The following is a 576,716-nucleotide window of genomic DNA, read 5'->3' as shown; positions in this document are numbered from 1 at the left end:
GTGGTTTTGATCTAATTAACTGAATTCATCTTTACAGCTCCTCTATGATTACCTGTACTTTAGGGAAAATTTGAGGCAAAATTCAAGACTCAAGGAGAAGGCAAGAGATTTGAATGCAACTTTCATTAACTCTTTAAGGACAGCAGGTGGGAGGAAGGAAGAGGGAACTGACATTTGTTGAAATGTACTCTGTTCATTCATTCATTCTTTCATTTAGTATTTACTGAACACCTACTATGTTCTAGGCATCGTTCTAGGTGCCAGGGACAGAGCAGAGAGCCGAGACATATATTAATCAATGGTGTGAGAAGCAGAACAGAACGATGCTCTGATTCAGAGCATGAACTCTGGAGCCAGACTGTGCTCACTCCCCAACCCTGGTTGTGTGACCTTGGGCAAGTACTTCACCTCCCCCGTGCCTCAGTTGCATCATCTGTAACACAGGAGATAATAAAAATACCTGGATCACAGCTGATTAAATTAAGCAAGTTCATGTTCAATGTATTTAAATGGTATCAGTCTGGTTGAGCCTGCTTGGTAAGTGATGTGAGAGAACACGTGTCCTAAAGGCGGAATGTAGGAAAATCCAAGAGTGGAAGGGGGGCCGGCCTCGTCTCCTTAGGTGCTGTGTTCAGAGCTTTGCTCAGCTCATCTGCATCTCCACACAGTCTCAAGAGGTCAGCTATCCTTCCTCTTTTTCACAAACTAGGAAACTGAGAGCCAGGGCTGGGAAGCTGTTTGCCACTGAGCACACAGCATGAGTGAGATCTGTGTGGCAGAGGGAGGAATCCAGCCTGGGTACGTTTGATTCCGCAGTCTCACTTCCCCAGGCTGTACTTCACTGTGGGGCTGAGAGGTAGAAAGTTGTTTTACCCCTAAATACAGAATACCCTGCCCCTTCCCTCCACCTAAGTGGCATCAGGGACCAGGGTCTCTAGGAAGAGCACATGGATAATTAGTCCAGCGCCCCCTTTGTACTACATCACAACAATGGCCACAACGTGTTCTCCTGAACTTCTCTGGCAGAGCTGGGGGGAGCTCAGTCCCTCCCCAGGTACCTCGGTCACAGACCTGGTTTGCCTGAGATGCCTGTTGTACAAGTTAATAAATTCTCTCTCATGCTCCTTTTTTAAGCAGTTAGACTTCTTGTACGTTCTAAAATGGTGTATTCTCACGCAGCTCACATGTACCCTTTCCCCGCGCGTCATTTGAAAGAGCTACCAAACCTTCTTGGGTTTAGGTGAAAAAAAGCTCATTTTCTTTCCCCCAGCAATTTTTAGAAGGGTTCTGAGGGTGGTGACACCATCTTTTTTTTTTTAAACATCTTTATTGGAGTATAATTGCTTTACAATAGTGTGTTTGTTTCTGCTTTATAACAAAGTGAATCAGTTATACATATACATATGTTCCCATATCTCTTCCCTCTTGCATCTCCCTCCCTCCCACCCTCCCTATCCCACCCCTCTAGGTGGTCACAAAGCACCGAGCTGATCTCCCTGTGCTATGCGACTGCTTCCCACTAGCTATCTATTTTACATTTGATAGTGTATATATGTCCATGACACTCTCTCACCCTGTCACATCTCACCCCTCCCCCTCCCCATATCCTCAAGTCCATTCTCTAGTAGGTCTGTGTCTTTATTCCCGTCTTGCCACTAGGTTCTTCATGACCTTTTTTTTTTTTTTTCCTTAGATTCCATATATATGTGTTAGCATACGGTATTTGTTTTTCTCTTTCTGACTTACTTCACTCTGTATGACAGACTCTAACTCCATCCACCTCATTACAAATACCTCCATTTCATTTCTTTTTATGGCTGAGTAATATTCCATTGTATATATGTGCCACATCTTCTTTATCCATTCATCCGATGATGGACACTTAGGTTGCTTCCATGTCCTGGCTATTGTAAATAGAGCTGCAATGAACATTTTGGTACATGACTCTTTTTGAATTATGGTTTTCTCAGGGTATATGCCCAGTAGTGGGATTGCTGGGTCATATGGTAGTTCTATTTTTAGTTTTTTAAGGAACCTCCATACTGTTCTCCATAGTGGCTGTATCGATTTACATTCCCACCAACAGTGCAAGAGTGTTCCCTTTTCTCCACACCCTCTCCAGCATTTATTGTTTCTAGATTTTTTGAGGATGGCCATTCTGACCGGTGTGAGATGATACCTCATTGTAGTTTTGATTTGCATTTCTCTAATGATTAATGATGTTGAGCATTCTTTCATGTGTCTGTTGGCCATCTGTATATCTTCTTTGGAGAAATGTCTATTTAGGTCTTCTGCCCATTTTTGGATTGGGTTGTTTGTTTTTTTGTTATTGAGCTGCATGAGCTGCTTATAAATCTTGGAGATTAATCCTTTGTCAGTTGCTTCATTTGCAAATATTTTCTGCCATTCTGAGGGTTGTCTTTTGGTCTTATTTATGGTTTCCTTTGCTGTGCAAAAGCTTTTAAGTTTCATTAGGTCCCATTTGTTTATTTGTGTTCTTATTTCCATTTCTCTAGGGGCTGGGTCAAAAAGGATCTTGCTGTGATTTATGTCATAGAGTGTTCTGCCTATGTTTTCCTCTAAGAGTTTGATAGTGTCTGGCCTTCCATTTAGGTCTTTAATCCATTTTGAGTTTATTTTTGTGTATGGTGTCAGGGAGTGTTCTAATTTCATACTTTTACATGTACCTGTCCAATTTTCCCAGCACCACTTATTGAAGAGGCTGTCTTTTCTCCACTGTATATGCTTGCCTCCTTTATCGAAGATAAGGTGACCATATGTGCGTGGGTTTATCTCTGGGCTTTCTATCCTGTTCCATTGATCTATATTTCTGTTTTTGCGCCAGTACCAAACTGTCTTGATTACTGTAGCTTTGTAATATAGTCTGAAATCAGGGAGCCTGATTCCTCCAGCTCCATTTTTCGTTCTCAAGATTGCTTTGGCTATTCAGGGTCTTTTGGGTGACACCATCTTTATTCACCATAAAAAAGGCCTCTATTTGGGTGACAGGACTAATGTTTTCTAAGCCCAGATTAGGCTCTAGGGTTGATGACACAAGTTTTGTACAGGTAGAATATTCTACAGATAATAATAACGAACTTGTATTAAGTGCTTATTATGACCAAGTGTTATGCTAACACCGTGTACAGATTGTTTGCTCATTAAATCCTCACAACACCCTATGAGACTTTTATTAGCCTGTTCAGTAGATGTGGAAACCGAGGCTCAGAGAACTCAGTCACTTGTCTGGTAACATGTAATAAATGGAGGAGTCACTTTCTGAACGCATGTCACCTGACCCCACTTTCTTAACCACAGATCACAGCCTCCCTGGTTCATGAAAGTTCTAATGATGTCATATAAAATACCGTGTATACTTGAAATTATACTCGAAATTATTACATGGCTGCAAGGCTAACAGTTAGTCTCCATGCCAAGTGGCATTCTTGGAATACAATAAGTACTCAGTAACACTGAATGAATGAATGAGTGAATGAATGAATGAATGAGTGAATGAATGAATGAATGACTTCACGTGTAGGATTGGTACAGTCTCCACATGGCCTTTTACACATGCTTTAACAAAATCCATTTTCCTTCATTGACTTTTTTTTTAATATAAATTTATTTATTTATTTAGGCTGCGTTGGCTCTTCGTTGCTGCACGCGGGCTTTCTCTAGTTGTGGCGAGCGGGGGCTACTCTGCGTTGCGGCGTGCGGGCTTCTCATTGCAGTGGCTCCTCTTGTTGCAGAGCACGGGCTCTAGGTGCGCGGGCTTCAGTAGTTGTGGCACGCGGGCTCAGTAGTCGTGGCTCGCAGGCTCAGTAGTTGTGGCTCACGGGCTTAGTTGCTCCGCGGCATGTGGGATCTTCCTGGACCAGGGCTCGAACCCGTGTCCCCTGCATTAACAGGCAGATTCTTAACCACTGTGCCACCACGGAAGTCCCTCCTTCATTGACTTTCAAAGTTAGTATTGAATACTAAAAGTCTCATTTCTTGGAAATGGATTTTGGAAGCATCCTGGTAACAGTAACCTTGGCTTTGGGGAATTGAAAGCAATTTTTGGACCCCAGAAACTTGCAGTCTCTCCTTCCCTGCCCAGGGTGGCTTAACCTTGGTAATTCTCAGCTCTTCTTTTAGGTCAACCCTGGGGTATTAAGAAAACAGACTTGAAAGCTTCACTGTCAAAGAGATTTTATGAATGTATTATGCATAGGATGCTTGAAGGAACCAATGAGCTGTGGATCATTTGCATGCTCATGTAGCCCATTTATTTATTCATCACTCTAGCTGTGGAATGAAATGAAGGGGATGGCGTTAATTTTGCTAGAAGCAACTGGAGAGTACCTGCCACTTCGTGCTCCAGACTAATGTGTCTCTAGGAGCTGGTGATTCAGAGGTGGGAGGTCTGGGGGAAGGTGCAGCTGGAATTTGGAAGTATCTCTCATAGTTAGCAATGTCCCCAGGTATCGCATCATGGAGCCATGATAAAGTCAAGGGCACGAGCTCTTTAATGGCTGTATTCATAAGTTATCAATCCCATTTAAAGTGTTTGTTTGACGAACTTATGGTTACCCGGGTCCGGGGGGAAGGGTTGGGGGGAGAGATAGTTAGGGAGTTTGGGACTGACAGGCACACACTGCTATATTTAAAATGGATAACCAACAAGGACCTACTGTATAGCACAGGGAACTCTGCTCAAAATTATGTAACAACCTAAATGGGAAAAGAATTTGAAAAAGAATAGATACATGTATATGTATAACTGAATCACTTTGCTGTACACCTGAAACTAACACAGCATTGTTAATCAACTATACTCCACTATAAAATAAAAAGTTAAAAAAAAGAGTTTGTTTGAAATAGTTGTACTGTGAGCTAAAGAAGTCCCCCAAAGCAGGTTTCCAGAAGCAGGAGGGACACAGTGTTTTGAAGTTAGGGGTCTTAAAGTCCCAGCTCCACTACTTCTTAGTTGTACAAACTCCTTGTCGGTGAGGAGGTCAGTCTGTGTGGAATCTTGGTGAGGCAAGGTGGTTTAATAAAAATAATTAGCTTTTTAAAGAATTGATCAAACTGGAGTTCAAATCCTACTTCCACCACTTACCAGCTGTGTGTCCTTAGGCCAGCCTCTTGACCTTCACAGCCTCAGTTTCCTCATCTGTAAAACAGCAATGAGCATATTTAACCATTCAGGATTGTTTGAGGACTAACACAATAATGGGTGTAAATTTTCTGTCATGGACATGATTATCAATGTCAAGTGTCATTCTTTTCTATGTTCCTCCTATATGCTCCCAATACATAAGGATAAGCCCTATTTTTAGCTAATACTAATTGTATATCAGAAATCTGATGCTTGAAGTTAATGGAAAATCCAACTCAAGTTGCCTTGAACAGCAAAAGGCAACTTACTGACTGGGGTAAATGAACATCCCAAAGGAAGATCTGGCTTCAGACAGGATTCGATGCATCTTACACAGATATTTTTTATCTCTCTTCTCCAAATTTCTCTTTTCTGCTTCAGTATAAGAATGACTCCCCTTATGATGCAAAATGGCTGCTAGGAGCTTGCAGAAGCCCTATTCTTCCTCCTGCAAGGCAGCAGGAACCAAGTATGACTTTCCCCAGAGCCATCTCAGATAGAGGAGAAATATTGTTTTCTCTTCTAACAAATAGATCTCTTATCTCATTGGCTCAAAGTGTATCAGATACACTGAACCAATCAGAGTGGCTTCCTGGAGAGTGTGGACTGTTTTAAGCCAATCAGAGCACATCCCTGGAGGTGAGGGTGGGGCTGTCTGTGTAAGAAGGGGGTGATACCCAGCTAAAAACTGCAGTTTTATTACCAAGAGGAAAGGGGAGTGGATGTGATTTGCTTTTTTTACTTTTTACTGTCCTTCAGAATAGAATAAGAGAGTCCCCCTAGAAACCTCTAAATTGTGGTCTTATGCCATTTTAGAGGACTTCATGGGATGCTAGATTTTAATAGGATGTTATTTTTAACCTTTCACAGTCCTGACCCATATATTTTGTGTCACAAAGACACAGGGACCATCATCTGGGTTGGACTCGAAGGTCTCTGGACCGTCCCAGCTGGAAGATTTCACACAGCCCCTGTAATAGTGGAAAATGTGCTCTGTTGTAAGGTAGTTAATTGGTACTAACCGAAGCCCAGTACAACAATTTGGTGGTGGTTCAGAGGAGAATGATGCTTAAGGCTTATCCATGATCCCACAAGAGTTTTGCTTTATAATTCAGTTGCACAATTTAGTTTTTTGGAAATAGTGACTCTGATACTCCAAAATCACTATGCCAGCTCACAAGGCAGGAAATGTTCAAATAAAAGCCCCTGTTCTGGTCTGCGAGAGTTTCAATCTAATCTTTCCTATCTGCTAGGGCAGTGGTATTTTAGACCTGGTGGGCACCAAGACTGCAAGTCATATGGCACAAGATGGAATCCCTGCTCCACATTTTGCTAGCTGGACCTCTGTCTTCTCACCTGTAAAATGGAGATGTTTGTGGTGTCTACTGCAAAGAGTTGTGGTGAAACTTAATAAAGTAAAGCACAATGCCTGGCACAGTGAGTGCTTAATAGCAGTTGCTATTATTGGAAGTAGTAATAGAAACCCATAGAGGGATAACAGTAACCTCAGTCAGTTATAATATATGCATTTTGTGCTTCACTTTCCCCACCTATAGAATGGGGGTATTGATACCTTATAGGGTTGTTGGGAAGATAAGTGAATTCAAGTACATCATTCAGTGCCTTGGACACAGTAGGTGTTCAGGAAGGATGTAGCCCAGTGGTTCTCAACCAGGGATGATTTTGTCCCACTAGGGGCCAGTCGGTAATGCCTGGAGGCATGTTTGGTTGTCACAGCTGATAATGGGGAGCTCCTGGAACCCAGTGTGTAGAGGCCAGGGATGCAGCTAAACATCCCACAATGCACAGGGCAGACTCCCCACAGCAAAAATTATCTGGCTCAAAATATCAATAGTGGAAGGGGTTCAGAAACTGCTATAGTCAGAAGCCTGAACGAGGTCATCTTTTGTTCCTTTGTGGCTTTTGTGGCTTCCCTTGGAAAGTTGTTCCCATGGGACAGAGGCCAACTTTCAGAAAAGAGCCAGATTGGCCTCGTGAAGTGGGTTTTGGTTATGCTCCTTTAAAAAGTCTGTTTAAAAATAAAGCTTTTTTATTTAAAAAAAAAAAAAACAAACCCTCGTTGTTGTAAAACACCCCATGCTCAACCACCTCCTGTGTCTTTCTTTCCAAATCCAACCTGGGTTCAAGAGCAGCCCCATCAGTTGTGATCTTGAGCAAGTTATTACCTCTCTTAGCCTCACTTTACTCAACTGCAAAATGGCAATAATAATGCACTGGCCCCTTAGGGTTGTTGCAGGGATTCCATGAGTTAAGGTAGCAGAAGCACTTAGCACAAAGTCAGGCACCATGTGAATATGTGAGATCGCTCTCAGGGTCTTGGCGGTTGTTAACTCTTACATGGCATCATGACATCTGCCTTTCCCACCTTTTGTTGAAGCCTAAACATAAAAAGAGAACAGAGATGTGAAATCATTTCCCCCCCCCCCCAAAGTTAAAAGGAGTCATAAACATAAGGCGGTTGTTAATATCAATTTGCAGGATGATGAGGACTGTCCTGGGAGACTCCCTCTGGTGAGGATTTCATGAATTTCAAGAGCAGAGATCTGACTCCCTGCAGAGCCTAACCTCCTCATCCTCCGCATCCTGGCGGAGATGAATACCAGACCGCTGGTTCCCTAGGAGTCTGCATCTTATTTTCTGACTGCTTCCCTTATTTCTCTCCAATTGATTTTCCATTTCATAGCAGGGGGAAAAAACACAAAGCAGAAGCAAAAAATGCATCCTCAATCCTTTACCAATTGTATTTCTTTTGACCTGATCATTTAGGAAAACAGGATGAAGCCCCCAAGTGTGTGTGTGTGTGTGGAGTGTGTGCATGTGTGTGCACACAGCAGTTGTGTGTCTGCATGCTAGGGTCGGGGAAGTGATCACATGCGTGTCATTTGCGTGCTTCTAAGTACTTGTGTACATGAGTGCATGCCTGTGCGTGCACCCACAGTTGCATATGTATCAGCATGTGTGGCTTGTGTGCCTATGTCATTATATTTGTATGTGAGAATCTCAGAATTCATATCTAAGGCTGTACGTGTCCCTGCATGTTTGTGCTGTGTGTGCACGTGTGAGCGTGTGAGTTTTCTATTGCAAACACTCATCAGTTTTGTGTTTGTGAGTACATAAGTAGATGGATGTGTTTGCTTATGTGACTATTATTATGTGTGTCGGGTGCATGCGAATATTCCTACATGTAGGGACACAAGCAGGTGAATATTTGTGCACACACTGGAGGCTGTGAATATAAGTCTATGTTTGTGCTTGTGTGTATTTTAGTCAATATTATCAGCGACTGTGCATCTGATACGTTGGTGTGTGTTTGCAGGTGTGTGTATATGTGTGTGTGTGCGTGTGAAAGAGAGGAAGAGGAGCAAAGGTCTTCAGTGGATTTTTATCTTTGTGTCCATCACTACTTGGACCAAATATCCTCCCCACTTAGTCATCTCAGGCAAGAAACAGCAACAGCGACCATGTAAACGCAGGGGAAAAAGTGATTAGTCAATTAGTTCGTTCTTCCCCTTTCACAGTGATGACTTACAGATATTTTTTAAAATGAGAGTGTATTAAAATGTAGGGAGGAAGCTATTTTTAAAAGCTTCATTGTGTATCTGATATTCCCAGAAAGGCCTGGAGTCAGAAGGGCCAGACCCTCATCCAGGAATCTTGCTTCGTTTACGTTCTGACGAGTTGCACATCTGAGAGAACGTGATGGAAACCACCGGCTTAGCTGTGTGTTTGCTGATCCATGTTTAAGAGTTGCCATTTCGACGGTTTTGAAAATGATGAGGGGGATATTTTGCTGGTGCTGAAAGGCGAAGCCAGTGGATTTTAGCTCTACGGTCTCAGAAAGTTCAAATTCTATGTAGGTTTTAGCTGGCAAGGCACTTACACATTACCTAGTTTAGCTTTTTTGTTGCAGGGATGAGGAAACTGAGAGTTTGTCTCTAGGGGATGGAGAGACAGCAGTGAACAAGATAAGTTGGGTCTCTGTGGAGATTAAAACCTAGTGAGGGAAAGGAGGACACCCCAGCCTGCTCACTCAGCTTCAGACTTGTTGCTTTCTTTCTGTTCCTCTCTAAGCTTGTCCCTTCCCCAGGGCCTTTGCACTTGCTGTTCCCTTTTTTTAGAATGTTCTAGACTTCACATGGTTCACTCCTTCTTGTCATTCAGCTCTCAGCTCCATGTATTCTGTCCAAAATACTCCCCAACCAGTGCTGCCTTCATAGCCCTTCTCACTAAATAAAATGATTCCGTGTGTGTGTGTCAATGTGATTATTTTTTGTTTCCCCCAACTAGAATGTGAGGTCTAAAATGACCAGAATCATTTCTGACTTATCCACTGGCCTATACCAATTGCCTTGCATGTAGTAGACACTCCATAAGTGTTTGCTGAATGAGTAAATGGTTTAAGTAAAGGAATAAATGTAGAATTTCCCAAGTCATAAGTATTATGAAGAAAATAAAACAGTGTGCTGGTCTGTCAGCGGCATTTGAGGTAAGAGCCCTGTGATGAAGAGTCAGGCCTGTGACGAGAGAAAGGAAGGACATTGGCCTGGGGTGGGAAGGAGCTCTGTGGAGGCCTGGGTGTCTGTGGCAGAGCAGGAAGGCTGGAAGTTGCAGGGGTGAGCCAGAGACAAGAGTCAGGTGATGTCAGGCAGGGACCAGCAAACTCTTCCAGGAAAGGGCCACATGGCAAATAGTTCAGGGTTTGCAGACTATATGGTTTCTGTTGTAATTGCTCAATTCTGCCATTTACAGAAAGATCAGCCATAAACGATACAAAAATGAATGGGTTGTGTTCCCCAAAAAACTGTCTTGACAAAAACAAATGTTAGGCTGGCTTTGTTTGACCCAAAGACCCCAGTTTGCAGACCTCTGATGTTGGGCACCGTAGGCTGTGGGAAAGCATTTGTGTTTCATTCTCAAAGCATCAGGAAATCTTATGATTAGTGTCTTTGAAAACCATCATTCTAAGGAGAAAAGAACGGATGGAGCAGGAAGAAGCACAAGCACACTTCATCTCGGTTTGGACTCAGAGGCAGTGGAAAGACTGCCTGAGATCAAATATCTGCTTTGCCAGCTAGGAGCTGTGTGATCTTTGGTGAGTTACTTGCCCTCTCTGAGAGTTTCCTCACCTGTACAATAGGGATGTTATCTATCTTGTAGGTGCTTGGTGATGATTAAATGGCAGGATGGTTGTGAAAGTTCATCCCTTGTTCCTGTGCAATCACCTCATGTAAGAGTTTCCCAGGGCTGCTATCACAAGTTACCACAAACTTCATAGATTAAAACAACAGAATCTGTTCTCTTGTGGTTCTGGAAGCCCAAAGTCTGAAATCAAAATGTTGGCAAGACGATATTCCCTCTGAAGTCTCTAGAGGTGAATCCTTCCTTTACTCTTCCAGCTTCTGGTGGCCCCAGGCATTCCTTGGTCTGTGGATGCATCATTCCAACCTCTGCCTCTGACTTCATATGACTTTCCTCACTGTGTTCTCTGAGTCCTTTTTTTATCTCTTACAGGGACACTCGTATTTAGAGTTGACTCCAATCCAGTATGATCTCATCCCAGTCCTTACCTTAATTACATTTGCAAAGACTCTATTTCCAAGTAAAGCCCTATTCTGAAGTTCCAAGTGGACATGAATTTGGTGGGGGGACATTATTCAATCCACTGTTCCCCATAACCTGAAAATTCTACATTTCACGTTGGATGCTTTCTTGTCCTTCATTCTGTGAGTCCACCATCTTTTCTGAGTGACTCGCTCACCAATATGAGTTCCCAAGAATCATCCTCACTCTCTTGACCAGTTCCCCCTTCCAATCAATGGTAGTTGAATTAGGTGGTGGTTCAGTTCTTAACAACCTTGTGAAGGAGATGCTGTTTGTTCCTGAAGACCCAAACTGGAAACTACCCAAATGTCCATCAACAGAGAATGCATAAACAAACTGTGACACGTCCGTACAATGGAATACTCGTCAGCAATAAAAGGAGCAAACAATTATTATCTGCAACAACATAGATGAATCTCAAAAGCATTATGCTGACAGAAAGAAGACAGACACAAAAGAGGACATAGTGTATGATTTCATTCACATGAAAATTTAGATAAAGCAAAGCTAAACTATAGTGACAGAAAACAAAAAGTGACTGCTTCTGGGGTTGGGTGGGAGAGGTATTGACTTGAAAGAGTTGTGAAGGAAACTTCTGGGGTGATGGATATATTCTATAGGTTGAATATAATGATGGCGACTCTGATGTATGTATCCAAACTCATCAAACTTAATTTAAATGATTGCATATTACTGCCTATAAGTTACAACTTCAATAAAGTTGATTAAAAATAACTTTAAAAAGAGTGAAGGCAATCCCACTCCTGGACATATAGCTGGAGAAAACCATAATTAAAAAAGATACATGTGCCCCAGGGACTTCCCTGGTGGTGCAGTGATTAAGAGTCCACCTGCCATTGCAGGGGACATGGGTTCGATCCCTGGTCCAGGAAGATCCCACATGCCATGGAGCAACTAAGCCCGTGCCCCACAACTACTGAGCATGAGCCCTAGAGCCCATGAGCCACAACTACTGAAGCACATGCGCCCTAGAGCCCATGCTCTGCAACAAGAGAAGCCACCGCAATAAGAAGCCCACATACCTCAAAGAAGACCCAACGCAGCCAAAAAAAAAAAAAAGTTACATGATACATGTACCCCAATGTTAACTGCAGAACTATTTACAATAGCCAGGACATGGAAGCAACCTAAATGTCCATCAACAGAGGAATGGATAAAGAAGATGTGGTACATATATACAATGGAATATTACTCAGCCATAAAAAAGAATGAAATAATGCCATTTGCAGCGACATGGATGGACCTGAAGATTGTCATACTGAGTGAAGTAAGTCAAACAGAGAAAGACAAATATCATATGATATTGCTTATATGTGGAATCTAAAAAATACTGGTACAAATGATTTATAAAACAAAAATAGAGTCACAGATGTAGAAAACAAACTTGTAGGTACCAAGGGGGAAAGGGTGGAAGGAGGGATAAATTGGGAGATTGGGATTGACATATACATACTACTATATATAAAATAGATAAGTAATAAGAACCTACTGTATAGCACAGGGAGCTCTACTCAATACTCTGTAATGACCTATATGGGAAAAGAATCTAAAAAAGAGTGAATGTATGTATATGTATAACTGATTTACTTTGCTGTACAGCAGAAACTAACACAACATTGTAAATCAGCTCTACTCCAAGGAAAATTAATTTAAAAAATAAAAAGAGTGAAGGAACAATGAGGGGACGTTGAGTGTCTTCTATAAGGGATTTAACGTGTGTGTATACATGTATGTTTGTATAGAAATGGGCATTGAATTGAGGAAAGGACGTAAGCATTGGGCTGAAAGTTAGACTAAAAACTCTTAAAGATCCATCCAGCTCTCATAATATATGACACTCCAACATCAACAGGATATGTTGGTTGCTGGGTATTATCCTCCATGGGTCATCTCTCTTGACCCCCGAGATAATGTCAAAGACCCTCAGAGAGCATTAGAACTCACATTCAGAGCAGGCTCCTTGAGTGATCAACTTCCAACTGTCAAAGTTCTGGCTTGCAGTTAACTCATTGAAGCCATTTTCTTCCTCAATATGAATCAACAGCCTTTTCTTATCATCCCTGTACACATTTTACATCCAAAGGCATTTTTTTAATCCAAAAAAGATTGTGTTATTAAAGTTTTGTGTGAAGCTGTGATTGCCATCCTTGGAACTGAAGATGCAATCAGGGGACAGAATTGATGCCTTATAATTCAATGAATGGATTGCTTCTGTGGTAATTTCTTCAGTAATTACTTGTGTAAACTGTGTGTTTCTGTAATTGAAACTCTACAGTGTGGGGTAATTTATCAAAATCTATAATTTATTATAGCTTTTCCATTTTATCTCTTGGTTTCTCTACTTGTCCTCATTAGAATGTTGTCCCCTCACCACCACTTCAGTCCATCATAACCGTTTAGATGAGAAGGCAAAAACATACATTGCATTTTGGGAAAAACGTTCTGACGGACTTAGATGGAAGTTTAAAATCCATTTTCTAAGGGACACAATTGTTATTGTCGTTTGCAATATGTATTTTCTGACAGATTCCAAGATGTGATTTATGAAATGGTTTTGAAGAGATTGTCTACTTCAAGAGTCTAGATAATAACACAGTTTTTCTCTTATGGTCACCAAGTATTCTGAGTGTGTCTCACGTTTGTTCACAAAAGCCCGGAGAGGGAGGCAGGGACTGATATGTGGGTTTTGCTAGCAGAGGACATTGAATCACAGAGCCTTCTGAGAGAAAAGCTGTGTCTCCTGACCTGAGGAATTGCAATGTGGCGATGGGAGGGAGCAGCTGTTAGAATCCCTTTCCAAGCCCATGCTAAAGCCACGCTAGCAAATGCCCAGGAGCTGTCCATGGTGCTGATCTGTGTTTCCTCTCCAGTAGATATCAAGCAAAGTAGTGTGTGCTGCTGGAAGGACCCTAAAGTGAAAGACAATTGAGAGAAACTTCCATAATCTAACATATGTTTACAGCAAACTTTAGTTGTTTCAACACCAGAATGAAGCACAGGAAAGAAGAAAAGTAGTAGAAAACAACATTTGCTCTCCCACCACCAAAGTCTACTGTTAGTATTTTGACATGGTTTCTTCCAGTATTTTTTTCTCTGCATAGTTTCTGTGTTACTTGATATTGTTTCACATTGCATATGTAATTTCTCCATGGCATTCAAAATAATAAAAATATAGTTTTAAACCTTTCTTCAGGATTTTTGAGTTATAGTTTTCACATGGTAAAGTTCACCCATTTTAGTGAATAGGTCTCTGAATTTTGACACACGTGTACCACCACCATAATCAACATAGAACAGCCCCACTGTCACCAAAAATTTCCTCATAAACCTTTTAAGACATGCTTTCTCCCCACTCCTAGGCCCTGGTAACCACTGATCTCTTTTTCTGTCCTTAGACAAATATTATTTTGATAACTCATAATACTACAATAAGTAGGTATACTATATTTTCTTAATTTTGTCTCTGTAAAATATTTAGTTTATTCTATTTTTTTCCTATCATAAATAATACTGCAATGAACATTTTTGTGCATAGAGCTTTTCCAGAATCTTAAGTAATTACCTTATTATGGAATTCCGGGAATGAGATTGATGCATGAGAGATTAGGAAAATTTTGAAGCTTGACTCTAGAACCAGACATCAAATTAACACTCTTGATATGAAAATCTGGAGGAATTATTTATAAAAACTTCATAGGAACGTCCCTGGTGGCGCAGTGGTTAAGAATCTGCCTGCTGATGCAGGGGACATGGGTTCGAGCCCTGTTCCAGGAAGATCCCACATGCCACGGAGGAACTAAGTCCGTGTGCCACAGCTACTGAGCCTGTGTGCCACAACTACTGAAGCCCGCACGCCTAGAGCCCGTGCTCTGCAACAAGAGAAGCCACTGCAATAAGGAGCCCATGCACCGCAAGGAAGAGCAGCGCTCCTCGCCACAACTAGAGAAAGCCCGCACGCAGCAACAAAGACCCAACGCAGCCAAAAATTAATTAATTAATTAATTAAAAACAAAACAAAATAAAACTTCATAGTACAAGGGAGAGAATTTGGAATGTGCAGTAGGACAATACTAGTGTTAGAAACCAGCATTTCCAATCATGCCACAATTCAACTTAGTCTTCAACAACTTCTCAGACATGTTTAAACATCCTAGCTTGACATTCAAAGTTTTTTATCATCTGCCCTATGTCTATTTTGCCTCACCCCCCCACCTCCATCGTGATCTATATGTACAGATCTATGGTACAGTAGACTCTATATGCACCTCTACTTGTGCTTCTAAGTGTGCCACCTTCTCTTATAGTTCCTGTCTTTGGACATATTTGTCCCCTTTCTGAAAAAACCTCCTTCCGCCTCCACTGTCCCCTTCTTTTCCAGCTTTCTTAACCATCCCTTAGTGCTAGGCACCTTTGCTTTGTGCTCCCACAGTCCGTTCTGCTTATCTCTGTGTTAGGACTCATTCATTTATACCCTCAACAGTTATATATTGAGAGTCTAAAATATGCAGGGCACAGAGGACATGGTAGTGAATGAGAGAGACAAAATCCCTGTCAAATGGAAAATGACATTCTTACAGCAGAGGAGATGATACTGGAGCAGAGACCTGAGTGATGAAAAGAAAGAGCCATAGGAATAGATGGGTGGAAAGTGCTTTAGGCAGATGGCAAAACAAGTGCAAAGACCCTGAAAAGTGAAATGCTTGGCTTATTTGAGGAACAGTAAAAAGGCTGTATGACTGGAGTTTGGTGAGTAAGAAAAATAGTTGCAGGAAATAAAGTTAGAGAGGAAAGTAGGTCCTGATCATTTAAGGCCTTGTAGGTCATGACACAGTGTGGCTTTTATTGCAAAATATGATTGAATAATTAGAGTTTTTAATTAGGAGAGTGACAAGATATGATTTGTGTTTAAGAACATCATTCTGACTTCTGGGTGAAGAAGAGGGAAAATAATAGAAGAAAGACCACCACGTAGGAGACCATGGCAGTCACGTGGGTATGAAACAATGATGACTTAGGCCAGCAGTCAGCAAACTTTTTCTGTAATGGGCCAATTGTAAAAATTTTAGATTTTGTGGACCAAATGGTTTCTGTAACAACCACTCAGTTCTGCCATTGTAGCATGAAAGCAGCCACAGACAATATACAAATGAATGAAGTGGCTGCTCTCCAATAAAATGTTATTTACAAAAGCAGATGATGGGTTGGATTTGGCCCAAGGGCTTTTTGAGCTCTGTCTTATACTAAGAGTTATGATGAAGGTAGTGATGAATGATTAGATTAAACATACATTTTTGGATATAGAGTAGGTTTTCTCTGAGAAGTCAAAAGTTCTGTTTTGACCTAAGGTATTGAAGATGCTCATTCAATGTCTACATGAAGGTTTTGAATCAGCAGTTGGAGGGTTGAGTGAAGAGTAGAGTACTGTGGAAAGATTGGCTAGCAATATTAATTCTGGGATTATCAACATGCAGGTGCTAAATAAGAAAGGATGTAGCCATCTAGGGAACGAGTTTAGATAGCGAAGAGCAGAGGAGAGGAGAGGGGAGGCGAGGAAAGATGAGGCCTAAGTATTGAGCCTTGGATCATTTCAGCATTGAGAAGGTGGTGTATGAGGACGATCCAGAAAAAGAGACTGAATGAAGAGGAGCTTCCAGTGAAGAAGAGGATGGTATCCCCAAATTCAAGTGCAGACAGTGTTTTTTTTTAAATTGAAGTATAGTTGATTTATAATGTTATATTAGTTTCAGGTGTACAACACTGATTTGATATTTTTATAGATTATACTCCATTTGAAGTTATTATAAAATATTGGTTATATTGCCTGTGCCGTGCATTTAAATCCTTGTATCTTATTTATTTTATTCCTCGTAGTTTATATCTCTTCATCCCCTTCCCCTGTCTCGCCCCTCCCGGCAACTCTTGTCCCACTGGTAACCACTAGTTTGTTCTCTGTATCTGTTTCTGTTTTGTTATATTCATTCATTTGTTTTATATTTTTAAGAAGAAAGAGTGCCAGATGTATCAAAGATTGCTGAGAATTCTTGTAAAAAGAGCGCTGAGGGTTGACTATTTTGGCAACATAGAGGTTATTGGCATAAGTGAAATGGTGTAAATAAGACTCATATGGATACAGTCAGAATAAGGCTGGAATGTGGGGTAGTCTGCAGTAAGTTGAAAAGAAAAATGGGATGCTGGATGGAAGGAAATGTAGTATCAAGGGAAGTGTTCTTTAAAAAATGAGAGTTGCCATAGCTTGTCTGTGTGCTTATGGGAATGATCCACAAAAAGGGGAGAACTGATTCAGGAGAAAGAAGAGACAATTGAAGCAGTAAAGCCTTTGAAGAGGAAAGAGTCACAGGGGAGGGGTTGACAATCCATCCAGCACAACAGGGAAGTCAGAATCAGTCTGTACAGACGCTTGTAAATTTGGTGGTGGTGGTGGGATGATGAAGGAATCCTTTTGAATGCTTCTTGTTTTGAGTGAAATAAGAAAAATGTCATCAGTTTTCCAAGGATAGGAGAAGAGGCATTGGAGGTTGGGGAAGAAGACTTTAAATAGTCATCCTGGAAAAACAGACAGGGAAACTTTCCAGGGAGACACCGTAAGATTTTCTTGTAGGGCTATGGTCATAAGGGGAAAGTGAGGTCAGTCAGCTGGGTGTTTTTCTCCAACCATGTTGAGCTGTTGGGCTGCAGGCACAGAAGCGGTGAAGCACTGGGTTTAACCTGGGCTTGACTTGGATGGGGAAACAAAACAGAGTGAAGGGGAAGTAAAAGAGTTAATGCTTTCCCCAAGTGATATGGGTTAGTGTTTGACCATGAGCGTAAACTGTATGAAGAAAAAAGTAAGAGTGGACAAGAGATGATCATTAGTGAGGTGGTGATTGGGGACCATGGGTTAGAGACCTTAATGGTGGAGAAGAGTAATTGGATTAGAGAGTGCTGCAAGGTATGAGGTGGAAAGATAAGAGGGTGGAATACTGAAGTTTGAGGTCTTAGACCTGGTGCTGCCAAAGTCCTAGGGTGTAATCATGCAAATGTGTGGCTGAGATGAGACAAAAGAACATATTTGCAGAGGTAGGGTGGTCAAGGACCCGAGAAGCTGGGTCCTTGGATGGATAATTGGGTAATTCACGTGGATATTGGAGCCACAAGGAAGGATGACAGGAATAATGGTGGACAGGAAGACAGTGGTCCAGGTGCTAGAATCTTCCGTGAATGAGAGTGTGTGGCTGTGAAGTCGGCCCAAGACTGTGAAAAGAAGGGGCTGTGGATGGTGAAGGCTTGGTGTGAACTTCAAATGAGCTGAAATTTTGGAAGCAAGAAGGAAAAGAAATGGCTGGGAAGCAGCCATGTTGAAGTAAGAAGGATGCTTTCCTACCTTTTCGCACGTAGGAAAAAAATTATTGCTCTCAAGGGATAGTCATGACTTGGTTAGCATCTCTATATAGGCATACCTCATTTTCTTGTGCTTCACTTTATTGCGCTTCACAGATATTGTGCGTTTTACAAATAAGTAGAACGGAAACAGAATCACAGGTAAAAAGAACAAACTAGTGGGAAGAGGGGTGGGGGGGGCAAGACAGGAATAGGGGATTAAGAGGTACAAACTGCTATGTATAAAATAAACAAGATACAGGAGATATTGTACTGCATAGGGAATATAGCCAATATTTTATAACAGCTTTAAATGCAATATAATCTATAAAATATTGAATCACTGTGTTGTACACCTGAAACTAATATAATATTGTAAGTCAGCTGTACCAAGTAAGTCTATCAGTGCCATTTTTCCAACAGCATTTGCCCACTTTGTGTTTCTGTGTCACATTTTGGTAATTCTTTCAATATTTCAAACTTTTTCATTATTATATTCATTACGGCGATCTGTGGTCGGTGATCTTTGATATTCTACTATGATTCACTGAAGGTTCAAGATGATTGTTGGTGTTTTTTAGCAATAATGTATTTTTAAATTAAGGTATGTACACTGTTTTTTAAAGACATAACGTATTGCACACTTTATTAATAGACTACAGCACAATGTAAACATAACTTTTATATGCACTAGGAAACCAAATAATTTGCGTGACTCACTTTATTGCCATATTCCCTTTATTGTGGTGGCCTGGAACAAAACCCACAATATCTCTGAGCCATGCCTGTATATATAGTATTACTCCTTTGCCCAGGCAAGAAAACTGAGGCTCAGCAAGATTAGGGAACCTGCCCAAGGTCACAGGGCAGCTGAGGTTCAAGCCCATGTCTTCCTGATTCTGGAACCTGTGTTCTGGTTTGGTATGATTCACAAATCTGAACCCCATGCTATAATCAGTTCTGCCATGCGTGAGCTCTTCTGCCCTGACCCTGTAGCTTCCTCCTTCAAAGGTCTTCCCCTGAGGTTATTCAGAAGGTTACTGGCGTTTGTAGCCTTGTCTGGGGCTGGCCTTGGCCGAGAATCCTTGGATATTGTTCTCAGAGTTAATGACCCATACAGGGAATTCACCCTTGACTTCTCCTCCCTCCCAGATTCTATTCCGAGCAGGGACAAGTTGGTACTAGACAGCTGGTTTTCATTCTCTTGATGTTGACAGGGAGATAATGAGTCAGATAGGCCTTGGTTATGAAATGAAGTCCTGGGAGGAAATTATCATCAGACTTCTTAGTGAGGAGAGCAGAGAAAGGGATTTAAATGAAAGTGGTAACTGATGGCTTGGTTGGCATTCAGACCGTCTCCTTAAGTCTTTTTTCCTCTTCATGTCATCATTAAATGAAACAGAGCAGGCAACTGGCAAATGGGAGAAAGGCAGGCAAATACTCTGATGCCGTGAGAGCTGATCTTTAATAGCTCCCATTTAGGCTTTGAGCCCCACAATGAATGGGAAGCATTCTACCTAGTCCCCCAGCAATCCCATAAGGTGGACAACCCTCCTCTGCCCCTTTAACAAGTAGGCAGTGGAGTCACATTGTTAATCTTACTTGAGGCCACACATAAATCCCTGCCTCCCAAATCAGTCCCCTTTCCACTTCAAGGTGGTCCCTCCCAATGGACCCTATTCATCGGCCTTGACTTTGCTCAGAAGCTGGAAGGAAGAAGGGAGGCCAAATCAGGAGATCGAATCAGATTTCCTTGTGGTCTTCCTTTCCTCTGTATCATAAATTCTAGTGCTTGGCTGCCTGGGTATTAAATATTGCCTATATCACCTACCAGCTGTGTGACCTTAGGGAAATTACTTAATCTCTCTGAACCTCATTTTCTCCGTCTGTAAAACTCTTGTAATTATGCCTCTCTCTCATAGGGTTGTTGTGCAGGTTAAATAATTTAAGTATGTTAAACACTTAAAATGGTGCCTGGCACATAAGCAGTGTTTGCTGTTATTTTTATAGTTGCCGCTGTTGTTTTTATTATTGTCAGCTAGTAATAGTGATAATGATTATGATGACATCAATGATAAGAGCTAACTGTTTGTTGTGCCTCTACTGGGGTGCCAGAGTTGACTGTGACTAGTGATTTGCATGTGGTATCTCAGTGAGCACTCATCAGTCAGGATACTTTCGGATGCAAGTAACAGAAATTGTACATCCAGCTGGTTTCAATGATAAGTCACTTATTACTGCCTGTAAACAGGAAACTCAGAGGTAAGACAGGTTTCAAAGTAGGCTGATTTGGAGGATCAACAGAGATGCACGGATCCAGGCTCTTTTTACCCTTCTCTGTTTTCCTCAGTGTTAGTTTCACCCATAGGCTTGTCTCAAGATGGTTAAAGAAGCTCCAGGCATCACCTCTGGACCAGACAACATCTAGAAATGAAAGAGACTTGGAAAGACGGAACTTTTCTGAAAAGTCCCCAGTAATCTCCTGCTCTTGTCTCATTACCAGAACTGTGTCATATGCTTATTCCAAATCAATTGAGAGAATATTTCCTCCAGACCAATGAGGTCGCCCTGGGAGCTGAGGGTGAGATCAGCCTTCCAGAAGTATATGGACACCTGGAAAAATCATGGTACCTGAAAAAAAAATCATACTCCTTTAGGAGGAAAAGGAAATAGATCTGGGTGGTCAAAATCAGGGTTCACTGTAGGTAGGTGTTGTTATTCCTTTTTTTTAAAAATTAATTAATTTATTTTTGGCTGCATTGGGTCTTCGTTGCTGTGCGTGGTCTTTCTCTAGTTGCGGCGAGCGGGGGCTACTCTTTGTTGCCGTGCGTGGGCTTCTCATTGTGGTGGCTTCTCTTGCTGTGGAGCACGGGATCTAGGTGCACAGGCTTCAGCAGTTGTGGCATGTGGGCTCAGTAGTTGTGGCTCGCAGGCTCTAGAGCACAGGCTCTAGAGTGCAGGCTCAGTAGTTGTGGTGCACAGGCTTAGTTGCTCCGCGGCATGTGGGATCTTCCTGGACCAGAGCTCAAACCCATGTCCCCTGCATTGGCAGGCGGATTCTTAACCACTGCACCACCAGGGAAGCCCTGTTATTCCTTTTTAATAGAGAAGGAAACTGAGGCTCTGAAAGGTTTAGTAATTTTACATGGTCATCAGTTTAAAAGTGGAACTCAAACCCAACTGTGTCTGATCCTAAAATTCATGTTCTTTAGGGCCACATTAAAGCTTTATGGGGTTTGCTATGTTCACAACAGCACTATTTACACTAGCCAAGACATGGAAGCAACCCAAATGTCCATCAACAGATGAATGGATAAAGAAGATGTGGTACATATATACAATGGAATATTACTCAGCCATAAAAAATGGGATAATGCCATTTGCAGCAACATGGATGGACCTAGAGATTATCATACTAAGCGAAGTAAGTCAGACAGAGAAAGACAAATACCATATGATATCATTTATATGTGGAATCTACAATACAAGTCGCCATATCTGTGAAACAAAAACAGACTCACAGATATAGAGAACAGACTTGTGGTTGCCATGGGGGAGAGGGGAGAGGGGAGGGAAGGAATGGGAATGGAATGGAATTAGCAGAGGCAAACTATTATATATAGGATGGATAAACAGCAAGGTCATACTGTATAGGACAGGGAACTATATTCAATATTCTGTGACAAACCATCACGGAAAAGAACATGAAAAAGAATGTATATTTTATACATATTTTATATATATATATATATATATATATATATATATATATATTTATATATATATTATTTATATACACACACACACACACACACATACATACTGAGTCACTTTGCTGTACAGAAGAAATTAACACAACATTTTAAATCAACTATACTTCAATGCAATTTTTTAAAAACTTTATGGGCTTTGGAGATGTGACAATTTTTATTGATTGAGCACATACCATGTGCTGGACACTGTGGAGACATTATACAAGAATCTTATTTAATTCCTTTAATCAACCCAATAAATTAGGCATTTTAGTTCCATTTAATGGGATGAGGATGGTAAACTGAGGTTAAAACAGGGTATGTGGCTTGTTGCAGGCTATAGATCTAAGCCAAAAAATCAAAATTTGAACCCAGGTCTCTCTGGCTCAAAAGCCTAAACTTTTTCTATGACCCCAAAATAATCAAATGTCATTCTCATATTCCTGTATTATTTGGGATTCGTATGGGAAAAAGTCAAGCTTTTAATGAGGATCCTGACGACTTTCAATTCAAAGACCCAGTTTTTTTTTCCTAATTTTTATTTTAGAATAAGACTTCAAAGCACATATAGCCGTGAACTTTTTCTCGTTTTTTGCACTCCAACTTCTGTGACCTCCTCTTTCCACCTGCTTTCACTGAGAACTTTTAGGATAAAACATCGTAACTGGCTGCTCTGATGCCCTCTGGGCTGCATGGGATCAGGAGTGTGGAAACAGCTTCCTTGGGTTCCATGCTGGCTTACCTCCTCTTCTCCCTCAGCCAGGAGCAAGGGGAGAGCGAAGGGCACTATGATTCCATGAAACCCAGGTCATGCTCATGTCTCAGCAGTTTCTCCCCTTTGTTCCCTAAAATCCCTTCTAGTTCTAAGACAGGGAAAGGAATTCTGGTTAGTTGAGGCCCCAGCAAAGTACAAGGCAGTATACTACTATTTAATTTTCACAACATCCACGTCAAACATTGGTATCCTGTATGAGGGTGAAGAAACTGTGGTTCACAGAGGTAAAATAACCACCCAAGGTATCACAGCTGGTGAGTGAGGGTTTGGAGCTGAGCTGTGTCTGACTCCAGAGCTTCGATTTTTTCTGTTGTGTTTCCCAGGTTGTAAATTCCTATAGGGAATCTGCCCAAGTCTTATACTTCCTTGCACCCCTCCTCTGTATCTTAGGCATAGTCATATTAATTTATTTTGCTTGCAACTAACAGAAACCTACTCAGATTAGCTTAAACAAATAGAGGGATTTATTATAAGAATACTGGTACCTCACAGAGCCCAAAAGCAGGTCTGAGTCCCAGGAGCAAATGGAAATAATCAAGGCCTTGAATGCTATATAGACTTTCCCTCCATTATGTGAGCTTCTGCGTGTTTGCTTCATTTTTGTTCACTTACACTACCTTCCTTTACTTCCCACAAATTAAAAAAAAAAAAAAGACTGCAGGCACCTCTAGTTTACATGTGACTAGATTATTCATGCAGAAGACCTTTGTTTTTCCATTTTTTTTCCTATTTCTCAACCCATTTCAATCTCCTCCACATTCTGTGTTCTCAGGGAAGGGATTAATTGGCCTGGCTAAGGCTTGTATCCAACACTAGCCCAATCATCTGTGTCTAAAGGCTGGGAGTAACGTTGGGCCAAACTGGCAGCTTCCCTTGGAACTTCGTGGATGGAGGGAACAGGAGGTGGTTTCAGAAAAACGTAAGGGGGCGATCCCAGAAGTTGTGGTTTTATTAGATAGACAATCTGATAGGTATCCTTTATAATAAATATTGCAACTGTACTACCTCATTAAGACAATCCAGTGATTTATGTATAAAGCATGTAGAACAGTGTCAGTTGATATAAATGCTCAATAATGCAGAAAGTTTTTTTGTTTGTTTTTAAAAATATATATATATTCTTTTTCAGATTCTTTTCCTTTATACGTTATTACAAGATATTGAATATAGTTCCTTGTGCTTGACAGTAGGTCCTTGTTTATTTATTTTATATATAGTAGTGCGTATGTGTTAATCCCAAATTCCTAATTTACCCCTCCTCCCTTTCCCCTTTGGTAACCATAAGTTGTTTTCTATGTCTGTGAGTCTGTTTCTGTTTTGTAAATAACTTCATTTGCGTCATATTTTTTAGATTCCACATATAAGTGATATCATAAGATATTTGTCTTTCTCTGTCTGGCTTACTTCACCTAGTATGATAATCTCTAGGTCCATCCCTGTTGCTGCAAATGGCATTATTTCATTCTTTTTTATGGCTGAGTAGTATTCCACTGTATATATATACCACATCTTCTTTATCCATTCATCTGTCAGTAGACACTTGGGTTGCTTCCATGTCTTGGCTATTGGGAATAGTGCTGCTATGAACACTGGGGGTACATGTATCTTTTCAAATTAGAGTTTTCATCTTTTCCAGATATATGTCCAGGAGTGGGCTTGCTGCATCATATGGTAGTTCTATTTTTAGTTTTTTAAGGAACCTCCATACTGTTCTCCATAGTAGCTGCACCAAAAGTGCAGAAGGTTTTTATTCCCTCCTTTGAGTCTTGAGGTGGAAAACAGAATAAATTGCCATTTGGAGAGGAGAAAACATCAGTGCATAAGCTCAAGGGGACATGGCTAAAAGGCCATGGCATTCTTCTTAGAATCAAAATTGGTGCATGCTTATCTCTAAGGCAGAAGTCCTTTGGTTACAGGTAGACTCAAAATGTGTAAAGATTTTTTTTTTCTCCTTCACTTAAAACCATGCTCTTGACCATAGATGTACATATGGATTTTTAAAACACACGTGTTTAAAAAATTCTGATGCTGAGTCCCACCTCCAGGGATTCTGATTCAAATGGTCTGGGGCGGGGCACATACATTAATTTTCCGAAGAGCTTCTGAGGTGAGTCTAATACACACAGAAGGGAGAGCTACTGGTTTATAGCGAGAAGCAATTACCTGATGACCTGAGCCTATTCCAAGAAGATGTTAAAACCAAAAGCGACATGATCACAGGCAGGCAAGGAAGGTGTCTTTTGCTCCAGGCAGACATGGGCCAAGCTCTGAAGTGATGTCCTCTCCAGGAGGTGCTGTGCTGAAGCCATTGATGGGTCTCTTCTGGAGTGAGACCTGTTTTTGGTAATCACAAGAGAAATACTGAAGCTCAGGTGGATCTTGCTAGTGTCAAGTTCATTCCTACTGGCTCCAGTTTGCTCTGCCCTTTTAGTTCATCATCTCCGATTTGAAATGGCATTAGGGCATATTAGAAAGAGACTGAAGGGGATGGGAGAACAGGTTCAAGTGGCCTTCCCTGATATACAGCCAAATTTTAAGAGCAGAAGGAGAATGTACACTAGCTGCATTAGCTCACATCAGGGAAGGGCTCCTGGTCTCAACCTTTGCTCCCTTTCCAGACAGTTACAACAACTGCCCTGCCTAGACAAAATTGATAATAGCACCTTGAATCTGACAATACTTGCAACCTATAAAGCTCCCTCACAAATACCTTACTCTTCCCCAAAGTGTGATAACACGAACCATAGGAGGTGTAAAAGATGATTTTAAGTGGTACACAGAGATTTTTAATAGTTATCTTAAAGCCTATTTGGGAAAACATAATTATCAAGGGAAAACTGATTTCACAGATATTATTTCTTATGATAAAGTAGATGATTAAGGTTTTTTTCCTTCCCCTTTTAGTGAGTTCATTTAAAGAGAAGTGTTCATTTCAGGTTGTGGTAGATATGGTAAGACATTGTGATGTATTTTGAGATGATCAAAGTTTGGGGTACACTGGGTTATTTCATTGTCACCAGTAATCCAGAGTAAGTTGGTTGTCACTGTTTTTGGCTTTATTTTTATGGATTAGGAAATTGGGGCTTTGAGAGTTTAAATAACTCATCCAGGTTTTTTTTAATGCTCTCAAATTCATGTCTTCTGAATCTAATTCCAGGCTTCTTTCCATGACCTTGCTCTTCTACTGAGAGTTAATGTCTAAGCCAAAACCTTTGTTGTTCTAGCAGGTGAGGAAGGTCTTCGCAGAGCCATCCACACTCAGGATTAATGACACACATGGCTCTGGACACATAATGGAACGGACCAATTCAGTGGTTCTCTAAGGGTGGTTTCTGGGCCAACAGCAGAAGCATCTACCTGGAATTTGTGCAAATTCTTAGACCCACTTGAAGACTGTTGGGTCAGAAGCTCTGAGGATGGGGCCCAGAAATCTCTGTTTTATCAAACCCATAGGGTGATTCTGAGGCACACTAAAGTTTAGGAACTATCCTGTGGTTCTCAACTGGGGGTAATTTTATCCCCGTAGGAGATATTTAGCCATATCTGGAGACATTTTTGGGCATCCCACCTGGGGCAGAGGGTGCTGCAGACATCTGGTGAGTAGAGGCCTGGGATGCTGCTAAACATCCTATACAGGACAGCCTCCGACAGCAAAGATTTTTCCATCCTAAGATGTCAACAGTGCTGAGGCTGAGAAAGCCTGCGCCAGACCGATTGACCTTGGCTTGATGAGCATGGTGGTTAGTCCAATGGTGTATACTTAAGAGACCAAAAGTCATCTAAAAATTGCAGGTTACTTTGGCCTCTGGTTGACTGAGTAGCATGATTTCCATTTGCCAATGCTTACAGATTAATGGCCAGTGGGCAAGGAAATCCTCCAAGCTGCCCATAGTCATATTCATGATATCTGAAATGGATATCAAGTTGTGGTCAGAGTTGGTGGTGGAATCTAGTCCAAGAGATCAGGGCAGCCCAAGGAAAATGCATGGGGCTTGTGTCTGGTGAACCCTACCTGGCCTTCCCAGCACCTAGCACTTCAAACCGTCCCCTGGATGCTAAGATTCCACACCCTCCAAAAAAAGAATGCATATCCAGTTCCCTGATCATGAGGCAGTATATCATAAAAGTCAACAGCACTTTTTGGAGAATCAAATTATTTGGAATCACATCCCTGCTTTACTATTTCTTGGCTGTGTGACTTTGGAAAATTCATCACTTTTCTGAGCCTCGGTTTCCCCATCTGTAAAATAAGGGTGATAATAATTGTAGTACTGATGAGGACCATAGGGCACAATGCATGTAAAACTCTTAGAACAATTCCAGACCCATAGAAAATGCTTGCCACATGCTAAGTATAATCATTATTAATTCTTTGTATTGTCTGTTTAGGTCTTGCATCTTTAAAATGGCAAGTCTGTCCCCTTTGTGCTCAATAGAACGCCCGATGCCCACATGCTAGCGTTCATTCCCAGTCTCCTCGCCCTACCTCATATCTGAGAGCGTATCCTCTTTGTCTAGAACCAAGCTTTTCTCTCTCTACTTCATCTGGCAAAGTTGTCCATCAGAAATAAAAGAGAGTTAGATTTTATGATATGCCAGGTGACGAATTGCATCATATGCCTCCAGCTTCTTGGACTCTACATTGGTCCTTGAAGGTTGGTGTGATTTTTTACAATGGGGATGGGACAGATGTCTGTCACTACACTAGCTGCTCTCAGTTTCCAAGGATGCATTTTGAATGATGGGTTATCAGCATCACGCGAGGGATGACTTCGCCCCACGTGGGCAGGCTCTCACTGAAGCTTTCATAAGGTCAGCCTTGCCCGGGTTAATACGGCTTTCAAAATAATAAAGGGGAAGAATCAAAATCTGTCTGCTTTCATTAAGTCTAACCCTGGCCTGCCTATTAGAATATGTGTAACTCAGCACCATGTAGAAGGATGGCTGGCCTCCAGGTTAAGCTAGGTACAAAGGAGAGGAATGGGGCTCCTCATTTATGGTCCAGGAAGCAAATGGGGTCAACATCATTAATATCAGAGCATCCCCCAATTGTCTTCAGATGATCAAACCACTGAGGGAAGGGCCAGTGAGGGAAGCTCGGAACATGTCATTACGACGAGAACTGTTCAAGCTTCTTTTCCTTCTATGTAACCTCAGAAATATGTGGCTCCCAGCTCACACCATCGTCTACCTAGTGCAAAAGCCTCTTTCTGTCTTTGCATCTGAGCCCCACAATGGGAACTCTCCTCCAAGTCGAAACAGAAAAAAATGGGAAAATCTTGCACAGATGGCTGTGCAGCCCTCTTGATAATATTGCCCTCATCTTATATGGAATTATTGGAAAGCAGTTTGAACAGGCTTTGGATTCCAAGGCTGCGGGAGGAGAGAAGTCGGCAGATTCAAACATTGTGGGTGCTTCTGTCAGATTTGTTGTTGTTATTCCAGAGTTCTGTTTCTGGGCCACAGGGTAGGTGTGGGCTTCATGCAAAAATGATGAAGTCAACAGCCAGTCTCCCTCCTTCAGAGCGAGTTATTTCTTGAGTGTTTTTTTCTGAGCCTCCCTAGGAGGAGAGCACTGATAGATGGAGACTTCTATCTCAAAGGTTTGTTTAGTTTTTCAGGGAGGAGTGATATTTTGGTGACTCATCTTAACAACAGTTGTAGGGGAAAATCTGCTAAAGGTTAAGAGCATTAAACATAAGGAACATGAAACAGTTAAATGACAGCGTATAGTATACCAAGCCCTGTCCTGGGTACAAGGACAACGGCTCTCAACCTTGACTGTGCATTAGAGTTCCCCTTGGCACTCAAAAACAATTTAATAAAAAGAAATACAATCTAATGCCAAACCCCAGACTAATTAAACCGGAACCTCTGGGGATTCTCCCAGGCATCTGCATTTTTCAAAGCTCCTCAGGTGATTTCAATGTGAAATCAGGGCGGAGCATCCCTCACTAAATTGACAGAGCTGAATAGACATAATTTGCTCCCTTGAGAAAGTAAGCAATCATGTAAAGAAATACATGTGATATAAGACATTATATGGCACTCATGGTAATGCACACAAGGGATCGTGTTTGGGGAGAATAGACTAATTTTCCTTGGGAGGATCAGGGGATACTTCATGGGAGAGACGATGTCAGAATAATTTTGAAGATGACAAAGGAAGCAGGGAAGAAGATTGGAGGGGGGAAGGGAGCTCACATGCTGTGCATGCAGGTAGAGAAAAGTTAAGAAGATGCTGGAGATTTCCGACCCATAACATAACTATCAGATATGGAACAATTTGTGCAGAGTGCCCTCAACACCCAACCCAGAAGCTGCTCCTGACTGCTGAGAAATCAGTGGCTGGGAAAGTTCCCCTTTCTCTCCAGTGGAACCTGTAGTGTGAGAGCCGAGAGCTGGAAGGCAGTGCTCGTGCAGAGATATCCTTCCACAGACTAAGGGGTGACAGGGAGGACATTGAATGACAGCCAACTTTTTGTGCTGTTAATTTTTTAAAGCAGTTTTTAGCATTTAATGAAATTCATATGGCTTCAAGCCACCAGGATATCAGACCCCTCTTCCTGCCCTTAATCTTCTCCCTGGCTCTTCTGCTGAAGAATTTGACCTTCATGATGACAGGCAGCTTTAGGAGCTTCTCTTCTCCAGAACATTTTAGTAGCATGCTCGTATCACATCCGTGATGGGGGTGTCTCCAGTCTTGGTTTTGGTAGCATTTACCCATGTCTGCTCACTGACCAAGGTCCATAATTTAGTGAGGTTGACAGTGGGGCAGAAGTTCTGGTTCCTCTTTAAGTGGTTATGCCTCATACGAACCTTGTCAAAGTAACCTAGGTAGTGTTTGCCTAAGTTGATCGTGTGGTGATGCCTGCCCCTAGCATGACCCCCGCTTCCCCAGTGCTTCTGGTTCTTGCTGATGTGGCCATTGCCATGGCTCCCGTGGTCCTGAATGTTATGGTTCTTCCTTAGTTTGGATGGTAGGTCAGTGACCCAGACAAATGAGATGTTAATATTTTTGAAGTTGCAACATTTTCATGAGTGGATGCTGTAGCTAATAGAAACAAAAACTGTGGTTACAGAGATAAAATTTATGAAGTCTTGGTACTTGGTGCAAATTTTGAAGACGTGGTATGAATTTCGGCAGTGACATTCACGTTTGGAAATACTTCTTGAGGTCAACACCAATCAAGCCACATACCCATTGCCAGCTGAGTTGTGACCAGGCTTATCCATCATGTGATGTCTTGTCAATTACCACAGCTAATTGTGTCATTGCCCCTAACAATGCTACAACTAAAGCTACAACCACAACAATTTAAAAAACATTTTGAGGGCTTACTATGCCCTTAATGTGTTAACTATTTTAAGAAATCTTTGATTATGTTTTGCCACCTGTACTCCATTTATTTCATTCTTTTCTTTTTTTTTTTTAATCAGTCATCAATTTTATACACATCACTGTATACATGTCAATCCCAATTGCCCAATTCAGCACACCACCATCCCCACCCCACCGCAGTTTTCCCCCCTTGGTGTCCATACATTTGTTCTCTACCATTTATTTTATTCTTAATATTCATCAAATGTTTTACTTGCATATCTGTTTACTCATAACAAGGGTAATATTTTGAAAAATTTAAGGAGATACTTTTCTCCTTTTTGTGGTAAATCATGTTCTTCCAATACAGTTTTAACTTTTTAAATTTATTTAAGTATATTTGATTTACAATGTTGTGGTAATTTCTGCTCTACAGCAAAGTGATTCAGTTCTACATGTATATATATATACATTCTTTTTCTTTTTCTTTTCCTTTATGGTTTATCACAGGATGTTGAATATAATTTCCTGTGCTATACAGTAGGATCTTGTCGTTTATCCATTCTATATGTAATAGTTTGCAACTGCTAATTTCAAACCCCCAATCCTTCCCTCCCCCATATCCCCTCCCCCTTGGCAATCACAAGTCTGTTCTCTATGTCTGTGAGTCGGTTTCCTTCCAACACAGCTTTAGAATAAGAAGGAAGAAAGATGCCACCTCGGGGAAGAGAAGAGTGCAGAATAGGGAACATCGTTGTGAAAGATGAAGAAGTAGCTGAAGGCCCATTCCTGCTGCTTCAGATGGCGTGGGAAGAAACAAGTTAGCAGCTCAGTGAAGCAGGTGGTGAAATACATGTATCTTTATCAACCTCATTGGGCTGCAGTACAGGCAGGGGAAACCAGCTAGATAGATTGAGGGGGAGATGAAAGCAGAAGAGGATTTTTTTCTTTTTCTGCTTCCTATTTGGGATCTGAGAGGAGAAAGATTTATAAGGTGTCCCCCATGTTAACATGGGGTAGCTACTTCAGAGCCAACTCAGATGCATGCTGTAGTTAGGGGAAGAGTTAGCCTGAGACAGCATCTTAAGCCTCCCTTGGCTCCTGTGGGGACTGGAAAAAGCCAGAATTGTTTCTGAATTACTGAAGGACCCGGATGTTAGCTGAGAATGACTAGAAAGCTTGCCTTAGGGGTTGCTGCTCCAGAAGCAAAGTGATTTATGGTAGGATGCTGCAGGGTGGGCCACCTGGCCTGGGGAATGAAAGGGAGTGGTCGACCACACAGGGATGTGCAGAAGCAGGGAGAGACCCGTCACAGGCCCTGACTGGGTTGGGAGAGCAGAGATCTTAAGTTTACCTATCATGGGCTTCCACGTGGTCCACTGCCAAGCAGGGTACCCAGAAACTGGACAGCAAAGGACAACACCATGGAGACCAGAGGAGCCTGGGTTCAGTGGATGGGCCTGGGTGGGTGGATATGAGGCCCCTTCCATCCCTGACACCACAGTGCCTTGTTCTCCTGCCTCCTGATCCCCATCCAGGGCTCAATGGAGAATAAGTGTAAGGAGGAGGGAAGGAAATTGGAAACACTGGGGAGAACCTAACTTACCTTAAGAGATTGTTTGAAGTATTGCATCGGACTGTGTTAACTTGATTAAACTAACTTCAGGTTTTCCCCACGACCACTAGAGGTAAGAATTTGTGAGGATTATCAGGTTAATTCAGGAAATATAAATGGTGCATTTTCTTTGAAATCTGAGTATGATGTACAAATTTGTGATCCAACTATCCTAGTTTCCAGGACTGCCGCAACAAATCACCACCAACTGGGTGGCTTGAAATAACAGAAATATATACTCTCATAGTTCAGGAGGCAAGAAATCTGAAATCAAGGTCTCAGCAGTGTTGGTTCCTCTTGGAGCCTCTGAAGGAGCTTCTTGTGGTTGCCGACAGTCCTGTGTATTTCTTGGCATGTAGACTCATCACCAGAACTCTGTCTCTGTCTTCACATGGCTTTTCCTCTGTGTGTCTCTGTGTCTCTTCTTTTCTTACTAAAGATACCAGTTATTGGATTTAGGACCCACCCTAGTCCAGTATGACCTCATCTTAACTAATTACATTTGCAAAGACTCTCTTTCCAAACATTCTGAGGTTCTGGGTGGGTGTGAATACTTGGGGACACCATTCAACCCAGTACACCAACAACACTTATTTACTTCTCCCCCACTACCCTGTAAGCTCTAGGAGGGCAGTGACCAGACCAGTTTTATGGATCATATTGGCACCTCACACAGAGTGTGTTCCCATCATGTTTTTATGGATTAAATGAAAGAATGGATGCACTCCATCAGTTATGATGTTTTCTCCTTTCCTCTAATCCTTCCACCCATCCCAGTGGCACATCTTTAGTCCATCTGGGGTCAGACTAGTCTTCTGTTCCCATTACCCAGGACCTCCATCCCCACCTTTTTCTAGCCCTTGCAGGAGGTTTCTCCAACAATATGGCTTTGATCTATGAGCAAGTCCCCAAAACTTGTTTCCCTCGGCTTTTAAGTAGAGGGTGATTCCTGAATCTTATTCTTTCTGCCTCTTCTGGCATTTGTTGAGCAAGAGAGGTGTCCTGCCTCTGTGCAAATACAGAAGATATTTATTTCTCGCCTTGCAAATCTGGGAGAGGCCAAAGCCCTGTCTGCCCCGTCCACCCCTCCTGACGCTCCATTAGCTCTGCTGTTTATCTGAGTTGAGGATTAGCCTGGGCGAGACACCTCCTCTGCAGGAGGGAAGGTCCCATGCAGAATTTTGGAAGGCTTTTGATCAGCCTGCCATGTAATTAGGAGATAAAATAGGCAACTGATGAAAAATGGAAAAAATGTGGGTTGTTCAGGCAATTACAGGCATTGTGCCTCATCTATGGTCAAACAGTTATTACTTCTATGGCTTATTTAGCTGTATGCTTGCAACAAAAGAGATTACCTGGGCAGGCTTGGTCAAATATTTAGGACCTGTAGACTAAATTCAGTGTAATGACCAGGTGACAAAACTGCTCTCAAAGCCTTGGGAAGCTGCATTTTCCCTGTTACAATTGCATTCCAAACCGAGATCTAAGTATGGTCAAAATCGAATCCCTCTCCCATCCTCCACTCTGCCAGCCTACTCTAATGCATCTCTCTGTAAAATTCTCTTACCTTTGCTTACCGGCAATGAAACAGGAGGTTCAAACCCAGGCCGTGGAGTCAGACGGACCCAACTCTACTCTTAGTTGTGTTTTTAACTAGTGTTCTCAGCCCTGGTTGCGTGTTAGAATTACCTGGGGAGCTTAAAAATCCTGATACACAAGCCCCACCCTACGCCAATGAAATCACAATCTTTGGGGGTGGGACCCAGGCATCAATATTTCTTAAAACTCCCCAGGCAATGACAATGCGCATTTACATTTCAGAACCAGGGACCTCAGACAAATCATTTGTCTTTCTAAGTCTCAGTTTGCTCTTCTGTAAATAGAGGTAACATATTCTCATAGAGTTTTTTCGAGGATTAAATGACAGTGTGTGAAACATGCTTAGTACAGTGCCTGGCACTAAATAACCTCTCAATACATGATAGCTATTTTTATCATGTTTAGTCTTGTATTTTTCTCAAATGGTTTCTTATGTCTTATTTCCAAAATAAGATGGGAAGTTCTTCTCTAGAGACTATTACATTTTGTTTTTAATTAACTAATTAACAAGTATGTATTATGGTACATCTCTGTATTGAGTACTGTAGGGAAGAGGATTTAAAAATAGTAAAGACAAGGCTTCTTATCTCCAAGAGCTCAACATGTAATGGAGAAAGGTGACGTCATGTACCTGGCTCTAATTCAAAGTACACTCCATGATAAGCATGTTAATATAAGCACCCAGGATGTGCAGTGGAAGAGAGTGTAGTTTATTCTGGTTGGGGTACTTGGAAGACTCCTTAGAGAAAGTAGAGCCTGAACTAACTGGGCTTTGTAGAATGAGTAAGTCTGAAATGGACATCTCAGTGCTGGGCAAAGAGCCTGCATAGAGAATAGCTTTTACAAAGACAAAAAGGATGAAGAACATTGAATTTTCTCCCAGAAATACAAGTGGTTCATGTCTCAAGAGTGCAGTTGGGAAGGAAACACAATGGTAGAAAAGAACATAAAGGTAGGTAGAGGCAATTGATGGAGGGCTTGGAAATCCAAGGGAAAGAGTTTGGACTTTTTTGTCTGTTTTAATAGTTGGGAGCACAGGTTGTTGTTATGACCTTCTTGCTAGTTGGGGTTGAGTTGTAAAAATAAAGAACAGTCCCATTTGTTGCATCACATGAGGCCCAATCACATCAGGCCCATCAGCATCAAGCCTGGTACAAAAGAGTATACATTTCCCAAAATGTGTGTAGGACAGACACTGGTCAAAATGGGGTCCATTGCCCAGCAACATCAGCATCACCTGGGGGCTTGTTAGAAGAACACAATCTTGGATCCTATCCCAGACCTGTTAAGGCTAAATCTGAATTTTAACAAGATCCCCAGTGATTGATGTGCACATTAACATTTGGGAAGCATTGGACTAGCCTCTTCTCTTTGCAACGTCTTTCCCAATCTCCATCCAGTTGAACAGTTCTCTCATCACCATAACAACTTGTATCCCATAATAGTCAATAAGGATGTTAGCAGAAAGGAGCAAGTTGGCAAATATAACCTTTACCCCCAATTTAGAAATGTTTTGTTTCTAGGAGTTTCTTGTAGTAATACCAATTTCTTCTTTTGGGTACTCCTCGCATTTTAACATACAATATTTACTTATTAATGCCGGAAAAGTCACCAGTAGATGTGGGTATTCTTGCCACCAGTGATCCCATTCAGATGCACACATGCATTTACCAAAGTCTAGCAAAAATACTAAGGGTACATAAATCTTAAGAATTGTGTCCTCTGATTGCCTGATATCTTGATTGCCAACAGAGAGTATTTAAGTTATTCTCTATTACTAAGAGTTGCATAAATAAGTTTCCTGGGGTAAAATTACTATGGGAAATATCATATATTTTCTTTCCTCTCTTTGATATTTATAACGTATGCTAACATATTTAAGATTCTACAGTATCCTGTACGAAATGTCTGCTTAATTTACTGTTCCCTCTATGTTTCACCACAGAACACACTTAATGAATGCATTAATCTCGCATAGAGCACAGTTAGAGAAATTCTGCTCTAAGAAAGAAAGGGATGAACAATGTCAGGAGGCATAAAATTAACCATTAGAAATGCACTATTCACAGAGAAAAAAGGTGGAGAGGAAACTGTGCAAAGATAAACTTGAAATCCATTGGCCTCAGACTTCTGTCCTGTAAAAAGGTACTCAGTTAGTCCAGATCAATTCTAATGGACTGAATACTGTTTTAAGCCTCTCCATATTTCAGAATACATTCTCAGTAAATGGAAAAAATATTAGCCAATTTCACAGTTAAAACCATATAAAACTTCTGGGAAGGGGCAAGGGCTTTGGTAGCAGACATATCTGTGACCCTGGGTGAGTTCTTCACTTGTATGAGTCTTAGTTTTCTCATCTCTAAAATAGGGACACTCATTTCCACATAACAGATCTTTGTATTATTATATTTGCTTTAAACAGTCAATTTAGTCTTAAATAAATTTAAAATATAAGAAAAAATCATACAGGTACTCATGTAGTTACCATTTCTATTTCTCTTCATTTTTTCATGTAGCTCCAGATTTCCATCTGGAATCATTTTTCTTCTGCCTGAAGGAATTCATTTAACGTTTCTTCTAGTGCCAATTTGCCACTACTGAATTATTTAGATTTTGTATGTCTGAGAAATTCTTTATTTTGCCTTCATTTTTGAAAGATATTCTCATCGGGTATAGAATCCTAGGTTGACAGCTTTTTTCCCAGTACTTTAAAGATATTGCTGCACTGTTGTCTTGCTTGCATTGTTGCTAATGAGAAGGTTACTATCATTCACATCTTTGTTCCTGTGTACGTAATGTGTCTTATTTCTCTAGCTACTTTTATGATTTTTCTCTTTATCACTGGTTTTATGCAATTAGATTATGATGTGTCTTGGTGCCATTTTCTTCATGTTTCTTGTGATTAGATTTGTTGAGCTTCTTAGCTCACTGGGTTTATAGTTTTCCTTTTATTTATAAAATTTTGGTAATTATTTCTTCAAGTATATTTTTCTGTTCCCCACTCTTTGGGGTCTCTAACTACACATATATTAGGCCAGTGGAAGTTGATTATAGCTCACTGATGCTTTGTTTATTTTTTTTAATTTTTTTAAACTTTTTTTTATTTTGGTTTTTGTTTTAATTTTACTTATTTATTTATTTATTTATTTATTTATTTATTTAGGTTGCGTTCGGTCTTCATTGTTGCACACAGCTTTCTCTAGTTGCAGTGAGCGGGGGCTACTCTTCATTGCGGTGCATGGGCTTTTCATTGCGGTGGCTTCTTTTGTTGCAGGGCATGGGCTCTAGGTACACAGGCTTCAGTAGTTGTGGCATGGGGGCTCAGTAGTTGTGGCTCGCGGGCTCTAGAGCGCAGGCTCAGTAGTTCTGGCGCGCGGGCTTAGTTGCTCCGCAGCATGTGGGATCTTCCCAGACCAGGGCTTGAACCCATGTCCCCTTCATTGGCAGGCAGATTCTTAACAACTGCACCACCAGGGAAGTCCTGATGCTCTGTTTTATTTTATTTTTTTGCTTGTCACTTTGGAAGATTTCTATTGCTCTGTCTTCAAATTCACAGATCTTCTTTTGCAATGTCTAATTTTCTGTTGATCTCCTCCAGTGTAATTTTCATCTCTGGAAGTTTAATTTAGGTCTTTTATGTGTCTTCCATGTCTTTACTTAAGGTGCTCAATTTTTCTTCTCCATTCTTGAACATATGGGATACAGTTATAAGAACTGTTTTAATACCCTTGTCTAATTGATTCTATCATATATGTCATATCTGGGTATGTTTTGATTATTTTTTTATTCTACTAGTTGTGGATCATATTTTCCAGCATCCTTGAGTGCCTGGTAATTTTTTTTTAGGTACTAGACATTGTGATTTTAGCTTGCTGGGTGTTAGATAATTTTGTATTTCCATAAATATTCTTGAGCTTTGTCCTGGGATGCAGTTAAATTACTTTGGAACATTTTGATCCTTTTGAGGCTTGCCTTTCAGCTTTCTTAGGGGAGACCAGAGCAGCCTTTAGTCTATGGCTAATTTTGCCCCACTACCAAGGCAATATCTTTCTGAGTACTTTACCCAGTACCCTGTAAAAACTGAGTTTTTCCACTTTGGTTGGCAGAAATAGGAACTTACCCTGGCTTTTTGTGAGCTCTGGGGATTATTCCTTCTGCTGCTTTCAGGTGATTCTTTCCCTAGACTTTGGTAGTTTTCTCACCTAATGTGCTGACCAGTAGTGAGCCTAGGACTTGAGAGAGATCTTCAGACCTCTCTCTCTCTTTCTCTCCCCTCCCCATCTCCACTCCCTCCACTACTCTTCTCTATGAACTCCCTAATCACTTTGGTCTCTGTGAATTTCCATCTCCTTCTCAGCTCAGAGACATCACTGGACTTTGCCCGAGTTTCCCCTCCTTACACTGTGGCCTGAAAATTCTCTCCAGTAGTAAGTTTGGACAATCTGTGGGACTTATATGATTTGGTTCCTTTATTTCAGGGATCACTGCATTGCACTGCCTGATGTCCAGTATCTGAAAACGGATGTTTGATTTATTGCACCCAGTTTTTTAGGTCCAGTATCTGAAAACAGATGTTTGATTTATTGCACCCAGTTTTTTAGGTGTTTTAAGTAGGAAGATAAATCTGTTCCCTGTCACTTCACCTTGCTTGCAAGCCAAAGATTCTATATATGAAAAATTCTGAATGCAGGCAGACAATAGATAAATAATATCCATTTACTTCTCATTATAATTTGTGATGGTAAACTGAGGTTTCTTTCATTTATTCTAGACATTTCTGCTTCTTTGTTCAAAATAATGTTTTGACTATCACAACTTTGTGTGAATTCCACATGTTAGCAATAGGGTCTCATATCAGTGGCTAATTTCCCCAGAAGATTTACAGCAAACTACAAGGGTCAGATTTCAGCTAATAAATGACTTGTTATTTTGCTACTACTACAATTTGGGCTATCATTAATTGATTTATTAGTAGTTAGTCTCAATTTATGAACATTAGCCAAAGTTTTGTCTTTAGCCGAGACATGTTACTGATGTAGTTATGTACCCCCAAAAGGAACCATGTGCTAAATTTTGCAGGTATCCATGCCTGGTGAAAATCTAATTGACCTATGCAGGCAGAGACAAATGTCACCTAGTGGCTGCTTCACAAATTGCAGGCATAGATCTAATGTGTATTAATGGGACCTACTACAATACCTAGTTCCCAGGCTAAAGTACTTAAATGACAAGGGTCCTTGACTGCAGAGATGGTAACCACTACACTATTGTTTTATTACAAAACCTCAACTGAGAATCTGCATTTTGTCAACAGTCAATCTATACAGAGTAACTATAGGGTCATTTATCATTGTTGTTTCTTTGGGCTGAAATGATAAAATGAAAAAATAATGACTACTATTTGATAAACAAATATTATATTCAAGTCATCATTTCTAGGCCTCAAAACAACCATGCAAAAAAAGCAGAAGTGAGAAAACTTCACTGTTCTGAATACAATGTTCCTGTCACACTGTGCTTGTCTGCTTGTCATGAACTGGTAAGAAAGTCTATTTAGTACTTACAATTTTGTTTGACTAATAAGATTATGGGAATGAATGAATTATTACCACACCAGTACAGTTTGTCAACATGATATAGTAAAATGGTTATGGTCTTTGGAATCAGACAGATATGGATTCAAATCTCAGCTCACTAATTAGTTTTGTGATCCTGGGAAATTTATGTAACTTATATGAATGAGTCTCAGATTCTTTACTATTAGTAAAGTAAATAATTAGTAAATAATAACAAGATTCAGCATGATCTGAGCGCTTAGTATGTGCCAGCCATCACAGTAAGGTGAAGTCAGGATGATTATTATCCTCATTTTACAGGCGAGGAAAATGAAGCTTAGAGAGGTCACTTGCCCTAAATCACATGGATAATAAATGAAGAGCTAGGATTTGAACCCTGACTCACAACAGTATGATGCAAAAATAAGGCAAAACAACACCTATGTTAAAAAGTCATTGGTGAGGATTAAATGTCATGACATGTGTTCCTAAAACATGGTGATTCTTCAATAAGTGGTACTTTCCTTTTCTTCACTGTAATTTCTTAAACAAGGATTCCATAGGGGAAGATCTAATAATTTTAAAAAGGAGTTCTTGGGGGTGAGAATACTTGAGATCAATGGGCAAATTCAAATGCAGACAATGAAGGAAACTCTTAGGATATCTTAGGAATAATATTAATTTACTTTATGTGGGCCCCATGCCTGAGGATGTGCTCAGATCATGTTCACAGCAGTAAATGAGGCAGGCACAACCTTCATCATTTCTATCGAGGCTTGTGAAGGTTACGTCTACTTTATTCAAGTTCATCCAGTAAGGACTGGGGAACAGAGGCAGTCTGAGTCCAGACAGTCCAAATCCAGAGTTCCAGTTCTAACCACTAAACCATACTGCCTCTTCATAGCTCTTACACGTTGCTTTCAACCAGCGTTTTTGCGTTTCTGATTGGTACCAGCTATGGGCTTGCGCCAGGATCATCACAATCATCCAAGAAGATTCTATCCCACTCATGGATTCAACATCCCATTTAAAGTTAACATGGCAAGTTCAAAACAGGCTATGCAAATATTTCTACTTCACTTTCCATTGTGTAATTACCCTCTTGCCACGGCCTGATTTCAAATTCCCGTTCATGAAAGCCAATTTGGAGCCAAGCAGGGTTGAATGCACGAAATCCTGGAAATCATACGAGAAATCCCTTTTCCTCCCAGGTTTACTGCAATTAAATCCTTGATAATGAATTGCTCATCAGTTCTGCCGGCATTGGAAGTGATTGCCTCTGCAGGTAGCAATCATTTTGTGCAATTGCCACAATTATCAGTCCCCTTCAGGATGATTGGGATTTAGCAATAGGGACCAGAAGAGTGGAAGATTATTCAAGATAGGGACTAATATTAGAAACTTGCCAATGAGAAATGATGTCTTTCCACTGATGAAGGTCTCTTAGAAAGTGAGCAGTGGTTAGAAAACGATCAGCATTTCTGAGGCTCTACCCTTACAGACTTGAATGCACTGTATACACCCAGAAGACTCGATAATTTTAAAGATCTATCATAGATTTTATCTTTCCTCTTCACAACTCCCACCAATTATTATGCTGATGCATATTCATTTCTGACATAAGTGTTAAATTCTAGGTAATTTTTAATGCTGGTGATGGTATTGGGAGTCTACACCGCCGCCCCCCCCCCGCCACTGGAAAAAATAATTTGACAGCATACATGAAAAGCCTTAAAATGTTTATACTCTTTGTCCTTGTCATACCTTTTCTGGAAGTCTATCCTAAGAAAAGCAGAGAGGTAGGAAAAGATTGAAACACTCAGTGTTATTTCTAATAGAAAAATATTAGAAAACACTTCAATGCTCAATAACAGAATAGTTAAGTAAATTATAGTTCATTAAGTGATGGGGTATTATGCAGCCATTAAAAGTCATGTTTTTGAAGAGTGGTTAATGACACATGGAAAATATTCATTATAGAATGTCAAGTGGAAAAAAAATAAACACAATCAAGGTTAAATAACAGTAGGTGTAATGTAATTTATTAAGCATCCATTATATAACCCTGAAGGGTAGGTGTTTTTATCCCCATATAACAGGAAAGGAAACAAAGGTTCAGAGAGGTTAGGGGAAAGAGAGAGAGAGAGAGATTGGAAAAATGAGACATGAAAAGATACAAAATTTATTGCTGGCTACCCTGGAGGGATGGGAACAAAAAACAATTGTTTTTTCAATATGCATGGTGGTAATTTCCACTGTAAGCATGAATTATATTTGCAATCAGAAAATAATAAATATCATTAAAATATTCTGGGCACCTAAGAAACAACTTTGGAAAAGAACTTTTTCTTGGAGCAGGCTAAATGAAGCAGGAAGCGAACTTGAGTTCTAGCCTTCAGACACTCAGACTTGACCACAGTCTTGCTCTCTCCTCTGGCCCCTGGTTTGGGGTCATTCAGACACAGGAATTGGCCCAGCCTGGTACAGGGCTAGCGGTCTCCCTACAGCTGATCCTCTCATTATGTATGAGTCTCTGTCCCAGAAGGAAATATCTGGTAAACTCACCCACACTCTGGTGTTTGGCACTAAGAGTGCTGTTTCTCAAAACACCTGGTTCTGGTCCTGGAACCCCTGACCTAGGAACCACCTGGGCTACTTATTGAAAACAGATTCCTGGGTCTCTTAGACTTCCTGAATCAGGATGAGGCTGGGGTTTCTGCATCTGCAACAAGAGCTCCGGGTGATTCTAATGTGCACTATTGTTAGAGAGCCATTGCCCCAGAGGAACCTACTGCTAACAGGAAGGGAATACAGAGGGAAATGAACCCAGTGAGAGCTTCTACAGGGAAGATATCTGGGGGCAGAAAATCCCTTTAATGTCTATTCAGCAACTTCCTACTAGGATTCTGGCTCTGTTCCTTCCCACGTGGGTGACCTTGACCTTGGGAAAGTTACTTCTCCTCTCTGAGAGCCTCATCATTTTCATCTGTGAAATGGAAATGATGTGTGGATGATAGTGATGATGATGATGATGGTGGTGGTGATGGAGATGAGGAAGATGATGATGTTGATGATGGTGATGATGAAGATGATGATGTTGATGATGGTGATGATGAAGATGATGGTGGTGGTGATGGAGCTGATGAAGATGATGATGGTGATGATGAAGATGATGTTGATGATGATGATGATGGTGGTGGTGGTGGTGATGGAGATGATGAAGATGATGATGTTGATGATGGTGATGATGAAGATGATGATGTTGATGATGGTGATGATGAAGATGATGATGTTGATGATGGTGATGATGATGATAGTGGTGGTGGTGGTGATGATGACGATGGTGATGATGATGACTGGGCCCACGTTCTAGAACAGCAGCCAGAGTAATCCTTGCCTGAAAAGTAAGTGTGGAATACATTCCTCAAGCCAGATCTTTAAAATGGCCTACAAGGTCCTATCTGATCCACTGTCTACCCCCATAACCTCTCTGATCCTACTGTATTCTCTGTTTCTGTTTAATCAAGCCTACCATTGTAAGGCTCTCCCATTTGCTAACCAGAGTGGCCATCCACATGTCTAATTCCGTGGAGTCTTTTGCTCAAAGATACCTTTTCTATGAGGCCATCCTATTTAAAATTTCAATCCATTCCTCCTCACAACACTCCCAACCTCCCCTCACTTTCTTTCCTTTTTGTTTTGCACTGCACTTGTCACCTTAGAACACGCTGTATAATTGGTTTTTCCTATTATTGTTTTTTCACACCCTCTCCCCACCACATATCTGTTGAAATGTAAACCACCCCAAAACCAGGGATCTTTGTCTTTTTATCGTTGTTAATTGATGTCCCCAAGCACCTTGAACAGTGCCTGGAAGATAGAAGGTGCTCAGTAGATAGTTGTTGAGTGAATGCATGGGTGAATGAATGAATGAATAAAAAAATAACTTGATGAATCTCCATTCTCTTCTTTACCAGGGCGATTGATACTTACCTAAAGCAGAATGGCTTTAATGTTCTAGTATTTGCTCATTTGCCACTTGTTTTATCTGAGTTTTAGCTAAGTCTTTGGAAGTCCCTGCCAATCTACCATATCTTTCTTGCCAAAGCTTTTTGTCTCTGAGAGGGACCTAGATCTATGTACAGATAACTTGGACTGTTCAGCATTTGATGAGTGGGCAACGGTCTGGAGAGCTATTTGCCTTGGGCATCATTTTTAAAAAGTCTCTGAAAAAAGTATGTTAAATGCCTCCCTGCCACAGACATGGGGACAAAACTTTCTGCAACAGACACAGATCCATACCATAGTGTTTCTGGTGGAACTAGACTATGGTGGAACACCATAGATTAGATTGCACTATTACATTAATAATGCACTATTACATTAATAGACAAGATTGTACTATTACATTAATCTCACCAGAAGAGCCTTTTGACATGAATCTAGTAGAATTTCCCAGATTACTAAGACCAGTTCTGACTCTCTGCCTTCTCTGAGTTCCTCTCGAGACCCGCAGAAAACAGGACTACTGGCTCAGAAATCAAAATGTGTTTAGTGGAGAGATACTGCAGATTGTAAAACACACCACATTTGACTGATGGGTATTATTATTATTATTATTGTCATTGTTAGTATTTATTTGCCCTCTGCCATATACAAGGAAGACTTAATAACCATTCCTGCTTCCCTGATCTTAAAAGCCTTCATGGATAAAGAAGATGTGGCACATATATACAATGGAATATTACTCAGCCATAAAAAGAAATGAAATTGAGTTATTTGTAGTGAGGTGGATGGACCTAGAGTCTGTCACACAGAGTGAAGTAAGTCAGAAAGAGAAAAGCAAATACCATATGCTAACACATATATATGAAATCTAAAATTTAAAAAAAAAGTGGTTCTGAAGAACCTAATGGCAGGACAGGAATAAAGACGCAGACATAGAGAATGGACTTGAGGATACGGGGAGGGGGAAGGGTAAGCTGGGAAGAAGTGAGAGAGTGTCATGGACATATATACACTACCAAATGTAAAGTAGATAGCTAGTGGGAAGCAGCTGCATAGCACAGGGAGATCAGCTCGGTGCTTTGTGATCACCTAGAGGGGTGGGATAGGGAGGGTGGGAGGGAGGGAAACGCAAGGGGGTGGAGATACGGGGATGTATGTATATATGTATACATATAGCTGATTCACTTTGTTATAAAGCAGAAACTAACACACCATTGTAAAGCAATTATACCCCAATAAAGATGTTTTAAAAAAGCCTTCACATTTGCCCCAAATTGGCCTGAGTGATATAATTAGCCCAGAATAGCCACTCATTGTTATCCTGATAAAAGCAAGTTTTCTCCAGGTCAGCTTGCTTTCTCTATTACCCTGGGCCTCCACAGAGGGGATCAATAAGGATATATAAAGCACCCAGAAGGGCACCCTTCTGGGGAGAGGGGACCAAGGGACAGAACCAAAAAGAGCTTCTCAGGGCTGCTTGGACTTCCTTAGGCCAGGCCCCTGGACTTTAATGATTGTTTTTGTCATTCTGCACAGCAAGATGCAATTTATCCTTCCTGGGATTTCAGAACAGGATGTTCTCTTATGCTTGGGTCTATTTTGCATAATCGCACTGGAGTTCTTTAGCCATCACTTGCAGTGGCACAAACCAGAAAGCAGAAAGAGAAAAAAATGGGCAACTCGTGGAACCTTCAAACCCCACCCAGCAGCCTTTGTATAATTCCTAGCACATGGAGCACAAATGAATAAGAAGCCTGGGGAAGCCTGCTTATCTAAACTGACAGGATGGTGGGAGAGTCATGAGATAGGTCTCAGTTCAGGAAGACCTTAATTCTAATCTGGATTCTGCTACTTTCCATCAACATGAGCTCAGATAATTTATTGAGACTTTCTGTGACTCAGTTTCTTCATCTGTAAGATGGGAACAATAAAATCTCTTGTAGAGGGACTTCCCTGGTGGTCCAGTGGGTGAGACTCCATGCTCCTAATGCAGGGGGCCCGGGGTTTGATCCCTGGTCTGGAAACTGGATCCCACATGCCGCAGCTGAGAGTTTGCATGCCACAAGTAAGAGTCCGCATGCTGCAACTAAAGATCCCTCATGCCGCAACGAAGACCTGGCACAGCCTAAATAAAATACATTAAAAAAAATCTCTTGTAGAGTTGTGAGAACCAGAGGAAATGACTTAAAGATCTTGGCACATAGTAGGTACAGAATACATCATTATTATGTGAAGAAATGTCCCCAAGGGCTGGTGGTCCATATGTTGTAAACAGTGGGTTTCATCATTCCACAACTAAAGTTCCTCTATTTCTCAGTCCTTTTGTATTACCGGTTATTTTTCCCCCTCAGGCAAAGATCTCCGGTGATGGCATTGATTTCCATAATCTTGTCACCTTAACTACTGCTGTCACTATAGGTATTGAAGTTAATTTTGATTTCTTTTTGTTTCTGCTTAGCGCTTCAGAATGTGACTAATGGAATTATTTACGGGTTTAGCTTAGAGCAGTGTTCCTGGCAGCTTGAAGAGCAAACCTGAGCTTTCTGTGTGGGGCCGCTTTCTGCCCAGGGACTGCGAGGGTGTTGGAAGACTCAGGCATTTCAGACAAATGGCACATAAATGGTGTGTGCTTTCTGATTGTAAGTTCCCTTTAAAAAAAAAAAATCATTTATTTATTTATTTAAGGTGCGCCAGGTCTTAGTTGCGGCATGCAGGATCTTTAGTTGCAGCATGTGGACTCAGTTGCAGCATGTGGACTCTTAGTTGTGGCATGCATACGGGATCTAGTTCCCCAACCAGGAATCTAACCCCTGCATTGGGAGTAGATTCTTACCCACTGGACCACCAGGGAAGTCCCATCAGTTCCCTTTTGTACACCCCAATGAAACCTTATGTGTTGGTCTTATCCACAATTTGGGTACTGTAAGGAAGGAAAGAAAAGAAAGTTTATTGAGTGCCTAGGCATTATATTGCTTTATATGAACTTTGTGACTCGTCATAAAAACTCCAGGAGCAAAATCTAAAATATGACACAAACGAACTTATTTACGAAATGGAAACAGACTCACAGACATAGAAAACAAACTTATGGGTTGCCAAAGGGGAAAAGGGTGGGGGAGGGATAAACTAGGAGTTTGGGATTAGCAGGTACAAACTACTATATATAAAATATATAAACAACGAAGTCCTACTGTATAGCACAGGGAACTATATTAAATATCCTTTAATAAACTGTAATGGAAAAGAATCTGAAAAAGAATATATATATAACTGAATCACTTTGCTGTACACCAGAAACTAGCACAACGTTGTAAGTCAACTATACTTCAATTAAAAAATAAACTCCAGGAGCAAGGGGTGGGTGCCTATGTCACTTATGCTAGACCCTTCAAATGCTTTCTCCCTGGAATCGAGTCTTGAGTGAAACAGTAGATTCACCACAATTGATCCTGTTGCAGCTTCCAGAGGAGACCAGTCTAGCTTTCTAAAGATTCTTGGAGTTGTCCCACTCAAGCTTTTTAAGCTTCTTGGTGATTCTTGGAGCCACCCTGCATTCCTGCATTTTCCCAGTAAGCTCCCTTTCTCCCTTCCTTGGTTTGTTAGAGTCAGTTTCTGTGATCTAGGACCAAAGAACCCTAACTCCTCCTATGCACTTTACAATTTTGGGGATACCAGTGGTGATATAACCTACCTCTCTCTCTCTCTCTCTCCCCCTCTCCCATTGCTGAGCCTGGAATACCGTGCCCTCCTAGCCCATCTACTGCTTCTTCATCCTTCAAGACCCAGAACAAATGTTTCCTTCTGTGAATATCCCAGAGAGATTGATGCTGTTTCCTTCGTTTCCCCTGCAGTGTGCATGCCTCCAGTGTAGTGTCTGTTATATCACGCTGCTATTTTTGTTTGCATGTCTGCCTTTCTGTCATGGAGCATTCCTTTGGGGTGAGAATCAAACTTCTGAAGGCTACACGCATGACACTGAGCACAGCGGCACACACAGGGTCCCTGCTCAGCCATCGTTCCTGGCATGTGTCAGTGGATGGATGGATGCGCTGACCCCACACAGGGACAGAAGGTCTGAGTTGTCATATGTCCTGACTGAGAGCAATTGCACTGAATTGTCTCAGAATGAACTTTTGTGGGTTTGTACTCATATGTTCAAAGTGCCCTGGGCCAAAATCAAAGAGTTTATTCCTCCTGATGCGCAGAGGACAAATAGTGCAAAGTCACTCTGACCTCTAAGGTTCTGCTTTCTTCAAAAATAACATGGATTTTTTTCCTGATTATAAAAGCAGTACAAACATAGTGTAGAGAATTTATATAATACCAGAAAGACAGAAAGGAGAAAAAAAGAATCCCCATAGCCCCAGCACCCAAAGATAAATGCTGGCATTTTAAAGTACTTTCTTCTGGTCTTTTTTAACCCCAGATATTACAATTTGTAGATGTATTTAGTTATGTACTATTTTTATGTGCTTTCTCCCATTTTATCTTAGATACCCATTTTCTTTTATGTACCACTTTTATTTACCACTTTTATTTTTTTATTTTATTTTGTATTGAAGTAGAGTTGATTTACAATGTTGTGTTAGTTTCAGGTACAGAGCAAAGTGATTCAGATATATATATATATATGTATATATATATATATTCTTTTTCAAATTCTTTTCCTTTATATGTTATTATAAAATATTTAGTATAGTTCCCTGTGCTATACAGTAGGTCCTTGTTGGTTATCTATTCTACATATAGTAGTGTGTATATGTTAATTCCAAACTCCTAAGTTATCCCTCCCCATTTCCCTTTTGGAAACCATAAGTTTGTTTTATGTGTCTACAGGTCTATTTCTGTTCTGTATACAAGTTCATTTGAATCTTTTTTTTTTTTTTAGATTCCACATATAAGCGATATCATATGATGTTTGTGTTTGTATGGCTTACTTCACTTAGTATGATAATCTCTAGGTCTATCCATGTTGCTGCAAATGGTATTATTTCATTCTTTTTTATGGCTGAGTAATATTTCATCGTGTATATAGTATGTACCACTTTTAGAGTCTGTATGATATTCCATCCGATAGAGAAACTAACATTGAGTTCATTAATCCCCTCACTTGCTTTATCTATGTTGTCCTGTTTTGGGTGTGTGGTTGTAAATAACAGTTGGGGTTTGGGAGGGGGGTTAATAAACAGTACCCTCTTGTCCCCACCCACCCTCGGAGCAGGTTGAAGGTTAGACACACACAAGTTAGGACACGTAGGGATCAAACTGTCAACTTAGTTACTGATTGGTTACTAATTTGGAGGAAGTGGAGCAACAAAGAACTCCCTGATACCACACCCCAGAATATTTTTTCCAGCTTTGTTGAGATACAATTGACCTATGACATCATGTATGTTTAAGATGTACAAGTGATGGTTTGATCCATGTATATATTGAGAGCTGGTTCCCACAATAATGTTAGTTAACACCACCATCACCTCACACACTTCCAGTTATTTTTGTGTGTATGGTGAGAACTTTTAAGACCTACCCTCTTAGCAGCTTTCAGGTGTCAAATACAGTATAGTTAACTGCAGTCACCATGCTGTACATGAGATTCCCAGCACTGATTCATCTCATAACTGGAAGTCTGGACCCTTTGACTGACACCTTCCCATTTCCCCGCCCCCCAGCCTCTGGCAACCACCAATCTGTTGTCTGTTTCTATGAGGTTTTTTTTTTTTCTTTTAATGTTTCGCATGTGAGTCCATACAATATTTGTCTTCCTTTGTCTGACTATTTCACTTAGCATAATGCCCGCAAGTTTCATTCATGTTGTCACAAATGGCAAGATTTCCTTCATTTCTATGGCTGAATTTTATATATATATATATATATATATATATATATGAGAGAGAGCAGAAGACACCTTCCTGTGTAGAGAGGCAGATTCCACCTGAAGGGAGAGGGGTAGAGAAGGCAGGACCACGCAGACCCAGTATCTTCTCCCAAATTCACCAACTAGATAGGTCTCTCCCCTGTCTCCTGGGTGAACAAGAAGTAATAGTCTAGTGGATATTTTCCATCTGACTGACTGTGTTGGATATTCTGGAGCACAAGTCTGAGTTTTTTCTTAAGGAAGATTTCTAGAAGAGTTACTGGGAGATTGAATATTTTTAAGACTTTTGAAACAGATTTCCAACTTGTTTACTGCAAAGTTTGTTACAATTTACCTTACCACCAACAGTGTATACAGCTGACCATGTCACTGAACCTACATCAGCACTGAGCCGTGTCCCTTTAAAGCTTTTCTTCTCTTTATTTGATAGGGGGAAAAAAAGCAGCTTATTTTTTCATTTGTGTTTATCTGCATGGTAAGAAAACTGATCATTTTTTTCAGTTTGTCAGTTGGTCATTTTGAGCTTTTGCTCTAAATAATCCTTTCATGCCCTTTGGCCATTTTTCCATTGAATTTTAATTTCTAAATGGAGTTACATACTAATATAACACATTTATCTGGCATTTTAAAAAATTTGTTGTTTTACTTTTATTTTGTTTATAGTTTAAATAAATTATGTATTGCTGAATTTGTTAAGTGTTTGCTTTGTGTTTCTTCCGTTGCTTACAAATTCTTCGTTTTTTTTTGAATTTTTGCATTTTATTTTATTTATTTTTTTATACAGCAGGTTCTTTTTAGTTATCCATTTTATACATATTAGTGTATATATGTCAATCCCAATCTCCCAGTTCATCCCACCAACCCCCTGCCACTTTCCCCCCTTGGTGTCCGTACGTTTGTTCTCTACATCTGTGTCTCTATTTCTGCCCTGCAAACCAGTTCATCTGTACCATTTTTCTAGGTTCCACATATATGCGTTAATAGACGATATTTGTTTTTCTCTTTCTGATTTACTTCACTCTGTATTACAGTCTCTAGATCCATCCACGTCTCTACAAATGACCCAATTTTGTTCCTTTTTATGGCTGAGTAATATTCCATTGTATATATGTACCACATCTTCTTTATCCATTCATCTGTTGATGGGTATTTAGGTTGCTTCCATGACCTGGCTATTGTAAATAGTGCTGCAATGAACATTGGGGTGCATGTGTCTTTTTGAATTATGGTTTTCTCAGGGTATATGCCCAGGAGTGGGATTGCTGGGTCATATGGTAGTTCTATTTTTAGTTTTTTAAGGAACCTCCATACTGTTCTCCATAGTGGCTGTAACAATTTACATGCCCACCAACAGTACAAGAGGGTTCCCTTTTCTCCACACCCTCTCCAGCATTTGTTGTTTGTAGATTTTCTGATGATGCCTGTTCTAACTGGTGTGAGGTGATACCTCATTGTCGTTTTGATTTGCATTGAACAGCTTTTCAGGTGCTTCTTGGCTATCTGTATATCTTCTTTGGAGAAATGTCTATTTAGGTCTTCTGCCCATTTTTGGATTGGGTTTTTTTTTTTTAATATTGAGCTGCATGAGCTGTTTATATATTTTGGAGATTAATCTTTTGACAGTTGATTCATTTGCAAATATTGTCTCCCATTCTGTGGGTTGTCTTTTATTTTTTTTAATTTTTTTATTTTTTTAATCATCTTTATTGGAGTATAATTGCTTTACAATGGTATGTTAGTTTCTGCTTTATAACAAAGTGAATCAGTTATACATATACATATATTCCCATATCTCTTCCCTCTTGCATCTCCCTCCCTCCCACCCTCCCTATCCCACCCCTCTAGGTGGTCACAAAGCACCGAGCTGATCTCCCTGTGCTATGCGGCTGCTTCCCATTAGCTATCTATTTTACATTTGGTAGTGTATATATGTCCATGCCACTCTCTCTGAGGGTTGTCTTTTAGTCTTGTTTGTAGTTTCCTTTGCTTTGCAAAAGCTTTTAAGTTTCATTAGGTCCCATTTGTTTATTTTTGTTTTTATTTCCATTACTCTGGGAAGTGGATCAAAAAAGATCTTGCTGTGATTTATGTCAAAGAGTGTTCTTCCTATGTTTTCCTCTAAGAGTTTTATAGTGTCCGGTCTTACATTTAGGTCTCTAATCCATTTTGAGTTTATTTTTGTGTATGGTGTTAGGGAGTGTTCTAATTTCATTGTTTTACATGTAGCTGTCCAGTTTTCCCAGCACCACTTACTGAAGAGGCTGTCTTTTCTCCATTGTATATCCTTGCCTCCTTGTCATAGATTAGTTGACCATAGGTGCGTGGCTTTATCTCTGGGCTTTCTATCCTGTTCCATTGATCTGTATTTCTGTTTTTGTGCCAGTACCATATTGTCTTGATTACTGTAGCTTTGTAGTATAGTCTGAAGTTCAGGAGCCTGATTCCTCCAGCTCCGTTTTTTTCCCTCAATACTGCTTTGGCTATTCGGGGTCTTTTCTGTTTCCATACAAATTTTAAGATTTTTTGTTCTAGTTCTGTAAAAAATGCCATTCGTAATTTGATAGAGATTGCGTTGAATCTGTGGATTGCTTTGGGTAGTATAGTCATTTTCACAATGTTGATTGTTCCAATCCAAGAACATGGTATATCTCTCCATCTGTTGGTATCATCTTTAATTTCTTTCATCAGTGTCTTATAGTTTTCTGCATACAGGCCTTTTGTCTCCCTACGTAGGTTTATTCCTAGGTATTTTATTCTTTTTGTTGCAATGGTAAATGGGAGTGTTTCCTTAATTTCTCTTTCAGATTTTTCATCATTAGTGTATAAGAATGCAAGAGATTTCTGTGCATTAATTTTGTGTCCTGCAACTTTACCAAATTCATTGATTAGCTCTAGTAGTTTTCTGGTGGCATCTTTAGGATTCTCTATGTATAGTATCATGTCATATGCAAACAGTGACAGTTTACTTCTTCTTTTCCAATTTGTATTCCTTTTATTTCTTTTTCTTCTCTGATTGCCGTGGCTAGGAGTTCCAAAACTGTGTTGAATAGTAGTGGCGAGAGTGGACATCCTTGTCTTGTTCCTGGTCTTAGAGGAAATGCTTTCAGTTTTTCACCATTGAGAATGATGTTGGCTGTGGGTTTGTCATATATGGCCTTTATTATGTTGAGGTAGGTTCCCTCTATGCCCACTTTCTGGAGAGTTTTTATCATAAATGGGTGTTGAATTTTGTCAAAAGCTTTTTCTGCATCTATTGAGATGATCATATGGTTTTTCTTCTTCAACTTGCTAATATGGTGTATCACATTGATTGATTTGCGTATATTGAAGAATCCTTGCATCCCTGGGATAAATCCCACTTGATCATGGTATATGATCCTTTTAATGTGTTGTTGGATTCTGTTTGCTAGTATTTTGTTGAGGATATTTGCATCTATATTCATCAGTGATATTGCTCTGTAATTTTCTTTATTTGTAGTATCTTTGTCTGGTTTTGGTATCAGGGTCTCATAGAATGAGTTTGGGAGTGTTCCTTCCTCTGCTATATTTTGGAAGAGTTTGAGAAGGATGGGTGTTAGCTCTTCTCTAAATGTTTGTTAGAATTCACCTGTGAAGCCATCTGGTCCTGGACTTTTGTCTGTTGGAAGATTTTTAATCACAGTTTCAATTTCATTACTTGTGATTGGTCTGTTCATATTTTCTGTTTCTTCCTGGTTCAGTCTTGGAAGGTTATACCTTTCTAAGAATTTGTCCATTTCTTCCAGGTTGTCCATGTTATTGGCATAAAGTTGCTTGTAGTAGTCTCTTAGGATGCTTTGTATTTCTGCAGTGTCTGTTGTAACTTCTCCTTTTTCATTTCTAATTTTATTGATTTGAGACCTCTCTCTCTTTTTCTTGATGAGTCTGGCTAATGGTTTATCAATTTTGTTTGTCTTGTCAAAGAACCAGCTTTTAGTTTTATTGATCTTTGCTATTGTTTTGTTTGTTTCTATTTCATTTATTTCTGCTCTGATCTTTATGATTTCTTTCCTTCTACCAACTTTGGGTTTTGTTTGTTCTTCTTTCTCTAGTCCCTTTAGCTGTAAGATTAGATGATTTATTTGAAATTTTTCTTGTTTCTTGAGGTAGGCTTTTATTGCTATAAACTTCCCTCTTAGAAATGCTTTTGCTGCATCCCATAGGTTTTGGATCGTTGTGTTTTCGTTGTAATTTGTCTCTAGGTATTTTTTGATTCCCTCTTTGATTTCTTCAGTGATCTCTTGGTTATTTAGTAACATATTGTTTAGCCTCCATGTGTTTGTGTTTTTTACGTTTTTTTCCCTGTAACTGATTACTAATCTCATAGCATTGTGGTCAGAAAAGATGCTTGATATGGTTTCAATTTTCTTAAATTTACTGAGGCTTGATTTGTGATCCAAGATGTGATCTATCCTGGAGAATGTTCCGTGTGCACTTGAGAAGAAAATGTAATCTGCTGTTTTTGGATGGAATGTCCTATAAATATCAATTAAATCTATCTGGTCTATTGTATCATTTAAAGTTGTGTTTCCTTATTAATTTTCTGTTTGGATGATCTGTCCGTTGGTGTAAGTGAGGTGTTAAAGTCCCCCACTATTATTGTGTTACTGTCGATTTCCTCTTTTATAGCTGTTAGCAGTTGCCTTATGTATTGAGGTGCTCCTATGTTGGGTGCATATATATTTATAATTGTTATATCTTCTTCTTGGATTGATCCCTTGATCATTATGTAGTGTCCTTCCTTGTCTCTTGTAGCATTCTTTATTTTAAAGTCTATTTTATCTGATATGAGTATTGCTACTCCAGCTTTCTTTTGATTTCCATTTGCATGGAATATCTTTTTCCATCCCCTCACTTTCAGTCTGTATGTGTCCCTGGGTCTGAAGTGGGTCTCCTGTAGACAGCATATATATGGGTCTTGTTTTTGTATCCATTCAGCAAGCCTGTGTCTTTTGGTTAGAGCATGTAATCCATTCACGTTTAAGGTGATTATCGATATGTATGTTCCTATTACCATTTTCTTAATTGTTTTGGGTTTGTTTTTGTAGGTCCTTTTCTTCTCTTGTGTTTCCCACTTAGAGAAGTTCCTTTAGCATTTGTTATAGAGCTGGTTTGGTGGTGCTGAATTCTCTTAGCTTTTGCTTGTCTGTAAAGCTTTTGATTTCTCTGTCGAATCTGAATGAGATCCTTGCCGGGTAGAGTAATCTTGGTTGTAGGTTCTTCCCTTTCATCACTTTAAATATATCATGCCACTCCCTTCTGGCTTGTAGAGTTTCTGCTGAGAAATCAGCTGTAAACCTTATGGGAGTTCCCTTGTATGTTATTTGTCATTTTTCCCTTGTTGCTTTCAGTAATTTTTCTTTGTCTTTAATTTTTGTCAGTTTGATTACTATGTGTCTTGGTGTGTTTCTCCTTGGGTTTATCCTGCCTTGGACTCTCTGTGCTTCCTGGACTTGGGTGGCTATTTCCTTTCCCATGTTAGGGAAGTTTTCGACTATTATCTCTTCAAATATTTTCTCTGGTCCTTTCTCTCTCTCTTCTGGGACCCCTATAATGCAAATGTTGTTGAGTTTAATTGTCCCAGAGGTCTCTTAGGCTGTCTTCATTTCTTTTCATTCTTATTTCTTTATTCTGTTCCATGGCTGTGAATTCCACCATTCTGTCTTCCAGGTCACTTATCCATTCTTCTGTCTCAGTTATTCTGCTATTGATTCCTTCTAGTGTATTTTTCATTTCAGTTATTGTATTGTTCATCTCTGTTTGTTCTTTAATTCTTCTATGTGTTTGTTCTTTAATTCTTCTAGGTGTTTGTTAAACATTTCCTGCATCTTCTCAATCTTTGCTTCCATTTTTTTCCCAAGGTCCTGGATCATCTTCACTGTCATCATTCTGAATTCTTTTTCTGAAAGGTTGCCTCTCTCCACTTCATTTAGTTGTTTTTCTGGGGTTTTATCTTGTTCCTTCGTCTGGTACATAGCCCTCTGCCTTTTCATCTTGTCTGTCTTTCTGTGAATGTGGTTTTTGTTCCACAGGCTGCAGGATTGTAGTTCTTCTTGCTTCTGCTGTCTGCCCTCTGGTGGATGGGGCTATCTAAGAGGTTTGTTCCACAAATTCTTCCTTTTGAGATACAAAATTACTATTTGTCTACACATTTAAATGATTTTATTCATATATTTATTCACCTAACATTTTATTCTGGTTAGAGTTTATTTTTATGTCTGTTGTCAGGCCAAGTTTTCTTTTCTTCCATAACAAATAGGTAATTCATTGTCCTAGAACCATTTAGCTTTTATTGCTATTTTATGTAGTATCTTACTAGAGATTTAATATCTGCAAGACAAGAGGCTAGATATTTTACACCTGTCATATTCCCCCAAATCTCTTGGTCAGTCTCACCTCATATTTTCAAATGAGCCTTAGAATAATTTTATTATGTTCTAAAACAATCCCTTTTAGAATTCTGATTTGCACTGAATTAAATGCATTAATTAATTTTAGAAGAAGTGATATTTTGCTAATACTAAGTTTTCCTATTCAGGAAAAATGGAGTATTGAGCTCTTCAAATCTTTATGTATATCCCCCAGCCAAGATTGCTTTTTTTTTAACCTTCTGTGGATATTTCTTCTGCTCAAGTAAAAAGCTATGAAGTTCCTTGTTTTAATGTCAGTGATATAACACTTTGCAATATAAAATACAATTTACAGAAATATCTATCAAGTAAACGTAAAGAAACACAACTTGATTTTTACATTGGTGATACTTAAATAAGCAAAATTTCTTTTACATGTCAAAAAACCATCACATCACATCAGATGTTTTGTGTGTGTGTGTGTGTGTGTGTGTGTGTGTGTTTTATGCCCATGAGTTCTAGGTGTTTTTGTTTTATTTTGTGACTATTGCTACTGTAAATCAACTGTTTTATATTTTCTAATTCCTTTATTTCAAACATATAGGAAAAATGTAGATATATTAATTTTGCAACTCATCACCTTCAAAACATTCTTATTATTTCCATTTTTCCAGTTCATATTTTTCTCAGTAGGCAATCATATCTTATGGAAGGAGTAGTGAATTTCCCTACTCCTTTATTTCTCATGACCTGTTGGATAGATTAGAATATCCAGCACATTAATAAATAATAGTGGGCTTCCTTGTCTTATTGTTAATGTTAATGGAATTATCTCCTTATATGCTGTTAACCATTGACTTAAGACAATTAAAAAATTGTGTTGAGGTACTTTCATTTTATTCTAGTTGCACTAAGCTTTTGTTAGTAATGCAGTGAGTGTCAGCTTTCGCAAATGCCTCTTGTTCCTTGGTTAGGATGATTTTATCATTGCTTCAGGAGATTTGGTGGCAATTCTTGGGTCATAGTCTTTCCTCCTCAAATCTTGATGCTATGGAAGAAAAGTTTAAGACCAGTTTCATGTTTTCATCTTCCTAGGTGGACCATTTTTTAAGTTATTTGTTTTGTTTACTGCCTGGCTGCATGTAGGATTTTAAAAATTTCTCCTTGAAATTCTAAAACTTTATCAGGTTGAGCCTAGATGGTGCCATTCAATGTATCTGTTAGAATTACAAATTCAGGTCATCCATAAATCTGGAAGATGTTTTGCTATTTTATCTCTCTTATTATTGCTTTTGTTTTATTTTTTATGATTGCTTTTTTACAAACATCAGTGGTATGCTGAATCTCCATGTTTGGTCCTATGATCTGATATATCTCTTCCCATTTCATATCTTTATTCTTTTATACTGCATTCTGGACGAGGTTTGTTTGTGCTACACATGTCAGTGGTTAGTTTCTATAGTATTCTGCACTGCTTTCAATGTATGATTTAATTTCACTGCTACATTTTGTATTTCTTGCAATGTTTCTATATCTTATCAGGATATTTTCTTCTCTGCTCTTCTTTCTCCCAATTCCCTTTAATAACACTATCATATGTAGCTTACCTTGAATATTATTCATTGATCAAATATTTTATTTCAATCACTAAACTTTGAATTAATAAGTTCTTTTCAGAATCTGAAAGTAACATATATTTATGGCAAAAAGTTTAAGAAATACAGAAAAGTGTATAGAAGAATATAAAATGACCATTATCCCATTACCAGAAACAAAACATCACTGCCAATATAATGGAGGATTTTCTTTTAGTCAAAGCTTGTATTTCCTTAGTTTATATTTTTTTCTTACCTTTTATTCTGAAATAATTATAGACCCACAGGAAGTTGCAAAAATAGCACACAGAGTCCCATGAACCCTCCACTCTGCTTCCCCCAGTGGTGCCATCTCATAGAACTTTAGCGTCATATCAAACCAGGAAGCTGACATTGGTAAAACACTGTTTTCTAGACACAGATTTTACGAAGTTTTCACTATTTTTTGCATGCATTTGTTTGCATGTGTATGTGCATACTTCTACGTGATTTTATCCCGTGGAGAGATTTATGGAGCCACTACTACGATCAAAATACAGAACTGTTCCATCACTACAAAGGAGCTCCCTCCTACAACCTCCTTCTATTCACACCTCCATCCTTGTACCTTGGCAACCACTAAGCTGTTTCCGTCTCTATAGTTTTGTCATTTCAAAAATGTTATATAAATGGAATCATGCAGTATACAACCTTTTGGGATTGACTTATTTTACAATGCAGAATGCCCTTGAGATGTATCCAGGATGTTGTATGTACCAATGCATGGGTGGACCAGAGTTTATATAAACATTCACCCACTGAAGTACATTTGAGTTGCTTCCAGGTTTTTTTTTTCTATTATGAATAAAGCTGCAATGAACATTCAGGCACATTCTTTGGCATTCATTGTTTTAAAGTTCCACTTTTAAAATATAACATTCTATTGTAAGCATTTCTCCATATCATTAGTCTTTGAAGACATGGTTTTTAATGGTTGCATAATATTCTACCATATGGCTGTACCTCCATTTATTTAACTATTTTCCTATAAGTTCATGTTTCCTTGAATTTTATCGAGAGCTTACCAGATGCTCTTTAAAATTTTCTTCTTTTTCCCAGTAAGTCTTTTTAAAATGTGTGCACTTTCTGTGCATTTTGAGTGCAGTGTCCCATGGTTTTTATGACAGGAAGTTGTTTCATAGGTCCCAGGTTGTTGGGTTTTTTAAATTCTTCTTCCATACTTTTTTTTTTTTGGCTGCACCATGTGGCATATGGGATCGTAACTCCCCAACCAGGGATCGAACCTGTGCCCCCTGCAGTGGAACTGAGCAGTCTTAACCACTGGACCACCAGGGATTCCCTAAATTCTTCTTTCATCTTCTCAAAAATGAAGAGAAGCTTGGTATTTGCTGATAGGCTGGGTGGATTTTCCTCTGTCTCCCTAATTGTCCACCTGGGTGCAGTTAGACCTACCTCCTTCAGACCTATTGAAGGATGGCTGATTAATGTACCTTGCTGCCAGCCATATTTCTGAACCTTGTGACTACATACTGAGTGTGGGCGGAAGAGAGATATTTGCTCCACTGATGCTGCAGTGGGAATTTGTTCATGGATTATTTAACAGGGTGTGTGGTCCTTCCCTTGTCTGGAGCAGCTTAGAGCACACCGTCCCTACGGCTCCCTATCTCTCCCTGACTCCTCCCACTTTGGTTGTCGCATCTTGCAGCCCAGGTGACAATAAGCAACCACTGTTCCCTCTTTCTCTTTGCATCCTTCACCATGTCACAATTCCAGCTATCTCGGTCTCCAAGTGACTATAATAAGAAAGACACAGTATTGGAGGGATGGGGATCAACACAGGAATCGTGACCTCATCAGAATGTGTCTCCTGCATAGCAGAATCCCATGTGTCTCAGACACCAGGGGTCAGGGAAAATCTATTACCTTTTCCCTTCCTGATCTTGCTTTTCTGTGTCAGGTGGCCAAGAGTGAATTCTTCATGGAAATTTCTGCTGGAGTCTGGCTAGTGCTATTGCAACCCTGCATCTTGATGTGGTTTGAAATTATTTTAACAGAAAAGGGGTGCTGTGAAAATCAGGGGCCTCTAGATTTCCACCCTCATTACCCAGAAGTCTGTAATAGCTTTGTGATCTAAGAGAATGGAGTTGGGGGCAGGGTCTTATTCTCCTCCAAATGGTGATGACTGTCAGTTCTGAAACACTTCATTGTTTAAAAAGCACTTTATATGCATTATCTCAGCTCATTCATCTAGCTTCCAAGCACCTGTTATATGCCAAGCATTGGGGACACCAAGTGAATGACACATCTTTTTTTTCCTTTTTGCTTAAAATCCTTCAATGGTGTCACATAACACTTAGAATAAAATTTCGATTCCATACCATCGCTACAGGAGCTGGCCCTTTCTGTCCCTCCAACCTTATCTGCTCTCTCTCTATCCATTTTCCATTCCTCTCGAGCCACAGAGGCCTCTGGCTGTTTCTCAGTTGTGCTCCTTCCCACCCGCAAAATCTGTTATTTCTTTTGCCTGAAATTCTCTTTCTTTATTAACTTGCTGCTTCTTGTCATTTAAATCTCAGTTTAAATGTCACCTCCTAGAGAGGTCAAAACATTCTGCTTCAAATGATCAGATATTGGAAACAAAAGCATTCTGCCACAACCAAATCATTGCTTGTGTTATCTGCAGTCAATCAACTAATTGATCAATAATTAGCAAGTGTCCTGTGTATAGAGTGGGGGAGAGTTTAACTTGGCCCCTGACTTTTTGGAGTCTACATTTTTGGGGGATCTGACAGTCTTCAAACAGACTAGACCTTGGCAGAGGATGGGCAGGAGAGGGGAGATGAGATGATGTCAGCCTAAGAAGAAAGCTGGAATGCTCTAAAACCCCCTGCCAGGAACCCTCATTTTTTTCTCCCCTTTGATTTCTAATCTGCTCATTTATGAGCTCAGATTCTGAAGGGAAAAGGATTAATTTTCAAAGTGACCCAAAAGCTCTCCAAGACCACCATTAACCTTACCTGTTTAGGAACCTGACCCACTTCTCCGCTCCAGTTCCAGGTGTGATTCACCCTATTTGAGTGAGGACACAGAGGCCGAGTGCACTGGCCATGGTGTTTGCCCACAGAATGTTCCCATGGAAGCTCTGTTTGACTTTTGCTTTTCCCCTCCTTGGGAAGAAATTGACTAGGACTCGTTGTCATGGTGACGCAGGATGCTGAGAACCTCCCTCTGAGAGAACATTTTCTTTGTTCTTCTTTCTTAGGGAGGAGAGGTGAGATGGGTGGGGCCGAGAGCGGAGTCTGGAATCTGAAACAGGCAAATACCTCAATTTCAGAGGCCACTAGCTTTGGTTTACAATCCCAATCCTGTCACGAATGAGCTATTTGATCCCAGCAGGTGGCTTAACCCTTGGTAGCCTCAATTTCCACATCAGAAAATCGGGGGTAATAAAAAGCTTTGTTTTAGGAGGTTTCTGAAAAATAAATGAAGTTATTCCTTTACGTGCTTAGGTTAGTACCTGACACATAGCAAGGCAATTATTACTTTCACAAATAGTACAGTTGCAGTGTTTGCAATGATTACTTTTATGACTACCATCATCATCACTGCCATCATCATCATCATCTCCATCTTCAGCATCCTCACCAATAGATTCCCAGTAGTCTCTTTGTAGAGGAGAGAGCCATGGCAGAGAAAAAGGAGACCCAAGTTCAATTTCCGACTCCACCATTTATGAGCAAGTCAATTAATGTAACTGACTTATAAAATGGAGATGATAAAATCTACCTTTTCAGGGTTATTTTAAAGATTCAGTGAACTTAGTGAAGTGAAAATATCCAGCACATAATAAGTGCTTAACACATGTTAGTTGAACCTGCATTTGAATAAAGCTCTTGCAGCAAAATAGCCTTTGGTTTTAGGATGTCTTTCTTTCACTGATAAAACTTGAAAGAAGCTTAATAATTAAAGAAAAACTAGGGACTTTCCTGGTGGTCCAGTGGTTAAGACTCCGTGCTTCCACTGCAGGGGGTGTGGGTACAATCCCTGGTCTGGGAACTAAGATCCCACATGCCGCATAGTGCGGCCAAAAAAAACCCCAAAACCGAAAACAAACAACCCCCCCAACATTCCCCTCCCCCAGTTAGTGAAAAACAGAGATATCTCGCAACCTGTTTGAAATAACAGTTAACCCTGTGTTAAATTCTCTGACAACCTGATGTTATCATCACCACGAAATGGTGTTGAGCAGTCAATTGGCTGATTAACAGACATCTGTTGAGCACCTTCTGTGTGTTCAGTGTTGTTCCTGGTGCTCTACAGAAGGAAAGAAGACACAGAAGGCCCCAAAGAGCTTGAGTAGGTCAATACATAAATTGCACCAGAAAGATAATTGAGCAAGGAATTAGAGACCCTGTAGTTCCCAGATCAAAGGCTCAGACTCAGTTTACCCCAAGGACCTTCAGGTTCTGGCCTCTATATGTCTTCCTATAGCCTTATTTCCTACCATTCTTCACAAACACTCAAAGCCCCAGTTAGTATGATTGTGTAATGCTCTTTCATGCCCCAGTAACTTTGCGTCTGCTATGGCTTCTGCCTAGGGCACTCTGTCGAAAACTTTTTAAGCCACTTCATCTTTGCAAACTCAGTGAAGCCCAACATCCCCCAAGGGTGCCCTCTTTGACTTACCATCTTGTGTGTCTACTATATTTCTATCTATTTTCTGTTCCGTTGAGCCATATGAAATTACCATTTTGTACATTAAAAGTGGTTGAATATTGTCGATTTCATTTGGTTAGAACAAACCCCCTAGTATCCTACGTATGACTCTGTGCACTACTTCCAACCCTTCCCCTACCGCTTATCTGCACCGTGACCTTGGGAAAGTTACTTAACTGCTCTGTGCCTCAGTTTCCCCATTTGTAAAGTGGAAATAATATAACCTGTCTCATAATATTCATGGGGAGGTTAACTATATATAAAATTTAACAGAATCCCAGGCATATAATTAATGGTAAGTAACGATAAGTGTTAACTTATAATCGCTGATGTATTTTACTGGACTCCTCTTTTACACTGTAAGCTCATTGAGGGCATGTACTGAATATTATTTGACCTTATTTTCCTATTGCCAAGAAAAGCAACAATGATAAGTGACTAATAGATGTTTACTGAATAAATAAAGACCTAGGTATGAGTTCCAGCTCAGACATAAAACAGCTGTGTGATCTTGGGCAAACCACTCGGCCTCTCTGAACCTATTTTTTTTAATCTGTAAAATGAGAATAATCATTTTAAAATGGCTTTTCTATCTCCTAACATTTCTGTAGCTAATGAACGGCATTCATTAATTCTGCAAATATTTGTATCGCCTGTTATATACATGCCTGGGAGTATGCATACTGCCAGATATTTTGGAGGTGAAGATGCCTTGTCATCTGTAAAACTCTAATCATATGTAAGGGGTTACATAGAGAAAGAATCATTGGGCATTGGGCATGAGAAAAAAAGATGTCTTAATATGAAAGCTTCCCAGATGATGTAGAGAAAAATGAAGCATTTATACTGATTCTGAGCCCTGAGGTCTAACAGTAGGTCAATAACAGTCCATAATTATATTTTTAAAAATTGTCCTCAGATACATAGTCCACACTCTTTGACATAAAATTAGAAATAATTCCTTCTTCTACACTTTGAGGAAGTTGAATATCCTTAGGCTGTGTATATTTAATGCAGAGGGAAGAAGGGTAGGATGATAAAGCCATGAGGGGCCTTAGATGGGAAGGGAGGGAGAGTTGGTTTAGGGGTCAAGTTCACTGGCTAACAAGCTTCCCTGGTGGCCCATCATCTTTCTAAAACATCAGAGGGAATGATTGGAATTGACACTATGGTTTGTTACTTGGATGTCAGTGAAGTTCAAGTCCTGGCCTTGTTAGAAGGTCCCTTTGGCCTCACTGAGCTTGACCATTTGCTTTAAAGGGGATTCCCCAGCCCAATTCCAGACTACCCCTACCATCCTACACTCCCAAGAATATCTCCATTGTCCCAACCCTAATTGTCCCAGCCCAAATGCATATACAAGCAATGGGGAAGGAGGTAGGAGTCATTCATTCAGAAAAGGGACCAGGAAGTTGGGCAAGCAACCCTTCAGCTTGGTGCAGAACCAAGAAGCAAACAACCTCAAGAGAAAGGGGGTGTGGAGAGAATTATTGTGAGTCCCCACTGAGTGCCTACTCTGTGCACAGCACTGGAGTAGATGATTTCCACGCATCCTGCTAAAAAATATGATTGCTCCAGAAAAACATTCCTCTCATTTATAAATGGCAAAGTCAGATAAATAAATGGGCAAAGTCAGAGCAGAAATGATGTGGAGTAAACATGAGTTGGCACTAAGTCTAAAATTCTTTCAAAATAAAAATTAAAAAAAAACAGACCAAGTTGATAGATGTTAATCTGTTACCTGAGTGTTGACTCTTGGTTGCAAGTGATAGAAATCCAATGATACTCAGAAAAGTGGAATATTGGGGTGACCCATGGAAGCCAGGAGAACAATGTGACTGGGCCTCAGGTCTAATGGGAACCAAGGACTTGGATACTCCCAAGATAATCTCTTCTCTCAATCCACCTCCTCTCTGAGTGGTTATTCCATTTTCTTGCTTTCTCCCAGACTGGCTTTCTCCAATTCTGATCGACAGTTCTCAAGCTTTACATCTTTACAGTCCTGAAGATAGATAGAGTTTCATTCCCAGTTCCAGATCCCCAATTCTCAGTGAAGGAATCTGATTTTATTAGATGCCCATCCATGGACCATCTGGAATCAACTCTGCCCAGGTGTGGGATAACACTTTTCTAACAAGGCAGCTTCTAGAATAACCCTCTGGATTGAGTGGAGAGGGGAGACCAAGGATGTCTGGGCAGATACTCAGCATGGGGGTGAAGAAGATATAATGGTGTAAGGAAAAGGGCTTAAATGTTGTTCCTGCAGCATAGAAATACCTGCCATTCAGGAGCTTACTATACAACCAAAGAGGTAATATTTACCAGTTAACAGTTGCCAGTGTCTGAGGCCTGGCTGTAGGTGCGCTAAGCACTCGGACTTGGCTGTGGGCTGGAACAGTGTGAGAGGGAGAAGAAGGGGGATCAGCAGTTACGCACGTGTTATCCATGCCTTGTCCTGGTGCTTTGGGTACATCCCTCTCATTCAGCTCTTACCCCCATCTTGTTGGCATGGAAACCGAGACTCCGGGAGGTGAGATGATTTCCTCAAAGTCACAATTGTAACGAGCGGTAAAAACAAATTCTAAAAGCCGTGCAATTTCCAAAACCTTTTTATCACTCTGAAATCAAGCTCACCTGGGACCGTTTTTCTCTCTTCCCTGGTATCTTTTCAAACTTAGATTTCTAAGTTCGAACTTTAAAGAAGAAATTTAAGCAGCAAATATCTGGTTTCCTTCCGATTTCTGTAAAGCCTTTGGTTCCACTTTTGGCCTCAGGGAGCTGCTTGCCAACATCTCTGAATCAGTTGAACCATCCCTTTAAAAAACGAAAAAGTGCAACCAACCCAGCCCCAAATGATTCATGGTACACAACAGACATATTTATAGGCTATGTGCAGGGATGAAATCCACTCAAGGCTCTCTTGTTCACACCCCCATGCATCTGCACGCCTGCAGCAGGCACTTGGAAAAACCAAAGACCCTGCCACTTATTCACCCACACGCGTCTGCGATGGGGTTTGAACTCTCCATGAACCACCACCAAGTCGCAGAGCCAAACTCTAAGTGCCCATCTGTGGAAGTGGAGTTCCGAAACGAGAATTCTGCTCTTGGTTCCTGTGAAATGTTCTTCTAGACGGTTTTTCTATGAGTTCCGTCTCTCTTCCCTTGGAGTTTGGGGGGTATTGGCATTAGGGTTGGACTGATCTAGGCTTGAGAATCTGCTCCTACTGACTCTGACCTTGGATGTATTCTTAATCCTCTTGAGATTTAATGTCCCCTCTTTAAAAAGGAGCTATTCGGTGCTTTGTGACCACCTAGAGGGGTGGGATAGGGAGGATGGGAGGGAGACGCAAGAGGGAGGAGATATGGGGATATATGTATAGCTGATTCACTTTGTTATAAAGCAGAAACTAACACACCATTATAAAGCAATTATACTCCAATAAATACGTTTTTTAAAAAGGAGCTATTAATCACTATGGGACTGCAGTTGTAAGCAAAGTGTGAGACAGGATTTTAGGAAACCCACAAGGCATAGAGGATACCCCCTGGGTAGTAATAGAAGGCAGCTGATACCACCCCAAAGCCTGAAAGGGTAAGAGGAGGAAGTGGTTACTGGAACCCAGAGCAGGCAGCCGTATGGAAAGGGCTACAAGGCAGGAACTGTAGTCTACAGCAGGGTGATGCAACCAGCCCATCCATGGTGACCTGGAAGGGAGGGAGCCAGAGGACTAAATACCTTGACCATATTCTGCTCCTTCCCTGTGACATCTGCTGGTCCCTCCCTTTGGTTGAATCCATCTAGCATCTGGAGGAATGGAGGACCCATGTGGTCTATACAGGTTAGCGTCCCAGCACTCAGAGCAGGATGGAGAGGGGTGGAGGTTGAACCTGGCGGGCCCATGGAAGACATCCAACTCAAGTACCAAACAGAGGGAGAGATGCACGTAGAGTGCTTCATCACAGTGCTTGGCATGGGATCTGTGTTTAATAAATAGTGGACCTGATTACTTAATCAAAGTGTATAGAATTAGAGCTCTACCATTTGGGGATTCTATTCTACTTCAATTTTGACTTTCAAGTTTATAGAAAAATTAGGGGAAAATAGTTCCCATTCTCCATGTTATTTGCTTTGCAGATTTGCAGATCCTCTTCATCCCAGCAATGACCTCTGGTACTTTCTGCATTTCTTCTTAGGGAAGGAATTCATGCATTCATGGATTACTCAACAATGATTGACTTAGCACCTTCTGTGTGGCAGGCACAGTACAGGGCACTGAGCCTACAGTGATGGACACATACCTGGTCTCCATGTTTGCAGGCTGGTGGAGGGCAGGGACACATAAGCTACCGGTTATGAATCAGCATGTGAGATGTGAGATGGGGAAGGGCAGGCAGGTGTGGTGGAAGCATGAAGGAGGCACCTCCACAGCCCGTTTGGGGCTCCAGCCTGTTGCTGGTACTGCTAAACCTTTGAAAATGAACACCTGAGGATTAGCAAAGAGGAGAAACTCTTCACAGAGGGGGATGTCTTTAAATGCAAAGGTTTGAGGATTTGCAAAAGTCTTCGCCAGCCCTAACTTTGGTGTCTTTCCAACTCTTTGGTGTCTTTCCAACTTTGTGGTGTGGTGTGTGTTTAAATGAATAAGCATAGGGTCTTTTTTAATTGCTTATAGAAAAAAGACTCTTGTTTATGTGCTGAGCACATTCTTTTCCAACTAATTAGCTTGACAAAGCTGAACAAAGAGTCGTTTCTGACCCTCCCTAGGCAACTAAACGTAAGTGTTCTCTACTGTCTACAACCCTTCCACCGCCTTCTGGGTTGCTGCTGCCAGTGAGGGGTGTGCAAGGGATGCCCACACATAGAGCTCCCTTTCTAGCAAAGGGATCACAGTGACATCAGGAGCTCTGGTTGCGATGACTGCCTTCCTCCATTCTCAGCCTATTATCTCTGTATCTCTGCCTGTCTACAACAGAAAACAGCTGCAATGAGAGTCTGACTTGGTTTGCCCCAGAAGATGCCCAGCATATTGTAGGAGAAAGAGCATAGCCCCCAAAATGGCAAGACCCTAGAATGCCCCCTCCCCTGTCATCTGGGAGCAGCAGAGGATAAATGGAAGTGGCCAATTGTCCTGGAAATAGATGCGCAGACATCCCCAAGGTTCTGAGTGATTCACGTGGTCCAGAGAGAGCAGGGGGATGCTGACAGGGTGGGGAGTGCCTTGGGCATCTCCCTGCTTCCCATGCCCTGAAAAAGAGCAACCAAATGTTTCCCATGCTCAATAGAGGCTGAGAGTGACTGAAGCGTGGAGTGGCCACGGCTTTGACCAGAAACGATGGAGCAATTCTCAAGGGGTGCTAACAGAATGATAGAAAAATAGGACACTTCCTCCTTTAGCATCATGTCACTCTGGAAGCCCCAGAATTAACGCACAGCATGTTGAGAAAGGAGAAGAGAGGAACCCTGAATGGTCCAAGATTTAGTTTTCTCTGCTTGGTGGAATTGAGACTCAAAACTAAAATTCAGATGTATTATAAAAAAAGAAAGTTTCCTATCTTGCCACTGTCCCCCCTCCGCCACACACACACCAAGCAAAGCACAGGTCCAGGTGTCAGAATCTCTGGGCATTGGGCTCTGGTGCTAACTGCCTGCTAATAGCTATGAAAACCCATTTTGCAGATGAGGAAACTGAGGGACAGAAAGGTTAAGTAACATGTGGCTGGTAACTGACTGAGGCAGGATGCTAATTCATGTCAGTCTGCCCCTAAACCATCGTGTTTAATGTCACGACTCTGTCCTCTGAGAAGATTATATTTGCATTCGTGAAATGAAAGGTTCTAGGTGACATGATGCAGGCAATTGCCAGTTACCCAGTGGGATATGGATCATTATTAGCAAGTGTTTCATTGGCATCTCCTAGAGTCAGTTCATTGGCTTTTACAAGAGAACACTTGCAGCAACAATTCTGAGACCCTTCTGTCAGCCCCAGCAAAACCAAGGGGACATGTGATTAGGTGAATAATGGCCCCGAAAGTTGTCCAAGTCCTAATGCCCAGAACTTGAGAATGTGTTACCTTATGTGGCCAAAGGTACTTTACAGATGTGATTCAATTAAGGATCTTGAGATGGGAAGATTTATCCCAGATTATCCAAATAGGTCCAGTATAATCACAAGAGTCCTTTAACGAGGGAGGAAGGAGGATCAGAATCCAAGTCCGAGGAGATGTGACGAAGGAAACAGTAGGAGTGATGCAGGGACACAAGCCAGGGAATTTGAGCAGCTGCTAGATGCTAGAAAAAGCAAGGAACTGAATTCCTCCAGAAGGAGGCCCTGCCAACACCTTGATTTTAGCCCAGTGAAACTAATTTAATACTTCTAAACCTCCAGAACTGTAAAATAACAAATTTGTGTTGTTTTAAGCCACTTAGTTTATGGTAATTTGTCATAGCAGCAATAAGAAACTAATTCAGGGCATTACCTATGGAAACATTAGATGCCCCGATGGTCATCGCAATCACCTCAGCAGCTGGTTAAAAGCATATCCCCACTACTCTATATAAAATAGATAACTAATAAGGACCTACTGTATGGCACAGGGAACTCTTCTCAATACTCTCCAATGACCTATATGGGAACAGAATCCTAGAAAGAGTGGATATATTTATATGTATAACTGATACACTTTGCTGTACAGCAGAAACTAATGCAACATTGTAAATTAACTATACTCCAATAAAAAGTTTTTAAAAAGCATATCCCCAAGCATCACCCCAGACATTTTTAACACCCTCCCCACCCCAGATCCCCAGGTGGTCTGATTCAGGGAGATCGAAAAATAATCAAGTAAGGAAACAGAGACTAAGAGGACCTAGAAGGTTGTTTTTCAGAAAATGGGTGATGATTTTTGTAATATGTTTGGCAGAATCACTAAGCTCTAAGTAAGTTATTCATAAAATCCTAGATGTTGAAAATGGAATGGACCTTGGAAGGATGATCTAGGTCAATGCCTACATTTTTCAGACCTAAGAATGGATGCAACAGGAGGGCCAGGATTTCTGGAGAGTCAACTATGGAGTCTGGGTCTGGATCAGAATTCAGTGCAGCAGGATAATTCCATTAGACCAAAGCAAGAGGGAAACATGTGTTCTTTCTAGGGTGTCATCTTTTGTTTTGGGAAAACAATATCGATTTGAAAGTGTGTTTTTTCTTAGGGTCTACAGACAGCTCAAACCAAATTTTTTTAAAAAACCAGTTTTCATGCTCATATGCAATTTTATGGATTACATATTTACATATTATAGTTTCCTTCTATCTTTCTATTCCCTATCTATCTATCTATCTATCATCTCTCTCTCTCCCTGGATTTTAAAAAAGTTTTCTGTTGGAATTTTATGAATCTTTATAGGTCATCTTGGGTTGCTAGTGAAATAAGAAGAATGATGTATTTTTTTAAATTATCTGAGCAGTTTCTCCAAAAAAAAATGGAGATAAACGACATTAAAATAAACTGTGAACATAAAATAATGGTAGGGAGTTTTCCCTGAATTGCTCTGCCATAGGATCAGGAGCAGACAAAATTCTCATTCAAGTTACAGCTCAAACCCTGGTAGACCAGAACCCTAAAATTGGGGCACTGTTCTTAGAGAGTCCTGCAGGAGTTTATATTTCTGTGTCTGCATTCGAGTATGCATGTATGTGGACATGTGTGTGTTGTACATGTGTGCTTGTGTGTGTGTGTGTGTCTTGGCAAGCTTAAAAGGTAATAAGAGATTATCATACTAAGTGAAGTAAGTTGGACAGAGAAAGACAAATATCATATGATATTGCTTATATGTGGAATCTAAAAAAGTGATTAGAACTTATTCTAATGAGAACAAATGAACTTATTTTCAAAACAGAAATAGACTCACAGACATAGAAAGCAAACTTATGGTTACCAAAGGGGAAAGAGGGGGTCAGGGATAAATTAGGAGTTTGGGATTAACATATACACACTACTATATATAAAGTAGATAACCAACAAGGACCTACAGTTCCCTATAGCACAGGGAACCATTCAATATCTTGGAATAACCTGTAATGGAAAAGAATCTGAAAAAGAATATATATATGTATAACTGAATCAATTTGCTGTACAGCTGAAACTTACAAAACCTTGTAAATCAACTGTGCTTCAATAATAATTAAAAAAAGAAAAGATGATGAGAGCGTTCAGGAGAAGAATTAAATATATTTGTCCCTACAAGGTAAAAACTTTCAAGGTTCTGACCCAGGAGAGTCCCCTAAACATTACTCTCTAACTCCATGAAGAAGCCCCAAAACTCTCAACATTGTGAGGTGAACTTTGGTGATAGCTCCTGGAATGGAAATACAAGGAACAGGAGAATGTCCCTAAGTGACTCAGGATCCCTTTTAAGTGTTTAAAAAAATATACACACAGTAGATTCTGTCAAGATCCTGACATGTTCCCCCTGGCAGTCTCCCTTTTTAGTTAAAGAAATGCCCAGATGAAAGAGAGACAGAAAGAATTCCAGATGAAAACATGGAGATGTCCCCCAAACAAAAGGGGATCCATGATCAGAATACAGCTGGTCCCCAGAAAATAAGAAGGGGAGAAAACCGACAAAGTCTAGTCTTTTATATGCAGATGCCAGTTTGTGTTGGGAAGTCTTTCCTCCCTTTTTTGTTTTTTTTTTGGTTTTTTTGAAGAAGGAAAGGAGGAAGGGAGAAAGAGGGGGAGGAAGAAGTGTGGGGAAAAGGCTTTGTAATGAATTCACGTGGGGACAGGCTGGCACCCCTTTCTCCAAGCTCATCTCTCCCCAGCCTCTCTTTTGCTTTATGGTCTGAGCACATCATAGCCCCCTGAACTTTTGTGTTATTTCAGACCTCTATGATTTTACTTGGACTGCCTTAGAATTCTTTTTCTCTCCTTTTTGTATGGCAAAATCCTTCTCCTCCATCAGGCCCTCTAAGAGAGCCTTTCTAATTACTTTTTCCCAGTCTATGAAAGGTGCCCTCCCCTGTGATACAATGGGGTCCCGTGCTAATCTCTACCATGACACTAATTATACTGGATTAGAATAATCACTTCTGATCCTGTTTTCCAATTAGACTGGGGACTCCTTGAGGACAGAAAGATCTCTTACTCATTTTTGATTCTCTAGTGACCAGCCCAGTGCCTGACACAGAGTGGGAATTCAGTAAGTATTTGTGGATACTCCTGAGATAATCACTAGTGGAGCATGTGAGGAAAAAGAGTGAAAGAAAAAATCCTGCTAGTGGCTGAGAGACACAAACCCAAGCAAAGAACGAGGTGGGGGTGGGATAAGTAGGATGGCAGGAAGGGTTTATACAGTCCAGATGCCTGGATTTCCCCCCTCAAACCTTGGAAAACTTAATCAACATGACATGAGATATAACATGAGCTTTGGGTCATAAAGACTGAGTTTGAATTTCAGATTCTTCTAAGCACGTTAATAATGAGGTAAAATATTCTCTGTGCATATGGGTATGTGTGTGTAATTATTTATATGCTCTTTTCTCCTCTACAACTGTGAATTCCATGAGGGACCATGACTGTCTTGACATATTTCTGCTGTACCTCACACATATTTGTTGAATAAATAAATAAAGACATTACAAATAAATGTCATGGGCTAGCTGTGTGACCTTTGACAAGTTACATAATCTCTCATATGTAATCTCTCTATAGATAGATCGATAGCATATAGTTTGACAGATAGATAGTAGATAGATAGAGATAGATAGACAGATAGATATCCTCATGTATAAAATGGGGGTGACAGTTTCTTAGCCAAAATCCTAAGAGCAATTCCTGATTCTCCTCTCATAGCCAACTCATGAGTAAGCTCTGAAAACTCTACCCCAAAAACATATTCCAATTTCATCTCTACCCCTCCATCTTGACTATCACCCTATCCAAACTGACAACTGCAAAGCTTCCTAATTCATTGCCTACTTCCATTCTAGCCTCTCATAATCTAGTCACTCAAGAGCAGCCAGATTGATTTTGTAAAATACAAATCAAATCACAGCACTACCTTGCTTAAAATCCTCCGATGATCTACCATTGCGCTTGGAATGGCATAAACACTCTTGACCTCGGTTTACTAAATTCTTCATGACTGTCATGTCCTGTCTCTTCTTACTCTCCACTCTTCAGCCACACTGGCTTTTTTTTTTCTATTCTTTGAATCCACCATGCTTGTTCTCAACTGGAGACCTTTGTACTAGCTGTAATCTGTGCCTGGAAATGGACAGATTTTCACATAGTTGTCTCACTCTTGTCATTCAGATTTCACCTTCAACGGCACCTCAGAGATTCCTTCCACGATGACCTGATCTAAAGTAACACATGTTCTATATTTATCCTGTGTTTTAATGATCTTCAGAGATCTCCTCAGTGTCTTGTATTTTTATTTATTTATTCGATATTGTCTGTCTCCCTTACCAGAATGTAACTCCATGGATGGAAAGTACCTTGTATAATTCATGGCAATGTCTAGAATAGTACTAATAATTCAGAAGTATTTATTAAATAAATATATAAATCCCTACATCTTAGTGTAGTTTTGAAGGTTAAATGAGATAATTTATGTAAAGCATTTAGCCCAGTATTTGACACATAAATAGCATGCAGTAAATGTAGTTATTCTAATCATTTATTACCTCTCTTTAAACAAAAAATTCCCACTTCTAAGTTTCCATTTCCACATCAATTCTGTCCAGTCCATTGGGAATTGGGGTGGGGGAGGTCCTTCAAGCAGAATTGACTTGTTTCTCTTTACTATGTTTGGGTAGTTGTACAGACCAGAACAGCTACCGATGGAGGAAAGGAACAGAGGGGTATAAATCAAGATTATGCTTGGCCACAAGTAACAAAAAATAATAAAAACACTGATTTAAGCAGATAAGGGGTTTTTTCCCCTCACATAGTAATATCTGAAGAGAGTTCTTGAATATTTGGCTGAATACTGATGAACACAAGTGTGTGAGGAAACTACCTGATGTGAGGGAAAGAACCACCCAATAAGATTAGAGGAAGCCGTGCTTCGTGCTCACACAGGGTTGGGAATAGTGCCTCTTCTACCAGCCAAAGTAGAAAACCTATGAGGCACTGGGATGGGGACACAGAAGGATCTTGTCTCATAATGGGGAATAATTAGCCTAAGACTGAGCACTTCGCTGGTCCTGCCTAACAATTATTAAAAGCAAGACCTGAAAGAGTGAAACTTTTCCAAGGAATTTAACTGTGTCCCATCACGAAGCTCAAGAATATTTATAAGAACACAAAGATATTCAGCACACAACAAGGCATAATTCACAATGTCTGGCATCCAATCAAAAATTAACAGGTGGGAAAATACAACCCATAATAAGAATAATTAATTAATCAAAACTGACCAAGAACTGACACAGATATTAGAATTAGCATACAAGGACATTAAATAGTTATAATTCCAAATATTCAAAATTTAAGTAGATATAAGGAAGATTAAAAAAAAACCTCATATTGACATTGTTGAGATGAAAACTACAATCTGTGAGATTAAAGATACTAGATGGGATTAACAGGAGATTAGATGCAGCCAAAGAAAATAATAGTGGACTTGAAGACATAGCAATAGAAACTATCCAAAGTTAAATAAAGAGAGAAAAGATAATTTTTAAATATTAACAGAGCATGAGGTGTCAGATAGATTCAAACAGTCAAATACATGTGTAATTGGATTCCCCAAAGGAGGGGAGCAGAAAAATACTTGAGTAGGGGTTACAGAGCCAAGATTTCAGAGCTAGTTTAAATAGGAAAATATAGGGAAAGCAAATTGGAATAAGCAAGAATAGGATACATTGATTCAATCATTTACATCTATAGGCCAGCAAGTGCATGTTTTATAGGTCAGTGACCCCTTTCAAAGAGTCAAGAGCAGGGCATAGAAGCACAGCACTCAGATCCCTTTCACTTTTCAGGAAGAGTTTGATCCATATCTGCTCCCTTCAAATTGAACACCTGCTTCCTGAGCATCTCGTTCTGCAGAAATAGGACATTTCCATGCAGTGCTTAGGCCACTCCCCTGATCCTTTCTTTACTCACCTTTATGATGTTTCTCTGCTAGTAACACTAAAAAGCACAGACAACAGTTCAGTCTCTTTATCCCCTTCTTCTTTTTTTTTCTTGTTTTTTGATTTTTGCTATAACACCAGCTGGCCTATATCAGATATCTTGTGTAAGGAATAATCTAGAAATTACAGTGACCTCTTGCTTCTCTGTGGCTGTATTTTCTAAGGCTGTGGCATTATTCAGGGTAGGCTAGGTTTTGCTGTGATAAAAATGAAGTCCTAAATTCCATGGATTGATATATAAAAGCTGATTTATTGTTCACTCAAAATCCACTGCAGGTGAATCAACTCAGTCCCTTCCAAGGTCAATCAGGGATCCAGAATGCTTCCTTTCTGTGGCCATCTCACTAGGTGCATTCAGAGTTGCCAGTGCAGGGAAAGAGAAAGACGGAGAGTTGGACAGAAACTGCTGCTACCTCAGCTTGGAAGTGACATGCACTGCTCTTAGTCTACGGACCAGGGTCAGTCACTGCAAGGGGGCTGGAGAACCAGATGTAGATGAGCATTGATCATTTCAAATAGAGCAGTGTTTCCTAAATTATATACATAGAATACAAGTGTGTTGGATATTAATAACCTAAAATTCTGAAATTTTTAATATTAGATGGTATAACAAGTGCTTGTGATGACCAAGCCACACACCTTTAGCCCCCTTGATTTCAGCACTGCTGTGGTGGACAGTTCCACGACCCATTGTCAGTGTCCCATATTAAGAACCATGGAGTCTCTCCATTCTGCTTTTTCCAAAGCTGGAAAAGGATTATCAACTGATCAACTCAAAAGTACAGGAAGGTTAAAGTCCTTTAGGGTAACTCCCAAACAATGAGGGATATGAATCTGTGAATAAATGTCTAAGCTTTCCTATCCTCTGGCAGGACAATTCTGTGATGCATTCTCTGTGAATATTTAGGGGGTTCCTCAGCAAGACTATATCCCAACTGTCTATAGCTGTAGTGAGTTTATTATTACGCTCTTGATTGGCTTTCTTTCCTACACTGCCTCAGTTTTCCAATCCCTTCACTTCTGTTTTCTGAAATCTCCTCTCAATAAATTAACTGTACTCAAGTCTTTATCTTAGGGTCATCTTTGGGGGAAAAACAAAATGAAAATATAAGGTAAAATAAATTTAGAAAATACTGAGTTAACTGTAGTTAAACATGTTTTCGTTTATAGAAGTTCTAGAGCTTTAATATGCTATTGTTCATTCTGACTCTTCATGAGGGAAATATAGAAATTCGAGCTTCCCAAACTTGGATTGTAAGGTTTTATCCCCAAAGCAACTTGGAGAATTAGCACTCCATGAAACACATGTTAGGGATGCTCGATCTAAAGTTTTTACAGCTTTTCTTATTTTTGAATAAAGAAAAATATTAAAAATTTAAAGGGTATAGAAGAGTAGAGAGAGGAAGAAAAGGGATTTTAAAATGTATCAAAATATGAGTACCTCATTTCTACCACCAGCAAGAACAAACATGACTACCATACTGGTACCTAGCCCCAAGAGGAAGTCCAGTGGCAGGTCCCAAGGGTGGGCATTAAGTAGCCAGATATTCTTTGGAAAACTTCCTACAACTTCCATTGGAGAATGGAACCATGTGTTCTTTAGTGGAAAAGAGCAAACTCTTCCTCTCCACTGCCCCCCCACTTTAATTACTGTGCAGGATGGTGAAATTAAACCCAGCAGGTAGGCAGCTCCAACACAGATTTCTGGAGCTATCTCATGCTCTGGTTAATTGTGTCAGTGTGGAGGCTGATTAGCATAATTAATCTTACCTATGATTACCTGAGGAGGAGGAAGTTCCGAATGCACGGGTGGGATCTGGTGACTGAGTGGCTGTGCCTATCCCCAAGGGACAAAGAAGCATGGGCTGGAGAAGGTTTGAGGATCAGAGCCAGAGCCATTTGGGTGAACATGGCACAGGGTTTCATGGGATACGGGAAAAGAGGAGAGGAGAGGCGGTTTGTACAGGTCAAGGCCCATGGACTGGGTTGTGCCCACCTGTCTTTATATAGTTGCAGAATTCCAGGTCTCTTTTCTCTGTCAAAAGCTCCCTGAGGACAAGGTCTTTGTCTTCTACATTTTCTAGAGTTCTTTCATCACTTGGTACAGGGATGGGCCTCCTATTAGCTTTGGGTAGAGTAAGATAATTGGAATAATATGGGGAAAACAAAAGAACAGATGGAATTAGGGGAAGAAATGAAAGAACTGTATTAGAAAAGATAGAGGAAGATAGGTGGTTAGGTAGATGGATAAGTAAGTAGATGGAAAGATAGACCCTTGTGTAGCACTGACCACGTGCCAGGCTCTGTGCAATAAAGCAGCTCCCAAACTGCTCTCTATAGAGCATCTTGTTTAATCATCACAGCAGCCCACTACACACTGGTTCTCAACTTAAAGGTTTATAAGATTCACCAATAATGCTTGTTAAAATGCATATTAATGAGTTACACCTAAAGAGATTTTAGTTCTATAATCTTCAAATAGGATCTAGGAACCTGCATCATTTAGTGGTCCGGGTGGTTCCCATGTGGTTGGGCTGAGGACCTCACTTGAGAAATGCTCTTTACTGAATGAATAAATGAATGAATGAATGTGTCCTTCGAGGCAATTATTCTAGTAATCATTTTAGAAAGGTAGAGATGGAGGAGCAGAGCAAGTGAGTAGCTTGTTAAAGCTCCCACAGATAGTAATTGAGGGTATATATATCTCGTATTTGCCCTCCCTACTGAAGGAGACATTTAGCAAAGATTATGAAAGAGATCCTTGGTTGTCTTCAGCCCATTTCCTTAAAGCAGCAAAAGAGGCAGAAGCTCAAGGAAGGATGTATCCAATCTGAATAATTTCTTCCTTCATTCTTTCAACCAATATCTTAAGCACATACTCTGTGCCAGATATTGAGATTGTAATAAAGAACAAAAAGACATGATGCCAGCCTTTTTTGGAGTTTACGGTCTAAATAGGTATAAATGAGAATAATCTCATAAATACTACCTTATAAATTGCTCCAAATTTTTTTTTTTTTTTTACAAACACAGTGTTTATGGTGTTAAGAGAAGATTTAACAGCGGCCCTGACCTGACCTTGAGGGTCAGGGAAGGACTTCTATTTGAGTTGGTGTCTTAAGTATGAGTTAACCAAATGAACAGGGTAGGAAGAAGAAAAACATGTGCAAAACTCTGGGGGTTCCAGGCAGCAGAGGGCTTGAAAGATAGAGAGGATGTGAATTAGGCTGAATCCTTAGAGCTGCACTTCTTGGGAAGCAAAGTATGGTCTGGGCAGTTGGATAAGATGCATCTTCAGCTAAGAAGGATGGAGCCTCAATCGTTGGTTTGCGAATGGGGAAAAGCAAAAGTTTCTGAAGGCAGTTTTATATGTTGGAGAAATTAAATCAGAAGGAGAATCTGGGTGGTCAGAAGCTAGTCTGGAACACAAGGAGGGTCTAGAAGAAGAGGTACTGGAATAAGTTTGGGAACAAAGTGAGGGCACTGGAGACCTGCTTTATTTGATGCCACCTGCAAAATCCAGGAGCCCAGTGGGATTAAGCAAACCTTTGAAAAGGCACATGATAAAGGAGGGAGGAAAGACAAATTCCCGCCAGTCCCGTTGTCCATTATAATGAAAGCATCTGCTTTTCTCCTGCACCCCAGAGCCTGAAGGCCATATTAGCTAGTTAGTATAGGAATACTGAGCGTGTGTGTCAGGCAGTATGCTAGGTACTGGTTATACGGCAGTGAACAGAACTACTAGCTCAGTTCCCACCTTCCTGACGTTTACAGAGAAATGGAAGAGACCCTCATTAAGTCCATAACTACAATTCTGATCAGTGTGATGAATAATTAATACAAGAAAATTTCATCGGGAACCTCACCTAGTCTGAGAAGTCAGTGCTTGCGGTGGAGAGGGGTGCTTTGAGGACATGACATTTAAACTGAGACCTAAAGAACAAGGTTAGATGGGCAAAAAAGTGGCTGATGGGGTGGGGATTGCATAGACGCATAAACCCTGTGATGGTAGGTACTGCAAAGAGTCCAAGCGACAGAGGGTGTGTGTGGCCGCAGAGAAGAAGTTCATTGAAAGAATAAACCAAAAAGTTTGTGAAGGCTTAGACCACGTGGGGGCTTGCAGTCCAGTGAGTGACTTTCTTCTAAGAGAAATGGGTGAATATTGAGAGATTTACCCCCAGAGAATGGCAAGAGCTGGTGCATTTTCATTCTCTAGGGTGCTACATCTCAGCAGAGCATAGGACAGGAATTCTTATTCCCACCAGGCTCTGTGCCACCACTCAAGGGAATGGAAAGTATCCAACAGTGATAGGAAGGAAGAAAGTGCAGAGGTGACCTGGCTCTGAGCAAAGCCATGTCCCCCTTCCTAACCTCATCTCCTCCTCTAGCCACTAACAGTTTGGGCTCAGCACTCAGTAAGTATTCACTGAATCATTGGAGATAAATATACTTGCATTCCAGCCATGAGCTTTCACTACAGCAGAGCTAATTATTTCCCCCTTTTAAAAGGCCTCTTGAAATACAAGACATCATTTAAAAATGAGATCTTGCTGTAGATTGATATGTTCCAATATGAGATGAGAAAGGGAATAAAATCACATCCATTTAAAATCTGACAGAGGAACAGGAGAATAAAACCCTCTCAGTCTAATGGCAGGACTGAGCTGGATTTTGTTGTGATTTTTAGTTGCCATTAAGTTTCTCAGCTCTTCCGAAGGGAGATAAAACACCCTCAAGAATAGCTATGTGTTGAACTGGTGAATTTCAGAAGGGTTCACACATGCAATGTGTGTTGCAAGTCTTTCCTGCCTGACTTGTTTCCACTTTTCAGTTGAGGGATCTTTCTAGTGGAGACAAATGAACCCGGTGTTAGATGAATAGAGAAGAAAGCAAGAAACATGGCTGGTGGCCCAAGATTCCACGTGGGAGAGGAAGAAGGGGGTCAGTGACCAAACCCAACATCTGACTGTCCCCTTGGCTCCATCCCTGCAGGGCGCCCACTGGAAAATATCAGTAGAGAACCATTCTCTGAATAAGAGCGTGGTAAAATTTCTCAGTAAGGAATCCGATTATAAATCACTTGGGCTTTTCAGGTCATGCGGTCTCTGTTACTACTAGTCAGCTCCATGGTTGTAGCAGGAAAGCAGCTGTAGATACTATGTATGTGAATGGGTATGTCTGTGTTTCAAGACAACTACTTCTGAAAAGAGGCAGTGAGCCGCATTTGACCCATGGGCTGCAGTCTGCTGACTCCTACTTCTAAATCATCTCGGTGGCTTCTTTTTTCCAAAGAGGCAAAGAGCAAAGAGAAAGGGCTGTGGAGTCCGGATGTAGGCTTGAAATTGACTCTGCCTTTACAGGCTCCTGACCTTGAGATAAATGACTCTCCGTTTCTGAGGCTCTGTGGTGGACATTTGTTGTATTTGCTGCCTAGCAGCCTCTACTCCTCGAGATAACAAGAAAACAGGTTTTGTGGGGTTTTTATTTTGGTGGGGGGATGTCTTACCTCCTCACCACCCTCAACCCAGATGGTTCTTGTGAAGAGGACTGCGTTCCTGGATCCAGAGATGAATCATGTGACCTGGGCCACACCAATCAGTCTGCACTGTCCTCCTGGCTTCAGCGATTGGTTCAAGATAAACACGTGACAAAGTCAAGCCAATCAGAGTCAAGGGGACCTATTCTAAGACCTATGCTTGAGTTTGGAGGGAAACACGCTGAAATGATCAAGCCTCAATAACATGGGAGCAGCTACTTGGGATCTGCAAATAAAGCCAATGTATAGGACCACAGAGCCAATAGCGAGACAGACTGAGTCCTGATGTCACCATTTGAGTCCTGGCTCCAAATGGACTCGAAACCAAATTTTTCAGTTTCAAGAGATAATAAATTAATTTCTTTTGTTTAAGCTAGTTTGAATTGGATTTTTAGTCACTTAGGTCCAAAGATATCCTAATCCATAATATCCTAATCTACCTCAATTTCCTCATCTGTAAAATGGGAAGAATGATGCCTACATGATACAGTGTGTTCTGATAAGGAACTACATGAGAAACTGTACATTCTCTTTGATAAAAGGTTATGTTTTAGAATGGGGCCTCCATAATCCTTTATAACAAAATCTTTGATTAACCTAGATCCCTAAATATCAATGTTAGAAGGAGACTATTTGAGCATTTGTGAAAGCCTTTATCTAGATGTAGAACTTAATGAATTTCTCGGGTTCTTATTTTTCTCAACTGTAAAATGGGGATGAGAATAGAACCCATCTCAGGAATTTTATGAGGACTAAAGGATATTATACACATGAATCTCTGAGCAGAGTACCCTGTATATAGTAGGCATTTAATCTTAGCAACCACTATTATTTTATTATTCTTTGCTGTGAAAATTGTCCAGTTTCTCTACTCAGGGGAAATGGATCAGTGATTTGGGGAATAAAGGAGGCAATTTCAGTGTTAGCCAAAACAAATATAAATAAAGTCCCAAGGAGGCTTTAGCTTGAGACCAGAAAGTCTGGTTCAGACTTCAGCTACAAAGTTGAACTATATATAGCCAAAACACTGGCGCACTTAGGCCAAGATGGAGAGACCAGAGTGAGGGAAATACAACCTGCCTTGGTTTTGTGGGGTTGTGAATTTTGAACTAATCTTGGGTGAGGCTTAGCAGTCATCCATGAGAAAGCTGTAATGAGTTGAACAATGAATGCAGTAATGATGAAATTGACCAAGTGCAATTCTAAAACTTTGGAGTTCTCTCATAGATCAGGAAGGCTTTGGTAACATCTCCCAGCAAATGGGGTGATTATTATTTACAGCTACCCTTTATTGAACCCTCACTAAGTGCCAGGCAGTACATTCAGCTGGAAAGCTTCCTCTATGCCTCGCAATTACTCTATAAAGGAAGGAGTAGAGTTAGTAGAATTATGCCCATTTTAAAGATGAAGTAACTGAGGCATGAAAAGTTTAAGTGATGAAACTGCTACATAATTCTCACAACACACAAGTAGTGGGGTAAGGAGAAAGGAGTGTGTACTTTGAGCCTGGGAGAGCCTGGACCTTTCTATTAATCAGCATTCCTTTAGGGCATAAAGTAACCAGGAAAATAAAAGGAAAAAAGAACAACCCTGTCAACCAACTAGTGAAGCAATTAGATGAAAGTCAATTTTAACAGGTTTCTGCAATTCCAGTGACCCAAAGGCAAGGATTCAGAGGCCTCTGCCACTTAGCAATTTTGTAGACTTGTGGCCTAAAGGGAAAGGATGTGACACAGGAATCAATTCTTTGCCAGCTGATTAGTAGCTGGCTATTTCCCAAGCAGCCGATAGACCTGTCCCAGCCAGAACCCTGAAGATGCTGCAGACGGTAACCAGTTAAATACAGAATTTATTAAGGGAGCTCTTTCTTTTCGGAAACAGAGCCTCCGGCCCTACACAGATACATAATTTGCGAAGGATGTTTTTTCTACTTCTCGACCTTGGCTACCCAAAGCACCAAGCCAAGAACAGCATCTTTGTTAACACCACTGACATTGGATTCCCTCATTTCTGCAACTGGAGAAGGCAATGAAGCTCAAGGGCACTTCTTCAGCGAGTAGGTCAAGCCCTCCAGCCAGAACAGGCCCAGGAATCTTCCTAGACTCTTCTCTCTGTTCCATGACCTTTAGCAGTCTGTCTCCAAGTACTGATGGCTCTACTTCTGTGTTCCCTGCCCTGCCCACCCGGTCCTCTCCCTCCCCTTGCCCACAGTGTTAGTTCCCATCCACGACTTCCTAGAACTACTGCAACAGCTTCTTAACTGGTCACCCAACCTCATGCTTATTCTTCCCAATCTATCCTTTACATGAAATCCACAGTGAACTTTCTACACTGCAGGTTTGATTGTGCCATCACCCTGTTTGGATGGTCCCACCACAATAGGATAAAACTAAGCTCACAGCATGAGATGATAGCCTCTAAAATTTAGCCCCATCTCTCACTCCCACTTCCTCCAGTTCCCCATCATGTTGAATGATATTCAGTTCCCCAAACTTTACTTTTATAGATGCTATTTCTTCTGTCTGAATTACCTTTTCCATCCTTCCTCATGTTTCATTGGATTAAACAAGTGGTTTAATTTTATTCACTTTTTAAAGACTGAAATTAGGGGTTAAAATTCCCCTGAATTGAGTCAGGCACTTGTCTCTCTGCATTTCTGTGGCCTCCTTTCTTTCCTCTTATGGTGGCTTAGAGCTACGTTCACAAATTCTTTGACACGCCTTTTTTCAAAATGTGGAGCCTAATTCCCTACCCCTTGAATGCAGACCAAATTTGGTGACCTGCTTCCAACAAATACCATGCAGCAGAACTGATGGAGTATGACTTATGAGGCTAGATAATGAACGACATTGCTGCCCCCCTCCCCCTTGCTCCTTCTTGGACCACCCACTCTGGAGGAGGCCAGCTGCCATCTTGTGAGGACACTCAAGCAGCCTGGGAAGAGTAATCGAGGACTCCAGTCAGCAACAGCAAGATGCAAGTGTGCCATCTTAGAAATGGATATTCCAGTGCTAGTCAAGCTTTCGGACAATTGCAGCCTCAACCAATATCTTGACTACACCCTCATCAGAGACCCTGAGCTAAGCCACCCTGAATCTCTGGCTCACAGAAATTGTAAGCATCATACTTCGTAGTTTTAAGTCACTAAACTTTGGGGTCATTCATCAGGCCTCAGCAGATAACTAATACACCTCTGGAGCCCAACTGTCTGGGTTCAATCAGATCTGTGACTTTCAGCTAGTTACTTCATTTCTGTGTGCCTCAGTTTCCTCAACTGTTAAAGAGGGAAATAATAGTAATTATTTCCTGGGGTTATTATGAGGATTAAGTGAGATAATGCATGTAAACTGCTTAGCTTAGTTCCATGCATTAAGTGCTTTGTAAACACTTACAATAATGATAGACCATCACACTATTGTAACTGTGGTTGAACTGTCTCTTCCAGTGGCCTGTGGGCTTAATGAGGGCAAGTCTAAATCCCATTCTTTTTTGTCACCTTCTACCTCACCCAAGCCTGGTACACTGTACCCACTTACTACATGAAGGGCAATAACTGAATGCATGTCTTTCAAATTTCTTCTGGAATCAGGAACTTGTACAGCACTGCTGCTAAGAATCTGGAATCTAGATTCAGACCTGGGTTCCAGTCAGGGCTATACTTATAGGGTTACCACTTATAGCTGTGTGATCTTAGGTAAAGTATTCAGCTTTGCTAAGGTTCTTGCTGCTCATCTGGAAAATAAGGATTAAATTAACCTTCATCTCAGCATTTTTTCTGGTTATCAACTGCTGCATGACAAACTGCTAATACAGAGGTGTGTTTTTCAGGGTTCTCCACAGAAACAGAACCAATAGTATATATACACATATATATATATATATATATATATATATATACATATATATATATATATGTATATATGTGTATATACATGATATATGTAGAGAGAGAGAGAGATTATGAAGAATTGGCTCATGCAATTACAGAAGCTGAGAAGTCCTACAATCTATTGTCTGCACGATGGAGCCCCAGGAAAGCCAGTGTTGTAATTCAGTCTGAGTTCGTAGGCCTGAGAACCAGAAACACCAAGGTCCAAGGGCAAGAGAAAATGGATGTCCCAGCTTAAGCAGAAAGAACAAATTCACCTTTTCTCTACCTTTTCGTTCTATTTGGGCCCTCAGTGAATTGGATGATACCCATTTTCATTGGTGAGAGCAATCATCTTTGTTCAGTATGCCAATTCAATGTTAATCTTTTCCAGAAACACAGACATGCCCAGACATAATGTTTTACCAGCTATCCGGAAATTCCTTAGCCCAGTCAAGTTGACACATAAAATTAACCAATCACAGGAGGCTTAAAACAAAAACACATTTTGCTTGTGCATCTGTGATCAGGGCAGAGCTCAGTAGGGAAGTCTCTTCGTCACTCCACTTGGCATCAGTGGTGGCTACTCTCCCCGGGAGCCGAGAATCTGCTTCCAAGATGGGTCACCTCATGGTTTCCAAGTCAGTGCTGACTGCTGGCTGGGAGTTCAGCTGAGAAGGAGGCATCTTCATGTGTCCTGGGTTTCTTCACAGCATGATGGCTGGCTTCAAGAGTGACTCTCTCAATAGAGAGAGCCAGGCAGAGCTGTATCTCCCATTGTGCAGCCTTAGAGGTCACATAGCATTACATGCACCAGCCTCTATTATTCTAGATGGTCACAAAAACCACCCAGGTGCAACATGAGGGGAAATAGACTTCATTTCTTTTTTTCTTTTCTTTTTTCTTTACGTGCGTGCTTCCTTTTTCCTTAATGTTTCAATCATGCTTTCGAACAGGGGGCACATGCAAATAACGTTTTGTTTTGTTTTGTTTTTAAAAATTAATTTAATTAATTTATGGCTGTGTTGGGTCTTCGTTTCTGTGCGAGGGCTTTCTCTAGTTGTGGCGAGCGGGGGCCACTCTTCATCGCGGTGCGCGGGCCTCTCACTGTCGCGGCCTCTCTAGTTGCGGAGCACAAGCTCCAGACGCGCAGGCTCAGTAATTGTGGCTCACGGGCCCAGTTGCTCCGCGGCATGTGGGATCTTCCCAGACCAGGGCTCGAACCCGTGTCCCCTGCATTGGCAGGCAGATTCTCAACCACTACGCCACCAGGGAAGCCCTAGACTTCATTTCTTAATAGGGGTGACAAGGTTCTGTAGTACATGTGGAACAGGAAAATCCATTCTACCATGACTTTATCGTGATAATTAAATAAGACAAAAAATAAAAAGTACTTAGCTTGGTATCTGGCATAGAGTATGTATTTTATCAATATTTGTTAGATGAATGATAAATGATAAATTTACCAACTGTGTGACATTGGGGAACTCACATAACTTTTAAACTTGAGTTTTCTCATCCGTACTGTGGGACTAGTATGATAGAACTCGGGGGCTTGTTGTGAAGTTCACAACACACTGTAAGCAATGAAAAAATTCCAAGTCTTTGTATTATTATTATTGTTATTATTGTGACCCTAGAGATACCATTCCTCTCCTTGAGGCACTCATAGAGCTGACTCATTTTGAGGTTGTTTATGTGTATTATGTTTATGTACCAATAGACTCCATCTCCAAGAGGACTGGGACCATCTCTCTCCTTTGGCATCTTCTATGAATCCAGTGTTGCTAATCTAAGTATGCAGTGGACACTCAATTACTGCCCACTGACTATGCAAATGTGTATTTTAGGGATCATATTAATAAATGTATGAAGCTTGATAGTGACTATAAGAATATCTAAGGATTTATGCAAACTTTTTTCTTTCTCTGTACCCATTATTTTAAGGTAGAGTAGCTTCTAATGGCCAGATATCAGCACAATGCCTTTATTTTGCCCCTTTGTTCCTAAGTTAATTATGTTAGAACATCTTCATTAAGGTCTCCAGACATGATACGTGGGGTCAATAACAGCCTAATATTAACAAATGCCAGGCTGGAAAAGCTGAAGAGGAACGCACATTCCACTCTCCTCTGAAATGTAAACTTTTTCATCTGTTGAACTCCAGTGATTTCAAATGTTGATGTATCATCTGGGGCACCAAATAATCCGGTTATGGCTTATTTGGAAAAACAAAGGAGATAAGGCCCCCTGAAAAAAATAGAATAAAATAACAATAAGCTAGAATATCTCCAGGCAAAGGTGAAGGTTATACACTAATTTATCTTGTTTCTCTAGATAATGCTCCCCTTATATCCTACTCTCCTTGTCATCTGTGTGATGACATGGGAGAAGGGGAGTGGAATTGATGGAGGGAGATAAAGGTTTGCTTTATAAAATCTGTAAGATCATTTCTCCCCGAGGCAAGCTGAGACCAGGACTGTGCTTGACTCATAAGGTGTGGGCACATGCTAAGATCTAAGATCCTTCCAGTCAAAGAGTCTCCATCATTTTTATGATATCACATGATCCCCAAAGAGCCACAGTTGGTGGAAGGAGAAGATGAACCATAATAAAGTAAGTATCCACATGAGGTTATTCTTATTATTCCCTGTGTTTCCTTCAGATTCCCCTGGTTCAATGGGTTGACTGGTAGAATGAGTACATCAAAGTTGGAACACATCTGTATTATCCATCACTGTATCTCCAGTCCCTAGCACAGTGTACAAAATACAGGATGTGCTCAGTATAGGTTAGCTCATCCATGCATTGAACAAATATTGCAAATATTTATTGAGCGTCTAGTGACATGCCAGACATTGTCCTTGACATAAATGAAGGAAAGAAGGAAGGAAGAAAAGTGACATGTGTGGAATTCTCCCTAAGATCTTGCCTAGAGAGGCCCTAGTCATATTTCTTATTTCTTATATGAAACCATTACTTCATTCAATTTTCTTTCTGTTTCTCAGGTAGATTACCTGGACCTTCAGTTCCTGTTTGGGGACTGTCTTAAGCATAAAGGGTGGTAATAGGAAATTTGGGCGACTGTGTTTATTGGTGGCTGAGTAGTCAATACAAAGAAACTTGTTCAAGAGGATTTACTATCATAGATGGCAAAATGGTTCTGGGTCAAATAAAAAGAACAAGGGTGAACAAAAGGGAGGTGGAATGATGAAAGGCCATACAGAGCTCGTACTTGTATAGAGAACCAGCCAAAGGGAGGCATTCAGAACTTAGGCTGTGAACTGTTAAGTAAGTGCAGGATCTTTCTTTTTATGTGGTGACATGGGGCAGGCACGTGGCTATGAGAGTTAAACAACTATATAGTAGAGGGAACAAAATCCACCCAAAGACACCCTCACTTCTGACACCAATTGTAGGTTCATAGGGTCCCCAAAACCACTTTTAGTTTTTTGGTAGTTAGCTGGAAGGATTCACGGAACTCACAGAAAGCACTTATGCTCAGTTACAATTTATTGCCAGGAAAGGATACAGATTAAAATCAGTCAAGGGAGGAAGCTCATGGGCAGAGTCCAGGAGAGGTTTCCAATTTTGAGTTTCAATCATTCTTTCTCAATGGAGTTATGTATGGATAGTGTGACTTTCTCAGCATCAATGGGTGACCATATGCACAGAGTATTGCCAGCCAGGTAAACTCACCTGAGATTCTAGGGTTTTTATCTAGGGGCTTGATCATATACTGCTTGTGCAGCAGCCCATCTGGTGTTAGAACTGATAACGCTTGGCTAACCATTTGTCTTAAGCTCCTTCATAGGTAGAACTGATACTGTATGACCAAAAGCCTGCCTTATAAACCACATTGTTAGACTGTCTGGTGGCCAAGGCCCCAGGCAAACAAGGACACTCCTATCAGGTATGACATTCCAAGGGTCAAGGGATTTCATCCCAGTAGCCAAAAGCAAAGGTCAGATCTCTGTTTGGGTAAGATTAATTCTTCACTGCACAGTGCCCTAAAGAGGAAATGCAGATGGCCAACAGGCACCTGAAAAGATGCTCAGCATCGCTGATCATCAGAGAAATGCAAATCAAACCACAGTGAGGTATCACCTCACACCTGTCAGAATGGCCATCATCAAAAAGAACACAAAAAACAAATGTTGGTGAGGACGTGGAGAAAACGGAACCCTCGTTCACTGATGACGGGAACGTACATTTGTGCAGCCACTGTGGAAAACAGTATGGAGGTTTCTCAAAAAACTAAAAATAAAAACCATATGACCCAGCATTTCCACTCCAATGGAAAAAAACCCAAAAACACTAATTGGAAAAGCTACATGTACCCCAATGTTCATAGCAGTGTTATTTACAGTTGCCAAGATATGGAAGCAACCTAAGTATCCCTCAACAGATGAATGGCTAAGGAAGATGTGGCATATATACATATGCATATATATATATATGATGGAATACTATTCAGCCATTAAAAAGAATGAAAATTTGCCATTTGTAGCAACTTGGATGGGCTTGGAGGGTATTATGCTAAGCGAAGTAAGTCAGGCAGAGAAAGACAAATACTGTATGATATCACTTATATGTGGAATCTAAAAGAACAACAAACTAGTGAATATAACAGAAAAGAAGCAGACTCACAAACATAGAGAACAAATTAGCTGTTACTAGTGGGGAGAGGGAAGCGGGGAGGGGCAATATAGGGGTAGGGGAGTAAGAGGTACAAACTATCATGTATAAAATAAGCTACAAAGATATATTGCACAACATGAGGAATATAGCCAATATTTTATAATAACTATAAATAGAGAATAACCTTTAAAAATTATGAATCACTATATTGTACACCTGTAACTTATATAATATTGTAGATCAACTATACTTCAATCCCAAAAAAGAATAGACATTGATATCCCAGAAATGCCCCAGTGAATCATTCATTTATTCATTCCTCTGTGCAAATAATGTGCTTGGCACTGTAGGGGAAACAGTGGTTTAGAAGATATGATTCTGGAGCTGACTCAGATGTGAGCAATAATTGGAGACATAGAGCAGGTGGAGGATGGAAAAGTGATCTAGCTAGCTAGAGGGGTTAGCACTGGAGACGAAAACAGGAAAGTTCAAGTGCACAGTCTAAGGGGGCATGGGACTCCCAGGTCTTACTCTAGAAGAGTGCGAATGAGAAGGTCCACCCATGTGGCCAGTGCATGGTGATAAGTCATTCAGATTCATGGAAAACAGACAAACAGGAGTCACCAGCCCGATCTTTACCCCATTTTATTTTCTTTCTAGAACTTACTATGTCTGACATTATCTGGTTTTCTTATTCCTTTCTTTAGTGTTTATCTCTCCCAGTAGGATAAGGGAAGATGCTTGCCTTTCTCACCAATCTATTTCCAGGTCCCAGAAGAGTGCCTAGCACAAGGTAGACACTCATTATTCATTCGTTAAATGAATTTTATTCCAAGCCCATGCCATAGGAAGGATCTCTGAACTTTCTACCTACAGGGCTTAGATTTCTCCAGCTAAAACCAAAGAGAAACTCACAGCCACCAACAGTGTCTAGCTCTAAGTCAACTCATGTTCATTTTTTTCCAGCAGGATAGAGATGCATTGTATCAGGGGGAACAGGAGGCTGTGGTTCATTTGTCCATTTAGATCCACTTAAAAGCTGAGGGGTAATTGCAGATGCAAAACTGCTGCCTTTAACTGTAAAAACTCCACACTGAGTTAATAAAGAATCGGGCACTTAGCTTTATGTTTTCGCATCTTAACACATGAAGGCATTTTTCAAAGGGTTGAATGAACATAATTATCAGTTTCCACATGTATATTACTATTCAGCTAGGATAGGGCAAAGACTTCCTAATCACAGGCTGTTTAGGAATGGCAATGAGCACTGCTACTCACTGCTCTCATCCACCAGGTGCAAGTTTGTGTCACTTTCTTTTGACTCCATTTTATCCATTTCCACATAAATCTCCGGTGAATGCAAAACACTGAAGCTGCTCTTGAATTCAATCCAATGGGGGACAAGATGGACTTTGACGTCACTTTCTGTAGAGGAAATTAGAGATACATCCTGATTGGGGGAGTATTCTGTAGAGGAAATTAGAGATACATCCTGATTGGGGGAGTATATATATTGGCAGGGAATAACGTGGGGGCAATGCAGAGGTGGACTCCTCATATTTACTGGCAGATAAGAAATTCAGACAAAGACGGGGCAGAGGATGATGCAAAATATTCAATAAAAAGGGAATCTTTTGTTTTGGAGAAGGAACGTGTACTAAATTATGTATACAAAATGAATTTGGATAAATGGTTTATAAAGGTATAATTATGTGGTTATATGCATTTGGAGATATTCTGGTGTAGAAATTGAATGGACTAAAATAGTAGAGTTAGAATACAAATTGGGCAGTCAGTTAAAAAAGAGGTGGTTGGTTATGTTTCTGTGATAGTAAGGTGAGCCAGGAACATAGCTGAAATTCAACCAAGTAGAGGGAAGTGTCCTAATAAGGGTGAAAAAAATAGGCAAAATTCCAAATTGCCTGGCTCTGAGATCCCCTTCCCTCAGGCTAATGCTTTTGTAATGAAGAGAGCCATGTGCCTGGAAGTATAGAGTAACCAGGGGCAGACCAACGTGGGTCTAATACAGATGGCCAACAGGCACATGAAAAGATGCTCAACATCACTATTAGAGAAATGCAAATCAAAACGACAGTGAGGTACCACCTCACACCAGTCGGAATGGCCATCATTAAAAAATCTACAAATAACAAATGCTGGAGAGGGTGTGGAGAAAAAGGAACTCTCCTACACTGTTGGTGGGAATGTAAATTGATACAGCCACTATGGGAAGCAGTATGGAGGTTCCTTAAAAAACTAAAAATAGAGTTGCCATATGATCCTGCACACCCACTCCTGGGCATTATCCGGACAAAACTGTAATTCATAAAGATACAGGCACCCCTATGTTCATAGCAGCACTGTTTACAATAGCCAAGACATGGAAACGGCCTAAATGTCCATGGACAGATGACTGGATAAAGAGGATGTGGTACATGTATACAATGGAATATTACTCAGCCATAAAAAAAGAATGAAATAATCCCATTTGCAGCAACATGGATGGACCTAGAGATTATCATACTAAGTGAAGTAAGTCAGAAACAGAAAGACAAATACCATGTGATATCATTTATATGTGGAATCCAAAATACAACACAAATGAACTTATTTACAAAACAGAAACAGACTCACAGACATAGAGAACAGACTTGTGGTTGCCAAGGGGCAGGGGGGAGGGAAGGACTGGGAGTATGGGATTAGCAGACGCAAACTATTATATGTAGAATGGATAAACAGCAAGGTTCTGCTGTATAGCACAGGGAACTATATTCAATATCCTGTGATAAGCCATAATGGAAAAGAGTATGAAAAAGAATGTATATAGATATGTATAACTGAATCACTTTGCTGTACAGCAGAAATTAACACAACGTTGTAAATCAACTATGATTCAATAAAATAAGATTTTTTTTAAAAAAAACCATAAGTCTAGCAGCTCCAATTTGGAAGAAGGTCCAAAGTGTGGTATAGAAGAAGCAATAGTCCTTCCTTCTGATCATCCCTAGTGATCCACATCCAAGGGCTAATGCTACATCATGGGCTACAAGGCACAATGTGGCTTCTTTCCTCAAGACTATGCATACACAGGCATCAGAGCAAGTCTGCCTGGATTTGAATCCTAATTCCATCCCTTACTACCTATGTGACTTTGGGTAAATCTAACTCTTTTCTTCCTCATCTGTAAAACAAGGATGACAGTCCACATCTAGAATTATTGTGAGAGTTAAATGAGTTTTTTCAATGCTTGGCATGTAGTGATCAATCATCAAATATTTTCTATGATGATATTTAATACTTTAGAGGATGCATGAGTGTGAGTCTGGGTGGAAAGTAGAATGGTGTCAGTGAAGGCAAAATCCCTTCCTAAAGTGCCTCTCATACTCTGCCAGCCTCTCCTAGTCCTTTTTCCTTCTGCCTGAATCTCTCCCCTCCATTCTCTCCTTAGTGGTTTAATTGACAGAGTTTCTCTTATAGGGAAAGAGGGTGTACAATGGTTCTGGAAACTTCAACTTTTTACAACTGTGCATGGTTGGTCAAATGTGTCCTATAGGGGGAGCCATTCCCTTTCCCTCTGTGCTTCTTACAACCAGTCCGTAGAAGACAAAGTTCTGTCCTCTCAAAAGGATCAAGTGATATGGTCGCCATCTCATTACCTCTCACTAATACTCCTTGAAGGGGAGAGAGTTCTTTATTTGACTTATGAGATGAGGGGATTATAACATAAATTGGATCAGCCTTCTCTGTTGGAAAGAATTAATATGCTAACCGCAGTGGACCCCACTTTTTCTCACCTCTTTTCTCTTGATGAGAGTGAGGGAAGCTATGGTTTTTCACACAGCTGGACAATGGTCAACCAGACCTAAATCTTCACCTTTGTGGGCCCTTCTATTATTTAGCAATTGGCATAAAACACAGTACCTCAAAATGTAGTGGCTTAAAACAACCATTTATTATTGTTTACAAGCCTGTGGGCAATCTGGGTAGTTTTGCCAGTTTGGGAAGGGGGGGATCTTTCATGCATCTTCAGGCAGCTGGAGGGTTGGCCAGGAGCTGGCTGGTCTAGGATGGCCTTGCTCTGCTCCATGTGTCTCTCATTCTCCAACAGGCTAGCCGGGGCTTGTTCTTGCGACGGTGGTAGGAATCTGAGAGTAACTAAACCTAGTTGTATACGAGGTCAAGAAGAGACCCACACATGCTTTCAAGCCTCTGATTGCATGAACTTTGCTATAATCTTATCTTTCAAAACAAGTCACACATCTGAGCCAGGGAACTACAGAATGACAGGCAAAGGGTGTGGATACAGGCAGGTCATTTACTGGGGCCATCATTGAAATCCATCTATCCCAGTCCCAAAGTCTGCTATACAGGGGTTTGGGTGTACACAGGTTGCAAGGGTGAGAAAAAATAGTCTTACCTGGGGAGGCTAGGACAGCTTTGTGGTGGAGGAGATTCCTGAGCCAAGCTTTTTTTTAAATGGGACTACAAAAATGAATCTGATAATTTATTGAAATGTTTCAAGCTTTTTTATCATGCATAGGCTTTCTTCTTGCCCAATAAAATCAGAAATTATTCTATGAATACATATATTAATCTTGGATCAATTAAAAATGTCTACTATGCATTTCTTTTTTTTTTTTTAATTTTTATTGAAGCATGTATTCTACAAGAAAGCTCAGAGGCCTGATACAGCATGGTGCTTTGGAGAAACTGGCAGTAGCCAACAGACTAAGTAAAAGATGCATAGTGAACGCTGGGGTTGAAAGGTAGAGCTAAAGAGCTTAGGGTTTTTATTGTACCAGAATACACCAGAAACCACTGAAGGTCTTTATATTGTTGAATGATGTGATCTGCCTTCCTTTGGAAAGATAACCTTGTCCCTGGGGTTAGGAAGAGGAAGAAGAGCTTTACACCCGCCTGATCTGTAAGTCAAGAGACTTTTGTTGTCAAATAATGCTCCTTTCTCCACCCAACCTGCTTTGTTTAGCCCTTTTGTTCCTCTCAGGAACATAGCTAAGTGCTTCTACTTCACAAACCTGAAAGCCAGCTCTTTTTAATAACATACCGGATTCTGGACACACACACACACACACACACACACACACACACACACACACACACACACACACAAAAGAACACCAGAAATAACGGCTGGGATAAGAAGTAAAGCCCCAGTTTGAGGCTCTTTCTTGTCTTCTCCTCCTGAAGTATCTGTAATTAGACTGGGGAGAAATGCTTTCATTTCATGCTATTTCAAGTAAGATCATTAGCAGGATTCGGCCAGATCTTTATTATTTCTGTGCATGCTACCTCTATAAAGTTGAGAGCAACAATGGGGCTCTACTTATCTTCAGAAAACCAGCCCATTCTTTTGATGAAGGAAAAATGGCCCCAGCGCCAGGTTGCCATAGACACTGGAGAAGGCTGTCGCGGAGCTGCAGTGTACCTGTTTCCTGGTGACAAGCAGAATTAGAGGTATTGGGGAATCAAAGGGAAAACTAGCCTGATGAAACAAAGGGTCCCTTCAGCTTCTGCTGACATACTTCTTCACAGAAGCAACCTCCTCCAGCCCCTTCTCCTTCTCCCCTCCTCCCTGAAGCCAGGTGAATGAATTTGGATCCCAAGGATGGAGACGGTGACCTCCAGGTTTAGGTCAAATTCAAAGACCTTCCTTAAACCACATCAGGGGCCTCCCATGGTTCCAAACTTCTTGACGTGCCTACAAGCCCTGAAAGGTCTGTCACCTGCCAGCGTCTCCACTTTCCTCAGTCACTGTGCTACTGCCATACCATCCTCCTTTGGGTTCATAAATATGCAACACGTTTTCGCACCTAGGAGACCTTCATCCCTGGTGTGTCCCCCCTTCCTAAATTCTCTCACTCTTGCCCCTTGTGTGGCTGGCTCTCTTGTTGTCCAGGCCTCATTTGAAGGTTGCTTTCCCCGGAGACCCTGTCTGACCATGATTATATCTACAAGAGCTCCTCCACCCCAGTTATTCTCCATCACATCATCTTGGTTCTTGCCTGGTAATTTTCACCATCTATAATTATCTTTTATTTACTGTTTGCTTATTTATGGCTGGTCTCCCCCACTAGGGTGCAAGCTGTGTAAAGGCAGGTGCCTCATAGATGTCTCTGTTCATTTTTACTTGGTTTCCTCCCACAACTGATGCTGAGGCAAGGATTGAAGTGCAAATGGTTTATTTGGGAGGTGAAGGGAGTGCAGTCAGGGGAGGGGAGTGAGACAAGGAAAAGAAGACAGCCAATAAAGGTCCATGATAACAAGGTACAATTCTGTGTGGCTTATACACATCAGAAGTTTATTTCTCACAGTTTTGAACAGTTTTGGAGGCTGGAAGTCTGCGATCAGGATGCCAGCAGGGTCAGGTTCAGGTGCAGGTTGCAGATGGCCAACTTCTCCTTGTGTCCTTTCATGGTGGAAGGGGAAGGGAGCTCTCTGGGGTCTCTTGTATAAGGGCACTCATCCCATTCATAAAGGCCCCACCGTCACTTCCCAAAGTCCCCAAACACCATCACATTGGATATTAAGTTTTAACATATGAGTTTAGGGGGACAAAAACATTCAGTTTATAGTTGGTGTGTTATCAAGTGAGTTACCATTGGGGCAACTGGAGTATGATACCCCTTGGGACTCTAGGAGCCAGTGTAGACACAGATTCAGAGTTGTCCCACCTGAGGAGTGAGTGATAGGGCTGGGGTAGTTATACATTAGCTCCCATCAGTCATTGAAGGCTGTTCCCAGGGAGAGGGAAGTCTCCAGCTCTGTCATCCTGCCAGGTCCATTGGCAGAGCAGGCTCTAGTGGCCAGAGGAAATCTTCAAGTAAAGACTTGTGGATGCCAGCACTGAGAGTTGGGTTGTGTGTACTATACTGATAAGGCCTAAGAGGAAATGGAGGGGATCCTGATAGCATATGTTACAGTGCTTCACAGACATTTGTTGACTGAATGCATGAATGAATGAATTCTTTGCCTTTTGCTGCAGCTAATATCTGACCCTCAAGAAATGTTCAACAACTAGCACACATTAAAGAAGAAAAAGCACAGATGTTCAACTCAGGCAGAGCTGGGTTCAGATCCAGCTGGGTGACCTTAAACAAATTACATGGCCTCTCTGAGTCTCAGTTTCCCCACCTGTAAAATGGAGAATAATAACTCCCACCTTGGGGGATTATTTTAAAATGATTAGAGATAGTGCAAACCAAGTTCATAATTGCATCTGGCACACAGTAGGTGACCAATAAATCTCATCTCTCTTTGCCATGAAAGAGCAGCAAGTTCTACATGGCAGTGTGTGGTTAAGGGCTAAATTGTACAACAAAAATTAGACCCACGAAAGCTGGAGTGGTCCTGAATAGCTTCTAGAGGGGTAGATATGTTTTGAAGAATGTGTAGAGTTAGGGTGGATCTGGGCGAGATTCGAGACTAAGAATAATAATCACTTCTACTTATCAAAGGCTCACCACGTCTTAGACCCTGTGGGAAGCACTTTGTATATGTATTTCCTAATCTGCACAATATTACCCTATGAGGTAGGTATTACTATCCCCACTGCCCTCAACCCTGAAGATGAAAAAACTAAAGGATAAGTTACTTACCTGAGGCCACTCAGCAAGTAAGTAGAGGAGTATAGACTCGAAGTAAGAATTGTCTTGGAGAGCTTTGTAGGGAAGAGATAATGTAGTTCTTCCCAGAAGGTACCTACAACATAAAGGTGGGGGCAGGACATGTGGGTGGGAGCAACTCAGCAGGAGTGATGGGAGCCACATGGAAATGAGGGCTGGCCAAAAATATCATGGGATTATGTGAGGGCTACACATAATTAAAGGGATGCAAGGGTCAGATGCAGTGTTTTTAAATTGAGGTGAAAGTTACATACAACAAGTACACACATATTGATGGTACAACCCAACGAATTTGTTCCTCTGTATACATTCATATAAGCACCAGCCAGATCAAGATGTAGAATGTTTCCATCACTCTAGAAAGTTCCCTCATGTCCCCTTTCAATCAATAGCTCCCTCCTCACCACCCCAGGGACTCACTCTTCCGCCTTTTATCCCCAAAGATCCAGTTTTTAAAGTAACATCTTTTTAATGCATAAAAGAAATACATGCTTATAGAAAATTCACACAATGACAAAAAGATTGAAAGGAATAAGTGAAATCACCCATCATCCTATAGCTCAGAAGTAACCACCTTGAACATTTTGGTTTATTCCTTGCTGTCTTTACATTTTTAAAATTTTAACTTGGAACCATACTATATATTCAATTTTATATTCTGTTTTTTAAATTAATCATTAGGACAGAAGCATCTTCCCAGGTGAATTACAAATTCTTTGTAAACTTCATTTTACATGACTTCAAATATTCCATTGAGGAATTCAGCTAAAAGTGCTTACCAATTCTACATATTGGCTGTTTGAGTTTGTTTCCAATGTTTCATAGTAATGAACACTTTTTTCCATAAACTTGTCTGGATTTCAGACTGTTTGATTAGAATGGGAGTGGAAGTACTGATTAAAATAATACTTTTTTTTGCAGGGGGGTGGGTGCGGGGGGCGGTGCACTGCACGGCTTGTGGGATCTGAGTTATCCAACCAGGGTTCAAACCCAGACCCTTGGCAGTGAAAGTGTGGAGTCCTAACCGCTGGACCCAGGGAACTCCCCAAAATATTTCGTATTCTTCAAACCCTTGATACATATGAGTCAACCAGCTTTCCAGAACAGACCTACTTACATTCCTATCATCCGGGTCCACAAAGAGTGCCACTGAAGCTCAGGCTCATCAGCCTTAAGCACCATGGTGTTTTTGTTAAACTTGAAGGGCTGTCTGGGAAAGCTCAGAAAAGCTCTCCTACCAAAAGCTCCAGTAGGTGTCCACACTGAAGAATGGATGCTGGTTTATTTTTCCTCTCCTATTCTTTAATGCTGAGACATTCTCAATAGGCAACCTCGTAAATGACTCTGGCTCAACATCTGGAGCCATCAAGGACTCATGAGTAGGGAAGACAGGCAAGGGACATTTGTGGGCTGCCTTGGAGCAGGGTCACAGATGGCCTCTGTTATGTAACCTCTTTCTGAAGAGTATATTCTGCCCACCTCTCATTTCATCACGGGCGTGAAGGAAGACGTTGACAGACCCAGCCTGTGACTTGGGCAGCTTCAAAGGGAGCCTTTGTGAGGATAGGAGCCACGTGAGAGCTGATAATTACAGTGGAGCGTGCAGCCGAGAGGCATAATGATCAGGGCGTACCTAACATTTAGGTCAGACTCCATAAATGGCCTTTGACGGCTGTTTAAAATTACCCTCCCATCTCCAGGAAATCTGGCCTTTTGCACTGGAATCAAAGGCCCAAGTATATGTGCAAATCTCTCAATAGGACACTTCCAAACGTGCTTCCAGGAAAACCACTCCAAAGAAAATTCTCCACCGTGGACAGGAAAACTCCCTTCTCACAGACTTTCAAAAAGCCCCAAAGAGTAAGTGCAATGATGGCTGTGTCTGGGAGCCAGAGGCTCCTGTGAACAGGTGGTCTCCTTCCAAACCCACCTTGGAAGTACTGCTTCCTCGTCTAAGGTTGGATAACCTTGAGCCTGTGCTTATGAACATGACTGCCTTCTCCAGGTTCTTCTCTCTGTGACTTTGGCTAACACAATGGCCACTATCACTCAATTACTTTCCTACCTCTATTCTCAAGTCCATCATGCATTATAGTGAGGGGCACATGATGATTTTTGTTGTGAATGTGTGTGTGTGTGTGTGTGTGTGTGTGTGTGTGCATTTTCTAGGATCCATTATTAGGTGCTGTCATGTTCATCCATAACAGTAGTTACGAGATTTCTGTGACAATTATTTACTACCTGGGGAAAAAAGAAAAAAGGAAAGTTGTGTGTGTGTAAACAGTGTGCAGCTGGTGAATTTATAGTCTCTGAAACCCCCGAACCCTGACATCCTTGGTTCCTTTGTGTTTATTCTGTGATTTGCAGTTTATAATGCACGGCCACCCACTCCCCCCACAAAATGAGTCCAGTTTCCATGCAGCTTAGACTGCAACTTAAAAGACAAATGCCCGGATGCTGGACACTCCAGGTAGCCTGGATTTACCCACAAGTGCAGCATCTGTAGTGGGGTTGGCAGGTGCCCTTTCTTCCCCCACCTGCTCCTTGTTGCTGGCGGAGCTGCCCTGTATTGCAGCCGTGTCATGAGGCCCGGGGCTGCGCAACAAAGGACCAGCCCTTCCGTACACCCCTGTCGTTCCTCCCAGAGTCCCTGCCGCCTCCTCAGGACGCTGTGAACGTGTAGGATGCAAGTCCCCGATACATTTGGAACGCAAACCACCACTTCTAACATTAGGAACACTCACTCCTGTTGCCCCTGCAGCTTCTGATTCAATGAACTCAAAACACCCCTCCGCCATCTCCCCAATTCACATACTCTCTTAATGGATTTTGAGGAATAAAAATCGGAAAGGGATATGAGGATGTCTTCAGCCTTGACCAAATACACTCAAGACAAAGGTACACAAGTGCCAGGCTTTCTTATTCTCTTCCTCCTCCTTCTTTTTTTTTTTTTTTTCATGGTCAATGCAATATTTATTATACCCAAGCAATGATAAACAGTGAAAGGAGAAACAGCTAACACTGCTTTCTCTACTCTACCCAGGACCAGACGCCAACACCATTATAAGCTCCTCCTGACAGCTCCCTCCCTCCATATTGTCCAGGCTCTTCTGTCTCTGTGGAATTCTCTTGTTTAATTAGCCATGTCCTAAATGTAAGGCCAGACACTATAAAACTCTTAGAGGAAAACATAGGCAGAGCACTCTATGACATAAATCACAGCAAGATCCTTTTTGACCCACCTCCTACAGAAATGGAAATAAAAACAAAAATAAACAAATGGGACCTAATGAAACTTAAAAGCTTTTGCACAGCAAAGGAAAACATAAACAAGACGAAAAGACAACCCTCAGAATGGGAGAAAATATTTGCTAACAAAGCAACTGACAAAGGATTAATCTCCAAATTTTACAAGCAGCTCATGCAGCTCAATATCAAAAAAACAAACAACCCAATCCAAAAATGGGCGGAAGACCTAAATAGACATCTCGCCAAAGAAGATACACAGGTTGCCAACAGACACGTGAAAGGATGCTCAACATCACTAATCATTAGAGAAATGCAAATCAAAACTACAATGAGGTATCATCTCACATCAGTCAGAATGGCCACCATCAAAAAATCTACAAACAATATATGCTGGAGAGGGTGTAGAGAAAAGGGAACCCTCTTGCACTGTTGGTGGGAATGTAAATTGATACAGCCACTATGGAGGTTCCTTAAAAAACTAAAAATAGAACTACCATATGACCCAGCAATCCCACTACTGGGCATATACTCTGAGAAAACCATAATTCAAAAAGAGTCATGTACCAAAATGTTCCTTGCAGCTCTATTTACAGTACCCAGGACATGGAAGCAACCTAAGTGTCCATCGACAGATAAATGGGTAAAGAAGATGTGGCACATATATACAATGGAATATTACTCAGCCATAAAAAGAAACGAAATTGAGTTATTTGTAGTGAGGTGGATGGGCCTAGAGTCTGTCATACGGAGTGAAGTAAGTCAGAAAGAGAAAAACAAATACCGTATGCTAACACATATATATATGGAATCTAAAAAAAAAAAAAATTGCTTCTGAAGAACCTAAGGGCAGGACAGGAATAAAGATGCAGATGTAGAGAATGGACTTGAGGACACGGGGAGGGGGAAGGGTAAGCTGGGACGAAATGAGAGAGTGGCATGGACATATATACACTACCAAATGTAAAATAGATAGCTAATGGGAAGCAGCCACATAGCACAGGGAGATCAGCTCGGTGCTTTGTGACCACCTAGAGGGGTGGGATAGGGAGGGTGGGAGGGAGACGCAAGAGGGAGGAGATATGGGGATATATGTATATCTATAGCTGATTCACTTTGTTATAAAGCAGAAACTAACACACCATTGTAAAGCAACTATACTCCAATAAAGATGTTAAAACAAAAAATTAGCCATGTCTTTTCCCCCAGTTTTATTAAGAAATAATTGACATACATCACTGTGTAAGTTCAAGGTATAGCTCATGATGGTTTGATTTACGTAGATTGTGATCACCACGATAGGTTCAGCTAACGTCTGTCTTCTCATATAGATACAATAATAAGAAAGTAAAAAGAAAAAAAAATTTTCTTGCAGTGAGAACTCCTAGGGTTTACTCTGTCTCAACAACTTATATGTCACACAGCAGTGTTAACTGTAGTCACCGGGCTGTACATTACATCCGTAGTACTTCCTTATCTTATAACTGGAAGTTTGTACCTTTTGTTTTTTTTGTTTCAGATTCCACATGTAAGTGAGATCATACAGTATTGGTCTTTTTCTGTCTGACTTATTTCACTTAGTATAATGCCTTCAAGTTCCATCTCTGTTGTTGCAAATTGGAGGATTTCCTCATTTTTTAGGGCTGAATACTATTCCACTGTATACATATACCACAACTTCTTTATCCATTCATCTGTCAATGGACATTTAGGTTGCTTCCATGTCTTGGTAACTGTACATAAATCCTGCTGTGAACATGGGGGTGCAGATATCTTTTTGAGTTAGTGTTTTCATTTCCTTTGGATACATTCCCAGAAGTGAAATTGCTGGATTATATGGTTGTTTTATTTTTAATTATTTGAGGAGCCCCCATAACATTTTCCATAGTGGCTGTGCCAATTTACAGTCCCACCAACAGTGCATGAGGGTTCCCTTTTCTCCACATTCATGCCAGCATTTATCACTTGTCTTTTCGATGATGGCTATTCTTTCAGACAGAAGGTAATATTTCATTGTGGTTTTATTTGCCTCACTGAACTCCTAACACCAAATTAGATATTTGGTTTTTATAGGTTATGAGTGACTTGCAGGCAAAGACCAATTTGGTTCCCTTACGTTTGCCTTCCTAGGGTTTAACTCAGTGTCAAGCACATAGTAGGCACTCAGCAAATGTTTTTAATATATGAATAAACCTGCCCTCTAGTTTATATAAATGATAATAATACTTACAATGAGTACTTGCTATGTGCTAGACAACATTCTAAGTGTCTCTTTTGCACACACTAAACCCTTACTGGTCCAGGAGATAATATTATTATCCTTCATTTTACAGATGAGGAAATGGAGGCCCAGAGAGTTTCAGCAACTTGCCCAAAGTCACACCTTTTCTGGTAGGTGGTGGAGTCAGGATTTGAATCCAAGTCACCCAACTTCAAGCAGAATACGTAAGTTTAGCCTACGATTATTTTTTTTTATTATTTTTATTTTTATTTATTTATGGCTGTGTTGGGTCTTCGTTTCTGTGCGAGGGCTTTCTCCAGTTGTGGCAAGCCGGAGCCACTCTTCATCGCGGTGCGCGGGCCTCTCACTATCGCGGCCTCTCTTGTTGTGGAGCACAGGCTCCAGATGCGCAGGCTCAGTAATTGTGGCTCACAGGACCTCTGCTCCGCGGCATGTGGGATCTTCCCAGACCAGGGCTCGAACCCGTGTCCCCTGCATTGGCAGGCAGATTCTCAACCACTGCGCCACCAGGGAAACCCTTAGCCTACCATTATTTTATATTATCCCCTGAATGATAATGAAGACGGAAGGGTTCAATCATAGGAAAAGAGTAGTGAATAAAATGATTTCAGATTGACGTAAGAATACACTTCCTTTCCACCATCACTAATACTTATGCCAGTATATGTTCATTCATTTGTTCCTTCCTTTGCTCCTTCTACAAATATTTACTGACTGACCACCATGTTCTAGGAACTGTTCCATGGATTGGCTTTCAGTAATGAACAGAAAAGGACATCGGTCTTTATCTCCACAGAGCTTAGAATCTAAATTCATTTCAAGTTATCTCTCTTTCAACAAACATCTCCCGAGAACCTCCTTTGTGCCAAGATCATGCTAGATTCTAGAGATACAAAAAGGAATCCGGGAGAGTCCAAGCTCCTTTAAGAATTCATAATTGGTAGGGGAGACAGACACAATAGCAATAATTAAGATGGAAAGAAAGACAAATAAAAAAATGATATAACCTTCCTGAAAGCAATTTTTGAAAGTGAAAATAGATAGATAGATAGACAAATAAATAAATAGATAGATAGAGGTGAAAAAGAACAGAAATTTGTGTGAGGGGTATGAATCCAGCTCTAGGACTCTATGGAAGGCTTCCTGCAGAGGATATGGCTGTCCCTGAATCTTGAGGCATCTCCAGATGTCAACCAGGTGAAGAAAGTTGGGACAGCTCCAGCAAAAGCATAGAGATAAAGAAATACTCCTCTGTGTGTCTACCTATAAGCATTTTGGTGTTTCTAGAGAAAGTGAGAAGCAAGGACAGGATATAAAGTTGGAGAACATAGGAACATGGGCCATAGGACATGCTGGAGAAATAAAGAAAATGTTTTCATAAGACCTATGAGAACTTCCATTTCCTACATCATATTGGACAGAAATAAAAAGGAAACAAACTGGTCTTCACGGAGCAGAGAGGAGGTGATCTTCCTTCTAAGATGAGTTGTATAAAAGTTAGATCTTGGGAGACAGCTATGATATGAATGATTATTGCTTCTCCAGGCCAAGAAATACTTCAGATAAGTAACTGGACTTCCACGCTGGACTCCTACTTTGTATGAGAAGGAAACTGCCCTTAAACAAGATTGATGTTCAGATTATTCCATAAGCGACAGAAAATAATGATGTCAAGGGGGGAGAAACATGAATAAAGACAGGTCTGAGAAGAAGAATAAAGGGGCATTAGTGGGTGGTTTATGATGCATGGCATTTTGTTAATGTTAAACTTTCCCAGGTGTGTCATATAAGTCACAGAACAAGGCAATGGGTGGAAGTTTTATTTTCTTGTGTGAACAATGAGTGCCTGAGAACTAAATAAAAATAAAGGGGCTTGGGAACATGGGGAACTGATTACCAGGGCATAAAATTGATCATAAGAACTATATCCCACCATGTACCAACAAAACAACCAACGCCATTTACGTTTGTTTGCTACTTTAAAGATTATCAGGTGCTTTCACAATGCATTATTCGTCTGATTTTATCTCAGCCCTGGGAAGTAGAAATGATAACATCCCCATTTTATAGATAACGGAGAATGAGACACATGAGTCTTGCTCAAGATCTTTCAGCCAGCAAGGAGCCAGACTGGAATTCAAACTCAGGTGCACTGACTCTAAAATGAATTCACTTTGTCTGTGTGACACCTCCACCAAAAGCCCCGTCCTAGCAAACATTTTCTTTTTTTTTTTTGAATTGGGGTATAGTTGCTTTACGATGTTATGTTAATTTCTGCTGTACATAAAAGTGAATCAGCTATATGTATACATCTATCCCCTTCCTCTTGGACCTCCCTCCCACCTCTACCCCCCGTTAGTGAGAATTCCTCCATTCCCCTTGTCTCAAAGTCACATTTGACAATCAGCCTTGATAAAAACCTCTTCAACAGAGATGAAGTACATATATTTGGAGTAGTTGGAATCCCAGTAACTATGTTTTCTACTTTTCTCCAGTGAACTTCCTTCAAAGAAATGGCTTGTTGTCTCAAAAGAAAAGAAATGTGGTCAAAAGTCCTCTTATGGGCAGGCTAATACTGTTTTCTTCAGTTATAACTCTGGAGAAGCAAGGCAGCCTCTCAAAACCGGAGGAGAGTTGGGTAAATTCAGTCACCCAGCCTAGTCTTATTTTATTTGCAGAGTGTGTTGTTTTGAGCCATTTTTTTCTTTCATTTTAACCTTTTATTTTGAAATCATTATAGATTCACTGGAAGTTGCAAAAACGGTACAGAGTCCCGTGTACCCTTCCCCCAGCTTTCCCCAGTGGTAAACATCTAACAAATCTATAGTATAATATCACTGCAGAGCATTTACAATTTTTTTTCTGAATTAGTTACCAAAACTAAAACAAAACAAACAAGCAAATATTGGCAACAAAACTAGGAGATCTAACATAAAAGTTAGAGTTCTGGTCTTTCTTGGCAACTTGGAAGATCTGGCAATGTGGTCCTGCGTGGGCACTATAGGTGGGTAGCAATGGCTGCCCCTTGCCCACAGGCAAGCACCCTCCAGGTCTGTGAGGCTTCCTTCACTTGTGTTACCTGCCTGGCCTCTGAAGGCAGCTGAGTTTTAACTGCATTCTTCAGAAAGGGGAGTTATTTTTATTATTATTAAGTTATAATTAACATACAATACTGTATTAGTTTCAGTGATATGATTTTTTATACATTATGAAATAATCACTACATTAAGTCATGTTACCATCTGTCACCATACAAAGTTGTTACAATATTATTGACTATATTCCCTACTGTTCAAAATAGCCAAGACATGGAAGCAACGTAAGTGTCCATCAACAGACAAATGGGTAAAGCAGATGTGAGATACATATGTATACACGCATACACAATGGAATATTACTCAGCCAAAAAAAGAAAGAAGTCTTGCCATTTGCAACAGCATAGATGGACCTTGACAGTATTATGCTAAGTGAAATAAGAGAAAGACAAATACCGTAGGATTTCACTTCTATGTAGAATATAAAAAACAAAACAAATGAACAAACAAAACAGAAGGGGAAGTTCTGAATGATCTCTGTGTACCTTTCTAGCACCTCCCTTAAGGCATTGGCTTCAGACCCACACATAAGAGCTCCAGGTCAGAACACCTCTGAAACCAGGGTTCTTAAACTGGGGTCCACAGATCCCTACTGTTGGGATTTGGTTATTCAAGGAACCTCTGGAAAGTGTGGGACATTTTTGTGTCTTATGATCCTAGAAGGTTTAATTAAGCATTTCCAGTTTATAAAGATACATTATTGTCATCTACATTTCCTGCTCTGTGACTCAGCTCACAGCTCCCCTAGAGACAGAAATGGAGCCTCAAGCACACCTCACATATATGTGTCTTCAGCTGCTTTTATCTTTCCTTGGGTCACTGTGAAAGAAAATTTACCCCTTCTCTGCCATCTACCGTTCCTCTCCACTCCCTTCCCAGCCCCCATCACTTTATCTAATTATTGCTGTTGTGAGTTGGCTTAATCCCAGGCCTTAGAACATGCCCATATCCCTTCTTTAAACAAAACATATGCAGGTTTTAGGCTAATGGAAAAGACATTTGGAAATGAAATTTGAAGCAGAAAAAAGGAGACTGTTAACAGAATAACTAGGAGACACGCTAAGAGATAGCCAGTGTTGACATTTCCAAATCTGGATGTCTTGTATTTACTCTGTTTTAAAGCCAGACAATGGCAAAGTCCTCCTTTCTTTTTCTCCTCCATTTAAGGGACTTTATCCCTGGTTCCCAAAACAGCAGGGAACTGGACAGATGATTGAATTCAATGACTGACAACTCTCCCCTAAAGCCAAAGAGAGGAGGAGAAGATCACTGCTGGGGAAAGCGAAGGCATTAAAGGGATAGGGTGCCATGAATTAGGAATGGGAAGTAGAGGAGATATAAAGGGGAGAAGTTTCCTTTTAAGGAAAGGAAGCCCCAAGTATCTGAAATGAACCCACACATACACACACTCACTATTAAAAAGCCATCTGCAAATCCGTAGATTCTATGGGGGCATTTGAGAGCATAATATTAAGACTGAGAATGTACCAGGTCTCTCCTCCTCCAGCAAGTGTAGAAAGACCATGACCCTCCCAGAGCACACATCCTCCTCCTTTGTGCCTAAGTTTTAACTCAGCCCCATAATAGCATTTCATCTAATCATAGCCCCAGCTGCCCAAGCTGGTAAATCGTTGAGATCACTGCCGCTCTAATGGAAAGTTTGGAAGGTCAAAAGAAGCAGAGTTGGCTCCCAGCTGGGCTTTTGAGAGCTGACCTTTTATTTCCTCCGTGGCTCTTTCGGCAGAAGCAGTTTCCCAAGAAGGTCTCCATAATTGGGTTTATTAACACAATGGCAGCAGCAAAGACGCTTATAGAAGATGGAGACTCAGACTCAAATTCAAGGAATTAAAAATTTGAGAGCTCAAGGGGCCACCAAAAGCCGTTTGCTCCAGTCTCTTGCCTTCAGTTTCAACCATTCTTTTATTAAGATGTAACAAGTCCTCCCCCTTGGCCCCCATATTCCAGGTGCGTCACACCTGAAAGATAGGCTCTCCTAGATAGGCAGTTCTAGAATCTCTTCAGGTAACCTTTTAAGTGTACTTTAGCAAATAAAAATGTCCCAAGGGACTTCCCTGGCAATGCAGTGGTTAGGGCCCCATGCTACCACTGCAGGGGGCACGGGTTTGATCACTGGTTGGGGAACTAAGATCCCACATGCCCCCAGTGCGGCCACAAAAAAAAAATGTCCCAAGCACTGTGCCTACATATCCCTGGCTTTCTTTTTTTTTTTTTTTTAAACTGGGTTTAGGTTCTTTTTTTTTTTTTAGAAATTCACGTTCTTTTATTTATTTATTTATGACTGTGTTGAGTCTTCGTTTCTGTGCGAGGGCTTTCTCTAGTTGCGGCAAGTGGGGACCACTCTTCATCGCGGTGCGCGGGCCTCTCACCATCGCGGCCTCTCGTTGCGGAGCACAGGCTCCAGACGCGTAGGCTCAGTAATTGTGGCTCACGGGCTCAGTTGCTCCGTGGCATGTGGGATCTTCCCAGACCAGGGCTCGAACCCGTGTTCCCTGCATTGGCAGGCAGATTCTCAACCACTGCGCCACCAGGGAAGCCCCCTGGCTTTCTTTTTAAGTCAGCTTCTTGAGTTTTCTCATTAGCGGAGATGGAAGCGATCACCTCGTTTTGCAAAGGGATGAAGACAATAATTAAGTTGCTGTGTCATCTTTTCCTTTCTGGGCAAACTAATCTCAATTATTTTTAACCTTTTCACATGGGCCCTTTTTTCTGACCTTCTAATGAATTTTCACTGCTTACCTCTGGATCTTCTCTAGAGATTACATATTCTTCACAGTTTGCCAAAGCTTTTCCATAGTAGTAATGAAATGATTACTATTTTCTCCCTTGTTGTAATAGCAGACTCCCGTTTTTGAGAAATATCTAAGAACAATTAAATGCCTGATTTTCAGCTACGTTTCTGCAATGACATTCCTACCAAATACGTCAGCTACGCTCTTTTTTTTTTTAGCTAAGTGTTTTACCTACAAAAAAATGATTATTGAAGATATTTTCAATTAGTTACTGAGGCCCTACTGGGTATGTAAGAGTGTGCTACGTACTATAACAGGTAGAAAATAGGTAGATATTGTTTGGACCTTGTAATATAAGTACCGCAATGATGAGCACGGGGAACAGATGTGCCTTTTATTACCCAACACATATGTGCCCAACACATACTTAATCTCTAATGCTCCTAGAATCCCTGTGAAATGGATGCTGTCATTGCTACTTTCCAGATGAGCAAACTAAGGTTCAGAGAATTTAAATGGCTCGCACAAGTTCTCATAGTTAATTAAGTGGTAGAAAAGTGCTATAAACCCAGACTTGTCTTGCCCTAAAACCAATCAGTGGAATTTTCAGGGCTTGGTGGTTTTTGCTATATTCATATTCATGACCTTGGAGCTCTTCCCTTACAAGTCAGGCATCACCTTGAAAATACAAAGCTGATATTAGTAACTGTTACATATGATAAATGTTATCTCCAGGAAGCCAAGGGGGAGTTTACAGGACAGAGGATTAAAACCCATCAAGATCTTCCCAGTGGAGTCAGATGGTCCTGTTCTTTGTGGTTCCAGAGGCAGTACAGAATGGAGAACAAATGCATGGTCCCTGGGACCACGCTGGTTTCATCCCAGCTTCTCCACTTAATGGCTGTGAGGCCTTGGGAAAAAATTCTTCCCCTCTCTCTGCTTCCATTTTCTCATCTGTACAATCAAAATATTGGTAGCATTGACCTCATTGTGCTGTTGGGTATATTCATGTGTTTAAAGTGCATAGAATTGAGCCTGAAATAGATGAAGTGCTGAGTAATTAATGACCATCACTATCCTAGAAATCTCTTCTCCCCAGGGTGTAGCAGCTTTTAATGTCCATCTTTTCTGGAGTCATACTGCCTTTATGGTAACCATGGCAAACATCCCCTCTAGATGTTTCCATGACATTTTTTTTTCCTTAAGCAAAAACTTGAAAATCTCTTTTGAAAACCAAAACTATCTAATTCTTCCAGGCCAAAAGGAATTTAAATTTCCATCAGAGCTGTAAAATGCTTTAAGCAAGGATATGGGGGATTAGACAGGATGTCCTAAAGCAATTAGCTGCTCAAATGGCTGAGACAAAAATCAAATCTATCTGAAATACAAGGTCATTATGTTTTAAGATAACTGTGGAAACTTCAGCAGGGATAGAAAATGGAAAGAATTCTAAAGTGTCCTTGCCTACCTGAATAGTTTATTCCTTTCTGTTTTCTTAAACATAAAATTTATATTGAAGTATAACATATTTATGGACAAGGATACAAATCTTAAATGAACTTTTACAAAGTGAGCACACACAAGTGTAACTGGCATTCAGATCAGGGGACAGAACATTGCCAGAACCTTTCCCACCTTATTTCACTACTTTTAATTCATACACACAGCCCTACTGAGGAATGACAATATTCAAACGTTTAAAAACAAACCATTTTGCTTAAACTATCAGAAGCTATGGGATGAACTAATTTTTTTCTCAGATTTTGGCCAAGGTTGAGTCCAACAGAAATAATTTTTTAAAAGGTCTGGATAGTTTGTATATTAGCTGCTCGTTGAAAACTACCTTTTCCCAGTTATATGCAAATGAACATAAAATTGTTTTTAAAAAAACTCCCATTAGAATACACGTCATTCTTCACCAAGCTGGGCTCAATCATGTAGTTTACTGCCCTTTCACGAGACATAGTTTACCATCATTTGCCCAGTGTTTTGTTATTTAACGGTTGTGTGTGTTTATTTTCTCTTTTCAACCACATTTCAGATTCCTGTAGGGGGAGTTCGCGCTGAACTTTTTTGAAGTCTTTACACTTCTGAGCATTCATGACATAGAGTTATGAAGAACGCTTCAAAGAATGGGTGTATCTATCCTCTCTGGCAATACGTATTGTTAAAGTAATAGGAGTTTTACTACACAAAACAAAAACAAAACCTTGGTAAATTCTTGAAAGCTGCTGTTTTCATTAATTAGCATAACGGATCAAGTAAACAGGGAAGAAATTATGTTTGAAAAAGAACAGATTACCTACAGGGCTGAAATCTTGTCATACAATACACTTGCAGTGTTAGTGTATTTTTCATCTTAAAGAGGGATTATTAATTAAGCCTAAAGGCCTTCTCTGTTCACGGTAGATTCTGAAAAGTACCAATCTCTTTCCAATCAAAGGAGAATCCAACTACTTTGTAATAGGAAGAGTGGCTAATAGGCTATTGAATGTTACTGAGTTACCTAGCTAAAGTTCTGCTAAAAACCTGGAACACCAATCCCCATTAATTAATTAATTAATTAATTAATTAATTCTTCTTTCCAACAAGAATCATTGAGTAGCTGCTGTGTACCAGGTCTAGCTTGTGTAACACAGAAATGTCACCAAGCTAAAAAAATCCGGCAATAAATGATCTAGAACCAAAGCACACATAGTCTGTCTATCCTGAGGATGTGAGGTTAGGTCAGGTGGGCAAATCCTCCAAGCTGTGCTCATATGTTACCTCTCCCATGAATCCCCCTGCATTCCCAAAGTCTTTTTCAATACCTCCCTTTCCACTTACTTCCTTTTGTGTTATATTATTGTTACCTTGGATGCAGTGAAGCACGGTGGTCAGAATATGAATTTGAGAGTCAGATTGCGATTTGCATCTTAGCTTTAACCTTTACTTGCTCTGTGTCCTCGAGCACAGGAATTAACTCCTCTGGACCTCAGTTTCTTCACCTGTTAAATAGGGATAATAAAAAGTTGCCACCAGGTATCATATCTGTAACATGTCTCATGCACTTAGAGATGATAGTAATCATAACTAACATGCAGAGCACTAACTGAATTTTTCTGAGTACTTTAGGCATATTAACTCATTTAATTCTCACAATAACCGCATGGAGTAGGCACTTTAGCTATTTCAGATGATAAACTGAGACGCAGAGAGGTTAAGGAGCTCTCGCAGTGTGACACAGTGAGTTAAGTGGTGGATCGGAGTTTTGAATTGAGGTGTATTGCCTCTAGTATTCATGATTTTATCACTCTGCTCTGCTGACTTTTCTAGAAGAACATGGTAGGCATTAATAAGTGGTAGCTATTATTATCCTTATAATAAACACAATTTTAATCACCTTTTCCCACCACTATGTTAATAACATCTTGAAATAAAAACCATGTCATACTCATTCATCTGTCTTCCTACTTTCATGCTCTGCACGTAGTAGGTCCACAATATTTCTTGGTCGAGTTGAAATGCCTTTCTTAAAAAAGAAACAGAGCAAAAGAAGACAAACAAATAAAAATCTAAGGGATATACTACGTTAAATTATAATTCTATCAATGTTTTGGATCAATGTTTTTTCCATGACCCTAGAGACTAGTGCAAAAATGCACATTTTTTTAACATTTTTGAATGTCACCCTCCATTTCAATCATTTCACAGCTCATCAGCTTCCAGTTTTTTTCTTCCTCTCTCAATCCCTCACAGTAAGCCACTCTTAGAAAATAATTCTCACCTTCCAGTCCAGATTTGCAGCTTCTATTTTTTTTGCAGCCTTGCAAATAGTCACCTGCCCCCTGGCCCAAGGGAACAGCATCTATGCTAAGAGGTTTAAAGAGAATACAGGTGTCCTACATATTCTGAACTTGGAAGTACAGAAAAGAGAAATGAGGGTGGGTTGACAAGCTTTTTCAATTGGTTGTACAGTTTTTCATCTTTCAGAGACTGTGGGAAAGACATTTGTAACATGAGACTTTACAAGCCTGGGTACAACCTAAAGACAAGTTATTTTAATTTTGTTATTGAAACAAAATTTCAATATTTTGAAATTTTGAATTGAGTACGTATTTCCTTACAAGTCTGAATACCTCAACAGGTATTTGACAATGAAATCACTATTGGAACACATGAAGCTGAGTCGGTCCAAAACCTGTTGTTTAAGTCAACTGACTCTGAGATTGACCAATCAGTGGGAAAAATCATGCCTACCACAAAATGCACCATTGGGCATGGAGTTAGAAAACAAAATAAACAGCAACAATAAAACTGAACCAAATATATTTTTTGTTTGTTTGTTTATCCTTTCTTGCTTTGAGCTGTTGTTTTGTTGCTGGATATTCAGCCTGATAAGAAAGACATTGGCAAAATTTGGCAAAAGTTGGATATTAGAAAATATAACCAAGAAGTCATTACATATTTGAGTTGGGTGGAAATTTACAGGCAATAAATGTAAACCTCCTCCCCTGAATCAGAAATCTCTTCTGGCCATCCAATTCTTTTTCCCCTTGACATCTTCTGAGTATCTGCTCAGTTCCAGGCATTATGATGGGCAATATGTCCAAAGAGGTGAAAAAATGTGTTCTTGTCCCGAAGAAATTCACCACGTAGATTCGGAAAGAGGCAGGATAACAGGTAATGACTGTAAAATCTGGGGAGGCCACGTTCAGGACACTGAATTCAGGCTGGACCATGAAGGTGACCGCAGGCTTTCTCAGGTAGGGACAACTGAGATGGGTCTTGATGGTTGTGTAGGAGTTTTCCCTTATCCAGTGGAAGAGGTTTCCCAAACAGCCTCTTCTCAAGCATTTCTCATGAGGAGAGCCTCCCTCCTTCTCTAGTAGTTAGCCATGTGGGTACAGTTTTTAGAAAATTTCTTGAACCTAAATACATCTTCCTGTAACACATCTCATCTCTCGTTCGGTCTTTTGTGAAAACTGTTTTCTTTTTACAGGAGGGTCCCATCAGACTCTTGAAGACAGCCCTTATGCCCCCTGTAACTCCCTCTTACCAAAATAAACATCTCATAATCACTCCTCATATAACTTAATATCAAGTTCCTTCATCTTTCTGATTGCCCTTTGCTAATGGAAATGAAATTAAATATTTACTGAGTCCTTCTCAGGGCCTGTACTAAACACTTCTTGTTTATTATCTCCACCCTCACAACACATCCTTTTACCCCATTTATAAATGAGAAACTGAAGACTTAGAAAAGTAACCTGCCCAAAGTAACCCACCAGAACCCTAGCTTTCAGCAATTGATAATAGCGCCTCCTACATTCCCACTGGTTTCACTAAAATGATGGGACAACGGCTTGAGATACCGTTTTCTCCCTTTTAGCTGAGGAAAAGCATTATATCCAAGAAGTAGGATGCACTGGAACCAATTAGGAAAATGAAGTGAAACCCCTGTCTATAATTGTACTTGGCTTGGCACTCCATGTTCTGAGTGGGAAGGACATGTTTTTGTTAGAAGCAATGTGGTGTCACTGTCACAAGTACATGAACTCCTCTAAATTGTGAAAGATAAGTCAGAAGTGGTATTTGTGCCTGATAAATACAGCGCATCATATGCCAAATCTCCCACCACACCCATACATCCGAGACTCTGAAACCGTGGGATCCTGCAAGACCCATACCTACATCCCTGTCCTCCTACCTTTTTGTGTTTTTATATATTTCTTCACCTTCTGCCCTTCATTCTAGAAAATCAAAATGACCTTTTATATATTTTATGAGAAATCATACCATGGGCGATTTCTGCCCGAGGGGACATTTGGCAATGTCTAGAGACTTCCTGGTTGTCACAACTGAGGGTATGGGTTGGCAGTGGATGCTACTGGCATCTAGTGAGTGGAGCGATGCTGTTAAACATCCTACAGTGCACAGGACAGCCCTGGACAGCAGAGGATAATCCAGCCTCCAATGTCAGTCACGTGGAGGCTGAGAAACCCTAATTCACTCATTTGTCTCTCATTCTTCATTTCCTCTTCCTCTTCCCTCTACTTCCCTTTTTCCCTTTTCCCATTTTATTTTTTTCTTTCCCACTCTTTTTCTCCCTTTTTCCTCTAATCCTCTCATCTGTTCAACTTCCTTCCCCTGTTGATGACAGATAAAGTAAAACTCTGCTTTTGCTCACTGAACAAAGTTTGCATCTAAAAACCCAAATGGTAACGGTTACCAGAGGCAAACAACATGGTGGCATTAGGGCGCCAGGACTTGTTAAAGTGGGTGCCCTATAAACGCTTCTTCCTCTAACCTTCAGGCCTGCTGGAGTTTGCAAACCATATGATTACCAAAAGGCAGCACTAATCTTGTACCTTGGCAGATTAAGAATCCAGTTACCTGGAAAGCTTCAACTCAACGTTTCCCACTTCCAAGTGTTATTTCCTGTACTGGTCAGGCACCTTAAAGGATCATCATTATTAAGGACTGTATTTATCTGCTAGGGCTGCCATAACAAAGTACCACAAACTGGGCGGCTTACACGGCAGAAATTTATTTTCTCCCCGTTCTAGATGCTGGAAGTCTGAGATCAAAGTGTCTGCGGGGTTATTTCTTTTGAGACCTCTCTCCTTCACTTATAGATGGCTGTCTTCTCCCAGTATCCTCACATCATCTTTCTTCTGTGCTTTTCTCCTCTTCTTTCTTTAATTTCTTATTTTTTTCCAGCTTTATGGAGATATATTTGACAAATAAAAATTGTATGTATTTAAGGCATACAATGTGATGTTTTGATACATGTGTATGTTGTGAAATGATTACCATAGTCAAGCCAATTAACATATCCATCACCTCCTCTTTTAAGGACGCCAGTCATTGGATTAGGGCCCACCCTAATGACCTCATTTAACCTTCATTATCCCTTTAAAGGCCCTATCCAAATATAGTTGCTTTCTGAGATACTGGGCTTAAACATATGAATTTGTGGGGGCAGGAGAGGTGGTAGATAATTCAGTCCCAAACAAGATCATTGCAACTCATGTTTACCCCTTGGTAAATTGCAAATTATATGTTAATATCTTCTTCATCTGCAAACTATCTTAATTCATAAATAATAAAAACACACTCAATTAGTCACCAAGTCAATTATAACTCCCAAAACTCCAAAATACCTTTGAAATGCGTCGCATCATAGGTTATGTTGTGTCCCCCCCACCCAAAAAAATTCATATGTTGAAGTCCTAACCTCAGTACTTCAGGATGTGACCTTATTTGGAAATAGGCAGTTCGCAGATGTAATTAGTTAAGATAAAGTGATACAGGAGTAGGGTGGGCCCCAATTATGACTGGTGTCCTTAGAAAAAGGTGAAATTTGGTCACAGAGACAGACACGAACACAGGGAAACAGCATATGAAGATGAAAGGACAGATTTGGATGTTGCAGCAAAAGCCAAGAAATGCCAAAGACTACCAGCAAACCACCAAGAGCTAGGAGAGAGGCATAGAACAGATTCTCCCTCATCGCCCTTGGAAAGGACTCATTCCTGACCCCTTGGTCTCGAACTTCTAGCCTGCAGAACTCTAACACAATACATTTCTGTTGTTTATGCAACCCAGTTTTTTGTACTGTGTTGCAGCAGTCCTAGCAAACTAATACAGGTCCCCTCCTCTACATGCCCTGTAAAAAATTAATAAACAGAAACCTCAATTAAGTAGAGTTGGGAGACCAGAAGGGGGCGGTCTCACACTCTGCCATGATAGCACAGCCCATCAGGAAGAAGAAAGACTCTTCTTCTTTCCTGATGAGGACTTAGCCAATGAAAAGCCACAGACTCTTTTTTTTACTACAGCCCTCCCAACTTCCTGTTCCCCTCTTATAAAAGCATTTTCCTTCCCAGCCGTGTAGGGATTTGCACATGACTCGCCATGGTTGCAGACCCAGAATTGCAATTCTCTTCTGATTCCCGAATAAACCCATCTTTGCTGAAGAAATATCAGCAGTCTATTTGTTTCAGGTCAACAGTCCATAACCCATAACTAGCTGAAATTGAGGTCTTCATCCTTTCTCACCTAGTCTATCTCACTCAGCTTTAGGTACTGTTTCCACCCCAACACTAACACTCTCTCCTTCCATTCATTCTCCACCCACCTGCCTGGTGACCTTTTCACAATTCAAGTGTCACCTTGTACAGAATCCTCGCCATTATCCTCAGGACATGTGCCAAGATTATCAGCTCAACATACAGGAACAAAGCCCTCCATTAATAAAATTACTTCTCTTCCTGGAGCATTACCTATCCAATTTTTAGATCTCATAAGCTTCTTTTTAGGGATCAGAATTCACTTGGGTGTGAAATGGAAAGGAGGACCCACTCTCAGGAAAGTGACTTACCTTCGGGAAGCTATCACTAGAACGGGATATAACTATCTTTAGGATTGGAGATCACCAGGTCTCCCAAGCAGACATCTCTCTCAACTCAGAGTGTGTGTATTTTGAGATAAGACACTCCTAATTGTTTTGAGCTCTTGGTCAGTGTACTTGACATTCCATCCTTTGTCATCTCCTTGGTGGTACATCCAGGAGGATCCCCACTGACGGAATCCAGCCAAGGGCATAGCTCAGTAATAAAAGTGTTCTATGACTGCATTTCTCTCTCTTTTCCCCCCTTGCTGGTGATTCTAAGCATGAATAATTGGCTTTATTATGCTAGGTTAGGAGGATGCTCTTCCACAGAATATTACCCACAGCAAATAAAAACAGTTCCATATGGCAGCCCCATTCACTGCAAGACTAGTTAAACCTTGACCACACAATTTATGCTAGCATTTCATCTCTCTTGTTGCCTTGGCTGTTTGCCAGCATGTGGTATTCTGTGTCCTCAGTGAAAAATTCAACCCAGATAATTCATTGCAGGGTTCTCTTTATCCCTAGATTTCTAGCAGTTCTTTCTGTTTTGTCCTCAGGGCAGACTCTAAACCTCAAATACACTCCTTCTCCTGGAAATCATTCAATGTCCAATAAATATTTATTAAACACCTACAATGTGATGTGCCAAACACTCTATAAAACTCCAGAAATGCTATACTTCTGTAAAAGAGGAGGCTTTGGGTTTATAACTTCAATGTTTTTTTCTAGTTGTGAGTATGAGTTGTTCTAGAATAATATCCTGTTCCTGTATCCTTACAGCTAGAAGAAAACCTATAGTCTGTCACCAGTCTGCCTTTTACCTCATCTCCTAGTGCCTCTCTATTTGTCTCCTCTCAAGTTTCCCCCTACACACTCTGTCCACACAACATTAAATATCCTCACTTATCCTGTGCTTTCCCATATCTATGCATTTACTTCCCTCTACCCTGTACCTGGAATGCTACTTTCCATCTTTTAAGATTCAACTCAAGCCACATCTCATCTACAAGGCTTTGTCTATTCTTTTTTTTTTTTTTTTAATAAATTTATTTACTTATTTTTGGCTGCGCTGGGTCTTTGTTGCTGCGTGGGCTTTCTCTAGTTGCGGCGAGCGGGGGCTACTCTTCCTTGCAGTGCGCGGGCTCCTCATTGCGGTGGCTTCTCTTTGTTGCGGAGCTTGGGCTCTAGGCACGCGAGCTTCAGTAGCTGTGGCTCGCGGGCTCTAGAGTGCAGGCTCAGTAGTTGTGGCGCATGGGCTTAGTTGCTCCGCGGCATGTGGGATCTTCCTGGACCAGGGCTCGAACCTGTGTCCCCTGCATTAGCAGGCGGATTCTTAACCACTGCGCCACCAGGGAAGTCCTGTCTCTCTTTTTTAGTTCTTCTACCTCCCAATTAGAATAATTCATCCCTTACAATTCTTTTGAGTTTGATTTTTTATTTAAACAGCGATTGTCTCAATCTGTTTTGTATGACAGTAATCTGTTTACAATTCTTTTTTTTTAATTGAACTGTAGTTGACGTACAATATATAAATTACAAATGTACTTTATAGTGATTTCACAAGTTTAAAGGTTATGCTCCATTTATAGTTATTATAAAATATTGGCTATATTCCCCATGTTGTACAATATATCCTTTTAGCTTGTTTTATACATAATAGTTTGTACCTCTTAGTCCCCTACCCCTATATTGCCCCTCCCCCTTTTCCTCTCCCTACTGGTAACCACTAGTTTGTTCTCTATATCTGTGAGTCTGCTTCTTTTCTGTTACATTTCTTTATCAGAGAGGGAAGAGTGACTTTATCTAGCTATATAACCCTGGATAGGCTCCTTAGCTTCTCTTTCCTCCTTTGTAAAAGGAAAGATAATAATAGCACTCGCCTTAGAGCAAATAATTCATTTCTTTCCCTTTGTCGTGTGGCTCTGGCTGATAAGTTTGTACCAAAGGGACATGTGACGTTTCTAGGTTTGAGCATTGAATTGGCAAAGTGAGATGCTCCAGAACTCTCTTTCCCTCTGCAAGGCTAACCAGCGATGTTCCAGAGTGCCTGCTCTGCTACCTGATCTTAGAGTAGCAGTTCTCCAGCTGACTGTTATAGATGTACAGCAGGAGTAAGAAATAAACCTCTTTTTATAGCCTCTGAGATTTGGGGGTTGCCTGTTACTGCAGCATAGCCTAGACTATCCTGATTGATGCAGAGGGTAATTAAGAGAATTAAATACGATAACGTAAGGAGAATGCTTGGTGAAACTTGGCAGACAGGAAGTGCTCAATCATTGTGAACATTGTCCATAAAGCACACAGTGAAGTAGAGATGATGTCAATTCTAAATGACCTATGCACAGCCATCCCCTTTCAGTGTTACATTTTGATGTGTTCTGAAAGATCCCACAAGTAAAGGAGCTTTATTAAGTTAGCTCTGTGGCACTTGCTTCCTCCTAATATATTGTTCTGTCTGAAATTAAGCCCTTCAGCCTGACTTAAACTAACAGAGCATCAACAGAAGTACTTTATTAAGTGGGCTTGATCTTAAGAGAATGTCAAGAATCTCTGTGGTGCCCTGTATAAGAGAGGCTGTTTCCTTCTATCACCTTGGGGGTAGAGGGGCTGTACACAGATAATCTGTCCCCAGGGACTCAGTCTCCTAGAAGCAGGGGCTCCTTGATGTAGTGGCTACGGGAAATGGTTTTAGAGTCAGAGAGACCTTTGTTCAAAATTGACCCTACCACTTTCTGGCTCTGTGAACCTAGGGGAACTGATTAACCTCTTGACACTACAGTTTCCCTTGAATAAAATGGAAAGAGCAATAGTGCATATCTCATAGAATTGTTGTGAGAATTAAATGAAGTAACACATATAAAACACTTGGCAAAGTGACTGGTGTGGAGTAAGCTCCCAATAAATGGTAGCTATTATTATTACATCAAGTTGCAGCTCAAACTATGTTTTCTGCCAAATACTCTACAGAACCCAATGAACTGCAAAGTTCCAATTATTACAAGAAGGAAAAAGAAAGAAAGAAAACAGGGGCCTTTGATGTTGGTGTCAGAAAGGGTGGATAAGTCTTCTGTTGTCTGCTTCCCACCCATTAGCTTTCCCTTACAGAGTGGCTGTAGGGAGGGAAGCACAGGTAACTTGACCTTGAACCGTTCCTGGGAACTCCATCTATATCTATAGGATCAGCAAAACAACAGTAATTTCTAGTTTCCTGGTCTTTGGGTTGCTTAAGAATTCTTCTCTGGTAGGAAACAGATGAGAAAATAAACAACAACAATGAGTCTCAAATTGGTTTTTCCAAGATATGTTAACCCAGAATGGAAATCAGGACGACGGAAAGCTAAAAATGTTTTTCATATTAATGTAAATGAATGGTTCTCTTTGAAAGGAGAGTTTCTATGGATGTTATGAAGTTTTACTTTCCTCTGGTGGCCTGGGACAGGAGTTTCCTTCACCCTCGAGGGATAAAGAAGAGACCCGTCATATCTTGGTCAATGGATTTCCTGTAGTTACACAGAATGGGGGTGTATGGTAGGCATGATTCTAAGATGGCCCCAAGATTCCTGCCTCCCCCATACGTGCTTTATATGATCCTCTCCCCTTGAGAGTGGGTGAGAGCAGTGAATATGACTGGATACAACTCCCTTGATTACGTTACTAATCATTTGACTTCAAGTTTATAAAAAGGGAGACCATCTGGGTGGGCCTGACTTAATCAGATGAATCCTGAAAAAAGACAGGGCTCTTCCTGTAGAGAGAGTCAAATCATGAGAAGGACTCAAAGTGCCCTTGCTGGCTTAAAGATGGGGAATGTGAAAGGAAAATCAAAATGGAGTCGGTATTGCTAATGGACCTCGCTAAAGTGGAGCCAGGAGGCCATCGAGGAAGTGTGACTTATGCACGTCTCAGTCCAGGTGGAATCTGACCTTTTGACCACTTACTGTCTCAACGCAGGCATCCAGAGCCTCTGCACAATGTTCCAGAAACTCAAGATACTTATTGGGCCCTTACCCTAAATAACTTGTGACCACCTATCCCTTAAGGACAAATATTTCCTTTCTTGCATTGGAATCAATCATAATTCTTGCCAGACAACTTTAACAACCTTGTGGCTTTTGCCTTTATAAGCCCTTGACTCTTCCTCTTCCTGGAACACTCTTTCAGTTCTACCCTAATCTGTGTCTCCTGAATTGCAATTCCTGAGACCCCAAATAAAGCTCTTTGTTCTTTGCAGAACAGTCTCTATACTGATTCTTGTTTAACAGGAGACAGACGTGGGGAGGGATGCAGGCAGCCTCTTGGAGCTGAGAGCAGTCCTTGGTTGAAAGGCAACAAGGAAGCAGTGGCCTCAGCCCTACAGTTGCAAAGACCTGAATTCAGCCAACAACCTGAATGACCTCGGAAGTGACTTCATTCCCAGAGCCTCCAAAACGGCACATGGCCCAGAGAACACCTTGATTTCAGCCTCATAAGACCCTGAGCAGGGTTCTCAGCCATCGTGCCTGGTCTTTGTTATCAGCTCCTAAATTTGCAGTAATTTGTTATGCAGAACCAACACAGGGGAAGTGAGTTATTTTCTTTGTATATTAAATGAAAGACTGGTCCCAGAAAGCCAAAGAACTTAGGGATGATTCGGGTAAATGATGACTCTCACTTGGAGATACTGAAAACAGGGCCGGAGGATATAAAACAAAATTTAACTGTGAGTATCTTTAAGGGATGAGGTAGATTACAGGTGCTATTTCTTCTTTTTTGCTTTTCTCTTCCTTAGAGCATGTCTCACTTTTACAATAAGACAAAAATAAAGGAAACGATTTCCAGGGAAACACAAGGCAGATGTCAGATGGCCAGAGACTGCAAAATGAGTAGACAGTCCTTTCTGCCCTGCCTGGCAGCTCAAAGCCTCGCCTCCTTTCAGGCAAACATTTGGATACCTGACCCCTATGAGGTCATGAATGCCCAGAGCAAGCCCTTTGCATCACTGACTAATACAACTTGGAGGTGATCAAGCCTATCCCTCTCTCCTTGTAGGTAAGGGAACTGATTCTCAAAGAGACCAACTTATCCAAAGCCACGCAACTGATTAGTGGTAGAATTGGGATAGGAATCCAAGCTCTCTCCCTTCCCACCCTGCCCTCTTTCCTCTTCACTCCAAAGTTGCCATGGGAACATTCCATTTTAGAGCTGGAAGGAATCTTCACTCTCATCTGGAGTAGGATCCTCATTAGGGAAACAAGGAAATAGAGACGCAGAATTGATGAAATGTTCTCACTAAGATCACTCACCAGAGAGTTGGAAACAACAGGGTTAGAATTCTGATTTCACTATTTTCCCAGGTTTTCTATCAACCATTTTGAATGTAGTTCTCTCCAGTCTATTTGAAGGTTGATGGCATTGAGAAACTTTTTTTTTTTTTTTTTAACCTGATGCTTGTGGCAGAGAAAGAAACATATTTGCCACTTGCTTTCTGCTTTAGCCTGAGAGCAGAGTTACACCCCAAACACATTCAGCATCTCCTTGCACCTCTGCGCTGGCTCTAGAGGAACCTTTGCAGAACGCATCTGAGTGTGACACCAAGGGCCGCGTTTTACTAGGGGGTGGGTCTGCGTCCTTGGAGTGCTCTCTCCTGTGGCCCTCCTTTTTCTGTGGCCACAGAGGGAAGGGACACTGGCAGCTCCAGCTCAGCTGGCCCTGCAAACTCAGTCCTACATGAGAGGACATAGGGAGTGAAAAGCCCCACGTAGGGTTTAGGGTTTGGCCTAGGCATTCCCTGTGCTTGTCACCAGGCATTTAGCTTTTCCTCTGCATCTTGCTTCTCAGACCTTTCTTTCAGTGTTGTTACCGAACCAAACTTGAGTCCATTCACCCACATGCAGTAGAGCCAATCTACTGACATTGGGTCGTGGTGAAGGAAAGTGCAGCATTTACTGCAGCGGTCAAGGAATGGGTCCAGGCAGCTAGTGCTCGAAAAAACCAAACTCCCTGATGTGTTTCAGCAAAGTATTTTTAAAGGCCAAGTGAGGGGTGGGAGCGTCACAGGTTATGTGATCAGCTTGTGCACAGTTCTCTGATGGGGAGCTAACAGGGCGGTGTCACAGGTGTTAACCTGATCAACCCTCAGGCTCCAGTAGGTCTGGGGGCTACATGCTCACGGTCATCAAGTAGTTGATTTTATCCATTTGGTGGGGGGTTTAGCCTCTGTAAACAACTCAGGAAATGTGCATCAGATACTATTATCTGGGTACTTCAGAGAAGAGCTACAGCAGAGGATATGGGGAAGGCGTCTGTCCCGGGAAGACCCCATAGGGTCCTGCTCAGTTATCGTGTTACTGGAAAGGATTTGCTCCAACGTGGGATTTATTTATGCAGATACACCCAAGGCATCCAATGAAGTGGGAAATGTGGCTGACAAGAGGTTTCATGAGATTTCAGGCAAGAATTGTACAAGGTAGAATGGCCTGAAAGAAAGGGAAGAAAACAAGTATTTGCTGATACTCCCTGCACGTCATGTATTGTGCTAGGTCCTTTAACATACAACAAAATTATATAAATTAAAATTTACTGAGTGTTTTCTGAGTTCCACTGAATGAATTTAATTAGAGCCCAAGGATGATATATGGGAATTACATGGAATACAGAAAGTGCCTGTTGTCGGTAATGACAGGGATTAGAAATGGCATTGCCTCCAGGAGATCCTAATGCAGTGGACCCTCTCTTACCTGGCACGGGCAAGGGATGGAGAGTTCCAGCCAACTGCATATTCTTGTTGAAGGAAAAGGCTCACTTCCAAGTGCTCTCTAGGTTTGCATTCATTGGTGCCAGTTTAATCAGTGTTGAAAACATGTGGAAATCGACTCTCTCCTTGCCTGGTGTGTGGGAAGAGCAGTTGGATCACTGCTTTCCCCTGAAGCAAATTTGAGCTGATTGGCTTGGAGTAGCCATAGTACCATCTTCTCATGAGTGGAGGCATGTCTGGGTGAGAGGATTTCACGGTGTTTGTCATTTGCAGAATCTCAGTTGTTTCCAAACAAGGCTGATTATAATACACCCTGAGGCTGGAGAGGCTATGAGTTCATGCTGGGGGGGGGTGGTCAGGGACACATCACCACCTGTGTATGTTTTGGGGTGATTCCAATTTCTCAACACCTCCAATTCCATCTTTCCCCCTTTCCTCCCTCCCTCTCTCTGTTGCAGCCAGTCTGAACTTTTATTAGCTTCTCTAATGAAACACACTCTCACCTCGATGTGTTTGAAACAGCTGTTTCTTCTAGATGGAACGCTTCTACTCTCCTTAACATCCCTCCTTCCACAAACCATCTGTGCTAAGAACGAGATTCTTCCAGTCTCAGACTAAATGTCACTCCCTCAGGGAAGTCATTTCTGGCTCCTCCATCCCCTAAGATTAGGTTAGATCCTATTACATCTTTTCTCCCCACCTCCAGGCATCTCTCCTAGATTGGAAGCTCTTGGAGGGGAGGGTCACATCCACCTTTTCAGCTTTTTATCCCCCTTGACCAGCAAGGTACTAAGTACAGAACCTAGAGTAAATATCTGCTGAGTAAACAACTTTTTCTCTTCTTTTTTTATTTTTTTAAATTTTTATTGAAATATTTACAACGTTGTGTTAAGTTTCAGGTGTACAACCAAGTGAGTCAGTTATATATATATATTCTTTTTTAGATTCTCTTCCATGATAGGTTATTACAAGATATTGAGTATAGTTCCCTGTGCTATACAGTAGGACCTTGTTAGTTACCTATTTTATGTATGGTAGTGCGTAGTTTTAATCCCAAACTTCTAATTTATCTCTCCCCCACCTTTCCCCTTTGGTAACCATAAATTTGTTTTCTATGTCTGTGAGTCTGTTTCTGTTTTGTAACTAAGTTCATTTGTATCACTTTTTTAGATTCCACATATAAGCAATATCATATGATATTTGTCTTTGTCTGGGTTACTTCACTTAGTATGATAACCTCTAGATCCATCCATGTTGTCTGGAAATGGCATTATTTCATTCTTTTTAATGGCTGAGTAATATTCCATTGTACATATATATATACCACATCGTCTTTACCCATTCATCATGTCTTGGCTATTGTAAATAGAGCTGCTATGAACATAGGGGTGCATGTATATATCTTTCGAATTATAGTTTTGTCTGGATTTATGCCCAGGAGTGGGGTCACTGGATCATATGGTAGCTCTATTTTTAGTTTTTTTGTTTTTTTTTTTAATTTATTTATTTTATTTATGGCTGTGTTGGGTCTTTGTTTCTGTGCGAGGGCTTTCTCTAGTTGTGGCAAGCGGGGGCCACTCTTCATCGCGGTGCGCGGGCCTCTCACTACCGCGGGCTCTCTTGTTGCGGAGCACAGGCTCCAGACGCGCAGGCTCAGTAATTGTGGCTCACGGGCCCAGTTGCTCCGCGGCATGTGGGATCTTCCCAGACCAGGGCTCGAACCCGTGTCTCCTGCATTGGCAGGCAGATTCTCAACCACTGCACCACCAGGGAAGCTCTATTTTTAGTTTTTTAAGGAACCTCCATACTGTTCTCCATAGCTTTCATATCGCATTCTTATCAACAATGGTAAGCTTAGGGTAGGTCTCAGTGAATAGTCACAAGATGAAATAGACTGTCTAGAGCAGGGTTTATCGAGTTCTGGCTCATGTGCCAACTTCAGCCTGCCACTTGGATTTATTGAAACTGGTTTCATTGGTTTTACTGAAACACAGTCACGTCCATCTGGTTATGGATCATCTATAGTTGATCGTGTGTCACAACAGCAAAGCTGAGTAAGTGCAATAAAGACTGCACAGCCCACAAAGCCAAAAATATTTACTATCTGGCCAACTCCTGGTCTGGATTCTTTCCTTTCAAGTCCAAGAAGAGATATAAGTAAATAACCACTTTGAAATACCTCCTCTCCTTTTGATTTTTCAGTCTCCTCTTATAACCACATTGAGTCTTCCCATTAATCTTTAAACCCCAGAGTTCCATGCATTATACACTAAAAATGTCTAAGGTTTAAAATTTTTTAATGTTTAGGAGAAAATAATAGATAATAAATAATTGTGTCTTGGGCCAAAAGTAATTGAAAACCATTTCTAGTTTTAAAATTTTTTCCATTCTCTGCTTCTTCTCTGCCTAATTAAATCTTACCAACATCCAGAGCACAGATCAAATTTCCCTCTTTCATGAGGTCCTGCTCTTCCTTCTCTGAGGTTATTCCTGTAAAACGTAATGGCTGAGCCATTTCTTTGGGGCTCCCTGGTGACAGCTCTTACATTGTCTTATGCCATTATTTAATGTATATTAATTTTATTTTCCCAATTAGATGCTAAACCCCTGAGGGTGAGGTCATTAAGTACAAAGCTTGAACTAAAAATGTTATCAAGTTTAATTCGCATCTTCACAATCCAGTTTGTGCAAATGGGCTTATATAAGATTGAATATCCACATTTCACTGGTTTTGCTTCAACTACTCACAAAGAACCAGCAAGTCTCTGTGGAGTGTCCCTAGTTTACGTCTGGGAATTCCCAAGTGTTGTCTCATTTGTGCTCATTAACCAGGCTGTTAACTTGGCCACTGTGTGATATGCAAAATGTTCTTTCTCTCCTGCTCTGCCCTTGGCTGTTTATTCTGCCCCTTGGGTGGACTAATGTTATCTCAGTGTGACCATGCCTAGCGTACAGTCCCCTGTGTTCCCAAGGCTAGACTATGACTTGCAGGGCTTAAGATGCTCAAGCCATATTGTACGGCTATGAAGTCACGCAGAAGGCGAATAGAATCACCCCACACATGTGCTGCTTTGCCCTCTGGGCCATGGAGCATCTCTGCTTGATCCCACATCATTAGAGCTCCTGAAGCTTCTGCTCTCCCTATGGACCCAGGCACTAGTCTCTGGGTCTGGTTGGAGGATCCAAACAGACTCTTTGTTATACACTTTATAGCCTCTGCGATAATGAATCTCTGAAGATGTCCCATCCCCAAGAACCCCACTTTCTGGTATCTATGCCCTTAAGTTGTCTCATCCCACAGTGAAACTGGGCTAGCCCTGTGTAACTCATAGAACGGACCAGAAGTGATTCTGTGTGACTTCCAAAGCTGGGTTCTAAGAGGCTTTGCAGTGCCCATCTTGGTCTCTTTGGACACTTGCTCTGGGGGAAGTCAGCTATCATGTAACTACTAGGTTGAGTGTCCTGAGACCATCATACTGTAAGGAAGCCCCAACCTGGTCATGTGGAGAAAAAGCGGTGCTGGTCCACCCCCAAATGTTTTGGCCATCTCAGCCCAGACACCAGGCATGGGAGTGAATTAGTCATCTTGGACATTCTAGTTTCAGCAGACGCCACATGGGAAAGAATTGCCCCCACGTGGCCCGAGATACACATCCCAGTTGAGCCATTCCAGGTATCTCCAGCCATTCAAATTATATCAGCCATTGTGGAACGTGGACAGGCCTGGAAGGACAAACCAAATTCCTGACCCACAGAATCATGAGCGTATTTAAATAGTCATTCTTCTACGCCACTAAGCTTGGGGCTGTTTTAGTATGCAGCGATATAACTGGAACACCTATTTCTACTTCTTTCTTGAAATTTCATGCTAATAAACACGTGTAGGTCAACCACTCTAACAGCAAATCAGACATGCCTAGACAAGCCATATTCTCAGAGATGAATATAACCGAATTTCAGGGGAGGGACTCCCCTCTAAAACATGTCAGGTATCTGTTGGATGGATGAAGGAGGAAAGGAAGAAAAAAAGGATTCAAAGAAGGAAGGGAGGGAGGAAGAAAATAAGAGGTTCATGGTTTCAGCAAGAAAGATACAGGATGGGGCTTTTGTAGGGTATCATTTGTCATAAACCATTCAAAGTGATTTTCAAAGTTCTACCAGCTTCACCACACCAATGCTTCAGGCATCCTCTGCTTGACTCCAGTGTTAGGTAGATAAGTCATAATGACCATGTCGATAGGGCAACCTTACCCACTTTCCTTGCTCTGCTCATTGGAGTTCATCTGCCCATTGTCGCCACTCAGGGAAGCTGTGACGGGCTATTTCAAGAGCAGGGGTGGCCACAGATCTTCCTACCGCCCATGCACAGGTTGTCTTTGTAGGTGGTACCCACACAGACAGAAGCCTCTGATGGTGTTATCTGTACAATGTGTGTGATGCCCACAGCTGTGCCATCCAGTCAAGCTGCTTCTGGTTTAGGAACGAGGAACGCAGTGGTGGTTAGCAGGTCAAAAGGGACCAGCAGCGTAGACTTGTAGAAAGAAGCTAAGACACCATACAGGAACCCAGTCGCTAATGAGAGAGAATGTGGATTAACTGAACAAGTAGCTATACGCCCAGGCTTGCTGCTGCTTCTACTTCCTGGTTCCAATCCAGTTCTTAGGAGTAACTCCCTGGTCCTTTCGTGGGCAGTGAGTCTCGGATTTTCTTTTTTTCCAACTTAAAAATCTTCCAAATAACACAAGGGACAAGAAGAGAAAGTTGGCTTCCATTTTCACTTTATAAGTGCCTCCATCTTTGAATTCCCCCAAGTGACAAAACATATCATACAACATGAAACGTATACCATTCTCTCCTTCGGGTGCCAACCATCCTTCAGCACATCGTCACGAATCCTGCACTGGTGTTAACAGTCCTCTAACATCCTGAAGATGACTGCATCCATCCACGTCTTCTGCAGTTGCTCCGGAGTGATAGAAGCAGTGATTTATTCAAAAAGAACCTTCGACAGGAAGAAAGTTATAGCCCTCGTGGTTTTCTCTGTGGCTGCCCTAAATCTTTGATAAACAGGCTTTCTCCATCTCAGTTAATTGGATTTTGATTTCAACATTTTCTTTTCTTCCAGGGGTAACTTAAGGGAATTTATCCCAATTTCTTAGGTTTCTGAGTGGTTTTCACAGGAATTAACGTGTGAATCAAAGTGCCCCTGGGTGACCCAGACTCCCAGAGGCTATGGCACATGATGGTTAAGATGTGGACCCTGGAGGTGGGCTGCTTTGGTTTGAATATCTGCTCTACTGCTTACTGCTGTATGGTCTAGGGTAAGGTTCTTAGCTTTTGAGTCTTGTTTTACTTTCTAAGAATGGAGTAACAATTTATTCACTTTGTGATGTCGAAAGAATTAAATAAGCGAATACATAAAAATTCAAGACTCTAAGTAGGCCTATGACAAAGTGTCAGCTACTATTCTTATTATTTATAAATATTTCCGATAGCGACCATGTAGCTTGCTTCTTAACTGTGTGAATTTGCTTTTTTTTGTTGTTTTTTACCTTTTGAGATTTTATTCATGTATAATATACATACAAAAGGGTGCCAAGGTCATAAGGGTACAGCTCAATGAATTTTCACAAACTGATCACTGTCATGTAAGCAGCCCCAGATCAGGAAACAGAGAACATCACTAAGACCCAAGAAGCAAGCACCCCTCCTCACGTCTCCTTCTACTCACTACTTCCTGAGGAGAACTGCTATTCTGACTTCTAACGCCATAGATTAGTTTTGCCTGTTTTTGAATTTTAGATAAGTATGATCTTCAAGTATGTACTCTTTTGGGTCTGGCTTATTTTGCTCAATATTATATTTGTGTGATTCACTCATGTTGCATGTATAATACTATATATATATATATATATATATATATATACACACATACACATATATATACTATAATACTATATATATATATATATATATATATATATATATATATATATATATATATATATAAAATATCCCGCCATGTGAATATGCTAAGGTTTATTTATCTGTTCTACTGCTGATGGGAATTTGTGTAGCTTCCAGTCTGGGGATGTTATGAATAGCATTACAAACATTCTTGAACATTTCTTTGGGCGGACATATGCACACATTACTGTTGTCAGTGGAATGAGTGGTCATGGAGAATGGATCAATGTGGTTTTAATAGACATTGCTAAACAATTTTTCAAAGCCACTGTGCCGCTTTACACTCCCACCCCTTGTATGTGAGAGCTCCTGGTTGTCCTCATCCCTGCCACTAGTATTTTCTGTCTTTCGCGTTTTAGCCATTTTGCTAGGTGTGTTGGTTTTGCTTTTGAAAATCAGTTTGGCAGAGAACGATGAAAAGAACACTAGAGTCAAAAAAAAATTTTTTTTTATTTGAGCCTCTAACTCTAATTTACCAAATCCACTTCCCAGATGTGTGACATGGTGAGTCATTTTACTTCTCTGAGCTTATTTCCTTGTGTTTAAAATGAGGCTAATAATGTCCCCAGGGAATTCAAAGCCCTTGTTTCAAGGAATGCTATGTGGGCATTTGTGAACACCTACTCCATCCTGTTTTCAAGTCCATTTTCTCTCTGGATGCTAGAACTTACTCATCTGCTGGGGCTGTACACCAACAACAAATTGTAATCATTAGGTCAAGGTAGTAATTTCCGTGGTTGGAAAGTCAGGGCTTCATGGGTCATGCTGCTCTCTCAACAGGACTTTTGAATACAAGATTACAACACAGAGAGGTGGTGGAGGATTTGTTTTCCTCCTATTTACTAAATTAAGAAGTGAAAACAGAACCTGGTGATAGTTTAAAACTGTACACATATTTTAGGACACCTAACTCTATCTCATTTGTTGGCCAAGGGGGATATCTCAGCCATAAGAAAGCAAAATTTAACTCATGGGGGGAAAGCCACAAAAAAGACTTACCAAGATGATCCTTAAATGGTGGGACTCAGAGAGAACAGATTAATCTGGTCACAGAAGTCCCCTAATGGCTCTGCAGTTGCCTTCACTTCTAGTTGTTGCTACTTTTGCAGGATGGCTTCAGACAATGTGATAAGATGACTGAGGTTCAGTTTAGGGACATTTTGCCTCCTCTTCTCCTTAATATCCCATTAAGAATATACTCATAGATACCTAGAGTATCAACTAGCTGACTCAGACATCTGGTAGACCAGTTTGTCCCCACACGTATACTTGTAGACTCCCCAAAGTCTACAAGTTTTATTAGAGTTTGATATCAGCAACGCACATTTAACTAGAATCTCAGCATCAAAGATTCTTCCATTCACTCTTTAAGGCAAGGGTCTTTCATATTTTCGAGAGAGAAGTTCCTTGTCTTTAGAGCTATAAAGAGCCTCAGAAACAGTTCCATTTGCTTCTGTTACAAATGATAAAATTGATGACAAGAAGGGATAAATGACTTACACGAGGTTAAATTTAGGGACAGGCTGTGTTTGTCCAAATTTCCTGATTTTTGAGCATGGGATTTTCTTCAAATTCCACAAGGAAATTTGGAGGTGGGCGTGCAACCAAGGATAAAGACCTTAATTGTGATTGCATGGGGGTCTCTTTCTGCTGAAAAATATTACAAACTTCTCATCCTTCAGAATCAGATTAAATGTCTTCTTTTGAAAACTTCCCTGAGCTTTCACTTGATCCAGATGAAATTAATCCCTCCTTTTTCTGTGTGCCTGGGGGAATTTTGCATATTTCTCTACTATACCATTTCATTCATTCATTCATTCATTATTTATTTATTCATGTGCATATGTATGACTGCATTCCCCAAGCATATCACATTTTATTAGAGTTTGATATCTAATTGTCCCTCATCTTCTTGAATCTGAGAACAGCCTGAAGTCAGGGACCACAAGAGGTTCATCTTTGCATCTTGCATAATGGCTATCACAGTGAGAGAAATACAAAGAGAGACAGACAGAGACAAAGAGAGAGACACAGAGGGAGAGAAAGAGAAGGGAGGAAGGAGAAAGAGAATGTAGGGTAGGGGAAGGAAGAAAAAGAAAAGAGAGGAGAGAATTTAGGAGATGTTATGGACATCTGCTGATATTTGCCTACTGAGCGTCCGTATTCCCTCTTCCATCTTTAGCATCAATATTTTCATCTGGGAGACCAGCCCTCTCTACTCTCACCCAGCCCATGGATCTCATGTGGGGCTGACCTCATAGTCCCCCACTCCAGGGATGAGCACACAAGGCAGGCTGTCCAATCAGCATGTTCCATTCTTTGACCATAATCATGGGCATGTGTGACCAAGTCAGACTTGTGTAACTCAATTCTGGGAATTTTATGAGAACTACAAAAGAGAAACTCTCTTTCCACGGGTTTCAAGGGAGTGAGTCTGGGGTGCCAGCAGCAATTTTGTCACCATGAGGGGAAGTATCTGCCAGTGAACAAAACTTATTCAGATAGAAGCACAGATGAAACTGTGATTTGAGACCCTGTATCCAGCTGTGCCTGAAGCTGGATTATTTATGAATCTAGTCATGTGAGCCAATGTAGTTCCTTTTTCCTGCTGAAACCAGTTTGAGTTATGTTTCTTTCATCTGTAATCAACAGAGCTCCAATTAATACAAGAGTTATAGGAGAAAAAAGAAAGAAAAAAGAAGAGGAGAGGCTTTGGGTACCTTTGAGTTCTACTGATAGGTCGTCTCCACTGATTGAGTATTCATAGTCTAACACATCAACAGAGCTTGTGAATGGACTTTCTTGTTAGGTGGGAGGGAAAGGCCATGCCAGGACAGACCCATGGTGGAGGTGTGTTTGGAGAATGGCCTCCTTCTCAGTCTTCTGAAATTTATTCTACCTACCTCTCCACTTAGGAATGGCACAACCATGGTCACATCTCTCCCTTTCTTATATACAGCAAGTCTAACCATAAAATGATGGTCTGACCTATATTTTCAAAGCCCGTTCTATCTCTGACACCCCAGGTGCCTCAACTGGTTCTCCTGAAGCTCCAACCCAGTTTTATCCCCAAAGGTCTCTCGGAATCCCATGATAGGGCATCTTGGGTGAATCACCATCTCAGTTTTCCCAGGACTGAGTGGGGGATCATGGAACACAGGACTTTTAGTTCTGAAACGCAGAATATCCCAGGAAATTGGGACAAGTTTGTCTCCCCAGACTGATATCTTCCGCTTAGCTGCTGCAGCCCAAGGGTAAGGCTTCCTCTGACAGATCAGACATTAAAGAGCCTAAAATGACTGTGACCTGTCTCCAAGCATTTCAGAACTTTGCAACAGTCAGTGCCTTGTAAAAAAAATTGTTTAATTTTTAAGGCTCAAAATGATAAAAGTCAAACATGTTATTCATAGAAAAGTAGATAGAAATAATAGGTAGGTAGGTAGGTAGGTAGATAGATAGATAGATAGATAGATGATAGATAGATAGATAGATAGATAGAGGGTGTGCCCTTATTCCCCTTACCTTGCCTTCATCCATCTTGCTGCTTGGAATTCAGATTGCTGTCAAGCCATCTTTGCTGATGCAAATGAGAACAGCCTAGGGATAGCAGAGCAACAAGGAAGGAGGATCCTGGATCCCAGAATGACCTCCTGGAGCAGAGAGGCTAGCCTGGACTGCTTGCCTTGGATCTCATCTTCTTTATATTTAAGTTATTACAATTTGGGGCTATTGATACACCCAGGTGAACTAACTAATTCATGCACATTATCTCATCTGACCATCGCTAGAGCTGTTTCTGAAGAGAAGTTAAGGACTCTGCCCTTGACCGCATACCTGGTTAGTGGCTGAGCTTCCAGCGGAGGCTAGTCCTGACTCACATACACTTTGGGCTCCTAATCACCATGCTTTACTGCCATTGCCACTTTTCCTTTTATGCAGTGCCTTCTAGTTTTCAAAGTGTTCCATGATTATTATTAATTAAGGAGGCAGGGATTATTATTGTCCTTATTAGCCAGATCACTTAGGTAATTTGACTAAGATCATCCAGTGAATTAGAGATGCATCTAGGATAAAAGTTCCAGTCTTTGAAACTTCGGAACTTTGCCTTTTTCACTTGACTCCACCAATCAGGCTCTCTTGGAAGGACCAGACTCCACCAGCCTCTCCTAATATTTTTTTAAATACTTCAAGCAATTCATTCAGTTTTTAAATTCAAGAATACTAATAACAGCTATTTTCTTTGAATTAAGGTGTATTTGACAGAAAAAAATTCGCTTGTTAGTCAAACATAAATGAAATTATGGTCAATTTCAGTCTCCCCTCCCACAGGTAGCAGTATCTTTTTCACTAGCTTTATTCATAATTTTTTATCAGTGAAAGGGAGTTTACTTTAAACACCCTCTCTTTGAGCAAACAAATGTTCTAATTCATCCACAACCTGTCAGGCTTTGTTTATTGAGATTTAACAACGGTACCTAATTCTTATCATCAATTTAGCATCCTTGAAACAGTCAGCTTAGCTCCCCAGTGCTAAAGTTTCCGACACTCTATTTTTCTTGCATCTTTTCTAAACTGTAGGTTCTAATTCTGTGTTCCAGTTAATTAGCGCTGTCTGTAATTTTAGACAACCCATATCTGTTAAGGCACCCAAAATTCCATCTTTGTTTCCAAAGGTGGCTGTTTGTTGTGCCAGAAGGTACTTAGCTGCTGAAATAAATAGATGACGTATCACTTATAAAAAGTGCTGTTGCCTCATTGGGCAGATGTCTCTTGGTGATGGTGACTAAATATAGCATGCCGATTTTAGGGCAAAGATGTAATTTTAAAAAGTAATCATAAAACTATTGATTGAAAAGACGTCACTTTGATTTCCTGTTCACTGTGATTATAGAGACCTTCACCCTTACCAGGCTTAGAAATTTTTAACCCTTGAAAACTAAAGCCCTATCAGAAACAAATTTCATATTGGAAAACTAAAAGTGTATCTACCCAGAGGTGTGGGTCAAAGACTTGTTTCCGTCCTTTGATTCCAGCAATGAAAACACATTCAGGAGGGAAAAAAGGAGGTACTGTGGGAGGTACCATCTTAAATAATACTAATACTACTAAAATATAATAGTTCCTACCATATTTCAAACTTCATTATGTGCCAGACATTGTAATAAGCACCTTATTTATGTTATGGGTTCATTCAATTCTCACAGCATGACTGTAATAAGAGGAAGATGTATTTCACGTGAAGCAAACAAAGCTTACATTTTACGGCCCCCTCACTTGCATGGGTCCTTTCTAAGGCCCTAGCAATGTGTTTCCATCATCACATGTTGTTTTGAAATTTTGCAAAAGTAAAATGTTTGAACAGCAATGGTTTAAGCCTGGGAATTCTTTCTCCTGGGGGTCCTTTTTTGTTACACATCCCCTCATGTTGGTTAGTGCTAGAGAGGCTGAGAACATCTGGGGATTTGGGATTGAGCTGCAGTGATACATCAGGATGGGGTTTAGTGGGATACTTTTATGTGGTTCTCATTCATTTCCATGAATTGTTAAGTGACTCTAAGCTACCCGTGAATGACTTATCCCTATGGCTTCCAGGAATACTCCTGCCACACTGTGCTGACTCATCTAGTATTTTGATCCAAAACAGCAGGGCCAGAGGTGGTATTGCAATGGGGACAGAAGAAATGCAGGTAACAGAGGAGAAATTAAGTTTGAAGTATATGGAGTCAGAAGCTAGTCTATGGGAAATTCTTCTAAAGCATACAACTCATATATGAAACAAACTCATTAGAGCTTTTCCCAAACTTAGTGATAATCCTAAAAATTTACATGTCATTACTAATAATGAGTTGTGGAACTGAAAGTAAATTTTCTAAACCATCAAGAGCCGTATTAACTTTTCATCAACCATGCTAGAAAAAAAGTTAGAATTATTTATTTTCTCTATAGAAAGTATTTTTATCAAATTATTGTCATATGAAGACAGAGTATGCAGCCTGAACATGTAGGATAAAAATATTACAGAGGTGTTCGCTTCGGCAGCACATATACTAAAATTGGAAGGATACAGAGAGGATTAGCATGGCCGCTGCGCAAGGATGACACGCAAATTCGTGACGCATTCCATATTTTTTAGTGGGAAGCAGCCGCATAGCACAGGGAGATCAGCTCGGTGCTTTGTGACCACCTAGAGGGGTGGGATCGGAAGGGTGGGAGGGAGACGCAAGAGGGAGGAGATATGGGGATATGTGTATGTGTATAGCTGATTCACTTTGTTATAAAGCAGAAACTAACACCATTGTGAAGCAATCATACTCCAATAAAGATGTTAAAAAAAAAATTAGGTCCTGAAAGGCAGTTCGAATTTATTTCTAGCTTATTTCTGGTCACATACCAAGGATGTGAGAGAATGGACATAGGACAGGTAAGTTTTGAAAGGGGAATCAAGAAATCCCCATGCAGCACTATGGATCAGTCTGTATTAGTCTGCCTGGACTGATATAACAAAAAAATCATGGCTTAAACAACAGAAATTTATTTACTCAGAGTTCTGGAAACTGGCAAGTCCAAAACCAAGGTACTGGCCAATTCAGTTTCTGTTGAGGGCTCTCTTGCTGAATTGCAGTTGGCAGTCTTCTTGCTGTGTCCTCACCTGGTGGGGAGGGAGATCTCTAGTGTCTCTTCATCTTCTTATAAGGGCACCAGCTCTATCGGATTAAGACCCCACCCCTATGACCTCATTTAACCTTTATCACCTCCTCACAGGCCTTATCTCCAAATACAGTCACATTGGGGCTGAGGGCCTCAACATATAAATTTACTCTGACAACTTAGAGCAGTGTTCCCCAAAGTGTGGTCAACTGTCTAGGTCTGGGCCTGGAAGTATGCATTTTAGTGACGTGAATGTAGGCTTGCATTGGAGAATCATCAGTTTACCTGTTAAGGGAGGTTGGTTAAATCTGTGTGGTTCACCAGCACTTTCTTCATTTGGTTCTCAAATACAAAGAGTTTCTTTCTTCCACGGGGTTGAAAGAAATCAATGTCAAGAAGAGAGGGCCCCCTTGCTGCTCTGGACAGTGGACATCCAGTGCCTTCTAGGCTGTGTCCTTCAACAGCTGGCCATTTGGGGTCATGTGATCTGCATGAAATGGAAACAGGCAAGCTGATGTGTTTAGACATGGAGTGAGGATGGTTGGGATGAATTTTTCACTTGTCATCTGATCGAGTCAGCATTGTGGGGACCCTAGCAGCAACTGTCTCCCTTATTGGAGATGATGCCATTGGGAAGGCAAGGAGGGCTGTGGCTGAAGCCCTCCTGCTAGACTCAGTGGGTGGTGTCTGAATGTGCCCTCTGCCCCACGATCACACTCGGTCTTTCTAAAAAGAAAAAATAGTTATTTTATGTTATGACGATTTGCCCTGTCACAAATCCAGAAATAGCGAAATTAAAATGACCAAATCAATAAATAGTATTTAGTAAGAGTTTATTGTGCATACAAGAACAGTTCGTGAATTGGGGGGGGGAGCTTTCAAATTTAAAATGGATATGAAGCTCAGGGGCATGACATTACAGGATGGCTTATAAAGTGAAAACAAGGACGTTGTTTAACCTTTACAGTGATTGGTTATTACAGTGGGGGTTTCCAGATGGCAGGGAATTGGTTAAAAGTGATTATCTTATTCCCTCACCATAGGAAAGATGTGGTTTAAGGGTATAAACTTGCAGCTAGTAGATAAATAAGTTCTGGAGATCTAATGCACAGCATAGTGATTACAGATAATGATATTATAAGATAGACATCAAAATGGCTAAGAAACTAGAACTTAATTATTCCCACCACAAAAAAGAAATGATAATAATATGATGTGATAGAGGTGTTGGCTAAATCTACAATGACAATCATACTATTGTGATATATAAATGCATCAAATTAACATGTCATAGACCTTAAACTTATACAATGTTATATGTCAAATATATTTCAATAAAGAAAGAAATTTAATAGACTCACAGACATAGAAAACACACTTACGGTTACCAAAGGGGAAAGGCAAGGGGAAAGATAAATTAGGAATTTGGGATTAACAGATACACACTACCATATATAAAATAAACAACAAGGATCTGTTGTATAGCACAGGGAACTATATCCAATATCTTATAGGTAATAACCTATAATGGAAAAGAATCTGAAAAACAATATATATATATACACATACACACATACATACATATACATATATATATATATATATATTTACAACGGAATCACTTTGCTGTACTCCTGAAACTAACACATTGTAAATCAACTATACTTCAATTTTTTAAAGTGAATTAAAAACAAGAAATTTTAAAACGCAATTATCTTGTACAAATTTTAGGAAGATGACCTAAGTTTCTTTTGATTATCAGAGGCATTTACAAGATACAATCTAAGTTAAGTTTCACTTCTGTTCATGAAATAAGATAGATTCAGTTTGGCTTAAATGATTTTTGTCTGTTTAGGGAATTTTCAAGTCTGGTCTCCATTTTGTGTTGAACAGCCCCAAAAGGAAACAAGCCTTTGGTTTCCTCCAGAAGCAAACCCAGGATCAGGAATTTGAGTGTAAAGAGTTTACCTGGGAGGTAGTTGCTGGACATACCAGGTTGGGGAAGGAGAGCAGAGGGGAATGAGATGGGGAAGAGAAGAAAGCAAGTTACTAATGTGGGTAGCTGTGCCTTTGTTCTCTGAGGAACTCTGGGAGCCCATATAAATAAGCACCCCAGAAAGATTCTACCAGAGGAACAAGGGAGATGGGGCATTTATTTCCCAGTTTCCTGTCCATCATTGGTTGCAGATTGATCTAGGGGGCATTTACTTTCCAGCATTTCTGGCCTGCCTCTCATGAGAACAAGTCTTGCTCTCATGGGCTGAAAAAGTAGCAAGTATTCATAGCTGGGCATGTAGAGGTGAGTTCTGACACCTCTGCATGCCCAAAATTTACTCAATGAATGTCATTACTTGTAAAACAACAGATTTTCAAAATACATTCAAGAAAAAGATTTAAGTTCACGTTTTCACCTGTGGAAAAGAGGAACTGTGCTTACCTATAAGGCTCTGTCTGAATTTCTAAAAAAATGCCACAGACAGAAAGGAGTTTCCCTTAGAACTTGTGCCCCTCCCGACCCTTCCCATATTGGAAAATGCCTAACAATTAATTGTTGCAAAAACAACCCCTGTTACTGTCAATAACTTTGGGCAGGTTACTGACAGTGTCTGCTACACTTCGAAGTGTTGGCAAAATGACTGCCCCTGCTTTACAGGTGTGAAAATGATAACGTGGGTTGAGCATGTCCTGGGCCCACTGCAAATACCCTCTATGTCGTCACTACTCCAGGTGTGGTCCAGGGACCAGCAGAGTCCGCATCCCCTGGAGGCTTCCCAGAAATGCAGACGCTCAGGGCCCGCCCACACCTGCCGAGTCAGAGCCTGAATTTTAACCAGATTCCCAGGCCTTTCAGACGTACACAGGCACCCTCCTCATTTCTATGCTGGAAAACCATGGCCACACCTAGCTGGACTGTCAGGCAGCACTGAAGAATTGGGGAGCGCCAAGGGAAGGCCAGAAAGCCACATTCCTGGAAGGGACCAGAGGCAACAGAGCCAGGAGTGATGTAGCAACTTGACCAGGATGTTAGAGATGAGAACGTAAGTGGGCTGGTCCTGGAGCACATGTGAAGCATGGCTGGGGCCTCACAGAAATAACTAAGGGAGATCTCTGGGGAGGGGAAGGGCATGTAGTTCTTTGCTGGGAACAAAGGGCCATTGCAGTTTAAGTGTTTATGCTAATTTGGCTCCATTTGTGGTCAAGCCAGGTGAAACCTGGGTCATTTCGGTTATATCTGTGCATGTTTCTGTGCTAGATTGTGAGCACCTAGAAGGAAGGAGCTGGGTCTTGTATGACTTTAATCTCAGTATCTGGTGCACAAAATTGGTGCTTAAATGATACTTGCTGAATGTCCCGGTGAACTCCATTCATTAATTTATTCATTCATTCATTGATTTAGCAAATAATTAGCAGATATAATATTGTCTAGGCACTGTGTTAGAGCTGAGTTAACACTGGTGAATAAACCACATTGTTAGGTGCCCTTGAGAAGCCTATAGTCTAGTGAGGGATGGACAAGCACATAATATTGATATGTAATTGGAAATTATGAAACTTGCTGTCTATGCTACATAATGATAGGGATAAATGAGGAGGGAGGATGCAGGATGCCCTCAGACAGGGTACCAGGAAAACCCCCTTTGAGGATTGATGTTTTGTTTTTGTTTTTTAATTTATTTATTATTATTATTATTATTTTTAAATTTACTTATTTATTTATTTTTTATTTTTGGCTGTGCTGGGTCTTCATTTCTGTGCAAGGACTTTCTCTAGTTGCGGCAAGCGGGGGCCACTCTTCATTGCGGTGCGCGGGCCTCTCACCATCGCGGCCTCTCTTGTTGCAGAGCAACAAGACGCACAGGCTCAGCAGTTGTGGCTCACGGGCCTAGTCGCTCTGCGGCATGTGGGACCCTCCCAGACCAGGGCTCGAACCCGTGTCCCCCGCACCAGCAGGCAGACTCCCAACCACTGCGCCACCAGGGAAGCCCCCAAGGATTGATGTTTAAGTCAAGAACTGAAGAATGAGAAGGCTCGAGCCATGGTAAGGTGGAAGAGCCTTCTAAGCAGCCATCACAGCACGTGCAAAGGCCCTGAGGCAAGGATCAATGGAATGGGGTTTCCCTGGTGGTGCAGTAGTTAAGAATCTGCCTGCCAATGCAGGGGACACAGGTTCGAGCCCTGGTCCGGGAAGATCCCACATGCTGCGGAACAACTAAGCCCGTGCGCCACAACTACTGAGTCTGCGCTCTAGGGCCCGCGAGCCACAACTACTGAAGCCTGTGCACCTAGAGCCCGTGCTTTGCAACAAGAGAAGCCACCGCAGTGAGAGGCCCACGCACTGCAACGAAGAGTATCCCCCGCTTGCTGCAAATAGAGAAAGCCTGCATGCAGCAATGAAGACCCAATGCAGCCAAAAACAATAAATACAATAAAATAAATATATTTTTTAAAAAGAATTCGATTAAAAACATTTTTTAAAAAGGAATCAATGGAGTGGTACATGCTTTATAAAAAATAGAACCCATACCCTATATTGCTGCTTGCTGAATAGCCACCCTGTTTAGGCAACGGAAACCCTGAAAGAAGAGTCAAGTCAAGTCTGTCTGAGACAAACCAGGTTCTGCTGTGAGCCATTGGGGTTGATTTGGTTTGTGCTCCTAATAAAAGGAGAGTCATCCATTTGGAAAATCCAGGCACCGCAGAGTTTGAGTTTCTATGAGGTGTTAGCATCTCAGGGCTCAACATAAAATCCTATGTTATAAAGGCTTCTACTTTGTTACACTTTCCCCCGCTCTTGATCATGGAAGAGAAAGTATGAGTCATGCGATTTAGGATGTGTCAGGGTAACATTTCAGGGCCATGTTCCAAATAGAAAGGAATATTTTTTTCTGAATATAATGAAAAAGTTCTAGCTCTGCTGTTACTATTTATGTGACCCTGAACCTGTTACCTCAACTTCCCACACCTGGTTTCTTCCTCTCTAAAACAGTCTTCCTGAGGCCCATGGTGTTTATGAGAACGGGTCCAGTTTCGTGCAGTAAGTAAGCATTTCTGAGCACCTAACAGTAACTCATTTGACAAATGTGTTGATTCCTTCTCTGTATGTTCTAAGCACTGTGTCAAGCTCCAGAGATTGAACAATAGAGCAAAACAGAAACATCCCAACTTCTAAGAGTTCATGGTCTCCCAGGAAAGACAGGCTTAAAGTGTAGCAGATGTGAATTTAAAACCAAAAGGTGAGTATTATATATAAAATAGATAAACAACAAGGATTTACTGTATAGCACAAGAAACTGTATTCAGTATCTTGTAATAATCTATAATGGAAAATCTGAAAAAAGAATACATATATCACTTTGCTGTATACCTGAAACTAACACAATATTGCAAATCAACTCTACTTGAGTAAAAAAAAAAAAAAAGTAAACTATAAAAAAGAAAAGTGAGGGTGCAAGAAATAGCAAAGATACTTACCTCTGTAAATCAAGTGACGTCTCAAGTCCCAGTCGTGTCTGGTTGGCAAGTAATTCAGTCTCGGGCATTACTAGAGCTCCGTCTCTTAACGTGGCACTTGACAGAGGACCTTGGTTTCATCCTGGGAGACTCTTAGCGGGAAACTTAGCTATGCCTGGCCCAGACCCCTGAGCCCTAGAAATGGTGAGATAATAAATGTGTGTTGTTTTAAGCCCCTAGATTTGTGGTAGTTTTGCAGGCGTAGAACATGAATACAGAGGTGTCTCCACCCTTCCCTTGGCCCCCCCCGGGTTTCTGTGAGTGCCCTAGTGGGAAAGCCTTCAGGTTCCTGCTGTGGTTTCCACGGCACCTAAGAAACAGGCATTCTTGCTGACCGGGAGCCTAGATGCTGGGGTCCAGCCCCTCTTTGGTGCACCAGACCTCCAAGTCCTTGTGCCGAACATCTGTCCCCACCATCCATCCTCGCTCTGGGGGAATCTCTTGTCTCACAGCTAGACCCCAAAGCTACGCTCCTCTCTCACCATTTCCCTGCTGGGATGATGCCAGGATGGCTTAGGGTCTCATAAGATACAGAGAAAAAACAGATTCTCATTTTGCTTTAAAATGATGTGGAAGAAAGTGTCCTATAGACTCCTTGGGATTAGTGTTGGGGGGTGGGGGGAGGGAGTATGGAAAGCAAAGCATGGCTATTTCTCCTTTGTTCCCACCCTTGTACAGCAGTGACAATGAAACACTAATGTCTTAATACATTTTCCTACCAAACTAGTGATGACAGTATACTGTTTCAAGTGCTGTAATAGGAGAAGCACACAGTGCAAGAGGAGCACATAACAGGGGCCACTGGCATTTCCTACTGAGCCTTAAGGAACATTATTGGGCTGCACCCAGCAGGCTGCAAGCCCTGTACTTGCCCAGATTCAGGACTGAAGAAAGAGCTCAGAGTCAGTGACAGAGAGATCAATGGTTTAACCGATGGGGGGATCTTACATGTCTGAAGCAAGGTCCTGAAGTGACACCCCACTGTGTACGGCAGACGGTGGGCAGGACATGGCGGGAGGTTACCAGATATAGGGGAAGTTGATGTCAGGCTGGCTCATCCTTTACCAGGGAAACTGGCAGAGGGGCACGCCCCTCTCCACCACTTTGATAAGCTATCATGGTGGAAATGTTCTGACCTAAAGATCAGAACAGTCACTAGCTGGGGTGGGGGTAAGTATGTAGGGAGGTCAGTCATGTGAGTAGGGCGTAGGTGAAGCAGACGCTGGTTGAACAGGGGATGTACAGAGAGCAAGAGAACAGTCATCTTAGGTGGCCTGATCATACAAAGATTTACTGGTGGAAGTGGAATTTAGACTGAGAGCCAAAGGATGAGAAAGAGTTAACCAGGTGAAAGAGTAGTGGGGTAGGGGTGGGGAGGTGGAAGGAAAGAATGTGTTATTGACTCAAAGCCAAGCAAGACATGGCACATTTAAAGAATGAAAGAACAGAGCATGTAACAGAGAGAAGGGGATGGGGCTGGGGGAATAAGTCTGGATAAATAAGGAGGGGGGAAAAGCCATGCAAACCCATTATTTATGTATCAGTCAGCTTTTGCTGTCATAATTCTGCATAACAGAAACCTCCCAAACTCACTGGGCTATAAAAACAAGCATTTCGGTTTTGCTTTTGGGTCTCTGGAGAGGTAGTGGCATTTCTGGGTTTGACTAGAATCAGCTGGTTTGAATCTAGGCTGGGCATTGGGTTGACGCCACCTGTTTCCTCATTCTCTTTGGACCAATGACTACATGAGGCATGTTTTTCTCATGGCAGATGGCAGATATGCAACAAGGCGAGAGGAAACATGTAATGTTTCTTAGGGTCTTAGCTGGGAACTGGCACAATGGCAGTTCCATTCAAGTTCCATTGGTCAAGGCAGGTCACCTGGCCAGTCCAAAATCAATGGGACAGGGAAGGTGGCGGGGGGTTCCCTTTGCCCACAGAGGGACAGATGCAATGCAGAGGCCCATGGTAAAGGGCAGTGTTGTTTAATTTCTAACTCAGGGAGGGAAGAAAGAAGTGGGAACAATAGCCCAACTTGTCATCCTAGGGGTAATAGAAACCCATGCCAGAGTTTCAAGGAGAGCTGTGAATAAAATGATCAGATGAGCAAAACATTATGCTAATATGAACAGCCACCATTTCAAGGGTCGTGAGCAGTACAGCACTCCCTCTGTGATTCTTGGTCCCACTCAGTCACCTGAATCCCGAAGCTGGCCTGCCTGTTCCCAGAGAGTCACACAGTCTTTCATAAACTGTTGCCCCTTTCTTCAGCTGTGGTCCTTAATAGGACTAACAATAAACAAGAGAGTCCTATTGGAATACTCAATGTGAATGTCCAACACCGTCCCCTTCTGCCATCCCCTCCTGCCCCAAATCCCTGCAAATGACCAAAACAATATTACTAAAAGGGAACCTTCATAACATCATTGGAAAACAGAAAGAGAGGGACATTACTGGACCAGAAACAATGAGAAATCCCTATGAAGAAGTAGATAGGATCTGATCGAAGGAAGGAAAATTAGTGGGAGGCTTGGGAACAGGACTGGCTACAGAATTTGCAGGGCCCAGTGCAAAGTGAAAATGCTGGGCCCGGGAAAATGATTCAGAATTTCAAGATGGCGACACCAGAGAATTAAAACACGCCCGGAGGCCTTCTAAGTGCACAGCCCATCAAGAAGAAGAAAGATTCCTTTCTCTTTCCTGGCAAGGACTCAGCCAATGAAAAGCCATGGACACTGCACAGGTCACATGCCTATGAAGTCGGACTGCTGGGGGCAGTGGATACCATGAGCACGAGGGGGTTGGGAGCAACAATTATGGGGATTGGTTTGGAATCAGGGTTAGAACGAGGGCAGTTGATTAGTTTAGGGCCTGTCCTCTCCCAGGCCTGAAACCCTCCACTTGTTCCCATCAATGGGCAGAATTGGTTCTTCCAGGCTGGGGTGCTGTCTTCATTGGCCAGGACTGCTGTGACAATGAACCACAAACTGGGTAGCTTAGACAACAGAAATGTATTGTCTCCCAGCTCTGGAAGCCAGAAGTCAGAAATCATGGTGTCAGCAGGGTTGGTTCCTTCTGAAGGCTGTGAGGGAAGCCTGTCGCATGCCTCTTCTCTAGCTTCTAGAGGTTTGGTGGCAATCTTTGGTGTTCCTTGGCTTGTGTAGGTGCATCACTCCAATCTCTGCTTTCAGCTTCATGTGATGTACTGCCCGTGTGCATGCCTCTGTGTCCAAATTTCCACTTTTTGTAACACACCACTCACACTGGATTAGGGAACCGTCCTACTCCAGTATGACCTTATCTTAACTAATTATATCTGCAACGACCCTATTTCTAAATAAGGTCATATTCTACTCAATATTTTGTAATACCTATAAAAGAACCTGAAAGAGAATATATATTCTTCGCTGTACACATGAAACTAACACAACGCTGTAAATCAACTATACTTCAATTAAAAAAAAAAGGGCACCTTCTAAAGCACTGGGGGTTAGGAATCCAACATATGAATTTGACCAGGGACACAATTCAGCCCATAACAGGTAAATAATGAGTGCTTGAGCCACAGGGGCAGGGTCATGCCCTGGTACAGACTCCTGCACTCCTAGGAGACTAAGAGGCAGGAAAACCACAACACTACACACCTCACCTGGCTGCACGATGCTCCTCTCCCCCACAATCACAGGCAGCAGATGGCCGTGAACAGACAGCAGCAAACAAGGGCCATCAAACACTGGGGGCAAAACAAATGTCAGGGAATAGGATAGTTGCTCATAAAGAATATCATTTGATTAAACCGCATCACCTATCCAAAACAGATGGACTTTTCATAATCTCCTGACAGTCCTGAAATGTTACCTTAATTACCCAACAGGTGCAGTCATCTCTTATGCTACCTTACCTGCTGCAGTCAGGTTACAGAGTTTGAAAACGTTATGACTTGGCTTTTTGGGTTATCGAAGATCAGAGGTTGTCAACTTTGGCTACACACTAGAGTCACCTGGGGGCTTTGAAAATACTGATGCCTGGGTCCCACGATTTAACCGGTCTGGGGGTACAACCTGGGCACTGAGATTTTTTTCTTTTGAAAGCTCTCAGGTGATTACATTGCGCAGGGAAGGTTGAGAACCACTGGTTTGGAACTCTCCCAGAACCCAGCCATCTCATTAAATGTAATGATGCATATTGATTGCAGATGGCACGGCGTGGGTTTGTTGGGGGTTGTTTTTTGTTTGTTGCTTCCAAATGCAATGCATCAGTATCTCTATTCTTTAACTCTGCAATGCCATGTGCTCTATTTTCTTTTCTTCAGCCTAACTTCTTTCAGTTGCTAAGAAGCCAAATCTTTGCTATATGGAGTTAGACTTTTGCTTACAAAAGTGGCACCTCAGCTGGAAAGTGAGGCTGCGGCAGTACAGTGAATTGCACTAAAATGAAATTGAACAGATGATAGGTTTGCATTTAGTGCAATGTATGATAAGGAGCAATAATATGGGCCATAGCGTCTTTTCTTCCAAGGATGCAGGTTGGTCTCGCTTACTCTATTTAGCAGAAAACATTGGTCTATGGCCTCAGTGAATCTCCCTCCCTCTCCCTCTCATATTCTCTTCCTTTTACTCTCTCTCTCTCTCTCTCACTAACTCTCTCTCCATTCTCTCTTTTATTCTCATCCTCTTTCTCCTCTCTTATGTTCCTTTCCATGTTTTCTCTCTCTTCCCCTTTCTCTCCTCAAAATTCTTGCTTTCACAGATTTCACAGGTTAGGGTAGAGGAAGTGCAGATTCAGTAGCCAAAATGCTATGAGAATCATGGCATTCTCTGTGCAAACCCTGCAATCTTCTGGGACATCTCCTATTGCTTCTTGTAAAAGACGTGAGGAGAAACTGCACAGCCAAGAGAACTAAGCTAGGTCTCTAGCTTCTGTTTCCCCCAACCCATGAAGTCTTTCTCTCCCAAAGTCTTCTCTCTCCAATCTGCTATGTCACCATGTTTGCTGGTCCCAGAAACTACCTGGGGAAGTTGGCTATACAAATGTGGGAAATAATAATAATGATTGACTATAACATGCTTATTACATGCCGGGTACCCTTCTAAGCATGTTTGACAGATAAGGAGACAGATGCCCAGAGACAGGAGGTGATTTCAAGACCAGGTTGTCTGCTCCAGGGCCCTTATATTACGAGGATTTCAGAAGGAGGCAGTGGGAGAGGAAGAAAGATCACAGACAGAGAAGGACAGAAAGAAAGAAAAAAGCAGAAAGACAAAAGACAGAGAGACACAGAGGAATGAAGAGAGACAGCCAAGATGCAAAGAAGCAGAGACAGAATGGGACCATAAAAACCACAACAATAACAACCACAGAGCCGAGAGAGAGACCGGTTTCATATTGGCTCTAAGTTGGGTAAAACAACTCCATGTCTGGAGCCAATTTAGCTGAGAGACTCCAACTGTATGAAGTGTAAGTTTGGTTCAGGTATGGTTTGAAGAAAATTCTGATGCCATGGTTCACTGGTTTTAGAAAATGCATGTTTGTTTCTGGCTCACCTGTATCTTTTGAAAAGGGAGAGAAAAAATCCCCTTTAGTTCTAGGTTCAGTCCAGAAAAAAACAAAAAGTAAAACAGAGTATTTAAGTTCTGTTTAATTCAGCCTTTAGGAAACCAAGGCAAAACATTCTGATTTTTTTTAAAGTCTCATCATTTGCATTTTCCAGTTGAGGTCTTCAAAGACCTGGTTAAATCAAGTGCCTAACCCAGTATAGTCCTTAGAAGTTAAGTGGGGATAACAACAAGGCAGGGTGGAGCTGTATTTCCTGGATTTGAACTTCCAAGAGCACCCATCCTAGGGAAGTGGGTCAGCCCTTTGGAGGTGGATGGAACTCATCAGCGATTATAGTTGGTGGAGATACTGCATTGCAATTTTCAGGCCAATCCCATCATCCCCACCTAATCAATTTTCTTTATTTTCTGAATGTGGTGGGTGTGATCTCGGAGAGGGAGCAGTAAGCGGTGGCACGAAGTGAGATCTTAGTTGCCTGCCCAGGAATTGAACCTGCGTAGCCTGGATGAAAACCAGGAATCCTAGCCACCAGGCCAGGAAGGGCTAGAGGCTAGAAGCTATTCTTCCCTGGCTCTTGCCCCCAGTGAAAAATGCAATTCTCACGGAGGCAAAAACTGTAAAAACAGGTACAAAGTTTATTGTTAGAGACACAGCACAACAACAAGTGGGAGAGCACACAGAGAAACTGTTTAGTTAAGATAGAAGCAAGGCAGAGATGCACACCCAGTGAGAAAGGGTGTGGGCCTCCTCCCTAATGAGGGAGAGTGCAGTAAAGAGGGGGTTAATTCATTTATATTGGGCAGTTCTTCCAGGTCTTTGTTTACCTTTGGCCAATTATCTGGTTTCTTTTTCCACACCTGACCTGCCCTAGGACCTTCCCCAACATGCATGTGCAACTTTTTTCCAAGATGGATTCCAGGCCAGAGGCCTATGGGGCGGCCTTAGCATCACATATTATGGGGTGGTGCCCCCTCCTTTTTGACCCCCAAGGAGCCTTGCTACACATGTGCAATGTCTCCCCTGCCCCAAGGATGGGAAATGTATGACCTCTTGATCCTTTACTCAAACAGGGTTTTGTCCCTCTCTGTTCCTGCCATGACTGTTATCTTAGGGCATCCTCAAGAGACAAAGCCTGGCTATTTACCCTGTTTCTGTGGTTACTTACATCTCGGAGGGCAAACAGGAGGCTGATGGTAAATGCCTAACCTGGAGCCCATCTATTTCCTGTCTCAGGAAATGCAAACAGGAGGCAAGTTGTATATGTCTGGCCTGAAGCCCATCTTTTTCTCACCCCAAGAAATTTAAACAGGAGGCCAGTTGTAAATGCCTAGTCTGGAGCCCATCTATTTCCTGCCTCAGGTGTTAGGATGCTAGAGACCTCAGACTTGTCTTTTATGGTACTTTGGTGGAACTCTAGATCATTGGGAGGAGTCTTGGGATGCTGTCATCTGCTCATTCCGTGCTGTGGTCATTCAACTGTAAGATGGAGACCTAATTTAATTCAATAAAAGGTATATGTTCTTCAGTAGGTGAATGGATAAGTGAACTGTGGTACAGCCAGGCAATGGAATATTATTCAGTGTTTTAAAAAAATGAGCTATCAAGCCATGAAAAGACATGAAGGAAACTTAAATGCATATGACTAAGTGAAAGAAGCCAATCTGAAAAGCCTACAATACTATATGACATTCTTTAAATTTTGATGTGAACCTAAAACTGCTTTAAAAAAATAAAATCTATTAAATTTTTAAAAGGTCTATGTATCAAAGACTTGATAATCTCATTTCTCAGGATGCTGTTAGACACGGAAATTCCCTTTCCTCCTCATCTTTTCCACCTCTTGTGGTATTGGGTCCTATTTTTTATTCATATGAGGTTTCACTTCAATATAAATTCATCCATGATAAAACACCTACTATGTGCAAGTTTCTCTAATTTACAAAGGAGACTTTAGTCTCAGAAAGGCTATCAGTATTTCTGAAGGACAAAGAATTAGCACATGATAGAGCCAGGATTTTCAAACACCGGATTTTCCAAATTCTGAGCTCTCCCACTGCCTCTCCATCCTGAAAGTCTACTAGAGGTTTGGCAATCATTCCCATGCAGGTTTCTGTAGGTTCCTATTTAACTCCGGGATTGAAAATTCCTCAGTCTCCTGTTCCATATTGCAATTAACAAAGACTATCCCAGAACTGGTAAGTGGGAGCCACCAGGACAGGAATTGCTTCCCCGGGCATAGAGCTCCCCAGGGTAGAATGGGTTGCCTCAGGCAGCATTGACCGCCCCCTCACCACAGATATTCAAGCATACAGCAGAAAGACCAAGGATCCTTAAACTGGGATTCACACACGGGGCATCTAAAATTGTCAGATTTTGAGTGTAGAGATATGTATACCTTTCTTCTTGGAGGAGATTTTCACCAGGTTTTTAAAATTTAGTTGTTTTTTTTTTTTAATTTTTTAAAATTTTATTTATTTATTTATTTATGGCTGTGTTGGGTCTTCGTTTCTGTGCGAGGGCTTTCTCTAGTTGCAGCAAGTGGGGGCCACTCTTCAACACGGTGCGCGGGCCTCTCACTGTCGCGGCCTCTCTTGTTGCGGAGCACAGGCTCCAGACGCGCAGGCTCAGCAATTGTGGCTCATGGGCCTAGTTGCTCTGCGGCATGTGGGATCCTCCCAGACCAGGGCTCGAACCCGTGTCCCCTGCATTGGCAGGCAGATTCTCAACCACTGCGCCACCAGGGAAGCCCCTCAAAATTTAGTTTTTGACCCAGTTGTTGACAACTGTTGAGACCAAAGGTGGAGGAGAGGGTGGAATGAAGTTATATCCCAAACTTGACCATCTAAGAGTCTCCTCCTGAGTCATTTTCATGAGTGAATATGGGTCCTCAAGGATAATACCAATCCAGGCATCAGCTGAAAAGTTTGGGTCTCCTCCTCTACTCCATAATAGAACTCGGGGCTTTCCTAGGGTCAGGGTGAACATGAACTGTAAATATGCATAAGGGATCTTATTAAGGTGATGGAAATGTTCTAAATGTGTATGTGTGTATTCGTTTCTACTAAAAAAAAACTATATTAAAAAGCACTAAAAACTAATGTGTAGACACAGAGGACAGACTTGTGGTTGCCAAGGGGGAGGGAGGGTCAGGGGAAGGATGGATTGGGAGTTTGGGGTTAGCAGATGCAAACTATTATATATAGAATGGATAAACAACAGGGTCCTATTGTATAGCACAGGGAACTATATTCAATATCCCATGATAAAACATAATGGAAAAGAATATTTAAAAAGTATGTATATGTATAACTGAATCACTTTGCTGTACAGCAGAAATTAACACACTGTAAATCAACTATACTTCAAAACAACAACAATAAAAAAATAATGTGTATTAGTTTCCTAGAGCTTTTGTAACAAAGTACCACAAAGTGGGTGGTTTAAAACAACAGAAAGTCATACTAAACTAATTATACCTATAACAATCCTATCTTCAAATAAGGTCACATTTTGAGGTACTGGGGTCAGGACTTCAGCATATCTTGTTTGGTGGACACAATTCAATACACAACAAAGTGAATAACAGTGCTGCTTGCAAATGTGTGTACATTTACAACGATAGATACATTTTATAATATGTAAGTTATACCTTGTAAAAAAATGAACAGAAACCTCAATTAAACAGAGTTGGGAGACCAGAAGGGGGAGCTCTCACGCCTCGTGATGATAGCACAGCCCATTGGGAAGAAGACTTCTCTTCTTTCCTGGAGAGGACTCAGCCAATGAAAAGCCACAGACTCTTAGTTTACTATTAACAGCTGCCCCCCCACCCCCCACAACTTCCTTTCCCTCTCTCCTCCTCTTGTCATTTGGGGACTTGCAGTGACTCACCATGGTTGCAGACCCTGAATTACAATTCTCTGCTGATCCCGAATAAACCCATCTTTCATGCAGAAATATCAGCAGTCTATTTGTTTCAGGTTAACATTTTCAATCAAGTAATTTTTAAAGAGTGGCAAGGAGATTTTTCAAACCATTGCTGGGATCCTGAAGTTTATGTAGACAGCACTGAATCTTAACACATCATCTGAAAGTTTCAAAGCCATATTTAGTGAACCAGCTATTCCATTTCTCATGTATAGTTCAGAGACATCCTCACGTGAGTTTAGCTGGCACAAAATTAGGAACAATCTAAATCTCCATCAGTAGGTAAATGGTAAATAAATTTAGGTATAGCCAACCATGAAATACTATGCAACAATTACAAAGAATGAGATAATTTGATATTAGTGACATGGAAAGAAATCTGAGATATATTGTCATGGCCAGAAAAAAAAAAAAAAAAGAAGTAAATAATTGACACAGAGAGCATGATACCATTTATATAAAACACAAAAATCAACATCAAAGAAAATTATGCTTCATGTTTTCTGAGGATACATGCATATTAAAATTAATATTGAGCATTTACTAGACGCCAGGCACTGTTCTAACAGACTGACACATATTAACTTCTCAGAACAATTTAACTACTATTATTGTAGCCCATTTAATGAAGAAGAGGTTAAGACACAAAGAGGTTAAGTTACTTCTCCAAAGCTATTGAGTGGTGGAATTGGAATTTGAATCCAGGCTTGTCTGAATTCACAGGGCTCTTTCTGCTTCTGTTTTATGTATTCTAGAAGAATATACATAAAAGTAATTAATGGTCACCTCCAGGAGTGAAGTAGAGGGGAATCCATGACTCCAGTCAGTAGTCAATGGGATTTTAATTTTTTTACAGTTGTAGGAAATAATATAGAGAGATCTGTGTATCACTTACTGTTTCCCTTAATGATAATATCTTGCAAAACTGTAGTAAAATATCACAATCAGGATATTGATGTTGGTATAATCCATTGAGCTTGTTCATATTTACCTATTTTTACTCATCTGTGTGTGAGTATTTGGCTCTATGCACTTTTAAGACTATTTTTTTGTGCAATCTTAGGTTCACAGCAAAATTGAGAGAAAGGTGCAGATTTTCCCATATTGCCTCTGCCCCCACACATGCACAGCCTCCCCCATTATCAGCTTCCTCCACCAGATGGTTCATTTGTTACAACTGATGAATCTATGTCGACACATTTTTATCACCCAAGGTCCATAGTTTACATTCGGGTTCATCTTGGTGTTGTACATTCTATGGGTTTGGACAAATGTGTAATGACTCATGTCCACTATTTGAGTATCATACAAAGTATTTTCACTTTCCTAAAAATTCTATGCTCTGCATATTAATCGCCCCTGTCCCCACCATATATACCTGGTATTGCCTTTTGCAGAATTCCATATAATAGTTTTATTCTAGTAGTTTTAGTTTCAGATATATTGTTTAAATCTTTAATCTATTTTGAGTTGATTTTTACGGATGGTCTGAGATAAGGGTCCAATTTCATTCTTCTGCATGTGGATATCAAGTTTTCCCAACACCATTTATTGAAGAAACTATACTTTCCCCATTGTGTGTTCTTGGAAACTTTGTCAAAGATCAATTGACTGTAAATGTGTGGATTATTTCTGGGCTCTATATTCTGTTTCATTGGTCTATGTGTCTGTTTTTAAGCCAGTACCATATCATTTTGATTACTATAGCTTTGTTGTACATTTTGAAATAATGTCATGTGATGCCTCAGCTTTGTTCTTCTTTCTCAAGATTGCTTTGGATATTCAGCGTCTTAGGTGGTTCCGTACAAATTTTAGAATCGTTTTTAATATCTGTGGAAAATGCCATTGGAAATTTGAAAATATTTGCATTGAAACTATAGATTTGGTGGGGGGATAGCATGGACATTTAAAAATATTTTTCCAATCTACAAACATGGGATATCTTTCCCTTTATTTATGTCTTCCTCAGTTTCTGTCATCAATGTTTTATGTTTTCCAGTATCAGGTCTTTCACCTCCTTGGTTAAATGTATTCCAGTTCTTTTTGATGCCATTGTAAATGGGATTATTTTCTTAATTTCTTTTTCATATAGTTTACTGTTAGCATATAGAAATATAACTGATTTTCTGTATGTTGAATTTGTATCCTGAAAATTTACTGAATTCTTTTATTAGTTCTAACAGGTTTTTTGGTGGCACCTTTAGGATTTTCTATATATAAAATCATGTCATCTGCAGAGGATTTCACTTCTTCCTTTCCTACTTGGGTGCCATTTATTTCTTTCTCTTGCCTAATTACTCTGGCTAGGACTTCCAATACTATGTTAAATAAAAGTGTTAAGAGTGGTTTCTTTGCCCTGTTTCTGATCTTAGAGGAAAAGGCTTCAGTTTTCGCCATTAAAGTATGATGTTAGCTGTGGGCCTGTCATACACGGCCTTTATTATGTTGACGTACATTCCTTCTATACCTAATCTGTTGAGATTTTTTTATCATTAGCAGATGTTGAATTTTGTCAAATACTTGTTCAGCTTCTATTGAGACAATCATATGATTTTTATCCTTCATTCTGTCAATGTAGTGTATCACATTCATTGATTTGCATATGTTGAACCATTCTTACATCCTGGGGATAAATACCGCTTGATTGTAGTGTATGATCCTTTTAATGTGCTGTTGAATTTTGTTTGCTAGTATTTTGTTGAGGATTTTTGAATCTATATTTATCAGGGATATTGGCCTGTAATTTTCTTTTCTTGTAGATCTTTACCTAGCTTCGATATCAGGGTACTGTTAGCCTCATAAAGTGAGTTTAGGAGCATTCCCTTCTTCAAGTTTTTGTAAGAGTTTGAGAAGGATTGACATTGATTATTCTTTAAATGTTTGGTAGAATCTACACTTGAAGCCATCTGGTCCTGGGCTTTTCTTTGTTGGCAGGTTTTTGATTACTGATTTAATTTCCTTATCAGTAATTGATCTGTTCAGGTTCCCTATTTCTTCATAATTAAGTCTTTGTAGTTTGCATATTTCTAGGAATGTATCATTTTGTATAGGTTGTCCAATTTGTTGGTGTGTAATTGTTCACAGTAGTCTCTTATGATCCTTTGTATTTCTATGGTATCAGTTGTAATATATCCTCTTTCATTTTTAATTTTATTTATTTAAGTCTTCTTTCTTTTGTCTTAGTCTTGCAAAAGGTTTGTCAATTTTGTTTATCTTTACAAAAACTCAGCTCAGTATCATTGATCTTTTCTATTGTTTTCCTAGTTTCTATTTCATTTATTTCTGCTCTGATATCTACAATTTTCTTCTTTATGCTTATGTTACCTAATTTATTCTTTTTTCTACTTCTTTGTGGTATAAAGTTAGGATGTTTATTTGAGATCTTTCTTTATTCTTAATGTTATAAATTTCTTGCTATAAATTTCCCTCTTAGAACTATTTTGGCTGTCTCCCATAAGTTTCGGTATTTGTGTTTCCTTTTTCACTTTTCTCAAGATCTTTTAAAAATTTCCTTTTGATTTTTTATTTGACCCACTGATTTTTCAGGAGTGTGCTGTTTAATCCCACATATTTGTGAATTTTCCAGTTTTCCTCCTGTTATTGATTTCTAGTAAGAAACTGTTGTCATTGGAAAATATAATTGGCAAGATTTCAATCTTCTTAAATTTGCTAAGACTAATTTTGTGACCTAACATATGAACTATCTTAGAGAATGTTCCATGTGCACTTGAGAAGAACATGTGTTCTGCTGCTGTTGGATGGAATGTTATGTGTATTTCTGTTGGTTTTGTTTACTCTAACGTAAAATTCAAGTCCAATTTTTTTTTTATTGATTATCTGTCTCAATGATCTATCCATTGTTGAAAGTGGAGTATTGAAATCCACTATTATTGCATTGCTATTACTACCTTCAGAAATTTGCTTAATGTATCTAGTATTTGCTTAATATATTTAGATGTTCTGATGTTGGGTGCATATATATTGATAATTGTTATATCCTCTTGATGAATTATCCCTCTATCATTATATAATGACCTTCTTTGTCTCTTGTGACAGTTTTTGACAATGTCTATTTTGTCTGATAGAAGTATGGCTGCCCCTGTACTCTTTTGGTTACCACTTGCATGGAATATATTTTCTCTGTCCCTTAATTTTCAGCTTATATGTGTCCTTAACTCTAAAGTGAGTGCCTTTTACACAAGACATAACTGGGTCTTGTTTTTTTATCCATTGAGCCACTTTATGTCTTTTTATTGGAATATTTAATCCATTTACATTTAAAGCAATTATTGATAGATAAGGACTTACTATTTTCATCTTGTTTATTATCTTCTGATTGTTTTGTAGTTCATTTCCTAAACCTTCCAATAAAATCATATCTCAAATATAATTAAACATTCAATATTTACAATATAACTATGTGTTCATGGATAGGTCATGGCCTAGTTAGTACATGTAAGTTTACTGCTGAGTCAAGCAGTATACATTGATTATCTTTTCTCAGTTATGTAACTTTATATTTTCCTGGAGTTGATAATTGCCTCAATTTTTCATTTGCTTAGTTTTCTATTTCACACTCTCCACAGAACTCTAAAAATCCTTTTAACACTATTTTTTTCACAGTCAAATGAAACAGTTATGCTATTGGTTCCACTGTTTTCCTGGAGATGCTCTATTCATATCTTTCAAGTTCCTCTGTTTTCCTGCTCTAATCTGTTTTAGTTGCTCTCTGGGCCTACTTCCCACTGTCATCTAGAGAATTCCTTTCAAAACCATTCTTAAAATTACCTTTGCTTCTGTTTTCTGCTGGTTCCTTCCTTAGGAATCTTGTTTTTCTGTCTTTTGGGTTACTTCTTTTTGGAGAACACATTGTCCAAGAGCTTTCTGAGAACTTATAAATGTGAAGGAAAAAAGCTCTCCCTTGACCTCTAGCTTGAATGCTATAGAATTTTTATCTGGAAATCATTATTAGTCAGAATATTTAAATCATTGCTCTATTGTTGCCTAATTTCCAATGTCATTGCTAAATAAACTAATACCATACTGATTTCCAATTATTTCTTTTTCTTCTCTTTTGAAGCATTTTAATTTTTTTCTCTATTCACCTTGTTTTACAACTTAATGATGCTATATCTTAGTTTGTTTACTTATTATTATTACTTTTTATTCTGGTCACTGTGTTAGAAAGAGAGTGTTTTTCAAACCTGGAAATTTTTCTTGTATTTTTTCTTTGATAATTTTCCTTCCAATGTAATTCCTGTTCTATTTTTTGAAAACTCTTTTTAGTGAAATATTGAACCTCTTGGATTGAAGCTCAAATTAAAAATATGTATGTATGTGTCTGTTTGTCTTTATCTTTTGGTCCTACTTCCTCTTGATTTTTCTTCCAACTCTTATGCTTATTTTGTTCTTTAAAAAATTGGTTATGATCTTTTAATTTAAAAGATCTCTTCCATACAATCTGATAGTTTATTTATGGCATCCTGCTTCATGGATGTTTCATGAATTATAATATAAAGTAGAATTAGCTATAATGATAGCTAATATTAATTGAGCCAGGGAGTATTTTAGGAACTTTATGAAATTAGCTCCTTTAATCCCCAGAGCCATGGATTGAGGTAAGGGAGTGGTTCTCCAAAACAAAAGAAAGGAATTGATAATAGAAGAAAGGGAAATGAATGTGGAATGCCAAAAATGACAGATAACCATGAAAGAATGATTCAAAGTATTATATGCCTGCCAGGACCCAGGCACTATTGTAGGCACAGGGGCTGGGAACATGGAGAGGGGAATAAGGCACCATCCCTGCTATGTTCACATCCTTTAATGTAGTTGAAAGCTAATGGCATTTGCCACTTGTCAGCCCCTGATGAATTCCTCCCCCAGTGCCTTGAAGCAGCAAGAAGCTCTGCAGGAAAGGCAGCCTAGAGCAGGAGGGAAGGGAGGGGACCTAGGAGTTGCTCCTTCTTTGTGAAAAACTCTGATGGGAAAATTGTCAGCTGTACTCCCACTCTTTCTGAAAGTCAGTATGATGCTGCATCCATCTTAATCACCATCAGAGAGAGCAGGCATTTTAATAAGCAGCATTATTCATGAAAACTTTTTCTCCTTTCCCACTTCCTTCCAAAATAAGATAGACGTGAACTTCAAATGAACTCCTCATTTGTCTCCTTCTTCTTGCCTCTTCTTTATATTCAAACCCACTACCTTCCCCCCATGGCCCCCATCCTCTGGACATCTTCTGGGGAATAGATGAGGAGTAGCTGCCCACCGTGGGGGAGGAAGAGTGTGGCTGGAGGTATCTGGGTCCCTAGAGGGTAGGGATTATTGGACCTTTCACTACAAATTGAGAGACAAAAGAGATGGGATCCTTGCTGTAGTGGAACTTAGAAATCATTCACTCAACCAATTGCTTATTTAACAAGTATTAATTGGTCACTTAATGTGTATTTCACTGAGAATACAGTGAATCAGACATGATTTCTATCCCCAGAGAAACTATCAGTCCATTCAACAAATATTTTTGAGCTGCAGGACAGATTCCAGACAAGATCATTAGAAGGCATATGGTCCCTGTAATTCATTGCATTATAGGGACAGTTATTGATCACCTATATGTTTTAGGTATTGTACTAGACCCTGAGCTTATTGAGACGTAGAGCCTTTGTTCTACTCAGGGTCTAGAAGAGAAGAAAGTTAGTAAAAGAAAGGAAAAGAAAAGAAAACTATAAAACACATTATCTACTATGGGAAATGACACGGATAACAGCTCACAACTTCTCCCCTCTCGTGACTTCTCCATATGGTTCAGAGGCACTAACCCCACTCTGTGCTCACAGATGGGCACCATGAACAAGGGCTGACCAAGTAGAGCATTGCATCTTCCTGGACATAGTGATTGTTTCAGAGATGGGAGCAGGACTCAGAGAGGATTAATTATACAACAGTTTATGGGGACTTCGCTGGGACAATTTGGTAGTTGGCACTGTGTTTATACTAAGTTTTCCCAGTGTGTACAGTTATCTTGCTACCACATGTAGAGAGCCTGCCTGAGAATAAAACCAATGCCGAGCAAAATAGAGCAATGAGATGGAAAGAGACCAAGCCCTTTTGACATAGAGTGCCTGGAACCAGTCATACCTGAAGTAGCCGTGTAAGAATAATCCCTAAACTGTTCCAGTACAGGCAGACCTCGTTTTATTGTGCTTCACTTTATTGTGCTTTGTAGATACTGTGTTTTTTACAAATTGAAGATTTATGCAAACCCTACATGGAGCAAGTCTACCGACATCATTTTTCTGACGGCATTTGTTCATTTTGTGTTTCTGTGTCACATTTTGGTAATTCTCACAATATTTCTAAAATTTTCATTATTATTTTATTTGTTATCATGATGTGTTATCAGTGATCTTAGATGTTACTATTTTGACCCACTGAAGGCTCAGATAATAGCATTTTTTTTTAGCAATACAGTATTTTCAAATTAAGGTATATACGTTGTCTTTTTAGACATAATGCTATTGCATATGTAATAGACTATGGTATAGTGTAAACAAAACTTTTATGTGCACTTGGAAACCAAAAAATTTGTGTGACTCACTTTATTTTGATATTTGCTTTACTGTAGTGGTCTAGAACTGAGCCCACAGTATCTCCAAGGGATGCCTGGACGTGGATCATTAAATCTCCTTTTTGACCTAAACCAGTTTGAGTTCTGTCCCTAAGTAATATAGGATGAGACATATTTCCAACCCTTCAGCCTTTGTAGAATCAAAGAGGGCCATGTGTCAGGTGCCTCCAATTTCTGTGATGGGAATTTTTTTTAATATAGAAAAAAATGAGAAAAATGAGGTCCAGAGAAGCTAATTAATTTTCCTAAGGTCACAAGACATCCTTGTGGCAGAGTTGAGATTTGGATGTACGTTAGTCTGATTCCAAACAAAAAGCTCTTAATTATCATGATGGGGGCCCCGTGTAACTTGCATTCAGAAAAGGTACTCTTAACTGGCAGTCACCAGAGTTTTATGTAGAAATTGTGCATGTGTGTGTGTATTATTTAATAATCACAAAATTTCTATGAACTGGATACTTTTTTCTTTTTTTTTTCTTTTTGGCTGTGTTGGGTCTTCGTTTCTGTGCGAGGGCTTTCTCCAGTTACGGTGAGCGGGGGCCACTCTTCATCGTGGTGCGCGGGCCTCTCACTGTCGCGGCCTCTCCCGTTGCGGAGCACAGGCTCCAAACGCGCAGGCTCAGTAGTTGTGACTCAAGGGCCTAGTTGCTCCGCGGCATGTGGGATCTTCCCAGACCAGGGCTCGAACCCATGTCCCCTGCATTGGCAGGCAGATTCTCAACCACTAAGCCACCAGGGAAGCCCTGAACTGTATACTTTTTTGCTTACTTTACAAATGAGGAAACTGAGGCTCAGAGAGTTAACTTGGGCAAGAACACATGCCATTAAGAGGCAAATCTTGGATTAAAACCTAAATCGTTCTAGTTCCAAAGGTCCATTCATGCTCTTTCCAGAAAATCATTTTCCCAGACTTATCCAGCAGTGGCTACAGGGGCTCTGTTTGTATCTCCGAGAACGCGTTCAGCCTGGTGCACAGTGGCGGCCCATCTTGCTGCTGTTCCATAACCCTTCACCCTGAGCACATTCCAAACCGCAAGGGAAAAAAAGGTACCAAGCTCTTTGGGTCAAAATGGCATTTTAAAAAATGCTCTTTCTACCTCTACCTTCGACAGTCATGGAGATATCATTGTGTAGTTTACTTTCAATCTGAGTTTTTAAATAGCACATATGTTAAAACTCAAACAATACAAAAGTATTTACAATGAAACCTGGGTCTCTCTCCCACCTACCATCCTAGCCCCAGCTGTACAGAGGCAGCCAGTGATTCATATGGTTATTCTAAACATGATCTGTGCACACACAGACACCCACAGCTCTTAACTTCCATGCATCTAGAGCCGTGGTTCCTAACCAGGGATGCTTTCGCAGCCCTCTCCCCAGGGGCCATCTGGCCATGTCTGGAGACATATTTTATCGTCATGGCTTGAGAGTGGTAGGGATTGCCGCTGGCATCTGCTTGGTAGATGCTGCAAAACATCCTACAATGCACAGCAAAGCCCCCACTTCAAAGACTTATCTGATCCAAGTCGTCAGTAGTGCTGAAGTTGAAGATCCCTCATTTAAAAGAACCATCTTCTAACTTGCTTTTAACACTTAGCAAGATGTGTTGACTCTCTTTCCATACCAGCGTACACTGATATTTTTCAGTGCTTTAAACAGCCTCATGGTATTCTATTTTATAGATAGGCCTTAATTCATTTAATTAGTCTGCTATTGATAAACATTTAGGTTTTTTACAGTATAAGGCAGGTACAGTACAATACCATGCAGCAAGGGGAAAGCTGGTCTAAACATGTCTTTGCACACCAATTCATGTATCTGTAAAATATATTCACAGAGGGTCAATCACTGAGCCAAAGGGAAAGCATTTTTTTCTTTGCTTTGGCAGGTATTTCCAAACTGCTCTTCAAAGAAGCTGCACTGGACAACACACCCACATCAAATGAATGAGAATGCCTATTTCCTCACACTCACTGGGTTTCACCATTTTTTTTTTTTTTAACAGAATCCTGACTTTTTTTTTTTTTTTTAAAGAAATTCACGTTCTTTTATTTATTTATTTATGACTGTGTTAAGTCTTCGTTTCTGTGCGAGGGCTTTCTCTAGTTGCGGCAAGTGGGGACCACTCTTCATTGCGGTGCGCGGGCCTCTCACCATCGCGGCCTCTCTTGTTGCGGAGCACAGGCTCCAGACGCGCAGGCTCAGTAATTGTGGCTCACGGGCCCAGTTGCTCCGCGGCATGTGGGATCTTCCCAGACCAGGGCTCGAACCCGTGTCCCCTGCATTGGCAGGCAGATTCTCAACCACTGCGCCACCAGGGAAGCCCCACCAAACATTTTAACTTTTGTCAATTTGATAGATAAATAACTGGATCTCACTGCTATTCAAAATAGCGTTTCATTACTTACGAGCATGATTGAACATCTTGGATGTATCTAAATTCTGAAGTTCCTAGAAATGGTCTCTTGTTGCTACAGGACCAGGAAATGTGCCCTTTCAGAAGGAGATTTTACTTTAACACCTCTTTGCCCTGCTCCTAGAGCCTGACTGATTCTCTGGCAGAGGCCTCAGAAAGTGTGAAGATGATGTCAACACACTCATGACTCCATGCTTCTCAGAAGCCTGCATAATTAGAACCAGACGGGAAATCCCAAGTCACTGCCTAATGTATCTGAGGCCATTCCAGTCCTTATCTTTATGACCAGAGGTGTTTGTTTTTTTTCTAGAGATTCCAAGAGAGATTAAAGTTGCAGAAAATCAGGAGCAGGACTGTGCCTGTGAATAAGCAGATTAATTCATTTAGGCTGATTAAAAACTAAATTTCTGTTTCCCAGAGTAGAGCTGAGAGAACATTTCTTATTCTGTAAATGATGAAATCTTTATATCAAGAAGGCAGATATCCAGGGCTTCCCTGGTGGCGCAGTGGTTGAGAGTCTGCCTGCCAATGCAGGGGACACGGGTTCGAGCCCTGGTCTGGGAATATCCCACATGCCGTGGAGCAACTAGGCCTGTGAGCCACAACTACTGAGCCTGCGCGTCTGGAGCCTGTGCTCCGCAACAGGAGAGGCCACGATAGTGAGAGGCCCGCGCACCGCGATGAAGAGTGGCCTCCACTTGCCGCAATTAGAGAAGGCCCTCACACAGAAACGAAGACCCAACACAGCCATAAGTAAATTAATTAATTAATTAATTAATTTTTAAGAAAGAGGCAGATATCCAAAGGGAAAATAAAACAGAAGAAACTTAAATGCCACCTCCATCCTTTCAGGAGGCAGCAGAGAGGGAAGGGTTATAGCATCTCACCACCCAGCGAGGGCACAACGCTCACCAGTGATGGAGAACAGGGTGAGCCCCCATGAGCCGGATTGTGCCTTGAATGGTTAAGGAATAAAGAGCTCTTCTACCAGTATGGATGGCGATAGCCATGAGCAGCATATATGTACTACTGCTCAGGCTGCCCAGGGACAGAAAGCTATGGGCTGACCTTTTTATGGGGCAATCTGAGTATTGAAAGCAAGCAGGTACTCAGGAAATATGCTGCCTGGAGGCTGGTAATCCATCAATTTTTTTTTGTATTGTGTTGCCAAATAGCAGTCATTCATTTATATTTCAAACATCACATTTATTCTTAATTGTAATGCCTTATAAACTTGCAGGGAGGAGAGGGCAAAGAGAATGGTCCCAATATACCCTTCTGTTATGACTAGACCCCATATTAGTACGCCATCAGTCTGTCTGAAATATTGCCTGTGGTATTTAATATAACTGCTCAGAATATTCCCTGCCCCTCCCTAAGAGAGGAATATACATTTTTTCCCACTGATATCAGGCTTGGCCATATGACTTCTTTTGGCAAATGGAGTGTGAACCAAAGTGACATGAGCCAATCTTGAGCAGAGTCATCGTGCAGTAAGTAGTCCACTCCTCTTTTTTATCTGCAGCACTAGCAGCAATGTCCCAGATAGACTTCTTCTGTCAGCCTACATACTTGTGTTGGTTGCTGTAACTTTTGAAATCAGGAAATGTGAGTCCTTCAAATTTGCTCTTTTTCAAGATTGTTTCGGCTATTTAGGGTCCCTTGCATTTCTATACGACTTTTAGGATCAGCTTGTCAACTGCTGCAAAAATGGGAGAAGAATTTTAATAGGCATTGTGTTGAATTTGTAAATAGATCAATTTGGCGAATGTTGCCATCCTAACAATCTGAAGTCTTCTGATCCATGAATACATTCTATCTTTCCATTTTTTTAGGTCTTCTTTAGTTGTCTGCAAGGATGTTTCACAGTTTTTACTTCTTTCACAGTCTTTACTTCTTTTACTTCTTATACTTATACTTCTTTTATTAAATTTCCTGAGTATTTTATTATTTTTAATGCTACTGTTAGTGGAATTGTTTTCTTTGTTTCCTTTTTGGATTGTTCATTGCTGGCGTATAAAAATACAAGTGATTTTTGCATATTGATATGGTATCCTGTATCTTGCTGAAATAATTTGTTCGCTTTAGCAGTCTTTATTCCTTTGGATATTCTGTATACAAGATTTTGTCATCTGCAAAAAGATGCCAAGATGCAAGTTTTACTTCTTTCTTTCCAATATGAATGCCTTTATTTATTTTTCTTGTCTAATTGCCCTAGTTAGAAACTCTAGTACAATTAATAAAAGTGGCAAAATTGGATATCCTTGTCCTGTTCCTGATCTTAAGGGGAAAACTTTCATTCCTTCACCATTAAGTATGATGTTAGCTATGAATTTTTCATAGATGTACTTTATCAAGTTGAGGAAGTTCCTTTCTAGTCCTAGTTTATTGAGTATTTTTATCAGGAAAGAGGATTAGATTTTCTCAAATGCCTTTTCTGCATTTATTAAAATTATCATGTAGTTTTGTCTTTAATTCTATTAGTGTGACATATTACATTGATTGATTTTTTTTATAAATTCAACCAACATTATATTCCTGGAATAAATCCCACTCGGTTGTGGTGTGTAATTTTTTAAATATTTTACTGGATATATTTTTTACATTGTGTTGAAGATTTTTGTGACTATATATACAAAGTATATTGGCTTATAGTTTTCTTGTGATGCCTTTGTCTGGTTTCAGTATCAGAGTAAAATTAGCTAATAAAATGAGTTGGAAAGTATTTCCTCCTTTCCTATTTTTAAGAAGATTTTTTGAAAGATTGTTGTTATATCTTCTTTAAACATTTGGTAGAATTTGCCAGTGAAGCCATCTGGGTCTGGAATTTGTTTTGTGTACGTTTTTTTCTTCACTTGATATTCAGATCTTTTTGAGTCAGTGTTGGTAATCTTTGTTTTTCTAAGAACTTGTCCATTTCATCTAGATTTTCTATTTGTTGGCATACAGTTGTTCATAATATTCTCTTATAGTTCTTTTTATTTCTATCAGATTGGTAGTCATGACCCTATTTTCATTCTCGATTTTACTAATTTGAGTCTTTTCTCTTTTTTCCTTCATCTGTCTAGATGAAGGTTTGTTTTTTGTTTATATTTTCCAAGAACCAAAATTTGATTTTATTAATAATTTTCTCTATTATTTTTCTTTTCTCTACCATTAATTTCTCTCTAATCTTTATTATTGCCTTCCACCTAGTTGCTTTGGGTTTAGTTTGCTCTTCCTTTTCTAGTTTGTTAATGTAGAAGGCTAAGTTATTAACCTGAGATCTTTCTGATTCTCTCACCATGTGTTGTTTTCGCCGTTGCTTCTGCTGTTTGTTTAGTGACTTTCCTGTACTAATTATTTAAAATTTGGGACTTCCCTGGTGGTCCAGTGGCTAAGATTCCACACTCCCGATGCAGGGGGCCCAGGTTCGATCCCTGGTCAGGGAACTAGATCCCGCATCCTGCAACTAAGAGTTTGAATGCCACAACTAAGACCCGACGCAGCCAAATAAATAGATAAATACAAATAAAAATAAATTAAATTTGTATTCCTTGTTATGTGTGGGCATTGAAGTTTCTGTTTGCTTAGCTTAATGGTCAGTTAATAATTGGACAGAAATTTCCTTAAATTCTTGGAACAAGTCACCCAGCCTTTGCCCAGGGTCTCTGTATGTAGGGGCACCACTTCAATGCTCTGGAAGGCAGTTTACAACTCTTCCTCAGCCTTCACCTCCTGCTTGTGCAAAGCCTCAAGGTCAGCAGTGAGAACTTAGGGCCCTCTCAGTTCTTTCCTGAGCATGTGCAGCCTTGTGGATGTGTGTACTCTTCTAGATTCTCAGGAACATGTCAGAAATTTTCAAAACCCTCAATGGACATCTCACTTTTCACCTTTTCCTTTTAAGTTTTTTGGTCAGCTTTTTGTTTGCTCAGATGTTTACTGCTGCCTCAGGCAGCTGCTATGTTAAACAATTGCCACTGATTGGTTTTGACAAATGTCTAAAGGGAAAAGGACCTTCACAAAGAGTAGGCTCTGAGTCAGGTCAGGTAAATACAAGCCTTGTTAGTGGGTGTTTCCAGGCAACTGTCAGACAGGTCAATAATGATAATTATCTGAGAATAGTGCTTCTGGAGAGCTCCAAACTTGTTCTTTCCCTTCAATGGCCACTAGGCTGCTGGTTTTCACTGTGGTTGCAGGCTTTTGGTTTTCAGGGCTATCATGGAGCTGAGGAGAGGGGTTTGAATGGATCAAGTTAAAATGCCACAAAGCTCTCTGTTCTTATTGATATTTATCTGTTTTCCTTGATTAAATGTTTTTTAGATTGTTGCAAGCCTTTGGTTAATCTCCAGAGTTCTGAAAAAGTTAGTTTTTAACAATTTTTACTAGTGTTGCTTATATGGAAGTACAGATTTTTTAGAGTTCGTTACAATGCCATTCCCACTGACATTCCTCTGAAGGATGTTAAATCTGAGTCTAAATACTTTACCTTTATAATCATTACAAAAATGTCTCTCTCATTAAAGTTCCACAAGGGCAGTAATTCAGTTTTTCTTGTTGACCATCATATTCCTCCATGTAGTACAACACAATGTAGCAAGCACTCACTACATATTTGATGAGTCAAGGAATGAATGAATGAGTGAATGAATGAATGTTCTCCATAGCCAACAAAGAGTTAAATACAATGAAAATTTAAAACTAATAAATTATCTATTTGCATTCCCACCAAGAGTGAACTAGCAATTCCACTCCTGGGTATATACACAAAGAAAATGAAAACACTAATTTGAAAAGATACATACACCCCAGTGTTCATGTGAGCATTATTTACAATTGCCAAGACATGGAAGCAACCTAAGTGTCCATCAGTAGATGAATGGATAAGGAAGATGTGGTACATATATACGATGGAATATTACTCAGCCATAAAAAAGAAGAAAAATTTTCCATTTGCAACAACATGGATGGAACTGGAAGGTATTATGCTAAGTGAAGTAAGTCAGACAGAGGTAGACAAATACTGTATGTTTTCCCTTACATGTGGAATAAAAAAAATAAAACAAACAAATATGATAAAACAGAAACAGACTCACAGATATAGAAAGCAAACTAGTGGTTATGAGAAATGGAATACTGCCTGCTATATCAGTAAACAAAGGATGTCACAGTCATCAGCAATTGTAGCCACCCTCAACGGTGAGCTGGTGAGCCCTGAGGGACATCAGGAAGGAAAGAATACCTGCCATCTAGCAGCCGTCAGACTGCAGCAGCTCCCCACGATGAGCCCTGAGGAAACTCAGGATATGAAAACACAGGATACTGGCCCCAGATAGCTGAGATGCATATCAAAGGAATAATTCCAGTGAGCCCGGATCCTTGCATCTTCCCATACATAGAAAAGCACTAGACTCCTTAACTTGAGATTTCTAGTTTTCTTTAATTAACAGTAATCTTTTGTTCCTACTACCTGCCCTTTGTTGCAAAACTACTATATATCCTAGCCACCCACCCCCCAACCTCCTTGGAGCAGTTTTCTCAGGGTTACTTGAGATGCTGCCTCCCAGGCTTGAAGTCCTAAAAATTTCCATCGAATAGAACATAACTCTCAGCTTTTAGCTTGTGCATTTTTTAGTTGACAGATACCAGAGGGGAGAGGGTGGAAGGAGGGGCAAAATAGGGGTAGGGGAGTAAGAGGTACAAACTACTATGAATAAAATAAATAAGCTACAAGGATGTAATGTATAGCACAGGGAATAGAGCCAATATTTTACAATAACTTCAAATGGAGTATAATCTATAAAAATATTGAATCACTATGTTGTACACCTAAAACTAATATAACATTGTAAATCAACTCTACTTCAATTTTTTAAAATAAAACAATAAATAGATAACTAAATAAATAAAAGTAAAAAATAATCAATTATCTTACTCAGATTAGGTTGACTGTACTTCATGATTCTCAACCCTGGCTGCACATTAGAATCACCTGGGAAGGGGAATTTCCTGGTGGTCCAGTGGTTAGGACTCGGCACTTTCACTGCCAAGAGGGCCCGGATTCAATCCATGGTCAGGGAACTAAGATCCCATAAGCCACAGGGCACGACCAAAAAAAAAAAGAAGAAAAAGATTTACCTGGGGAGGTTGTAACTCACTGGGTGAGGGGTAGAGCCCACTGAGTGATTCCACGGTGGGAGCCAAGGTTGAGAATCACTGCTTCCAGCTCTAACTTGATTCGATGGTATAGTTTGTAGGGTCTCAAATTTCAGATTCATCGGCCTCAACTGGAGAGCTTGCTTTAAAAAATCCAGATTCAAAGAATCCACCCCAAGCACCCCTTGTTTCAGAATCTGTGGAGGTGAGGAGAGTCATCTGGACTTTAGCAAATCCCCCATTGCCCAACCGAGTTGAGAACTAGTGATCTGGCTTTATCCTTTCACTGTACACAGGAGGAAGCAGCGGCCCAAAGACTGCCAAAGCCGCCCAGTGACTTTTCCAAGTTTGTCTTTCTCAGGTGTTAGTTCCTCTCACCAGACATGGTGCTTAACCATTGTAGACAGAATAAATGTTTGCTGACTGAATCATTGTTGAATGGTTTTCACGTTATTAATTAAGAGAGGCAGTGTATTGTTGTGGTTAAATGAACAGGCTCTGAAGCTAGACTTCCTTGGTTCAAATCCCGACTCTGCTACATACTAGCTTTGTCACTTTTGGTGAGTTAACCTAACACTCTGCCCCTGTTTTCTCAACTGTATCATGGGAATTATAATAGAACCTCCCTGGTAGGGTTGTAAAGAATAAATGGGGTTAATTCATTTAGTGAGTTGACAGAATCATCAAAGAAAAATACAGGAACTTATACTAAAGAAGCAGTCACTGTTTATCTGAAATCCAAGTTTAACTGGATTTCTTGTGTTTTTATTCACTAAATCTGGCAACTATGTCACTTAGAGTACCCAGCAAGTGCTAATAAATGTTTTCTATTATTATTATTTTATTTCTATTATTGAGCCCACTCTATTCCAAGCCGTTTCCTCGGAGTAAAGAGCCCTTCAGAAACTTATTAATTTGGCTTCCGATAATGTTAATGCATAACCATTCAAACAGAGGGTAGATTGGAGCTTTTCATACTAAGTAAACACTCCCTCAAAAATAAAATAAATTCATGCTAAAAATAAGATCATAGTGGGAACACTTAAAATAGTTAACTGCACAAGATGTCATGAGCCTTCAGATGTATGAGAAGCTCTCATTTCCATACAATTAGGATAATTATAAATGATTTTGTGCTTGAAAGAAGGTCCACTCAAAAACACCTTCTCAAGCCACTTCAGGTTAACAGTATCGCCTCTGGACAATAAACCCTTATTAAAAGAATTTCCTTTCATTTTATTTTCAAGATGGTGTCAGAAAATCAGTATTTGAATTCTGGATGTACTACTAATTCATTGTGTGTCTTTGGGTCAAGGTATTTTTGTGTTTCAGGACCTCTGTTTCTTCATTTTGAAAATGGAGACATTATATCATATAGTCTCAGAGATTCCTTTAAGAGCCATTGACTCTACTCTCCCATTTCCCACTGAGGTCTATGTCTGAGCAGAAAAAGCAACCAGCAGGGCAGGCAAAGCAATGTGTATTTGCAAATACAAGTTACATTGGTCGTTACCAGCCCAGGAGTAGTAAAGACAGACAGAACCCGTGGTTATGGAGCCCCGGAGCACACATTATATAGCCCAAGGTTCTCAGCCTAGGCTGCACACTGAAATAAGCTGAGGAACTTTAAATTAAATGCCCACGTCAGGTCTCCACGCCCAGAGATGCTGATCCAATTGGTCTGGAGAGGAGGCAGGCACGCTTAAGCTGCCCAGGTATCGCTGATATGGAGCCGGGGCTGACTGGCTTCACTGGCCCCTATGAGCCCAGTTTTTATACTTCTCTCGTATCCCTCTCAAATTCACCCCAAATCCTCCAAGATGGGGCTCACAGCTGATCACAGGTCACATTGCTCCAGATAACTTGATTTTCATTTGCACATGGCTCTGCTCATTATGATGCAATTAGCATGAGGAGAAAAGCTCCATGCAGGATCGACCCGGAAGTGGCAGCAGCACAACTTAGTCTCGGCTGCACCCTCTGCTTCTCTTGTCTAAACGCCCTGTTCATCTCATTTCAGCTCATCTCACTCTTGGGGTCCCCAGAAAGTAGTCTAGTGTAGCCTCCCCCTACTGTGGCTTATAAATCTCACTGTGCAGGATACAGTCTCCTCAACCCACCAGTTTAGCACATTTCTTTTCCTTGATGACTATGAACTATTCTGAACATACGGAAGAGGATAGATTCATTTAATAAGCTAGCAAGCAGCCACTCCCATCTCCCAGAGTGAACCAATGTTCATGCTTTGTTCAGACTTCCTTTGTGGTCTTTTCTAATCCTGTGCCCTTAATTTTCTCCCAGGTGTTACCATCACTCTCAAATTAGTGAGCACCCCTCTTATTCTTGATGCCTTTTCTATGTGCAAATGTTAATAAACAACATAGGATATTGTTTTGTATGTTTTTAAAACTATACATGAGTGGAATCACACTGAATACATTATTCTGCAGCTTACTTTTTTTCATGTGGCATTTTGTTTGAGATTTATCTAAATTCAGTTTATTCATTTTAACAGCTCTGTAATGTTCCATTATGTAAATATCTAACACTTTATTCATTCTAGTGCATTTTCTTTCTACCAACATAACATTTAGAATCTTTCTGAACACACATATTCACACATAAGCAATCTTACTAGCTAAAGAGTCTCTTCTCTACCAGGAAAAATGTTGGATTATACAGCCAAATGTATGCATATTCATTTCTACGTTATGCACTTAGCCCACTGTCAATCATATGTTAAATATCCATAAAGCTTAATTTCCCTCTTAATTTTAACTAAAAAAAACTTTATTAGAAGTTCTAATATTTTCTTCCCATATCCCAATGGGACTTTTTGCACGCATCTTGCTTTGGAGGCAGGCCATTGCTCTCACAAATGCATTTTTATAACTTAACTGAATGTTTTTCTATCCTCTAAGATAACAGAATTCACTTTTGATCAGTACAGCCCACCATTTTCCCACCAGCTGCATATGTCTTTTAAAAGGGGGTGGGGAGAGGGATAAATTAGGACTTTGGGATTAAAATATACACACTACTGTATATAAAATAGATAACCAACAAGTACCTACTGTATAGCACAGTGAACTATACTCAATGTCTTGTAATAACTTATAATGGAAGAGAATGTGAAAAAGAATATATATATATAAACATATATATATATGTATAACTGAATCACTTTACTGTATACCTGAAACTAACACAACATTGTAAATTAACTATATTTCAACAAAATTTTTTTTTTTAAAACAACAGCTCCTGTTTATTTTTTTTATTTTTTTAATTTATTTATTTATTTTATTTATGGCTGTGTTGGGTCTTCATTTCTGTGCGAGGGTTTTCTCTAGTTGCGGCGAGTGGGGGCCACTCTTCATCGCGGTGCGCGGGCCTCTCACTATCGCGGCCTCTCTTGTCGCGGAGCACAGGCTCCAGACGCGCAGGCTCAGCAATTGTGGCTCACGGGCCCAGTTGCTCCGCGGCATGTGGGATCTTCCCAGACTAGGGCTCGAACCCGTGTCCCCTGCATTGGCAGGCAGATTCTCAACCACTGCGCCATCAGGGAAGCCCAACAAAATTTTTTTTAAAAAGTCTTCTCTCGGTATTAAAACAAGCCCACACTGCATTATACACATTCTCTCTCCTTGTCTATACTGTCTCTCCCTCTCCCATCCACCTTTAAAACCTTCAAGTCCAAACAGGTTCTGAGCTCCCAGTGGTCTTTGTCCTGATAGTTTATAAAGTCATGTTCCTTCCAATTAGCATGTCTCTGTATATAGAGTTGATACTGATTTAGTGTGAGTTTGGTCTGTTGCAACTCCTTGGATAGCAATTACAAGAAAGAGCCTACGTATGCTACCAAAATTCCTTGAAGTTCCCCTCTTCCCACCTCACTGTGTCAGAAACCACCTCTGGCTCCCCTGGGGCTAGAAAAGTGGTTGCAAAATCATCCTCATGATTACACCTACTAGTGCCCACTGCTCAGATGTGGCTGATTAGAAATGCCTTTGAAGTTGATTTCAGCCCAGTTTTAAGGACTTGTTGATTAACTTGGTTGATTAATCACTTGAAGCACAGTAGGGAATTGCCAGTCTGTGGGTGTTTTGGAGAAGGTTTTTCTGAATTATAGATGATTACAGCCATTGACAATATGGATTTGAATTGTAACTAGGAGGCTAATGGCCTGGAAGACTGTGGGATTCCCGGGGATAAGTAAGGGCTCGTTAGCAGATCTGTGTTCTCGGCCCAGATTTTAGATTTTAGGGAAGGAGACCAAGAGCAGCTCAGTTGTGTGTGTGTGTGCGTGTGTGTGCGCGCACGTATGTGTGTCTGTCTGTCTGTATGTCTCTGTATGCGCCACCTATTTTGGGAGGGATCTGCGTTTTCTCAGCCCGTTCTGCTAGATGTTCATCTCGTTTTAGGACTGGGGACAGCATTTCCGTTCCAAACAATGCAAAATTCTATAGAAGATGAATCAAGAGACTGAAGGTTCAATTCTTGGTTTCGCACTCAAGAATGATGCACATTTGAGCATGTGGCTTGACTTCTCTGCATCTTGGCCTCCTGTTTCTGAAAAATGGGGACAATGATAATATTTTCCTCTTACTGCTGTGAGGATTAAGTAGGAGAATGTCTGTAAAGTGCCTGGCACAGCATAAGAGCTTAATAGATGGTACCCATGGGTGACATCTTCCCTTCTTCTGTTTTATGTATCCAGTTTGCCTGCATTCAGATCCCAGCATGACTGGGTACCACAGAGTAAACTCTACATGGTGCCTGGCACTCAATAAGCACTCCACACGCGGTAGTTGCAAAAAGTTTGATCTCTGAATGGTTGTTGGTGCTTATTGTTGGACATTTATTTAGAAGTTCACCCTGGTAGTTCGTTTAATTTTTTGAGTTTAAACTTTGTTGATTGGAACTCCTTGTTGTACTGGTTTGACAGATGATTTTTGAGGTTATTAAGACCTTTGAGAGAGGAGAGAATTGTTGACACACATTAACTCAGATTTTTACAACCTAGATCCTTGATACTCATAGTATAGTCTGGGGACCAGCAGTACCACCATCTCCTGGGAGCTTGTTAATGCAGAATCTCAGTGCCCCCAGATCTACTGGATCAGAATCTGTATTTTAACAAGATCCTCAGGTGATTTGTATGCACAATAAAGTTTGAAATGTCTTTACCTAAATATTTATACTACATGTGAAAACACACTTCCACTCTCCATAGATAGATGTAGCCTCTATTTGCACAGGCTGACTCTGGCTAATGAGAGCACTATAGGAAAGTGAGTGGACAAGACTCAATGTTACAGTAAAGCACTACCTTTTGAGTTATTGGCAAGATCTTTTCAAATAACATGAGCCAAGTAAACAAGATACTGGCTATTTTGTCACTAGGTGAACGGATGGCGGTTGTGTATACATATTTTTCACATGGCCCTTGAATGATCCATATTTTTCTGGACCCACCGTGAGACAAAATTACCTATATTACACCATGTGATGATCACACCAAAGTAGGGGCTCTATGCATTTCAATTCAAGGCAGTCTAGAAGACTTCAGTGGAGCTTTAATTTTCTGTGAGATAAAACTTTCCTTGGGGGAAATTTCTTGAGTTATGGAGTCATTCTACTGTTGTCCTCAATTTTTTCAAAGGTTCAGATCCATGGAGTCCCACAGAGAGATACAAACCTGGAGTCATTCCTGACTCATCACCATCATCACCACCATCATCATCCTTTTTTTGCAACATAATTATGAAGTCCCAAGGTCCTTGTATATTATCATCCACTCTGCCCTCTTCATTGTTCCATACCCCAAATAGCTCATTTCCTCATTCTAACTGCCCACATGAGGATTGAACTCTTAACCCTGACATTGTCAGCAGTGTGCTTAAATGAGCATGATGCTCCGACCAAAGAAATTAACCAGATACATAAGCTTTTATTATAACTGTCACTTGCATTATTCAAAAAGTGATTAACGTCCATGGAAGGAACCCACTCAGAGAGGGCAATTCTTTAGACATCGGGAATCAAGTCTCTTTCAGAGATTGATCAGAGAATAAATGCAATATGAAACAGTCTTTCAGGAGCCCCTTATCATTAAATTGTCTATTTAATAAAAATATTCCCTGGTGTTCATTATAATTGGGTATTGTCTGTTTAATATTGTCTATATGGTATATTGTCTGTTGAATAAAAATACTGAATGGTGTAAATTATATTTGGGTGAAAAGAATCACCTTGCATATTCATTGAAAGACATAAACCACTCAAATTCTGCAAGTTGAGTGAATGCTGAATGGGGAAATATCTCTCGTTGCTTGTTCTAAATGTTTCTCTTTATTTTCTCAAGGTGTCTCTTGTCTTTGTGTGATTCAATGTCTTTGGCAAAGAGACAATTGCTTTTCCCTGTTCCTTGGAGCATGTGAACACCAGAGACTAGCCTTATTCCTCCCTCCCTAGATTCTGGTCTGTTTCATATTTTTATTAAGGACGTAGCGGACACAGGTCTTTCTGAGGAAGTCCAAGCTAGTTCTAAAAGGCAGAGTAAATCTGTCAGCGTGGTGCTAAGCCCCTGGGGCAGTAAAGATAAGGGACCCATCTAAAGGTGTTAGAGGTTCTCCAACTGGGCAGATCATTAAAGATATGTGTGTTTTTGTTTCATTTTGATTTTTATTATAGGTTTTTAGCACCACATCTTAGATCAGGGGTCTTCACACTTGAGCATGCATCAGAAATCACATGGAACGTTTGTTAAAATACAGAGTGTTGGGCCCCACCCCCTGAGTGTCTGATCCAAAAGGTAAGAGGCGGGGAGCAGGGGAGGGGGGCTGGGAAAGTGCGTTTCCAACAAGTTCCCTGGAGATGCTGACATGGCTGCTCTGCCCTAGAAGTCCTGCGTCAGAATATTCTGACTTGACAATGCACGTGTCTATCACACATGCTATGGAACAGTACGCCTCAAAGTTTAAGACCATCAGTGCAATGCATGCTTATCCTGAAGCCAGCACTGTGCTAGATTCAGCATAGAGGCTGCAGGAATGGCTGGGCCCTGCTGGCCTCTGGATCTTTATCCTGTATTATCCCCCAGCCCTGTTTTATGTCCCAACAGTCCTCCAAATTCAAAGGTGTTCAGTACCTTCACATCTTTGCACATGCTTTTTTGTCTGTTCACAATACTCTTCCCCACTTCTCTGTTTCATCCTTCAAAGCTCAGTTCAGATGCCATATTCCTCAGTACCACCCTCCCGTAAGGAGACTTAGCTCTTCTTCAAGGAAAATCTTTCCCTCAAGGAAATTACAATCTGGAGGGAGAGTCAGGAAATGAAAAATTCCAAATTGTGAAACTGCCTCTGTATTTTGCTTTACACATATTTCAATGTTGGGCTTATTATTCAACATTGAAATAGTTGTTTTCTGTGGCTGTTTCTCCCCTTAGACTGTGGCCTCTTGGAGAGCCAAATCCACATCTTTTCATCTCTCTGTACTTAGTTAATACAGAGAGTTGGTCACATGGTTGAGTATTTTCTAAATGTTTTCTTAGCTCAACACAACACAGCTCTTCTTCCCAAAGGGATAACAATCTTATACTAACACTAGTGCAGCAGATGTGGAAACCTTAATTATATTATTAGTTGGCCTCAGAATTCTTTTTATATGTGCTTAACTGTTTTGGTTCAGAAAAATCCCTAGAGAAGCCGCTTGAAGCTTGAATAAAAGCTTGGAGTGCCTGGACTTTGGTGGGGAAAAATCACGGCGATGAAAGAAAAGGCTACGTGGCTCTGTGTGAGAAGATGAAAGGAAGATGGCATTGCTCCTGGGGTGGGGAAAGAAGGAATATAGAAGAAACGGAAATGGAATAGGGAAAGTGATGAGTGCAAGAGATTGAGAAAGAGAGCCACCTGTCGCCAGTGAGATGGGCTGAGGCTAAGGCACAAGATGGGATGAAGCAGCCGATGAAAATTCTCTAGTTCCAGGGTGACCAAAGCATTTCGGTAACAGCTGAAGCTTTTTATATTACTTTGATTGGGAAACTCTTCTATGTGTGCCCTGGGCACCCCGTAATTTTCAGTAAAATCCACCAACTCACAAATGCCTTCTACAAGTGCTTTTTGTTAATATTTGCTTTTGGCAAATAAATGAAGAGTCTGAGTTTTGTGTCTGGGTCAGCACACTGAGGACTGGAGCCAGGATTCCTGGGACAACGGCAAGATTATCTGGGAGATGAAGTGATTCAGGTGACTTAGAACGCCAGTCAAGAAATACTCACTGAGCATGACTGGGTGCTGGTCTTCCTTATAGAACTGGGGACACTGCAGTGGACAAAGTGGGAAAGTCCTTGATCCCACGGAGTTTACATGCTTGTGGAAGAGACATTTAATATAACCAGGGTGCTGAGTGCTAAGCAGGAAAATTAAATGGGGCAAGATGATGGTGTCATGATGGTACAGAGTGACTGGGGAACGCCTCTTTGAGGAGGAGATGATTGACTAGAGACCTGAATGAAATAAGAGCCATAGGCTATCTGGGGTAAGAGACCTCTGGGCAGAGGGAACAAGGGAACAAGTGAACAAGTCCTGAGATGGAGAATGATTGGTCCCATTGAGAACAGCAAGGATGCCAGAACATCTGGAGCAGAGTGAGTGCAGGGAGGAAAAGAGAGGAGGTTGGCCAGACAGCAGGGAGAAGATCACTCGGGATGTCGAAAGGCAAGGAATCTGGATTTTACCCTGAGTGGAGTGGGGTGTGGGAAGGGAAACCATTGAAGGGTTTAGAGCAGAGAAGTGACATGATCTGATTTGAGTTTTAAAGGCTTTGTCTGGCTGCTGTGTGGAGAATATAAGTGGCAAGAGTGGGAAGAAGGAGGCCAAATGACCTTACAAATTAAAGGAAACCTTGAGGAAGGCTTTGAACTTCCCCTGGCCAGGGAATTGAGGTTTATATCCATCTCTTGTAGATTGCATGTACTTGGGAAACCCTCTTAACATCTGGATTTAGTGCTACTGCTACTTCTACTATTATTTACTATTACTACAGTTACTAATAGTAAGTAATACTTACTAATAAATAGTAAATAATAATTACTAATAAATACTAATAGTAGTAATATTACTACTACTACTGTTACTACTATTATTGCTGCTGCTTAGTACTTTATTATTAAGAAAATATTTATTATTACTATGCTGCTTTATTACTACAGAGTAATAAACATTATGTGGCAGAAGCATCGAAGAGTGATTTGCATGTAAAAATGATCTCATTCAGTTCTCCCAAAAAACCTATGGGATAGGAGCTATTTTTTTTTTTTTAAAACATCTTTATTGAAGTATAATTGCTTCACAATGGTGTGTTAGTTTCTGCTTTATAACAAAGTGAATCAGCTACAGATATACACACGTTCCCATATCTCCTCCCTCCCGCATCTCCCTCCCTCCCACCCTCCCCATCCCACCCCCCCAGGTGGTCACAAAGCACCGTGCTGATCTCCCTGTGCTATGCGGCTGCTTCCCACTAGCTATCTATTTTACATTTGGTAGTGTATATATGTCCATGACACTCTCTCATCCTGTCACATCTCACCCCTCCCCTTCCCCATATACTCAAGTCCATTCTTTAGTAGGTCTGTGTCTTTATTCCCATCTTGCCACTAGGTTCTTCATGACCTTTTTTTTTTTTTTTCCTTAGATTCCATATATATGTGTTAGCATACTGTATTTGTTTTTCTCTTTCTGACTTACTTCACTCTGTATGACAGACTCTAACTCCATCCACCTCATTACAAATACCTCCATTTCATTTCTTTTTATGGCTGAGTAATATTCCATTGTATATATGTGCCACATCTTCTTTATCCATTCATCCGATGATGGACACTTAGGTTGCTTCCATGTCCTGGCTATTGTAAATAGAGCTGCAATGAACATTTTGGTACATGACTCTTTTTGAATTATGGTTTTCTCAGGGTATATGCCCAGTAGTGGGATTGCTGGGTCATATGGTAGTTCTATTTTTAGTTTTTTAAGGAACCTCCATACTGTTCTCCATAGTGGCTGTATCAATTTACATTCCCACCAACAGTGCAAGAGTGTTCCCTTTTCTCCACACCCTCTCCAGCATTTATTGTTTGTAGATTTTTTGATGATGGCCATTCTGACCGGTGTGAGATGATACCTCATTGTAGTTTTGATTTGCATTTCTCTAATGATTAATGATGTTGAGCATTCTTTCATGTGTCTGTTGGCCATCTGTATATCTTCTTTGGAGAAATGTCTATTTAGGTCTTCTGCCCATTTTTGGATTGGGTTGTTTGTTTTTTTGTTATTGAGCTGCATGAGCTGCTTGTAAATCTTGGAGATTAATCCTTTGTCAGTTGCTTCATTTGCAAATATTTTCTCCCATTCTGAGGGTTGTCTTTTTGTCTTGTTTATGGTTTCCTTTGCTGTGCAAAAGCTTTTAAGTTTCATTAGGTCCCATTTGTTTATTTGTGTTCTTATTTCCATTTCTCTAGGGGCTGGGTCAAAAAGGATCTTGCTGTGATTTATGTCATAAGAGTGTTCTGCCTATGTTTTCCTCTAAGAGTTTGATAGTGTCTGGCCTTACACTTAGGTCTTTAATCCATTTGGAGTTTATTTTTGTGCATGGTGTCAGGGAGTGTTCTAATTTCATACTTTTACATGTACCTGTCCAATTTTCCCAGCACCACTTATTGAAGAGGCTGTCTTTTCTCCACTGTATATGCTTGCCTCCTTTATCAAAGATACAGTGACCATAGGAGCTATTTTTAATTCATATTGTACAGATGAGAAGACTAATGCTGGGACATGTTCAGTCACATAGTGGAGCTTGACCTTAGGCCTTTCTGACTCCAAAGACTGAAATTCTTTGCCTCTCTTCAGCAATGAGAAACAACAATGAACATTTCACCGTTAATGTAAACAGTACTTATAGAGGGATTAGTTGGTTAAATAAAGGCCCATTCACTCCATAGATCATTTATTCCACGGATCATACAAATGAAACAGAGGAGGCATCAGCTTGGGTGGAAGCGGAAGGGAAGAAGCCCTATGAGAAGGAGAGGATGGAGATGGTGGAGCGGGGTGGTAGGGGCGTGATGCTCAGCAGATGTACAGGTGGGAAAGTAGATGGTTAAGATCATGAACTCTGCAGTTAGGAACTGGATTAACATTCTGGGCCCCACTCACTCACTCAAACAACCTTGGGCAAGTTCCTGAACCTCTCTGTGCCTCAACTTCGTCATCGGTAAATGGGGAAGAAATAGTACCATCCCTATAGGGATGTCAATGAAATAAAGCATGTAAAGCTCATAAGATGCTCAGCATATAACAGATACTCAAAAAAAGGTTAGCCATTATTAATTGAGAGAGAAGTGGACAAAACCGAGAAACATTTAGCATTTGGTGATTGATTCAAGGATGAGAAGAGGATACCCCCCCACCCCCAAGTTTCCTGCGTTAAGCCGCTGAGGGCATCGTGGTGCTATTAATTGAAATACATGGCCCTGGTAGAGAATCAGGCTTTGTCAAGACAACATATCTTGTAGTCCTAGTTCCCTAAGAATGAAAGAACGAGAAAGACAGGCAAAGAGATATAGAAGAAAAGAAGATGGTGGATTTTCTCAATCTTTAAGGGAGAAATTGAATCATCTATGAGGAGTGTGGGAAATGAAGGATGAAACGGGAGTGTTAGAAAAGAGGAAGAATGTGTAACATAGCTGTGGCGTTCGTTTGAATCTCCCCAAACAGAACCTGAGACAAGGACTTGGGTGCAGGTAGTGTATTGGAGAGGTTATCTGTAAAAGTAGGGATAGGGAGAAGGGCAAGTGAGATGAGAAAGGACAGAAAGCTGATAAGGGGTCTTTATTGAGCTGATGATCGCTGTGGGCAGCCAGAGAGCTTCCTGCTGGAGACCCTCGGAGAAGCTGTGTAGGAAACACCTCAGAAGGCCCCCTCTGATGGCCGGGAGTTCGGGGCATTTACCCCCTGACTCCCATCTCCCATTGGCTGAGGGTCGCCATGCTGCTGTTAACTCCCCTGCGTTTCTGTGTGCGGTCTGAGTGAGCTGCCACCATTTTGAAAACAGCCCTGATACAGTAAAGCTGGGAGACAGCGTGGGGACTTGAAGCTGGACCCTGGCAGTGACCAAATCAGAGATGGGATGAGGGAACGTGACATGGGCACCAACAGCATCTACCAAGTGGTAAATTGGGGTTTAAACCATATCAGATGGAATCCAAAACTCACACACTTGTCTCACCACCACGCTGCCAGCCTTCAGCAAAGAATTCTATTAAATTGAAAATGGCAACAGCATTAATGGGCCAATTCTTCCCAGGACTAATTCTTGGAATTTTTGCTGACTTACTGTTTTCCAGACCAGGACCTAAAAATACCCATTTCTTGAGAGACCAGACACACACCAGAGACTCTAAAGAGGAAAATGAGAGCCACAGCAAATCCAAAATTGGAAATTCTTCTCCAGTTCAAGTCCAAGGGATGGGAATTGCATTCCTCAGCCCAATCAAGACATTCTTTACCTCCAAGAATATGTAGCTATTAAAGTTCTAGGCTTTTGGCCTCGGAGGAGGAATTCCAAAAATTTCACCTGCAATCTGCTTAGCTCAGCACTGTGCCCAGTGAACTGAGGAATTTTTCTGTTTTCCTCATTCTGACAGATCCTTTCAACACTGTTTAGTCCTAAAAAAAACCTTGTCTCCTAGGCCTACCAACCATATCATGTTCATCTTCTCTAACCTTGGGACATTCCACCGGATGATTGAAGCATTTAGAACTGTGCTGAGGGCCTTCTCTGGTGGTGCAGTGGTTAAGAATCCGCCTGCCAATGCAGGGGACACGGGTTCGAGCCCTGGTCCAGGAAGATCCCGCATGCCGCAGAGTAACTAAGCCTGGGCGCCACAACTACTGAGCCCGTGCACCTAGACCCATGCTCCACAACAAGAGAAGCCACTGCCATGAGAAGCCCAGGCACTGCAAAGAAGAGTAGCCACCGCTCGCTGCAACTAGAGAAAGCCCGCCTGCAGCAACGAAGACCCAACGCAGCCAAAAATAAATAAATTAAATAAATTAATTCTGTAAAAAATTGGGCTGAATTTGTGAGTCATGAAAATGGGATACAATTTTCATAGGATCTTCGTGTCCTTCAGGATGGAAAGGAAAGGAAAGGAGAGAAGGGGGGAGAGAGAAATTTATTGAGAATTTACTAATACCATATACATCCTCATAGATTATTTCATCTAATTCCCACAAGTTGGTAACAGATTCAAGAAAATTAGAGTGACTTTTTAAGGTTCAAAAACTCATGCTTAGGACTTCCCTGGTGGTGCAGTGGTTAAGAATCCGCCTGCCAATGCAGGGGACATGGGTACGAGCCCTGGTCCGGGAAGATCCCACATGCTGTGGAGCAATTAAGCCTGTGCACCACAACTACTGAGCCTGCGCTGTAGAGCCCACGAGCCACAACTACTGAGCCCACGTGCCACAACTACTGAAGCCTGTGTGCCTAGAGCCCATGCTCCGCAACAAGAGAAGCCACTGCAATAAGAAGTCTGTGCACCGCAACGAAGAGTAGCCCCTGCTCACTGCAACTAGAGAAAGCCCGTGTGCAGCAACGAAGACCCAATGCAGCCAAAAATAAAATTAAATTAATTAATTAATTAATTAATTAATTAATTAAAAAAAAAACGCTTATGCTCAAAGCCAAGATTTCAACTCAGGTGGCTGACTTTAAACTCAGATGGCAAATATAGCACCTCATGCTGTGACTTCCTCTCCTGTCTCTGGGTAGACATCACTAGTCAATCAGGCCTTTCAAAATCCTTCTCACCTCAGTGTCCCAAATAGTCACTACCAACTGAGTAAGAGCCAATTGATACCCTTCTCACTGTTAACCTAAAACAATAAAACAGCTAGTTATTTTACCAGCAACACGGGTTTATTTAGGAACAGCAGAGAACTGCAATTCAGGAAATGCAACAATAGGGAACCATATGCCAGGCTAGTAAGACAAAAGAGAGGAAACCTTTTTATGGAGGAGAAGGGGAAGGTGGGAGGAGCTGATAGTAACAAAAGTCCATTGAAGAAACTGGGAGTTTGAAGTATAGTGGCTTTTCATTGGCTGAGTATGACAGTCTCTCATTGGCTAAGCTGTTACTAGGTCAGGAGAAAAAACATTTTTTTTCTTCTCTGGCCTGTGGCAGTAAAGTAGTGTCACTTCCTGCCAAAGATGCAAAGTAGTCTCTTCCTGTTAGGACCTGTATTGACGGCTCGCACGTGTTAGAGAGCGCCCCCTTCTGGCCTCCAGACTCCTGACATTTTAGTGATGTTTCCCCGTTATTAATTTTCACATCACTTACCAAAGATTTGCTGTAGCAGGAATATTCTCCTTACTCAAGGGAGGCCATGCCCATCACAGAGGCATGCCATTACTGTCCAGACCAATCTGACAGGTCATCTCAAGACAATACAGATTCCCACCAGGATCACCCTTTTATAGTAACAGAGAGTTCTGGCATACAACACTCCTCCCATCCCCCAACAGCAACCACTGGATAACATATTAATGCATTTATTTTCAGTCTATTCTCACTGCAGAAATTTTGCTGTGGACTTGAACTTAATTGTGATCACACCGCAGCTGCACTTCAAATCCTGCCTTTTTCATGTATCGTCATAACAAAAGCATTAAACAAACTCTCCTATCATAATACTCTCCATTTGTTCATTTTTATTTCTTCCCCAGATATAGGAAAGCAAAGAAATCAGACCAGGCACTCCCTTCTCCCTCTCTTCTGCACCCTGCGGGTAGAAGGCTTTTTAACATGGGACCTAAGAAGCGGGCATCACTACTCAGCTTGGGCAGGGCAGAGGCTTTGTGCGGTGAGGTGGGGTGTTTGTGTTAGAACTGGAGAAGTTTTCCTTCAGCCATCACTTCCCTGCTCCATGACCACGATTGATATTCATCTCTCCAGCCCCCTTTGATGTCAGCAAAACCATTTTATTTGGGCAGGGGCCAGAAGGACCATTGCTGATTCCCCACCTGTTGTCATTTTCGCCCCTTCTTCCAGCACAGAATTTAGAAAACCTCTTCAGAGGGAGGCAGTGTGTTTGCTATGGTACCGCAGTTCCCCATGTTTGATCTTATCCTTCTTGCCTGGAGCTTGTATTTCAGACTAGAGTAAATTATTTACCAGTGCCAGCAACCAAGTCTTGTGTTATTCAAAATATAAACCTGAAATATCGGAGCAATCATACCTCGCCAGCTGACACTATTTATGCTTTGCAGATATAGAGACAGATCAAAGGATGAATCATAATTATCCCAACACATCAATTTTTCCAAGTGAAAGAGGGGGAGATGCAGTCTCCTCTGGTGACCATGAACTTCAGGAAATAAACATTGATTTGGGCAAGTGTTCCCTCCCCAGACCCATGCCAGCCTGGAAAGAGGAGAGTGGGTGTGTGCGGGCGATCAGGACCCGGGGCTGACTCTAAAACTGTTCTGGCTTCCTTCCTTTGCTCTCTCAACCTTCTTTGCACATCAAGAGTCCTTGGTTGGTACTTCTGCTCATCTCAGTGTGTTTTCTGTCTTCTCTTCTCTGCCAGCCATCAGTCTATGAGCTCCTGAAAGGGCAGGAAACCAAGTTATACAGAAAAGTGTGTTTATATGGTAGCAGCTGTCATTTGCTTTCCATGGTAGCTTTAATGCTGTCTGGCTAGAAGCTTTTTTTGTCCACCTGCTGGGTAGCCTCCTTTGGGATAGAGAAAAATAAGCAGCAGGCAGTGTGGTTAAGTAGCTAAGAGACAGGGCTTCAGAGTGCCATAGATCTGGCTTTGAGTCCTGGCTCTGCTGCTTTTTTGCTGTGTGACATTGAGAAAGTTACTTAATCTCTCTGATTCCCAATGTCCTGATCAGTATAATGGGGGTTGTTAGGAAAATTGATTGAGACAATTCATATAAAAGAATTGACTCCTGTCAGGAATTTAGCATAGTGCCTGCATATCAGGGCTTAATAAATGATAGTGATTTTTACTGTTGGGAAGACCTGCAAGCCTTTCACGGATGCATGAAGTACTGTTGATAGAAGATACGAGGACATCACATTCTCTGGAATAGCTGGGTTCTGTGTGAGATTAAGTCTTGCTTACTCTGACTTTGCCAAAGCTTCTTTTGGAGAATAAAGAAGGATTCTGTGTAATAAGGAGCAACATCTTAAAACCAGCCACTTGGGGCTTCCCTGGTGGCGCAGTGGTTGAGAATCTGCCTGCCAATGCAGGGGACACGGGTTTGAGCCCTGGTCTGGGAAGATCCCACATGCCGCGGAGCAACTGGGCCCGTGAGCCACAACTACTGAGCCTGCGCGTCTGGAGCCTGTGCTCCCAACAAGAGAGGCCGCGGTAGTGAGAGGCCCGCGCACCACGATGAAGAGTGGCCCCCGCTCGCCACAACTAGAGAAAGCCCTCGCACAGAAACGAAGACCCAACACAGCCAAAAATTTTAAAAATAAATAAATAAATAAATATGAAGTACTGTGTATCTGTTCATCGAGCTCCTAATTTATAAAACAAACAAGCAAACAAAAAAAAAAACAGCCCCTCAATGAGCCATTCAGAGTTAATACTCCAGTGCTTGCACTTTTCCCTCATAGCCTCTCTCTCTTCGCAAAAAGGAGCTTAGGTGAGTGTCCGAATGACTTGTGCCTCTGGGCCCCGAAAGCACATCCGGAGAGGATCCACTTCTATAAATGCATCTCTGCCTTTTGGATGCAAAGACACAGACCTGAAGCTCCCAAGGATGGCTCTCAGCCCACCAAGCCCTGAGGCTTGTTCCGGGCTCCTCTCAGTGGACAGAACATGTACATTTATCAGTTTCTGAGCCTTTCAGAAAGCTCTAGTGAAAATAATGGATGTCCTAACTTCTGTACCTCTGAGGAGTCAGGTCTGTCTTTATAAGTAACCTAGTCCCTCCCTTTCAGACCAGATAAAGACCAGACTCCTTAAACTGCTTACCTAAACAAAGTAACCATCCTTACCTGAGGTTTATTACCACGTGTTCAAGATTTTAAGACGCCCTATTTGTAAGACACCGTCACTGATTTAATAGCACCTTTCTGGAAGAAAAACACAAAAATAAATGTTCACATCAATTGTCAGTTGTAACATGCTTTCAGAAATGTTAAAATGTAGAAAGATGTACTACTTGGAATAAAAATAAAATCTCGTCCCATTAACTAAAGGGCACTTGTTGCAACAGAAATGCTACAACTGTCAATGGATTAGAAAGCAAACAGGGTTCCCAGGCCCCCAGCTCTTTTTCTATCTCTACTCTATGATCCTCAGGAACTTTGTACTTGGCCTCCAGAGAGCTGGTACTAAACCAGTGAAGTCACATACACATCTATAGTATATGTCCCCTGTGACTCCAACCTCTCTACTTATTTAGGCAAATTTTATATTTTCTGCAGAAAATCAGACTGCCACTATAAGAGGTCCCTTCCCCTTTAACTCACCATGTATTCATGTTGTGGGTAATAAAGAAACACTGAATGTCGGACAACAGGAAAGTCTAAATTGATGGTTGCTTTGCAAACCTCATTGGCAACTTGCGGGTAGGAAGGAGGAAGACAAAGGGGGTTAATATTTACTATAATAGGATTTTCCTCTTTATTTTTAGCAATTGATGCTTATTTTCCTATTAGACTTTCTCCATCTAGAGACACCCAGCAATATTTTGTGGAACGTGCTTTAAATTCTCTACTTAACTAGTTGTCCAGAGCATGGGGTGCGGGAGCTGGTGACTTAATACTTTAGTTCCAGTAATGACTAGCATTTTATTTTATGGTACAAGACAGAAAAGGAGAAAATGGGAAGGTGTAAATGTCTTAAGAAAGCAAAAGTATGTAAGATCTAGATCACATGTTGAGGGATTGACTTTGGAAGGGAAAAATGAGATCAGCAGAACTATTGGAGGTTTGGAGATTTTGGTGCAAGATTAGGGAACTCTCATCTGAAGTTTTCTAGTTTCTCAATTAACTATGAGGTAAGGTCATCGGGCGAGAGGAGGATGGGTTAATGACCGTAACAATCATAACAACAACAATAATAATATTAACAATAGGCAACATTCATTGAGTGCTTCCCAGGTGCCAGGTAATATTTTAATCATTTTGTATATATTAACTCAATCTTCACAACAACCTTATGCACTTGGATTGGATCCTGGAGAGCAGGAAAGTAAGCTCAGTAAAAATAAAGAATATATATTAAAAAAGAATATATATATATGTATAACCGAATTACTTTGCTGTACAGCAGAAATTAACACAACATTGTAAATCAACTACACTTCAGTTAAAAAAAAAACTTAAAGGGAAAAAAAAAGAAATACATTATAGGATGTAAAACCAGTATCCTGGTCTTATTTTCTCCCTATTGCTTTTAATCACTCAGGGGGAGCAACAGAGAAGCATCTAGGGTTGGGTTTTGCCAGGTAAATACGGTGGAGAGAGAAAAGGAGTCAAGGATGCCTGAGTAAGTGGGCATTTGGGAGCAGGTAATTGCAAGTGACGGGCCATGAAATCAGAATAAGAATGTGTGAAAAGAAGAGGGGCTAAGAAATGTGGAGAACAGGGTGTCAATGGCTTAGGGTCTTAGGGGAGTTGAAGAATAATTGTATGAGAGTTTGTTGCCTTCAAGCTGGAAGAAGAGAGTTTGCAGTCACAAAGGAGGATGGCATTTGTGATGTCTGTAAATGGGGCAGTGTTTGGTGATCATGAGTTCTAAGGCGTGACCCGGAGGTGGCAGCTGAGGTATAAAGGAGGTGAAATAATAGGCATGATCAGATTTATGTTCGGAAAGATGAACATTTTGGAAGGGGCAAGGCTGGAAGCAAGGGGACAATTGGAAAACATCCTGGAGAGAGATCGCAACAGCTTGGCTAGGATGGTGACAGTAAGGGTGCAGGTGAGGAAGCAGGTGGATTGGGGAGATATTTAGCAGGTGGAATGATGAATGGTTTGACTGAGCAGGAGCTTAGGGAAAGGGAAGAAGCAGAGTGATGCCCAGATGCTAAGCCAAGGTTTAGACAACTGGGTGAATGTTGGCCAGGTTCAATCTCACACACACACACACATACACACACACACACACACACACACACACACACACACACACACGACTGGGAAAGAGAGAAACAATGAATCCAGAGTAGACATGAAGAGTTGGAGATACCTAAAGATAAACTAAGATGTTTCTGTTACATAAAGACAGGATCCTTACATGCTGCTTTCAATGTTTCATCTCCTGGAAGGAGAGTTTGGCATTTGACTAGGTTATTAGTTAACTCAAATAACGTCTGTGGTGGGAAAGAGTGTTGCAAATGGAGAAGTAAATACAGAAGTTAGGGAAGGCATTTTAAGGACTGAAGGTAAGACCCCACCAGCCATAGACATAACTGAAGTGGTGCTCCCTGGTTAGGCTGGGTCTCCTGCTGAGCCAGAGTACAAATATTGGATTGGCCAAAAAGTTCATTCAGCCAAAAAACGAACGAAATTTTTGGCCAGCCCAATAGCAGCAGATGATGATGACTGTGGTCATCAGTGTTGCCTGTGCTGTGTATCCTCCTTTTTTTAATCAATTTTTTTTTACTGAAGTATGTAGTTGATTTACAATGTTGTGTTCATTTCTGCTGTATAGCAAAGTGATTCAGTTATTCGTGTATATATATATATATATATACACATTCTTTTTTTATATATTCTTTTCCATTATGGTTTATCATAGGATATTGAATATAGTTCTCTGCTCTATACAGTAGGACCTTGTTGTTTATCCGTTCCATATATAAAAGCCTACATCTGCTAACCCCAACCTTCCTGCTCCATCCCTCCCCCTGGGTATCCTCCTTTTGAATCATCCTGGAAGAAAACTCTTGGGATTTTCTCAATCTCCATCTCCTTACAGCAGCATAAATGGTCTCATTGGGTTGCAGATAAAAGAACCCCACTCACAAGAGATTAAACAATACATAGAAATTCAATAGAAGGATGGTGAGGGCCTTTCATTAAATCTAAAAAAACAAGAAGAAAAGCAGGCTTCAAGGAGAATGGGGGTGAGTATCAGAGCAAGTCTCAAATCTCAGCAGCTGTGGTATGTAGACTTTCACACTGTAGCTCTACCCATCCCTGGTACATATTCATTGGTTCAGCAAGTATTTATTGAACATCTATTATGGACAAGGCACTGTGCCAGGTCCTGGGGATACAAAAGTGAACAAAACTAAAGATGACTTCACCCTGATGGAGGCTGGAGTCTGCTGGGAGATACTATCATTAATCAAATAATCATGCATACACGTGTATAATCACAACCCTGGCTAGTGTTAGGATGGAAAGGCACGCACGGCAATGAAAGCTCACAGGACACAAGTTTGACACAGGGAGGTGAGAGAAGATTTCCTTGGGAAAGTAACCACCGAAATGATACAGGAAAGATGAGGAAGAGAGTAGAAGGACTGGTGTTCCAGGCAGAGGAACAGCATCTGTGAAGGCCTTTAGCAAGACGGTGCATGGTGAGCCCAAGGGCCAGTGAAAGCCAGTGTGGCTGCAGCACTAACAAGAAAGGTGAGATGCTGTGAGATGAGGCCTGAAGGTCCACGGTGTTTAAGGCCAGACTAAACAAGTCCTTGTTCCAAGAGCAATAGGGAGCCACAAATGTGTTTGAAGCAGGAGGAAGGTGACTGATTTTCAGAAAGATCACTCTAGCTGAATTGTGGTGTTGGGTTTGGAGGAACTCAGCTTCCAATTCCAAGCTCCTCAGAGAGTGAATCTGATTGGATCAGGGGTCCAACTCCAGTCCAATCATATAACAGGAGGTGGGGTCACATGGCAAGAACCTGGCTGCTGAGGACCCACCTTGAGGGAAGTTTTCAGAAAAGATGTACTGAACAGAATCCCCCAAATAACTATGACATCTATTCACATGGCACCATCACTTTCCATGACATGAAAACCCCAAGACTACCACTGTCCCCTAAACGTTCCCAGCATCCTTCTGGGGACGCAACTTCTGGGGAGTGAAGAGGGCAAGGAGGTTGGGGAAAGACACTTGGCCAATCCATTTGTGGGTCTGTAGGCAGATGGCTGAACCACACTTTCTTCCTCCTCTGTGAAATGAGAGATCCTCACAATAGCCACTATGTCCTAAGGTGGTACACCATGATCTCATTTTAATGTCATTGTAACCCCAAGGGCTAGAAATTATAATCTCAGTCTTATAAAAGTAAAAATGAAAGTTGAGCATGTTTTAAACCAGGAATAGCTTCAAAATCTATATACTGTTCATCATTTTTCTCCCCAGATCTCATAACCCTCTACATCAAATGAGTAATTATCATTATTATTCTTTACAAAAATAATAGCAGTATTCAAATGATAATATAATTACTATGGATGGCTTAGATGTATAGTACATCCTGTTACAGGCATGGTTCTAAACACTTCCTTGTTTAGAAGGACTATTCATTTGGTGCTTCCCTGGTGCTCCAGCGGTTAAGACTCCACGCTCCCAGTGCAGGGGGCCCGGTTGCGATCCCTGGTCAGGTAACTAGATCCCATGTGCCGCAACTAAGAGCCCGCATGCCACAACTAAGACCCAGCGCAGCCAAATAAATAAATAAAAATATTTTTAAAAAAAGAATGACTATTCATTTAACTCTCATAACAATCTATGAGGTAAAATAGTATTATCATCTTCACTTTACAGATAAGTAACTGAAACACTGAGAAATTAAGTAATTTGTGCAGGTTACATAAATAGTAGAACCATGGGGGGTGGGGGAGGGATGGACTGGGAGTTTGGGGTTAGCAGATGTGAAATATTACATATAAAATGGATAAAAAACAAGATACTGAACTATATTCAGTATCCTGGGATAAACCATAATGGAAAAGAATATGAAAAAAGAATGTATATATGTGTATAACTGAATCACTTTGCTGTACAGCAGAAATTAACATAACACTGTAAATCAACTATATTTCAGTTTTTAAAAACTGAGCAAATTAAAACAAAAAAAATTTTTTTACTTCAATTCTGTCTTTCTATGACCACTAGGAGATTTAGTGTTTAAAATGTGCAAACAGAGATATATAAAAAATAAATAAATGGTAGAGCCATAACTTGAACCCCAGCAGGTTGGTCTCAGAGTCCAGGTGGTTTTATATCATTCTGTTCTGCTCTTATTCATTCTCTCTCTAAGCTCTCTCTCTCACCACACACACACCAAAAGGGGAAAAAACAACTAGGACTATTATTATCCATGAATTATTATCTGAATACTTTTTAAAAAGGAGGCACAAGGGAATATATACTTTGTGCAACCACTGTGTGATGTCCTTATGCTATTATTATTGTCTCCGTTTTACTGATAAGGAAACTGAGGCTCAAAGAGATGAATTCCTTATTTGAGATAACACAAATTGTAGCTGAAAGAATTAGGATTCAAATCCAGGTCTATTTTACCCCAAAGTACTATTGATATGAGAACATAAAAATAATTTTCCCATCATTCTCTCTCCAATGGTTCCATCAAAGCCCTTCTTGAATGAACTTTGGGACCCTTGTGAGAAAATAAAGCAAAAGACCAAGGTAATAAAAAGTGCCTATTAGCCATTAAATTATGCCAGTTCCCACACCATGACTCCCATACATCCATACGAAGATGTGTCTGCATTTTCAAAAAAAAGTCACAACACTGGATTGATCTGCAGTATTTTCTGCTTCAGGTATAATTTCTGACATGGAAATGAGTTATTTAGATGGTTAGTAGCTGACAGTCCCCATAAATTGCAAGAGGAGGTTCAGCAGGGTAACAGCTGACACTGTTTTGCTCTCTGCCATGCTGCATCTGTCTGTCTGTCTCTCTCTGGTTACAATCTCTCCTTGCAATTCCATGTACCAGTGGTGATGAATTCTACATGTGCTTTCTGAAGTTTGATGAAAGTTCTCTCACCTATTAAATTGCCAGCTTCCCAAATCTAACATAAATCGAATACAAATACACTTAGGAAAATATTATACCATTTGTTCTTCTATTATTGTGTCTTTTGCTTTATTGTATTATGTATTCAAAGTGCTAGGAGCTTCTGCTTACTATATTTTCACCAGGGGATTACAAACCAGTTGAATGAGTCTGCAACATGGCTTGGAGATGTTAAAAATCCAGAAAACACAGGCTCAATCATTCCACTCCATCACGCAGGAGAAAGCTAGTCAACTGCCTTGGAAGTAACAAGCAGAAAAAGATAGGACTGCAGGAGAGGATTCAAACTTCCAAATAAAACTCCTAAGGCAGAGAAAGCTGGGGCCACTTGCCAAGCCTTCACTGGTTTACTATTGGCTCTGAGTGAAGAAATAAACTTTTTTTTTTAAACATCTTTACTGGAGTATAATTGCTTTACAATAGTGTGTTAGTTTCTGCTTTATAACAAAGTGAATCAGCTATACATATACATATATCCCTATATCTCCTCCCTCTTGTGTCTCCCTCCCACCTTCCCTATCCCACCCCTCTAGGTGGTCACGAAGCAAGCTGATCTCCCTGTGCTATGCAGCTGCTTCCCACTAGCTATCTATTTTACATTTGGTAGTGTATATATGTCCATGCCACTCTCTCACTTCATCCCAGCTTACCCTTCCCCCTCCCCATGTCCTCAAGTCCATTCTCTACGTCTGCATCTTTATTCCTGTCCTGCCCCTAGGTTCTTCAGAACAATTATTTTTCTTTTAGATTCCATATATATGTGTTAGCATACGGTATTTGTTTTTCTCTTTCTGACTTACTTCACTCTGTATGACAGACTCTAGGTCCATCCACCTCACTACAAATAACTCAATTTCGTTTCCTTTTATGACTGAGTAATATTCCATTGTATATATGTGGCACATCTTCTTTATCCATTCATCTGTCGATGGACACTTAGGTTGCTTCCAAGTCCTGGCTGTTGTAAATAGAACTGCAATGAACATTGTGGTACATGACTCTTTGAATTATGGTTTTTGCAGGGTATATGCCCAATAGTGGGATTGCTGGGTCGTATGGTAGTTCTATTTTTAGTTTTTTAGGGAACCTCCATAATGTTCTCCATAGTGGCTGTATCAATTTACATTCCCACCAACAGTGCAAGAGGGTTTCCTTTTTTCCATACCCTCTCCAGCATTTATTGTTCATAGATTTTTTGATGATGGCCATTCTGAATGGTGTGAGGTGATACCTCATTGTAGTTTTGATTTGCATTTCTCTAATGATTAGTGATTTTGAGCATCCTTTCATGTGTTTGTTAGCAACCTGTATATCTTCTTGGGAGAAATGTCTATTTAGGTCTTTTGCCCATTTTTAGATTGGGTTGTTTGGTTTTTTGATATTGAGCTGCATGAGCTGCTTGTATATTTTGGATGTTAATCCTTTGTCAGTTGCTTCATCTGTAAATATTTTCTCCCATTCTGAGGGTTGTCTTTTCATCTTGTTTATGGTTTCCTTTGCTGTGCAAAAGCTTTTAAGGTTCATTAGGTCCCATTTGTTTATTTTTGTTTTAATTTCCACTTCTCTAGGAGGTGGATCAAAAAGGATCTTGCTGTGATTTATGTCATAGAATGTTCTGCCTATGTTTTCCTCTAAGAGTTTGATAGTGTCTGGCCTTACATTTAGGTCTTTAATCCATTTTGAGTTTATTTTTGTGTATGGTGTTAAGGAGTGTTTTAATTTCATTCTTTTACATGTAGCTGTCCAGTTTTCACAGCACCACTTATTGAAGAGGCTGTCTCTTCTGTATTGTGTATTCTTGCCTCCTTTATCAAAGATAAGGTGACCATATGTGCGTGGGTTTATCTCTGGGCTTTCTATCCTGTTCCATTTATCTATATTTCTGTTTTTGTGCCAGTACCACACTGTCTTGATTACTGTAGGTTTGTAGTATAGTCTGAAGTCAGGGAGCCTGATTCCTCCAGCTCCATTTTCTTTCTTAAGATTGCTTTGGCTATTCAGGGCTTTTGTGTTGCCATACAAATTGTGAAATTTTTTGCTCTAGTTCTGTGAAAAATGCCATTGGTAGTTTGATAGGGATTGCATTGAATCTGTAGATTGCTTTGGGTAGTATAGTCATTTTCACAATGTTAATTCTTCCAATCCAATAACATGGTATACCTCTCCATCTGTTTGTATCATCTTTAATATCTTTCATCCATGTCTTATAGTTTTCTGCATACAGGTCTTTTGTCTCCCTAGGTAGTTTTTTCCTAGGTATTTTATTCTTTTTGTTACAATGGTAAATGGGAGTGTTTCCTTAATTTCCCTTTCAGGTTTTTATAGGAATGCAAGAGATTTCTGAGCATTAATTTTGTATCCTGCTACTTTACCAAACTCATTGATTAGCTCTAGTAGTTTTCTGGTAGCATCTTTAGGATTCTCTATGTATAGTATCATGTCATCTGCAAACAGTGACAGTTTTACTTCTTCTGTTCTGATTTGGATTCCTTTTATTTCTTTTTCTTCTCTGATTGCTGTAGCTAAAACTTCCAAAACTATGCTGAATAATAGTGGTGAGAGTGGGCAACCTTGTCTTGTTCCTGATCTTAGTGAAAATGATTTCACTTTTTCACCACTGAGAATGATGCTAGCTGTGGGTTTGTCATATATGGCCTTTATTATGTTGAGGTAAGTTCCCTCTATGCCTGCTTTCTGGAGTGTTTTTATCATAAATGGGTGTTGAATTTTGTCGAAAGTTTTTCTGCATCTATTGAGATGATCGTATGGTTTTTATCCTTCAGTTTGTTAATATGGTGTATCACATTGATTGTTTTGCGTATACTGAAGAATCCTTGCGTTCCTGGGATAAACCCCACTTGATCATGGTGTATGATCCCTTTAATGTGCTGTTGGATTCTGTTTGCTAGTATTTTGTTGAGGATTTTTGCATCTATGTTAATCAGTGAAATTGGCCTGTAGTTTTCTTTCTTTGTGACATCTTTGTCTGGTTTTGGTATCAGGGTGATGGTGGCCTCGTAGAATGAGTTGGGGAGTGTTCCTCCCTCTGCTATATTTTGGAAGAGTTTGAGAAGGATAGGTGTTAGCTCTTCTCTAAATGTTTGATAGAATTCACCTGTGAAGCCATATGATCCTGGACTTTTGTTTGTTGGAAGATTTTTAATCACAGTTTCAATTTCAGCACTTGTGATTGGTCTGTTTATATTTTCTATTTCTTCTTGGTTCAGTCTTGGAAGGCTGTGCTTTTCTAAGAATTTGTCCATTTCTTCCGGGTTGTCCATTTTACTGGCATATAGTTCCTTGTAGTAATCTCTCATGATCCTTTGTATTTCTTCAGTGTCAGTTTTTATGTCTCCTTTTTCATTTCTAATTCTGTTGATTTGAGTCTTTTCCCTTTTTTTCTTGATGAGTCTCGCTAATGGTTTATCAATTTTGTTTATCTTCTCAAAGAACCAGCTTTTAGTTTTATTGATCTTTGCTATTGTGTCCTTCATTTCCTTTTCATTTATTTCTGATCTGATTTTTATGATTTCTTTCCTTCTGCTAAATTTGGGGGTTTCTTGTTCTTCTTTCTCTAATTGCTTTAGGTGTAAGGTTAGGTTGTTTATTTGAGATTTTTCTTGTTTCTTGAGGTAGGATTGTATTGCTATAAACTTCCCTCCTAGAACTGCTTTTGCTGCATCCCATAGGTTTTGGGTCGTTGTGCTTTCATTATCATTTGTTTCTAGGTATTTTTTGATTTCCTCTTTGATTTCTACATTGATCTCTTGGTTATTCAGTAGCGTATTGTTTAGCTTCCATGTGTTTGTATTTTTTACAGTTTTTTTCCTGTAATTGATATCTTGTCTCATAGCGTTGTGGTCGGAAAAGATACTTGATATGATTTCAATTTTCTTAAATGTACCAAGGCTTGATTTGTGACCCAAGATATGATCTATCCTGGAGAATGTTCCATGAGCACTTGAGAAGAAAGTGTATTCTGTTGTTGTTGGATGGAATGTCCTATAAATATCAATTAAGTCCATCTTGTTTAATGTGTCATTTAAAGCTTGTTTCCTTATTTATTTTCATTTTGGATGATCTGTCCATTGGTGAAAGTGGGGTGTTAAAGTCCCCTACTATGATTGTGTTACTGTTGATTTCCCCTTTAATGGCTGTTAGCCTTTGCTTTATGTATTGAGGTGCTCCTATGTTGGGTGCATAAATATTTACAATTGTTATGTCTTCTTCCTGGATTGATCCCTTGATCATTATGTAGTGTCCTTCTTTTTCTCTTGTAATAGTCTTTATTTTAAAGTCTATTTTGTCTGATATGAGAATTGCTACTCCAGCTTTCTGTTGATTTCCATTTGCATGGACTATCTTTTTCCACCCCCTCACTTTCAGTCTGTATGTGCCCCTAGGTCTGAAGTGGGTCTCTTGTAGACAGCATATATACGAGTCTTGTTTTTGTATCCATTCAGCCAGTCTGTGTCTTTTGGTTGGAGCATTTAATCCATTTACATTTAAGGTAGTTAGCGATATGTATGTTCCTATTACCATTTTCTTAATTGTTTTTTGTTTGTTATTGTAGGTCTTGCTCCTCTCTGTATTTCCTGCCTAGAGAAGTTCCTTCAGCATTTGTTGTAAAGCTGGTTTGGTGGTGCTGAATTCTCTTAGCTTTTGTTTGTTTGTAAAGGTTTTACTTTCTCCATCAAATCTGAATGAGATCCTTGCTGGGTAAAGTAATCTTGGTTTTAGGTTTTTCCCTTTCATCACTTTAAATATGTCCTACCATTCCCTTCTGGCTTGCAGAGTTCCTGCTGAAAGATCAGCTGTTAACCTTATGGGGATTCCCTTTTATGTTATTTGTTGCTTTTCCCTTGCTGCTTTTAATATTTTTTCTTTGTATTTAATTTTTGATAGTTTTGGTAATATATGTCTTGGCATGTTTCTCCTTAGATTTATCCTGTATGGGACTCTGCACTTCCTGGACTTGATTGACTATTTCCTTTCCCATATTAGGGAAGTTTTCAACTATAGTGTCTTCAAACATTTTCTCAGTCTCCTTTTTTTTCTCTCCTCTTCTTCTGGGACCCCTATAATGCTAATTTGGTGCGTTTAATGTTGTCCCAGAGGTCTCTGAGACTGTCGTCAATTCTTTTCCTTCTTTTTTCTTTATTCTGATCTGCGGTAGTTATTTCCACTATTTTATCTTCCAGGTCACTTATCCATTCTTCTGCCTCAGTTATTCTGCTATTGATTCCTTCTAGAGAATTTTTAATTTCATTTATTGTGTTGTTCATCATTGTTTCTTTGCTCTTTAGTTCTTCTAGGTCCTTTAATGTTAAACGTTTCTTGTATTTTCTCCATTCTATTTCCAAGATTTTGGATCATCTTTACTATCATTACTCTGAATTCTTTTTCAGGCAGACTGCCTATTTCCTCTTCATTTGTTTGGTCTGGTGGGTTTTTACCTTGCTCCTTCATCTGCTGCATATTTCTCTGTCTTCTCATTTTGCTTAACTTACTGTGTTTGGGGTCTCCTTTTCGTAGTTCCTGTTGTTTTTGTTGTATGCCCCCAGTGGGTAAGGTTGTTTCAGTGGGTTGTGCAGGCTTCCTGGTGGAGGGGACTGGTGCCTGTGTTCTGGCCGATGAGGCTGGATCTTGTCTTTCCGGTGGGCAGGAACATGTCTGGTGGTGTGTTTTGGGGTGTCTGTGAACCTATTATGATTTTAGGCAGCGTCTCTGCTAATGGGTGGGGTTGTGTTCCTGTCTTCTAGTTTTTTGGCATAGGGTGTCCAGCACTGTAGCTTGCTGGTCGTTGAGTGGAGCTGGGTCTTAGCATTGAGATGGAGATCTCTGGGAGAGCTTTCACCATTTTATATTACATGGGGCTTGGAGGTCTCTGGTGGAGCAATGTCTTGAACTAGCCTCTCCCACCTCAGAGGCTCAGGCCTGACACGTGGCTGGAGCACCAAGACCCTGTCAGCCACATGTCTCCGAAGAAAAGGGAGAAAAAGAAAGAGAGAGGGAGAGAGAGGGAGAGAGAGAGAGAGAGAGAAAGAAAGAAAGAGAAAGACAGAAAGAAAGAAAGAAAGAAAGAAGGAAGGGAGGAAAGAAAGAAAGAAAGAAAAATTAAAGTTATTAAAATAAAAAATTTAAAAATATTATTAAAAATAAAAAATAAATAAGTAATAAAAAGAAAGAAAGAAGAGAGCAACCAAATCGAAAAACAAATCCACCAATGATAACAGGCACTAAAATCTATACAAAAAAAAAAAGGACAGAGCCCTAGGTCAAATGGTAAAACAAAGCTATACAAAGTCATACAAAGAAACATACATATACACACTCAGAAAAAGAGAAAAAGGAAATAATATATATATGTGTATATATATATATATATATATATATATATATATATATATATAGGAAGAGAGCAACCAAATCAATAAACAAATCTACCAATGATAATAAGCTCTAAATACTAAACTAAGATAAATATAAAACCAGAAACAAATTAGATGCAGAAAGTGAACCCCAAGTCTACTGTTGCTCCCAAAGTCCACTGCCTCAATTTGGGGATGATTTGTTGTCTATTCAGGTATTCCACAGATGCAGCGTACATCAAGTTGATTGTGGAGATTTAATCCACTTCTCCTGAGGCTGCTGCGAGAGATTTCCCTTTCTCTTCTTTGTTCGCACAGCTCCTGGGGTTCAGCTTTGGTTTTGGCCCCACCTCTGCCTGTAGGTTGCCTGAGGGCGTCTGTTCTTCCCTCAGACACGACAGGGTTAAAGTAGCAGCTGATTAGGGTGTCCTGGCTCACTCAGGCCTGGGGGAGGAAGGAATGCGGGGTGAGCCTGCGGGGCAGAGGCCGGCATGACATTGCAACAGCCTGAGGCACACCGTGTGTTCTCCAGGGGAAGTTGTCCCTGGATCACGGGACCCTGGCAGTGGCGGGCTGCACAGGCTCCCGGGAGGGGAGGTGTGGATAGTGACCTGTGCTCGCACACAGGCTTTTTGGTGGCGGCAGCAGCAGCCTTAGCGTCCCATGCCCGTCTCTGGGGTCCATGCTGATAGCCGCGGCTCACGCCCATCTCTGGAGCTCGTTTAGGCAGCGCTCTGAATCCCCTCTCCTCGCGCACCCCAAAACAATGGTCTCTGGCCTCTTCGGCAGCTCGACTTTTTCCCGGACTCCCTTCCTGCTAGCTGTGGTGCACTAGCCCCCTTCAGGCTGTGTTCACGCCGCCAACCCCAGTCCTCTCCCTGCGATCCGACCGAAGCCCGAGCCTCAGCTCCCATCCCCTGCCCACCCCGGCGGGTGAGCAGACAAGCCTCTCGGGCTGGTCAGTGCTGGTCAGCACCGGTCCTCTGTGCAGGAATCTCTCCGCTTTGCCCTCCGCACCCCTGTGGCTGCGCTCTCCTCCATCGCTCCGAAGCTTCCCCCCTCCGCCACCCGCAGTCTCCGCCTGCGAAGGGGCCTCCTAGTGTGTGGAAACCTTTCCTCCTTCACAGCTCCCTCCGAGAGGTGCAGGTCCCATCCCTATTCTTTTGTCTCTGTTTTTCCTTTTTTCTTTTGCCCTACCCAGGTACATGGGGAGTTTCTTGACTTGGGAAGTCTGAGGTCTTCTGCCAGCGTTCAGTAGGTGTTCTGTAGGAGTTGTTCCACATGTAGATGTATTTTTGATGTATTTGTGGGGAGGAAGGTGATCTCCATGTCTTACTCCTCCACCATCTTGAAGTTCCCCCTCAAGAAATAAACTTTTAAGGAAAGCATCCTAGGTTCTTCACGATGAAGCTCCTTTCTATCTGTGCAGCTTGCTCTGGCTCCAATACACTTTCTTTTCCAGCCATTTCAAACTACAGCAGGTCCTTGACATGTCATATTGAACAATCCTGTTATCAACTATTTATGCATGATTCTGAAGTCTTTGTAAGGATTAGAATTTTTTTTTTTTTTTTTTAGTTGCAAGTAAACCATAACTCAGACTGATTTAAGTAAAAAGAAGAAATTGTTAGGCTATGCAATTGGAAATTCAGGGATGTCAGAAACTTCAGGTGTGGCTGATTCCAGGGGTTCAAATGACATCACCAGGACTCAGCTTCTCACCAGCTCTTAGCCCCACTCTCCTTATCTAAAATGTTTATGTCATTTTTGATAAGCTGTCTCCCTAAGTCAACAAGATAGCCCCTGAGAGTACTTGGTTTACATCCTGTCCCTTCAGCTAAGCCAGAACAAAGACTATGCCTATTTTTTTTCAGTACTAGTAGAATAGCTTCAAGTATTTGCTAAAAATTTGAGTCAAGAAAAAAAATCAGAATATTGCATATAAATACCCTAGTTGAGAGTATCTCTAGAAAATTCAGATGATCTGGCACTATTGGGCCTTGGTTGGCAAATGGTAACTATAGGCTTCCTCCTTAGAAGTGCTCCCTTGAAACAGGGCACATACTCTTCAGTTTATTACCATCCCTCCTACACCCTACTCTCTACCAAACTCTAGAGTCAGGTATCAGTTGTAGGTTATCACCATACATGCATTGTTGTTTTTGTTTTAGAAGAAAAGTATTTCTTTGTGGCCACATCTTTAAGAAAAGTGGGTAAATTAATGAACACTGAGAGACCCTTGTGAGTTTTCTTATACCTGTTCCACTTTAGTTACATAGATTGCCTACCTGACTTTGGAGGGCATGGAAGTTTGAGCCTCCATGGGAAAGTAGTCCTACTTTGATGGTGGAATGAGGGGGGAGAGTAGCCAGTGTCCAGGGGTGGACAGAGTGGCATAGACAGAATGAAGACACTGATGAAAATTCATCCACCATTTGAGTATTTCACCTCTTTCTCACCCCAAACTGAATCCCCCGCCCAACATTTGGTCCACAGCTAAATTGATGGCTCTTGGTGATGGTCTAATGGCACGTATGTAGGAAATGCATTTCTCATCTTCCAAGTTGGTCATCCTCTTGGGATGGAGAGAAAGCAATCACCAACTATTTTAAGAAAGCAATACTGTAGGTTGCTACATGCTTTCACCAAGGGAGTTTCCTTTCTGGGATCAGAATGATTCACTGGGTGGTTTTGTCTGGGACCAGACAAAAAAAAAAAAATTTTTTTTCAACATCTTTTGTATGAATCCATGTCCCGGTATAACTAAATGAAGACTCAGGTTCATAATAGGAACCTCAAAATGTGCATTTATTAAGTTATTGATTATTTACTTGATTCATGATCCAGGATCTTGATTGGCTCTTTATTTGGCATAGAGGTCACTGTGGTTAACCCCTTTTTAAAATAAGGAAGGACCAGTATTATTCCTCCACATCTGTGTTGGAGAAAGTTGATTCCGGAAAGATTGGATGGCATGTCTGAATGTGCCTGGGTGAGTCTGAGCAGAGTAACCACACAGCCTTTCCACTAGACTCTTGGTAAAAGGGTTCTGATCTTGATCTGACGAGGCTCCACATTGGAACCCCTCCCTTCAGTGTTTAACTATAATTAGCGAGAACCATCCATATGGCGACTCTTCTCAGTCCAGATGGGTGGTTGTCAGGCGGCACATGATCTTTGCTTCACTTTGAAGGAGACATGAGTAATCCTGGGGATATTAATCCAACAAGGGCTATATTTATCTCCATTTCTTTGGTTGATAACACATCTCTATTTCTTCTCTAGGCATCTGAGGGGGTGGGACAGAGGGCACAAGCACCAGAGCTGAGAGCCAGCGTCCAAGGGTGGACAGAGTGATACAGACAGAAGGAAACAGGATGCCTCCACTCTGTGGTTCCTGCTTGATTCCAGAGCCGCATCCTCAAATGGCCTCAGCCACTCTTGAGGGCACAGAGCATCAGAACCTTGTGGGATGTCAGAGCCTCAGAGTTTGTCCAGGAAGTTTGACAAAGGAGGAGACTGGGGCTCACAGACGGTGTGTGGCTGATACAAAGCAAGTTAAGGATGGGGCTGGTGTAACAGTCACATGACATTTTTCTGGTTTCATGTGGGGGTGACAACTCATTTTGCATCTGTTGAGGCAAAGCATGAAAAATTATATGGTTGCCGTATTTTAAGAGACTACAGTCACCTTTAAAAGGAGGCAGAGGGGGTAGACATTTTCAGCCTATATATGGTGTAAATGGAACCAGAAAAGCTATCAGGATTCAAGGTAGTTCCACAAGCAACCTATACCATCCACCTCTCTTTCTCCCTAATGATGGCTCTGCATCTCATCTCTCAACTCCATTTCCTTCTCCTTCCCACCTAACTGGTCCTCTTCACATTTTATGGTCCACATTCCCAAGGAAGCCAGTCTGATTGGCTCTGCTGATAGCCATCAACTCCATTGGCCATTCTCCTGTGCCTCAGGTGACCTCATAGGTCATTGGTCAGCCAATGGACAAGCTACAGACCCCAGATTCAATCAGAAGTGCCCCATGGAGACAGCAGTCTAGCTGAGTAGGGACTGGGGGCGGGGTGCATTTTAGCTAGAAGAGGGTGTTGGGCAGGGTGAACTTTGGGTTGTAAAAGGGTCCTTCTTAGGATTTTGTTAACATATTTATTAATAACATTCTTTATTAAAATCATAACATGCTTTTATTGAACTCTTCCTGGCACCAGCTAAGTGCTTCATGTTTATTTCCTTAATCTTCACACAATCCTATGGGGTACATATATTCCCATTTTACAGATAAGGAAATGGGGGTCCAGAGATTCCATAATTTGCTTAAGGTAACTCTAATGTAGCTTTTAAAATGCTGTCTTGACCCAGTTTGGAGGCCCTGGCTAGAGGCTAGTCAGTTCTCCTTGAGCAGACAAGTTCACACCCCAAGCACCTCTGCAATGGGCTTACACTCCAGACAGATTTGTCCACCCCAAGGACCCCAGGCCAGGTAACCTGGGACAGAGACTATGCCCCAGAGTCCACTGAAATTATTCAAATGAGCCAATCCTACACCCGCTTGCCCTGCCTCTCCCTTTCCTTCCCAGAGAAACCACAATAAAGGTGCCTGCCCACAGTCCCTCCCTCCCTCCCTCCGCCTCATAATGGACCAGGTGCCTCCCCTAGTGGCCCTGCATGGCACGCTGTTTCTCCCCAGGGAGCTGTGAGTGTAACAAACCACAAAACTCTTCCCCGTTTCTCTCTCTCGATCTGCATTTGGACACACCATACCTCACCCAAGGTAATACGGATAAAAAGTGACATAGCTAGGAAGAGGTGAAGCCAGGGTCCAGACCCAGGCATCAGGAGCCACACACATGATTGTGTTGTCCTGTCTCTCATTTACTGCCAAGTACACCCTCCAGGGATGGGGTACCACCATCTTGTTACTCTGTATTGACTCTGACCTTGGCATAGACAGAGTTGCTATAAACAGATTCAGTCCCTCCTTTCAAGAGTTGTTTTGGTATCTTTTACCTCCATTTCTAGTCTGGGTATCTATTAGCTCCTACCTTGAATGTCCTTGTTATCAAGTAAAAATGTCAGCCAACATGACAAAATTTATGGAATCTTTCTTATTTCTTATAGCTGTTATTGCTGCTATTATTTTACATTTTATTAGTATCTTATTATTTTGCATTTTCTTATAGTTGTTATTATTTTGCATTTTATTAGTAGTCTGAAAAGGCTTCAAGATCTAAAAGTATGAACTTCAGCTGTAATATAAAAGAAAAAGGAAAAGACTCAAAATGCAGGTAGCACGCATCTGTGACTTTGGGTAAGTTACTTTATCTTTCTGAATCTCTGTGTCTTCATCTGTAAAATGAGAACAATACTTCCTACCTTATAGAGTTATTGTGAAGGATGAATGAGAAAATGCCCATGGAAGTGCCTAGGAGAGTCTCTGGCACCTAAGTACTAGCTCAGCAAGTATTTATATCCTGGCTTGAATAATTCCTTGGGCATCACCAGTGTGCCATCATCTATGTGGACCTCCAACAGTCATGCATCATTCTCCTTCTTTGTCCTGAAGTCTTTGCTGTGAGTTCTTTCTTTCTCTAGGATATCTGAATTAATTATCCCTGGGTCTGATTCATTACCTGCTTACATACCCTACCATTTCTGACCTCAAATAACCTTCACACCCAAAGCCCTACATTTCCTCCCCACTATGGCCATCACATTTTGTGGATGGATGACTTGCCTCCTCTTTGCCCCACCAAAGAGACATAAATCAGTTAGGGTCTTCTCTTTTTTCCTGAGCTAGAGACAGCAAATATCTTTCCAACTGAAGGCTGACAATGATGGTGTGAGAGTGGCTGAGTTCTTAAGATTCTATGTCCATGAACAAATTCAGTGGGAAGGAGTTCCATGATCGATTAGCAATGTCTGCCTGGGCACAGAGTGGAGAGTGGCAACCCATATTCCATCTGTACTCTGTGCTTATTACACTGATTTGCTCCTAGAATTGTTGCCACATCATGCTATTGGTCAGGATGCTGGTGACATCACGGACAAGCACTAAATGCACAAGCCTCCACTGCCACTTGACAAATCACCTAAACGCTTTCACTCCTGGTTTATTGGAAAGTCCATCTTCATATGCAAAAATGCACATTGTGTGATTCACTCATTATTGCATAAGAAAAACAGACCCACTGAACCATCCTTCCTGGATAGTTGAAAGAATTAGGCCAGTAGGTTCTCTCTCCATCTTTTTCAAATGTCTTTAATGAGGCACGCAATTAGGAAAGAAAACTCTGGGGAAACAAGGTGTGACTGTTTCATTCTTTAGGACACAAAAGCAATTGCATTATTAATAACTACTCTTTAATAAGAGTACTATCTAGCTAGCACTGTGATCGAAACGATGCTTATGGCTTCTCATTCAACATTATAATAATGCTGTGATGTCAATACTATTAGTATTTTCATTTTTCAGGTGAGGAACTTGTCCACATTCACACTGCAGTTGAGCAGTAAAGCTGGATTTTACCCTGCATGCTGCCTGTAAATCTGAGTTCTTCCCAAAATATCTTGTTTCTGAGCAAGGGTCTGGAAGACCTTATCTACAGGCCAGCCTCCTGACCTAAATATGCCCTCTCCTCATTTGCTGTTTAATTTGCATTTGAGATAGAGACTTTGTGTGTGTGTGTGTGTGTGTGTGTGTGTGTGTGTGTGTGTTTCTGTACCCAGCTTGGTTTTCTGCAGTAGATTAGATTTAGAAGATTTGGGCTGAAAAGGCCAGCCTGTGAAGCATGCATCAGCTGGGTCATAGAACAGAGGCCAGCACAGAATTCTGAACTGGGCCTCACCCCTAAGCCAGAAAAGTCTAGATGAGCCCGTCTTCAACTCCTGGTGTGTTTGTTTCCTAGGGCTGCCATAACAAAGTAGCACGAATTAGGTGACTTAAAACATCAGACTTCATTATCTCACAGTTCTAGAGGCCGGAAGTCCAAAATCAAGGTGTGGGCAGAAACATGCTCTCTCTGAAAACACTAGGGAGGAAACTGTTCCAGGCCTCTCTCCTAGCTTCTGGCAGCCTCAGGTGTCCCTTCACTTATAGATGCATCACTCCTGTCACGTGGCCATCTTCACCCTCTTCACATCATCTTCCTTCTGTGTGTGTCTGTTTCTGTGTCTGAATTTCCCCTTTTTACAAGAACACTAGTCGTAATTCATATTGGATTAGGGCCCCCCTTAACGACCTCATTTTACCTTGATTACCTCTGTAAAGACCCTACCTCCAAATAAGGTCACATTCTGAAGTACTGGGAGTTAGGACTTCAATGTATATTTGCGGGGAGGGAATAAATGTGACCTATTCTCTGTATGGGAATCAGAATTCAGGAATTAGCTTTGCACATGGAAAGAATCAAAAGATAAGAGTAAGGAAGCAGGAAAAGTTATTAGAACCAAAGGTGGGATTCACATACCCTCTTAGAATACTTAGGTCCATAGCACATAAAACTGGAGTAGAATATCCAACTCTAGGAGGAATGGGCAGGTAATATTTGCTGAGTACCTACTATGTGCCAGGCTCCCTGTTAAGCACTTTACAATCAGTACCCTATTTAGCTCAATGAGTAACAGGCAAACAAATATTCCTATCAGTTCATTGGTCCTTCAAAACAAACCCAGGAGGTAGGGAGTCCTATTGTCTCCATTTTACAGAAGAGAAACATGAAGCTCATAGAAGGGAGGATGCCTAAGCCAGCAGGATTAGATCTCCAAGTCAGGAGCAGTGAGCTGCTTCTCCCCATCACCATCGGTCATGTGTGTCCATGAGGATTGGTCATGACCAACACCAGCTCAGACTTCAGGCAACTGGGCCAATGACCGCCAAGAGGCAGAGTCTTCCCCTTAGGGGTGGTGAAAACATGAAAAACCCAAGAAAGAGGAAACCAATCACAGAGTTCATTGACTAGTGACAACTGTCTATCCCCAATGAGGAGAGAAAAGGGATTGGATTTCTCTTCTTGATGCTCAACTTTGACATTAAACTTTGAAACTTTGCCTGAAAGTCCAAAGATCACCAAACCTTGGTTTCCTCATCTGAAAACTGGGGACATGAACTTGGCTGGGGAAATCAAATGGATTAAGATGAGTGTAAAAACAGGAAAACATGATGAAAAGGTTGATCTTTTTAGTCTCCATAGTTGTAGTTAGAGCAGAGAAAGTTTGGAGATAGATAAGATGACCTTTTCTGAGAGATGAGGCCTTTGATATCCTTTGTAATACGGTTATGGAGTTTCAACAAAGAAGCGGAAATTAGAAATTATGTCAGCAGGCAGGGGCACTGGAGAACTCCTCCACCCCCACATATTTTTGCTACTGAAGACTGGATGGTTACCTTAAGGCAAGGTAGTTTATGTACCAGATATTTACATAGTGATTTTCCTTCTGTTCCTAACTGCTTTAGGACAACCTTGCTGATCTCTCTCATCCTTCTCTCCCAAACATTTTAGTGGGTAAATGGAAACATGGGTTATTATCTCTCCACATTACACAACTTGTCCCTTCAAATGCAGGATGTGGCTCTTGGCTCCAGAAAGTCTGAGATTGTTGGAAGATGTCCAGAAGCTCCACTGACCCTGGATGCCATGAAATATACATGACACCAAAATAGGCAGACTTGAAAACCTCCCTCCCTCCTGCGTGTCAGGAGGGCAATGTTTGTGATCTACATGCATCTCGGTCAAGTGGATGTCTGGGGATGAGCTTGAGAGTTCTTAATAATTCCATCAGGGCGATAACATTTCACACGTTATCCAAACAGCTTCCTCCTTTCCAGATTACCTGGAGAACAAAGTGAACCTTTGATTGCAGCTGGAAGGGCTCCAGAACAAAAGTAGTCCTGCCTGCCTCTGACTGTGGCTTTATTTCCCTTCCCTTGAAAGAGAGAAGACGGGCTGTTTGGTGTTGGGATGGATGTTCCAATCACACGTGCACACTGATGACCCCCAGTCTGCAAGGTCCAAGAGCTGGACTGGAGAACATCATTCCCTTTCTCCTTTCTGCAGTGAAGGGTAGCTCTTCCAGGCCTCTGACTTCTGAAAACAGACACTTTAAAAGACAAACACAGACTTTGAAAGAGGAGTCAGTTTGGAGACAGCAGAGAGCAACAACTCCCAAGGCAGATCGGCACATGTCAGGCATCCCTGGGAGTTGATGGCAGCCCAAACACCAGGCCAGTCAGCACCTCTGTCCCCGGAGTGGATGGGAGAGGCCTGAGTAACGTCAGGACAGAACGCATGAATCCTCAAAAACAAATGCCCAGTTACTTTATTGTGTCTCTAACGATCCTCCCACATGGATCTGAGCGTCCCCCTGGAGTCATAGCCTTGATGGATTGTTTTCATTCCCCGGTTCCTCTTCCTCCTCTGTAGGGAAACTCCACGTTAGCTCCTCCAGGGCCTCTGAGGACATAAGAGGTCTCATCTGAGCAGTACAGCTTCTTCACTTCTCTGGTGGAGGAGTCTTTGTCCTTGCTTAGGGGAAGGATGTCCTTTTTAATCAAATTTGAAGCTTCTTTAGGAACACAAGTGGATCTGTGATGGAGGATGGGGACTCACCTGGCCAATTAGGGCAGTTGGGTCATTCCCTGGTTGTTATCTCCCTCATTGCCAGTGTTTCCTTGGCCCACTGCTCTCTCATCTGCCCTTTCAATATTTCTCCAGCAAAAAATGGAGATTATTCAGCCATCATGTTTACAGTAAGTCACCCACTCCTTCATGGGCATGGGAAGGATACTTCAGGACTTCCAAAAGCTTAAGGCATACGATGACTAACTTATCCTAGCCAGTCTGGTTCTTTCCTGGTTCTAACAATAAAGTCCCACATCTTGGAACCTTTCTCAGGTCCAGGCTAACTGAGATAGTTGGTCACTCTAGAGATGCATCCCTGCCCCTTCCAAAAGGCCTGTCTTCTCCATGTAACTACAGACGATCTCTAATTTTTTTTTCTGATGTCACCTCTTTGCTTAAGATCTACCTGCAGTCATTTTCTCTAGACTCCAGACCCCTTATTTGTTTTTTTCTAAATACCACTACCTAATTTCTACCCCAGCCAGGTTAGCAAGAAGGACAACTGGCCCAAGATCATGGGGAGCATTTTCTGAAGGATGTTAGGAAATGGAGACAGAACATGAAGCCAATCTAATGCACACCAAGAACTGTACCAGCTACTTAATGCATATCATGTTATCATTGCAATGCAGGGTAAGTAGTAGTATTGCTTCCATTTTCCAGATACAAAAATAAAGATTAGGAAGATTAAATGACTCGTTGGAAGTCACAATGCAAACATATAGTGGAGCTGGAATTAGAGTCCAGGTCTGCTCTGGAGAACAGACAAGGTCATCCTGGAAGGGAAGCTTGAAGATTACAGTTATAGAAGTTCCCCAAATTTTGAAGCCAGGGAGAAAAAATCCACTGCGATGGAGGAGAGCAGATGAAGCAGAAATGTGGGAAAACTGAAATATATGCATTTCTCCTTTTTTTTAAATTTTAACACTCTTTATGGAACTTAAGTCATTTTGTAAGCTTTGAAACATAAAAATGTATTATGTATAATGTGCTTTGCTCATAAAATTATCATGTTTGGTGTATTTAAAGACGTGAGAACATAGGAAGAAGGAGAAGAGTTTGGGGGAAATAGCTTTTCTCCTTTTTTTGAAAGAAGTTAAAAGGTTTTGAAGGGGGGAAAAAAAAGGTTAAATAAATTTTTCTATTTTTTCACCAGATGTTCATGATTCTATTTGCAGCCATTAACTTTTTCCTTTTTCTGTTCACTTTCAGGAACCCTCAAACTGACCCTCTGTGGTTCCCACATCTACCCAGGGGCCAATGCTCAGCATCACTCCCCTACCCCCTCTGCCTCCCCTCCTTCCCTCTAGTTGTGGGGCACTTCACAACTCTAGCACCCTCGATTTTTCCTGGCCCTTTCTCAAGTCCCAACCCTTCATCCGGCTTCCTACTCAGTAGCTTAGCTCTTACTTGGCTCTGCCTCTTCATAATCAACTATTCCTTATGAGTAGTTAGTGTCTGTGCTAGTTCATGGTGCCTACTAGTCATCTCACTGAGATGATTTATGGTCTCTGGGATTGGCTGGGTACTAGGTTAAGAGGACTGCTTCTTTAAGACTTTTAGAGGATGCGAGGCCAAGGAGTTTCCCTTTGCCACACCTGTACATCTGGGGGACACAGTGTTACACTAGCGTTCCTGGTCTGATGAGTGGAGTACGGGCTTGAATGTCACTCCCAGTTTACCTCTTGGCCAAGTGCCCATCCCTGCTGGTCCCAGATCAAGCCAAGGTTTTCAAAACAATTTTGCTAAAGACTGGAAATAACCTAAAAGCCTACAACAAGATTGCTTAAATTATAATGTATCCATAAAATGGGATACTATGCAGCTATTAAAATATCAAGACAGAGTTATGTCTACCAAATACGGTACTATCTTTAAGGAAATTTAACCAAGAAAGGTAAAATACAAAATAATGTAGAAATATGCCCTATTTGCATAAGGAAGAGTAGAAATGGAATGATAGGTGCATATTTGCTTGTATGCCCACAAGATATCTTTACAATCTTTATAATACCCAAGAAACTATGACCTAGGGAATGAAAGATAAAGAGCAGGAGAGACTATTTTGACTAGATATTCTTTTATACTTTTTTTTTTAAAGGATTGCTACTTTTAAATTTTTTAAAATTAATTTTTGGCTGTGTTGGGTCTTCGTTGCTGCGCATGGGCTTTCTCTATTTGCAGCGAGCAGGGGCTACTCTTTGTTGTGGTGCACAGGCTTTTCATTGTGGTGGCTTCTCGTTGCAGAGCACGGGCTCTAGGCATGTGGGCTTCAGTAGTTGTGGCACATGGGCTCAGTAGTTGTGGCTTGCAGGTTCTAGAGCTCAGGCTCAGTAGTTGTGGCGCATGGGATTAGTTGCTCCACGGCATATGGGATCTTCCCGGACCAGGGCTCAAACCCATATCCTCTGAATTGGCAGGCAAATTCTTAACCACTGCGCCACCAGGGAAGTCCCATATAGTACTTACTTTCTATTATTTGCATGTATTGCCTTTTGATAGTTGGCTAACCAGATAGATAGCTAGGTAAAGAAATAGATAAATGAAAATTTAAAGGTAGTTTGACACATTGTATGCATTGAATAAGTATGCTGTAAATTAATTAAATGAAAACAATTGCTGATTGATCAAGTCACCACTGCATAAGGGATACCATGCATGTAGTCCAGTGAATCTGAAAATTTTGTTCGTCTCTGAGGAAGGAAGGTAAATGAACTTGCCTCTAGATGGTTCCTCAGCCATTTAGTTATTTCTACAACAAACATTAACTGGGAACTCACTCATATGTTCCAGCACTGAGATGGACCCTTGGGCTGCAGAGGTGAATAAGACACAGCTGATCTGTCTGGATCTCATAGTGAACAGGAGAGGCAAACACCTCAATAAATTACTAGCACAATGCAATAAAAGCTCAACCCAAAGATACTGGGGGATAATCCACTAGTGGGATTATTGGAGGTTTGGAGAAGATACTGAATATTTCAGAGATTAAAAGACCGTTTGGAATCTTGTAGTTCAATCCCTTGTTGAAAAAGTTGAGGAAATAGACATGACCAAGGTCACCCAAGGACAAAGCAGCAGAAACTGGGTGTATGGGCCAAATATAAATGTTCAATTCTGCTGCGTAACAAATATCCCCACTATCTCAACGTCATACAATAATAAGCAGATACGTAGCTCAAATTCTGTGGGTTGGCTGGGGGTGGCCCAAGGGTTAGCTGGGGTAGCTTTGTTCTGCTCCATGTGCCTTTCATCTGGTGGGCTATCCCAGGCATGTTCTCCTGTCATGGCAGAGAAGCAAGAAAGCAAAGGGAAGCATGCAAGGCCTCAGAAGGTGTAGCCTCAGAATTGGCACAATGTCAATTCTGCCTCATTCTCTTGGCTAAAGAAAGTCACTTGGCTGTACCTGAATTAGAAGAGTGGGAAATGATTTTCCACTCTGTTAGTGGAAGAAAATAAAAGTCATAAGGCAAAAGGCATGGCTAGAGAGAGGAGTGAAGAATTAAAGTCAACAATACAATCTACCACATGAATTTTAACTCATACCTTTTGGTCCTAAGCCCAGTGCAGTAGGCTACCTCTTAGAAAAAAAAAAAAAAGTTGCTAATGTGGGGAAGTCCTATAGATCATGCACTTGTAATCATACTGGTATTGTTAAGGAGGAAAACAGATGCTTACTAGCAAGCTGGCATCTGGGAGCTGATCTTTTCTTCTCTTTCAAAGCTATTGCAACCTGTCCAAGATTTTGCAGAAGTGTGCAGGGGCTAGAGGGGTGGTGGTAAGGGGCACCTGCTCCAGCCCAGTTTGAAATGGAGAGTAGGGGGAAGGGGACAAAAGTGTACTTAGGGGGACAGGAAAGACAGTACTTTCCTCTTTGCAGAACTGTCAAAAGCAGAATCTTTTCAGTTATTTGTTCAGATAATATATGAACATGATGTTGTTATGAAAATGATAAGTCATTTTTAGATGAGACAAGTGTCAAAGTACAGTCTTGGGGCCCAAAGAAATGCAGGATCTAGTGCCTTTTTATGAGCAGGTTGATCTGTCAACCAGAAGGCTCAGGCTCCACCCCAGCAGGCTCCACCCCCAGGTTCCCTTCCTCCCTGGTTAGGACTTGGCTGTACCTCTAATGGGGTGGGCAAGGAGAAGGGCTAGTAGAGCTCTGGCTTGTTGTATTAGGAAGAGTAACCTGGAGCATTACTTTCACAAAGTGATAACTCCTGGTGTTTCCTGGAGGCAAGACTTCTAAAAATTGGTAAACACTATGGCAAGAACTGAAATAACTGTTATCACACTGTTTAACACCTAAATTGTATATTTTGTTGCTGGGGAAGAAGCAAATTTGGCTGGTGGGTGTTGAGGGAGTTGTTTTCAGGATAATCAGGTTGCAAAGACATTCTATGATGATTCACTGAGTTACTGATAATAAGGCACAGAGACAAGAGAGACAAAAATAATAATAGCTACCATATAGGGAACATCTATTATGTGCTGGGTATTGCTGCCAGATCATTTTTCTCACTACCCCAATACAGTAGGGACAGGCACAAGACCTAATAACCAATCATATTCTTTCCTGGGATTCTGACTCTTAAGTGAAATGATGCAAGGACCATGGAAACCACTGAGGTTTGTTTATTCCAATGTTGGCACCTGGGCGAGACCACCATGATGGTTAATTTTATGTGTCAACTTAATTGGACCACCAGGTGGCCTGAGTAAAGTACTTTGCTCCCCACAATGTGGTGGGCCTCAGTCAATCTGCTGGAGGTCTGAATAGAAAAAATGGTGGAGTAAGGGAAAATTTGCTCTCTTCCTGTTTTCAGGCTGGGACATTGGTCTTCTGCGTTGGACTGGAACTTACCCAATCAACCCTCTTGGTTCTCAGGCCTTCGAACTCGGACTGGAATTACACCACCGGCTTTCCTGGATCTCCAGGAGGAAGTGGGACTTCTCAGCCTCAATAATTGTGTGAGCCAGTTCCTTATAACAAACCTCTTTGATAGCTAGATGTTAGATAGGTCAATATATAGATAGATCAATAGATAGATAGATAGATAGATGATAGACAAATCCTATTGATTCTGTTTGTCTGGAGAATTCTGACTAATATAACCTTCAACAGGTTTGTGCTACCAAGACCTTTGGAGATGCCCAGATAGTTGGTACTGTCTGTTCCTTTCTATACTGGAAGCTACTCCATATTTTTCTAATTAATTCCTTTTGGCTTAAGCAATTCAGAACCAGATTCTTTTGCTTGTGACTAAAGAATCATAGCTGCTAATGTAACCCTAGTAGATTGGCAAATACTATTCCCCTTTAAAGGTAAAAACAAAAACAAAAAAACTCAAAAACAATTGCAATTCATAGAGGTAAAGTTATGTCACACAGCTAGTGAGCAGTAGAGGTGGGATTTGAAATAAAAATCTTGCACTCCTTTTCCTTTTTTCTTTGGGGTTACCAACCAAAATGTGGCTGGAAACTGGGCTGGGATTCTGGAGGTGGCTCTTCACCAACTCTTGAGCTACAGAAACTCCCAGAGGCAGATGACCTGGCTCATTCTGGAGCCAGGAAGATGCTAAGAGGTCAAAGATTAATAGAACAAAGGGTGTCAGTCTTGATTCAGAGCCAAGTGCCAAACTTGGGGTCTGCCACTAAACCAGTGGAGGCTCTGTTACTGAATGAAACTTGGGTCCATTCACCCACATGCAGTAAAGCCAATCTACTGACACCAGGTTATGGTGAAGGAAAGTGCAGCATTTATTGCAGGGCACCAAGCAAGGAGACCAGGACAGCTAGTGCTCAAAACACCAGAACTCCAGGATGGGGTTCAGCAAAGCATTTTTTTTTTCCAGCAAAGTATTTTTAAAGGCCAGGTGGGGGAGGGACATCCCAGGGTATGTGATCAGCTTGTGCACAATTCTCTGATTGGCTGATGGTGAGGTAACAGGGCGGTGTCACAGGAGTTAACATTATCAATCCTTAGGCTCCAGGAGGCCTGGGGGCTCTGTGCTAGTGTAGTTAACATCTTCCATTTGGTGGGGGTTTTAGCCTCTGTAAAACAGCTCAGGAAATGTGCATCAGATACTGTTATCTAGGGGCTTCAGAGAGGAGCTAAAGTGGAGGATATGGGGGAGGGGCCTGTCCTGGGAAGGCCCCACAGGGTGCATGCAGCTCAGTTTCAGAACCTGAACTGGAATTCAGTCACTTGACCCCAGAGCCCATTGCTGTTGTGCCACCACTCTAACCTGCCATTTCATTTCAGAGCTTCATTTTAACAGGATAAGAAGCAATTATAATTACAGATTTTCCTCTTTCCTGGCCTTGCTTCAAATTCAAATATCAAAACAAATGTAAAACCAAAGTTTAAACAAGAACCATCCCTGCTGGAAAAGCCACACGTGTTCTGTTCCTTGCCTTGATTTTATCAGCTCTGTGCATATCTCTGCACCGAAGTCCCTAGAAACCCTTTCGTGGGACCTAGAAGGACCCCAAAAGAGCCAGAGCTGAGAGATCAGGCCTCCTGCTATAAACTCAGGACTGCACCTCGTGGACGGATATGAAGGGTTAAAATTCAGACCTGGAGAACCACACCCTCACAACACACACACACACACACACACACACACACACACACACACACACACACATATCCCCATCTCAGAAGTCAGGGAGGGAGACACAAATGACAGGAAGGCTTTCTTGAACTTGGGCTCTTTCCAACCACAGCCTCAGCTGTACCCGTTTCAAATTTGTGTCAGGCAAGAAGGAGAGTCAGCTTTATTCTTGTGTGATAAAGCGTTATCATCTCTTATTCATGTAGGGTTTACCCCTTAGTGTCACATTGATGACTGAAATATTTGTTTGAGAGTTCTCCAAACAGATCTCTTAGGGCAGAAGAAATGCAGCTGGCTGGAGAGCTTTCTTGCCAAACAGTTGGGTTTGTTTTGCAAAAAATAAATATGGTGAAATGAGTCCATGGGGACTGCCTTAGACCTCACAGGAGCACAAGACTGAGAATGTAGGCTGGACCCATGTCTTATAGGGCTTTGGATGTCAGCTAAGGAGTCTGAACTTGACTTAGGAAGTGGTAGGGGAAGGTGGAGGTGGGGTTTTGTTGGTTTGTTATATTTTTAGTGGAAGATGGCTGTGATTCAGGTTTATTTGAACATTTTGCAAATATTAAGCACCTAGTATGTGCCAGCTACTCTTCCAGGCCCTGGAAATTCAAGGATGAACCAGACAGACATAAGCAGGGTCTTCTAGAGTTTCTATTCACCTAGGATAGTGGTTTTCAACAAGGGGGCAATATTGACTTCCCAGAGGACATTTGGAAATGTCTGGAGGCATTTTTGTGTTTTCATAACTGAGGGGGGGATGCAACTTTGCTATTGGCATATAGGAATAGAGGCCAGGGATCCCACAGTGCACAGGACAGGCCCGACAACAGAGAACTGACAAAATATCAGTGGTACAAAGGTTGGAAATCCCTGACCTGGTAACTCATAAGCTTATGAATGATAAAGATCTTTTGTCCTTGCATATAAATCATAGACACTACCGCAGTGCTGGACACAGAGGACAAACAGTGGAGCAAATCAAATAAGGCATACATGGAATGGCTTTAGAAATTATCCATTTGTATACCACTGTCAGATATTAGGTATTTCAGGTAGAAAATGTGAGCGTCAGGCAGGAGCTCCAGAAAATCAAACATGAGGTATTTCCAAACTTAGGGACTCAAGGTACTTTTGGGAAAAAAATAACGCATGAAGCTCTGGGTATCAGGAAGATTCTGCAACAAACAGCCATAGCCTTCAACGTTTGCCATGTGAGTAGACAGCAATAGCTACTATTCATTAAGCACTTAATAAGTTCAGAGCGCAATACACTATCTCCTGCACACCCCCTCCCCCCAAAACCCTGTGGGGTAAGGCTGTTGTGATCCCCATTTTACAGATGAAGGAACAGAAGTACAGAGGGGTTAGGTAACTTGCCCAAGGTCACCCAGCTAGCAGGCAGAGTCAGCCGAGAAGAGAAGGCAATTAGACCCCAGAGCCTACACTCTTCATCCAAATTTCCTTTTTCCTCTTTTTTCTTAATATTTATTTATTTATTTATTTAGGCTGCGCCAGGTCTTAATTGCGGCACTCAGGATCTTTGTTGCCATGTGCGGACTTTTAGTTGCGGCCTGCGGGATCTTTTATTTGCAGCATGCGGGCTCCTTTAGTTGCGGCATGCGGGATCTAGTTCCCTGACCAGGGATCGAACCCGGGCCCCCTGCATTGGGAGCTCGGAGTCTTAACCACTGGACCACCAGGGAAGTCTTTAAATTTCCTTTTTGGGAACTCCCACTGGAGCCACCAGTGAGCGTCCCCTGCCATAACTCACATCAGGACAACCAGACTTTCTGGCCTGGAATGTTGACTCTTGAACTTTGTGACACAATTATAGGAAAATGAAACAGAAATGGCTGATAAATTTCCCTTCAAGCAGATGCATTCAGATTCCTTGTGTTGTCCTAGGTCCCACTTACCTGTCTATTCTGCCAGCTGCCTCTTTTCTCACCAATCAATCAACTCCCCCTTCTGCTTATGTAAGTAAGTCATTGTTAGTTTCTGTTGCTTGCAACCAGAGAACTTCAGTACAGAAAAGATCCAGGAAGGGGATTATGGATCTCCTGGGTCCTGCTGGCCTCTTAAAGCAGCTAGAGAGTCAGCCTGTGGAGCAAGGGAGGCTGGAAAGTGTAAAGACAAGCCTGAGGCTCAGCTGAGGAATGAAGGGAAGGATTTATAGGAGCCATCGAGCCTTCTGCCTCAAGTGCCTGGAGAACAGATGACTTGCAAGTTCCCAGAAGAGCATGGGCTTGCACCAAGCTGCCTAGGTTTAAACTGTTGCTCTCTCTTACTAGCTGTATAACTTTGACAAGCTATTTAATGTCTTGGAACCAGTTTCCTCTTCTCAAAGGGGGTGTATATTAATATCTGCTTGGTAGAGTTGATGGGAGGACCAAATGAGCGAACAGTGTATTTCATCACTTCTATGATGCACATTTCCCACATTTTATCATCACTAAAAATTGGAAGGTGGCTTACAAGGGATAATACAACATAGATTATTGGATGGAGTGTTTTTCTCCTTAGTGGTGCATGAAATAAAAGTGTAAGTTATTGCTGTCATCTTAGATTCAGTGATACAGTATGCTTGGATTTATGGCTTAAAATATTAGGAATTATTGTTCCTATTTATATCAGCTTCTAGCACATCATAAGCACTCAGTAACTGTGAGCGCAAAGAAGATCCCTTGGGAGCTTGAGCCTGACCTGAAGGTGTATTTGAATACTTAAACCCAGTAAAGACCAAGAAAAGGGTAACACTCAGGCTCCCTTTCTGGGGAGAGAGGTCAACACAAACCTACAAAGAGAAGCCCCTAGACAGGAAGAAATGATGAAACTCTGGTGCAATAAATTACTCTGGACAGGTTCCCTGTATTTTCAGGGAACTTTTGCAATCATGTTTCTCCTTTATTCCACAATTTGCAATACAAAACCACTGACCCCTTCACCTCTGCTTCCTGGCGCACCAACAAGTCATCCAGACTATAGGTAGCAATCAGAAAGTAAGTGATTGCTTCATGGCCAGGCTCTGCTGGACCCTCAATAAGCCCTTTCCAAATGCCATCACTCATCTTCAGCTTGGCCACAAAATTAGGCATTTGCAGCTCTCTGGTTGTCATTGATGTAATTGTTCAGATCACAACCCTTTTTATCAGATTTTCCTTCCTCTGACCTAGTGATGCAATTCTAAGTGAGCATACAGTTCATCTGGGCATTTTTGTCAATATTCAGTCATGTAAAATAGTTGACAAGGGAGAGGGAAAATACAGCATGATGATTAAGAAAGCAAGCGCTGGTATGTAACTGCCTGGGTTCACATCTTCACTCCTAAATATGTGACCAAATAGGAAAACTATGCAACTACTTTCAGCCTCAGTGACCTCATCTATAAGACAAGAATAATAATAGCTAAATATTGTGTATCAGGCACTGCTCCATGCAGTTAACACACAATAGTTTATCTGATCCTCACAACCACCTCTGAGGTGGGCATCCTATTAACATACCCATTAAACAGATGAAGAAAAGGATGCTTCAAGAGGTTCTGGAACTTGCCCAATGACACAGCTAGACAGTGGCAGGCTGGCAGTCTCCAGGGTGCATGCTCTTAATCACAACTCTGTGTTGTGTCCTAAACCTGATAGAAATGCCTTCTTGATGGCAAGAGTGTGGTTAAGATTAAATGAGATAAGGAATGCAAAGCATATAGCTCAGTGCTAGGCTTTATAAACACAGGAAAGTTTGGCAGCTGTTGTGACAGTTTTCATTTACCAAGCACTGACCATATGCCACACACTGTGCTATGTCCCTGACCATGCAATCTCTCTCATCCTCACAATGACCCTAGGAAATAGGAATTACTCTTACCGTCCTCTTAAAGATGAAGAGCTAGGTTCAGAGAAGTTTTGTCCTTACAAATTACTATGTACCAGTCACCTTCGCAGGTGCTGTGAAAGAGTGACTTGCCCCAGGGAACTCAACTACTGAGTGGGTAGGTCTACTGTACTGTAACACCCAATCTCTCTCCATTAAACCCATGGCTCCAACAACAGGTTTTATCTGTCTGATAAGGGAGCCTAGATAATTTTAAGTGGACCAAGCAAGGCTGGGGTTCTGTTGTGGACCACGATGATCAAAGAATAGGAGTTGTTCCCAGGGCATAATAAGTTGCCTTAGAATTGATTCCAAGATGCCAGAACAAGAAGGGAGCTTGGCAGTCATTTAGTTCCAGTCTTCTTTTTGCTATAGAAGAAGGGAGACTGGAGACCTGCCTGAAGGATGCAGCTCATTAGCAGAGCCGGAGCAAAACCCCATGGCTTCCCAGCTGAACCATCTTTTTGCCAACCGCTCAACACAAAGAGAGGATGGCAAACTGCATCGAAGGGCTTCCATTCAAGTCTTTTAATATATAGTTTATTTTGGTATCATAAAAGCTGTGCATGTTTGCTGTAGAAAATTGGGAAAATACGGAAATGAAGAAAGTTGTGACAAAAATAAAATGATCCTGTTTCCCACCACCCAGAGAGCTGTAGATAACTTGGCATGTTTCCTTCTCGGCCTCTTCCTATGCATAGCTTTTTGTTTGTTTTGTTTTTAGTTTTTAGATATTTGGAATGCACTGCGTATGCAATTTGTTACCACTCTTCCCACTTAAATGATAAATATTATTCCATGTTAGTACAGTCTCTTCATAAACAATTTTCCTTTTCAATAATGAAGTGCAATAGTCTCCTGCTCTATTCCTACACCCTACCCCACCCCCCACACACATGCACCTATTGAGATCCCCTTGGGAACAACTTTTAACCATCTGCATTTAAAGTTTTTCTGACTCTTATCTTCATATAGTTCAATAATACATGACTTCTAGATTTTTCTACTTCAAGAATTATCTGTTGATTTCCTGCTATGATAGATGAGAATTGAGTTTATTTCTGTCACCAACTCTAGATATATCTCTCCCTCTGCTTCTTCTCCCAATAATTATAATAATTACGCCTTTATTTTTTTATTCCCTTCTTGATCACCATTATAATTGTAAATAACATACCTAAACCTCACTTTCTCTTTCTATTAATGACATTGGGTTTTTATTCAACATTTTGCAAGATAAGGATCTTGTTTTCCTCCCTGACACTTCTCAACTTCTGTTAACTCTAGTTTTTCTTTTAATTTGCCAGTTTTGATAATGCTTATATTCTCTCCTCACTCCGTAATTAAGACATTAATGCTTTCTTTATAGGTTGACTCTAGAACTTTAATAAACAACATTTACATTATTATGAAGAATGGGCAACTGTTATGACTGCATAATATTTCATAGTATGGTTGTCCCCCAATTTCCCTAACCATTAAATGTTTAACTTGGATTAAAAGTCATTTTTTTCATAATTATTTGCTATTATAAATTACACTGTGATGAAAGGCTTTGATTTTTGTGTGTGTCTGAATCTGCTTCTCTGATGGTTTCTTTAGAAGAGATACCCAGTAGTGGCCAATAGGGTTCCTGACATATTGTGAATTCTTTATCAGTATTTGTCAAAGCAGTGGATGAAGTGTGGCAGGTCGGAACAGTTTTAAGGCTCTTAAAACATTGCAAAACTGCCTTCCAGGAAGTATTCTAAATATTCACCACGGAATGTCCCTGTAATCCATGATTGAGTGTGGGGATAAGAGGATTAATTTATATAAGCTCATTTGAAAAAAAGAAAAAGTGGGGGATTGTGCTGGAAGGGCTAGAGCATGGGTCAGCAAATTATGGTCCACCGGCCAACTCTAGCCCACCGCCTGTTTTTGTAAATAAAGTTTTATTGGAACACAACCATGACCATTTGTTTATAAATTCAGTGGCTGCTACAGCAGCTCAGCTGAGTCACTGTAACAAAAACCCAATGACCCATGAAGCCTAAAATATTTACAATCTGGACCTTTAGGGAAATAACAGTAGACTTTTGGATTAGAAGATCCAGAAGAATAAAGCTGAAAGTTGGTTTACAGTGGTTTCTAGAGGGAGTTAACTAGTTCCTTATCCCTCTTCCTGGACATCCTTCCTGATAAACCACTCTTATTGCAGGAGAAAAATAACAAACAGTTGTAAAATGTTGCTATATTAAAGCAGGGCATAAGAACTTCCCATATTATTAACTCATTTAATTTTCACAACAGTCTATGAAACAGTAACTGTTATCATAACCTCATTTTTGTAAATGAGGAAACTGACATCAGATAACTTGCACAGGATGATAACTCTGGTGAGTGGTGGAGGGAGAAATCATGCCTGAAAGGCAGACTTCAGAGCCTGTGTTCCTAACTGCCACATTATACCACGTTGTCCTAGAGAAATGAGAGCAGAAGGGACCAAAGCGAGCAATCTCCACTCACTTGTAAACACAGATTTTCAGGAGTGGACATTTTGTATCCTCCCAACTCACAGTCATCTTCCTTGTTTGCTCCCCTAATCCCCCTAGGTGGTCTTCTAGCAGCACTGCTTAATCAACACGACTCAGCCCAGAGTTGATTAAAAACCCACCACCAAGTCACCTGACCTGAGCTGGACCAATCAGAGTCCTTTCCGTCTCAGGAACTGAGAGGGAGAGAAAGCCAATCTCTTCATGGGGCTGGGCTTGAAATATGTATTGTAGAACCTACTTAGGATGGCTTGATAAAATAGAGGAGTCCCAGTGAAATTTAGATTTCTGATAAACACTAAAGAATTTTTTATGTACGTATGTCCAAATACTGCATAGGACACACGCTAAAAAAATTCTTCCTTTTTTAATCTGAAATTCAAATTTAACTGAGTGTCATACATATATTGATACATATATACACACATAACACATACTATATAAAATATGTAATATATAAAATATGTTATATATGAATATGTATATATACATGTGTGTATATATATATATATATATATATTTTTTTTTTTTTGCTAAATCTGGTAGCCCTATGAATACCCTTGTTTTGGAGAAAGTCTGCATGCAAAGCAGAAAAGATCAAGTAGACACACGGAGAGAAGCAGAGACAAGAGAGGGGAAGTATCTCCCAGACCCTGACTTAGTTCCTTCCCTACATTCTCAGCCTTGGATTCCACCTGGGCTCCCTCCATTTACAACCAAAAGCACCCTTAGAAGATAACCCTTCAGTAGAAAATGTGAATGATCAAGTGTAAAATCAATGCCATTCATTTAATGCAGTGGAGAATTTAGACCCAACACTCAAATCCATCTCTCAGTTTTTTTTAGAATTCTTCAAGATAGCCTGGTTTAAATGGACACACAATTGCACAAAAATAGTCTTTCTTCCATCCTCATCTTAATGAGTTAGAATTCCTCTATTAAACAAACATGCCTCTAGGAATGATAACATAAAAATCAAGATAGCAATTCTGTAGGTTGACAGGGCAGAATGAGGCTAAGGAAGGGCACACAAAGGACCTCAATTAAATTTACAGTGTTTTATTTCTTAAACTATGTGATAAATACCTAGAAGTTCACTAAAATTTTCTTTACACATGATTTACGTCCTAAATATTTCATAGTAGAAAAATAAAACTTTTTTTTTTAAGCCTGATGGCAGTTCTTGAACTTAAAACTGTCTAAGCATGGGTTGGGTAGAAAAGATTTAAAATCTATTTGCAATCTTTTTGATATTTAAAATACAAAAACTTGTAATTTTTGAGATTTGACCTGCAGGTCCCAGGAATATTGTATTGTCATGACCCATTTGGAATTTTAGCTTTCTCAGTACAAAGGTTTCAGCACCTAGAATACCACCGGGCAAATAGTAAGTGTTCATTGATTAAATGGATGGCAAAAACACTAAAATCACCACTATATACCCTCTTTTATGTTAAGGTTTTCTCCGTCTCTTCCCACACACCTTGTCTCCCAAGGTATGGCTATGCTAGGGATTATACTGGCAGTGGGACAGGATTGGCAGGAGAGAATTTGAATGAGTTACGGTTTGGGGGATACTTAGGATACCCAGGATGTTTACCTGAGACCCATGCTGAAGAAACACTATGTGGTTGACATCACCTCCATCAATTTTCCTGCTTTAGTGGTTTACCTTGAATAATGTCACCTCAGGACCCTCGGCGCTATGGTTACAGGGGATGGAGAACACACCAGAGGTCATTACAATGGGTGCGAGTCTCTTGCCCTGCCATTCCACCTCAACAATGACAGCTGAAATGTATCTGATGCTTTTCCTCCGCATCCTTACTTATAAGCAGCAGAACAAGATTCTCCCCCAAGAGGACGAGCCCAGAACAAAGACTACTTGGATAAATATAATAGAGCAGTTCATACAATCTGCTGCTTTGGGGGTTAAAAAGTCCCAGAACATTCTATTCCCTTTTTTTCCACTGTCCTATTATTCATGTGGTGCCTCAAAATAATTATTTTCTAAGAGGGTTTTAGCATCCCAGATGCACTTTGAATGTCATGAAAGAGCAGAGGAAACATGAGAGTGAGATGCAGCACGAGGCAAGAACACAAAACAAATTGCCCAGGCCTGTGATATATGGCACCCAGAATAAACACGGGAAGCTCTGTGAAAGCCATTTGTTTTTATTTACGGGGAAATCCAACTTTAATTACTGGCAAGACCATTAATCGTCCTCACCTAACCATCGAAATAAGCCCATCTACATTTTCCTGAAAATGCCAACTCATAGGGTGGATAAAAGGGATGATTGTTTTTAAAGGTAAAACATTTAAAAGTTACTTTCATAAAGTGGCAAAACCTGCTTTCTGTTCATTTCCTCTCTATTAAATGTGTCTAAACAACTTACCGATTCTTGTAAAGAGAAAGAACAGGAAAAAAAATCATGTACAAATTGAATAAAGACTTAGGGATTTATTACACTAGAGCTATAATTCAAACAGGCTTTGGAAAGAACTTTTGTCTAATTAGTCATTGTAATCAGGTATCTATGGGAATAATTGTTAATGCTTGGAATAGATAACCAATTAATCATGTTTACAGTCAGCATAATAACTGGCATCAGGTTCCATGCCTTTTAGACTTTTATACAGCAAGTACAAGACAGGCAGCTATCCTGTGCTCTTCCTAGAACAGAAGGCACATCCCCCTTCTGCACTGTGAGGCCCCTGTGATAGCTCATCCCTAGATGTCTCAATCCTTACAGCCTCAACCATAAGCCAAGGGAAAACAGCAGCAGAAAATACAGGGAAAGGACATGAAAGGCCACTCCGTTCAGGAATGCATCATATTTGCAACAAATGACATTAAAAAATAATTAGTATGCGCCAGGCAGTGGACTAAGTCCTGTGCATATATTAGATTATTTAATCTTTATAACAACTCTGATATATAGGTGCCTTGATTCTCTTTACAGACGATGAAACTGAGCTGTGGAGTAGTTAGTTGCCTTGTTCAAGTCTGCACAGATGGATCCAGGATTCAAACTCAAGCCAGTCTGACTGCAAAAGTATATGATGTATCTATTTCTTAATACTATGGAACCATGCTTGTAATACATTGAATGAAATAGGATAAAACTTCTGCATGTAATATAATTATTTCATTCAAAAATATGTATTGAGTACCTACTGTGAGCTAGGCTCTGGCATATAGACATATGTATATATATATATATATTAGTGTATATTAGTTTTATTATTAGTGTGTATTAGTTTTAAGATATGTCCACATATTATTTGATGTTCCTCACTTCTAATAGAATAAAGCAGAAGCGACAGCGTATGACTTAGGAGACCAGGTTATAAAAGCCCTCTGGCTTCCTAATTATTCTGTCACTCTTGGCTTGCTTTGCTCTGGAGGAAGTTATCTCCCATATGGAGTATCTGTATGGAGAAGCTCATGGGGAGAGGAACGGAGGCCTCCAGCCAACAGCCATGTGGATGGGCCATCTTGGAATTGGACCCATCAGCCCCATTCAAGCCTTCAGATGACTGCAGCCATGCCTAACATCTTGACTGCAGTTTCTTGAGAAACCCTGGGCAGTTAGGTTACTCTCAGAACTCTGACCTTCAAAAACAATATTTGTTGTTTTAAATCACTAAGCTTTGGAGTAATTTGTTGCACAGCAATAGATAACTAATACACTGTGTGTGTGTGCATGCACATGTGTGTGTTATCAAATAGTGATCAAAGAAACCTAAAGAACAGAAGCCTGGAACATATCCAGGACCCGTTCCAAAGGCTCACTGCTCTTTTCCTGTGGTCTCCACCTTAGCTGATGGCACAACAACCCACTTGTTCACCCAAGCAAAAAAACCCAGGACACACTTGACTGCTCACTTTCTACAGATTGATCACCAAATCATGATAATCCCACTTCCTATATCCTAAATGGTCTTGCTTCCCATCTTTTACCACTCTAGCTTCTTTGTTTGTTCAAAAAATTATTGTTTGTAACAAATTCTTAGTGAACTCCTACTCATATGTCAAGGCCCTAGAACACTTCATGGATGCTGGATCCTTTCTACCAGCTCTGTGCCTTGCACACACGTCTAACTTTCCATTTTAAATTATTCTCTTTTCATCCTGCTAGCCCATGGGTTCCTGGAGGATAGAGACTTATATCATTCCTCTCAATCTCTCCTGTCTCTAGCTAGGGCCTAGCAAAGCCCGTGCTTTGAAAATACTACTGTGCTGACCATCAAGCTACATAATAAGTTATCCCAACTTAACGGCTTAAGCAACAAACATTTATTACTTCACAGTTTTTGTGGGTCAAGAATCTCATGTGATTTCATTGGGTCATTTGACTCAAGGTCCCTCACAAAGGTGTAGTCTTCATCTCAAGGCTCAGCTGGGGGACAGGCCATGTCCAGGCTCACTCATGTGGTTGTAAGAGGACACAGGTCCTCACTGCCACGTGGACTGCTCCCTGGGGCAGCTTACAACCCAGCAGGTGGATTCCATCCGAGTGGGCTCAGGAGAAGGTGAGCAAGAGTGAGAGAGGGTGAGCGAGGTGGAACCAGAGTCTTTGTAACCTAATCTCAGGAGGATGTCCCATCACTTTTGCCATATTTTTTAGAAACAATTTACCAGGTCAGCCCAGAGAGGTGATTACACAAGGGCCTATATACCCAGAGCGGGGGATCACTGGGAGACATCTTAGGAGCTGCCTGCCTTGGATATTTTGACCTTGTCGCTCAGAACAGGTCCAGCCTTGGGTGTCCATCACCTGCTTTCTCTAAGAACCATCTTCAGCTCCTGCTGTGCACCCCTCCCGGCAAACAGGAACCGACTCCTCTGCTCCTGGGCAATCAGTGGATGGCAGTCCATCTCTGAACTCAGTTCATCCGTTCATTTACCCTCTGTTTCAGCTCTGGACATGTTGCTTAACCTCACTCATGTTCTACCTCCCCATTTGTAAAATGGGGATAATAGTAGAACTCGCTTTGTAAATTTGTTGTGAGGATTAAAAATGCACATAAAAACTCTTAGCATAGTTCTCAAAACAATGTAGCACCTCAGTAAATAAAAGCAACCTTTATTGTTGTTGTCGTTGTTATGATTGTTATCATTTTGTCCTTGATGGTCAAGATATCTAAAAGGCAGCTTCTGTGTGGTGGGTGGCAGGAAGACACCACTATACAAATCTTTGCAGAACTAGAAATTGAAATATCCAAGGAAGAGATTTTAAGACCCATTGGTGAGTGAGTGTGGATGTCCCAAGATAGAGGTTGGAGGTGTGGATTAAGAATAAGATCTCAGTTAGCTTTACCCTGCCTAGTCTTCCTTCTTCAGGTTTCTACCACTCGCTCTCCAGCTTCTGGTTTTCTTGCATTTTTTTTCTCTCAGAGTTCTGTCCTCTACCCCTGCCCTTTAGTTTCACAGTCATGGTGAACGGTTGCTGTATTTTAGGACCCAGTGGATGATGAAATTCACCTGAGACCACATAGCCAGAGACAGCCAAACTGAGTTTTGAATCTAGGCAATCTTGACCCCAGAGCCCTCTGGCCTAAAGCCGTGTGGCTGACAGGGTCTTGGTGCTCCGGCCGGGTGTCAGGCCTGAGCCTCTGAGATGGGAGAGCCGAGTTCAGTACATTGGACCACCAGAGACCTCCCAGCCCCATGGAATATGAATCGGCGAGAGCTCTCTCAGAGATCTCTGTCTCAACGCTAAGACCCAGCTCCACTCAATGCCCAGCAAGCTCCAGTGCTGGATGCTACATGCCAAACAATTAGCAAGACAGGAGCACAACTCCACCCAGTAGTGGAAAGAACGCCTAAAATCATAACAAGTTCACAGACAACCCAAAACGCACCACCAGATGCGGTCCTGCCCACCAGAAAGACAAGATCCAGCCCCACCCACCAGAACACAGGCACCAGTCCCCTCCACCAGGAAGCCTACACAAACCACTGAACCAACCTTACCCACTGGGGGCAGACACCAAAAACAACGGGAACTATGAACCAGCAGCCTGCGAAAAGGAGACCCCAAGCACAGTAAGTTAAACAAAATGAGAAGACAGAGAAATACACAGCAGATGAAAGAGCAAGGTAAAAACCCACCAGACCAAACAAATGAAGAGGAAATAGGCAGTCTACCTGAAAAAGAATTCAGAGTAATGATAGTAAAGATGATCCAAAATCTTGGAAATAGAATGGAGAAAATACAAGAAATGTTTAACAAGGACCTAGAAGAACTAAAGAGCAAACAAACAATGATGAACAACACAATAAATGAAATTAAAAATTCTCTAGAAGGAATCAATAGCAGAATAACTGAAACAGAAGAACGGTTAAGTGACCTGAAAGATAAAATAGTGGAAATAACTACTGCCGAGCAGAATAAAGAAAAAAGAATGAAAAGAATTGAGGACAGTCTCAGAGACCTCTGGGACAACATTAAACGTACCAACATTTGAATTATAGGGGTCCCAGAAGAAGAAGAGAAAAAGAAAGGGTCTGAGAAAATATTTGAAGAGATTATAGTTGAAAACTTCCCTAACATGGGAAAGGAAATAGTCAATCAGGTCCAGGAAGTGCAGAGAGGCCCATACAGGATAAATCCAAGGAGAAACACACCGAGATACATATTAATCAAACTGTCAAAAATTAAGTTCAAAGAAAAAATATTAAAAGCAGCAAGGGAAAAGCAACAAATTACATACAAGGGAATCCCCATAAGTTTGATAGCTGATCTTTCAGCAGAAACTCTGCAAGCCAGAAGGGAGTGGCAGGACATATTTAAAGTGATGAAAAGGAAAAAGCTACAACCAAGATTACTCTACCCAGCAAGGATCTCATTCAGATTTGACAAAGAAAGTAAAACCTTTACAGACAAGCAAAAGCTAAGAGAATTCAGTACCACCAAACCAGCTTTACAACAAATGCTAAAGGACCTTCTCTAGTCAGGAAACACAAGAGAAGGAAAAGACCTACAATAACAAACAAAAAAACAGATAAGAAAATGGTAATAGGAACATACATATTGATAATTACCTTAAATGTAAATGGATTAAATGCTCCAACCAAAAGACATAGACTGGTTGAATGGATACAAAAACAAGAAGCATATATATGCTGTCTAAAAGAGACCCACTCCAGACCTAGGGACACATACAGACTGAAAGTGAGGGGGTGGAAAAAGATATTCCATGCAAATGGAAATCAAAAGAAAGCTGGAGTAGCAATTCCCATATCAGACAAAATAGACTTTAAAATAAAGAGTATTACAAGAGTAAAAAAGGACACTACATAATGATTAAGGGATCAATCCAAGAAGAAGACATAACAATTGTAAATATTTATGTACCCAACATAGGAGCACCTCAATACATAAGGCAACTGCCAACAGCCATAAAAGGGGAAATCAACAGTAACACAATCATAGTAGGGGACTTTAACACCCCACTTTCACCAATGGACAGATCATCCAAAATGAAAATAATTAAGGAAACACAAGCTTTAAATGACACATTAACAAGATGGACTTAATTGATATTTATAGGACACTCCATCCAACAACAACAGAATACACTTTCTTCTCAAGTGCTCATGGAACATTCTCCAGGATCATATCTTGGGTCACAAATCAAGCCTGGGTACATTTAAGAAAACTGAAATCATATCAAGTATCTTTTCCAACCACGGTGCTATGAAGCTAGATATCAATTACAGGAAAAAAAAACTGTAAAAATTACAAACACATGGAGGCTAAACAATACACTACTAACAACCAAGAGATCACTGAAGAAATCAAAGAGGAAATCAAAAAATACCTAGAAACAAATTAGAATGAAAACACGACGACCGAAAACCTATGGGATGCAGCAAAAGCAGTTCTAAGAGGGAAGCTTATAGCAATAAAATCCTACCTCAAGAAACAAGGAAATCTCAAATAACGAACCTAACCTTACACCTAAAGCAATTAGAGAAAGAACAAAAAACCCCAAAGTTAGGAGAAGGAAAGAAATCATAAAAATCAGATCAGAAATAAATGAAAAAGAAATGAAAGTCATAACAGCAAAGATCAACAAAACTAAAAGCTGGTTCTTTGAGAAAATAAACGAAATTGATAAATCATTAGCCAGACTCATCAAGAAAAAAAGGGAAAAGACTCAAATCAACAAAATTAAAAATGAAAAAGGAGACGTAACAACTGACACTGCAGAAATACAAAGGATCATGAGCAATTACTACAAGCAGCTATATGCCAATAAATAGGACAACCTGGACGAAATGGACAACTTCTCAGAAAAGCACAACCTTCTGAGACTGAACCAGGAAGAAATAGAAAATATAAACAGACCAATCACAAGCACTGAAATTGAAACTGTGATTAAAAATCTTCCAACAAACAAAAGCCCAGGACCAGATGGCTTCACAGATGATTTCTATCAAACATTTAGAGAGCTAAAACCCATCCTTTTCAAACTCTTCCAAAATATAGCAGAAGGAGGAACACTCCCAAACTCATTCTACAAGGCCACCATCACCCTGATACCAAAACCAGACAAAGATGTCACAAAAAAAGAAAACTACAGGCAATATCACTGATGAACATAGATGCAAAAATCCTCAACAAAATACTAGCAAACAGAATCCAACAGCACATCAAAAGGATCATACACCATGATCAAGTGGGGTTTATCCCAGGAATGCAAGGATTCTTCAATATATGCAAATCAATCAATGTGATACACCATATTAACAAACTGAAGGATAAAAACCATATGATCATCACAATAGATGCAGAAAAATCTTTTGACAAAATTCAACACCCATTTATGATAAAACTCTCCAGAAAGTAGGCATAGAGGGAACTTACCTCAACACAATAAAGGCCATATATGACAAACCCACAGCCAACATCGTTCTCAATGCTGAAAAACTGAAACCATTTCCACTAAGATCAGGAAAAAGACAAGGTTGCCCACTCTCACCACTATTATTCAACATAGTTTTGGAAGCTTTAGCCACAGCAATCAGAGAAGAAAAAGAGATAAAAGGAATCCAAATTGGAAAAGAAGAAGTAAAACTGTCACTCTTTGCAGATGACATGATACTATACATAGAGAATCCTAAAGATGCTACCAGAAAACTACTGGAGCTAATCAATGAATTTGGTAAAGTAGCAGGATACAAAATTAATGCACAGAAATCTCTTGCATTCCTATACACTAATGATGAAAAATCTGAAAGGGAAATTAAGAAAACACTCCCATTTACCATTGCAACAAAAAGAGTAAAATACCTAGGAATAAACCTACCTAAGGAGACAAAGGACCTGTATGAAGAACACTATAAGACACTGATGAAAGAAATTAAAGGTGATAAACAGATGGAGAGATATACCATGTTCTTGGATTGGAAGAATCAACATTGTGAAAATGACTATACTACCGAAAGTAATCTACAGATTCAATGCAATCCCTATCAAACTACCAATGACATTTTTCAGAGAAGTAGAACAAAAAGTTTCACAATTTGTATGGAAACACAAAAGACCCTGAATAGCCAAAGCAATCTTGAGAAAGAAAAACAGAGCTGGAGGAATCAGGCTCCCTGACTTCAGACTATACTACAAATCTGCAGTAATCAAGATAATATGGTACTGGCACAAAAACAGAAATATAGATCAAGGAACAGGATAGAAAGCCCAGAGATAAACCCATGCACATATGGTCACCTTATCTTTGATAAAGGAGGCAAGAATATACAATGAAGAAAAGACAGCATCTTCAATAAGTGGTGCTGGGAAAACTGGACAGCTGCATATAAAAGAATGAAATGAGAACACTTCCTAACACCATACACAAAAATAAACTCAAAATGGATTAAAGACCTAAATGTAAGGCCAGACACTATAAAACTGTTAGAGGAAAACATAGGAAGAACACTCTTTGACATAAATCACAGCAAGATCCTTTTTGACCCATCTCCTAGAGAAATGGAAATAAAAACAAAAATAAACAAATGGGACCTAATGAAACCTAAAAGCTTTTGCACAGCAAAGGAAACCATAAACAAGATGAAAAGACAACCCTCAGAATGGGAGAAAATATTTGCTAACAAAGCAACTGACAAAGGATTAACCTCCAAAATATACAAGCAGCCCATGCAGCTCAATATCAAAAAAGCAACCCAATCCAAAAATGGGCAGAAGACCTAAATAGACATTTCTCCAAAGAAGATATACAGATTGCCAACAAACACATGAAAGGATGCTCAACATCACTAATCATTAGAGAAATGCAAATCAAAACTACGATGAGGTATCACCTCACACCAGTCAGAATGGCCATCATCAAAAAATCTACAAACAATAAATGCTGGAGAGGGTGTGGAGAAAAGGGAACCCTCTTGCACTGTTGGTGGGAATGTAAATTGATACAGCCACTATGGAGAACAGTATGGAGGTTCCTTAAAAAACTAAAAATAGAACTACCATATGACCCAGCAATCCCACTCCCGGGCATATACCCTGAGAAAACCATCATTCAAAAGGTGTCATGACCACAATGTTCATTGCAGGACTATTTACAATAGCCAGGACACGGAAGCAACCTAAGTGTCCATTGACAGATGAATGGATAAAGAAGATGTGGCACATATATACAATGGAATATTACTCAGCCATAAAAAGAAACGAAATTGAGTTATTTGTAGTGAGGTGGATGGACCTAGAGTCTGTCACACAGAGTGAAGTAAGTCAGAAAGAGAAAAACAAATACTGTATGCTAACACATTTATATGGAATCTAAAAAAAAAAAAAAAAGTTTCTGAAGAACCTAGGGGCAGGACAGGAATAAAGATGCAGATGTAGAGAATGGACCTGAGGACACGGGGAGGGGGAAGGGTAAGCTGGGACGAAGTGAGAGAGTGGCATGGACATATATTACACTACCAAATGTAAAATAGATAGCTAGTGGGAAGCAGCTGCATAGCACAGGGAGATCAGCTCGGTGCTTTGTGACCACCTAGAGGGGTGGGATAGGGAGGGTGGGAGGGAGACGCAAGAGGGAGGGGATATAGGGATATATGTATACGTATAGCTGATTCACTTTGTTATACAGCAGCAACTAACACAGCACTGTAAAGCAATTATACTCCAATAAAATGTTAAAAAAAAATGGATAAGATCCCACAAAGCTGTAGTATGGGCAGAAATCAGGCTGGAGACGGGGACTTTTTGTACATTTCCTTCTTTAAAACAATTCCATTTGCTTTTTCTAAGCAATTAATATGGTCCTTTAAAAGTTAAGGATAGGGGCTTCCCTGGTGGCGCAGTGGTTGAGAATCTGCCTGCCAATGCAGGGGACACGGGTTCGAGCCCTGGTCCGGGAAGATCCCACATGCCGCGGAGCAACTAGGCCCGTGAGCCACAATTACTGAGCCGGCGCGTCTGGAGCCTGTGCTCCGCAACAAGAGAGGCCGCGATAGTGAGAGGCCCGCGCACCGCAATGAAGAGTGACCCCCGCTTGCCGCAGCTAGAGGAAGCCCTCGCACAGAAACGAAGACCCAACACAGCCATAAATAAATAAATATATAAATAAATAAATAAATATTAAAAAAAAAAAGTTAAGGATAATCTAGCTATGCTAAGGGACCCCAGGGATATTTTCTGTATAGTCTGTAGAAAGATTACATCTGGGAAGAGAAAGGGAAAGAACATGTATCGAGTGACAGTTGTCAAGCCACAGAGTTTATCTGGAGTTCTACTTGCATTATCATTATCACCCAACCATTTTAGGGGGTAATTATTCTTATCCTCCACGTTAAAAACAATGGTAAAATTTACATAATAAAATTAACCATTTTAAAGTGAACAATTTAGTGGCTTTTAGTACATTCACAGTATTGTGTAGCCACCACCTCTACACAGCTGCAAATCTTTTTCATCACCCTCAAAGAAAACCCTGTACCCATTAAGCACTTGTTCCCCAGTCCCTCCCCACCCTACCCTCGGCCCCTGGCAACCCCCAATTGGCAGTCTGTCTCTATGGATTTACCTCTCCTGGATATTTCACATTAATGGAATCACACATAGGTGACTTTTTGTGTCTGGCTTCTTCCACTTACTGTTTTCATAAAATGTTTTTGAGGTTCATCCACATCGTAGCATGTATTTGTGCTGCATTCCTTTTTATGGCTGAATAATATTCCCTTGTGTGAAATATAGCACAATTTGTTTATCCATTCATCCTTTGATGGATATTTGGGCTGTTTCCATCTTTTGGGTATTGTGAATAATGCTGCTGTGAACATGTGTACAGGAATTTGTTTGAGTATCTGTTTTTCAGTTCTTTGGGGTATATTCCTAGGAGTGGAATTGCCAGGTCATATAGTAATTCTATGTTTAACTTTTTGAGGAACTTCATATCATTTTTTTTTACAGGTGGAGAAGAAAACATGAATGTTTTAAATGCTTTAAGTTTAGAGTAATCAGACCTCTGAGGCATAAAAGTCATTGCCATTTTCCCTGGGTCACAGCCCCATGAGGGAAGCCTCCCTGGAGGAGGTGAGACTATCTAAGGGAAGCGAGTTGCTCCTGCGGGATAGAGCAGAGCAGACAGGGTGTAGATGCCAGGATGATATGAACAGAGGCAGAGGTAGGCAGCTTAGGCTGGTTGCAGCCAAGGGCCTGCCTGGAAAGAACTCAGGCTGCGAGGTTCCATTCATTTCTCCCAGGGTATCTGGCTGTTGGTATCGTTATTTACCTTTCAGAGTCAGAGGAGCTGATCTCTGTTGGGTTTATTTTAGTAAGAACTATATATTTATCCCAGGATAGGCTTTGGGCTCCATCCAGCTCACTCACACAGGGACACAAGCTATGGGCTTTGATTTCTAAAAAAAAAAAAATAGGTTAATTTCCTGCCTGCACATCTCAGTTCTTAGGGGGCAGAAATGAGAGATTACATGGATAGATTGCTGGCTCTTCTGGTTCCCCATTAACAATCATGACTCAGATGGACAGGGAGACAAAAATCTAGGTCCTCCAGTGCCACGAGGAAGGAAATGGCCAGCCTCGCTCCCGCCACCCCACTCTCTAACTAAACCTTCTCTGGCTGCCCAGCGTCTTTAACATCAATGTATACTGTCCACTCCAGACACGCCAATCCCTCTGCAAGAGCAAAATTGCACCATTACCACCATCAACTCGGTCCCCACCTTGTGTCAGGCACATTCCACAGACTATCTTCTTTAGCCTTCACGATAACTCTGCGAGGTACCCAAGATTATCCTCATTTTACAAGGTGAAAAGTGAGGTTCAAAGAAAATAAGTGGGACCGAATCAGGGTTTGCGCCCAAGTCTTGGCCGAATTTCAAAACCCCTGTGCCAGTGTTCCCTGCTGCACAGTCGATCTCTATAACTTATTTACCTTGAGTACCAAACTTTGTAAACTTTGACCAGTGTCATCCTATTCTCTCCCTCCTGCCAGCCCCTGGCAACCACCACTGTGCTCTCTGCTTCTATGAGTTTGGCTATTTTAATAGCATTTTTGAAGGAAGCAAAGGAAGATTTAGAGAAAAGAGGAGAGGGGAGGAGGAACAGGGTGAATGTAGACAAAGAAAGAAAAATGACCCATGGCGGTGGGGGGGGGGAGGGGTGAGGGAGGATGTGGAGAGAAAGAAAGAGAGAGATCTTATCACAGGGCTGAGGAGTGCCCCCTTTTGTGCAGTTGGCAGAAGCCACATTTCTCCTAAATGAAACCTGGTCCCTGTGAATGATTTCCCCCAGGCTGGGAGAGTGCAGCCAGGAGACAGTGACACAGGCACATTTATTGGTTCTAAATAGACTCCACTGGGAGCACATCAGAATGATTTTCAGGATTCAATTGAATTGACTCGTTCTTTAAATTAAATTCTTTCATTGCAGCTCAGCTCCTCCACTGTTGCCCAGTTCTGTCCTAAAGGGGCTCCGATTCCCAATTAATAAATGAGATCTCGAGTAATCTGAGACCGTGTTTTGCCGACGGGGTGGATTAGATGTCAGAGCAGGTCTGGGGAAATGCAGGAACATGAACCTCTCTGATTTTCCTCCTGGAGGGCCCACCTGGATGAGCTAGCTTTGGGGGAAAGGAGGGGAGGGAACATGGTTACATTTGCAGGGAAGCTCCAAAACCAGCTCCCTGTTTTAGGGGAGCCGGCTTCTCCTTGCAGCTTGTTATATCATGGGATCCCACTCAGAAATGGAATCCGGGGGTGGATTGGGTGTAGGAAGTCAGCGCATCTTGAAAGGCAGGATTATTGGAGGAAAAGGTGGGCAAGAACCCACTCCTTCTGGACTCTGTTCCCCTTCCCTCCATCACCTTGAATTCTTTCTTTTGCTTGGATCAAGGTGAGGTGTCACATCCTGGAAGGTGGAAACAGCTGGGCTGCTTTGAAATAAGGGTGTTAAGATGGAAGTGTGGGCAGAATGTAAAACTTAGGGGGATGAGTTTTTTGGGAAATCACACTCCTACCTGGAGCTTCACGTGGCTATCTCACTTAATTCTCACAATAATCCTATGGAATAGGTATAACTAGCACCTGTATTTCACCAATGGGGAAACTGAGGCACAGAAAAGTTAAAGGATGTGCCCATGAGCACGGAGCAGGATGAGGTATAGCCAGGATGGGAGCCTAGGTCTGCTTATCTCCAGCTCTACAGAACAGTTAGGAGTATGATTCTAGAGCCAGCCAATCTATATTTGAACCTGAGCTCCTCCCCCTACCAGCTGTGTGACCCTGAGCAAATTACATAACGCATCTGTGCCTGAGGTCACCTTCTGTAAAAGGGAGATGAAAGTCTACCCACTTCACAGGGCTGTGAATGAGTATCTAAATCTAAATGATCTAAGTGGTCATTTAGAGCAGTGACCGCCTTATGAGGTAAGTGCTAATGAGAGTTTGGCAAATGAATTTTTACATTCTTAGCCACGAAGTGACATTCAGTGAAATAAAAGAGTGAGTGACTGCCTGTTGGAGGGTGTGGCTTAGATGAGGGGAGGGGCATATCTCAGCTGGACTTTACTGCATGAGCAGGAAGTCATCCGGCTGCCCTTCTGAGCATCTTTCTGCAGGTCCCCTCCAAGTCAGTTTTCGCCTAATTCTTGCAGCTCCAAGGGGCCAAGGACACTGCTCATTTCAGCCAAGTGGATCTGGGGACAGGCCTCCAGACACCCTGACCAGGGAGCTTCCCACTCTGTCTGTGACCAGAATTTGGTGATGTGTAGAAGGGAGGCTGCACGTGCCCTTCTGACACACTGAGCCCTCTCCAGTGCTCTGAGAGCCATAATGAGGCCAGATCTCAGCGCGGCGGCAGGGATGTGTTAGAGGGGAATTTCCAGCCCTCCTTCCCCAGCGCCTAGTTAACTGAATAAACTCTTCAAAAAGGCCGCATATCAGCAATTCACTAGATAAAGAATGGCTTGGACAGAGCTTCCTCTTCGAGGCAAACGGAGAGGGAGAGTTCATCAGACAAAAGTGGGTTCAAATCCCAGCTTCTTTACTTCTAGCTCTGTGATCCTGGAGAAGTTATTTAACCACTCTAGACCCCTCCTCCTCTGTAACATCAGGATAGTAATATTACTGACTTCTTTTTAATTTTTATTTATTTATTTATTTTTGGCCATGCCACACAGCTTGCAGGATCTCAGTTCCCCAACCAGGGATTGAACCTGGGCCACGGCAATGAGAGCCCAGAATCCTAACCACTAAGCCACCAGGGAACTCCCATTACTGACTTCTTAAGGTTGTTGTAGTGATTAAAATGAGACAATCCGTGTAAAGCCTTTAGCACAATGCCTGAGAGACCATCTGTCAGTATTCATGAGTTATCATTTTCATTATTGATAATATTTTGATGCTAATAATTAGTAAAATTAATAAATTAATAGAGATTAGAGTTTTCTGGGGGAGCTTTTCCCAGTAGGAGCTTCATCATCAGTTCCTTCCAGCTTAGTGGGGTCCCTCAAAGTCTACATCCTCTCTGAACTTCTGAGCCATCTGAAGGACAGGGTCATGGCCAGGAAGCCTGCGGAGAGTTTCCATCAGGAAAGGAGCATCTCTATATTTGAATAAAAATCTCCTTTTTTCAGTTGAGTGGCAGGCATCAATGATTTGGACCAGTCACCCAAACATGTTTCCCTGCATGTCAGCATGTTCATCAAAGGTAAGAGTCCCAGAAAGCACTGAAAGCTGTGCCAGCAGGGAGCACCTGAGGTTAAGTTCCCCTTCTTGCTCTGTCAGGAAGCTGGAAGCCAATAGTCAGACCACTCTTCTTATTCTTCTTTGCTAAGTCAAACCTTTGTTGCCTAGGGGACTTTGTATCTGCCGTATCCTTGTGGGGACTCCCCTCCTTTAGATGTATGGATGGCTCTTTCTCACCTCATTCAGGTGTCTGTCATTGTCTTGGTCAGTATAGGCTGCTATAACAGAATGCCATAGATCTGGTGGCTTATACATAACATACGTTTATCTCTCACAGTTCTGGAGGCTGGAAGTCTGAGATTAGGGTGACAGCGTGGTCTGGTTCTGATGAGAGCTCTCTTCTGTGTTGCAGCATGCTAACTTCTTGCTGTGTCATCATGTGGCAGGGAGCAGGGACAGAAAGCAAGCTCGCTCTCTTGTGACTCTTATAAGGGCACTAATCCCACTCATGAGGGTTCCACCTTCATGACATCATCTGAGCCTAATTACCTCTTGAAGGCCCCACCTCCTAACACCATCAAATTGCAAGGTAGGGTTTCAACATATGAGTTTGGGGGGACACAAACATTCAGTCCATAACAGTCACATAGGGACGTCATCCCTGACTGTCCTATTGCAAATCCCAACTCCACCCCAGCATTCTCCAGTCCTTAAAGTATTTTTTCCGCTCTTAGGACAAAGGGAAACCCCCAATACAGACTGACATAGACCTGGTCTCAGAAGACCCCACAGTATACATTAAATTTGTACCACTTTCCTACAAAATTATCAAGAGACTTAAAAATATCTGTTCCATTGACTCATACAAATAGCCTAAGGTAATATCATGAGATACAAAGAATGATGAGTGGGAACATTCATCCAAGTAGCATTTATAGAAGTGAAACACTGGAAATCACCTAAATATCGAACCATAAGGGAATGGATTGAAATGTTATTGCACAGGGACTTCCCTGGTGGTGCAGTGGTTAAAAATCCACCTGCCAATGCAGGGGACACGGGTCCAATCCCTGGTCCAGGAAGATCCCACATGCCGCGGAACAACTAAGGCTGCGCGCCACAACTACTGAGCCTGTGCTCTAGAGCCCTTGAGCCACAACTACTGAGCCTGCACGCCTAGAGCCCGTGCTCCGCAACAAAGAAAAGCCACCGCAATGAGAAGCCCGCACACCCCAACGAAGAGTAGCCCCCGCTCGCCACAACTAGAAAAAGCCCGCGCAGCAACGAAGACCCAACACAACCAAAAAAAAAAAAAAAAAAACTGCTATTGCACATCAGTGTGTTGGAACACCATGCAGGCATTTTAATTCTTTACTACTGTAGGGATGCCATTAGAGTAAAAAATAAATCTGGACATTAATATTTACTTACAGTGTAATTCTGAAGGGGTGCATGGGAGACTATATTTCAAACTGTTAAGCTTCTCACGGTTGGAAAGAAATACGAGTGAATACTCTCTTCATCTCTTCTATATTTTCTAAGATATGTTTACAACAAACATGCATTACACTCATAATAAGGAAATAATATTGTAATCTACGTGAGGTGGTTTTTTTTTCACAAGTCCCATCATGTGTTTCATTGCCATGAATACTATCATCTGTCCCACCAACAGAATGTGATCCCTCCAAAAGAATGCTGTCAACCACATTCCCAGCGTTTCTGGACACAGTGAGGCAGGAACCTACTTTTTTTTTTCCTGTGTACTGTTCAAAAAACAGCAGGCACAGCAAATAACAACCCTCTAGATAATACAAATGGGTAAATATTGCTGGGATTCGTTACATGAAGTGCTAAAAAATATAACTTGAGGATATAACCACTTATTTTCCTACCTTCAGATATCCCAGCATCTGTTCCTGCCAAAAGATGGAGAGTGGGGAATTTTCCAGAAGAAAAAAAACTCAAAAGTCTTTTCTTTTAAACTGACAGAGGAAGAGGTGGGGTTGATGATGGAGGAAATGCTGCATTAAATAAAATAAGAGATTTGGCTGTTATCACTACTGAAAGCACAAGTGAGCTGGGTTTTGCAGCATGAGAGTGACAGGTGAGACCGACGGAAGGACTGGGGATTAAGAGACACTTTTCAGATTTGCAAGGAAGGCAGGGAAAATCCTTCCTCTTCTTTAACTACTAGACATACAGAGTCTGATACAGGCTTAAGAGATGTAGGCTGATTCCACCAGGACTTGCCTTGTGATTTGGGGGAAAAGCAATTCAAGGAAAAGCTCTAGGAAAAGGAGGAAAAAAGTTCTCTTGGAATCAATGTTTCGTCCTCTGTGTTTTCAAACTTTCTCTTTGGTACACCATGGGCGTTGTTCATCTCTCTGTGCATTGAGTGATAAATTTTTCATCACTGGTTGTCACATCCTTTTGCCTTCCTAGGGGTTTTCCCTCTTCTAACCCCTCCTTTCACCCTGCCAATTCTTGACAACAATGTTAAACCACACCTGCTTGGCCTCTGAGACATCTCTCATCTCCCTAGGCCCCTGCAGGAAGGTGAAACCACAAGGTAAAAAGGCTCACAGCTGGCCCCAAGCCTGATCTACAAACCAAGGCCAGTCTCTACCTTGGGCTCAATTTCCAACGCCCTCTAAAGGACTGGCCAATATCAGGCAGTGCCTACCTGATACCCTGGGCCAATGCCAGGGCAGGAGAAGCAGCCAGAGTTTTGTGAAGACACTACTGAGATCTTGGGGGTTGATTTTTGAAGCTTTGATTGAGTTCAGTACTTTTCCAGAATAGTAGGAGGCCTGGAGTGGCTGGGCAGCTGACCTGAATTCAGGATGATAAAATTGTCCTGAGCAGACCAACCCTCTATTTCAAAAAGTGGTCTTAAACTAGAGGTCCACAGTCAAATTCAGCCCATAAATATATTTTCCTTGGCCTCTACTGTGATTTTTATTTACTTAAAATTACTTGTCAAGATGTAACACTTGAATGATTCTATGTGAAAATCTGCATTTCTGACTTTTTAAAAATAAAAAGATCTGGTTGTAGAGTATGATGTTTAAGAATGTGAACTCTCGAGCCAGATTTCCTGATTTAGAATCTCAGCTTTGTGAATCTCAGCAAGGTATCAAACCTCTTTGTGCCTCAATTTTCTCATCTGTAAAATGGGAATAATAATAATAATGCCTATGTTAAGTCCTTGTTTTAAGGATTAAATGAACTAATATAAGCAAAAATTTTTTAACTTTTAAAATTTATTTATTTATTTGGCTGCACTGCGAGGCTTGTGGAATCTTAGTTCCCCAACCAGGGATCGAACCTGGGCCCTCTGCAGTGAAAGCACGGAGTCCTAACCACTGGACCGCCAGGGAATTCCCTAAGCAACGTTTTCAGAACAGTGCCTACCATATATAAGTATTAGAACAGTTGCTACATTATGTTGCTGTTAACACGGGGCAGGGCATTCACAACAGCTATCTCCCTCGCTCAAGATAAGACATAATCGCTCCATTTAATTATGCTTCCCACACCACTCAATTCACTCATTATATTAGCTTCCTGACCTTTGTAAGTATTTGAGTTTGAGACCCCTGGCCTCCAATGAAGATATAGTATTTGCCAATGTGGGACCTTTGTAAACGCCATGAGGGTCATACAGCCTTAGGCAGCAACCAGGAGATCCCCCAGCTGCAGATTTCCTCACACCAGGAGATCTATGAGCACAGTCAGTGAACATGACTTCCTGCTCTTGATTTGGCCACGTGGCTTGGTTTGATTCGCCAACTGCATAAAACAGAATTGATGATGTGTCGGTTCTGAGCCTAAGCCTTACATGTTTCCTCTCACATTTCACCATTTCTATTGAGAAGGAAAAGCTCAGGCTAGATGCTGCTCCCTGGAAGAAAAGGAGTGACACCTGAAGTAGGGCTTCCCCAGTTAAAGTGATCTTTCCAATCCAGCAAAGAGTAGGGTCCCAGTTGACCTGCAGAAGTATTAACAACCCAGCAGAGATCTGCTGAAACCAACCAAGATCAGCCAATCCATAGTGAACCCACACTCAATTTGAGATATAATAATAAATGGTTGTTTTTTGAAGCCACTGAGTTTTGGGGTGGATTGTTACATAGCAAACCCCAGTAGATAAACTGTCCAGTGGAACCCTTTAGCATCACCAAGTGACCAAACGGGATATTGCACATTTTCCCAAGATACAGTGATGATACCATCTGTGTTAGGTATGGCCAGAAGCTCTCTGAGAACTGGGCTCCTGTCTAACTCACATGAAGAGTCAAACATTCAAGGGCTGGAGTATTGGGTAGTCAGTTGGGCACACCAACCCTTCACAAAACCTTGGACAAAATCCCAGGACACAGCAGGAGACAACCCAATGCCCTTCATGGATTTTCTCAGTTCCCATGGCTTATTTTCTTATGGTTCTTGTTATCTCCACATCCTCATACATACACAGAATTATCACCAAGTTTTTGTCCATTCGTTAGTTTTAACTGTTTACCTTGGCTACACAATGTAAGAATGGACTGATGGAGGCAGAGTCAGGAAGAAAAGTTAAGAGGCTATTGGAGGTGCCAAGTGGAAGGTAGTGTCAGTTTGAATGAAGACTGTATGAGTAAGGAAGGACATAAGTGAGGAGATTCAGTAATGAAAACAATGTCAATAACAACTCTTATCAGGTGCTTATGTGTCAGCCACTGTTCTAAAAGCATTACACATATTTAAGCAACAATCTTATGAATTAGGTACTGTTACTCCCTCCATTTTACAGATGATGATGTCGAGGCCAAAGTGATGCAGCCTGCAGATGGTAGATTGAAACCCAGGAAGTCTAGATCCTGAGTCTGGGCTCCTAACCACTGCGTGATTCTGCTACTGCATTACTTAAGAGCTTTGCAGGTGGTAGAATAAGCAGGACTTAGTGGTTGAATAGCCATAGGGGTGATGAACAGGGAGTTCTAAACAGTTCAAAAACAACATGGTCTTCTCATTTGTTCTAGGGAAGAATGTGTGTCCTGTGTGTGTACCAATTTACAATGACAAACAAGAAGAAGTCCACTAAGAAGAGAAGATTCATGGGAGAATGGTTACTGTCAACAAATATTTGGCGGATTGTCACATATTTGGTTCTGACTTGTTCTCTGGGGATCAAGGACTTAGAACTGAGACAAAGAGGTGGGAGGAACTTGAAAGGAGGAGTTTGATTTTAATGTTTGGAGTAATTTTCCTTGGTCAGCACTTTACATGGATAAGATGAGCCGCTTTGGAGATACAGAGATGCCGGGCACTGCAGTTGTCTAAGCAGGGAATCAACATCACCTGGCAGTGATAATGAATAGAAGAATCCAGCCGTGATGTGTGTGTGTGTGTGTGTGTGTGTGCGTGTGATAAACAAATAAATTATCTCAAAACAATCACAGGACCATTTTGTGACAACTTCTGAATTTGTCTACCACAGCTGAGTACTCATTTCAATCTTGTGGAGGCTATTTGAAATCTGTTTGCCTCTGATTTTTCTAGTCAATACAGTAGCCAAGACTCAGCAAGATAAACAGCCGTTTGAAGGGGAAAAAAACCCTGGGTATTCTTGGCTTTGTCTTGTTCTTTAAAAAAAACCAAAATCCTTGTTTGATGAGGAGCAGCATTCCTTCTCTCTAGAGCAGAGATCAATAATGGCTCTTCTGCTAGAGCCAGCATGTATATTTTCTTCAGTTCCAGGGCTTGACTGCTGGGAGCAGGGAAATGTCATTCAACTGGATGCCCTAGAACTTTTGCTCTTTGACAAAAATTTTAAAAAGTGCTTTGGAAGAGGTCACTTTCTAGACAGCCCCTCAGCCTCAGAATCTTTCACCTTCTCCCTGCCCTTGTCTTGAATTTAAGATTTCCTTCTGTATAACTCCCCCTTGTCTGAGTGACTGGTGCTATCTGGTAGGAATCAGATGGCCAATTATAGGACTAGGAGTAGATCTCTGGGACTTTCTCTTAACTACATGATGGAGGCTACCAGTAATAGAGAGATCAGTGCAAACTGGATAGTTGAGGTAGAATTAAAAAGATGAGGAAAACAACTCAGAAGATCTGCCACATGATTTGGTATGAGCACAGAGCTGGGTAACAGCGTCTAAATAGAAAGATCAGAGAAATGTGAACACAGGGATAGTCTAAGAGGTGTGGTACCAAGACAGAAACAGAGAAACCCAAGCCTTTCTTGATGAGCTGAACAGGGGGGATACCCAACTCCTCTATGGTAGGGTTCCAACGATTTGATATGAAAAAGAGTGTGTTAAGGGTGGTCTGGTTTAGAAGCAGCAGTCAGGACAAACACACACATATTCTGAGTTGTAACTGGATTCCTGTCAGTCACAGCCTCGAGGCTCTTAGAAATCAGGGGCTCAGTCCACCTTTGGCTTTTCCCTAGCTCAGCACCATGGACAGAACACAGAGGCCATGGTGGCTCCACTGTTGGTCTCTGCTTTTCATTAAGATTACGTATATATAGCTGATTCACTTTGTTATAAAGCAGAAACACACCACTGTAAAGCAATTATACTCCAATAAAGATGTTTAAAAAAATCACATTTTAAAACAAAATTGAAATTGATCATAGAGAAGCTCCATTAGAGCTATGAAGAGAAAAAGCAGAGAAACTTATATGAGTAGGTCATGGAATCCAATGGAGGGAATGCAATCTTGACAGAAGGCCTTATGACCAAGAGATGAAAAGTCACTGCTTTCTCCATCTCCCTCTGCAGTAGCCATGTGCTGTGCTCTTCATGGTGTCTCTGGGGAAGCCCAGAGTCAAGTTTGTACTTTGCCCAACAAAAGTGGTTAAGGACATAAGTCTATGCATTTTAAGTCATTTCTGGCTCCATTTTATTGCTCTTCTTTTCTGTTTTGAAAATTATCTTGCATCTATTTTGAATTTGGGCTTTCTCTTTTGATATTACACATTCTTCTGTGTCGTATGACATCTTTTCTGAACAGTAAGTCAAATATCAATTTAAAACATACACTTGACCATAAGCTGACATGCATGCATATATGCGATTACATGATCTACATACACATGCTTATATTTTCTCTCAGTGCCACCCCTTATACACCACCACCACAACAAAATGATTGGGAGCACTTCATAAACAACATGATCCAGAGAAAATACATAAAGTGTATTTGGGTAATGTGGTTAGTGGAGTTATTTTGCTGTTTTGTGGGGACTTCAAATTTCTAGACTGCCAGAGATGAAAGATGCAATTTGCAAAGATTACTGAAAAAAATAAGTGATAGCCCATAGGACCCTTGGTGATGTAAATTTGCCATTCCTCTCAACAAGAGCTGCAGTCTGTTTCCCCACACCTTGAGTTTGGGTTGGCCCAGTAACTTTCCTTGACCAATAGAAAGTGGTAGAATTTAACACAACACTGTAAATCAACTATACCCCAATAAAAATTTTTTAAAATTAAAAAATAAAAATATTTACTAAAAAAAAAATAGAAAATGGTAGAATTGATATTGTACAAGTTTTGAGGTCTAGGTATCAAGAGGTCTTGCAGTGCCCACCTTCACTCTCCTGGAATGCTTCTCTGAGACCATCACAGAAGGAAGTAGATCTGGCCTACTGAAGAATGAGCAGCCACATGGAAAACAATCAAGGTGCCCCATTGGCAGACAGCTTCTCCTTCCACTGCTGCTTTACAGAGGAAGCTGATGCCAGAGGCTGGACCAGAACTTAGATCTGCAGGCCTCTAATCGCATGTCCTTCAAGAGTGCTTTCAAGACTATACCTCTCCTCAGACGCAGACCTACTAGAGAATGGACTTGAGGACACGGGGAGGGGGAAGGGTAAGCTGGGACAAAGTGAGAGAGTGGCATGGACATATATACACTACCAAATGTAAAATAGATAGCTAGTGGGAAGCAGCTGCAGAGCACAGGGAGATCAGCTCGGTGCTTTGTGACCAGCTAGAAGGGTGGGATAGGGAGGGTGGGAGGGAGATGAAAGGGGGAGGAGATATGGGGATATATGTATATGTATAACTGATTCACTTTGTTATAAAGCAGAAACTAACACACCATTGTAAAACAATTATACTCCAATAAAAATGTTTAAAAATAAATAAAGTTGGGTCATGTGATTTCAAACAAACAAACAAACAAAACTATACCTCTCCTCTGTAGGAGAAGAAAATGGTGTGACAGCAGAACTCTGTGATAACAGCAGGAAAGGGACAACACTGAGGGTCAGAAGACAGAGCTGTAGCCCCAGCCCAGCTAACAACTTGCTGGGTGTCTGAAAGCAAGTGAAATGACCTCTCTGGACCGCCACCCCCTCATGTGTGGGATGAGCAGGTCTGAGAAGGGAACCCCAAGAGGCCCCTTTAAGTTCCCATAGTCCCCGTTCATGTGACTCTAAAGCATGCCTTCTCAGCTCTTTAGTCACAGTAGGAGCTCAGGGATTTTATCATGACAGGCTGGAAGCCAGTGAGGGGGAGGCAGGGGGTTGCATTTCATTCTGTCAGCTCCCCTTCTTCTAAAGGGTAACATTGTCACTCACAGCTTATCTCGCTGTGAACTTTCCTTAATGGTTGAGTTGGATTTGGGTTCAGATTAATCATCCTGGGCAACAGGCAACATGACAAACTCATCACTAATTAATTGGCAGCAACACAAGACACCACGTTGCCTGGTGCAGAAGGTCTGTTTCTATACCCTCCCTCCTCCCAGGTCCTAACAATGGTGTGCCATTTCATCCTCTGTGTGCTCATCTGGGCTAAAAGCATAAGTGAATGCTCACCATGGGAAAGGATGACATAGAGAAGATTCAATTTGGGAAAGTGTATTTCTGTTTACATCTTCATTCCCAAAACCAGTGTTGTATTTAAGGGAGAAGTTCTGCTTTGGCTATCTTCCATAAATGAAAATGTTTGCCCTTGCAGTGTTAAGTAAAAATTCAGTATTATTGCTACACATGCAATACTGTAGAAGTGAAGATTAGGTCATACCATAAATAGGCTCTGAATTTTGATGTTCAACAGAATTTTTTTTTATCAAAGAGATTTATTCACGCTCAGCTATAGATGCAGATATCTATCACCTATGTTCAGTGCTAAATCGCCAGTACATAGAACAGGAAATGTTTGTTGCAGAAAGGGAGGAACCTCTCTTACAAGCCAACTACACTTTTCTCTACTTTCTAACCCTTTATTGATTCCTTAAATCACAGTGCTCTTGCTTTCATCTCCACACCAACAACCTTCAGTATTAGTTGGGATTCTTCAAAAATTTTAGGAGTGTAAACACAACTCAGACTAGCTTAAGCAAAAGAGGGAATTTTTGGATTGTGTAGCTGGAAAGGAAATTGGGGAGCTTACGGTGATCAAAGGAAAAGATTTGGGGGTTTGGGGCTTGAAGGTTCATCCTGAAACTTAGTGCTGCCAGAAATCAATCCATCAACAAACAAATTCCTCTCTCTCTCTCTCTCTCCACCACGTAGGGACACAGCAAGAAGGTGGCCATATGTAAACCATGAAGCAGGAGGAGGGCCCTCACCAGAACCCGACCATTCAGGCACCCCGACTTTAGATTTCCAGCCTCCAGAATTGTGAGAAAATAAATTTCTGTCATTTAAGCCACCCCGTCTGTGGCATTTTATAGGGCAGCCTGAGCTAATACACCAATCTAGTCTAATTTTCCTCTTCTCTCTCTCATATTTTATCCTTTATGCTCTTTTTTGGGTTGATTTTTACCTAGTCCCATGTTTTCAATGATCACTACCACTTAGCCCCCCCCCCCCAGATATAATCTGCAGCTCAGATTTCCCACAGGAGCTGCATATTAACATATCTTGCTACCCACTGTATAGTTCCACTGGTGCCTCCCACCCAAAACTGAAATATTATCTTCTCCCAAAACTTGTCCTCCATCATTGTTCCCATCCACACTCTTCATCTCTGTGAATGGACTTGCATTTACCCGATAATGAAAGGATGTCAACATTGAGGCATTCTTCTCCCCCACCGTCAAGTGCAAACCCTCACCAGATTCTACTTATTATAACTACTAAGTAGTCCTAGGACTCCTCTGTTTACCTTCACCTATGCTGACAATGCCTTAGTGAAAGTGACCATCATTGCTCAGCTGGATATCTATAACGCTCTCCTAAGAGGTCTCCATGATTCCAGGTCTGCTCTCTGTAATCCATTCTACACTCTGCAGCCAAACTCGACCATGCTATTCCTCTGCCAGAAACTCAGCACAAATCAAAGATCCACTTACCTTTCCAGCATTATTTTTGCTCTTTTCCCCTCACCCTCTTTTTTTTTTTTTTTTTTTTTGGCTGCACCATGAGGCAAGCAGGATTGTAGTTCCCCGACCAGGGATTGAACCCACTCCCGCTGCAGTGGAAACACAGAGGCTTAACCACTGGACCGCCAGGGAAGTCCCTCCCCTCACACTCTTTACTTCAGTCACGTGGAGCTATTTACAATTCTTTTGGCCCATACCATTCTCACTAGTGCTTCTGAATGCTTGAACATCTATTCTCTCTATCTAAAAAATCCTTTCCATCGCTCTTTACCTGATTAATTCCTACTGGTCCTTCAGACTTCCGATTAGTTGTTCTTCCTTTGAGAAGCCATCTCTTCCTCAATATTTAATTAGGTTCTTATGGGATCTCATAGACCATATTATTAATCTTATTGTAGGACCAATTTACAGTATTCTAAATGATGTGCTTACTTTTCCCCTCTTCTGTTAGACTGTGAATGCCTTCATTGTAGGAGTAGTGTTTGGTGTCTGTTGTGAATACTTAATTTATATTTGTTTAATGACTGAATCAATCAAGTAATGAGTGAAAAAAAATACAAAAAATATACAAACCCACCCCCACACTCCGGTTGCCTGGTGACCATAATTCGTTCAACTCAGCTCTTCCTAAAAAAATGAACAAAAAACAGAAAAGCTCCACAGCTTCACCTTTTCAATGGGAACATGTTTGGAAGAAGTATCACTTTTACGGCTTTATATGCAAGGTCAAGAAGTTCATGTGTCCTATATGCTAATTCCGTTCCCTTCTTCTTGAAAATCTATTCTGTCCATTGATCTCTGCTGTTTTAAAGTACTTTGAATGAAGATCCCTTTCATCGAGAGTTGTCCCCTAGTGATAAATAAACACACATTAACTCTCTCAGATGGACTTTGCAAATGACATGTTACTTCCTGCTACTCCTTTTCCTAATATTGGTTTAATTGTTTCCTAATCACTGTGGAAGAAACAAACACTGGCTGTTATATTCTGCTCAGACAAGTGGCTCACTCAAATCTGTTTGCTTGTTTTATCCGGGCTTTTTGAGTTTGATTTTACATGGGTGTGAATACATTTAGTGACAGAGAAAGTGCTTGGAGACAGGCATTGTAAAATAAAATAGGATATAAAATTGTACATGGAGACTTGTGGTTGAATATGCAGGACTAAAATGACAGAAGAAAAGTATACACATTTTTAAAAATCCATAGTAGAACTAGAAGGATGGGAAGGGTACCACCAAAACAACCTGATGAAAGAGAAAAGGAGCTGGAAAGGACTGCCAGTGGGAGGAGAATGGATAAAGAACAAAAGGCCATGGCTTATTAGCAGAGTGAGTAATCATAAGGTAGAGCAGTTAAGCCAGGCCCTGCATAGCAGAGGGTCTTTATCTGACATTTGCCCCTAGGATAATGTTTTATGTACCATCTTTGACCCAGAAATTCTGACAAAGACTCCCAGAGTGAGATGTATGTCCAGTGAGATGGGGCTGTGCCTCAGATAACTTATAGCTTCCAGGAAAGACAAAGAGAGATCACTTACTCAAAGTGAAAAATCCTCCACTTACACATCTTAAAGGAAACTCCACTTAGTCTCCCATCCCCTCCTCCACTCCCTTCTCTTACAAAAACACCGACACTAAGGCACTTATGATATAAATCTGCACTCATTGCCAAGAGAACATGAAATTTCACCTGGACTAAGGAATTATTCCCCAGCTGGCAACATCGCTCAATTTAAATTTCATCAATAATTATGAACATGGTGGTGTGCTGAATTGGGCGATTGGGATTGACATGTATACACTGATGTGTATAAAATTGATGACTAACAAGAACCTGCAGTATAAAAAAAACACAAACAAACAAAACAACTAATACTAAACTTTCATTGGGTTATTTGTATGGAAATATGTTAATATAAATGTTTCAGACATTACATGAAATTTCTAAAAATCTTATATGTTCTGGTATAATATTATAAGTCATAATTCTAGTTATTACTTTAAAATGTATATCTCAGAAATAAAAAAAAAAAAAAAGATTAACTATGAGTTGAACCTGGATGATGGATACAGAAGAGTTCATTATACTGCTATTTTTGTTTATATTTTATTGTTTTTATTGTTTTCTATAATAAAATGTTTTTAAAAATTAAAAAAAAATTATGAACAGCAACCAATAAATACCATACATTTGAAGAAATCTAACCATGTGAAAAAGAATTTCAAAATACAGTAAATAACAAATTAATGTGTGAGGGAACAGTTAATGCAATCAGCTGAAGGAAATTTATCAAGTTATCACATCAATAAGAAAGAACAGGCTGCAAAGGAAAGGAAAGAACCAGAACTCTCAAAAACAAAATCCTACTCCTAGGCATATATCCAGAGAAAACTCTAATTCAAAAAGATACACGCTCTCCAATGTTCACAGCAGCACTATTTACAGTAGCCAAGACGTGGGCGCAACCTAAATGTCCATCAACAGAGGAATGGATAAAAAAGATACATGTATACAATGGAATATGACTCAGCCATAAAAAAGAATGAAATACTGCCATTTGCAGCAACATAGATGGACCTAGAGATTATCATACTAAGTGAAGCTGTCAGAAAGAGAAAGACAAATACCATATGATATCACTTACATGTGGAATCTAAAATATGACACAAGTGAACTTATTTATGAGACTGAAACAGACTCACAGACATAGAGAACAGACTTGTGGAGGCCAAGGGGAAGAAGAGGTGTGGAAGGGATGGATTAGGAGTTTGTGATTAGCAGATGCAAACTATTACATAGAGAATGGATACACAACAAGGTCATACTATATAGCACAGGGAACTATATTCAATATCCTGTGATAAACCATAATGGAAAAGAATATGAAAAATAATATATATATATGTATAACTGAGTCACTTTGCTGTACAGCAGAGATTAACACAACATTGTAAATCAACTATACTTCAATAAAATAAATTAAAAAAAATAAAGTGGCATAGAAAATGCTAAAATAGTGAAGAAAAAGGAAAATGTTTATACAAAAAGAAATCAGAACTATATTGACATCATCTGTTAGAACAATAGAGCCATGTCTTGAGCTCTTATAGAATATGATTTTGAACGCTTATTTCTATCTCAGACAAAATTCTATATGCAGTGCCATCTCAATTATGTAAAAACATGCATAGAAAATATCTGAAAAGAAATGTGTGTTGAACGCCTAACCCGTTCCAGTATTAAGGGTTTTAGAAATATTATCACACTTGATCCTCACAGCAGCCCTGCAGCGCTGTAAGGCAGGGACTACTCTCTTCTTTACTGGCCAGTCTCACACGGCCGGTAGAGAATAGAGCTGAACTCAAATCCATGCCTTCTGCAGAGGAAGATGTTCGACTGCCCGCCTTGTCATTAGATGTGAGGAGCTTACACTTGACATTGAGTGTCAAATGCTGCGTCAAATGACCAGTGCCCCCACTCAAAATGGACCCAATTCCCAGCACTCTGGGCCAGACTTCCAGTGGAGCTTGGGAATTTGTGCTTGACAAGAGGACAACTGACTAAATTCTCAGCATGGGTTGATGTCTTTCTGCTATTGAGAATTAGCAAGATCTCCCTGAAACCTGTTTGATTCCACTGGGTTTCCTCCAAAGGGATGGCTATCATTGCTAAGTGGCTTTTCCAGCTTCAAGGCAGCATGAATGACTTTTTCAAGCATTCTGATTCCACGCAGAGTCAGCATGTCGCGGAATTTGGGCCACTTGACATAATTGGTGGCTTTCTCCTCCCTCCTTCTTTCAGGGTCTGCCAGCAGTAATGTGGCTCCCTTCTGTCTGCCCACATTATCTCTACCATGGGAAATTAACAACCACTTCACTAGCACAGCTGCTAGAAGTTGGAATAATTAATTAAAATTTAAAATAAAACCATTTACAAGCCTTTGCATCTGAAACTATAGGTGTGGGTAACCCCTCCAAGGCATTGCAACTGATTAGCAGGGAAAGAAAACGTTTTTTTCAAGAGGATATTAGCAGTATAAATGATTTCTTAAGCATATATATAAATAATCAAACTGTAAAAGCTGACATTAAAGCAGAACAATCTTGTTGTGTATAACAATTAGAAATTTATCCAGAGGATCAAGATGGATTCATGTGGGGAAAGTGTGAGCTGAGATACTAAATTAAAGACATGGATGAATACAAGTGACAATTCAAAATGATAACTGGCCCATCTTTCCCTTTTATGAGGTGCCCCCCAAATTCTTGGAATAGTCCAGTAAGTGATGGACAGAAACACAGTTTTATGTTTTGATTTTATGAAGCTTCAGATGAGAAGTAAACAAGCTAATGGCAAGTGTTAGAGACATTTGCCTAGCCACATTTGTTACTTTTGCCTAGGTGAGAAAACTAAGATATCCTTCTCAAGTCACTGCAGTGACTTTCTCAATTACAGCAAGTGATTCATTCCTAGAAACAACCTCGTTGGAAGAGCCCAGATTCACTTTCAACATTTGTATTTTCAGTTCCAACCCACTCAAAACGATGCTCTGATTGATGACCCTGGGACTGCCAGATACGCAAATGCTTTCTGGTCTCAGAGACATAGATAGCCATGAACTTCGACAATTGATGACAATATTGCAGTTTCTTGCTTTTCTGAAGCTTGGGGAAGAGAAGGAGTATTCACTCTGCTTGCACTCTTTGTGTATATAATCTCATTGAATTTTCATAACTGCCTTGTGCAACAGGCCTTCCCATATTAACAGACCAAGAAAAAGTCTGAAGAGTTAAGCAACTTGCCCACAGGCACACAGTTGCTCAACTGCACCCTGAGATTTCAAAACACCTCCATTAGGTCATATCATCAAGATGTCTCACCAGTAGGGTGAGGTCTCTGTGCTTGTGCCAGTGTGAGACGGTGCACAGGCAGAAATTAGGTCTTTAGTAGTACTTCTGTAGACTGTTCACAGCTGATGATGGGCTCAGTCAGCGTGATATGGTGAAAAGTACCGATTCTGGTGGTAACCAACTCAGGGCTTGGCCTAATCACCATCACTGCTCTGATTCCCTGGCTTTCCCAGTTTAGAACATGAGAGAAAAAGCAATATCTTTAGTTCTCCAGAGAGTTTTAACATCCCAAATAAAAACAGAGTGAGAGAGAGAGGGAGAGAGATTATCAGTGAGTCTACCGGAAAAGTCTTTAGTACTGACACATAGAATCACGTAGGTGATTCTAAGGGTTGTGGAGAAAATGAAAATCCCGTCTGATACATGGATAGCTCTGATGGTAAACAATGGGATGGGAGTAGATCATAAAGAGGTAAGACAATGGGTTTTGCCTGAGGCAGAGGGGAAGGGGACTCATTTATTGTACGTCTTCCTCCTGCCAAGGCACTCTCCCTGTATCATTTCTACATGTATCATCTCACCTCGTCCTCACATAACTGGTCTCAGCTGTTCTATAAACTTAGTATGAAAATATAGTGGTAATTCTCTTATTTTTCCAAGTAATCGTAGAGTCCTCACCTACTAGACTGGCCAAAAAATCTGATAGCCCTCTTCTGGGTCTCCCCATCAATTTCACATACACCAGAAAGAGGTCGGGTTTACGCTGTGTACGTGTGGTGGAGGTGCGGGTGGGGTAGTGAGGGGGTTGTCCAACTTCCACACTTAAGCAGGAAAATCCACGGCTTTCAAACAGTCCACTACCACCATCGCTCCTTGCGGCCTCACTGCATTGCTTTTCTAAACAACTTCATTAAGGTATAGTTTCCGATCAGGGAATTCATCCATCTCAATTATACACTTTGATGATTTTAGTACCTTTACTAAGTGGTGCAACCATCATCATAAATCAGTCTGAGAACATTTACACACACACACACACACACACACACACACACACAAAGATCCCTCATGCCCATTTACATATAATCATTATTCCCACCCCCTGCTCCAGGCAACCACTAATCTACTTTCTCTTCTCTATCTTTTCTGGACATTTCGGGTAAATAAAATTGTATAATCTGTGGTCTCTGTGTCTGTCTTCTCTTTTTCACTTCGCATACTGTGTCCGAGGCTCATCCATGATGGAGTATGTGTCCGTAGTTTGTTCCTTTTATTGTTGAAAAGCATCCCATTGTATGGATAGACCACACTGTTTTCTATCCATTTACCGGTGTCCACAGACTCGCACCTGGATGTTCTTAGCAGCATTACTCACAACAGCTTCAAATTGAAAACAACCTGAATGCTTTTTAAAATTGGTCTACACCTGTGGTTTTCAAGCCTGGATCCACATGATGATTTTGATTTAGTGAGCCTGGGGTAGAGACACATATTGGTTTTCAGAGCTTTCCAGATGATTCTACAGGCCAAGAGAATCACCGTTCTACAGAGTCTAACAGATAACATTTGTCCTCTCGCTCTACATTGATGTTACTGTTCCTGGATCACTCGTGTGGTTGTTTGATCTCATTCCTTCTGAATTAAGCTTGGCCAAAGTTGCCCAGATGTGAGCGCCATATTACAGAATTTCATTTGTGTCAGACTTGGGACATCACCCTGCTCCCCACGGAACCCCAAAGTCCCATCCATGTCCTCTCTCAGGATCTGAGGTCAGTGGTTTGCGCTTTGTCTTAAACCCTTAGAATCCAAATGTCTTATACACATCTCCTTTCCTAGAGAATGGGACCACTTGATCTACTTCCCAAGTGAAGCTCCAGACCCTCCTCCCCTCTCTAGGGATGCTACTTTCAATGGACTAAAAGCGATTTCTCTCTGAGGGAGACTCCAGTTGATTCCAAGTTGCCAACTACTATACTGCTAATTAGAGGCTACTTTTATGACTCCAAGGTGCTCTGTACCTCCCCATTTCCTGCTAATTATACATATTTATTGGTTAATAAGGCAGAGAAAAAAATACATTCAGTGACTGCTGTATCACAACCTGCATAATCACACCATCATGTAAGTATATTATTATCCTTATTTTCAGACATTGATTCCCAGCTAGGTTAATTGGCCAAGGTTATACAGCTGATAATTGCAGATCAACACTTCAACTCAAGTCTTCTTGCTTCCAAAGCCTGCGTCACTTTCTGACTTTCTACCACAATTTGCTGGCTTCTCTCCACCCTGCTTCTTTGCAGAGCAAGGATCTCCACATTCCCTTTAAAATGCAATTTAATTGTAAATACATTCTTGCAAAAGCTCATTCTATCTGCCTCATTTTCTCCTTTCCTTCCTCACTCCCCTAAGAGAGAGTCATTAGGAAGGTACATTCTAAGTCTGCTTTGCCTTGTATGTAAAGGTCTCCTTCCGAAAACTCAGTGCGGGTGCATTGGAGAGTTGCAATGATGTCCTGACACACTCCCCGTTGGGTCTGTAGAATCCTATAGCCTTGAGTAACACATCAGCCCAATGCTACAAAGTCCCACTCCTTGTCCCAGCCAGGCTGCAGCCTACAGACCCTCACCATCGGGGGAAATGTCAGTTAAAGGCAAATTGTATTTTTCATCAAATAAACAGTTGGATTTTGTTGGAGTCTTGTGAGCAAGGCAGGGCATTGCTCCATTTAAGGCCTTATCAGAGCCCAGCAAACACTTCCTTCCCATGTAGCTGGTTTAAAATTTTCTGTAGCAGGTCAAGTGATGATAATTGGGTCAGCCTCTCAGGGTCTCGTGCCAATGCCCTTGTATCCAGCTAACTTTTGGCAAATGTCTGCCTTGCTGCTGAGGTGGGGTGAGGGGAGCTTTCTAGAGGTCAAATCTCATCCGTCTATAGTTGATTGAAGGGGCATGGATTTTGGTAGCTTGGACCTGGGATCAAATCTCAGATCCCCTAATTTACAAGGTATATGGCCTTGGGCAATTTCTATCACCTCTTTGAGTCACAGATTCCTACCTACTTCTACAGATTTAGTTCAGTCATTGCCTCCTTTATTCTTTCTCTTCATCCATTCTGCCTCAAAGATATCACCCCCAGGGCTTTTGCATATACTGTTTTCTCTGCCTAGAACATGCACAGAACATTATAGCTGAAGGAGGTCATTGCGCCTCCCTCCCTCCTTTTATAGATGAGGAAACTGAAGTACAGAGAAGAGAAGTGACTTTTCCAAAATCACACAGTGAATCAATAACGGAAGAGTATAACTGGCAGAGTCCCACTGTTAAGAGAAAAAATAGAGGGTCAGGCAGGTGAGACAGGCTGGGACCTGGGACCTGGGACCCTTAGCTGCAGTGCTTGCACCTCGATAAAGTCTCCTCAAGCAACAAAATACAAAGAAACCATAAGGGACTAAAAATAACTGCACGCACAGTTGGGGCAAATTATGAACAAGATGATAAAAAGACCAAAAACCCAACTGCCACTTCTGAGGAGTCAGGAACAAAAGCAGGGTGTCTGCGCATGCACCCTGCACACAGCACCACCAAGGGGTGAACAGACCACCTAAGCGACCCCTCCACCCAACCCCTGGACCAGCCCCGACCCTCACCCCATGTAAGGAACTAGCTCGCCTCCCCCACCCCCTCAGGGAGCAAGCAAGGGAACATGTTACTTGTTTTCACTCCCCCCTGCTGCAGCATGAGTCCCAATAAAGCCTTGCCTGAATGTCCTGTTTGGCCTCTTATCAATTTCTATTGATTAAGGAATCCAAGAACCCTGGTGGGTAACACAGGTAGCTGGGAGAGCATAAATATCTCCATCTTATGAAAAGTACCTTCTATTTATGATCACCAGGAGTCTGAGCATTCCTGGATACATGGAGGAAGAGCCCTTGCTGTATATGCCCCATAGGGTAGGTATTGCTTTTCCCATTTTACATAAAGTGAGGCTTAGAGAGATCGGTTAGCATTTTCAGTAGACACAACTGGTAACTGACTGAGCTAGGATTTAATCCAGGGCTCTCTGCTGTCTTTTCTCCTTATACACCCTAGAAGGTACAGCACCCCTACCTTGCTTTGCTTTCAAACATTCATAAGCTTATTCCCCTCTCAAGGATCAGCTCAAATTCACCACCTCCTGAAACCTTTCTTGGTACTTTTTCCTGAAAAGACTTCCCTCTTTCCTCTGCCACCACTGCACTTTAATGTGGCATTCTGAAGCTCTCCTAACTCCATGTCATAGTTATTTCTTGACCTGGATGTTTCCACCACTTGACTGTTGCTTGTTGAGGACCGAGACCATGTATTAACTTCCACATCTGTCCATTACAGACACATAATAGCTATACCTAGAGCTGATAATAGGTATATAGGTATAACTGGTATTATGTATCCAGGTGGGCACATAATAGGTATTCAGCAAATACCTGCTGACTGTGTCACAAAGCTAGTAATGGTGGTTTTCTCCAAGAGTTGTGATTTATTCTGGCTGCAAGTTGACTTTTTTTTTATTAAAAGATTCCCAGGATTGATATGAAGACATTTTAGCTCATTAAGAAGGAAATATCACAAGGAATTGTGCCCACCATAGGAAAAAGGAAAACATGCTGACATTGAAGATGGAAACCAGACCATAATGCTACAGAGAGAGGTTCGCTCATTTTCTCCTGAACGTGGAGAATATTATGTGCTGATAAGCAACATGCAAAGCATGAGTGTTTCAAAGAGAAAAGTTTTCATTGAACATGAGGAATGGCTTATTCATCTCCACATTCTAAACGTCTCTCCAACCCCTACCTCCACCCTCAATGTCTAGCACAAAACATCCATTCAATCCCAATTGAACTTGGAGAGTTTCAGAAGAATGAGTAAGGGGGATATGTGAGGTCCTTGAACACCTCCCCCTATAGATTTATGTAGCAGCTGCATCTCCTCTGGCTCCCGAGTACTGTAATCCTTTCTCTCTCTGCTCATGCTTTCCTGGTGAAATCCTTTGGACACAGGGATCCTTTGAGTCACAGGAATATCTATCCTAACACTTGGAAGAACAGTGCTAGGTGCTAAGTCATAAAAGATTGAGAAATAAGAAAAGCACCCCCAGTCAATGGACCAAATACCGAGCCGAAATTCTCACAACCACCCTGCAGGGTCCCCTTTTAACAGATAAGGAAGCATGATCAGAAAAGTAAACAGCATTCCCTGAGACACATGGAAGTTAAGCAAGGAACAGATCCAGGTTGGTCAGACTCACTACTAACAGCTTAGAATAATCCAGCCAATGGATTCCATCATTTACTTAACTATTCCCCCTCTTGTTATACATTTAGATTGCATTCTCCTTTTCACCATTGTAAACAACACTGAAAGGAACTTTTTTAATACAAAAAGCTTTGGCTGCATTTAGGATTGCCGCCTGAGAGGTAGAATTGTTGAAGCATGTGTATTTTTAAGGATCTTGATACACATTGAGAAACTGCCTTCCAAAGGGGCTGTATGAACTCACATTTTCTCCAGCAGTGCGTGAGAGTATCAGTTTTACCACACCCCCATCAGTTTGGGTATTCTGTTTTTTTGGAAAGGTTACACATTTGCTAGCTGAAAATAGTATCTCCATTTTAATTTGCATTTCTCTGATTACTGGCAAGGTTGAACATTTTCCATACGTTTTTCAAGCCATTTTGTTTCCTTTTTGTGATTTTTATTTTCCTGTCTATTTTAGCTTTCAGGATCTTAGTGATTTTCATAATAATTTTATAAGCCCTTTTATGTTAAGAATATCAAGCCTGGGTTTGTCATCTTCACTTAGAATATTGTCCCATTTTGCTTCCTTTTAAAAAATTTTAAACCAAAGACTTTCAAAATATATAATTAAGTACATCAATCTTTTATTTTGTGATTTTATCCACCCATATCGTCTCTGTCTCTGCAACTTGATAAATGTTCAGTTTTATTTTGTTCTGGTGCTTGTTTTTACTAAAAATGTTAAGGCTTTGACTCTATCTGAAACGTTTATTTTTTCTTCTTTTTTCAGTGTTTAATCTGACGTGAGGGATCAACCTGAGTTTTTGCCAAATTGCTAACCAATATTTCTCCCAGCAGCGTGTACTGAATAATCCCTTGGCTTCCCCATGGCTTGTTATCATATATTAAAGTCTTATTCCTGAGAGTTATTAAGGTCCTTTTTTTTTTTTTTTTTTTTTTGGCTGCATTGGGTCTTTGTTGCTGCAGGCAGGCTTTTCTCTAGTTGCAGCAAGCAGGGGCTACTCTTCGTTGCGGTGCATGGGCTTCTCATTGCAGAGCATGGGCTCTAGGCGTGCAGTTCAGTAGTTGTGGCTCGTGGGCTCTAGAGTGCAGGCTCAGTAGTCGTGGCGCACGGGCTTAGTTGCTCCGCGGCATGTGGGATCTTCCCAGACCGGGGCTCAAACCCATGTCCCCTGCATTGGCAGGCGGATTCTTAACCACTGTCCCACCAGGAAAGTCCAGTTATTAGGGTCTTATTCCTTCCCTTTGCTGAGTTATACTGAGACACGCTGGGACCTGGGACTCCTGGCTGCAGTGCTTGCACCTGGACAAAACATCCCCTCGAACAACAAAATACAAAGAAACTATAAGGGACTAAAAATAGCTACATGTGTGTGCAGTTGGGGCAAATTATGGACAACAAGATACAAAAAACGAAACACCCAACTGCCACTTTTGAAGAGCCGGGAACAAAAGCAGGGTACTGCACATGCCCCCCCACACAACACCACCAAAGGGGTGGGCAAGCCACCTAAGACACCTCTCAGGCCCAATCTCTGGACCCACCCCTACCCTCACCCCATAAGAGGAACCAGCTCGTCCCTCCTCAGCAAGCGAGTAAGGGAACCCATTACTTGTTTTCACTGCCCCCTGCTGCAGCAGTGGCCCCAATAAAGCCTTGCCTGAATTTCCTGTCTGGCCTCTTATTAATTTCTGTTGATTAAGGAAGGCCAAGAACCCTGGTTGATAACACTACAAGTGCCATGCTGATGTCCTTTCTTCTCTCTGCTCTACCCACTGCCACCTACTCAGTCCCCCCCACCACCACCACCAGCAGGGTTCTCAGAGCTATCCTTGGACTTCCAGCCAAATAGTTTTCCATCGCAAAAGTTTTCTGTAAAGTATTTGCAATGCTTGCCTATCTTCCAGGAGGCCTAGAGCTCCCTGAGCAATTCCAACTGGGAAACAGCAATAGCCAGTGCCTGTGGGAAGGCAGCTTGTGTGTTTGAACCTGCCAACATTGCCCCCATCAAAGCTCTCTCTCCCTCTAGCCTGGACAAGCCTCAAGGTGGGAACAGCCTATAGGGGATTCTGAGAATCACAGAATCCTCATTTTAGTCCAAGGTTAAGAAAAGAACTCACCCCCATATAAGAGAACTAAATTCTTATCTTCCCAAAGAGAGAAATCAATAAATAACGTCTGGGGAAAATTAGTCAAAAAATAGTAATCTGTGCATATTTAGAAATATAGAGCTAACCATTAAAAATCTTTGCCCCTGCGAAGGTATCCAAGAGGGGAGAACAGGACACATGGGGAAAGAGGACCTCTGATTTTCCTTATAAAGCTGATTGATATTTTTAACTCTGTGCATGAAATTGCTTTGCTATAAAATTAACATATCTTAAAAAGCATCCACTGAACATGACAATGCAAAAACAAAACAAAACAAAATATGCACCTACTTTCTTATCTGATGTCTAGTGAGCAGGACTGAATCATTCTTTTCTGATCCCATATCTTAAGAACAGAAATTCTCACCACCCAAGCCTGCAGATGGAGATGAATTAGATTTTAGAAGATTGATTGCAATGTGAATTGGTGGCCAAGACACTCAGGATGTTGGCAATGATTTTTTAAAAGTAAAATCCTCTAAAGTTGCTTGCTTTTGTTTGATTATCTTTTGCCTAGAAAGGAGTAGTTTCTGTCTGCCATTCTAAACTTGCACTCTTGGAGAGAAGGGACCAGATATCTTTAGTTTCTATATCCTCAGCATATATCACATGGTTTGATGCTATGTATATGCTCGATGAATATTTGTTCAATAAATAGGTGGATAGGATAGGATAGAATTCCCTTGGGTCTCAGGAAGTCAATGTGTCCACTCCCTTTCCTCCACGTGGAAATACATTAAAAACTCCTATGACAGAGATACATCTTACCTCTGTTTTGGGTCTAATATAGACAGGGTGCTGCAAGCGCTAAAAGAAACTAGTGTGTTTGGGGAAGGAGGGAGCTGAAAAATGAGGCTGAAATTCACCAGAGTGCTATGGATTCCAGAATCAGGAATTTGGACTTTTAAGGATATTTCATGAAAACCAACACATTCTGGCTGTGATCACCTGTGTAGGAGCTCAAGCTGCCTCACATCAATTTACAGCTGGTATCAATCCCATTCTTTTATGGTTCTGAGCACATCAGGATTAGTTTTCCTTACTGGATGATTGACAGCCTGTTGTTTTGCCAGATGGTTTGAGGGCATGGAGGGTGGTGGGGGTGTTGGTTTCCTTTCACTCTGAACCTCAGAGGGAACTCGTGGCTCTTATCTTCATTTTCTGAGTCCCTGTAGAGGGACCCTACCTGGGATGGCTGATTTAATTAATGCCTCTGTTATCTATCTCCCGCCTTTGAAGCTGTTGTCATGTTGTTGGAGCGAAAGCTGCACAGTGACACCCCTGTGGGCTGCACCTGCCAGCAAACCCCCATCCACTGTTATCCTCAGCCGCAGAACGTGGAGGCAAGGCAAGAGATGTTTTGATCTTGAGGATGTTTATATCTCATCCTGAGAGAGTTGACCACAGATGAATTTGAATCTCACTAACTTCCGTTTCACAATTTTCTTTGTCAGTCGTCCCAAACTCATGAAAGCCCTGGTCACCAACCCATAGCCATTCATGATCACGTGGCCTCAGCACATGGCATTGGGTAGACAGGTGGCACCATTATAACCCACCAGCTTCTTCCTACATGAAGTTAGAAAGTGTTGAAAACAGAGCATTTGGATGATAAGAAAGGGTATAGTGAATGTTATCACAGTGCAAGGATTTGGATGCCCCAAATTTCATTCCTGTTCCATTTCAGAGTAAATCCTCAATCTCCATGAGCTTGGAGAGATCTGGTGAGAGTCTTGGGCTCTGGAGTTAGGAAGAGCCTCAGTTTGAACTGAACTCTGAAACTAATACAGGCTGGGTTAGATTCCTCTCCTATGGACTCCAAAGCACCCTAAACTTCCCCATCTTAGAACATATCACATTTTACCACGACACTCCTGAAGAGCATGGAAAATAAGTTTTGTTTGTGAAAAAGTAGAAGAGAAGGGAACCAACTCTTATTGAGAACCTATATATGCCATATGCTTTGCAAATTTATTTCTAATCCTCAAAGTAACCTTGAAATATTTCCATTTCTATTCCCATTTCTTGGCTGGAGTAAAGAAGACCCTGGAAAGTTAAGTGACTTGACCAAAGACACACAGTTAATAAGTGGCAGTGGCAGTACTGAAAATTAGTCTGCCCAATAATTTTTTCTACTGGATGATTCCCTAATGAACCAGAAATTTTATTTATTCGGAATCTTCTGTATTCTGACTCTTGTAGGTAATCAAAGTTTTACTGTCTCCCAGTGGGGTCGTAGGGGAAGAACACTAAGGTTGGGGAAGAGGATGGCAGATGGTGTCAGGAACACTAAATTACATGGCCTCAGGGATGCTAAGATTTTCTAGGCAAATTCCAAGCACTTGGAATTAAGAAATTGCACATTTTTTTTCCATTTGCAAAGCGACCCGTGAACACAGGGTGTGCTCAGCAGTCTGGTCATGATGTTTTTATTTGCAGAGGACTGCTTTCAAAATCTCAGAGTTCTCTGCAAAGAAAATGGCAAACACAGGTTTAAGTCACCAATAAAATTAAGTGTTTAAACTAGGTTTTCCTACAAAAAGCACATAATGGGCAGATTTCAGATTTCATCAGCTTCAAGTAGCACAGAAGGAAGTCTAAAACATTAAGGCGAGAGAAAGCGTTCCAACTCTAAAGGTCAAGTTAAGGGCTTTTACAAGCAATGTTTGATTCCAGGTGAACACGCATATAGAGGTGGTAACATCTGCAAAGACATCTGGATTGTTCCTCAGAAGCACAATATTTAAATTGGTGGAAATGACACCTGGGGGGAATGATCTTTGCTAGCATCCTTCTTGCTTCACAAAAAGGAATGATCAAAATAATATAATATTGTAAAGGTAAAACATCACGTAGTCAGATCAAGAGACCTGAATCCTAGGTAAAATGATGATGGTGGTGGTGATGACGGTGATCGTGTGATTGTTGAGCATGTATCACACACCAGATATTGTCCTAGTCACCACCCTTCAGTGTTATCTATTTAACATGTTGTGAGTCTGTTATTATTAGCCCAGTTTTAGTGATGAGGAAAGAGAGTTCCAGAAGTTAAGTAACTGGCCACGTAATTAATAAGAGGTAGACCAGCTGCAACTTAGACCAACCAGCTTCATAACATTCAATTACCCTATGCAATATCTCCAAAAATCAATCAATTCACTTTCCAGGGTGATAAGAAAGCACATCATATCAGCAGCAACACAGAAAGAAAACATTGTCTAGAAAGGTTACCACATCGAAGGCCAAAGTGTTCATCCAAGAGAGAATGTGATGTCCCAGGAGGCACAGAAGCACAGACTTCTCATCCAATCTCTGCTCCTAAAATACCTCCTAAATGGACGGAGATTCTCTGGCAGATCATTTGTACTCTGGCGTCATTTCTAGAGTTGGAGTTCTTAATAGCAGGCTCAAGGGATCCAGAGGGCAACATATGAGCATCAAGAATCCATGAATTCCCTATGACTATATCAGATATAGTGTGTGTGTGTGTTTTCTGGGGAAAGGGTCGCATCAGGTGCTCCAAGAGGTCTAAGACATCCTCCATACCACCGCCAAAGGAAGGTTTTCAGTGCCTAGGTCTTTCAAACCACAAATTGTCCTCTGTGCTGAGTGAGTCCTGGACTATTCCCTACTCAGAAAGGCAACAAGGTGTACTAAAAGTAGCATTCTTTCATTTAATCACTCATTCATTCATGTATTTATCCATTGCCTTACTTTACACCCTGTCTTAGGCAATGGGAATTCAGTGACAAATTCATTTTTAAGGAGCCCCCAGACTAGCAGAAAGAAAGGTACTTAAGCAGATGATTATAAAAAGTGTTATAATGTCAATAATAGATATTTACAGGCCACAAGGAGAAGCATCTAATCCAGGCTGCGAGGGTTGAGAAGATTCTGATCTGAGTCTTAAATAATGAGTAAGGTTAACCAGATGTAGAAGGAAAGGCATTCCGGGCAGAGGAAAGAACCAGGCCAGGTAGGAGGAAACAGGATGGTGGATACACGGGGGAACTTCCAACAGCCTAATTTTCCCAGAACATGAGAAGGTAGAGGATGGTAAAAGATGAGTCTGGGAAGGTTGCAGGACAGGCTATGGAAGTTGTTATATGACCCATTTTTATCCTACAGGGAAGAGATCCCATTAAAGGGTTTAAACAAAATTGTAGGTAATATAGCTGCAGTATGGAGAGTAGGTTGAGAAAAACTTGATTTATTAGCCCAGGCATGAAGTAATGAAAACTTATACAAAGCTAGTGGTTGTGTCATTCCATAGTAGACTTGGATCACATCTTATTCTGTCTTTTCTGTCACTTGTCCCAGACCTACTACAGATATCGACAGGTGCTCAAGTAGTATAGGTCGAATGAATAAATTAATAGGAAGGATGGAGAGGTGGATATCATGTTTGAGAACTATTTTGAGCATTAGATTGGCAGGAACTGGAAACTGACTGGACATGGAAAGTGAAAAAGAGGGAGACTGAGGCAGCTTCTAACAGCACAAGCTTTGAAGTCACACAGACGTGGGTGTAACTTCTATCTTCTGAACTCGAATGGTGCTTGTTTGTGACAAAACTTGTAGGAATGGAAGATGGTGGTGATGGTTTAATGTGGACTGTCCACGAGATAGAATGAATCCTTTGTATGTATATGAAAAAGAGAGAGAATGAGAGAAACAGAGAGACAGAAAAGAGAGATAGAGTTCCAGAGATGGAAAGCCAGAGAAGAGAAACAGAAAGAGACTAGACTAGACGGAAAGAGAATTTTAGAAAGAAAGAAAGAAAGAGAGAGATAGGGTGGGAGGGAGGGAGGGAGGGAAAGAAAGAAAGAAAGAAAGGAAGGAAGGAAGGAAGGAAGGAAGGAAGGAAGGAAGGAAGGAAGGAAGGAAGGAAGGAAGGAAGGAAGAAAGAAACGTTAAGTTGAAGGAGAGGAACAGAGGTGAAAAAGAATATGGGGGAAAAAGATACAGGAAGGGGCAGAACCAGAATAGAGGAGGGGAAGAAAAAGGATGGGAGAGTCAGGAGTTTTAATAGGTGTCAGTAATGCTTTTGACCTGGTACAGTCAGGTATACAGGTGTGTGGACACTCAGAGGATAAGCAGAGACAGAGAAAGAACAGAAAAAGCAAAATGATATGGTACGGATGAACCGGTTTGCAGGGCAGAAATAGAGACACAGATGTAGAACACAAACGTATGGACACCAAGGGGGGAAAGTGCTGGGGGTGTGTGTGTGATGAATTGGGAGATTGGGATTGACATATATACACTAATATGCATAAAATGGATAACTAATAAAAACCTGCTGTATAAAAAATAAATAAAATTCAAAATGATAGAGGCCCCTGCTGGGAGGAGAGGGGACAGACCCCACTTCTCTCTTGCTATGCAGACAATCCCCGCTCACACCTGATCCTATGTTACCCAGTATTAGTCTGCTAATCCATCACAGGACCATGTTGCCTCTGGGCACATCTGCTCAACAAGATGACTGGCACTTAAAAATCCCAGAAGGGACTGTTCCTTCCTTTGCAAAAGTCTGGTTCTCTCACTTTGCCCCCAAGTTGTCCACTGAAGATTCGCTGGGAAGCCCCAGAGACAGCTGAAGTTTGACATCACATCAGGAGGATTTACTCCAAGATTCTGTTCAATTCTGGGCGAGATTTTTAGCCAGACCAAGAGGTCCCTTTCTGGAAAGAACACCGTGGTAATTGCTGACAGCCCCCTGTTCCACAGATGGAAGAGTTCAGAAATAACAGAATAATGAATAAGCAATCAGTCCATTCTTGGGTCTGCTATTACTGTCCTTCTAATGGGATGTCTCAGAGTCTCCTGGGATTCCCTAAACTATAGCACTGTTCCCAGAGAGACCAAGAAGCCAGGGCTGAGGACATAATAACTCATAACCAACATTCTGATTGGAACGGATGACCATTCTGGAAGTGGTGACAAGTTGTCTTGTTGTCTTATCTTCTCTCTCCCCAAGATCCCCTGTGAAGGCTAGACATGAAAAGCTCCTGACCAGAGAATAGACTTGAGTTTGAATCCCAGGTCTGCCCATCCCTAGCTGTATGGCTTCAAGCCAATCACTTCACCAGCCTGAGCCTCACTTTCCTCCTCTAAAATTAGGATTAACAGTTCCCACCTCATATGATTTTTGTGAGGACTGGTGCTAATGTACGCAAATTGCCTGGCACGTAGTAGACTTTCAATAAATGATAGCTATTAGGATTATTATGATGGAGGGCATCTTTGGCGAGGATGCAAAGACCGGCAGCCTGGCAAATAAGGAGCCAGAGCCACAATTTGAAAACTACCACCAAAGTGTGCAGTAGCCCTAATTAGAATTCTCATTAAGTTCTGGAAATGAGAAATGTGCGAGAAGACACTTTTCAATCTCCCAAGGGAAAACAGGAAGTGGGAGGATTTTTAAAAAGTGAAGAATAGTAACTTTCAATGGCATCTCATTTTTGTCTTCTTAATCTTAGGCAGTGTTAGGAGAAATTAAATGACAGCTCTCTTCTGCGCTCACCTTTTGACCTAATGGGGGTGTTTCACAATACTCTTGTCTAAGGATAATTAGTGCCCAAGTGGATGTATTTCCCTGCCAGCTTGAGAACTGATGGGTCCTTGAAATAACTGAATACGTTATAGGAGGGAGCATGGTGTGGGCAGCGGGGTTTGGCCTGTAATTTTCTTTTTCGGTGGTGTCTTTGACTGATTTTGGTATCAGGGTGATGGTGGCTTCATAGAATGGCTTTGGGAGTGTTTCCTCCTCTTCAATCTTTTGGAAGAGTTTGAGAAGGATCAGTATAAGTTCTTTGTATGTTTGGGAGAATTCCCTAGTGAAGCCATCTGGTCCTGGACTTTTGTTTGCAGGGAGTTGGTTTTTTTTTATTTTTGAAGTATAGTTGATTTACAATGTTGTGTTAATTTCTTCAGTACAGCAAAGTGATTCAGTTATATATATATATATACATTCTTTTTTATATTCTTTTCCATTATGGTTTATCACAGGATATTGAATATAGTTCCAACAGGGAGGTTTTTCTTTTTAATTACAGATTCTATTTTACTTCTAGTGATCTGTCTGTTCAAATGATCTTTTTCTTCTTGATTCAGTTTTGGCAGGCTATATGTTTCTAGAAACTTGTTCATTTCTTCTAGGTTGTCCAGGTGGGCCTGGATGAGAGATTGAGGATTAAGGTTGTAATTGACAGAATGGCTCTAGAGAACCTTTTATATGAGGTTTGCCATGTGATATTTGTACAAAGTAGAAGCTTCAAGGTAGTTCTTTTAGGAAGTGATTCTAAGGAAAAGGAGGAGGGACTGGGAAGAGGAAACAGGAAAGGAGGAAAAGCCAACAGCAGAGGGCTTCATGGACCTGAAAACCACTGAGTAGGTAGGTTCCAGCCCACTAGGACCCCTGGGGAGCTGATAGAATGTGCTCAGAATTGTCTGCCCAAGAGACGGAAGTGGGGAATAGGCACCACCAACTCCCATCCCATTGGTCAAGGTTTGGCTCATGGGGTGTGAGCCCCTCACACTTCCAGCATTGCACATGCTTCAGAATGACTGGGCTGGTTCCTGACACTGTCCTACCCGATGGAGGCAGGAAGTCACTGGGACAGAATGTAAAAGCTCTACAGCTCACCTGGGCCAGGTGCTCCCTGGGTAGACGTGGCCAGCTGCCACAGCCGCAGCTCAGGTAAAACCAACTGACCAAGAGGAAGTGAAGTAGGACTTAAGTGGCGTGTGATGTAGAAGGTGCAGCGAGGGGCTGAAGTGTTCACTTGAATATTCTCGGTCTGAAGTCCCTTTGCCTCTGAGAATAGAGAGGTGGGACCTTGGGGGTGATGCGACCTCATGCACAGAGGCCATCGTCTTTGATTCTTAGAATTTTGCCATCTGCCATTTCAACGGTTCTCGACAGAAATCCTGCAGAATACAGGGCGGGGGTGAAAAGTCCTATTGTGCAGACAAGGAAAGATGCTCAGAGGCCTTGCACAACTACATTGGTGTACTGGGGGCAGAGCCAAGCCCGGGTGTGTAGAAGTGACTCTCCAACTGTGGTCCATCAACTACCCACATAAGAATTCCTAGTGTGTTTCTTAAAATACTGATGCCAGGGTCTCCAGACCTACTGAATTATGATATTTGAGTCTGAATACTGTCTTATACAAGTCATGCGAGTTTCCCTCTCCACCCAGAGCAGCTGCCCTGAACTTCACAATACAATGGTACCTGGGTTCCAGTCAACAGAGTCTGTTTCCAGGGCCCTGAATCAAGATCTTTCTCAAGCCCAAAGCTACTCATCCTCCAGAATCCTGGAATGAAAAAAGAGCTGCTTGTTATTATAGAAGCACCCCATGGGTGCCATTCCAAGACTGAGGCCCAATGTGGGGAGGAATCAGAGATTTTCAAAAGCAGAAATCCTGGCCACGAGGACCAGAGCAGCCCTAAGAGATCACAGCCTCTATATCATGAGGATGAGGAAAACAACATCCAAGATCACACAGCCAGTTTCAGTGCTAGAATTAAAACTATGAATTGCCTGATTCCTACACCACTGCACTTGGGAGGCCACCCATCTGCCAGCCAGCAGGGAAATAACCTCTCGTCCAGACCCTGCCCCCATCCCCAACTCCCATCCCCCCCAAAGTAATGAGCCACATATTCTCTTTGTCAGTCCCCAGGGCTGTCCACTCGGGGGTGCTAGTTTCACTCCCCTCCCCTCCCACCTTCCCCATGCCCAAGCTTTAACTGAAGCTCTGGATGGTTTCCTGTTATCTCCAAGTCACTTTCTGTCACACCTGAGGGTCTGTGTTGAATTGAATATCCCAGAACTTCACAGACTCTGCAACCTTCAGAAGGGTCTTGGAAAATAACAGCAGGAACTTCACAGGGCAGCAGGTTGGATATCGTCCAGTTGAAAGAAAAACTAGGTCTGTGTGGTAGGAGGATGCAAGACAGAAACGGAGAGAGAAAGTGAAGGAGGAAGGAAGTGGGGTGGAAGGAAGGAGAGAAGGGACAGCATCAAAAAATAAAACAGAGAGAGGGAGACAGAGAAAGAGAGAGGGAGAGCGTACAAGGAAGGACAGAGTCCGTAATGTGTATGTCAACCTCCTCCACTCAGTGCCAAGATCTTGGGAGGCAGGGCCTGTGTCTGATTCATTTCAGGGTACCAAGGCTTAGCCCTGAGCTGACATAGAGCAGCTGCTCAGTAGATACGCTGTCAAAGCAATCAGTAAACATAAAGACATCTCAGCCTAGAACAAGCCTACGGAAAGTGTATCATTATTCCTAGTTTATAAATGAGAAACTTTAAGTCAGAGAGGCCAAATCAGTGGCCCAAAGTCACATGGGCTGTAAAAAGCTAGCCTGAGGTTCTCTCTTAAATTAGGCTCTCTTAAATCCAAAGCTATGCCCCAATGCCTCCCATTAGCCAAGTTTGGACAGATAAATTCTCCAAACTTCCTGTGTTTATAAACCAAGGAAAACTCATCTTACTTATTGGGGTTAGTTGGGCCAGGGCTAATGCCCTCCAGAAGTCAGAAAAGGAAGATATGACCGACAGAGTTGGTGCTTCACCCAGAGGCCCTCATAACCCCTTTCCTATTTCCATGCACCTCTCTTCCGGATTCTGTGTGCCTTTGATTCTAACTTCCAGCACCTGAGACCCTCTGTGGAGGCGTTCCCTGGGGCTACTGGTACCACTTTCCCCTTACATGCAGTGAGCCAGAGTTCCTGAGGTTGCCATCCCTTTGGCTAATGATTGGCAGGTGTAAGAATGAAAGAATGAAAGCCCAGCTTCTGTGCTTGGGGTTGGTGCAAATTCTGAGGCGCGTACACACCAGAGTACACTCCAGGGGACATTCCCTGAAATTGCATCCTTGTTTGGCTTCTTCCCCTTGTGTCTAACTTCTACCACTCCCTTACAGTTCCTTCTGGGATCCCCTTGTACCTTGAATGTGAATCCTTGTCTTGGGATCTGTTTCTGGGGATCCTAACATAAACAAAAGGCAAAAACCAAGTTGGTTTCCAATGAGTAAGAATGAATGATAAGCAAATGCTTCCTATTAATAATAGCTCCAATTTTTTGAGCATCCACCATGATTGAATGTTTCACACAGCTTATCTCAGATGCCCAAATAACATTGCAAGGTAGGTCTGACTGTGTTCATTTTAGAGATGAGAAAACCTAGGCTCTGAAAAAGCTCAGTAATTTCCCCAAGGTCACATAGCTTGAAGTGCTAGGGAGGAAATATGAACCCAAGGCTATCTGACATCAAGGCTTTCCTCTATCCATGATGTCTCTCTATATGGTACTTGCTTTTCCATTTGTCCATCTTCCGTCTTCCTTTGTTTTTAAGGGGAAGTGATGGTGGCAGAAGGGATCCTTGTATCCTCAAGGCCTAGTATAACACTTGGCACATAATAGGTGCTCTGTATTTGTTGAGTGAATATGAGGTGCTTTGAGAAGAACCAAACTCTCAGAAGTCTGTAAATTTTCCCCCAAATTTTGTTGACTCAGTTTGAGGAAGTATTGTGTACCCATGAGGCAGATACCCGTAGCAAATAATGAGACCCAGGGTAAAGGCTTTAAGACCTACATGGTGTTAACTTTTGGTACCCTGAATCTGGGGACTCCACTGACACCCAACCTGTAGAATTCTTATATATTCATCTCAACTGCCTTTGATAAGTGGACACTGAGGCACAAAAACAAAATTACGGCATCAAAAACTTCCAATTACCAGAAAATAAGGCACCTGCACATCACAAACTGCCTCTTTAGAATCTTCCCATTTTGTCCCTTTTAAGATGAAGACAATGTACTGTTCTATTTGTACGCTGAGATTTTTAAAAATGAGCTGTCCTTTCATAATGTTTTAAAAAGAGGATTTATAAGATTTGGATCTAACTGAAACCTCTGAACTTGCAAAGAGGAAAATTTCAAGAGGATGTGACAAAATTATTTCTAGCAACCATGACATTTCTTGATGTTAAATGCTTTCTTTGAACTGTACAACACAGCGCAAGTTGGGATTTGGAATCTGACAAGAAAATAAGTGAGATACCAAGCTGACGATGTAGATATTCTTCTCCTACAAAGGTTTTACCTCCATAACTGGATCCAGATAACTTAAGTTATACCAGTAACTTCAAGAGGGCTAAATGAGATGCTGGAAATGGTGGAACCAGATACTGTAAACTAGGTTTTGAAAGCCACACCAGCACTTGCTCTGTGACCTTAAGTAAGTCATTTAACTTCTCAGTTTCCTTATCTATGAAATGGAGTTACTAACACTTTCAGAGTTGCTGGGAGGATTAAAGACGAGGTACGTAAATTTCTTAACACAGGGTATAAGTTTAGTTAATTAAGGTGATGATGATGATGGTGATGATGATGATGGTGATGGTGATGATGATGATGATGGTAACAGATGACATTTATTGAGCAAGGCTCTCAGTCCAACAACCCTGGAGGAACTGGGCTTACAAGCAGATCTTTCTCCTCTTGAGCCTTCGGATGAGACTTTAACCCTGGCTGACACCTTGATTGCAGGCTCATGGGATGTTGCTAAGCAGTGCTCAGATTCCCGACCCCTGACAATAAATATGTGCTGTTTTTAAAGCTAAGTTTTGGAGTAATTACATAGTTATGCTGCAATCCATAACTAATCTGAAGCCAGGAGTTCACAACCATTTTTACTACCATGGATCTCATTAATTATGACTTATCCCCTATAAACCTCTAGATCTGAAAAATTCTTTCTATCAAACAAACCACATTCATTGAGCAAAAATTTATTTTCTTTCCCATTTCTTAAAATTCATCATAACTATATCTAATTAGGTGTGCAGTAAAATCAGTTCCTTGATATGATCATGACATCACCAACAGCCAAAGAATTGGAGGGAAAGGCACCAAACGAAGTTCAGATATCTTATCCAAAGCAAAGAAGAGTGATTTTCTTCTAATCCCTTCTGCAGGGACTGAGTATGTGATGATTTCTGAATGAGGTTTTAAAATATTGAAAATAAATTACCAGTGAACTGTGCTCAGAGCTTTATCTAAATTGTCTTATTTCATTCTCATAACAGCCCTCCGATAGATGCTATTATTATGCCCACTTGGATTCAGACATGGATCCTTGAACTCCAGAGGTCCTACTCTTATCCAAAAGATTGCATGGCCTCTTAGAGAGGGAAAGTGACTTTTGCAAGGCATACAAAATTAAGGCATACTAAGTTAAAACTCCTAGTTTCCTGTCTGCTTGCCCCAGAGGCCTCTTCCGGTCCTGCTTTCTTTCTACCTCACAGACACTAAAGCATTCTGAAGGTCAAGTCTGTGTTTTTGGAGGACAGACTTGAAGGACATTAAGGACAGAAACATCAACTGAGGCAGCATCAGACCGAGTTCAATGTCTCCACGTCAGTGACACATAGTAGGAATGGATATTGACCAGTGGATACTACCTGATCCACAGTATATTTTTCCCCAGACTTAACTGTATCTTCTTGGAACAATTTTGGTATGCATTACAGTTTCCAATTATTTACCGCAAAGGAAGCAAGCACAGATATGGATCATGAAAGAATGAAATGGATTGTTATGATAGGGTTGGCTTGGATCATACAAATCTGGGTTTCAATTCCGACCCTGCTATTCACTACATGTAAAATCTTGGATGAGTCATTTCACCTCTCTGAGCCTCAGTTTTCCCCAACCCAAAAATGGGAATGATGCCGCTTCCTCAGAGCACTGATGAAGGAGAAAATGAGGCAACGCACATACAGTGCCTAACCTAGTACCTGGCACATAATAAAAACTCAATAATTAATACCAGAAGGAGTTGTTGCTATTATTATCATTATGATGATTATTATCTTTCAAGGCTGAGAATGTCTGAATTGATAAGGAAAACTCATTTCAGTTTTTAGGTGATGAATGTATTTCTAATGGGATTGATTTTTTAAATAAAAGAAACTGAAAATTTCTGGGACATTGAGGTCCTTGTAATTGGGATCTTCTAAGCACTGGGCTGGGGGGAGCTTATTTTGAATGGGAGGACGTGATTATTAACTGTCTCCAACATGCCTTTAAATAGTCCCCAGACAATTCAGACAAGGGCTTCCTGAATCTCTGACATCTGCCTTTCATCTTGGGGAGGGAAGGAGAACCGGAGACATCACTGGGATACACCCCAGTTTCTGACTGGCCTCATTCCAGGGAGTAGTGAGGACATTTAATATAATTGCTAAAAAAAAAAAAAAAAAAAAAAAAATCGTACAACATGGCATGTGGTCAAGAGCTTGAGTTTGCATCGCAAAGATCTGGGTTTCAATCAGCCCTGGCACTGACTTGTTGTGTTACTTTGTGCCAATTTAATCTCTCTGAGCCTCAGTTTCCTCTGGGAGTGGTGGATAATAAAGTACTATTTCCTACGGTAATCATAAGGATTCGCTGAAATAATAATTATGATAACAAAAGCTAACTCTTAAGTGCTTACTAACAGTTAATTAATGTGTTTAATCGATTATTTTATTTCTCACAACAGCCAATAATAAAGATACTATTATTGTCCCTATTTTAAAAAGATGAGAAAATAGAAGTATGAAGAAAATAAGTAAGTAGCTCTAAGTCCTATGAATCCATGAGTGCTTAACCTAGACCTACAGACCGTCAAGGGGATCCATGGATAGAACTCAGTGGGTTTGAGAACTTGGATGGTACAAAATAACATCTTTATGTTCACTAGTCTCTAAATGAAATGTAGTATGTCCCTCAATTGGTGACGACATCGCCAGTAGAAGCACAGATATTGTCGCATCAAATCGTAGTGGTAGCAGAGAGCTCAAAGAATTGTTTGTGCTCAGCACTACACTGAAACCTGTCATTAGGTCTTGTTCTTTAATGCATGAGTTAAAAATCACATCTATTACTATATCACAAATGTGGATTTTAAAAATATTTTCATCACTGTATTTCAAGATAACAGGCTTGTTTTGTAATCCTATGCAGTTTATTCTATGCATTTAAAGTCAATATTTTGAGAAAGGATCCATAGGTTTTACCAGACCACCAAAGGGATCCATGGCTCAAAAAGAGTTAAGAACCTCCAAGCTAGTCCATAGATGTTAGAGCAACGGAAAACCCTTAGCATAAAGCCAGGTACATAGCAAGTGTTCCGTGCACAAAAGCCATTACCATAGTGATTATTATTACACCCAGCAAAATCCTGTTTATCCAGGAGCAAACTTTTGGAAGTAAGAAGGGAGTCAATCCTGTTGACTATACCAAATGGCACAGTGATGGGAGGGGGACCACTCAATCAAGCAAGAGAGCAGGATTGGAGATTATCTATCCCAGCCTCCTCCTTCTTGGGGGAAGAAATAGAGTCCCAAAGAGGGCTATTTTCAGGGCCCAGGGCACATGGCAAATTAGCGTTGGAATCAACACCAGCAACCAGTTCTTCTAGAGTCAGTCCTCTGTCCATCACAGGACACGACCTTTCGACATTGGACATGAAACTAAAAGATGAAGGTCCCTCTCTTTGGAAGTACACAGCTTCATCACATTTCCTTCTGCATCCCAAGGTCCACAGGAAGAGCTCACAGATATGGGATGATCAGGGAATTGGCATCATGCAAACGCCTCTCGGGGGTGGTCCACTGCGAGGAGGCAGTATCTCTTACAAACACTGAATCCTGGGCCCGCATTCAGACCTATGGAGCTTGGGGATCAGCATCTTTATCAAATTTCCCCACTAACTCACAGGCTCATGCAAGTGAGAACAACTGTACAGTAGTTAAAGTATGAGCTCTGGAGTTCGAATCCCAGTTCTACCGCTTAATAGTTGAACCACTTTGGGCAAAATTACTCACGTTTTAGATACATCTCTCACCTCCAAAGCTAATAGTGCCTACCTTATACAGTTGTGATGAACAAATGTGACCGTCACATCAAGTCTTCAACGGTGTTTGTCACATCGTGAGAGCTCTACAAATATAATTGATAAGGTGGTTGTTGTTGTTGTCTATGACTTGTAACCAAGCAGACAGCTTCACTAATGGAAGAGTCTGTCACTGCCCCCCACCCCTCAAGAGGCATGAGTCTCTGTCCTACTGAAGCATCCACAGGGCTGTGATGTGTGCTGCTCAGTAACTCCCCTGATCTGAACAGTTCCTGAGTACTGGAAAAGCATCCTCTGCCATCCAGACGTCTCTGATGACCATAACTATGCCCCAGAGAGAGAGCAGTGGGGTCTGCTCTGGGAGACACCAAGTGACCTGCGACCATTGAAGGATCTCCAGATACCAGAGTAAGGACCCTCACTCTGACTGCAGTTTGTGGTCCATTACCCCTATTGACAACTTCTCCAAGTATCCAGAGAGCGGAAGTTTCATTCCCAGGAAACCTCAGACATCCAGCTTTGAGCAGTCCCGTGAGCCCCCACCCCCATCCCTGTGTCTTTAGGACTTCGGTACACAATGGCTGACTTCTAATTAGTGCCAGGGCATGGGGTGAGAAAGGACAGTCCCCCTGCTTTGTTCTGGTTTCTCTCTTCGAAATCTCTCCACCCTAGCACCTCTGTGCCTGGGGTTTTCTTTGCCACCATGAAAATCCCTCTGTCCTTGCATATGATGGCCTGGGGCTGTCTAAACATTAACACCTCTTGAAAGCAATGCTCCAATGATGTCTGATGGGAGTTGGTGGGTAAACACCCCAGCTCCATGCCCACTTGGGTGGGATAATTGTCCCAGTTTCCCTACAGCATTAAACTGTAGTCGCTCATAGCGGTAGCTGACGTGATAAATCATCCTTTATTAGCTGGTTTTCTTCCCCTGTTTCACCTCCCCAACACCAACCAGTGTTCTCTTCATTTCTCAAATAAACTCCTTGCCCTCAAGTTCTTCTCTCAGAACCCCTCCCTGGTGGAATCATATTAAGGCAGGTTTCGACCTGAGAATTCAAATTTAATGCTAACAGAAGGCAGGCAGGAAATAAAATTTAATAAACAGTGGAAGAATCCAATCTCCCATACTTTCCATATTTGTGTCTTTTACAAACCTGGTCACTGGTAAAAACAGAAGTGCAAATCTCAGCAAGAATCTTGACCATTAAGGATAGATTTAGTTATGATCAGGGAGACCAAGCCATGATACATATTTTAAGGCAGGAAGTGAATTAAGAGACATGACACAAGACTCTTACCAAGAACCTTTCAAGCAAAAATGTCTCCTGGAAAATTTGTTGCTATTAACTAAAATCTTCCTTTACCTGTAATGATTTCCCGTGCACTCAGAATATTAAGGATTTAGCTCCCTACGTTAACACTGGTGCTCCCTGGTGAAAACTCAGATTAGGATGTAGGACCCTAGAAAGATACATGGTAACCCCAACAGTATCACATATAATCAGTTTTATTGCCAGGTAAGAAATTCATATTAATATAGTGAATACATATGTTTACAAATAAACATTCTTAGAAAACAAACAAATGTTTTTTTTTCTTCATTGTAGGAAGTATTATTGGTATCATAAACTCTGCAGTTGTTGACAAGTATTAACACAGGTTTACTTGCAGAACATATGGTTACTAAAATATTCGCACATAAAATATGCTCCATTTACACACAAAAAAACTGGGGGGAGTTGTTAGATGGAAATGCCAGGCGGAGCCCAAGGCCGACGGAGGCTGAGACGCTCTGGGAGGGCAAAGGGAAGTCAGACTCTGGTCCTGTTGGGTTGGAAGCTGGGTGGTAGCTAAAGGTAAGAAGAAGAGGCTACTGCCAGGGCAGGGGATGGGGAGGGGATAGTCTCCCTGCTTTGTTCTGGTTTCTCGCTTCTAAGTCTCCCCATTCTGGCTAGAGGATCCTTGTTGATACGTGGCAGTCACAGTTCTACAGGTCATGATAATCTTTCAGTATCATGAGGTCTGTCCACCCTCCCTAGAAGAAGCCAGAGAATAAACTTCCCTGTCCAAACTCCCTCCCTTCCCCCGCTTCAGTTCAGCTCCCAAAGCCAACTGGAAGGTAACGAGGCTAAGTACTGTTCTTCTTGGGCTCTCACCACTGTTACTTCTTATGGACCAAGCTGCAACTTCACTGCCGAAATTATAGCTGCAGACCTCCAATTTACAAAATTCACTGGGTGCAGTTTACTCAGAAGAGAAGGACCATGATGAATAAATCCTGTAGATTCAGAGTCCAAGAAAGGTCCTTCATCAGGACTGGGATAAAGGTCAGATGAAGGGGGTTGAGGGAAAGGAGCAGAAAGGAGCTAAAAGGGAGACTAGAATGATAGAACTTTGGAGCTGGAGGGAACCTCACCAAACAAGCCAATCCAGTATTTCCTGAAGTATGCGCTGTGCACCACTAGTGAACGCAAGATGATTTTTAGTAGTACATGGATAGAGCACTAACTACCACTGAGTCACATAGGAAATGATTCCCTTTTCACTTTTGTCAGCCCATTTGATTACTTCAAGGAGAAAGTCTCCAGTGGGTGCCGGTATATCTTTAACAACTCTTGAACGTCTGCTAATCTGTTTTTAATCAAGAAAAGGGGAGAGGGAGAGAGAAAAGAAGGAAGGGAAGAGATAGAAGGGGAGCAAACGCCAGGCTCCAGGTTCAAACCCTTCTACGGGTAATAGTCTGTAGCTAGAACGTAACAATCGCTGCACTGTTGCCTTTGTCCTTATTTTACACTTACTTTCTATTCAGGGTGACTGATATTGGTTTTGTGTTTGTGATACTGACAGATAGTTCTCCTTTCAAAAGTTAAATGTATTAAAAATGCATCAATTTAGGTACAAATATTGTGATAGGGATACACAAAGATGCCAAAAGTGTGTGGCAGGTACACAGATAACTAACTTCAAGGAAACACTGACCAAGCCCACTAGTGTTTACTCCACAGTGGAGAGCACTGGGGTTTCAGCCAAGAGGCTGAGAAAGCAGGCACTAAATCACCCAGCCCTGCCTCATCCAGCACAGAGCCTCGTTATTCACTGGGATCTGACAGAGGGTCTTCTGGGCACGATTTCTTTTCTTTTCTTTTCTTTTTTTTAATGGGAAGAGGTTTTGCTATTTCAAAAAGCTTGAAAAGCTTGATCTCGCCCCAATTCCCCATGTTTCAAGTGGAAGACTAAAGCCCAGAGAGATAAAATGCACTGTCTATGTCCCCAGATCAGCTGGGAGTAAAAAAGAGAATAAACAGCTGGTTTCCCCGATCCCATGATGTCAGAGAGATGGGGAAGCAGAACGCTGATGTCCAGCATTCCAGGAAGGGTCTTGTTCAGACCACATTCAGTTTCTGACATCAGAAGAGCTGGGGGGTCTCTCCAAGGTTCCTGTTAATTAGCTAAGCCATTTAAGGGACTGGTTGAAAACTTCTCACCTTAAAAGAAAATCTCTTCTCCGTCAACCTCTCTCTTTGGGCTTCCACTAAACAAATCAAACTGTTAGGAAAACTGTTTTTATTGGGACATCCATTAGCTATGAGAACCCATCTGAACAACAACCCCAGGGTATCGTGGATGGGAAATGAACGCATTGCAGTATCTGGGGAAGTGGTTTGGAGGGATCGTTTGTCTATCTATCTATCCTGGGAATGATGGGACCAGGAATGCTTGGGTCCCACGCTAGGTTTGGGGAGCTAGAAAATGGTGGGACTCGGGGAGTTCTGACAGTGTGTGGGGGAGGGAGGTCTTGGTCTTTGCAAGTTGCAGCATTCCCCCTCAGAGTGTGGGATCGGGTGGGCTCACCAACAAACAGAGGATGGAAACACCTTCTACTACTGCAGAAAGACAGGAGGGAGGAAGGCTAAAAGAACACAGGTTGCACTTGGGAAACAAGACTGTCATTCAACAGTGACACGTTGAAGGCACCACCCACGCTTATGACATTTTCAGTCCAAAGCAGTTGAAATTCGGCAGCGGCGGCAGCAACAGGCTGAAGGGGAAGGGAGTCGGGGATAGACAGTTAATAGAGGACTGGTTTCTGTCTCTGTTTCTTGTCTCGGAGGCGGGGGTACAAGGCCAGAAATCAGAGGCTCTGCGTCCCCTTCTCACCTCTTGTCGACATTTCAACTGTGAATTTTGTTTGTTCTTGACGACGTTGTTGATTTCCTAAGTCTTGAAGATGTTGGACAAAAGTTACTTTGCTGTTCTTGTCTGTTTTGTAGTGGGATTCTATTTTATTTTCCTTTTTTAAAAAATAGTTATTTAAGACTCTCTGGACCCTCTCCCTGCCATAAAAGCCTACCCCTCCCATTTCCACAGTCTTTATGGGAGTTGTCTAAAAAAGTTCTTTCTTTCCCATCACTGTCGGTGGGTTCAGGGTCTATTTATTTTTTGTGAGTTTAAGTGTGTGTTGTTTTTGCTTCCAACCTTGATGATATGAGAAGTACTATAAATAGCATGGGGGGGGGGGGTCCAGTTACTGTCTCACGCTCAACACAATTTTATGTCCACATCACTACTTCCTGGGATTAGAAAATGCTTATCAAGTGCACCAGCGACCCCTCTTCTCTACCCCCCCTTCCATCCTTTCTGGCTCTTTCATCCAGAAACAGACAATGCATGGTCAATGGTATATGTGCTCAAATGGACAATTTCTCTAAATTGTGCTACTTCTTTTTTTTCATCATGGATTTCAGTTTCAAGTTAGGAGGAAAAGAAAAATCAGCCCCATGGTTTAGGCATGTGAGTTGGCCACCTCGACCCTTAAGTCGAAAGAGGGTGCCTCAGTTTCCCCTTGGCTGTATTGCTGACCGTCCACGTTCCGGTCTTGCTCAGCTGCCCGCCGACACATGTTAGGCATGACGCAGGAAAAGCGTGATTCCATGTCACCAGTAGGTTTGTCGTCGGTCGGTGTGGAGGGTGAACGTGTGGGTGGGTGTGCAGGTGGGGGACAGGGAGGGTGTGTGCTGGGGTATTTTTTGCCTCTCTCAGTTGAGTGTGGTTTCCAGGATGTCCCCTGTAGCGACAGCTCAGACAGTCACTTCCGTTTTGCTGTTGGTGATGAAGTATGGCTGCGGGGGTGGGTAGTGCTGGGTGCGAGTTCCCAAGGGGTCGCTGGAGCCCGACTCGGCCGTGCCCAGCTTGCCCTTGTTCCCGTAAGCTTGCTGCCGCCGAAGAGACTGGTCCTTGGGGTCCCAGCTCTTAAAGTTGGCGGTGGAGTTGTAGGCCAGGGGGTGGGAGGGCGTCTTGTTGGTGCGGGACTTCTGTCCGTTCTGCTTGGCGGGGCCGTGCTCAGGACTGAAGGCCCGCGGCTCATCCTCCACTCTTACAGGATGCAGAGGCAAGTTCCCCTTGGCGGCCAGCTCGGCCAGGTGCCGTCGTTTGGAGTAGAAGTCATCATTTACCTTGTCGGCTGTACGATGGGACAGGTAGGTGGACGAAGGGGGGAGGAGAGAGCAGAGAGAGGGAGAGAGAGGAGAGAGAGAAAGACAGTTAGGGATTGGCAGGTCAACCCAAGAACAGCATCTCAGTGGGCCAACAGTCCAAACGAGACACACACTAGAAACTCCACCCGGAGCAGACAGAAGGAAGGAGGACAGGGTCATGTGTTTTCCACCAACAAGAGGAGGACCAAGAAGGCGAGGGCATCCCCAAGGGAATCTCTAGCTCCCCCCAAATCCTTCTTCCCTCACAATCACACCTAGCACTCTGCCACTCTTGCCTTTCTTATAAAATGCAAGTGTTGTTCTTTCTTCATTATGAAAATGATGCTTCTCATTAGAGAAAATATCAAACACATTGAGAAATATTCGTATCTATCAGCTACCGCCCAAGACAGTCGATATCAATACTTGGGTGTATTTTCTCCTGGTTTTCTCAATAAAGAGTTTCATTTGGAATTTGTGTTAGTGCTTTTGTTTTTGCTTTTAGCAGTTAAGCAGACCTGTGTTCAAATCCCACTTCTGCCACCTACTAGCAGTGTAACTTTGGTAAATAACTTGTATTACCATCAGCTTCTGCATCAGGAAAGTGGTTACAATAAAAAAGGATATTTCATAGGGTTCTTTAGAGGGTTAAGTGATGACATACATAATGTGCTTAGATATTAGCCACCACCATTATCATCATCATTATAAATAACTGTAATTTCTCATGTAACATTCTAGCAAGCATTTCTTCATGTTGTTATAAATCACTAACAAACAGCATTCTGTTTCAGTGAGCAGATAATATTTCAGTGAGCAGAACTATGAAAATTAATCATTCATCCTATGGATGAGCATTCAAGCTGTGCCAATATTTTCCTAATATAAATCAATCTGAAATGAGAATTTTCTAGACTAAAGCTCTCTTAGTATTTAGAATTTTGAATGTAAAATAATTCTTAAAATATTTTTTAATCTATATCAGAGGGTGGAAAACTATAGCCCATGGATCGATCTAGCTGCCACCCATTTTCGTAAATAAAGTTTTACCGGAAGGCTGCCATGCCCATTCCTTTACCTACTGTCTGCAGAGCAACAGCAGATTTGAGTACTTGTGACAGAGACTGCATGGCCCACATAGCCTGAAATATTTACTATCCAGCCCTGAAATAAATTATCTGAAGTGGAATTACTTGGCCAAAGGCTGTAAACATTATTAAGGCCCTTTAAACATATTGCCAACTATGCTACAAAAGAATTATACCAATTTCCGCTTCATTCACCACACTCTAAAGCACTGAATGATTCCTTTCTTTCTCTCTTTCTTGTTTTCTTTTCTCTCTCTCTCTCTTCCGCCCTTCCTTCCTTCCTTTCTTTCTTTCCTGCCTTCTTTCTCAATTTATTTGATAACTTTCTGAGACTTTATTTTATTTTCTCTCACAATTCTTTTATTAGAAGATCCCCTATACTTTTTTAATTAATGTCTTAGCAATAAACTCTTGAACATATGTCTCTCAGGAGTCCAGGAATATGTGCTGCTCTTTAATCCACACTTCCAGCATCCCATACTGTTACGTGTGTGAATATATGTAAATTCATGGAGGTCACTGCCCTTCCACATTTCTTTTCTCATTGAATCCTTTCAACCACAAGAGGTGGGAAAGACAGGGTTTAGGACCTCTGCTTGACAGATGAGGAACCTGTCAAGCTAAGGAACATGAAATCATTTAATTGAGGTTACCCGCAGCTAGCGGCTGAGCCAAGGTAGAACCTAACTCCAGTAGACATTATTTGATGCTTTTGAAAGGCCGTAGAGGGAAAGCTCTGTTTTCAGGAATGAGTGAGCACATATGCACCCCCCCTTGCCCCTTCTGCATCTGTGGCAGACATCACTCATTGATCACAGAGCTCTTTCCTAGCTAGCATGGCCTTTGCTTAGATTCCTCAACACAGCACCCCCGGAAGCCACATGTTAACCTTCCAGGCTTAATACAGTTTAAGTTGGGTTTCTGTCCATGTTTAATGTAAACAACCCTGAGTAATGCAATCTTTCAAGAGAATGTCCCCCCTTCCTTGAATTCTAGAGCTGTCTGAAGATACAGAATATTAATGCCAGAAGGAACTATAGAATAGCTACCGACATGGGAAGAGCACACATTCCCGAAATACCATGCACTCCTTAAGGTGGCATGAGTTACATTCAAGTTGGTATTAGAATCGCATCCTTCTGTCTTCCAGAGGAAAGTTCTAGGTTTCCAATGCCATGATGTTTCAACAGAAGGATGCTCTGACATCCCTCCTTGCACTTCAAAATTCATGTATCCGGTCACCTCCAGGACAGAGCCACTGGCATCTCCCACTCAAGGTGGCCAAGACTGAACCCATCAACATCATTCACATCTGTTCTCCAGGCTCCTCCTTCTCTCACGAGTGGGAACACCAACTCTCTAGTTACTCAAGCCAGAGACACAGGAGCAGGTGCCGATGTCACCCTCCTCTTCTCCTCAGCACAACTGCTAACCCACAGGTCCTTCCCATCATACCTACCAAATGCCTCTCTAACCTATGCTATGCCTCATCCTTGCTTTGAATGCTGCTCTACTTCTGCCACCAAACTGGCTCCCCTGCCTTGAGTCTCACCTCCCCCAGGCCACTGTCCACACTACAGCCAAAGGCATATTTCCTTTTTTGTTTTGTTTTGTTTTGTTATGTTTTGTTTGGCCGCACTGTTCAGCTTGCGGGATCTTAGTTCCCCAAACAAGGATCAAACCCGTGCCCCCTGCAGTGGAAGCTCAGAGTCTTAACCACTGGCCTACCAGTGAAGTCCCCCAAAGGCATATTTCCAAAACTGACCATGTTACCATTTACCAAAACCTCTCCCAGCAATTTTTCTCAGTCATTTAGTCATACATCAAATAGGCATGGGCCAGGTGATAGACATTGTAAATATAAGGACATTGGGAGAATCAGAAACAGACAAGGTCCCTGTCCTCATGGGGTGGACATTCTATGAGGGAAGGACAGAATGTGACCAAATAATCCCACAAATTACAGAAAAGTAGAAATACAGTAAGTGCTATAAAGAACTATCCAGTCTTATGAGTATTAATAGTGAGGTCTCTGAGCTGGTCGGAGAACCAGAGGATGGAGCTGACGTGTCTCACCCCTTCATTTACATCAGATGCTCTGTTATTCATCTTTCAAGGTTAAGCTAAGATGATGCTTTCTGATTCCCTGGCTCCCTCAGCAACCTCTGCGCTATCATAGTCCTGACTGCTCTTTTCTAGTTTTCCATTTTCACATCTATTTGCTCTCACTAAACTGCTTTCAGTCTCTTACTGAAAGTCTCACCCACCCTCATTATGTCCCCGGGCACGATCCAGAACCATTTATTCCCAAATTCCTCTTTCCAGACAATGGACGAGTCTAAGGGCAGCTCAGAGCAAGGGATGCATTGGAAGGTTCCTGTTTCTGACAAACTGAGGAAATTGATTATGAAACAGGTGTCCCAACAGCTGGGATAGGTGATGTCTTCTCAAAAAAGTTCTAAAGAAAAATAGTCAGAGAGGCATTCAATTCTTGTCCTATCAGTGCAGGTATGGGAAGCAGCCCCCATTAGGAGGACTCATGGAGTCACCCGTGGAGAACCTACAATACATCCTTCTCCACACCCAACCCTGAATTTGTCTCTTGGTGAACCTGGCACTGGGAAACCCCTGGGCATAGAGAGTGTTTGGTATATGGGGCAAGGGTGGGACAGAAAAATCTATAGGCTTTGGAATCAGACAGACCTGAGTCTATGAGACCTTGGGAATGTCAAACTCCTATATCTCTATTTCTTTTGGTGTAAAATGAGGATAATATAACTACTCTGAGGTTTATTGTTAAGAATAAATTATATGAGACATATAAGCTATATAGCACAATTCTGAAAGAGAGTAACTAGTCACTACATATATTTTGTCTGTCTTCTGGCTTATGAAAGAGGCACTGGATTAAATCCAACAGACATTTACTGAGCACTCTGTGCCAGATATGCAGCTAAGCACAAAGGAAGCACTCATCCAAACTAACCAACCTTCCTTCCTTTCTTCCTTCCCTCTTTGCTTCCCTCCAGCTGCCATTTGTATTGAGTGCCTAGCTGTCCCTATGAGACGACACAAGAAAGGGCCTTGATCCGTTTGGGATGAGGTGCCGGTTAGGGAAGGCATCCTTGAGGATGCTCTCTTAGTTGGAATCTGAAAGTGAAGAGTAACAGAAACAGCATCCAGGTGAGCACACGTGGGGTGTATTGCAAAAATAGCTGTAATACTTTGCAGTTCCTTCCATCGAGAGGTGGAGTCTATTTCCCTACCCTATGAATATGGCCTGACCTTGTGATTGGCTTTAACCAGTAGACTGCAGCAGAAATTATGTCACGCACATCCCAAGCCTGGGCTTTTAGAAGTTCTACAGCTTCTGTTATCAGATCCTGGAACCCTGCCTCCATATGAAAAAGGAAGCCCAGGTTAGCCTCCTGAAGGATGAGAAACATGCAGTCCAGTTGCCCGTGTTCACCACAGCCAACAGCGGCCTGCTACCTGCCAGATACCCAGTGAGGCCATCCTAGACTGTACAGCCATTAGCCCACCTGCCAGCTCATCACAGACACTGAGTAAGCCTGGCCAAGAGCAGCCAAGCCAGCCCAAACCAGAAGAACTTCCCAGCTGATCCGGAACCACAAGCCCAATAAACAGCTGCTACGTTAAGCCACTAAGTTTTGGGGTAATTTGTTACGCAGCAGTAGATAACTGATACAGAACAACATTTGCAAAGGCCCTGAGGTGGGAAGTAGCATGGTAGCTTCAAAAACTGAAAGGATATGTATGTAATAAAGTGAAGAAAACAAGGGGTCATCAGACCATCTAATGTCCTGTATGCAGGATTATATTGTTCACATCTATTTGTTTGTCTATCCCCCCTCCACAAGACTCAGAGGTGTTTTCGACAAGTGCAGAGCAGGTACAGACTTGCTGCATGGGGCATGAAACCATCCTTCAAAGAGTTATTTTCAAGATCATTTCAACAAGGATGTGGTTGGTGGTTAGGTGGATGAACTGTTCCCATAACCAGGAAATGCAATTTTTGTGAAATCCTCTTTTTCATCCCCTCTGATTTAGTTACCGAGGATGGGAAAGAAATACTTACCTGGCCACTATCGGCACTGTGCATTGTGGTCCCTGTCTTAGTATATTAAAAAGCAGCTTGTGAAGGAAATCACAGATTCATTGAGCAGCCTTGTAAGCCCCATTAATAAATGCATTAACCTAATCAACCCAGGTACCTCGTGGGCAGGTGGTGAACAAGCCGACCAGGTGACAGATGTGTGAGGCTTTCAACAACACTGGTCCTCTCCGTTTTGATTTTTCTTCATTTAAAAAGAGGAAGAAAGAATGAAAAAGGTGCTTTCCTTCCAATAAGCCTAATTGTCTTGAAGGAACCAAGGCTTCAAAATTAAACTGTACCTTCCTCCATCTGTCTCTCTCTTAATTAGCAGCAGACACTTGTACAGGTGCCGGGTGGGATGGAGCTTCGCCTCCATGGAAATGGAGAGTCAAGGTAATAACCAGTTTTCAAAACAAGCTACACATCTGAGGGTCTCGGCAGGTGGCCTCCCACCTACCTTCTTTCCTTGGGCCAAGGATATCTTAAGGAGGGGTTCCTACCACTCATTCTCCCTTGGTGATCATCTTGGGTCTCAGGTGATGGATTTCACCTGGTAAGCAAGGTCCCACCCTAAGCTTTCAACAATTCCCAATTTGTCCCTACCTTTGGTCCAAGAATATATTGAAATGGAGCGATTAATCTTCCCATCACACTTAAGAATCAAATCCAAATGATTTGCTGTGACCCCGAAGGTCGGCATGGCCTGGCCTCTGGCTGTTGCTTGCCCTCCCTCATCTCTCCCACGCTTATTATGACCCATCACATAGTGTACTAGTTTCCTAGGGCTGCCATAGCAAATTACCGCAAACTGGGCAACTTAAAACAACAGAAATTTATTCTTTCCCAGTTCTGGAGGCCAGAAGTCTGAAATCAAGGTGTCGGTAGGTCTGTGCTCCTTCTGCAGGCTCTAGTGAAGTATCCTTCCTTGCCTCTTCCAGCTTCTGGTGGTTGCAGTAATCCTGGCATTCCTTGCCTGTAGCTGCATCTCCAATCTCTGCCTCTGAATTCACATGACCCTCCTCTCTGTGTGTGTCTATGTGTCCAAACTTCCCTCTTCTTATACGGACACCAGTCATTGGATTAGGACCCACATTAATCCAGGATGACCTCATTTTAACTTAGTTACATCTGCAAAGACCCTATGTCCAAGTGTGAGCACATTCTGAGGTTCTGAGTAGATTTGGGTAGGGGTGGGGGGAGGACGCTATTCAATCCAGCATACACACACAGGATTCCTTTCTATTCCTGAACGCACCAAGCTTTTCACCATCTCAGAGCCACTGGACCTTGTCCCTGTTGTTCTCACTGCCAAAACACCCTTCTTTTTGGATCCTTCTTGTCATTTGGTTCTCTGATCAAAGGTCACTCAGAAAATTCCTCCTGATGACCCAGTGAAAACACTCCCGTTGCTCTTATCACCTTTCCCTATTTTAATACGTTCTTAGCCTGCATATAGGAAATTATCTTTCTTAGTTACTTGTGTACTGTCTATCTCCTTTGACTAGAATATAAGCTCCAATTAGGTTAGACATCGTATCTGCTCTGCTCATCACTGTATCCCCAACATCTAGCCCAGTACCTGGCACATAGTAGGATACAACAGTGAACATTTGATAAGGGAAGAAAAGCACCAGAGACAGTTTGATTCCAATGACATTCTCTCAAATATTAGAAATGGGCAGGATGCTTCATCTTCTGATCTGTGATGGTTAATTTCATATGTCAACTTGACTGGCCCGTAGGGTGTCCAGATTAAACATTATTTCTGGGTCTGGATGAGATTAGCATTTGAATCAGTGGACTCAGTAAAGTACACCATCCTCTCCAATGTAGAGGGGCACCAACCTAATTTGTTAAGGGACTGAATACCACAAAAAGCAGAGGAAGAGAGGATCCATGCCCTTCCTGCCTGGCCTGCCTGAGCTGGGACATTAGTCTCCTCCTGCCCTTGACCTGGGATTTACAACATTGGCTCCTTTGGTTTCTAGCTCCTGGGTTTCTAGCTTGCAGACAGTAGATTATGGGACTTCTCAGCCTCCATAATTGTGTGATTCAATTGCTTGCAATAATTCTCCATATATACGTATATTCCATATATACATATTTGTACGTATATATCCTATATAATATATCCTACATATATAATATGATATATAAAATATATACATTAAATATATCCTACGTAACTATCACACAGATGTAATCAAGGTAAAATGAGGTCATACCGGATTAATGTGGATCCTAATCCAATGACTGGTGTCCTTATAAGAATAAAGAGGGGCTTCCTTAGTGGCGCAGTGGTTGCGAATCTGCCTGCCAATGCAGGGACACGGGTTCGAGCCCTGGTCTGGGAAGATCCCACATGCCGCGGAGCAACTGGGCCCGTGAGCCACAACTACTGAGCCTGCGCGTCTGGAGCCTGTGCTCCGCAACAAGAGAGGCCGCGATAAGTGAGAGGCTCGCGCACCGCGATGAGGAGTGGCCCCCGCTTGCCGCAACTAGAGAAAGCCCTCGCACCGAAACGAAGACCCAAGAGAGCCAAAAATAAAAATAATTAATTTAAAAAAAAAAAGAATAAAGAAATTTGGACACATAGACACACACACAGAGGAAGGCCATGTGAAATCAGAGGCAGAGGCTGGAGTGATACAGCTACATAAGGCAAAGTATGCCAAGGATTGCCACACCCACACACAAATATCCAGCGGGTTCTGTTTCTCTAACTAATACATCGTCCACACTGTGGAAGGCCACGCGACCTGTGCTTTGCAGGGATAGAAGGACTGGAGCTTCCGGGGCAGGAGAAGCAGGCTGCTGCCCAGCTCCAAACCCCTGGCTGAAAACTTGCAGAGGCATATGGATGTTCTCTAGCAGCCGCAGCGCAGGGGACGTAGAACGGAGTCAGGCGCAGGGGGCGGGGACTGGTTACAGAGATCCAGCAGCAGGCTGTGCTGACACGCCCCCTTCCCAGCTCACCCAGCGTAACCTGAGTAAGAGCTCACCTTTACTAAGTGCATGCTCTGCTCCAGGCACCCGGCTAAGGAATGGACATTTGTTACCTCCTTTAATCCTCTCAATATCCTAATGAGGTAGGTGCTATTATTGGTCTCATTCTATAAATGGGGAAACTGAAGCAAGAGAGCTTTGGCAACTTGTCCAAGTGACAGTGCTGGGATCTGAACCCTTGACACCTGGCTGAATTCCAAGTATCCTGAAATTTACAAATCTGTGACAACACTCATCATCTATTTAACCATCTGCCTGCCTTACAGAAGAAACTCTTGTTTCCTTAACAAGTTTCTATCTGCAGGAAAACGTTCCCCCAAAACTAAAGAAGGTGGAGGACAGAGTGAGAATTATAAGGAGAAAACACTTTTCTTGATTTCTCCTCTCAAAACATCAGGGATTGAGATATACATGTAAATATTATTCACAAGAGGAGACATCAAAATGTCACAACTGGAAATTTCATGAAGTCTCAAATTCCCCCTGGAGGCAATATATGTTTACCTTTTTCTTCCTTAAAGTGGGGCAAGAGAAGGGAGCTGGGGTGTCATGAGAGACTCTCGCTGCCAGGCTCTCAGCACTCAGTTGGCTACTGCATTACAAGAGTACGGGTCTTGCATCCTCTGAGATGCACTGGCATTGGCGGGAGTGCTGGCCAGTCACCAACAAAAAGTGGCTTCCTGTTAAAGAACTGGGTTGGATAAGGTGCTATATGCTTCTCTTAGAACTGGGAGGAGCCTGAATCTCTGTCACCACTCCAGCCAGGCACCATCCAGGTGCTTTACAGGTATCATCGCATTTAGTTGGCTCCCCACACCACCCCACCCCAAGACAATGAGGTAGGTGTGGTTGCCTGGTCTCTTCACGCTACGTCACACCGATTCCCTCTATGACAATGTAGGGGGACCCCATTTGGAGATATTCACCAGTATTCTCTTCCCTGTGCTTCCACTCTCCCCTCCCCACCACTCAGAGAGCAGCGATCGCTTTTGATGATGACAAAGTATTCCAAGCGTTGCTCCTGAATCCTACACTGAGCTCTTGACAGCCATAGTAGAGCCTTGGAAGGCAAGACGTCAGCAATAAGATCTGAGCACGCTGAGAGAGGAAGAAGGATCAGTGAAGTTGAGCGCGTGGAGGATTCAGTGCAGCTTGTTTATACAGCAGATAGCACAGTTTGGAAGAATTCTGTGACTGTAAAATCTTCTTTAGAATATGCTAGAAAGAGCATGAACTTGAAGGGCAGACGGACCTGAGTTCAAATCCCAACTCTTCCACTGATAAGCTGGAGACCTTAAGCAAGTTACCTAAGTTCTCTAAGCTTCACCAATAAAATGGAAAATAAAATAACAATGCCTATGTGGTAGGGGGTTATGGTATTCAAAAGAATCATGTAAACTATCTTGTATAATGTAAAGTACCAATGTCCTTGCTTCATGGTAGGTATTCATTAGATAGTAGTTGCTACTGCTGTCATTGTCAGAAAATAAAGTGAGGATAAGAAGATCTACTTTGCAAAGTGCAGCAGAGAAGTAAACAAGTGACAAAGCGTGAAAGCACAAACCATTATGCCTGGCACACAGTAGGCTCCTTAAACGTATACCCCATCTGACATGATATTATAAAAGACTGCTACTTGTCATCCAGATCTCTCCCACCTTTTTTCTTGGGCACATGGCCACCTAATCCTGAGCTAGATTTCCCTAGCCTTCTTGGAAGCTAAATTTGGCCACGTGGCTAATCTCTCACCAATGGACTGTTAGCAAAAGTGATGCATCCAATTTCCACTTCAACTTACTCACTTAAAATAAAATTCGTTGCCCTGGGTGTCCTCTCTCCCCCTTCCCATAGGCCATGACAGCAACTAACTATCACAATGCAGATGAGGACAATACAGTAGGTGGCCGCAGAGCAATAATGTTGGAGGAACCTGGGTCCCTGAGTGACAGCTTGGAGTAAAGCTGCCCCACCAACCTGGATCATCCCCTCTGGGGCTATTACACGAGAGAGAAATATACTTCTTTCTCTTAAGCCACTATATTTGTGAGGCCTTTTGGTTCACTAGGACAGTACTGAACTTTTATTTACATAGGAGTGTTTTCTGGGTCTCTACTTTTTTTCTCTCCATCATGAGCTGAATGAAACAGTAAAAGGGGAAACAGTTCATGTTAAAAAAAAAAATACCCAGGTATTTCTCCCTTCTTTTGAAATACATGTTATAAAGCTGCAGAGGCTCCTGCGGTTGTCTCAGCAGGCAGAAAGAAGAAAGGCAGGAAAAAAGGCTAGCTTCCCAGGCAGGAGAGAGCCAGGGAGGAGATGGGAAGATTTGTCTTTATGGCAAATTAGCCCCCATTTCACCTGGTTCTGGGCCTCGCTGTAGAGACACAAGGAGGGAAAAATCACATTTGAACCAGGTTCTAATTAAAGCCAGGACTCCTGGCTGTTTCTACAGGGCCGCACATCTTTCCGGAAGGCTTATCTCTCTAAGAGAGAAAATTGGAAAGGGGAGAATGGGATCCTGGCCCTTTTTTATCTTAGCCCTGAGGGTCCCAAGAGGAGGCACTGCTGCCTTTGCTGATGAGGATTCTGAAACAGTGCCTGGCTTGGGCTTTGCACCAAAGCTATCCAGCTGCACCATCAGCCCCTTTGTTGTGCCTGCAGGGAGCCCTCTGTGAACGTCTCACTGCCCGCGGACCTAGGAAACCTTAAGCCCTCTGTCTCTTGCCTTAGGCAGTCCTGTTGGGCAGTGACCACTTTCTGAAAGGCTACCGAACAAAGGTGGCTGGACCCATGCTCCATCCAAGGCTGACCACAGAGCCCCCTGCGTCGAAGGGCCCTGGTTGGAAACTGTGCACTCGTTCACTGCCCTTCATCCTGCACTGCTGTTCCGTAGATGGAGATCTTTCTTCTCAGAAATTCATTGCATGGTTTGTCTTATGATCAACCTCTGAACTGGTAACATTTTATATAACTGGTGGTTTTTTAAAGGGAGGAAATAAAAGTTAACTCTCCTTAATCCTACATACTTCCTTCCAATGTGCAAAGGACCATCTCAAAGTAGATAACGATAAGATCTGGGACCCTGTGTTGGATGAATGCATGAAGGACCTCCATTTTTTCCTCCTTCCTTGTATCCACACTCTTTTTATGTGACTTTGAAACTCACCCCCCCAAAAAAGAGGATTTTGTTTCCCCACCACTGGATTCTGAGTTCATCAGGTGATTAATGAAGGTTAGCAGACATGACACACACAGAAGTTTGAAAAGTGCTTGCTGGTGTTTGATTGCTCTCTTGCACCTCTGCCCCCATCATGAGAACATGTCTGGGCTACCCTCTCTAAGGATAAAAGACACCTGGAGCAGAGCCAAGTCACCCAGTCTTTCCAGCTGAAACCAGCCTACAGCAGCCAGCATCCATCCAACCCCGAGTCACATGGGTGAACTCAACTCAGGCTAGAAGAACCTCCTGCATCAGCGTAAATCACTGGCACATAGACCCCTGAGCTCAATAAATGCTGACCTAAATAATTTTAAGCCATGAGATTTGAGGTTGTTTCTTATGCAGCATTGTTGTAACAATGGATAACTGATACAAATGCCAATGATTCACTCACCCTACTCCCAGGAAGAGCCCCAATTTCCAGGTGGGGATCCATGTCTCCCCTACTCTTAATCCACATGGTTTGGATGACATACCCCTCCACTCCTTCACCCCCTAACCATTCCCCGATGACTACAAACAACCCATTTCATTGCCCTCACCATAACAAGTTGTTCAGAGGTAGGTGGCCACATGACAAGGCAAGCCAATCATAGCAAAGCCTGGGATCTTTACTTACGGAGATAGAGGGGCCAATGAGATCAATGATCCCAGCCTTCCATTTATAGGAGAGGCAACTGGAGCTGTGGGCACAAGGACACCCAACAGAACAGAAGCAGCACTGAATCTAAACACAGGCCACCCCCCACTTCCACCTGGTTGATTTTTCTATTTCCCAGGGCCTCTTTAGAAAAGACAACAGGATTCCCTTCAAATGCGGTGCCCAGCTTCAATTAATAATTTATTAATAAAATGTATGTTGAGTGTCTACTATGTGATGGCGGCACCATGCAAGGTTTGGGGGACATTTAGCATGAATGATATCTAGCCAGCTTAGCCTCAGAGGGACACACGTTTTTAAAAAAATTTTACTGGAGTATAGTTGATTTACAATGTTGTATTTGTTTCTGCTGTACAGCAAATTGAGTCAGTTATGCATATACATATATCCACTCTTTTTAAGATTCTATTCCCATATAGGTCATTACAGAGTACTGAATAGAGTTCCCTGTGCTATACAGTAGGTTCTTATTAGTTATCTATTTTATATATAGTAGTATTGCTATCTTGCTGCAACGGCATTTTCTGCAGAGAACTCTCTCCACAGGCTCACTTCATGCCCTATGGGTTCCCAAGGAAGCTCATCAAAATGTCAGTGCTTGCTGTACGCTTTTCCAAAGAGGCTGAACTCAGAAGCTGGTAGGATTTGATTTTTATTTTAAAAAAATCACTTCCTTATCCTCCACCTGCTCTGTACCCTGCTGCTCACCCACAAACCAATAACCCAAGTCAGAAAGTTGCAAAAGCCTGACTTTTAAGAAGTAATGTTTTAAGGCTACTTTTAAGTGAGTCCTTCCCCAGGTTGTGTACCCTCCAACAGAACTGTAACCCAAATCACATATTTTCTGTGCTTCTGTAGCATCTCTTGGATGAATATTTATCACCGAGCTACATTAATTTTCTCAGAAAAAAGAAAGAACTAGGATTTCTTGAGTGCCTACCATGTACTAGACACTGTTTTTAGCCATTTCACCTACCTGATCTAATTTAAACCCTCTTAAAGGGAGGTGATGAGGCAATATCATTTTTTTCCATGTGACAGATGAGAATTAAGGCCCAGAGATACTGAGTAATTTGGCTGCCAACTGACCCTGCCACAGCTGATAAGTGGCAGAGCAGGATACCAAATCCAAGACAGTCCACCTCCAATGCTCTTACCTTCCAGCTATAGCCCCCAGATCAAACCCCAACTAAGAAAAGCTTTATTTCAGAAAACAGCAAAAATACTCATGTATTTTTGGAATACATGAGGAATGCTGGCATGTGAAAACTGGTGCTCTGGGGTAAGCTGTGTTTTTATCTAGGATTCGGTCTTAGGAAAATGTAGGTCCAGAATTGAATGCACATAAAATGACCCAGGAGGTGCATTTTTAAAGTGAAAAAATGAAAAATGGAAAGTGAAAAATCCAGAGGTTCCAGGCCCATAGGAATGGGTAGGCCCAGGATGGACATTGGTAAAAAGCATCTCCCGTGATTCTGGGTCAAGTCCTTAAGCCATTCTTTTTTTTTTAAAGACTGATTTTTTTTTATTGAAGTACAGCTGATTTACAATGATCAGGCGAACAGCAAAGTGATTCAGATAGATAGATATTCTTCTTCAGATTCTTTTCTGTTATACATTATTACAAGATATTGAATACAGTTCCCTGTGCTACACAATAGGTCCTTGTTGTTTACCTATTTTATATATAGTAGTGTATATCTGTTAATCCCAAATTCCTAATATATCTGTCCCCTCACCTTTCCCTTTTGGTAACCATAAGTTTGTTTTCTATGTCTGTGAGTCTATTTCTGTTTTGTAAATCATTTTTTTTAATGTTCCACATATAAGTGATATCATATGGTATTTGTCTTTCTCTGTCTGACTCACTTCACTTAGTATGACAATCTCTAGATAGATCCATGTTGCTGCAAATGGCATTATTTCATTCTTTTTAATGGCTGAGTAGTATTCCATTGTGTGTGTGTGTGTGTGTGTGTACCACATGTTCTTTATCCATTCATCTGTCGATGGACATTTAGGTTGTTTCAATGTTTTGGCTATTGTAAATAGTGCTGCTGTGAACATTGGGGTCTTAAGCCATTCTTTGAGTTCTGGGTCCTGGTCCTGGGTGTGATGCCTGTGTGAGTGTGGGCAACCTCATTTATCTCAAGAGAACTCAGTTCCTTCATCTGTAGAAGCATAAAGGGTGAAAAAGTATATTTTCTTCATTGCTTCATTGAAGGATATTATTTGCATTGTCTCATGAAATTACTCTCCCAAACCTGATAGAATGTGAATACTATCATCTCCTCCATTTTGGAAATGGTAGAAATGAAAGACCAGAGCATGTGACGGGCTTGGGCAAGACCACACAACCTGATTCTAGTCAGAGCTAGAGTGATGAAATCACAGCACTATGCTAGAAGTTTCCCCCAAGTTCCAGGCTCCAATGGTGTGCTAGACTAAGGACAGATCAGGTTCAAAGATTCGTTTTGCAAAATAAATGTATTTCCATGATACGTGTTGATATTGGTCAGGGGAGTCCACTGGGATTGAGGTGGTGGTGTCTTCTTCCATCCTGGGTATTAAACAATTATTCCAGGAGTCCACAGGGCTGGGCACGTGGACCTACAGCAGTGACCACTAGGGGGAGACTTTCCTGGAAAACCTCAGGTAGTGAAAAATGAATAGTGCAAACTGCTAAGATTTGTTTGCCATTTCCTGGCAGATAGGATTCCCCTCCCAAGTGAGTTATAGCCAATGCAGGTGGAAGCGGGGAACTTGTATCTTCAGGGACCTAGCCCTTTCTCCTTTGAAGCTACTGCTTCTTATCCAACCTCCCCAAGGGACACCCATCCCTCTGCCCATGCCCTGTGTTCCCAAAGTGGGCTCCTAGCAACATTCCAGTACCTGGATCTCAAGCTGTGAACTGGTTTTCCATAGAGAAAAGAGATCAGATGTCAAAAGTGTTTGGGAAATGATGGGCTATACAGAGTTTGACAGTTTTTTCACCATGAGATTTTTCAGAGCTTTAATTTGCTCACCTGATAATAATAGCAATAATTATACCAGTTACAGCCTCATGTGTTTATCACTTTTGACATGCTAGGCACTGTGACATGTGTTGTACATGTTATCTCACATCGTCCTCACAACAACCTTAGGAGGGAGGTGATAGTGAAGTCTCCATCTTGTTGATCAGAAAAGAGGGGCTCAGAGAGGTTGAATGACTTGGAGAAAGTAACAAGAGTACCAATGATGGGACCACGATCAGAACCCAGGTGTGTCTGAGGCTAAGTCCATCACACCCTGCTGATACTTCTCTTTCAAGAAGGTGGCAGGGTGTACAACCCCCCTGACCTTGTCATCATGCCTCATGTAGATTCAGGGTCTGGAGGTTGAGTAGAAAACAATAGGGAAAATCAGTGACCCCAGAGGAACTTGGGCCTCCCCTCTCTGGGACCCCTTTTCTCCTCCCCAGACAAAGCAGGATAAATAAAGATGCATTTAGGAGGAGAGGTGAAATTAGCCTGGTTTGAGTAGAAAAATAGCCTCTAAGCTCTTGCTTTTGACCTGTCCTGAAATATTTTCTGAATGCATCAGACAACAACAGGCTGATATAAAGACAGGGATGCTGACTGCCTCTAAATGTTGTCATGGGAATCGTAATGGCTTTGTTTTTCACAAGGGAAGGGAAAAAAAGTTTATGCCTCAAATTAGTAGGTCTGTCATGTTCCAAATTGTTTGCATTTCTAAAAATGGATGTTGACATGTGAATAGTTATTATCTAATGCAGACCCAAAAAATCTGCCTCTCTCAAGGCAACAACTCGGTAATCAAGGGGTTCTCATTAGACACGAGGGTCTAAAGCTCTCACTCCCAATTCTGGAATATGGGGTGACACTCTTCATTCCCTCCCCCACCCCGCCCCAGAGCTCAGGTTGCTTCGGAGCCTCTGGGACTCTGGTCAAACTTCCCTCTTCAGAACCCTCAACCCACAGAAAGATGCTTGGAGACCCAATCAAACAGTCTTAGTTTCCCAGCAAGATTTCTCTACTGCAGCGGTTTTTAAAGTATTGTCCCCAGACCAGCATCATCAGCATCACCTTGGAACCTGTTAGCAGTTCAGCTCCTCTGGCCACACCTAGTGAATCAGAAGCTCTGGGGTGGGGCCCAGGAATTAGGGTTTAACCTTCCTCCAGGGGATGCTGATATGCACTCAAGTGGCCCAAACCTGAGAACCACGGGGCGGCCCACGGCTCCCTCCTCTCCACTCCCACGCACGCACTCACTACCTTCTGCAGTCTCCTCATTACCCCTCTGCTCTATTTTCTTCTCTTCATCCTCTATCCACCACAGTTCGGGGCACTGCCCACCTGGATAACTGCAAGAGCCTTCCAGAAGGTGACCTCAACTCCAGCCCACCCTCCCCCAATCCAGTCTCCACTTAGAAACCAGAACTGTCTTTTGAGAAGGCAAAAGGGCCCTACCAGTATCTGACCTACAGCCCTGCAATATCTTCTAACTTCTCCCAGTTCAATGTCACTAAAGGGTTTGACCTTCACCTGCTTGGGTCAGCTACATCCTCCCAACTACCAAATCCAACAAAGCATAAGGAGTGAAGAAAGAAGAGAACTGAGCTTCCAGTCTGTTCTGGAAAATAGCCATTCCCATCACACCCCAGTGGGAAATAACTTAAGCATTAGAGTCAGGCAGACATGGGTTCAAATTCAGCTTCATCACTTAGCAGCTATATGACTTTAGACAAGCAAGAGCTAGCCTCGCTCAGAGGCCCATGTCCTCATCTCTGAAGGGGAAGGACAACACGTACATGGCTGGGTCATCGGAGAGTTCAAGGACAAAATGACATAAAGGGCTCAGCCCTCTGTCTGGCACATAATAGGGGGTTAATAAATTATAGCCACCACCTAGCCCAGTCACCCAGCTAGTTAATGCACAGACTCAAGGGGACCAACTTTTGATGCTCACCATGGTAGCCAGGAAAGTTGAAAATAGCATCTGTTCCCCAAAAGGCTAATCATTCCCAAGACCCAGGGCCAACAACCTGACTCTGTTTATCTCTCCCTCACAATTTGTGTTTCTCCCCCTGCGTTAATTTACCTTACATTTTGCCATTTGCCTGCACAGTTTTCTGAGAAAAAAACGTCTCCTGGATGTCTTACCTGGGATGGTTTCTGATAATGACATTTTCCTTCAGGCAATGAATATCGGGAAGTGAGGAGTAGCACACTTTTCAACAACAGCCTGGAGCACAGACATGCCACCCCAGATGCACGCGCGTGTGCACACACACACACACACAACACCTACACACTGGAACTCAGACGGACCTACAGGTCCACCCAACGCGGACACATGTGTGCACACAGACACCGGGATTCTCTGTGCCTTCACGGATTAATGCCAAATCTAACGACACCTGGACAAAAGAGCTAGAAAAAGCCATACGGTACCTTTCGGTGACTTAAGTGTCGCCACTGTCCAGTCACCCTCAGAACTTCCTAAAAAAACAATAATGGAGAGATGCTGATCTGTTCACAGGCTTCCCATGTGTGCTGTGCCCTCAAAGCCCAGATGCTCTGCAGGCACCCCAGCTGCAGCCTCCAAGGGGCGCAGGTCTCAGGGGACCGGGGAACAGGGCGAGGGACCAAATGCGCAATGACAATTGTGTGAACACTTCTCTCTGCAAGGCCCTGAAGCACGATCAAGATAATGCCCAACACAGGATCAAGAGAGGTTCCCCCGAAGAAAGCCTAGATGTTTTCAGGGAGAGAGAGAATTCCTAGGTGGCTCTAAATTTCAACACTCTAAGAAAAAAGCAGTTTTAGTTACATGAAGTCACTTTGGCTAATAACGCTCTGTTGACAAGAGATCAATTTTGATCCTCTTTTATTGCAATTCCCCTGCTAAAAAGGTGGGGGTAGCATCATTAGCTCCAAATTCAAGGTCGGGGCAGGCTCTGCTGACTGCAACTTTAAATGCTGGGTGGCAGGCTGGGTGGGGTGGAGACCCCGCTTTCACAGTGCCTAGCACACAGTCTGTGTTTGAAAAATATTGTTGAATGAATGAATGAATTCAAGGTTCTCCACGGGGTCACTCTTCCTGAGGTAAGGAAATTCCCCTCAATGCTAAAGGAATCAAACTTGTTATCTGAGAATCCCATAATGCCTGGGACTTTGATTATAAATCAGTTTCTCTAAATTGAATTCCATTTCAGATGTACTGGATGAGCCCTGGGGGAATCTCCTATTATTAGGAGAACCCCATAGTGACCCTTTTGTAAAGGATGGTGAGAATGACTATGGCTACAGCCTACCCCGGTCCTCGACAGACCTTCTCTGTAAGACCGGGTTTTACTCAAACCGAGGCAAACATGCGCACGTGCCTAAGCAGCAGCCTCTGCCCACTGGCTGGCGGCCTGACCAATCAGCGTGCGCTACTAGCTCCAGTTTCCTTTCTTAGGAATCTACCTGGAAAAACCAAGTCCTCAACATTTCTGCACAATTTCCAGAGATTTATCAGGCTGCCAGCTGGGAAGAGATGTAGGCAACAGTCTGTGATCTGAATGATTACAGAGCATAGATCCGGCCCCATTTAAACATTTCTGGTTGGCCTCCCAAGCGTGCCAAAGGATGCTCAAATTGCCACGTTCCCCCTGCGGATACGAACTCTACACCCTCATCACTAACAACAGAGGGGAAATTGGAATGACAGGTGAAGAGCGACGAACTTAAAATTAAGTGGGACCCGCCTGGGATGCCTTCATGTTTCTTCTCCCTCTGAGCCAGGATCATTGACATCTGGAAATAGTGATACGGCCCCAGATCTTCCTGTGCGGGTGGACACATGCCTGACCGAGTCACTGAGTCACTAAGCCCAAGGAAGCTGTTTGCTCCCAAGTCAAATCCATGACCGCCTTGAAGGCAGGAAACAAGCTGTGGTCACCTCTGTTCCCACTACCTAAGACAAGACAAGACAGTAACAAGTTTTGTTTCATAAATCCAAAGCTAATATGGGCGCTTAATAAGATGGCACACAAGCTACCAAATAAATAGCTAAGGCCCCATTATGGGCTTGGTGACACTAATGGACATTAGATAAATATTTTTGGGGTTAAAAATTAAATGCTTATGTAAAGAGGATGGGCCTATGGCACTGAGAGGAAGCGACCATGAGGGAACTTTCTGGGAGAGGAAAATATTTCTTATCCTTACTGGGACGTTGATGACCCTAGTGTATGTATATTTCAACAGTCACACTACTGTAAAATTATGATCTGAGTTTTATACTAACATATGAAATTATACCTCAACTATAATGCACCTTAAACATGTTATACCTCAATTATACTCAGCATCATGAGAAAACTTTTACCTTCAAACAAAGAAAACAATACCTTAGTAAGTCCTCCCCCACAAAGAGGAAAACGGCCCTCTTCAATCTTGTTTTTTTTTTTTTGGCCTGGTTATAACCTCTGGTGCCAGAAATTGCTCTGTGAGAGACAGCATCATTTCGTGGGAAGAAGATGACCTGAATCAGGCTATCCCAAATATGAGTCTTGGCTCTTTGGGCGTGATTTTGGGAAAATTACTTAACTATACCAAGCCTCAGTTTCCCCATCTTTTGACTTTGGGACTGATACCTCCTTCAGAGGTGTACTGTTTGGGTCGATGATACTAGCTCACTTTCCTCCATAACAGTGACAAAAAGAAAAACTAGCAGAGGTTAATTCACATTTGAGGGGCTTATGCATCACTTAGGGTTTTCACACATGATTCCTACAGAAAGAGTGAAAAAGAATTCCTGCCACATCTAAGTGCACTGTTGCTGTGGTTTTAAAAAGTGCTATTGGAAAATGTTAACATGGTACTGGGAAAATAGTCCCTAGACTGTCAAATAGCAACAGAGAAAATATTTTCTTATTAAATTCTTAAATTAAAAAAAAAAAGGCACAGCCTTTTATCAATAATGCTGTTACTTCCTGTCTCTTTCTCTCACCAGGCAGCATAAGTTGCACTAAAGCATCTAAAGGGCATGTGGTCAGGAACCTATAGCAGCTGAGGATTTAAACTCTCAAGACACCTAGAGGAAAAACTAGACACGGGGCCAATAGGAGCTAAATGCCAACGTACAGGCAATTTTCCATTTGCAAAGCCCATCAGGAATTACATAAAAGAGTGGTCTTTTCCCAGTTCTGGAGGCAGGAATCACCCATCTCTGAATCATCAGGTGACCCTTAGGGATATTTTCACAACTGTCTTTGCAAACATTGACCTATGAGGAACCATAAAGTGGGTCCTTGCATTGTAACCACCCATCCACAGGTGGCTCAGGCCAGAGGATTTGTGTGCTTAACTGAATTTTCAGGTTACAGTTTGGCTCAGTCTAGAACAACACACACTTCTTGACTTTTCTTGGTAGAAAATACTTAGAAAATGTTTAAACCCACATTTCTGACTTAGTAAGGAGAGTTAATTGAGTGAAACAGAATCTTTCTTTGATGGATTGTAGGAGTCATGGCTCTGGGCATATGGACCTTCACTGTCCAGGCTATTGATGGGGAGAGTGAAGAGGTTTGGGCCGCCTCTTTGCTGGCCCTAAGCACAACTCAGAAAAGTCATTTGCTGTTTGCTTGCTTGCTTGTTTGTTTTATCAGAGTCCCAAAGTGAGTTAGCTTTCAGGCACATCTTTCCCATCAAACTAGAGTGAAGGATATGGACCCAACTCTCTATTTCCTTCAAAGTGAAATCTACCAATTGCATGTTAATCAAGGTACCCGTGTATTTGGAAATTCAAGGAAAAATATGACCAACAAACAATTCTGGTCTGGAGACTTTCATATGGGGCAGTATTGATTGCGGGCTGTACCAGGATAAGCACTTTCCCTGCACTGTATCACCAGATCTTCCCAATAGACAATTAGTTGTATATTTTTATTATCTCCATTGTACACATGGGGTAACTGAGACCTGGAAGGTTGAGTAATTTCTGCAATAAACGTATGAACTAGATCTTAAACTCAGTCCTGACCAATTGCAGGGGCAGTGCTATATGCCACCATCTTGCTGATGATCTCATGCTCCTGTCATGATGTGGGTGCTGTCTGTCACGTGGTTTTATTCAGTGGTTTTACAAATATGTATTGGGAGGGCTTATTAAGATCCCTTCATGAGTGATCACAGAGGCCACAGAAGCAATAACCGATTTGTCCTGTGCCAGCAGAGATAAGATGGGCTTTACCCTTTGTGGAAGACGGCAGAGAAGAGGAGGAAAAAGCCAGGAATCATGCAGTTTTAGAGCATGTCAGACCTCTGCAGATGTCAGTGGGTCACCAAATACAGACCCCCAAGTTTATTCACCCCAAGGAGAAGAATAGCCGAGGGTGAGGTCTGGAGTGATTTTGAAAACACTGAAGTGAGCATTTATTTTGTTACTATTACATGGACTAAATGCTTAAAATAATATTTGAGTTATCGATAAAACAAGATTTTCTTTTTAATTACATAGTCCAAAGGCGATATTTGATGCTTGTGTTCTCTGGTGTTCTGCTGAGACTAATTTTCCCAAATAGCTCTACATGGTTGAAATGGCAGGTGGGGGATGGGAAAAGTTAAAGAAAGGAAAAAAGGGAAGAACTTTTGAAATGAATAAAAATACTAGCTCAAAAAAAAAAAAAAAAGATCCCTTCATGGTGCTACATGCTGGGGATACATCGATGAAAGGGACGGACTTGGTTCATGCCTCAGTGGGACCTACCATCAAGGAACACCAGATTAAATGTTTGCAGAATGGATGAAAGCGTTGAACAAATAATCATTCAACTTCATCACTCCTTCTTGTACAGAGTACAGTGAGGTGTAGCCTCTTACATTTCCCTAGTGTATGCTAATATTTTACAATAACTGGCCAATGAACTCCTTGAGAACAGAGACCGTTCTGTAGTCACATGCTATATAGGACCAGATGTTACATTCCCAAATCCCTGAATTATAGAAAGAAAGGAGCTCTCTTTAAACATGAATGAGTGTGATTTCAACAAGCACACAACAAAAATAAAATTAAATAAATAAAATAAAAATTAAATTAAATCAAATCAAATTAAATAGATGGGAAGTCTTGTTTGGGAAGAATTTATCTCAGGAACTACCAACAATTCCCACGCTTTTCTCCCCAGAGTTGGTAGTGAATAAAGGAGACATATTTAATGGTCCACGGGTATTCTAATGAGTAGAATGAGTAGAACTGGTTAATTTTCCAATTTTAAAATTAGAATGGAGCTTGGAAACTAGAGAGTTCAGGTTCTTCATTTTTCACACAAAGAAGCTGAGGTCAGGGGGTTTTGGTGACCAACCCACTTGATGTTCTGAATATTAAAGCCTCCAAGAGAACACTGATTTTTCCAGAGGTATTTTTGAACTTGGCAGTTAACCCTAAAGGCTGTCCAAGTCTCCCCTTATTTACTGAATTGAAATTTTTAGAAAATGAGTCTGGTTATCAGAGACTGCAGAGCTTTCCACAGCAAACCATTTTTTAAACAACTTCTCTACTGGGTGGTAACGATTTTGTTAATGAAACTCATTTCATCATTCACAGCACAGTTACATTATTCCTTAATAGAGAACCCTTGAAAGAATGTTTATTATGGGATTTGCATTTCATTTGGGCGGGCAGACTCTGGACTCCTGGGTAACCCATCGGGTCATGCATTCGCTCAGTCTGCCCCTCACTGGACCTCACAAGACCATTACAAGACCATCTGTGACTCAGATAAAGCTTGTGAACTCCCATAATAGTCAGAAAAGAAGGACCAAGAAGAAGAGGGGCACATCAACCATAGCCAGGACTGGGGAGGGTACCCCAAGTGAGACCCTTCAGAGTTTTTAGAAGATACAGGGGTGCTCCCTTCCAACTAAGCTATTCTTTGATTCTTGTCAAAGACAAGCTCATTCCTTCATTCAACAAACATTTCAGGAGTTCCAGCTTTGTGGAAGAAAGTGTTACTCAAGGAGTGTCAAATAAACTTTCAGACTGCAAGTTTAATTCCAAATGCACTGCAAACATTTGCTATACCAAGAAGCCCTGAGTCAATGCTGGACAGAATCAAGGAATTCTGTTGGAAGATCCATTTATGATTTACCCAAAGAGCTACTGGGTGTTGAGGGGGAAGGAAACACTGGGCCTAAGTTGAAGAAATGAGTTGTTTTGGGTAATAGGACCAGTTCTAAAAGAAAAAGACGTCTGGGTGGATTTTTTTTAATGCAAAAGAAGAATCAAGTATAACAGCAGATGCTCTTCATCACCTAAATGCAAGGCTCAGAAAGGGAGGTGGGCCACGGAATAGTGCATGAAGGCTTCTGCAGTTACACTGGCACAGATGCCCTGACTCTTTCTCTCCTAGGTAACAGCTCCCTTCCCTTCCTAGTAATATCTGAGTTTATCTGAACACGTTTAGGATGTATGTGCTCTGCAAACACACAATATGGAATAGAAGAAATCTGTGGTCATGGGTGTAGATGAGGGTTGAGGTGGGTGGAGAAATTCAACAGGAAACGTGGGAGATTACTATGTAAAGTCTTACGAGGCTTAGAATTTAGGCAGCACAACCTGTGCCCTCAGAATTATAAGCACCCCTAAAACCTTCTTCAAATGGTTCCATTTGGAAATCGTGGGAGATTGAGGAACATGAGTTCCTAAAGATGGACTTCTTGTTCAAACGCTAAGCCCCAAGTATGTGCCTGGCCCTCTGTTGGGCACCAATATGCTTGTTTTATGAATCTTATGTCCGTAGACCGTGGTTCCGACAGCAGCCTAGACATGTGATCATGTCTGTGCTTTGGTTTCTGTCCTGAGTTTGTAACAGAATTAGGATATTTCATACTGGAATTGATCAGCACATGTCTCCTGTCCCATCTCCAACGAGGAGCTTGGCAGTGGGGAGAGGAAATAGGATGAGAAGCTGATTATAAAAGAAGGCATGGGGTCTGGGAGTCTTCTGCCCGCCCCAAAGCTTGACTTTGCTGTGGGTGCTGCTTCCATCCTATAGAACGGGGCCATGAGTCATTTGTTTAGGAGCCTGGGTCACCGTCAGACTCCCTCATGTACAAATCGGGGGAATGGACTGAACCCCAGCCCACCCAGGGCTGTGGGAAGGGAGCAGCAGGAGCACAGGCTCTGCAGCGATAAAAACACAAGTTCAAGTTGCCCACAGGCTGCTTGATTTGGAGCAAGTTAAATTAGCCTCCCCGAGCCTCAGTTTTCCTAATCTGAAAATTGGGGCAATACCTATGCCTTCCTCTTTGGAGCGCTATAAGAAAATAAGACAGTGTCTATAAAAGGGCCAATGCAATGTCTGGCACTTGATAAGAACTCAGGTAATAGGAGCTCCAGGCTCCCCCCGCCACCCCCCAACACCAGAAATGTTTACATCTGGAAAAACAGGAGTTCCCTGAGATAGGAATGTGCAGGCTTACTGACTTCTCCGAGAGGCTGGACTGTGTGGGTGGTGAGTGTCACACTTAAAGGGCAGGGGGTTCGGAGACCGAGTGTCCTGGATCCTAAGTCCAGGTTCCCTGAGGATTCGCTAGGGCAGACGGTTGATGGTGAAGGGGCTGAGGTATCGGTATGATCCAATAGTATCCACGTTCTCCTTCTCCCCCTCCCCCGCCACCCTGCCCCACACAGCAAGGTAGGACTTGACCTGGGGCCAAGAGAAAGCCGCTGAGGGGCTCTGGTCCTTAGTAAACTGTGTCCCAAGTAAAGAGACCCAGAATACATGAGAGAGAGACAGAGAGAGAATGAGACAGAAAGAAAGAGAGAAAGAGAAATAGAGGGAGATTTTGAAAGATAGATAGATGATAGATAGATAGATAGATGATGGGTGGATAGATAGATGATACATAGATAGTAGATGGATAGATAGATGATGGATGATAGATGGACGATAGATAGATAAGAAAGACAGAAAAAGGAGTAGAAAAAAGTAGGGGATAAGGAAATCTAGAAGGAACAGAAAAGTACAGGAGAGAGAGAGAAGAAACAAAACAGCACTTACCGACAGCCTTCAAGGAGGCGTACTTGTTGAGCTCTTTGCCAGGCGGCTGCTGTTCGTAGGGGTTGGAGATCTGGCCCAGGCTGGGGTAGGAATGTGGATGGCCCATCTGCTGGAGCAAAGGGGAGGTGGGCACTGCGTTGTTCATCTGGGTGGCGTCTAGAAGTGAAGAGAACAGACGGAGATGGTCACCAATGGGGCAGGACCTTCTTCTACCCACCCCCACCATGGCCACATCCCTTGAGACCAAAACTCCACGCCCTTTGGGGACACGAGAGGGAGGGCAGCCGAGGATGGGCAGATATATCGGCAACAACCAACTCTGCATTGGAGAGCAGCTGAGGATGGATGGGTAAAGAGCAAAGGATTCCCCTAGAACACTTCCATCTCCCCCCAAATTAACATAAGGTCCTATCACTGCGGGGGCTACTTTTATCAAAGCAACATACATATAAAAAGATGACCAACTTCAATAACAGTCAAGGAAATGCAAGTCAGGACAACGGGAGGCCACTCCCCTGCCAAGAGATTGGCAACAATTAAAAGGACTGAAGGACACCAATCTAGCAAAGATGTTGGAAACTCGACAGCCTCATAAACTCACGGTGGACATATGATTTGCTGTATCTGCAGAAAGGAATCTGGCAGTGTGTATGGAAATTTAAAATGCATGTGTATGTTGACCAAATAATACCACTTCTAGGGATGGAGCCTTCAGAAATACAAGCAACAGAATGTGAGGATATTTGTTCAGAGGCGTTCTTTGCACTATGGTTTGTAAAGTGAAAAATAAAAACCACACAGAAACAACCTGAACTCCTATCAATGCAGGAATGCTTAAATTATTGTACATCTGTATTAGGTACATAATATGTACATACATATGATGGCCTATCATTCAGCTGTTAAAAAAATGAGTTAAAAATCAGTTAACTATACATGTGGAGAGTTTCTTATGGTTTATATTGTAAAGGCAAAAAAAGCAAATGTCAAAGTAATGCGCATAACAGGGCATTTGGTTTAAAGAAAAGAAAATCTGTGCATATTTTTGTGTGCTGTGGTTTGCAAAGACTGAAAAAAATAGGTAAAAACACACCAACTGAATATTGGCTACTTAGAGGGACTGGAATTCATGGGGGAAAAGGTTCAGGAATTATTCTTTGAGCTGTTAAGGGTTTCTGTCTTCACCCTGAGAACAATGGGATGGACGGACTGAAGGCAAGAATGAAATGGGAGTCACGGAGTCCAGGTGAGAGAATTATGGCTCAGTTTCAGGCAGGAAGCAAGGGTTCCCTCCATCTTCATGAAGCACATCTGGAGATCCAGATCAACATGGCAGTACTTGCTGGCAGTGCCTTGAAAGATCCCCTTTACCAGCATGTGCACCCGTTTCCCAGCCACTGTGTCGGTTGCTCAGAGCTCACAGGTGCCCCTAACATCCAAAAAATCGTTCTCGGCTGATGGGAGCCACCATCCTGGGCTTAATCTGCTTAATGTCCCTCACCCTCAACACCCAGGGTGGGTGACAACCAATGCCCAGCTGACACTAAGGTACCAAGACCAGCCCTTGCCTCAAGGTGGGGATAACTTAATGGAGCAAGGGGGGCTCCAGAGCTCCCATGGGTTGAGACAAGTTTAGAGCAGGGGTCAGCAAGCTTTTTCTGGAAAGGGCCAGAATGTAAATAGCTTAGGCTTTGCAGGCCATCCAGTCCAGAGACTACTCGCCTCTGCCCTTGTAGCAAGAAAGCTGACATAGACATTATGTCAGCGTGGCTGTGTGCCAATAAAACTTTATTTAAAACTTTATTTACCAAAATAGGTGGCAGCTGAATTTGGTCCACGGGCCATAGTTTGACAACCCCTGGTCTAGACTTTATCTGAAACTGAGAGCCCCATCCCTGTGTGGCTCCTTTATCTTTCCTATTTTGTTTCCCTCACAACCTTAGAGAGGTGTGGGTGTTTGACTCCCTCAGAGTCTCATACACCTGAACCCCTCTCTCAAGCACTGCTTCTAGGCAATTCAACCCGTGACATATATAGAATAAGTTTGGCTTTAGAAACCAATACACTCGAACGGAAAGAAGCAGGGTTACCACAGCTGAGACACAGAGATAAGGAGAGTATTTTTATCACTGCACATGCATGGGCCATCCCACAAGCCCAACTGTCTAATGGGAATATCGCCAAACATAAGCCAAGTCGCCCAGCCGCTGGCCAGCATCTGAGGAGGCGGGCATGTCTCCCTGCCATGATAACTCTTTGGCTGGGATTCAGCTGGGGTGGAAGAGTCCTAAGATTAATGAAGTCATGGTGGAAATGTTGTCTCATGTAAATTACGGCTCTCCCTGTAGCCTGGACCCCAACGTCCTCTGACATTTTCCTCTCCAGAGCAACCTGCTGGGGAGGTCTGTCTGCTTCCCCTGGGCACGTCAGGCCAGACATGTTTGTGCCCAAATGTTGGTGTAATAGGAAGTGATTTACTGTAAGTTCTCATTGTTTGCTGCTCTGTGGGGTTTCTTCCCCAACATACACACACACACACATATATTTTTTTAGTGGACAGCTACTGTTTTGTGTATTCAGAAGTACCAGTTCCAGGCACTCTGCTTCATCCCCATTTGACTCATGTGATTAGCTGCCAATCACTGTAACTCTCTTAGTTTGGGTTTTCCCAGAAGTCACTGAGATAAGGACTCAAGTACAAGTATATTTGGGAGGTGATGTCAGGCAATACTGCAGACAAGGGGTGAGGGGGCGAGATGGGAAAGAGAAAGAGTCAGATAAAGAGTGCAATGCCCAGCAAGGGGCAACTGTGGAGAATGGGAGTTTAATCCCACTCTGGCATTCTGGTAAATGGTGTTGAGTGCATGTCTCAGAATTCTGTCAGCCCGTGGGCAAGTGAGCCCCTGAGTATTTATGTGCCAGCTCCCATCAGTCGTTGTTTGAGGGCTGCTTCTGGTAGACAGTAATTCCTCAGCACTTGTAACCTACCACGTTCATGGGCAGAGTGAGCTCTGGTAGCCAGAAAAACTCTTACTCAGAGATGTAAGTAAGAGCTGGCAGTTGGAAATCAGGCCAGTAACTCACCCTTCTGGTCACACAGTGAACATGTGATCCAAGTCAGACCAATCACAACACCTCCTTCTCCTCACAGTGATTGGGCCAGAAGGGAGCATGTGATCTAGGCTGGGCCAATCAGAGCCCTTCCCTGAATTTTTTCTATTGGGAAGCTTTGGAGTCAAGGAGCCAGGAGGCCATGAATTCAAATGAGTTTGAACCTGCCATGTGAAGAAAATCTTTCTTTATTGTGAAAGAATAAGGAAAGAAGCAGAGGAGATAGGGAAGTCCCTTTCTGAATAAGCTAGTGTGCTTTGGGGTTACTGTCACGTGCAATGTAAGTTCTGACTAGTGCACTGTTGTCCTGAATCCCACTGGGAGGCTGGAACTGACCAGAAGGCAGGCTTCCCATGGGGCCTGCAGAGTGCACCAAGGTGGAACAGGCATTGGCCCTGGATTTTCTACAGAGCTTCAGTAGAAATTTCAAACAGCAAATTGACCGAGTAGTGCATAGAGAATGCCCAAGGACATTCATAAGTTAATTAACTAATATCTTAATGGCAGGTTTTTTTTTTTTTCTGGAAATAGACCCTTAACTAGTTACAGAGCTGACACCACCTAAGCCCATCATCCAGTGGGAGCCCTTACTCCCATCTCTTTGCTCCCTCAGTCCCAGATCCCATCCACTATTTTCAAACTCTGTTTCCAGTCCTGCCAGGGGAAATGCTAAACACTTCATTAAAGAAAAAAAAAAAGTACAGAGATATTCCTTACCACTTGGGATAGCCTTTTATATTCTTAAACAGAATACTCCATTATAAAGCATTTGCTTTTGGATGATTTCTCCCAAGTCCTGAGCTAACTCAGGGGCAGCGAGTAGTTACTTAATGAAAGTGTGTAGGACTGAGATGGCCCACCAAAGTGATCCATCACAAAGGAAAATGAGGCTGCCCCAGAGTCACATTCCTACTTTCACATTCAGAACAACAGGAAGCACATTTCTGGCAGTTTTAGATAGCCATTTTTTGCTAGCTTCCAGGCGCTGATTATTCAGAAATACTGAAATCCAGGCTCAGGGCAGCAATCAAGAATTATTAAACAGACATTGGTGACTGGGTTTCTTAAATGTTATTTTCATTTTACTGAGCAGGAGGATGGACCAGACCTGGCAACCCAGTTTTTCTGTGAGTTTTCCACACATAATACCCAGCTAAGGAGGACAAACAAAAGAGTAGACGGGAGGTAAGCTCAGGTTGCCATCCAAGAAAAATAGAATAGGGTGAGTGAAGAGGGAAGAGTAGGTTATAATGTGCAAATCCTGACCTTGTCAATTGAGAGAAGAAGCATAAAGATACGAGATAACTGTTTGAATGTATGTATATATGTAGTATGTATATATGTCCATGCACGTGTATGTATTTATATACATATGTACACAAATATATAATATAATGTATGTTATATAATATATATTGTATATTTTATATATTATATAATATAGTATATAATACATACACTAAGTATATATACTATGCAAAAGAAATTATATATATAATTTATGTATTATATATTATACATTTTATATATAATTATGTTTTATGTATTATGTAATATAGTAGGTATTTATATATGTACACACATATATAATTATATATTATCAATTTTATATATTATATAATATAGTATATAATATACTAATTAAATATACTATGCAAAAGAAATTATGTGTATACATAATTTATATATCTACTATATATATTTTACATATAAATTATATATGTGTGTGTGTGTGTGTATATATATAATTTCTTTTGCATAGCCATGACCATAGAGGGAATCCAGTAGGACCAGCCATGTCTTGCTCCCAGCAGTATGGTTTCTCTTCTAGATACACCTCAGCCCCAGGGATGTCTTATCCACCTCACCTCTGTAGAAAGGTACTTTCTACCCAAGGTCACAAAAAAACTTTCCCTGCCTCATTATAATTTTGCAACTCCTTCTGATCCTTAGAAATAACTGACAAGGACTTGCTGTTCTGGGATGCTGCATTCCGTCAAGACCCTCAGTCAGCAAACAAGAAGTTGATAATGTCCCCATGTTCTCCTTCCTAAGACAGAAAATGGGCCTCACGTATTTGACAATCATTTTCAAAGAAAGTTAAGATACACTTACTCTATATAGAAGTATCTGGCAGACTTACACCAAGGTAACCACCATGTAAGTACTGTTATGATGTGGTATATCTTAGTTACTAAACAGACTAATGAATGCAATCCAGATAGGGTTGTTAAGGTAAAAATGCTCAATTACAAACCCTGGGATGATGCTCTAGTTTTCTCAGAGCAAAAGAGGCAGATACCAACTATCAGAAACTAGACCAGTTTGGCTCATCTTGGAGGAAAGGCAACAATAGTAAGTTTTGCAAGGCATATCACAAGGAAGAATTGCACAGAAAGGCACAAGATGGTCAAAGAGTGCTGTTCTGTGGAGCATATATTATGTGCCAGTCACTTGGTAATGAACTTTTCATGTGCTATCTCCTTAAATCCTCATATCAATCCTGTGACGTAATGATACAGGAACAATATATCTTTTAAACAATTTTTTATTGTAGAACAATTTTAGATTTACAGAAATACTGCAAAGATAGCACAGAGAGTTCCAATATACCCCAGCCCCAGTTTCCCCAATAGGGTACATTTGTTACAATTAATAAACCAAGACTGACAAATAACTATTAACGAAAACCCATACTTTATTCAGGTTTCCTTAGTTTTTGCCTAATGTCCTTTTTCTGTTCTAGAATCTCATCCAGGTAGCACATTAAATTTAGTCATCGTGTTTCTTTAGGTATCTCTTGGCTGTGAATTTCTCAGACTTCTCCTTATTTTGATGACTTTGACAGTTTTGAGGAGTACTGGTCAATTATTTTGTAGAATGTCCCTCAACTGGAACTTGTCTGATGTTTTTCTCATGACTAGGCTGCAGTTATGGGTTTGGGGGAGGTAAACCATACAGATGAGGTGACATTCTCATCATAACATGTCAAGGATACATGCTGTGATGACGTCATTATTGATGTCATAAATATCAATATCGCTGCCTGAGGCAGTGTTTCTCAAATCTCTCCACTGTAAAGTTACTCTCTTTTTCTCTCTTTCCATACCATACTCTTTGGAAGGAAGTCACTATACAGAACCCACACTTAAGGAGTGGGAAGTTATGCTCTACCTCTCTGAGTACTGAGTGTCTACATAAATTATTTGGAATTGTTCTTCATAGCAGATTTGTCTCTTCTTCCCCTTTTAATTATTCACTCAAATATATATATATATCATATATATATATATATGATATATATTAGTGTGGACACATGGATATGTATTTTATACTTTGGATTAGAATCCAATACTATTTTATTTTGTTTCTTCACTCAAATTTCCCCAGGTTTGGCCATTGGAATCTCTTTCAGTTGGCTTCTACATTCCCCCCTGCCCTTTTTTTGGAGAACTTTCTTACTTTCCAGCAATGCAAGATGCTCCAGGTTCATCTTGTTTATTTCCTGTCCCATCCTAGAATCCATTTCTCCGAGGACCCTGGCTCCCTTTCTTGGAGAATGGTGTTAGAAACCAAAATCTGGGGGCCAAGTGTGCTCATGGCTTCTAGTCCCTCTCAGCTGACCGAGCAAGGAAATCTATGTGTGTAGACTGACTCATACATATATACACATCTATAAAAATTTATATATGTAACCATCTGTGTCTGTATTAAGCTTAACATGAATTCATCCTGATGTCTCCAACTCTAATCCATTATCACAGGGATCAGTCTAGCCTTCTCCCCTTGCTCATTTGTAACCTCCCACCCCAACAATGAGAAGCCTGGCTCCCATCCTCCACCATCCATTTACTTAGTTGTTTAATTCCAGTATACATGTCTAGCAATATCAGAATTGTTAACCCATAGCCCTATGGGAAAACAACTCTACCAACTAGACTGCAGTCTTAAGGATAATGTATTTTTCAAATTATTAGTGTGCTTTTCTCTTTTGTCTTCCTGAGTATATGAGGTTTACCCCAGATGGCCCATGGCATCCATATACCTAGGTAAGGCTAGGAAATTAGGATTTATTAAAGAAGGAACACAAAGAAAAATGGTGATGATGATATTGATTAATGATAAAGAAGGTGAAAACACAGTTATATACATAATAAACAGAGAGGTGTTATTATTTCATATACAAACTAAGGTACTATTCCAAGAGTCCCTATGAGATACTATTATTAACCCCATTTTGCACAGAGAGGTTTTGTGATTTACCCAAAGTTACACCACTTGTAAGTGGCAGAGCCATGCTTTGGACCTGGCAGTCTGACTCTGGAATCTGTGCTCTTAGGCACTTCCTTACTCCCTCTAAAGAAGTTAAATGCAAGTTTCTGACATTCAAAAAACAACTGTGCAGCCAGAAAATAATAAAAATTTTAAGTCACAATATTGATTTTGGAAGGTAGTTTTTACTAAATTCCTTTATCTCTACTCTTTAGCATATTAAGGACCAGTCTTGGTTGGCAAGACCAAAGAAGTTTTTGGCAAGGGTGGACCAGAGAGGAAAGGGATGGGAAGGCTCTGATTCTAGGAAATTGTGAGAATGAAGAGAAAGAGAGAAATAAGGGGGCCTAAGATCATGTCTCTCAACTTTCCCCCTTTGGTCTTCAGACCCAGGTGAAGGAGAAGAATGATGGATGAGTTGAGGGTAATGCTGAGGGCAAAGACTTCTTGTCCCACTCCGCTGTTTGGGATTTTGGGAGAAACTCATGGTGAAGAAGCTCTGAGCTACCAGGGGGTAGCTGAGCCTGTTAAGAAATAAAGTAGTATAAAAAACTAAAACTAGAGTTACCATATGATCCAGCAATCGCACTCCTGGGCATATATATGAAAAAGATGAAAACTCTAATTCAAGGAGATGTTCAGCACTATTTACAATAGCCAAGACATGGAAACAACCTAAGTGTCCATTGACAGATGAATGAAAAAAGAAAATGTGGTACATATATACAATGGAATATTACTCAACCATAAAAAAGAATGAAATAATGCCATTTGCAGCAACATGGATGGATCTAGAGATTATCATACTAAGTGAAGTAAGTCAGACAGAGAAAGACATATATCATGTGTTATCACTTATGTGCGGAATATTTTTAAATGACACAAATAAACTTATATACAAAACAGAAACAGACTTACAGACGTAGAAAACAAATTCATGGTTACCAAAGGGGGAAGGCAGGGAGGGATAAATTAGAAGTTTCGGACTAACAGATACATACTACTGTACATAATAGAGATAAACAACAAGGACCTACTGTATAGCACAGGGAACTATATTCAGTATTTTGTAATAACCTACAATGGAAAAGAATCTGAAAAGGTATATATATATATATGTGTGTGTATATATATATATATACACACACATATATATATAAACTGAATCACTTTTCTGTACACCTGAAACATTGTAAATCAACTATACTTCAATAAATAAATAAAGTACCAAAAAAAAAAAAAAGAAAAAGAAATAAAGTGGTATGGTCTGAGTACAAGATTGTCTGGTTGGAGTTCTTCAATGACCCTCATGTACCAGAAGGCCTGAGAGCAGGGGTCCTGCTACAGAACTTGTCACTCTGGGGCAATGAGTCCCATACAGTGGCATCGAGTGAGTTTCCTTCCACTTTCTTTTACACTTTCTTTCCCAAGTAGATGGTTAGCACAGCCCAGCTCAGACAAAAGTCATAGACTCAGAAAGGCCAAATAGAAAAGCACATTAACCATGTGAAAAATTTACCCCTGTTTCTCTAAGTATTACAATCCTATTTTACAGATCAGGAAACAGAAGCTCAGAGAGGTTGAGGTGCTTGTCCAAAGTCACACAGCATGTTAGTAACCATGGCAAAATTGGTGTTTCCTCCACTAAGCTAGGCTGCCTTTAGCATGGACCAGGCTCAGCATTAAGCCTTCCCTATGAAGAGAGACTCTTCTGTCTTCTGAGTATCTTTCCTTGTAAAATTTCTCACTTAGATGAGTAAACCACTGGCCTTTTTGTTTCCTCTTTTATCCAGAGAATAGAAGTTACTGTTATATCTAGGGAACAAGCTGGGCTCGCCCATCCTGAGAATCCCCTACTGCCTTGTGGAGCCCACCTGTGCTCTGACCCCTCCCACTCGGCTCATCCACCTATTCCTCCTCATATATCTGGCTGTCTACGGCGTGCCAGGCATTGTGTTTGGTGGACAAGTTCTAGCTCTTACACTGCTTACTAGCTAGAGGAGCTCATAACATTTTTCTGAAGCTTTTTTCACACTTGCGAAGTACCACATTTCTGCCTGGCCCACAAGGCCATGTTGATCCTGCCCAGGGTCCTTCTTCACCCCTACTCTTTCCAACACATTCTCTGTGCCCCGTAATGTAGCCTCAGCAGACTCTCTCCACAGACCACACCATCCAGAACAACATAATCAAAGAAGAATGGAGTTTTGAGTCAGTCAGTTCTGCATTCAAATTCTGGCTCTTCCATTTCCCAACAGCATCTTTGGGGGGTGTTATACAACTGACTCTGTGAGTCTCAGTCTTCTCAGTTCTAAAATGAGGACCAGAACATAAACCCTCTCAGGGTTTGCTGTGAGGTTTAGAGGCTGCACGTATACCATGCTCAGCATACATGTGAAACATAATAAGCATCCAACATAGTGTAGCTAAAGCTTTATGGCTTCCAATAGTCAGGGAAGCCAAGACAACGTGATGGGTGGCCATGAGAAGAAGAGGGTGTTAGGTTTCCCTAAGGCGCTCTCTGGGCTCAGAATTCTTGGACACATTCCAGATTATTCAATTGTCTCAGAACTGGACAAATGAGAGAGAATAACAGGAGATATTCCTGTGGGAACCAATTGCACTGGTAATTCTCCTAACAACAAAAAAGAGAATAGACATTCAGAAATTGTAACAGGGCTCTGGCTTTTAGCTCTGTTTTCCTTTCTATCCTATCCAAACCTTTACATCCAGCATCCTTTTTAAGAGAAAACCTGAAAATTATAGTTTGAAACATCATGTCGATTTTTCTCTGGCCACAAGCAAGCAAAAAAAAAAAAAAAGAATCAGATCAAAGTCAAAATTACCCTGAACTTGTCAAAAGAGAACATAGCAGGCTAGCCTCTTACCAGAAAAGGTTGATGTAAAAAGAGAATTCAATTCATATTATTGAATCTTAGTGGCAGAGGGTCCAGAGGGAATTTGTGATAGAGAAAAAATGAACATATATCATTGGAAAACCTTTGGCCAATTGGGCATGTGTGTTACCCAAGGGTTTATATTTTCAAGCGTGCAAAAAAATTTTTTTTTAAATTTTGAGCATCTAGGATGTGAATATTTTGAAACTGGAGTTGTTAAACAAATATTTATTTAATGTTCACTTCTGGCCATCTTGTGTGCAGACTCTGAGGGACAGAGATTCACTTCAAATCTGAGGTTGTGCTCCAAGGAGATGCAAGCCTAGGATAGGAGGCAGATCAAGAACAACACAGGTGAGAAGGAGGAGAGTTAAAATCAGAATGGTTAGTACTATGATGCAGCAAAACACAGAGTTCTGTGAAGGCCCAAGGGAGGGGGTACCTAACCCAGGTTTAGAAGGTACTTTTTGAAAAATACTCTCAAAGACAGTAACAAGAAAAGGACTTATTAATTTGAAGTAGCATCGTGTGTCTGTTCGAGACACTACAGTTTATTGGCGTCACTTCTGAAACAGGACCTCTCTACGGTGGCTGAGCTCACCACTGATGGCTCAGCGTCATCATTAAAGTATCAGAGGTGGTTGTTTCCTGCTCCAAGCAGCCGTTTCCCCAGAAGTCAACCTGACGAGCTCGTGTAATGATGGATGTTTGTCCCTTCACTCAGGACAAACATCCATCATTACACTACTTCATGAAATTGACAGATAAATGGACAGATAAATGGATAAAGAAGATATATATATACCCCACATCTTTATCCATTCATATATATGTGTGTGTGTGTGTGTATTTATATACACACACACACACACACATACACAGGAGTCTGGGATTAACATATACACACTACTATATATAAAATAGATAAACAAGGACCTACTGTATAGCCCAGGGAACTATATTCAATCTCTTATAATAACCAATAATTGAAAAGCATCTGAAAAAGAATATATATATATGTATAACTGAATCATTTTGCTGTACACCTGAAACTAACACATTATAAATCAACTATACTTCAATTTTTTAAAAAGGTTAAAAAAAATAAATTTAAAAACGATTTTTTAAAAGGATTAAATGAGGTCATATGGGTGGGCCCTACTCCAATCTGACTGGTGTCCTTACAAGAAAAGAACATTTGGACACAGAGATGCACAGGCAGAGGAAAGACCATGTGAGGACGTGGCAAGAAGGCAGCCATCTGCAAGCCAAGGAGAGAGGCCTCAGAAGAAATCAAACATGCTGACACCTCGATCTTGGACTTCCAGCTGCCAGAACTGTGATAAAATTAATTTCTGTTGTTAAAAAAAAGAGCCCCCAAATGCAAAGGTTGTTTCATTTCTGCTCCTTCTCCTCCTCCCTCTGTGCCCTCCTCCTAATTCCACTGATTTAAGTTTTCTTTTCTCCCCCATCATGGTCAGTCTGTTTTATCAGCTGCACGGTGAGGAGCAGCCAGCTGTCTTGGACTTTATTGTTTCTAGCCCTAATGTGTTGTGGGATTTGAAACGCGATACCCACGCTTATTAGGATAAATTGTAAAGTAACCACTAGCCGCATATCAAAATAGTATTTCTTCTGCAAAATGCTCTCCTTTTTTTCCTACATATTTCCCAAGCTATCTCTGAATCATCTTCCCCGTCTCTGCTTAAACATCCTGTCCTCCAGGGTACCTCCCCAACCCCATCCTATCCTAGTTACCACCGGAGCTCTCTGTATTCACTCGCTAGGGCTGCCATAACAAAGCACCACAAACCCCGAGGGCTTGAACAACAGAAATGTATCATCTCCCATACAGTGCAATATTACTCAGCCATAAAAAAGAATGAAATCATGCCATTTGCAGCAACATGGAGGGACCTAGAGATTATCGTTCTAAGCATAGTAAGTCAGAAAGAGAAAAACAAATACAATATGATATCGCTTATACGTAGAATCTAAAATACTACACAAATTAACATATCTACGAAACAGAAACAGACTCACAGACATAGAGTACAGACTTGTGGTTGCCAAGGGGAGGGGGGTCGGGCAGGGAAAGACTGCGAGTGTGGGATTAGCAGATGCAAACTATTATATATAGGATGCATAAACAACAAGGTCCTACTGTATAGCACTGAATAACTTTGCTGTACAGCAGAAATTAACACAACATTGTAAATCAACGATACTTCAATAAAATTTAAAAAAAAGAAATGTATCATCTCCCAGTTCTGAGGGCTAGAGGTCCGAGATCAAGGTGTCAGCAGAGTTGGTTACTTCTGAGTATGGTGAGGGAGAATGTTTCACGCCTCTTGCCTAGCTTCCAGGGGTGTGCTGGCAATCATTGGTGTTCCTCGGCTCCTAGATGCATCACTTTGATCTCTGCCTTCATCTTCACGTGGTGTTTTCCCTGTGTGCATGTCTGTGTCCAAATTTCCCTTTTTTATAGGACACCAGTCATATTGGATTAAAGGCCCACCCTACTCTAGTGTGATCTCATCTGAACTCATTACATATGTAATGATCCTCTTCCTAAACAGGGTCACATTCTGAGGTACTGAGGGCTAGGACTTCAACGTATCAGTTTAGGAGAGGGAGGACACAATTTGATTAGGGACATCCCCTTTCCTTCCTTTCTTTATCCACATGAATACACTGATTTATTTTCAATGCCTGTTTTCCCACACTTCTGAGGTCAGTGAATATGGTCACCTCCTCCACCCCTCCATTTCCAATGCCTATCCTAGCTCTTTGCATGGAACTGAATTCTAATACAGGAAAGGATGAGGGAAAAAAAGAACGATTTTCAGGGACCTGCTATGTGACAGGCAGCATGCAAGGTGTTTTATCTAAAAGTCAACTATTTGTCTAAGAAAAATGCATTGAATGTATTGGCTTAGCAACAGCCATTTTAGTTGCTCTGAAATTTGTTTTTGCTTTTCGGAGTGTCTATGCAGTGGATAGGTGTTTTGTTTATGGACCATTTGATGCCTGGACAGCAAATGACAACAACAACGAGGTAAAGCAGTATAACAGATGAGAAAACTGGGCTCAGTTTAACCAAACACTATGGATGCTACACTGCTCAGGTGTGCATCTTTCAGGTGATAACGAAGGACATACGCCCCACGGATGCAGGATGAAGGATGTTCTACACCAAGTCTCTAGTAAAGGCAATTCCGCACAGGGGTTAAAGGATCCACTAGCCAGTCCCACTTCAGGGGCTGTTAGAGGAATTTTCCAGCGTGCACCAAAAAGACCTTTAGCTCATGCTGTGGTTGAAGATTCAGAAAGCCAATGTATGTGGCATGATACTCTTTGATTTCCTTATCACCCATGCATTTGGTCTACTCAAGAGCCCACTTGATTAGGGTGCAAATCTCCCCCACTTAGGGCCTGTCACAAAGAATACAAGTGACTGGTTATGAAATTCACAGTGATGGATGCTACCATCTTTCTCCCTCTTTTCCAGATCTTCTGAAGTCCCCTAAAATCACCTCCTCTCACTCAAAATGCCAATCCCTCCTCTTGCAAAGTATCTTAGAGCAAAATGAGATTATGGAGAGTGAACAGATCAACTTGAGACAGAAGACTTGGATTCAAATGCTGCTCCAGCAATGTATCAGCTGTGAGGCCTTAATCAAATTAATTGACCTCTGGCACCTCTGTTTCATTGCATATGAAATGGAGGAAATGGGAAACTAAGTATTAAATTACTGAATGCAACACACATGCCAACAAAAGAATTAAAACCAGGATCTCAAAGCAGTATTTGCATACCCGTGTACCTAGCAGCACTCTCACAATACCCAGGATGTGGAAGAACACACGTGTTCATCAAAGGATGAATGGATTTGAAAATGTGGTATATTCGTACACTGGAATATTATTCAGCTTTAAAAAGGAAGGAAATTCTGGGACTTCCCTGGTGTTCCAGTGGGAAAGACTCTGCGCTACCGATGCAGGGGGTCCGGGTTCGATCCCTGGTCGGGCAACTAGATCTCACATGCATGCCTCAACTAAAGAGTTCGTATGCTGCAACTAAGACGTCCACATGGGACTTCCCTGGTGGCGCAGTGCTTAAGAATCCACCTGCCAATGCAGGGGACATGGGTTCAAGCCCTGGTCCGGGAAGATCCCACATGCCGCAGAGCAACTAAGCCCGTGTGCCACAACTACTGAGCCTGTGCTCTAGAGCCTGCGGCCACAACTACTGAGCCTGCATGCCACAACTACTGAAGCCCAAGTGCCTAAAGCCTGTGCTCCACAACAAGAGAAGCCAGTGCAGTGAGAAGCCCACGCACCACAATGAAGAGTAGCCCCCGCTCACCGCAACTAGAGAAAGTCTGCGTGCCAGCAATAAAGACCCAAGACAGCCAAAAACAAATAAATAAAATTAATTTTTAAAAATAAGTAAAAAGTTAAAAAGATTTAGAAAAAGAAGTCCGCCTGCCGCAACTAAAAGATCTTGCGTGCCACAACTACGACCTGGCGCAGCCAAAATAAATAAATAAATAAATAAAATATTTTTTAAAAAGGAAATTCCAATCCATGCTACAACATGGATGAACCTTGAGGACATTATGCTAAGTGAAGCCAGTTACAAAAAGACACATACTATAGGAAGCACCTAGAGTAGTCAAGTTCATAAAGACAGAAGGTCGAATGGTGGTTGCCAGGGGCTGGGGAGAGGAGGGAATCAGGAGTCAGTGTTTGATGGGTATCAGAGTTTCAGTTTTGTAAGATGAAAAATTTACAGCTGGATGGTGGTGATGGTTGCCCATCAATGTGAATATAAATTACACTACCGAACCATACACTTAGAAATGGTTAAGGCGGTAAATTTTATGTTATGCATTCTTTACCACAATTTGGGAAAAAAACCACACATGCCAAGTACTTTACCCACACATCCTTCAAAATACCCAAACCCATGGCATAAGTTAGGCATTATCATCTGCTTATTTTGCAGACGAGAAAACCAAGGCAAAGGGAGGCTTTGGTCAAGGTCACAAGGTAAGAGACAAAGTGCAGCTCTATCCAAAGCCAGTGCTTCTTTCTGTATACTAAGTGATTCTCTATGACAGAGTTCAGGATGCGATAAAACAAGGTACATCCTGAACTCACTCACCTCAGTGCTGGGCACACATGAGAGCCTGTAATGTTAGATCCTTTCCCCCATAACATTTCCATTTTTAAAAAATTTAAGCCCCTAGAAAAACAACCTAGCCATTTTCTTATCTGAGAATGCTCAAGGTGGTGATTGTTGTTTTTTTTTTTTAATTTACTTATTTTATTTATTTATTTTTGGCTGCATTGGATCTTCGTTGCTGCGCGCGGGCTTTCTCTAGCTGCAGCGAGCGGGGGGCTACTCTTCGTTGCGGTGTGCGGGCTTCTCATTGCAGTGGCTTCTCTTGTTGCAGAGCACGGGCTCTAGAGCACAGGCTCAGTAGTTGTGGTGCACGGGTTTAGTTGCTCCGCAGCATGTGGGATCTTCCTGGACCAGGGCTTGAACCTGCGTCACCTGCATTGGCAGGCGGATTCTCAACCACTGCACTACTAGGGAAGTCCAGGTGGTGATTATTGAATAAACCAAATCCTTTCTAATTACAGGTTGAGCAAATTCATTCACTTATGAAATAATCACCATGTGCCATTCCTAGGCCAGGCATCTTTCTGGGTACTGCAGAAAGAGAACTGGATAAGGCTCACTCCAGCCTTTGAGAAGCTCAGTTCAATGGGGGGGAACAGACAGGCAAACAACTTCCCTATAACACATGTGACTACAATACTAAGTGGAATAAGTCAGAAAGAGAAAGACAAACATCATATGATATCACTTATATGTGGGATCTTTAAAAATGATACAAATGAATTTATTTACAAAACTCACAGACATAGACTATGTCTGTGAAATAGACTCACAGACATAGAAAACAAACTTATGGTTACCAAAGGGGAAAGGGTGGATTAACTGGGAATTTGGGATTAACAGATACAAACCACTATATATAAAATAGATAAACAACAAGGACCTTTAAGGACCTACTGTATAGCACAGGGAACTATATTCGGTATCTTGCAATAACCTATAATGGAAAAATAATCTGAAAAGAATATATATATATATATATATATATATATATATATAAAACAGATTCAGTTTTATATATATATAACTGAATCACTTTGCTGTACACCTGAAACACTGTAAATCAACTATACTTCAATATAAAAAAAAAGTAGGCTTGTCATACTAAGTGAAGTAAGTCAGAGAAAGACAAATATCATATGATATCGCTTATATGTGGAATCTAAAAAAGGGTACAAAATGAACTTATCTACAAAACAGAAATAGAGTTACAGATGTAGAAAACAAACTTATGGTTACCACAGGGTAAGGCGGGGGATGGATAAATTGGGAGATTGGGATTGACATATACACACTACTGTATATAAAACAGATAACTAATAAGGACCTTCTGTATCAAACAAGGAACTCTACTCAATACTCTGTAATAATCTGTATGGGGAAAGAAGCTAAAAAAAGAGTTGATGTATATGTATATGTATAACTGATTCACTTTGTTGTACAGCAGAAACTAACACAACATCGGAAATCAACTATACTCCAATAAAAATTAAAAAAAAAAAAAAAGTAGGCACAAAAGTCAGAGGCTATGTCTGTTTCAAGATGGGACATAACTTATAGTAATCCCTCCGAATTCCTAAAAACAATTGTCAAATATAAAAAATAAACTTTAAAAATGCAAAATGATATCACCATAAGCTATCATTATGTGTCTATGAGTGGCAAAAAACCCCCAAAATTTAAAAATCTGACAATTCCAGGTCCTGGTGAGGACATGGAACAACTGAAACTCTCGTACCTTCTGGGTACATTGTAAATGTCTAGACCCGATGGCCTCTTAGAACTGTATGTCATAGGTTCCTGGGCAATCTAAATTAAGAAACTAAGTTAACCAGAGGTAATTTGCCTTATAGACTCTTGGGATATTTTCGTAATTGCCTGATAACTCTCTCGCATTACAAAGCCATCAATGTCCTAGGCCAACATCAACCCAAAGAAAGAGACCTAAACAAACATTTCAAGTCTTGTTCCATCAATTCCATCCTGCTCCCAACACAACATTTTAAGGCCCATAGTCTTCTGCCAGGGAGAAGTAAGAGAGGGAGGTTTTGGCTATGACCCTTCCTCTTTACATTAAGAGGATTCTGTTCCCATCCAATGGCCTTGTCTTATCCTTCAGTTTTCCAACTGGACCATGGATTCTCGGATATCCACACTGAACCTAAAAATTATTAATTCATACAATAAATAGGAGAGAACGGTCTCTTTCCCCAGCCCCATCCTCCTTCCCAGAGGATGATCATCACTGGAGCCAACGCCAGGAGCCGTACTTATTTAACAGAGGATTTTCCTTCAATTGCTTGAGAAGGAAAGGAGGAGGAAGGTGAGTTTGCTTGGGCGTGAATCTTGGTTCTGCCTTTTTTTTTTTTTTTAATTCAAATAAAATTTTAATGGTTTCAGTTCAGTACAACTGAAAATGTAGTGTATTAAAGGTCATTTTCTATTAAATTTCAAATTACAGGTTGTGGGCCATTTCTGAGCAGGAATATCATATCCTACTGAATATTCAACTTATTAACTAAGGTGATTGACATGGTAGGAGGTGGGGAAGAATAATGATCAGCTCATAGAATTTGGCTAAGAAAGGAAACAAACAAAAACAATGCAAATAATAATTAAAATAGCCACAGATCTTAGTAAAATAAAAATACAATCCCAAATATCCATCTCTTAAATTACTAGAAAAAAATTACAGGTAAAGTTACAGCAAATACAATCTTCACAGATTTGGGTAACTTTACTTGCATTTAATAGTGATTTTTAAGCCCTACAGCCAATGAAACCATTTTAAAGAGCACTATGAGGACTGGACATTTAGATGTCTATACACAGACCACCTTTAAGATCATTTTCTTTTGAAAATATTCTCTACTGAACAGTAGACCCAAAAGGGGGAACAAAAACCCATCAATCACATTTACATTGCATTTGGGGAGGCACTAATATCTTTGGCTGATCTGAGATTATTCTCAGTGTCCCATATAAATAAAAAGACCAAAAACTTTACAGTTCAGCTTGAGGAAATAAAAAGAAAGGCAATTCACATTATTTATAATGTCACATATACAATGCTGTGTTATTAAGCAATGAACACTTTCATAAAAAAATTTATTTCACACTTTTATACAAATATCCACAGGTATTTTCTAATCATGAGATAATTTTACAATGCTAGTTAGTATAAAAATGTATCAAATGCAAACAGACCAGTGACTTGACTTGAGATGACATTTTTAACAACTGTAAATTTAAACACCACTACATTCTTGTTTCTTTTGTTGTTGAACCACCCTTGCACCCCCTCCTCCCCCTTTTTAGGACACTAAGTTTATGTTGCAGGTTCTGGTTAAGCAGAGGCTTCAGAACCACTGAACTTGAAACTTATCCCCTAGGGATGCAGGCGAGATGCCCAAGGACTATGGCTTTGCGAAGACAACACCTTGAGTTTGGCCAGTAATCAGAGACAACTCTTCTGTGTGTAGTGATAAGAGATCCGAGTAACGTCAGTTCTACTTCTTGTGCAGCCTGTGATTCTGATGGGGACTGGCAAATCTGTGCCTCTGCCTACTAGGATTTCCCTCCCAGGAGGCCATCGACAAGGGGATCTAGGTGACCTGTTGACAGAGATCCGTCTATCCTGTTATGTTTGCTACTGGTTACAAATTCTATTTTCTGTTCAATTAGTCAGACTAAAGTTTTTCACTGTGTTTGTTTGGCAAAACGAATTAAACAGAAAGTAAGGTTTAAAAAAAAAACAACAATATTGAGTAAATCTCTTAACATCTCTGATTCTCTGTTTCCTTGCTATAAAATAGTGATAATCATTGTATCTGTCTTACAGTGGTGTTGGAAGGGCAAAATAAGATAAGGGTTGTAAAGATGTTTATGCCTAGCACATAGGTGGCACTCAATAGATATTAGGGAGTTGTTGTTATTGTCATGGAAATATCTGGCCACTCAAAAGCCTTCAATGTCAAAAAATGAGATAGGAATTAGGTTTGTTTCAATTGTCAGACCCCCCTTGTAATCAATATCAGGCCTTTCTAGAATGACTGATATTACTGAATAGGGCAGCAAAAATAGTCCAGTTGGCTGAGAAATTGGACCTGGAAATAGATCAAGCTAGCATACTGTCTGGACACCACATTAGTATCTTCTGCTTCTGGGCACTATTGCTAAACCCAAACGTGGCTTCTCTCTAAGGCCTTGTAGACCCATGGCTGGAAGCTGGGTTCCCTGTTGCATGTTCCCCAGGTCTCTAGCCCAGACAGAGCATGGGGGTGGGAAGCTGTCTGCGTTGCTGGAGATGGGGAGGACTCTCCTGGCATCTTAGAGCTAGATGACTCTGTCAAATAGCCAAGTGGTTAAATGTTGAGGGCTGTAAATGAGGCTCATCTGTCAGTCGTGGGCGAGCACCAGCTCCATCTGCTGTGTCAGAAGCCTGGGGAGTGAGTGGAGGAAGCAACTTATAAAGCAGGAGGCCCAAGATGGGAGGCGGGAGCATCCTCAGGAGATGACAGAATTGCGTACCTTGAAGACTCCCCCAGTCCCTTCAAAAGTTTTATAGATAAAAAACAAACAAACAAAAGACCTAAAGAGGGGGTGGGCTTGGCCATGGTCACTCAGTTAATGTGCATGGTGAGTGCCAGGATGAGAGTCAACTCTCCAGAATTCCAGAATGCTTCTCTCTCCACACAGACACACCTGACTCAACTTACACCTAACCCATGGGTGGAGGAGATGCTCTGAGCAACATGAGAATAGAACATCCCAGGTCTCTTCATATGCTTGCACTTGTTCTTCAAGTTCAAGTGCCTGTTCCTCTCTATAGAACCTCAGAATAGACCTGATCACATTCATTCATTCATTCAATAGATATTTTTGGAGTACCTCTATGTACAAGGCATCATCCCAAGCACTGGGAATGCATCGATGAAAAAATGGACCTAGTTCCTATTTCTGGGAGCTCATAATCTAGTGGGCAAGACAGATTTTAGGCAAAAAGAAAATCATATGAATATATATATATACACACAAATTATGCCAGTTTTTGTAAAGAAAAAGTATTGGGCACTAGCTGTTCCTAATTCACATGTTGTGGGATATTATGAAGAATTGACTGCTATGTTTCCCCCTCACCCCACACTTCTTTGTATACAGTGACCCTTCTTCATTGGGCAGATGGCCACAGGGCATCCCAAGTCTTGATGGAGAGTTTGAAGGAAGGAATCAGACAACAAAAGAGTCCGATTCCAGATTTTTGAGCTTCGAAACACAGCATTGATATGGACAAACATTTGCTAAGCTAGTATTTTATTTCTGGCCCAGAAGATATGAGGAATTCTTGGTTAGAGGGACAAAAGTTAGATAAGAGAGCAACTGAGTCACCTGTTGGTGTGTATTCTCTGAGGTGGGGTTCTGTATGATGCTCAAAGAAACAGGTAGAAACAAAATACAGATCTCTCCAATTCTCAGATCCCCAAGCACATCTGAGAGTTTGGCCCTGGATCAGAGATATTCCCAGCTGATAAGCTGAGCAGGGAAAAGGAAATGCAGAGAGAATCAGGCTTTCCCCAGTCAGCAAGTGAGGAGGCTCTCCAGCCCTGGGTCCTCCAAGATTAAAGGCTGGCAAGCAGTCTATAATTGGAGTCGTATGTCCTCCCCAGCCTTAGGGTAACCACATGGCTGAATAACTCCAAAGTGAACATCATGGCTTAGTTATTGTCTCAACAACAGATTAAAAGCAGAAAGAAGAGAAGCGATGTGGGTGATCTGAGAGCTGAAGCCCTCGAAGGCCATTATCTGTCTTAAGCTTCAGCCCACCCTACCACCCACTCCTCCATGTGAGGTTATAATACAACAATAAGCTTGCAATTATATTTTACTTGTGAAAAAAATAGTGGTGAGTCAAAAGCCAGCTCACAGATGTAACTGGCACCACTAGTTATGTAAGTGGGAGGGGGCTAAGTCTTGGGCTGAATGCAGACTCCTCAGTGTGGGTCCATGTTCTTGGGTCTGTCTGGCTGCTCCGGACCTGGTCTCCCAGGAGCACTTGGCCCTGGCTGGTTAAGACTACCAGACACAAGAGAGGTAGTGGTTAAGATCTGGGTTCTGAAGGGAGACTATGGGACTTTGGGCAGACCTCAGGGTCTGGACCAAGAGGCACAGCAGCATCACAGCATGGACCATATGACCAGAGATTGAAGGAGAAAATGGGCACCTCTACAGATGTAAGAATGGATGTTTCAGATCAGCCAAGAACCACACTGAGTGATGTATCCATCAGTAGAAACCACTGTAGACACATAATCACCAAAGACCAAACCTGTACCCCAAATATGCCTGAACACTATGCCACACCCCTCTGAATTTAGATGCAATCTTGGGGACCAGGGTGAAGGCAAAAATACATTAAGTAAGGAAATGTTAATTGACATATGTAAGTTTTTAACATCAGACAGAATAAGAACATAAAACAGAATTAAGCTAAGTTATAAATATAAGTATATATATGTAAAATATAAGTGTATATTATATACACATATGTGTGTATATTTATATCTTATATGTTTATATATTTATGTATAATATATACATAAGTATTAATATGTATATATGTAAAAACATAGTGTAAATATAATTATATAATTAATAAATATATATTATATATGTACATATATAATACACAATTATATTTATATAATACTTTATATTTATAATTTATAAAATTATTATAGATAATAAATATTTATTATATAAATAAAGTATATTTATATGAATGTATAGATTTTATATTTTATATTTATATACTACTTTATATTTTACATATATACTTACTTAAATTTATGTATATATATTTACATTTTCAGAGAGAGAGAGAGAGAAAATTAACCTCAGTTCAAATCCCAGTTATGTCACTTTACAGCTCTGTAACTTTGAGCCCAATGAGTTGCTCTCTTGGTTGGTATCCTTACATGTGACATTCTAACTAGAGTGATCCTACCCCCCTCCATCCACCCTTGGAACCATATTGATCTCTTTTTTTATTATCAGTGATAAAGAGGAGACTACTTGCCTGCCTTGGGGCTAACTGTCCTGCGATGTGTGGGGTCCCACATGGGGATGCATCCCACCCAAGGGGTTAACAGTGCCCCTGCTGGAAAACACTGGAACTAACCCTGCGTCCCTTTAAGACTAGCTGGAGAATCACTGCTAACCAGCTTTGCCTCTCTCCTGGGTCACCTTCTGCCTGGCCAGTGGTGGGCAAGAGACTGAGTCTATGGCCACCCCAGAACCCTGCCACTGGGCATGTCCCACTCAAATCACAGAACCTTCCAGCCTCCAAAGAACTCTTATCATCCATTCTCTCATTTACTCCTTGCAGCATCTCTGGAACATAGGGAGTATGGCCTCTTTAATGGGGAAAAGTGAAGTCCAGAGCGTATCCCACAGACAGACTTGAGACTCCAGCTCAGATTCCTTCACTCAAATCCAAGTCCCTTTTGGTGCCCCATATGCTGCGGACAAAGACAGTCATAGATTTCTCTAGTGTCCTGGCCTGGGTCTGTGCCAAATGCTTAGGAAGTGAGTGGTGGGAGAGCATAACTTGGATTCTTCCCTACAGAAGGAGTCTTCCTTTCCCTGTCCCAGAGCTGCCTCCATCTAGAGACGGTAAAGGAATCTGCTTGGCCCCTTTGGACCCCTCACGTTCCCACAGCACCCCCCCGCCCAGCCCCGTTACCAGGAACCCAGAGGACAATCTTCGTATGAAACCAGCTTCTTCTTCTCTGCCTCCTCCTCCTCTTCTGAGAGATGGGCACACCCTTCACTCACTGCTCAAGTCAAAACCTCAGGCCCCTCCTGGACTTCATCGCCCCATCCCCCAAGCCCCAATAAGTGACCGAGTCCTACTCATCCTTTCTCATAAACATTCCTCAAATTTCAGGGTTCCCAGCCCTGACTCCAGCTCTATTTCCACGTTCCCTGTCCTATACAGGCCACTGCCATCTCTCCTAGGACCATCACTCAGAGAAGAGGTAAAGGCACCAAACCAATGAGCTCACAGTCATTCGGCTCCCAGGAGATGCTCAAGGGCCATTACAATGATGGAGGGGAGCTTCCATGAGCGGATGTGGGGGCCAGATTTTCAGTTGCATGAAGAGGAGGAATATCTGTGTTCCCAGAACTCAGCATGAGGCTGGGCCCGGAGGAAAGTCATTTGTTGGGTAAATAAACAGGATGCTGGAAGTTGTTATATGAGAAGGCCCTACCATGAAAACAAAACAAAAGCATACAAAAATCGAATACTGTATTATACAAATGGATGCAAGCTGGAGGCATAGAGTAATAAACATGGAATTAGAAAGGACTTCGGAAATCATCTAGTGCAACCCATCATTTTATAGTGGGGGGTGGATGGGTGGGCAACTGAGGCCCAGCAAGGTGATATGACACATTTAAGGCTCTGCCACGACTCTGACTTCTTTTTGTTTCCCAGAACATTTTTCCCATTCATTTTTCTACTTAATGTCTTCTCACCCCTTAAGACTCAGTACAGCCATCACCTCCTCCAGGAAGTCTTCCCTGAACTCCTAAGCTGGGTTAGGTACCTTACTTCCTTTGCCCTGATAGCCTTCTAAGCTTCCTCTGGCACAGAGTCCACTTATCAGAGCTATCATCATTGCTGGATTTTTTCATTTATCTCTTCTAATAGACCACAGTTTCTTAATCTTGGCACAGTCGACATCTCGGGCTGGATCATCCTTTGCTGTGGGGGCCTGTCCTGTGCACTGTAGGATGTTTAGCAGCATGTGTGGCCTCTACCCACTAGATGCCAGTAGCAGCACCCTCCGCCAAGTTGTGATAACCAAAAATATCTCTAGACATTACCAAATACCTGTGGGGTTGGGGGTGGGGACAGGGACAGGAGAGCAAAATCACCCCCGGGGCAGAAATGATGTCCTTCTTGTATAGGAATATAAATATTCCTATGATGTGGTACAGGGCCTGGAATATGGTAAGCATACAATAAAACTGAATCTATGCTTATGAAAATGCATATGTGGAGAGGGGGTGTGTGTGCACACACATGCACGCACACACATGCTATTTGCACACGGTAGTTTCCAGAATAAATTGTCAGGGATACAAGATATTTTGTCTTTCTGGGATGCATTCAATACTACTGTGTGTTTATATTACCTCGTTAAAATAAAAGTAACAAAAAAATGTTGCTGTTAATTGGAACTTAACAATCCTTTGTTTCTGGATTGGTGATTGTGTGTGTGTGTGTGTGTGTGTGTGTGTGTTCATCTCTTTTGACTGAAAACAGTTCCCTTTCAAACAATATTCACTTGGCGAAGAAAATGAATTTTCAGCAAAACTAGAAAGCCCTTTCTCCATTCCATAAAAGAGACATTATCAGGTCATTAAAGCATCGTTATATGTTGAGCTCCTAATGCACTAGTCTTTACTTGTGAGCACATGGCAATCACAAGGAAGAATTTTTATTGCCAGATGAATAGATCAACAAGTAAGATGTTATGAAATGTGTTATTAGGTGGCAGATAAGTAATTAGGTGACAAGCAAAATACATTATTCGGCACTTCAAAATATTTCCACTTCATCACCAGTTCATTAAGATCCCGCCTCCTCTCTCATGGCCCATCAGGAATTTACATCAAGATTATTTCCAAAAAAAAAAAAAAAATCATCAGGATAAGTGAATCGTGATTAAGTCATATGATTGTTTTTAACACTTTTCAATGAGCCTAAACAGACAGGCATAAACAGGTTCAAATTGTCGCTGGCAGGCTGAATGACTGCTGTTCTTGCCAGCAGGAAGGTGATGGTGAAATGATGTTTTCATTATTATTTCACAAAAAAGGAACTGAGGAGCCATGGATGGTGCCACAAGAAGAGAGAATAGTCCAAACCATGATCAAGATGATTGTGCATCTTTAAAGAGACTCTGCATGTTAATTTGATGCCTTGACTAAGGACTGGACTCAGTAACAAATTCCCCAGAGAAGGAGCAATCAGCCAGTTACCTGGTTTCTGTGCAGCCTTCTATTCCTAACCCCACCTGCTTGTTTAAGTAAGGACTGCTTAAGCCCTTCCTGCCATAAAGATGCACAGGTGTTATAATAAGGAAACTTTCCCGTTCCCTGGCCCTCTCTGCAGAACCAGGCATAAAGTTAGTGCCCATTTCATACTCACTGATTGATCAATTTGATAACCAACTGATTTAATAAGAGCAATAAGCAAAGAAAAGTCACTAGATTTTTTTGTTTTGTTTTGTTTTTTTAAAGAGCCTTGAGTTCTAAAAGTTAAAAGAATTAAAATGCATTCTTCACTTAGTATGATAATTTCTAGGTCCATCCATGTTGCTGCAAATGGCATTATTTCATTCTTTTTTATGGCTGAGTAATATTCCACTGTGTGTGTGTGTTTGTGTGTGTATTTTATATATATATATATATATACATATATACATACACACACGCATATTACATCTTATTTTTCCATTCATCTCTTGATGGACATTTAGGTTGCTTCCATGTCTTAGCTATTGTAAATAGTGCTGCTGTGAACATTGGGATGCATGTATCTTTTCAACTTAGAGTTTTTGTCTTTTCCAGATATATGTCCAGGAGTGGGATTGCTGGATCATAAGGTAACTCTATTTTTAGTTTTTTAAGGAACCTCCATACTGTTTTCCACAGTGGCTGTACCAATCATACTAAGTGAAGTAAATCAGACAGAGAAAGACAAACATCATATGCTATCACTTATATGTGGAATCTTTAAAAATGATACAAATGAACTTATTTACAAAATATTAACAGACTCACAGACATAGAAGACAAATTTATGGTTACCAAAGGGGAAAGGGGTGAGGGAGGGATAAATTAGGAATTTCTGATTAACAGATACACACTACTATATATAAAATAGATAAACAAGGTCCTACCGTATAGCACAGGGAAATATATTCAATATCTTATAATAACCTATAATGGAAAACAATCTGAAAAAGAATATATATACACACACACACACACACACACACACACACATGTATGTATAACTGAATCACTTTGCTGTACACCTGAAACACTGTAAATCAACTATAATTCAATTTAAAATTGTAGATAAAAAATGTATTCTTTGGTCAGCTGGGTTTTTTCTCACTGGGGATACTAGCTTGATAAACACAGAAGAGAGAGAGAATGGAGGGAGAGGGAGGGAAAGAGAAAGAAGGAGGGAAGGAAGGAAAAAAGAAAGGAAGGATGGGTGGAAGGAAGGAACGAAGGAAGGAAGGTTTCTTATATCAGCATACCAAATGCTAGGAGAAGCATTTACTCTTGGATTATTTCATATAACGGCTACTGCAAAACTAGAGGTAAGTCCTATTATTAGTATCACTTAATACATGTGGAAAGGATCAGAGAGAGAAAGCAATTCATTCAGTATCACATAGTTAATGTGCATCTGTATCATGTGTATACACGTCTGTGCATACACGTATTTGTAAACGTGATCATGTCACCTCCTAAAATGCTCCAGTGGGTTTCCATTCTCTTAGGATAAAGACGACGGTCCTTAACAGATCCCACACAGCCCCTGCCACCTCTCCACCTTCCTACCTCTCCCACCTCGCTGATACTTTCAGCCACCCGCCTCCTTTCAGTTTCCCAAACGTCCTTGTCCTCTGTTCTTTCTCTCTCTGTGCAAGAACTTTGCAGACACTGTTTCCTCTGCCTGAAACACCCCCATTCATGCACTCCACCTTACCTACTTAACCCCTTTCCTTCCTTCTTGTCAGCTTCAGGGGGAGGCTTTCCTGACCCTCCCTGACAGTATCAATGGCCTCTGTTATTGCTACTGTTCGCAGTGCATACCTCCCTCATCCATGATTTCTATGCAACTTCATGCCAGTCTGTGATTTACTGATGAGTGGATAACCACTCCGTTACACTGGAAGCATCTAAGTTCAGGGACTGCTCCATGCACCACTGTAGCCCCTGCTCCTAGCACAGTATATGGCAGGCAGAGTGGCTCAACAGATATTTATCATGGGGATGAATACATGAACAAATGAATATATATTTTAAATGCTGATATTTTTAAGCACATGAGTAACAATTCAGAACTTGATTGCCATGCCAGCCAGAGACCCCGGGCAACCCAGGAAAGCCCCAAGAGGGGAGAGTGATTCAGAGCTGGGACACAGAGCATAAGTTTCCACCCAGAGCGATCATCCGTCATCATTAATTTTGGGGGGAGGCTACCGATTGTACTGCAAAAACTGCATCACTCTCTGACTTCTGGCCCAGGCTTCTCGTAACTGTTTTAGAAATCCAAAGCCAGGATTCTGACAAAAAATGTTTTTTATTTCCCTTAAAAATCAGCTGTTTGGTGTTTTTCATAAATTCTTCAGCCAGCGTTGCGTTTTTCCATCCACATTTCACATTAAGGATTCTTTATGAAAATGGCTATAAGAGAGGAATTTAATGCGATTATGATTTTTTAAAGCTCCATCTTTCTAATTAACACCCCAAAGGGGGGAATTTTTTTCTAACATAATGGCCTTTCAGTGTTAAAAAGGCTTAATAGTATGGTAAAATATGTTAACTTGCCTGGCACTCTGACCCAACTGATAGAATGAAAAGGGGGCACATCTGTCTTCCTGGAGCTTCTGCCACCACAAATGGTGTTGTTTCCAGTATTTTCATAATGAACTAATCAACTGCTTGTTCACTAATTGCGTCTACATTAACAACTTATTACCCTGGAAAAGGGCTGCACTACCATTGACCTTCCGACTAGAGTTGGGAGGGGGGAGGATCACACGGCGACTGTAAGACAGAGGAAATGGCCAAACCCAGGGCAGGATGTTTTTCTCTTCCCAGAAACAGGCATGAGGGCTTCCATGGGGTCGCCATATATGAGGAGTTGGAAATCCAAAAGCTGGAAGCTGCTTCTGCTTTGCTAGGTAGGGTCCATGCCTCGGTAGGTTTCACGATGATTACCAAGATGATAAAAACCACAGCTCTAATGATAACAGTCACTCATAGAGAAAAGTGTTCGTGCCAGGCACAATGATGCATAATCTCCAATTCTCATGTCAACTCTAAGAGGCAGGTATGGGTGCCCACTCTTACCGATAAGGAACCTGGGGCTCAGACAGGTAAAGTGACTTGCCTAAAGCAACACAGCTGGTCAGTGACAGAAGTGGATGTGAATCATGCCCTTCTAACTTCATATCCTGGGTGCCGAGCCTCTCAGAGGAGGCTGGAAAAATAAGAAACTAAGATGCTGATGAGATCTAGAGCAAATCCAAGATGTCTAGCTGCTCCTAAGCTCTCACTGCTCCCTGGCCAGCTCTCTTCCAAGGCTCCCTCCTCTTTCTCATGGTGTAGGATGGAGAGACAATGATTTGCAGTTCATCGGGGCACACAGGAAGACTACATTTACCAGCCTTCTTGGTGGGTAGACTTGGACCATGTGATTAAGTGTTGGTCAATGGAGCACTGGCAGAAGTGATGTACCCCACTTCCTGGCCACTGCTGCGGCAATTCTGGAGGCCATATGTTTGGAGGGTACTGCTACAAGATGGAGGTGTGCTGCCAATACACAGCCGAGTTTGTGTTAATAAGAAATAAAGGTTTATTGTATTAAGCTACTGAGTTTCTAGGTTTTTTTCAATCACTGATGCATAGCCTAGCCTAGCCTCACCTAACTAGACTGCCCTCTCAAAGAATAATCATAAGTCTCTATTCTTCATTCAGTCAACAGACTTTACTAAGCATCTCCTGTATCCAGAGATACAACAGCAATCAAGGCAGACATGATCCTATCTCTCTACAGTGGTTAATTCTATGTGTCAACTTGACTGGGCCACAAGATGCCTAGATTTTTGGTCAAACATTATTCTGGGCGTCTCTGAGTGTGTTTCTGGATGAGAACATTTGAATCAGTAGACTGAGTAAAGCAGATCACCCTCCCAAATGTAGGTGGTCCTCATCTAATCAACTGAAGACCTGAATAGAACAAAAGGCTGAGTAAGAGGGATCTTCCCTACCTGACTGTTTGAGCTGGGACATTAGTATTTTCCTGCATTCAGACTCAAACAGAAAAATCAACTCTTCTTGGGTCTCGAGTCTGCCAGCTTTTGAACTGGAACCTCCAGTTACAGAAAAATAGAGATAGGGAGAGAGAGAGAAAGATAGGGATAGAGATAGAGATGGAAATAGAAAGATAGAGATATAAAGATACATCTCCTATTGATTCTGGTTCTTTGATTAATACACCCTCAAGAAACATAATAAATAGACAAATAAACACAAAAATTAAATAATTACAACCTAGGGTACTTTCCATGAAGGAAACCAACAAGTTTGCTGAGACTGAGAATTACAGGTGGTTGGGAAAGGGCTCTCCAGGGAAATGACACTGTTTTAAAATGTAGGTTTTATTATATTCAGGTATGGCAAGGCCAACAGAGCAGGAGATCCAGAAATGTTTACCATTGAAAAGACAGCTTGTTACATTCATAGATCCCAAGAAGAGGGGGCACAGCACATCATGAGGCGCCACATGGGGAAGCACCAGAGCCAGTCAGGAGGCAGAGGAAAGAGCAAGGGGAAAGCATGCACAAAGCCTTTATTTTGGTTCCTGCAAGAAGGAACAGGAGAGGCAGAGTAAGCAGGTTTAGGAATGGTTACTTTGAATAATTTTGGTTGGCTCTGGGATATAGGAGCTATCCCTAGTTGCCTAGTACCTAGACCTGGGTGATTAAGGTAGAGGAATAAGATGTGGCCTAAAGTGTAAAAACCCTGTGAGGGAGGAGGTTGGGGGCCTGCGCTCTGGATTAGTTGGCTTGCACATGAAAGGCACTCTTGAGGTGAGTCCTTTACTATCTCCAGGCATTGGCTAACCCTGGGATGGAGAGTCCCACCAGGGTCCAGCAAGGTCAAAAGATGTCAAAGCATCAAATAAAGAAACTGTAGTAGAAGATGTGGTTCTTAACAGGCATGTGAGCTGAGACCTGAATAATGGGAAGCCATTAACCATGGGAAGAGCAAGAAGACGTGTTCAAAACAGTTCAGAAAATCAAAGAAATGAGACAGAGAAGGAGTGGCCAGAAATATAGAGAGAAGACCAAGTCAGGGGAGGAGACTACCCCAAGGAGAGGAGAGTGGGCAACTGTGTTGCTAAGAAGTGCAGTAAAATAAGAATGGAAACATACGCTCCTAATGAAAAAAAAAAAATCTTGATATGCTACCCACCGCTTCCTCAACATCCCTACTTCCTCCAACATGGTCTGGCTTCTTTGCCCAGAACCACCTTGTGAAGGTCATTGGTGGCTTCACATTGGATCATATCCAATGACCTTTCCTTTGCCCTCATTTTGACAGCATCTCTGCAAAATTTGGGAGGTAGGTACCACTGACACAGCAGTAAACAGACAAAAACACCTGCCTTCATGTGGTGACATTCTAGTGAGGATGAAAGACAATACAAGAGAAAAATGTAGTGTCAGGTAACAGTGGTGCCATGGAGTAAGGTGAAGCAGAAGAGAGAGTACAGGGTGAGGGGGAGAGGACTTTTCTTAGAAGTGGCTGTGAAAGACCTCTCCAAACTTGCCCAGTCAGCCATGCCAAGAAGTGTGCACCTGATCCTCAAGTAAAGGAGGTATTCTAAGTCTGGTAAGCAGGGGAGTCCCATGACCAGATCTGTTTTATCAAAAGAGCTGAGATGTGGAGAGGGAGTGAGAAGGTGCTCCAGCAAAAGCCCAGAAGCATGAAGGTGTAACATACAATTGTGAGGACTGTTAGTGGTCTGATATAACTGCAGTTAAAAGAAGAAGTGGGTGAAAACCCACAATCTTAGGCAAGTCCCTTTGCTTCTTAGGACCTGGATTATCTCATCTATGAAATGGGAGATAATACAACTGGCATTTGCAGGATCGAAGAGAGCCTATATAAAGTCCCAAGCACAATCTCCTGCAAAGAGTAGGCATTAACAAATAATAGCTATTATTCTGAGAAAGACTTCCCATTGAGAATTTTGTGGCTGGAGAATCACAGCCTCCAGACACTGAGCAGCTGATAACATCTGCCATTTTCTTAAAGGCTGTACAGAGCCCACCTTGTGGGGCCAGTGTTACTTCTCGGGGCTGATTTAAAACCTCCTCACTGTTTTTATAAAGATCTGTTGACGTGATTTATTGGGAACTGTGTCCATTAACATTTTTAAGTGCTCAATAAATCCTCCAACCAGCCTAATAAATTAACCTTAATAAATTCACAGCAGAAAGAACTTTGCTTGCTGATCAGCACATGATAGTGTGTCCGCTCTGCTGTCTGTTGCAGGAAGGGATGGTGTGTGGGAAGCTGTGAACCTCCTGAAGACAGAGAGGAAAGACACTGTTAAGTGCCTTTTCCACTCACAGCAGAGGAATCTTACTTAACCCACCCCAGCCTCAGTTTCCCCATCCATCCAATGGGACAGGGGATGTAATAGAAACTTGCCTAATAAAATTTTCCACATAACACATTGTGACCAAGTGCCAATGATCCCATGAAACCAAGGTTAGTTTACACTCTGAAAATCAATCAATGTAATTCATAATATTAACAGTAATATGATCATTTCAGTGGATGCAGAAAAATCATTTGCTAAAATTCAACACCTATTACTGATAAAAACTTTCAGCAAACTAGGAATAGAGGAGAATTCTTCAAATTGATAATGGGCATCATACTTAATGGTAAGACACCCAATAGCTTCCCCTAAGGTCAGAAACAAGGCAAGAATATCCTCTTTCACCATTTTTATTCAATATTTTATTGGAATTTCTAGTAAGCACAATAAAGCAAGAAAAGGAATCCATATCAGAAATTGTCTTTACTTTCAGAATTCCTTTTCTTTGGAATCTACAAAAATAATAAATAAAATAAACCTATTACAATTAATAAATGATTTCAGCAAGGTTGCAGAATACAAGATCAATATACAAAACTCAATTGTATTTCTATAGAATAGTAATGGACTACTAGAAATTGAATGTGAATAAAAATAGCATTTGTGATAACATATAAATATTAAATATTTAGAGATAAATCTGACAAAAGAGGTGCAAGTCCTATATACTGAAAACTATAAAACCTTACTGAGAGAAATTTTTAAAGACCTAAAGGAATAAGGCACTGTGTTCGTGGTTTAGAAGACTTGGTGTTGTTAAAATATCAGTTCTTCCCAAATTAATAAATAAATTCAGTGCAATACCAATCAAAATCCAAGCAGATTTTTTTTAATAGAAGTGACATGCTGATTCTAAAATTCATACAGAAATTCAAAAGATCTGTAACAACCAAAGCAACTCTAAAAAGTAGAATAATGTTGGCTTAGAAATGTTAAATAATTTTCCCAAGGTCAAATGAAGACCATGCCTCTCTCCTCCCTTAAATGACATTTGGGACTTATTGCCCCTCTCCCCAAGACCTGTTCTAGGTAGGTGTTTCCAAACACATTGTTTCATGTCATCCTTACGATGACCCTAGAAGTTTATTAGCTTCCTTTACAGACAAGGAAACTGAGGCTCAGGTAAGCTAAGTGACTTATGGTCTTTAAGAAAAAGAAAAGAATATGGGCTGACTTAGAATTTCTTTCTCTCTCTCTCTCTCATTGTGGCAAATAAACATTGTAAATAAACATTCACCTTAAGACTGAGGATTGAGAAGAGTCATCTTTTGACAGATAGGATAGCTACTCCAGGTGATAAAATAGGATGTGCTCAAAACCACTTCCTCTTCTTCTTATATCAGGATTTTTTCATGTAAATGACTAACTTAACTTGCTTTCCTTGTGAAGGTACTCGCTACTGAAGTCTTTTTCTAGTGTTCTGACATCTACTTTGCTGAGATTCTCTCCCATCTTCTCTCATGACAATGATCATATACCCGTATGATAACAGCCACCTACTATGTCAAGTGGCATCACAACAAAATCCTGTGTGTAATACACTGTCAAGGCCCAGGAGTGGCCTACTTATTTCCAAGTCCATTTGCTATACTCCAATTCTATCACAGAAAAACAATTGGGACAAGCCTTGAATTTATTTTAACGGAATTTGTTTATCATTCTAGCAATCAGCCCCATGTATTAAAGATGTACTCTACACCCAACACAGTGATTGATGCTAATGCAAGGTACAAAAAAGAGCGTCTGTACCTCTCTGTGTTTTTCCTTGACAGTCCTATTAGAATCACCTGACAGGCTTGTTTAATTTGTTTCTTAATGACTCTTATATCCAAACAAATATCCCCCGTGCCAGTTTCCCAAAAAAGAATTACACCATTCCAAACTAACTCATAAATCTTAAAACACTCATACTTATTTTCCTTGTTCTCTTACACCAAGTAAGCCTCCAAAGAACCCGAGACAGATATGTATACTCCCTGTCCCCAAGAAAAAGCTCTCTCCCACCTCCCTCCAAACACCCACCCTTCTGACTACTTTTGCTAAACCTTATATTACCTACTTGAGAATACTGGGGGCCATATGGGCCAATTCATCATCTACTGACAGCCACAGCTGAGGTCCACCTCTGCCATCACATTTTCCCCTCCCTCATTATAAAGGCTCCAAGGAAGCAAATCATTAGAAACTCCCCATTTCTAGCACTGGTAGGGAAAAATAACAAGAAATGGGTTTTTCTAGTAGGGCTGCATCATCCAGACTCTCCAACCCTGGCCCACCATAACTTTATCTTGCATGTCGTGGGTACCCAAAGGATCCAATGCCTATAAAAGAGGCTGGTAGATACAGGAGTCAGAAGACGTAGAATGCAGAGACAAGGAAAATGGGTTCATCACTGCCTGGGTCCTAGATCTGGGCCAGCATAGGAGACTCACGATGGCTGGACAGAAGAATACCTTTGAGTCTGTGTGGACACGGCATCTTAGCTGTAGGGGGACAGTCAAGGTTGAGATGGGGAAATTGCCAATAATCAAGACCAAAATGAAAGAGATTGATTAACTGGTTCAGAAGCTTATCAGAAAAAAAATGTTGCCAGATAGGTGAAGAGAAGTTGTTTAGAAGTAAGACACAGCATCGTGAGGGTGTTAGGGTCCAGATCTGACGTGGGCAGCTGATCCTGATGACACAAAGGCCTGGGCAGAAGGGAAAGACATTCTCAGTGATGTGACAAAGAGTGACCCACCAAAGTAGCAGAGGCCCATCCTCCCTTGATTTTTGACCATCATGGGAGGTTCTGCTTTTCCAGAGACATCGCCAAAAGCCATGGACAGCCTGGAGCTCCCCGCAGTCTATAATTCTCTCTAATCACTACTTCCTGAAACCAGCCAGGACCCAGAACTCTGAGAATTTCTATGGCTCCTTTGAAATATGTATGCCTTTGGCTCTCATCAGCGTTTGCCTTTTCCAGCAAATTATTTATAAAGCTTTGGCTCGAGTGCCAACTTTTCAACTTCTCTTGCCATGGGAAATGGGACTAGGGAGAGAAACAGGGCCATTTCAACACCGTTATCTACCCCGAGGCTGAGAATTTACTTGTTGCCTTGAAGCCACCCAGTCTGAAAAGGAGAGTACTACTTTTTCACCTACCTTGTCTCAACCAGAGGCAGCGGAATTAGAAGGCTTTGGGGAGACATCATCATTTCTCTCCTGTCAGAATGTCCTCAGCAGAAGTATTCTCATAGATTTATGTACATATATGACAAGGAGCTTGTTAAGTGTTAGGTTCACAGGGCCGTATCTTTCAACTGAGCCCAAGGAGGTATAAAAACGGTCCCCAAAGAGCATATACTAGAATTTCCTCATCAGATTTTGGTTCTCATATTCCGTGCTTGGGTTTGGGCCTCCTGATTTGACTACCTTGGCAAAACACGACCCAACTTTCATTAGATGTGCCCTCACGTGAGCCATGTAGGACCTCATGGCCTTCTGCTTTGGGCTGCACTCTTTCATGGAAATGACAACTTGAAGGGACCAGGACCACCTATGCAACATAAAATACAACTAGGGGAGGAACTACTGTCAATCAACAGGTGTCAACTTAAGCACCTCTTCAGCGAACAGTACCCTCTAAGCAAAATTAATAACAGGCAGACATCAAGAAGTAGAAAACACAGGCTTGATTGCCGAAAACCCAACTTAATAAGCTAACACACAAAATAGTATTAGCTAACTCCTATACACCGCTCTCTCCTTCCCTCACTGTTCGCTAGCCATGTTAACTCTCTCTCTGTGCCTGGAACACATCAGCTCACACTGACCTCAGGGCCTGTGAACCTCGGTTCCCTCTACCAGGAACTCTCTCTCCTGGGTCTTCACAGGGCTCAGTCTTCCTTAGAAGGGACCTCACTAACATCCACGCATCAAGTTTCCCAACCTCCCCTGATGTCACTGTTTGAGTCTTCCTAGCCCTCTCCCACCATTATATAAGATTATTTTATTTCTTTACTTGTTAATTTTCTCCCTTTCCCACTAGAATGAAATTTCTCTGAGAGTAGATAGCTTGTTTGTCTTCTCACCCACTTTGTCTCCTGTGCCTGGAACATAGTGGCCCTCAGTGAATATGGTGGCAAGAAGAACAAGAGAGAGAAAGAAGGGGAAGCAATGTGAGCTATAAGGAGCGCTCACAGAAGGGAGAGCGATCTGGGGACTGAATGGTATTAGCGAGCTTCACCCAGGGGATAGACTTGAATCTGGGCCTTGGAGAATGGGCAGATGATCCGACATCTCCATGAGCCTCTATTCTCCTCCTAAGGGAGACCACCTATAGGTTTCGGATGCAGGGAGTGCTTTGACGGCATAGAAATATAGCAAATGTTTATCAAAAGGAAAGCATATGCTCTGATGAATGAAGCAAGAGTCACTCATTTCCATTTCTGTCAATCTCCTGAGTGAAATTTAACTCATCCTAGGCAAGGGAACAAGACCCTGGCCAATCCTGAGCTCCTTCTCAGAACTGGACAGTATCAGGCCCCCTTCCCTCCTATCTCAAGAAGAGTCATTCTCAGGAACTTCCATGAACCACTGTGGGTCTGGAGACAGATCAGCATCGTAAACCAAGGCGGCCTCTACCGCTTACACAGCTAGGAAGGGGCAGCCTTCTGGGAACCACCCCTGAAACCCAGGCCCTGAATACTTTCTAGAAACAGGGACAGGAAAGAAGCATTTGTTGAGGGCATATAATGTGCTAGGTATCATGCCTAAGCACTACATGAGGGCTAACAGGTAACTTTCACAACAATTCTTAGAGATGGGTCTTGTTTTCCCAATTTTACACAGGAGGAATCAATATCATAGTTGACAGTGTTAGTTTAGCTGAGTTCGTTGTTGTCGTTTCAACCACCTTAATCACCTCTTACTATGCTTAGGGGTATTTGGGGAGGTCCCCATCTTAAGAGTCTTGGAGAGAGATGGAATCTACCTCCCAGAAGTTGAAAAGACCAGATACTTGCTTTCCCAGCCTCTCTTGCTGCTCAGGCAAGAGCACATGACCTAGCCTTGGCCAATCAGATGCATCAGCCATAGACTTTGAATTCGGAGCAGAAACACCATGGCAATATCCAGTGTCCTCTGGGGCAACACAGGGTCCTCACAGGACAGCTGTGGCAGGGTTCTGATGATAGTTCTGGCTAGTGTGCGTCTCTTGGTCTCTGCTCATTTTATAAGCTAGTTTCTCAGATACCCTAGAAATTCTATGAGCTCCCTAATATCCCTTCAACAAATTTGTTTTCTGCTAGAATCATTCAGAGTTGGGTCCTGTTGTTTGCAACTAAGAATTCAGGCCGATTCAGCCTTGGAGATGACAAGCAAGGTCATCAGGGATTTGGACGTGGGTCAGTCTAAAGGCAGAGCCCGTGCTGCCTCCAGTATTCCCACACTGCTCTGAGGGGGACACTGGAAAAACTCTGATCCCATTTCACAGATGAGGTATAGAGAGGAGAGGTAACCACACAGACTGGAAGTAACTGAAAGCCAGGTTTGGGCTGCAAGCTCCTGGTTCTCTCTAATGTACCACAGCTCACCTTCTGCCTCAGCACTCTCCACCACCACTTCCCGACATAAAACTCTTGTTTTGAACTAACTGAGGAGCCCACCGTAGAGGGAATGAGACCCTGAACATGAATAGAAAGAAGTAGGAGCTTCTCAGACAAACAGAGAGGCGGCGCCTCACTTTTTAGAACAAGATTCAAATCTGTGATCACCGCCAGTTCCTGGGAAACTGGAGAGGGAATGAATGATTGTCTGAGGGTTGGAAAATGGTCTCCATCCTGGGAGCAGACAGGGAGGACAGCTGAGAGGCAGCAACAGTCATCCAGGAGTAACACTGAACTGCTCTGAGCCGGTTTTCATATGTGCAAAATCGGGATAACGCTACTCCCTGCACAGGTCTGTCTGAGAGAATCAGCAGTAGGAATTTTAGCAACAACCCATAGCACTTAAAATGAGTCACACACTGTTTTAAGGGCTTTTCCTATATGAATTCTTTCAATCTTCACCAAAATGTGGATACTTTTGTGACCTCTATTTTCCTGATGAGAAAGTGGGGCACAGAAATGTTAAGTGGCTTGTCTAATTACAGCAAGTAATTGGGACAGCTGGGATCTGAACCCAGGTATGCCAGCTCCAAAATCAGAGACCTTCAGTATTGTGCTAATCAAGTATTATAATGGATGCAATAGAGCTCTGTGACTGTAAACTGCTTCACACATATTAGCAAACAATTTACTTGGCGCCAGGACAGAAGAGAGTCTCTGAGTAAGGAGACATATATCTGTCTTGTAGCCCTGCACCCAGAACCATGTTTAGTCTTACAATAGGCATAGAAAGAGTGTTAGTGGAATGAATGAATGAATGAATGAATGAACGAACAAACAAGCACATAAGATGAGGATTCAGACAGTAGCAAGGAGATGGAGAGGAAAGAGCCATTTGGAACCAAGAAAGAGTAGAATATAGAAACGTGTCTCTAAATGGGATTCTCTGATGTAGGCTTGAAAAGCCCTGAGCCAAGTTTCCAAAGGAAACTTGCAAATCGCTTCGATATATCTGTTGTATTAAAAAAAAAACACCACCACTCCATAAGTGTTCAGCTCTTTCATGGCTTCATGTTTACAGGAGGCACACAGTGTGGAGTCATGTGCACATCTGGTTGTTCATAAGCACAGACAGAGGTGTGCATAGGGTTCTGTGTATAAACAGAATTCCACAGGTGTGTCCAGCTGTTGGTGTGCACAGCTGTGCAAGGACATAATTTCACACTGTACACAACTGGACCTATCAGTGAACGTCTGCAGGATTGGGTGCATACGCCCATGTGCACACAGTCAATGACGGGCTAACGCTAATTTGAACTCACTATGTGCCAGGCTCTCTCTTAAGCACGTTGCAAGTAACATCACATTTAATTCTCTCAGTGGATATAGAGGCACGCAGTTATGCACGTGCATGTGTGCATGGCTCTGTCTGAGCTGCACATACACAGGTTTCTCCCGGGTAAGCACAGGTTCAGGCTGGCTGTTAGTTTTCTGCTGCTTAAGTCAAGCTATATGAATAACGCCGGGAAGGCACACTTTCCTGGGCTGGAAGGAGTAACAATGAATTAAAACATAGATCATAAAGTCCTTTCAAAATACCATCCACTAAAGAAACAGCAGACACCCAGCCTGCGTTTTCTTGCTGTGTAAACACATTCCTACCACCCCACTCACTTAAATAAGGCTCACTCCACTTTGGCAACCCCGCAAACACATTTTTTTACAGTTTCTTTTTCAAAAACAAGATTGCTCCCTCGGCAACTGTTTCCAAGCACATTCCCTCATTCTGCGAAAGGGAAGGAAAAAGCAAGAGAAAGCCTCTTGTTACTATACAGGGAACACAGAACAGGGGCAGGGAGAGAGGAGAACAGGCTGAGAAGCCAATGAGAAAGTAAGATGTATTTCCCCCAAATGAAACTGGCCAAATGCCCCCTGACCCAGCAGCGATATATCCCCAGGACCCAGTAATTGTTAGTTGTTTCAAAGGCTGTGGTCTGGGTACCCAACTAGGATCATCCTCTACCCCACTGTGTGTGTGTGTGTGTGTGTGTGTGTGTGTGTGTGTGTGTGTGTGTGTGTGTGTGTGTGTGTGTGTGTGTGTGTGTGTGTGTGTGTGTGTGTGCGCGCGCGCGCGCACGTGTGGGTACACGCGCACACGTGCACACATGGATACTATTAAAGGTCAGAAGCCATCCCTGAAGCAGCCAAAATTATTTCCCTCATCTTTTTAACAATGCCATTTTCTCAACAGTATGTTGACTACTTACAGGAACAAAAATAGTCCGCCGGCAGGGGTTAGGGGCGGGGTGTGGATAGGAAACTAGACGAAAAGAACTCTGTCCATCCCATTCTATGCCTTTCATCCAATGACTAATTCTGTTCCATCCAATTCATTCCATCCCATCTGATTCACTCCATATCACTCCCCAAATTCCATGCCAAGCTATTCCCTTCTCAGCCCTTCCAGCCCATTCAAATTCCAACTCATTCCATTCTATCCTAGCTCAATCCATTCTGTCCTAATCTACATCCATGTGATCTCATTCCACTGCAAGTCAGGCTCCTCCATTTCAAGCCCCTGTGCCCCAATTCATTCCATTTCATCCCATTTCATCATTGCAGTGTCTTCTTAACCGTTTCGATCTGTTGCAATAACTCCTGCCAGAAGTATTTCAGCAGCATCTATGATGTGAGCAGCCCTGCGTTCCATGAGGGGTCTGGAGAGAGGGGCTGAGCCCCCATCTTTGCACTCTCTTTAGAGAGACAGAAACAATCCTTATGAAACAAAATGAGGGCCATATCACCCTATGGCCTTCACAGACCCAGTTGAATCAAGAATCATGGGCAAAACACCTGAATGCCTAACTCTCTACACAGATCTCCATGCTTTGGTGCCATGTGGAATAGAGGTAAGAGCTTAAACTTTGAAGCCAGGCTGTTAAGTGGTCAAATTCCAGATCTTCTTAGAAGTTGTAACAGACAAGGTTATGCACCAAACAAACCTTAAAAATTTCAGTGGCTGAAAACAAAGTTTTATTTCTCACTCATGACTCATGGCTCTCATACACTGGCTGGGGGCTCTGCTCCTTGGCACCCTCACTGCCAAGACCCAGAGCAGTCTCTGTCTGGAACACTGCGCCTCACCGTGGTGGGGGTGGGGAGAGCACATGGCTATTTATGTATTAGCACTTAAAGCTGCCACACAGCAGAGATACACTTCATCTCTGCTCACATTTCCCTGTCCTAAAAAAGTCACATGCTTCCCCTCATATTCAAAGGTCAGGGAAGAGAAATCACACGTTGGGAAGTACAAAGACCAGAGAAATGTTCATGTTTCTTGGGAGGAGAACTGGAAATATTTGATGGGCAACACTAACGACGACCACACCAGCTGAGTTTCCATAGGCACCTAATTTAATTTTCTTGAGCCTCAGTTTTCTCACCTGTAAAATGGGGATAATTAGAACCTACTTCTCAGGTCTATCGTAAATGATGAGATAGGTATGGAAAGAACCCAGCACACAGCAGGTGCTTAAGAAATATGAATTCCCTTCCCCAAGCCTCTTCATTTATCTCCCTGCCAACCTCCTTGCAAAAACATCAGAGACACAAACTAGATGGCTCTTATCTGGGAACAGAGAGGAGCTTTCAGCCCCACCCCACCTCCCTTCCAGACCTCAGATCTGTCGCCTCTCTTTGCAACAGGAGCTTCAGCCACGTGCTCCATGATGATCCATCTGCTTTGCAAATGTAATTATATCACAACACTGATTTCTGATGGGCAGAGACCAATACCCAGAGCTGCTTTGTTCCCAAACATTGCAGAAAAAAACCCCCACCATACTTCCTGGAGCAGAAGTGTAATCAGAATGAACGATCATCCAGTACAATATTGTCTCATGCTCCAGAGAAGACTGGTAAGCATCCTGCAACAGCAGGTTTGGACCCCTCCAGAGGTCCACATCCCTCTGCCTGCCGGAGCTTGTAATGGGTGGAACCGATACTCTGGGGCAGGCTTCTGCCTTATCTAAAGGCCCTGTGGGAAGCAGAGCCTGTAGACCCCCTCCTCCTGTGGGAAGTCACCCACTGGAGCTCCACCACAAGGTTCTAGAACAGTGGGCACAGAATAGCTCTATGATCCACCGAACACCACGACTGGGAGAACCAGGAGCAAGAAAGTTCCACTGTCTACAAATGGATGAAGCCAACTTTCATCAGGTACTTCCTTTGTGCTAGATCTTTTTTTTCTACATAAGATGCTTTTTATTTAGTAACACATAGTTTGTGAAACCATTTATTTTTTTATTGAAGTATAGTTGATTTACAATGTTGTGTTAGTTTCAGGTGCACAGCAAAGTGATTCAGTTATACACTCACATATATATATTCTTTTTCAGATTATTTTCCCTTATAAGTTATTATAAAATATTGAATATAGTTCCCTGTGCTATACAGTAGGTCCTGGTTGGTCATCTATTTTATGTACATTAGTGTGTTATCTGTTAATCCCAAACTCCTAATTTATCCCTTCCCTCCCCTTTCCCCTTTGGTTACCTTAAGTTTGTTTTCTATGCCCGTAGGTCTATTTCTGTTTTGTAAATAAATTCATTTGTATCATTTGTTTTAGATTTCACATAGAAGTGTCATCATATGATAATTTGTCTTTCTCTGTCTGACTTACTTCACTTAGTATGATCATCTCTAGGTCCATCCATGTTGCTGCAAATGGCATCATTTCATTGTTTTTTATGGCTGAGTAATATTCCATTGTATATAACTATGATTCTCCATTTCTGAGTGGATTGCACCACAAAGTTTTCCATTAGAAGCCCATGGAAACAAGCATGTACAGTCCCACCCTGTTGTAGGCATGTGTTGCTTTTCCATATCTATTTCCTGTGCTGCTATGATCAACTACCACACACTTAGTGGCTTGAAACAACACAAATCTTATTTTTCTGGAGGTCAGAAGTTTAAATGGGCTTCACACCACTAAAAATCAAGGTGTCAGCAGAGCTGCATTGCTTCCTGGAGACACTTGGTGAGAATCTTTTTTTTAACCTTTTTCAGCCTCTAGAGAATCCCCTCATTGTTTGGCTCATGGCCCTCTTCCATCTTCAAAGTCAGCATTGGCTGGTTGAGCGTTTCTCATAATGCATCACTCTGACTCCTCTGCCTAACTTATCCACCTTTAAAGTGATTACAGTGGAGAACACACTGTAATCTCCTTATCTTACAGTCAATTGATTAGCAACCTTAATTCCATCTTCAGCCTTAATTCCCCCTTGCCATGTTCCATAACGTATTCACTGTTTCTAGGATTAGCATGTAGACATCTTAGGGGGACCATTATTCTGCCTACCATATTATCTATTCCTCTTCTGATTCAGTTTTGATCAATCCATCAAACTGGGTGTTGTATTCTTTCCTGTTCAAGGACTAAGCATGTGACCCAAAGTAGGCCAATCAGACTTCCTATCCCTGGGATTTGAATCTTAAGTTGAATGACCCAATAATGGAAAATTATCTCCATCACAGAGCATGCTGAAAGGAGCACATTAGTCCCAGTTCTCTGAAACTCCCCTGGTCTCTTTCCTTCTTAAAGTGAGGTTCTCTAGTATTTCCTCTGATTCTGTGAGCTGTCCCATATTTCTTCCAGTACATCATTTATTGGCTTAAATCATCCAGACATAGTTTCTGTTGCTTGCAACCCATAAGCCCTGAGATATTCAGACTCAAAGAGAGACACACAGAGATAAGCAGAGAAACCCACAGAACCTAAAGCAGGCACACAGACAAACTCTCCTGACTTGCATTGAGGACAACAGACTTATTTTGAAAAAAAAAAAAAGTTGAGGCTGAAATAAATAGCTCGGCCAGATGAATTTATTTCTAGGGAGTGGTAGACCTGTTATATGCATCTCTGGTTATTTTCACAGTTCCATTGTTGGAACTATCCCTTTTTATTTATTTACACTGAATGATAAAAGCAGTATGATAATACGCGTGAAATAAGGTTTCTGCTTTGTTTTCTTCCCTGATCTTTCTTCACATAATTTAATCTATGCAGCCATACCGATTCCTACAGGCAAAGCCTTGCAGAACCGACTGCTGCTCCTGTCCGTTCATTCATTCGACATAAATTATAATACCTACTCTGTGCTGGGAACCTTGGGGATGTGGAGGTAAAGAAGGACTCCCTGGGCCCAAGGGAGCTATTTAGTCATATTCACCTAAGAAAAATTCCCTGAGCGTGCCTACTAGGTGCCAGCTAATCCATCACCCTGTTCTCGTGGAGATTAGAGTCTAGAGATAAAGTTATGAAGAAGGCATGTGCTGGTGTAGAATGATCAGCAGGGAAATCTGCTTTTTCTGAATGACAGAAAGTGCATTTGGCTAAATAATAAGCATACAAAACATATTTAGTTCAAGATTTGTAAAGATTTAATTATGCAGTCATGTAAATTTAAAAATATTCTTTCCATAAGAGCAGTAGAGATAGATACTGATTGAGGAGAAGGAGGGAACACATCTTGGTGGATGAGATATACAGAGAAGATACAGCTACAGAGCATTTATATTCTTGTGACCATAAGAGGAAGCTGAATTCTTTGCTGTTCAGCCAAATGGAGGGAGAATACAATCCACGGAAAAATCAAAGAGACTGAGTACCACTCTTGGTTGTTCCATTCTTGGAAATTCCTCCTCATGTCATTCTTTCTACATTATCATTAGATAATGTAAAAAGAAAATCCATGTGCAAGTAAATACACAATAATTAGAGACAGAGTAATCCATAGTCTGCTGTTTCCATCTGGGAAATATGGGAACAGAGTTTGGGGGAGGTTTAAGATGAGAGCAGGAAAAAGATAATATGGAGAAGGATTTGGGGATTCAATAAAAGGGACAGACCAAGATTGTATACTTGATTGCATCTTACATACATATGATATCTACCTGGGGTTTCTTCCATGGTCATGGTTGAAACTAGACTAAATAAATCAAGTGTTCACGGATGTACTCTACTTCACCTGTCCAGCTTGTCACCATCACTGCATGGGGAGAGCCCTAGACAGTGCTTCCCAAACTTCATTACGAATCACCCCATTATTAACATTTATATTCTGATTCAGAAGGTCGGGGGTAGGTTTGAAATTCTGCATCTCAAACAAGCTCCCAGGCAATGAGGATGGCCCCAGAACACAGGTTGAGTATCAAGGCTAGGAGTAGACTGATCTCATTATCCTGGAGACTGTGGTGGGCCCTCCTTCGTAACTACTCTCCCTGTCTCTTGCTGCTGCCAAAGAGGGCCAGGTCTGCCACCATAGTGAAGGATGGGGTGGTGGGGGGGAAGGGGGTCACCATGCATAAGGAGCAGTGAGAGAACAGAATGCCTTGGGGTATCCGGGAGGCTATCCAGGACAAGTAACATTTGAGCCCACACTTGAAGGGTGAGTGAAAGTTTGCCAAGCCAACAAGGGAGAGGATGGCAGCACATGGAGATAAGACAGTATGAGAAAAGACACAGAGGTACAAGCCAATATGTTTGGGAAACTACTGAAAGGTCAATATGGGTGAAGAGTAAAGTGCACTTTACTCTTGGACTTCACAACAATCCCCATTTTAGAGGTGGGAAAAGTGAGGCTTGCCCAGGGTCAAGGAGCTAATAGACAAGGGAGATGGAATCTGACCCAAGGCTACCCAACTCCAGGCACCATGTATTTATACTATGGTCTACCATCCCCCACCTGGTGATACAGTGGCCACTCCATCCTTAGCAGTAGGCGGTTTCTAGAAACCCCCTGTGACCCTGTGCCCGGTGAGCACGAGTAGCAAAGCCCAAGGCACTGAACTACAGTCTCTTCACATAGGCCCCCTCGTCTCTATTCCCAGCTGTCCTTCAACAGTCAGGCCCAGAGTTTGACCCTGGTCAGCTGAGTCCCCGCTTTTCCAGACATTTGTCTCCCATCAAGAGAGCCTGGGAAGGGGTATGTTCCAAGAATAGACCACTTTTCATATGTTGGTCTCAGCCTCTGCCTTATCAAGCAGGGCTCGCTGTGGCAGGAAGCTCGTCTAACCGGCTGAGAGCATCACGTCCTCCCAAATATTCCACCCCTTCACCAGAGCAGTAAATATTCCTTTGCCTAGAACACCTGCTGCTGCTGCTGGTGGATGAAAGGGCCTTGCACGCCCGTCACCAACAGTAGAGCAGATACTGACGTCAGAGGTCAGAGCTGTTGAAGTTACATAATCCCAGAGGCTGCTTGAACATGGAATAAGGCCACATTTAACCTTAAGGGAGCTAAAAATAGGCAAATAGAATTTTATTTCCCCATAACATTTTTAAGCTTTAAATAATATATTTTTAGTGATTGTAGGCAAGAATTGTGTTTGACCCCAGGAAATTTCACTGTTGAATTATGATCCCTAGGAAATAAATAGAGGGTACATGTATGCAGAGCATAGGCACGGCATATCTGTGTGTGCATGTACGTGGGAATGAGTGTGTGTGTGTGTGTGTGTGCGCGCGCGCACATGGACAGATATAGACAGGGATAAGGATATGAATGCAGATACATAGAATGTGGGCTCTGTTTTGCTGCAATGAGGTGGTAGCAGAATGAACGCTGATGTGACTTGGATGGGTAGGTGAGCATGAGGTGTGTACATTTCGTATGTGGGAAGGTTTTGATACAGGTGTGTGGTAGATTTCCGTGGCTAAGAGCGTGAGTTGCATGGATGTGCAGTGGAAACTGCATGTTGTGTGTAGTGTTGGTGTGTCTGCAGGGGTGTGTAAGGTATGTGAACCCAAGGCATTGCATCCGCTCTTGCTCATGTGAGCGTGCAGTGGATATATTTCACTCAGGGTGGGGAATGTGTGTTTGTGTGTATTCAGATTGTGTGGGGATGTGTGGGAAACATGTCGACAGTGTGCCTGAGTGGGTCACAAGTATGAGGTGATCATGCAGGTATGTGCTGGAAGGGGCGTGTGCCTGTTTGCACCTGTGTGTGTCTGCACGCACATGTCATGGCTGATGACTCCAGGAAAGATGGCCACAGAGTCCCGAGTGCCCCTCCCCAATGTTTACAACATCCTAGATCTTCCTGCAACATATTTCCAGAGACCTATGTGAAGGTGTTCTCCAGAATGCTAACCCACTGCTCTCCTTTGCCCCTCTGGGACTCTAGCCCCTAATTACTCCCTTGACCAGGCACAAAGTGTCTGAGGCAGTCAACATTTCTTGGCACGTATGGGTTTCTCTCAAACTCTGATCTATAGGCAGAGGTTTTCCAACCTGATGGAGATGGTCAAAATCAAGATATATAATAAAATAAAACCTGTCCTGAACAGAAATAGCCTAGAGTTCAAGCTCACTTCACATTTCCCCATAAGAATTGAGGAAACATAGTGTGGCTTAGAAGAAATTCTCCAGCTTTAGGGTTTCTAGTTTCTGCTGTTATTATTCTGCCATCTGACCTCTGGCAAATCCTTCCTCTTCTTGGTTCTAGAATCTTTCTCTTAACTCTTAAGTCACGTATTTATGTGTTTAACAATTCTTCATTGTCTCCCTACAGCCCTCAGATAGAGTCCAATCTCCTTAGCATGCCACCCAAGACCCTCCATGACTTGACCCTTCTAGTTTCTCATTTCCATCCATCCTGTGACGCCATATCGTCTAGGCTCACCAATCTACTCACTTCCTCAAAGGCAAAGTTATCTCAGCAAAGAAACACATGTCGCTGTCCTTTGTGCTGAATAAGTATACCTTGCCTGTCTTCCTTTCTGCAGAAACATCAACAGGGACCAGGAAGGACACATCCTACCATACTCACTCACGATTGATTCAATTATCCTTTCAAAATGTTTTTTGGCAACTAATGAGTTCCAGAAGCTCAATTAGCTTCTAGAATACAGTAGCCAGCCAAAAAGACATGTTCCCTGCCCTTGTAAAGTTAATATATTAAAATTAACTGAATCAGACTTTTCTTCAGAAACCTAGTGCCATAACCTGTGCCTGAATCTGGAATGAAGGAGAATTTGAAGGAAAGACTTCATCCATCAAGTTGGTGTCTCATCAGTCATGGCTAAGAGCATGATTACGCACACCTGGGTTTGAAACCTGACTCCACCAATGTTGAGTGGTCTTGGGCAAGTTTGCTAAACTCTCTGTGTCTCAACTGCTTCGTGGAACAAACCTACCTCAAAAGGTTGAATGAGACGCTGCATCATTGTAAGGGCTCAATAAATGTTGCTTTAGGAAGTATACACCTAACTTCCTCCTGATAGGCATGGATCATGCCCCCTTCATTTCCTGAATGCAGGAATTTGGGCTTCAATTATAAGCCTTGTCCATCAGGCTGAGGCTTTATCTTCTCAACTGAGATAATAATTTTCACTGTGAATTTTTAATAAGGTACTAGGATGGTACATCATGATAACCTCCATGAGGTCAGGGATTTTCTGGCCTGTTTGTTCACTAATACAACTTCAGTGTCTAGAACAGTTTCTGGCACATAGTAGGTTCTTGGTGAGTATTTGTTAGGATGAAGGATACTGTACCTGTCCGCAGATTGCAGAAATGACTCTGCCTAATCATTACTATTATTAACAGCCGCCACTTTCCCCATGAACTATGAAAAGTGTTCCACAGCTCATCTCTAATTCCCTCCACAAAATCACGAGGCAGGTCTGATTATTCTATTTTATAGGTGAGCAAGCTAAGCTAAGCTAAGCTAGCCATAGGCCACGTAACTGCTAAGTGACAGAAATGGGATTTGAAGCCAAGGCTGGTTCCCACACTGTCCTGTGATTCAATCCAGGAACTCTCTTGGTTTCCTAAGGAGAAGCAGAGAATCTTCTCCCCCCCCCCACCAGTCCCTCTGATGGAGCCCCCAAACTAGATGGTGAGGGGCACAGGAAAAGAGGTTGGCCTTAAAGAAACAATAGGGCTGAAGAAACTGCGTTGTCAATAACTGCTGAAAAATCACGACCCTAATTAAGAACGATGCTCCTTGTTCTGCCAAAAGCTCTACCTTCTTGCAGAGATCAATAAATCAAAAATAATTGTTTACTTTGTCTAGGCTCCTTCCCTTCTGCCTGTATTTTTTTCCTTCTTTCTTTGTATAATGTGAAAGTTGATGAAGGAGCCTCATTTTCACTAATGAAAGAAATTTAATTTTTTTGGCACTATATCCCTCATTAAGAAGAGCGAAATCCACTTAGGAGTGGCTTCTGCTGCCTTCCATTTGTCCAAACGAAGACCCAAAATCAGCAGAGGGCCAGTTTTAGCATGAAATGAAAGCTGCCATGAAATTTATGTCCATTGTTTTAGGAAAGATATTTAATGATAGATGGGAACGGTCACTAAAAATGACCACAGCCGTCTCCTCACCTTGTTTTTGTTTCATTTCTCCACTCTCTCCCCAACAGTGTACGCACGGCCATCAGTGAGGCGGCCCCAGAGAACTTGGAATCTAAAAACCAGGTTATCACTGAATACTAGATGGATACCAGAGGAGAAATAAGTAATATTACCTTAAACAACTAGCAAGAAAAAAAATCTTCCAGGCTAGTACATAACAGTTCTTGCCCAGCCACAACACACAAGGACAGTAAAGGAATAAGACATAGGGCATGCCCTTCCCAGGACTGTCTAGGACATATCCAGGACGATCCTATTAACTTAAATACATTTTATGGCACATGTAATAGTTCAAATGATATGCTGGTAAAGGTTTAACAACCAGATTCTGGGGGGGGGGGGGGGGGGAGAAAAAGCTCTAATTTGTAACATTTGCCAAGTATCATAGTGTAAATATTCCCACCATGGTCCATTGTAAGTGACTGACAAGAATGTTGGATTTGGGAAGAGATGTGTGTAATTCTCTGTGTACAGTTGTACACAATCCATTGAATACGGATTTGTTAAGAGATATGTACAACTGGTTCTTGTACATCAAAACCAGCAGGCTCTGGCATCCCCTGTGGTAGCCTTTGCCTCAGGAATCCTTTGATTGTAATTGAGCTCTCTGTGTGGTTTTGTTCTTGGGAAGAAACTCACTTTTCTGACTCAACACTGTCTGCTTAATGGCTGACTCTTTTCTCCAGTGGCACTAGATACATTTTCATGACGGTTTAGACATCAGTTTAGTGGGAGTCAGTCCCTGGAGCCAGATCACACTGAGGGGGAGAGCCAACAAGGCTGGGTAGCACAGATGCAGTCTGGTGAACAGATCACAGTATGGCTTCCCATTGGCACCAGGGCAGCTGCCCAGTGGCCTTCCTTCACCTCATGCGAAATTCTTATCACCCTCTGTTGTAACAGTTTTCTTCCTTCCTTATCAGTCCCTTCAGGTAGGCTCTGAATTCCAGAAGGATAGGTATGGGGACATATTCATCCTTGGCACGCTGTGGTGTTAGGCTAAAAACCATTAATATAAGGGAGCTGGCTAATTAGAGTAAAGGAAACATCTACTGAGGACTTCTACCCACTGCTACATGCTGCTAAGTTCAACCCCACAAACTTGAATATATGTTCTCCCATACAACACTTAAAAAGAGAAATTAGGAAGAGCCTTATAGCCCCTGTCACAGACTCTCTAACACTCTTCAAAATTCCTGAACGGTGTGCTAATGTGCTTTAACTTGGTTCAAAGTGGTAAGGTCTCCACATCACCATGGAAATATCCGCCCCCCCCAATACCCCTTTCAAATAATGAGATGGTAATAAAACAATGAACTTGAGGTAAACAAGAGGCAGAAATACTTTAAGCCAGAGGATGAGCAATTAAGAGACCATTTGGTAATGCCCCGTCTGCAGACTGAATGGTGGAGGGCAAATAGCTATGTACAAATCTAATATCAAGACTTGGAGTTTGAGTATTGTAGACTACTGGTTTCTACTTGCAGAATTCCCATTGCAGCTAGCCACAGAGGTGTATAATAAATTAGGTTCTGATAACCTGCGTTTAGCCAAAGTGTGAAAATCAAGTGGATCCTAGAGGAACTCAGAAGCTGCAAAGATTTAAACTGCCTAACTCGGGCAGTATCGTGTGGGGGACCCAAGCTGTATAGCCACAGAAGGAATATGTGGGCTGTTACTGATCTGGAGGTGAGGGAGACCTGATAAGTAGTTACGGCTACACCATGCAGTCTGGTCATGCTGTACACCCCAATTCTAATATAATTAAAAGGATTCCTGGACCCCCCACTTCACCCAGTCCACACCCAGACATGAAAGACCTAGAGTCAGACCCAGCAAAGCCATCTCCAACTGGCTATGGGTTCAAGGATGACCTCAGAAATGTTCCTAGAATGAGGTTGCTGTAACTTTATTTCAGGTAGAATGGAAAGCTGCGTTTATTTCAGCTCATGTGTGTGTGGGGGGGAATCTTTCTACCACCTGAGTTAATTTTCTGCCTCAGCGTGGAAGTCCCTTCAGGGTTATCAATGTGAACTCTCACTCTCAATGTCCAGCATTACAGCTGCAAGGGATATGGGATACACTGGGAGGCAGCAACCGCCATTATGTTTTTAGACGAATCCCCATGTCTTGCCTGTTTTCTTATTTGACTGACAACAAGTAGTGGCAATAAACCTCAATTAATTTAAAGACTAATAAATGGGTATACAGGAGTTCTCTGTGCTACCTTTGCAACTTTTCTGTATATCTAAACTGTTCTAAAATAAAACATTTCAAACCCCCCCCCAAAAGCATTAAGTTAATTTCTAGTTTATTGAGATGTTGAGTAGAGTTCCATAAAGGGATTGTTTTCCTGTTTAAAACTCTCCTTTGGTATCATCTCCACCGTATAAAAAACTACACAGAAAAAAAGACTGGAAGAAAATAAGCAAGAATGATAATAATGGTTGCCTTTGGAGGGTGGGCATCCATTGGAAAGGTGGAAGGGTTTTTTTCCGACTTCTTTTAATTTTTCTTTGTCATCTAAATTTTCCACCATTACTTTTTAGGGAAAGGGTATTTGTAAAAAGGCTTTACATCTACTTTCCTACTGTCTACAAATTAAAGCTTCTTACCATAATATACCTTCATAATCTGGCCTTGTTTCTCCAATTTCATTGTCCATCACCCCTTCTCCTCCTTCAGATACCTGTATTTCTGGATAATTTAAAATTGCCCACAGTTGTCCCAGACATGCTCTGAGTCTTTGTACATCAAATAATCCTACAGGTTCAAATGCCTTCCCTCCTTTCCAGTCCAAGTTTTAGATGTTTCCTTCAAAACCTAGTTAAGATATCATCTTTTTGGGGAAAATATTCCTGACCCCACCATGCGTCTCTACAGAATTCACTCTCTCCTCTCACTGCCGTACATAGATTTCTATCATTGCACTTAACACACTGATTGGTATTGATCAGACTGTATGTTAAGCCTGACTCTGAGATCACTGAGGGAAGACTAGTGCCCGATGTATTACGGCGTCTTCAGTCCAGAGCCTGGCATATGGAACTTAGTGTAATACATCACTGATGGGTGGATTTAGTGAATGGACTCATGAGCGTACGTTTGGCTTCCCCCAGAAGGGAGCATTATATACTGGTAAAAAAAAAAAAAAGACTTGACCAAGAGCAAAGAGCCAAAGCAGAGAAGCAGAGCCCAGCTAGGAATTCAGGTGAGAGGTGGGGGGACCATGACAAAGGAACAGGGCTATAGATGACCAGGAACCTCATCTGAGTCAGAGCCAGGGTGAGCAACTCTGAGAAGGAAGGGCTGCCTCTTCTGAGGTCCCAGGGTGACAGTTTTAAAAAGTTGCCTTGCCGTGAGATTCCAAAGAACAGATTCTAACATGACTCGTTTACTCATACGTATCTTACATTGTTAGGAACAAAATACCTGTCAGAGATCATTAAGTCCAATGGTCTGCAAGCTGCATTTCACAGAAATCTAGGATTCTGTGGAACCATTTCAAAGACAGGGCATGTAGGGAAGGCTGGTGCTGCAGACCAGGTCATGAGCACTCCAACCAGGGCAGCTCCACTGGTAACTGGCTTACATCTAGACACTCCACAGAAAACTCTTAGGAGATGGTTCTGCTTAAAAAATAAAGGAAGATATGGAGGGAGGGGGAAGGAGGGAGGAGAAGGGATGAAAAGGAAGGGAAAGGAAGAGAGAGGAGGAGAGAGAAGGGGAGATGGAGGGAAGCAGGAAGGAGGGAGGAAGAGACGGAAGGAGGAGACCAGAAAGAAAAGTAAGTTAGAAAGGAGGAAGCAAGGAAGGAAGGAAGGAAGGAAGGAAGGAAGGAAAGGGAGGTGGAGGAAGAAAGGTTAAGGAAAAGAAACAAAGGAAGGAAGAAAACAAACTACCGATAAAACCCAAACCTGTCATGAGAAAACGAAGAGTCAGGAGAGAGGTGATATTTCTGAGATCACAGAGGAAGGAGATGACACCATCATGATGACAAGTCTGGTCCTCTCCTTCCCAACTCAAGACTCCATGTTTCAGGACAGAAGCTTCATTAGCTCCTTCTTCCTCCCCTTCACCCCACAATGTAAGGGTCCCCGAACAGATGCAGCAAGCTCAGGATGCCCAATGAAGCAAAAAACAAAGGTAAAGGTGGGTATTATGGAACTAAAAACTTCATATAGGAGATCAGACACTCTGGCCATCTCATGAGCCATCTCATAACCTACTCACATGAATGGGGAAAGTGGTTCCTAATTAGGGCAGCAACTGTTTGCATGTAAATAAGAGCTGGTGTGCGTGGAAAACCCTTGTCCTCCTAAATGGCTCCAATACTCCCCTTGTGAAGCCTCCATAATCCTGATTCACTAAGAAAAATCTCTCTTCAAATACCATACAAAAGAGAACTTGAATAAGACTTGAGGGTATGATTGGTGGGGTCTGAGGTCTGAGGGCTGCCATATTTGTTCACTCTACATGCATTTTGTGAGGGTCTCTTACACGCTAAGTACTGTCCTAGGAGATGGATAAAGAGCATTGTTCTGTATATAACCCTGTTCTCAAAAGCTCAAAGCCCAACCATTCTGGTGATAATAATGTGTGATAAGGACTATCAGTGATGTAGGAGAGAATCGGTGGGAAGAAAGTACTAGCACCTACCCCAGCACCGGAGAGTCAGAGAGGAGTTCCGACAGTGGTTCTCAACTTTAATCTGCATATGTATCACCAGGGGATCTTATTAAAGTGCAGATTCTGATTCCCTGGGGTGGGGCCTCAGATTTTGCACGTCTAACAGGCTCCCAGATGCTGCTGACACTATTATTCAGAGACCACAGATGGGGAAGCAAGGTCCTAGAGTCACTCGAAACATGGTCCATGGCCTAGGTGTATCATCACCACTTTCAAGTATGCATAAATGCAAATTCTCAGACTTTAGCCCAGACCTACTCAACCAGCGTCTCTGGGGATGGAGCCCAGAAATCTGTGCTCTACCAGATCCTCAGGCTGGTTCTTATATACGCCGGCATTTGAGAAGCAGCACCCTTGGGAAGCTACTTGAACAGAGTCCTAAAGAAAGAGGTAAGACTGCCGTGTTGAGGACCGCATACAACAGCACGTGTCATAGGCGCCACTGTCTGCCTCCCGTTTTGGCTCCAACAAGTACTTTTCATTCACTTCGCCAGACAGAGTAGATCAGTGTCATTGCCAAGGCAAAACAGGACCCGACTTCTCGTAAGCTGAAACAGGCCTGAAAACTCCTGGAGGGGGAAAGAAGTTTACATCCTGTTGAAGTGCCACAAAGATGGCAAGTGTGTGGCATGTGTGCCACCGTATCCTCATTCTGTTCCTGTGATAGACATCGTTAATCAATCCCTGTTCTCTTTCCTGCTTAGCCCAGACACTCTCTCAGAAACCTCAGCCTAGCTCTCCAGGCATCCCCTATCGATGGAGAGAAGCTTGTACCTAAGAGGAAATCCTTCGAATCGTGTCATTCATCACTGACTGATAACATTAGTCAAAAGAAATGTTTTACCAGGTACAGGGGGAAAAAAAAAGGACCACCATCATTTTTCTTCATGATGTGCATTTCTCAGGAAGAAGAATCCTTATTCCAGGGTTATCGGGTGAAGTGACCAAACTACCGATTTAGTGAGTGACATTTGTGTATTTCATCCAAGGGGAAGAAAGGAAGGGGGAGGAAATGCACATTTACTGAACCTATACATCATGCACCTTCCTAAGAGTTTTACATACAGAATAGTTCATCTAACCCTCACTGTAACCATACAGGGTAAATGTTGTCATTCACATTTTACAGAGGCGGTTCAGAGAAGTTAGGTGACCTGCCTGCTGTCAAACAGTTAGTGGAGAGGTCTCTCTGGCTTGAAACATGGGTCCTTTTCCAGTATACTTTAATTAACAGGGACATCACAGATGTAGTACTGATAAAAAACAAACACAAAACACAAAACAGCAAGGGCTTCACGATAGTTTTTACTAGAGAGCTCTAAAAGTTAAAAGGGCCACTATATTCTCTTAAAGGGCCCTTCTTGGCCCAGAATCTCTGAGTTTCACATGACCTGGGACCTAGATTTCAGCTTCTTGTTGATCCCCAAAGGACCTGATAGTGGCTACGGACTATCTACCTCAGGAGCACAAAATCCTTAAGGAAAAAAAGATGGTGGCTTTATCAGACAAAACCCAAAGCCATGATCTGTTGTTTTAACTACTAATTCTGCAATCTGGTTTACTTCCCTTTGTTGGCCCTTGATGGAGAGTATAATATTGATGTATTTATTAATACATCAATCTTGCTGTTGACATTATTGTATATTATAACAATAATTACATTATTATCACTGTCACTATAATGTCAGAGGTTGGGTTCTCCAGAAGCAGAGGTGAGATGGAATTTAGGGGGCAAGATGTTTATTGGGAATCAACAGACGTGAAGGGAAAAGGAGAGGAAATAAGATAGAACAGGGTGAAGAGTTGAACTGCAATCAGGCTCGAAAAGCCTGAGCACCAGCAAGGGGCTCTGGAATGAATATTATCCACCAGGGTTGTCCCCTTCAGGCCAAAACGGTCCAACCTTTATATATCTGCCTCATTCAGTCACTAGATGCTGGATGCTCTGGGAAGGATGTGATGGTACAAGCTCTCTATGGCAGAGGCAGACCCTGAGAGAGCTGACAGCTATAGGCTATCTGCTGACCACACTCCTTATAGCTGGGCAGCAAGTCCTTTTTGAAGGAGGAGCCAGGTGGTGCATCTTTATTTACCAAAACGAATGATACCTCCTGATATCTGAATGGGGCTTTACAATTTATGACATTTTCATATTTGTTAGCACATTTGCTCCTTGCAATCCAAATCTGAACATGATGTCTTGTAGTAGATTCCATTGTTGTCCAAGATATTTGCTGTTCTTCCCTATGGAAGGATTACTTCCTCCCCTACTGACATCAGGCTCAGTCATGTGACTTGTGTTGGCCAGTGAGATACAAGTGAAAGTGATGAGCATCACTTCTGAGCAAAAGCTTTAAGAGCCGTGACATGTGCTGTCATCTTCTCTTTTTTTTTCCCCTCTGCTAAGAGTCTAGGTTGTCCCACACAGGAGCTGCTCCTTCAGTTCCTGAGTAAAGGCTCTGGAGCAAAAACTGCAGGCGCTCCACAATGGACATGAATGTGAGTGAGTTAGATTCCTGCGTTGTCTCAAGCCACTAAGATATTTGGGGATGTTTGTTGCTACAGCATAACTTATCCTAGCCTGACTGAGACACTCCCATCACCTACGAGCTCATGCTCCTCAGCAAGGCTTTATATAATCCCGCCTCCCATCCCTCCAGTCTTATCTCCCACCATGCCTCACCTTGCTTTGTTCCAACCACATCAAATACATTTATCTTCTTGAAAAGCTCCTACCCCTTCTCTAAGACGTAGCTCAAATATTCTCTACTCTACGCAATTTTCCTTCATCCCCTCTCCCTAGGCAGAAATAACTCCTCCAATCCTTCTCATTGGGCTGTGTAGAAACTATTTTGTTAATCCCTGCCCAGTGCCTAGAACATTGTCAGGCACTCAGCAGGGGGTCAATAATATTTGTTGGAATAAATCATAGTGTATACTGATGTGTTAGTGTGTGCCAGGAACTGTACTAAGTGTTTGAAGAAGATTATTTAACTTTAATTAAGGTAGGTACTACTACTGTTCCCTATTTTTTTAATGTTTTTAGGTTTATACATTTTATTTTTTTTTATTTCTGTGTGTATTCACAGTATGACTTGTCAGTAGTAACAAGAACTATAATTAGGCTCTAAACACATAGGTCATTGTTGATCACATAATGAGAAGTTCCTAGAAGAGAATACTAGGTAGGGGAAGAGAGAGAATACCAAAAGAAAGAAAAACAGGAAGATATTTTTAAAAACTAGGTTTCTTTATTTCACCTAGTGGTTCCTGAAGACATTCAGATGCATTGTTTTTGAAGGGCAGGGTCAGTGTTAATCTATGAAAATCAGAAGAAGGCCTAGCAACTAAAAAATTTCAAATGAAAGTTTCAGCATTCAAAAGGAAATAAAGTACCTAAGGAAACTTGGTGCAGCTATTTTTAATGTAGTAGAGACCCTATGTGTGGGGATATATGTAAAAGTCTATCTACATTACCTAATGCTCAGGTAATACAGTTTTGACATGACTTAGGAACAGAATACGTATCACTGTATAAAAGAACACAGCAGAAGTGCAACTTCTTGTTGAAACCGGGCACTACAGTGAAATACTAAGTAAGCAGGACATAGGTTATAACGATTGAATTCTTTATGTGCTTTGATCAAAAGCCAAAAAGCAAGGTACTCTGCAACCATGAATAATTTCCCCCAAATCTGATTGCTTTAAAGGCATCCTCAACATAATGGTTCCTACAAAGTTCTGGGATTTGGGTTTTTATAAATATTCCTTGTCCTACAACTACTGTTGCCTATTTTACAAATGGGAAAACTGAGGCCCAGAGAGGTTAAATGACTTAATTGGTACTTGGCACTGACAAAACCAGGCAGTCTAGTTTTACTACCCATTTTTTCACCACTGTGCTATCTTGTAGCAATCTGGGGGTGCCCAGATTCCAACAAATTTTCTCACGCATAGTGGATACTCCATAAATGGTGGCAGTGGTGTGTAACGTACTGGTGTTATTTGGAAGGGTCTGAACCTAGTGCAGGCATAGAGGGAGTACGTTGACTGTAGGACATTTAAAAGCAATAATAAAACCAACTAAGGTTTGGTCTTCTTTATAGTATCGCAATGCACTAGCAGTTCTAAACAATTCCAGCAATTCTGTCAGTAATAAAATATTCTTCCAAGATGGGTCATTTCCACTCCCACACCCATTAATACAACACTGAATCGTTGCTGAATGAATGAATGAACTAGCTGATAGAATTGATGAGAATGCGAATGATGAAGATGTAGCAATTGACACAGAACAAGTCAATTACTTCCACGACTTTCAGTTAAAGCAAAGCCCATAGTCTAGTTTGACACGTTGCCTCCCTTGGGTAACGTAACCGAAACTGGGGAGAAACCAGCCAATCCAGCTGGATGGGCCTGGCGTTCCAAAAAAGAATTTTAAAAATCTATTTTGCAAATCCAAAGGGCCTGGCATCACCCAGTAACCTGAAGTGTGGGGACAGAGAAATATCTCACCTTGGTGCCCCCATGTCGCCTATGCCAGTGACCAGAGCTGCAGAGATGCAAGTAGGATTTAGGGAGGAATCTGGAACCTGAATCTGAATGGGCTCCATTGGGCAATGACCCAAGTTTCCACAGCCCACTTCTCACTAAACTGTTATTCTACTAGGAAAAAGAAATGAAAATCATGGACATTCCTTATGAGTAAGTTCTGTGTCTTGGGCCTTTGATGATAATTTTATGGACATTTTATCATAAGAGAGGATGCGAATTTCAATATTTCCACACTTCCATGTCAGTACAGAATTCCCTAATATTTGATGAAACCAAGTCCGGAAAAATAAAGGATCCCACCCAGCTCTGTAGTCCCCATCGGGGAGACTGCTCACTTATTTGTCTGCTTGTCTGTCTCTTTGACTACATTGTAAGTTTCTGGAATGTGGAGATGCTATCTCCCTCCTCATTGCTTCCTGAGCTATTAAAGTAGCCCTTGGTTTGTTGAGTGACTAAATGATCACTTTGCCTCTTTCTGTCCTGGTCTAATTTGGTGCCTCTCTCCTAGTACACCTTCCCCAAGTGATTGAATGGGTCACCCAGAATGTCCTCTCCATTCATGAAGAGAACCTAGAGATCGGGGTCAGGGGACAGATCCTTAAAACATCTACTTTCCATCAGAAATGCTTCCCAAAAAAAAAAAAAAAAAAGAAATGCTTCCCATAAGCTGCTCACTTTCTCCCCAAAGTTTCCTCCAGTGATCCTCAATGGATATCAGCGAGAGGCTCTCGATTAGGGGTTAATTGCTTGCAGTACTTTTTTTTTTTTTAACACCTATTAATTTTTCTCTTCATGAGGAAGACACGTGTCAGGACTTGCCAAACAGTCACAAGGAAGAAGCAGTGACATCAGAGCAGTGGTTCTCAACGGGGGGGAGAGATTTTGCCCCCAGGACCCAAAGGGACATTTGGCAGTGTCTGGACACATTTTTGATTGTCACAACTGGGGCAGGAGATGCTACAACAGCTAGAGGGTGGAGGCCAGGGGTGATGGTAAGCACCCTAAAATTCACAGGACAGGCCCCCACAGCAAAGAATTATCCAGCTCCAAATGTCAACAGTGCTGAGGGTAAGATATTCTGCATTAAGGCACTGGTGCTTAGAAGCAATAAATATACGAAGTCACAAATTCCATGTGGGGAAAAATAATGATGAAAATGACGACAGCAGCACCAGCAGTAAACACCTACTGGGTGGCAGATACTCTTGTTAAGTACTTGGCACTTGAACTGTTTCAACCCTCATCCAACAGCCCTCAGAGGCAGGGACGGTCACTATCCCTCTTTTACTAATGAAAACACCGAGGCACCCAAAGTCACCCAGCTAGTGTGTATCAGAGCTGCCATTCCCACCTCACCTGCCTGGCTGCAAATCTCTATTCTTAACCACTCTGGTGTGCTGGAGATCAGGGACCGTATCTGTTCTGGCTTCTAGATTCATTTCTTTAGGAAAGAGACAATGCAACAGAGCAAAGCGTTTGCACTTCTGTAGGTTTTTGTGGAAGAAAGATATCAGGACTGAACACTGAACAGTGACTAAATGTTTGCAATTGTGGGGAACAAATGGCAAATCCAAGAGCATGAGATTGCTTTCTATTTCTGCCATAGTGGTTAATGAGGGAGGTCGGTGTAGTGGAAAGAACATTATGTCAGGAAGCAAGAAACATGGATTCGGGGCACAGCTCTGCCACAAATATATCCTGGGACGCTGGGCAAGTTTCTTAAACTCTCACCTGATTTTTCTTTTTTGGTATTGTCTATGTTTTCCATTTTAGTTCTGGCAGTTGTGTAGAGCACGAGTTGACAAACTATGGCCCACAGGTCAAATGTGTATGGCTGTCACCTGTTTTAGACAATTAAGTTTTATTGAGACATGGCTACACCCATATTTTACATGTCATCTATGGCTGCTTTTGTGCTACCATGGCAGAGATGAGAAGTTGCAATAGAGATTGTAGGGTCCAAAAATATTTAAAATATTTATTATTTAGTCCTTTACAGATAAAGTTTGTTGACCCCTAGGGCAGAGGTAATTCTTTGTAGATTTTCTTCTAAATCTCTGAAGTAGAAAAACAAAAACTGAAACATGAGCTGAACACTACACTGAACTACCATGATGGTCTAATGAAATGACCCATGTGAAAGTACTTTGAAAAAGAACTAAGAAATATCTGCATTGTGGTATTAATACCACTTGATGGGGATGCAGTGTGACAGAATAAAAACCAAACAAACAAGCAGCATGGGATTTGGAATCAAGCACACCTGAGTTTGAATCCAAGTCCAACCAATTATTACTATTGTGATTTGGAAGTAGTTATTAAATTCCTTGGGTCTCAGTTTTCTTAACTGGGGATAATATTGAATCAAGGAGAGGGAATAATGCATAATGGGGATAATTATACTTATTTCCTAAGGTTGCTGGGAAGATTCAATGTAATATATTCAATGATTTATGCATTTGTTCATTGAATATGTCTGATGGCTGCCCCACTGTGTACCTGGAGCTATGCCAATCACCAATGTACAGCTATGCCTAGACAGCCATTGTCCCTGCCGTCCTGGCACCTAAGGTCTAGTGGAATAGAAAGACCCTGAGCAAGAAATTTCAGCACATGAAATTCACTTAAGTGCTACCATTCAAATTAAGTGGTAGCATTACTAGGACTGCTACTAATAGCTAAGAATGTTTTAAAGCTAGAACACATCTGGGTTCCCAGTTGTGAGAGGGCTTTGAGGGCTGATGGGGGATTCACAAGAGTGGGAGAGCTTAACCCAGGGAAGGAAGAAGGAGAGAAGGCACACAGCAGAACGCTGTGTATATCTGAGCACTGGGTAAGACACGGGGTAAGAGATGGCAAAGGAAGAGAAAGGAGGGTGTGAAAAAGGCAGGGCTAGAGGTCAAACTTCCCTACTGGACATCATGAAACCACAGAGAACACTACACATCCACCAAGGATATCTCCTCCTCTGGCAGAAAGCAGCCCCTCTGAGCCCCTCCAAAGAAATCCATGCAACTGCAAACACACAACGGAGCGTTGCACAACCACACTTCTGTACACTGTAGCGGGGTATGTATGTATTTTTACTAAACTGGTTCCCTTTTCTTCCTGGGAAACTACACCATATCCACCAGGCTTTCCTGTAATTAGGTTTAGCCATACAACAGTTCTGGCCAATGGAACCTAGGCAGAAGTTATGTTTGCCCCTCCAAGCCCATCCTAGTAAAAGCCTCCTATCTAGATCTCTTCTAGTCTGCTGGTCAGATGCAGAGGACCCAGTGGAGAATTGCAAGGTCTTACGGGAATGGTGGAGCTGCAAGATAGAATAATCCTGGGTCCCTGAATAACTGCACTGAGCAGAGCTCACTATGCTGTGCACAAGAAAAAAACATTGATTATATTAATGCACTGAGGATTTGGGCTTCATAACCCTAATCAATACACATAAGTATTTTATTTTTCCTTTATATATTTACTACCTCCAGAATGGAAGCTTCATGAAGACAAGAACTCTGTCCTCTTATTCACTCTTCTGTCCAGAACAGTCTGACATAAAGAAGATGCTCAGATAACATTTGTTGGCCAAAATATTAGCAAGTTGAGGACAAGATAAATAGCCATCAATGACCTGGAGTCCTTGGAAAGATGGGATAAAAGCATACACACAGAACTGCTCTTCTGTAAACTGCAAAGTTATGTGAAGATATTAAATTTTACCATCACCACAGAGGTGGGTTTGCAAATGCACAGGTCAGAGCATGCATAAAGACACAGTCACACCAAGTTCTCACAGCATCGTGGTGCAGACACAGGTACATGGACACAGCATGGCTGAATTCTTACAGCACGAGGGGAACCTAAAGTGTTCATGTCCCAAACAGAATAAGGGACTTCCAGACCTCACGTACATATGGGACCCATGTCCGTGTGGGACCCACATCCATCTCCAAAGGGCACATAAGCTGAGCTCATAGATTCATAAACCAAGCGTAGGCTTTGGGCCCAGATAATCTGGGAATAAATAAGAATATGAACTCATACTTATTGAGTTCTTTGTAGCTTTCCAGCACTGTGATAATAGTGTTATATATGTCCCCTTGTACTTAATTCTCTTATGAACCCTAAATGGTAGTATTATTGTTATCTTCATTTTCCAAGTCAGCAAATTCAGGCTTAGAGACCTGAAAGGAAGTGCTCAAGGCCACCTGGCCAGTGGGGCTCCCTAGATGCTTGACCCTGGTACCTGCCTTCATCTCTCCATCCCTCTGTATCTTCATCTGAAACATGAAAGCAAAAACACACACCTGATCGTCTAGTAGGAGGATGGAATTAAATCAGACCATCTGCAGAATTCCCTGCAGATCACCTGACACTTAGAAGGAGCTCAGAAATATGCCACCTCCCTTCCTTTCCCTTCTCTTCCTTTGCCCAGGAGAGCTGTTTCGTCCTAGGCAAGGTTCTGGCCTCCAAAAACCAGCAGCAAGCAGAGGCTATGTCCCCAAACGACTCTGCCACCAGGGCCAGCCAGTGTGCACCAAATCCTTAATAGTATTTAAACATTGTCTGGGCATCTAATTATCTTAATCATGTGGCATTCAAAATAGCACAGTCGGTATGCACCCCAGGAAAGGTCCCATTCACAGAATAGGTCCTGTTCAGGGCCTATTAAGCCAGAGAAAAATGTCTAATAACAGAATTTAACAATTGCAGCACTTAAAACAGGAAAGGCTGACAAGTCTTCATCGGAAGCTGGGCTCTCTCCAAGATCCCTGCTCCAGGCTGAGCCTCACAGGATGCTTTCACCTCCGAAGTACCTCATCTCAGCTTTAGCCTCCCCTGCTTCAGGGGCTGTGACTCTTTTATTGTGATTATGTGGGTTAATTCTCACAATCACGGGAGGTCAACATGGTTAAGTCCATTTCACGGATGGGGACCGAGCCTTAGAGACTTTGGTTTGGAACGAAACTCCTAAGCTCACCCTGCAGCCCAGTGTCCACCTTGACGGCTTAAGAATTTATGTCTTGGTAGAGAACAGACTTGTGGTTGCCAAGGGGGAGGGGGGTGGGGGAGGGATGGAGAGTGGGAGTTTGAGATTAGCAGATGCAACGATTACATATAGAATGGATAAACAACCAGGTCCTACTGTATAGCACAGGGAACTATATTCAATATCCTGGGATAAACCATAATGGAAAAGAATGTAAAAAAAGAATGTATATATGTGTATAACCGAGTCACTTTGCTGTACAGCAGAAATTCACACAACACTGTAAATCAACTATACTTCAACAAAATTAATTTTTAAAATAAATAAATAAATACTAATATTAAAAAAAAAAAGAATTTATATCTTGGAAAAGAACCAAAGAGAAACCCCTTCAAGAGCTGGCCTATAGAGTCTGCTCTTCCTTCCGGCCTCTCCCTCCCTTTCTCTTCCCTCTTCCCCCTTCCTTCCTTCCCAACTTCCTTTTCCTTTTCTCTCTTTAGTCTCTATCCCCCCCCCTTTGTTTTCTCTTTTCTTCCCCTCTTTTCTTCTTTATCTCCCGTAGTCTCTCCATCTTTCTCCCTCGGTGTTTTTCTCCATCTCTTCCTGTCTCTCTGTATCTCTCTCTAGCTCTCTGTCTCTGTCTCTCTGTCTCTATTTGTCTCTCTCTCCCTGTCTCTATTTGTCTCTGTCTCCCCCTCTCTCCCACTTCCTCACCCTCACACACTCTCACTCTCTCCCTGTATTGATTATCTACCTACTCTTTGCCTGCCCTCATGCACCCCACTGGGACGGGCAGATCAATTAGACACTGTCTCTGACTTCCAGGAACCCACACTAAGGTAGAGAAGGGAGACAAAGAACCACACAGACAAGCGCAGTAGGAGGTGAGCATGACGAGGGGGGAGGCGGCCCCAGGGAAGGCTTGCTCTTCAAAGCAGCCTAAACATCACTGTCTAAACTGCTGTCCAAGCTCAAGATGTCACTATGTGCACACATGGGGCCGCCAAGGCTTTGTTAGCCTCTGTAGATCACCAAGTTCTCAACGTGTGCCGTAGAACGCTTAAGGGCTTGCCACTAGCTGGGATGTGTCATGGAAATGGATCCTTCCTCACATCCTGTCAATTTCAAATCAGGCTGCCCATTGCTGGGAGAGCCATACTTGTTGTTAAGAGAAGAAGGCACTGATCTGCTGTCTGCTTGTCTCTGTCCCAGGCTATGGTGAATAGTCAGGTAACATCAGACATCAGCCAGCCAATGTCCTACACTAGCCTCAGAGTTGTGCAATGTTCAGTGTTCGCCAAGACCAGATTAATGAACCAAAAACACATATAAATATTTCTTGAGTGGCTATGACAGCCTTGCACCAGACTGGGTTTTCACAATCAGAAACTGTCTCACGCTGAGGTCATCTTGTGTAGATGGTATAAAACAGCACATTTGGAGTCAAACAGAGTTTGGTTCCTAATTGTGAGGTCTTGGGTGAGAAATTGCATCTCTACGAGGCTCAGTATCACATTTTTACAAGTTTTACAAGGTGGATTATAATACCTACATTGCAAGACTATTGATCAAAATGGAGATGAGCACAGTAGCTCCTCTAACATCAAATAGGAACGCAGTAAATGATACTTATGATTTCTAAATATTATGACTCTAACTCATCATAATGGTTCTGTGAGATAGGTAACAGCATACAGTCATTTCAGGAGAAAAACGAAGAATCAAAGACACGCCACTAATAAAACAGAGAGCCAGACTCTGAGATGCAATCCTTCCACACGGGATACCCCATCCCATCAGAGAAGTTACCATCAAGAAGGAAATCAATGGTGAATTCACATGTCAAGTCCATCCAGATTGTGGAGGACACCAGTGGCGTCTCAGTTTTGTTACCCTGTCCAGAGCTGACAGAACAGGAGGCCTGCCTATCCCTCTTATCCCAGAGTTCCCCGGAACATGACAGGTAACCTGCAAATAGTGAAAGCCTCCAAGTGCTTTATGTTGTAACAGGTCTGATCTCTTGGGCTTGGGGAACTGACACTACCTTTCTCTCCCTCCCCACCCTGGCTAATAAACTTTGGTCACATGGCAACCTCTCTTCAAAGCCTTTCTTTCCTCTCCGCTTCAGAAAGCTCCAATTTGGTGATTGTTCATTATCCCCCCATTTAGATAATTTTCCACGCACAGTGGAACCTTTAAACCGAGTGAACAATGTTGCCAATCTTTCTGCATGCTACTTCTGCTAGGCATTAAGAGGTAAATTGACTGCAGTGGGAGGGGAATTTGGAACACCGCTGCCATTAATAGTAATAGGGGAAGTCAAGTGCATCCTCAAGTTCGGTCACAGGAGGAGGCATTAGAGACACCTGTGTATCAGGGGCTGGACTCGGTCTGTCAGGATTCGGTGAGGCCTTTCCTCACCAAGGAGAGCATCCCCAAATGCAGGGCACAATGGAGTGATGAAGGGAACAAACACTCAGACACTGAGCACCTGCTGTACGCAAAGCCTTTTAAGAATGTTTTCTTGTTTCATCTTCAGAATACCAACAAGAGTTGGGAGTAATATTCATGTTTTGTGAATGAGAATATAGAGGTAGAAACCCAAAGTTATGTAGCTCATAAGTGATGGATCCAGGATTTGAAATGTGGTCTGTCTAGCTCCGAAAGTCCCATGGCTAAGAACCACTTTGTTATGAGAAGGGCTTGCTTTCTGGATTCTTCCTAATGTCTCTTTTGCCCTATCTTCTCTTTTGCAAGAGAAGATAGGGCTGCTTCTCTTGGAGGTAGTTGAAGAATTATAAGTTCACTATCTTCTGTGATAACAGAAAAAGAGACCTTTGCCCATTCTCACTAGATTCTCAGTTTCTGCCAACTGTACTCACCATCCACCTCATACCTTTGTTTGTACAAAGATATAATCCGCCTGCCGTACTTTGTGCCATTCAATAGAGTAGTCTTCCTGTATTATTCAGAACAGCCACTTCTGCTTCATGAGTGGGTATCAATAGCAACTGGACCACTCACAGCCCATCCCACTACCGTAACAGGCATTATTAATCAATTTCCCACTGAGCAGCCACTACCAATGGATCAGATTATGCACTGAAGATTCAATCTATTCACCAGCCCTGACCCAAGCCAATCACAGCTCCTAAACGAATGAATTTATCCTTTGGATTAACAAAATCTCTTCTTTCTTGCCTCACTTCCCAAAAGAGTAGAAAAACAAATTGACTGTATTCTAATGAGTACCTTTACCAACACATTTCTTTTATTTTTTCATTCCCACATACCCTCCCAAAGATTTGGATCCAGACAAATAACCTAATTCTCATACCTTAGTTCCATCACATTTGTTTGTTATAGGACCTTAGGGACGTTGGGCTTTTCATCTATAAAACAGACTGGATAATATTGTCCCTGTGGTGTTGTTTGAGCATTAAATGAGCAAACATTCATAGAGCACCAAACACAACGCCATTAGTGACATCAGTCCACTAATGTCAACAGGCTTCTCCCCGCCCCCCCCCCACAACCACCAATCATGATACTTGTCTATTTGCTCCTTACAGAAAACTGTTACTGAACAACAAACACTATGAGCAAACCTACAAACCCAAGTGACACTGCATATTTCTCTTCAAACTTCTTGGAAAAAAATGCCCAAACATCTTGGAGGAATCTCCTCCTCCTCCTCCTCCACCACTGCCTGGCTGGTTTCTTGCGTTACAGAGATCTTTCTGACCCATTCCCTCCAGCATTTAGGAAGGGCAGAGTCTCAAATCAACCTGAGGATAGCCACTTGCCAGAGGCAGAAACAATCACCAGTGGCTTGGCAAGAAATGGCTGTGTCCTAAAGCGACAGCTGAAGAGGACCTTTGGCTGAATGACAAAATTCCGCAGTGGCTGGTAACTGCCTAGAGCTGAATTGTACACAGAGGCTGAATTTCCTTCTCTTAAAACCAGTGCCAGTCCCAGATTATTTATGTCTTCAACAGCAAGAGCAACAACGAAAGCATTGAGCCCCTACTCTGGGCAAGGCATGGGCTAGATCCACCAACCACCCCTCCAGGCACTTCTTCAATAAGCTGAAAAAATGAGAGTAACCTCGGACACGGATTGAGAGCTTCCAATGTGCTGGGCACTGACTGCAGTATTTGATGTGGACTATCTCACTCCATCCTCAGAGAATCCCATGCAATAGGACTTCCATTATCATCATTTTACCAAAGAGGAAAATGATGGTGAGAGAGAAGGACTTAATATGCCTGTTACAGACACCTGTCCTCTGTGTGTGTGTATGTGTATGTGTGTGTGTGTGTGTGTGTGTGCTGAATTTAGTAATCTATTATAAAAGTCATAATGCTGATTGTAAAAATTTTGGACAGAAATGGACAAAATGAAACATTAAAGTTACCCACTCCCCTTCCTGCCCACAAGATAAATGCTGATACATCTGGTATAGACATCTGCCAGACGTCCATCCCCAAAAAGTCATATTAAATATAATTCTTCGTATATTAGAGCTTTCTTCTATTTGTACTAGTTTTTGCACCAGTATCTTTAACGTTTATATTTCCAGTTGAAAAAGTAACACCTGGCTATTATAGGAAATGAATAGAATGCAGAGACAGATTCTCTCAATTGTCCATCACGTTACTACCCAGGCCTGAACTGGGTCAGGCAACTGGAGTTTAGTGGTGGAAAGACCACTGGGCTAGGAGACAAATCACTGTGCACAGAATCCCAGCTCTCTCCCTATGTGCTAGCTGAGTAACTTGAAAACAATCTCTTAATCTCTTTGACTCTTAGTTTTCCTATCTGCAAAATGGGTTATTATTGTCTACCTCCAAGAATTACCTGTGCTCAGCAAAGGGACCGTCATACAGGCACTAAAAACACAAATAAAAAGTGACCATCCTCTTCCCTCCCTAACGTCATTATTATTTGATTAGTCTTTCCCTCTCTACTTTCTTCCTCCAAGAAGGCAGCCCTCCCATACTTCGGGACATCGTTGATGTCTCTCTTCCCTTCTTTGCCAACCTGCCAGGGCTATTTCTCTCTCTCAGCATTTTCCTCTCTCATAAATATTTGCGAAGCCCGCTCTGTCTCTTTGTGTTTTCACACCTGGTTTTGCCACCTTCTTCGCAGAGCTGATTTGATATAAATATTTATGTGTAAAAATGTGTTCTCCTGGTCCCCCGTGTCCTCCCTACATACTACCACTGGGGCACTGCTAACATGGTGTCACCATGCAGCCTGCTGGGGCATTGGGGCCACCAACTTCATCCTACATTGTGGGAGGAACAGATGTTTGATGTGGAATCCCCTGGTAACAAGTCCCCTGGTAACAGGTCTTCGCTGATACGCCAAAGGGCCCCAAAACTCTACAATGGAATCTTAACAGCTTTCACTGCAATTTTATAGACAGTCCCATGGGAGTTCCCTCAGGGTTGGGAGTAATTCTGTTATCAAACTAGCTTGGCCAAAGCTAAGAGAAATATATGTATATAATTGTCTCTCTGCACCCTTCTTTCCTTTAATCCATTCTCAGGGCTGCTTGCAGACACACTTACACTACTGTCCCCTCCTGTGGACAGCTACAGTCATGATGCCATTTTTAAGGTCATGTCAGCTGGAGTCACCCCATTCCCACCTGACCTCTAAGACCACACTGTCTCCATCCCTTTATGTCTCCCTGTCATGTTCTCATTCTCCCTGGAGTCCAGCCTCCTCTTTCTGAGGTCATCCATCATCCTTCTTCCAAAAAATGTACCTCTTAGTGACTGTTGCTATTGAAGGTGGTCTCGCTTGGTACCTTAAATCTCATGAAATCCACAACAACAACAAGAACAAAACACGAGGGACTTCCCTGGTGGTGCAGTGGTTAAGAATATGCCTGCCAATGCAGGGGACATGGATTCAAGCCCTGGTCCAGGAAGATCCCACATGCCGCAGAGCAACTAAGCCCGTGCACCACAACTACTGAGCCTGCACTCTAGAGCCCGCAATCCACAACTGCTGAGCCCACGAGCCACAACTACTGAAGCCTGTGCGCCTAGAGACCGTGCTCTGCAACAAGAGAAGCCACCATAATGAGAAGCCCGCGCACCTCAATGAGGAGCCCCCGCTCACTACAACTAGAGAAAGCCTGCGCGCAGCAACAAAGACCCAACGCAGCCAAAAATTAATTAATTAATTAATTTTAAAAAAGAACAAAAGATGAGCCCCCTCTTAATATTCAGTACTCATCTCAGATAACTAGTTGGCCAACAACTCGGTAACAGAATATGTGCCTTGAGCTGAGCGTAAGACCCGCACTATAGCCCTCTAAGGCTCTGGTTGGGGGGAAAGCTGTTTTGGGTGCAGCCCAGTTCACTCCCAAATCCCACTAGGTCACTTTCCCTGAAGGAAACAGCAAATAGAGAGATTGCTGCCCACACCTTCTGGAAGGCTATGAAGAGAGGAAGTTTAATTACAAATCATTTAATTAAAAAAAAAAATTAACCTACAATTCATTTAATTATTAGTAATTGATGATGATTAATACTCATTAGTTGATAATTATATAATTATTCAATAATATATAACATAAATAATTATTATTATTAAGTAGTAATGAGCATGCATATCACATCAATAAGTGGAAATATGACATAAACTATTAGAAAAAGACTCTCAGATTGGGTCAAAAAATTAAAATCTAGCCCTTATTTGTAGACCACAGTGAAATTGCATGATGGATTATTAAAAAGGGCACTGTTTTCAAAAATCAGAAGAGCAGAATTCTAACATCAAAGATATCATTTGAGGCTGTGTGACCTCAGGCTTGTAGACCTCCTCTCTACAAGCTTCTGGTTTCCCAGCTACAAACCAAGGACATGGCTATCTCCAGGGGAGGCTCAAATATGGTAAGGAATGGACAAAGGTGTGTAATTTTCAGAACACTCAGGCCTTTCTCCTCAAAGTATGGTCCACGGACCAGCAGACTGTGAAGGGGCAGCTGATGTAGGCTGGACTCTAAGTTCAGAAAGCCTCCACTAGAACCCTGGCCTGATCCCTTACTAGCTGTTTGGCCCTGGGCAAGTCACTGAATTTCTCTCAATCTCAGTGTCTTTACCTGTAAAATGAGGATATGTCTATCTGCATCATAAAGTCATTATGAGGATAAATAAGATGACATTAAACACGTGAGAAAGGACAAACTGTTATCACTACAGATACAGCTGAGATTAGAAAATAAGAGAGTATGATTTAAGTTTCACTGTAAATTAGAAATCGAGTTGACATGGCCAATTTTTCAAGCAATATTTACATGACCCAACTGGCCCAAGAAAAAGTATAAAACCACAGTAGACCAAAAGCCATTTAAAAATAATAATTTCTATGGTGCTTCTCTTTCAATGTTTCTGTCAGTTGAACATTTTTCAACATTTCAAAATTAAAAGTCAAGGTAAAAAAATACACTTAGACAAAGGTACTAGCCCAAGATGGTTTTCTAGTCAAATTCTAGCAAACCTTCAAGAGACAGATAATTCCCACTGTAGTCAGACTATTCGAGAACATAGGAAAAAATGGGAGTTACCCTCATCAATTTATGACAGCAGTATAATCTCGGTACCAAGATGGGACAAAGAGGGTTAGAAATGTATCCCAATCTCCCTTACTGAGCAAGAACCACACAAGAAAACCTTTCTCCACTATACACAGAGATGCAAAACAAAACGAAAAACCTAACTGAACTAAGGCACTTTAAATACCTAGCACCCGATCAGTAATTGGCTCTGATTAGTAAGATGTCATGACTTAATATGATTATTATAAGAATAATTTAGTTTCCATCTTTCCAGCACTTTCAGCTTCTTCAAAGTGTTTTAAAAAATGAACCTACTGAAATATGAAACTAAACTCAACAACCTTGGGAAAAGAATTAAGTCTTACAAGTCTTGAAAGAAAATTCAAATGATACAAAATAAACAACACCAACAAAAGTGAAACTTACAGGCCACACCACACATACACACGCGCGCACACACACACCCACACACACCCTAAAGCTTACTAATTAAATTGAAAATGAGACTCTCTGGAGTAAGGGATGATGGGGAAAAGCATGAGTGAGTCAATAACTGCTTTTTTTCAAACTCTTCACAATAATGAATGAAAAGATTCCTCTCCAATTTTACTGTTAACAAATGAAGAAAAAGAATTAAATATACTCTTTAAAAATAAAAGGTGACCAGCAGAAGAACTTTAAAAATGACTATAGATATCATGGAAATAGCAGGAAGGGAGGAAAAATGAGGCTGGAAAAAAAAAATCTGGATCAGTGATTCCCAACTTTGGTTGCTCATTAGAATACCTGGGGAAGATTTTTTAAATCCCGGTGCCTACTCCACATGCCAGAGCAAATAAATCCAAATCTCGGATGGGAGCCAGACATCAGAATTCGTTAAACCTCTGGATGTGATTCCACTGTATGGTTAAAGCTGGGAAGCACCAATTTACAGCAAAAGATACAAGAGGGAAAGGAAAGAAAATAGCAAGGAGGTATCAAGAACAAAAACATCACCCAAAAATGAAGACAGAATTAATCATAAACAAGTTATATCAGTAAGTAGAAATACGATCAAATAATATATTAAAAGAAAAAGACTCTCAGGCTGGGTTAAAAATAATCAAAGCCCAAGGACCTACTTACTGTATAGCACAGGGAACTCTACTCAATATTCTGTAATACCTAAATGGGAAAAGAATTTGAAAAAGAATAGATACATGTATATGTATAACTGAATCACTTTGCTGTACACATGAAACTAACACATTGTAAATCAACTATACTACAATATAAAATAAAATTTTTTAAAAAATCAAAGCCTAGTCTTTATTTGCAAGTCATAATAAATTGCATGATAAATTATTTAAAAGAGCATTGTATTCAAAGTCAGAAAACCTGAATTCTAAAATCAAAGATGTCATTTGAGGCTGTGTGAACTCAGGCAAGGCACTTCCTCTCAACAAGCTTCTGGATTCACAGCTGCAAATCGAGGACCTGGCAATCTCCAGGAGAGGTTCAAATGTGGTAAGAAATGGGCAAAAGTGTTACAAACTTCAGAATACCAAGGCCTTGCACCTCAAAGTGTGGTCCACAGACCAGCCGCACTGGAATCTTCCAAGAGCTTGTAAGAAATGCAGAATCTCTGGACCCACCCCAAACCCACTGTATCAGAATCTGCATTGTAACAAGATCCCCCAGGTGATCCGTGTTCATCTTAATGTTTGGGAAGCATTGCCTTCGATGGCTATCTGACCTTCCCAAGAGTTGGAAAGACAAGAGCTATTGCCTGTTCTTGCTGCCTCATTGCCTCTGTATGAGGCTCCCTCTAACTAAAATGCCCTCCCCCATCCTCGTCTAGCTATAGCTCCTCCTTGATGTTTGAGGCACAGCTTAGATAAGCTCCAGAAGCATCCACACATATACCTCCCTGCTGGGTTACCTGCCCGCCCTGTGCTTCCCTCTAGCAAAACCTTCACCTGCTGGGCTGTGTAATTGTTGGCTTATGTGTCATCTCCCAGAACTAAACGGTGAACTTATTTTTTTTGAAACAAACAACTTTGTATTGAAATATAGTTGATTTACTATGTTGTGTTAGTTTCAGGTGTACAGCAAAGTGATTCAGTTTATATATATATATATATATTCGTTTTATATATATAGTATTCTTTTCAGATGCTTTTTTATTATAGGTTATTACAAGATACTGAATATAGTTCCTTGTGCTATACAGTAGGTCCTTGTTGTTTTTCTATTTTATATATAGTGGTGTGTATATGTTAATCCCAAACTCCTAATTTATCCTTCACCCCATCCTTTCCCCTTTGGTAACCATAAGTTTGTTTTCTATGTCTGTGAGTCTGTTTCTGTTTTGTAAATAAGTTCATTGGTATCATTACTTTTTAGATTCCACATATAAGTGATATCACGATACTTGTCTTTCTGTGTCTGACTTACTTCACTTAGTATGAGAATCTCTAAACCCATCCATGTTGCTGCAAATGGCTTTATTTCATTCTTTTTATGGCTGAGTAATATTCTATTATATATACACCATATCTTCTTTAGCCATTTATCTGTCAATGGACACTTAATTTGCTTCCATGTCTTGGCTACTGTAAATAATGCTGCTATGAACATTTTGGTACATGACTCTTTTTGAATTATAGTTTTCTCCAGATATATGCCCAGGCGTGGGATTGCTGGGTCGTATGGTAGTTCTATTTTTAGTTTTTTAAGGAACCTCCATACTGTTCTCCATAGTGGCGGTATCAATTTACATCCCCACCAACAGGGCAGGAGGGTTCTCTTTTCTCCACACCCTCTCCAGCACTTACGTGTAGACTTTTTAATGATAAATACTGTGAACTTTTGAAGGCATTTCAGGAAGTCCCTACAGTGTGCACAAGGTTCTTGCATAAGCAGAACTTAGCACAGAAAACACCCGTATTAGTTTCCTGCGGCTGCTGCAACATATTATCACAAACATGGTGGCTTAAAACAACAGAGTTTCATTCTCTCACAGTTCCGAAGGCCAGAAATCTGAAACCAAGGTCCTGGCAGGGCTGCTGCAGAGGAGGATCCGTTCCTTGCTTCTTCCAGCTTCTGGTGCTCCAGGATCTCCGCCCCCATGGTCACACTGCCTTCTGTGTCTCTTATAAGGACACACCACTGTATTGGGGGCTCTTGTGGATAATCCAGGATGATCTCCTCAGCTCAAGAATCTTAACTTCATTATAACCCTTTTTTCCAAATAAGTTCACACTCACAGGTTTCCGGGATCGGGGCTTGGCTCTATCTTCTTGAAGGCCACCATTCAGCCCACTGAACCATCTCATAGGAGGTACACCAAAAAAGTCTACTGTGTGGACGCATACCCATTTTAGAGATGCAGAAACTGAAGCTGAGAGCGTTTAAAAACAAATCAACAACAACAACAGCAAAACCTTCCCCAGCACTGGGACAAATACATATGTCTGTCTCCGGGGTGTTTGTCCCTAATGTACACAAGAGCCCCAACCCATAGTAAGTGCAAGATTTTTGCTGTACACACACACTATGTGCCAGGCGTGGTGTTAGGAACGATCCATCTATGAAACCTCCTTTGTCCGACAGCCCTGAAGTGTAAACATTATTGTCATCATTCTTCAGACAGGGAAACTGAGCTTCAGTTCAGATAAGAAATGGGTCCAAAATCTCACAGTGGCAGCAAGCATCGGAGCCAGAATTTGAACACATGGCTCTCTGGCTCCATTCACGCACTCTGCAAATATTTACTGAATGCCTACCACGTGCCAGGAATGACTGAATTCAAGATGCACGCTTTTCTAGACTCTTCTAGGCACAGGCCCAGAGGCTAGTATCTAGCTCCAAAGCCAGTGTTCTGCTCACTGCTGCACGCTGCCTAGCTCTTAAACAACACCTCTGCTTCACCTTCTCAAAGCACTTTTTTTTTTAAATTTATTTATTTATTATTTATTTATTTTTGGCTGTGTTGGGTCTTCGTTTTTGTGCGCAGGCTTTCTCTAGTTGCGGTGAGCGGGGGCCACTCTTCATCGCGGTGCACGGGCCCCTCACTATTGCGGCCTCTCTTGTTGCAGAGCACAGGCTCCAGACACGCAGGCTCAGTAGCTGTGGCTCACGGGCCTAGCTGCTCCGCGGCATGTGGGATCTTCCCAGACCAGGGCTCGAACCCGTGTCCCCTGCATTGGCAGGCAGATTCTCAAGCACTGCGCCACCAGGGAAGCCCTCAATGCACTTTTTACATCTGAAACTTCAGCCCCTTCCTGAGATCTTGAGCGACATCACTCTGCCATCCCCCAAACCATACGGTTCTGACAAGGTCTCTCAGAGCCAAGGACCTTTAGAGTCTGGAACACCTTGGGAAGTTCCTGTGAATGAGAACCCGAGGACATTACACCTCCGTGCTGTCCTCCACGCACACCTGACACCTCACACCATACAGACTCCACTGATGATTCCTTGCCAACTTAACAAGGGTTCGCTGAGAGCCCCAGGAACCAGCTGGCATGCCTGTTGAAGTGAGAGGCAGATACAAAAGAAGGTCAGACAGACGAGTATGGTACAGTCTTCGGCTTCAGGAAATTACAGTCCACTGGGATGTTCGACCCATGGACAACGATACAGGTATAGCCCCAATTATGAGGCAGGGTGGAGACGCAAGATAAAAATTTTATTGAAGTATAGTTGAGTTACAATGTTGTGTTAAATTCTGCTGTACAGCAAATGATTCAGGAAAGACCAGTTTCAACATGATCTGTAACATACTGGTTCTGATGTCAAATAATATATATATCTGAAGAAATGTGACCAAAAGTTAACAATCGTTAACTCTGGATGGTGGAAAGCTGGGTGACTGTTACTTAGTTCTTTGTACTTTTCTGTATCATTTTTCATTTCCTCAAAATAAAAATTAGAATTTAAGAAGAAGAAAATTCGGAGTGGGGGAGACTTCAATATTATGACTGTTAATTGTCAAATCCCTGGGCTCTGGGAACAGCACTCATTTATTTCTGGGAATATGTAAACCAACACAGGTAATCTCTAAAAATTTTCCTGGTACAATTCCAGGTTTACAATAGGACTAGGCAAGTATTTGTTAAAGGAAGGGAGGAAGGAAGGAAGGGAGGGAGGGAGAGAAGGAAGGGAGGGAGGGAAGGAAGGGAGGGAGGGAAGGAAGGGAGGGAGGGAAGGAAGGAAGGAAGAAGGAAGGAAAGAAAGAAAGAGGGAGGGAGTGAGGAAGGGAGGAAGGGAGAAAGGAAGGAAGAGAGGGGGCAGGGAGGGAGAGAGGCGGAAGGGGGAAGGGAGGAAGTGATCCCTGCTGGTTTAGGGCAGAAGCCTACATTGACTGGGAATCAGATTAAGTGACCACTTGACTACAGCTACAAAACCCTTTTCCTCCATTATGTACTGGCCTGGGCCTTTTTCCAGTTTCCATTGTGTTCAGCCCTCCCTCCTCCATGGGTTCCAAGAACACAGGCTGAGGATGCAAACAAATGAGCCAGTAATTTTCAGGACATTCTCAATTCCTTGGCTGGGTCCCTGCAGCAACTGAATATTAAGCATATTAACTCTGACCTCCCTGCCCCAATTCCTTTGTATTGGATGCAATAATGAGCCTCGCAGGCAAGACAATTTTCCCAAGGCTTCAATGACTATTCCTGTCCAATGGGCGACACCCACACGTCCTGAAGGCAGCCAGTTAATCTGGAGATGTCACACCAAACAAGGATGAACACCCTCTACTGTGGGTGGTGGGAAATTCAGATCAGGCAACCTCCAGGCTAGGTCAGGCCGGGCACTGCCTGGAAAAACAGATCTCTCTATCCCTACCCTACCCCTAACTTTAACAGACTGTGAGAGCCCTCTTATCTAAACAGTAGATGCTGTTATTGGTCCCTTGGGAACCACCACCAACACTACCACTACAACCAGGGAAAGCACTTTTGATTTAGGCCAATTTAAACCTGAAAATCAGGAAGATGTGTTTGAATTTGTTGCTCTACCATCAGGGATAAAGACAAAAGGAGACCCTCACTCCAAGTGGCACAGAGTTTGCTTAAAAGGAAAATGTCAAGCCCACACATTCCTTGGCCTTCACAAAAGTGAACTGGAGTGGCAACCCAGTGGTACACTTTAATGGTCTCTGAAAGGCATCACTGAGTGCCCCCTCCCAGCATGGAAATCAACAGGAAGAAAGTTGGGAGTGGGGGAGACTTCAGTGTTGGCAGTGGGGGAGACTTCCCCAGATAAGACATGGAGCTACAACAACCAGAACAAATCACTTGCTAAAGCAACCAATCCTAAATTTGCTTAAAAACAACAACAAAACCCTACAAACCCATGGTTCTCAATGAGAGGTACAATTTAGAATCAAATTTAGATGTATCTGTGTTCATTTGGCCACAACTGGCCCCAGGGATTCCAGTTCAGTAGGTGTGGGGTGTGGCCCTAGAACACACATTTTGAAAATGTTCTTATGGAAATTCCAAGGCATAACCCTGGTAAAAGCCCATAACTTTAATATATTCCAAAGGTGTGTCTAGAGAATGCAAACCCAAACCTCTTCTTTCTTTCTTCCCTCTCTCCTTCCTTCAATTTAACAAATAGGCATTGAATGTATCTTGTTAATAACCAAACACCAGATTGCTATCCAAAACTAGCAAAAAAGTTCTATTTGGCACATGACTCAAGTCCTCAAGTCTTCCTCTGTCTAATCATGAAGCAATCATAGAAACCACAAATCACACCCCCCAAAAAAACTCTGCCCCTTTTCTTTTTAATGGTGTGACCACCTGGACTTAAGGTGGAGAGACCTTTGGGGTCATTTTTAGAAGACAAATGGTAACCAGCAAGGGCCCTGAAGTCAGACAGACCTGGTCTTGAATCTCAGCTCCATTTCTTAGCTGTGTGTCCTTAGGCAAGTTTCCTAACCTCTCTGTGCTTCAATTCCTAAAGCTGCAAATACAAGATAAAATGGACCTCCATGGATATCAGCCTGGACAGATGGAAACTGAAGACCAGATGGCCTCTCACCTAGTCAGGGATGATCATCCTCCCACACATTTACAGAATCAAAATCTTTGGGGAGAGGCAATACGGAATTGCCTGGGGTTACCTAGAATAGACCAAGATTCAATTGTGCCCACCTGGTAGAATAAAGGTTCAAAAGAGAAAATCACCTTAGTAATAAAATGTAAATTTAAAAGTAGTAGTAATGATAGTTAATGTTTACTGTGGTCCTTCTATGTATACATCATTATGCTAAGTGTTTTACATAAATTATCTCAGTCAATCCTCAAAACAGGGAGGGATTATTTTCAGTCCCACTTAAAGATGAGAAAACCAAGGCACGGAGAAGTTACATAAGTTATCCAACGGTCTTCTGCGACCCGGATTTGAACTCCGGCAGCTAATACTCGAGATCACCTTCTTAACAAGCAAGAGAGGTGCATCTCTTGCATCCCCTGAGTTTACAGGTTGAGCTACAATGACATCTTGGGAGCCTGGTTTTGAATATTTTTTTGTCACCTCCAGTCCCATTAGAGGAGGATCAATTATCTCCAAGGAGGCTGGTAACGCTGGCATCTGTTCAATTTAGATGGCTCTCTTGTCTCTTGGACATACACAGGCTTAATTCAGGACTGTCTGAGACCAAATTCCTCAGGTGCCCACAGGATGAACGAGGTCACAACGCGGCTCTGATCACGAGCTCTCTCTCCACCACAGCTCACTGGCTGGCTGACTAGCCTCACTGACCTGTAACATCATCAGGAGATCATTGCCAAGTCTCCAGCAATCTTTGATTCTTGCTGAAGTTTCAGGTCTCTGCCCTCTGTGCTTTTGGATGCTGAAATAGACCAAGCAGTAGCCGAAGATGAAAAGGGACCACGTCTCCTCCCAGAGAAATGAGAAGCAGACATCGCACACTCTTCATACCAGCTACCAAAGGTTCACCTTTCTATCACAACATTCATCTGTTTTGTCTCTCGCATGAAAAGCCCTTTTCAGCAGGGAAACATCGCAGCTGATTTTACAGGACTGCACCCGTCTCATCTGGAGAAAAAGCCGAGTTCAGACAGCTGTAGCCGTCTTTGTGTTTCCTCTTCCTCGGGGCTGGCTGGGGCAGGAAGGGGATGCCTGGAGGAGCGACTGCGGGGTGCAACCACTCCAGCAAACGGCAGGGCGTGGGAGGCCCCGAAATCCCGCTGCAGGCTGGCGGCAGTCACGTATGGAGAGTAGCCAGGGCCACAAGTGATGCTCAGCCACCGCCCTATTTTTGCGGCCGAAAGGACGTTTTAACAAGGCTTAAAAACCAAGCCATGAGTTTCTTGAAAACTTAAATATAATCTTACTATAGCATCCACCAATTCCACTCCTAGACGGCTACCCCAGACAAATGAAAACTTATCTTCACACAAAGACTTGCATGAGAATATTCAGAGCAGCATTATTCATAACATCCCCAAAGTGGAAAAAGCCCAGATGTCCACTAATGGGTGAATGGAGTGGTCTCTCTGTATAAGGGAATGTTATTCAGCAATAAAAAGAAATGAAGTAGTGATACCTGCTGCAACACGCGTGAACCTCAAAAACAGCCCAACACACAAAACCACAGAGTGTATGATTCCATTGATATTAAATTTGCCAGAATAGGCAAATTTATAGAAACAGAAAATAGATTAGTAGTTAGCCTGGGGCTAGAAATGGAAGCAAGAATAGGATTTTATTGGGGCGATGAAAATGTTCTAAAACTTCATGGTGGTGATAGTTGCACACTTGTTAAATTTACTTTAAAAAAAAAACAAACGGGCTTCCCTGGTGGCGCAGTGGTTAAGAATCCACCTGCCAATGCAGGGGACACGGGTTCGAGCCCTGGTCCGGGAAGATCCCACATAACGCAGAGCAACTAAGCCCATGCGCCACAACTACTGAGCCTGAGCTCTAGAGCCCACAAGCCACAACTACTGAGCCCGTGTGCCACAACTACTGAAGCCCGTGCGCCTAGAGCCCGTGCTCTGCAACAAGAGAAGCCTCCGCAATGAGAAGCCCGCGCGCCACAACAAAGAGTAGCCCCTGCTTGCTGCAACTAGAGAAAGCCCGCATGCAGCAACAAAGACCCAACTCAGACAAATTAATTAATTAATTAATTAATTTTAAAAGCCCTGAATTGTACACTTAAAATGGGTGAATGTTGTGCCATGTAAATTACGCCTCCATAAGCTTAGGTTTTTTTAAAGTCACCAAACGTTCAGATTTTTTAAAAAACCGAATGATGTGTGTATCAGACACCCTGGGAGGTTGCTGCCATCAGCCCCTCCCTGAGCAGGAGGAGAGAGTCAGGTGAGAAATGAGGCCAGTGTGGGGCTATCCTTGAAGGCTGGAAATGGGATATCGGGGGGCTGATGCCCAAAATACTGGGTACATCTTTTAAAAGTGGTTTGATTTTTAGAATCCTGAAAAGCTCATAAATAGCACATGACTCTAGAATCAAGAGCGCCAGGTCAAAATGGCCACCTGAATCATGGTGTACCTGACACAGTCTCGTCTATTCCATGTCACCCAACACTAGCTGTTCAGAGCACCCAGGGAGGTCCGACTCCGTTCTGGACACAACATTTCGGAAGGAACATTGAAAAGTTGACTCTACCCGGGAAAGCTGTTCTCCAGCTCAGGCCCATGAGAGTCTCCTGTGTTACAATCAGTTGTGCTGTGAGTTGTTTCCAATCATAAAAAAAAATTTTTTTTAAATAGTTTAAGTGACTTGTTTAAAAAAAAAGAAAAGTTTGTATCAGAGTCAAGATTTCCCCAGTGGTAAAAGAAAGCAATCTCTCTCTATCCCAAATCTGCTTTCTAGTTCCTTATGCTGATGTCCATTCCATTTTGTGTTACATTATGAACATTTTCCCAGAGGTTAATTTCCCAGACACACCTTCCCATGTGTCTTGCTCTTAAGGTAGACTTCCTCATCAGCTTCCCTTGCCCATCTTCTTAAATAGCACTTCTTCCCCCCACTCCCCTCCTCCCACCCAAATTTCTTTCCTTCTTAGCTCTTATCACCACCTAACATATTACAGATCCATCGCCCCATTAGAAGTGCACTCTGAGATGTCCAGGACTCTTCCTCTTTTTTACCAGCTGAATTCCAAGTACCTAGTACAATGCTTGATCTGTGATAAGTGCTCTATAAATATTTGTTGAATGAATCAGTGAAGTGAAGGAAACTTAGGTTATTGTCAAACTATAGCCGACAAGCTCAGTTCCTTTAAAAAAAAAATCAAATCAAACCAACTCATATCTGTAGGACTTACTACATGTAGGGCTTGTGCTATGCCAGACTAGACCCCTACTCATATCCCCACTTCCCAATCTGGTTTTTGATGACTCGTGATTAAACTCATATCCCCACTTCCCAATCTGGTTTTTGATGACTCGTGATTAAAGACTAGCTATGTGCCTAAAAACACTGCCGCTGTCCTCATTTATCCCCACTCAGTTTCCCAAATGCTCTACTGCCCTTTGGTTTCACCTCCCACCATGTATCCTCCAATGCAATACCATGGCACTGAAGGCTCTGATGACCTGGCCCCAACCTACCTGGTCAGCCTCACCTGCCACCATTATTCCTGGACCCCACTGTGGCTCTCATACAAGAAAATAATGCAGCCTCAGTGCCCTGCAACCAACTGAAGAATCTTTCACTCTGTGAATTCTGGACCCTATTACCTGTCTTTACCTTAGCTTGCCTATTTAATTATTTGATCTTTGCTAAATCTAAAATTCAATTCTGATCATCTTACAAGCATTTATTATTTCTATTCATTCCATCACTTACTGAGCATTTAAATAAAAATGAGACTTGCCATAAAACAAACGGATAAATATTATAAAATAGAAACAGACTCACAGATACAGAGAACAAACTAGTGTTTACCAGTGGGGAGAGGGAAGGGGAGAGGGGCAAGATAGGGGATTAAGAGGTACAAACTACCATGTATAAAATAAATAAGCTACAAGGATATATTGTACAGCACAGAGAATATAGCCAATATTTTATAAAAATTTTAAAGGTATATAATCTATAAAAATATTGAATCACTATGCTGTACATCTGAGACTAATATAGTATTGTAAATCAGCTATACTTCAATTTTTAAAAAAAAGACTTGCCATTTTTAAATGCCTACTATGCAAAACAGAAATTTCACTTGCAAGTGACAAAACCAATTTAAGCTAGCTCAAGCCAGAGAGAGAAACAGAGAGAGAAGAGAGAGAATTTATTGGTTCATGTAGCTGGAAAAGTGGAGGCATGACAGGACCCAGAAACTCAGTATGATCAGAGCTCTTTCTTTCACCTTCCTTCTCTTGGTTCTGTTTCCTCTGGGTTGGCTTCATTCTCAGGAAAGTGCTTTCCCACCAGATGGCAACAGCAACTCAGTGTTTATATGGCCCTTGGCACCTATCATCTCAGAAGGCTGAAAAGTGCCTCTTCCTGGCATTTCTAGTCAAAGTCCCAGAGAAGGCATGGATTCATCCATCCAGGTCACATGTCTTCCTTTGAACCAATCCATGTGGCCAGAGTCATGGCACTGTCCCTGTCCCATCTAAACTGAGTGGGCTGGGAATAAACAAGGTTCAGGTGCCCAAAGGAAAACAAAACTGACCACCACACTTAATTCCTATCAGGCACCATACATGCATCATCTCACTAAATCACAAACACTCTGGGTAAGTATTATTATCCCTTAATGAAGAAAGTGAGGCTCAGAAAGGTTAAACAAGTCACCCAAAGCCACAGGGCTAGTAAGTGGTAAAAGTGGGGTCTGACTCAGGAACTTAACACACACCAAACTCCTGTACTCAGGCTCTGTGCTGGGCCCAGAAGATACAGTGATGAAAAATATACAATCTGTGCACAGGGCAAGCAGATGTGCCAGCATACAATTATGATATAATGTGACAACATGTGCTATGACTCACACCAAAATTTGGGAGGTAACAGAGCTGAGTAGCCAAGAGCTCAGGCTTTTGAGTCACTGAAAACTGGGTTCTAATTCCAGCTCTGCCGCTTACAAGCCATGTGACCTTGAACGAGGTCTGATTTCCACATCTGCAAAAAGAGAAGGGGGTAGGGCTGCAGAGACAAAGGCAAAGAAGCAGAGGGAGAGCAGTACCTGTGGAAACAGGGAGACCAGGGTATATGCAGGAAAAAAACCCTGGTGAGATGCAAGAGCGAAGAGTGTTCAGAAGTCAAATGATGAAGACTTCCAATGCCAATATCCAAGATGGTGCTCTCAAGTTCAGTTCAACATTTCCCAGCCTCCAAGCTCTGTATTCCCCACCAGGCAGTGCCAAGTTTTCAGTAAACCCAAGAGGAGCTGGGTAACTTGTAAGGTTGGAGTTTCTCAGCCCCTGGCAGCTCTCTTCAGTAGATGAGCTTGATTCCTCCTGACAGCACAAGCACTTGCCATGCCCAAAATGAAACTGGCTGCTTAGAAAGTTCAGCTCCCTTTCTGTGCTCTATTTTCTCTCTCCCCAGACTCGCAGCCATCCTGCTGGCACAAGCCCAGACTTCCCTCCTCCAGAATCTCCCCACAACTAGTCTAATTGGGATGCTGCGGGAAGCCCCGTGGGGACATCCTGCCCTTCCTCCTTCCAAGCCTCCCTACAAGAAGCTTTGCAAAAATAGGAAGCAGGAGCTAGGAATACTGGAAGACCTGTGGTGGTACGCAAGGAAGAAGGAGACAGGTGGCCTGAAATGCAATTCAGACAGGACCCACTGGGGACTGAATGTGGCAGGCAATAATGAAAATACTGCATCTCCTCCAGTCTTAGACACCTTCAATCTACAGATGCAACATACATTCAGAAACACTTTCCAGGATAAAATAAACCCAATTACTCTGCTAGCTGTACACTCTTACAGTACATTTCAAAAATATTAATAATATTTTAAAAGTCTTAGCATCAAGGAAAGATAGCAATTAAAAAATAAATTTTACTGAGCACATAGTATATGAATGTTCGTATTTTATATATTTTAATTTTTATTCTTATTATATTTTCTTGATGCTAAGCATTTCTCATGTTCTTTTTTAAAATTTTCATTTATTTACTTATTTTTGGCTGCATCGGGTCTTAGTTGCAGCACGCAGGGTCTTTGTTGAGGCATGTGGGGTCTGCGTTGAGGCATGTGGGATCTTTCGTTGCAGGCACGCAGGTTTTTCGTTGCGGTGCCGGGCTTCTCTCTAGTTGTGGCGTTCGGGCTCCAGAGCACGTGGGCTCTGTAGTTTGTGGCACACAGGCTCTCTCGTTGAGGCGCGCAAGCTCAGTAGCTGTGGGCTGCGGGCTTAGTTGCCCCGCAGCATGTGGGATCTTAGTTCCCCAACCAGGGATTGAACCTGCGTCCCCTGCATTGGAAGGCGGATTCATTACCACTGGACCACCAGGGAAGTCCCATAAGCATTTCTCATGTTCTAACCAATTTTTATCTTCACAAAAACCTAATGAAGTGGTGTTTATGCCCATTTTATGGAAAAGGAAACTGAGGCTCAACTAAATTAAGTAATCCACGAGGGAAGAGCCAGTGAGCAATGGAGTGGGAACTCAAATTAAGGTCTGTCTGAATCAGAGCCCACATATTTTTAAAAATCAGTTTCATTGAGATGTAATTTACATACCATAAAATTCAGCCATTGTAAGTATACAATTCTATGATTTTTTTTTTTTAGTGAATGTGTGATATTTTGATCATTACCGGCCTCCTACTTTAGACATTTCCAGCACCCCAAGGAGTTCCCTCACGCCTATTTGCTCCCACCTCCAGCCTCAGGCAACCACCAATCTACTTACTACAGATTTGCCTTCTCTGGATATTTCATAATGGAATCGTACAACAACTAGCTTATACATCTGGGTTATTTCATTTAGCATGTTTCTGAAGATCACTCATGTCATAGCAGTTATAGTATTTCAATCCTTTTTATTGCTGAATTGTATTCCACTGTATGGGATATACCACATTTTGTATATCCATTCATTGATTGATGGACATTTGGATTGTTTCCACTTTGGGGCTATTATGAATAATGCTTGTAGCAATATAAATATTCATGGATATGTCTTTGTGTGAACATATGCTTTCATTTCTCTTGGGTAGCTTCCTAGCAGTGAAATTGCTGGGTGGTATGGTAAGTTTATATTTTAAGTAACTGCCAAACAGTTTTCCAAAGCCACTGAGCCATTTTACATTTCCATCCATGCCCATACTATTCTATATTAACATGTCCTGCCTTGACTGAACTTCAGATATTTCCGAGAGTGTGGAGAATTAGTGAGCTAAGCCCCCTGAGACAATGCTTTTACATGAGTCCACTGCAGGAGAGCACTGGTTGGGGATAAAGATGAAAGCAAGAGGTTCTGATGGCCTGAGAGAGAGAGAGGTGGGGATGAAGCAAGAACCAGGTGCATGGCCCCTGGAGCATTCTAGAGCAGTGATGAATGGAGAAACTGAAGGCTCTGTTTTCATGAGATGTTTTAGTATAAAGCCCAAGCAGGATGGCTTTGGAGCTCAGATAGTAGAGTCTATCTCAGAGTTGGGGAGAGATGACTTCTCACTGCTCTGGAAGCTTCAGATCGGCACCTTTGTGAACATCAGGACACAGAGTCCATGTGTGGTGATACAAGAGCACCAGCACCATTAAGGACCCTGAAGAGCTTCTTAAGCTGCAAATAATAACAATGAGGCCAAAGTAGAAGAAAAAACATGGCGGACACTATGAGATGAAAGCAGTCAGACAAACAAGCGTGAACCTGCTGCAATAATTCTCAGACAGAGAGAGAATGTTTGCATGGGCAGAAGTCCTGTGTGTGTGAATGATGAGAACAGCCAAGAAAATGTGGGCAATCCCTGCTCTTGTGACTCCATCTCCCCCAAAGGCTGAGAATCCTGGGAAGACTGGGTTACGTCCAAGAGCAGAGCTGATTCTCACCTGAGACTTCTTGCTCAGCAGATGCGACCCTGGCTTCCTTCCCATCAGCCCCTGCTTCTCCCACTCACCTGCTCATGAGACATTAAGGACACTCTGTGGCCCCAAATGTGTAATAAGTCATCCAAGAAACATAATCATATTCCCCTATGCATAACCGAAACTTTATAAATCAGGCTCAAAGGAGATAAATCATCAAACTCATGCCAGGAGATCTTTAAGGAGGGAGCTTTCTTCCTATCCCAGAGATGGATAAGGCTGAAAGGCAGGGGGTGGAGGTCCCAGGTGGGTCTCTTCCTCAACGTGTGAGCTTTGAAGTCTAACACATCTGAGTTCCAATCCCAGCTCTGCCACTGACTAGTCATATGACTTTGGGTAAGTCATGCAATCTTCTTGCCTCAATTTCTTCATGTTATAAATGAGAAAACTTCGCAGGCTATTGGGAGGACTAGACATAATGTAGTCAAAGAGATTCACACATTGTAGGCCCTCAAAAAAAAGTAGAAATAAGAAAAGATTTTTTTAAAAAGGTGCTGCTGGGACCTCCCTGGCAGTCCAGTGGTTAAGACTCTGTGCTTCCACTGCTGGGGGTGTGGGTTCGATCCCTGGTCAGGAAACTAAGATCCCGCAGGCTGCACGGCCAAAAGAAAAAAAAAAAAGGGTACTGCTATATGAATAGACTATCAGAACTTGTCGGCTCCCTCTGCCAACCCATGACCTGTGTCCCTTAAGAACGAAGTCTGGAAGTTGACTTAGCAATTTATCCTTTAAATTAAGATGACTTTTGGCCCAGGCAGAATAATAATTATTTTTCTCTGAACAGTGACTGCGTTGGATGACATATTGATTGGGGATTAACAGGGACAAAACAAGTCATGGAGAGTGAATTCTCCCTGAACATCAAGGGGAATCAGTGAAGCATCATAGCAGCAGAGAAAGGAGGAAAGGGCGGGGGTGGGGGGTGGGGGGGGAGTCAGGAGGGAGAGAGGACACAAGGAGGAAAACCAATTACAACGTCATGGATGAAATGCTTCCCAAGGCCCAGCTGCGACCCTGACTTTACCATGTGATCAACTCGATCAAGAAGGCTACACTGGGGCACCAGATGGGATGGACGGAAAATCTGTCCTCTCTCTCTTATCCCTAGAATTTCAGAGGGGCAGCAATGGCTACCATGGACCTCCTGGCCCTGAGGACCACCTGAGAACAGAGGGACCTGGCAGAGGTGAAGAAAGTGTACCTCTTGGACACAGAGGGCAGGTCAGAATTCTAACAAAATAGCAGCCCTTAGCCTGCCTGTAATTCCTTCTGAAGGCTGTTCTGCCCTGGAGGTTGAGCCTGGAGCACTGTGCCAGGGGCTTGGGGACGTGACAACAAAGAGGAGGAACCGTAACTGGTCACTCATTGGTCTTGGCAGACACGAGAGGTTCTGGGTCCTGGGGACAGGCACGGAAGTTCATGCACACAGGACTCAGCCCCAGGTGTGCTACTCAGATCTGTAGCCCCAACTTCAAGAGATTCAAACCCAAAAGCCTTCAGGGAGGAGGGGGACAGGCAGGGTGTGTAAATTAGTAAAGTGGACCTGGCCGGGGGGTGAGTTGGGAGCACACACCCTCCCGAAAGAGGCAGCCATTCTCAGCGTCACCATCATGTATGCAGGAATTTGGGCCTGGTATGACCAGATTCTCCTGATGCTTCATGAGAAGCCCAAATCTGGAATTTACTATGAAATCTTTCAATTTTCAAAAGACAGCAACTAGTTTAAAAGAGTTTTTTTATTATATTTACCATTGTGCTACTCAAACAAAACACAATTGCTGGCCAAGTCTGCCTTAGGACCCCAGTTTGTAACCCTAACCCTAACTCAATATTTTTCTGTCTTTAAGGACATTTGTGCTACCCTTTTTCGTAGAGTGGAAACTTCAGGAGGGCAAGAGCAAGCTGATAACCTCTCAGTCTCTGGGACTGTCCTGAGGAGAGGATCAGGCCTGGGGTATGAATGAGCCGGACGAGGACCCATCATTGCTGTGCAAGCTATACCTGCAAGGTATTAAGAAGCCAAAAAGGGACATTCGTCTGTGTTTGTGCTGGAAAGTTTCTGCTGATATGTTTTGTCGTGCGTGTTAAAAAGACAAGTTGTACAGCCACTATGGAGAACAGTATGGAGGCTCCTTAAAAAACTAAAAATAGAACTACCATATGATCCAGCAATCCCACTCCTGGGCATATACCTGGAGAAAACCATAATTCGAAAAGATGCCTGCGCCCCAAAATGTTCATAGCAGTACTACTTACAATAACCAGGACATGGAAGCAACCTAAATGTTCAACAACAGAGGAATGGATAAAGAAAATGTGATACATACATACAATGGAATATGACTCAGCCAGAAAAAAGAACAAAATAATTCCATTTGCAGCAACATGGATGGACCTAGAGATTGTCATACTGAGTGAAGTAAGTCAGACACAGAAAGACAAATATCATATGATATCACTTATATATGGAATCTAGAAAAGAAGGGTACAAATGAACTTACTTACAAAACAGAAGTAGAGTTACGGATGTAGAAAACAAACTTACGGTTACAGGGTGGGGCATAAATTGGGAGACTGGGACTGACATATACACACTACTATATATAAAATAGATAAACTAATAAGAACCTGCTGTATAGCACAGGGAACTCAATACTGTGTAATGGCCTATATGGGAAAAGAATCTAGAAAAAAAAAGAGTGGATATATGTATATGTATAACTGATTCACTTTGCTATACACCTGAAATTAACACAACATTGTAAATCAACTACACTCCAATAAAACTTTTTTTAAAAAAAGACAAGTTGAATTACTACTGAACGTACAAAATCTGCATTTCTGTGTTCTCCTGAGGAATCAGCTCTGGGGCACTGAGCTCCCATTCCCAGATTCCCGACAACTGGCTGGCACGGATTAGCATCCATCACTTAAAGGACCACGTGTTCTTTACTTCGCTACAGTCCCCGTCTTCCTGTTGCATCACACCCAGTCTGGCCCCCGTCGATACCTGGGTTCTCGGCACTGTCTTCAGGTATCAAGGGAAATGGTCAGGGATGGAAGGCTCAAAGGTCCACGGCTATTTTGCCCCGGCTCAAATATCACAGCAGAGGGGGGGCTTGTAAAGTACAAGTCCGATCGTGGCCCTACTCAGCTCAACATCACCCAGTGCTCCCAGCTCACTCCGAGAAAAGGCAGAGTCCTCAGAAGAACCCACAAGGTCTGAGACAATGCCCACCCCCAGCGCGGCCCCCCGAGATGAGCACCCCTCTTTTCTCTCCCCAGCCCATTCTGCTCCAGCCACAGTGGACTCCACTGCTTTCAGGGTGCATCAAGCACTCTCTTGCCTCAGGGACTTTGCATTTGTCACCCCCCCTACCTGGGCACTCTTCCCCCAGATACCACACTGCCCATTCTCTCACCTCCTGCTGAGAGGTCACCTTCTCCGTGAAGCCGGCCCTGGTTACCCTTCTCAAAGTCACAACTGAATTCCTTCCCAGCATTCCTTGACAGCAGCCCTGTCACCCACCCTGTTTTCATTTTCCTCATCATTCTTACCACCTTCTAATATAATATAAAATTTAGCCATTTATTTTGTTTATTATCTATCTCCCCTCTCCTAGAATGACCCATTACATTAGGGAAGAGATGTGTGTGCGTCAAGAGGTTCTCTATGTGTCATTACCCAGATGAGGGGTCGACAAACTTTATCTGTGAAGGGCCAAACAGTAAATATGTTAGGCTTTGTGGGCCATATGGTCTCTGTCACCACTACTCAACTCTGCCATTGTAGCATCAGATCAGCCATGGACAATACGTAAATGAATACATGTAGATGTGTTCCAATAACACTTTAATAGGCAGCAGCTGGACTTGGCCTGCAGGCCATATTTTGCCAATCCCGGATCTTAGAACAGTGCCTTATACACTCAAGAAATGTTTGTTGAATAAATTCAGCAGCTTTAATGTCAGCCCCTTACATGTATATATATACTCTTTCCTTTCAGCTAACTGCTGTCCCTCATTTACTCTTCACAGCCGCCCCATTTTGTAGATGAAGAAACCGAGGCTTAACTCCAGATCTACATGTAAAAACTTGTACACAAATATTCACAGCAGTATTATTTATAGTAGCCAAAATGTGGAAAGAATCCAATTGTCCATCAAATGATAAATGGATAAACAAAATGTGTTATAGTCATATGCTGGAATATGATTTACCCGTAAAAGGAATGAAGCATTGATACATGCTCCAATATAGATGAATCTTGAAAACATTATGCTAAGTGAAAGAAGCCAGTCACAAAGGGCCACATATGGTATGATTCCATTTATAGGAACTGTCCAGAATAAGCAAATCCACACAGACGCAAATTAGATTAGTGACTGCCAAGGAATAGTGGGGAGTGGGGAGAGTGGAATATATGTGGTTTCTTTCGGGGGTGATGAAAATATTCTAGAATTGAAGAGCGGTGATCGCTGTACAACATTGTGAATACACTAAGAATCACTGAATTGTATGCTTTAAAAAGGTTAAATTGGGGAATTTATGTTATGTGAGTTTTGTATCAGTAAGACTTTTTTTTAAGTTAAAAAAAAAGAAAAAGAAACCAAGGCTTAGACAGGCAAAGGGAGCTGTCCAACATCACAGAGCCTGAAGGGGCGGAACCAGGCCCATCAGAGCTGGGTGTCTGTCTGACTCCAGAATCACCCTTGTAATTCCAACCAACTCAGCGCTGAGCTCCATTCCCAAGGCAGCAACTGCCACATGCAAGGAGTGGATGGGAGCCCACAGCTGGTCCTTGAAGAGAATCTGGACATTCTGCCCTGTGCATTCTCCAGAAACCAGTCAAGTCCTTTGGGTTAATTCCAGATGTCACTTTCTCCACACCTCCTTCCTTTCTCACTGTAGCCTAAAAGTGGCTCCTATGCCCTACACAGAGAAAGGCCCCCTTTTCACTTGCAGAGAAGAGGATTCAGAACTTCAGGGAGATGCTAGGTACGCCAGCACATAGAGAAAAGACCCTGTGAGGGTACAGCAAGAAGGGGCTATTTGCAAGCCAAGGAGCGAGGTCTCATAGGAAACTAAGCCTGCGTTCACCTTAATCTTGGAATTCCAGCCTCCAGACTTGGAAAAAATTTCTGTTGTTTAAACCCCCCAGTCTGTGGTATGTTGTATGGCAGCCCTGGCAAACTAATATAATAACATTAGGTGGAATTGTGATGTTTTAGTTATGAGAATAAGAAAAATGGACATGACTTATTAGAGATACAAAATGTAGCATTTATGAGTAAATAAATAAATCAAAGAAAAAGAAAAAGTAAATAAGAGAACAAACAAAATTCTGTTGGGATTTAAAATCCTTTTTACATTAATATGCCAAGCATAATCTGTTTATATAAAAACCCAATTATCTATGTATTTTATATTCCTTGGGAAAAAAAGGCAACTTCAAGCCTGTCATAAATGTTTAATATGTCCAAAAAACGTATTTCAAAGTTTAAGCTTCTTTGGTGGATAAATGCTTGTCTAGAACAGTGCCTTTAAAAACAAAAACAAAGGAAAGAAATACAGAAAGCACAAGGCAGAGCACAGGGCCAGCAAGTAAGAGGGAAATAGAGACTCCCCGGCTTTCTTGCTAGGACTGTCGTAGGTTTATGGCAACACAGAACAGCTAATCCTGAGTTAGTTAAGGAAGAGGATAGTAGCCATTAACTATCAGAGGTGGCATTTATGGATGCCAATTACGCACCAGGGATTCATTTGGAACTTTATATACATGTGTCTAAATCTTAGACGACTCTAACAGGGAGTGTATTTTTACTCCATTTCTATAGATGAGGAAACCAACGTTCAGGGAGACTGCCACTCACGCGAGATCACACAGCTCCGGAGTGTCACAGCCAGGACTTGAGCTCAAGTTCACTGACTAGTCAGCATCAAAGTCACCCAGCTAACACCTCCTAAAGTAGGGATTTAGACTCAAGTGTCCCTGACTCCAAAGCTTTCACTCCTGACCACCTGAGCTGTGGTTCTCAAAATATCAGCCCTCAGGCCCCACCTCAGACCTAATGAATAGGAAACTGTAGCCATATGGCTCAGCAATCTGTGTTGTCACCAGCCCTCCAAGTGACTCCAAGGTGTGCTCAAGTTTGAGAACCACTGGCTAGAGTTTACTGTCAAGCAGAATAAACCCCACTCACTATTTTTTTTAAATGATGAGTGGCTCATTGATCTCTTTATTTTATTTTATTTTATTTATTATTTTTGGCTGTGTTGGGTCTTTGTTGCTGCACGCGGGCTTTCTCTAGTTGCGGCGAGCGGGGGCTACTCTTCGTTGCAGTGCGCAGGCTTCTCATTGCGGTGGCTTCTCTTGTTGCAGAGCACAGGCTCTAGGCACTCAGGCTTCAGTAGCTGTGGCGCACGGGCTTCAGTAGTTGTGGTGCGCGGGCTCTAGAACGCAGGCTCAGTAGTTGTGGCATATGGGCTCAGTAGTTGTGGCACACGGGCTTAGTTGCTCCGCGGCATGTGGGATCTTCCTGGACCAGGGCTTGAACCCGTGTCCCCTGCATTGGCAGGAGGATTCTTAACCACTGCGCCACCAGGGAAGCCCCCCACTCACTACTGAGTATTCAGGAGATGCCAGATAGTATGTTCAATGCTGGGCGTACAGAGATGAGAAAAAACCATCACCAGCTCCTGCCTGTGTGAACTAACTGTTCAGGGTTTGTTGAATGAATGTTATACTCTATCATACTTGAAAATGCAAGGCTAGGGCTCTGTAAAATGAGGACTGCCTGGACCACAATCTTTTCCCTTGACACATGGCAAATAGCGTGCTGAAGACCACGTGAGCTAGAACAGTCCTGAGGACAAAGCTGGCAGCCTCCCAACACTTTTTTTTTTAATCCTTCTCTTCCCCAGAGAAGACAACCCAAGACTCCCATACGGTTACTGCATTCAGCTCAAACCTCAATATCTTTGACTCTCGTCCGCTAGTCTCTCATTGTGTTTGGACATGGGTCCTTTGGGTCCAAAGACATAAAATCTTGATACAAAGGCAGAGTTTGTATCATGTCAAGGACAGCAAAATGTATTTCCATTAGTTCAGTGTCGGCACTTCTGGAGGCTGGGAAGTCCAAGATCAAGGCAACAACAGCAGACTAGGTGTCTGGCGAGATTCCTCTTGGTTCAAAGATGGCTGGCTGTCTTCTCACTGTTTCCATACGTGGAAGAAGCAGCACTTTGTTCTTTCGTTTCCCTTCCCCGACCCAGTGAGGTAGCCATAGTCAAATTTGGGAAATGATAATTTGCCTTTTTCACCATTGCACCTTCCCCGTTTAATTAAGACATGCAGAATGCAGGGTGTCAACCAAGCCAGAAACAAAACAGCAAGGCTGACCACTTCCCAGCATCCTTAGCTTAGCCCGCAAGCACAAAGACAAACTGTGTATTGTGGGCTAATGGGTCTAGTTGTCCCCAAAGCAGAGGCAGGAATGAAAAGCGTTTCAAGTCGATGCCTGCCAGTCTCCCGAGAATCAGGTTCCAAACACAAGGTGCCAGCAACTATGGTCACAAACAATGTTTGCTCAGAAAATTCTCCTCTTCTTTCTCCCAGTTATCCCTGGGGCCCAGGAAGTAGCTGAGAAACCACTGAACCCAGCAAGTTTGCTCTCTCAAGGAGGAGGAAAAAACAATGTTCACGTATAAAAAGAGGAAGATACGAGGAAAAGGAAGGAATATGTATTTACTGAGCACCCACTATGTGCCAGGCACTATGCTAGCTGCCTTATTTGTAGGTTTTCATTAATTTTTCTGACACTCTTATACAAATTAATATTTCTATTTTTAGAAGAAGAAATCAGGACTCGGAGAAGTTAAGTGACTTACCCAAGGATACACAGCTGGTACAGAGCATAACTTGAATTCAATCCCAGCCATGCTTGACCAAAGAGACCATAGTCTTGTCAATTATATAAGACATTAACTCCTCACTACACCCAAAGCAAAGTCTAGAAGCCAATTAGGAGACAGGTCCAGAAAAGTCCTTCACCAGGGAATGTATAATTTCGTCCCCAAATTTCAAAAGTATAAATCTCATTTAATAGGAAAAACAGCATGTGTGGTGTTGACACTGAGACCAAATGGAATTAAAGCTGGCTTTCCCTCTGACTTTGAGAAAATATTCTGAGTATGTTTTTCTATTTTAGGCACAGTTACAACCTGAGCAGTCAAAGTGAATTAGTTTGGGGTATTTTTTTTTTCATTTTTGCCTAGTCATCTGTAAACAAGATCTATTAAAATAATTAAATGCAAATTTGGTAATTTCCACAACATTTAACTCAAAAATAGCAGATTTTATGAGAATGGGTATATTTAGCACTAAATTGGCTCTTAGCTTACTTACTTTTGTCTAATGGCCCTATTTTAAAGTCATCTTCCAAGGATGGGAAGTTCAGTTGCATGTTTTGTCAAGTGTTTTGTGCAGTTCCAAGAGGGGAAAAAAAAAAAATGCATCTTCTATCCTCTTCCCAAATCAGAGGAGCACATTTGGGGAATTCATCACATTTTACCTTTTCTCCTTTCTTGCGACAATGACAATCTTTTCTCTCCCAGAATCCCTTCTGCTGGAGCCTTGGCAAAGGACAAAGAGAGAAAGGAAAAGTACTGAGATGCGGAGACCTGGGCAGCCTCCTTGAAAAGGAAGACTCGTGAATGGGCCTTCTCCTGTTGGGGCATTCCTTTATGGGGTTTGGCCTGAAGCTGGGCAGAGCCCAGCAACAGAAAAGGCAGAAGAGGGACAAGGCAGACAGAGGGGGAATGTGAGCCACACCTATTTAAATCTTTGGTGCTTCCTCTCTTCTGCCAGAGAAGTGAGCAACTGAGTCAGCGAAAATTTCACCTCAACTAGTTTGCCCTCGCACTAAATATATATATATGTATCCCCACTCTACCGTGTCGCGTATATGGAGAGTGGAGAGGCCCGTCACAGTGGAGATGCAAAGAGATACATTTTTCTTCCTTGGCAGGGGAGGCCAAGGAAGAAAAATACCCATCTCCCAAGGAAATTCTCAAAGCACACCTGAGCACCTGGGAAAAAAAACCCAGGGCTGAATTGGAGCAATAGCTACCCAAAGGGAAACAGGATTTTTCCCCAGAGGCCTGGCTTTCTCTGATTTGTAGTCTGTCTGCTCCCTCCATCTCCCACGTGTACACGTCATAGTTTGGATTTTAATAGTTAAGTCACTCTTTTCGATGCTTACCTGGAAATCCATGACGGCTAATGCTCACGGATTCCCTCCTAGGTGGACCCTTCTTACCCCAAGTTCTCAACTGTATCCAGAAATAGTCATAACTTACCACCATTCTTCTAACATTTATTATAAATTTTACTACCAACGTTCCATTTTATGCATGACTCAGGGAATCTTGCCTAAAGCCCTGTAAGATGAGTCTTATTTGCATCCCAACTTTACAGATGAACAAACAGAGGCCCAGAGACAGAAAGCAACTGGGCCAAGACCACACACCTAGCTGCAGAGTCAGGCTTTCTTAACCCCTTTGTTACATGAGAGGCAGGATCTACAACAGAAGTTCCTCCTGGCTAAGTTATCTTGTTACCTGAGGCTGAAGTCAAGTTCTGGGCCAAGTCCCAGAAAAAGAAGGATCCAGCCCCCCAAGCTGTCTGTCCCATATTCCCCACCCCCTCCAACTCTGCTACTGCCAACTAGATCCAGGACTCTATGTCCCCAGCTAAATGTCAAGGTGGCATCCCTTTCCATCCCAGTTCAGTATTTCCACAAACGGGCTTTGGTGTCAAAATTTATATTCCCATCTCTATTCATAATAATAATTCATAATCTCTCCAAGCCTGGTTCTTAGAAAAATGAAATCTTCCTTATAATGCCTAAAATCAGCCTCTCTCCAACTTCCATCCACTGTCATTGGTTTCCCTCCAGAGAACAAGCTCACTACTCTCTGCCTTGGCATATCTTTTTTTCTCAATCCTGAAATGCAAAGTATCCTAAATTTCATTCTAATCCACCCTCCGTTCTCCATTCTCACTGGCACCACTTTTGCCCAGGACACCACAACTGAAGCATCCGCTGAATCTACTCTTGACTCCTTCCAATCCATCAACACCATTTTTTTGCACTCTGGATAATTTCTTTCAGTCTATCTTTCAATTCACTACCTCTCTCTGAAGCTACGTCTAATCGGCTGTTTATCTCTGAAATAAGAGTATTAAATTTCAATGAGGATATTCTTGATTTCTATTCATTTTAGTTGGCTTTAAAAAAATCTTCCTATCTTTTTTTTTTTTTTTACAATATCCTGTGCTTTCATTATTGTCTTTCATCCTTCTTTTAACTCTTTGATCATTTTCAACAAACCTATTTTATAGTCTCTTCCAGATGGTTCTGCTGTCTCAAGCTCTTGAGACGTTACTTCTACTTATGCCCGTTAACTTCACGTAAAATGTCTAATCACGTGGCTTATAATTTTTTAATGATGAGCTCATCTTAAACAGAGGCTCTTTATTCTGTAAAAGTTCTGTGAGCCAAGGGATGTCGAGGTTACTTTACAAAGGGGGTCTTACTCTCCAGGCGTTTCCTTGGCCCTAGAGGAGTTTACACCTTAATTTCTCATGTTAAAATTTCTACCCCAGGTGGGCACACCCACGCATAACACAGATTTGGCCTTTCACTTTCTCACTGGGCATTTTCTCTTCTCAGCCTTGAACCATGGGCAGGCAACAACCTTCTGTGGACATGTGGACAGAGTTTTTCTAGCCCTTTAATAAAGGAAGCAGCATTCTAGCCTTAAGTGGGGATGTCAGTTGTAACTATATAGTAATATTATATTATATTCATTAATAATAATAAATGTATTAATATCTTTTATATATAATATATTCTGTATCTTTCTCTCTCCAATAATTCTATGTGGTTTGAAGAAGGGAGAGGGCTATGCCAGTTGAGTCTGCCATATTGCTAAGTATATTCCCCCCTATGCCGTAACTACCAGAATGATACTTTTAATATGCAAAACCTATCCTGTTACCCTACACACACACACACGCACACACGCACACCCTCCACCCTCACACCCACTCATGCTTACCTTCATGTAACGTCTTCCTCTTGACTAAAGAGCCAAATCTCCATCCTCATCTCTCAACACACCCTACCCTCCAGCCACCTTGACGTTCCTCAAGCAAACAGGGTCTAAAACAGACCTCCCCACCTTGGAGATCATACACAAACTGTTCCTTCTTTCTGGAATGTGCTTCCATCCCTTTCCTCACCACCACCCCCCCATTCCTAATTTCTCTCCATTCTTTAGATCTCCATCTGAACATCACTTCCACAGAGAAAAGCTTTCTGGCCCCAAACCAGGTCAGGCTGCTTGCTTATAGGTTCACACAACACCCCAAACATTTGGGGTTCAAACAATACCCCAAACATCTTCAACAGCAGTCACCACAATTGTCATTTTCATCGCACAAAGAGTACTATAATTTTTGTCTTTCCTACTGGAGTGTAACCTCTAGAAGCAGGAACCCATCCGGACGGCGCACCACTGCAGTCCCCGCTGTCTAGCACAATAAATATTTGTTAAATAAAGGTAAGCGCCCCAGCGCCAGCCCTCTCTGTCACCCTCACTGACGTGCACCCGAGCTCACGGCGTTTCCCGAAAGCCCCTTCTGAAGCAAGAACGCCGTCGTCTGGGAGGCTTATTCACCACACGATCAGAATTTGCTTCTAAGCAGCAGAAGGTATCACTGAGTTCGTGGGAACGTATTTCCACAAGGCAACAGCAGCCTCCTTAGTTGCCTGTTTTCAAAGAGAAGCAGCAGAACGACGCTCGATGGTTGGAGGAGGGATGCTCAGGCAGGCTCGGTCTTGGGTCTGCCCTACGCTGTGCGTGAATTTGGGTTACTTGGTCTTTTCTGGGCCTCCATTTCCTCGTTTTTAACATAAAGGGGCTGGTCCAGATCATCTATGAGAAACAGTTCCACTTTTCTGAGAAAACTGATAGCAGGAAAAGCTTTTGACAAGAGGCAGGAAGTTGACATCTTTATTCCTCCTCGAATGCCTGCTAGTACTGCGGGCCTCATCTCTCTACTTCAGTTCCCGTGTCAATAAACTAGAGCTACTCACAAGCCCTGTCTCCCTCCCCCTTTGCCACCAAATTGTATCCAGCACGGTGGAGTCGATGCCACGGGTGCCCTGCCCAGATTCCCTTTACCAGGACAGGCCGCATCCCCCAGCTGCTGTGAATGATGATCGCTAATGACTCACAGCCACGCTCCTCTCTGGAAAATTGGCTGCAGCTGAACGGGAGTTGCCTCACCAGTGAGGTTCCACCCCCAGGCCCTTGGAGCAGCCCACAGTCAATGTCTAAATGACACAGGTGCACAGAAGGCCAGACCCCTTGCCTTAAAGTAGGACCAGGTCTGAGATGCAACTGAGGCCTGGTGCTCCCCATGGGACCAGGCTGCAGACCAGCTGAGACCACTGCCTCTGAGCTCCTCTCCCTGAGCCATTTGCTTTCCTCGCTGTACCCTTCTCTGGAAAGCAGTCTTCAATAGATCACTTGCATAAGAATCCCTATTTGAGACTCTGCTTCGAGGGAACACCATCTAAGACACAAATGGAGGCACTCTGCTTTGCATACACCATCTCATGCAATGCCTAGAATAATCCTCAGAATAACCACGCATGTGACTGTTGCAAAGATGAGGCAGGAAACCAAGGGGGACTGAGCACCTTGTCTAAGCCTGTCTTTTTTTTTTTTTTCCAACACAGCACAAGTTTTATTCAGTGGCCAAAGAATGGAGAAGCGGGAACTAATTCACAGATCAACTTGTCCAAGCCTGAGTCTTTACAGGTCCCTCTCCTGTTCCTTCACCAGACCTGTGGAGTAACCAGCACAAGGTCCATGGAAACAAGGAGAGACAGCGAAGGAGAAATAGGGGTCTACTTCTCAGGTTACTCCTTTGCCAGCCAAAGGGTGGCCCCACTGTTGGCTGCTTGCCCACAAATCCTTCCATGCTGGGAAAGCTCAGGTTCACTTGGCACATCAGTTCTAAGCCAGGTACACACACGCCTGGCAGGGTTGTTAGGGAGGCAAAGCTCCGGGCAAAGCTGGTGGAGCAATCCAGGGAAAAAGCTGGCCCAAGCCAATTTCTGCATTAAGAGGCAGGGAAGGAGGTGATGAACTGTCTCTCAGGAAGGGCAAGATTTCTCTAAAAAGTGCAGTTTGATAACCTCTGGACAAGATGAACTTTCCATCTTTTCCCTAGCCCCATTTTATTTAAAGAATTGCTTTTAGGAAACAGACTTAAGCCCCTCCCCCATCCACCCACACCTGCACAAACTACCATCGCACAGAACCCTGAACCTCCTTGGCATCCCTTGTCCCCTGCCTTCAATCATATCCTGCTTCTCATTTGGGGAATTTACCGCCACTCCAATCTCAGTCACCTGGTTTAGGTGGGGCTGATCTTTTCCTGAACTCTAAGGATGACCTTCGTGCCATCCCCCAGCCAATGATTGGTTCAGAGAAGGGCACATGACCCAGTTCAGGCCTATGAGACAGACAGACTCCCAGGACTTGAGGAGGAGGTATCCAAAGAGACATTCTCTCTTCTCTGAATGGTGTGGGTTGAAGATGGAAAGTCTGCAGCTGCTGCAGCTGTTTTTGGACCAGCAGAAAAGAGCACGGAGCTGTTGATGACCCACAGAGAGGTGCCTGAGGATGAAGCTATTTCCGTGGAAAGGCAAAATGAGAGGAAATCAGGTCTTTAGGCTCCTAGATCAAGCCTCACCTGAACTGAGATTCATCTCTGCATCTCCCTGTTGCTGTAGTCAATAAGTTGCATAAATTGTTTAAGCCAGAGTGACTTGTGTTTCTTTTCTGTATACAATGCAAAAACTCTTAAGTGATATGTATCTATTATGCATGTTCTGGAGGGAGTTAAACACTTCTGGTTAAAACCTCACTTCTATTTCAAAGAATTCACCTCTACAGGATTCCCTGTCCTTTTTTCCTCTCTCTCGGGATTTTCCGTTGTTGTTGTCATTGCTGCTGCCTTGGCGATTACCTCATGAGTTGGCAATGACTCCCAAGAATGGCAAAATATTGAAAAAATATTTAGTGCAGACCCCGTTTCCATTCATAATCTCAATTCCGAATCTAGATTTGGGGCAATAAATTGTGTCATTCCCCCCATTCGCCAGTCTAGTTGATGAGTGGAGGCCGTCTCTAGTGCTGGGTTGAGAAATATGCTGAAATCCAATCCTACCTAGACGGAATGCTGTGGTTACCTGGGGATGTGTGTCACAGATGTAGCAATTAGGAGCAGAAGGGTACAAGCAGCACTCATTGGTCACCTCGGAACAAAACCATACCTTGAAGGCTTGCTACAATGTCTGACTTTCCTTGCAGCCAGAAAGTCCTTCCTCGTGTTCTACCTAAATAATTCATATTGCAATTTCATCCCTCCTTTCCTTAGCCTATTCACAGGGGCCATGAGGACTGGCTTGTCAGCCTCATCTGACCCTATTACATTCATGATAAATAGTGCTATAAAGCTGTCTTTCCCATCTCTTCTTCTTCCCTGTGCTAAAGGATCCCTTCCCACAGGTTCAGATCTAAATCTAGATGAGGCACCCTCTCACCATATAAAATGACTGCAAAGCCCAGATCACTAAGAGACTCCACCTCTGGGGATCACATTTTCTATCCCTTCTTGGGTAGAGCTAAAACTCCTTGAATTAAATCAAATGAGACTAGGAACGATTTTGAAAACCCCAATCCTCCAGAATCTAGTGACTGCCTTCTCCCACAGCATGTCTATTTCACGTCTCCAGTGAGAGTCAACCCACGGCTGAAGTTGTACATTAGCCAATCACTTCAAAGAACTGATTGCAATTCTGGTAAATGACAACTAAAGAAAAGGAGGTCCCACTCATGCAAATACACCATGCCCCCATTCCTGTTCTTCTTTTAGGAAATTTCCTCTCCCCCAATGTCTGTGGTCTCGGCAAAACTATAGATCACCATGTCCCACCTTCTACTCAGCCAAGGGGCAGACATACAATCCAAGCAAGATCAATGGGACTCTAAGTGGGACCTCAACCCTCAAATGCAACAAAACAAGACTGAGATAAAGGCTGGAGCCGCTCAGGTAGTGGTGTCTAGACAAGACTGTCCCCCACTGCCCTGCTTCCTACATACCTGGATCCCCTGGTTCCTGGTTCCCTAGTCTTCCTTCCTCTTATCCATTCAATGTGTTCTAATGTTCTCATTTCTCTTGCGTTAGCTAAGGTTGGTTTCTGCTGCTTGCATCAAAGAACACTAATGTGTACTGGTAACACTCCAAGGAGGTGTTTCCCAGATTTTTTAAACCTTAATTATATATTTTTAAAGAATAACCATTTCACACTTGTGCTGGCATAAGAGTCTGGGCCTGGAAATCAATGGCAAAGATTCTCCATATATAAACCAAATAATGTCATGACAACAGAATTTTTGTCAAGGAACCAGAGTAATCTGAAATTACTTTTGTGATGTTGATCTAACATCTCATTAAAATTAGGCAAATCAGAGAACATGGATCTTCCTGGAGAAATGAATTGTTTATGGGGTGTCATGACTGGCACAAGCGTCCTCCTCTTGTTAAAGCACTTTTGCAAAAAAAAAAAAATTGAGTGTAATTTGCTAATTGCTAATTGCCCCGTGCAAATCACTTAACAGTGGAATGGGTTTCACGTGGTCAATTTTAACTGCCCACCCTTTTCTCTGTGTTAGGTTGGTTCCTCATCCTAGAACGTTGACAATAATAATAACAACAACAAGCTTACAATGTGTGATAGACAGTACTAAGGACTTTGCCTGAATTACCTGAATTCTTCCTCACAAGACCCCAAGAGGTAGGATCTATCATCAAACATGCTTTTCGGATGAGAAAGTCAAAGCTTTCTGAGAAGTCATACCAAGTGTGCAAAGTTTGCAAGGTACACAGGCTGGAATCCAGACCCTGTATTCTCATCATGGCATTTATTAAGGGTCTTCTATGTGCCAGGGGCTGCCTTGGCATTTCAGAGGCCCTATGTCACATTTAATCCTCACCACAATCATCTGAGGTAGGTTTTATTTATCCCCATTTTACAGAAGAGGAAGCTGAGGCTCAGAGATATTAAGTAACTTTGCACGAGGTCACGCAGCTAGATTCCAATCCAGGCTGTCTGGCTGCTGCCGAGCCCCAGCTCTTAACCGCTCTGTTGCGCTTCCTCGACAGAAGTTTAGACATGCCCTCCCTCTTTATCCTCCTAATTAATTTCAAAAGTATGTTTAAAGAGTTTGAGCAAACCGCCCCCCAACCTTCAGTGTCTGGTACTAGGTTTCACACCCTTTAGAATCTCCATCATCAAGTTGCTGCAGGATTAAATGAGTTCATAGAGAATCTATCAAACACTCAGAACAGTGTCTGACACACAGTAAATGCTATATACGCAGCTGCTAGTTTTCTATTTTTATCATTATTATTACTTAAGAGAATCAAACAAGCACCTGTTTTGATTCCAGCCCTGTATGTGTTCATTACCATCATTATGGTTGTAGTCAATAAAGCAGGTCCCCTGGGATTTCTATTGTTTAGGTTTCTATTCATCTTCCTTGGCTTTTTACTTGTTTTTGCCACATTTTTATGCTTGTAGTATAACTTGTTGTATGTCCTCACAAGTAATGGAAACAGAGGGATAGGCATATCAGGCTTTTCTTTAGTGTAAACTGGACTTCCGCCCCCAATTAATTCAAATGGACTGACACCGGCTGTAATTAGACGCGGCAGCTGTGGGGAAGGGAAGCATGGGATACTCCGACTTACCTCCAGGGCCAAGTCTTTTCGTCTGGCGTCCACCCGAGGCTGGCATACCAACACCCAGCTCTCCCACCTTCAGAAGCTTCTTACTGAGTACATGCCTTCTGCCGAGCTACGGAGGGGCTACTACTTCTCAGTTGGGCAGAGTAAGGGCAGCAGCAGCCGTTGTGGGTGTTTCTCCCCCTGACACACACACGGAAATGGGCCTCTGGGGTCATTTATGTACTAAGCAAGCCCTGCCTACTTCCTGGCCATTCCTGATTGGACCAGACATGATCACCTGATCCAAGTTGGGCCAATCAGATTCTTTCTCCTGAAAATATGAAACTGGTGGTTAGAGACTTTCCTTGGTCTGGGTTTGTGTTTCAACTAAGAGGTAAAGTAAATGTGGGGATCAAGATTTAAATTTTGAGATCATTTTTTTGCCATGTGGATAAAGTAGAGGAAGCTGGTCTGGACAAAGGGAATAAAAAGATTAAAAAGAAAAAAAAGGGGCTTCCCTGGTGGCGCAGTGGATGAGAATCTGCCTGCCAATGCAGGGGACACCGGTTCGAGCCCTGGTCTGGGAAGATCCCACATGCCGCGGAGCGACTAGGCCCGTGAGCCACACAATTGCTGAGCCTGCGCGTCTGGAGCCTGTGCTCCGCAACAAGAGAGGCCGCGATAGTGAGAGGCCCGCGCACCGCGATGAAGAGTGGCCCCCGCTCGCCGCAACTAGAGAAAGCCCTCGCACAGAAACAAAGACCCAACACAGCCATAAATAAATAAATACATAAATAGATAAATTAATAAATAAAATTTAAAAAGAAAAAAAGAGGGAGGAAGCAGAAAGAGAGGAGACAGAGGGAAATGAAGGCAATCACTACATAAACCTGAGGTCAGAAGCTATTCCTGCAGAGAGAAAGGCAGAGTTATGGCTTTGGTCCTGAGGTGTTTCCAGTTCCTGGCCCTGAGGTGTTTCCAGTTCCTGGCCCTGGTCACAAAGCTGGGCTGGACTTCTGCCCTTGGAGTCTGTGAGATATCTGTGGGTCTCTCCAGTAAATAATCTTTTTGCTTTATCTAGTTTGAGTGGGTTTCTGCTTCTTGCCTCAAAACCAGTTGTAACCAAGGCAAACTGTCACTGACACTAAGAGCTAATGAATGCTCTCAAGATTTTTTTTTTTAATTTTTATTTTACATTGGAGTAGAGTTGATTTACAATGTTGTGTTAGTTTCAGGTGCACAGCAAAGTGATTCAGTTATACATATACATATATCCATTCCTTGTCAGATTCTTTTCCAAAGAAGACATAGAGATGGTTCTTGTGATTTTTAATGCATGGAAAGGACCCTAAAAGTGATTTATTCATGAATTCAACAAGTATTCACTGAGAGCCTACTACGTGCCAGGCACCATGACAGGCGTTGGGGATACAGTGCCAAACACACTAGAGACAGCTATTAATCTATGAAGATGACAATCAAGTAGATTCTTGGAAAAGAATGGAAGGAAAATAAGGAAACCAATGTTCTCAAGATGCTATTGCTAATGCCACATAACAAAGCCTCAAGAAGCCCATCCAGTAACTTACCATTTGACTGTAAAACAAGTTGACAAAACTCTAGGTTGATCCACACCTCTAAAACGGCAGGGGTGTGTGTGTGTGTTTGGAAGAGGGGTGGACTAGGAGGTAATGAGGTTAATGAGTTGCATCATGTGTAACTTTATACTCTGATGACTCACACAGAGGTGCTCAGATTTGGGATATTTGCAGAGGCAGAGCAGCATCTTAGAAAAAACACAGGATCCAAAGTTAGATCCCTGGTCCTCAACGGGGGATGATTTTGCCCCCAAGGGGACATTTGGCAACATCTGGAGACATTTTTGGTCGTCCAAACTGGAAAGGGGGTGCTACTGGTATCTAGGGGGTAGAGGGCAGGGATGCTGCTGAACTTCCTACACTGTACAGGACAGGCCCCTCAATAGAAAATTATCCAGCCCCAAATATCGACAGCGCTAAGGCTAAGAAGTGCTGAGTTAGGGGAATTCCCTGGCGGTCCAGTGGTTAGGACTCCGAGCTTCCACTGCCGGTGCCCTGGGTTGGATCCCTGGTCAGGGAAGTAAGATGCAACCCGCACGGTGCGGGCAAAGAAAAAGAAACACTGAGTTAGATGAGTCCTGGTTCTGCCTTACCAGCTGTGTGACCTTTGGCAGGCTGCTTTTTCCTTGGACTTTATTTCCTTCTCTGTAAAACGGGAAGCAATAATACCTTCAGTACAGAGCTTTTCTGAAGGTTAACAAAGATAATATATGTGAAGAGGCTGCATAGAGAGGACAAACAAGGCTACCAATAGATATTATTAACTGAATGGGCTCAGCTGTTCTAGAAATCTCCAGGCTAAGTTTTCAGAACCAAAAGGATCCCTTGGGGAGCCCAGAGGCTTAGCTGATGGTTCTCCTAGTCTAGCCTGGCCGGTCTCCCCATCATCCCGTCTCTTGCAGGCAGCAGGCACAGCAGAGCATCTTGGATTCAAAAGACCTTCCTAAGGGTTCAAACCATGAGGATGGGCTCAGGATCCCTTGGCTTCAGGACCTAGAGCACCAGGCAAGAATCTCTTGCCAGCCAGGCCCTCTGTCTCCGGAGGGGCTGATGCCAGGTGCTGGAGATCAGAACATGGTGAATAATGGAAACTTCTTGAGTATGTAATTATGTTGACTTCCATTACACCATCCAAGCAGATGATTAGGAAATTTCCACCCCCTTGCTCTGTTTCCTTGGTGGTCCTGCCCCCGACAGATGTGGATCAGGGAGTCGAGCCTCATGTCTCTCGGCTTTCACATCTTCTCATCCAGGCCCTGACGCTTCGTTCAGTGAGCCAGCGTCACTTAGGGTACAGGGCAGATATAGGGTCCTAAACAGGTGTGTGTGTCTCTACCATAAACCAGGCTCACTTTTTTCCCCTGCTGAACGCAGAGAAGCAGAAAAAGCTCACAATAAAAATAATAGTGATAATGATAACAATTCTCCTGCAAATGTAGAAAGCTGGCTAAAGAAGGATGTCTCTCGTTAGGCTGGCATGGCCAGGCAGGGAAGGAGAGACAAAAGGTAATTTACTCACAATGTAACACTCCTCAAGGCTAAATGCTCTCAATTTTTAGTGTGCATAAAACTCATCGTAGGAATATATATATATATATATATATATATATATACATAAAACTGAATCACTGTGTTGTACACTAGAAACTAACACAAGATTGTAAATCAACTATACTTCAATTTTTTAAAAAATCACCAGAGGTGCCTGTTAAAAAATATACGTCTGATTTGGGGTTGATTTTGATTGGGTGGTCAAGGAATGGGGCCTCTGTATCTACACTCTTGGAGAAGTACTGCTCTGAGCCGGGGGTTTCAACTTTAATGTGCACCAGAATCACCTGGAGGGCGTTGTGTTAGTTTCCTGTGGCTGCCATAACAAATAACCACAAACTGGGTGGTTTGAAACAGAAATGTATTCTCTCACTGTTCTGGAGACCAGAAGTCTGAAATCAAGGTGTCTGCAGGCTTGGTTCCTTCTGGAGGCTCTCAGGTAGCATCAGCCCCGGAGCTCTCTCTTAGCTCCTGCGGGCTGCCAGCAATCCCTGGTTTATAGATGCATCCTTCCAATCTATGCCTCTGTCTCCACATGCATTCGCCTCTGTGTGTCCTTCCCTCTTTTCTCCTCTTACAAGGACACTTGTCATTGGATTTAGGGCTCATCCTAATTCAGGATGACCTCATCTCATAATCCCTACCTTCATGACACCTGCAAAGACCTTTCTTCCAAATAAGGTCACATTCACAAGTTCCAGCTGGACATATCTTTTGGGGGGCTACCAGTCAACGGAGATTGCTGGGCCCCTCCCCTGTAATTTGCATATCTAACAAGTTCCCAGGTGATGCTGATGCTTCTGGTGCAAGGACCACACTTTGAGAACCACTGCCTCAGGCAAAAACCCCACGTAAGAGTGATTTGCTGCTCTGATATTTAACAAGTGTCAGATGTCTACGCTGAACAGAATGATAAAAGATAGCAAAGACTCTTGTCCCCGTCTTTCATCCTTGCCCACCTCATCAGTTCCTGCCCTGCCTCCCTAGTGACCCCAGTGAATCTTCAGGAAGCAGTAAGGCCTATTGTACAGAAAAGTGGGGGCAGAGGGAACTCTGAACTTAGCCAGCCCTGGCTCTGCACCTTGCCAACTGTGTGTTTGGATGAACCATTTCATTTCTCTGAGCCTTAGTTTCCTCCTCTCCAAAATAGGAATAAGAATTTTCCTCTGCCCAATCATAGTTCCTGAAAGGTTGAATGGCCCATATATGTAAAGGTAGCTATTGCTACAGCTAAAGATCTCAGCAAGCCAGCAGTCCTGAGAAGTGGCCCAGACGCTGATGTGTGATGGGCACCAGGTAGCAGGAAGGACTGTGGTTCTAATTTTGCCATTTGATAACTGGAACAAAGTGTGTCCTGCCCCATCACTTCCTCTCCTAGTCCCACAGAGGCGTGAATTCCTCCCCTGCCACGAAGCTCCTGCCAAGCCACGTCTCCAGAACCGATGAGGGCAGGTAATCACCCAGGTTGTTGCCCACCTCTGCTGCATTTCCCAAGGATGTGCCTCATTAGCTTTGATCTGGCCAGCTTACCAGCCTTGGTCCCAAGTTTCTTTCCAGCCTCCGCTCTGCAACATCACTGAAGAGGCTCTGACACTTTGAGGACACTGGGGAGATGGCCTGGGCCAACCAGCTGCCTGCTAGGAGGCTGGCAGGCACTCAGGCCTTCAGAAGGAACTGAGCTGGAACCAGGGACGAGGGATCATCTAATCTCCTGGGACTACAGAGAAGCAGGGCTCTCTTGTCGGCGTCCCTGCGATGTTAAGCAGTGAGGAGGCGTCATGTGATTCAGGAGGCGTTATGGTGTCAGAAAGGCCTGGGTTCAAACCTCACTAGCTAGCTGGTGCACTCCAGCAATCCCTCAACCTCTCGGAGCCTCGGGTATTTCATCCGTAAAATGGAGGTAATAGGAGAAACTGCCTTGTAAGGTATTGGGAGGATACAATGAAATAATCCACATATAAGTGTTTGTCAAAGTGCTTACCCAGCATAGAGAAAGTGCTCAAAAGTACCCTGATGGCTGATTCCTCTCCCTTATATGGAGGGAAGAGCACAGGGCCAGAATCACAGGTTCACAAGACCCCAACGAGATGTACCCAGGACCCTTGTCACTCTTTTCTTTAAATACACGTAACATAAAACTCACCATTTAACCCTTTTTAAGTGTACAGTTCTGTGGCATTAAGAACATTCACACTGTTGTACAACCATCACCACCATCCATCCCCAGAACCCTTTGTCATTCTTAAAAGATGAGAGAACAGGTGTCACACACTAGTTCCTGAGACCTGCAGGGCTCCACGAACTGGTCAGCTAGTTACTCGAGAGAGAGAAGAACCAGATCAAAGGATGGAGGTGGGGGGTTGGGCAGGATGGATCTTGAGAAGTATCTCATGTACCCCCGTCTCTATAAGACTGTCTCTGGGGTCCCCAGGGAAGGCGGCTATTCTTAATGACAAGACATACCGGGGTTCAAATCTCAGCTCTGCACGTACCAGCTGTGTAGCCTTAACCACATTCTCTCTCAAGCTCCCTCTCCTACTCTGTAAAATGGGGAGAAACATATCACCTACTTCAGAGATTTGCTAATGAACTAATGTATATAAAGAGTTCAGCGAATAGTGACCGATAAGTAGGTGAAAGCTGTTATGATGATAGCGCCCGCCCCCAGCTGCCTGCATGCGTGCCTTTTTGGAAATCTGTTCAAGTGGCCTCATTCTGCAACTCGGAGTCCTCATTAGGACAGGAATTCCCTCCCCAGCTTGGGAGCCCTGCTCACCATGGCACACTCGGGTTCCTTTCACGTTCCAAAGAATGTCCCTCCCCCGAAGGGGATTGAGGACAAGACTCGACCCCCAAATCTGCCCACCAACCCAGAGTCAGGCCCCAGCCTGGCCAATCACATGTGCTCGCCCTGCAGTCGTTGCCTAGGTAACCAGCACTCCTGTGCCAGCCCAGAGAGACTGGGTGCTTGGTGAGGGGGCGCTGAGGGGAAGACAGAGAAAGACCCAGGGGGTGGCAGCCTGACACCAGGAAGGTCAGCGACAGAGGGAGACAGAGGACAGGGACAGTCATGGAGATGAAGCGACACAGGCAGGGACAGAGGGGGAAGAAACGGATTAGGGTGAAAGGAGGGGATAAAGAGGATCCCATCTCTTCTTTTGCTGTTTTCACATGTATACATACACATATATACAACAGACATACACACCTGCACACATATTCACACAGACACACATAAAATCAAAATACACACATATACAAGACACACACACACACACACACACACACTCACACACACATACACCTAGGACCCTTTTTCGTTTGCAAATCACAGGGAAAGCTGGGCTTCCTAAAGGCCCAGCTGCAGTATTTGTTGGCATTCGAGAAGCTTATCAAAGCCTTGGCTCAAAACCAATTTATTTATGGAGCTCCCAGGATAGGATGGAAGGAGAGCCTGAAAAGACACAGTACTGCTCTCCATCTAAAAGCAAAGCCATTTCTGACTGTCACACAAGGTTTGGCACTTTGAGAGGACCATCCCCAAGGTCCCTTAGTGACAGGGAGAGTGAGAATGAGCATATGGGTGTCTGTGTGTGCTTTCACACCCCCTTTGATGAACCTCTTTATTTTCAGGTCCACAAAACAACAGGAAAGTGGTGAAAAACACCACCACGTATAAGGCATCTCCTCTGGACCAGGCACCATTTACATCATCTGCATCATCCGCACGACAGTGATGGCTGTTAGCCCATTTCATGGAGAGGGAAAACTGAGTCACAAGAAGGTGAAGAGCGCTGTCCAAGCATCTACACCATGGAGGGGGACACTGAGGCACAGGAAGGTGAAGAGGGCAGTCCGAGGGCTAACACCTGTCAGTCATGGACCCAGGATTCAAGCCCAAGCAGCTTGATCTCGGAGCCTAGGTGCTGAACCACTGAGCTATTCAGCCCCCAGGATAACGGCCCTATCCAAGCCAGGCTGGAACTGACTAACAGAGACTGTGCACAGTTAGTTAATGCCGGTGTCTGGGCACTTGACGAGTGATATCTAGAGCGAGATCTGAAGGTTGAGGAGGAATTAATGGGAGGAAAGAAGTTGGGGTGGAAGGCAGGAGTGCGGGGCGCACTGAGCAGGTAAGAAATAGCGTGAAGCCCTATTAGAAAGCCTGGATGCAGTCAGCGTGGCAGGCAAAGCAGGTGCAGGTGGAGATGGACAGATGGGCAAAGGTCAGTTAAGACAGAGCCTAAGCTGGAATAGAGAGTTTAGACTCTACCCCAAAGACAATGCCAAGTCACTGAGGATTTTTTCTTTAGGAGAGGAATCACATGATCAGATTTGCCTCTTAGAAAGAACACAATCGTTTCAGCCAAGAGAACAGATTGAAGGAGGTAAGTCCTGCTGGAGAGACACAGAATCTCATCTGATTCTCCCCAGAGTGGCAGGTGAGGAAACCAACACACAGAGAGGAGAAGCCATCTGCCCCCAAAGTCACTCATCTGCAAAGTAGTGGAGCCCAGATTCGAACCTGAGTTCATCCCAGTCCAGAGCCCAGCTCTGCAGCATGTGCACAAGCCCCGCCCGCCTGGGTGCTGCTTACAGGCTCATCGGTCTCTTGGCCACCAAGAATCTGGAAGAGATTCTGCTGTGGCCACTTCTCCTGCATCGGGACCAGATTCTATACTCAGCACTGAAAAGGAAATAAGTGTAAGCACCCAGTCTGTCTCTTCTGGGTGTTTTTGACGTCGAAAGTTTGATTCTCCATGTAGTGTCACTACCCCTGTCCCTAGAGGCCTCACAGACACTATTCCTTCCTATCTGAACGTCCAGCCTAAGACCCAAAGTCTTTAAAGCTCGAGGGGGCCTTGATGGCACTCCTGTCCAATACGGAAGAGATACTTTCCCCAAATTCCAAGTCCAGCCTGTGATCTAAAAGCAAACCCTTAGAACAAGCCTTCTAGAACCTCTATGAGTGAAGACCCTGGATTCTGGTATAATGATGCCACCCCTTTGCTAAGGAACCTTCGATAGGTCTGGGGAATAGTGTAAATATATCTGGTAAAGGTAACTGACCACAGAGGCCCTATTTTGGGTTCACTGGATTGACAATCGTTACAAAAACAACAGCATATGTTAACTGCACACCTACTATGTGCCAGGCATGGTAAAAGGTGCTTTACCTTCATTATTCTTTAATTCTCAACACATCCCTATGTGGCAGGTATGGTTAATATTCATTCCCATTCTACAGAGGAGGAATGTGAGGCTCATAGAAGTGAAGTGACGCGCCCACATTAACCAAATTATTAATCCATTCATTCAACACATACATTAATTGAGTGCCTACCATGTACTAGTCACACTTCAAGATACTGGAGTTACTCTAGCGAACACTAACAAACAACAACCAAAGAAAATGGTTCTCGTGGAATTTATAGTTTAGAGAAAAGAGGCAAAAGAGAAACAAATAAATGTGCAAGGGCTTCCCTGGTGGTGCAGTGGTTGAGGGTTCGCCTGCCAATGCAGGGGACACGGGTTCAAGCCCTGGTCCGGGAAGATCCCACATGCCACGGAGCAACTAAGCCCGTGCGCCACAACTACTGAGCCTGCGCTCTAGAGTCCTCAAACCACAACTACTGAGCCTGCGTGCCACAGCTACTGAAGCCCACACGTCTAGAGCCCGTGCTCCGCAACAAGAGAAGCCACCTTAATGAGAGGCCTGTGCGCTGCAACCAAGAGTAGACCCCACTCACTGCAACTAAAAAGAAAGCCCGCATGCAGCAATGAAGACCCAACGCAGCCAAGAATAAATAAATAAATAAAATTTTTTTTAAAATGTGCAAAACATAAATAAGCATGATGACAATGATAAGTGCTATAAAGAAAAAAGAAAGCATTTAAAGATGATATTGTATCAGTCAGGATCCGTTAAGTTATGCAGTAGTAACAAACAACCCCTAAGTCCCAGTGGCTGGTCCAGAGCTCATTCACACCACATGTGAAATGCAGGTAGAAAGAGTGATACGTTTACTAGTCCCTCAGGAGCCCAAGCTGATGGAGGCTTCATCTCAGTATGTTGCATCTCCACGGCCAAGGGGAAGAGGACACAGAAAACCACACACTGGCTCTTAAAGCTTCCCCCAAGAAGTGACACATGTCACTTCTACTCACGTTCCATTGGCTAAAGCAAGTCACAGAGCCACTCCAAACTTAAAGTAGGTGGAGAAGAGTGATCTTATCCTGTCCCTGGGAGATGGAGAAACAGAGTATTATGATCAGCCCTCCTCCTGTCACCCTCAAGGAGGGATGGAGAGTAATTGAGGGGGCTGCTTTGAGTAGACAGATCAGAGGAGGCCCTTTGGATAGCAAATTGCAGGACTGGGATTTAAACCCTGATCTTTCACAAGCCCACACCTTCTCACTAGGCCAGGTTACTAGAATGAATTATCAACAGACCCTGGCACAAAAGGCTGTTCAAGCACCATGGGTACACAAGACCAAGGCCCATACGCAGATTGAGCTGTGGCAGTCAGTGCATTGTCAAGGTCTAGTTCAGAGTGATGGAAGACTTGCCAAGTCATCCTGAGGAGCAGAAATTCTAGGAGCTCCAGACAAAAGTCACTGCTCCTGCCTTTCTTGCAGAATTCAAAGGACTTACACCTTCGTTCTGAAACTTATTTTTCTTTCTCTATTCCTTTCTACAGAAGAGCCATGGCGTGGAAAAACATGGCAAGTCTTCTAACCCTTCCATGGCAACAGAATTGTTAAAGTAGGCAAAGAACATTAAAAACATTTAACAAGAGAAAAAAATCTCACCCAAGAGCTAAAAACGGGTAAAAGGCCACCTGGATGCTTGAAGTTATCATTTTTACATCAAGTGCCTGAATAAATGTGTCCTTCCTATGTGAACAGTGCTAGTTTCAGTTGGCGGTGCCCTGGACATGGTTTTGACCTTGAATTCTGTCCCCTTCTCTCTAAAAATTTCTTGTTTGTATGAACATCCAATCCTGACCCTAAGGATAAGCTGGTATCCAGACTGGGGCCCAAATGGCATGGTGGAGAGAAGAGAGAAAGAGAGAAAGTAAAACGGAAGAGAGGCGAGAAAGGCTGAGGAAGGGAGAGGGAGGGAGAAAGAAAGAGGGAGAGAAGACCAGTGCCGATAAAGCACGCTCATTGTCAAGGATGCAGAGGACACCAGACGAAGCACGTAAAGGAGTGGGGCACAGATGTGACTGACATCCTTGCTAGATGAGGACCATGGTCTAGGAAACCCAGGGGAGATAAAGGTGAGCTCTTTTACTCTAAGGCCAGACTGACCCCATTAAGGGAAGGAGACTAACCCCTGCCCAGTGTTTATTTCTCACCGTCCTCCTGAGATGGGGGACTTATCCCCATTGCACAGACACAGAACTCAAAGGGGGGACGGAGTACAAGGTCCATCAGGTCTCAGCTCAAACATCACACCTTGGTGAGGCGGCCCCTCCCCTGGGCACCTCCTCCCCATCGCCCCCTCCCTCGGGCCTGGTTAGTTTCCTTCCCATCACTGCTCATTCCTTTGTTCTCTACTTTCTCACCTGCTGCTACAGTGGGAAGACAAGAAGGGTAAGCTTCCTAGGTGTGAGGACCTGTCTCTGTTCATTTCCTGCTGAATCCCCAGCATCTGCAGAAGTGCCCAGGACATAGTAGGTGCTTGACAAATATCTGTCGACTGACTAAGTGAATGACGGTGACCTGCCATTACACCTTTCTGAGTCTCAGCTCTCAGCAGCAGAAGTTAAGAGTTGAAAGTTAAAATACAGGAAATAGGGGAGAAGGCAAAGGCACGGGTCCAGACAGAGAGGCACGGGAAAGCTGCACAGAGCCTGCCTCAGCCAGGAAGCCTCAAAAGCACTGAGCAGGGCAGAGCCAGGACTGGGGTGGGGGTAGAGGTCAGAGACAGGGGCCGAGCTAAGCTCAGAAATGGGCGGGGGATGCCCAAAGAGGGGTGCTGAGGAAACATCTGCATTTTCCTGATGCCAGAATGCTCCAGGCTTGATTTCTCAGGGTCATGGTCAGCACACCCAATCTCCTAGTTGACACATTTCCACTGGCCTTGGCTTCAGGATCCCCACTGTCTACATCTCCGTTATAGCCTCTACCGCCTCTGTGCCCTTGATTAGAAGCCACCACCGATCCCTGCTGGAAAGTAGCGAGATGTAAATAAAAATGCCCAATATATAAAAATAACCTGCTTTCCCGGTGTGAAGACAGGAGAGGATGCTGAAGGACCCCGGCACTCAGACATTCTGCATAATTATCTCACTGATGCCCCATAAGAAATCACTGAGGTAGAAGTTCATGTTGTCCCCACTTTACAGACGAGGAAACTGAGTTTCAAAAATAAGAGTGGTGATGGCTAAGCTGTTTTGAACACTTCGTAAATGCCAGGCACTATCCTAATCACTTGACCTGAATTTCTTTTTCAAGCCAAGGTCACAACCAACTTTGAGATAGGTGCTTTTATTAAACCCATTTTACAGGTAGGGAAACTAAGGCACCATGAGACAGAGGCACTCAGCTAATAAGCCGTGGGTCAGGAAGCACTCACAGCAAGTGTGTCTGGTTCCTGATACTGTGGTCTCTCCATCAGAAACCAACCAGGACTAGGGTAAAAGTGAATAAGCCCCTCTCCTTGGGTGCAAAGTATAAGGGGTGCACACCAAAAACTGAGTCATCAAGATAAACAATATTTTAATGCAATAGTTTTAAAAATCAAAATTAATTCAAAAGAGCCATGATGAAAAATGTGTCAAAGTTTAAAATAAAGACGGAACCAGTAACTTGCTGTGCCAAGCCAAATTATGATACAGCCTGCGGCCAAAGGAATAATCAGTAATACCCTCCTCAACCTTGTCCAGGAAAATCCTAAGTGACCTGGTGTCAGGGGCTCGTAAAGGCATGATAACTCATGCCCTCAAAAAATAAAAATCCCAGTACTCTTTACAGCACTTTAGCAAACATTCTGCAAATGAAGCCTCAGTAAAATCTGTTGAGGTACTTCAGACATAAATTAGAATCTCTGTTTTTCAGCTGTGGCAGCTGGGACACAGAGAGGTTACGCAACCTGCCCTGGGTCACACAGCATGGTCCATTGTACCCCACCAGAGTCCTTGCTCTGAGCCATAGAACTTACAGGTACAAAACAAACCACCATCTTTACCCACGAGATTTATCTGAACACTATGCCATCTTCCCAGTGTTCATGGAGTTGGCTGATCACTCCAGTTAGGGCTGCCAGATTTAGCAAATAAAAATACAAGACACCCAGTTAAATTTGAATTCCAGATAAACAAAGGGTAATTTTTTAGTGTAAATTCCATGCAATATTTGGGATATACACTAAAAGTTATCTGTTGCCTATCTGAAATTCAAATTTATCTGGGCACACTATGTTTTATTTGGCAACCCTAGCTGCAACAGACTTGGGGTAACAAAAATAGTCAGATATAAAAATAATCACCTAACTGCCCACTTACTTGCCATTGTTTGCTCCCTCCTCCCCCCACGAAGTCCAGCCCCGTTTTCCTTCTCTTCCTTCCTCAGGCATATGGAGCTCTTTCCAGCCTGAAGGACCTTGCAGGGGTCCTTCCGTCTGCTTGAAAGCTTCCTTCCCCCACTATTCAATGGCTCCATCTTTTCTGTCCTTTGAGTCTTGGCTTAAATACTTCCTTCTCGGAGAAGCTTTCCCATCACCTCATGTCTCACTCTCTCTGCCTGTTGTTTCCTTCACAGCAGGAATCACACCTTGCAATGGTTTTAGCACATGGCTGGTTACTTGGCTTGAGGCTGCCTCTCCCCAGTGGATTGCAAGCTCCAGAGGGCAGCTTGTTCCTTCCTGTCTCCATCCCCAGCACCGAGCCCAGCACCCAGCACATAGTAAGTGCTCAATAAATGTGCTGAGTTGACAGAACCATTAGGCACCCCCAGTCCAGCAGCATCTCGCCCATCCCCAAAGCCAAAGTGAACTCATACTCATGTTCCCTTTAAAGTGGACAGTGCATAAATCTGCCAAGTTCAAAGGCTTTGCCCGTATCGAACAGTCTTAGACCTTCGAACTCACCAGCCTTCAGATTACTTCCCTTAACAACAATAAAAACCAAAAAAAGTATTATATAACTCTAGATGGGGGAATAGTCATCAAAAATATTTCCTTGCCTAGCATCATCCTGTTATTATTTTGACATCTGTGTAGGCTGCAGAATGATTCTTTTAACTGTGTGTGAGGCATATTTATATCTCTGGCTGGAGCACAGAGCATATGCAAAGGCTTCAGAAGCCTATTCTAGTACGTCTTGCTTGTAGCCGTATCAGGCCCCGTGCAGAGGGCCTGAAAAAGCATCTTTGCTGTTTACTATGTTTAAGATTAGTTTCCAAGTGGCAGGGGAATAACCAAGCCCTGCTTTTCCTACATGCCAGTTCCATTTGGTTGCGATGGAGATGGGAACATTGGGAACAAAAGGCTCCCATCCCCCATCCCATGAACGCTGACTTGAAGGGACACCATCTGATTCCAAGTGACAGCAGCAGCAGCTACCATTGACTGGGAGCCTGTTGTGCCCAGCACTACACCAGACTGTTTCCAGGCATTATGTCTTCCAGTCCTCACCACCACCCTCTATGATCAACTCCACTCTCCCCACTTTTCAGAGAAGAAAACTGAGGCCCAGAGAGAGGTTTAAAAAAAAAAAAAACCTGTCTTGTGATAAATGGATAAAAAAGATGTGGTATATACAGTGGAATACTACTCAGCCATAAAAAAGAATGAAGTAATGCCATTTGCAGCAATATAGATGGGCCTAGAGATTATCATACTAAGTGAAGTAAGTCAGAAAAAGACAAATACCATAGATATCACTTATATGTGGAATCTAAAATATGGCACAAATGAACCTACCTACAAAACAGAAACAGACTCACAGAGAACAGACTTGTGGTTGCCAAGAGGGAGGGTGGGGGAGGGATGGATTGGGATTTGGGGTTAGCAGATGCAAACTATTCTATATAGATTGGATAAACAACAAGGTCCTACTGTATAGCACAGAGAACTATATTCAATACCCTGTGATAAACCATAATGGAAAAGAATATGAAAAAATGTATATATATGTATATATGTACAACTGAATCACTTTGCTGTACAGCAGAAATTAACACAACACTGTAAATCAACTATACTTCAATTTTAAAAAAAAACAAAACCTGTCTTGTGCCTCTGGTTAACAAGACACAGAGCAGAGGACTTCAACCTCGTCTGCTCCTTCCAAAGGCAGAAATGCTCCCCAGGGACACTTTGGTCCACACCATCACTGGCCTCGCCAGCAGCACCCTGCAGAGGAAGGAGGGGAGGGAGAAATCTGGATGATTTTCACAGGGAGGATGACCTTTCTGAATCCCAGTTACCTCACCTGTAAAATGGGGATAATAATAGTAATTATTCCTGTATTAGTTTGCAAGGGCTGCACTAACCAAGTACCAGAGACTGGGGAGCTTAAATTCATTCACTCAGAAAATCAAGGTGTCGGCAGGGTTGGTCCCTTCTGAGGGAAGGATGTGTTCCCGGCCTTTCTCCTTCTCTTGGAGATGGCTGTCTTCTCCCCGTGCCTCTTCACATCGCCTTCTTTCTCTCTGCATATCTCTGTGTCCAAATGTCCCCTTTTATAAAGACATCAGTTATATTGGATTAGGACCCACCCATATGACCTCACTTTATCTTGCTTGCCTCGGTAAAGACCCCGTCTCCAAATAAGGTCGCATTCTGAGGTCCTGGAACTTCAACATATGAATCTGGGGGGAGACACAATTCAACTCATTACACGACATCATAAGAATGCTTTATTGATGAATACAAAAATGAGACACAGAAACACCTTCCCAAATGTCCATCCCCAAACGCACAGCCAGCACATACTTTGATCAAATGGTCTAGGATTATGCATTGCCTTTTGGTGGGCTGCTTGGTTAGTTGGTAATGGCACTAAGTGTGTATTGGTCCTGCCCTGGATTCCTACAGCAGGAGACACCTCCCCCATACACACACATACACACACACTGGCCAACACAGGCCAGTGGCATGGAGATGGCAAGGTGTACAGCAGTCCTGAGCATGTGCAAAGCTATCAATGACCCACCCCTACAAGCTTACACCTGCAGCTACACTGGGCTTGGAGTGAAAGCTAGGAAGAGGCTCTTTGTGGCTCCAGCATTTTCTTGCCAGCTTCGCCAATTCCCAACATCACAGCTTCCTCCCTAGGCCTCAACTTTGCTCATCTGTACAATGGGGAAGATAATGAACACCTATTATGATAGTTATGAGAACAAGTAAAAGAAGGAGCATAAAGTGCCTCATGGCTTGGGGCTGAATATAGCAGGTATTTGTCAACATGAGTTCCCTCTGCTGTGACCACCAGGGAGTCCCTGAGTAACAGGCACAGGGCAGGACCATGTGTAATCCCAAACTTCATGGATGTTAAGAATCATCCCTTCCTGAGGAACACTCCCAAACTCATTCTATGAGGCCACCATCACCCTGATACCAAAACCAGACAAAGATGTCACAAAAAAAGAAAACAACAGGCCAATATCACTGATGAACATAGATGCAAAAATCCTCAACAAAATACTAGCAAACAGAATCCAGCAGCACATTAAAAGGATCAAACATCATGATCAAGTGGGAATTATCCCAGGAATGCAAGGATTCTTCAATATATGCAAATCAATCAATGTGATACACCATATTAACAAATTGAAGGAGAAAAACCATATGATCATCTCAATAGATGCAGAGAAAGCTTTCAACAAAATTCAACACCCATTTATGATAAAAACTCTCCAGAAAGTGGGCATAGAGGGAACCTACCTCAACATAATAAAGGCCATATATGACAAACCCACAGCAAACATCATTCTCAATGGTGAAAAACTGAAACCATTTCCTCTAAGATCAGGAAAAAGACAAGGTTGCCCACTCTCACCACTATTATTCAACATAGTTTTGGAAGTTTTAGTCACAGCAATCAGAGATGAAAAAGAAATAAAAGAAATCCAAATCGAAAAGAAGAAGCAAAACTGTCACTGTTTGCAGATGACATGATACTATACATAGACAATCCTAAAGATGCTACCAGAAAACTACTAGAGCTAATCAGTGAATTTGGTAAAGTAGCAGGATACAAAATTAATGCACAGAAATCTCTTGCATTCCTATACACTAATGATGAAAAATCTGAAAGAGAAATCAAGGAAACACTCCCATTTACTAATGTAACAAAAAGAATAAAATACCTAGGAATAAACCTACCTAGGGAGACAAAAGACCTGTATGCAGAAAACTATAAGACACTGATGAATGAAATTAAAGATGATACAACCAGATGGAGAGATATACCATGTTCTTGGATTGGAAGAATTAACATTGTGAAAATGACTCTACTACCCAAAGCAATCTACAAATTCAATGAAATCCCTATCAAACTACCAATGGCATTTTTCACAGACCTAGAACAAAAAATTTCACAATTTGTATGGAAACACAAAAGACCCCGAATAGCCAAAGCAATCTTGAGAAAGAAAAATGGAGCTGGGGGAATCAGGCTCCCGGACTTCAGACTATACTACAAAGCTACAGTAATCAAGAGAGTATGGTACTGGTACAAAAACAGAAATACAGATCATTGGAAGAGTATAGAAAGCCCAGAGATAAACCCACACAAATATGGTCACCTTATCTTTGATAAAGAAAGCAAGAATATACAGTGGAAAAAAGACAGCCTCTTCAATAAGTGGTGCTGGGAAAACTGGACAACTACATGTTAAAGAATGAAATTAGAACACTCCCTAACACCATACACAAAAATAAACTCAAAATGGATTAAAGACCTGAATGTAAGGCCAGACACTATAGAACTCTTAGAGGAAAACATAGGAAGAACACTCTACGACATAAATTACAGCAAGGTCCTTTTTAACCCACCTCTTAGAGAAATGGAAATTAAAACAAAAATAAACAAATGGGACCTAATGAAACTTAAAAGTTTTTGCACAGCAAAGGAAACCATAAATAAGACGAAAAGACAACCCTCAGAATGGGAGAAAATATTTGCAAATGAAGTAACTGACAAAGGATTAATCTCCAAAATATACAAGCAGCTCATGCAGCTCAATATCAAAACAACAAACAACCCAATCCAAAAATGGGCAGAAGACCTAAACAGACATTTCTCCAAAGAAGATATACAGATTGCCAACAAACACATGAAAGGATGCTCAATATCACTAATCGTTAGAGAAATGCAAATCAAAACTACAATGAGGTATCACCTCACACAGGTCAGAATGACCATCATCAAAATATCTACAAACAATAAATGCTGGAGAGGGTGTGGAGAAAAGGGAACTCTCTTGCACCGTTGGTGGGAATGTAAATTGATACAGCCACTATGGAGAACAGTATGGAGGTAACTTTAAAAACTAAAAATAGAACTACCATATGACCCAGCAATCCCACTACTGGGCATACACCCTGAGAAAACCATCATTCAAAAAGAGTCATGTACCACAATGTTCATTGCAGCACTATTTACAATAGCCAGGACACGGAAGCAACCTAAGTGTCCATTGACAGATGAATGGATAAAGAAGATGTGGCATATACATACAATGGAGTATTACTCAGCCATAGAAAGAAACGAAATTGAGTTATTTGTAGTGAGGTGGATGGACCAGAGTCTGTCATACAGAGTGAAGTAAGTCAGAAAGAGAAAAACAAACACCATATGCTAACACATATATATGGAATCTAAAAAAACCAAAAAAAAAATGGTTCTGAAGAACCTACAGGCAGGACAGGAATAAAGACACAGATGTAGAGAATGGACTTGAGGACATGGGGAGGTGGAAGGGTAAGCTGGGACGAAGTGAGAGAGTGGCATGGACATATATACACTGCCAAATGTAAAATAGATAGCTAGTGGGAAGCAGCCACACAGCACAGGGAGATCAGCTCGGTGCTTTGTGTCCACCTAGAGGGGTGGGATAGGGAGGGTGGGAGGGAGACGCAAGAGAGAGGAGATATGGGGATATATATTTATGTATAGCTGATTCACTCTGTTATAAAGCAGAAACTAACACACCATTGTAAAGCAATTATACTCCAATAAATACGTTAAAAAAAAAAAAAGGAAACGAAATTGAGTTATTTGTAGTGAGGTGGATGGACCTATAGTCTGTCATACAGAGCGAAGTAAGTCAGAAAGAGAAAAACAAACACCGTATGCTAACATATATATATGGAATCTAAAAAACAAAAACAAAAAATGGTTCTGAGGAACCTGGGGCAGGACAGGAATAAAGACGCAGACGTAGAGAATGGACTTGAGGACACAGGGGGGAAGGGGAAGCTGGGACGAAGTGAGAGAGTAGCACTGACATATATACACTACCAAATGTAAAATAGATAGCTAGTGGGAAGCAGCTGCATAGCACAGGGAGATCAGCTCTGTGCTTTGTGACCACCTAGAGGGGTGGGATAGGGCGGGTGGGAGGGAGACGCAAGAGGGAGGGGATATGGGGATATACGTATATGTATAGCTGGTTCACTTTGTTATACAGCAGAAACTAACACAACAATGTAAAGCAATTACACTCCAGTAAAGATGTTAAAAAAAAAAAAAAATCATCCCTTCCTATAGAGGCGAATTCAGTTAGTCTAGGACCAGGGCTGGAAACCTGCATTTTAACAAGCTTTCCAGTATTGTTATCACCAGGCAATAGCAAGTCAAATTGACATTCACCCAACCATTGGAAAAGCAATTTTTTTCCCAAAAGTCACATGGCCTGGGCCCTGCCACAGCCCAGCCCTACTGAATCAGAATCTCCCGGGGGGGGGGGGGCCAGACCTGCACGTTTCCATGGGGAAACAGCCACCCAGGCGATTCTGAGATGCACTCTTGGTTAAGAATTACCTGTTAGAGTAGGTTCTCAAACTGTGTAATGTATCAAATCCCCTAGGGAGTGGATTCAAAATGCAGACTCCCGGGCCCTTACCCCCCAAACTCTGATTCTTGGGTCTTTGGTGAGGCCCAATAATCTGCATTTTTAAGTCTCCCAGGTAATCAGGATACAGGGAATCGGGGATCCCTGCCACCCACCTTCCAGAAGTGGGAGTCCATTCCATGCAGGTTGCCTCATGGAAAGCAAGGGTAGCTGGGTCGGGCACCCTGGGAGGCTCAGCTGAGTACAAGTCCCCCCAACCCACCCGCCCCCATCCCCCTGCCCTGGAAAAGCATCACAGACTTGTACTTCGTAGCGTCCTCTACTGGCAGAGCCACTGCACCAAGGCCAACTGCTTGGACTTCAGGCTTGTGTTTTTCTTTCCAGCTTGGTTTCCACACAGTCCTCCTAGATCCATACTCCCCTTTGCTAGCCTAATAGCTAATGTAACACAGAGCCTGTCTTCAACCTGAACGTACAAATCCGCCAGACTCACTATCTCCCCAAACCTCCTGTGTCTACTTGCTCCCACTTCGTCCTGATAATACTAGACGGTTTGACCAGCCCAGAAAAAGAAAGCTTTGTTGCATTCATTCGAGTGCCCCTTTCCCACCCTCATCAGTTAATGCCTCTATAGCACTCAAGCTGTGCTCGGCAGTCTTCTGAGCGCACTGTGTGTACTGATTCATTTGATCCTCAGCCAGGACACCAAGAGGCGGGACGCACATTTCATAGAGGGGAAAGTGAGGCACAGAAAGGTGAGGTAACTTAGCTAAGACCACAGAGCTAGTTAAGGAGCAGACCCTGGAACTGAACTCAGACCATCTGGTTCCAGAGCCGTGCTATCTGTCACACATTAAATTCCGCCATCCCATAACTGATTGTGATCTAGTCTTCTCATCCACTGTATAAGTCCCTCTCCAGATCTAATGATGGTCTACATGTCTGACCTTGATGTCTATAGGGTGATTCCAACATAGATGGACCAACACAGATCCCACTGGCCAAGAGAAGTGGATTTACACAGTGGGCTTTTGTTTCCTTGTGTTCAGGTCCCTATTAAGTGATTGGACCCTTCTGCAGATGAAGTCTGGTTTGCCTCCACCCTGGAAAATGCACTTCTCTCCTCCTGCCAACACTTCTTTGAACAAAGTGAACATTCCCCAGCACACTTCCTGCCATTTAGTGCTAAGTGATGCATGTAGGATTTCCCCGCTCTTCTGCTGCCCTAGTATAAAGAATTCCAGAGTTCAGCCCATTTAAGCATACGAGCCCTATATCTCATGCATCCACTCTGCCAATATTTCCTGAGCTCCTGCTATGTGTCAGACCCTGAACTGTGCCCTTGGGAGTCCATGCCCTCCTAGAGCTCATGGTCTACCGAGGGAGCCAGATCTGCAACCCAGTAAGGACATCGGTATCCCAAGCATCATGAAAACCACATGTTATGGTATCAGCAAGATTCTGCAGGTCTAGGTGGCAGCCCCTGTGGCCTCCACCCAGAAAGCGCTCAATCACTGTCACCAAGGAAAGTTGGCAGTTTTTCAGCCACTCTCAGCTGAGCCCAAAGGAAAGGTTTTCTAAAAATGCCTTGGTTGAGTAATGAATAGCAGAATGTCAACTTTGCTGCACCCTTGGTTATTCCAGAGACTTCTCTGCTACCCAAGAATGTATTTCAGTGTTTCTCCGGGTGGTGCATGGCCTCCAGAGTTCTGCGAAGGAAGCAGGTGGGTGGACGTGGAGGGTGTATTTAGAATCTGCTCAGCTATTGTAAATCGGAGTGGGATGCTGCCTCGTTCTTCAATGGGTCCAACAAAGTTGCATTACAGTTCCCAGGAAACCTGGATTCAAGCTGGGGGTCAAGGGACCTTCCTGTGACCATCACCAAGACTAAGGGCACAGAATTACAGAGAGAGATATTCATTCATTCATTCATCCCCCAAATACTTAGGTGGAGCCTACGGTGTGTTAGGTCCTGTGCTAGATCCAGAGAGACAGTAAGCAGCAAAAATCAACATGGTCACTGCTTCCACTGAACTTACAGGAAACAGAACAGCATAGGGGCGATGAGCACAGATTCTAGAACAAGGGTGCCTGAGTTCTAATCCCAGTTCTATTTACTGGCAGCGTGATCTTAGGTAAATCACTTACCTTCCATGTGGCTCAGAGTCCTCATCGGTAAAATGGGCACAATCATAGTGCCTACCTCCTGAGGTCGTTGTGTGGATTACATAAACTAATATGAGTACAAATGCTTAGAACAGTGCCAGGCACAGAGAAGGAATTCTAAAAGTGTGAGCTATGATAGTGATGCAGATGGCCAAATTGGGAGGAGGACTACTAATTTAATGATGATACACATAAATATGAACTTGCGTCTGTAATCAGAGACACTCTTGAGAGTAGAGGGTAAAGGGATTTGATTTGGAGATGTCAGGGAACGTTGCCCTAAGGAAGAGCTATTTGAATGAACAGGTAAAAAGCTAACTCAGGTTAGACTAGAGAGAATAGTGAACCAGACAGAAGGAGCAGCATGTGCAAAGGTCCTGTGGCAGGAGGGAACATGAAACATGAAACTTTCCAAGTACTGAAAGGAGGTCTGCAGGACTGGAAGGCAGAGAGTGAGGGAAACATAGGTCAAGATGGGGCTGGAGGTGAAGGCAGAGGCCAGAGAGAGGCAGCTCAGGTTGAAGATTTCTCTCTAATCCAAGCATCTTCCTCGAGGCAAATCTAAACCCTCCCCCATACCAGGCAATGCGTTATTTGCCTTTTTAACAAACATCTCCAGAGGAGTTTCACAAACCCCCTTAGCAAAATCCTACTGCTGCCCTGAAAACTAAGTCAAATTTGTCAGTTGTTTTTAAAAGGAGGTTATGACGGAAAGTTAAAGGCATTTTCCTTGATTCGCCAATAAGAATTTCCATGGTTGTGTGTGCAGTCAAATGACTTACAAGGCTCCTTGGTTCCCAGAAATATCGGGGAGTTTAAAATAGAACAGTCAACATTTGCTGTTTGGGAGACTTCAGTGTTACACAAAAAGGTGGAAGAGTAAGGGAGGAACATTCACTGGGGGCCAGTGAGCACCAAGCACTGAGCCAGCAGTGGGCTCCAAGCAGGTGTTTCTTAGGTGGTCCTCATACCCATTGTGTAAGGTAAAGATCATTACTCTCCCCACTTGTACAGATGACAAAACTGAGTCTCCTTAGGTGGTTTGCCTAGGGCCACTGTTTAGACCAAAAGCCTGAATCTACAGTATTTCTTTTTTTTTTTTTTTTAAGATTTTTTTTGATGTGGACCATTTTTAAAGTCTTAATTGAATTTGTTACAACATTGCTTCTGTTATATGTTTTGGTTTTTTGGCTGCGAGGCATGTGGGATCTTAGCTCCCCAGCCAGGGATCAAGCCCGCACCCCCTGCATTGGATGGCAAAGTCTTAACCACTGGACCGCCAGGGAAGTCCCTGAATCTACAGTATTTCCACTATCCTTCATTGGTGGTCACAGTGAAGAAGAAAGACAAAGCAATGGTTAAAGGTTGGGTTGTCAGATTAGCTGGTCCACTCTCTTTAGGGTAGCCAACCTTGCTGGTTTGTCTGGGACTATCCCAGTTTTAACATTGAAAGTCCTGCATCCCAGGAAACCCCCTAGGACCCAGGCAGACCAGCACGGCTGCTCACCCCACCTCCCATGCCGAAGCAGTCAGGGGAATCCTCGCAAGTCAGGCTCTGGAGCAAATTTTGAGCTGAGTAACATTACTGGGTATGGGGGTGCCTTGTTTAATGGCAGGCTTCCAACATCCCTAAGGCCCTATAAAATTAAAATATATAAAAGCAGGTGAGAATAAAGGGTTTTAAGAGCTGATGGCATTTAGAGGGACCATGTTTTCGAATCCCAAGAATGGAATCATTTATTCAGTCATCAAATGTCTGTTGAACTGAGTGCCAGGCATGGTTCTATGGGCAAGGAACACGCAGATATAGTTTCTGTCCTCGTGGAAGTTATAGTCTCATAAGGAAGACATCAAATTAAGCAAACATCTATGGAAACAAAATAATTTCAGGGACTGATAGGGGCTTTAAAGAAGATAAAGTAGGTGATGTGAAAGGGAGTGACTAGGGGTAACAAGGCCAGACATCTCTGTGGCTGGGATTGTCATGGAGGACCTCTTGGGGAGGTGGCATTTGACTTGAGACCTGGACCAAGAAGCCATGTCTGGTATCTGGAGGTAGAGCATTCCAGGCAGAAAGGAGAGCTAGTGCAAACATCAGTCCCTGAGGTAGGAAGGAGCTTGGTGGGTTTAAGATCTATGAGGAAAGATGAGGGAGGCTGAGCTCAAGGTGGGGTGGGGAGGCAGCAAGGTGAGGTCAGAGAGAGAGGTGATGCTGAGGGGTTCAGAGATCAATCCAGGTGAATGAGCAACCTCAGGAGGGCACCATAATGGAGTGGTATAATCAATGTCCCTTTTAAAATGAACACTTGGGCTGCTATATGGAGAATGGATTGTGAGGGACTAGAATGGCAGCAAAGAGACTCTGGTTGTAGCTCAAGGGACAAGCGATGGAGACTCGGACCAGGGTGGAATCAGAGGAGATGAAAGGAAGTGATTGGCTGAAAACGTTATCGTGGAGGTGAGATACCAGCCCTGGACTGATGAAGGATTGGATGCAGGGAGAAGAAAGAGAAGGGAATCGTAAAGGATTTCTCGATTCCTAACAGCTGTATCAACTTGAGCAACTTATTTAAATCCTCCGAGCCTCAGTTTCTCCAATCTTAAATGAGAATAACCATGCCCCCATTGAGGGTTGCAGGGAAGACCAAATACATGCTTATTAGCACAAGACTCAGCCCGGGCAGCATCTGGGTTTTTTTAATCTGTTTTTCCATTAGTGTGTTTGAAGTTTGGCTGCCACTGGAAAAGAACAACATGTGGTTAAAGAAATTTAACTTAATCCAGGAAAACAAAAACGACTCTCCTGCAGTTTGAAGCCATATGGATTTCTTAGTTGGGTGGACTCATCTGAATAGGGTTTGTAGACAGTGTCTGTCAGTCGGTTGTATTTTTGCCATAGATTGGGTTCAAGATGATTATTTCAGTGCAATAGGCAGCCTTAGGTATTTAAGAGATGTGGTTGATTCATTCCTCAGCAACCAGGATGGAGCAAGGGAGGAATCTCTCCTAATAATGACTGATTGCAGAGCTCTCAGAAGACAAAGCCCAGCAAAAGATCTCCTGGGCCTTACTTCTTCCCTCCCTCACACATAATCTTTAATCATCCTTAGAGCCAAACATTTGGGGTGAAACATTCACCAAGAGTTATTACAGAAAAACTATTTCATTTCCACATCCCAGAAGTATACTTAGAAAGGGAGAAAAATCTCTAAATCGTCACTGGGGGCATCAAGCCCTTAGGAGAATGGGTCCTAATTTGGAGTTTTATACAATATTGCTTGTTCCTTCTTTCCTTTTATTAGTTTATCCTTATTATTATTTTTAATGACTGGGGGTTTCTAGTATCTGTGGGTAATTTGAGATTTGATTTGTCCTTCCTCCAAGACTTAAGGCTTGCAATGAGAAGTATTAAAAGTCTAAAAATGCTTTAAAAACACAAAAACTGTATGGGGGATAACTGAGGACAAACTGGGCTGTAATGTAAAGTGGTCCTCCCTCTGTAAATATGGACTAGCTTCAAAGATTCTCTTTTTTTGTTCACTTGTTTGTTTAAACCATGTTGCCTTGAGGAGGAGGAGGAGGAGGAAGGGAAGGAGAGGGGGAGGGGAGGGAGAGGGACAGGTAGAGGGGGAGAAGGAGAAGAAGAAGGAGGAGGAGGAGGGGGAGGGGGAGGAGGAGGAGGAGGAGGGGGAGGGGGAGAAGGAGAAGGAGAAGAAGGAGAAGGAGGAGGAGGAGGGGGAGGGGAAGGAGAAAGAGGAGAAGAAGAAGGGGGAGGGGAGGGGAAGGGAGGGGAGGATGGAGAGGGGAAGGGAGGGGAGGAGAAGGGAGGGGGAAGAGGAAGAGGAAGGAGAAGGAGGGGAAGGGGAAGAAGAAGGGGGGGAGGAGGAAGGAAGGAGGAGAAAGGGAAGAAGGGGGATAATCGAAGACAGATAAGAAGGTAGGTAGTAAGAACTGATGGCACAGAGAGTGAGCATATTTTCTGAATCCCAAACTGGAGTGTGTTAAGCACCCAGCAATAGCTAATACAGAATATTCAATACATACTCTTTGTTAAGCATTGTTTAGAAACATCATCTCATTGAATCATCACAAACACCCTCTGAGATAGGAATCATTATTAACCCCATTTTTCAGATGACAAGACTGATACCCAAGTCACACAGCTAAGGAGTGGTAAAGCAGAACTCCAGAGAATTATAAATTATACTGCTTCTACACATAAGGATTTACTCATGAGAGAGACTTGGCAAAATATTTGGGATTTTCCTGGTGGATCCTCCTTGATGAATCTTTAGGAGACAGGATATCACATGAAAAGAACTTGAGCATGGAAGCAGAAAGACTTAACCCTAATCTGTTACTAATTTGTTAAGGGACTAAAGAAAGACAGATGACGCCCACATGCTCTAGTTATTCCATTTAGGTTCTATGATAATATTTACTGTATTTTTATTATAAATGTAATAGACATGTACTATAGAAAATTATAAAACTATGAACAAGTATTAGAAAATAAAATGTATCTATCATATCTCCACCCGGGACTTCCCTGGTGGTGCAGTGGTTAAGAATCCACCTGCGAATGCAGGGGACACGGGTTCGAGCCCTGGTCTGGGAAAATCCCACATGCCGCGGAGCAACTAAGCCCGTGCGCCACAACTCCAGAGCCTGCACTCTAGAGCCCGCAAGCCACATCTACTGAGCCCGTGTGCCACAACTACTGAAGCCCGCGTGCCTAGAGCCCGTGCTCCGCAACAGGGAAGCCACCGCAATGAGAAGCCCTCACACCGCAACGAAGACTAGCGCCAGGTTGCAGCAACTAGAGAAAGCCTGCGCAGCAACGAAGACCCAACGCAGCCAAAAATAAATAAATATAATATCTCCATCCAAAGATTAAATTTAACATTTTGTTATATATCGGTATATCTATATCCATATCTCTATCCATTTCACAAGTAGGATCATATTATTCATACAATTTTGTAACCATGCTTTTTAAAAACTTCCCACGACACCATAGACATGTTTCCATGTCAACAATTACTCTGCATCATCATGATTTGGTGTCCTAATATTTTGTTTATCTAGCATCCCCTTTGTTGGACAATTAGCTTGACACCTCCAAGCTGATTTCCTCGGGGTTAATTCCTAGAAGTTATTTCTCCTTTTGAGAAGAAGATGCTAACCTCTATCCCTGCATAGACACGTAGGGACAAATGAGAAAATAAATGTCAAGAAAAATATCATGCGTGGGGATACAGATGCTGTACCCAGCCACAGAGAGGGCAGATCTGACCCCCACGTCATTGCCTATCCTATTTGAGCATTTCACAAGGTGAGAATCATCTGGCAGCATAAACTGAGTTGGGGGTAGGAGGTGTGAAGCAAGGATATTTTGACTGCGCTGCCCCAAAAGGAAAGCAGCAGGAAGAAAAGAGGACTCATTATCCTTTCAGAATTTTTCTTTTGTCTAATTTTCCCCTCTTGGCAGGGAAGATTTAAGCTCTGGATACAGAAGAAATTTGTGCTGTCAAGAGCTGCTCTTGTTCTAGTTACAACACATGCAGCGAGTTCTACTATCTCCTGCTCCCTCGCCACTACCGACGATCCAGCTGGGGGACAAAAACAGAGAGGACACACTTTCCTCCCCAGAGTGTAAAGAGCAAAGCCAAACTGGGTCATTTCTCGGTGAATCCTCATTTCAAACCTGGAACAAGAGAAGCAAAGGAGGTGATTACCTACTGCGAGCTGACTGCACGCTGAGTAGTCCTAGGTCATCTGGTCAACCTGCTTATTCCACAGATGGAGAAAATAAGACCTAAGATGTTCTTCAACTCACCAGAAACAACACAACTGCTAAGGAGCAGACCCATCTCAGGGCCCAGGGATGCTAACTTCCAACCCAGAGCAGTCTGGGACCTCTGATCCTAAGGACCACTGTTTTCTTCGCCTAAGCTGTGAAACATTTCCATGACTCTTAGACTCGTACCTGGCAGAGTACCAAGTAAACCTGCAAACTACACACACACACACACACACACACACACACACACACACACACACTCCTAACCAGAAATTAGAATGACTGCTCAAAGCTTTAGATTTGTCAATAATTCCTGGATAGTGCCTGCTGAACCTGGCACAAAAGGTAGACTTCTTTTAAGGTTACTTTTCCTTTTGAAGATTCCAGCACCTCACACAGAGACCAGAAACGTTTGTTGAAAGACCTGAAGGGTTTAATGAATTGAATAACAGAATCAGTCAATAAATAATAGGAGAAATAAAATATTAAATGAATGAGTGAATGTATTTAATTGAATAATTAATTCATGTCTGACTGTTCTACTCAGTGAAATCCACACATATTTGACAAATTAAATCTCATGACCTCCATCCACTGTGGAGTTCTATTTAAAGTCCAAAGCTCACCTTACAACAGAGCTTCCTTTCTAGACTCCTAGACCCATAAAGCTCTTTTTAAAAGATGCTCTTAAGTCCATAAGCCATTTTCAATGGCTCAAAAAGCTTATTAGAAATTGCATACTCTAGAGACTCTTGGATTTGCTTTGGGTTATGTCAATGCTTGCCCTCCTTATCATGCTTATCAGAAGTTCTGATGATCCCATCTGATTTTGAGTTATGCCAAATGAAAAAAAAATCAAAGAAATTGCTTGTTACTTCATCACCCCACTTTGAGAGATGCCATTTATCAAAACAACAGCATTTGTGTGGGGAAAACAAATAAGAAATGAGTGATTTTGCATGCAGATGGTAGAGACGTGCTACCTCAAAGCTGAGCCTTCCGAATCCATCTCAAGAAATTCTTGGTGTGGGGGGATGGTGCCTGGGATGATATCCTTCAGACAGCCTTGCAAGTTTTGGTGATAAGCTCAGCTAACCACTCAGCACGGACGCTGGACACTGAAAATAACAGGAGTCTTGGCATCTGCTGGACAGAATTGGAATCCCACTTCCAGATGGTGTGAACCCATGCAGGTTTCTCAGCTTCTCTGAGTTCCCGGGTCCCTCTACACAAAGGAACATTAATAACTTCCACCTTCCAGAGAGGTGGTGATGGCCCAATGAGGTGATGCATTTTAAATGCTCGACATAAGGTCTGGGACATGGTAACTTCTCAGTGCATTTTAGCAATTTTATTATTAAACATTATTAGTAGTATTAAACCCATAGGGTTGTGTGAGCCTCAAGAGAGATAAAGGGGATAAAGTATCTAGCACAGATCCTGGCACTTAGGAGGTACTCAATATATGTTTATTTCTTGTCACTTTTTCTAGATCTCCCTATTGGGGATCTTCTGCATTTTACTCTTTTTCTGAAGGGCAGAACCATTATGCAGTAAACATCCAGGAACCCTCCAGAAAGCCACTATCACAAAGCTAATTCCCATGCCCTGGGCAAGCGGACAGACCGCAAACTCCTCTCTGTTGCAAGAGAGGGAAGCTTCTCTCTAAGCAAGTTTCTTGAAAATAAAAGCTGCACATCTGCCACAAATTGGAGCTGGATTAAGTCCCAACGTGGGAAGCCACAGCTGGAGGCTCTGGCCCTGGTCCCACAGGCTCCAAGAAGTTTTTCTGATTTTCCCCACAATGGATAAAGGTGCCCTGGACTGATGGTCTGGTTGATGGAGGCACGGGCAGCTTGCTGGCCCGTGGCAGGGAATGAGCTGGCTCCCTTCTTCCCACTATGGACAGAAGGGGCAGAGAAGGATTGAAGAAAGCTCTGAGGAAATTGCCAGAGTACGTCTCGAAACACTGGCCCCAGAGACATTAAATCAAGGCAAGCATGAAGAGCTGGGAGTTGGGGGGATCCTCATGGATTGAGGAACTTGTAGCCCTCCTCGGTTTATCTTTGGAGAAAATACCCAGCCAGACCCACTGGAGAGAGAACATGCACTCGCCATCATCTTCAACGTTAATACTGGTTTTGGGTTTTTTTTTCTGGACACAGTAGTATGTGAGGATTCTATGGGTATAGAATGTACAGGGTATAATGGGAACCCAGAGCAAGAGAGGTTAATCTACCCTAGAGGTTCCAGGGAGACATCTTGGAAGAAATGATGTTGTAACTGGAGCATGAAGGAGGGGTGGCAATTAGCCAGGTGAAGTAGGGGTGTGTTTTAGGCAGAGGGAATGGTGCTATCAAAGACTTAGAGGTAGAAGAAAGACTGAAATGTCTAAGGAACTGAAAGAAGTGTGTGATGGCTGGATTTAAAAGTGTGGGGGAAGAGGGAAGTGAAAAGAAGTCAAAACAGACCAGAGCCAGATCATACAGGGTGTTGTAGGCTATGGAAAGGAGTTTAACTTTCCTTGTTAGAGCAATGGGGAGCCATGGAGGGCTTTAGGCAGGAGGAGGCTCAGTTAAATCCCCTTTTATGAAGTGTGCCCTGGCTGCTTCATAGGGAATATTGGTTCTCTCAATAACTTGCTGTGTGATTATAGGTTATTCCCACCTTCTCTGAGCTCTTTTCTGGAAGATGAGGAAAGAGGATTGATGATATGAAATCATAGCAAGAATCCATCCTGGCTCCCCCCCATTGCAGGCCCAAGAAATGCTCTGTGTCACATAGCCCTCAAACCATCTGGAAACTCTACTCTCTGGGAGTCTGGATCCCATATCCAGAATGCCTCTCACACTTAGAAGCAGCTCAAAAATCATTTGTCAAACCAACAAGGACCTACTGTGTAGCACAGGGAACTCTACTCATAACCTTGTAATAACCTATAATGGAAAAGAATCTTAAAAAGAAGATATGTATCTGAATCACTCTGCAGTATAACTGAAACTAACACAACATTGTAAATCAACTACATTTCAATAAAAATGTTGTAAAAAATCCTTTGCCAGCCCAGTAGGATGTGAATCTAGGTTCAGAAAATACAGCCTCCCTCAAAAAGGGTCCCTTCTACTGCTCAAACACACTGTGATTCTCCATTCATCTTGGATGCAGCAAGGCTTTGTACAATACACAGCCACAAAGGAAAACTTGCCTCTTCCCAGGAAAGGGGAGGGGGGAGCAGATATCTGTCTTGCATCAGCATCACCTCTAGACCACAGCTTCTTGCTGATGTCTGATTAATATGCTATTGTACTTGGAGAAAACTAATGGGTTTTGATGGCTATTTGGAGCTTGCCTCCTCAATTCCACTGTGAGAGAGTTACAAATTTAAACAAACATTGACAGAGGATAAATCTGTGCTCTGCACACTTGTCAGAAGGTCTGACTTAATAGGCCTGACGGTCTTGAAATTTGGATTGAATTCATGACAGTGACGTGGGCTGGCTTATCAGGGAAGACAAGCCGCAGCTGGGGAAACGACCAGACCCTTCCTTTCCAGGCACCTCGTGGCCTCTTCCAGGGGGCGCAACCACACAAAAGTTCCCCAGTCACTCTATCCCATTATCTGGCTTTATTTTCTTCACAGGACTTATCTGGGTCTAAAATTACCTAGCTTGCGTCTTTGTTTACTGATTTATCATCTGTAGACGGAAGCCCTGCAGGAGATTTACCGCTTACCATTGTCACCCCAGCATTTTCAATGGAGCCCGGCACATAGTAGACACTCAATAAATATTTGTTGAGTGAACAAGTAAGCGAACAGGCTTTCATTAGTCATGTCATATCCATGGACCATCTATATTATTTAAGCCGAGACAGTATGGTGTAATGGTGAGTGGCAGAGGAACTGGAGGCAGAATGCATTGAAATCCTGGCTCTGCCATTAACCCTGTCCCTGGGCAAACTACTTATCTGGCTGCACCTGTAAAATGGGTTAATCACCCACTTTCACAGTGAGCATTCAATGAGATGACATGTAAGGTACTTAGAACAGCACCTACCAAGTAGCCAATCCAAGTTCACTATTATAAACTTCTTTGTATATTGACTCACAATTTTGACTTAAGTACACTTGTAAGACTTTACATTTCTCCCACTAATAATAACAAACATGTGGAATCTCAATCACAACCCTGAGGTAGGTACTATTATTATCTCCATCTTACAGATCAGGAAACTGAGGCACAAGGAACTAGCATGAGGTTACAGAGTTAGAAACTGCAGAGCAGGGATTCAACAGGCAGAATCTATGTGCTTAACTACCAACGGGTGTGCCCCGTGGAATACTCACAAGGCTTTTTAAATAGAGACTGTAAGTATCAATGTAAATATTCATTTTTATTTGACTCTTTATGGTGGAAAAAATTAAACATGCCAAAAGTGGAGAGAATGCTATTTTTAAAAGGTTTTAAGTGATCATGAGGCTACCACCATAGAATCAGCCTGAGAAACACCAGTGGGTCATTCATCATATGCTGGGAAATTGCAGAGCTTCATTTAATCCTCCCAACATCATAACAAGGACCCCGCTCACCTCCGGACCTTCATGTAAACATACTGTTGCCTCCACCTGGAATCTTCCTGTAACCCCTTCCTCTGCCTCATCTTGCTTACTTTCAGGTCTCAGCCTCATAGCTTCCTGGGGACACCTTTCCTTTTTAGTCTTCTCCTTGCATTGAAACCACAGACCTTATATTAAAGTCATTGGTCCAATACCCCTAGTCCCTGAGGTCTATATCTTTTCCATTTACTCCCATACAGCCAGCACCTACATCAGTGCTGGCACTTAATAGACACTCAGCAAACGTATGTTGTGTTAAAGTCATCATTTTAACCAAGGTTCAGAGAGGTTCAGTAATGTGCCCAAGGTCAGACAGCCAGTAGACAGCAGGGCTAGGATTCCAACCCATGTCTTTCTGGATCTAAGTTCTTCCTGCCGCCCAGATATCCACAAGTGCCACGTGGATTTGACTGCTGCTTGTCAGACATCAGGAACTAAATTAGGCTTCCTCTAGGACCCCTGCCTTCAACAGGATTTTCAGAGTCCACCTCATGAAACAGATCACAGGTTGAGTCTGCAAAATCCCCGTGGGTCATTTTCCAAGCAAAATTTAAATAGGACCCTTTCTACTAGCTTGGGGACCATCAACACCTATTTCTTTGGCCAGACTAAGTTCTGGAACATGATACAAAAAGAATAAAATATTTTATATTCTAGGAGGAGACACACTAGGTAAACACGTAAGGATGGGGGCGTGAAGGCACAACGAAGTGAAGCAGAGATGCAAGCTATGTGCTGCTGAATCGCAGAGGGACAGAGATGGGTTCCACTGAGAGGGATGCCAAGGGGGCTTCCTGAAGAAGAGAGATTTGAGGCTGGGCCTTGGGGAATCAATCAGTGAAATTTCAATAAGCCTAAGCTAATAAGGCATTCTTTGCAGAGAGAACAGCAGAAGCCCTGAATTGTAATATGCATGGCCCTGGACCATGGAGCACGTGTTCAAGGAGGGATGTGAGGCTGTTGGGACAGTGAGTTCAGCCTGTGGAAGGCTAAGGAGTTTGAACTTCCTGCTGCAGAAAGAGAGATGTCAGCTTTGGGGGCTCAGAGAAACAGACACATCTTAAAGTCCAGTACAGGAGTCACAGAGCAACCACAAAAGTCCCCATGATAAGGAGTGGGCAGCTGTTTACCAAGGCCATTTCTCTTTCCTCCTGGGTGCACAGCTAGACAACATCTCCCAGGCTCCCTTGCAACTGGATGTGGCCATGTGACTGAGTTCTGGCCAAAAGACTATGGATGCAACCGATGGACTCACTTCCGGGTCAGACCCATTAAATCCTCCCAAGGCATCTTCCATTCCTTTGCCTACATCACCCTCCACCCCCTATTGTTTAGATACTGATGCCCAGGCCAACACTGAAAGCCATGTGATGACACTGGAACTTCCTCCATCATCCTGGGTCCTTGAGTGACTGCATGGAGTAGAGCATCCCATCCCAATCTCCAGTCCCCAACTGCTGTCCAGGAACACATAACTGGACTTTATTTGAATACAAACTAAATTTCTGTTTTATTAAGCCCCGAGATCCTGGGGTTCGTCTGTTCTGGAAGTTAGTATTACCTTAACCAATATACCCCTTGAGTTAGTTTATTCCATAAATATTCTTTGAACATCAACTATGTGCCAGGGTTGCTTCTAGGCATTAGTGATTACAGTGGTGAACAAGCAGAAGGGCACTGCTCTTATGCAACTTTAGTGGGAAGAGACAGACTGCAAATAAGTAAGCAAGTAAGATCACGTTAGACCAGGTACTTCCCTGGTGGTCCAGTGGGTAGGACCCCACACTCCCAATGCAGGGGGCCTGGGTTCAGTCCCTGGTCAGGGAACTGGATCACACATGCATGCCGCAACTAAGAAGTCCACATGCCGCAACTAAGAAGTCTGTATGCCGCAACTATGAAGTCCGCATCCCGCAACTAAAAGATCCCACATGCCGCAGCTAAAGGATCCCACATGCCGGAACGAAGATCCCGCGTGCTGCAGCTAAGACCCGGCACAGCCAAAATACATACATACATACAATTAAAAAAAAAAATCACGTTAGACCATGATAAGAGCTATAAGGGAAATAAAACAAGATGATGTAACTAGAGAGTAGGGAACAGGGAACTTACCCTAAATAGGGCAGTCACTTCCCTCTGCTTTTTTTTTTTGAAACATAAAACCCTGTTTCAGGACCCACAAGCATTCTAGACACTACAGGGACAGAGAACTGCCAAAAGCGGGTGGCTCTTGGTCCCCTTCCTCAAAAAATTCAGCATCCAACTCAGTGGAAGTCAAATGATCTTGTCTTGGGAAGACCTCGATGAGAACAACTAAGGCATTCATCACAGAGCCTGGTCAGATGTTTGCAGAGTGTCTATGCTTGGGGACTTTGGCTCAGCTATATGTTGTCCTATAAATTGCCATTGTATTTCCCATTAATTACAGTCAAAGCAAATCTGCCATTTCATTAATCCTAATACCAGCCCCCAAAGGAATAGATTCTGTCAATGAGAAGAAAGCAATCACAAGCATGGTATTAAAACTTTGCCAAGTAGCAAGTAAGAGCCCCTTCTAGATGCTAGTCAATATGAACACGGTTACAGGGTGAGGTGGATGTGAGAACTAGCCCAAGACTTCCGGTTTTCTTTATGGCCTGTGTTCAAACTGTGTTCTGTAAGCCTTCTACTCAGCATATCATGGAAGAGCTTAGTAGTCATACCAGTTATTAAAATACAGAAATGCTTCCATACTTATGGGTAATAGCCACTGCCCCAAGAACCCTAAATATCCACCTGATTATCCAGATACTACAATCCTTCTCTCAAAGTCCCCTAGACCTTCTCCCAATCCAGAAACCAAAAGCTCAAGCCAGGCATGAGAAAGCGCTCCAACATCTTGTTGATTGGCTAGTGCTTATGTCATGTAAATATTCTTGATATTGCCCTGGGACCTACATCAGAATTCCCAGGGAGTTTGTTCAAATTGCAGATTCCTGAGTCCCACCAAACACATATTGAATTGCAATCTGTGGAGGTGAAGCCCAGCAACTGGTATTTTATCAAGCTTCCTCAACCAGAGTCATGCACTCTAAAATTTGAGAACTGCTAGTCTGGGTACTGCATTGACGTTTTGCCAAAATGAGGAGAAACCGGGTTCTGCATTCATTTGATCTGATCAGTGATTTTGAAACTTGATCAGAGCCTTCCTTAAAACAAATTCTACACTGAGATTTCAAAACACAAAATAAATCAGAGCAGAGCTGCATAAAGCCCCTTGCTTGCAAGCCCAAGCTGCGAGGGTAGAGCATGCACCACAGAAGCCATGCTGGTTCTGACAGGGAGTAGAACAGCCAAAGAGAGGACAGGGTATGACGATGGATGGGGGAGCAGCCGGCAGGTTGCAAAAGCCTGATAATGGCAGAGCAGAAAGCCAGGGATAGGCCAAGAGCCCAGGGTCTTAAATTTGGATCAGCCATGATGGAGAACTGGAGTGTGAGGCACAAAGGGAGATCAGGTGTGGGACAGAGAGAGGTAAACAGAACAGGTTGGCCAAATAAGCAGGCTCCATTTGCCCAGGGAGGAAATGGTGAGGAAAGGGAACTTCTTTGGGGGGCCCTGCACTGCTCCTGTGGACAGCTACACAGCTCTGATAAAGTACCACCATCAAGACAGCATACCCAGCTGTGAGCTGTTGGGAAGAGAGGATGTGTGTTTGCTCAAAGCTGCATCCTGGGCACCTAGCCCAGTACATGCATAGAGTCTGCCCTCAATAACACAGTATTTGTTGGATGATGGGTGGGTGGATGGATGGATGGATGGATGGACAGATGGATGGGTGGATGGATGGATGGATGGATGGGTAGATGAAGGGCTTTGTATCTGCAACAGGACCCCTGTTACTCACCTCTGAAGGTCGGGGGTCACTGGAGCCAACACTTGTTCCCCACTCCAAGTGCCAGAAAAGTCAGGCTTGCTCTAGAGAAAAAAGACTTGCTCTAAAGAAAAAAGCTCAGTAGGGCACCTTAAGACAATGTTTGCTTATGAGTCTTTAAAAATCATATGTTTATTATTCACTTGCACCAAAAATCTACCTAAGAGTCCTCAGACCTTAGGATGATAGGAAGAAGGAAAAGAAGCTTTACTGAGTGACTCTTCAATAGTTTTAATTCAAAAATTCTATTGGGATGTTTTATACATCACACTGCGTAAGGCACTGGTGAACAACCAGGGGAAAAAATAGGCCAGAGTCCTCTCTCTTGAAGTTGGTATTCTAATGAAGGAGTCAGGCCATAAACATGAAAACATGCAAATGAATGAGATCATTTGGAATGTGATCAATGCTATTAAAAAAATTTAAATAGGGATATGCAAAAGAAAGAGACTAGCAGGGCAGGAAGCTTTTCAGAAGAGGAGACCCCTTGTAGAAATGGCATTTGAGCTAAAATCGGAATGACAAGAAGACGGTCACGCAAACATTAGAGAGAATAGCACACCAGGCAGCAGGGATAACGACCAGTGCAAAGGTCTGGGGTGGAGACAGGTGTCACATGTTTGAGGAAGAGAAAGGAGGCCAGCGTGATTGGAACTGAGCAGTAAAGGCAGAGGCAGATGAGCAAGAAAAAGAGGCAGAGATCAGATCAAGCACGGTGACGACTGTGCAGGCAGGTGGTTTGACGATCTGGTTTGGTTCTGAAGGACAATTATGACTGCTGTGTGGCAAACGGACGGCAAAAGGAGCCAGAGTGGAAATCAGGAAACCAGGTAGGAGGCGATGGCAGTCCCCCAGCAGAGAGATGACTGGGACCAAGATGGTGCCGAGAAGCAGAGAGAGTCAGGACACATTAGGGAGGTGGAATTGACGGGACTCAAAAGAGAAAGGAAATCAAGGAATGATGAGGAATGGCTTCTCATCCCCACTTTTCAGATAAGGAAACTGAGGTCCAGGTCACACAGCTGGAAACTATCAGGACCGGGATCTGAAACCAGGTCTGTGTGGCTCCAGAGCCCCCATGTTCTTTCCAATCGTCCTTCTGTATATGGAGCTTTTGTTCTTGTGGTCATTGCCAAAGAACGGGTGTGTGGGGTTTGTGCATTCCCTGTACACCAACTGCTCCTCATTTGGGGAGGAAAAATAAACCTCGCGCTAGTTAATGCCACTTTGCTTACTGATTTAGGCAAATGCCTGGCAGCTCCAATTCATCTTCCAAAGGGTAATGTAATAAGGGTCTGGATTATGCTGTAGCTTTCTCTGGGCTCTGAATATGCCACCCTCCTTAATCTCACAGTGTCCTCTAAGAGGTATAGAAATAAACAAACCCATGGCATTGACACATTGGCCAGGCATGTATTTTTCCATATATGGAAGCTGGAGGTAGACGCATGGAAAGAGCTGGAGACGGAGGCTCTCGAATAGCTTTATGACCCTGTGCAAGTCACTTGGCCTCTCTGAGCCTTCAAGTTACTCCCCTGAAAAAATGGGATAATATCCCTGGCCTTCCAATCTTGGAAAGTTCAAGTAGAAACATATAGGACATCCTATGTCATTTGTGAACTGAAATGTGTAATGTTAGAATGAATATTATGAATTGTTTAGTATTAAATGAGGGAATGAGGTAGGGGCAGCCGCTGAGTGATTAAATAAATATTTGTGGGGCCGCTACTCTATGCCAGACACTAGTAATTCAGTGGTGGGTCAAGTAGACATGACAGGTGGTCTCCGACTCTGTGAAGCTTATGGTCTAGTTGGGGAGAGAATTAACAAATGATCACCTCTGCAAATATGCAATGTCACTGTTAGTACATATGTTTAAATAAACATGCAGGGTGATAGTAAAGCTCAGAGAGGGTGTCCCAGGAAAAATGACTGAGCTGAATTCATTTCAATGCAAGGATGCATTGAAATGAACTATGAGATGGGCAATATGGAGAAGGATGAAAGCATGCCAGTCAGTTGGAAGAGCATGTGCAAAGGTCCTGTGGCAAGAAGGAATATGTGGCACATTGGAAGACATGAAAAAAGCCAGGGGTAGCTGGCACAGAGTGAACAAGAATGAGAGGACTACAACAAGGTAAGGCTAGAGTGAGGGCAGGGGCTTCCTCGTGTAGGACCTTGTAGACCACAATATGCTATCCTAGGTGCTCTGAAGGAAATGGAAGAAAGGAACAGAGATGAAGAAGAGAAGGCAAATTACAAATGATTAAACAGACTAGTGTATCACTATGTGGAAGTTTTAATAAGGAGTTGGAAAAAGGATAGTGTAGGAGAACAAAGAAGGGATCTCTGATCCAACTGCAAGTATAACGGGGGTAGAATGAGGAGGAAGACTGAAAGAGGCTGACACCTGAGTTCTTAATTGGAGGATATTTGGAAGTTAGAGAGATAGTTGAGGCAGGAAAGGGCATTCGGGTAGAGGGAACCACGTAGGCAAAATACAGCATCGCAGGATACGTGGAGGAACCTGCATATAGTTCATTAGGATGAGGATCGAGGGGGCACAGGAGCAAAGAAAGAGACTGGCGATGTAGTCAGGGCCCAGATTTTGAATGACCATTGCTGTTTATGAAGGACTCTACTGTATGAGGAAGTTCAGTTTGGGGGAATGTTTAAGACATTTGAGAGAAGTCAGTGAAAAAAACAGACATACGTGCCTACAAAGATCTAGGGTCAAGATAGGGAAAGGCTGGAAGTGAAAAGACCAGTTAGGAGGCTACTTCTGGAGTCTAGGCAAGATACAGGGCATGGAACCATGGGGATAACAGTGTGGGCGAGAGGAGACGCTGGCCAGCAGAGACCCCGGGGTTTGAGATCCCGGCTTCATTCTTTGCCCAATCTCCTAGGAGAAGAGTTTATCTCTGCCCCATTCTCTCACCAGCATCCTGCCCAGAACCTTAGCCTTCAAGGCTCTCTAAGCTACCACTTGCATCCTCCCTTGCTGCTGCCCACCCCCCAATCTTGGTCAGATGCTCTGCAAAACCAACACTGCTGATGCCTGTTATGTAACACTGTTGTTTCTATCTTATGAGAACTAAGGGGAAAAAAAGTCTGCCTGACAAGTGATTTTGTATGTAAAAAACAATCTGCCACAGGCTTGGGAAAATGTACCTGGAGTTCCTGTACACAGTGCAGGCACACCTGCTTGCCTGATGACGACTCTAACTTCAGACATCCTGGAAGCAGAACACAGTTACACCAGAGAGGCAAAAATTCCCTTCCCCATTTCAGGGCCTCAGACCAACATTTTGAAGTTTAACGTGTGTGTGTGTGTGTGTGTGTGTGTGTGTGTGTGTGTGTGTTTCATTGTTCTCTACTTTCCTTTTTTAAAAAAAATTGTACTGAGGAAAACGTTTGACTTCTCAACTGCTGAGTGAAAGTAGTAACAGTGGCGGGTGAGAATAAAATGAAATAATGCATATAAATAAGGTCTTACATGATACCTGGCATATAGTAGGCATTCATTAAAGGGGTTTTTGAGCTGCCTTTTAAAATTTTATTTATTTATTTTTATTTATTTATGTTTGGCTGTGTTGGGTCTTCGTTGCTGCACACAGGCTTTCTCTAGTTGTGGCGAGCGGGGGCTGCTCTTCGTCGCGGTGCACGGGCTTCTCGTTGGGGTGGCTTCTCTTGTTACGGAGCACGGGCTCTAGGCGCACGGACTTCAGTAGTTGTGGTTTGAGCTGCCTTTTAGTGAGTGCTTACTCTGTTGCCAGGCTCTGTGCTAACTGCTTTACCTGCATTTTAACATTTAATACTGAGGTGCTGTCGGTGGTTCTGAATTGTCTTTGGCAGCTGGGGCTTTTTTCTCCTAATTCCCGGAAGCTGATTGTGCCACACCATCAACCATCTGCCCAGAACCCCTAACCATATGACTTTCAGAAGACATAATTTTAAGTCTTTTTAAAAATCATCCTCATTGGTTATAATTTACATACAATTAAATGCACCCACCTTAATTGTACATTTTGATGGCTTTTGACAAATGTATATACCAGTTTAACCACTAAGATATAGAACATTTCTATCACCCTCAAGAGTCCCCTTGGGGGACTTCCCTGGTGGCACAGTGGTTAAGAATCCACCTGCCAATGCAGGGGACACGGGTTCGAGCCCTGGCCTGGGAAAATCCCACATGCTGTGGAGCAACTAAGCCCGTGCGCCACAACTCCTGAGCCTGCACTCTAGAGCCCGCAAGCCACAACTACTGAGCCCGTGTGCCAAAACCACTGAAGCCCGTGCGCCTAGAGCCCGTGCTCCGCAACAGGGAAGCCACCGCAATGAGAAGCCCGTGCACCGCAATGAAGAGTAGCCCCTGCTCGCCACAACTAGAGAAAGCCTGTGCGCAGCAACGAAGACACAACGCAGCCAAAAAAAAAAAAAAAGAGTCCCCTTGGGTTCCATCTTAATAAATCCCCCACTCCTTGGCCACAGAAAAACACTTATTTGCCTTCAGTCACTACAGATTTGATTTGTCAATCCTAGATTTCATATAAAAGTATATATTATGTACTCATTTATGTCTGCCTTTTTTCTCTCAGCATATTTTTTTTGGAATTTATACATATTAATGCACATAGCAGTAATTTATTCATTTTTGTTATTATGTAACATCCCACAAGTAGTTTACTTACTTACCAGTAGATGGACTTTCGGGTTGTTTCCAGTTTAGAGTTATTTTGAATAAAGCTGCTGTAAATATTAGTATATAAGATTTTGCATGGACATGTTTACATGAATCTTGAATAAATACCAAGGAGTAACACTGATGAGTCATACAGTAAATGTAGACTTGACTTTATTTTAAAACGACCAAAATCTTTTCTGTTGTACCACTTTATACCCTCAATGTATGAGAATTCTACTTGCTCCACTTTTTCACCATGACTTGATATTGTCACTCTTTAATTTAGCCATTCTAATGGGTGATATCTATCTTATTATAGTTTTGGTTTGCCTTTCCCTGGTAACTAATGATGTCGGGCATCTTTTCATGTGCTTATCAATCATTTGTATATTCATTTGTGAATTGTCTGTTCAAATCTTTGCTCTTTTAAATATGATAATATTATCAACAAATCCAAGATCTTTATGATAGAAGTTATTAAAACTGAGACTTACAGGAAGACATAATCAACCTCAGGATAACACAGTCCAAGGGAATATTCCCCTTTGCTCTGAATTATTGGGATCTTTAGACTAACAGCAATTGCCACCATGGGATTCTGGGTGTGGATACACCACAGAGAGGTAGGTAGATTGGTATGGTGGGAAGTACCTGTCTTGTTATCTCCAACCAACCCCTTATTAGCAGGCTGGCCCCATGGAAGTCACATAACCTCTGTAATTCTCATCTCAGTTATCTTCAAAATGCAACCAACCTAGATGTGTTCGGAAGACTGAAGCCAGTATACATAAGATATCTGTTACGTAGTAGATATTCAACATACAAAGCTTTTAATTCTTTCTTAAACATATCACTTATAGGTTGCCACAATAATGTTGCTTTAAAAGTCATGTGCCATACATACCTCCAGTTATAAAATAAGTAAGCCTCAGGGATGTAATATACAGCATACAGTATATGGTCAATAATATTTTAATAACTTTGTATGAGGATAGATTGTTACTAGACTTACTGTGGTGATCATTTCATAATCTATGCAAATGTCAAATCACTATGTAATACACCTGAAACTAACGTAATATTTTACATACACTATATTTCAATAAAAAATAAATAAATAAAAATTTAAAATATACACCTTTAAGTTATAATGGTCCAAATTCAAATAATATTATCCTACTCTAAATAGAGAGTAATAACTTTAAGTATTATATTTCTAATTTCTCCCTCCATCCTTTATGCTATTGTTTTCATATTCTCATTTTATATATGCTATAAACATATATACAATACATTTCTACTGTATTACTTTGGACAGTATTCTAACAATTAAAATAGGAAAAATTTTAAAAAAAAACATCCCACACATGAATCACTATATGGTACACCTGTAACTTATGTAATATTTACACCAACTATACGTCAATTTTTTTTGAAAAAAATCATCCCTCCAAATACTGTAGTTATTTTCAAACTGTGTTTATTTAGCTCTCAAGTCTATGACCAATGACTTAGGTTAGGATCATCCAGGCATCCCTTCCAGTTTCAGCTCAGCTCATTCACATGTCTGGGATTGGCTGACTGCTGGCTAATCTAGGATAATCTCAAATGATGTTGCTAGGTGTCCTGGCTATATTTTACATGGCTCTCATCCTCCAGCAGGCTAGTCTGGGCATGTGCTCTAGGGAATGGTGGAGGTATAAGAGAGCAAGCAGAAACACACAAAGACTCTTCAGATCTAGGCTCTAAACTGGTACAGAAGATAGCCTCATCCACCAGAGGGTAGACAGCAGAAGCAAGAAGAACTACAATTTTGCAGCCTGTGGAAGGAAAACCACATTCACAGAAAGACAGACAAAATGAAAAGGCAGAGTTCTTTGTACCAGATGAAGGAACAAGATAAACCCCCAGAAAAACAACTAAATGAAGTGGAGATAGGCAACCTTCCAGAAAAAGAATTCAGAATAATAACAGTGAAGATGATCAAGGACCTCGGAAAAAGAATAGAGGCAAAGATCGAGAAGATGCAAGAAATATTTAACAGAGGCCTAGAAGAATTAAAGAACAAACACCCAGAAGAATTAAAGAACAAACAAACATAGATGAACAATAAAATAACTGAAATGAAAAATACACTAGAAGGAATCAATAGCAGAATAACTGAGGCAGAAGAATGGATAAGTGACCTGGAAGACAGAATGGTGGAATTCACTGCTGCGGAACAGAATAAAGAAAAAAGAATGAAAAGAAATGAAGACAGCCTAAGAGACCTCTGGGACAACATTAAATGCAACAACATTCGTATTACAGGGGTCCCAGAAGGAGAAGAGAGAGAGAAAGGACCTGACAAAATATTTGAAGAGATTATAGTCGAAAACTTCCCTAACATGGGAAAGGAAATAGCCAACCAAGTCCAGGAAGCACAGAGAGTCCCATACAGGATAAACCCAAGGAGAAACACGCCGAGAAACACAGTAAGCAAACTGACAAAAATTAAAGACAAGGAAAAATTATTGAAAAAAACAGGGGAAAAACAACAAATAACATACAAGGGAACTCCCATAAGGTTAACAGCTGATTTCTCAGCAGAAACTCTACAAACCAGAAGGGAGTGGCATTATATACTTAAAGTGATGAAAGGGAAGAACCTACAACCAAGATTACTCTACCCGGCAAGGATCTCATTCAGATTTGACAGAGAAATCAAAAGCTTTACAGACAAGCAAAAGCTAAGAGAATTCAGCACCACCGAACCTGCTTTACAACAAATGCTAAAGGAACTTCTCTAAGTGGGAAACACAAGAGAAGAAAAGGACCTACAAAAACAAACCCAAAACAATTAAGAAAATGGTCATAGGAACATACATATCAATAATTACCTTAAACGTGAATGGATTAAATGCTACAACCAAAAGACACAGGCTTGCTGAATGGATACAAAAACAAGACCCATATATATGCTGTCTACAAGAGACCCACTTCAGACCTACGGACACATACAGACTGAAAGTGAGGGGATGGAAAAAGATATTCCATGCAAATGGAAATCAAAAGAAAGCTGGAGTAGCAATCCTCATATCAGATAAAATAGACTTTAAAATAAAGAATGTTACAAGAGACAAGGAAGGACACTACATAATGATCAAGGGATCAAACCAAGAAGAAGATATAACAATTATAAATATATATGCACCCAACATAGGAGCACCTCAATACATAAGGCAACTGCTAACAGCTATAAAAGAGGAAATCAACAGTAACACAATAATAGTGGGGGACATTAACACCTCACTTACACCAATGGACAGATCATCCAAAATGAAAATTAATAAGGAAACACAAGCTTTAAATGACACAATAGACCAGATAGATTTAATTGATATTTATAGGACATTCCATCCAAAAACAGCATATTACACTTTCTTCTCAAGTGCACAACGACCATTCTCCAGGATACATCACATCTTGGGTCACAAATCAAGCCTCAGTAAATTTAAGAAAATTGAAATCATATCAAGCATCTTTGCTGACCACAACGCTATGAGATTTGAAATCAATTACAGGGGAAAAAATGTAAAAAAACACAAACACATGGAGACTAAACAAAACGTTACTAAATGACCAAGAGATCACTGAAGAAATCAAAGAGGAAATCAAAAAATACCTAGAGACAAATTACAATGAAAACACAATGATCCAAAACCTATGGGATGCAGAAAAAGCAGTTCTAAGAGGGAAGTCTATAGCAATAAAAGCCTACCTCAAGAAACAAGAAAAATCTCAAATAAACAATCTAACCTTACAGCTAAAGGAACTAGAGAAAGAAGAACAAACAAAACCCAAAGTTAGTAGAAGGAAAGAAATCATAAAGATCAGAGCAGAAATAAATGAAATAGAAACAAAGAAAACAATAGCAAAGATAAATAAAACTAAAAGCTGGTTCTTTGAAAAGACAGACAAAATTGATAAACCATTAGCCAGACTCATAAAGAAAAAGAGGAGGGAAAGGACTCAAATCAATAAAATTAGAAACGAAAAAGGAGAAGTTACAACAGACACTGCAGAAATACAAAGCATCCTAAGAGACTACTACAAGCAACTCTATGCCAATAAAATGGACAACCTGGAAGAAACCTACAAATTCTTAGATAGGTATAACCTTCCAAGACTGAACCAGGAAGAAACAGAAAATATGAACAGACCAATCACAAGTAATGAAATTGAAACTGTGATTAAAAATCTTCCAACAAACAAAAATCCAGGACCATATGGCTTCACAGGTGAATTCTATCAAACATTTAGAGAAGAGCTAACACCCATCCTTCTCAAACTCTTCCAAAAAATTGCAGAGGAAAGAACACTCCCAAACTCATTCTACGAGGTCACCATCACCCTGATACCAAAGCCGGACAAAGATACTACAAAATAAGAATATTACAGACCAATATCACTGATGAATATAGATGCAAAAATCCTCAACAAAATACTAGCAAACAGAATCCAACAACACATTAAAAGGATCATACACCATGATCGAGTGGGATTTATCCCAGTGATGCAAGGATTCTTCAATATACGCAAGTCAATCAATGTGATAAACCATATTAACAAATTAAGGAATAAAAACCAGATGATCATCTCAATAGATGCAGAAAAAGCTTTTGACAAAATTCAACAATGATTTATGATAAAAAACTCTCCAGAAAGTGAGCATAGACGGAACCTACCTCAACATAATAAAGGCCATATATGACAAACCCACAGCCAACATCATTCTCAATGGTGAAAAACTGAAAGCATTTCCTCTAAGATCAGGAACAAGACAAGGATGTCCACTCTCGCCACTATTATTCAATATAGTTTTGGAAGTCCTAGCCACGGCAATCAGAGAAGAAAAAGAAATAAAAGGAATACAAATTGGAAAAGAAGTAAAACTGTCACTGTTTGCAGATGACATGACACTCTACATAGATAATCCTAAAGATGCCACCAGAAAACTACTAGAGCTAATCAATGAATTTGGTAAAGTTGCAGGATACAAAATTAATGCACAGAAATCTCTTGCATTCCTATACACTAATGATGAAAAATCTGAATGAGAAATTAAGGAAACACTCCCATTTACCATTGCAACAAAAAGAATTAAATATCCAGGAATAAACCTACCTAGGGAGACAAAAGGCCTGTATGCATAAAACTACAAGACACTGATGAAAGAAATTGAAGATATACAGATGGAGAGATATACCATGTTCTTGGATTGGAACAATCAACATTGTGAAAATGACTACACTACCCAAAGCAATCTACAGATTCAATGCAATCCCTATCAAATTACAAATGGCATTTTTTACAGAACTAGAACAAAAAGTCTTAAAATTTGTATGCAGACACAAAAGATGCCGAATAGCCAAAGCAGTCTTGAGGGAAAAAAGTGGAGCTGGAGGAATCAGGCTCCCGGACTTTGTAGACTAAACTACAAAGCTACAGTAATCAAGACAATATGGTACTGGCACAAAAACAGAAATATAGATCAATGGAACAGGATAGAAAGCCCAGAGATAAACCCACGCACCTATGGTCAACTAATCTATGACAAAGGAGGCAAGGATATACAATGGAGAAAAGACAGTCTCTTCAATAAGTGGTGCTGGGAAAACTGGACAGCTACATGTAAAAGAATGAAATTAGAACACTCCCTAACACCATACACAAAAATAAACTCAAAGTGGATTAGAGATCTAAATGTAAGACTGGACACTAAAATACTCTTAGAGGAAAACATAGGAAGAACACTCTTTGACATAAATCACAGCAAGATCTTTTTTGATCCACCTCCTAGAGTAATGGAAATAAAAACAAAAATAAACAAATGGGACCTAATGAAACTTCAAAGCTTTTGCACAGCAAAGGAAACCATAAACAAGACGAAAAGACAACCCTCAGAATGGGAGAAAATATTTGCAAATGAATCAACGGACAAAGGATTAATTGCCAAAATATATAAACAGCTCATGCAGCTCAATATTAAAACAAAAAAAAACCCAATCAAAAAATGGGCAGAAGACCTAAATAGACATTTTTCCAAAGAAGACATACAGACGGCCAAGAAGCACATGAAAAGCTGCTCAGCTTCACTAATTATTAGAGAAATGCAAATCAAAACTACAGTGAGGTATCACCTCACACCAGTTAGAATAGGCATCATCAGAAAATCTACAAACAACAAATGCTGGAGAGGGTGTGGAGAAAAGGACACCCGCTTGCACTGTTGGTGGGAATGTAAATTGATACAGTCACTATGGAGAACAGTATGAAGGTTCCTTAAAAAACTAAAAATAGAATTACTATATGACCCAGCAATCCCACTCCTGGGCATATACCCTGAGAAAACCATAATTCAAAAAGACACATGCACCCCAATGTTCATTGCAGCACTATTTACAATAGTCAGGTCATGGAAGCAACCTAAATGCCCATCGACAGACTAATGGATAAGGAAGATGTGGTACATATATACAATGGAATACTACTCAGCCATAAAAAGGAACGAAATTGGGTCATATGTAGAGACGTGGATGGATCTAGAGGCTGTCATACAGAGTGAAGTAAGTCAGAAAGAGAAAAACAAATATCATATATTAATGCATATATGTGGAACCCAGAAAAATGGTACAGATGAACTGGTTTGCAGGGCAGAAACAGAGACACAGATGTACAGAACCAACATATGGACACCAAGCAGGGAAGGTGGCAGGGGGGTGGGGGGAGGATGGTGGGATGAATTGGGAGATTGGGATTGACATCTATACACTAATATGTATAAAATGGATAACTAGAAAGAACCTGCTGTATAAAAAAATAAATAAAATAAAATTAAAATAAATAAAATAAAATAAACTGGTAGAGAGTCACTTCGACAATATCCTATTGGTCAAAGTAAATCACAGGCCAGTCCAAGTTCAGTAGGTGGGAAAGCAACTCCACCCACCTCTTTGGTGACAGAAACTGCAAAGTCACATGGAAAAGAGTATGCATACTGGCAGGCTGAAGAATTGGTCCCACCGTGCCAATCTGCCTCACAAAACAATACCGAAGCAGACCAAAAAGATAAACTTAAATTACTTCCTGCTCTCATATCTCACTAATTCTGGTCTGAAGCTGAATATCTATGATCCAATTTCCCTCATCCCAGAAAAAAGAATAGCCCAGTGACCTGACTTCTGTAAGATGTGAGTCAGTGTCACTGGTCATTAGCAAGTCTAGCAGGACCAGGAGGTGAAACAGAAGCTGAGAAGTTAGGTCGTTTGCAAGGAGACGCTGATGGTACTCACTGTCTCTACCCCCACCAACTTCACTCATCTTGTTCCCCTCTATCCTGCTAAATGGGCTAGATTCCAAGGAGCTTGGGGAAGGTGAAGTCTCTGGCCTCAGATACAGGTATTTAACAAGCGGCCATCACTTTATCAACCACGGGCTAAGCCATCTTGGACTTGAATCCTGAAAATAGTGAAGGAGCAATCTGAGAAGACCTGCCTTGTTATGGACACCTACTAGGTAGTCTGACCAACTCACAATGACCATTACTATCGGTCTTCACATCTACAGACATAACAGTGGGCTCCTGGAAGTCTGTTTATGCAACAAAACAGCAACACCTTCATGCCTGAATCAGGTCGTTTAAATGTAAGTGAGCCCCTGATCCAAGCTGGGTCAGAATCCTTCCTTTAGAATTTTGAATTGAGATATTCACTCCTTCTGGTGGTTGGCTCTGTAATAGTTTGGGTAGCATGGGGTTTGGCAGATTCTGTCCATTATGAATATCACATGGATCAGAAAAGCAGAGAAAGAAAGGTTTCAGGAAAAGAAAACAGTGAAGCATAGAGTAGTAAAGAAAATCTAAACGGCTTCCAAATCCTTGGTTTTGGTAACTTCTTATAGTGGGATTTTGTGGGTTTTGCCCGTCCAATATTCATTCTTCCTTATTCGGGTACTAATACGTTGAATTTCCTATGGAGAACCATCCCTTTCCCACCTCCACCCAGGTTCATTTGCATAACAGCTGACTATACCCTAATTCCAGGGGAGGGTATGACACCCAAGCCTGGCTATAACAGCATCATATCCCTCTGGCCACAATTATAACTTCAGGGATGGGAATATGACCCAATTAGAGCCAATAAATTTCAAGATTTAGACAAATGAGACTAGGAAAAAGAAACACCCTCTCTTTTCCACTAGACTTGAAGTGTATGGATGTGAGCCAAGAATTGCTGGCCACCATCTTGCCACCACTAGAATAAAGCCTGCTTGAAAACAGAGCCAGCAGAAGGCAGGGCTGAGAGACGGAAACTAAGTCCCAGTGACATAGCATAGGTTTAGTGCCTTGATCCAGCTGTGACTGAAGCAAATCTTCAGGGAATCTTTTAGTAACAAGCCAATAAACTTTTTTTGTCTTAACAAGTGTGAGTTGGGTTTCTGTTTCTTACAACTAAAGGTCACAGCTATGACTTCAGTGACGCCACGTTACATTCCTGTCCATAAGAGATAGAATTCTAATACATCCCTCTTTCTTTTTTACCTATGAAGCTCAAGTAGTTTCTCTAAACAATCAAGAGTCACAATTCAGCTCTTTCTACTTTTTATCGTATGAGGATGAAAAGTGAGGGAAGGAGGGCACTCTAACATTTACTCTGTACTATGCCCTATACCAGGCACTTTACCTCACTATACAATCAGTTCTGCTATAGTATAACATATGCATTCCTAAAATTCATTGCACTATGCACCACTGTACAATAAAAACTACAAAGTTTATGGGGAAATGAGGTTGGGACACAACACTCCAAAACTTCATCAGTGACACATTTAAAAAAACACAGAAAACTGCTAAAAATGGAAGCACAGTTTTACACATATTAAATGGTTTTTAAATACACACATACTACAATAAATATGACCCTTTACCTTGGAAAAGACCTGAAGTTGGCTTGTGAAGGTGGGGGGTTGGGAAAACTGCAGCTGCTGTGTTGTGAGGTGGCGGAACTGATATCAGTTATCTGAAATCAGTCGGGAAGTTTTAACACCAGACGTGGATGGGTGTGGCTCATAATTTAGGTATCGGGTAGATGCCTGAGGTGTGTGCACGCATGCATTCTGCGTATTCTTACATGGCTCATTTCAGCTGAGGGCGATTTCTTTCATTCACCTATTGTTTCTCACTGATGAAACTGTACATAAGTAAACGTGAAATTCACATTATGTTCAAATTGCTTCCTAATATATCAGTCTCATTGGAACAAATTCATGTTTCCGGGACAAGTGTTATAGCAGCGCTAACTATCTCATATGAGCCTGACCTTAATCTTATGGCGTAGATAGTATTGCTTTCATTTTAAAAGGGAAGACCTTGAGGTTCGGGGAGCCAGGGAGTGGCCGAGGCTTAGATTCAAAGCCATGTCCTTCAGAACTCTAGTGCTCACGTGCTTTCCACACTGGCAGGCTCCATCTCAACGCCAGTGTTTCCTAGGTTACATATCTAAGTTGCCTTACCCTAGGCTGTCTTCTCTTCAGGTCTCAGGAGTTACATTACATAAGATTCTGTACTGAAATTTTAAAAATCTGGCACAGTATGTAGTGACCGCGTCATGTTTTTCTCACTCCACCTCAATTACTCTGTCTATAAAATGGGGCAGTGTCCGTCTGCTACCTACCCACCCTATGGAGAATGTGCAATAGCTGAATACGTTGTTGACAAGGCAATAGCCTCATAGAGTTCACAACGCATGAATAACTGGGGCCTCTTCATCCAAACCACTCTGTTTGACAGAGGAAAGCAGGAGACTCACCAAGGTCACACAGGAAGGCAGTGGCGGGAGAGGGATTAAAATTTGGGACTGTGTGGATCCTTGGCAGAGTCATTTCCAGTATGCCTGGAATAAGACCCACAGTAACCATGGTGCCCAGCGGCACCTGGTTGAGCCATGGTTTACTCAAACTAGCCCCTCCATGAACACAGCAGAGCTACAGGGATGGCCAGGACGTGTGTGCTCAGCTTCCCAAGCTTTGCAGTTTCACGAAGTCACTTGGCTGCACATAAACCCACAGCCCAGTATTCTGACACTGAGTAATAGCCCTATGCTGGGAGCCAGACTAATCAATCACCCAACCAGTATTTACTGAGAACTCCCCTGTCAGTGACTCCCGCTCTTTTGCCATGAGAGGGCCTTTCAGGATTCATCTCCCCCATTGCATTCCTCTCCTATAAGTGTTTTTACAGGGTTTGCCTACCCAGCAAACTGCATTTATTCAGAAATAATTAATTCTTTTCTACCATATTTTATTCATCAAAGCTTTAAAGAGCTACCAGTCAATGCCTCTGGCCTGCAGGAGACAACTACACTATGACATTATACAATGTTGGGTGATTCTAGCCAAGAGTAGAATTGTTATGTTTCCACTCACTCATGGGGTCTGGATCTCAGGTTGGCTTCCCTCAGAAGCAGGCTCTGAAATAAAGTCTGAATGCAAACACTGTATTTAGTAGTTAGGAAGGAGCAGGGAAGTTAGATGGGGAAGGGGCGTAAGACAATCCAGTCTTAAATGGCAGGGGGCAACAGAGGCTCAATCCCAAAATGTGGGTGAGGGAGGGGGACCTCCTGAGAGATGCTGTAGAACGTGCCTCGGGGTTGCCTCACCCAAGAGATGAGAAAACTGGGGTATCCATCACTGGCTGAGAGCTACTCCCAGGGGCATCAAGTCTCCAGCACTTTTAGGCCACCTCACATGCAGGAGAGCATGCCAGAGGGAGCCGTCATATGGGGTGAGCGGAAGGTTCCTGTAGTGGAATGCCATCACTATGTATGGGAATGCAAGTACCGAGGAGATATGGGCAGGGCACCATACACCTGCTACACCTGGTTATAGGTAAATACTCAGTTTTTTTAAGTCATTTGAAATATTAAAAATAGTAATAATAGATGACATTGATTAAGTGCTTACTGTGTGCCAAGCACTGTGTAAACACTTGATACGAAGTATCTCATTGAATCCTCACAGTACTGTCATAGGGTAGGTCTTACAATTATCCTCATTTCATAGATAAGGAAACTGATTCTTGGAGAGCTTAAACAAATTGCCTAGGATCAAGGGGCCAAGAAGAAGCAGCGCTGAGATTTGAATCCACGTGTGTCTGACTTCAATGCCTTTGCCCTTCTACTACCTCATGCTGGCAGAAACCACAAAAGTGATGAAACAGGTGTATCTGTCTCATTCGGGATGATGACGGGTCTGAAAGAGAGAGAGGTACCCAGCCAGGAAGGTATGTCCAGGGAAGGTCTATGTAGAAGACCTCTATGGCATCTACATCCATTTCTCCATCTTCTAGTAACAACACCTCTGCTTTCCTTTGGGAGAGGACTCCTCCCCTATTCACACTCTGTAGTTTTGGAGGGCTGACCCCACCCCCTGGCTCTAGCACATGACCCAGGCCTGACCAATCAGAGAATTCCACTATCATCCCCAGACAGTGACTGGTTCGAGGAAGGTCACATGACCTCAGTTAATCCAATGACAATCTATGCCATTACTGTAATATAGAAAGAAGCTCTCTTTCCCTTGGGGTTGCTGAACTGAGGGTCATAAATTGCTGAGAGCTGGCTTTGCTACCACATGGGGAGAGCCTGCCTGCAAATGAAGCCGCATCGAGGTAAGCAGAGCCAGAGAGAGAGACAGATTTTTCAATAAAACTTATTGAGGTATAATTTGCACAAAATAAAATGCACCCATGTTAAGTGTACAGTTTGATACATTTTGACACATGCATATCCTCAAGTAACCACCATGACAAGCACGAAATATAACATGTCCATTACCTTAGAGGGGTCTCTCACACCTGTTTGCAGTCAATTACTCCATCCCAACTCCAGGCAACCACTGGTCTACTTTCTATCACTACAGGTTTACCTTTTAAAATCTCATATAAATAGAACATACAGATGTGCCTGGCTTCTTTCACTTAATATAATGCTTTTGAGATTCAACCTTGTTTTGCATCTATCAATATTCATTCTTTTTATTGCTAAGAATTATCCCATTGTGTGGCTATTCCACAGCTTGTTTATTAATTCTCCTGTTGATGGACATTTGAGTTGCTTCCAGTTTGGGGCTATTATGAATAAAGCGTCTATGAATATTAGTGTAGATTTCTTTGAGTGGATATAATTTTCAATTCTCTTGGGTAAATACATAGGAGGGGAATTTCTCGGCACACTAAGTGTATGTTGAATTTTATGTTTCACTTTTTAAGCAACAAAAGGTAAACTTTTAACAAGGTCTTTTGAGCAACTGTTCCTAGTTGGATTCCTAGACTTTTTGCTACATGACCCAATTAATAACATTAATTGTTTAAGCAGGTTTGAGATGGGTTTTATTGCTACTTATAACTGAAAGAATACTGATGGAGTCCATCTCCCAGGTAATAATATCTATAAGTGTTGGCCAGTTTCCAAAGAAACCTGGGAATTTTTCACCCAACACTTGACAACCAATAGTACAACTCAATATTGAGAACAGAAATCTTGGAGCTCCCTAAATATTTTGTTGTTCAATAGATGAGCTATAGCCCCAAAGACTCGGGTGCAGTGATTCAGATAGTCAAGGGGAGTCTCCTCAAGTCTCTTCTAGACAACAAAACTATACAGGAAGTTATGGTACCCTGAAGGCAGAGCTAATGACCTTGGATCTTAAAACCTGAGGTTTTGACGTTGATCCAGGAGGGGCACTCTTTCGTTAGCCAAAGTCTCTGAGCTTCACATTCTTCTCCTATAAAATGGAGATAATACTAATCACCACAGCTAATTGGAAGTTTTTCATTGTACCAAGTGCTTTATATGCATTATATAGGTAATCCTCAAAACAATCCTATAAGAAGATTCACATTATTACTCCTATTAACAGATACTGAAATTAAGGCTTACAGAGGTTAAGAACTGACCCACAGTGAATGTAAAACAGTGTAATCACTATGAAAAACAACATAGAGTTTCCTCAAAAAAATTAAAAATAGAACTACCATAAGATCCAGCAACCTCACTTCTAAGTATATACCCAAAAGAATTGAAGTCAGGATCTCAAGAGACAGTTGCCCTCCCATGTTCACTGCAGCATTATTCACAGTAGCCCATATAGGAAAAGAACCTAAATGTCCATTGATAGATGAACGATAAAGAAAATGTAGTATATACATACAGTGGAATATTTTTCAGCCTTAAAAAAAAAAAAGAAGGAAATCCTGCCACATGAGACACCATGGATGAATCTGGAGGACATTATGCTAAGTGAAATAAGCCAGTCACAGAAGGACAAACGTGGCATGATTCTAGTTATATGAGGGATCTAAAGTAGTGAAATTCATAGAAGCAGAGAGTAGAAGGGTGGTTGCCAGGGCCTGGGGGGAGGGGGAAGTGGGGAGTTGCTGTGCAAAAGGGTATAAAGTTTCAGCTGTGCAAGATGAATAAATTCTAGAGATCTGCTGTACAAAATAGTGCCTATAGTTAAAAATACTATAATAAAAATTGTAAAATTTTGATAAGAGGGTAGATTTCATGCTAAGTATTCTTGCCACATTTTTTTAAATATGGGAAAAAAAAAAAAAAAGAACTGACCCACAGTTAGAAAGAAGGACATTAAGGTGGCATCTGTGTCGGACTCCCAAGCAGGCACTGAACCACCATGTTCTACTAATTCACAAATGCACACTGAGTGCCCATTGGGAGTGATGTGCCATGTTGGTGGTTCTCACCTTTGACTGAACATCAGAATCCTTTGGAGACTTTAAAGGATCCCAGTGCCCAGGGCACACTCTGAAACAATTAACTCAGAATCTCTGGAAGTGAGACCAAGGCATCACTATTTTCTAAAGCTCCCTAGAGCTTCTGATGCATCACCAAGCTTGAGGACCAGTGGTCTGGGACAGTGGTTTTCCAACTTGAGCATGCATGAGGGTCACATGGAGGGCTTGTTAAAACAGACTGCCAACGCCCAGGCCCAGAGTCTCTGATTCAGTGGGTTTGGGGTATATCTTGAGAATTTGCATTTATAACAAGTTTCCAGGTGATGCTGATGCGGCTGGTCTAAGGACCAAATTTTGAAGACCAGTGGTCTAGGAAGATAGAGAAAAAGAATAATTAGCCCTTGCCTTTAAATTTGTCCCTATATAATAAATAAACAGTTATGATCCAATGTCATAAGTATGATGATAAATGAAGTATGGGGTATTCTAGAAATTCAAAGAAGGGGGACAACACATAAGCCAGAGATTCAGAGAAAATGCCAAGAGAAGACGATGTTGTGCTGAGTTTTAAAGAATCCTCTTGGGGCTTCCCGGTGGCGCAGTGGTTAAGAATCCGCCTGCCAATGCAGGGGACACGGGTTCGAGCCCTGGTCCAGGAGGATCCCACATGCCGTGGAGCAACTAAGCCCGTGTGCCACAACTACTGAAGCCCGCGCGCCTGGAGCCCATGCTCCGCAACAAGAGAAGCCACCGCGCCACAACGAAGAGTAGCCGCTGCTCGCCACAACCAGAGAAAAGCCTGCGTGAAGCAACGAAGACCCAACGCAGCCAAAAATAAAAATAAATAAAATAAAATAAATTTGTTTAAAAATTTAAAAAAAGAATCCTCTTAATATACTGATATCAATCCCAAAGTAACTATGACTTATATGTGGAATCTAAAATACGACACAAATGAAACTATCTACAAAACAGAAACAAACTCAGACGTAGGGAGCAGTCTTGTGGTTGCCAAGGTTGGGGGCGGGTGGATTGGGAGTTTGGGGTTAACAGATGCAAACTATTATATGTGGAATGGATAAACAACAAGGTCCTACTGTATAGCACAGGGAGCTATATTCAGTATCTTGTGATAAACCATAATGGAAAAGAATATTAAAAAGAATGTATATATGTGTATAACTGAGTTAATTTTGCTGTACAGCAAAAATTAACACAACATTGTAAATAAACTATACTTCAATTAAAACAAAAAACAAAAAAACCAAGATGACTATGAGCATAAAAGAGGGAAGGTAATAAGGCACCAGCACAGGGCCTGACTCATAGTAGATATTCAATAAAAGCCCTTCCAGGCCAAGTCACATGGGATCCCACAGTGTCCCACCCAGACATCCCTTCTCCAAGATCTGTCCCCTTTCATTAGCGGTGATGCTCAACACATTTGCATTGACAGAAGGTACCTGGCAATGAGATGCCAGCTCCACCACTGCCACTTCCAGGCAAGCAGAGACCTCACCCTACAGATAGAGGCTAGCCAGGGATAAGGAAGCATCATAGGAACGTGCAGATTCACCCAACCCAGGAACTTTAAGAGTCTACAGTGTGGCAGGCATCGTTCAAGGCGCTTTATGTGCAGGCTCTGCAAAGGTGGATACTATCATCCTCTAGTTTAGAGCTGAGGATGTTGAGGATGCTGAGGCTCAGAGATCTGAAATAACTCAGCGGTGGTCACACAACCCATAAGTGGCAAAGATGGGATTTGAACTGGGGTCTTTTTCCAACCCTCTTCTTCTAGCATACTACACTGTTTCTCTCTCAGGAGGTTCTGCCTGATTTGCTCCAATTCCAGCACTGCTGGGGGTAGGGTATCCAAACGCTTTAATATTTATCTGTGGGACTGGCTCCTCTGCAGTGCCAAGTGGCCAAGGGTGCCAAAAAGGGTGTTGCCTCTGAGCCTGCCAAAATCTGCCTCTGTGCCCCGCCAACGGGGCTGTCCAAGCACCTGGGTTCCAGCTGCCAAAGGCAAGCAGGTGAAGGCCAGGCTGGGGGAGGCCCAGGATGAGCAATGACAGCTTCTGTGTTGCAAAATAGATGTTCTGGCCTTGACCTCTCCAGACAGCTGCTAGTGAGAAGCCATGCAAATGCTTCCTTTATCTTAGAAAGAGCACAGGTTCTAGAACCAGCAGAGCAGTGTTCAATTTCTGTATGTGCTTGAGCTACTTGTTTACTTTCCTTGAGCTTCTGTTTCCATCTTTAAAATGGAGATAACCAATCCACCAAGTGTTAGCAAGGATTAATGGTTATGAGAAATGGAGAGCTTTGGTCCGGTTCCTGGCACGTGGTAGATGCTTTATTACTGTTACTCCCTCTCTTCCTCATCCTCTCCTTTCCCTGAATTTTAGGTGGTAAATCATATTCCACAGTGTTCTTTTATTCCCTTCCCTTTTCCTGTTTTATCCCATTCTGTAGTGGGTTGGATAGCATCCCCCCAAAAGTTTGCCCAAGTCCTAATCCCCAGAACCTGTGAATGTGACCTTATTTAGAAAGAGGGTCTTTGCAGATATAATCAAATTAAGAATCTCATGATGAGATCATCCTCAATTACCCAGGTGGGCCCTAAATACAGTGACAGGTGTACTTGTAAGAGAAGTGCAGAGGGAGATTTGAAACATACAAACACAGAGGGAAGAAGGCCAAATGAAGAGACAGAGGTCGGAGTTATGCAGCCACAAGCCGAGGAACGCCTGGAGCCAGGAAGGCAAGGAAGCATTCTCCGAGACAGTACGGCCCTACCAACCAACACCTTGATTTCAGACTTCTGGCCTCCAAAACTGTAAGAAAATAACTTTGTGTTGTTTTAAAAGCCATGCAGTGGGTAGCAATTTGTTACAGCAACCATGGGACCCTAATACATCTTCTCCCCTGACATTTCCACCTCAACCCTTAGAGAAAAGAATCGTCAGTTAAAGTTGCTCAATCTCCATCCTCTTCCCCTCAACCCAGCTCCCAGTCTTCCTACTTCCCATGGGAAGAGAAGTTGCTCATCTGAATGTCTGGAATTAGATACGTGACTGAGCCACATTTTACTAGTGGGCATGATGACTGAGCCTTAAATATCAGAAGCCGGGCTCCCCGTCCTATTTTACACTTCCTGCCCTCATCCGTAGAAGACCGTTGTGCAAACATGCCCTCAGCAGGACCACTAGGAGAGAATTTCTCAACGTCATCACTATTGTTTGGACTGGATCATTTTTTCATTATGTGTGTATGGAAAGGAGGGGGTCCTGTGTATTCTAAGATATGAGCAGCATCCCTGGCCTTTATACTCACTAGATGCCAAGAGCCACCGCCCTCCCCCAGTGGTGATGATCAAGAATGACCATAGACACTGCCAAATACCCCTGAGGGAGGGGAGAGAGAGGCAAAATCACCCTTAGTTGATTCATCCCTGCTCTACAGGAGAGTCTAGCATATACGAGGCTTGTAGGAAGGGTAGAAACACCCCGTCATCTTTGTCCATGAGGCTGAATGAGCAACTCAGCCTGGCACACCCAGCCCCTTCAGATTCAAATGAACCAGGAATAGAAATCCTTATTTGGTTTCTGGGCCTGACCTTCTTGCCCCAGCACCAATCCTTGTGTATAATTCCTTCAAAGAGGAGTAAGTGATAGGGTATTAAACTCACACTAAATGCCTGACAGTTGTAACTGCAAAGGTCTTGGAACTTATCCCTCCAAAGTATCAGAGGTCTAGTATAGTTTAGTACATTTGGACCGTATAATACAAAAAGGAAGGGATATTGGAGATGCAAAGGAAGAGTCCTATATGCCATACAGGTATGGACTGAATGTTTGTGTCCCCCCCACCAAATTCATATTTTGAAGCCCTAACCACACAGTGTGGCTGTGTTTGGAGATGGGGCCTCTAAAGGAAGTAATTAAGGTTAAAGGAGGTCATAGAGGTGGGGCCCTGATCCAATAGGATTGGTGGCCTTATAAGAAGAGACACCAAAGAGCTCTCTCTCTCTCCCTCTCTCTCTCCCCCACCCCTCTGTCTCTCTCTCTCCCCCTCTCTTCTCTCTCTCCCTCTCCCTCCACCTCCGCCTCTATCTCTTTCTCTCTTCTTGTACACATACCAAAGAAAGACCATGTGAGGACATCATGAGAAGGAACCATCTGCAAGCCAGGAAGAGAACCATCACCAGAAACTAAATCAGCTGGAACCTTGATTTTGGACTTCCAGCCTCCAGAACTGTGAGAAAATAGATTTCTGATGTTTAAGCCCCCCAGTCCATGGTATTTTGTTATGGCAGCCTGAGCAGACCAAGACACATTCTAAGGAGTTTGAACTTTGTCCTGTGGGTCAAAACTTCCCAAAGCTCAGTTCCTGGGCCATCTGCATCAGTATCTCCCAGAGGCTCTTGCAAATACAGATAACCCACATCTAATGAATCAGGTGTGCTGAAAGCAGGGCCTAGGAATCTGCATTTTTACAAGCTCACCAGGTGATAGTTATGTACATTAAAATTGTATGACCAAAGCTGATAGGTGACTGGGAATCCATAAGGAATTTTAAGCAGACTTACATTTTGGAAATATTTCCAGCTGCAGTGCCTCTCCTGGACTGGAAATGACTGGGATGGAAGGAGAGAGAACACTGGAAAGTCTGCACATAACCTACCTGGGACTCTTCTCTCTGCTACTCTGCAAATCACCTTCATCCCTGTGGAACACCCTCCTCTTCCCCCACCTTGCTCAAAGGCATAGCTTGTAAAAGACGACCCATGAAGTGAAGGATGTGTGTGCTGGGCAAATGCTAGGAGGTAGGGTAGACAGACTGAGGGCAGGAAAGGAGAACAAGAGAAAAAACCAGGAAGGGAACAGGAGATGCTGAGAAACTGGTCTTAACTGACCGTTTTCAAATAGCTTCCTCAGGAAGTGGGGGCAACTGGTGCGAGACTAAATTCAGACTGGAGGCCAGATCCCTCTTGCCAGATCTGGGGCCAAAGCTTTGAGTGCAGGGCATGAATGATAAGGGGAAGCCAGGCCAACACTAGCTCAAGAAGCCCTTTCCACAGTAGGGTTCTGCTGATTACGAATGCTCTCAAGACAGGCATAGAGTTGGGAACAAAGGCTGGCCTGGGCGGGAGTCCAGCTGTGGCTCCCTCTGTCCAATCAAGGGCTGGGACTCTGAGCTGCCCCTCAGTGGGGGACAAGATAGGACTTGGGGAAGAGCGAATGGTCTTGGCTGGTACAAGGAAGAAGTCCAAGTTCACAGCTTTCTCCGTTAAGTAGCCAAAAATCCTTGGGATTAACATACACTTCACTACTATATATAAAATAACTAACAAGGACCTACTGTATAGCACAGGGAACTCTACTCAATACTCTGTAATAACCCATCTGGGAAAAGAATCTGAAAAAGAATAGATATATGTATATGTATAACTAAATCACGTTGAAGTACACCTGAAACTAACACAACATTGTAAGTCGACTATACTCCAGTAAAATTTAAAAAATAAATAAATAAAAATTTAAAAGTAGCCAAAAATCTCCTTTTAGAAGGGAATATGGGCATGAGGGGATTTCTTTATGGCCCAGTTGATCCTTTGTTGAATGAAGGAATTAGATGAGATGGCCCTTAAGGAAAGACATTTTGGGCCAAATGCATGAATTGGTATGACTTGAGAAGGGCAGAAGTTAGCAGAGGCAATGCCCTTGCAGCATTGGTGTCACACAAGGATGTATTCAGGCTCCTCCTCCGATATTTACAAGCGGAGGAGCCTTGAGCCAGTGACTTAATTGCACTGAGCCTCAGTTTCTCTTATCTGTAAAATGGGGATAATAACCTACCTCATAAGGTTATCATAAGGATTAAATCATATAATCCATGGACAGTGCTTACCATAGCGCCTGACACATAGTTGGCAGTCTGTCTCATCTACTATTATTATTGTTGTTGTTGTTGATTATATCATTATTTTCAAAGAATAAGGACTTTCAATAAGACAGATCTAAATGGGAATCCCAGCTTAGCCAGTAGCGTGAGACTTTCAACAAATTACTTAATAATTTTGAGTTTCAGTTTCCTTTTCTACAAAATGGGGGTAATTATTCCAACATAGAAATCTGTTTATGAAGCTCCAATGAGATAATGTATAGAAAAGTGCCTTGCACAAAATCTCAGATCCCATCCTTTCCGAAGAGCAAAGGTTCCCATGGGTCAGGGACCCCCAACATATACATAAACATTCACAGACTCCTGCTCATCATCTCAAAATGTACTTTGAAATTCCTAATGCCACAGGATGCTCACTAGGTCAAAATTGCCTTTCTTGGGGACTGTGTTTTTATATTATTTTTTTTCAATCATCATTTTTGGGGGGGGGCTGCGTTGGGTCTTCATTGCTGCGTGCAGGCTTTCTCTAGTTGCAGCGAGCAGGGGCTACTCTTCGTTGCGGTGTGCAGGCTTCTCATTGCGGTGGCTTCTCTTGTTGCAGAGCACAGGCCCTAGTGCGCACGGGCTTCAGTCATCGCAGTGCGTGGGCTCAGTAGCGTGGCTCGTGGGCTCTAGAGCACAGGCTCAGTAGTTGTGGCGCACGGGCTTAGTTGCTCCGCGGTATGTGGGATCTTCCCGGACCGGGGATCAAACCCGTGTCCCCTGCATTGGCAGGCGGATTCTTAACCACTGCATCACCAGGGAAGGTGGACTGTGTTTTTAAATGTCCTAGAAAAGTGTCTAAAAAGTACCAAGGGGCTTCCCTGGTGGCGCAGTGGTTGAGAATCTGCCTGCCAATGCAGGGGACACAGGTTCGAGCCCTGGTCTGGGAAGATCCCACGTGCCACGAAGCTACTAGGCCCGTGAGCCACAATTACTGAGCCTGCACGTCTGGAGCCTGTGCTCCACAACAAGAGAGGCCGCGATAGTGAGAGGCCCGCGCACCGCGATGAAGAGTGGCCCCCACTTGCCGCAAGTAGAGAAAGCCCTCGCACAGAAACGAAGACCCAACACAGCCATAAATAAATAAATAAATAAATAAATAAAATTTAAAATAATAAACTTTCTTTAAAAAAAAAAAAAAGTACCAAGACAGCATGTCCCTGGATTTCCAAGATGGTGTTGACTTCACGTCCCTTCATGATTTCCCACAAGACCCATTCCTTTAACACATGATGTAATGCTTTTGTAATACTTTCAATATAAAGGTAGTCAGAGGTCTAATCCATCCATCAATCAACCAGTAAAATGAACGTGCTGAGTTGGGTTTGGTTATTAGCCTCATAGGATTTGCCCAACACAAATTAAGTGATGGAAACACCACGAACTGGGAGACTAGCTGCCTGTGTCTTCTTTCCAGAGACAAGAATATTCTCTGCCCTTATCACCACACATTACACAACCAACCGCATGGACTTATGCTTGTGAATTCAGTGTTACTACCCATTCCCTTCCCTGCGTAGATAAGTCACCGAAGATTTAGAACAGCTCTAGGAATCCATGGTGTAGAGAAAGGTGGGGAAGACTTTCCAGCTGAAAGCTCTAGGAGGGTTGAAACCATCAGCAGCTAAGAAGCTAAAGAAATTAATTTGTCTTTGTGAAATTGGAACCAGACTTCAAAGGTGTTGATGCATCAGCTGCTCCAGACACCTTTGATCTCCAGGAGGGAATCTGTGTATCTATGCAGAGAGCAACAGTCCCCTCCAGCTGCAAACTACCCAGGCATCCTGACTGCATTCTATAGTGATTTTAGGCTGGCAGTGCCCTCAAAGCCCCCAACAGAATCAACCCCAGATGCTCAGAAAAATTGGTTCAAAAATCAAGGTGAAAAAATCCAATCTGTTCTCAATTTTCTGCAGTATTGGCAATGGGAAGCATAAGGCAGAGTAAAAAGCATTGGCTTTAGAGATGCAGACCTGAGTCCTGCATCTACTACTTATCAGGTGGGAAAAGTGTTTAACCTCCTTGAACCTCGATCTTCTCATCTGTGAAATGGGAGCATTGCCTTTCAAGTTTGTCACAAGAATTAAAAGACAATGCATATGTGTATAAAGCAGGGTTCAGTCAACTTTTTCTGTAAAGGGCCAGATGGTAAATATTTTAGGCTTTACAGGGTCATATAGTCTCTGCCCCAACTACTCAACTCTGCCATTGCAGCGCAAAAGCAGCCATGGACAATACATACATAAATAGGCATGGCTATGTTCCGATAACACTTTCTTTACAAAAACAGGCAGCCAGCTGAATTTGGCCCATGGGCTCTAGTGCTCCAACTCCTGGCAGAAAAGCATACAGGCCAGTGTCCACACATGGAAGACAATCAAAAAATGGTAGCTTTGGGACTTCCCTAGTGGCACAGTCGTTAAGAATCCGCCTGCCAATGCAGGGGACACGGGTTCAAGCCCTGGTCCGGGAAGATCCCACATGCCGCGGAGCAACTAAGCCCATGCGCCACAACTACTGAAGCCCGTGCACCTAGAGCCCGTGCTCTGCAACAAGAGAAGCCACCGCAGTGAGAAGCCCGTGCACCACAACAAAGAGTAGCCCCTGCTCGCTGCAACTAGAGAAAGCCCACGGACAGCAACAAAGACCCAACGCAGCCAAAAAATAAATAAATTTTTAAAAATTTTTAAATGGTAGCTTTGATGATGATGATGATGATGATATAGCAATGCTGATGAATGCAGAAGACCCACCAACCAGTCATTTGTTGAGTGCTTCTGCGTGTCCAGCCCTCTACTAGACACTGAAGGAGGGAAGTACCAGGCAGATAGGTGAGGCGTCCACCTTCGAGACATCTTCACACATCAAACAGGTAAATAATAATAGGGTGAAAGGGAATACATCAATGGAAAAATATCAGAGGGATGTCTTTGAAGTCCTGTGACTCTGTAATATTTTAAACAAAAGGACAAAGTTCCACAGTGAGGTCTGATTCATCAGAGGGTATGTGTGTGCGTGCGTGTGTGTGTGTGTGTGTGTGTGTGTGTGTGTGTGTAACTGCCTTAACTCTGGTTCAGAATCCATGTCAGCCCTCTACTGTGATAGACAGCATCACATCTCAGATTGGTGCAAAGCAGTAACCCAACATGAGATGCTCTTTGAAAATGCCCCTTTTGGTGTTCATTCTCTTACTGGAGTCAGAAGGAATAACCAGGGGATGTGATTGTAAAGCCCTCCTGTTGGAGCTATTGCCAACATAAGGAAATAAGCACAAATGAAAGAGACTGAATTGGACTAATTAAAGACACTATCACTTGCTCTGTTTAATTACCTACAAGCAGCCATTCCCAAGATGCTGTCAGATGTTAATAAGTTTGCCCAGAAAATAAAAAGGGAAGAGTCTAATGATTGTAGGAAATGCCCCTTCTTTGAGATTCACGACTCCTATTAACCTATTAAACTCCTTTGAATCCTAAAGCTGAGAATCCGCCCGGCTCATCCGCCCGGCTCTGGAGTCAGGCAAACCTGGGTGTTAATCTCAAATCTGACACCAGCTGTGTTAGCTTAGGCACATTCTTTTAACTGCTCTGTGCCTCAGTTTCCTCATCTGTGAAATGGGGATAATAGAAATACCTACTTCATTAAGTTGTATGAGGGTAAAATGAGATGGTGCAGGTAGCTCAACTGGCACAGTTTCTATGTCCAGTAAGAGCTCTAAAGGTATCCATTCTTTTCCAACCTGCTTTGACCCCATTAACATACAGATCCACCAAGCTTGGGCAAAGCAAGCAAATGGGGAAATGTGAAAAGTGGTGCCTTGTGAGTTAAAGAAGATGGACCTTTAGAGTCAGCTTTCTTTCAAGTTCATAGCAGGATATTTGGTGACTAAATGTTTAGAACCTCTAAGTGCTAGATGCTGGGGCATGGGACAAGCAAACTGGATGTGCCCCTGGCCCCTTGGAACTTAGAGCCGAGTGTTTCCACTGAGTCCATGGCCCCTGAGTCACTTCCAGGAGCCACTGGCCACGTGCTCCAGGCAGAGGAAAGCCCAGCTTCCTTGCAAGGCCCTGAATATCACAGGCAAAAGCCTTGAAGGCCAACGCAGGCCCCAGGCTAAAAAAATAGAGGGCTGCCAGCATCCTTGTCTCTGGGCCCATCATTCTAGAGGAAGCTGGCGGCAGCCAGCCCCGGCAGAGGACAAAGAGCCTGCAGGGGACCTATTTCAGGTCAAAGCTGTAGGCTTCAGACCTCATTAGCACTGGGCGCTTGGAAGCCTGCCAGCCCTGGGGTCCTGATGCAATTGGCAAGGCCCACCGTGTTGCCAAAAAGCCTCCTTTGATCCCAGCACAAAGCGTGGAAAGGTCCTGCCTCCGTGGCCCCTGACTGCTTAATCAATAATAACTTCAGAGAAGGAGAGAGAGAGAGAGGGAGAGAGGGAGAGAGAGAGAGAGAGAGACAGGCAGCGGGAAAGGCAGGCCCCCTTCTCCCTGTCTCCCTCCACTCCCCCTCCCTCCGGGATGCTGAAAATAGCCTAATTAGATTGTCCCCCTGCCTGGGTACCATGGAGATAGCAAGCACAGAGGCTGTGACAGCTCTCACACACACTTCTGAAAGTTGTCTCTCCTCCCCGTCTGGCCGTCACTGATGGAGACACAGGACCCCAGCGCTGCAGGACCAGAGAAGAGCGGATGTCACAGACAGCAGTGATGAGAGCAGACGGTTGAAGTACAGAAGAGGATGCTTGCAAAAGCACCGAGGAAACACAACTGTGGACACTTGTATGAAGCTGTGGCCCAGGGCGGTGCTAACACCCCCACCTCATTCTCCGTGACCTGATTTGTGCATCCATAACACCTAGCAAGCACTTACATACAATGGGTAGTGGGCAGCGGGTTAGACACAGATGTGCTGAAAGTTTCTCATTTCTTTGAAATGAAAAAAGGGTGCACTGCCGCCCGGCAATCTGGCCTCACCTCCCCCACCACGTTCCCCCTCCCACTCACTGTGCTTCGGCCACACGGGTGTTCCTCCTACACCTCAAGCACACAAGCTCATCCCCCACCTCAGGGCCTTCGCACTTGCTGTTCTCCACGCCTGGAACTCCCTTCCCCCAGATCTTCCCATGGCTGACTCCTCCTCATCATTTGGGTCTCCTGTCAAAAGGAGGAGAGGTCCACCCTGATCATCCCACCATGTCACTTTCTGTAATGCTACTGCTTGGTTTCTCCTTAGAACTGATCACTGTCTAAAATTATCTTTTGTGTGTGTTTTCTGCCTGCCCACCTGCACAAGAATGTAAGCTGCATTACAGTAGGCACTATGTCTCTCTGGTTCTCTGATGCCCATATTTAGTAGGTGCTCAATAAAAATATTTCTGGAAGAAATGAACAAGAATATCTTGGGGGGGATGGGGCGCAGTTCATTCAAGCAGAGATTTGCCAAGTATATTCATTCAACTAGTGTTTCTTAAAGACCAGATACTTGCTGTAGAAGGCATTTGATTCCAGTAATGCTTGATTATGAGGTTTTAGAGGTTAATGAGTAAAGGTCCAGACTCAAAAAACCTATAATGCTAACAATTCTGATTTTCTGGTTATATGATCTTATGTATCTGAGACTTCCCCTAAAATTCTATGGCTGTGATTCCAGTGATTGAATGTGCCAAGTATCTAAGAGAGAGTTTTAAGTCTAAGAATCTGTAACAGTCATGATTCTGACATTAAGATTCTCTTGGGGGGCTTCCCTGGAGGTGCAGTGGTTAAGAATCCACCTGCCAATGCAAGGGACACGGGTTCGAGCCCTGGTCCGGGAAGATCCCACATGCCGCGGAGCAACTAAGCCCGTGCGCCACAACTACTGAGCCTGTGTTCTAGAACCGCAAGCCACAACTACTGAAGCCCGCGCGCCTAGAGCCTGTGCTCTGCAGCAAGAGAAGCCACCGCAATGAGAAGCCCGCGCACCACAACGAAGACCCAACGCAGCCAAAAATAAATAAATAAAATAAATAAATTTATTTTTAAAAAAAAAGATTTTCTTGGTTTCTCATTATTTATTTTAAATGGATTCTGTCAAGCTAAGCAAAATATTCTATTGTCTTGATTAGGGAGTCTTAACATGGGAGTTTATAAGCCGAATCTGATCCATTGACACATTTTGTTTGAGCCCCTCAAAGTCAGCCTGCAAAATGTTTTTTAAATTAATTTATTGACAGTACTTACAATTTGGGACGTTTCCCCTTTTAAAAATTGGCTTTCTGGCTTCTCTTTTTCCTAGAAGGGAAAACACAGCCACGCTGAGCCCCCATCCCCACCAAGCAATGAGGGGCTGCAGTGGGGTGCAGCCTGCCTCCTCTAGGCCAGACATGGATGCTGCCATTTACCATCTTCCATCGGGTTGTTCACCTTGCCTGCCTGGCCCTTGCAGGCATTTGAGTTTGCAACCTTGGCTGCGGGGCTCCGGGATCCTGTGATTTTTTTAAATCTAAGTTCCAGTGTGCATTTGAGACTCTTGCAAACTCTGCCTAAAATAAGTAAAGCTACAGAAGAGAATCTGCTGCTGCAGCATGTGTAGCCAGATTCCTCAGAGGTTTCTGATTCCAGCTTTCGGCCCTTCCGCCTTCCCCACATCCCCAGGTGCTGAAAATAATACGGGGGACAGGAAAAATGGAGGCGGAAATGAGATCGCTGCAGAACGCAGGCCTTCCTGCAAATAAACGAAGTCCCACTTTTATTAGAAAGAAGTAGATGAGAATGCTAACGGTAGTTATGTCTATATGACAGCCTCAGAATTTGCTTTTCTGTTTCTTTTTGTCTTTATTACGAGTGTATTATTTTTACAGCAATTACAGTGACATATGTCAATTATTTCTCAGTAAAACTGAAAAAAAGAAGCAAAAACAAACAAAAAGAAAACTCCCCTCAAGGTGTATGACCCTGAGCAAGTCCTGTATTTTCTCATCTTGCCTTTGTTCCTGCTAACCCCTCTTCCTGGAATGCCCTTCCCAACCCCTTCCAGCCTCATCAAGTCTCATCCCGTCTACAAGGCACAGCGGTTCAGAATGCAGCTCAAAACCAAACTGCCTGGAGCCAATTCCCAGCTCCTCCACCTACAGCCCCCCAGCTTACTTCCTCATCTGTGAAGCGGGATTATTATAATAGCCTGTCCATGAGCTGCTGTGATGTTTAAATGAGAAAAAATACAGACACACACCTTTAGAACACAGCCTGGGACCTAGCCAATGCCCGTTCAGTGTTAACTTCTACTATTCCCCGTCCTCACTGGGGTCCTTCTCCTCTGATTTACAAAGGCTTTGAAATTGCTGATTGTTGGTTATAAACTGTCTCATGTCGCTCACTTACTGTTTTATGGATAGTTTATAGTCATTGTATTACATTCGTTTAGTCAATCATCAAACATTTTTAAAGGCACCATCTTAGTTGGGCAGAGGCAGACCTAGAGACAAAGCTGTGGGTGCACCAGTCTATTTGAGATGACGATCCCTGGAAGTCCCAGGAGAGGAGTGGGGACATGATATGAGGACAGGGTGTGTTAACGAGCAAGTTACCACTGACACAACTGGAGCACATTCGTGACGGAGACCTCTGGTAGAGCGTGTAAAATTCATCTCATCGTTGTTGCACCCAAGGAGTAAGAAAGCTGGGCTATTAATCCCCCAATGCCCATCTGTATTTAACAGATATTTTAAATTATTATTTACCCACCAATGTTCCCTAAGATGTTAACTCCTTGACACTTCCATCCTGCTCCATTCACATCCCAGGCATGCTCCTGAGGTCAGAGAAAGCCCTTAGGCAGAGCATCACCCGTGCCTGCAGGTAGAAACCTGCAGCTGGAACGAGAAAGGGGAAAGTTGAAGGAATAAGGGCAGGGCGCCAATAACACCTGCTACGGTCACCTATGAGTGCCATGGGAATACTAAGACACTGCTCCTCCCACTGTGGGATTTAAAAGAGAGAGTCATGTAAACACACACATGCAATAAGAATATAGGAGCAGGACGCTTCCCTGGTGGCACAGTGGTTAAGAATCCGCCTGCCAATGCAGGGGACACGGGTTCGAGCCCTGCTCCGGGAAGATCCCACATGCCGCAGAGCAAGTGCGCCACATGCGCCAACTAAGCCCATGCGCCACACCTACTGAGCCTGCGCTCTAGAGCCAGCGAGCCACAACTACTGAGCCCGTGCGCCTAGAGCCCGTGCTCTGCAACAAGAGAAGCCACCGCGATGAGAAGCCCACGCACCGCAACGAAGAGTAGCCCCCGCTCGCTGCAACTAGAGAAAGCCCGCGCGTAGCAACGAGGACCCAACGCAGCCAAAAATTAATTAATTAATTAATTATTTTTTTAAAAAAGAATATAGGAGCAGAGCTAGATGATGGGGCACAAGAAGGGTCTGAGGGAGGGAGAGGCCAGTTCTATGCAGGGAGCTGTAAGAAACAGCTACAAAGAAGAAGAAGTATAGCCACGGGCAAAGGGTAGCGAGCTCACCCTTGAGGAACTGAGAGCACGTCTGCATGGTCCATGTGAGCGCCGGGGCTGGGCAAGCGTACGGGGTTTGGGGGGCAAGTCATGATGGGCCCTGAAGGCCATGTTTAAAAGCTTGCGTCCCCACCCTGGGGCAATGGAAGGCCCTCAACTTTTTAAGTAATGGAGCAATGTGCTATTATTAGGATCTTAGATCCCTGTGGCTGCAGTGGGGAGATGAGTTGAAAGGAGGAAAGAACAAAAGCAGAGAGACCAATATGGCAGCCATGGCAATAAATACAGGCAAGAGATAAGGTGCACTTGTGGGGGAGGGTAGAAAAGAGGAGGCCGATACGGGAGAGGCAGGAGCTACAGGATTGGGACCCTTTCCGTGTGGGAGACGTGGGAAGAGGGCAGAGTCTAGGGTGAGGCCCTATTCTCTGGTTTGGGGAACCAGGTAGTAGAAAAAACCATCTGCTGAGATCCATAAAACAGGAGGAGGGGCTGGTCTGGTGGGAGAGAGGGTGAATCTCTTTTTGGATGTCCAAGAGAATGTCATATATACATTTGGCTACATGAGTCTGGAGCTCAAGAAAGAGAGTTGAGGGTGGGAGACAGACATTCAATTTGAGGGCAAGGACTTGGTGTGCGTTGTTCATTGTATTATCTCTAACACCTAGAACAGACCCTTAATAGGCACGTGGATAGTACCCTGTAAATATCTGTTGATAGAATGAAGGAATGTTTCGGGGGGCTCATCAGCATTGAAATATCCCCGAGGCAGCAGGTGTGCAAAAGGTATGGAGGGTGATGAAAAGATAGCTGAAGACACCTACAGTTGGAGACGGGTAGGAAAAGAGTAGCCGGAGCTGGATGGTCTGAAAGGTGGAAGGGAAGGAAACAGAAGAGAAAGTAGAACGTGAAAACCAAGGGAGGGGTGAGTTTCAAAGGCCAGAGAGTGGCCAGTGGAGTCAGACACGAGGTGTAGCCAAGTAGGCTGGAGGAGAGAGTACATCACATTTGGTGATGGGTGCCTCTGTCCCCCCAGTGAGTGTAAACTTCTGAAGTCAGGTTCCCAGTCCTTTTGCCACAGGGTCTAACACACTTCATTTTCTCATGTCTTCCCTCACTTGTGCATCCAACAAATATTTACTCAATACCTATTGTGAGCCAGGCAGCATGCAAAGTACTGGCACTACAGTAATGAACAAGACAGATAAAATGTCTGATGAATGAATGAATGAATGAATCAAGTCCCCAGGTGACTTGCAGAGTCCTTGAGGACAGAGCTCTGAGTCACGCTTCGCTGGCATCCTCTTTGCCCTCAGCCACAAGTTGGAGAGACAGAGAAAGTGCTCAATAAATATTGACCGAGTGTCAAGGGCTGACTGGTATGTTGATATAGGAGCAGGGAAGTGGGAACACACTCCTCCCCACTGTCTCCCTGCTGGTGGCTGGTGGTTTGACCTCTCTCATTCCAAGTTTAGGAAACAAGCCAAGGGGAAGGTGCTCAGAGCAAACACACTCTCTCAGATTGCCGAGGTCACCCTGGCCCCTTCCTTTGGGGGAGGAAGGAGAGAGTCTGGCAGGCTTATTTTTCTTTCCTTCAAATGATGCAAACACTCAAATGTGAGTCTCTTCTTTGCACAGATGATATGCTAGCTAATAAAAGCTCGTCTGAAATCAGTCTCTTGGAGTCTGTGTGTGTGTGTGTGTGTGTGTGTGTGTGTGTGTGTGTGTGTGTGTGTGTGTGTGTGTGCGCGCGCGCGCGTGGCTTCACTGCCCATCTGTAGCCTAAGCTGCAGGGAGACATATGCCTTTGTGGGTGACTTTGCAATCGAAAAGGACTCCAACATTCTGCGCTCAACTCTCTGAAATAAGAGCCTCCCACTGCTCCAGACCTTCCCTGCTCACAAGCCTAGGTCACCCAAGAGACACCATGTGGCGGCAATGCTTTTCCAAACGGGCAGCAGTCCCTGGGATGCTGGTGCCCAAGGGGCAGAGTGTCTGTTTGCAAAGAGCACCTGCTCCTTGTCCCCACCAGTACCCACTCCCCCTTCTCTGATCACAGCTCCTCCCCTCCCCCACTCTCCAGCCATGTGGTCAGCGGGGCCAGCATCAGGGGTTGACCCTTGTCCCAGGCCTGGCCAATCAGAAGGTCCCACTGGCCTGAGTGATGGGAGCAAGGATGAGAAAGTATTCAGATTTGGCCAGTGAGAGTCAACCCCAGGACCCTCCTGGGAGATATTTTTCTAGAAGCGGAAAAGGGAAAGACCTGGATTTAAATTGCGTCTCTGCCACCACTTGCTAGCTGCATGCCCTTGGGCAAATGACTTAACTTCTCTGAGCCTCATTTTGGTCATTAGCCAAATGGGTATCCATACATCTGGTGCTTGCATGATGCAAGATGACTTGACACATAGCAGGTGCTTCATAAATATTTGTTGTCCTTCACCCACACCCAGCCTCTTCTCCCCCTATGCTTAACAGCTGATCTCATCTGTCCTGAAACTTTCCAAAACTTGTAAGTTTAAATCTCCAGCACTGATATCTCTTCTGATCTCCAGACTCATCTATCCAACAACTGACTTGGCATCTCTGGATGTCTCCCAAGTGTCCCAAACTTAACAGTGCCTCAAATCGAGTGATGGAGCCACTCTTCTTCCCCACCAACTCCCCAAACCATTCAGTTACCTTCATCTCAGGAATGGCACCTCCAGTGATCTCAATGGACCAACCCAGAAGGCATCCTGGAGGCCTCTCCCTCCCTTCATCAGAACTAAACCGTCACCAGGTTCTGTTGATTGTATCTCCCATATACTACTTGAATCTCTCCCCTTTTCAACACCTCCCCCATCCCACCCTAGCCTCGATCACCATCGTCTCCTACCTGGATGATAGCACCAATCCACTCTAGATCCTCTAGATCAAGCATCTAGAGATCTCTTTGTAAAAGGTGAATCTGGTTGAGGTCAAGCCTGCGGCCTTCCAGTGGCTTCCCGGGGCTTTCAGAATAAAATCAAAATCCTTATCTTAGCTCACAAAAAGAGCATGAACTGGCCAGGCCAGCCTTCTGGCCTCACCACTGACCATTCCTTTGGCCCTGACTTTGAAGGCATTTAACACACAGACCTGGCCATCAAGCAAACTGGCTTCTGGTCCCTGAACAACCACAGGCTCCCTGTTGAGCCTTGACTGCATAACATCTCTCCTCTGGGTCTCTTTAAAATGGACAAGTCGGTCACTAGGGACCCTTCCAGATCTGTCAAAAGTTGGGCTTTTTCCTATAGCCCCTTTGAGGCAGACTTAAAGAATAGATAGATAGATAGATATACACACAATGGAATACTACTCAGCCATAAAAAAGGAATGAAATAATTCCATTTGCAGCAACATGGATGGACCTAGAGATGATCATACTAAGTGAAGTAAGTCAGAAAAAGACAAATACCATAGATATCACTTATATGTGGAATCTAAAAAAAAAAGATACTAACGAACTTATTTACAAAACAGAAATAGATGCAAAGACATAGAAAACAAACTTACGGTTACCAAAGGGGAAAGGTGGGAGGAGGGATAAATTAGGAGTATGAGATTAACAGATACACACCACTCTATATAAAATAGATAAACAACAAGGACCTACTGTATAGCACAGTATAGGGAACTATATTCAATATCTTGTAATAATCTATAAGGGAAAAGAACCTGTTATTTCTATATATATATACATAAAACTAAATCACTTTGCTGTACACCTGAAACTAATACAACATTGTAAATCAACTATACTTCAGTAAAAAAAAAGAATGCATGGCCAGCTCAAGGCTTATCCAGCATTCATTAATTAGTCCTGCCCCACAGAATATTATGGGTGTTGTCACTTCTGATTATTATTTGTTGTTGTTAGTAGTATTCGTAGGTTGTCTTATAACAAAGAGAATATTTCTTGCCATTCTAGCAGGTTGGGTTTTTGTACATGGCCAAAACAAGTAATTCTTGGAAATACACCAGCATTTGAAAAGTTCAGAATCCATCAAGCTTAAGGAGACAAAGACTTTGAGGGCAGAGAGATCTGGGTCTAAATATGGATTTGGCCATTTCAGAACTTACATAACCTGGAGCAAAATGGGTCATGTTTTTCCCATGTTTGAAGCCCTTCCAAAGCTCCCCAGTGATTTGGGGCTAAAGTCCTGGGTCACTCCCATGGGGGATAACACCCTGTGTATTCTGGCCACTGCGTACTGCTCTGATCTCATTCTACACCAGACCCCTCCCGTCTCTCACTCTGCTTCAACCACACTGTCCTTTTTGCTCCTGGCTGAAATCTTTCCCACTTTGAGGTTTGTACACATGCTGTTTCCTGCAGTGGAATGTGAACGCCTTGACAACACCAACTATTCAAATTTCAGCTAAATGTTATTCTCTTAGGGATGCTTTCTTTGATGGCCTCCCCATCCCCAAGGCTCCATCTAATATCCTTTCTAGATGCACTCACAGCTCCCTCTAATTAGATCTCTGCAGCATAGATCATGACCGTCATTCAATACTTAGTTGAGAATGCATTTTTGAGCTTACATTCCTACTAGAGTGTAAGCCCTATGAAGACAGGGACCACTGACTCTCTCCCAGGGCATGGCCAGCTCCTCACGCAGTGCCTGGCATTTAGATCTTTATCAAATGACTGAACAGCTGTGAAGTGATTTAACCCCCTTTAGCCTCTGCTTTTGCACAATGAGGATATCAGGACTAACTCCTGGCATGATTGCAGGGAGAAGCAGTGAAATTCTGCAGGCTTATTACCATGCCTGGCACATGTGAAGGGGATTCATAAAAGGTCACAGTTTAGGAACACGGAGCATGGTGTTTCCAAACCTGGCTCTTCCAATTTGTAGCCACATGACAATGAACAGAAACCTCTCTGATCACTCAGAGCTGCTGTGGGGGATGAAATGAGACCTTGTATGGGACGGTCCTGACATATAATAGGCACTTTGTAAAGCCCGAACGCCATTACTCTAAGTCAGGTCAGTGGTTTTTCATCACAGGGAGTTTTATAAAGCACTGATGGCCAGGCCCCATTCCAGACCAATTAAATCCATTTATCTGGGGGAGGGTCCTGGGCAATTGGCACTTTTCCCAGCATTTCTATTATGAACATGTTTAAGCACACAGAAGAGTTGAAGGGTTTTTACAGTGAACACTCATATACCCACACCTTAACTTCTACATTTAACATTTACTGCTCCTGCTTTATCATATATTTATCCATCTTTCCACGCATCAACCCATACTTAACATTTACTGCTCCTGCTTTATCATACATTTATCCATCTTTCCACCCATCAACCCATACTTGTGGGTTTTTTTTTATTCTACATTTCAAAGTAAATTGCAGACAGCAGCATATTTTCCCCTAAATACTTCTGCATGACTGTCATGTAAATTAACTAAAGTTGGATATCTGTTTATATTTGTCTCTGTGGAGATAAAATTTATTGAGAATGTAACACACAAATCTGAAGTATACCAGTTTATGGGTTTAACATTGCATATGCCCATGTAACCTCAATCTGTATCAAGACAGAGAACAGCATCAACACCCCAGAAAATTCCTTCATGTCACTGCTCAGTGAATCTGTACCTCTACTCCCCAGAATCAGCCACTGTTCCGATTTTTTTCTACCATAGATTAGCTTGGGGCAGTGCAGTTTTAAATGCTCTAGAGGGGCAGAAATTAACATAACATTGTAAATCAACTATACTTTAATAAATTTTTTAAAAAGTGCTCTAGGGGAGAGTCTTTGTGAAGTCAAAATTCAGAACCAAAGGCCTAGTTAACTGCATTTACCCTAGTGAGTCTCAGGAGCGGGAAGGAGACCCAGGGAGCAGCAGAAATGCCTTTTGACCTTGAGTCAATGGGCCCTGGGATTGGCCAGTTAGAGGAGGAGGAAAAGAAGCAAACACACAAAGGACTATATAAGCTACGATTCCATTTATACCGTGTTGAGAAGTATGCAAAACTACTTCATGGTGAAAAGATCAGAACAGTGGTTTCCTCTAGGGGATGGGTGGGGTTGACCACCCATCCCCTAGAGGAGGGCCATAGGGGAATTTGGGGGGTAATGAAAGGTTCCTCATCTTGACAGAGGAGTTGGTGACACAGGTATACGCATCTGTCAAAACTCATTGAATTGTTCACTTAAGCTATGGGCAGTTCACTGTATGGAAATTATACTGATTAAAACAAATTCTAGGCTAAGGATTTGGCAGTTGGGGGCTGCAGATGCCAATTACATGCATGCTAAGCAGTTTTATCCCCAGAAAACTCAGCACTGAGTGCCTTATATGAAACTAATTTTGGCAGTCATTTTTTCAAATTTTCTTAACAAACTTTTTTTTTTAAAAAACTAAAATATTATTCAGCATGCCACAATAATAGACCAAAAGGAAGTTTTCTATTTGAAGTTGGAGATAAGCAATTGAAGGTCCCTCGAAGGTCCCACCCTCAGGGCTTCCCCTTCCATCCTATAAGACCTCTGAGACACATCCAAACATCCTTAGGGATCATGGATCTCAGGTTGAGAACCACGGAGCCAAGTCAGCTAGCAGGGCTGCCGAGTTCAGTTGTACAGCTGAGCACTGCACAACTCCAAACTATGATGTGAATGGCATCACTCGGAGGGGTGCAGTGCAGCAGCCCTGGGGGCCATGCTGGTAACTAACACAAGCGAGTCAAGTAGGCCTGGAAAAGGTGATAAATGGTAACTAGCACTTAGCTAGAGCACCAAGCTCAAGAGAGTGTGGTGGTGCTTGTACCAAACGGGTGAACTCAGCCTTGTTAAAAGTAAGGACAGCCACTACTCACCTCCAACTGATTGTTGCTATGCGGGAAAACCAGCTCAGCACTGCCAGATCTGAATTTTTTTCAAGAGAAGCCAAAAATCTGGATTTTATATGAAGCCTTCCAGTTTTTAAATGCTGGGAATTAAGTTCATTAAAAGAAAAAAAACCGAAAAAACAAAAAAAAACATTATGTAGCCCAAATCAAATGTATTTGCAAGACAAATGCATCTTCTGGGTCACCACTTTGCAGCTTTTGGTTTAATAGTTTTATCAAAAAGTTTCTGAGTTCTTGGCAACATGTTAAAAGAGGCATGTAGGTATCATCACCCCCTCTGTGCCCTGGATATATCCAGGAATTGGAGCTGTCTGCCTTCTGAGAGTCAGGAGACTTGAGTTACACCTCCCTGCAATTTCCAAGAAATTATGCAATTGGCGTTGCCAGAGACACAGGCAGAAACCCCAACTCGAGAAGCTTCCTGCATGTCCGTCCACCCCTTGGCCAGTGATGCACCTGAGTGGCCACCACTGTGAAGGCAGAGATTACAAGACTGTGGTACCCAGATCCCAACCTCAGAGCAGCTCAGCATAGGCACCATTTACATGAATAAGCAGGATAAAACTGCTTAATTAAGATGTTCATCCCTTCTACACTGTTGGCGGGAATGTAAATTGGTACAGCCACTATGGAGAACAGTATGGAGGTTCCTTAAAAAACTAAAAATAGAACTACCATAGGACCCAGCAATCCCACTCCTGGGCATATACCTGGAGAAAACCATAATTCAAAAATATACATGCACCCCAATGTTCATTGCAGCACTATTACAATAGCCAGGACATGGAAGCATCCTAAATGTCCATCAACAGAGGAATGAGTAAAGAAGATGTGGTACATATATACAATGGAATATTACACAGCCATAAAAAGGAACGAAATTGTGTCATTTGCAGAGACATGGATGGACCTAGAGACTGTCATACAGAATGAAGTAAGTCAGAAAGAGAAAAACAAATATCATATAATATTGCTTATATGTGGAATCTAGAAAAATGGTACAGATGAACTTATTTGCAAACCAGAAATAGAGACACAGGTGTAGAGAACAAACGTATGGGTACCAAGCGGGGAAGGGAGGGTGGGATGAATTTGGAGATTGGAATTGACATATATACACTATTATGTATAAAATAGATAACTAATGAGAACATACTGTATAGCACAGGGAACTCTACTCAGTGCTCTGTGGTGACCTAAATGGGAAGGAAGTCCAAAAAAGAGGGGATATATGTATATGTATAGCTGATACACTTTGCTGTACAGCAGACACTAACACAACATTGTAAAGCAACTATAGTCCAATAAAAATTAATTTAAAAAATGCTCATTAGATCATCTAAAGGCAGACTCTTCTATATAAATAAATACATAGAAATTAATGCAAACATCTTCTTTCTTTCTTTTCAAGCCCTTCTTCCATATGATCACTTTGAGAAATCCTCTGAGATTTAGGAACTCCAACGGTGTGAAAGTAGAAGCCAAGTGAAGGAGCAGTTAAGAGCAGCAATAAATTCAGAAACCAAACCAAACCATCATTTGTGTTGGGCTGAAGTGCAGACGGACATTCAAAAAACACTCTTGTTTGGGTTAGGGACATCCCTCCTCAGGTCAGTGTCTCTCAAGTGTGGTCCATGGACCTCACAGAATCACCTGGGGAGATTCTTAAAAATTCAAATCCCAATGCCTACTGAGTCAGAATCTCCTTGGATGTGGCCAAGGCACCTGCTTTCTCAGCAAGCATCTTCAAGAGATTCAGACACACACCAAAGTTCAAGAAACACTGGCCCAAAAGATCTTATCCACTCCTGTGACTTTCAGTATTGTTCACATGCCAGTAGAAAAAAAACTGTATCTTTATCCCAAGAACTCTCTTGTGAGCCCAAGACACATAAGGCCATCTATAGAGTTGATATCTCTACTTGGGCACCTTACAGGTATCTCAAATTCCCAAGAACAAAACTGAACTTTTGATCTTCTTAATCTTAGTAAATGGCACCTCTATTCATCCAGCTGCTTATGCCAGAAATGTGGGAATCACCCCTGACACTGCTATTTTCCTCACCCATGACATCATATCCCTGACTATGATCCAATGATCATACCAGTTCTACCTCTGGAAGGGTCAGGTTTTGCTGCAGTAACAAATAACTCCAAAATCTTAGTGGTTGAAGACCACAGTGAGTCAGTTATAGCTCCGCCTGACTCTGCTGAGCTTATTCTCAGGATGCAGGTCAAGTTCAAGTCTACAACATGTGTCTCCTCATTCCAAAAGCAGGGTGATAGGACACCACCACCACTACTGAGCTGGGGCTTGCCATTCTCATGGCAAATGACAGGAGCACAAGAGGCTGGTAGACACATACAAGTCCTCTTAAAGCCTCTTCTCCGACTGTACTCTGTTGGCTCCACCCATATTGCATTTGCCAAAGCATGTCACGTGACCAAACCCAAAATCAGCGGAGTGAGGAAGTACTTTCTTCCAATGGTAGGGCGGAAAGCGAATATTTGCAAAGCGATGATACGGTCCTCCATGATGTCCAATACACCCCAGATCCATCCACTTCTCTCCATTACCATGGCTCCCACCCTGGTCCAAGTCACCATCATCTCTCAACTGGATGTCCACACAGCCTACCAACTATCTGCCTGCCTTCCGTGGCTCCTCCAATCTGTTCTCCACAAAGGAGCCAGAATGATTTGTTTATAGTGTTAATCCACTGCACTCAGGAGAACTCCAAAGTCTGTATCCCGACCGCTAAGGCCCTACCAAAGCTGTCCCCAGACTCTCTCTCTAGCCCAGGGATATTGAGCCTGGAGTAAACAGAACCCCGCCCCCCCCCATTGGGAAATCTACCTTCATTTCCTCTACTCTCCGCTCTCACTCATGCTGGAACCACACTGGTCTTCCTTCAGGTGCCCCTAACTCACCACCCACTTTTCTGTCCCCCAGTCATTCCCTCCACCTGGCTGCCACTCTAGATGCCATTCCCTCCACCTGGAATGCCCTTCCCATTCTCCTTGCTACCTGGGCTTCCTCCCACTCACCTTGCAGATCTCAGCTTATAATACCTTGCTCAGAAAGGCAAGGGATCGCCCAGTCTAAATAGACTCTTCATATAGTTTCTTAAACAACCTGTATTTATTACAAATTGGAATTATAAGTGGGCAATTACCAGCTTGATGTCTGCCTCTCTGCCACACAGTAAACTCCACATGGGCAGGTGCTGGGTCTATCTTGCCCACCACCAAGTCACCAGCATCAGACACACTGTACAGAGTAGATGCTTGATAACTGGCTGTTGAATGAATACCAAACGATGTTCAACTGAGCACCTATGTACTTTCTATATTGTTTCATTTCATCCTCATGCCTGATCTAGGTATATTAATCGAAGGAAACTGAAGCTCAGAAAAGTAATGTGCCTAAAGACGGGAATAAAGACACAGACCTACTAGAGAATGGACTTGAGGATATGGGGAGGGGGTGGGGTGAGATGTGACAGGGTGAGAGAGTGTCATGGACATATATACACTACCAAATGTAAAATAGATAGCTAGTGGGAAGCAGCCGCATAGCACAGGGAGATCAGCTCGGTGCTTTGTGACCACCTAGAGGGGTGGGATGGGGAGGGTGGGAGGGAGGGAGATGCAAGAGGGAAGAGATATGGGAACATATTGTATATGTATAACTGATTCACTTGGTTATAAAGCAGAAGCTAACACACCATTGTAAGGCAATTATACTTCAATAAAGATGTTTAAAAAATAAAAAATAAAAAAAACATAATTCTATTGCAATAAAATAAGTATATTGCAGAAGCAAAAAAAAAAAAAGAAAAAAAAAAAAGAAAAGTAATGTGCCTAAAGTCACAATGTTAGGAAAAATCAGAAATCAGAGCCCAGATACAAATCCAGATGTGTCTATTTCTGGGGTCTACACAATTAACTGTTGTGCCATGTTGCTTCCTCTAGAAGAAACGCAAAAATAGTTTCTCAGAATGTGAGATGACCCCGTCCTGCCTGTGTTCTCTGCAATCTAAGCCAACCTCAAAGACAAGGAGAAAGTCAATTCCTTCCTCCTGCAGAAAAAAACCTACCTGAGGGTCAGCACAGGGGGGCTCGCAGAGGGACTGAGCTGTCCCATTCTCCTCTCCACCCAACCTCCACCATGAAATGAGTAATCTCTTTTAGAGAAGGAGATAGAAACAAAAACAAAGATGAATTGAAAGAATCCAAGATGGAGACGAAGAGTATACCACAGGCTGTGTGTGCATCAGGGCCAGATAGATTGTACAGAAAATGCTACACTAGAAGTGGGATGTCATATTTCTGTGCCTCAGTTTTCCCAGTTGTGAAATGGGGTGATAAGGTGCGTCTCTACCTCCTAGAAATGTGGAAAGGAAGTGCTCAGTTTTGCCTAGAACATTGCGGGTATTCGGTTACTACCCCTTTGCAAAATGCAAGTCACCCCTTGTCAATTTCCAAAGCAAAAATGACAGTGACCCCTGTAGATACTACAGTTACAACAGTGAAGAAGGGAATTCCATGATAAAATTGCTGGAAAGAACCTTTTATTATGGCTAAAAGAGCACAGGTGTCTGAGACAGAAAAACTGGGATCTAGAGCAGATTCTAGATCTGACTCTGTGACCTTAGGCAATATTTTCCCTTCCGTGAAGATTCGTTTTTTTTGTCTGCAGTCAAGGATATTAGTAGCACTGTTTCTCAAACTTTTCATTCTCCTACCACCTTCATAGTTTTTACTGGGCTGTTATCTTCATACCATTCATAACATTACTTATTTAATATTTCTTATTTATATCCATTTATTCAACAAATATTTGTCAAGCACCTACAATATGCCAGACAATCCTCTAGGTACTGAGACACTGTTCTAGATGACTTTTCTTTTACTTAATATTTAGTTACTCCCATCCTAAGCAATAATATCCATAAACTCATGGGACTGATAAGCTAACTATAGGTATTTTTTCTAGTGTATATTAAAATCAATGTAAAAATAACAAGGTCCTACTGTATAGCACGGGGAACTATATTCAATATCCTGTGATAAACCATAAATGGAAAAGACAATGAAAAAGAATATATATATGTGTAACCGAATCACTTTGCTGTACAGCAGAAATTAACACATTGTAAATCAACTATACTTCAATAACATTTTTTTTAAAAAAATCAATGTAAAAATAGCAAAAGGAAATGTGTCCTTTAACATCCACCTTAATCTTAGGTGCTCGCAGTGATAAAAGGTGGGTGCTTTTGGACACCTGGGCCTGGATAATAGCTAGGACTCCTGGTAACTCTCAAAATTGTACTGTTCTGGATTCCTCTAGAGAGACTGACAGTTTATCTTCCTCTCTTCCAACCCACTCTGCTAGAGCCATGAAGAGAGTGATGTTAATTAAGTAATTATTCAGCAATTACGAGAACTTTTTTTCTGAGCCAGAGACTAGGGCTCTGTCAGTTTGAGAACATGCTTGAACTTCCTGGCTCTCCATTTCCAATTCACACCCCAAACTTCAGGCACTTTCATTTCCTTCCCTTCAGTCACAGAGGACGCTGCTTTACACCCAGGTGCTGTTTTCATCTTCAAAGAATATTATCAACTTTCAATGACGTCTCTATATCTGACACGGGAAAGGCTCTAAAAAACCCATAATAGTCCTACTAGACAACTCTTCCCAAACAATATTTAATAAGTTATACATAATGAGTCCAAAATGTATGTTCTGAGTTGCCTTTGAAATCCAAAAAAAAAAAGATTTGCAAAGGAAAACTTTCCCACCAATCAATTAAAAACCCCTAAAACGTCAGTAGAAAAGTGGGCTAAGGACAGGAGCTGATAATTCACAGGAGAAGAAATACAAACAACTAATAAGCATATGAAAAGGTACTCAGCTCCTTAATAATCAAAGGAAATGCAAATTAAAACAACAAGAGAGCGTTTTCTTTCCGGTTTCAAATTAACAAAGGGTTAGAGCATAATCATTTTCCATGCTAGCTAGAGTGGGGTTTAATAGGTACTGCTGTTAGAAGAATGATATTTCTACCTTGCTGGAAAGCAATTTGATATTGTGTTTCAGGATCCTTCAAAGAGGTTCTAATCTTTGACTCAGTAATTCCCCTTCTAGGAATCAACCATATAAAACCAGAGATCTGTCTGTCAGACATGTTTGGTTTAATGGACAAGGATGTCTATCATGATGGTATTTCTAAGATCAGGGTTTCTCAGTCGCAGCACTCTTGACGTGTAGGGTCGGACGACTAATCCTCTGTCGTAAGGGTTGTGTCCTGGGCATCGTAGGATGTCTGGCAGCATCCATGTACGCTACGCACTAGAGGTCAAGAGTACACACACCAACCCCTAGTTTCGACAGTCAAAATTGTCTCCAAGGGTGGGGGAACGATTGGATTGGGAGTCTGGGATTAGCAGACGCAAACTACAACGAGGTCCTACCGTATAGCACAGGAAACTACATTCAGTATCCTGTAATAAACCATAATGGAGAGGAATATGAAAAAGAATATATATACGTATAACTGAATCACTTTGCCGTACAGCAGAAATTAACACAACATTGTAAATCAACTATACAGAAATAAAATTAATTTTTTAAAAAACTGTCTCCATACATTGCCAAATGTTCCCTGGGGTGACAAAATCCGCATTAAGAACCACTGATCTAAGAATAAATGACTTAAAATAAGGGGAAGCCCTTAGAACCATGCCCAGCACACAGGGTTTAAAGAATAAATGACTTGTAAATGACTTAAATGTCCAACTATAATAAAATGGTCAAATGAGTTATGGTCTGTTCAGATGATGGAATATTATGTTTTCCCTTAAAATGAATGACATGGCAACTTAATCATAATAAAATGGTACATGAAAAAAAGCACAGAAGAATATACTTAATTAGCCATTAATTAGCCACCGATCATTTAACTAGTCATGTTTTTCTTAGAAAAACAGACTGAATGGAAATAAAGCAAACTCCCACTGCAATTATCTTTAGGTAGTAGGATTAAAAAGCAGTTTTCGTTTCCTTTTTCAAAACATCTATTTGGCTCCGTAAGCTCAGAGAATGGATTTCTAGTCTGAAGAACCCAGCTTTAAATCCAGCCCTGCCACTGTCTAGCTATTATTGACTCTTACTAAGTCTCAACATCCAAGTCACTGTGACTTCATCTGCAAAACGGGGATAACCATGTACCTACTGCAAAGAGTGGCAAAGAGTAAACAAGTTAATGCATAGAAAGTGCTAAGCAAGGTGGCTGGTGGGTCGTAGGTATTCAGTTAAAGGTGAGTGCTCATTAACAGGGACTACCTTTTTAATTAAAATCTTTTTCTTAAAAAGAAAACGAACATACAACACCAAGCCAGAAGGAGCTTGTCTAATTTCTCCGGGGAGAGACACAATCTGAGAATGAGAGATCACCGATGCTTGGGGATCTGACATTGGGTGAAACTCTGTTAGTGGTGGAATGAAAACAGGGATGAAGAATCCATCTAGCAGAGGAGACTGCCTGCCGGGAAACGTTATTTAAATGGGACAGCATGGACAGACAGCTTCAAGTCAAGAGTACCGAAGTGTCAAGAGCCATCAAGAGTTTAACTGCCTAACACTTTAGACGACCACTCTAGGGCCTTACAAAGAAGCATTGGGAATTGGATCTGGAAATGTTCCTGAAGCCTGGAGAGCCAGGAGTCCCAGGTCATTGGAGGAGAGTCCAGGAGGACTGTGGGTACCACCACTGGGACGGACTGAAAGAATCTGGAGAGTTGACTTCAAGATCTTGCTGTCTTGTCCTGCAAGTTCTTTTTCTTCTTCGAGTCTCTGACTATTGATGTATTCAGACAAGCAGACTAGCTTAGTTTATAAGAAGAGGAAAACTGGAGACCAACTACCTAGAGGTGACTCCTGGGCCCACCACATCCTAGCTATTGTTAACTCTGGGCAAGTTGCTTACTTCATGGATCTAAGCCTTCATTTTTGCATCTACAAGAGATGGGTGATGTTATCTACCCCGTGTAAGAGGTTTAGCATGGAACCAGGTCGCCCCCAGCAAGGACTTGATAAAATGGCAGCTCTAATTGCTTTTTTAGAAGTTACTCCATACACACACCTACTGTATATAAAATAGATAATCAACAAGGATCTACTGTAGAGCACAGGGAACTCTACTCAATATCCTGTAATAACCTATATGGGAAAAGAATCTGAAAAAGAATATATATATATTGATATATATATATATATATAGATAGATAGATAGATATACACAGTATATCTATATATATAGATATATGTATAACTGAATCACTTTGCTGTACACTTGAAACTAACGCAGCACTGTAAATCAACTATACTCTAATATAAAATAAAAATTAAATTTAAAAAATAATAAAAGTTATGCCAAACATAGAACTTGAATCTCCCTCAAAGTGGAATTCGTTCTCTTGAAACTCTGAACGTGGGGTAGATCAGTGGGCAGATGTACAAAGGATGAATGGCAACAGTTCTTCGGTCCATCAAGGAGTATTTTTTCAGGTGTTTCAGGGTTTATCACAATGCTTCTGACCTGTACCAGATCCTGGGTAGGCAATGGGGTTACTGTGATGGCCAAGAAACAGTCCCTTGGCCTCAAGTTGTTCAGAATCCAGTGCAGAAGACAGACATGGAAGGCACAGGTACACTTCATTCAGGTAGTGAGAAGAGGAAGCAATATCAGGTCATGGTAGCACTCAGGCCCTGGGGCCATACTCCCTGGTTTTATTGGTTTTATCTCCAGATCTTAGAGCCATGTGAACCTGGACAGGTTACTTCACCTCTTCAAGCCTCAGTATTTTCATCTGTAAAATGGGGAATAAGAGTAGTGCTTCTCTCTCATAGGGTTGTGGCAGGACAAAATAAGGGGAAGCCCTTAGAACCATGCCCAGCACACAGGGTTTAATAAACATTAGCTGTTACCACTATTAACATCTTGGTGACTAGACGTATAGACCCTGGAAAGACAGTCTGATTCTCTGACCTGCAGAGTGGGGAGATCCTCCCAGGGGGATTCAGCCCAACCCCTCCAATATCCAGTCTGGGCAGACCTCAGGGGCCATGATCGCACCACACCTGAATTCTCCCTCATCATCACCACACAGATCTAGAGAAAACTTTCTTGGGAATCAAGATGTACAATTTTATTGTTTTAACCTCCTCCCCCAAAACCCACAAAAGACTTGTGGCTGTAAAGAGTAATTCACCCTAGGAGGGAGACGCAAGAGAGAGGAGATATGGGGATATATGTATATGTATAGCTGATTCACTTTGTTATAAAGCAGAAACTAACACACCACTGTAAAGCAATTATACTCCAATAAAGATGTTAAAAAAAAAAAGAGTAATTCACCCATTTTCTAAATGGAAAGGAGACTCCAAATCACTTCTAAAAGCAATATCCCGCTCTCCCCATCTCTCCCGCCACACACACACACACACACACACACACACACACACACACACCAGAGTGAGGAGAGGGGAGGGAGGGAGGAAGTGAAGAAGGAAGTCCTTTAACAGGAACAGGAAAGGGTGATGAGGATATAACTGTGGGCAAGGCAGGATTGTCTGAGGATGAACAGGGGCCAGACACCTGAGCACACTCTCCTGCTTCACCTGACAGAGCAGACAGGTGACAGGTGTCTCCTCTGTGACTCTTCCACCTGAACACCTGCTTGCCTGGCAGCCCCCGCGGGTCACTCTGGGTGATGCTCGGACTGAATGGACCCCTGGTCTCATGTTGATTTCCAACAGAAGCCAATTCTTCCTTTTCCCTGGCAGAGTCTGGGCATTTGGGCAGACAAAGTGCTTGAGGGTTTTGTTAAACAAGGGACGCATTGTGACGTCTGGGAGAAACACCACCACCAAATGATAAATTTGGACCAGCCTGCCTGCCATTCTCAACTACACACACACACACACACACACACACTTCCGAGTAATCCCATGTGTGCCTACTTAACAGGTTGACAGACAAAATTTTAACAACCCTGACCGTGTATCTACTAACCAATCAGAACGGACACTGACCACAACTTTGGAGAAGGTTCTGGAAGTCCCCTGCTGTTATCCTTTCATTTTAAAAATCTTGGAAGGTTTAGGGGATACAAGTGAAGGGCCAGGGTGGCAGGCAGGCACTGGGACACCAGGGCAGTGGCTGTTTCCCAACTGGCATGGAAGTATTTCAAATTTTAATGCCCACCACGGGCACACTTGTACATACCAGCCAGACTGAACCTAGACTCTGAGATGAGGATTTGTACGTGGGTGATTTATTAAGAAGCTGTTCCCAGGGGGAAAAAAAAAACAAAAAAACAGTAAGAAAGCAAGTGAAGCAGAACAAAGAAGGGAGGAAAGTCCAGCCAGGCTGAGGACTTGAATCAAAGCCACACAGATAGTGACCTCAACCTGATTCCACAGGGGAGTCTGGAGCATAAATCAGCCCCACAGTCGGCCTGATCTAAGGCAAGAGAGCCCAGCTTTCATATTCATGCATCCAGAAGTCAGGAGTTAAGGGCTGTCCTGGGAGTAGGATACAGAGCAAAGTAAAGCACCTCCAGGAGCTGCCCAGGAAGTCCTCCGAACAAGAGCCACTGGTGCCGCCTGGAGGCAAAAGCACAGGAAGGTCAAAGGTTGGACACCATTAATCTGAGGAGAAGAATAGAACTTTAGTGGATCTGGGTGGAGTGCCAGCATTGTCCATAACACCAGCTGAATGTCAGCCCAAATCCTTAGACAAGGAAGGAACACATCCAAATTATGGTTATAGTGCATAGAGTAGGATGGGGGACCAGCTCAGGGGTTCAACGTTTCTCTTATTAGGTAATTCGTGTCTGAATGAACTCTTTGTCTCCAGTCTCAACCCGTTCAATCCCAAAGAGTAATAAGAGCTAAAATGTATACAGCACCCACAATGGGCAGGGGATCACACAGATGACATGCCCAACCTCGCAACAACTTCTCAAGGTGGGTCATACTCTTTCCACTTTACAGATGGGCAAACTGAGGCTCAGAGAGTTTAAGAATCTTCTAAAATTTTTCACAACATATAAGTGGTAACAGAGAAATTCCAATCTATCTCAAGTCTGCGGGACTCCAGAGCTTCTGTTCTTTTCAACTGCTACCCACTCAACACCACCTCCTTTGGATGCAAACATGACCCAGAAGCAGACCCGGAGGTGAAGATTCACGTGCAATTTGGGTAATGCCACACATCACGCAGGAAGAGCTTGCAGGCGAAATTGGTAAGGGAGTAGGGGAGGCAGGTCAGGGAAGGGGAAGAAGTTGGCCATTGGGTGATTTCAGGGAACCTCCCAGCCTCAGCCCGATCCCAGCTGGAACTCTGGAGTGTACATCAGGCTTCAGAGTTAGTTCCAACTTGAGGCAAGAGAACTGGACTTTCATATGCCTGCACCACTTAGGCACCCAGGGTATGTAGCCTCCCGTAACCCAAAGAGAGGCACGTGAGCAGACCATGAGAGCAAAGCCTACAGAAGCATGCCCAAGGAACCAGAGGAGATCTGGACACCACCCTGGCATCCATCATTCTTATCCAAGCCTAGCAGTCCTTTCCTGAATCCTTGGCTTTAAACCCCAAGAACCAATTTCCCTACTGCCTAGGGAAAAAGTCTCCCTTCTTGATAGTCTAAAGATGATCTCGAAGACCATTTTCAAGAGCTGATTACCTAAGCCTGGCTCTAATCTAAGGAAAGTATCCCACCTTCTACCGCTATAGAGAAAGAAACATAATCAAGTCACTTGTCCCTGGATCTTCAGCTTTATTCATACAGATACCAGTAAATAAAAGAAAATTTGACTGTTCACAGAACTTCAGTAAATTGAGCTCATATTTGGGGGAAAAATAAAAGGTCGCTGAGATTTAATATGAAATCCTTCTACAAGGAAGATGATTGAATACATTACAGGGGCTTCAATTTTTACCATGGCAGATATTGAATGTGCCTTTCATTTCTTTCTGCTGCTCAGTACCTCTGCTCATTTCCTTGATGCTTGGGGCTCTGATATTGAGGAAGCTTAAAGAGATGGGAATCAGTGTATTGGCAACGGAGTGACAAGGGCAAATTGGTAGGAAGGCCAAGGGATCCGGGCTGGAAAAGCTGGGATGACATGAAGGCGGTCTCATATGGGGAGTCCAAGATGGACTTCAGCTTCAAAATCAACGTTAAATACCAAGTATTTAAATAAAAAACACCAACTGCAGTGTACAGTGGGTGCCAATACAGGAGTCGTGAACAGGAGCTAATGCCAAAAGCCAACAGGCAATCATTATCCTAATCATGTACCATTTGGTTATAAGAAACAGAAAGCCACTCAAACCAGCTTGAGATGAAGGGGACTTTAATTGGAAGAATCAGGGGTAGAGTACAAATCTCTAAAGGGTGAATAAACAAGAGAATTAAAAAACAAAACCACTTTCTCCTCTCTGACACCACATAAAAACATAATGTTGACTGAGGTCCTGCTATGTGTCAGGCACTGCTCTCAATGCTTTACCTGCCTTATCGCACAGTTTACCTACACAGGAAACTCTGAGATACAAACATTCCCATTTTTCAGATGGGAAAACTGAGGCTCCGAGAGGTTAAAGAAAGTTCCCAAGGTTGCACAGCTGGAAAGCGGCAGAATTAGAACTCACACCCTGTCCTCAAAATGACTGCCCTCTACCACTGGCCACATGAGCACCTCAGCTTCTTCTCTCTGGGTGTACTATATTCGGAATGCTTCTCTTTGCGGGCTGGCTCTTCCTGTCTCAACAAGCTTGTGAAATGGCAAAATGGCCAGCCCAAATCTGGTTCTGATACTCAGGGGAAAGTACCAGGATGGGAGACTTGAGCCCACCCATATCAACAGTTACATGCAATGGTACCCAAAACCACCTAATGAGAAGTGTCTGTTTTTGGTTCAAATCCTCAAAGTGAAGAGTCTGATTGGCTTCTCATCCCTTCAGCTATGATGATGGGATGGGCAAGATATCACCCTATAAAACCAGGGCAGCTAGTGGTGAGGTGGCAATTTCTCTATGAAGTGGTGTGTGAGTAGGGAAAATAGAAGATACTTATAATGCCCTCATTTCGTATGCAACACTTCTTGAGTAAGCATCTCACTCTCCCCAGGTACTACTAGGTACCATAGATTCCGAGATTAAGAAGTTATCATACCTGCCCTTAGGAGGCTCACAATGTCTAGAATACAGACATAACTAAACCGTTGCCACCCAGTGGGATAAATGCTGTGGTTGGGAGAGACAAGGAGTACTGCCATCTTGCAGACAAGGTATACCTGGTCTGGCCCAGCAAATCAGGGAAAAGGTCCTGAAGGTGGTAGCGCATGAACCCAGTCTGAATGGATAAGTAGGTGTGACAAAAGTATAGTGCATGCCTGAAAGGCATGCATTGCTGGGGAGCTCTGGGGAACTGGATACAATGGAAAGGTACAGAGAGTGAAGGAGTACCAGCAAATGAGGTTAAAAAGGTAGACCAGGGCCAGTCCATGAGTCACTTTCTGTACTAAGAAAAGAAATGTAATCATTTTCTCAAGAGGCAATATAGTCTAATGCAGTGCTGTCCAAGAGAACTTTTTGCAATGACGGAAATGTTCTAAATCTGCAACGTTTGGCCCTCGGTGCTCCCCTATCATTTCCCAGGTGCATACAGCACCTGCCCCCACAGCCCAACTCAGACCTCTGGTCCAGATGCCATCAGAAATGAAATCAGGGCATGGTAAAAAGCTCTGTGCTTGTGAGGTGCTGAGAAAAAGGGGACTAAATAACCTCAAGGGAGTTGCTTCCTCAAGGAGGTGAGGACTTCTCCCCTTCATACCTCCAAAGTGGTATGTGTGAGTAGGGAAAATGGAAAAGCTACATTAGGAGGAGCCTCCCTTAGGAGCAAAAATGATGCCTGAAAAGCTGTTTGAATGGTGAGCATGATTGTGGGATTCTTCTGTGTGGAGCTCACCATTCTAGGGCTCATCCACTCCCTACCCCCTGAGCTCATCAGAGCCGACATGGGGGTCTGGCCTCCATCCATCCACATTGCCCATCAGAGTAATTGCCCAATACCTCCAGGGTAAAATGAGCTCACAACCCAAAATAACAATAGATTTGAGGATTAGAACCGTTTAGAAAGGAAAGCAACCCACTGGACTTCAGATTCCAACAGAAGTAAGAATATTAGAACAGATGGACTTTGAATATCAAATTAGCCTTTTATTAAGCATATTAAAGAGATAAAAGAAAAGAGTAACAATATAAACCAAAACAAGAACAAAAGAATATTTTTTAAAAAGCCAAGCTGAAATATCAGACATAAAAAATGTAATGGCTGAAATAAAGAACACAATGGATGGCAGAATAAATACAGTTGAAGAATGAATTAATCAACTGGAAGACAAGGTTGAAGAAATCTTCTAGAATGAAGAGGAAGAGACAAAAAATTTTTTTATTGAAGTACAGTTGATTTACAATGTTGTGTTAGTTTCAGGTGTACAGCAAAGTGAGTCAGTTATGTGTGTGTGTGTGTGTGTGTGTGTGTATATATATATCTCTTTTTTTCAGATTCTTTTCCATTATAAGTTATTACAAGATAGTGAATATAGTTCCCTGTGCTATACAGTAGGACCTTGTTGTTTATCTATTTTAGATATAGTAGTGTGTATATGTTAATCCCGAACTCCTAATTTATCCCTCCCCAACCCTTTCCCCTTTGGTAACCCTAAGTTTGTTTTCTTTGTCTGAGTCTATTTCTGTATTGTAGCTAAGTTCATTTGTATCCTTTTTAAGATTCCACATATAAGTGATACCATATGATACTTGTCTTTCTCTTTCTGACTTACTTCACTTAGTATGATAATCTCTAGGTCCATCCATGTTGCTGCAAATGGCATTATTTCATTCTTTTTATGGCTGAGTAGTATTCCATTGTATATATATGTACTACATCTTCTTTATCCATTCATCTATCGATGGACATTTGGGTTGCTTCTATGTCTTGTCTAGTGTAAATAGTGCTGCTATGAATATTGGGGTGCATGTATCTTTTCGAATTAGAGTTTTTGTCTTTTCTGGATATACACCCAGGAGTAGGATTCCTATATCATACGCTAACTCTATTTTTAGTTTTTTAAGGAGACAAAAAAAATTTTTTTAAGCTAAGTGATATGGAGGATAGAAGAGAATCACTAACATCAAAATAAGAAGATTCCAGGGGGAGGGACAAATTGGGAGATCGGGAGTGACATATACACACTACTATATATAAAATAGATGACTAATAAGGACCTACTGTATAGCACAGGGAACTCTACTCAATACTCTGTAATGGCCTATACAGGAAAAGAGTCTAAAAAAGAGTGGAACCATGTGTAAAATAGATAGCTAGTGGGAAGCTGCTGCATAGCACAGGGAGCTCAGCTCGGTGCTCTGTGATGGCCTACAGGGGTGGGATGGGGGGGTGGGAGGGAGGCTCAAGCTGGGACAGTGGGGAATATATGCATACATATAGCTGATTCACTTTGTTGTACAGCAGAAACTAACACAACATTGTAAAGCAACTGTATTACAATAAAAAATTTTTTAAAAATAGGAAGACTCCCAGAAAAAGAGAGAAATAAAAGTGGAAAAGAGTAAACATTTGAAAAAATATTAGATACGAATTTCTCAGAATTTTTTTTAAAGTTCTGTAACATTCCAAAGAAGAGAAATGAGGAAGAACCCACACCTAGACACATTATAGTTAAAGTTAAGCAAGTATCAAAAGCAAAGAGGAAATTCTAAAAAGCTTCCAAGGAGAAAGAGATCACTTTTTTAAAAAGAATCAAGTTGACATCAGAATTTTTTTGATCAGCAATACCGAATGCAAGAATACATGAAGTCATATTTTCAATGAATTAAATGAAAAAAAATAGAACTCAAAATGTTATATCCAATTAAGAAGTCATTCAAATATGAAGGTACAATAAAAATATTTTCAGGCATAGAAGACCTCATAGATTGGCCACACAAAGCCCCACACTGAACACAATTTTGGATGTATTACCTAAATAAGAGGAAAGACATATCCTGGAGATGGTACCAGGTAGATAGATATAGGTGATCAAATGCCTTGATGCTGTCTTTAAAAAATAGCTAAGACCAAATAAAAAGAGAAATTAGAGAATTTCTCTAATTTTTTTTTCTCTACTTTTCTCAGAAAAATAGAGAATTACAAGTCTCCAGATCCTACTCAAATTGTGGTCCCTGGACCAGTAGCAAGAGCATCACTTGGGCTTGTTAAAAATGCAGGAACTGATGTCCCACCCACAACTTAGACAGACTCTGCATTTTAATAAGATCCCCAAGTGATCTGAATGCACTTTAAAATTGAGAAGCTTTAGTCCAGATAACGTCAAAGTAGTAGATGCAGTGGTGGGGAGGAAAGAAACCAAGGGATGGGAAAGTATGTTAAGTTCCTCTCTTAATAGAGGGGAGATACAGATATCCATTTTTGAAAAGAAAGCAAGGATAAAAAATAAAAAGAGTGCCAGGGGCTTCCCTGGTGGCGCAGTGGTTGAGAGTCTGCCTGCCAGTGCAGGGGACACGGGTTCGAGCCCTGGTCTGGGAAGATCCCACATGCCGCGGAGCAAATAGGCCCGTGAGCAACAACTACTGAGCCTGCGCGTCTGGAGCCTGTGCTCCGCAACAAGAGAGGCCGCGATAGTGAGAGGCCCGCGCACCGCGATGAAGAGTGGCCCCCGCTTGCCGCAACTGGAGACAGCCCTCGCACAGAAACGAAGACCCAACACAGCCAGAAATAAATAAATAAATAAAATTTTAAAAAAAATTAAAATAAAATAAAAGAGTGACACAGACCGAAATAAATTAAAATGGATAAACTGCAGTCAAAACAAATGAACTACAGCAACACACAACATTATGGATGAATCTTAGTAAGTGGAGGAAAAAAACGGAAGTTCCAAAAAATTATATAGAGTGTGCTACACGTTTTACAAAATTAAAAGCAATCAAAATAAGAATATAAACATTTAGGAATATAAACAGAAGCAATAAATATATCAAAAGGAAAGCAAGCAAATGATGCCTCAGGACTGAGAATGGTAGTTGACTTGGATGGAGGAAGGCAGGGAGAAGGGTGGAGGCAGGGGCTGATAGGGAACCATATGTTTAGATGCACATTATTGTCAATATTCCAGATTTTGTTTGGGGCATGAGTCCAGAGGTGCCTATTCCATCATTAAAAATAATGAACTCTAACTATTAAACATAATTAACTAAACAAAAGCAAGTCCTGTGTGGAATGATGGGAGTGTGTTATAAACTAAGGATTATCATCCATCCAGTTTTGTGTACCTAAGGTCCAATCACTTGGCACAGTGTCTTGCAGATGGCAGATACCCAAAAGGTGCTTAATGAATAAATAGAGCACTTTGACAACAAAGTGAAGGGTCAATCAGAAAGGGAGCAGATAAAGACCAGCAAAGAAGGGATGGCTGTATAACCCAGGCAAGATGTGATGCAGGCAGGAGTCATGGGAACAGGTGAGGAAAGGATGGAATCTGAAGATTTAATGCAATGTAGAATCCACAGGACTTGGTGACCGATTAGATAAGGAGATTGAGAGGGGAGAGGAATCAAGGTCAGTAACCAAGTTCTGGGATCCCAAAAGAGATCACAAACCATCCCATAATTCAAAGACACTGCGTCTCACTGTTTCATTCCCTCAACATTTTATTACAGAAACTTTCCAAACTACAGAAAATTTGAGAGAACTGTATGGTGAATACATACACCTAAATACTCTACTCACTCACACTTGAGATTCTACAATTAATACTTGGGAATAGTTTCATTCACATACATTTATCCTTTTATCTATTTCTCCAGTCACCTATCAACCTGTCTTTTTTTTTTTTTTTTTTTTTTTGAGAAGGTTCTAGTACAGGTTCTGTCATGTCGCAATGGAAAGAAAACAAATTTAAAAGAAAATGTCTCAAGGCCTTAAACATAGAAACCAAATGTTCTGCGATGATCTCAAACACCACCAACCTCCCCCCGCCCAAGGTAGCTGCGCTCCTTTGGGGCTGTTTATAACATCATTTGAATTAGATATTAAATAGATTACTCTGAAAACAAATACTGTTTTCCTTAATTGTTCTTTATGGGAGTTTTATGGGGGTGGCAATTTGCTTCATTGGCATTTGGTCTGGGGTTTGGAAACACACTCATTTCCTACCATTTCAAATTATTTGCCATCTACATGGAGCATAATTAAATTCTGAGCACTTCAAATAATACTCAGACATCAGTTATAATCGAAAGCGACTCCTTGGGTTACACAATGGCTCTTCCTTCTCTATAAAAATCGGCAATCATAATTTGATGAAATAGGGCTGCACTTATGAAAATTCTTCCCCAGGGGGGATTGAAGTCAGGCTTGTTTCTTCCACAATAAACAGTGAGCAGTCTGATTCTCCTAAACCAAGTAGGTGTTGCTGTTTTAATTCATGAAAGTAGGAGCTAGATGTGGACCAAACTCAGGCTTCCATTTCATTTTCTGGAGAACAACATCCTCTCGCTGTGTCATCTGCCCATTTCCAAGCACTCTTTCTCTCTCTTCTCTGTCTCTGCACCACCTATACCCTGTACAAGGCTCCTCCCTACCCCCGACCCTTATTCATGTAAGGTGAATATCTCCCTCTTGGTTGTCACAACTTTGCTCTGGTCCCAGTTTCCAAGAAGCCTTACCTGATTCCCTCAAGTAGGACTGTGTTCTCCACAGCATCATATGCTTCTCTTCAACAAGGGTTCCCTGAGGGCGCCTGCTGTAGGATTATCCAACATGGTATCTTCCCTTTTTCATTCATTCACCAGATATTTGTTGAGGATCTACCAAAAACTCTTCTAAGCACATGGGACACAATGGTAAACAAGACAGGAAATGCCCTGCCTTCATGGAGCTTACAGTCTAGTGGGAACATCTCTCTCTCTCTCTCTCTCTCTCTCACACACACACACACACACACACACACACACACACACACACACACGACAGGAGCTGTTCCTATAAGGGCTCCATCTCCCTTTCATCTGGAAAGATAGAGCCTGAGATTTGATGCAAGAGGAACCTGGGTTCATGTCATGAATCTAAAACTTACTCAACATGCAGCCTCGGGCAAATTTAGATTAGCCTTTTGGGACCTTGGTTTTTTCAAACATTAAATGAGCGGGACAAAAATCTACCATACATGGTAGGTTGTGAAGACTCAGTTTCTAATGCATGTAAATCATTAGCCAGTGCCTAGAATGTAGTATGTGCAGCATAATTTGTAGCTATAATTATAATGATGATGTCACCCCAGCATAAAACTAGTATCATGTAAGGATACAAATCCAAATGATTCCAAACCAATGTTACAACACTGTTTGTAGTCATTTCTTCTGTCCACTGATATTCCCCATTCTTCTCCTTCCAGGTAGGATTGGACTTTACAACCCCCCCTGGAGTTAGGACTAGCCACATCACTTGCTTTTGTCAATGACATGTGAGTGGAAACCTTCAAGAGCCACTGCATGACTTGCTGCATTCTCTTCGCCCTGCCTTGGATACTGGCGACATTCCAGACAGTGGAGGCCCTGATAAGCTGGGTTCCTGAGTAGGTACAGCTTGGAGCAGAGCCGACCTGCAATAACTTGTACTATGAGTAATAAACCTTTTTGTTTTAAACCACTGAGATTCAAGGGTTATTTGTTACTGCCCAGACTACTGTGACTAATACACAACAATTCTACCAAGCCCTGATCCCCAGAAATATGTTCAATTTGGCCTCTGCTCACACAACTCCCTCTTTTCCCATATCACTAAAGCTCACAATGTTCTCCTCCTCCAGAAAAACCATGCAATCCTAGATGGTTCTTTGATTCATCTTAAGTGCCAACTCTTTCTAAAAGCCTTCACTGGCTTACCTTCAGCCATTCTCCCCTGAGATCCCTGTTACATCTGTCCATTTCTACCATCCTATTTCATTTTCTCTGCCTGGAGTGATATTCTAGGCAAAGCCAAGGCTGGAATCAGGGTAGTCTTGACTCTCAGCCACAAGGACTTACTGTTTCCCTCTGTAAAACGCACTTGCCTAAAAACCACTTATTATTTACACCCCAAAAGGCACTTTGCAGTAGAAAGCTTTAGCCACACCTTAGCACACCTGGAATGACTCAGAGAGATTCTGAGAATAAGGAAAATATCTTTGGTTCAAGCATACAGGAAAACTGAATTTTGAAGGAAGTAAGCATCCTTCCAAATCTCTGTGATTCAGTTGAGATGGTAGCAGAGTAAGAATTATTCAGCAGGGGATGCTGAATCTCAAAGCTTTGAAGCCAAGAGATGATGCACACATGGCCAGGACCACAAAAGGACAGAGGAAAATCCAAAGGACCACACTCTTCAAAAATTAACGAGTTTCCTTTCCTAGAGCAATCAGTGGGGAAGGCAACTCATGATTTGAAGGCAACCCATGATTGGAGGTAAGGATGCCATCCTTACCTCTAAGGGTCTTAATATAAAATTTTTGAAATACTTCTTAGGGACCTATCATTAACAGGTAAAGTGGTTATGAAAATTCAGTGTTACATATACATAAGTTGTGTTGCTCATATGTACTTAAAAAAAAAAGGGAGCAACTATCATTAGCATCTGCAGATTTTAAGTGCATTTTGTCTACAGCAGGAAAGAAAAGTGATAGGGTGAATTAGTCTTATCTTGCTCAATGACCTGACAACTCTCTGCTCTGAAATCAAGATGGCTTCAGAGTAAGTAAGTAGTAAGTCAGAAAGAGAAAAACAATATCGTATATTAATGCATATATGTGGAATCTAGAAAAATGGTACAGATGAACCGGTTTGCAAGGCAGAAATAGAGATACAGATGTAGAGAACAAACGTATTGACACCAAGGGGGGAAAGCAGGGGTGAGGGATGAATTGGGAGATTGGGACTGACATATATACACTAATATATATAAAATAGATAAGTGAAAAGAACCTGCTGTATAGCACAGGGAACTCCACTTCACTGTAGAGTAGAAACTAACACAACATTGTAAAACACTATACACCAATTAAAAAAATAAAATAAAAAAAAGATGGTTTCACTTGCCCAATGAGTGCCCAGTGGTTAACAAGCTTGGTCTGTAGCCCATATCTTTATGGGAGTCAAGAATCTCTTCCACTAGAATCGAGCTGTCCCTCCAAACACAATGCACACTCCCTGTGACTGTTTTCCAAAAGAATCAGCTCAGTCCTGATCCCATACCATTCCAGAAAAGCTAACAGCATTTGAAAAGGAAAAGAAGGACAAGTGGAAACCTTTCTTTGAATGTTGGACTCAGCTGCCAGGCTCCTCATAGAAAGTGAATGGAATATAACAGCCTCCGAAATGGGCCCCTGCTTCTCCTCTTGCCCTAAAAATCCATTCTCTAGAAAAATATTACCTAATCATACCATTCCAGTGACCAAAACCACTCACTGGTTCCTGGATCACTTGTAACTGTCCTCCAGCATGGTAGCCAATAGCTCCCCACAGCTATTCCAATTGAATTTGGAATTAATTAAAATTAGCAAAAATTAATAATTCAGTAACTCAGTAGCACTAGCCACATGTCAACTGCCCAATAGTCACAAATGGTTAGTGGCTACCATATTGAACAGAGCGGATATAGGACATACCCGTCATCACAGAAAGTTCTACTCGACAGTGCTGACTGAGAAGAAAGACTTACTGGGCTCTAAAAGATTCTATATAACTTCACTCCTTCCAATATCTCTAACCCCATTATGCGTCACCTTTCTTCTTGCTCACTTCCAATTACACTGGACTCTGGTTTTGTTTGTTTTTTTTTAACACCTTTACTGGAGTAATTGCTTTACAATGGTGTGTTAGTTTCTGCTGTTTCACAAAATGAATCAGCTATACGTGTACATATATCTCCAGATCCCCTCCCTCTTGTGTCTCTCTCCCACCCTCCCTATCCCACCCCTCTAGGTGGTCACAAAGCACCGAGCTGATCTCTGTGCTATGCGGCTGCTTCCCACTAGTTATCTATTTTACATTAGGTAGTGTATATATGTCCATGCCACCCTCTCACTTCGTCCCATGTTACCCTTCTCCCTCCTCATGTCCTCAAGTCCATTCTCTACGTCTGTGTCTTTATTCCTGTCCTGCCCCTAGGTTCTTCTGAAACTTTTTTTTTTTTTTTTAAGATTCCATATATATGTGTTAACATATGATACTTGTTTTTCTTTCTGACTTCCTTCACTCTGAATGACAGACTCTAGGTCCATCCACCTCACTACAAAAAAACTCAATTTCATTTCTTTTTATGGCTGAGTAATATTCCATTGTATATATGTGCCACATCTTCTTTATCCATTCATCTGTCGATGGACATTTAGGTTGCTTCCACGTCCTGGCTATTGTAAATAGTGCTGCAATGAACACTGTGGTACATGACTCTTTTTGAATTATGGTTTTCTCAGGGTATATGCCCAGTAGTGGGATTACTGGGTAGTATGGTAGTTCTATCTTTAGTTTTTTAAGGAACCTCCATACTGTTCTCCATAGTGGCTGTATCAATTTACATTCCCATCAACAGTGCAAGAGGGTTCCCTTTTCTCCACACCCTCTACAGCATTTATTGTTTGTAGATATTTTGATGATGGCCATTCTGACCGGTGTGAGGTGATACCTCATTGTAGTTTTGATGTGCATTTCTCTAATGATTAGTGATGTTGAGCATCTTTTCATGTGTTTGTTGGCAATCTGTATATCTTCTCTGGAGAAATGTCTGTTTAGGTCTTCTGAGCATTTTTGGATTAGGTTGTTTCTTTTTTTGATATTGAGTTGCATAAGCTGCTAGTATATTTTGGAGATTAAACCTGTGTCAGTTGCTTCATTTGCAAATATTTTCTCCCATTCTGAGGATTATCTTTTCATCTTGTTTGTGGTTTCCTTTGCTGTGAAAAAGCTTTTAAGTTTCATTAGGTCCCATTTGTTTATTTTTGTTTTAATTTCCATATCTCTAGGAGGTGGGTCAAGAAGGATCTTGCTGTGATTTATGTCATAGAGTGTTCTGCCTATGTTTTCCTCTAAGAGTTTTATAGTGTCTGGCCTTACATTTAGGTCTTTAATCCATTTTGAGTTTATTTTCGTGTACGGTGTTAGGGAGTGTTCTAATTTCATTCTTTTACATGTAGCTGTCCAGTTTTCCCAGCACCACTTATTAAAGAGGCTGTCTTTTCTCCATTGTATATTCTTGCCTCCTTTAACAAAGATAAGGTGACCATATTTGTGTGGGTTTATCTCTGGGCTTTCTATACTGTTCCAATGATCTGTATTTCTGTTTTTGTGCCAGTACCATACTCTCTTGATTACTGCAGCTTTGTAGTATAGTCTGAAGTCCAGGAGTCTGATTCCTCCAGCTCCATTTTTCTTTCTCAAGATTGCTTTGGCTATTCGGGGTCTTTTGTGTTTCCATACAAATTGTGAAATTTTTTGTTCTAGGTCTGTGAAAAATGCCATTGGTAGCTTGATAGGGATTGCACTGAATCTGTAGATTGCTTTGGGTAGTAGAGTCATTTTCACAATGTTGATTGTTCCAATCCAAGAACATGGTATATCTCTCCATCTGTTTGTATCACCTTTAATTTCATTCATCAGTGTCTTATAGTTTTCTGCATACAGGTCTTTTGTCTCCTTAGGTAGGTTTATTCCTAGGTATTTTATTCTTTTTGTTGCAATGGTAAATGGGAGTGTTTCCTTAATTTCTCTTTCAGATTTTTCATCATTAGTGTATAGGAATGCAGGAGATTTCTGAGCATTAACTTTGTATCCTGCTACTTTACTAAATTAACTGATTAGCTCTAGGAGTTTTCTGGTAGCATCTTGAGGATTGTCTATGTATAGTATCATGTCATCTGCAAACAGTGACAGATTTACTTCTTCTTTTCCGATTTGGATTCCTTTTATTTCTTTTTCGTCTCTGATTGCTGTGGCTAAAGCTTCCAAAACTATGTTGAATAATAGTGGTGAGAGTGGGCAACCTTGTCTTGTTCCTGATCTTAGTGGAAATGGTTTCAGTTTTTCACCATTGAGAATGATGTTGGCTGTGAGTTTGTCATATATGGCCTTTATTATGTTGAGGTATGTTCCCTCTATGCCTACTTTCTGGTGGGTTTTTATCATAAATGGGTGTTGAATTTTGTCGAAAGCTTTTTCTGTATCTATTGAGATTATCATATGGTTTTTCTCCTTCAATTTGTTAATACAGTGTATCACACTGATTGATTTGCATATATTGAAGAATCCTTGCATTCCTGGGATAAATCCCACTTGATCATGGTGCATGATTCTTTTAATGTGCTGTTGGATTCTGTTTGCTAGTTTTGTTGAGGATTTTTGCATCTACGTTCATCAGTGATGTTGGCCTGTAATTTTCTTTTTTTGTGACATCTTTGTCTGGTTTTGGTATCAGGGTGATGGTAGCCTTGTAGAATGAGTTTGGGAGTGTTCCTCCCTCTGCTGTGTTTTGGAAGAGTTTGAGAAGGATAGGTGTTAGCTCTTCTCTAAATGTTTGATAGAATTCACCTGTGAAGCCATCTGGTCCTGGGCTTTTGTTTGTTGGAAGATTTTTAATCACAGTTTCAATTTCAGTGCTTGTGATTGGTCTGTTTATATTTTCTATTTCTTCCTGGTTCAGTCTCGGAAGTTGTTTGGTTTTAGATCTCACCAAACTTGGTCCTGCCTCAGGACCTTTGCACCTGTGGTTCTCTTTGGCTGGAACACGCTTCCTCTTTGCCCTATTTTTCTTCTTATCTTTCAGGTCCTAATTCAAATATTTCTTTTCCAGGGAGCCCTCCCTGACCACCCTAGCTAATGTGTGCCTGTACAATTTTAATACTAGTGCTCACAACTACTGGCAATGTTCATATTTATTTAATTGTTTCTCCTCCATGTCCCCACTCACATCCACACACACATGCTAGCATGTGAACTCCAACACAGCAGGGACTTTGCCTAATTTATTTACAGCCACATGCCTGGTGTCTAGAAGGTGCCTAGCATAGAGTAAGTGTTCAAGAGAAAATTTTTTGGAATAAATAGGCTAAATATAATGCAAAGACAGGCCAGGATCCAAGGGGCAATCCTGTAAAGAGAAAGCTAATATGAATAACCCCATGGGTACCTCTCAAAGTGAGCTGAACACTGGGCTGAAAAGGAGCTAGGAAAGTCTGCCAAATACCGGCTTTCTCCATTTTTACAGGATTTTCTTTACTTTGGCTGCTTTGATTAATTGCCTCACAGATCCACCCCAAGAACAAGGATGGCATTAATAATAATGGCAATCATAAAAATAATCGGGTTCAGGGACTGGCTCTCAAGGCTCATCCTCCTAAACAGAGATGATCCCACAACAGCACGGGGTGAGTAAGGAGATTCATGAATTTTTTAAAGGACAGCATCCCCAGAGCACAGGGAGGCTGCTCGCCTCCCCAGTCATGCACCAAATTAGGCCACAGTTTCCCCCACCTCCTCCCCAACCTTCAGAGGCTGACTCATGCTTCATGGGAAGACCTTTTGCCCATTCAAGACCAGGCAGCCAGCCAAGAGACAAGTGGTTTTCTGCCTGCCTCTCCAACATGGCCGGGCACAGCCTCTGTCTCCCCCATCACCACCTTCCCCATCGGTGATCTGAGCTTCCTGGCTCCTGACAAAGGCTTCAGGACTCACTAGACAGCCTCGAAAAGCAGCCAAGCTGAGGGGTCCCCACAGCCTTTCCTGCACAAACTCAGGATGTGGAGAGGGGGCAAAGCCAGGAGCAGTCATCTTTCAGATGTTTGCTCCAAGGTTCTGCTCTTGCCATTTAGGCTGGAAAGTTAGTAGCTTTGAAGACTGGGCAAAAGGGGAGCCCTGGCCGAGCCTATCTTACTGCCCAGGTCTTAGTTGTCTTTACAGAGTCCCTGGTTCACCTTCTCGCCAAATTCCCATGACACCTCCAAAATGCATTCTTCAGTCAGTCTGTAACTGTCTCATGTGATGAGCATTTCATTCATTCATTCATTTATTCAACAAATATTTGGGGAGTGTCTACTATGTATCAGGCCCTATTCTAGGCACTGGAGAGAAATAAAAGAATTAAATAGATAATAAACCACTGTCCTCCTGGGTTCACATTCTTCTGAACTTTAATAAAACATATGCCCCTGAAAAGTAAGGATATTATCTGCTACTCTTCTTGCTCTTAGTATTGAATATTCGAACACATAAAAAGAAATAAAGGATAACATGATAAAGCCCATTTATTCATCACTCAGCTCAAGAAATTAAAAATTACAACTACACAAAAAGCCCCCGGTGGACCCCTCCCCATCCCATTTTCCTCCCCCCTCCCACACCGAGGTATTCACCATCCTGAATTTGGTGGTTACTGTTCCCCTGAACGTCTTCTCGTTCTTAATCTAGTGCATGGTCCCTAAACAGTTTATTACATCGTTTTGTCTATTTTACATTCTGTATGTATCTTCCAAAACTCACCTTTTTTGCACATTATGATTTAGTGCATATCATTTCAGTTCATTTGTTTATTTGTGGCTTCTAATGCAAACTTAACATTGAAGAATAACATCACATAGAAAAGTGTACACGTCGTTAAGTGTACAGAATAATGAATTGCCACAAAATAAACACAGCAGCATAATCAGCAGCCAAATGAAAGAAAAAAGATCATCTCCTGAGCCCCAGCAGCTGCCTTTCTCATCCCTACCCTCCACGTGGGGTGAACAAGTCTCATGGTAGTTTCACCATAGATATATGTTGCTCCATCTAGAATAGGGATCAGCAAACTATGGCAAACTACAAATGGTGAGCCAAAGCCAGCTCGCCACCTGCTTTTTTTTTTTAATAGGTCTTTATTGGAGTATAATTGCTTCACAATGCCATGTTAGTTTCTGTTGCACAACAAAGCGAATCAGCCATATGCATACACCATGTCCCCATATCCCCTCCCTCTTGAGCCTCCCTCCCATCTTCCCTATCCTACCCCTCTAGGTCATCGCAAAGCACCAAGCCGATCTCCCTGTGCTATGCTGCTGCTTCCCACTAGCCAACTATTTTACATTCGCCACCTGGTTTTATAAATAAAGTTTTATAGGGACACAGACACACTCGTTTCCATATCATGCATGGCTGCTTTTGTACAACAATGGCAGAGCTGCTTAGCAACAGAGAGAGTATCGAACACAAGCCTAAAGAATTTACTGTCTGTCCCTTTGCAGAAAGGTTTGCTGACCCCCCCCCCCGCCCCGTTCTAGAACATCACATACTTGGAATGTGTACACCTCTGTACACCTCTGGGCCTGGCTTCTTTTACCCAACAGTCTGTGAGACTCACATATGTAATTGTAGTTTCTTCATTCTCACTGATATGTAATATTCCCTTCTATAATCACACCATGATTTATTTATCCATTCTACTGTGGATGGCTGTTTGGGTTGTTTCCATTTGGGGGCTATTATGAATAGTGCTGCTATAAATATTACTTTTTAATTTTTTAATTGAAGTATAGTTGATTTACAATGTTCTATTAGTTTCTGGTGTACAGCAAAGTGATTCAGTTATACATATATATATTCTGTTTCATATTCTTTTCCATTATAATTTATTACAAGATATTGAATATAGTTCCCTGTGCCATACAGTAGGACCTTGCTGTTTGTCTATTTTAGATACAGTAGTTTGTTAATCCCAATCTCTTAATTTATCCCTCCCCTAACCCCTTTCCCCTTTGGCAACCATAAGTGTGCTTTCCATGTCTGTGAGTCTGCTACTATTTTGTAAATAAGTTCATTTGTATCGTTTTTTTTAGATTCCACATATAAGTGATATCATTTGATATTTGTCTTTCTCTGACTTATTTCACTTATTATGATAATCTCTAGATCCATCCATGTTGCTGCAAATGGCAGTATTTCATTCTTTTTTATGGCTGAGTAGTATTGCATTGTACATACGTACACCACATCTTCTTTATCCATTCATCTGTGGAAGGACACTTACGTTGCTTCCACATGTTGGCTACTGTAAATAGTGCTGCTGCTATAAACATCCTTGTATACGTCTTTTGGGGTAGTTCATTTGTTATAATTACAGCAAGGTAATCCATTATATAATCATTTATGCGTTCAGCTGATAATGGTCATTTAGATCAGTGGTTCCCAAAGAAGTGTACACACTGGGATTACCTAAGAGCTTCCAAACATAGTGACAGCTGTGTCCCACCCCTAGAGATTGTGATTTACTTGATATGGGATGTAGACTGAATTTTTAAATGATCTCTGGGTGATTCTGACATGCAGACATGTTTGGGAACCACTGAATCAGGCTGTCTCCAATTTTTTCACTATTACCAACAACACTGCAATAACTATTCTTTGCAAGTCCTGCTGTGCCCATGACCAACAGTTCCTTTAGAATCTCCACCTGGGAGACAAATTGCTAGTTCAGAGGGTATGAACATCTTTCACTTTCCCAGAAGTTTCCAAACTGGTCTCCAAAATCTTTCTACCAACAAGACCATGTCTTTTTCATTTCTAGACCCCTAGAGATTATGACAAATCCTAGCACACAGGAGGCACTCGGGAAATTTCTGCTGAATGACTAGAATCAGGCAAAAATTCAGGAGGTAATGTGGACCACAGCCTTCCTTCTGGAAGGTGAATATTTAACCATCCTGGATAGATCTGAGTCTTTCCCAAGTTCAAAGACTTGGTAACCACACCTGGCAGCCTCCTCTAAGACTTCTTCTTTTCATTTATTTATTCAACAAATATTTGTTAGCACTTACTATGTGCCAGGTGCTGTGCTGGAAATGAAGGAGATTGTGGATTCTCAGTGTTCAAAGGAACTAAGTGACGTATACAGATCACTCCACTGCAAAGGAGAAAGGGGTTGTCCCAAAGATTGGTGGGGGGGTGGGAGAAGCAGCAGAAACTCTAAGGTGCACAGAGGTCCTGGCTCTGCCACTTTCCAGCTGCGTCACCTTGAACACGTTACACAGCTTTTCCGAGCCTTGGCTTCCTAACTTGTAAATGAGAGTAACAATGCCTTCCTCATGGAATTATTATGAGGATTGTAAAGCACAGACCTGGTGGATAGTTGGCACTCGCTATCATACAAGACGTAGAGATAAAGCGCTTTAGGGATTTGAGATGAGGAAGCTCTTTCAACAGGGAAGACACAGGAAGGAGGTGGCATTGGAGCTTGGCCTTGAAGGCCAGCAGCTGGGGAAGTGGAAGTCCCTGAGGTGAGCAGAGCTGTAGATGCAAGAAAGCAAAGCGTTCTTCAAAGGACACTTGTGTATTCAGTTTTGATCAGTGGTGCCGAAGTAGGGGCTATTTTGCCCTCCCAGGGGACATTTAGCAATGTCCAGAGACAATTTTGGAAAATTGTCTTGGAACAATTTGGAAAATGCTAATGGCATCCAGCAGATAGAGCCAGAGATGCTGCTAAACATCCTAAAATAGACAGGAAGCCTGCACAAGAGAGGATTATTCAGCCCAAGATGGTAACAGTGCCAAGGTCAGACCCCAGTTTCAGTGGAGTGGTTGGTAAGAAAATTTTCCCCATCCTTCAATTCCTGAGATAAGAACCACCCTTTACTACACTTTTTTTCAATAAGCACCATTTCTTTCTCATCATTCATTTCAAGCATAATACTGTTACCATTTATTGACCACTTATACGTGCTAGATGCCGTGCTAAGCCCTTTACATGCCTCATCTCATTTTACCCTCAGAACAACCCTCAGAGGTGGGTGGCATTTTAGAGACAAGAAAACTGAGGCTCAAGGAGACCAAGGCCCCATGGCTGCCAAGTTGTGGCAGAGAGAGTAAATTCTGCTGCACCCTACACTGCCCCTCCCTGCAAAAGCAGTCCCCCCACCAGTGACAATGACGGTCAGCCAGTTCCATTCATTTTTTGCTGGAGTAATTTACAGTTTGTTCACCTGATTCCAAATCGGTTGGGAGAATTTTCTTATTATCATAGTTCCAGCACCTGGTAGAGTGTCTTGCACACAGTAGGTGCTCAAGAAAAGAGAGAGAGAAAGGAGACTAATGTCTGCCAGGGGCTGGGGTGAGGGGAAATGGCAATGACTGCTAATGAGTATGGCGTTTCTTTTTGAGGTGATGAAAATGTTCTGTGAATTTTCACAATTTGTTGAATGTACCAACAACCACTGAATTATACACCTTAAAAACTTAAAATTTTATGGTATGTAAATTATATCTCAAATATATATATATACATAAATGTCCTAAGGGCTTAGCTTTCAAGACAAAGACAATAATTTGTTGGCATTGCTGGATCAAACTTTTCCTGAAGGATATATATATATATAAATGAATGAATGTATAAATGACTGAATCAGCCTAAGCACCTACTAGAAGAAATTGCCATGATCAATAACCCATTGTTTCCCATGATCACTAATTACAGTTGCTCATTTGTTTAGAATTCTAATGGATATATTTTCTTAATTGAGCCTTTTGACAACCCCAAACACTAAAACAGGGCAGAAATGACCACTCAGGTTTATTCCAGGGAAAAAAGGCAGAGAGATTTAAGCAACTTTTCTGAGGTTAACACAGCTAGGAATTCCCTCCATTCTCTGTCATGTTCTTGAATTCAGTTGATCTGCTACTCTATACTTCACAAAAGCTTGGCAATCTGGTGAATTCTTTCCATCTCAAGCCAGATTGTATGTCTATAAAATATTACCCTTGACCAAACCACAATATCATACTTCAAACAGAGGTGTAGTATAAACATATCCTGTCTTGAATTTCCCAGGGGCTGAGCTTTCACAACAAAAACAATAATTTTGTGACACTGGCATTGCTGGAGCGAACCTTTCCTGAAGGCCAGTATACCTTGGGACATTTTATTTATATAGCCAACAAATTCTATTACTTAAGTCAGTTTGAATTTCTGTTGCATAAAAAAGCAGTAAACACCAAGGTCTTGATTGATACACCATCACCCCTTTGGTTCATGTTATACCTATGATGCAACATAGAATTAATTACCTTTCAATCATTTTTATTTGTTCAGGCAACAGATATTTGTTAAGTACCTGCCAGGGGCCCGGGGCCTGGGCTTGAGGTCAAGAAACACACTCTTGCTTCCTTCGAGATCAGCTCTGACTGTATCTTGGCTCAAAAGTCTTTTCAAACACAGCACCTCAGGCCAGATCTGGAAATGGACTGATTCTTAACATATCCAGGGCAGACCTGGGACGTGGCCCAACTTCAGCAGGAATTTGTTCTAATGAAAACTGTGATTTGTCAGTGTTATTAGTCTGCAAGCAGCAGCCCTTTGAAGATTCCTTGTTTGCAGGGAGCTTTTCATTTAGTTAATTATGAGGCTGTGACTTGAAGGGCTCCAGAAGCCCCCTCAGTGAGGACTGGAGGGAAGGGATTATATGAATGATTTTCTCTCAGCTACAACATCCAGAACATGTAAAAAAGCTTGTTTTAATGCCTTCTGCCTGAGGTGAGTATTATCTGACTGGGATAAATCTTCTCAGCCTGCCTTTCACAAGGCGACTCCAAAGTCTCTACCCCGTGATACCTTGGGAGACCATGGGCTGGGGAGCCACAAGGGGAGGGTTTAAGTGCCACCCAACAATTTCCCAGTCCTGTAATTTTGGGCCACTTATATAACCTCTTTGGGCCTCAGTCTCCCCATCTGGAAAGTGGGAGAAATAATAGTAGCTACCTCCTAGGGTTATTATAAAGATTAAATGACATAAACATATAAAACATTAAGTAAGGCACCTGGCACATAATAAAAGTTCAATAAATGCTACCTATTATCATTGTTACTGTTATTATTATTATCCCACACACAGAATAATCTTTTTCTCCTCTGAATCCCCATCACCCATCCAGACTTCATGCCCTTATCCCCTGCACCCTGATATGGCTATTTATGCCCCTGTCAACATCTCTCCTGCTACACTATGAGTCTCTGAAGGCCAAGGCCATGCTGCATGCACCTATGACACCAACCCCCCTTCCCGGTCATGCTGAAGGAGTGGGTCCAGACTGTCTGCCTGCTGCCCCCAGTCCTACATCCTGCAGAGACGTCCTCCACGTCCCTCACCTTTCCCACTCAACTTGCTCATCACACGCACACGTTTTCTCATGACACACTTTCAGCTGACGATTAAAAACAAACAGTATTTGGTGCGCACGAAGTTTCAGTTACGGAAGGAGAAAACGTCCTGGTGATCTGCTGTACAACATTGTGCCTTAGTTCACAATAATGTTTTGTGCACTTAGAAATGTGTTAAGAGGGTAGAGCTCACGTTCTGTGTTTTATTTTAACCACAATTTTTTAAAAAGCAGTGAAGTACTGATACTTGCTACAACGTGGATGAGCCTTGAAAAACGCTATAAGTTTAAGAAGCCAGAACATGGGACTTCCCTGGCGGTCCAGTGGGTAGGACTCCACGCTTTCACTGCTGAGGGCACGGGTTCAATCTCTGGTCAGGGAAAGAACTAAGACCTGGCAAGCCTTGCAGCACGGCCAAAAAAACAAAAAGGCCACATATTGTGTGTGTGTGATTTTTTTTTTTTAATTTATTTATTTATTTACTTTTGGCTGTGTTGGGTCTTCATTGCTGCGCGCAGGCTTTCTCTAGTTGTGGTGAGCAGGGCCTACTCTTCGTTGCGGTGCGCGGGCTTCTCACTGTGGTGGCTTCTCTTGTTGCAGAGCAGGGGCTCTAGGTGTGCGGGCTTCAGTAGTTGTGGCGCGTGGGCTCAGTAGTTGTGGAACATGGGCTCTAGGCACACGGGCTTCAGTAGTTGTGGCGCACGGGCTTAGTTGCTCCGCGGCATGTGGGATCTTCCTGGACCAGGGCTGGAACCCGTGTCTCCTGCATTTGCAGGCGGATTCTCAACCACTGCGCCACCAGGGAAGCCCTGTGATTTTTTTTTTTTTTTTTTATATGAAATGTCCGTAATAGGCAAATCCATGGGGTAGAAAGTAAATTAGTAATTTCCAGGGCTGAGGGGATAACTGCTCATGAGTATGGGTTTCTTTTTGGGGTGGCGAAAATGTCCTAATATGTGACAGTAGTAATGGATACACAACTCCGTGAACACTCCAAAGGCAATGAACTGCACACTTTAAAAGGGTAATTTTATTGGTATGTAAATTATGCATCAATAAAAAAGCTGTTTTGAAACAAAAACAAAGGCAAATGGCACTGAGAGTACCGAGAACCAGGCTACGCCTGTCTTCGGGAACCTCTGACTGCAAGCAACAGAAATGATGGTGGGGAGCTCAAGCAGAAAGGGACGTGATTGGATGGACCTGAGTAGCCGCTTACACAGTGGATGGGAAGGCTGAGAACCGGAAGTAGGATTGGGATCAGGCGACAGGAGCCACGGTCCCTCCCTGTCTCCCCGAGGACCCTGTGGGCGGAATACGCTGGAACTGTGAGACTCTGTGCAGAGGCCAGGCCTGGAGAAAATAATTCTGATTGGCCCGGTGTGGTCACATGACCACCATGGTTCAGTCACAACGAGATGCCAGTAGTGAGGGGAACATAATTCTCCAAATGAAATTGGGGTACTTTAAGGAAGGGTGGTTGAGGAAAGTTGTCTTAGCTCAGGCTGCCATAACAAAACCGCAGACTGAGTGGCTTAAACAACAGACATCCACTTCTCACAGTTCTGGAGGCTGAGAAGTCCAAGGTTAAGGTGCTGGGTGATTCAGTTCACCATGAGGGCTTCCTGGCTTGCAGATGGCCACCTTCTCACTGTGTCCTCACATGGCAGGGAGAGCTCTGGTGTCTCTTCTTCTTCTTCTAAGGATACTAATCCCATCGTGGGGGCTCCACCCTCATGACTTCATCTAAACCTAATCACCTCCCAAAAGCCCCACTTCCTAATACCATCACATTGGGGTTAGGGCTTCAACATAGGAATTTTGGGAGGACGGAAACATTTAGTCCATAACAGAAGTGAACATGGCAAGCGTCATTCTCACAACCGGGAGACTGAAAAGTAATGGTGAGGGAGGTCAGAAGACCCTGAATCTAGTGGCCCCAGGGTCTGCGGTTGCATCCTGACCTTGGCTCCCACTGTCTGTGGGCAGGTCCTTGAGCCTCTCTGGGCCTCAGATTCCCCTTCCTGCCTCCTAGGGCTATCGTTTTGAGAATCCAAGGTCATGCGCATGAAGTGCCAACAGCATAGCTCTGGCACAGGATGGCTGGGAAACAGAGGGTGTTTCCTTCCTGTCTGGTGGGCGTGAGCCTGGCCAGTGCGGGCAAGGCGGGCCAGGCACCAGTCCTCAGGAAGCAAGTCCACCATGGCCAGAGGCCTCCACGCTGGGAGCACTGATGTCAATGTTGCCATGGGAACCACTGATCCCATTTTAATTACTCTGACCGGGCCTGAAGTGCTGGTCCCTGGGTTCTCAGCCTCAGCCAAGTTGGAATATGTAACTCCCCAGCAGAGAAAGGCCAGCTCTGGCAGGTACGTGTGATCACACCTGACAGCCACTCCACGTGCAGGGCTCGGCCGAAACCTGACTTGTTGAGTTCACCTGCTGTTCCCCGGGGGAGAGTTCTAGTGTAATGTGCTCCAGACTGACTTACAGGTTGCTCTGGTTTTATCAGCATTTTAGAACATGAGGATGTCACCGTTCTTCCCCTTCTTTCTCCTTCTTCCACCCTCATGAAAACACCCTATTAGGCCTTTTGAGCTTGGTTCCCAGGGCCTCTATTATCTCTTCAGTTTTATTTCTGGCCTCTCCACTGGCCCCACATACACATTTAATTGCATCATACTTCTGGGCCTTTGTCCCTGCCATCCCCTCTACTCTGAGGCCACACCAGTTCATCCTCACCCCCACAACTACTCCTCCTCATCCACTAAAACTTACCTCAAGGGTCACCTCCTCCAAGAAGCCCTCCCTGACCACCTCCTGTCTCCAATTATACGTCCCCTCTCTGGGCTTCCTTGTACAATATAATGCCACTTATCAAATGTCGTTTTGAATCAATTTGTCCATTTCCATGTCTGATTCATCCATGACACCACCCCATTATTTTTGCCATTGAACTCCCAGCTGGGAGACTGACACATAGCAACTGCTTAGCTAAGCTAGGAATGAATCTTGGGAGCTGATTACAGACATATCATAAAGGCAAAGGGACATACTGCTAGCAGGGAAAGGCACACATCAGAAGTGGGTTGGTGGGACTTCCCTAGCGGCGCAGTGGTTAAGAATCCGCCTGCCAATGCAGGGGACTCGGGTTCAATCCCTGGTCCAGGAAGATCCCACATGCCACGGAGCAACTAAGCCCGTGCGCCACAACTACTGAGCCTGAGCTCTGGAGCCCGTGGAGCCACGACTACTGAGCCCACGCCTAGAGCCCATGCTCAGCAACAAGAGAAGCCACTGCCATGAGAAGCCTGTGCACCACAACAAAGAGTAGCCCCTGCTCGCTGCCACTAGAGAAAGCCCGCGTGCAGCAACGAAGACCCAACGCAGCCCAAAATAAATAAATAAATAAATAAGTAAATTCAGAAGTGGGTTGGCTGGAGGAAAATGGCATGAACCGCACCCACAGTATCAAGGCCCCCACCCAGCTCCTCTCCCATGGAGATTCCAGAGAACTCATATTTCTACCCTCATGGTCCACCACTTCCGGCCTCCAGGCCTCTGCACATGCTTGCTGTTTCCTCTCCCTGGAATGCCCTCCCCTCAAAATGCCCTGCAGGCTCCACGTGCTTGTCAAACTCCTATACATAACACAGGAGTTATTTATAACTAAAGCATTTTCTCCTCTTCCAGGAAGCCTTCCCTGATTCCCTTCTCCCATTTCTTTGGGCCTAGCACATACCCAGCTGAAAGCCTCTGCCACACTATATAACAGTTACACGTGGAAGTTCTGTCAGTCCCTTTGGATGGTGTGATCTGTGAGAGCAAACCCTGCCTCTTATTCATCAGGATATTTCTAGCACCAACTCCAGTGCCCAGCACATAGTTGGCACCCAGCAAACAGTCATCAAATTAATCAATGCTCCATTTACCCTCCACAGGCTGACCTCCAAGGGTGGCCCTGAACAAATCACCTCACGTTTCCATGTCTCAGTTTGCATGTGCACAAAACCGTGGTGAGAGGTTGTGAAAATGAAATGCGACAATCCAGGTAGAGTACTTTGCGTCTGGCATGAGGCACATGCTCAGTACAACTTAGATACAATTACCCTCCAGCTGGGGCAACTCTGCAACAATTGTTAAAGGTAAGATGTTGATGAAATCTTGTTATTAAAAGAGTCTGGTTAGAGGAGCAATTATGACAACAAGGGGCTGTTTATTCAATAAATGATTAAAGTGTCAATATCAGATACAGAAAAGAAAATCTCCTGAAAGGAGAGTGACACTGATTGAGAATTTCCCATCACAGATCGATAGCTCACATCCCATTCCCCTCACCCCACCTCCAAATGCACAACCACCGCTGTTAGAGCCCAGCTCAGCTCATTTTTATTCAGTTTTTTAATAATCATTTAATAATATGGCTCAAAAAAGTCAAAGCAGTATAAAAAGGCACACATGCTACAAATGCTGGAGAGGGTGTGGAGAGAGAGGAACCCTCCTACCCTGTTGGTGGTAATGTAAATTGGTGCAGCCACTATGGAAAACAATGTGGAGTTTCCTTAAAAAACTAAAAATAGAGTTGACATATGCAACTCTACTCCTGCAATCCCACTCCTGGGCATTTATCCAGAGAAAACTCTAATTCAGAAAGCTACATGCACCCCAATGTTCACTGCAGCACTATTCACAATAGCCAAGACATGGAAGCAACCTAAGTGTCCATCGACAGTTGAATGGATAAAGAAGATGTGGTACATATATATACAATGGAATACTACTCAGCCACAAAAAATAATGAAATATGCCATTTGCAGCAACACGGGTGGACCTAGAGATTATCATACTAAGTGAAGTAAATCAGATAAAGACAAATACCATATGATATCGCTTATATGTGGAATCTAAAATATGATACAAATGAACTTCTTTACAAGACAGAAACAGACTCACAGAAGTAGAAAACAAATTTATGGTTACCAAAGGGGAAGTGGGGGGAGGGATAAATTAGTAGTTTGGGATTAGCAGGTACACACTACTATATATAAAAGAGAAACACAACAAGGACCTACTGTATGGTATAGGGAAGTATATTCGATATCTTGAATAAATTATAATGGAAAAGAATATAAAAACAATTTATGTAGAACACAATCACTTCGCTGTACACCAGAAACTAACATGGCATTGTAAATCAACTATACTTGAATTAAAAAAAAAAATTTTTGTAAAGGCACACGCGGGGAAGTCTGCGGCTCCCACACCTGTCCCCATCCATCCATGTGGCCCACACACACAATGAATATACAGCCACTTGGGGTACTTTTTCCTTCATCCTTCCAGGGTTTCCTTAATCAAATACACATAAATCCAAATGCATAGTGCAATCCTCTCTTTCTGACACTGTTCTGCACCTTGTTCTTTGTCATCTAACATATCATTCTGGGGACCTTCTCTATCAGGATACAGAGTGTGCCATTTGGGGGGGATTCCCTCACCCCCATCGGTGGAGCTGCCTACCCCTCTGGCCTAAAGCGACCTTCCAGAAATGAATTCCAACTGTGTTTTTCTTCTGCTTAAAAACCCCTTCCACGGATTTCCATGGCTCTCAAGAAAAACGCCAACACCTCCCCCGCGGCCCCTGAGACCTGGCCTGACCTACGTGCTGACCTCTTCACATCCCCCTCCTCTTTCTCTGCTCCGGCCACGCAGGTCTCTGTCCATTCCTCCAAAGACCCAGGCCACTCCCCACCTCGAGGCTTTCCCTGAGCCGTGCAGCTCCCTCGGCCTGATGGCAGGCCCACCCTCTCCCTTCCTGGCTGCCCTCTCCTACTCATCCTCCAGGTCTCAGCTCGAGCAAGCATTCCTCAGGAAAGTGTTCCCTGACCCCTGACCAAATGCCCCCTCCCCCCTCCACATTGCCATTCTTCACTCCATGTGGTCCAAAGGTAATTTTATAAGTGATCCCACTTCTAGCTGTTTAATGTCAGGTCTCCCCAGGTACACTCAAAGCTCCGTGAGAGAGGAAACCTGTTCACCTTACTCATCACTGAATCCCCAATGCCTGTAAAGGGCTTGGCACTGATTTACAGTAGAAATGTTTGTGGAAGGAAAGGGGGAAAGTGGTGAGAAAGAGAGGGAAGGAGGGAGGGAAAAGGGAGGGAGGAAGAAGGGAGGAAGCCAGAGTTAGGAGGGCTTGGGAGGGAAGAGGGAGAAGAAACAGAGAGAGGGAGGGACGGAGAGATGGAGGAAGGAGGTTGGCAGGAGGGGAGGGGAAGGAGGGGATGGAGGGGGTGGGAGATGAAATGGATTTATTAAGCTAACTCCCTGTACCTGGCACTACGCTAACGGATAAATAGAAAAAAGAAAAAACCCAAAAAACAGCCTGTTTGCAGTCTAGCTGGAGATGATTCATTTACACAAGAAAATGTAACTAGAGTTCAAGGCTACATAAGATCGGGGCCCAGTGCCAAATGAGCACACCCAGCAAATAAACACATGAGGACTGTGTGGCCTGTTTTGACCTATTTATAAAGCATTTCTTCAAAGATTCCATAAACAGTCCAAGTGCTGTATAATTAGAAATCCTAATTCCTATCCTAAACCTTTGCACTTTACCATTTCCCTTTAAATGTAAACTATCTTTCTGGGGTTGGCTTTTAATCAAAAAAGCATCTTAATTCAAACTAAACACCATTATTTTCTTCCCCAAACTCGTATATAGAGTGTCTAAACTGTTCGTTTAAAAGTGAGTGTTCAGGGCAGCATGAAGCAAAGAGCCCCAGGAGCAGCAGCTAGGGGTCTAGGGTCTCCGGGGCTGTGAGCTAACTTGCTGGGTCATCCTGAGCAATCAGTCCCCCTCCCCTTCTCCAAGGGCCTCGGTGTCCTCTTCCACACAAGAAGCTGAATGAATTGATGAATAAAGGATGCTCCAGCCCTAACAATGATTGTCTCCCTCTGCCCTGGTTATTCAACCCCAAAAGAGAGGACCTTGTCTCTCAAAAGTCTGAGCCCCTTTTATTCACCAGCTGCCCTGAGATTCTCCTCCTCAGAAGAAAAGAAGGATGGGGCCATCATTTCATCTGAGATCTCTAGAGCGTTTGCAGAGTCACAGCCTTCCCTCTGCTGGTGTGGACACCCCAGAGGATGCACCCTGTAAATGTTCTCTGAATTAGTGAAATGAATGAATAAATGAACAAACTGACTAATGAATGGATCTTCCCCAGAGAAGCCAACCAGCTTACTAACTCCCTGCACAGAGTGGGACTGTAGCCAGTTCCTCAGGTCTTGCACTGCGTTGCTTTCCCTGGGAACCAGATTCATTATTAATCCAATAAAATATTTATGGAGCATCTGTTACGGACGCAGCACTGAAAATCTAACATTGAACAAACAAGCCCAAATAATCTTTCAAAACATAAATCGGATCACATCACTCTCCTACATAAAATCCTTCAATAGCTTCCCATTGCAGTAAATATAAGATTCAGATCCCCCACCCTGGCCTTTAAGGTCATGGTCAAGTCTTCCTCTATAACATTATCTGTTGTCACTATTCCCTTTGTCCCCTATGCCCAGCTACAACGGCTCAGCTGAGATCAGCCAAACCACAGCCAACACTCAGACCCAACTGTCATGGGAGAATGAAAAAATAACTGTTGATGTAAGGTCCTGAGATTTTTTTTGGAGGGGAGAGAGTTATTTGTTATGCAGCATTATTGCAGTAATAGCTGACTAATACAGAGTGCCACCACTTACCAGATGCATAATCTTAGGAAAGTCACTTAACCTCTTGGAACCTCAGTATGCTTTAAATTTTTTAAAGATGTATTTGTCTCTTCTCCATTTACTTCCTGGAGTGACTGTGACACAACAGATGAAAAGGGCTTTGAAAACTGTAAAAGGCTGTTGCAAATATAAGATAGCATCCTCGGCAGCAGTCTTGCCTGCCCAGACCCAGGGGAAAGTCTGTTGCTGTCCTGACAACAGAGCATGACTCAGCAGGCCAACACCAACCGTCTGTTATGAAGACATATTATGTATAGCACATACACACTCTGAACAGAGGCCCACACCCCTGGCCTGCCAAACAAAGATTAGGGCTTCAGAGGGAAATTCCCACAAGCCAGCAATCAAAAGACATTTTTACTTCTAACACAATCTGAGGGAAACGATCATGGGTACACACAAGATTGGAAATACAAAGATGCCCATCATAATTTTGTTCATAATGCAAAGCGGAAAGCAAGCTAGATGTACAACAACAGGGAGCCAGATACATCCATAGGATGAAATACAATACAGCCATTTAAAATAATGCCAGATGAGGAAATTTTTTTGCAAACACTGCTCTTTGAAAAACTAGATCCACAGATTTGATTCAGGAGTCAATCTGAGCAAAAAAACCAAAGCAACTAGGCAGAATTTCCATTCCTGTACTTACGCTTCAATCAAAGAAGCTCTACTTTCATTTGTTATGGACTGGGTGTTCGTGTCCCCCCTAACTTTATTTGTTGAAGCCCTAACCCCCAATGTGATAATATTAGGAGGTGGGGCTTTGGGAGGTGATTAGGTTTAGATGAAGTTATGAAGAGTGGAGACTCCATGGTGGGTTAATGCCCCTATATGAAGAGGAGAGACACCAGGGTTCTCTCTGTCCCTGCCACGTGAGGACGCAGAAAGAAGGTGGCCATCTGCAAATCAGGAAGCAGCTGTCTCAGGAACCAAACAGGCGGTCACCCTGATTTTGGACTTCTCAGGCTCCAAAACTGTGAGAAATAAATATCTGTTGTTTAAGCCACCCAGTCTACGGTTTTCATTATAGCAGCCCAAGCTGATTAAGGCAATCTGTCTAATAAATTTCATTTCCAATGATGGTGCTTGCAGAAAGGGTTCAGAAGCTGCTAAAAACAAATTTGAAAACCATCATTAGAGAAGAATGTCAAGGTGCCTCTGCTGACTTGCGAAAGGGAAATGACCAACTACGAAACAGCATGTATAGTATGATTTTATTTTGTAATAAGAAGGAGAGAGAGAGAGAGACACACACAGACCACATAAATACTCTCCAATATATTAGCAGTGTTTATCACCAGGAGGTAAGATTAAAGGCTTCTTTTGATTCCTCCTTTTTGCTTATTGAAACATTCTAAATGTTTGGTGATGAATATAACTCTAGGAAGAAGAAGCAACACAGAAATATACATTCTTTGCGTGTCTATAATAAATCAGTCATGCCATCACGAGGAAAAGTGAACTCAGGGTCTTTGGGATCCAGGAATTAGTCTCTGGGAATGCAATCCCTGCTTCCCTCCCCAGCACCCCAGTGGGAACAGACACTCAGAGACACACATCAGCCCAGAGCCTGGAGGGGCTGGTTATTCTCATAGGTGTGAGGAGCACTGGAGAGAAGGCTGCTGATGGAAGGGGTCACCTGGCAAGGAAGCCAGGAAGCAATGACCACTAAGTGAACCAATTCTAATGTGGCCATTGGCTAGAGTGCTTGCTGGGGAGAGTGTGGGCAATCCCACAGGAAGGAGACGTAGTTAAAGAGGCAGGAGACTGAGGAGGCAGCTTACGAAGCCCTCAGGGAGAAACCAGTGGAAACACCAGGCAGGGAAAAAAGTCAGCAACCCACACCTCCCGGATTCAGTTTTCTCATCTGTTAAAAGGGGATACACTGCATCAGGCTATTGTAAGGAAATAGCATCAGTAATATGCGCAGGACTTCCCTGGTGGCGCAGTGGTTAAGAATCCGCCTGCCAATGCAGGGGACACGGGTTCGATCCCTGGTCTGGGAAGATCCCACATGCCGCAGAGCAACTAAGCCCATGCACCACAACTACTGAGCCCATGCGCTGCAACTACTGAAGCCCACAGGCTCTAGGGCCCACATGCTGCAACTACTAAAGCCGGTGCGCCTAGAGCCCGTGCTCCGCAACAGGAGAAGCCACTGCAATGAGAAGCCCACACACAACAACGACCAGTAGCCCCCACTCGCCGCAACTAGAGAAAGCCAGCGCGTAGCAACAAAGACCCAACGCAGCCATAAATAAATAAATAAAAATAATATGCGCAGAGCTGCCCACCTTCATCTAGTGCGCAGTAGGCACTCAATACATGTCTTCATTCATTCCCTGCCCTCTGGGTATGAAAATAAGGCAAGTGCACTTGACAAAATGAGTTGATGAAAGCATTGTGCTTTATACTGTGGCCTCTGGAATTATAATCTCTGGGCTGTCATTCCTGCTTCACCAATGAATGGCTGTGTCATTTGAGATCTGCCATTTAACCTCTATGACCCTTGGTTTCTTCATCTGTAAAACAGACTCAGTGATATCTATTACATAAAGTGTTTTTTAAGAATTATGTAAGGTAAAAAAAAATGTGAAGTACTCAGCATAGAATCTACTCAGCCCCTAGTATGTGCCCAATAAGAATTAGCTACTATTATTATTCATTAACAAAAATAATAATTAAGGAGAAAATTCTATTTCCTCTGGGCTGATGGGAAGGTGTCAAGAAGAACCAAGTGGGTAACACGTACCCCATCAAACCACCGCTGCACACACACACTGCTACCCGTGCGACCAGTTCTAACAACACAAATCCATCCACCTCACCCCTTACTTAGAATCATTCAATGGCTCCCCATTGCCCTCAGGATAAAACCCAGGTTCCTTAAGCAGTCCGAACTCTGCCCACATTTCCTGTCTCATGAGCTGTTATTTCCCCAGGTGGACACTATGCTGTCTTTAAGGACTTTTACCTCCCTCAGCATGCCCTGACTCTGCGCCTCTGCACAGTCTGTTCCCTCTGCCTGCCGTGCCCTTCCCAACCCCTGTTTTCCCACTCTCTACATTTCCAGTCCAACGTTGCCTTCCTAAAAACTCATCCTTCAAGTCTCAATTCATCTTGTCACTTCTTCTGAACGGTCTTCCGTGATCATCTCTCCACTACCCCAGGCCGAGACCAGATCACGTGCTTATCACTGCAATAACAGTTCTCAGCAAGCCTGAGCCCCGAGGCTGTCTCTACCCTGAGACAATAGGAGAGGAATAGGTCTTACTTATGTCTATTTGGCGCATATTAGTCCTCCTATGAGTGAGAGGTGAGAATAAATCAGTGAATCAAATATTCAATAAATCAATGTCCTAATGCCTCCTGATGGCTAAGAGCACTTGGAGCCAGGGGCCTGGGTTCAAACCCCATCTAAGCACTGATGAACTTGGCATCCTTGGGCCAATGACGTCATCTTTCTATACGTCAGGTTCTCATCTATCAAGTGGGGCTCGTTGTAATTCTAGCTCATTGCACTGTCATGAAGATTAATGTCAATGTCTGAGAAGCACTCCAAACGGTGCCTAGCACAGAGTAGGCACCATATAAGCACTGGCTGTTTTAACTCTAATTTGTTGGCCTTCTTTCAAATGCCACCTTCTCAAAAAGACCTCTCCTGCCCACCCTATCTGACATACCCCACGCACACCATCAATCTCTATTCTTTCGCTCTTTTTAACTTTCTTCACAAACCTTATCACTTGGCAAAGTTGTATAATTTACTTATTTATTTAAAAATTGATAACCCTCCTACACTGTTGGTGGGAATGTAAACTGGTGCAGCCACTATGGAGGACAGTATGGAGGTTCGTTAAAAAACTAAAACTAGAGCTACCATATGATCCAGCAATCCCACTCCTGGGCATATATCTGGAGAAAAACACAGTTCGAAAGGATATGTGCACCCCTATGTTCATTGCAGCACTGTTTACAATAGCCAAGACATGGAAGCAACCTAAATGTCCATCAGCAGATGAATGGGTAAAGAAGATGTGGTACATGTATACAGTGGAATACTACTCAGCCATAAAAACAAGAATGAAATCATGCCATTTGCAGCAACATGGATGGACCTGGAGATTATCATACTAAGCCAAGTAAGTCAGACAGAGAAAGACAAATATCACATGATATTGCTTATACACGGAATCTAAAAAAAAAATGATACAAATGAACTTATTTACAAAACAGAAACAGACTCACAGACTTAGAGAAAGAATTTATGGTTACCAAGGGAGAAGCGAGTTTGGGATTGACAAGTACACACTGCTATAGTTAAGAAAAAATGCCTTTCCATGAAAACAACAACAACAATAACAAAAATAAATAAATAAAAATAAAAATTGACTATTCGCCTTCCCCACTAGGATACTAAGCCTGACAATACACGGTGTTTAAAACAGGCTTGGCAAACAACAGATGTTCAGTAAACATTTGCCAAAGGAAAAGAGGACACAAAGGAGGAAGATGTCAATCCTGCCTTGAAGGAATAGGATTGTAATTAGAGGAGACTGAAGACTGGGGAGACCACCCCAATACATCAATGGGTAAAAAAAAAAATTGGGAAGAATCAACTGCAAACCAGCTGAAGGGGGCTTTAGAAGATTATTCTCAGTATTTACAAGGAGGGGCAGGGCCATGGGGCTGCCCGAGGAAATGCACAGAGCCAGTGGAGACATTTGAGTCCAGCCTAAACAGGTCACAGGAAGTTCTCTGGAGGCCAAAGAATCATTTTAATTGAGCAATTCTACCTTGGGAAAGCATGAGTTGCTGAGCTGTCATTTCCCCAGAATTCTGTATTGATTATTTCCTGGCCTAAGGCATTCTATGTTAATTGGTCTCAATTGGAAAATTTCATGTTTATGTCTGTGTTGGCTAAAGCTGGGGGGGGGCAGGGAGATGTGTCATTTAAAAAAATTACTTAAATCCTCAAGATGACACTGCCTCCACCTTCCAGGGTAGACTAGTTGTACAGACCTTCAGAATACCAAGAAGCATCTTCAAATGCCATATTGACATGCATATGTTCGTCTCCTCCTATTCTGAGTAGGAAATAAATGTTTGGTCTTGTTTTCCTTCCTTCTGCATATTTCTCCATCTTTAGCCTCACAGGCTAAGCTCCCTGAAATAAAGTTTCCCCCCAAAGCTTCCTCCTTTAGAGACGAAGTATCTAGAGGTCAGTAGTAAAGCCTGGGGAAAATCATTTGGAAAAAGAACTATTTCCTAACCAGGAGAAAAATAGGAGTATAGACTGATACACCCCTCCACCACCACCATCCCCCGCTGGTATGAGCACGGACCGCTAACAGTTCACAGCTGTTTTTTTTCTCTAGAACAGGGATCAGAAAACTACAGCCCATGGGCCAAGACCAGCCCACCGCTTGTTTTTATCAGTAACTTTTTATTGGGACACAGCCATGCCCATTCATCATTTCTGTTTTGTCTACGGTTGCCTCCCCTACAAGTGCAGAGCTGAGTAGTTGCAATGGAGATTGTGTGGCCCACAAAGCCTAAAATATTTACTCTCTGGTCTTTTACAGAAAAAGTCTGCCAACCCCTACGCCACAGCAACACTGTCCAATAGAAATAGAATGTGAAGCAGTTGCAAACTATTATACATAGAATCAATACACAAGGTCCTACTGTATAGCACAGGGAACTATATTCAATATCCTGTGATAAACCATGATGGAAAAGAATATGAAAAAGAATGTATATATATGTATAGCTGAATCACTTTGCTGTACAGCACAAATGAACACAACATTACGGGACTTCCCTGGTGGCGCAGTGGTTAAGAATCCGCCTTCCAATGCAGGCGATGCAGGTTCGATCCCTGGTCGGGAACTAAGATCCCACATGCCGTGGGGCAACGAAGCCCGTGCGCCGCAACTACTAAGCCTGCGCACTCTGGAGCCCATGCACCACAACTAGAGAACCTCGCGCGCCGCAACGAAGAGCCCACATGCTGCAACTAGAGAGAAGCCCACACGCCACAACTACTGAGCCCGCGTGCTCTGGAGCCCATGCGCCACAACTAGAGAAGCCCATGCACCGCAACGAAGACCCAGTGCAGCCAAGATAAAATAAAAATAAATAAATAAATACCTTTAATAAAATAATTAATTAGCACAACATTGTAAATCAACTATACTTCAATAAATTAAAATAAAAATAATCCAAATGCAATAAAAAAATTTTTTTAAAAGAAATAATGTGAGCCACATATGTAATTTCAAATTTTCTAAAGGTCACATTAAAAAATAAATTTAAAAAAATAAATGAAATTAATTTTAATAATATATTTTTATTTAACCCGGTATATTAAAAATGTTATCATTTCAACATGTCATCAATTTTACAATTATTAATGATGTAGACATCTGTTTCTGCGTACTAAGTCTTCAAAATCTGATGTGTATTTCATACTTACAACACATCACAGTTAAGACTAGCCACATTTGAAGTGCTTAATAGCCGCCTATGGCTAGGGGCTACCATATTGGAAAGGAATACTCAAGAAAGTCTCCTTTGGTTGACTAGGAGAGGTTTTACTCAGAAGTTTTACCCCTGTGAAATAACAGAAAATACATATATTGGTCTCTGCCCCTGGTTCCTGGCACAGAGTTCCTGGAACCCTTGTAATTTCCTAAGTGATAAGAGCGCTAGAAGCATCTATTTTTCTTTTTTCTTTTTCATATTCTTTTCCATTATGGTCTATCACAGGATATTGAATACAGTTCCCTGTGCTGTACAGCAGGACCTTGTTGTTGATCCATCCTGTGTAAAATAGTTTGCACCTGCTAATCCCAAACTCCCAGTCCCTCCCTCCCCCACCCCCTCCTCCTTAGCAGCCACAAGTCTGTCCTCTATGTGTGTGAGTCTGTTTCTGTTTTGTAAATAAGTTCATTTGTGTCACATTTTAGATTCCACATATAAATGATATCATATGTATTTGTCTTTCTCTGTCTGACTTACTTCACTCAGTATGACATCTCTAGGTCCATCCGTGCTGCTGCAAATGGCATCATTTCATTCTTTTTTATGTGGCTGAGTAGTACTTCAGTGTACATATGTACCACATCTTCTTTATCCACTTATCTGTCAACGGACATTTGGGTTGCTTCTATGTCTTGGCTAGTGTAAATAGTGCTGCTGTGAACACAGGGGTACAGGAGCATCTTCTGTTCTAATATTTGGTCTGTGACCCCAGGTCCTGACACAGAGTTCCTAAATCCTTTGGAACTTCCCTGGTGAGAGGAAAGTCTTTTGTTCTAATGAGGCAATGCTTGATGGGCTCCTGGATGGGGGCTGGTCACCAGAAAGACCAAACCATGATTAGAAGCTTGGAAGTTTCAGCCCCATTCCCTATCCTCCAGGAAGGGAAAGGGGCTGAAAACTGATTTAAGGATCCACCATGCTTATGGGACGAAGCCTCCATAAAACTCCCAATGGTACGGGATTCAGAGAAGCTTCCAGGTTGCTGAACACATGGAGGAGCTGGAAGCTCCGTACCCCTCCCCCTATACTTTGTCCCATGTATCTCTTCCATCTAGATGTCCCATGTATCTCATCATATCCTTTTATAATAAACTGGTAAATGTAAGGAAGTGTTTCCCTGAGTCCTTTAAGTCATTCTAGCAAATTGTTGAACACAAGGAGCATGTCATGGGAAGCCTGATTTATAACTGGTCAGTCAGAAGTACAGGTGACACCCTGGGACTTGAGATTGGCATCAGAAATGGGTGTGATCCGCACTTCCTCCCGTTAGTGTCAGAATTGAACTGTAGGACGACCATCTGGTGTCACAGAGAATCGTTTGGTGTGGGAAAAATAACCCCACACATCTCTCGTGAGAAGTGGTGTGAGTGTGGTTGTAAAGGAGACCCACACAGGAGGAAGAGTAGATTTTTCTACACAACACCACAGCCAATGACCACTAACATGGAGACGTAAAAGGTCGACCCCACAGCCTCAAGGTGGGACCGACCTGTGGTGCTCGTCGTGCTCCAGAGCTCCCCGTGCATCAGGATGTAGCCAGGCTCCAAACCAGATGTCCTCTTTCCTTGCTCTCCTGCCCCCTCCTCCCACCGTCACTCCCTTCCAGATCTTTCCTGAGAGCACCCCCTCAAAAAAAGTGACCTGTGCAAGAATCCCCATCACGGGCTCTGATTCTAGGAAACCTGTCCAAACGCGGGAGAAAAGAATGCAAATATTTACTGAGTACCTCTCATGTGTCAGACACTTCATAACTGTTATCTCATCTCACCACAAAGCTATGAGGTAGGAAATACTAGCCACACTTCAAAGATAAGGAAACTTACAAAGACAGGTATATTCAGCCATACAACAACATATTATGGAGTTATTTAAAATTATACTTGTGAAGGTATGTGATAACATTTAAACACTTATGGTATAATGTTGATTTGGAAAAACAAAACCAAAATGTACTATGTGTATACATGTGTTTTTAAACTATGAACATTTTTTAAAAGCCTGAAAGGATATGCACCACAATGTTGTCAATAACTTACTTTGGGCAGTCAGAATGAATGGCTGTTTATTTTTATTAATGGCTGTTTATTCTAAAACCAAACAGGACCCTGCAGGAACTCACCAGTATCAGACCTCCTGTGTCTTCCACTTCTTGTTTGTAAAAAAAAGCCTCAGGCTCCTAGGCCTTTCCCCAGTTCCAAGGAGCTGACTCAAGCAGTTAATAATTAGAGAAGTAGAAAAACAGAAACAAAAAGAAAATAGTCAAGCAAAAAAATGTAATAATAACTTAATAGGTCAGCCATTAAAAAGAGTCAAAGGACCCCAAGTTTCTCCTCAAAGGATGTAGATAACAGGCTGACTCATGTCCTTGAGTTCTTTTTCAAAAACCAGGACCCCACCGGACAGAACACATAGACCCCAAACTGGATGAAACTAGAGGGTGGATGATTGAGATTCCCCCAAAATATCACCCTGTTACCTCGGCACCAAACAATCTGAAAAAAGTCCATGAGCTGATCATGTACCCTATGACCTTCGTCCCTAATGTTGCCTTTAAAAACACTTCCCTAAAAGCTATCGAGGAGTTTGGGTCTTCAGAGCACTAACCGCTGGTGCCCTTTGCTTGACACCCTACAGTAAATGCTTTACTTTCCTTCACCACAACCTGGTGTCAGTAGATTGGCTTTGCTCCATGTTGGGCGAACAGACCCAAGTTTGGTTCGGTAACACTTCCTACCATTCTGTTTTTCCAAGGTGAGAAAAGTCTCCATGTTTGATGAGGTTTAGTTTGCCTTGAGTATAGTGTAACATAATACTTAAAGAGCTTGGTTTGGTTTGGAAATAGGGTTCAAATCCCAGCTCCACCACTCTGAAGTTCTATGACCTCGGACAAAACAGTTAACATCTCTAAACCTCAATTTTCACATCTGTAAAAGGGGGATCATGACATATCTCATGGGGTCATTGTGAGGGTTAAATGAGTGTTTGCATTTAAAGTGCTCAGTACGTTGCCTGGCACATAGTAGGCTCTCAGTAGATGGTAGATCCATAAATGGAGGTTGTCTGGCCCCGAGAGTCATGGTCTTTACCCTACTTCATGCTTCCTAAATGTAATCCCCAGATCCCCATCATGATCTTCCAAATCCTCTCACTTCAGGCTGCCCCAGGCTCTGCAGCAGAACCCATGATTGGCAATTTTTGAGTCAAGGAACAGTCCCCATGCAGGGGGATCACTCTGGCTCCCATCTCTACATAATTATGCCACTTGAGTTCCATTTCCCAGCCTCCATTTCACAGCTATACACTAATAGCTTCAAGGGGCAGGGAGTTCTTTCCCTTTCTCCTGTATGTGATTAATGAGACTTTAATTGGCCCAGTGATAGATGAGTTATCCTAAAGGCATCGAATATTTAAAAGTGAATTCTCCTTTGACAAAAATAGTCCACGAGTTTCAAGAGCTGCTGTCCCGATGTCCCTGTTAGCGAGCACATGATGTCTGCCAGAGCTGAATGAATTCCTTCTAAGCATTCACCAATATCAAGGACAGCGATACCCTTTTCTCCTTTTGCTGTTCCTATGAAGGCAAAGTGTGTGCTTTACATCTTTATCTTAAGTGACCAGACTTGTTTATAGCTGCTCCAAATAATTACATCGGAATGCATCGGGTTTAGCACACCCCAGACCATGCAGTCCTCTGATTAAGGGTTTCTAAATGGAATTCTTCCCTGGAAATGAGCCTTAAGTGGATTTCTTCCCTGAAACAAGCTACTGTCCCAGATATCCACGTGGTCTTTGGAGAGAAGTTTCTTTACCATATCACGCTCCCTTGTCACAGCCTTCCATCTTTTTCTGGGTGTATCTGCTTTCCCTGTGCCCACATTAACCTGCTTATCCTCGGAACTTCTTCTGGTTTCCTCGCCACTAGCCCAAGTCCAGAGAAAAGGGACCTCCACCATGGGGCCACTCCGGATTACTGTGAACTCCTCTCTCTTCTCTGAACCCCTGGACTGGTTGCTGGGAATAGTAAATATTTTAGCTTTGAAAGTCATATGGTCTCCATCACAACCACTCAACTCTGCCCTTATAGCACAAACAGCTATAGACAATACATGAACAAATGAGCGTAGCTGCGTCCTAATAAAACTTCATTCACAAAATCAGCAGCAAGCAGGATTTGGCCCGTGGGCTGTAGTTTGCTGACTCCTGCCCCAGAGACCTGTAGTGGCCATTCTCAGTGTCCGGCTCAGGTCCCCTTTACCAGCTGCTGATGGCTCATAGCTGACCCCCTTCTCCACCTCAGCCAGCAGAGCTTTCTCTCCTAGAAAGTTACTTTGCACCTACATCCATCCAGGGGGCAGCCAGAGCCAGTGAATGGGTGACTGATGGGAAAGTACAAAAGGCCAGCCACTGACCTTAAGGCAGGACCAACTTTGTGGTACAATTCATGCTCCAGAGTTCCCTCTGGGATCAGGCTGAAGTCAGTCTCCAATTAAGACCCACGCTTGCTTAGCTTTGTTCCTCAGCTCCGTCCTGCTTCCTAATCCTCCTTCCCCTAAGAGCCTCCCTCAGTAAATTAAACGTTCCCAAATCCCTGTCTCAGGCTTTGCTTCTAGGAAACCCAACCTGAGATAAGACATTAAAACCCATCCTAGCTCCCTACTGGTATCGTCTTTTTCTCTTGGCTGTATTATGCTTCCCAGTTGTACCTTTCCCAATACGACTATGAAATTCTTGGAGGATGGGGAGTGAAATAGAGGATGTGTCTTCAGCGCAGTGGTATAGGACAAAGAACTCAGGCTTTTTATTTTAACAGGCCTCGGTTAAAATTCTGGTTCTGTCACTGACTCGGTTTGTGACTTAATGAAAATAAGAATAACAGTAACAATAGCAGTAATAGGGGCTTCCCTGGTGGTGCAGTGGTTAAGAATTCGCCTGCCAATGCAGGGGACACGGGTTCGAGCCCTGGTCTGGGAAGATCCCACATGCCACAGAGCAACTAAGCCCGTGCACCACAACTACTGAGCTCGCGTGCCACAACTACTGAAGCCCACGCACCTAGAGCCCGTGCTCCGCAACGAGAAGCCACCGCAATAAGAACCCCGCGCAACACAACGAAGAGTAGCCCCCACTCGCCACAGCTAGAGAAAGCCTGCACACAGCAACGAAGACCCAATGCAGCCAAAAAAAAAATAGCAGTAATAGTGGGGACAGCAGGTACCACGTCTTGGGCAGTACATTGTGCGACAGGCACTATGCTAAACCCTTCTTGCTAGTTATGTCAGCATCCTCACAGCACCACTAAAAGGACCCCTAGGCTCAGGGACTGCCCAGGTCACTCATTTTACAGAAGAGAGCAAGTATGTCTACCTTGAAGAGTTGCTATGGTTACTAACACAAAGGTCTAAGTGCCCAGCAACCAGCAGATGCTCCCAAAATATTTCATTTTATTATTGGGTCCTATTATTAGTAACTGGTATCCACACAGAAGGCATTCCTTTTACTTGATTTGATCCTTTTTCCAGCACCTTGCTATGTACACTTGTGCCTCAAGCCCCCTCTCAGATTTTCGCTTTTAATGGGACAAAAAACTCTAAGATAAGAAAATCAAGTTTTGTCATGAGGTTCAAGGCAGTTCTAGCCCCTGACTCAGACCCCGTCCTACGGACCAAAGATTCTTGCCCCCAGAAACAATCTGAATATCCTGCAACAGGAGGAGCATTGCATGATATCTACTCATTTATTTATTCAACAGATATTTAGTGAGTACCCAAAAACTTGCCAGGCAAGTGTAGCAGCCAGCCTCCAAGACGGCCTCCAGTGATTCTCATGCCCTGGAATTCACACTATCACCAAGACTGTGCCATCTAGAAAGTGGATCCTCCTGACCCAATCAAACCTTCAGATGACGGCAGTCCCAGCCAACATCTTGACCGCAACCTTACGACAGACCTAAGCCAGAAACACCAGACTAAGCCGTTCCCAAATTCCTGATCCAAAGAAACTGTGTGAGATAATAAAGTTTATTGTTCTTTCAAGCCACTAAGTGGGGTAATTTATTATGCAGCTTTAAATTACTAATATAGCACTCAATGGAATATTACACAATGGTTTAAAGAATGTTTAGGAAGGAATTCACTGACAGTCCAGTGGTTAGGACTCTGCGCTTCCACTGCAGGGGCACAGGTTCGATCCTTGATGGGGGAACTAAGATCCCGCATGCCGTATGGCGCAGCCAAAAAAACAAAAACAAAACAGCAGAATGCTTATGAAAAGTTTTAGGTCCATAAGAACAGGCCATTGAAATACAGACATCCCTTAGTATTGGTTCCAGGGATTGGTTCCAGGAGCCCCTGAAGATACCAAGATCCAAGGATGCTCAGGTCCCTAACAGTCAGCCTTCCATATCTGCTGGTTTCACATCAACCAACCAGATAAAAAATACTGTATTCTTAGGTTGGTTGAATCTGAGGATGCAAATCCCATGGCTTCGGATGGCTGAGTGTAATTCTAAATAAAACACACCAAAAAAGCAGAACAGGACACATGAAAAGATTGTATGAAGAATTGTAATTCACACGGACACACTAATAATATTATTCTCATTTTTAAAAGGAGATAACAAAAAAAAAAAAAAAAAAAAAAAAAAAAAAAAAAGGAGATAACTTGCATATACCACATCTGATGAGTGCTTACTATAAGCAAAGTACTAAACATACATTATCTCATTTAATTCTCAAAACAACCCAATAACATATTATTATTCCCACTTTTCAGCTGGGGAAACTAAGGCTCAGAAAGGTTAACTAAATTTTTCATGGCCACCTAGCTAGCAAGTGGTGGAGCTTGATTTGATGCCAGGACTATCCAACTTTCAACTCAATTTTTCTAACCACTACTTACACTGCCTATAGACAGAATAAAAAGGAAATGCACCAAATTGCGTATTTTTCAGGGATTTTTTTCTTGCACTTTTCACATTTGCTACAAAGAGCACCTGTTCCATTTGTAACTAGGAAAATAAGTTATTGTTTTTATAAATAAAAATAAAACAGAAAGTGTTCTCTCTTCTAGGAATCCAAAGGAGAAAGGAAATATCCATTCTTGTGTTTCATGTTTCTCAAAGGGGTGTCTATTGACACTCAGGGTGGGATAATTCTTCCTGGTGAGTGTGTGCCTTGTGTGCTGTAGGATGTTAAGCACCACTGCCCCTGTCTACCAAATATGCCTCCCGTGGCAGGGCCCTGCCAATATCCATTCGGTATGCACCTCTCCACCCAGCGCTGCCAGCTGCAAACACCTCTGACTCTCTGTCTGATAACTTTTGCTCTGGCTGGAAAACACACATGGTCTCCCAGTTGCCCAGGTGATAACTGGGCAGAAAATATACCTTTTATTGCTTACATTTACCTAACAGTGTTTTCTGGGTTTTACCTCCCAAAACATAACTTGCCCTCAAGTCTTGTCTCAAGGTCGGCTTCTGGGGGAAATCAAGCCAAGGCAGCTCTCCAGGCACCCTGACACTGAAAACGTTCCTACATCTTTCCAAACACCCATACTGAAGTGTGGAGGGTGAGGACTTCCTATTCCTGCGTAAGAAAATGTTTAAGTTCCACAGCAGCTTTCTAGCTAGAGCTCTGGCTATAAGAGAAGTGCATGGCAAGGTCATCTCACAGAGAACTACCCCTAAAAGTCCTTCGATTGCACCCTCTGTGCCTGTTCTGCTCTCTCCCTCTCCAGTTATTTCCATCCAGTTCCTCCCTGCGGTTCGAGAAACAGCATTGATTTTTAGGACAAAATAAGCACATGGCTTTGGGCTTAGCACTATTCCAGGAAGGAAATAATCGTAATAATAGTAACGCCAGGAGCAAACATTTCTTGAATGCTTGTCATGTACCTGAAAGAAGGTGAAACTTTACACAAATTAGTTATTTTAGTTCTCCTAACAAGAAGAAATATGGCTACTTGGAGGCCAAGAGTACCTAGAAATAAGTTCTAAGTGGGCCAAGTTCATTTAGTCAACAAAGAGTTACTGGGAAAACAAGATTTCCTGAGCATCTACTGAATTCCAGACAACTTGCTGGGTAGAGGAATTAAACAGGGACCGAGTCATACAAGGTCCCTCATCTCTCAGAAGCCACATTCGAATAGAGCAGTGATTTTCAACCAGGACAATTTCCCCCCAGGAGTCATTTGGCAGCATCTGGAGACATTTTTGGTTGTCACAACTGGAGGGCACTGGCATCTAGTGGGCAGAGGCCAAGGATGCTGCAGAACACCTTACAATGTATAGGACAGCCCTCGCAACAGAGAATTACCTGGCCCAAGACGTCAAAAGTGTCAAGGCTGAGAAACCCTGTAGTAAAGGAAGGAGAAGACAGAATAACCAACAAACAAAAACAAAAAAAGGAATTTCAAATTTGAGCCCTAAGCTAGGATTAGGAACTTGTAAAATGCTATTTACATTATATGAGCGCCTCATCAGTATCTACAAACAGACGCAGGGTCGTTTGTAACAGGCATAACAGCCTGGAGGTTTTGGCCATACACGGGTGAGCAATCAGAAACAAGTGTTCCACCTCCACCACGTTCCAGAGCTCAACGTGGGGCTGAGTTTGCTGACTGTTATCTCTCATCAACCCCTCCCTCCTTTTGTAAAGAGAGATGCATAGATGTGTCTGTTCAATCAGTTTACACATCTTAGTTGTTTATTCTGCCTCATTTCACAAGGGGTTTCAGGCAGCGAAGCAAAATATAAACAATCATACTTCAAAACCAGGGACAATATAAATTAGAATAAGGGGTGTGTGGAGTTTTTTGTTACGGTTGTTGTCTGTTTGGAATCTCTTGTCTGAAGAACTCTCCCTGAAATATGCCACGTGTACACACACACACACAAACACTCACACTCACTGCTCCATAACGATCCTGTGCAGTCTGTGAGTTTTGGATGGAATTGACCCCACCCATGTCCAACAGTGAACACATGATCCCAGACTAACCAATCAGAGCACCACTACCCTTGTTCAACATGATTGGTCAAGGGATGGTCATGTGACCTACCAGAGACCAATCACAGATGCTCCAAGTTTTTTTCCGAAGTTGTACAGAAATATGCTCTCTCCTTCTCTGAGGGTCTGGAAGTTAAGGACAACGTCAGATTAGGGCTGCTGGAAGCCATCTTACCACCCCAGGAAAAAAGCCTGTCTGAAAATTAAGAGGAAGGAGGCACACAAAATCTAGAGATGGAGAGACAGAGCCCTGAGAACATTTTTTGAGTCCTAGCTATGCCTGAAGGTCATAGACCACTAAATTCCTCTTTCTATTTGCATTAGGTTTCTGTCACTTGAACCTAAAAGGTCGTGACATATTACAGGGATTATGCCAAGAGAGTGAAATGGAAACCAGGGAGCAGGAAATGAGGGTGACACCGGTTCAAATTTGGCTGTGTACTTCTGAGTAGATGAGATGAAAAGGGAAAGCTGGTCAGTTACATCATTCTCATTAATGCAGTGAGAACATCCAAGCTCCTTAGGAGAAGGGTCGCTTTTTCCTAGCACTGGCTTCTCAAAGCATCGTGGGAAAGGAAATACTGAAATATGGAGGATGGTGTCCTCTTTTGATTGACACTCTCTGCCAGTGCAATAATGGGACTCGTAAACTGCTTTTTACAGATTCTATTACGGATGCTGAGGGGACTCACATTTACACAGTTGGTCGACTTGATTCTGTGGGATTGTGGGATTGGGAGGGAGGCAGTGTGCTCCGAGGATGCACGTTGCTGTAGGTTCTCTCCACGTGTGAACCTGCCTAGGACTGGTTCCAGGACATTTTAGCCGCTATTAATTCTCAGCCCGTTTCTGCCCTTTCCTTCTCAGAAATAAGCTCGTTTATGCCAACTTCTGAAGGTTCCACTCTCTCCTACCAAAGAGGGAAGTTCAAAAGAATTGGAGCCTCCTGCCCTCCAGCCCTAAGGAAGATTGCACCAAGGTAGCTGCAGAGGTCAGGGGCTGTCCCCGAGAGCTTCCCTCTTCTTCACCTCCTTTAATTTAGGCCGTTGGGATCTCATGTTACCATCAGGCTGTCACTCCACTGAGGATTTCAAATGGCTCCAGCCCAAGTAACAGATTGTCCCAGGCTCTCTGACCTTACAAGCAGACAAAAAAAAGCCACTGTGCCCCCAAACTTGTCTTGGAGAGGTGATGCTTTGGTGAGGCATATTCTAACGATATGCCTCACTCAAGGAGCATAAACAAATGCAGGTTTGTAGCAAAGTACAATATTATAACTGTAACATAAAGACGACAAGATTTGGTTGTCTTGTTCGCCTGTTTGTTTGTTTGTTTTCAGTACCCTAGAAACTGTGCCAAGGGTTTTACATGCATTATTTAATTTCATCTTCACAGTGATCCAAGGAACCAGATAGTAACACCATTTCCCAGGAGAGGAGGAAGAGGTTATGTGCTTTGCCCAAGCTCACACTGTTAGGAAGAGACAGAACCCATGAATTTGAAGGACCCCTGAGCCCATGCTCTAGACTCTGCCTCAGACCCAGGAAGGTGGGCACCATGGAACCACAAATGGGCAGGAAAATCCCTTGCTCCTGAGGTTCATCCAACCAAAAATGCCTTTCTTCCCATCAGGGCCATTAAATATGAATTACACCATTAAAATATGATATCTGGGAGGAGTCAACCTTTAATTGAGTGTCTACCACCTACACCAGAGTACAAATTAGTTGACTGGATAATTAGGACTCTTAGACAGTATTTCTCAAAATATGACCCAGGACCATCTACATCAGAATCACCTGGGAGGAGGGTAAGGCTGTTAAATAGGCATATATCCACTGTCATAGGCTGAATGTTTGTGTCCCTCACAAATGCATATGTTAAAGCTCCAACCCCCAAGCTGACTGTTATTTGGAGATGATAAAGGTTAAACGAGAGGGTGGGGCCCTAATCCAATAGGGCTGGTGCCCTTTTACAAAGAGTTAGAGACACCAGAGATCTCTCTTTCTCTCCACGAGATGAGAATGCAGGGAGAAGGCAGCCTTCTGCAAGCCAGGGTGAGAGTTCTCACTAGGAACCGAATTGACCAGCACCTTGATCTTGGACTTCCCAGGCTTCAGAACTATGAGAAAATAAGTTTCTGTTGTTTAAGCAACATAGTCTATGGTATTTTATTATGGTAGCCTGAGCAGACAAAAACATCTGCTGGTAAGTGAAATAAACAAGGTGCAAAAGTATTTATAAATGTTAATAAATATCTTTGGTAGAACAGACAATAAGTTTATCACAGTGGTTACTTCTAAGGAGGAGAATTGGGGCCTGGAGGATAGGAGACATCTAGTGTTTATACCCTTTTGTACCACTTGATTATTTTTCTCCATGTACATGTTGACCTATTCAGGTAGATGAATACATTAATATTTTTTGTACTCTATGTAAATGGCAAGAGACACTGCCCAGAGGCTGGGTAAGCTGTCCTTCTGAGGAAATCCCTAGCTCCACCAACCACCTAAAAATCAACCCCTAAAAGTCCAGCAAATATGCAATGCTAGAGTTACAGATACAGAAAACAAACAGGTGGTTGCCAAAGGGGAAGTGGGGGGTGAGGGGAAAGATATAAGTGAGGGAGGTTAAGAGGCACAAAATTCCAGTTGCAAAATAAATGAGTCACGGTAATGAAATGTACAGTGTAGGGAATATACTCCGTAACTATGTATTATCTTTGTATGGTGACAGATCATAACTAGACTTATCACAGTGATCATTTTGAAATGCAAAGAAATATCGTATCACTATGCTGTGTAACAGGAACTAACACAGTGTTGTAGGTCAATTACACTTGAAGAACAAACAAACAAACTCATAGAAAAAGGCATCAGGTTTGTGGTTACCAGAGGTAGGGGTGGAGGAGAATTAGATGAAGGCAGTCAAAAGGTACAAACTTCCAGTTATAAGATAAACAAGTACTAGGGATGTAATGTACACATGATAAATATAATTAACACTACTGTATGTTATTTATGAAATTTGTTAAGAGAGTAAACCCAAGAGTTCTCATCAAAGGAAAAATTTTTTCTATTTCTTTAATTTTGTATCTATATGACATGATGGATGTTCACTACACTTATTGTGATAATCATTTCATGATGCGTGTAAGTCAAATCATTATGCTGTACACAAACTTATACAGTACTATATGTCAATTATATCTCAGTAAAACTGGAAGAAAAAAAAAAGTACTATAAATAAATGGCAAGAGACACTGCCCAGAGGCCTGGGTAAGCCATCTTTCTGGGAAACGCCCAGCTCCACCACTACCTAAAAGTCAATCCTTAAAACTCCAACAAGGGACTTCCCTGGTGGTGCAGTGGTTAAGAATCCGCCTGCCAATGCAGGGGACACGGGTTCGATCCCTGGTCCAGGAAGATCCCACATGCCGCGGAGAAGCTAAGCCCATGAGCCACAACTACTGAAGCCTGCGCACCTAGAGCCCATGCTCCACAACAAGAGAAGCCACCACAATGAGAAGCCCGCACACCGCAAGGAAGAGTAGCCCCAGCTCGACGCAACTAGAGAAAGCCCGCACGCAGCAACGAAGACCCAACGCAGCCAAAAATAAATAAATAAAATAAATAAATTAAAAAAAAAAAAACTCCAACAAATATGCAATGCTAGGGCCAGGATGGGCTTGCATAACCCAGGGGGCAGGGCAGTGGTTCTTGGGAGGACCAGCTAATTGTATGAGGGTACAAGGGTACCTGGTGGTATTTTCTGCTCCAGGTTATAATGGTATCTCAGCAGAGACATCATTGGGGTAGGGAACAAATAAGCCCCACTACCCTCTAGCCAGTCCACACTATACCAAGGGGTGGGTGAGTAGGTGAACCCAGTTATATGGGATTATCCATGGCCACCAAGTAAGGATTTCACAGAACTATTCATTGGAGTCCTGTCTTGTGCAGGAATCTAAGGCCAGAGGGAGCAGCTAAAATCAAGTTCAGCCAAAATTACCCACAATGGCTGTTTCTCTGGTTGAGCACCAGATGAAGTAACTGGCTTGTGTTTAGGGGCCAAGTTATATGAAAAATGCATATCTTTAAATGCTAGAATCACACTCAGGAGAAGCTCGTGGGAAGTGAGTCTGTCTGCAGCAAAAGCAGACTCATGTCTCCCGTCTCACTCCGAGCATATGCTCGTTGCGTGGAAGGGTGAGCAGAAATACTCACGTTATTTATGTTGCTCTCTCCCGCTCCCTCTCACGCCCCCTCTCCCATTTGCTTCTTCCCATCCCTGACCCCGAGATCACAGAATAGAATTCACATATCTTAAAGGCACTTCTGCCTCACTCTACTCCATCGTAAGGTAAGAAAATACGGCATTGGACTGACCTGGCTCTTCCTCCCACCATGGAAACTTAGAGAATTATTATCATCAGATCCCAACTGTTCAAGCATCCCCAGTTTCCTAGCAACCCTCAAAACACTTTGGTGAATGGTTAGAACAAGGACTTCACGGGTAAGGTAGTGGCAGCTGTGTCTGAGATGGCGAGGGAGTTTCCCCAAATTGTCTTAAACGGCCTTTCTCGCCCGTCATCCCAACCACCCAACAAGACACCTGTTAGAGAAGTGATGTAAGGCAGCACATCCGCTCAAAACTCCCGGAGGCTCGGGTCTCAATTCCTTCACCTGGACTTGGAGGCCTTCCGTTCGTCAGTTTCATCACTCTTCACTTCCGGCGGCAGCCCCTCTGCCCCAGCAAGGCTATTTCCTCTCCACCTGCCTCAGCAGCCTTCTGTGAGCGCGCTCTTCCATACGCCCACGTTTCTGCCCACATCTCCTTCCTTACCGACCACATCCCCTCTCCCCATCCCACATCTCACACTGCCCTTCTGAGGGCTTGATTTCCCTCCCCCGTGAATGATCTCCCCGTGATCACTTACGTCGACTTTTGCTGGAGACATTAGATAGGTTGCATTATTATGCCTAATTAGAGACATAGGGCAAACACGTCCCCTAAGAGCTCAGCCACAGGGAAGGAAAACAATGCAGGAAAGATGGCCAGGCGGCATCTGGATGTTGATAGAACTGCGTGGTATGGAAGGGACCAGGATGGACATCAGGGCATATGTAAATCCAGAAGAGAGATCAGGCAGAAGATGGGATTTGTTTGAACCTTGGTTTCTCTTTTTGAATACTCAGTCTCCATTCCCTCTATCTTCTGCCCAGAATCTCAATTTCATTTTGGAGACTTTTCGTCTTCCTCACTATGTGCAATCTTGGTGAGACTGTCAATCAGGGTACCCACCCTCCCTAGACAAGGCCGAGCATGTGACTCAATGTGGTTCTCCATGAGAGCCAGCCAGTCTCTCCCCAGGACCTTATATTTAAGTAGAGTGGGCACAAAGAAAGAAAAATGATTATAATGATTGATATCCGCAGGGGAGTTTTGATAAGACCATAGATTAGCTCAAGCCACCAGCCCTGGTTAGAGCTGCCCTGGTTGTGACTATGTCAAGCTTTGTGCTTCAAATGTTCCTTCAGTTCTATGAACCACCCCATATTCTTCAAAAGGGCACCCTTTTTAAGGCTTAAGTCACACAGCACTGATTTCTGTTACTTGTAACCAAAACACCCTGATACGGACTATTTACCTTGAACCTTGAAACATGACAGAGACTAGTGTGCACAGAGGGGAGGAAAGAGAATTATTAATAGCTTTGGCCTCCACTTCCTCTGTTAGGCCATTCTAAGGGACTTGACTGATAACTTTGGAATGGACACACTCCCTATCAATGAGGTCTGCCAGAAAGCGGAAAGGATTGCCTTGGGACATAATGAGTCTACGACCATGGAAGGTGATGAAGTAGGGCCAAGTAAACATCAATCCCGCAACATTCCTCAAAATTCACTCTCCAGAATATCGTTTCCTCTATATATCAATAATTGCTACACAAAAAGATGTTTAATAGATCTATCAGTTTGAAAAACATTGAAATGAATGCAATTATAAATGGCTTTTTTATATTTTTACATTTTATTCTCAGTCTTCAGGGTGCTAATAATATGCCTTGAAAATCTTCAACAGGTTGAGAGAGCATGTAGCTATGCCCAAATTTATTTGGTCAAGAAATTCTAATTTTGCAAAACATCTCAAAGGACTAGTGTTCAGTGGAACACCCATTGGAAAGCCCGATTAGAGGGACAGATCAATCACTGGGACATAATATAACAGATGTAAAGCACCTAACACAGTGCCTAGTAGGTGCTCAAAAACTGTAGCTATGATCTATACAGACACACCTCAGAGATACTGCAGGCTCAGTTCCAGACCATTGCAATAAAGCGAATATTGCAATAAACAAGTCACACAAGTTTTTTGGTTTTCCAGTGCATATAAAAGTTATGTTTACACTAGCCTGTAGTGTATTAAGTGTGCAATAGCATGATGTCTGAAAAAATGTACATACCTTAATTTAAAAATACTTTATTGGGCTTCCCTGGTGGCGCAGTGGTTGAGAATCTGCCTGCTAATGCAGGGGACACGGGTTCGAGCCCTGGTCTGGGAAGATCCCACATGCCGCAGAGCGACTAGGCCCGTGAGCCACAACTACTGAGCCTGCGCATCTGGAGCCTGTGCTCCGCAACAAGAGAGGCCACGATGGTGAGAGGCCCGCGCACCGCGATGAAGAGTGGCCCCCGCTTGCCGCAGCTGGAGAGAGCCCTCGCACCGAAACGAAGACCCAACACAGCCAAAAATAAATAAATAAATAAATAAAATTAAAAAAAAAAAAATCTCAGGAATTCTTAAAAAAAATAAAAATAAAAATAAAAATAAAATAAAATAATAAAAATACTTTATTGCTAAAAAATGCTAACCATCATCTAAGCCTTCAGCAAATTGTGATCTTTTTGCTGGTGAAGAATTTGAAATAGTATGAGAATTACCAAAATGTGACACAGAGACACAGAGTGAGCAAATACTGTTGGAAAAATGGCGCTGATAGACTTGCTCAACACAGCGTTGCCACAAACGTTCAGTTTGTAAAGATGCAGTATCTGTGAAGCACAATAAAGCAAAACAATAAAATAAGGTATGCCTGTAATTAGTGTCTCACTTTGTTCTCATTTCTGAATAGCATTTCTCCACATTTACATATATAACCTCTTCCCCTCTCTCACCAGACTCTAGCCCCACTGGTCTTCCTTTAATTCCACAGATGAACCTTCCTGCCTCAGGACCTTTGCACATTCTGTTTTTTCTGCCTGCCTTCACTTTCCCCCACACTTCACTTGGACGGTTCCTTCTCATTCATTCTTGGGTTTCTCATGAATTGTTACTTTCTCAGTGATGTTAGCCTTGTTATCCTTTATCCCATCACCTTCCTTGTCTCCTCCCATACTTTTCACAAGTAGTAACTCTTACACTTTTTTAATCTATTAGATCTGAGAACAGTCTTACCCCACTCAAATATAGACTCTAGAGGTCAGAGACCTAGCTGGTTTTCGCTCCATTAGCACAGTGTCTAACTAGATAATGCAAGAAAAAGATTTGTTGAATAAATGTGTAATACAGAAGTCATTCCCTATATAAAGGATATTGAACAACGCAATATGCCCCATTTTCAACAGCAGATTTATAAGAATGCAAATGCATTCTTCATGTTGCCCTTTGTTATATCAACTATGATGTTTTTTAAAAAGATCAAAGATATTACTAGTAAAATTCAGTCCTGGGTTGACATTCCTATAGCAAATAAAGGAATGCAGTTCTATTATGTACTTTTATGGTGGTATGACTTGATACATGTAAATAACTTAGAGAACCTCGGAGGATAAAGGGTTGTAATATGCCTCCAACTATCCACTCATGTATTCATTCATTCATTAAACAAAGATATGCTAATCACCTACTATACATTCAAACACCATATGTTAAGCACTACACACTTGAGGCCTTCCCAATCCATCAAGTGGGTTTATACTCCCTCATTTTATATTACATTTATCTTCCCTCATTTACAAAATCATTAAGTCCTTTGACTTTAGGGGCTTGTATCAAACGTGTAGCAGAAATAGGAGTGTAAATACATGGCAAACAAGCACTACTCTCCTAGCCGGCTCTCAGAGCAGACATGGCTAATCAATCACAGCACTCATGCTCACTGAGCTTGAATCTAGCCTCAAAATCCCTTTCAACACTCTACCTCCAGTCATCAGTGACAGCACCCAAAAGGAAACCTCTGTGCCTACTCTGGGTGGAAGAAAGAGCTCAGGCTTTGGAGTCAGACTACGTTGTACAATATTTGAATCCATGTATCAGATAGATACTGTGCCTACTTACTCGGTCAGAAATAGATAATCCCACCCAACATGCAGGTTCATTAAGAGAATTAAATGAGATAATATATTTGAACCACCTGACACACAGCAGGTATCCAATAAATGCTAACTATTGATGTTATTACTTTTACCCTAAATAAGCCTCCTAGAGTGTTTCACATACAGTGATGCATAATAAAATAGGCTGGCATGAACAATAACCTGCTGAAGCAACCACAATGGGATACAAAGACGGAAAACCAGGCAAAGGGAACCAAGAACGATGTCCTCCCTCCATGCCCTCTACCCACCATGATATATCCCATTTCTTTCCCATACTTTTACTAAAAAGTATCCTGGGAGGCAGGGGATGCTCAGAACATTCCTGATGGAAAATTCAGAGGCTGCATCTCTTGTTCTTGAGTGCTTTTCTTAGCTTGACCTGATTTTGCTCTGGGAGTGAGGATTATAAGATCCAGTGACACACTGGGGGCATTTTGGAATTCAAATTCAAAGGGTAGGTAAGTAATTGATCTTAACCATAGACAGGCCAGGGCTTATGGCTTGCCACTGGAGAACTGCCCAGTTATAGGATATGAAATGAATCCATGGATCTGCTGTGTTGTTTTTTTTTTCTTTGTATCCACCATCTCCTCCCTCTGGATTTTAAGACTCATTTTTTTTTTTTTTTTTTGGCTGCATTCGTTGCTGCACGCGGGCTTTCTCTAGTTGCAGCGAGCAGGGGCTACTCTTTGTTGTGGTGCGCAGGCTTCTCATGGCAGTGACTTCTCCTGTTGCACAGCACAGGCTCTAGGCATGCAGGCTTCAGTAGTTGTGGCAAGTGGGTTCAGTAGTTGTGGCTCGCAGGCTCTAGAGCGCAGGCTCAGTAGTCATGGCACATGGGGTAGTTGCTCCGCAGCATGTGGGATCTTCCTGGACCAGGGCTTGAACTCATGTCCCCTGCCTTGGCAGGCGGATTTTTAACCACTGTGCCACAAGGGAAGTCCCAAGACTTCCTTTTAAATATAATAATTAAATGTGGAACGTAGCTGTTGGGGATTTAATAGTTTGCTTTGCAATACTTGAAAATCAGTATTATAATCCTAAGCAGGTAATTATTAAGGTTACTTGGCATCACCAGAGTAAAGTTTTTTAATTGTGCACGTCAACACAACATAGTCATTTCATAAATAGTATACACGCCCAATTCCCTTCTTAGTTTGCTTTCATGCTAATGAAATTGAGAGCCAAGATGGAGAGGGACATCCTGAGGGGACCTAAGACACAGAGAAGCCCAAAGGAATGAAATGGGAGGAAATGTTATTGAAAAAAATCAATTGTGCTCAAATCGGTGGCCTGGAATTTGTGTGACATTTCAAAATTTCCAGGTAATGCTGCCATACCTATTCATGATTTTTTTTAATGTATGTAATTTCTCTTGGCATGTAACTTGGCATTTGCTAAACCTTGATAACCACACTGAAGGTTTAGTCCATAAGAATAAAACCCTGATGAGTCGACAAGAAAAAGTAAGAATAGCAATTACTTGAGAAAATGTGCTCAGTGTTGTATTTTGCAAGCATTCATTCAATAAATTTTTATTGAGCACCTACTATATAGGGAGAGAGCTCCAGGCACTGTGCTGGCACTGGGAATACAGTAGGAAACAAGACAGAAAAGGTCCTCTGTCTTGTGGAGCTGATCTTTGAGTGGGGATGATACAAAAGAAACAAGTAAACAAGATGATGTTTAGGTAGTGATATGAGCTATGATGGAAAGAAAATGGTGACCTAACAGAAAGGATGGTGGTGGGATTCTGTCCGTAGGGTGGGCTACTTTCTATAGGGAGGCTTCCCTAAAGGGATAACAGTTTAGCCAAAATGCAAATGATGCATAGAATGGGGGAAGGCAGAGGGAAAAGCAAAAGGAAAGCCCCTACCTAAGGTGAAAGCAATCCTGGCTCATTTAAATAAGAAAAAAGAGAGCTCACTGTGGTCAAGTGAATGATATAGCACTTGGGCCAGGTTATGTGAGACCAAGTAGGCAAGTGAGGAGTTTAATTGTTATTATTATTGCAATGAAAATGGGCTTTAGCAAGCTCAATTGCAGAGTTTTAAGCAGGAAGTGATGTAATGAAGTTCAGGTGAAGATCCACATGTCACTATGGCCCAAATTGCCCAATGGCCAAACACAAGAGCACTAGACCTGGAGTTTGGAGACTGGGGCTCTAGTCCTTGTTCTGCCACTTAACTAGCGCTGTTAGCTTAGACCGGTCACAGCTAGTTAAAGTGGCTGGGCTTCATTAGTTTATTCACCAAGCATTTACTAACTGCCTACTGTGTGTTCAAGTCTAAATGCTGGAAATAGAGATACACAGAAAAGAACACAATCTCAGAACTCGAAGAGCTCACAGTCTGGTAGGATAAAAGTCACAACAGAGTTAGTACATTTCTGGATAAATCTGAGTATTTCTGGCTAAGAGGCTATAGTCCCAGGTGATTTTTCTAAGAACTAGATGAGATAACCTAAGTATTGAAAACTGTGGGTAATTTATAAATGGTAGCTGTTGCTTAGAGAAATCAGCATCCTTTCCATTGCAAGTGACAGAAACCCAACTCAAGCTGATTAAATTTGAAAGAAATTCATTCTGTTACTGAAAAGCCCATGGCTTCAGGTACGGCTGGATCCAGGAACTCAAACAGTATCAGAAATAAACTCACTCTCTCCCCCTCTCTATTCTGCCTTTCCTCTCAATGGCTTTATTCCATGGCAGGATCACCCCCTTGTGATGGCAAGGTAGCTTCAAGCAGCTCCAAGTATGCATCCTATCCTCCTAGCAACCCTAGAAGTAAGTGATTTTTCTTTCCAACAGTTCAACAGCAAAATGATGGACCTAGTCATGTTGAAATAAAATGAAATGTTCTACTTTACACAGAATTAATAATTATATGACTGGAGATTATTTTGTATATATAAAGAGGCCATGATTAATGACAGAAGCAAGATTTTCAGTACCATATTATGTGAATATTTTCACAATTATATATATATAATACTCATGTAAATAAAATAATAATGAATACATATTTTAAAGAACAATACCAGGATCTGAAACAAGCCACCTCTAAGCTGATTAGCAGAACAAAAATGTTCATAAGGACAATTTTTTAAAATATGCTTATACAGTGGTGATTATTTTGTAATGTATAGAAGTGTCAAGTCACTATGTTGTGTATCTGGAACTAACATGGTGTTGTGGATCAATTATACTTCAATGAAAAAAGAAGAAGCAGGATCAGGGATTGAATCATACTTCTAGTCTTTTGATTTAGGTAAACTACCTCATTTGTATTTTCTTTTGACACAGACAACATTCTCTCATGCCTTTAAGTGTACATTCTTTGTATATATATGTATAACTGAATCACTTTGCTGTACAGTAGAAATTAACACATTGTAAATCAACTAACTTTAATGAAATAAAAAATTTTTTAAAAGTGTATATTCTTGTCTTCACTAATATAATTTTTAACATATTAAACATGCATGTTCTCTCTTTTAAAAAAAAAATGCTTATACAACATCCTTGTCAGCTATTACCAAAGAACTGTTTGATTGATGACCTTCCCTGACTTTGAATATATGTACTAAATATTTTTAAACAATGCCTCTGAAGAATGAGGTGTTTTCTCCATTCCTTGTTATTACTCAATAAAGGAAATCAAAAATCACATGCTGCCCTTGCACAACTTCCAATTCATGGGCTTTAGGCAATTCAATATTTTGTTAAAATGTCAAGAGTATCTGAATATTTCAAAGAGCTTCCTTTGGATAACAGGTAAGGCATCTAACTGAAGAGGCACTGAACAAATAGCTATGAACTCTATCCCTTCATTTCACATCCTTAAGTCCATTTCCAAGAGCTGAAAAGTATACATGTATTTGTGATCAATAATTGTGTCCTAAATATTCAGGGATGTTCTTTAAACAGTATTAACCTGACAAGTTTCATGGTTGTGTCACTTTAAAAAAAAAAAACATTTCCCTAGACCTCAGTTTCATTATTTGTAAAATGCAGAGAATGAACTGACTATAAGCACCATGAAGTCATATATGCATATATGACTTGGTGCTCTGTATCCCTAGCACCAAGCCCCAGCGCCTAGCACATAGTAGGTACAGTGCCCAACAAATACTCATCCAATGAGCAAACCATTTAAGGGATGATCAGTAATTCCCCAAAATGTAAATCCATGTTCTCATTTTCAGCTGACTGGCGGTCACAAATAATGAGGAAATATAAGGATAGTGGAATGAGTTTTTTGTGAGTTAATTTCATTCGATTTAGGAATTGTATTTTATTTTGAGATCTATTTCTTACCTAAATGTTTGGTGTTATCTCATAGTTACTTTTTACATAATTTCCTTTCTTGCAAAATTGAAAGTTAGCACAGTATGTTGGTTCCCCAGTTCTTCTATTTTTTTTTTTTTTTTAATTTTTAGTTACCTTTGAAACCAAAAATGTGGTAAACCAAAGGCAAAATGATTCCCAAAGTTCCCTCCAGCTCCAAAATTCTTTGAGATAGACTTTTCTTGCTGGGTGGTTTGAATGACTATAATATTATACATCCAGGGTACGATTCGGCACCGTGGACAGATCTCAGAGAAGAAGCCTGTCTCCCTGGACGAAGGATTGGATTTCAATGTGTGAAGTCCAGGCTCGGCTTAGAGTGTGGCAGTCTTCATGAGAGCACACAATCCAAGCCTAATACCTAAATTAATGAGTTTAAGTCTCCATTTAATGAAATATTCAGATTATGATTACACTTAGTTTCATTAACTGCATTCTCAGACTAATGTGATCGGATTTCCTTTTCAACTTATAATTAACTTTACTGAGAATCCTTACTGGGATTTTTTTTCAGGCGGTTTCTTAAAGCCTTATTATAAATTATTTTAATATATGTATTATGGTATTAAACTATGTTGCTTAGTTTTATATTGGCAATTATTTTTAAAAGAAGTAAATATTCAGTGCTAATCTCCAAGAACAGCCAGCTGACTTGAACGCAAAGACTGTTCTGAAAAAAATCTCTATTCAACTCTTGAAAGCTCATCCTGAAGTTTTGTTCTTCCCACGTCAGACATGGCATTTTAATTTTCCTACCAAAAGCAGTATGACCCTAACCGAACAAAATCCTCTTCCCCCTTTCTATAATTTGTATAAAAGTAATCAGACCTGCAACAGCGAGCTGTATTCTAGGACTGACAGTTCTCCCCTCAATCAAAAGCAAGCAAAGTCAGTACATAAAAATGTACTGCTTTCTTTCACTCTTTTTTTTTAATAAATTACTTTGTTTATTTTTTGGCTGCGTGGGGTTTTCGTTGCTGGGTGCGGGCTTTCTCTAGCTGTGGCGAGCAGGGGCTACTCTTCGTGGCAGTGCATGGGCTTCTCATTGCAGTGGCTTCTCTTGTTGCGGAGCACGGGATCTAGGCACACGGGCTTCAGTAGTTGTGGCACGCAGTTTTCAGTAGTTGTGGCACACGGGCTCAGCAGCTGTGGCTTGGCTCGCGGGCTCTAGAGCGCAGGCTCAGTAGTTGTGGCGCACGGGCTTAGTTGATCCGCAGCACGTGGGATCTTCCCGGACGAGGGCTCGAACCCGTGTGCCCTGCGTTGGCAGGCGGATTCTTAACCACTGCGCCACCAGGGAAGTCCCTCTTTCACTCTGATTCTTGGAAAGTTGTTGGGAAGTATTTCTCCCTAAGAGCAAAATACCTATTTCTCAGGAAAATTTGTTCCAATCTCCCGTCCCTCCTCCTCAGCCCCAAGTGTTTTGAGGAGGCCCCCATTATGCTCCCATAGCATCCTGTACTTATTATCCCTATCAGGCTGCTTTGCAATTACCTGTTTTCTCTTCCATCTCCCCGACTGTATCATAAGATCCAGAGGATATTTCTTATTTTTGTCTCATTCATCCTCATACCTCTGGTTTTCCTAACACGTTGCCTGACACGTAGCAGAATTTTAATAAATATCAATTCAATGTTGATTGAGGATGTGGAAATATTAATGACAAGAAAGCAAACGATTGGCTAATATCTGAGTCCTCTAGGACAGAAATGACGGCTTTATCCAGTTGGTCCATTTTCAGAGATGAGTGTCATTTAATATAGTGATTCTTAGTGAGGCTCAATAAATAAGGGGGAGAAGGAGAAAAAGAAACATAATCTGCTACATCACCCGGTGCAAGTCCTTGGGAAAGGCATGAGAAAAGTCATGAATAGAGTTCATGCCTGAACCCATGTCTCTGGTCTGAACTCCTTACTAAAAATCTCTATGGCCTTGGGCAGGTTACTTAAACTCTCTATGCCATAGTTTCCTCATCTATAATATGTAGGTGCAGTACCTATTTCAATTATTTCATGGATTGTTGTGAGGAGGAAAATGCATGTATGTGGTAGGAGCAGAACAAGCATTATTCTGTTTCATTTATTCCTCTTTTTTAATCCACACCGTCAATCACATAGTAGGCATGTTGCATCTTTGAATCCAGATATCTAAATAGAAATGCTCTCCCAAAGGAACTGGATAGGCTTTCCCTAGAATGGAAGGAGCAGAACTTGGCATCTTTTAAACTAAACCAGACACTGTGATAAGCACTTAGGCTTTCTTTACAAATAGTCCTACAGCTGGTTGGAAGCACTTTGGAAAGGCAATATAGATCCAATTAGGCAATGCCATGTGGCCAGCATTAGTAGCAATTTTTGAAAAGAGCCCAAGAGTTGACTTACAGAAAGTGGTGATTCTTTTTTTTCTTTTAAGGGCTCTGTTTCTGTTGCCTGTGTATGCACACACGTAGACACAAACACACACACACACACACACACACACACACACACACACAAATCTCATTTTCTAGGTAGAACTATAAGACATGTTGGGGGCCAGACAGATTCCTACAGGTCTGGTCTGCCAGTGTAAATAAATATTAAAATTAACACTCCTACCAGAATGAAAGCTCATGTGTTTTAATGAGAATAGAAGAACATAAGACAGGAACAAATGGCTAAGAATGGGACAGCTGCTCCATCCCAACTATCTCCTTGGGAAGGAATTGACAGTTTCTTCAGTTCTCATTTGCATCAAAAACATTAGTAGTAAAAACACACACACACACACACACACACACAAATGGGGTTATCAACAGGCACACAGAGTGAAAATATTTTCACCGTGAAGACAACTGCACAACAAATTCATACCAATGTGCATCACTGGCCCCTAGCGAACGGACCACCTTAACATTAATGCTCACTCACTCCACAAATAATAATAGTAACAACCAATGTGTATGTTACCAGGCATTAAGCTAAATCCTTTATATGTGTTAATTCATGTAATCTCCACAACAATCTTGTAAGGGAGATGTTATTTTATTCTTTTCATAGAATGGAAAACTGAAGTTTACAGAATTAAATAAATTTTTCCAAGCCTGGGCAGCTAACAGGTGACAGAGCAGACACCCAAGCCAACCATGTCCACCTCCCAAGCCCACATCCCCCACGCCCTCACTGAACCACCTCAAAGATATATTGTCTAATATCTAATGAGCATCATCACATGTCAGGATCTCATCTATAACACTGAATGCTTCAAGAGAAAACCAGAGCTCTTGATCTAAAACCACACAAAGTCAACTCAAGCTACGGCCCTGAACCTAAAAATGTTTTTAGTGGATTCAGTATAGATCCACCCCCTAACTCTTATCAGCTCTAAGATTTGCTGACCTGTGTGCCAAAACCATTAGAGTCATAGATCTTCAGATGGAAAGACCATCCTCTCCAGTCATTTCAGGAACAACAGTGTTGGTAGCTGTCGCTTCTTAGAAGAGAGTGAAAGCCTCATAGGAGTTGGAATCGCCAAGTTCCCTCAAAACTCAAAATCCCAAGGGTCCTGCTAATGGGTTCCCCTGGATCTCTTATGGAGCTTGTGCTAGACATTCATTCATACATGCATGTATCCCTTCATTTAACAAATATCCGTTGAATACTGTGTAATTACTAGGCACTGGAGGTACAGGCGAGAGAGTAAGACAAATGTAAACCCTGCCCCTGCCCCAAGGAAGCTTAAAACAGCAATCTCCACCCTGCTGCTCAAACACAGCCTTCTTGGAGACCTAGTCCCACTACAGTCCTGAGAAGGAGACCAAGACACTCTCCATCCCACCCAACTGATTAATCTGGGGTCAGAGAGCTGATCCAGGGAAGCCAGGCCATTGGTTGGTCAGAAACCAATCACATTTTCTCTCTGGATAAAGTGAACTAAAAGACACAGTGATTGAGCACATTAAGGACAGAAACGATAGTGATGTTTTACCCACTCCACCTCCTGAGGTGTCTTGATTCCTACCCATCCTGAGCCTGGTTATTCACCAGAAGATAACCCAAGTGCATCCATTAAAGTTCAGGCTATGGAATCAGACAGACCTGGGCTTGAATCCTGGCTCCTCTGTATATTAACTATGATATCATGGACAAGCTCTTTAATTTTTAATTTTATTATGGATATTTTCAAATATACACAAAGATAGAATAATGAATCCCCATGTATTTGGTCACCCGGCTACAATAACAATACTTTTCCCATTTTGTTTCATCTATCATCCCCCACAAAATGAAACCTCTTCCATAGGCTTTTTCATTTATTAGACAAAAATTTATGGAGCTGCTGCCATGAGCCAGCCCAGTTCCTGCTGTGGGGAGTACAGCTGTGACAGTACAAAGCATTTGCTCTCGTGGAGTTTACATCGTAGTGAAAGAAGCATAAGTAAAATAATGAGTAAGACAACTTCGGAGAATACAAAACTCATGAAGAGAATAATGGGAAAATGGGGAACAGTGGGTGATTTGGGGGCCAAAAAGGTAGACAAGGAAGTCCTCTCTAATGAAGTGGCAATAGGGGTAAGAGATGAGATGGAAAAGGCCTGGGAGCCTGTGCTGTAGGCAGGAAGCACAGAATGTGCAAAGGCCCTGAGGCAGGAATGAGCCTAGGCAGTTTGAGGGTTGCTTTGCATATGAAAGGAGCTAATATATTCCAAGCACTTAGCACAATGCCTCCACTTAGGAAGGGCTTGACAAATATTAGTTATTAGCCCTAAGGGAGGACTCATCACAAGACAGTACATTGGAGAGTATTTTGGAAACAGCTCTTTCCTGGAATGCCAACTGCTCTTTAGGTTCACTTAACATATCCTTTCTTCCCCCTTCGGCAAACATCTGTACCACAAGGAAAGGTAATGTAGTGTGGTGGTTAAAAACACAGATGTTGGGATGTGACTGGCCCCATTTAAATCCCAGCTCTACTACTTAGTAACTGTATGAACTTTGGACAAGCCACTTAACCTCTCTGACTTCAGTTTATCTGTCCTTATGATGGTGAAAATAATAGTACCAACCCAATAAGTTCTGTAGGATTCAATGTGGTAGGGGTTTAGAATGCTGTCTGTGCAGTTTACTGTTACTATTGCACTATCTCACATATTTCTTTTGTATCTATATTTATCTTTTTCCCTGTCCTGCTTAGGAAATTACCCCCAAATTTACTTTTTTACTTATTTGTTTATTTATTTTTTTTTTTATTTTACTTATTTTTTATTGAACTATAGTTGATTTACAATGTCAATGTTAGTTTCAGGTGTACAGCACAGTAATTCAGATCTTTTCCCTTATACGTTATCACAAAATATTGAGGAAACTTCCCTGTGCTATACAGTAGGTCCTTGTTGGTAATTCCCCCCAATTTTTAAAAAGTATTTGGGAGGGCTTCCCTGGTGGCGCAGTGGTTGAGAATCTGCCTGCCAATGCAGGGGACACAGGTTCGAGCCCTGGTCTGGGAGGATCCCACATGCCGCAGAGCAGATGGGCCCATGAGCCACAATTACTGAGCCTGCGCGTCTGGAGCCTGTGCTCCGCGACAGGAGAGGCCGCGACAGTGAGAGGCCCGCGCACCGCGATGAAGAGTGGCCCCCGCTTGCCACAACTAGAGAAAGCGCTCGCACAAAAACGAAGACCCAACACAGCCATAAATAAATAAATAAAATTAAATTAAATTAAATTAAAAAAAAAAAAAAGTATTTGGGAATATTCCTTCCAGTATCTCCAAAAGTCGAGTATGGGACATCCCGGGTGCCTTGGTAAATATGGACAAATGAATGGAAATCCATTTGGCCCTAGGTATGAGCTGTACAACCTCTTCAGAAACTAAATCATGGGTTTGCTTTTCATCTGATTCCTTGTAAAGCCACTTGGGAATGGTCCTGGGGGAGGAGAGGGTGTGAGTAGAAGCTGGAATAAGAACCTGGTCTTTCTGATGGATTCTGTGCCCTGAAATATCAAGTCAGCATTTCTCCAGAGTTTGGGGTGAGATCTCACTTGCTCAGATTATGCCGTGAAATAAATACTGTAACATTAACCCCATTCCAAAGTGGGGTTGCATGTTTGTATGGAACGTGAGGGTCCTTTGTCCCGTGAGTATACATGAGAGCACAGTCAGGACAGCAACTGGGTCCATTCCAACAGTGAGCAGGTGAATAATTTAACGTGGATGTTTTCATAGACACTGGGAGACACTTTTTATACGGCGGCAATAAAGGTTTTGTAATTGCCGCTGACTTATTCAGTGTTGATTCCAGCCTTCACCACATCATTAAACAATATTGCACAACCATAATTCTACTATCAAGTTGGCTGTACTACTGTAATGTAGTGTCCTGGATTGGATCCTGAAACAGAAAAGGGACGTTAAGGAAGAAACTAGTGAAATCCAAACAATATCTACCATTTAGCTAAAAATAACATACTGATGTTGATTTCTTAGTTTTGACCATACTATAGTCATGTAAGATGTTAACATCAAAGTGGCTGAGGAATATACAGAACTCTGTGTACTGTCTTTGCCACTTTTCTATAAATATACAATTACTCCCAAATTAAAATTTTATTTCAAAAAAACAAAGTGTGCTTTTAACACAAACAAGTTGAGAAACGGTGATCCAGGTGATATGGTGTCCCCACAGCCCCTCACTCATGTCTCCCATTCTTAACACTAGGGACTTCCCTGGCATTCCAGCAGTTAGGACTCCGCAGTTCCACTGCGGGGGGCGTGGGTTTGATCCCTGGTCGGGGAACTAAGATCCTACAAGCCGCCGGTGCAGCCAAAAAAGGAAAAAAAAAAAAAACGGTTCATCCCGTTCTTAACACCAAAGGGAGCCTACATTTACCCTGGACTCTCAAAAGGGGTGGGAGGTGTCATTGGCAGGCAGGGAGGCTGGGGTCGGGGAGACAGAGCATGTTCACGGCACTTGAGGACAAAATGTGCCTTCAAAAGCAAACTGTAATTACACAGAAGCCTAGGAGCCTTTGCAGAAAATCACTATCTCATCTGAATCTACATCCTGTTAATCAAAGAGGTCCAAGCCCTTTTGATTATCAGACTAAATATTTTTAGGCAATATCACTGAATGCCTGGAAAGACCCTGAGCAGCATCTGCTGAAGAAAAATCCATCTTCAGATAAAAAAGGCAAGTCCTGCATATCACAGGAAAAATCAGCTTCACAAAACTGATAAAGGTTGGCAAAAAATTTCCCCACATTGAAGCCCTCTGCCCCCTATTTGCCTTCACCCTAGTCCTTCTCCACTCCCCTCCTTCCAAATATCCAGATTTCCAGACTGAATGTTGATTCTCTTAGCATTTAAACAAAGCATAAGGGAAAGATCATAAAGTGATCTAGCGTTAGTATCAAGAGGAGGAGAGATAAATAGATGGAGATGATTATTCTCTTAAAGCAATGTCAAGTGGGTAATTGAACAGAGATGAAAATAACATTTAAGTTGGGCCTATCGAATTTCCAGTCAAATCTGGCAACTTGAATGTTTAGTGAAGAACACCCTAAAAGTGGCACGATGTGTCCCTTCTTGTTGTATCACAAATAGATGCATCTTTCATTCCGTTTTTTGCAATGGTAGATCTTTGTAGCTCCCATAATGTCCAGAAAAGGGTTTTATATTCAATAGGTGCATGCTAATTCTGGCACCAAGATCTGGTCCTACTTTCTGGTTATTAGACAGAATTCCTTCTCTCCTAGCTCTCTACTGGTCAGAGTGGGCTCTGGTGACAGCTTGGCTTCTTGAACATTTAATAACTGATAAATATCAGTTATCTAGTCCTATCTTCTCATGAACTTCCCAAATCATTCTTTGTTCTGAACATGCAAATTTTTCCCACATGTCTACAATATATAAAGAGCTCCTGTAAGTCAACAAAAGACAAACATGTAATTACAAGGAAACACAATCACTACCAACTACTGAATTAACTTGTTATATCAATTAAACTTATTAATGTAAATCTGTGGAAAGGCTATATGCTTCTTATCTTCAGATAGTCCCAAAAACACTTGGAAATAAGGATTGAACCAAACTAGCAGAATTATATGAAATTAATATCTGTGGTAATTCTTATGAGAATGCAGTGTTTGTGACATAACACACCTGGAATTCTCCCCTGTAGTTTGCCAGGAATGCTCTGGTGTAATTCTACCCAGTAAAATATTACAAGACACATTTTTTTTCTTGGTATAAAAAGACCATTGATTACTGAAACACAAATATAGACTAAAAGCAAGAATCATAAATAAACCAAGTTAGCCTGTCACAGGAGACTTCTGAATTGCTCAGTACCTAGACACCCATCTCTGAACAGTAATTTATTCTCAGTACAACTTTAAACAAAAATCCCTTACTAAAGGGACTTCCCTGGTGGCACAGTGGTTAAGACTACATGCCCCCAATGCAGGGGGCCTGGGTTTGATCCCTGGTTGGGGAACTAGATCCCACATGCATGACCCAACTAAGAGTTCGTATGCCACAACTAAGGAGCCCACCTGCTGCAACTAAGACCCAACACAACCAAAAAGATAAATATTTTTTTAAAAAATCCCTTACTAAAGCAAGATTCATTAATGTCGCCTGTCCTTTTTGCCTGATGGAATGGTGAAATTTGAGTGCCTTCAATGATTTTGTTATTCCACTCAAGTGCTGATCCAAAATCATCCTAAAAATTGAAACTTCAAATGAGAAACTTTCAACAGCTGCCTTTTATAGCCAAGGACTCAATACCATTTCAGCTTTCTCTACCTCATGGTCACATTCACTCACTTGTGATGTTTGGGACTCACATACACCTAGGTTCAACTTATTTCCCAGTGCATTCTGAAGGAGAATGTGCTCATTTCCATCAAAACCAGAATTGGATATGATTGCCATATCAGAGTTGGCGCAATTTACCATATCTTTCAGGGCTGTGAGATTTGGTCATAAAACTTCCAATGGCTGGTGTATTTTGCTCTAAAATGTGACTATTTCTCATATCATTTTATGGTCCAGTTCACAAATAAATAATGTCAAATTATTTAATATAATGAAACCTAAGACCTTCTACTTAGTAACCCATTTTCAAACCATGTACACATTGACTTTGCCAACATACTGCGACATTTCCAAGGCCATGAACAACTGTCACCATGCAGAATCAGAGAATCTGCATCACCTATGTCAAATTCCACAGGCTTATTCCTCTACCCGTTGAGCATGAAAATTTGCAACCAGTCCAAAAGTATGATTCAGCAAATAAAACACCAATGCCGCTCCTGGTGCAGCTTTAGCAAAGGCGACCCAGACTAGAAAAATGTGCACTGCCAGAAATGTTTCTGTTTTTAAGAACCTCCAGCCACAACTGAATGCACACTTTAAATTGTCTGGTTTTTGTTATTTTAAACCAAGCCCTCCACATTACTTTAATGTGGCGGTTACTTGAAAACATAATTGCTAGGAGTAACCACGGTAGTACACTACTGTCAAAAACAAAACAATCTTGTTTTCCCCACTGCCTGTAGTCAGTGCACCAGCTCCATAATGTATGTTGTATATACAGATCTTTGAAAGGAAAGAAAATCTTTGGGACCATACTAAGATCCCCAACTATGCTCCATCAGCTAAAGAATACCTGTTGAAACACAATAGCAAATGCAGCTTTTTTTTCTCCTGGAAGAACAATGGAACAATTTGCTACTGTTGAATCACACATACACACCCACCCCAAACCAACATAACCACAACTCAAAACTCCATACACATGCACACACGCACACACATACACACACAAAGTGTTTGTGGATTATATTTACGAAACTCTAGTTTTATGAAAAATAAATCTGGTTCTTCTGAACCAGTATCTGTTAACTGAAAGCAGCATGAAACCTAAAAGACACAACTGGCCTACCTCAGGAGGGAGACAGATAAGCAAATGAACCATTGGTTAACAGATTACCCAATCAAGATGAACCAACAAAATGGGTTATCGGCTAACAGATTTACTATCTAAGATGAACCAACCAAGTAATCCATTGGTTAACTAAGTACCCAACCATGATGAACCAACCAAGAGGGCCATTAGTTAACAGATCAACCAAGATGAACCACCCAAGTGGTTCTATTAATAGAAGAACCAAACATGAGAAATCCACCAAGTGGGTCAGTCTTTAACAGAGAAACAAACCAAGTGAAATCTGAGGATGCCACACACAGTTTGATCCAGAAGAGATAAAATAAAACTTCTTATTCAACAGAGAGAAGCTCTTCATGGATCCAAACATACACCATGAAATCTGGAGTGGTGTGACCACCACTTGGGTCACCACACAGGACTGGAATGGATGGCACAGCTGTACTTACGAAGATTATTTATGGGGGTTCTGGTATCCATGTTCTCATAATGCTGGACATGGACCACGATGTTGAGATCTCTCTCCATGTGGTCAGTGTTGCAGTGGCCCTGTGGCCTCATGACATCTGCAAGGGCCCTGAAAGAAGAGAAAATTTAAATCTGTTCATTCAAAACAATCATTGGCACCTACATGGGCCTATGAACAAAAGACAAGACCCCTTCCTCCATGGAGCTGCCATTCTACTTAGGGGCAGAGGGGAAAAAAAGACATTAGTTAAGTAAGTAAGATCACTGCAATTAGAGATTACATAAGGACCTCATGCAGAACAGTTCACATGCCTCTCACAATAGTGATGTAATAGCACTGTTACCTACTTTATAGAGTTGTTGAGAGGATTAAATGATGAATATATGTAATATGTCTGCACCCCACAAGTTTAGTTCCCCTTTATGACTAACCTTAGATACCAACACTTCACGTACAGCAATGGCCCACTATTCCTAACAATAAGTAACATTTACTGAGTACTTACCATAAGCCAGGCACTATACTAGTCACGTTACATACTTTAATTCAACTAAGCAGCATGTAAACATCTTATGAGGATTATTACTCTTTGTTTGCAGATGAGTAAACAAAGACTCAGAGAGGTGAACTGATTCCATTTACATGAAATGTTCAGAATAGGCAAATCCACAGAGACAAAGTAGATTAGTGGTTGCCAGGGGCTGGGGGTGTCGGAGGGGAAACAGGAAGTGACTGCTAATGAGTGAAGGGTTTCTTTTTAGGATGCTGAAAATGTTCTAGAATTAGACAGTGGTGATGGTTGCTCAACTTTCTGAATATACTAAAAACCACTGAATTGTACACTTTTTAATATTTTTTAACATTTATTTATTTGGCTGTGCCAGGTTTTAGTTGCGGCACATGGGATCTTCGTTGTGGCATGCGGGATCTAGTTCCCTGACCAGGTATCAAACCCAGGCCCCCTACATTGGGAGGGCGGAGTCTTAACCACTGGACAACCAGGGAAGTCTCTGGACACTTTTTTTTTAATCCTAAATATACTGAGATGAAGTGGTCTGGAAAAGCCTTTCTGAGGAGGTGACATCTGAGTCGAGCCCTGAACAGTAGAAGGAGTTGGTCACAGAAAGACGATGAAAGAACATTCTGGGCAGAGGGGGCAGCAAGTGCAAAGGTCCTGAGGCAGGAAAGAGTTCACGTATCTGAGGGACAAGCAAGAAGGCCAATAAAGCTGGATTATGGCAAACAGGGGGGATAATGTTACAAGGTGTGGATTATCCATTCTCCAAAACAAAAAAATGCCCAAGTTAACTCAGCTAATCAGTGGAGGGACTAAGATACAAATCTGAGTGTCTTTGAAATCAGAGTCCAGCCTCCTTCCTACTCTGTGCAGTAAGCAGGGCCTAAAACTCAAAGGGGCTGCAGGGGAGGAATGTTTGAAACATAGAACAGATCCCTCCCAAACCTAATTTGCCTTTTTTCACTTTTAAACGGGCTCTTTATATGAACTTCAGGAGATCTCTGAACTCCTCTGGAATTGAATGGAAATTTTATTTGTGCGTTTTTCTCGAAGAAGAAGCCATAGATCTCAACAGATTCTCTAAGGAGTCTCTCCAAAATTTCAGAATATTCGGACTTTCAAGAGGACAGCAAAGTAAACATTCAGGATGTCTATCCGTGAACTCGGTCAGCACTGCCATCGGCAGATTCCCTGGGCTTCTTCTGAGTGCCAAAGTCCATGAAATTCACCTAAAAGCCAAGCCATACTTTTTCCAAGGCAGCCCTTCCCAGAGCATGCAGTGAAGACAGGGATTCTTAGAGCCCTCACATCCTGGACAAGGAGTCTTCAAGGTGTGGTCCACTCCCTCAGGGACTGCCTAAAATAATTTGGCATGGGGGAAGGAAACATGCGAATTTCTGTGTATGGTCTTTAGTCATTAAAAATAAGAAATAAATTTAATATGTGAATTGATGCTGGAGCCCTCATTTGGAAGACCCACGTCAGATGGTGAGAACCTGGAGTCTTGGACCAAGGAAGGTGGCGGTCAGTGGCACCATCATTAGGGTGCCTCACCTGTATTGCAGTTACGTGCACCCCTAAAGGGGATGTGCAGGCAAAGTATCTAGTTTTACTAGGCTAACCATCACTACATGGACATGGGGCTTAAAAATGTCCCCCATAACAAAACCACAGCTTGGAGATAATACTGATGACACAAGCACAGGAGAATGACAGATTGGACTCACCCCTCCTCTTCAACAGCTTCTCACAAGGTTAAAACAAATGATGGCCTATTCAGATCAAAATGAAGTCAGCCAAAAATCATCAAAGCTCTCATGAAAACTATTCAAACTATGGATTTATTTATGAATGATAAGCTTCATCCTCAACACACATTAGGCTTTGAGAGATGAGCTAATAGTTGCACGAAGTCAGCACCATTGGCAACAAATTGTAAATATTTATTTCACCTTCAGCTCACTTTAATATTTCTGTTCTTATGTATGCTTTATAGTGTATCTAAACAACAAGGTCCTACTGTATAGCACAGGGAACTATATCCAATATCCTGTGATAAGCCATAATGGAAAAGAATATATATATATAAAAAACTGAATCACTTTGCTGTACAGCAGAAATTAACACATTGTAAATCAACTATCCTTCAATAAAATTTTAAAAAATAATAAATGCTATAGTGTACATAATCATTTTTGTTGGTATGTGCATATATTGGGGTGTATGCTAAAAAAAATGTTACAATTAGGGATGTGTTTTTAAAAATTAGTGAATTAGTGGAAAGAACCAACTATGTACTACAAGCCAAACAAATGCCCAAGGAATTGGTATTTATGTGTGGCACATACTTCGGGTGCTTCTCAAACTCGAATGTGCATTCAGATTACCTTCGGGGTCTTGTTAAGATGCAGATTCTGATTCAAGATGTCTGAGGCAGGGCCTGAGATTCTGCTCAAGCTCCCAGGTGATGGAGATGCTGCTGGTCCACAGGCCACAATCTGAATAGCAAGATCCTAAAGGTAATGTCATGGTAAATTTCATGTGTCAACTTGACTGAAGAGAACCAAGATTTGGTCAAACATTATTCTGGATGCGTCTGAGAGGGTGTTTTTGGATGAGATTAACATTTAGATTGATAGACTGAGGAAAGCAGATTGCCCTCCATGGGGTGGGCCTCATCCGATCAGTTGAAGGCTGGAATAGAACAAAAGGCTGACCCTCCCCCAAGTAAGAGAGAATTTCCCTGCCTGATGGCCTTCAAACTGGGACGTCAGCTCTTCATGTTTCTACGGTGACCTACAGGCTTTCAGACTCAAACTGGGACCTTGACTCTGCAGATTTTGGACCTCCCAGCTTCAATTATCATGTGTGGCAATTCTGCATAAATCTCTTCATAGATAGATAGATGATAGATAGATACATAGATAGATAGATAGATAGACAGATAGGGCGATCGATCTCCTAGAGGTTCTGTTTCTCTGGAGAACCCTAACTCAGGCACCTTATTGAAGAAACTACACTTTTCCTTGATATCCCTTAACCCAGTTCCAAATTGTTATGTTAAAACATTGCCATTTTTGAGGTTGAAGATGATGGAATATTGGCAATTTCATAAGGTTCAACTTAGTATCACGTCACTTGTATATTTACTTGTACATTACCTGTCTCCTGCCATTTGACCATGAGCTCTGTGCCTGCACTATTCGCTGCATTCTCAGAGCTCTCTGCACAGTGCTGGGTATACCATAGGTACTCAATAAAAACCTATTGAATGAATATATCAATGAGCAAATGAATGACTGACTGAGGAGATACCTTATGTCATATAAACCAGGATGTCAGGAATCAGAACTCCTATGTGCCAGGTACTGTACTAGGACTCAGGTGACAGATGGGGAAGAGACTGAGAGCATCCCTGCACTCCTTACTGTGAAAGATAATGGAAGGAGACAGATAATAAACTAGTAAACCCGTACATTATTAAGTTCATTTTCGACTGTAATGTGAAATGAAGCAAATAACATTAAGTGATGGGCTGGAGGGGGCGAGGAGGGGGGCGTTAGTAAGTAAGCCTGGGGGGTCAGGGACAGCGTCTCAGACAAGGTGACACTGAGCTGAGACTTGAATGCAGACGAGGGGCCAGCCAGAGAATTTGAGGAAAACCAACACAACAACTCCAAAGCAGCAATGAGCATGGCATATCTGAGGAACAAAAAGAAAAGGCTGCATCCCTTTTCTTTCCAATTACAGAGAGCAAATAAAAGACCCCAGCATTATCGAACAGAGCTCAGAGTTCCAGCGTCTTGCTTCAAAGCCTCCAGGGGTTCCAAGGTCTAAACTATGTCCTGACTTTTAAACACTTGAATGGCATTCCTGAGAATTTCCTCTTTTACCAGAAGCATCATTTATTTTTCAAGGATCTAAGGGCAATGGGCACCAGGTACCTTTCTGGAGTAGTGGTTATACAGGTGTAGACATTTGTCCAAGCTCATCAAACTGTATAGATAATGTGTGTGCATTTTATTGTGTAAATTAGACCCCAATAAAGTGGATTTTTTTTAACATCTTTATTGGAGTATAACTGCTTTGCAATGTTGTTAAAGTTGATTTTTCAAATGTTAAGGACTCAGTGCCCAAAGAGAAGCAAACATATTCTGCAAAGAAAAATAATTTAGACTTTTCCATGGCCAACAGTATATGCATTCATGGGCTTCTCCAGCCTGGGGAGCTGGTGGAAGCCACAAGATAACCATAAATGTGTAAGAAAAAGGGGAGGTAGAAGGGAAGCTGGAATAAGAGAGAAAAGGCAAGGGAAGAAGGGACATATATCACTTGATGCCATTTCTTTGCAAGAGACTCCAGCACTTGTGAAGCATGTTTGAAAAACACACAGGACATTGTGCTACATAATTTGCCACTTGGATTTCGGATTCTGTTTGAAGGTGGGCAAAATAATGGCATGTGTTCCCTACTGGCTTCAAGTGTAGAGAGCTTCAAACACGCGTTCCTGCCCCCAAGGTCATTTCTTACCGATGCCTTTGCCAAGGGGCTGGCCCTGCCAGGGGCAGATGCAGAAAACATGCCTAGTCTTGATCTGATAGTGGCTCCGTGAACTGGCCCCGATGTGTGCACTGTTATTTGCAGGGCATCGAGCACCTCTCTGTGATCTGCAAAGATTGAAGTCCTGCATCTCAGTGATCCAAGGCAGTGCAGCCTAGTAGTCAAGGATCCATGCTACAGTCTCAGACTGTCTGGGTCTGAAGTCCAACTCCTCCACTCACTAGGGGCTTGTGCATCCTCTTGGAAAGCAATCTGTGCCTCTGTGAAAGGCAGACTGTCATAAGGCCGACGTCCTTGGGGTGGGACATGAAATTAAATGAGAATTTACACACAAGCTTATGGCAAAATAGTAAAACCAGCAAGTGTTCTTCAATATCACGCAGGCCAACTCTTTGCAATGCATCTAATGTTGTCATACGTGGATCGTCTCTCCTATTCTGAACCTGCCACTCCTTCTGCTAAAATTAAATGCAAGCCCAGAGAGGTTATGAGACTTGGCCAACGTCACACAGCTAAACAGTCATAGCAGAGCAAGGGCTAGACACAGAGTTCCAGACTACAACTTCACCCACTTCGGTAGATAAGGGTTAGAAAATTCCAGTAATAAGGATGATGATAAAGGGTAATAGTCACTGAGCAGTGACCATATGGCAGGCCCTGCGCTAAGAGCTTTCTGAGCTCAGTCTCAGTGAATCCTCACACAAGCCTATGATATAGGGACCCACATCATCCCATTTTGTAGGCAAGAACCTGAGAATCAGAGAAGTGACGTAAATTTCTCAGAATCACACAGCTGTTAAGTGGCTGAGCTGGGACTGAATCTGGAGCCATCTGACTTGAGCCCATTTCTGTTAAGATCAGCCTGATGACCTCTCTGGGGACTGCAGGTAACATAACTGAGTGAATGGGGCTGGGGGGGTGGGGGCGGGGGCTGGAGATTAAACCTGAGAGGGTCCTAAAGGGAACAGTTGCCGTTTGAATATGCAGGTCCAGTATTACCGGACCTATCGATTTCTCAAGAGAAATCAGAAATCTGGATTTCTGTGTGAAATCTCTCAGTTTTTAAATGTTGGCAATTGGTTCTAAGTTGGTTTTAAAACACCATACTTAATAGAGACTAAAGAGATTTCAAAGCCAAAGGCAGTGAGCTTTGACTGGATCCTGGTTTGAGAAACCAAGCTCTAAAAGACATTTCTGGTACACGACTGGGAAAACAGTAATACAGTTCGCTATTTGATGACGTTACGGGATTTTTGTTCTTTTTCTTGGGTGTGGTACTGGAATTGTGTTATGCGGGAGAATGTCCTTGTTCTTAGGAGATCCACACTGAAGTATTTAAGGATGAAGCATCATGTCTGCAACTTATTTTCAACTGCTTCAGCCAAAAAACAAAGGAAAAAAAGAGAGGAAGGGAGGGAAGGAGAAAAGAAGGAAAAAAGGAAGGGAGGAAAGAAGGAAGAGAGAGAGAGAGATAGCAAACAGGACAAAATACTAATAATTGTTCAATCTAAATTGGTACTTCTTGACTGGGAGTGATTTTGCCCCTGGATGACTTTTGGCAACACCTGAGGACGTTTGTAATTGCCGCGAATGAAGCGTGGGGTGGGTGCTACCTGCACCTGGTGGGTAGAGCCCAGGGCTGCTGCAATGCTCAGGACAGTGCCCACAGCAAAGAATTATCCAGCTCCGAATGTCAACAGTGTCAAGGGGAAGAAACCCTGCTCTAGATGAAAGATATACTGGACTTCGTGTTTATTCTTCTTTCAAGTTTTTTATATGTTTAAAATGTTTCACAATAACAAATTGAGGAAAACTTAAAAATAAGAATACAAAAATAGAAATACCTTGCAGACCAAACAAAACACATCTGCATGGTTTGGTACCCATAGCTGGCCACCATTTGCAGTCACTTCTTCCAATAAATTGTGCTTGAATGTGGCAGCTGTTACAGCTGCTGAATGAGCATCTGTACAGTTCTCCCAACATCACAGGCAAGGCCCATGCACGCTCCTGGAACTGCTGTCTTTCCCCTTTTTCAGTCCTAATCAGCACAAAAGGAAGCAGGCGATGTGCCCAGGACTCTGAGCCTGGAAACTGACATCCTCAAACACAAGCACACTGGTCACCAGGAGCAGTCAGGGTGTGACGTGGGAGCAGCACGTGCTGTTAAGTCTTTGAGGAGAAAATACTTTCAGATGAGGTAAGAACAAACTCCCCATCCCAGTGACCCTAGCAGCTGCAGACAAAGTAAATGAAGAGGCTGCAGCCAGCAGGTTAATTTCACCTAGAAGCTACTGTACAGTCTCTCTGATGCCGAGCTTGGTGTGCTGGCCCCACCCAAGCATCCCATGGCCCGTGCAGGCAAAAGTGGATGAGGCCACTGCTACGGCTGGGACTTGACATGATTCACTGCATCAGCAGAGCAGGAGGCGTTTGGTGAGAACTTGGGGCGGCCCCCAGCACCACAGAAATACACATAAAGGCTACACACACGGGGAAAACCGGCAATAGAATGTAAATAAATAAGAGTCACACTGGATGAATTCATCCATCCTCAATCCTGTAAAATATTCCCAAATCAAGACCAGTGTTTCTCCAAGTGTGGACCACTTTACGTGAGCCATTCAGGGAGGTGGTGAAATGCAGATTTCCGAGGCCCAGACGGATGGATTTAGAATCTCTCTGGATCGAACTCAAGACTGTGCATTTTAGGAAGCTCCCCAAATTCTGACGCTCACTCAAACTGAAAACATCTGCCCCCGACACAGCTGAAACCAGGGGACTAAGGATTGCACAATTTTCTGTGTGACCTTGAGCAAGCCACCAACCTCAGCTATGATTTGCTCCTATGTAAGTGGGAATTAAATTAGCACCTGTCTCATCGCTGTGCAAACTAAACGAGAGAATGTTTACACACACACACACACACACACCCCTAGTATAGTGCCTGGCACCCAGAACTGTGCTCAGCAAATGTTACTTCCTTTTCCCGGGCAGTGATTGGCTGAACACTGTAAAGCCTGGAGAGATGTACATAAGTATGGATGCTCAGGCCCCACCCTAGAGGTTCTGATTTGAACCATCTAGGGTGGGGCTCCCGGCAAGAGGACTTTTTTAAAAGCATGCCAGGTGACCCTATACATCAGCCGGGGTTGAAAACCATACTTTAGGAGTTGCAAGTAAAAATCAACCATCCTTTCTCTTCAGGAGTACATACTTTCACTCCATTCTGGAATTCCCAAAATGTATGCAAGGAGAGCCTGTGTTAAGGCTCTGTTACCCCAGGACTGGGCACCCCTAGATTTCACCTCCAAGCAGACCTTTTCCAATACCTGCAGAGGAATGTGGCTGCAGCCTGCTGGGCTGAAGTAAACAGAGCTGCAAGGGGGCAGGACCAGGAAGTTGAGTCCCTGGTGGCCTGAAGCTACTAGCATCTTTCTCCCACAGATGCCCAAAGGTTAGCTCCCCTCTCCACCTTCTCACCTCCCTCTTCACGCCTCTCCACCCCCATCCCAGCCAAACAAGGAGGAGGGCTCCCGTAAGCGCCGGTTTGCAAGGCAAAGGCTCCAAGGAGATTTCAGCAGAGGAATTAAACCGAAATATGCAAGGCAGCCTACCTATCCCTGGGTGAATCTCCCTACCAAGGCAACAGTCGCTGCCGCAGCCCTGCTTCCGTGTCTCACTCTCACCTTAATACAGACCCTTGGCGAGGACAGTGGGGGAAGTGAAACCACCCGGCCCTTGCGGTTGGCGATCGGGCACCTCGGGGTTACGGGGAGGTGGGCGGGACCTGCTCTTGACTCTTTTTAGTAGGTCAGGCTTTCTTGAATGCCCTAGGAGCTTACTTCTGTGCCTCCAGACCTCAACATCCATCCACACCTCCCTGCTGACCCAAACCGAGAGGGACTACCTCACCTCTTCCCCCAAATTCTTCCCGTCTGGGAAAAAAAAAAAAAAATCATCTGATAATCTGAGTATAAATAGAAAATAATTACTAGTGAGGTGGTGATGTTCCTTCGCCTATTTTTGGTGGGTCTCTTTGTTGAGATTTTTTAGGCAGGCACACGGAGCGCGTGCAGACACACGCGGGCACACAGGCACCCGGAGGTGCGGGGTGTGTATGTGTGTGTTGGGTGGGGCGTGGGGGGAACACATGGCGACTCTGTTAACCATATTCGGAAAAAGAATAAACCTTGCGCCCCAGTCATCCAGCTGTTCGCAGGCCACCCGGCGCTCTTCAACCCCGCCCGCCCGGACCTCACACCAACCCTAGGCCTCTCCCCGGCCGGGGGCTGCGTCCTCGCGTCTGCGTGTTCCGCCTCAAAGTTACTGTGTTGTGCGAATCGATTTAGATACTTAAAAAAAAAAAAAAAAGCAAAAGGCAAATAGCTCCATTAATCCCAAATGCCTTCTCCCATCTGCTGAGACTTGCTCGTGCTGGGACTTGCATAATGAATAAGGCAAAAGGGGAAGTTGACGAATCAGGGTGTCTGGGGGGTGAAGGCGCGCGGGGAGGGGGCTCCGGTCCTTGGAGGCCAAGCCGGCCCGGGCAAGGGGGGGCAGCACGCAGCTGAGGTCGCTGCCCCAGGCTGGGAGAGATGGCGACTGGAGAGGGGGACGAGGGGGTTAAGGGGAGGGGTGGCGAGGTCCCAATTCCAGGGACCTGGCAGCTCGGAGAAAGCGAGGCGGCCGCTCCAAGCACAGCTTTTGTTCTCGCCCTCCCCGCACTCTCCACCTCCCTCGCCACATTTTTGCGAGTCGTACGAGTTGCAGGCGGCACACACTCCTTGCCTCCCTCCCTCCCTCCCGCACACACGCGCGCGCGCGAGCTCACACACGCCCCCCTTCCCTTTCGGGCTCGCCGGCCCCTGTTTACCTAGAGGCTAGTATCTGGAATCCGAAGGCTGGACCCCCTCCCCAAAACCCAAGACTTCGGAGCCACGGGTTCCCAGGCTGTGTGTCTCAAGTCCGCTGCAAGCCTCGGCGGGAGGGGGCGGCAAGCGGGCGGGGGAGGGCGGAAGACACCCCTAACCCCCCACACACGCTCATGTCCGCACCTGTGCTGAGCGCAGCGTCCCCTCTCTGCGCTCCCAGCCCAAGTTGGCTGCGCGGGTGACATACCCCCGCGAAGAAGCCGGGGTCGGGGGGAGCGCCATTGCCTCCAGTAAGGTGGAGAGGGGAGAGTAGGGAGAGCGGCGCCCGGAGGGGAGGGTGAGGGGGGGAAGGCAGCCCACCTGGACATGTGCTCCCTTTGGGGCCGGTGCGCTTTCTCCAGCCCCAGCTTGGTGAAGATGCCCACGAGCACCATGACGGCCACCACCCCGCAGATGATGTAAACGATCAGGTTGGTCTTGTCCTTGGTGGGGTCGTGCAGGGGGTCGTCCTTGCGCGCTGGGGGCTTGCCGGTGTTGAGCCAGAGTGGAGTGTCGTAGTTGGTGCAGGTGCTCTGGTTCAGTCGCCGCTTCTTAAACGTGCAGCAGAACCGGAAGCCACAAGTCCCGCAGCAGAAGATGAAGTCGCCCGAGCTGCAGTTGAACGGCGGGTCCCACTGGCCCATGACATCGAAGTAGCCCCGGCAGAAGTCCGGCGTGGGCGCCCGGGTCGGGGGTGCGTCCGAGACCCCCACGCCCTCGCCGACCTCTCCGGAGGCGGCCCCCGAGCGGTTGCCCCCCGCCAGCACCACCACGCCGCCCAGCTGCGCCAGCTGCCCGTGCCCCGCTCGCTCCTGCGCCCGGCACACGCGGGCGCACAGCTCGGTGAGGAAGCAGCCGAGGAGCAGCCGGAGGACGCGGCGCATCGTGTTTCCCAGCCCGGGCTCGGCCGCTCGGCCGCCGCTGGAGCCGCTGCAGCCGCCTCTCGAGGCGCGGCCGAAGCTGCCGAGGCTGCTGCCGGGGGCTGCGAGCCGCCGCGGGCCGCACATGCAGGGAGCGGCGCGGGGCGCTCGGTGGTCGGCGGCCACTGCGCTCGGCTCAGCCCGCGTTCGCCTCCAGCGCGCAGCGCGCCGAGGGGCCGGCCGGGGAGGAGCGCGCCGGCCGGGCGGGGGGAGGAGGAGCGGGGGCAAGCGCGGGGTGCAGGTCCGGCTGGCCACAGGGGGAGGCGGGGGCCGGAGAGCAAGAGCGAGTCGGTTTCTCCGCGCCTCCCCTCGGCCGGCGGCTCTGGACTCGCCGCCCCGCGCCCGCTCGCAGGATCCCTCTCACCTCTCCAGCTGGCCAAGTGCGCCGGAGAGAGCGAAGCAACACTTGTGGAATGAAGGGAGGGCAGGAGGGAAGGGGGAGGGGGAGGAGGGCGGGCAGAGGAGGCGCGCGGGGGGGGGGAGGGGGCGGGAGCGAGCTGGAGAGGGGCGGGGGCGCGGGAGAGGTGACTCGGGCTGGCGGGCGCCAACTGGGGGGCGTGCAGAGCTGAGCCTGGCTGGCGGGCGGAGAGGAGCGAGCTCCGGCAGCCGCAGAGGCTGAAGCAAGCACAGCTCGGATTTCCCGGCAGGTGGAAACGGCTGCGGGACCTCCCGCGCCCTCTCTGGAGGGGAGCCGCGGCTCAGACCTGTTCAGGGCGCAGAGGTGGCTCCGCCCGGGGCTTTTTCCCGGGAGCGTGCGCAGCAACTGCGGCTGGAGTCGGCCCACCAGGGAAGGGGTGACTCGAAGGGTTGAGGGTCAGACCAGGTGGCTTCCACTCCAAGACAGACTGGGGCGCAGTCTGATCAGGGTCACCCCTCCCAGGTGCGCGGGGCCGCCCTGACCTTTCCCCGACTGCGCCCTCCAGCCTGAGGCGCCACCCTTTTGGCTCAACTCCCGGGGCTCAGGCGAGGACCAAGGTTGAGCTGGGAAGGCCGGTGGCAAGCGCCTGGGCCCAGGGTAAGCACCCCCGAGAGAGGGGCTCGGGATGAACTAAAGTCAAAGAAACGCAGGGGTAAGGTGAGGAAGCGGCCAAGGCCGAGGCAATGGCCTGTCCCAGAACGTCTTTCCTTGGGACTCTCCCAGGCCCCTAGACCTGCCACTTTGTCCCTCTTCGCCGTCGCCGCCTTCCCTGCGCTCCACAGGAGGGCACACCGCGGCGCCGCCTCTGCGCGCCCAGATCTGGTGCAGCGCAAGGCCTGGCGCCCGGCCTCAGCTGCCCTCCGGTACCTCGAGCCCGCGCGCATCGGTCTCCCGGAGCCGGCTGGTCCCGGTCCCCACCGACCCTCCACCTCCCTGGATATCCTCACCGGGAGCTGCCGAGCCGGGCCTTGCTTCCTCGGCTTTCCGTCTCCCGTCGCCAGTCAGCGTTTCCAAACCTGCCCTCTCTCAAATCAGCCGATTCCAGCCATCCTTCGGCCCTCTCCCATTTCTCCCACTTCTTCCTCTCTTCGGCTTGAATTTGACTCCACTAGCCCCTAAAACAGGATTTGTACCAAAGCTGCTACACCAAATTTAGATCCCCACACGCCCCTGCGTTTTGTTTTTTTAATTGCATTAACTAAGTATACACTTAGCAGTAGGCTAGGCGATTTGCAGGGAAATGTTTCCACCACCCTTCTCTCCATTTGGCTGCAGTCAAGGGCTTCTCAGGACATTTTCAAAGAACCAAGAGCTTGGGCCACATATAAAATAACATACGGCAGGGGCGGGGGTGTCCCCTTAATTGAAAAAAGCATGGGGTTTTATTGGGACTCCGTTGCAAGTTTTCTCAGAATGAGACACAGTTGGGCTAATTGTGCCTTCTCTTTGAAGAAACGGTCACCTACTGTCTCCCCCAAAGACTTGCAGAAATGACCCTATTCCAACAAAAAACACACCAGGGCAATACTGATAGAACGTATCCAGGGGTGTACCAGCCCTGGAAGGCTCACTGAATTATGGGCTGTATTATGTACTAAACCCATCAGGACGAGGCGTGAGATTCTGTAGTCTGAACTCATTGGATTCATCATAATGGGATCCCCAAAACAGGACAGTGTGGACTGTCTGTCCACCCACACACACCAGCACTGTGTAAGTCTCTACAAACACAGGCATTGGTGTGGGAGAGCTGACCACAGCTGACGTTTATTCAATGCTTGTAACATACCCACTAAGCTTGCTTGTTCTAAAATCACCTCCTCGAGGATGCCTAGAGCGGTGCCTAGCCTCTAGCAGACAATCTGGGAATATTTGCTGAACCACTGAATGACTGACTTCATTTAACTCTACCTGTTAGGTAATCTTACCAAGCTCACACAACAGAGGGAGAGACTGAGGCCCAAAGCAATTAAACCAGGTGCCCAAGGAAGCACAGAAAGGAAGTGCTGCCGTTGGCATTTGACCCAAGAAATTTGACTCAGGAGCCTATGTTCTAACCACTGCAGGTAGCGCCTTCCTAAAATAGGCCTCCAGACTCTCCATCCACCTGACAATATGGGTTTTTTTTTTCTGTCTTCCCACACTGAAATGTAAAGGCCACGGCAGAAAGGGCCTTGACTCTCACAGGGTCCCCCAGCATCTAGAACAATGTGGATATGGGAAACACCTGAAAAATATGTACAGGCTGTTTTAATGAACTAAGACCTTTTATGCAAGACCCTGTCTTAAACGGAGAGAGGAAAGGAACACCTAGGGCTGAGACAGATATGCAGAGGGGCTGGGATATTTCCACATACTAATTCAGAATTAGGAAGTTCTGCTCCGGCATGTTTGCCACAGTCCGGGAAGCTGAGGCTCAAGTAAGGGCTTTGTCCAAGGTCATACGGCCAGCAAATGGGAAATGCACAGCTGGACGCAGAGTGCCGGGCGCCTAATCCCAGGTCTCCTGCCATCCTACCCCACTGCACCCCACGTGACTCTTCCCGGCAAGCATCAGGGCTGAGAGCTGAGGGCAACGACCCACTGAGGGCTAGGTCACAGACACCTTCCCGCAAGAGTTGGGGGTTTGAAGGCCCTTCTAAATTTGATTTTTTTAAAAAAGAACAATCTTAGCGAAAAGAGACAAAATCTAGACAGAAAAGTCCATTTCAGAATCTGCCTCCAATCTCTGTAAAATATTGCCTGTCACCAGGACATTTGAGTCTGGTCCTCAGAGGAGACTGGCTCTGGCTGCCGCTCCCGGCTTTAATTAACAGAGACTGCCCCCTGTTTGTCACAGGGAGAGTGCAGGGATCTTGCTTGGGAAAGAAGCGGACCTAATCCACTCTGCGTGGCTTATTTACCGCATTCCATACCTGAAGCCCCGTGAGCTTTACCCAAACCAAATTCCCTTCCTGCTCCCACCGGCCGTGGCTGTCACTGCCCCCTAGAATACTGCCCGAGCCTATTTCCCAAGAATTTGAAAAATATTTAGAAGAGAGAGGAATCATCTTGGTTCCTTTTACTCCTCAAAGGAAAAAAGTTGATTTCCTCTGGGTATGTCAAGCCAGTAAATAGATTCATTACTTCGTACTAGATGTGTGATTATTGGGAACATGCCCCCATTTGGAACATGTGATTGAGAGTATATTTCTTTCAGGGCTTTGGGATCTGGGGGGTGGGGGGCTGTGAAACACCTGGCAAGTTCATGGAAGATGAAAAATCATTAGTGTCACCCCCCTACCACTACCCAAATGAATTCATCCAAACGTGTTGAAATTAAAATGTAGCTCTTAATGAAAGTGCTTTCTATGAAAGAGATGATAACATTATTATTTACAATACAGGGGCTTTTAATATCTAAAGAAGAATCTCATTTGCTCTAGCCTTAATTATGTCAGACTGCAGTGCATGTAACAGCAAGAATGCAATTGTACTCCCCAACAATTAGGGGAGAGCAATGCAACGAAGGATGTTGGCTTACCAGGACTTGCAATCAATGTCCAGAAGCAGCTCAACAAATTAGATTATTTGCCCTGTGGCCCTCACTCCAAGGAGCTGTTTGTTAATTGTCCCATCAGGTGGTCCTTAGGGTTTCAAAGCAGTTTCTAAGCAACTGTTAGCCTTGAGAAAAAATAAAAGAGTTGAAACTGAAGCTTTAGTTTATAACCTCAGGGAGCTTCCCCGGTGAAATTCGAAACTGGCCCATCTCAGGAGACACAGGGAAGAAAGAAGCAGCCACTCCAGATTGGCAGAATTAATAAACAAGGGAACTTATAGTAGAGTTTGTCTTGGGTGGCTGCAAGAGGAGTACATCTCTGCACCCATCTGCCAGAATCTTAACAGTTTATTTAGGCTTTTGCCTCCTTGGAACAGCTTCTAGTGAGGGAACAGTGGGTGGAATGTACATTTCAAGGACAGAGGAGGGAGTGAGAAGCCTCAGATTGCCCAGGTCCAGCTCTCTGGTCAATGGGTGGTCACATCCTCTCGAAGACGTTCCCCAACAGAAGCCAAAATGTAGCTAGTACCTTGCCAGCTTCAAGCAACACACTGATTTGATGCATTTTAGTCTCTTGTTCTGAAAAGATAAGAGAAGCCTTATAGAAGAAGTGAAGTGGGTCTGCAGTAAGGTTCTCTCAGACTAGAGGTGGTATGTGAGATGATTTTTGGTGGTACCCCAACAAAGATTTTTTAAATAGTTTTATATTTGTTGAGGAAAAAAATGCACAGCCTAAAAGCTGAGAATTATGTTTTATGTGGTTGGACAATCTGAGGACTTCAAGCCAGGGAGACAGAACTCTCAGACCGCTCTGAGGGTCTGCTCCAAAGAGGTAAGGGAGGAGCCAGGATATACAGGAGTTTTTGCAGCAAAGACCAGGCAGTCGGAACATCAAAAGATTATTGTTAATTGGGGACTTCCCTGGTGGCGCAGTGGTTAAGAATCCACCTGCCAATGCAGGGGACACAGGTTCGAGCCCTGGTCCGGGAAGATCCCACATGCTGCAGAGCAACTAAGCCTATGCGCCACAACTACTGAGCCTGCGCTCTAGAGCCCGTGAGCCACAACTACTGAAGCCCACACACTCTAGAGCCCGTGCTCCGCAACAAGAGAAGCCACCGCAGTGAGAAGCCCGCGCACCGCAACGAGGAGTAGCCCCCGCTCACAGCAACTAGAAAAAGCCCGCGTGCAGCAACGAAAACCCAACGCAGCCAAAAAATTAATTAATTAAAAAAAAAGATTACTACAAATCAAAAAAAATCAAAAAAAAAAAAAGATTACTGTTAATTAAAGAAAACCAGATATCTCAAGTTAATGAATTTAGCGCTTTTCTATGTCTGGGAAGATGCAAGAATCTGGGCTCACTGAAATCATTCTTTTGATATGCTACTCAGCTCTCTGGGGCCGGAATCCTGCTTTTCTCCATTCTGAATCCCCTCAGGGTGCACCGTTTGAGTTGACTGCAATGGCTAAGGGCTTGGCAGTGGGCAACCCATTTGACCCCATCCTGAGTTCCTTCAGGGTTCATTGTCCAGGAAGTCTGTAGTGGCTTGATGGCTGCAACGTCCTTTGTTTACTGACGTGGCAGGCAACATTTTTTCATTGACATATTTATTTCAGTGTGTATCAGAAAAAAATGACCCATCAAACACATGGCTTAAATGTTTAAGGTATAGTTAATTCTTTCAAGTACAACAACTTAAAGTCAATTTTTAAAAAATAATAAATATATTATAGTATTTATTAATGAAGTGAAATACGAATAAAGAATATAAAGTGGCTGGTACTGAAAACCAAAGTTTAGGAAGCTTGGGCTTTGGTATCAGGACGGGGTTTCTCAACTTCAGCACTGCTGACCTTTTGGAGCAGTTAATTAATTCTCCACTGGGGGCCTGTCCTGTGCACTGTAGGATGTTTAGCAGCATGCCTGGACTCTACCCACTGGATGCCAGCAGCACCTCCTAGTTTTGACAACAAAAAACTGTTGACAAAACATCCCCAGGGGGCAAAAGTGATCAAGAACCACTGAGTCTTACCTATGTTTAAATCCCGGCTGTTTCTCAAATGAGGTTTATGACCTCGAATAAGTCACTTAAGTTCTCTAAGCCTCAGTTTCCTCATCTATAAGATGGGGATAAGAATGGTGCCTCTCCCCAGGCATATTACAGACATTCCATACCTTGTGTGGAGAGATCAGCACAGTGACCTTACGTTGACCTTAAAAGTAAAGCACCCAGTTATTTTACCAGCAAAATGGGTTAATTTGGGAATATCAGAGAATTGCAATTTGATACAAGCAAAAGCTCTACGCAAGTCCAGCAAACAAAGGAGAGGAGTGTTATTTTATAGCGAAAAGGAGGAAGTTAGGAGTCGGTGCTTTGAACAAAGGTCCCCTTGGAGGATTGCGAGATTTCAGGGTGGTGATGGCTTCCCATTGGCTGACTTTGGACAGTTCCCATTGGCTGGGCTTGTTGCTGGGTTGGGGGGAAGAAATCTTCCTTCCTCCTGCTGGGGTAGCAAAGAAGTGACACCTTCAGGCTGGGAATGCAAGGTATGTTTCTTTCTGTTGGGGTCTGTAACTGAATGGAGTGGTAGTGCCTGAGAGTTCCCCCTTCTGGCCTCCAGACTCCATTTTAAATGAGGTTTCCTTTATTCAGTTTCACACTTAGCAGTGAAACACTCACTCTTACTGTGGTAAACCTGAAGAGTCTACAATGTGTCAGGCACTGCACTGGACACTGAGGAGACAGATGACTGAGACAAGATTCTTGCTTTCCAGGATCGCAACATCTCCAGGTTGAGATAGAATATAGAGGCAGGGCAGAATTTTCCTGGGCGTGCAATCTGTGCAGCCTTACAGAGACCCATGCTCCGGAAGGCTCCATGCTTGGTTTAATGCTCTACAGTTGCCTTCTTGAAATTCCAAATGATTTTTGAACACGTGGTCCCACCAATTATGTAACCGGTCCTGTATATAGGTAATGCAACTCCAGCAGAAACA

General features: G+C 42.3%; 1 protein-coding gene, 1 non-coding gene and 1 pseudogene across 3 annotated transcripts; 1 reads left to right on the top strand and 2 right to left on the bottom strand.

Annotated features, from left to right (window-relative positions):
* Positions 1 to 29,216: 29,216 nt before the first annotated feature.
* LOC132349879 (large ribosomal subunit protein uL15-like) lies at positions 29,217 to 29,668 on the bottom strand (annotated as a pseudogene).
* A 103,946-nt stretch (positions 29,669 to 133,614) lies between these two features.
* On the top strand, positions 133,615 to 133,721 carry LOC132350080 (U6 spliceosomal RNA). Its single transcript, XR_009497832.1, has one exon. It is a non-coding gene; the product is annotated as a U6 spliceosomal RNA (small nuclear RNA).
* Positions 133,722 to 275,797: 142,076 nt separating this feature from the next.
* On the bottom strand, positions 275,798 to 569,827 carry SHISA9 (shisa family member 9). Of its 2 annotated transcripts, XM_059896901.1 has the most exons (5): positions 569,161 to 569,827; positions 558,830 to 558,957; positions 301,897 to 302,052; positions 294,299 to 294,346; positions 275,798 to 276,737 (listed from the first exon to the last, which is right to left on the bottom strand). In XM_059896901.1, exons 1-5 carry the CDS (start codon positions 569,721 to 569,723, stop codon positions 276,355 to 276,357), a joined length of 1,278 nt encoding a protein of 425 aa, XP_059752884.1. In that variant the 5' UTR covers positions 569,724 to 569,827; the 3' UTR covers positions 275,798 to 276,354. The 2 variants fall into 2 exon arrangements, with proteins under 2 accessions (XP_059752884.1, XP_059752885.1); XM_059896902.1 differs by lacking the exon at positions 294,299 to 294,346 and having other exon boundaries at positions 569,161 to 569,723.
* Positions 569,828 to 576,716: the final 6,889 nt, after the last annotated feature.

Source organism: Balaenoptera ricei, chromosome 15 (genome assembly GCF_028023285.1).
Source record: "Balaenoptera ricei isolate mBalRic1 chromosome 15, mBalRic1.hap2, whole genome shotgun sequence".
Classification (NCBI taxonomy): domain Eukaryota; kingdom Metazoa; phylum Chordata; class Mammalia; order Artiodactyla; family Balaenopteridae; genus Balaenoptera; species Balaenoptera ricei.
This window is presented reverse-complemented; position numbering and strand designations above follow the sequence as displayed.

Excerpts from the sequence above, each read along its gene's own strand:
- SHISA9 (XM_059896901.1), bottom strand. The coding sequence starts at position 569,723 with ATGCGCCGCGTCCTCCGGCTGCTCCTCGGCTGCTTCCTCACCGAGCTG. Across the intron at positions 294,347-301,896 it reads CGCCTCCTTGAAGGCTGTCG|GAAGTTCTGAGGGTGACTGG; the intron begins GTAAGTGCTGTT and ends TTGTTTTTTTAG. Across the intron at positions 276,738-294,298 it reads GACACTTAAGTCACCGAAAG|CCGACAAGGTAAATGATGAC; the intron begins GTACCGTATGGC and ends CCCATCGTACAG.